General features: G+C 36.1%; 2 protein-coding genes and 2 non-coding genes across 29 annotated transcripts, besides 10 other annotated features; 1 reads left to right on the forward strand and 3 right to left on the reverse strand.

Annotated features, from left to right (window-relative positions):
- Nucleotides 1–54,777: 54,777 nt before the first annotated feature.
- On the reverse strand, nt 54,778–406,301 carry TMEM232 (transmembrane protein 232). Of its 23 annotated transcripts, none has more exons than XR_001742181.2 (18): nt 406,069–406,301; nt 402,250–402,362; nt 393,974–394,145; nt 387,873–388,223; nt 334,575–334,711; nt 309,607–309,718; nt 308,238–308,343; nt 305,545–305,702; nt 295,128–295,227; nt 292,614–292,780; nt 285,776–285,909; nt 273,511–273,634; nt 272,456–272,705; nt 235,794–235,972; nt 195,935–196,182; nt 92,170–92,263; nt 87,844–88,103; nt 57,929–57,987 (listed from the first exon to the last, which is right to left on the reverse strand). XR_001742181.2 is itself a non-coding variant. In XM_011543552.3 (17 exons), the coding sequence occupies exons 5-17, from the start codon at nt 334,697–334,699 to the stop codon at nt 87,927–87,929; spliced, it is 1,974 nt and encodes a 657-aa protein (XP_011541854.1). In that variant the 5' UTR covers nt 334,700–334,711; nt 387,873–388,223; nt 393,974–394,145; nt 402,250–402,362; nt 406,069–406,301; the 3' UTR covers nt 86,843–87,926. The 23 variants fall into 23 exon arrangements, 20 of the variants coding, with proteins under 20 accessions (XP_011541867.1, XP_011541854.1, XP_006714733.1 ...); XR_007058620.1 differs by lacking the exon at nt 57,929–57,987 and adding an exon at nt 81,098–81,555; XM_011543552.3 differs by lacking the exon at nt 57,929–57,987 and having other exon boundaries at nt 86,843–88,103.
- On the reverse strand, nt 181,176–181,262 carry MIR548F3 (microRNA 548f-3). Its single transcript, NR_031644.1, has one exon. It is a non-coding gene; the product is annotated as a microRNA 548f-3 (primary transcript).
- Nucleotides 203,780–204,628: an enhancer, noted in NCBI's record as "OCT4-NANOG-H3K27ac-H3K4me1 hESC enhancer chr5:109872134-109872982 (GRCh37/hg19 assembly coordinates)". NCBI's record gives its function as "activates a minimal SCP1, AML or CMV promoter by ChIP-STARR-seq in primed H9 embryonic stem cells {active_cell/tissue: H9 hESC(primed)}" and the evidence as "EXISTENCE:reporter gene assay evidence [ECO:0000049][PMID:30033119]".
- LOC124900207 (small nucleolar RNA SNORA51) lies at nt 352,141–352,274 on the reverse strand. Its single transcript, XR_007059156.1, has one exon. It is a non-coding gene; the product is annotated as a small nucleolar RNA SNORA51 (small nucleolar RNA).
- Nucleotides 359,436–359,936: an enhancer, noted in NCBI's record as "H3K4me1 hESC enhancer chr5:110027790-110028290 (GRCh37/hg19 assembly coordinates)". NCBI's record gives its function as "activates a minimal SCP1, AML or CMV promoter by ChIP-STARR-seq in primed H9 embryonic stem cells {active_cell/tissue: H9 hESC(primed)}" and the evidence as "EXISTENCE:reporter gene assay evidence [ECO:0000049][PMID:30033119]".
- On the forward strand, nt 405,492–432,504 carry SLC25A46 (solute carrier family 25 member 46). Of its 4 annotated transcripts, NR_138151.2 has the most exons (9): nt 406,354–406,749; nt 409,394–409,436; nt 411,077–411,134; nt 413,616–413,693; nt 415,510–415,610; nt 422,812–422,868; nt 423,343–423,468; nt 424,049–424,106; nt 428,551–432,504. NR_138151.2 is itself a non-coding variant. In NM_001303250.3 (8 exons), exons 1-8 carry the CDS (start codon nt 405,585–405,587, stop codon nt 429,127–429,129), a joined length of 984 nt encoding a protein of 327 aa, NP_001290179.1. In that variant the 5' UTR covers nt 405,492–405,584; the 3' UTR covers nt 429,130–432,504. The 4 variants fall into 4 exon arrangements, 3 of the variants coding, with proteins under 3 accessions (NP_001290179.1, NP_620128.1, NP_001290178.1); NM_001303250.3 differs by lacking the exons at nt 406,354–406,749; nt 423,343–423,468 and adding an exon at nt 405,492–405,594; NM_138773.4 differs by lacking the exon at nt 423,343–423,468.
- Nucleotides 405,937–405,986: an enhancer, noted in NCBI's record as "active region_22884". NCBI's record gives its function as "activates an Ori minimal core promoter by ATAC-STARR-seq in GM12878 lymphoblastoid cells {active_cell/tissue: GM12878}" and the evidence as "EXISTENCE:reporter gene assay evidence [ECO:0000049][PMID:35858748]".
- Nucleotides 406,237–406,366: an enhancer, noted in NCBI's record as "active region_22885". NCBI's record gives its function as "activates an Ori minimal core promoter by ATAC-STARR-seq in GM12878 lymphoblastoid cells {active_cell/tissue: GM12878}" and the evidence as "EXISTENCE:reporter gene assay evidence [ECO:0000049][PMID:35858748]".
- Nucleotides 406,377–406,446: an enhancer, noted in NCBI's record as "active region_22886". NCBI's record gives its function as "activates an Ori minimal core promoter by ATAC-STARR-seq in GM12878 lymphoblastoid cells {active_cell/tissue: GM12878}" and the evidence as "EXISTENCE:reporter gene assay evidence [ECO:0000049][PMID:35858748]".
- Nucleotides 407,691–408,192: an enhancer, noted in NCBI's record as "H3K4me1 hESC enhancer chr5:110076045-110076546 (GRCh37/hg19 assembly coordinates)". NCBI's record gives its function as "activates a minimal SCP1, AML or CMV promoter by ChIP-STARR-seq in naive H9 embryonic stem cells {active_cell/tissue: H9 hESC(naive)}" and the evidence as "EXISTENCE:reporter gene assay evidence [ECO:0000049][PMID:30033119]".
- Nucleotides 408,193–408,692: an enhancer, noted in NCBI's record as "H3K4me1 hESC enhancer chr5:110076547-110077046 (GRCh37/hg19 assembly coordinates)". NCBI's record gives its function as "activates a minimal SCP1, AML or CMV promoter by ChIP-STARR-seq in naive H9 embryonic stem cells {active_cell/tissue: H9 hESC(naive)}" and the evidence as "EXISTENCE:reporter gene assay evidence [ECO:0000049][PMID:30033119]".
- Nucleotides 419,902–420,161: an enhancer, noted in NCBI's record as "active region_22887". NCBI's record gives its function as "activates an Ori minimal core promoter by ATAC-STARR-seq in GM12878 lymphoblastoid cells {active_cell/tissue: GM12878}" and the evidence as "EXISTENCE:reporter gene assay evidence [ECO:0000049][PMID:35858748]".
- Nucleotides 499,227–499,760: an enhancer, noted in NCBI's record as "NANOG hESC enhancer chr5:110167579-110168112 (GRCh37/hg19 assembly coordinates)". NCBI's record gives its function as "activates a minimal SCP1, AML or CMV promoter by ChIP-STARR-seq in naive H9 embryonic stem cells {active_cell/tissue: H9 hESC(naive)}" and the evidence as "EXISTENCE:reporter gene assay evidence [ECO:0000049][PMID:30033119]".
- Nucleotides 560,995–561,496: an enhancer, noted in NCBI's record as "H3K27ac-H3K4me1 hESC enhancer chr5:110229347-110229848 (GRCh37/hg19 assembly coordinates)". NCBI's record gives its function as "activates a minimal SCP1, AML or CMV promoter by ChIP-STARR-seq in primed H9 embryonic stem cells {active_cell/tissue: H9 hESC(primed)}" and the evidence as "EXISTENCE:reporter gene assay evidence [ECO:0000049][PMID:30033119]".

The following is a 576,716-nucleotide window of genomic DNA, read 5'->3' on the forward strand; positions in this document are numbered from 1 at the left end:
ATCAACTAAAAATCATTGATGAAACTGCTCCCAGAGAGGAGATATAAACTTGCATGACGTTGACAGCTTTTTCTGAGGTCAATTTTTAATCTTTGAGCCCTTGGCTGGCAATACCCCTGGCAGCAGGGGAAGGAGCATCTCAGGGGATCTTGGTGGCACCTGATAGCAGTCTGTAAAGTCCATTTATTATGCTCCTAAGATCCATTGCTTCATATAAAACTTCTCTCCCATTAGAGAAAAAGCTTGTCCAGGGTTCTGGTTGGTTTTCCTTCCTGCAGAAATAAAAAGAAGTTTAGTGGCATGAACCACAGCCTCTTGCCACTAAAGTTCATCTCAGAGGTGCAATGCATTCTCTTTTCTTTCTCTTGTATTACTCAATTTAGATTCTCCCCACCCTCAGTTAGCCCCCCTTTTGGTCTAGGTGAATTATTTGATAAGGTGACTCAAACACTCATCACTGAAGGGTTGGAGTCCCTACTCACCTTACTTCTTTCAGGCTTTGTTTGCTGCAGTTGTCTATTTATTGTTGAAAATATGCAGAAGAGTAGCAAGATATGCCCCAATGAATCACCTGAATTCCCAGGTGTTCTTTCTTACCTTCACTTTGAAAGAACAAACCTACCTTTTCCTTATAATTGGGGTAAATTATGCCTGAAAGGATGTTAATTCTTCCTTGCTTATTTGTCTCTTGGCACCAAGAACCTGAGGCAATAGAGTGGCAGACATAGCTTAAAGTTTAACATGATTCCTTCTGCATCCACTGGTAAAAGTATTTCCTCTTAGGAACCAGTACTTCTATAGACATGAAGCCTAGAATTGTGAAAAAAAAAAAAAAAATTCTCCAAGTAGGTCACTGGGAATAAAAGTAAGCAGGACCACTGCTTTTATCTCTTTGTTTCACATTCGAGGACATAGCGCCTTCCAGTGGTCGTTCATTTAGAGCATATACTCTGTTCTGGTGGGTGAGTAGCGGAGCACCATAAGCAAGATTGAACCTCAGCTGTGCCTTCTAAAGGCCATTTGATTTCTCTGTCATGTTGCTGGTTTCCAAGGGCTGTTATATGTGATAGGATTAGTGGCTTCTATAGCCATATGCCCATTGCCACATATCTATTTCTATAAAGCAGTATCCTTAGGTAGATGCATGTTGTAAAACATCCTTCTTCAGTGAATTAAAACTCTGTAAATCCTCTGATAAGCTAAACAGATAAGACTCTCTGGGAATACATACCAAGAATATATGTCAATTTTGCTCAAGATAAAATGCTGACCCTTTCAACAATTCCACCAGAATGAAAAAGCTTCAATATAATAAACCTGCCAATATTAAGGGCTAGTTAGGCTCCTCATGGAATGGTACCCTATCAGTGACTCAGCACTGGTCTTTTTTTCTGGCAGGTTGGACATTTGGCAGTGGCAAAAACTAGAATGGCTTTTGTGAGTAGAGTCCTATGCATAGCCTCCACTCCTGCCACCAAAATGACTGCATGAATGTTAATTGCAGATTGAAATTGATTGATTAAGCAGGTTAAAATCAACTGGCTAAGCCACCATGTCAAATTGGTTGGTGGGTCTCTTTCATAGTAGATAAATTCTGGTGGCCATTAATATGCGATCTGAAGATCTTCACCATTTTGCATGTTTCTGTTGCTGTATTCACATGCTTCTTTTGAGATTTCCTTGTCACAATCTTTTAATCTTCTGTTTCTCCATCCAGCCCCCAGATTAACAAACTAAGCTACTCTTCACTTTCAGTGCATTTTTATATATTATTATACCAGGCTACTTCTCTACCTACAGAATGTAAATGACCAAGTTCACTACTTGAAGTTTTGTCTGTTGAAATTTCCTCTTACTATTGGCTTTCAACACCATATCTGAGTAGGACTATAGTGTAGCTGCAATTCACTTCTGACTTATATCAATGTATTCAACCAACTCATCCATGAACAAGTCTTACATAGCTTTTTCCCCTCCATTTGGTTCCTTTGGCAGAGGATTGAGTGAACTGTAGTCATTGGTATATGATATTGCATAGTCCTTACTGCAGACTGGTCCTCTTCTTTAGAAAATGAATTCTGGGCCCCAGAATGGGCTAACTTCAAGAATCTGAGCAAGGGATCATGACTTTTCATTGAGGTGACTGCCTTCAACTTTCTAATCTTCCACTTTTCTTTTCTTTTGAATATACAAATTAAATAATACTTGTTGAATACCATATATTTTGCTCCTAGCAACTCCATGTTCCATACCTTTCTATGGGTCAAGTTATGCTGGTTCCCGCTCTGAGTATGCCACTAATTTAGATAATTGTGTCTAACTTGCTTCTACTGGATAAATATCATCTGACCTCTATTACTTAGAGGATTTTTTTAAGTTCCCATTGCTCTCAAGGAGTAACAGCTTTTGTTACAGTCAGCCCTGACCTAAAGAAGAAAGGCATGACTGAGCTGCTAAATATTCCCATTCCTTATTGTTTTTAATAAACAGGATGAATATACTTTGAGATCTATTTTTAAGTATAGGCAAAATTACTTGCTGATTAATTAGATGTGGGAAATAGGATAAAGAGAGGCAAAATGGATGACTCCTAAATTTTAGGCTCAGGCACGTGGAAAGCTGCAAGAAGAGCAGGCTGGATAGAAGGAGCTAGTGGAGGAGCATAGAAACTTGTATATATAACATTTATTTTTTGACTTGAAGATAGAACTTTGCACATAACCTACTACATTTCATCATTTTATTTTTGTTCTGCCTGGTTGGGCTGGCATATTAGGAAAGTAGTCATCTGCCTTTAATTAAAACTTATATACCAAAGCCTGAGTCAGAATCAAACCAATGTCTGGTATGGTAAAACATGCGATAAAGGAGCAAGTTGTTTGCCTGGCACTCTTCCAGTTCTTCCCATTTCTTAACATTCCATAAGGCTCTGCTTCTTGGGCTGCTGGAAGCAACTGTTTCAGGGGGAGTCATTTTGAGAAGAAGGCAGAGGAAGAAGTGCCACCGTTGACATTGTAAATCATGGATTTTCAAGGAAATTAGATAAGACACAACCGTGAGGAGCACACTCAACTGGAAATGGCTCTAATATTATTCAGGGGCTACAAAATCTGACCTTCTTGGCTTAACTCATTAATGGGGCAGATGATTCTCCTTACTGCACTGCTAAGCTTTCCTGAAAGAATTAACCATCAAATTCACATACTAGCTTGTCAGCAAGCTTTCCTCATACTCTGACTGTGGGGGAGACTGAGCCAGATGCCTCATTAAGAGTCTGGCTTTAAGACAGAGCAGATTATGTTGGAGAACCAGAAATGGTTACACCATTTTACAAATGGAATAATGAGGGGGTGAGGGGAAGTTTTTGTTGTTCTTGTCGTTAAATTCATATTGAAAAATGTCAGCAAGCCTGGAAAAGAGGGAGGGGTGCTTGCCAATTTGGGGAACAATTAAAGGGAAATCTGCCCTGTGACAGAAAGATATCGCAAAAAGATTGACTCTGGCAGCACCTGTACCCATTGGCATGCTGATAAAATTATTGCAATCGGATTGAAAATAGATCCTACAGGTGGAGGTGGTTTTTAATGGTCCAGCTCTCCACCTCTAAAAATGTTCATTTGAGCCCACTTATAAAACATTACACAGGAAAGACCCTTTGCTGAAACCCTTTGCAGCCTCCATCAACCGTCCCTCAAACAAATGTTGACAACTCCCTCAAATTACCAGCTTCCATTCAAAATATACCAATTAAAAATATATTTTTTTATTTATATTCATTTATTATTTTTGCATGCAAAGCTCTCTTTTAGGGGGCTGGAGATTTGGATCTCAGACTCTCTGACAACTGAGTCTTTTCACACTTGGCAGTTTCTTACATTATATGATGATACTTTTAATTCAGAAAAATTTTAAATGGAAATTATCCAAAGCAGTCAAACTCACATGTTTAAGTAGCCTGACATGGTTAGTATAAAAGAGCCATTCTCAGAGGACAAAGATCTAAATTAATTCATACATTGGGAAGAAGAACTACAGATAGCAGCTAAATATTAGGAGTTGGGCAGTTAAAATTGGAAGAAAGCTTTTCTCATTTCATGCAGTGCTATTTACTTTACATGTATTTTACAAGTCCTGTATTAAATAATTATAGAGCAACTGAGAAGCAGTCAGGTCAAGAAATATATTATTAAAAAGGGTTTATACCTTTGAAGGTGTGGTAGGGAGATGAATCATTCCCCAAAGATGTCCACATCCCAGTCTCCCTAATCTGAATATGATACCTTACATGGCAAAAGGGACACTGCTGATGTGGGTAAGGCAATGGACCTGGAGATGGGGAGATTATCCTGGATTGTGTGGGTGGGCCCAATCTAATCACCCGAGTCCTTAAAAATCAGAAACCTTTCTGGTTAGGTCAAAGAGAGTTGTGACAGTAGAAGGGTCAGAGAGATGTGATGTTACTGGTTTAGAAGATGGAAGAGGTAGGACATGAGCTAATAAATGCAGGTGGCTTCTAGAACCTGGAAAAGGGAAGGAAATGAATTGTCTTTTAGAGCTTCCACAAAGAAACACAGCCTTGCAGTCAGCCAGTGTATATGTGTGTATGTATATATACACACACACAAATACACATACACGCAGAATAATTGGGATTTAATGTGTTTATGTAACAGCAACAACAAAACTTATTTAAAATTCCTACTCTGCTCCAAGAATGGTGGATTCCATTGATTGTAAAGCCTTTTTTTCCCTGGGCTCCTTAATAAACCCATCAAGGAATACATTTATACACAATCTTATATAGCTACCAAGCCAGAAACTTGGCAGTCATCCTAAACATCTCTCTCTCCCTCATTCTTACCTCTAATTCATCATCAACCTCTGCCAGTGTTGCCTTAAATATTGTGCTCGACCATTTCTTGCCATTTCTAGTACCACCCCCACATTTGCTTAACCACCATTATAGTCTACCAGGACTATAATTAGCTTCCTGTGCTGTCTGATTTTGCTCCCACAAAGTAGATCTCCACATGTATCACACATGCATTGAGAGTTATCTTTTCAAAATGCATATCAGATATAATCCTAAGTAAAATATTTCAATGATTTTTGTATTGCTTTTAGGATCAGGCTAAAATATCCTGAATTTCTCCAAAAATGATCTGCATCATGTGACGTTTTCCTATTTCTCTCTGCGTGTGTGTGTGTGTGTGTGTGTGTGTGTGTGTGTGTGTGTGTGAATGAATATTTCGACTAAAATTTGAAGTGTTGACATTTTGGTCTGGATCACTATATACAGCAAGGAGACAATGCAAGAAAACTTTCCCATGAATTAATTTAGTCAGAGATGCCCCTGATAAAAATGCTTCGTATTTCTCCTTTTTAACTAAATTTTATATGGTATGCATTTTTCTGTTTCATTAGAAGTTTTTCACATGCAGTAAAGGAGAGTAAGAGAGACATTGGAGGTTGGCATGATTCAAGTGAGCCCCCATATGAGATGGTAAATAACAATGGAATCTATAGATCTTATTGTCACTGCCCAATGGGTTTACCTTGCCCGCTGCCTAGACAGAGCCGATTTACCAAGACAGGGGAATTGCAATTGTGAAAGAGTAATTCATTGCAGAACAGGCAGTGCGGGAGACCGGAGTTTTTGAGGGTCTCAAATCAGTCTCCTGGGGCATTTGAGGGTCAGAGTTTTAATGATAATTTGTCTGGGGCTTGGGAAGTAGGGACTGCTGATTGATTGGGTTGGAGATGAAATCATAGGGGGTCGAAGTGAGTTCTTCTTGCTGACTTCCGTTCCTGGATGGGATCGCAGGACTGGTTGAGCCAGATCGTAGGTCTGGATGGTGTCATCTGCTGCATCGGAATGCAGGGTCTGCAAAATATCTCAAGCACTGATCTTAGGTTTTGCAACAGTGATGTTATTCCCAGGAGCAATTTGGGGAAGTTGAAACTCTTGCAGCCAGAGGCTTCATGGCCTCCAAACAGTAATTTCTAATCTTGTAGCTAATTTGCCAGTCCTACAAAGGCAGGTTGGTCCACATTCAAGAAGGGTTTTTTGTTTTGTTTTGTTTTTGGGAAAGGGCTATTTATCAATTTTGTTTCAGAGTTTAAACTATAAATTAAATTCCTTCCTAAGGCTAGTTTGGCCTACACCCATGAATGAACAAAGACAGCTTAGAGGTTAGAAACAAGATCGGGTTGGTTAGGTCTGATCTCTTTCACTGTCATCATTTCCTCAGTTCTGATTTTCGCAAAGGTGATTTCATTGTCAAAACAAACCCTAGGATTCTGCAGCTGCTGTAGTTGCTGGTGTCTATGAAAACCATTTCACTAATTAATCTCATGAAAGTTTTCCTCTTCCTGCCAAAACAAAATGAAGAAAAATAAGCTGCCATTTATTAAAAGCTTGAGTTGTGCCAAGCACTGTGACATTTGAAGACTATCTGAAGTACGTAAGAAAAGATAGTAACTCTAACCTCTGTCATTCTGCAAAAGATGAAGCTAGGTCTGCATTTGTCATTCCTCTTAAGAGGTATAAACCAAAAAAGTATCTGAGACAGGTCTCAATAAATTTAGAAGTTTATTGTGCCATGGTTAAGGACCATGACCCATGACACAGCCTCAGGAGGTTCTGAGAAAATGTGCCCAAGGTGGTTGGGCTACAGCTTGGTTTTATACATTTTCGGGAGATAGAAGGTACAGGCAAAGATGTAAATCAATACATGTAAGGTATACACTGAAAGAAAGGAGCAGTCTGGAAAGAAACAATGTCTCAAAGCTGGGTTGGCAGTTGGGGGCGGCCTTCCAGGTCATAGGTGGATTTAAAGATCTCCTGATTGGCAATTGGTTGAAGAGTTAAGTTCTGCCTGAAGAGTTGAAATTAGCTTGAGTTAAGGTAAGGTTGGAAGGAGGTGCTGTGAAAGCCAAGGTTCTTATCATGTAGATGAAGCCTCCAGGTAGCCAGCTTCAGAGAGAATACATGTTTAAGATTCTCTGGAGAGACCTAGTAAGGGAAGGTGATTCTCTACAGAATGCAAATTTCCCCTATAAGAGATAGTTTTCAGGGACATTTCAAAATACGTCAAATAATATATTTTGGGGGTAAAATACTTTGATTTCCTTTTAGGGCCTGTTATCTGTCCTGTGTTGCTGTACCCAAATCAGGTTGAAGTTGGTAACTTATTGCTACAAAGAGTCTGTTCTGTCTGTCTTGGGATTTCTATTTTACTGTTAATGCTGGTCAGTTGTGTTACCTGAACTCCAAAAAGAGGAGGGTATAATGAGGCATATGTGGCCCCTGCTCCCTTCCTGTGGTGATGACCTGAACTTGTTTTTTTTCGGTTTGTTTGGGTCCCCTTGGCCAAGCAGGGGGTTCATTCTGTCAGTTGGGGGGAGTTAGAATTTTGTTTTTGGTTTGTAGAGGCAAATTCACGGAAAAGCCAAGGGGCTAGGGAAGATTACTAGGGTAAAATTCCACACTCCAAGAGAACTAACTGGCTGCCCTTCTTAATCAGGGACTAGAAGCAAAGGGTAAAGAACTAGAAGCAAGTAGTTGAGAGTCTTGTGGCGATGGTCTTGCAGTCCCTTTGTCAATGACACATTGATTTGATGAGTGTGGTCCTTATATTTTCAAATATTAATTGATTTATTCCATCTTGTTTCAGAAAGGTTTTATGGTAGTCTGTAAGCTATGTACATTACAAGATAACATTTATTGAATGCAGGTAAAAAATTAAAAAGAACAAGTTGGGAGGTCATAAAATGAAATGAGGAATAAAGTAGAGAAAAATGATTCCCTAGGACATTTTTAGATTCTAAAGCACCAAACGCTGCCAAGAAATCAACTGTCCCTGGTGGTGATTTAGCCTCTGATAACGATAGGCTAGCAGGGTTTAGGCCAGCAGTTGGGACCTCTATTTTTGGAAGGCTCCCAGGTAGACACATTTCTGTCCTGCTTGCTCCTCAAGCATCTCGCACTATCTCTTTCAAAAAATTCAGCATACTTATGGTTGCCTACATACTGTCTGGTTTTTGTGTGTATTTAACTATGAGTTCCATAAAAATTGGTCAGGAAGTTTACTAGTATATTCTATCATTTACCACAGAGACAACAACAACAAAAAAAAAAAACCCAGAAATATAGGGGAGTGTTAAAGTGGATTTAATCAGAGCTGGGAATAATATTTCTTCTTCAAAAATGACACTTCATAGCTGTATAATATGCAATCATGTGGATGGTGCCAGGTTGTGTTTAAACAATCTCCTATTGTTGGACATCTTGTTTATTTCCAATATTGCCATGCTGAATATCCTCACAAATCTTTACTTCCATCACATTTAGACTGGATTTCTAAAGTGAAATCATTGTGTTGAAGGATATGAACTTTAGAAATGAATTACTGCCTTCTTTCCAATGAGTAACTGCCTTACAATTCTATCTGGCTGTTTACACTCTACTATTTTTTGTTATTCAGCTTCCTGCTTCATGGATATTTTTAATCTAGTGACTTTCCAGAAACTTCTGCATATTTAAGAGGCCTCTGACCCTATGCAGTGACCCTCCTGGCTTTGTATCCACCAACATGACACACTTGAGGGCGACAAAATAATGTTCCCACCCCACCACCTCCACCAAGATGTGCCTGTCCTAATCCCCAGAATCTGTGACTATGTTATGTTGCATGGGAAGGGGAAATTAAGGTTGTAGATAGAATTACGTTTGCTAATCATTTGACTCTAAAATAAGATTATCCAACATTATCCAGGACACAGTGTAATCACAAGAGTACTTATAAATAAAAAAGAAAAGCAGAAATGTTAGTGTCAGAGTCATGTGATATGAAAAAGATTTGAATGGTCATTGCTGGCTTTGAAAATAAAAGAGGGTCACGAACCAAGGAATATGGGGGCCCTCTAAAAACTGGGGGAAAAAAGCAAGGAGACAGATTCTCCCCTAGAGACTCTAAAAGGAACCAGGGGTGCCAAAACTTGATTTTATCCCAATGAGACACATGTTGGGCTTATGATCGCTAGAATGTAAGATAATAAAGTTGTGTTGTTTTAAGCCACCAAGTTAGAGGTAATTAGTAACAGCAGCCACAAGAAAGGAATATAACACTCCAGCATCCAAGTCCCCAGCTCTGTTTCACCTCACCTATACCCTCTTTATCTAGGAAAAAAACTTTTTCTATTTCAATAGCAAGTACTCAGCCAATTGTCCATGCTGCTGTACCATCTGTTTTATGGCTGTGTCCCTTAAGACATGAAATAAAAAAACAAATACAGAGGCATAGGATTGTCAGATTCAAGCTCAAAACTCTAATTTGGAATTTACATTTATTGATTTCTGACCAGAAGATCATGCTGATACTGACAGACACCAATCCTTGGCCACAGCCCCATTCCTTTGGCTCTTGTCCAGAGCTGCGCCTGCATTGATAGATGCTAATCAGTACTTATTCTCTAAAGGCGAGAACAATCTATTAGCACATTTAAAAAAAAAAAAAAAAAAAACCTGTGTTAGAAGCATGGTTCTTCTCCTTCACAGACTCCAAACTGAAAAATCCTTACACATTTTCAAATACAAGCAGCTGACTTAGGTATAACAGATGACTTCAAACAAGGTGATTGCTTAGCTAATGTTTATAGCATCCTCTCTGTCAACAAATCTCAAGGAGGGGATCAGGTCTTGTTTGAGTCTCCCTGGGAAATAGATTTTGTTTTACGGGACTCGTTGTTGCAAATCCCTGTGAACTCTAACATCACTTATGGGTAGCAATTAAAGTATAGGAATTTAACTTATGCACACAGTTCTTGCCTGTCAGCAATGCTCTTGGTTCCACTGCTCAATCAATAATGCTAATGTCTGATCCAAATTCAACTCATGTTTGATGACCACCATAGTGTAACACTGTTACAGGAACTTTCACATTATCTCATTAATTCTCACAATCACCCTCATTTTACAAAGAAGAAATTGTGATTCATACGGGTTAAACAGATTTCTCCAGTTCACATAAGCTAGCAAGGGACAGAGCCAATATTTGAACTTCTGGTCTTTTGATGTGTATTGAGTGCTCTTTTTACTGAACATGGTCCTTACCTCACAACACTTAGACTAGGGAGGCATGAAGCCAGCTCCCCTCTGCAGCCTAGCCCAGATAGCCCTGGCACTATCTAAGTCCTCTTTCTGTTAATTACCCTACTCATGGGGCTCCCATGGGGGTTAACACAGGGCAGAGACGATTGGTGTACACCACAGGGAAGAAAACACAAATCTTAGCAGCTGAGAAGCAGGAGGTATGCCAAGAGAAGGAAAGAACATGATGTTTTGCAAAGGGGAAACTGATTTTTCAAATTCAGCTGCAGAGGAGGAATTGTGCAAGTATTTTACCATCAGTAATAGAAACAGTATTTAAATAAGTGGGACTAGAATCACAGTATTACAGAACTGGAGAGGACCTTATACATCATCCAGTTCCATTCCTCACTTCAAAGATAAGAGAGCTAGGGATAGGAAATATTAAGACTTATGGTCATAATTTTACATGACAGAGGCTTGGAAATCAAACAAAGGTCTCCCACATTTTAGGACAATGTTTTTGTTTACATGATGTCATGTCTTCTAAAGAACTACTGTTGTAAATAATAAAAATACATAATTTATCTATATATCTTGCATGTATTTTAATGAAAAGATAGATATCATTTCTTCATAGTAATATATCCTATTAAAATGACTAAAGACGTAATAGAGCTCTTTGTGAATTTGCAGCCACTTATTATAAAACCCAGAGTACAATTGTAAAAAACAGACAGACTTGATTTGTCTACATGAATGGAATCCTCTGACTGTATTCTTTCTTCGAAGAAAACAATTTTGTGAAAATACAGTCTGGGTCTTATATTTAAAGACAGATATATCTTATCTTTCATTAAGGTAGAAATCACCACTGTTAATGAGGATGAAATGGCAACTGAAAGTATAAAGATTTTGTTTCCAAAGCAGCAAAATTGCCAATAACTTTCTCTCCAATCTTTATGCTTGCTATATGTAAATGTACAATGAGAAAAATAAGCCAGAATAAAGAACAGGCAATCCTAAAACAGTTTTTGAAAAAACTCAATGTGGCCATCTATCTTCTTAAGTTGACTACAAAAACTTCCACTGTGGATTCCATCATTGATCTGTATTAAGGACTCTAATGGCTTCTGAGTGGAGGCAGTAAAAATAAAACAAAAACTGTGAATAATGAAGACGAGAACTTTTCATGGTACACTATATTCTGTTAAATTTAATGTAAATGGCTACTGAATTTTTCTACAGTTCTGATTTAAATGCACATTAGAAATCTTCATCTTCTTCAGGTATACTATTTGGAGTTTGTAAAACAGAATGTTAATGGTAATTTTCGTAAAGCTGGTGGTAAAAGCTTGTCCGGGAATATAACTCTTATAACTTTATTTTAATGAGGAAATAAATTTTCAACTCCACATAATTCTAACTTGGAATATTTCACTTTAAGTATATAACTTGCTTTAAGCTTGATGAACATTTGTACCTGGGAACGTTCCAGGTCCCAGTTCACTAGTAAGTGGTTTATTCAGATGTCTATCTCATTGTTGAAGCCCAAGAATTTTTGTTCAGAATTTGCTTTAATCTAGATAATTTTTATAATCAGAACTTCTCCAGGATGGCAACATCCTTTTCCTTTATTCTCTGTGGATAACAGTTTTCAGTCTCTACCCACTGGGATAATTGTCTGCAATCGAGATGAGCAGGGCCCATTTATTAAGACACTGCTGGCCAGGCGCGGTGGCTCATGCCTGTAATCCCAGCAGTTTGGGAGGCCAAGGCGGGTGGATCATGAGGTCAGGAGATGGAGACTATCCTGGCCAATATGGTGAAACCCTGTCTTTACTAAAACTACAAAAATTAGCTAGGCGTGGCTGCTGGTGCCTGTAATCCCAGATACTCGGGAGACTGAGGTAGGAGAATTGCTTGAACTGGGAAGTGGAGGTTGCAGTGACCCAAGATGGTGCCACTGCACTCCAGCCTGGCCAAAAAAAAAAAGAGACTGCTTGCGGAATTCCTTGGTTTGGAAATAAGCTATCCTAAACTTGATGCAGGTGAGGATTAATCCCTTGTACATGGTGAGCCTAAAATCTATTTTCTTTCATCTGAGCCTATAGAAGATATCAGGCAGTTACTTTCCTTTCAGATCAAGTTAATTCTTTCTAGATGAAATAGGTAACAGTATTTAAATTAATTTAATTAACATAGTTACAAGCAGACTCTTACTACCCAGTAAAATGTAGATCAGTTGCAAGGAAAACTGGTCCTATTCAAAGCCCAATATAATTGAATGCAGAGCTCAATGGCATTTTACTTTTTATTCTTAATGAGTCAATGATAACACGCAATTGTATCACCCTCCAATTTGGAATTTACATGTACGATGTTTGCTATAGTTTGGTGATATGCATGGATACACGTATATGTGTGGGCCTGCATATCCTGGATATCCAGGATAGTCACAAGTGTGTGTGTGAGTGCATGTACTTCAAGAAATATATATCTGTGTGTACATTCTTCCATATCTGGTAAACATTAAGTTAAAATGTGAACTTGAAAGCATGCTATGGAGTCTCGCTCTGTCATCTTGGCTCACGGCAACCCCTGCCTCCTAGGTTCAAGTGGTCCTCAGGCCTCAGCCTCCTAAGTAGCTGGGATTACAAGTGTGCACCACCACGCCTGGCTAATTTTTATTTTATTTTTTTGTATTTTTGTACAGATGGGGTTTCACCATATTGGCCAGGCTGGTCTCAAACTCCTGACCTCAAGTAATCCACCTGTCTCAGCCTCCCAAAGTTCTGGGATTACAGGCAAGAGCCACCGTACCCGGCCCCCTTATTTATTATTTCCAGAATCCTTGTAATTTTTTTTCAGTTTCTTCAGTATCCTAGTGAGGCTGCTGTTGTTTACCATCTCATATAGGAAACAAAGTAAATATGGAGTGCCTAAGGGATGTAATTACATTAAATGAAAGGGAGATGGGATATGAGGAGTCAAGCTCTTTTTGCTGTAAATTCCTGGTAGTGCCAGGCTGAGTCCTAAGTCTTGGTGGAATGGAGACCTATTTGGCAAGGGTCTGTCCTTATGGTGCCAGAATAGGAGAGCAAAAGAGTGAAAGTAGATAGCAAACACTCTTCTCTGGGGAGTTCAGCTCACTTCTTTGATTCCTTTTTTGGCTGGACCTCTTTATTGGCTCAAAATTTTATTTTTATTTTGGCATGAATGATTTATGACTTAGAAATTTTGAAGGTATTATTCTAAATATAAGAAGGTAGTTTAAGATGTTTCTACTGTTTGGTGGCAAGAAAACACTAGAAATGTCCATAAATAAAACATAAACAGAAAATGTTCTTCAGTCATTAGAAAGAGAAAACAGATTGTGCTAGTATGTGTGTATTTATAGTCACTCTATTAATTTATTGCCACACTGAAACCTCAGAGGTATAGGTTACAGATGATAATCCACCCAAATTAGGAAAGTCTGTAACATTCTTATTGGGATAGCATTGAAGTAAGAAGACTAGAAAGAAAAAATATCAGAAAAACATTAATAAAAACTACTCAAAAAACCACATTATAGTAAAAATAAATAAAATCACAGCATTCTGAATTTGCAACACTGTGGGATAAATAACTGGAATATGTTTCCCACAGAAAACATCTAAAATAGCTGGGTATACTATAAAAATATGAATAAAGGATAGTTTGGGTAGTCATACTAATTTCAGACCAAATAGAATGCAATAAAAAAGTCATTAGTAGAGATAGAGTGACACTTCCTAATGATAAAAGGTTTAATTCACTGAGAACATATAACAATCTAAAATTTTTATGCACTTCTTAATGCAGCTTCATATTTTTTAAACCCCAAAGTGTCAGAACTACAAGAAGAATTAGACAAGTCCATAATTTAATTTAGAGGTTTTTAACATATCTCTCATCCTGACTGATAGATCAAGCAGAAAAAATAAATCTATTCTAAGAGCATAGAAATTTTAACAGGACAACTAGCAACCTCAAGATAACAGACATATAAGGACATCCCAACCAACAATGACAGAGGCCTCACTATTCTCAACAACAGGTGAAACTTTTATAAGAAATAACCATGTACTGGACTATAGAGTAAGGCTCAACAACTTTCAAATGCTTGGTTAGAAAAAGGATAGCAAAATAAACTCACACAGAGAAGTAAGAAAATAATATGCATAAAAATACAAGTTTGTAAAGTTAAAAGAGCCATGCAATTGGAAAGACCAATAAAGCCAAGGTCAGCTCTTTGGAAAACCACCAGCAAAAACAATAAATACCTCTCTTGTCTCTCATTCCTGTAAATTATGCAATTTGGACTCTTGGACCCTTGGCCAGCAATTCCTTTGTCACTGGACCTTCTCTTCCCTACTGGTCCTTCTTATCACTTATGGTCTCATTTACTCTTGGAAATTATTTGGGTAAAATGTCTGTCTTTCACACTGGTCACAAAACTCTTTTGAAAATAGTGATGAAGACATATTTGTTAGAAGACATAATTTTTAAACTTGGGTACAAACACCATTATTCATGGTGGCTTTCAAAGGAACAACTGCCAAAAACCTGTTTCACTTCTTAATTTCTCCTGAACATACTTCTTTGTTTTGTGGTGGGGGATGGTGGTATTGATATCTTAATGTTTACCTCCCATTAAGTGATGCCACACTACATCTGAGAGGCAATGTATAACAATGAAAATAGTTCAGGATTTTGAGCTACTTGGAGTTTGTCACTTAAGGGCTTTCTCCCCTTTGGGGTAATTATAAAGGTATGAGTCTCAACTTTCTCAACTTTAAAATGATAGTAGTAGCAGTTACCTTGCAAGGGTATTGTGAATATTATATTAAGCAATGTATGCCTAAGACCTGGAATGTAGAAACTGCTAAGGAAACGGTGTCCATGCATTTTATAAGAAAAAACATTTACCTTGCCCATGTTTCAAAAAAAGCCCTCAAAAAGCTGTTCAAATATATCGAAGATTTGGAACATAAGTTTATATTCAATTTATCCCTAAGTTTTGTGGTTTTATGTGATTTCAAATTTTTTCTGCTTCTGCCCTGTGCTTTACAGTCTAAATACTACAAATATTTAATACCAAGAGATTCTACTCCTGGTTCTTCAATCATTGTAAATTTCTCTATTTGCATTCTACTTTTTGAGCATGATAATGTCAGTTGCTGCTGGATGGTGAGTTCACTAAAGTTACTGGAGCAGCTTCAAAGTTCAGAAGAAGAGCCAAAGGTCACACAGATTCTTTCCCATATATATTTTAATTTAGGTTTTACAAAATCTCACAGTAGCCAAATGGTAGCCATGTAGTTTGTTCAAATGCTATCACTTTTCAAAAATATTTGTAACAATTGGTTGGTGTTCTGATTATTAAAATCTTCATTATTTATTTATTTATTTTGGGGGTTTGTGGAGTATACTAATATATGTAACTTAGCCAAGTACAAACTCTTCCAGAAAGGCCGACAGTTAATATTCCTCCAATATTCATTCACAGTTCCTAGCAAGCATTATATATAATCAGTGCTCAATAAATACATGTTGATTGACAAAGGACTAATCAGACACCTACTAGACTACAGCAAGGCAGGTTAAGAGGAAAGGGTGAGAGCTGGAAGGCAGTATACAGAGGAAAGGAGACTGAAAAAGATTTCAAACACTGAACGTTTTGGAAAATCCTGCAAATAACTGTGGAATTGTGTGCTGGTGAGTGATTGTTTGCAGGTTGCTGATGATGTGGAGTGTAGGTACAGTATAATCCAGAGCTGCCATCAGGCTGATTTAATTTTTTTTCATTAGCAGTGGTACCGACTATAAAATGTTTATATTCAAATTCTAACTATGTATGCCTGGAGTAAATAAATAATTTACTGTATAAGCAATACATTATTTACTATGTTATTCTAAATATATATACTATTTGCATTTTACTGAAAATAAAACAGGTAGACTGATGATCTCTTAGGGTTCCAAAATAAAAAATGAGAGAAAAAAAAAATCAAGACCTCAGCTGTAGTGGGATTTTCTATAAAGCAGGAAGTAATAGCAGAAGATAGCCCCCAATATATGGAACAAACAAGAAAATTAGCTTTCTTATAGAAAATACTAATTTTACCTGACACCCCAAATACTCAACCATTAATTATCTGGATTTTCTTGGAAAATTTTGAGTTGGGCTTCTGGATTAGAAAAGTCAGCACCATAGACAAAAACGTTTCGAAAATTATTTAATTCCTTAAGAATTGTTGGTGACTTCAAAGAAGTGAGCAAGATAATACCCTATTTGGGTTGGATGCTCAAATAAAGCATGACTATATGGGCTGGTTCATTTTTTGAAATCACTCTGCTGGTTGCAAATCCCCAGCAATGTCTTGGAGGAAAGCTTCTTCCCAAATAAACTTGCTTTCTCCTTAAGCATATTATCTGTTGGCTGACCAATCAGTTCAGACTCATTTCTTGACAAGCAGAGTTCTGAGTCAGAGCCATTTTTGGTCCCATCTATTCCCAGCATCAAGCATAGAATCATGTCTTCTTGTCTCCACATGCAGGCCTGGGTGTTCCCCCACCACGGCTTTGGGAGTTAAATCTGGTGATTGAGAAGTGGGTCCAGTCCTTGAGATACAACATGGATATTAACTTGGGAATTAGTGATCCTTCCTAATGTGCAGAAAGAGCTTATTTCAGCTGCATACTAACAAGGACACGGGTTCTAGGGGCAGACATTCCATGTTGCCTCCTCCTGTTTTACCTGTGTGATGGGGACAAATTAACCTCTATCTGCCTCAATTTCCTCATCTCTAAAATGGTGATAATAATATTACATGCCTCCTAGGTTTGTTATGGGGATTAAATGAGTAAAAGTACAAAAACAAAATCACTTAGAGGCTGGGCATGGTGGTTCACACCTGTAATCCCAGCACTTTAGGAGGCAGAGGCAGGCAGATCGCTGGATGTCAGGAGTTTGAGACCAGCTGGGCCAACATCTCTACTAAAAATACAAAAATTAGCTGGGCATGGTGGTGTGCCTGTAATCTCAGCTACTTGGGAAGCTGAGGTAGGAGAATTGTTTGAACCCAGGAGGCAAAGGTTGCAGTGAGCTGAGATTGCACCACTGCACCTCAGCCTGGGTGACAGAGAGACTCCATCTCAAAACAAAACAAAACAAATGAACAACAACAACAAAAAAAAAAAAAAAAAAAAAAACAAGTTCAGCCCCCTCTTGCTCTCTCTAATCCTCTTTGCAATTCTGCTATGTTATGATACAACAAGAAGGCCCGTACAAGATGCTAGGACCTAAGTATTGAGCTTTTCAGCCTGTAGAACTTTGAGACATGAATGTTTTTCCTTATAAATTACCCAGTTCGTGATATTCTGTTATAGCATCACGAAAACATCTTGATAATTTATGTGTCTTTTAGCCAGCTCCCTTTGTCAATATTGAATAGATAAGCAATTAATTTTCTTCCTCCCACTTTGTCTAGAAATTGAAAAAATATTGCTCTGATATCCCTATGCCATAGGCTGATGCATTTACCTAGTAATTTGTAAAAAACAGTGCCCTCTGAAAAGAGAATCTCCTGAACTTCTTGGTAATCTTTCTATGGTACATTCATTTTTGGGTTTCCCTTACAAGCTTCCTACCAGTGAAAGCTTACTACAGACAGTAATCCTTGGATGGTAGGATGATTGACAGCAGAGCTCTTTCCTAAGAACGACTGTACTCACCTCTTTTTAGGAACTCTAAAATCACTATGGCTTCTCAGTCATTCATGGGACAATAATAACACTGATAGCAGAAAACCCTCTAAGAACATAGAATCCGATGGGGGTTGAGCTGGTTAGCCCTTGTGGCAGCCAGTGGGGGATAACGGGAGCAGTGGCAATATTTCTCCCTGGGCTTTCCATGGGCAACCCAGGGCCCAGCCTGGGCTTGACCTGCTCCAGTTGCTAACCTATGAGTGGGCAGGGTGAGGGGCTGCCTGCACCACAGGCAGGCATAGGTGCAAAATCTGTGCTGCCAGGTGAGAATCATTAATGGAGGGGAGGGAAGAAGCCCACTTTAACCAAGGTCTGCAGTATCCGCAGCTTGAGTGTAAGAGGTGAGGGTAGATGTCAACAACAAATAACCTGTCCTATTGACAGCCCAGACAGAGACGTCCTTGCCCAGTCCAGGCCTCATATCTACAAGAAAAAGGGGATTGCAGAGGAAAAGCTTAATAAAACATTTTGATCTGTTCTAGAAATCACTTTTGGCTTTTAATTTCATTCTCTCCTTGACATTTACCCTATTCTGTGCCTCAACAAGTCAGTATAGGACTGGCCAAAAAGGAAAAAGTAATGGATGAAATAAGGAGCGAATGAGGCTCATGGATGGGATGGAGCAGGGAGCTCTGCTGGGTATAATATTTCATGGTACTAACTATGTTGACATTTTGATGTAAATGACTACCATGCCAAAAAGCCCTGTGTCAATTATTTTTACTTTTGGTGATGAAGTATCTGAAAAGAATTTATGTAATTTAATATGTATTCGTTAGTAGAGATGATGCTTATGTTATTCAATTATTTTCCACCTAATTTAGAAATCAAAGTACTCATATCTTTTTGCCATCTCTTCTTCTCTTTTTCCTTTTTAAATATTTGATCTGCAAGAGTTAAAATTCTTTAAGGTAGAAATGTTTTTTTTTTATTTTCTTTTCTGTGCTTTTATATACTTTCTAAATATTATACAAAGGACTTCCATCATTTCAGTAATCAGAAAAAACTATTAAAGTCATAATGAGAGTGCAAAAGAAAAGCTCACAATACTTCCCAGGAGGTCCTCATCTGGCTTTTTTCCATGAAAACATTTTTTCTCTGCATGTAAGTCACAAGAAATTGCTCAATGTTTTGTTATTCTTATTTCTATCAAGTCTGTCTCTTTTGCATAACTCTCACCTCATCCCCTTACCACTGTTTCTACTGTTGAAATAGGGTAGTTCATGGAGGGGAAAATGAAGATGCTATTTTTTGATGGTGCTATGAAAGACTTCTTCCAGTATTATGGCATTGATTCTTCTTCTGAACACTTACAGCACCTCTTTCCCTTACCCCATTGGCCCAATTCACATTTTGTGGCCAAGCAAGAACTTAAAAAGGAAAGGTATGCACTTTTTTCCCATCTCCCTCACCTTAAGTGGCATCTCTCATCTGGCACAGGATGGGCAGGGTGATGCTCTAAGTCATGCTTAGTATCTTCCTCCCACTTCCACAATACATAGAAAACACATCTCATTCTTGGTTGTACTCAGGACTAGTTGTTAGTCCATGGCAACCTATTTTCTATCTTTTTATTTCTTTCCTAACAGTTAAAGAGAGCAAAGATGCCTTTTTCTATACTTCTTCACCTTTCTTTTTCTGCTGCTGATTTAATGTCTGGGCTGAGAGTTGCTTAGGGGAAGGTTGCTGCCTTGTTAAGTTTCTTTTTTTATTATTATTATTATACTTTAAGTTTTAGGGTACATGTGCACAATGTGCAGGTTAGTTACATATGTATACATGTGCCATGCTGGTGTGCTGTACCCATTAACTCGTCATTTAGCATTAGGTATATCTCCTAATGCTATCCCTCCCCCCTCCCCCCACCCCACAACAGTACCCAGAGGGTGATGTTCCCCTTGCTGTGTCCATGTGTTCTTATTGTTCAATTCCCATCTATAAGTGAGAACATGCGGTGTTTGGTTTTTTGTCCTTGCGATAGTTTACTGAGAATGATGATTTCCAATTTCATCCATGTCCCTACAAAGGACATGAACTCATCATTTTTTATGGCTGCATAGTATTCCATGGTGTATATGTGCCACATTTTCTTAATCCAGTCTATCATTGTTGGACATTTGGGTTGGTTCCAAGTCTTTGCTATTGTGAATAGTGCCACAATAAACATACATGTGCATGTGTCTTTATAGCAGCATGATTTATAATCCTTTGGGTATATACCCAGCAATGGGATGGCTGAGTCAAATGGTATTTCTAGTTCTAGATCCCTGAGGAATCGCCACACTGACTTCCACAATGGTTGAACTAGTTTACAGTCCCACCAACAGTGTAAAAGTGATCCTATTTCTCCACATCCTCTCCAGCACCTGTTGTTTCCTGACTTTTTAATTTAAGTTTCTTCTCTGCTTTCTCCCTAGTCTTTCTTTTGAGAATCAGTCCTTGACTGGAACCTCACTCCATGGAGCACTCGGGAGGGGGTGGGAGGATCCCAGTTTCTTTGGTTCCTCTCATTCTTTTTTCCTCTACATCTTTTAGAAAGATATATAACGGGTGTGGTGGCAGGCGCCTGTAATCCCAGCTAATTGGGAGGCTGAGGCAAGAGAACTGCTTGAAACCTGAAGGCAAGGTGGCAATGAGCCGAGATTATGCCACTGCACTCCAGCCTGGGCAACAAGAGCGAAACTCTGTCTCAAAAAAAAAAGATATATAACGTGTGGTTTTTCTCCCATTGAAGAGTTTTCACAGACATTAGGAAGGTATTTCATAATTACGTTTCCTGGGAGGAAAGAGAGAAGAGCTGCATTTAGAAAGGCGTGGTGGCTTACGCCTGTAATCCCAGCACTTTGGGAGGCCGTGGTGGGCGGATCACAAGGTCAGGAGTTCGAGACCAGCCTGACCAACATGATGAAACCCCATCTCTACTAAAAAAAAAAATAAATTAGCTGGGCGTGGTGGCACACACCTGTAATCCCAGCTACTCAGGAGGCTGAGGCAGGAGAATCGCTTGAACTCAGGAGGAGGACGTTGCAGTGAGCCAAGATCACACCATAGAGCAAAACCCCATCTCAAAAAAAAAAAAAAAAAAAAGACTGGGAGAGCTACATATACTGGGGACCTAAACATTCCACACTGTAATGCCTGAAAACCCCTCTGAGGGAACAGGGTCCTGATCCTCTGTTTAAGCGACATTTTACCTCATAGCCATGGCACGATCAGAGTAGAGTGGTCTACCTTTCTGTTGGAACACTGTCCTCTCACTGACTCGCCTGGCTAATTTCCACTCATCTTACAAGAATCAGCTCAAAAACCTACTCTTCTTGGAATTAATCATGCCTTCCTGCCGTAACTCAGGTGAATGCCTTTCTCCATGGTCTACTCCTATTTAGCAAGGTGACCATCTTCCAAACACCCACAACACCCTCTTTACCATAGTCCTCGTCTTGCATTGTATGAAATTATTTACTTTTGCCACCAGACTTTGAACACTTTCAGATCTTTTCAGCACTTTATTTTCTTTTCATCCTGGAAACCTAGCATGGAGCTTAGAGCACAGTAGGATCTAAGTATTTGTTGAATGACGATTGAGGCTGTGGTCATTCTCTTGCAGCATAAAAAGACATAGAACCCATGGTAGGGGACAAACATCATACTGTGTCTTAAAAGTTCCTTCCTGTGACTCAAATGGCCAGTGAAATTTTTTTCTTGTTGAAAATGTAAGATGCCAATAGAGTGTAGTTTTCCTGAAAATGAAATCCCCATATAGTGGCTGGACCTCCACAGCAAAGTGCCCATCGTGGAAAAGGCTAAACTGTACCACTGAGCTCTTCATCTTCAGTTGTCAGCCCTCAGCCATCTCATGCAACTTTCATTTTTGTAGTCTTTGTGATTCTTAATCTCTCCTGTTGGCAAAAAGAGGGTGAGCAAGAAAAATGTCTCTGATGTTCCCCCGCAGCTTGGCAGTCAGTCACAGCTTTGGGAATCCAAAGACTGTCCCAGTGTTCTCTGTGCAGTGGCGTAGCTCCAAGTATTTTAGCTCTGAAAAATGAGTGCAGTTTCTGTCTGTGGGCTAACATATGCACTTTACACACACTCTTGCATTAACTATGTCAAGAGAGTGTTCCAGAATAAAAATGCCAGAACTGAACAGACTCCTTGAGTTCATACTCTCATTTTTCAACAGAAGAATGTGAGTCAGAGAGGTGGAGTGATTTTCTCAAGGTCACACAGCATTCAGCAATAAAAATGGGAGTAGGAATAGGAGCCACGTCCTGTACCCAGTCTGATGTTTGTTCTAAATACCACACTACTGTCCTTTCTAGTCTAGAGAACAGCTGATGACTTAGAATTTTGTGGGGAGAAGGGAACAAATTTCCCTTTACATAAAGAAGTGGGGTGCTTAATTCTGCAAGGAATGGTATGTGACCTCAAGCAGCTATGAAACCTCTCTGATCCTCAGTTTCCTTATCTTTAAAGTGGAACTGACAATAGCTACCCTACCAGCTGCTTTGGTGATTCGGTGAAATCATGTCAGCTCACTGCCTGGCTCAGAGCCTGGCCTTAGGGGATGCTCAGTGAACAAGAGCCGTTATTACAAACAAGCATGTTGTCCAGCCCTTCTCCCATTCCAGATCCAGAAAGCTTCCCAGTGGGCAATCAATGCAGTAAGCCGCTGGCTGCGGGGCAATCGAGCAGGACACGTTTGAGAAAGGATTGAGAGCAAATCTAGTATGTAAGAAAACAACCAAATTCCCATAAAGCCTAATTATTTGCGCTGTTTATTAATAGCCCTGTTCTTCCCCCTCTCCCCCAGCAACAAATTAGGATCTGACTTGAGGTACAGCTCTGATTAGGGAGAGCCTAGTGCATTTCTGCAGGGGGTATCTCCTGCATAATGTATCTTGGCATCCAAAGGGAGCCTGGATGGCTGCCTGCTCTCAGCTTCCCTTTGTATCTCCCATCATTGCCCATAAAAGCCTTCATTATGATCTGGGTCCCCTTTATTGCACATATAAATAAAATCTGACAGAATTGTACGTAAATCCTTTAGTGGCAAAAGCTGATAGAAGAGGGCAAAAATTAATTTTATGCATGAAGAATCTCATTAAGTAGCTTCATGGAAACAAAAGGAGGTGGCATCAGAGACTGGAGGGTGTGGGCTTCTCTAGGCTGCATCTCTCACAGCTTTACCCTGGAAAAGACAATCCGCTTCTGCTTCCACTGTTGACTCCAAGAGTCACAGGTGGTGGCAGAGCTGCACTTTCTGGGAAAGGCTTACGTTTCTGAGGCAGGCAAGGCCCAGCTCCCTTAGGAGCTTCTGCCTTCCACTCCTGCTCTTAGAAGGGGTTCCAGGCACCCTGAGTGAGGTCCTCATGCAAGGCAGCAGGCATTGTCCCTGGAGAGATTGCATTCCCTGGGCTAAGAAGCCACATGCCTTCAATATACCTGGCACCAGCTTTAGATCCTCCTGTGTAGGACCCTCTAGTACTAATGTTAACCACCTAGGCTGCTCTCTCCTGAGAATGGGATGAATGAGGTGAGGAGTGGAGAAGTGGAGGATGGCTCCAGCAGAGCCAGGATCCATCTGCTGGGGTAAGGAAATGTACAGTTAGCTCAGATGCTCTGGCAGTAAGGCCCAAGTTTCAATGGTTGATTCTATATTCATTCTTGATTGGTTGATACCATGTTAAATCACTGCATTTTTCTGCTTTTGATTCATATTGTGTGGAATCAATGATCCGTTCTACATGGCCTGTTTTCCCTCCTAGAAAAGAAGCTGCTGACATAAAGGCAAAAGTCATCTGTTCAGTCTATCTTCTCAAAACATCTTTCTGTTTTAAGCCATTGTATGCCCCGGCCTATGCCATCCATCAGTATACGATAGGCTTACATCTAGATGTAAAATAATTCATTAAAAGTTACTTGTGATTTCAGAATACAAAGATCATCTCATACAGAAATAGCTTATTGCAGATAAGTTTGATTGGTCAACTATGAAAGAACAATACATTATAAACACACTGAAATTATGCAGAGAAGATACAGTTTTAACAAAAGATTACATTCTTAACTGATTTTCCAGCATTGCTGAGTGTCTCATAAGGAAGAAGCAATCAGATACAATGGGAGCTGTATTAGTTATCAGAGAAAACAAGCAACCACAACAATAATAAAAACAAGGAAAATAAAATAACAGGAAAAACATCCCTTCAATAACAGTCCCTTATTGGTGTTAAACTGCTTCATGTAATTCCATCTGTTATATGGTTTGGTTGTGTCTCCACCCAAATCTCATCTTGAATTGTAGTTCCTGTAATCCCCATGTGTCCTGGGAGGAACTCCGTGGGAGGTAAATGAATCATGGGGGAGGTTACCCCATGCTGTTCTTGTGATAGGGAGTGAGTTCTCATGAGATCTGATGGTTTTATAAGGGGTTTCTCCCCCTTGCTTGGCACTTTTCCTTCCTACCACCCTGTGAAGAACGTGCATTTCTTCCCCTTCACCTTCTGCCATGATTGTAAGTTTCCTGAGGCTTTCCCAGCTGTGTGAAACTGTGGGTCAGTTAAATCTCTTTTCTTTATGAATTACCCAGTCTTGGGTATTTTTTCATAGCAGCATGAGAACAGATTAATACAGTAAACTGGTACCACAGAGAGAGGGGTGCTGTTATAAAAATACCCAAAAATGTGGAAGCAACTTTGAAATTGGGTAACAGGCTGAGGTTGAAACAGTTTGAAGGGCTCAGAAGATATGTGGGAAAGTTTGGAAGTTCCTAGAGACTTGTTGAATGATTTTGACAAAAATGCTGATAGTGATATGGATGGTGAAGCCCAGGCTGAGATGCTCTTAGATGGAGATGAGGAACTCATGGGAACTGGAGCAAAGGTCACTCTTGCTATGCTTTAGCAAAGAGACTGGTGGCATTTTGCCCCTGCCCTAGAGATCTGTGGAACTTTGAACTTGAGAGAGATGATTTAGGTTATCTGTCAGAAGAAATTTCTAAGCAGCAAAGAGTTCAAGAGGTGGCAAGGCATAGAAATTTGGAAAATTTGCAGCCTGACCATGTGATAAAAAAGGAAATCCTATTTTCTGGGGAGAAATTCAAGTTGGCTGCAGAAATTTGCATAAGTAATGAGGAGCCAAACGCTAATTGCCAAGACATGGGAGAAAATGTCTCCAGGACATGTCAGAGACCTTAGTGGCAAACCCTCCCATCACGGCCAGGAGGCCTAGGAGGGAAGAATGGTTTCGTGGGCTGGGCCCAGGGCCCCACTGCTCTGTGCAGCCTAGGGACTTGGGGCCCTGTGTCCTAGCCACTCCAATCATGGCTAAAATGGGCCAAGGTACAGCATGGACTGTGGCTTCAGAGAATGCAAGCTCCAAGCCTTGGAACATGGTGTTGAGCCTGAGGGTGCACAGAAGTCAAAAATTGAGGTTTGGGAACCTTCTCCGCTTAGACTTCAGAGATTATATGGAAATGCCTAGATCTTCAGGCAGAAGTTTGCTGCAGGTGCTGGATCCTCATGGAGAACCTCTACTAGGGGAGTGCAGAAGGGAAATGTGTGGTGGCAGCCCCCACACAGAATCCCCACTGAGGTAGTGCCTAGTGGATCTGAGTGAAGAGGGCCACCGTCCTCCAGACTCCAGAATGGTAGATCCATTGACAGGCTGCACTGTGTGCCTGGTAAAGTGGCAGATACACTATGCCAGACCATGAAAGCAGTCAGGAGGGGGCCGTACCCTGCAAAGCCACGGGTGGAACTGCCCAAAGCTGTGGGAGCCCACCTCTTGCATCAGCATGACCTGGATATAAGACATGGAGTCAAAGGAAATAATTTTGGAGCTTTAAGATTTGACTGCCCTGCTGAATTTCAGACTTAGTCTTGCATGGGGTCTGCAACCCCTTTGTTTTGGCCAATTTTTTCCATTTGGAACAGGTGTATTTACCCAATGCCTGTACCCTCACTGTACCTTGGAAGTAACGAACTTGCTTTGGATTTTACAGGCTCATAGGAGGAAGGGACTTGCCTTGTTTCAAATAAGACTTTGTACTTGGACTTTTGAGTTAATGGTAGAACAAAATAAGACTTTCGGGGATGGTTGGAAAGGCATGATTGTGTATTGAAATATGAGAACATGAGATTTGGGAGGGGCCAGGGGTGGAATGATATGGTTTGGCTATGTCCCCACCCAAGTCTCATCTTGTAATTTCTAGTTCCCATAATCCTCATGTGTCATGAGAGGGACCCAGTGGGAGGTAACTGAATCATGGGGGCGGTTACCCCATGCTGTTCTCACGACAATGAGTAAGTTCTCACGAGATCTGACAGTTTTATAAGGGTCTTCTCCCCCTTTGCTGAGGACTTCTCCTTCCTGTCGCCCTGGAAAGAAGGTGCCTTTCTTCCCCTTCACCTTCTACCATGATTGTAAGTTTCCTGAGGGCTTCCCAGCCATGCAGAACTGTGAGTCAATTAAACCTCTTTTCTTTATAAATCACTCATTCTTGGGTATTTCTTCATAGCAGCGTGAGAATGGAGTAATACAATATGTATACTATGGAAACACACTAGAAAATACTAAACATGCTAACATTTCCCTGTACTTGCACGTCAACAGGGCAGAAAGCATGTTAGAAGAATGATCAGAAGGGCATCAATTTCAGAAGCAGCAGGAAGTGACACAACTGAGTTTGAATCCTGATTTCATCTGTTATCAACTAGGATACCTTGTGTAAAATAGCTAATCTCTCTGGGCATTGGTCTCCTTATAGTTCCTTTGAGGATTGCAGAAAGCTATCCAGTGCAGTTTTAATACAGACTCTCCAAAAATGACAGCTCTTATGAGCCTTTAGGGAGCCGAGATTGGATGTATAAGGTGAGCCAGATTGTAATCTCTGGGACTTTTCCATCTGTGTGCATCTGACTACTCCTTCATCTCACTGAATATTTTTGGTTCCATATGTCATGCCTTCACTTTGATAACAGTACCAAAGGGACTAGAATAAAGAGCAAATACATTTTGAAATGTCAGACCAAGAGCATTGTTTGGATATGGTTTCCAAATTTCTTTCAAAGAATTAAATTTTCTTTCTTAACTATGCTTGCTGATCAATGCACCTTCTTCATTGGTTGGGAACGCCTTTGACCTTATAAAACTCCATCTTCATCAAAAGCCCAAACTTAATTGCCTTGTCCTCAATTGCTGGATTTGCCTTTTGTTTTTGTGGTTTCTGAAAAGATAATATTTTAGCTATTAAGACCTTACTTAAAGTGAATTTAAAGTGAAAAAAATCTAGCTGTTGCCCCTGCAACTTATCAGGGAATTATTCATTTGTCATTAAATAAAGACAGTTTTGCTTAACACTTTGAAAAATGTGAGGTTTTTTTTCCAAGTGCTTTTTCATGGCTCTTCACCTCATCAAATCATTGTTTGACAGAGCTAGAAGGAATGTCATGGTTTTTCGAACTTGCTGTACATCCCACCTCTTGTGGGACCTTAAAAAATATAGAATCTTGAAACTTACCCCTAAATATCTAGCACTAAGACTTAGGGAATTCTTTTACATTACCTATGTGCAGGTATCCTATAAACTTGTATAGTCCAAATCCCACATTTCACAGTTGAGAATATTAAGGAGCAGAGGAGTTAAGGCAACTGTCAAAGTCACAGAGCTGGATAATGGCAGAAAAGCCTTCTAACTATCAGGGCTGTTCTGAATGCACCACTTGAATACTGTTCCTAGGAACACCTTGTTTGATGCTATCTGTATAGGATTTTTAAAATTATTTATTTAACATATGACTGAAGATTTAGACTATGTAATGCATATCCTCATGGAAAAGATACTACAATATCAAAAGGGCAAAATACCTAGGTGATAGTGGAAGATGCCTCCAAAAGAATACAAGTCTGGAGAGGATGGCATGACAGGAAGTCTCAGTTTTTCTTTTCTAGCAGTTCCTTAAACGTACCTTCTTTAGCTGACTGACATATTGTGCCTTAGGCAATGTATAGCCAATCAAGATATCTTTGCTTATTTAGCAACCACATCTGACTCCTGCATTGATGATCCAAATACCATAGAACTAGTTCTGTAATTGACCACCAATGACGTGACTGATTTTGCTAGGAAGAGGAACCAGGGATGCTGTCTCTTGGCTCTTTGAGAAGTCAGATCATTCCAGGTGGTAGAATCTGGGCACTTTCCCCACTTCTTCTTCCATTTCTGCCTTCTCTTCTTCTCTTGAGACTGGATCTAGGAGAAGTAGCTGGGATAGATGTAAGTGCCAGAAATTGTTCGATAGCCATGGAATGCCTGGAGTTAGAGCTGATGGAAATCCTTGATCCCATCCTCAGACTCTTTATGCACTCTGAGTTGGCAACTGTAAACTCCTGTACTTTGTTCTTCTCCTCTTTTTCTCAGGTGTCCTTTACCATGATGATGGCAGAAACTAATTCCTTCATTATGTCTTCAAAGTTTGAATGGTTTGAGTTCCCCTGTAGAAACTCAAAGACAATTTTTATATTAAAAGCTTATTAAATTTGGAGCCTCCATTTCCTCATTGGCAAAATGTGAGAATTCAGCTATTAGTACAGTGCTTGGATACAAATACAAATAAAAGAAACTTCTAATAACCCTTCAATGTTATTAATTATATTAACAATTTTGATGCAGAATTTTTTCTTATGAAAGACTCTAAATCCTTTCACCATATGCAGAAACAGATATGCTCAGCCTGCAGAGTTAGCAGCTTTTTAATCTACATTCCCAAAGCATCTTGTGTTAAAAGAGCATATTTCCATCACTATACTTTTCACAATGCATTGTAGTTACTTGTTTTGAGGTCCTCCTGACTTTGAGCTCCTCAAGGGCAAATGCCATACCTTATTCACTTCTGTATCCTTGTCATCTAATGCAGTGCCTGGTACATAGTAGGTGTTCAGGAAATGCTGAACAACATTTCATTCAGGAAATGTTGAATGAATGAAGAGGACCTCTCAGGCTCAAGAAGACACTGAGTAGTCATGGCAACCAACAGAAGGCTCCCAGTTTAAGAACCATAAGCACTCTGGACTTGGAGTTTTGTTTTTCCAAATTACAAAGGATTGATGATCAGCTTTGTTCTCCTGCCTGCCTTGTGACTCATGCTGCTGTGGGTTAGATGCCTTGGCAAAGATAAGGCAAAAAGCTATTTTGTCAAACTTGGCAACTTGCTGTAAGTATGGATAATGAGTCCACTCAGGTTTTTTTTTTTTTTTTTTTTTTTTTATAAGGCAGACTGGGCTTTCTCTTGCTTTCATTGGAGTCAGATAGTTGTAAGTTTTTTTCAGGCTTCATTTTACTCCCTTCTGTTATAAGGGAATAAGGAAATCATTGTAGTGGGAACTTACATTAAGCTGGTCCTCTAAGGCTATGTGGCCACTTCCTACAAAAGGGATTGTTTGCAAGAAAGCTTTTCAGGATTTAGAGCTTTCTGCATAGACACACTGTATTGGCTCCTTGGTTTAATAGTGATACTAGGAAGGCACAACTGACGTATGCATTTGTTCAATAAATATTTATTATGGTTTCAGTAAATTAGGCCAAGATTTTCCCCTACAGTTACTTCTGAAGACAAAGCACCAGGTAAGTGGAAGAGCCTTAGCAGTTCTCTAGAGATTTAGCAGATATTCAATTCTCTTTTGCCAGTGTAGAATCAGCAAATGTTGCAAAGTAGATTCCTAGAATCCATCAGGGGTCACATCCTAGGGCTTTGGCAGGCAATAGTGGGCTGCACTAGATGATGTGAGGGGAAAAAAGCAAGCAGTGCCCTCTGCCCTGCTCGTGCTCCACCCCAAATGCATTTATGCACGTCTTGCTGACTCAGTATGAGCTCAAACAGAGCCTGCCCATTTTGATTAGCTCTTTTCTCTTAATGATTTCCAAAGGTAACAGGAGAATTGCAAATAAAGGAACAAATGAGGAAAAGAAGATACACTCTAAGTAGTTTTTAAACAATTCATCTGGAAAGCTTATGCACAGCTGCCTATGAGTCTGAAGGCCATTACCTGTTCCTGGAAGGATAAGATCTCCACTTCCTGTTCACTGCATTTATCTTCTCTACTTGGCAGGAGAAAACCATTCTGCTTTGCCTTGCAGGAGACCAGGGACCAATTTTCATCTCACCTGCTTTCATCTACCACCTAGTAGGGTGCTGGGCATGTAGTGTTCAGTAAATATTTGTATACTTTACTCAGTGGTGCTATTTTCCCCAGCACTAATCAAAACAAGACAAAGTCATTTGAAACTGAGATATCTGAGGTAGGCTCTATTTAGAAACGGTGGCTTTGAAGATGCTAGGCATCCTTAGTGTAAGGATGTACCCTACTAGCTATGTCATAGTTATCATTTCACATTACGTGAGTATATTAGGTTGTTCTTGCATTGCTATAAAGAAATATGTGAGACTGAGTAATTTATAAAGAAAAGAAGTTTAATTGGCTCATGGTTCTGCAGGTTTTATAGGAAGCATGGTGCTAACATCTGCCAGGCTTCTGAGGAGGCCCCAGGAAGCTTACAATCATGGTAGAAGGCGAAAGGGTGACAGGCACATCACATGGTAAAAGCAGGAGCAAGGGTGGGTGGTGGGGAGAGGTGCCACACACTTTTAAATAGGCAGATCTCAAGGGAACTCACTGTTACAAAGACTGTGGCAAGCGATGATGGATCTGCCTCCATAATCCAAACACCTCCCACCAGGCCCTACCTCCAGCATTGGGGATTACAATTCAACATGAGATTTGGGTGAGGACAAGTATCCAAACTCTATCAGTGAGATTGTTTATGACCACAAAATTAAAACACTTGAACAGTTGCTCTCTGCTGTTTACAATAGCCTGATTGCCATTTGTGATGATTGGTAAATAACAGAGCATCTGATTAGGCTCCTGTCCTGCTGCTACATGACAACAGAGAAATTACTTATCTTAGTTGGATATTTATCTTTTATATGTACACTGAGAAGAAGGTTGTAGTAGATGATCTCTAATACCAGAATGGCTAAGGTTTTCTGTGGGTCCCAACGCCACTCTGTTAGCAAGTCGTGCTTAAAGTGCAGTGCTGTTAAAAGTTGGGAGGCCTCATTCTGGCTCAGAAAATGAATGCCTAGATTGAATACTGATATATGTTGTCCATGGAAGGTTGAGTTTGCAGATTGAGGGCTATGCATATGTCAGCCAACCATGTTTCAGTCCTCACTATCTATGTGGCTGTGGACAAGTTACTTAATTGGTTTTCTCATTTGTAAATGAGCATAATGTTAGAACCTAACTTGTGGAGTTGTTATGAGAATTAAATATGGTGATACATATAAAGCACTGTGACTGAAACTTAAAATGTACTCAGTAAGTGTTAGCCATTTTTTTTGTGGTTGTAATTTTATATTTCGATTATATACCTAATATCTCTTTGAGCTCTGATATTTAATTATGATAAGCCAACACTTGCACTGGATGAAAAGTAGTAGATTGGCCTTATGCTGTGCATTGAAACACTTAATGTTGGATAATCTGTTAAGGAGTGTCATTAGTGGTTTGCCACTGGGGCTCAGGAGCAAAGGGATTCAAGGGAGTACAAAAATTAGATATAGAGAATTATTTTCTCCTTGGTGACAAAGGTTCTTTGCTTGGCCACACTTTTGTCAGGCTTTTGAACTTTCCCCCTAGCCCCATCTGTGTACTTGCTTGAAAAATCAAGTTTTAGCAAGAACCCTGCTTAGTTGGTTTAGTGGTTTAGCAAGAACCCCCCTCCTCCATCCTCAGTGTGTTATCTCTCCTGATATCTGATCAGGTCCTCATCCTCTACTATCCCTCCGGTGATGACCAGTTACCCTGGCCTGTCTTCAGCAAGAATCCTGTGAGGTCAGTTTAGCCAGAATCTCCCTTACCCTTGAAGTTTCCTCTTCATAGTTTTCCATCCACTGACCCCTACACTGCTCCTTGGCTATAAATTCCCACTTTCCCCATCCTGTATTTGGAGTTGAGCCCTATCTGTTTCCCCCACTGCAAGACCCCATTGCAGTTGTCCCTATTTCTACCGTGATGGTCCCGAATAAAGTCTTCCTCCCCGTCTCTACTAAAAATACAAACAATTAGCCAGGCGTGGTGGCGGGCGCCTGTAGTCCCAGCTACTCATGACCCTGAGGCAGGAGAACTGCGTGAACCCGGGAGGCGGAGCTTGCAGTGAGCCGAGATCGCGCCACTGCACTCCGAGTGAGACTCCCTCTCAAAAAAAAAAAAAAAAGAAAAAAAAATCTTCCTTACCGTGCTTTAAAAAGTATCATTGATAAGTTTTCCTGAACAATAGGAGGTTGCCAATAAGTAAATACTATTTCTATATCAAGTAAACTTTCAAGTAACTTCTACATCAGGTGAACTTTCAGGAGTTTCAGGACTTTCAGGTAATGGGTTCATTTTCTGCTTCTCATGTATTTAATACATAAAATACATAATTAGTGAATACCTCCTATATTTCAGACACCGTTGTAGTCACTGGAGATGCAGTAACAGTTAAAACAGACAGGATCCCTATCCTCAAAGAGCTTAATTCTAGTGGGAGCGATAGGCAACAAACAAGCAAACAGATGAAAAAAATCAGTCTCAGACAGTAATAAATGCTATGATGACAATAAAGCAGTCATGTGATAGAGGACACTTTACACTGGTGGTCAGGGAAGGCTTCTCTGGGGACAAATATTTACATTAAATACTGACTTATAAGTAGAAATCAGCTACTTAGGGATATGAGAAAGACGGTTCCAGTCAGAGGGAACAGCATATGCAAAGGTTTTCATCTGAAAGCTTAGTATAATCGAGGAACAGAAAGAAGCCCAGTGTGGCAGGAGCAGAGTTAGCACAGGGAAGACTGGTGAGGGCTGAGATGGGGGGTTAAGTAGGGGCTGAACAGGCTTGCACATTATAAACCCTGGTAAGGAAATTTGATTTTATTCCACAAGTATTGCAAAGACATTTGAATGTTATAAACAGGGAAGTGACACAATCTGATATACATTTCTAAAATATCACTTTCACTTCTTTGTGGGAAATAGATTTTAGTATGCAAGAGTGACATCAGATTAACTAGTTACCACTAATCCAGGCTTGGAAGGTAAAAGAATGGATGGATTTGGGGTATATTTTCACCAGTGGAGGTGAAAAGATTTGCCTCAGACAGTGTTTAACATCTTACCTAATGTGACATTTGACCCACGTCTGTAGACTTCTCTAAGGCCCTAAGCCCACTGTTTCCTCATGTACTTAAAGTATTTAACTTGGTGGTCTAAAAGCCTGCATGTGTAAATGCAACTTTTCTATTTGTTTGGAAACAAGAAGTTGCTCACCTGCGGCTAGCTCACACACTGAGGAATGGAATCAATAGGTGCTGCCAAAATAAATGTCATTGTTTGGTGTCTTGGAGATGTCACTGTGACTCTTATTGTTCTTCCATATGAAATAAATTATTTAATGTTTACAGCATATAATTAAATGCCTACTAAAATCTTCACTTGTTAGAGAGGGAACATAAAGGAACCTGAGTTCTTAAAGACCTCCGAACACTTATAGCCATCCCCCTGCTTGGCTGTTCCCACATGTGTGCACTCCTTGCTTCCTATATTCCTTCAGCCCAAGAGAGATTAAACTAGTCAACTTGAAACCCGACTTCCCCAAAGGAGACTTTAATCACAATATTCAGTGCTTTTGTCCCTGCTACACTGACTTTAAGTATGTTATCTGGAATTTCTGCCACCCTGGAGGAAGGATTCAGAGCTCCAGTTCTTTTTCTTCCCATTTGAATGTGGGATACAATTCTACTTTTTTTTTTCCTTTTGTATCTTGTTTTATGCTTTGTTAAAAAATTTAAAAAATATTTTTAATTTAATATTTTAATTGACACACAACAATTGTACCTATTTATGGTGTACATGGTGATATTTTGATATATATAATGATAGTGGTCACATCAGGGTAATTAGCATACTGTGCTTTTATCTGCCTGTTTTATCTGATTATGTTTACATCTATCTGTAGGCATGTTTCTCCATCATTGTGTGATTTTCATTGTGAGCAAAGCTTGGCTGTTCATTTATAAAGTACGGAATGCATAAAATATAGTTGAAGAATCAACTAATCAGTATATGTATTACTCAGACATTTAAATTTATGTTTTAATCTCTAACCTTTCTAATAGAAGAAGACAGACCATTTTGGAAGGATAATGGGTAGTTCTTGGAATAGAAGGAATGACTTGGAAAATGAAAAGCTGAGGTAAGACAGGCGATGAGGACTACTGCTGAGATCACACCTAGGAGGAATCTGGTTGGAATGCCACCACCTGCACTGTCCCTGTATCTTGGCCCCTGTACCCACATTGGCCCCACTGCTGCAGGACTAGCAGACAGTAAATACCACTGCTGTCCTGACGCCTCCTCATACAGAGCTGCCACTGCTTTCGTGATGCTACTGTTTCTGTCTCTGCTGCTTCTGGACTATTCTTTGTCTTTTGTGTGTGTGTGTGTGTGTGTGTGTGTGGTTTTTGTTGTTGTTGTTGTTTTTGAGACAAAGTCTTGCTCTGTCACCCAGGCTGGAGTACAGTGGTGCAATCTTGGCTCACTGCAACCTCCGCCTCCCGGGTTCAAGTGATTCTTTTGCCCCAGCCTCCCTCATAGCTGGGATTACAGGTGCGTGCCGCCATGCCCAGCTAATTTTTTTTTTTTTTTTAGTAGAGATGGTGTTTCACCATGTTGACTAGGCTGGTCTCAAACTCCTGACCTCAGGTGATCCACCCACCTTGGCCTCCCAAAGTGTTGGGATTATAGGCATGAGCCACCACGCTTGGCCTGTTCCTAGTTTTTTATGTCACTATATCCACATTGACAGTTCCAGGAGGCAGCACCCCATGCCTCAGATGGCAGGAATTATGAGAACTAAACTGGTATTTTTGGCTTCTGTAGTGTTAGGCAGCACTTTGCATCTCAGTCTTTTTTTCTGGGATGTTAATATGTCTTTTAGATGTTTGGTGAAAGTCTGTTGGGAGTAACTTTTTTAGTTTAACGTTGTCTCTATTTTATATTCTTTCTCTAACAGTTGCATAGGAATATAATTGACATAATAAGCTGCATATATAATTTAATACATTAATATATTAATATATATAAATATACATAATTTAATACATTAATATATTAGTATATATAAATATAATTTAATACATTAATATATTAATATATATAAATATAATTTAATACATTAATATATACAAAATATATAATTTAATACATTTTGAGGTTTGTGTGTGTATATATATATATGTACATATTGATTACCCTTAAAAGATTCCTTGTGCTCATTTGTATTTCTTCGTTGCTGTCCCTTGTGGCTCCCCAAAGCAACCATACAGATTAGCTTGCATTTTTTAGAACTGCATGAAAGTGTCATCACACACTATCTATTGTTTTATGTATGAATTCTCTCACTCAGCGTAATTATTTCAGATTCATCCATGTTGTGTGTATTAATAGTTCTTTCTTATTACTCAAAGGTATTGACTCAAATAAATATACCACAATTTGTTTGTCCATTTATAAGATTATGAACATTTGGGTTGTTTCCAGTTTTTGGCTATAAGAAATAAAATTCTTATGAAGGTTTGCTTTGTGAGCACATATGATTTTATTTTGTTGGCCCAGGAGTAGAATGTCTCAGTCATATGGTGGCAATATGCTTAACTTTTTAAGAAACTACCGAAGCAGGATATTTCCTTGACCCCTTTGCTGGTAGGAACTGGAATGCAGGGGCACTGGAACTAATCAGCTGCTTTGGGGCCAGCAGGAACGAATTCCACTCACTCAAACCCATTGTTCTTCACCCCTCGTGGGAGGGGGAGCACACAGGTGAGTGAGTATAGGAGCTGGGGTGAGCGCTTTTGGACACTGGCAGGAGAAAACTCCATGTGGACCCCATGACAGCATCTGGGTGAGGGGGATGCCCACTCCTCCTGAAGCCCCAGAAGGAGTGTTACAGTGCCCTTTTAGCTTTGCCATCTCTGGACAGCTTAAGTGTTAGTAGCTCAGTGGAGGCTCACTGTGACAGCCTTTTGCACCTGCGTCTAAGTTCTTGTCTGCCATCCAGAAGGAATGAGGTTGCACAAACGAACTGAAGATGGTAAATGCTGGGGATTTTTTTTTTGCCAATGAAAGTGGCTCTCAGTGGAAGGGGGAGCCAAACAGGGGATGGAGTGGGAAAGTAATCTGCTGAAGTGTCGCCGTCCCCAGCCAGACTCCTCTCTGAAGCTACGCCATCAAGCTGTCCGTCTGAAGTCAAGCTGCTTCTCTCCAATGTCCAACCATAGTTTCTAACATCCAGCTGCTTCTACTCTCTCTGCTGACTGAGCCTAGGGCTTTTATGGGTACATGATGAGGGTGGGGTGGGCCATGAGTGGTTTTAGAAAAGACAACATTTGAACAGGAAAACAGGGATATAAGTTCTCACTTTGGACCATGGTATCAGGCTTTTTGGCTTAGGGGTGGGGTCCTTGCTGGAGACCAACGCCCACTTCTGCCCAGAATTTCCCAGACTCCTTTCCCTATCACTACCAAATTATTTTCAAAAACATTTATACTATTTTACCACCAATAACAAATGAAAGTTCTAGTTGCTCCATATCCTCCTCAACACTTAGTAATATAAAAAATTGGTATAGTCAGGCTGTCACAGCTCCGGAAACACTTACTTACAGTTCATGAGCCAGTAGAAAAGATAGATTTCCTTTCTAATACCACATATAAAATATTACAATTCTACTATTGTGCCAGTCACTGTCCCATGATGTTTTTGGTAAAGACAGGAGAGAGACTTTACCTGAATGTTCCATTATGACCACAGAAAATGGGGAAGGAAAGTTCCCCATAAGAATGGAAAAGTTGTTACCAGAGGAATGGAGAGAAATTCCAGATAAACCAAACACTAGATGTTTTACTATTCTTTCAAGTTTAAGGAGTGTGAAAACTGAAGGAAACCCTAGTGAGAATATCCAGTAAAGTTTATAAATAATACATAAAGTAGACATAAAGTATTATTTATGTATAAATAATACATAAATTTGGCATTTTATGTTCACAAGGAACACAGCAAGAAGGGGAAGGGTAGTTCACAATAAAAAGCCTACAGTGTATAGTGCCACCTAATATGAATCCTGTGTGCTGACCAGGAAGTGTTCAGTGGGAGGTAAGAAATGAGTCTTAAAATAATTCTCTGAGCCAAGGAAAAAAACAATACAATGGCTTTTAGTATTCCCTGAAAACTAAAGAGTGCCTGCTGGGAGTCCAAACTTCATTACTTAATTGATCCCTATTAGTAATAATTAAAAGGTTCTGTCAGTGAATCATGTATGTAACATGGAAAACAAAAAGTTTAAGAATGATTTAATTACATCCAAATTAAAGCAGTCCCAGTCTTGGCCTTCAGAAATCTTCTGTGTCATATCTGTATAATTACAACATTTCTTTCATTTTTTTTTTTTTAAGAGTCTCACTCTGTTGCCAGGCTGGAGTGCTGTGGCATGATCTTGGCTCACTGTAAACTCTAACTCCCTAGTTCAAGCGATTCTCCTGCCTCAACCTCCCAAGTAGCTGGGATTACAGGCATGTGCCACTATGCCCAGATAATTTTTGTATTTTTAGTAGACACAGGGTTTCACCATGTTAGCCAGGATGGTCTTGATCTCCTGACTTCGTGATCCACCCGCTTCAGACTCCCAAAGTGCTGGGATTACAGGCGTGAGCCACTGCACCTGGCCACATCTTTTCATTTAAGTCTAGTGCTTCTTTAAGAATATGCTCAGCTAGTGGGGCTATATTGGTTATATAGTTTACTCAGTACAATAGATAACTCTGGTGATTAGGGTAGTATTCAAGTAGAAATATGGACTGTTATTTTGAGGTACTAATTTGTCTTCTGCTTCTGTAAGCCTGATTTTCTTTCTGTATATTTTTATCTTTAATATAGCAGTGACAGGTCTAATGTTGTTGTTGTTATTAGGTAATTACAGCTTGCTGATGCTTTGCAGAAATAAAGCCCATTGCATGATGGAGTAGAGATTGGTGTGGGATATTGGTGTCTCTCAAGTGTTTCAGAACTTAAGCCTATTAAATTGTTCCCATTTCTTATGAGGTTTAAGTTATTATCTCATGAAAGTTATATGCAATTGTTGCTGTTGTTAAGAAGTATTTCATTGACAGGTATTGTGAGTGTCTGAGTTCTGAAACAAAGGTAGAGAAAACGATTTGACTTACAATGTATCAAATGAACTGGGTTGACATAGAAATTCTTTAGCTCTGTCTTATCCACCTGATTTCTCTCTATCTCATTAAATTGCTGTGATAGACTTGCTTACTTTTAAAAGTCTTGTCTGAAAATACAAGCATTGCTCCCAGGTTCTCTCAGATAGAATCATTCTTTATAGTCAGGCTTAAGGGCCTTGGCTTTCATTGCTTCCTTCGTCCAAAATTCCAAGGCCAGTGTTTTGTCACATGACTGAAACAGCCTTCAGTTACAGGGGCTAGATGGCATGGCCATAACCAGACCACAGGGACTGAAAAGACAAAGGTATGTTATTTTATGTGCTCTAACTTGCTTGGTTGATTCTCTTATTCATTGCACACTGAGTGGCTTCTTTGCTTTGAACTTCAGGCTTCAGTGAATCAGAACAGAAAGTTAGATCTGACATAGAAAACATTGTGCAAATGACTTCCTAAAGGAAAATTACAACTGCAATTAACACAAGCCTTCCAAGGATTTCAACAATCCCTCTGGAAAGTTATGTCAAACAAAAAAGGTACTTCTAAATAAACCCATTCCAGGAACACTAGTGAGCAAAGTCTTTGAACTGGATGTCTCAGGAGTTGAATTTTCTCAGTAAAAGCCATCAGCAGTTCATAGAAAATTTTCATATAAAAGTTGAACATTACAATGATACTTTTCCCCATACATTTCATTGAATGATCAAAGATGCTTGTTACCTTTATCATATGATGACTCAGCTAAATATTTCTCAAGGTCTATGTGCTTAAAATGGATACAATTGAGGGAGTTGAAAAAAGTAGAAATAAAAACTATTCCCTTATAATCTAGTAGTAAAGCTGAAATAAGAACAATCAGAAAAACAAGGAACCAATTATAGTAGTGTAACAGTAAAAGCATGGAACTGGGATTCAAGACCTCTGGGTAGAGCTTCATGCTCTGCCAGTTTCTTGCTGAACAGCTTTGGTCAAACTACGTCATCTTTCTGAACCACAAGTTCCTCATACATAAAATTAGAGTGTTAGATTAACATTATGGGATTGGTTTCCTCATGCAACCATATTTCTTGAGGCACAGACAATAAAAAGTGAGGTCCAACATATTTTTGTTCCCACGTCATTTCTTACGTGGATTACCAATAGCATCCTATAACCTAGGAGCTTAGCTTCATCCAATTAGGTTATATTCTGACATTTCCCAAATGACACTATCAGGACAAGTAACAATCACTGTTGACAAGGCTGACACCATATCCTGAATCTTCTCCATTTCTGCCTTTATTATAGCCTGCTTCTTCCTCAGCTTCCTCCACAGCCAGAGGTGGTCACGTTACTTGTCTGATTACCAGACCTGCCACCAGAAGTTTAGTGGAGTTATCTGGGAAAGTTTTCTTTCCTTCTTGTACTTCCTTCTCCCCTTTCATTGCTGTTTTAAACACTCACATGATGCCTGAATCTGAGGCAACCATCTTGTTTTATATTGAGTCACTAAACCTACCAATGGTCACCTACATCCATACTTGCTGTTGTGTAAAAGAAACAACTCACCTGCTTTTATACCACTGTAAATTGGTTTTTATCTTACTTATATTTTAAACTATGTCTAACTGATATAGCATACTATGAAGTAATATCCATATAAAACTTTTCATTATCTGAGGGTAACTGGTACTTAAAAAAGGACACTTAAGGGGAAATCATATAAATCAGGGACATAATATCACAGTGAGTAGGGATAAAATGTTTAATTGGGATTTAACCTTGGCAAATGAAACTAAAAAAAATGGTGAAAATAATTAATAATTAACATTTAGGTTATAATTTAACTATAGGCAATGAGACCATTGTGATTTTAAAAACAGCATTATAGGAATATAATTAAACTATCACAAAATTTCTCCATTGTAAATGTACAATTAGATAATTTTTAGTAAGTTTATACTATTGTATAATTATATCCATAATTCTATTTTGGAACATTTCCATCATTCTAAAAAGAAAGTTCCTTCATGCATGTTTTCAGTGAGTCTCCACCCTTGCCTCAATTAGCTTTTTGTCTCTACGGATTGGCTTTTAAAATTTTTTTTAGAAATTGTATGTAAGTTGAATAATATGTAGTTTCTTATTTGTAGGTTCTTTCATTTAATGTAGAGTTTCTGAGATACATCTATGCTGTTGTTGCATGTATTAGAAATTTGATCTTTTACTGAAGAGTAATCCATTGTTTATATGTACTACATTTTGTTTATTCATTCATCACTACACAGGTATTTAGATTGTTTCTATTTTTGAGTTATAAAAAACACTGCTATAAACATTTGTGAACACGTCTTTGTGTAGACATGTTTCCATTTCTTTTGGGTAAATACCTAGGAGCAAATTTTCTGGGTTACATGGTTAGTGTATGTTTCAATTTCAGAAACTGCCAAACTGTTTTCTAAAGTGACTGTACCAGTTTGCATTTCTATTAGCAAAACATGTCTTCCAGTTTCTCCACATGCTCCCTAAGGCTTTTGACTGGCTGTCTTTTTGTTTTAGGCCATTTTTGTGAGTTTCTAGTTTTGTCTTGTGGTTTTAATTTTTATTTCTCTAATGTCTAATGATGAGAATTTTTTTATGTACTTATTGTCCATTTGTATGTAAATTTTGCCCATTTTAAAATTGCTTTTTTAAAATTTTTGAGTTTTAAGAGTTATTTATATGTTTATACAGGACAAAACATTTAATAGATACATAATTTGCAGATTTTTTTTTCCATTTTGTGGCTTGTCTCTTCATTTGCTTAATGGTATGTTTTTCAGAGGCTATGCTTTAAAACTTTTTTGATAATGTTCAATTACTCAATATTTTCTTTTATGAATTGTTCTTTTGGTGTCCTAACTAAAAAATATTTCTTTAAAGTAATTTCACAACAATTTCCTTCAATATTTTATTCTAAAATATTTATAGTTTTAGCTCTTTCACGTAGGTCTATTATCCATTTTGAATTAATTTTGAGTTTTGTATGAGATGAGGATTTAAGAGGAGTTTAAGTTCTTTTTTTTTTTGTTCAGATGTGGCTATCCAGTTGTCCCAGCAGTTTGTTGAAAAGAGAATTTTTCCCCATTGAATTTCCTTGGCACCTTTGTCAAAAATAAGTTGTCCATAAATATTAAGGATTTATTTCTGGACCCTCAATTCTGTTTTATTGATGTACATGTCTGTTCTTATGCCAGTGCTACCTGAAATAGACTGTGTGTCCTCCAGTTTTGTTATTTTTCATAATTGTTTTGGCTAACCTAGGTCTTTTGCATTTCCATATAAATTTGAGGACCAGCTTGTCAATTTCCACAAGAAAGCCTGATGAAGTTTTGATAGAGATTGAATTAAATTATAAAATCAATTTTGGGGAAAATTGTCATTGTGAAAATATTTGGTCTTCCAATATTCTAATACGGTATGTCTATCACTTTTTATGTCTTTAAAAATTACTCTCAGTAATGTTTTGTAGTTTTCAATGTACAGGTTTTACTCTTTATTTAACTTTTAAGTTCAGGGGTACATGTGCAGGTTTTTTACATAGATAAATGTGTGTCACGGGGGTTTGCTTTATAGATTATTTCATCACTCAGGTATTAAGCCTAGTATTCATTAGTTATTTTTTCTAATCCTTTCCCTCCTTCCACCCTCCACTGTCTAATAGGCCCCAGTGTGTGCTATTTTCCTCTATGTGTCCACATGGTCTCATCTTTAGCTTCCACTTACAAGTGAGAACATGCAGTATTTGGTTTTCTGTTCCTGAGTTAGTTGGCTAAGGATGATGGCCTCCAGCTGCTCCATCCATGTCCTTGCAAAGGAAATGTTCTCATTCTTTTTTATGCCTGCATCGTATTCCATGGCACATATGCACCACGTTTTCTTTATCCTGTCTATCATTGATGGGCATTTGGGTGGATTCCAAGTCTTTGCTATTGTGAATAGTGCTGCAATGAACATACATGTACATGTATCTTTATAACAGAATGATTTATATTCCTTTGGGTATATATCCAGTGATGAGATTGCTACGTTGAATGGTATTTCTGTCTTTAGGTATTTGAGGAATCGCCACACTGTCTTCCACAATGGTTGAACTAGTTTACACTCCAATTCTTTTTTGTTGGAAATTTTCCTAAGCACTTTATTCATTTGGATGTTATTTGAATATAATTTTCTTGATTGAACTTTTGGATGTTTCTTTTGGATTCCTAGGAATGTAATTACATATTACATTCCTAGGAATATAATATGTATTGATTTTGTATCTGGCTACTTCGATTTTGTTATGAACTCTACTAAGGGGTGTGTGTGTGTGTGTGTGTGTGTGTGTGTGTGTGAATTCTTTAGAATAGTCTACACGCAGGAGGATTATGTTATTTTACATACAGAAAATTTTAATTATTCCTTTTCAAAATATATGCCTACAATGCCTTTATGATCTGACCTGGGAAAACCTACCCCATTGTCTCCTCTGTCCATTATACTCATTAGTCATTACTTTCTGGTCACACTGACCTTTATTTCATAAGGTGTATCTACTCTCATTTCTCTCTTAGGGCATTTGTATATGCTATTCCTTTTTCCAGCAACACTCTTTACCCAAATATTTTGTAGCTGCCTCCTTTCATCACTTTCATCATTTATGTCTCAAAAATCATTACTTCAAAGTTAAGTTCCCCGGCCACTTTAAGAGAGTTTCACCACTAAAACCATTCTACATCATTCTGTAAACCATTTTATTTAGAGCATTTACAACCCCCAAATAATTTTATTTATCCTTTTACACATTTATTTTTGATCATATTTATTTTACGCAGAAAATAAATGTGTAAAAAGATAATAACCTTCAACCTGAATATAATTTCCTTTAAGACAGTGACCTCGTCTATCAATTCCACTGTTCAGTCCCAGGGCTTAGAGTAGTGCCTGAATCATATCGGATGTACTTCCCCACTCCCTTTTTACTATATGATTGACAGAAGAAGTAAAAAGAGAGAAAACATTAAAGCATACAGATGAAAACTTTTCAAGAGAGTGACGTGCATACTTTTGTTTAGTTGTTAACTGTGAAATTAACTGGAAATTATCACATGAATTAACAATTCTGAAGGGAGAAAATGGCGTCATATAAAGGCAACCTGACACATTTTGATTATGTGTTGGAGCTTAGAAATATGACAGGATATAATACCTTAGTGTGCTCATGCATGGTCATGGGGATTGTCTGTCACACCTTAGAGTTTTAAGGGAGGAATACACAGTTGCGTCTGTGCATCTGTGCAGATTCTTTTTGTGAATAAGTTTAGGAGTTAAGAGTGCAAGCTCTAGATCTGGAAGTTTCTGTAAAGCGCAGACCAGCTCATGACATGTGGGCCTGTGGCTTGACTTTTGTTCCTCTGACCTATACCCATCATTTTCTGGCTGCTCAGCCTGAAGCTTAAACAAAGTATCACTGTCCTGGGATGCAAGGCCGCAGGGCTAATGCTGCTGACACAGAGCCTCAGGGACTGCTCTAGCACACCATAGCATCCACTGTCGGGCCCACCAGATTATTTACTAGTTTCCTTGGTGTCATTGTCTTGACAAGTAACTCTGGGAATTCAGTGCATTTTTCCCCTTCAGCTAGATGCCGCCAGAATATTTGACTCTCTGGATGTGTCGGGCAGGCTCTGTAATTAAATGGCTCAGCATTTCTGTTTGTCAGGGTGATATAAAATAAGGGGAAAAAATGTTTGCTTTGTGAAGCTCTGCCATAAAACCTTCAGGAAGGATTATACATCATCAGGCCTTTGGCTCCCAGAGGAAAGTGCTCTGAAAGACAAAACATCTTTAGTGTCAATTTTCAACTAGGAGAAAATTGAATGAAATGAAGTTTGACATATGGAATGGTTTTCATAAGCTGTTTCAAATGTGAGTCACAAGAAAGGTCACTTTGAGGATGTGGCAGAAGATCAGCTGAGATGTTTCTAATAATTTGAATAGAGCCTAGAAGCTGACTTACTATTGTGTGCTCATGGGCCATGCCATGGACCACATTCAGTTAGGAGAGAACTGGACCCATTAATCATTTGTGACAGCAGAGTTTGAACTTGTGTCTTATGGTTGATTCTATAGAACAGGAGGCTGAAACTGGCTTGGAAAACATTCGGGTAGACTATATCTATCTTCATTTACCGAAGGGTATAACTTAAAAATAGCCCTTTCATTGAATACTTCCATCCTTGCATAATTAAAAAATTCTCCTACACCAGCAACTTTTCTATATATGGTTAATACCATAGAATAAAATACAATGACTGCAATTGCATTTTTAAGTCATATTAGAAATTCAGTCTGTTACAGTAATGATGATATGCTATGATGAAACATAGTTACTGCACAAAACCAGATTGTAAGAAAAGTGTATTTTTTTAGGAACTATTGCCATATATACATTTTGGGGGTATTAATAAATTCATATGATTAAGACACAATTTCATAAGGTGTCTATATTGGCTGTAGCCCCAGATTCATTTTGAAAAGGAATTAGGATTTCGCAAGCCTAGTGCCATGCATTTCTTTGCACAGTTGCAGATCAAACTAATATACCCTCTTCCTCTTTACCTCCTCCCCAATTCCTAACCACCGTTTTCCCCAAACACACACAATAATATGTGGATTAGTTTTCTGTTTTCTTGCAGTCCATGGAAAGTTCAATTAAAAGAGATGACAAAGTAGCATAATAGCTGTCATTCCCAACTCATGACCTCAGCAAAAGCAAGAAATGAGTGAGTTAATCTTCCCTTGGAGAGGTGTGGCTAGTAGCTGGAAAGGCAGACTTCCTTCCAGTAGGCTGGACATAAGAAAATAAAAGGAAGATTTTCATCTGATACTTATAAACATATTTTACTGTCCCCTCTCCTAAGGTCTGAGCCATTATAGTAAGCATAAAAGGAAGAACCTTCCTTTTTGGATTTTTAGAGGTCTTAAGGATAACTTGTTTTCCAGGTGAAAGAAGCCCACCACCACAGGCAGAAGTAAAAACATGCAAAGATACAGAAGTGGATTGGCTACTTATGAGAGCTCCCTGCATCGTATTTCTTGAGGCTGGGCTTTTCCTGTAGTATCTAGAGCAACTCTGTGAGAGCCTCTGTGGTTGTGTTTCAGGCTCTCCCATGGCCCAAATGCTAATCCTCAGTAGATTTAAAGCAGCAGGCCCTTTAGTATTAGTCATGCTGATCACTTTTAATTGAAAAAGAGAAAGCACTCATTTTGCACAGTGTGTCACAGGGTATATCCACTAATGGAGCTGCTAGCAGGGAAGCCAGAGCATTTTCTACATGTTTCTCCCCTAAGAGACCTGTCCTCCTTTGATGGAATCCACATTCTTAGAGGAATACACATAGAGTGGAGAGGAAGAAAATGAGTCACTGGCCTGCTAGCTAGAGCAATCAGATCATCCCTGATTGTCAATGTGCAGAAGGATGTCACAGCCCTATGGCACTCACTGCTGCCTCCCTTAAGGGAAATCAAGCTATTGGACAGTGGCTTTTATTGTGCTATACTAACAATATGTACCATTTTCTAAACAGGGAGACTAAAGTTTCTCCATATATGATCCCATTTCCTCCTCATGGTGGATCTTAGTCCTGGGCCTATATGGCTTGTGCCTACCTTCAATATTATCCAAAGAGTTTCCCTCACCATGCTCTGGCCAGGTTGATCTTTCTTGAAAAATGCCTCTAGCCCTCTTTTTCCATCTCTTTCCCTCTTTCCCCTCATGGTCTTGGTACTTCCAGTTCTCTTAGCATAGAAATTTTTCTGCATATTTATGCATAGCTGGTCCCTGCTTTTCTGTCCTTTGCTCACATAGCATCTTCTCAAAGGGCATTTCTGGACGACCTGATCTAAAATCGTCTCTTTCCTCACCATCACTCATGACCACCTATTCCTTTTATTTTCCTTTGTTTCACTTTTCATAGACTGAAATTGTCTAGTTTGTTTACTTATTGTCTGCCTTCCTTCTCAGAATGTAAGCTCTGTAAGGGGAGAGAGTTTATCTGTCTTCTACCTCACTAGTGTGGCCCTATTGTCACAACTTTGTCCTGCACATAGTGTTCATCTAACATTTGTGGCAAAACAAATCTGCAAACGGGTATAAGTATTATCAGTGAATAAAGTAGGAAATCGCATTTTATAGAAGCCAACTGACTTGCTTATTACCACTAAATGGCAGTGAAGGAATTTGAACTGAGGTTTAGCTAGACCAGATTCCAGGTGTACAGGCTGATTGCAGAGCTAAGATCCTCTTTTCTCTCAGAATTACCTTGCCATTTCTCCGAGAAATTTAATTCATTCATGTAGCCTATCTGCTGAAAAAAAATGGGATCAGCAGCCAATTATTTATCTAAACAATTTGTTTTAGAATTCTCAGAGCTCTATCTGAATGGTATTTTTCTCCAGTGACTTGGAATTTTAAAAAATAAATAAGAAATAAGCAAATAAATTTTAAAACATTCTTCTCTCCTGACTTTTGCTTTTGGGATTTGTAAAACCCATAATACTTCTGTTCTTTTTTTATTTTACTGTATTGATACATAATATTTTATATAACATGGGGTACATGTGATTCATAGAATGTACAATGATCAAGTCAGGGTATTTGGGGGTATCCATCACCTCAAGTATTTATTATTTATTTCTATGTGTTGGCAACATTTCAAGTCCTCTCTTCTAGCTGCTTTGAAATATACAATACACTGTTGCTAACAAGTCACCTGGTTGGCTATCAAACATGAGAACTCATTTCTCCTATCTAACTATAAGTTTATACCCATTTACCAACCTTGTTTTGTTTTGAATAACAGCTTTATTGAGATAGAATTCATATACCATAAAATTTATCATTTTAAAATCTTCAATTGAGTAGTTATTAGTATATTTACAGAGTTTTGCAACCATCACCAGTATTTAAAATTTTCATTACCCCTCAAAGAAACTCTGAACTCATTAGCAGTCTTTCCCCGTTTGCCTTTCTCTGCAGACCCTGGAATCCACCAATCTACCTTCTGACTCAATTCTGGACATGTAATATAAATGGAATCACGTTATATGGACCTTTTGTATCTAGCTTCTCTCCTGTAGTATATTTCCAAGCTTTATCCATATCAACATATTTCAGTATTTAATTCCTTTTATAAGATCAAATGATATTTTATATGCCACGTTTTGTTTAGCCATTCATCAATTAACACCCATTTTGATTGTTTCCACTTCTTGGCTGTCAGGATGTATGGTGCTGTTAACATTTGTATACAAGATTTTGCATGGACATATGTTTACAATTCTCTTGAGTGTATACCTAAAAGTGATTACCGGTCATATGGTAACTATATGTATTTACATAGCCAATCATTTAAGGAAATGCCAAGCAATTTTCTAAAGCAGCTACACCACTTTATATTTCCATTAACAATGTATGAGGGTTCCAATCTCTCCACATCCTCACCAGTGTTTGTTATTGCCCGTTGTTTTGTTTATAGCCATCCTAGTGGGTATGAAGAGTTATTTCATAGTTTTGATTTGCATATCCCTAAAGACTAGCAATGCTGAGCATCTTTTTATGTGTTTGGCCATTTGTATATCTTCTTTAGAGAAATAATTATTCAGCTACTTTGCAAGATTTAAAATTGGTTACTTGTCCTTTTTAAGTTTTAAAACTTCTTTATATACTCTGAATACAAGTTCCTTAGCTATACAATTTGTAAGTATTTTCTCCCACTGTGTAGGTTATCTTTTTATTTCTCAAAGAAAGATAATTTTTCAAACAGTTTTAGGTTCACAGTAAAACTGAGCAGAAGATATAGATAATTCCCACATATATACTGTCTTCTTCCACCCTTGCATAGCCTCTCCTGTTATCAACATCCTTCACCAAAGTAGTACATCTTTTACAATTGATGAACCTCCATTAATATATTATAATCACCCAAAGCCCATAGTTTGCACTGGAGTTCACCCTTGGTGTTGTATATTCTACAGGTTTGGCCAAATGTATAATGATGTGTATCCACCGTTATAGTATCTTGTAGACTAATTTTACTACCCTAAGAATCCTCTGCTCTCTGCCTATTTATCCTTCCTTTCACACTAACTCCAGGAAACATTTCTTTGTTTACTGGTCCCATACTTTTGCCTTTTCCAATGGGTTTCTTTCACTTAGCAAGTAATACGCTAAGTTTTCTTTATGTCTTTTCTGGCTGATAGCTCGTTTCTTTTTAGTGCTTAATAATATTTCATTGTCTGGATGTACCAGTTTATTTATCCATCTGCCTATTGAAAGATATCTTGTTGTTTTCCAAGTTTTGGCTGTTATGAATAAACATCCATGTGCAGGTTTTTGTGTGGAGATGTTTTCAAATCATCTGGGTAAACACAAAGTGGTACAATTCATGGATTGTATGGAAAGAGCATGTTTAGTTTTGTAACAAACTGTCAAACTGTCTTCCCAAGTGGCTAGACCATTTTTCATTCCCACAAGCAATGAATGAGTTCAAATTGCTCCACATCCTTCCCTTGGTGTCAGTGTTCTGGATTTTGGCCATTCTAATAGGTGTGTAGTGGTATATCATTGTTGTTTTAATTAACATTTCTCTGATGACATATGATATGGAACATTTTTTCATGTTTATTTTCCATCTGTATATGTTATTTGGTGGGATTTCTCTTAAGGTAATTGGCCCATTTTTGAATTCGGTTGTTGGTTTTTTTTACTATTGAGTTTAATGAGTTCTTTTTATATATTTAATAATAGCCCTTTTCCAAATATGTCTTTTGTAAATATTTTCTCCCAGTCTGTGGTTTGTCTCCATTCTCTTGATAGTGTCACAGAGCAGAAGTTTTAAATTTTAACGAACTTCAGTTTATCACTTCCTTCTGTCATGGACTGGGCCTTCAGTGTTGCATCTAAAAATGTCACCATCAAACCCAAGGCCATCTAGATTTTCTCCTGTATTATCTTCTAGGAGTTTTTTAGTTTTCCATTTTAGATTTCACTGGTCCATTTTCAGTTAGTTTTTGGAAGGTTTGTGTCCAGATTCATTTTTTTTTTTTTTTTTTGCATGTGGATAGTCATTTGTTGAAATTACTAATTTTTTTCATAGTATTGCCTTTGTTCCTTTGTCAAATATCATCTGACTATATTTACTTGGGTCTATTTTTGGGCCCTCTATTTTGTTCCATTGATTTATTTGTCTATTTTTTTCACCAATACCGTATTGTTTTGATTACTGTAGCTTTATAGTAAATCTTAAAATATGGTAGTGTAAGTCCTCCAACTTTGTTCCTTTTTTCCCTTCAATATTGTTTAGCTTCTTCACATAAACTTTAGAATAAGTTTGTTAATATCCACAAAATAACTTTCTGAGATTTGGGTTGGAATTATTTTAAATCTATAGATCAAGTTGGGAAGAACTGACATCTTGACAATATTGAGTCGTTCCATTCATGAACATGGCATATCTCTCCAATTATTCAGTTCTTCTTTGATTTCTTTTAACAGAGTTTTGTAGTTTTTCTCATGTAGATCTTATATATATTTTATCTGATTTATGCCAAAGATTTATACCAAAGTATCACATTGTCTGGGTTGTATTTTCACTTTTTTTATTGTGTCCTAGGAAGTACAAAAGTTGATTGTTTCTTTTTTCTTAGTGAAGTCCATGTGTCTACATTTTTTTTTTTTTTTTTTTTTTTGTCGTTTGCACTTCTGGTACTGTATCTAATAAATTATTGCCTAATCCATTGTTAAAAAGTATGTACATCTATGTTTTCCTATAAGAGTTTTACAATTTTAGCTCTTACATTTAGTTCTATGATTCATTTTCAATTAGTATTTTTAATTAATACAATGAAGAAGTCCAATTTTCTTTTTTTATTTCTTTTTTTGGGGGCATGTAGATATCTAGTTGACTAAGCATCATTTGTTGACTATTTTTCTCCATTGAATTGTCTTAACACCCTTGTCAAGAATCATTTGACTGTAAAAGTAAGGGCTTCTTTTTCTTACATAACTGTTTCTTATCCTTTTATCTTCTCAAACTTTGTTGACTTTAGAGTAACAAGTTTGAGATCTGATATGGTTAGGCTTTGTGTCCCCACCCAAATCTCATCTTGAATTGTAATGCCAGATGTTGGTGGGGAGACCTGGTGGGAGGTGATTGGATCATGTGGGTGGTTTCCCTTATGCTATTCTTGTGATAGTGAGGGAGTTCTCACGAGATCTGATGGTTTTATAAATGGAAGCTTCCCCTGGCCTTTTCACTCTCTCTCCTACCTGCCATCATGTAAGATGTGCCTTTTCCCCTTCTGCCATTATTGTAAATTTTCTGAGGCTGCCCAAGCAATGTGGAACTATGAGTCAGTTAAACCCCTTTTCTTTATAAATTACCCAGTCTTGGGTATGCCTTTATAACAGTGTGAAAATTGACTAATACAAGATCCCTCTCCTGGGAATTTCAAACCACATTCTCTGTACAAAAAATACTTTATTACTAGTTTCTCAAGTTCTACCTTCAGTTGGATTCTCCCCAAAACAGACTCTAAGAACAGGGCCTAAGTCCAAGTTGCTTACTTATGAGGTGTAGAAAAGAACCATTGGTTGAAAGCAGGGAAAGGACACATGGAAGGAAAAGCAAACAATAAAAGGGTATTAGTAAGTCATCTACCAGAGTGGGCAACTGGAGATCAGTATTATGGGGAAACACTGAGAAAAGCCAAAACATATTTTTCCAAGTTATACTACTTAAGAGATGAGGAGGCCAGGCGCGGTGGTTCACACCTGAAATCTCAGCACTTTTGGAGGCCAAGACAGGTGGATCACCTGAGGTCAGGAGTTCAAGACAAGCCTGGCCAACATGGTGAAACCTCATCTCTACTAAAAATACAAAAATTAGCCAGGAGTGGTGGTGCACACCTGTAGTCCCGGCTACTTGGGAGGCTGAGGCAAGAGAATCGCTTGAACCTGGGCAGCAGAGGTTGCAGTGAGCTGAGATCACGCCACTGCACTCCAGCCTGGGTGACAGTGAGACTCCATCACCCCCTGCCAAAAAAAAAAAAAAGATGAGGAAAATGGGGGTACTTTATACAATTTCTGATCACCACTGATAGAGGCTTACTCCTGAGGATATTAATTCCCTTACATTTCCAGCCCACTGTGAACATGAGCAAAGTGGTTCTCTGCACTTCTTGAGGAAACTTTTAGGCCCAGGGATGCAGATATTGTCAGTTAGAAGAAGGTTGGAGCACACCAAAACGGTAGGGTGAGAGGGATATGAGAAAGGCATTGACAGTGTCTGTCCATGAATAAAAGAGGTTTTCTTTCCCACTGAATGCTTAAAACCCAGGCCCTCCCTAAACAAGCACAAACATCAATTTCTGGAGGCAGCCAGAAAGAATGGGAAGAAAGAAAATAATGTCAAGATATTACACTGTAGCAATATACCATTCTGAACTAATTGCTAGAGAAAATAAAGCTTATTTCAAATGCAATGCAGCAAGAGGATGAGATGCCTTTATATTTAAGGTCATTGTTTAGTCAGGATTCTTGGGTTGCAACTGAAAAAAAAAACTATATTTGCTTAAAGGAAACATAATTGTATTGTCTTATCTAATAGAAGTATGAAAAGAGTAGGGGGAAGCTGGCCTATGAGACATTTGGAACTAAGGCGTCAGATATAATTATAATTTTGTCTGGGCATTGTGATTGTGGCTTTTTAAAATCTTCAGCTCCTCTAAGCAGAAGGAACATGAATTTCTGCTACTTTTGGCTCACATCTTTTTAGCTACCCAATTAGAGAGAAATTAGGACTTTCTTGGCAACTACAATTTACAACAGTCCCAGGGAATAACCCAACTTGCCTACTTTGAAAACATATCCTGTCCTAACTATTCTGTCCATGCTACTTTGATGTGGTTCATGGTCCTATCTCTGTGGCCAGAGAGTAAAGCCTGTTACTGGAAGAAGAGAAGAAATAAGACTGGGCAGTTGAATCAACTGATAGGAAAAAAAATTGTTGATACCTGGAGGCAAAAGATCAAGGGCTACACAAAAACAAAGAAATAAACAAAGACACCTTTCTGTCCCCTGAGTCTTTTGTGCACGACTATTACATCTCAGGAACCTTAGCTTACCATGGGACACTATTTCAAGTACTTATAGAGAGATCCTTCTTCTACAACTCCGATCTTTCTGTCAAATCACAGCTCTAGCAAGGTTACATCATGCCATGGGACAGCTCATTTCTTTGATAGGATTGTAAGGGGGGAATTAAAAATCTTAACAACATGAACCAGTCTCATCTATTTTTACCCTTTTTAAACTCCTCAGATACTGGCTCATTTGAAAAGAAGTTACAAATTTCAATGATGCCTAGTTACCAAGAGCAATTCAGCTGTTTTAGAAGTCAGGGAGTGACATCAAATATCAAATAATCAGTCCTTGAGCAAACATTAGGATGAGAAAGCTAATAATGCTTGGGAAACTCTGGAGGGTTCCTTCATTGTTTCAAGATAATTATCTCTACTCATAAACCTCAGGAATCCACCATACTGCAACAAAATCTACCACCTTTTTTGAGGAAGGGGGAAGTATTATGACCTGAATGTTTGTGTCCCCCGAAAATTCATATGTTAAGACCTAATCCCCAATGTGACAGTATTAAAGGGTGTGTAAACTAAAAATAAAATTCTAAGGCATCCCCCAACCATCTGAATGGACCCCTCCTCTCAGTCAAGGGCATTTCAAAGTTAACCTACAAAATCTGTTCAGGCCGTAATGGAAGGGGGTGGGGCAGACATGCCTCATTACACCCGCTTCCCTTTTGGAATTTAGGAAAAGCCAACCAGCATTAACATCAACACAGATCTTAAGTCTGATAAGGAACATTTATAATCTATTGTCTCTGAAGCCTGCTACTTGGAGGTTTCATCTGCATGATAAAACCTAGGTCTCTACAACCCATATCATAACTCATACATTCCTTTCTATTGATAATAAGTTTTTCAACCAATTGCCAATAAGAAGATTTTTACATCTACCTGGAAGCCCCCTGCTTTGAGTTGTCTTGCCCTTTCACATCAAACCAATGTAAATCTTACATGGATTTAATTGATGGGTCATATCTCCCTAAAATGTATAACACTAGGCTGTGCTCTGACCACTTTGGGCACATGTTCTCAGGATCCCCTGAGGGCTGTGTCACAGGCCATTTGGTCACTCATATTTGGCTCAGGGTAAAATCTCTTCAAATATTTTAGAGCATTTGATTGTTTTTGTCAACTGGTGGGACCTTTAGAATGTGATTAGGTCATGAGGGCAGAGCCCTCACGTATGGTATTAGTGCCATTATAAAATAGACCCAGGGGAGCTTGTTTGCTGCTTCCTATGATTTTGTGAACTAGGAAGTGGGCTCGTGCCAGACGCTCAATCTGCTGGCAACTCAATCTTAGAGTTCCTAGTTTCCAGAACTGAGAAATAAATTTCTCTTGTTTATAAGCCTCCCAGTTTATGGTATTTTGTTAGAGCAGCCCAAATGGACTAAGGCTTTGCTTGTGAGGGAGAAATCTCAAGTAAGAAAAAATAAGAACGTCAAAACTACTTTTACCAGTGATGTGACAAACATAGCAAGTAGTTACATGCTAATTCAGGCTTTCACTTTTAATTAGGACTTGAGGAGGCCGAGTTCTGCTGTCTTCAGTCTTCATAAATGAGCACTCATGATCAAAGAGCTACCTCCTTTAAATAATTTAAATAAATATCCATTTTAATTAAAGTAGATATTCAATATTGGATATGAAAATAGTTTTTTAAAAAATCTTTAGATTTCATGGCTGCTGCTTAAATGAATAGGTCCCTGTATAGAAGAAAATGACATTTGGCATAGTCCCTGTTCAGGGCTAAGGATCAAGTGTGCACTCAGCCAGAAGCCTTCTGTGATCCCAGAATCTCCCTGGGAGAGAGCAGGTGGGAGGGAGTCCCTTCCAGTGTTGCCTGGTGGGTCACTCCACAGATCTTAATAGCTGCCAGAGGACAAACCAATCTGGTTCTGCTCTTCTGAAAAAGGGCTAGTGTTCTCCCTGACCTCAAATGAGAGTGCTTTGGAATGCAGCAAAGCATTTGATGAATCATTAGACAGACCTTCAAAATTGTGTGAAAAGGTCCCTGCTGAAAAGATGACATATTGAAACTATGCAGAGGCCTGGATGTGGCCCACCTATACCATAAGAAGCAATAAGCCTGCCCTACCCTGACTTTTAGGGTGACCAAAGAAGCCTATAAGAAAAGTTTGGCAAAGAACCACTGGGTGCAAGATTTCAGCTATTCTCCAAGTTTTCAGTAGTTACCTCTCACTTTGTACTTCATTATAGCACTCTTTCTCTCAGTTGTCTGGTACTTTCTGTTTTGCTCCCAGATCTCCAGGCCTGTAGGACACAGAAGCTGTAAACAGCAAATCCAATCACAATCACATTCAAAGGGAAGTTCAGAGAGAGAGAATTGTAAAGGAAAGATTAGATATCATAGAGAAAATTTTATTTAGTTATGTTTTCTGATTCCCATATGCCCATAGACTTCACTGTAGGCTTCTGAAAAAAATAAACTACGACTTTTTTTTCTTCTTTTTGAAAAATGTTTACAGATCCACCTTAAACTCACCAGTCAATGGTGATTTTATTTATCTAACATTCCATTGAAGTGGAAAGAATAGATTAAATATTATTCATTTTATGGATGGCTTCCATTAACCAATGAAAAATATTTATAAAAATCCATAAAAATCAATCCATGAAAATACCCTTCTAGATGTTTTTAAAAAAAATTGTACAGCATACTGTGGTCCTTTGAAGATTCTCATTGAGCTCTCATTCACTGGATTGGATTTGCCTGTTGTCCTTTTCACGTTCTTTGTCCAACTTCTCCTTGGCTCTATAGGTCAAACTCCTTTTCGCTGATTAATGTTTGGCTATCCATCACCAGCTTTACTCTTGGAAAATTCTCTGAGAAGGGCTTTAACATCTGTTTCCTTGTGAAGTGGCATCACTGTCTGGGGTAAATACCCAGGGCTCATCATCTAGTGCCAAGAGGATTGAAGACACGAACACATGTGTGTGAGTTAAGGAGCGGAAAGTTTAATCTGTAAAAGAAAGGAGAGAGGAGAGCAGCTCTCTCACGGGTGCACAAGAGAGGCGTCTGAAAAGGGAAATGTGGCAGACCGCAGCAGATTTTATTGGCAGGCTTCGGGAGGCTGTGTCTGATTTACATAGGGCCCACAGGTTGGTCCGACCAGTTGTGACATTTATAGAATGTACTGGGAAGGCTGGTCACCCGATCCTAAACTTATTATACAAGTGGGCTTTCCACTTGGCCAGCACCATCTTGTCTGTGCCTTACTGTGCACGCGGCTGGCAAAAAAGAGAAGATTGAGCCACCATTTTGAACATACCTAGTCCCAGGTAGTATATTCCTATCGGCACAACTGCTGGCATTCGCCTGTACAAGCTTCCAGTTTGCTTGTCTATGTCTGAGGCTCGATTTTACAGGCTGCTTTTTGTCAGAAAAGAAAATGATTTGGGGGTTGCTTTTTATTAAAAGGAAAACCTTACCAAGGACTTTCGTACCCTCACTATCTGCCTAAGTAATTTCTTTTTTAACTCCTATATCACTTGCTTCATGCACTATGCATATGGGCAAGAGTTGCTACATCTTTCAATCACATCTTCCCAATCCAGGAAGCTTCTTTATTTCCCTGCCTGGCCCTAATCCCATAGAAGGGGGATCTCATACAAAAGGGTTGAAGGCCATATAAATAGCAGTATTGTTCAAGGAAAATAAAAATACATAGAACCCAAGACTCTTAAGCAGTGATAGGTAAAGCAGTACATGCAGAATCGGGGTGGGGGCAGGCAGAGGCAGAAAACTACTGATGCAGGAAAGATGAGCAAGGTATTTTAAGGATGACAGTCATTTAGGCTGGGTACTTTCATGTGAGTTAGAGGATGGTGCAAGATTACTTGTGTTGGAGGAGAGAAAAATAGTGGAGATGAAAGAAGTTGTCTTGGGGCCGGGTGCAGTGGCTCATGCCTGTAATCCCAGCACTTTGGGAAGCCGAGGCAGGTGGATCATCTGAAGTTAGGAGTTCAAGACCGGCCTGGCCAACATGGTGAAACCCCGTCTCTACTAAAAGTGCAAAAATTAGCTGGTCAAGTTGGCACATGCCTGTTATCACTGCTACTTGGGAGGCTGAGGCAGGAAAATCTCTTGAACCTAGGAGGCGGAGGCTGCAGTGAGCCGAGATCGCACTACTGCACTTCAGCCTGGATGACAGAGTAAGATTCCATCTCAAACAAACAAACAAAACAAAACAAAAACAAAAAGGAAAGAAGTCTCTAAGCAGAGGCGTATTTACCATTGGAAACATTAAACAAAATTTTTAAGAAACCTAGGAGGCTGAGATATGAACAGATAGATTGGGGTTGCATACTTTTCCTAACACTGGCAAAAACCAAATTAATGCGTGGCTGAGCAAAGAACTCACACATTCATGGCCAGAGGATAAAGAATTTGAGAAAATTCTCTTTTGAAACAGATTCAAGACACTTGATAAACCTCGGTGAAAAATTTGTGTTGAAATCAAAGTAAAGTTGTTTGTTCTAACAATTGCATTGGATTCTGACATAAATCTCAGCTGACATAAAAATTCACCATCAATTGCACACAAACTTATTGCACGACCTTGCATTAGAATAAGCCTTTCAAAGGACTGAATATACTGTAAATTGAGCAAGATCAAGCTCTTTTCTAGATGCCAATATCAGACAGGTATGAAGATTACCATGTTTCCACTGGAGCTTGGGAAAACACAGACACTAGAAATAAATGGCCCATTGGCTGTCACTGCTCAGAGCTCAGATTCATTCGTTTCTTTGCTACGGTGAAATTCTTAATAAAATGTCAACAAACATGAAGAGCAAGAAGTCAGGTCTGCCTATATCATGTGCAGAATAAGAGTCCTCTGTGACGGCACTACTCTCTTCCCCCAAAACATTGACAATTCTGGTACATATGTGTGTCTGTCAGAGAACGGATCATCCTGTGAGAGAGAAGGACTGAATTCTGCAGAATTTTACCTCCTGACTTTGGGGTATACCAGGAAATAAAATGTGGCTATATCTTCTCTCACTACACCCATAACCAATTGAGCTTTTTATGTCTAAACCACCCTCTTTCCCTCACTTTCCTAGCTACTGCCCTCTCCCACATTCCATGAGTGTTATTTCTCTATCAAACATCAGAAGAGAAGAATGGGAATTATAAGGTTTGACTGATACAATCTCACTGCAGGAGTCGTACCTCACAGAAGAGAATGGTCAGATACTTGGCCAAAACAATTTTCTCTACTCCCTGCCAGTGAAAAGATTTGGAGGACAAGTCACAATCTGCCGCTTCTTACACAATATAAAGTGACCCTTTATCACCATCTCTGGAGATAGACCAACCTTGGCATGGTGTCGCAGTCCAGCCGAAAATCAGATCTTTTACATGGGAAAATCTGAGCTGAGTCCAACACATCAGAGGCTATTGATCTCTCTTGCATTCTCTTTACAACTTCAGCATGTCTTTTTATGGGCACTAAGGAAAATGACGAAGTAGATAGGATCGTATGATGGGTGATGAGGAGTGGCCAAGAGAGTAATTGAAATATTCTCTTGTGAGTGCCTTACCTGTAAGTCATAGAAAAGCCAAAATAAGAATCCATTGAATATCAGAACCTGCTTTTGTATAACATGAACAAACTTACCTACTCTGTTGGCCTCACAACTCTGAATTCCTTTTAAAATACATGGTTCTGATCATTTGATATTTTGGTAAAAATGGTACTTTGGTGATTATAGCGTGATAGCACAAAAAGCCACGTCCCTGACTAAAGCAGAGAACGTGTGCTGACAGTGCTCACCTTTGGGAAGATTCATCTATCATTTGCATGTTAACAAGTTTCAAAGAACTGGCACCATTTCCTCCCAGTTCCATTATAATACACACACTCTAGGCATTCATTGCCTCTGACCGGAGTTAGAACCAGTGGGGTTTCTTCAAGACACTGCTGTCACAATGATGCCACAGTGGTTTAGACCTTTTGTTTGTTTATTAGTTCGTATATGTGTAGCACTAGCTGCTTGCTTTATTTTATTCCCTCTGTTTGGCAATAAACTATCATGGCAGGGATGGCCTTTTTGCTGCATAGCTTGTAAGTATGTCCTGAGGCTAATAAGCATGGCATATCTAATGAATAAGATGAGATAACTCTGTCAAACACTGCTGGAGAAATGCTGGTACATGTCTATTAGCAAAGAAGTCTGAGGCTCCCGTTTGAATGTGTGTGTGTGTGTGTGTGTGTGTGTGTGTGTGTGAGAGAGAGAGAGAGAGAGAGAAACCTCTGTGGGACATATCCATATCCTGCATTCATTAATTCATTTATTCCCTCATGCAATAAATATTTATTGAGCCGATGTGTCAAGAACTGAGGATAAAATGAGCAAAAATGAGTGATTTTCCATATCCTTATAGAATTTATCATGTAACAGAAAATATTACTCAAATAATATAAAGGGAATAGGTAATATTAATTGGACAGGAAATATAGCATGCTGAAGTAAGATTGGATCATAGGTTAAGTAATAAGAATGAAGTTAGTTAAAGGATTTGGGATGGAAAGTTGTAGTTATGGACTAAAGCATATTTAAGAATATTGTACATATCGTATTTTCTTAATAAAAATAGAATCTATTGATTCAGTATAATTAGATTGTTTCATTCAGAGGAAGAACGTGTCTTGACCATAAAGATATTTAGAGATCAAGTCAAGATAAAAGTGTACAAATAGTACTCCACTTGTAAAAACAGAAGAATGAAAATTACTGAGCTGGACTATACAGCAGTTTGGACAGGGGTAGAGTAATAAATCAAATAGCGAGGTGCTTAGTGAATAGATAAGAAACATGCAGAGTCTGCAGGCTTACTGATAAACTGAGCTTGGTACATGACATTGTATCTCCTACATATGCATCATATGGCATATGCATTGTTACCCTAACTAGAGAAATGGAGAGCTCATATTTCTTTGTATGTTCTACTAGTTATTTCCACTCTTCTAGACTATTCTAATGGTATTGCTATTGCAGAAGTTTTATTACTTCTGATACTGAAAGGTAGCAGGGACCATTCTTTCCAGGTGGCATGATCAACTTGGGGTTGCTAACAATTTTGTCAATTTGGTGCCTTAATTGCTCTCCCAGTCTCCTGCCTCCCAAAAGAGCACAAGGAGGTATGGGAGGAAGGAGAAGAGTGAATAAATAGACCTGAGTCAAAACCTTGGTAAAAGGAGCCAATGAGCAAAAGGAACAAGGCAAGCCTAAGAAATCAAGCATCTTGGTAAACGGATAAAAATGATTTGGTAGAAGGAAAAAAATTGAGCTGGTGACTCCCTCCAATTTGGTAATATGCACTGATTTGTTAGTCAGTTCAGGCTGTTATGACAAAATATCATAGGCTGGCTGGTTTAAACAATGGAAATTTATTTCTCACAGTAATGGAGACTGAGAAGTCCAAGATCAAGGTGCCTGACAATTACATTCCTGTGTAAGGCTCTCTTACTGGCTGCAGATAGCTGCATTTTCACTGTGTCGTCACATGATGGAGAGAGAATGACCTCTGGACTCTCTTAATCTTCTTATAAGGATATTAATGACATCATGAGGGCCCTACTTCATGACCTCATATAAACCTATCTCCCAAAGGTTCCACCTCCAAATACCACCATATTGTGGGTTAGGGATTCAAAATATGAATTTCAAGGGACATGAACAGTCAGTCAGTAACAACAATTTAAACCTTTCAATGACCTAACATGGAGTCCCTTGGTCAGCATAACACTCTATTTGTATGTCTATATCTAGGAGAGATATTGCTTGTTGTCCCACAATATCTCATTTTCTTTCTGACAATAATAATGCAATACCTAATATTTAAAAGTGAGTCACTTAATGTTCATGAATTTGGTGATTTTCTAGATAGTTCTCTCTCATTGACTACTAATTTAATTCTGTTACTGTGTCAGAACACTGAATAATTTCAATTATTTTAAATTTATTGATGTTTGTCTTATAGTACAGAGTATAATATGTTGGGGGAATAGACATGTACACTTGTGTATTCTGCTGTAATTGAGTAGAATGTTCTAGAAATGTCAATTAGGTGAAGTTAGTTGATAGTATTGTTCAAGTCTTCCACATCTTTACAGATTTTCTGTCTACTTGTTCTATCAAATGCTGAGAGAAAAGTGTTGATGTATCCAACAATAATTTTAGATTTTTCTTTTAATTTTAGTTTGATCAGATTTTATGTATTTTGTAATTTTGCTGTTAGGTGCATAAACATTAAATTGTCCTTGAAGAATTGACCTCTTCATCATCATGTAATATACCTCTCTATCCTGCATAATATTCCTTTCTCTGCTGATATTAATATAGCTACTTTAGCTTTCTTTTGCTTAGTATTTGCATAGTATATCCTTTTTCATCTCTTTTATTTTTAGCCTATGTTTTTATAATTAAAATTGACTAACTATAGATAGCATATAATTGAAACTTGCCTTTTAATCCAATACAACTTTTTAAATCCATAACCTCAACCATTTATCCTTTCTTTGTCTTACATACAATCCAATTATACTCTTAGGTTATTTTAAAATGTAAAATAGGCTGGGTGCAGTGGCTGATGACTGTAATCCTAGCATTTTGAGAGGCCGTGGTGGGTGGATCACCTGAGGTCAGGAGTTTCTGAGCAGCCTCACCAACATGGTGAAACCCCATCTCTACTAAAAATACAAAAATTAGCCAGGCATGGTAGGCGGGCACCTGTAATCCCAGCTACTTGGGACACTGAGGCAGAAGAATCACTTGAACCCGGGAGGCAGAGGTTGCAGCGGGCCACAATCACGCCACTGCACTCCAGCCTAGGTGACAAGAGTGAAACTTCATCTCAAAAAAAAAAAAAAAAAAGGAAAATAAATTATTGTTGACTGTAGTCACCATGTGGTGCTATGAAATACTAGATCTTATTAATTATATTTAAATGTATTTTTGCACTCATTAACCATCTTTATTGCCACTTCCCTCCCCACCCAAAACCTTCCCAGCCTTTGGTAATCATCATTCTACTCTCTTTCTCCATAAGTTCAATTGTTTTAACTTCTAGCTTCCACAAATAAATGAGAACATGTGAAGTTTTGTGTCTTTCTGTGTTTGGCTTATTTCACTTAACATAATAACCTCCAATTGCATCTATGCAGTTGCAAATATCAAGATCTCATTCTTTTTATGTCTACATGGTACTCCATTGTGTATATGCACCAAGTTTCCTTTATGAAATCATCTGTTGTTGACCACTTAGGTTTCCTCCAAATCTTGGCTATTGTGAATAGTGCTGCAGTAAACATGAGAGTGCAGATTTCTTATCAATATACTGATTTCCTTTCCTTTGGTTATATACCTACCAATAGAATTCTGTTTTTAGTTTTTTGAGGAACTTCCAAGCTGTTCTCCATAGTGGTTGTACTAATTTCCATTCCCATCAACAGCTTTTGTAGACACTTACAGCTATAAACTTTACTGTTAGTACTGCCTTGACTGTATCCCATAGGTTTGCGTCTGTTGGGTCACAACTGTTTGTTTCAAGAAAATTTTTTCATTTCCTATTTTATCTCTTCGTTGACCCACTGGTCATTCAGGAGCATATTGTTTAATTTCCATGTGTTTGTATAATTTCCAAATCATCTAGTGTTACCTTCTATTCATCATGTGTGCTGGTTTGCTAGAGGGCTTTTTCTGAAAGAGGAAGTGTCTGTTCCACCCTCAATTTTGGGCCTTCCCAAAAGGCCCTCTATGCCTCCAATAGGGTCTCTCTGCATGCTCTTGCTCCCCTTCAAGCAGTAGTCCACTGTCACTCAAAGCTTTCAGAATGGTGAGGGAAGAAGTGTGGGGGTAGTTTGGGGCATTCTCTGTTGTTTTGCTTAAGTCTCAGTGTTCACCTGGCATTGTTTTTCTGAGTCTTGTGGGTTAGGTAATTCTAAGTGATCTTGTCTCACTCCTAACTGTAGGTCTGAGACCAACAAGTTTTTCTATTCCTCCCTCAGGGGCATAGAGATTTATTGTTGCTGTTCCCCTCCCATTGCATTTTCATTAATGCACTAAGAGCATCAGATTTTGTTGCTCTCTTTCTAGAAGTTTAAGGCCTTTGTTTTATAGAAGAGACAGGGGAGAGTAATCTGTGCTTTCTCCTCAGTGGCCCCACTGCCCCAGGCCTGCATCAGCAGGGACACATTTTTCAGGATTTTTACTGATCTTCTGTGTGAACAGAAAAGTCTGTGATGAGTGAATTCTTCTGTCTTTGTGCCTTTCAGGGGTTCTATATTCTCCTTTCAGCCCACAGTTGACCTTTAGCAAGTAATTTAAAAATTAAGCTCGATTCTTCTTACCTGTGATAAATAGTGTCTATCCCAGTTAAGCAAGGTCTCATGTCTCGACTCTTATTTGATGTGCCTGACTTTCCTTAGATTTCATGTTAGTTGGTACTCATCAGTTCTCTGCTGGGTCCAAGAAAACTTACAAATTTTCAGATTGTTTGGTGTTTTTGCTGATGCTGCTGTTGTAGTTGTTACTGAAAGTATGGGAGTGATACTCTTTATAGCATTCTACATCCTGAGCGGAAACTGAAAATCCCAGAATATATAATATTTAGCTGGGCATGTGACAAGTTGAAATCAAGAATCCATTTTCTGGCCTCTCTTATGACTAGATCTGGCCAATTATACGTACATGGGAGTTGTCTGTGCAACTTCCGCAAATGTCTTTAAAGGGAGGGAGCACACTTTTCTCTTTCCCTTTCATTGTCCTGCTGACTCAAATTTAGGTGAGAGATCTCGAACTGATGCAACTATCTTACACTATGAAGTAAATTTGGGAAAAGAGGCCACATCTGATAATATAAGATAGAAGGAGCCTCATACAAGCACTGTGTATTAGTCCATTTTCATAGTGCTATAAAGAATACCTGAGACTGGGTAATTTATAAAGAAAAAAGGTTTAACTGACTCCCAGTTCTGCATGGCTGGGGAGGCCTCAGAAAACTTACAATTGTGGCAGAAGGCAAAGGGGAAGCAAGGGCACATCTTATATGGTGGCAGGAGAGAGAGAGAATGCAGGGGAAACTACTGCTTTTAAACCATCAGATCATGTGAGAACTCCCTCACTATTTTGAGAACAGCATGGGGCAAACCACCCTAATCACCCAATCACCTCCCATCAGGTTCCTACCTGGACATGTGGGGATTACAATTCAACATGAGATTTGGGTGGGGACACAAAACCAAACCATATCACACTGGTTTACCTATATAGATATTCACCTGGGAGGAAAAAAAAGTTATAATTTGTTTAATTTACTGTCATACTGAATATTCTCTTTAGTTGCTGCAGTAAATCCTAACTGTAAACTGTATACACATTTATACAGTGATGAAGACATGGCATAGAGATGTGAGGTATGTTTTGGGGCATCAAGCTTCTGGTTAGCATTGCTTGTGCAGTAGGCTTTCTCCCTCCTTTACCCACCTTCAGCACCCAGCACCTATCTGAGGAGCTCACAAATCAGTGATATGTGATAAATATTCAATAATAAAAAATGCAGCCATATCATCTGACTGATTTCTCCAGGCTACAAATTTGCAGTGCTGTTTTGTTACATTCTTTTATATAGTGATGATTTCTAAGTACCTCCTTACTTACATTATTTAATCCCACATTGAGTCTTTAGCCAGAGTTACATAGTTAACAGAATGAATTATTTTTCTTTCTTTTTTGGTTTTTGCCTTGCTAGGGATGTAAGGAGAACTAGAAAGACAAAATCATGTCCATAGGAGAGAGGAAGATGAGAAGCAAAGAGCTGAAAAACTCGTAACTCGAAAAAGTGGCCTCTGATAACTAGGAAGAGGCTATAGGTTATCTACTCAGACAACTCTTTATCTCTGATTCTGGCTGAAAGTCAGGTCATGAGAGTATTCTTGGAAGAAATATTTCCTTTCCTTTCTCAGAAAGACACTATCTTCCCGTTATTTATATCCCATGCTGAAGAGGAAAACATTAAGACGGTTCTACAATCTGTCACTGGACCTTGGAGCAAATGCTTAAACCTCCTATGAAGTAGCCAAATATGGCCTTAAAGCACCTGAGTCAACTTGATTAAACTCTTAGTTCCTCAAGACTAGATATATGCCATCTGTTTAAAATTTAAATGTTATACCATGAAAAACATGTATAACATACTTCTTATACCTATGGTAGCTATTACTGCAAAAATACCCCAAACTAATAACTAGAGGGATTTAATAGAGAATGAAGGAAACTGTATAAGAAATATCATCTCCCTATGTAGGGAGCAAAGAGAAAGCATGTTTCTTTTCTTTGTGTATTATTAGAACTTGTATGCCCTCCTCAGTATATTAGCGCTAATAGTGCTGAAGTCTATGAAAGATAATTGCCTTGAGTCATTCTCTAGCCATGGAGAAGGTAAGATTAATAAAGAACACTTGTTATAATTTTGCAACCAATTTATGTAATGGAACTCATAATAAATAACCACATTTAACACAATAATTCATCAAAGCCAATTTATACATCAATTTGTTCACTATGTGTTAAACCACCCATTTATAAGAATAAGTTGGTTTCTTTCTGTGTCCTCTGTTCTTTCTGTTAAAGTAAAAATTATTGTTAGATATGGTAATTTTTTGGCTCTTACAGAGGCAGCATTGATGTGATATATGTTGTCTTCTCAGCTGCTGTAACATGATGTATAATTTTGCACAGCATGTTGCTTCTGTCTGGAGTAAGAGGAAATTATTGTTTTAAAAATATAAAACCATTATTGATAGTCTGTTCTTCTCTCAATAACTTGTCACTCTAGGTGAATACAATTCACCATAGGAGAGGCTGTAGAATTCCATGGACTGTCAACTCTTAATTATTTCCAGAAAAGGGGACACAGAGAACTCAGTAAATTAAAATTCACAAACTATCTCCAAGCATCTTATTAACTCAGTTTTCAAATTACCCTATTACCAACCTTTAGTCAATATCATCATCTCTCCCTTTTTATCTACCCACTATTGCAAGGACATGACAGTTCTCACCTGTGTATATCCTAGAAAATTCTGCATTATACAATAATTTACAAATCTGTGGAGAACGAAAAATGGGTCCACAATCTTATACTGATGGGAAAAATTTGAAGTCAGAATTGTCACTAATGTGTATAACAAACCTCTACAAAAGAAAAACCAAGGTATTAAATGGTTGGTAGTTTTCATTTGGGTAGACTGAATAAAGGACAATGGCTCCTAATCTTGAGTCAAAGACTCCGTGAGGTCTATTTAAGTATCGCGTGCAGGTTCTGTAGATGCCCAAAAGTGCTCCAGGTTTGAGGATAGGAGCAGAGGCTATGGTTGGTGCCACAGAACCACAGTCTCTATCACTTCTTGCCATGGACAGATCTGCATAGGCCACCCCTTAACCCATCAGCCCTGATGCCACATGCTAGTTATCTTGGTTTACTTTGATTATGTGCTATATGCTCAATGAGATTGTAAAGGGTATAAGAAGATGCAATAGTCTCAGAACATGTCCAGATGCTGAAGAGGTAACATCTCTCTAGCCACATGGCTGCATTAAATCAAGAGATTAAAATTACTTTTTAATTTCTCCTCAGATTTCTTAATACAAAATTTTTTTTTCATTCCATAGAATTTCTCCAGTAAACATTAGCTGTAATTACTAGTGGTGTTGTTTGATAATATAGCAAGAATATAAGCTATCTACTTTGTTAAACAAAAACAAATAAATAAGATAGGGGGCAAGATGGTTCTGGTGTTGGCAGCTGTTATAGTAGTTTCCAGTGTGGCAGAAGTAGCAGCATCTTTGGGGCCCATTACCCATTGTGGACATCTGGGGGTATTTCTGGAGGCTCAGGCTAGAATCTGTTTTTTCAGCCCTCCAAATATTCTGTGAGCCACTTATGTACTTTTAATTAATCCCTTTCTGCGCAAAGTAGCAGGTTCTCTGGTCTGCCACGAAGAACCCTGAATGACACACCATCTAAACTAGAAAAAAAAAAGCTTACACAGCACAAAGAAAGAGAGGACAACTATAAGAAGTAAACTTTTTTTGACAGTTGGTTTTCTTCTGAGCATAGCCATTAATCCTGCTGTCAGGAGGAATAAAGATACTTCCTGAGTAAGGTGTAAGGAGTTGAGCTGGATTCTTGTAACACTGAGCAGTGGTGGCATGCAAATGTGCATGAGCCTTCAGAGCTCTCCTCCTATTTGTTAACTCTCCTCCGAAGTTTTTTGAAATCTGTGGTGAAATAGCTCTTTTTTTAAACAAAAACTTTTAACCCAGAGAAAATATGCTTAATCCCTTTGGGAGACAATGAGGGCATCAAATATCTGAGATATTTTTATTGATTGATTTCTTTTTTTAAAAGGCCTTCCTCTCACAATAACTGCTTTATCCTTCTTCTAAAATCAGTCTACACTCCTTACTACACCTCTGAAAACCATCTCCAAATCATCATGTGTCTGTCACCCCTTACCCTTGTCCTGGGATTCTCCCCAGCCAGTGCTCTTTTTTTCAGGTTATTGATGTGGGAAGATAGGTTCTGAAGCTTTTAAGCTCTTCTTGATTTCCATCAGCTTCGAAATGACTTCACATCAACACACAGTAAACAGAAGTTCCTTTATGCAAGTTTAGATCCAAGACAAATTCCCTGGTTGCCCTTCCTTACCAGATTGCCACCTCAGGATCTTCTTTTCTAGATATTCTAAAGCCACTACTGAATTATTATCGTAGTCTCCCCAAAGTCTTCATATTTCATGGTGCTGATGTTTGACAGGACACCTTCACCAGCCTGCTTCTGTTAAGAGACCACTATGAGGGGTCCATTGCGGGGTGGAGATGGAAGCACACACAGAAAGCACTCCTTGCTCTTAAGTTCCTGGCATGTACATGCTTTTACAGTGGAAATCTCATGACACGGCCTATGGCCTGCTTTCCTTAGCCTTGTGCTACCATAAATGTTTAAACAGTAACTACTATATTTAGAATAATTCCCCTCTTATAGGTCAGGTCTTACTCATTCTGCCTTAGGTTGGTATAGCTAAGTGAAAAATGCACAATTTAGAATCTAGCAGAACTAAAATTCTGACTGTTCCACCTGTAAAACGTGCGATATTGAGCCAATGATTTAAATTCTTCATATGACAGTTTTCTCAAATGTAAAAGAAGTGACGTGTCATGATTTCACTGATATTTTGATGTGAGAAATACAATTTAAATAACATAATGAAGAAAATGCCTGCCACATTACAATTATTTGCTCAAATAATGAATCTAATTTTTCTTTATTAATAAGAAATCAGACTTACTCTCATAGAGATGTCATATTTCACCCCAATAATAGAAGCTTGAGAAAATAAGATCAATCCAGATTAAAAAAATATAAGACATACATCAGATGTCATATGTGTATTACACTGCTTCAGTGTCTCAGTGGGCAGGGAAAGTCAAGTTTATAAATGCCTTTATTTCCAGAATCCAAATTAATTACGTTCATTGTAAATGCAGATATGTAGAATACCTGGGGTACAAGAAAGTGATCATGTAGAATTAATAAAATATAAAAACAGTGTAGTGGCATTTATGGGAACAATGATTTTCAAGAATAAACAGCTTCTACTTAGACACACTAAAAACTAAGTGGTATTATTTTGGGGCGGGGGAACATCCCTGGTTATCATACTGGTTGATTTCTTGCTGTATCCTTTTGTTCTTTCATTGATTTTAATCTAGCTCCTAGGTAAAATTGTTTTTTTCTTCTCTATAATCATTAGGATATAGATATGTATTTTGTCATTTCACCTTTGTATTTTGTCATTTCACCTTCCACTTCCAATCCTTTTCCTAAAAGCAATGTATATCAAAACAACTTTCTGCCTTAGTATCTTTGTACCTTGCATCACAGCAGAAAAATATCCAATGTCTTTTGTTGCTGTTGGGTGTAAATGAGGCTGATGTATTTTGGAAACTACCTGTCCAAAGCCACGGTAGTTTGACTAATGGATCTGAACAGTAATGTCAATCTTATTCTCTTCTAAGTTTGAAGATGCTTAGTGGCAAAGAGCGGTTCATTTTTTTTAAGGTAATGCATATAGTAAAACACAATAGCATAAAGGCAACTTGACACAGACACAACATTCTTTTTTTTTTTGGAGCACTTAAGATCTGAAATGAGTAAGTTGCACAAATTTCAAGTGTCAATAATGGATTTTCTTTAGTCCGTTTCTACATATAAGAGGTGACTGGAACAACATATCAAGCCAGGTACGACATGCCTCTCTGGCCAAGCAAAGTGTATCGACATACCCTCCTGAGCTACTGGCAACACAAGAGTTTTCCTTCTCTAACTTATCTTCCATCACTTGCTGGGTCCTGCAGGATCCCATTAGGCCACCCCTGGGAATTTATTTTATGCTGTGGTAGCTTGTTCTGGCTTAAGAGTTTGATTTTTTAAATAAATTTTCCTTTGCTGAAGTGGTGTGCTTAATAAGTGTTTGCCATGCCTCAAATCCATATCAAATATCACAGCCCAGCTTCTCATGTAGGTCAAGAGCAGAATGTATATTTTTTTTCCTGGGCTCACCCAATATACTTTTAATTGAATTAACTGCCAATATGTAATAAATAGATTATTATACATTTAATAAAAACATTAATATTTCTGACTACTTTAGAAAACATCAGAAGATATAGGCAATACTGAGCCAGCCGTCTGACAAGCGGTGATTGTCCAGAGCTGAGGAGTGTTGCCTCATTTAAAGGGCATATATTCTTCAGCTCTGAGTCCTCATGATTTCTATTGTTTCTTTGAGAACAATGGCGAGTTTCAGTTGTTACCTGTCATTGCACTGGCACTGGTGTTTTCCTTAGTGGAGCAATATGTCTTTGGCACATGTCTCTATCAGAGGTGGAAACCGAAAGGAGAAACCAAAGAGGCTGAAGAAGAAAAATCAGCTAGATTATAATTCTTAATGAAAGTGAGAAGTATCCCAGATGACTCATCCGTTTGCATCATTGCTCATTTCCTACAGATATTTCAGTTTGCAATCCCCGTTCTAAACCCATCTGGATTTAGGGACACTAGAATTGCACTGCCTTACTGATCCATCATTTTTTCTGCAAAGAAGATTGCTGTTGTTGCTTAAGATTGTTTCCTGAATAAATCTTTTACATCTTGCTGCAGTCTTACAAAGTATTGACTTATAGAAATGGCTCTTTCAGGACTTCAATCAAAATATTAAAATAAATGTGTATATTATTAGAAACACAGAAGCATATTATGGAATGGCTAACTACTCATAAAAATCATCTACCATCTGACTAACTTGGAACATTTCTATTAGTTGAATTTCTTTGATTGCAAACAATACAAACAGACCCTGGGTAATTTAACCAAAAGAGAATTTATCAGAAGACTAGGGGATGGCACCACAATCAGTGACAGGACTTGGGAGAACCAGTCTCAGCACGATGGGAACAAGTACAGCTTAGGGAAATTGGATTGCAAAGTAGAGTGACAGTTCTAACAACATGCTGCTGATGACAAGCAACATCTCCAAAAGGTTTTTGTTTTCTTATTCTTTCATCCATTGACTCAAGACTCAAAGTCCAGATGTCCAGATAGCCTACAATGAATGACACTTGTCCCTAGGGGAGGTCAGTGTACCTTGATTGACAGCTTCACAAAGACTACAAAAAGTGGTGGAGAGGTAATTCTTTAAAAGAAAATCCAGATCCCTATGACCAGAAGGAAAAGGAGAAGGTTGCCAAAGAGACAGCAAATGACCACTACAGAAGCTGTTCACTATAATCTAATGTCTTTAATTTCTACAGTGTTTTGCAGAAAACAAAAAGACAAAAATAAGACAACAAGAAATAAGAAACAAAAAGAAAAAGAAAAGAAGACAACTCACTTTGTACCTTTGACACATTCTCTACAGATTGCCTTTCATGGATATAGGGCCATTTGCAGTCAGCTACATTCCCTACAAAAAGGTTCAAGGCCCTAATATGAATAGGTAAGTCTCAGTCTTGGTATTTCAATTCCAGAGAAAATTTTTTAGTAACAAAACACTTAGACTGTGAGCAGAATTGGGAAGCCTACCTAAACTACTATAGGGCAAAGAAATAGATCAAAGTGTTAAAATATATTTGAGCAATACCCCCAATGTGAATGGCTCTATTTACCATCACTCTCAGCTAGATAAAACCTTCTAATCCATTGTGGTGCCTCAGGATAGAACATTCATTTCCCCTTTAGAGTTTGCTGGGATATCTAAGGACGTCCCATATTCTTATTTTGATCTGTGCAGCTTCGGCTATCCATAGATTGTCAGAACTAAAATGATTGTTTGTCAGAGAGTTGCCAGGGACCATTCATAGCTCAGAAGATTTTAAAATTATATCAGAAGATATCTAAAGCTTGTGATGCTGCAGACCTGCTGCAAAGATTTGTTAGAAGCAGGGGAATTCTTTATGCTGGAGGGAAGAATTACAATAGAAACACATAGGGATTTGGGCTGATTAAGTCAAAATCTAGTTGAGTTTCATATATATTATGATCTCCTATTTGTTAATATCATCCAAAAACCTTTGAAAATCAGTAAGCCAGAAATATTCAGTATGCAGCTTGGGCCCATCAGGGAGAGTTGAAGAGACCTGTAAATTGATTTTCAGTTGTGTGTGGGGTGGGGTGGGGAGCAATGTGAGGAGTGAAGGTGTGGAAATGAAGAAATGTGCTGAGCAGCATTGGTTATAACTTTAAGCAAATTCTTCATGCTAGGAGATAAGAGAGGCAAAGAAGAATTAGTTATAAGATCAAAATGGTGATGTGGGTGCGGGGTAGGACTTTTCAATGAATTTTCCTTCTTAACTTGCCCCTTTACCACAGTCTTACCTTTCTCTCTTCACTCCTCTTTAATACCAAACTTGCCACAGGATGCCTGCACCCTCTTCCCATCTCGCCATTTTTATTTCAAAATGAAATATGGCCAATTTGATGTATAAATTTAATTTTGACATTGAAATTTTCTAGAGGCTTAACTTATAATGTCAAATATAAATATACTTCAAAATTGTTTTTTCTTTCTCTAATGTCCATCCAAATTTCTTGCCTCCAACATAGTCTCATCCTTGCTTTCTGAGCCTACTGTGTTGTTAGGACATTTTATCCTCATCTCTATTTCTGTTTCCTGTGTAAAGAGAAAGGAGTAGAAGGTGGCAAGGAAAAAGTAAAAGATAACGGAGAAAAAAACTATTTTATTCAGATCCCATGTAATATTTATCTTATGTCTATCTTGCTGTCTCCTTGGTTTTAAAAACTCTACTCTGAAAAAAGTGTTTTAGTTTATTCAGGGCAGATCTAGATATGTGAGCCCTAAAGATTAGGCAAATTGGGGGAACTTTTATGGAAAAGAATATAAAACCATGAATAGAAATTTAATGATGAATATTTATCTGGCTTCCACTTCCAGTTTATATGAAGAAGAGCTAAAAAATCTTTTCAAATCATGGTAAAAACAACAAAATTGACAAAATGGATAAGTAAACCTTATTTTCTAAGGGGCGAAAAAGGAATTGTAGATATAATAAAGCCTTGATGAACTGAATTCCAAAGAAAAACAAGTGCTTCCTAGTTAGAGTACCATGGCAACTTCTCTACCTAGGGAACAGCTCCTGGTCTGGATACGAGTGGGTGGAGGTGTAGGCCTGATGTTGATGAAGAGACTCGGCAGGGTTAAAAAGAAAACAGATAAGCTTTAGATGACACAGTGATGGCAGGAGATATTTGAATCTGGAAGATTCCAAGCAAAAAACAAATTTTTCAGCCAATAAGTTTCTCTGTCTGAATATTATCAAGAATTCAGCCATGAAAGAGAAGCTGATAAACAGAAAGAAATAACATATTTTTGTGTTGCTTCTATTTTGAAGCCCTGACCAAATTGAATCCAAAGGTGAACTAAAAATATTTTAAATTGCATCTCAACTTTCTCTCATTTGGAATATAAAGCAAGATAAAAAAGAGACTAGTGATACTGAAAAAATGAAGCAGGCTGATCACAGGTAAAGTCAATGCTGTGATGTAGCACAGGCTCAATTTGATTATAAAGATTCTGAATGCCAGTACCTTCCCTTAACTTTCAAACAGGGGCAGTGGCTTGCATTCACTGTCAAAGAACCAAAACAAATTAAATTTTTATAGTATTATTTTATACACCATATTCATAATACAATAAAAGATTAGAAGATATGTGATGAAGCAGGAAAACATGTCCCATCACCAAGAAAAAAAGTCAATATAAATTGAGCTAGAAATTTCCGGGTATTAGATTAGGCAGGTCCAGAATTAAACATAACTGTGAAAAATATATTAAGTAATTTATAGGAAAAAATGGATAAAGAGATGAACTATTGTGGGAGAGAATTGGAAGTTGTAAAATAAAAAAAATTGATTAAAATTCTAAAAGTTAAAATTATAATATTTGAAAATAAAAATTTGTTGAATGGGTCTTCAAGTAAATTGTAAAAGAAAGATTCAATGAACTCAAAGATGGATCAATATAAAACATCAAACTGAAGGACACAGTTTAAAAAAAAAAAAAAGGAAAAAGTAAACAGGCCATCTGTAACTTCCTGGAATTATCAAGAAGTTTAGCACGCTTGTATTTGGAGTTCAATAAAGAAAAAAGAGAAAGAAAAAATAGAACATATTTTAAACATGACAACCAAAATTTATATTTTACAAATTTTATAAAAAATTATCAATACATTGATCCAAAAGCTTAACAAACTACAAGTAGAAAGAAGAAAAACACACATAGGCATGTTATAGTCAACTGCTGGAAACCAAAAAGAAAGAGAAAATCTTAAAAACAGACAGGGGAAAACAGAAACATTATATACAAAGAAACAGCTACAGGAATTATGACTGACTTCTCATCAGAACACTGCAAACCAGTAGACAGCTGAATGGCTGATTCATCTAAATATTGGTAAAGATATGGACTGAATAGAACTCTCATACATATCTGAGGTAGCTATAAAATGATATGCCAATTATGGAAAACATTTGAATTTTTCTTATATAATTCAACTTTCATCTACCTATGACACAGATATATATACACACACACACACACACACACACACACACACACACACACATATGTGTCTATATATAATATTTTCTGTATCTATTCATGTGTTAATGGACATTTAGGTTGATTCTGTATCTTTGCTATTGTGAATAGTGCTGCAATAAAGATTAGAGTCCAGATATACCTTTAATATATGGATTTCTCTTCCTTTGAATAAATATCCAATTACTGATTCATATGGTAGTGCTCAAATTAAAAAAAACTGCAACCTCAGAACATCATAGCCAGCAAAACTGTTATTCAAATATGATGGATAAAGTCCTTCACAGACAAACAGAAGCTGAGAGAATTCAGCACCACCAGACTCATCTTGCAAGAAATGCTAAAGGGAGTACGTTTCAAGGTATGAACCCACTGGTAAAATTAAGTACATGAGCAAACCCAAAATACCCTATTACTATATTTATGGTGTATAATCCACCCATAACTCTGGTATTAAGCACAAAAGACAAAATATATTAAAAATATCATAGTTACAGCAACCTGTTAAGAGGTAATTTTAAGAATGTAAATTGAGAAAACTGAAAATCAAAATGTAGTGGAAATGAGGTTAGATTGTAGATTTTTTGCCTTTGCTTATTTCTATTCTTTGGTGTTCTAAGATAAGTTGCCATCTCTTTAAAATAACTTGTTATGTCTTTAAAATGTTTTTTGTAAGCCCCATCGCAACCACAATGCAAAAATCTGAAATAGATTCACTAAAAATAACAGTAACAATTTAAAACATACTATCAGAGATAATAACTACAAAGGAAGACAATAAGAAAGGGAAGAAGAGGAAAGTCTCAAAACCATCAGAAAACCAGCAATAAAATGATAGTAGTTACTTATTACTTATCAATATAACACATATTGGTATAAGTAATAAGTATATACCTTATATAACTCCTTAATTATCAATAATAACACTGAATGTAAATGTGTCAATTCTCCATTGAAAAAGCAAAGAATAGCTGAATGGATAAAGAAACAAGACCTAACTACATGTTGCCTCAAGAAACCCACATATGTAGACTAAATGTGAAGGATCAGAAAAAGATATTCCCTGCAAATGGAAACCATAAAAGAGAGGAGTAACTAGATTCATATCATATATATAAACAGATTACAAATCTATGATTATAAAGAGACAAATTTACTATATATTGATAAAGGGGTCAATTTAGCAAGAGAATATCATAATTATATAAATATTTATGCACTCAACACCAAAGATCCCAAATATATAAAGCCAACATTAATAGACCTAAACGGGGAGATAGACTGCAATATAATAGTAGTATAGGGCTTTAACAGCCCACTCTTAGTTACAGGCAGATCATCCAGACAGATAACAAAGAAACAGCAGAGTTAAACTACACATTAGATCTAATAGGCCTAATTGACATTTACAGAACACTTCATGCAACTGCTGCAGAATACGCTTTCTTTTCATCACCACATGGAACATTTTCCAGAAGAGACCACATGTTAAGCCACAAAACAAGCCTGTACAAATTTTTTTAAAAATATATATCAAGTATTATCTCTGACCACAATGGAATAAAATTAGCCATCAAAAAACCAGAGGGACCTTGGAAAATACAGACAAGATTAGATGCGTTTGGGGTGATATGGCTATAGATGGAATCTTGGAAAATACACAACCTTGGAAATTAAACAGCATGCTCCTGAACAGCCAATGGGTCAATGAAATAATTACGAATGAAATTTAAATTTTTTTAAACAAATGAAAATGGAAATACAACACACCAAAATCTATGGGATACAACAAAATCTATGGGATACAACAAAAGATACAACAAAAAGTTGTATCTATGGGATACAACTAAAAAGGAAGTTTATAGCAATAGACACCTATATTAAAAAAGTAGAAAGATTTCAAAATTAACAACCTAATGGTGCACCTCAAGGAATTAGAGAAGCAAGAACAAACCAATTAGTAGAAGGAAAATAATAATAAAGATCAGAGCAGAAATAAATGAAACTGAGACTTTAAAAACAATACAAGGTCAGTGGTGGTGCCTCACACCTGTAATCCCAGCACTTTGGCAGGCCAAGGTGGGTGGATCACTTGAGGTCAGGAATTCGACACCAGCCTGGCCAATCTGGTGAAACCCAGTCTTTACTAAAAATATAAAAATTAGCTGGGTATGGTGGTGCATGCCTTTAATCCCAGCTACTAGGGAGGCTGAGACAGGAAAATTGCTTGAATCCAGGAGAAAGAGGTTGCAGTGAGCCGAGGCTGTGTCTGCACTCCAGCCCGGGTGACAGAGTGAGACTCTGTCTCAAAAAACAAAACAAAACAGAGACCCAAAAAAACCAAAAGGTGAAACAAAAAGTTTGTTTATTAAAAATATAAACAAAATTCACAAATTTTTGGTTAGACTTAGAAAAAATAGAAGACCCAAATAAGTAACATCAGGAGTAAAAAAGGAGACAACAACCGAGAACACTGAAATACAGTGAGTCATTAGAGATTATTATGAACAACAGTATTTCACTTGTTCTTTTTGCACTTTTTTTGCTATCAGCCATCACCAAAAGAACATGCCCACCTAGCCCACCACTCATCACAGGTGGAGGATGAGAGCCATGTATAGCAGAGACATGAGAAGCCAAGCCTTCTGGGTAACTCCTACCTAGACCAGTTGAACCCCAGCTTACCTGGAGACACATGCATGATAATTAGTTGTTTTAAATCATGGAGTTTTGAGATGGTGTTATGCAACACTATTGTAGCAATAGCTAACCAATAAACTCAGTAACAACATGTTACACAGCTTCATCTATTTATGGGTATCTTTAAGTTCCAGAATTTACTTTGTTGTTACTTTGCAAACAAATATGAAGTGGCAGGTATTCTTCCAATAATGAACATTTATTTCATTAATATCCCATTTATGTCCTGCTGTTGGTTTCTATGTCTGTCTGCACACAAACTCTTTTTTCAATGCCAAATCATAGTATAATCTTTTTGGAGACATTTTAAATAGCAATTCAACACAACTTATATGGAGCCAACAATGCACACAACTCATGTTAATTAAGGTTGGTTGTGAATAGCTGTGATCAAGTTCATGCACATACAGGCCCTGACAGTCATGTCACAACTGTCACTTGGCTGAGAGTAATTGTAAAACACTATCAATTATGGGAAACATCTCAATTTTAAGATGCTAAATTTATAATGAATGTGATTCTTAGAAGCATTGGAAAATGATATATCTCTGGTCAGTACATTCACAGTCTGAGTTGCTGTTGCCACAGCTAGTTTTCTCTTTCTGAAAGAGGTTTACTCTTTTCAAAATGCCTGATTTCAAGAAAGCCCTTAGAGATAACTTTCTATGTCATTCCTGTTCCCCCATCTGTTGAGTATCTTTAGCTCTTGCTACATATTCTTTTTTTTTTCAGGGTTGGGATGGTCTCTAACTTTGGATGATTTTGCCCTTTAGCTATAATTGAAAGATTTGGAATCATTTTTTTGTGCACATTGTCACTCATAGAGCAGGCAAGAGGAGCTCTTTCTCTGCGCCCCAAACGCTAGCAAATCCTGCTCTGGTCTTCTAGCCAAGGCCCTCCCTATAAGGCAAAGAGTTCACTATACTAAGGGAACACGCCTAACTAAAGCCCCATCCCCTTCCCCAACTGTACCATGCTTCAAGTCCCACATTGCTGATGTCTGTATCCGTTGGCCTGAGAAGTTGGCAGGGAGTGTCTATTTATAGGAATATAGATAGAGCTTCATCATGGGTAGGGTATGTTGACAAAATGCTTGCGCATTACACCTCATGAAGAACAGAGACTGGTGGGAGAAAGGAGGTAGGTCAGAGGCTAGAATACAGCCTGCTTTCCTTTCTCACCAAGTTCCAGCATGGAACTCTGTGTTAATTCTAAATTTGAGTGTGGCCTTCCAATTCATTGTGAAGGTATAGTTTTCAAAGTAAAAGGCTAAAACATATTTTATTTAACAGTTTATTATTAGCTTAATGTATGTTTTAAATACTCATGCATACGGTATTTTGGCCTCTAGTTGCATCCTTCTCTCACTTTCCACAAATGTTAGATTCAGGCACACAGCTTGAGGATACTGAAGGAATATCTCTTCTACAGTGGGATCAAAATTTACTTACACTACACTCAATGTACAAAAAACATTTACCTTTATCTTTTTTCACTCCTAAGAACTGATATAATATTTTTTCCTAAGCCACACTCAATTGGATGGCAGAACATACAAGCTATATAGGCTTGCTGTCTAAAGTTGGGCAACTTAGTTCTTTTAGACAATGTTGAGAAATCTATATTTAATAGTTCTCATATTCCTTTCCAATAACAATAAAAGCAAAGAATAATGACTGATGTTTATTGAGAACTACGTGCCAGGTATTGGGACAGGATTTTCAGGTGTATAAACTCATTTAATCCTTAAACAAAAAAGTGAGGTGGTAGTAGTATTACCACATTTCAAGAAGTGAAATTGAGGTACAGAGAGGTGGGTCAACTGGTTTGAGTTTGCATTGCTTGAATGTGGAGAAGACAGAAATCAAATCCCAGGCATTCTGACTTTGGAGCCTATGTTCTGTCTTTATGATGATGCTGTTCTGCTTCTCTAAGATGATGTGTGTAGGTACTATTTGTTTCTCAGGACATTATGTTAAGAATCCTTTCTGAAACCCTCTCAGCCTGTGAGACCTTCTTCATCCCTGGCCCTCTCATACTGGATAGGGGATGAGAAGTATCCTGGACTCATGCAATCAGCCACTTCCTTTGAAAATGCTGCAAAAATATCCCTGCACCATGACGAATAAAAAGGATGTAGAACTATCCTAGAGGCCCATGTTCCTCTAGTTTGCTGTAGGGGCAGCTTATCTCTGGTCTCCCTGATGCTCCCAGCTCTTCCCATACCCCTCCTGGATGTTTATGTCAGTATATGTTCCTGGAAAGGAAACAAAGATACAGGTATTGGAGCTCTCTCCCATACCAATATTTTATTTTCTGTTTTCCACTCTTTTCCAGGGGTTCAATGGTGTGATGTCTTGGGATGTGTACTTTCTTCATTTTTTCCATCAATAAGGATTATTTCCTTTCTTTCTCCTTTTTGATAGGATATTTGTTATCTCTTTTCCTTTTCAAAATATATCTTATTATTTTTAATTGTGGTAGAATACACATAACATAAATTTAGCATTTTAACCATTTAAGGATACAATTCAGTAGTGTCAAGTATATTTACATTGTTGAGCAATCTCTAGAAATTTTCATCATATAAAACTAAAACATTAAAAAACAATTCTCCATTTTTACCTCCCCATCTCCTGAAACCACCATTCTACTTTTTGTTTCTATAAATTTGACCACTACAGATATATAAGTGGAATCATACAGTATTTGTCTTTTCATAATAGTCTTATTTCACTGAGAATGGTGCCCTTAAGTTTATTCCATATTGTAGCATGTATCAGAATGTCTTTTTAAAGGCTGAGTAATATTCCATTGTATGTATATATCACATTTGTTTGTCTATTCATCCACTGAGGGACACTTGGGTTGCTTCTACCTTTTGGATATTGTGAATAATGCTGCTATGAATATGGGTGTACCCTCTTCTATTTGAGTACTGTAATATCTAAATTATGATGAAGAAACATGATTTATGAGGGAAAGAATAAAATGCACAATATATATTAGTTTCATATTTTCAAAATAACATTCATGTTACATCCTGTGTCCCATCTTCTTAGTGCTTTGATCTCAGAGCTCTTCAGAGATTTGATCTCAGAGACACAGAAATAAGTTGCCAAACAAATCCACTCAGTTTTCAAGGATATTAGTGTATAGTGAGAAAGGGGGGTATTTGTTCATCCTCCCCAAAAAGGAATATAATTTTAACATTAAAAACATAAGTCAATAGAGCTAATTACATTTGATGCCGAAGGCTTTGTTTTATCCAGCCTCTGACAGCAGGAGATAATTGGGAATTCAACCCTGAACAATCCTATCCCTTGAAAATATCATAAAGGAAAGTTATTGCCAAATCCAATCAAACCTAATTTTCTTGCCATTGATATGCCAACTGTAAAGTAAATGAAAATCATTGAAACACCTGAACATGGGCATTCTGAGAGCTCCATCATGCCTCTATTTCAATTTCCACCTTTCTCGCTTGGGTTGAAGCAATCATGACCATTGATATGTCGAATATGTGACTTAAAAAAAATCAACACCACTGTATTAACTCCATAGTTGCAAAGAAATAGCCAAACTCTTTTTTTTTTTTATCAGAATAACAATGACAAGAAGAGAAACTTCCTGTAGCATAAAACTATGTGTATTTTAATTTATAACCCATCTTTTCCCAAGAAAATTTTCAGACCCCTGACTTGGTTTTAAGGGGTTTTTGTTTTATAAATTTCTAATGTTTCAAATGGAAAGATACTAGGACCCATTGTTATTTGATACTGTAACTTATCCAAGTTGTTGAATTACATTTAAATATTTTCATCTCCTAAAATCAGTTTTATGTAGTAAGTTCTTAGAAAAGCATACTAAACTTTCAGTGTATTAAATATTAATTTTTTAAAAAAGTTTTAAAACATAAGTTTCAAAGCCTTACACATTAGGCTAAAGTTGCTTGTTTCATCATCCCCTTGCAATAATTTCTACTACTCTTAGTAAAAAATCTAACCTGAAATCCATGTGTGATATTTAATAATGAGTGTCAACTTGATTGGATTGAAGGATGCAACGTATTGTTCCTGGGTGTGGCTGTGAGGACGTTGCCAAAGGAGATTAACATTTGAGTCAGTGGACTGGGAAAGCAGACCCACCCTCAATGTGGGTGGGCATAATCTAATCAGCTGCCAGTGCAGCTAGAAAAAAAGCAGGCAGAGGAACATGGAAGGACTAGACTGGCTGAGTCTTCTTGCCTCCATGTTTCTCCCGTGCTGGATGCTTCCTGCCCTTGAACATTGGACTCCAAGTTCTTTAGCTTTTGGACTCCTGGACTTACACCAGTGGTTTTCCAGGGGCTCTCAGGCCTTCAGCCACAGACTGAAGGCTGCATTTGGCTTCCCTACTTTTGAGGTTTTGAGACTTGGACTATCTTCCTGGCTCCTTAGCTTGCAGATGGCCTATTGTGGGACTTCACCTTCTGATCGTGTGAGTCAATACTCCTTAATAAACTCCCTTTCATATATACATCTATCTTATTAGTCCTGTACCTCTAGAGAACCCTGACACAGGATGGCTTCCCTTGTTGCATAATCTGGACCAAACTTATCTTTCTAATTTCATCTCCTCTCCATCCCTATGGGGCCTCTTCTTCAGCTCTGCAGGATTCTTTGCCTTTCTTTGAGCATTCTAAACTCACTCCCATTCCATCAGGATATGTTGGGTTATGTGTAGTACTATGTAACTCCTCAAATCTCAAACACTTAAAACAGAAAAGATTTTCCTTCTCAGTTCCATCATTTTTATTAAGGGAGCCAAAGGTAAGAGGGGACTCACTATTTTGAACAGAAATTATTGTTCTAAAGGGAATTATTATTCTAAAGGGAAAAAAGACACTGTAAATTGTCAAGCCAACAAGTAAATACTTCAGCCCAGAAGTGACACACATAGCTTCTGTCCATAATCATTGGCCAGAAATAACCATATGACCCACCACAACACAATGGAGCCAGAAAATAGAAAGCACTCCCGTGAATCTCAAAGGAGGGAGAAGCAGAAATATTTAGCAAAAAGCATGAATCATTACTCTATCAATTTTTCACTTGCTACTGATAGTTTGGGGAATGCTCTTTCCTCTGAAAGTCAGATGACTCACTCTTTCGCTTCATTCTGGTCTTTGTCAAAATCCTTAGAAAGGTCATTCCTGCTGTTATTTTTGTTCTTCACTTGTCTCTACCTGAAATTATATCATATTTTTATTTTTTGCTTGTTTTACACACACACATACAAGTGCATTATTTTTAATATGTACAGTATTATATTTTCTGTCCTGTTCATTGATTCATTGATATATCCCCAGTGACTAAAAGTATTTGGAGCTCAGCAGACAATGAACAAATATTTTCTGAATGAGTGATTGCATATATTAGATTGATGCATACATGTTTAGAACATATATCTCTAATTCTATCTCTATCTATATGGTGAAATATCAGTTCATATATATGTTGCAAAGAGGCAAATTTAATTTTATACCACATTTTAACTATAAAGAGAAAATTTAGTTTCTAGAGGTTTAGAAAACCATTCAGTTCTTCCTCATGAGGCTCCCTCTGCTGGTTTTCTTGTAGCCAGGCCAAGACGAAGCTCAGTAAGTCAGTTTCAAAATGACTCCAATCTAGAAAATCAAGAGAGCTTTTAAATATTAATTTGCTTTCTTTAGGATAGCTGTTTTGGTTTTTATATTCCTTTTCCCTCCATTCTCTGTTCCAATACGGCATTTAGATTTATAGGGAGAGGTCTGGTGTGTGTAAGGAAGTAGATGGGAGCCCGTGTCCTTAAATCTTCCCAATGTTCACTTACTCCTCCCTGACCTCAACTGTAGAGTGGATAAACTGGTATGCTTTCTTCAATAATGTGCACTGAAGTAGATCTAATTTCTGTCTATTTGGTCTTAATGTGCTAATACCAGAGACCTGTCTCCTATCATTTGCTTCTTTGCTTCTCTTCTCACCCTGACAATTGCATGTGTCATTGAAAATGTTTGCATACAATATCCCTCCTAGTGACTTAACAGTTCCTCAGTCCTGCAGGAGCTAATGCTACTAACCTGTCAGACTCAGGCTCCTTATCTATTTACATGTTTCTAGCCCACACCCCTTCTCCTGAGGTACAGAGTAAGGACATCAAGCACCCTTAAATCTATCTTTCTCTCCAACTTTTTTTTTTTTTTTGAGATGGAGTCTCACCCTGTCGCCCAGGCCGGAGTGCAGTGGTGCGATCTCGGTTCACTGCAAGCTCTGCCTCCCAGGTTCACGCCATTCTCCCGCCTCAGCCTCCCGAGTAGCTGGGACTACAGGCGCCTGCCACCACACCTGGCTAATTTTTTTGTATTTTTAGTAGAGATGGGGTTTCACTGTGTTAGCCAAGATGGTCTCGATCTCCTGACCCGTGTTCCACCCACGTTGGCCTCCCCAAGTGCTGGGATTACAGGCCTGAGCCACCGTGCCCGACCCCAACTTTTTTTTTTTACCCTCCACAATGTCTCTGCTTGGAATAGATTGAGTCTTTCCTTCCTTAAGACATGCCTTCCTATGAGGCCATAAGTCTCATGACTTAGTTATCATGATGGAGAATGTATGCTATGGAAGAAATTCTACTGTATGTGTTCTCTAGTCATTGCTTTTTATTGGGAAGCTTTTGATTGGGAAGCCAAGCAAAAAGCTAGAGCTAGAGATTAACCGATTGGTTTGTTCAGATTTTCTATTTCTTCGTGTTTTGAAGCAATATTCAAAGCATTACTGGATTGCTAACAGTCTGGCTATGTATTAAAAAGCTGCACTGGTGATTCTGAGATGTTTGACCTTTACCTTATTCGTTAATTTATGAAAGATGATTCACCCCCTTTCCAAAATAGAGTCAGCTTCGGAAATGTTACTGGAAGGTTGGATATCACAGGGATCTTCCAACTAAAAAATGTTTTGAAAAGACATTTTATTTTTATTTTGGCTTTTCAGTGAAACAGGAAAAAAATAACAAGCCAAATTATCCTTGAAATCTGTGTCACCATGAAAAATGCATGTAGCAGAAAAGTAACTTAAGTCATCAACAGAATTTGTAAAACTATACAAATATATAAATGTATTATAGAAGATAATTTAAAATGCATTTTGCTCTAAGTTTCCAAATGCATTCTGCATGTCAAATTTAATAACTAGAATCAGTACAAGGAGCCTTACAGATACCTAGTCTCCAGTGGCCAACCTGAGGTTGAGAAGTACTGTGTGGACTGAATTTGTTCCTACACATGTCTTTTCTACAGAGGCATTGGCACAACAGTTTCATGACTCTACCTTCCTTTGTATTAAATATTTAGCCAACAGAGGAGGTGACAAGTGTCATTGATTAATCACAGATAAAACAAATAGGGGTGTTCTTATTTATTTTACTTCAGCAAATTGAGATGTGAAGAAGAATGAAGAAGCTGGAGGAGACTATGGTGACTTTAATTGAGAGTCACTGGCAGACACAAAGTGAAAACTTAGTATGTGAGCAGTTGGATAACGTTTGAAAGCAACCCCAAAGCAATTTCCAATCAGCTAACTTTGAAATTTGGAAGCAAAGTTCAGTGAAACTATAGAACTGCTCTTCTCAACTAGAAGCAATATGAAAAAGGACACTCAGAAAATAATTAACTAGTAGACAGTTACAGAGAAGGTTTTTACTGGTAGAAACAAAAGAATCAATTACTTAAATTATAATTGGTAAACATCACTATAGTTTCTAAAACTGTTGGTGTGAGTTATTTTTATCTGTTACCTCTTTATGCTCCCTATCTCCAAACACCCACTCATCAATGCATGAGTCAAGATATTTTAGATATTTTATTCCTTAAATGTCTATTTGGTATACCCCACAAACCACTATAAATCATTTGCTTTCCTTTTTTCAAAACAAAATTCTATCAGGAAAAAAGCTTATGTTCATGCTTCTGTTACTCAGAATTTACTACAGTATTCTAACACTAGTGAAACTTAAAACCTTAAAAGTTTTATGAGTATTCTCAATGAGGCAGCATGTGTGAAAGAGAAATTGCTTTCGTGGTTACTAAGAGAAACCTATGGAAACTTATGAAACCCATAATAAATAAATGTAGGGAGTCTTGAGTTTATTCTTTCAAAATAAACGTAAGCATAAATGATAAAACAGCATGGAAAGAAGTTTTAGATAGAACTTTAGACCTGAGATACGTTAACACTTTTTAACAGTAGAGGCATTTAAAGGTGACTAAGAGCCATGCAAGGTAAACAGACATGTAGAATCTTTCTCTTTCTCTATTTTTCTCCTATCAACTCAAAGTGGGAAGAATGGGAAAACAACTAAGGCTGAGAAATCATAAGCTGAACAATAAGACAGTAGTTGAAATAATTTATCTGGTACCCAACCCAGTCTATGACTCAGAATCCTTTGTGAGTTTTGAAGCAAAGTGAATACTAAACATAAATTACAAAGAATCCAACTGAATTTGTGTTAAATGAACTTTTTGGAAGAATTAAGAATTAGTTATTAAAGTATAGTAAAGTTTATTTTTAAGCCATTTATATAAACTTAAAAGGTGATGCTTTCTTTCAAACTTTTTTCTTTTTCTTTTTTTTTTTTTTTTTTTTGTCCGGGGTAAAATAAATAAGCAGAAAACAAGGCCAAAGATGCAAAAGAAAAGAAAGGAGAGTTAACTTTTATTGAATGGTCTGATAACCTTCTAAGCCATACAATGTTCATTTATTTAACTAGTGTCTTTCATCTCCAAGTCCACCCTTGTTTTCTCTGCTTTGTGATGCCGGAGAACAGGAAGCACATCAGGAAGAGTTTCAGGATGAGAGGGAAGAAAATACCTGATTCTTCCAGTTTTCTCACTCTTTCTGATAGTGTGGTTTCAGCAAGATACAAGTTGTTTCAGTTTTCACTTTTTTCTGCACTCCCAGAACCAGTTGTATTGTGCCCCCTCAAAAGTACCAGCAATAACTGGGCAATGTCTCCCTGTCAAGGATCCGAGTCCGGCTGTGTGAAGTGCCTTCTACATCCCTTCGATTTTAACAATGCAAACCTCTTCTCTCTGATTCCATGGCTCCAAATGTGGTAGCAGTTTCCAGCAGCTACTGTTTCAGTGTTATTTCTATGTTCCCTTTCCATTTATTCAGTTTCTAACACCTTTGAAAATAATTTTTTACATTAAATTCTCTCTGTTAAAATGACTGACAGGTTTGTTTACTTTCCTAATTAGCTTCTAAATGATATCACTCTTTACATAAATTGTGTCAATTTTATAAATGAGTAAATGGAAATAAAAACGGGTTCAGTAACTTGCCTAATGTTCCCTAGTTGGCAGAAGGCGTAACTAGAGTGTGATTCCAGATCTACACCCCACAGTCTTTGCTAATATTGCAAAAAGAATCAGTGAAATAGGAGAAAGACCATGAGAAATGCATGTTGCCAAATATTAAGAATTTTAAAATAATTTAAGAATAAAGGTGTCAGTATTCTGATTAATCATCTCTCTCTCTCCTTTTCTTCCTTTCTCTATATATCTATATATAAATATTTTTTTAGCTCCTTTCCAAGTCACCACTAAGACATAAAAAGGGTTACTTTAAAAAAAGGCATGAATCCACAAGAAGAAAAGATAATAGCATGTTGGAAGTATTAAGAAAATCGTGGAAGTAAGAAAGAAGGTGAACAGGTAGAAATACGCTAATCAGAGCAAACATAAACCTAAGTCTGCAGTGAGGAGGCCTTAAGGACCATGCCTCAGAATGCTAGAAAGTTTCAGAAATTGGAGATACCAGGTTTCTTTTACAAAGATGGTGCTGAAACAGCAGGATTTGTTGAAATTCTTTTAAGTAGCAGTTAGATCTCCAGAGTCCCCTTACTAAACCTTAGAGCTTAGTTGTTATATCTTGCTACAAACCAATAAAAAGATTACAAATTAGAAGGACGTTCAGAGTTTGGTAAGGCTCATGTCACTGATGGCTTTAATGAGAGAGAGGTTTGGATGGAAGGATGGGAGAAAATTGAAACCTTGATGGGTTTAGGAGTGAGTGATGAAGAGGGACTCAGAAGGAGATAGTGAATAGTTGATGGAACAAGATTTTGGAAGAGAGAAGATTTGGAGAAAAGGGACTAGCTGGTCTTCTATAGATTTTTTTTTTTCCTTTGCACAAGGGAAGAAAGCAAAGATGGAGGAAGGTATTTGGAAAGGTATATTGGGAGATATTTCTAGGAACTTGCATAGTCTCCATTTGAGAACACAAGCATAAGATAAAAGGTTTAGAAAGAGAAACATAAGTTTGAATTAGCTATACAGGAAATCAAAACAGCAACCTACAGGCAACATTTTTCTGCCATATGTTATTGTTATCTTAAACAAAGAATGATACTTAAATTCACATAATATAGGTCACAAACTTTGGCCCATGGATAAAACTTCTTAACTTGAAAATATGCTATTAAAAAATTAGTTGCCAACATTTGGTTACTTAGCTACTTTTATTTTGAAAAATAATCCCATTTAAAAGCTTCTTGAAAGGCTGGATGATTTTACAATACTGACATACATTTTGGAATGTAACCGAGTGATGGGAAATTTCTCTATATGGGATAGGTATTCCTTAGCCGGCTTCACTAATTTATGTTACCTTTCTGACCTGGTAGTCATTTGAGTTTGACACCCCTGATAAAAGTCTCTGTCTCTTGAGTATCACCAAGTCATCTGTGTGAAATCGAGGTATGAGTATTATCTATATTTTTCAGTTTTCAGGAAAGGAATATAAGACATCACAAAAACTCCACCCTATTACTCTTACTCATAGGTTCAGAACTTCAGATGAAGTGAAGTTCCATTTCTAAAATAACTCCTATTTCTATGAATGTCTTCAGCAGTTGCTCCTGGACCTTCCAGGTTCATAAGAATTCATTCTCATAAACTCACAGAACAGAGTAAAACCACCATCTCTCAGGAATCCCCTCTGGCATCTGTTAAAGATCAAGCCAATCAATCTAAGATGACCAGCCCTCCCAGATTCAAATCTCTGAAATAGGGTTTGTTTGGTTTGGTATAAATTGACTATAAAATGCCAATCAAATAAGATGCCATACTGTTTTTATTTGAATAATAGTAATTACAGGATTGTTAGTTTATGTTCATTCTGTTTTCAAGAAATAATTCTTATCTGGTGACCCATTAATTAATTTGTAATGAATTTCCATCAAACTGTTTGTTTGATGAATATCAATGTTCTGAGAATCAGTTATCAAGTATGCTGTACAATCATGAGATAAAGGTCAATTGAGAAAAATACTAGATGTAGTCTTGGAAATTTTTGACTAGTGAAATCACTTCATTCAAGTGTGATTAAAAGTTGGTCATTAATTTAGAACTAAGAAATAACTATTAAACAAACAGCTTGTATCAGGAAAACAAATTCTTTCTAAACAATACCTCCATTTAATGACAAGAAAGTTCTCTTACTATGTAGCTATCTTGGTATTTTTCATCCTATGTATTTCTGCCATGTAGTCCTCAATTTTGGGAGGTGACATTTTCTTTTCTAATTAAATTACTTCCTTCCTATAAGGAAGTTCATAGGGCTTGGTTTGCTTATGTAGTTTCTCTTCTCTTTTCTTCATAACTTCTTGAAAGTGATTTTTCTCTGCTAACTTTTTATCTTTAAGTTCTTGGGCCTTGCATATTGCATCTTCTTTTTCTCGGATCTTTAGCTCTTCCTGCCACTGTTACAGAGAGAAAACGTCATTCACATGATTTTCCATGAAAAAATGCATATCAGTTTAGCTGCTCAAAATGCAGATTCTTATATCCAATTATCCTTTCAGGTTTTTTCCATGACATTCCTCAAAAATTTTATATCTACCACACTGGCAAAACACATGTGTCACCTATTAGAATGCATGTAAGTCCCACAAAGCAGAATTTCCTCAATATATTTAAAGACAAAAAAAAAAACAATAAAAAAGAAGACATTATAGGTTTTGTATTTCCATATTCCAAATGGTTTTACGTTCTTCATCAATATTGGTATTTACATGACAGCATGGGTTATAAAATGAAGAACGAGATGAAAGCAAAACAGAAAGAAAAAATACAGAAAATACAAATTAAACAGAAAGGCAAAAACTCTAATACTATTCTCTATGAAGTTAAAAATGAAATTAATGGTCAGGTAAATGCATACTATGCAGAAGGCCAGAAAAAAAGCTCTAAAGAATTTATCTTAATTGGCCATGATAATTTTTTTCTTTTTCTTTTGCTTTCACTTAGTTTTTCACTTTATAACCCATGATGTCATGTAAATAGTAGTATATTGGAAGGCAAGAGCCATAAGAATGAGTAACACGTAAGTAATGATAATCAATCAAACATCATCATGAAAAATATATATATATATATAATTAGGAGGAACTTTTTTTCTCTTCTAATACATTTGATGAAGGAAATGATAAAAACAGATGGTGAACACTTTATGTTGGGTAAAACATTCAGGGCAGAATGACTCCTAGTATGCAATATTGGACATTCCTAAAGATACTGCCAATGCTGTCTTTTTGTCAGCCTCAGCTCATGCATATACACAAATGATCAGTCTAAGATTATCAACCTATCAATTAATTTGTAGATTACTATATATACCAGTACTGTGAATCACAAATAACATTTGTCATCTGGGATATTCAGATAATAAAAAGCAGAGCTAAACATCAGAGTCCATAGCATGTCACTCAGCTTTGACGAATGCATTAAAATTGTGTATAATGTTAATATACTCATGTTAAACATTAAAAATAAAAGCATAATAATATCAAATCCATTATTTATTCCCAGGTGAGTTTTAACTACATAAGAAATACAAAAGTTAACTGCACTTATCTTAAGGCTGTATTTCTAAACAGTTATTTCTCATATGTTCGGTTTCTCAGGAACCAGTTTTGCATAAAATGTATGGGAAATTAAGGCAAAACCTCCAGAATAGTCAGGCACAGGCTGAAATTCATGCCATGGTTTAGTCTACAAGTTCTATGATACTCAACTATGACACATTATTTTTCTCATATAATAAACTAATAATCTAGTTGTTTAAGAAAATTACCAATTTTATTAGCATAGAAGTTATAGTTGGTATAATAATGACAGTATCTATAAACAAAGAGCACTAATCTATCCTGTATGAAATATTTCGATAGATCTCATTATTTTGTTTTTTAGGCTCAAACGCCTGTAATCCCAGCACTTTGGGAGGCTGAGGCGGGCGGATCACGAGGTCAGGAGATGGAGACCATCCTGGCTAACACGGTGAAACGCCGTCTCTACTAAACAAAATACAAAAAAAATTAGCCGGGCGTGGTGGCGGGTGCCTGTAGGCCCAGCTACTCGGGAGGCTGAGGCAGGAGAATGGCATGAACCCGGGAGGCAGAGCTTGCAGTGAGCCAAGGTCACACCACTGCACTCCAGCCTGGGCCACAGAGCGAGACTCTGTCTCAAAAAAAAAAAAAAAAAAAAAAAAAAAAATTGTGAAAAATCAAAAGAGAATTAATTCTTAAGAACTGCCAGCAAATTAAAATTCTTGGTTTGCCAAACAGCATGTATAAAAGCATCAGTACATATAAAAGCAGCCAAGAAGGGGTATCATATCATCACTGTCCAGAAGACAGCTCTTCCCTCTTTCCCCCTTCTTAGAATTTGGAATGGCTGAAATTCACCATAACATCAAAATCCTTCTTTTCATTAGGCTTAGGAAAAAGCATACTTTCTTTTTGTCTCTGGTGACCATGACAACAGATCAATTTGGGTAAATAATTGTATTTTTTTACTTTATATACCATTATTATTGTCTATTGTGGTAGCTAGAAGGAAGCAAAAAAATAGATATGTTTGAAATCTATGGGAAATGGAAGCACCATTTACTGCTTTATTCAACTTATTCACTCAGTGATTCAATGATCATGCTATGGAATACTAGCAATGTATAAGGTACCTTAATATCTCCTAAGCAATGAGGTATATTTTCTATTCCCTGCATATGATAACCCTTCAACAAAAGTCTGTTGGCTTAGAAGGAGAATTATATCTGTAGCTGAGGGGATGTGTTTTTGTTATTTGTCGATATTGCAGATCCCATCCTCCCACTTCTAATTCTGGTTAGGAATCATAAGCCAAGAACTTCAGCAGCTATGAAAAAGTGGAAGGGAAAGTAGATTTGGAGTAGGGAAATCTGTTTTTGGGAATAGACTCATTTACTTAAAACATTGAGCAAGTAACTGAATTGTAAGCAAGTTTGTTCTTATTTGTAAATGATTTATAGGGTTGTGAGGATTAAATTAACCACTGCAAGAGCATTTTTGTAAAGCATAAAGTATAAATACAAAACACTATTGCTACACCCATCTGAAAATAAGTGATATATACATGAATACTGAAAAAAATAAATATAATATTTAGAGACAATTCAATAAACCTTCCAAAATCAGTACTATGAATTACTAGTTTATTAGGCTAGCCGCACATCAAACAATTTGGATCTATAAGTTTTCAAGCATATTTTTGAAAAAGATTTATTTATCCTTCTTTAGCTACAATATAAGCAGGTTCATGGCAGTGATTACTTGGATAGTGCTTACACCCTTGGAAAAAGGAAAAGATGATGGATGGTTGTTAGGAGCTATCTCTGTATCTCTGTCATTCATAATACTCTCCTCTGTTTCTTTAGCCCTAGACAGACCAAAGTAGTTATTTATGCGTGCGTGTGTGTGTGTGTGTGTGTGTGTGTGTGTATGTGTATGTGTGTATGTGATGTTGGCAAACTGCTATTTCATAATCTCTTCTAGATAATTTAGTTGAAGTAATGAGTAGGAAAATATAGATGTTGAAATTTATAAACCATTTGAAATTTTTGAAGATGACCTGTACATATATTGGTTTAACAAAAACTTTATTAGTGAATAATAGAATATTGCAGCTCTCGTTTTGTCATTTCAAGGTATCAGTCAGTCTCCAAAGCCCAATACTTATAGCTGTTGCTAGAGTGGCTTAATTACTAGAGATGTGGTGAAAACTATTTAATGTGATCAGTAAATAAAATAATCTCTTCACAAGATTACTACTTAAAAGTAGTGTGAAAAAATTAATTGTTAATTTAATTGCAATCTGAGAGATAATATTGAACTACTGGTGATAAAATTAAGTGCATTATATATGCTATATATTTTATTCAAAGAAAAAACCAGAAAAGCATTTTCTCTCATATTTTAATTCTACTCTTTAAAAGAACGAGGCATAAAATGATGTGTATTTGGTTAAGAAATTATCAACAAAATATAGCACAATGAATTAAAGTATCTTCTGTGAATAGTCTTGTATTGCCACTGCTTTTTAAACTCATACTAAGAACAAAGTGATTAACAGTCTTTCTGATCTGTCAAGGGTAAAGAACGGTCACTGAAAATTGAGCCAAAAGATTTTTGTTCTGTTATTAGAACTACACTGCAGAAGAAATCAGTGTTCAGTGTTCAATATAAGATTCTTGTCACAAGAAATCAGTACTAATTCAGAAAACAGGATTAGGTTAGTATTTTACAAATGACAGAAGGTCAAATTTTCTGCAACCCAATGAAGACACTGGTGTACAGATAACATAGTGAGATATAATTCAGTTTGGCAAACCAATCATGGCTCTACTTTTAAATTTCACATATTAAGGTTTCAGTCTCAGAACTACATTTTATCATTTAAAGTGCTTTTAAGGAACAAAGCTTTTGCTGCTAGTTAAAAAAAAATCAATCTTACGTGATGGTCAATGATTTTTGCCAACTCTTTATCTGCCTTGGTGAAGAAATCTGGATATGGAAACATGGGAATTTCTGATACAGAAGGATGTTCCCTTCAAAAGAGCACAAGAACAAATCCAACATTAGGTATAGGTACTCCTATTCCCCAGAAATAGAATTGTAACTAAGCCATAATTTATTATTAAGCATTTTGATTCTTCATTGTTAACATAAAGTATTTGTGTAGACTATGGTATGTTAGCTTTTAGGTTTTGTAAGCCATCTTGGGTCACTGAAACTGATAATTTTGAGGGTAGGACATGACATATAGGATGATTAAAGTGCATATCCCCATACACAGCTCCACAACCCTGAAAGTTCTGGTGGAAGCCTAAGCCTAAGAATTTGTTCTAAGATATGCTGAAAAAAATGATGTGATTTCAATACATTTCCAAAGTCTTTGTATTACTAAGGGTGGAATTGTGGTAGACAGATTAGCATAGTTCAGTGAAATTGTTGGCAGTACAAAGCTGGACCTCAAACTAAGGGAGACTTAGTGTTAAATTATCCACATAATTATTGTATTATTAAAGTCATTATGAAGAAATTGTGTGAATCCAGGAACACTTAAAGTAATACAGTGATAGAAGGTGGTTTTGAGGGTGGGAAAGTGGGGGTAAAGGAGAAAGTCTTAGGGAAGAGCCTAAAAAGAGGCAGCCAGTGAGAAATTTCCATATTCAAAAAAGTCTAGTCAATTTTTAAGACTGGAACTAATTTTTTTCTGGTTTCTGCCTTTCCCATTCCAGTGTACTCTACATTCTTGACACCCGACAGTCCCCTCATTTCATCAGGTTCTGTTTGTCTATTCTGCACTAAAGGCTTCTCAAATCTTCCCAATTACCTTCATCTCCACCATCACTTCCCGAGGCCAAGCCACCATAATCTCTCACCTGGATGAAGGCTTCATGTTCAGAATTCCTGCATCCATCATTCCTTACCCACTTTACTCTTGTCTCTATACAGTAGCCAGAATTGTTTTCAAAATACAAAGTAGATCATGTCAATCTCCTACATCAAACTGTTCATTATTTCTCCATTAGCTTTAAGATTAAGATTACATTTGTTAAGGAAGCCTGAAGTAAACTGTGCATTTGTTAAAGTGGTTTTGCCTGGTTTCTCCAGACTTCTTTCTTTCCTTTGCTTGCTTGGGTCTATGCATCCCTAATGCACAGGCTTTCTTGCAGTTGCTGGAATGTAGGTTGTTCCATCCCACTGTTGCTTGTTTTCACATGCTGTCATTTCTTTCTCTTATGCCTTTCTCTTTCTCCTTCTTCTAGCCCTGCTGCAGGGCTGGTTAATGCCTACTCACCCTTCAGCTCTCAGTTCAAGCCCATTACCATAGCTCTCAATCTACCATGGATATTTTCTTCCTTATACTTACTTCAAGTTGTAATTTTACATTTATCATGTCCCTGTGTGAGTTTTATGTTTTCCTGAGTAGAGTATGAGCTACATGATCATGGATACTTTTGCCTGTTTGCTTACCATTGTTTCCTCAGTGCCCAACACAGTGCCACTAGATATTTAATGAATGTTTGTATGTTTGCTGAATGATTAAATGAATAAATGAGAACTATGATATGCTTTAATACTCTTGATTTTCCAAGCCATCAGTAAGAGTCTACCACACAACACTCTTGTGTTAGTGGAGTAGTATCCAGTATTGCAAATGGAGGGCAATCTCAGGAGACATGTTGAGAGTAGAGTTGACAGTAGGAGTTCAAAAGAAAACAATGGAAGTTACAGGCAACCAGGAAAAATGGAACCCTCTCCCAACTTAATTAATATTCAGAAACATTGTGTGGGAGAAAAGCACTGAGCTTCTTAATGCATGCAGAATAGGGCCTTTAGCCATTCTATTAAAGTACTGTATTACAGAAAAATATGATCCTAGAAAGCTGGGGACATGTAGAGGCTGACAATTGGTTTAACTAAATTCATTCAGTGAAATTTGGGCAGTTTTGGTATTCAAAGAATTGTGCCAAATGCTATAAAAAGATAAATAAAACAGAATCTTAAAATCATTTTAAGGTTAAAAGTGTTCAAGCAAATTGCCTAAAATTTTTTCTTGAACAAGAATTGTTTAAGTTTTAAAAAATGTAGGCAACATAATATCAAAAGACCTTTAACATGGGAAAAACAAATGAATATGCTTATACATCTGTGATTTCTTAGTTACCTCAGTTGAATTTTGTGCTAGAAAATAAAAAATTATAGAGAACATAATGAAAGATAACACGAGAGAAGTAAACATTCAGGGATAGAAACAGAAAAAATATATAGTAAAATGTCTAAGCATATAGGCTCTCTACTTAGGCAAATCTCAAAGCAAATTCTGGTTTTACTACTTAGTGTTATTTAATCCCTCTGTTCTTCAGTTTCTTCATCCGTAATACTGAAAAATAATAGCACCTGCCTTATTGTTTTCACAAGGAATAAGAAGGAATTAGATATAAATCAAACATTAAACAAGTTTCAGCTGCAATATCTTTATCATATTCATTGTCAAAAGAATTCAGAGGAAAAAGCCATGGTGTTTAGCTGTATTATCAATTGTAAGAAAAAGGAATGGAGGACTAGACAATTTTGTCGGCATTAAATGAGATGTAGAATTTTGACATTTGAAGTTAAATGAACAGTAGAGAGAGACTTTTCAAGAAAGATGGTATACTAGTTTCCGAGGGCTACTTTAACAAATTACCACAAACTAGGAGGCTTAGATAAACAGAAATTCATTCTCTCATAGTTCTGGAGGAAAAAAAATTCTAAATCAAAGTGTTAGCAGTCTTGGATACTCCAGAAGCTTTGGGGAAAAATTTATTCCTTGCCGCTGTTAGCTTCTAGTGGCTGTTGGTTCTTTGGTATTCCTGGGCTTGTAGATACTTCACTCCTGTCTGTGTCTCTGTCTCCACGTGGCTTTTTCCTTCTGTGACTCTGGGTGTCTTCTACTGTTCTTTTTCATACAATGACATTTAATTTTTTGTTTTTTATTTTTTTGGGTACACAGTAGGTGTATATATTTAAGGGGTATATGAGATGTTTTGATACACACATGTAATGCATAATAATCACATCATAGAGAATGGGTTATACACACCCTGAAGCATTTATCCCTCATGTTAGAAACAATCCAATTATACTTTTTTAGTTATTTTAAAATGTACAATTAAGTTATTGTTAACTATAGTCACTCCATTGTGCTGTCAAATAGTAGGTCATATTCATTCTTTTGATTTTTTGTACCCATTAACCATTCCTACCTTTCCCCCAACCCCCTACTTTCCTTCCCAGCCCTGGTAACAATCCTACTCTCTATGTCCATGAGTTCAATTGTTTTGATAGCTTAAGGACATGTTTTATAAGGATACTGTCATTGAATTTAAGGTCCACAAAAGCAAGATAGCCTTAACATTCCCCTCAGTTTCCCTAAACTTTAGACAGGCCTCTGACCTCACTTTCCTTAGCACAATATTCACTTTAGAAAACTTTCAATTGTAAATTTTCTGTCTGCACTTTTGAGATATAAATATTCTCCCATCCTCTTGGTAGTTTTATAACACAGGAATTTCTTTCTCAATGACCTGGAGCCATCTCTTTGAAAGATATCCTCAAGGAAGATAGCCACCATCTGCCCAGTCTCTGTGGGAGGTCTAGGAGCCTAACTTAGGTAAGTGACAACAGCAAACACATCAAATTGACCTAATCACATGAATCAACATACTTTCTAATGTGCTCCAGTATGTTTCCACTAGCTAACCCCAGCACTTACATATCCTCCTGTCTTTTTTTTTTTTTCCCCAGAAGAGTTGAGTTTAATTTCTCTCCTCCACTGCAATAGTCTTGAATAAACTCCTCTTTGGCTGCTTAATTTGTCCAGTACAACTTTTCTTTGACACATTATAATTCAGGATAATCTCATCTCGAGATCCTTACTTTAATCACATCTACAAAAACTCACTCTCTCTCCAAAGAAGGTCATATTTATAGGTACAAGGGGTTAAGACTTAGTCATATCTTTTGGGGAAAACAAACCTGGTACAGATGACAAAACAGGAACAAAGGCTCAGGAAAAGAAAATAAATAACTCATTTCAGAAAATGTATGTAGACTGAGATGGCTGGGACTGAGATTACATTGAAGTGAAGAGGAGCTGACTAATTTATTCATGTATTCAAACATTTATTGCAAGGGGAAGTTGTTATTAGGAGTGGGAAAAAATAATAAGAAGAAAAAGCTTAGATTCTTCTCTCCAGAAACTTGAAGTTCACATGGGGGAAGACATATAAACAGCCATTCACGGTATACCGGGAAAATGGCTGCAAAATATGTTTCTTTCGAGTAGAAAGGTGGGGAGCTGGCATCATTTAACTTAGTCTGAGAGTGGGTAAGAGAGATCTACCTGGATGGATTATGCAAGATTGTCCCAATAGGATGATGATTAGATTCATGAAAAGATACATATAGGACATGTTCAGTTTCTTTAACAGTTCAAGGATGAGAAATGTGCAAAGATATTTACAAGAAAAGGGGGGATAATATATTTCTTTATGCAGAATTATGGTTTTTCAAGTCTCCAAAGCTCTCCTGAAGACATACTGGTAAAAAGTGAGTGTCCCGTTAGGCAGGAGATATTCCCCAGGAGCAGGAGACATGCATAGGTTTCAGGCTTCTTTATTCCTACATCTCACACCCTCACCTAAGATCTGGCTTGGAAGCATCAGTTGAGCAGATAAAATATTGTTTTTATCTCAGGAAAACTAAAATAAATAACCATTGGAATTATCCAATGAGGGGAAGATATTTTATCAATTAAACAAACCCTAGAACTCCATTCTTAACAATTGAATGTCTTCCCCCCTTATCCCACTTTTTGAGGAAAACTGGGTACCATAGACTCACTGGTTGGTATGGCTTTTCTCAGTATATTTAGTCTCCTTTTTGAGATTCATCATAGATTAATGACCTCTCACTGATTTCAAACACAACTTGTTCTAATTAATTGTGTACATTGTTTGGAACCTTACCTTTTAATTATTTGGCTACCATAACCTTTTCTTTAGCTAACTTTCTTGTCTTAGTTCTATTGCAATTTCTTCCGATGAAGGCCTTACTTTCTGAAGGCAAGAAGTCCATGATATAGACACTGTCCATGGAGCCTTGATTTCTTTTAGAAGAGAATGATAGTAGAAACCTCAATCTGGAATATGTGGTGGTATATTGGATGATTCCCCAAAACTTCTGGAGTTAAGAGGGATGATATCAGAAAAAAAAAACTAATTAAATCATTCTATAGCATAAGAAAAATCATCTTATATCAAAATATCATAAGTTCATGTTACTTTTGATTAAATTAACTTTCTTTTTAACTTTCTCTAAGAGCTTATTGCTCAAAGTTTTCTCTCGTTTAATTAGCTTTGTGGTATTATACTAAAGAGGGTCAATCATATTATGTATTGAAGTTGCACCTACCATCTCCAATACTTAGACGTTTCCTTTTTTTTTTTGTTCTCAGAGCCCAAATAGGTTAATATTCAGATTGTCACCTTAATACTATCCCTGAAGCAATAATTACTTGAAAGGAAAATAAATTCCTTCCTCTCTTCAAGGTAAAGTTAAAATATATGCAGTTTCAAAAGAGCTACTATTTCAGATAGAATAACATAAAATCAGCAAACAATAGCAATAGAACTTAACAATACAGACAAATAAATGCCTTTGAGGGTTTCTAAAAATATGTTTTTGTTTTCCTCTAAAATTTCACTTAGTTTTTTTCCCATGGTCACTAGTGTCATAATCATCGATCATGGGAATTTTTATGTTAAATTCTAATTTATTATAAACATTTGAATAAATACAATCTCAGTATTAAATAAAATTTTCAATAACCTTTAGGATTTCTGTTTGTCACTAAAGTGATAGCTTGCAGCAGATCAATGACCTGACAGATAACAAATGCTATGAGAGCCAAAGATTATTTTTAAAAATCTGTTTAAAAGCATTCATGATACATTAAGCAACAGGATTTGAAAGGCCAATGTATCAGAGAGGAAGGACCTGGAGAAGTAAGTAATGAGCTGCAAAATATACTTCTCCTTAGAGCATTTATCCTTTTATTTTATGGATTGAAAAGTGAAAAATCCCGGCAGAGAAATTTTGATCAGAACTTGAGAAGCCAGGAGAGTACTTGGCAATCTTACAGGGTTGACAAAGCAAAAAAGAGTTTAGAGCTGCCGAGGTAGCCAGGACTTGAAGGATCAAGCTCAAGAGAAGTGAGCACCACACACACCACTAAGTTTCCCCCCAAGAATGTTCTAAAGTATTAAACTGAGAAGGCTAAGAAGCCAAGCAAAGAAGTCACCAACAAGCAGAGTGGAATTTTTCAGAAACTTTACAGTTTCTGAAAATTTGGGGCTCAAATCTACAAAACGAGAGAGGCCTTGATGAACACCTCAGGCTCTCCATTGGGACTCCTGAAAATTTACACTCTGGCGTTATGTTTGAATCACATGTAGATTTAACTTAAAAGTTAGATAATCCTGGAGTCAGTTCAGCTACTGGTTAGATGAAAATGCTCTGCCATCAATCAAGATGCATAGCAGAAGAAGGTGAACTGTCTTTCTGCTGTACATAGTATGAACCAGGAGTCTTTGTCATTTTTAATACAAAAAATCCAGAATTCAATAAAAAATGATAAGGCATACTGGGCAAATCTCACACACAGAAGGTTTATATTGGAGTTACAAATATGGACTTTAAAATAACTATGATAAGTATATTTAAATAAATAGCCAGGTGAAGAATTTTGCTAGAAAACTGGAATCTATCTTAAAATTCACATATTACTTATAGAATTGACAAAAAAAGCAGTAAGTGAAATTAAGAAGTTGGTAGGTGTATATAACAGCAGATTAGACATAGCAGAAAAGAAGATTGGTGAATTGGAAGATAGGGAAACAGAAATATCTAGGCTGAAGCAAGGGAAAAAACAGGCAGAATATATAGAAAAGAACAGCAGAGACATATATGAGAATGTTCCTAGCAGCATTGTTTGTATAATATAAAAAGAGAAATGAATCAAATATTTACCAATAGTTCAAGGGATAAATTTTGGTAGCTTTATAAAATGGAAATACTTTAAGTATTTAAAAACTTTAAATACTTGAGCTACAGTAAGTGAAGTCCAGATGCAACCACATAGAATAGTTTGGACACAAAATATTTTTTTGTAGAAGTAGAGAGGTTGACATGCAGATACAAGCAATCCAGAGAACTCTTGTGAGATACTATATAAGGTCACCATCCCCATGGCAAATAGTCAACAGATTATCCAAAGTCAATAAGAAAGAAAAATTTTTAAAGGTAGCGAGCAAAAAGGGTCATATTGCCTGTAAAGAGAAACCCATCAGACTAACAGAACCCTTATTAGCAGAAGCCTTACAAACCAGAAGATATTGGGGGCCCACATTTAGCATTCTGAAAGAAAATAAATGCCAGTAAAGAATTTCAAATCCTGCCAAACCGAGCTTCATAAACGAAGGAGAATGAAGTTTTTCCCAAACATGCAGTTTCTAAGGGAATTCATCACATCTTAACTGGCCCTCCAAAAAATGCTTAATAGAGCTCTAAACATGGGAAGGAAAGAACACTTGCTCCCACAAAAGCACATGCAAGCACACAACCCACGGTCCCTACAAAGCAAGTACATAATCGAGACTACCACACAACTAGCTAACAACACTATGAAAGGAACAAAGCCTAATATTTCAATATTAATCTTGAAGACAAATAGCCTAAATGCTCCACTTACAAGACATAAAGTTGCAAATTGGATTAAAAACAAAACAGACACATTCTTCTGCTGTCTTTAAGAGACAAACCCACCTCACACATAATGATATGCATGGGTTCAAAGTAAAGGGATGAATAAAGACCCACCACACTACTGGAAAACAAAAAGGAGGAAGAGCTACTATTCTTAAATCAGATAAAATTAACTTTAAACCAACAACAGTCAAAAATGACAAAAAAGCATGACATAATGATAAAGGGTTCAATTCAACAAGAAGACTTAACTATCCTAACTATATATGCACTCAATATTGGAGCACCCGGCTTTATAAAACACTTACTTCTAGCCTTAAGAAAATACTCTGATAGCCACAAAATAATAGTGGTGTACTTAAACACCTCACTGATATAATTAGATAGTTCATCAAGGCAGAAAACTAAGAAATTATAAATTTAAATTTGACACTTGACCAATTGGACCTAATAGACAACTACAGATTACTCCACCCAACAACGACAGAATAGACATGCTTCTGATCTGCATATGGAACATACTCTAAGACTGACCACATGCTCAATCATAAAGCAAGTCTCAATAGATTTTAAGCAAAATTATATCAAGCATCCTTCTTGGACCACAGTGGAATAAAAATATAAGTCAATACCAAGAAGAACTCTCAAAGCCATAGAAATACATTGAAACTAAACAACTTGCTCCTGAAGAACATTTGGGTAAACAATGAAATCAAAGTAGAAATAAAAAGTTCTTTGAAACAAATGAGAATAGAGGTACAACATACCAAAAACTCAGGGATGCATCAAAAACAGGAAAGTTTATATTGCTAAATGCCTACATCAAGAAGATAGAAAAATCTCTAACCACCTAACCTCATACCTATAAGAACTAGAAACATAGGAACAAACTAAACCCAATTCTGTTTAGGATTTATGTTTTTCTGTTTAGGATTTATGTTTTAGGTTTTGAAGGATGTTCCTTTGATGCTTAGTTTGTTGAGAGATTTTTCATGAAGAGATGTTGGATTTTATCAAATGCATTTGCTGAATTTATTGTTCAATGGTTATGATCAAATCGTTTTTAAATTTTAATTCTCTTTATGGATGAATCATATTTATTGACTTCCATATGTTGAACCATCTTAAATCCCAGGAATAAAGCCCACTTGATCATGGTGAATTAACATTTTGATGTGCTGCGGGATTTGGTTTGCTAGTATTCTGCTGAGGATTTTTCTATCTATGTTCATCAGGGATATTAGCCTGTAGTTTTCTTTTTCTGTGATGTCTTTGCCAGATTTTGGTATCAGGATGATACTAGTATTATAGAATGAGTTAAGGAGGTATCTTTCCTCCTTGATTTTTTGGAAAAGTTTAAAAAGAAACTAAAGTCAGAGCAGAAGAAAATAAAATAAATGAAAGCACAAGAAAAGAAATAACTAAAATCAGAGCAGAACTAAATGAAATTGAGACCCCCCCAAAACATGCAAAGAATAAATGAAAAAAAAAAACTTGGTTCTTTGAAAGGATAAATAAGATTATTGATAGACTGCTAACTAGATTAAAAAAGAAAACAGAGAAGATTCAAATAAGCAAAATCAGAAATGACAAAAGGTGACATTGCAACTGATCCCACAGAAACACAAAAATGCTTAGAAACTACTGTGAACATCTCTATGCACAGAAACTAGATCTAGAGGAAATGAATAAATTCCTAGAAAAAACACAATCTCTCAAGATTAAGCCAGGAATAAACATAAATCCTAAACAGACCATTAAAACGTTGAATAAGTAATAATAATAATAAACCTACCAACCAAATAGCCCTGGACCAGATGGATTTACAGCCAAGTTCTACCAGATATACAAAGAAACTGGTACAAATGCCACTGAAACTATTCCAAAAAATCGAGGAGGAAGGACACCTCCCTAACTCATTCTATAATACTACTATCATCCTGATACCAAAATCTGGCAAAGAGAGAAAAAGAAAACTACAGACTAATATCTCTGATGAACATAGATAGAAAAATCCTCAGCAAAATACTAGCAAACCAAATGCGGCAGCACATCAAAATGTTAATTCGCCATGATCAAGTGGGCTTTATTCCTGGGATTCAAGACGGTTCAACATATGCAAGTCAATAAATGATTCATCACATAAAGAGAAATTTAAAAATGATTTGATCATAGCCATTCATCAATAAATTCAGCAAATGCATTTGATAAAATCCAACATCCCTTCATGAAAAATCTCTCAACAAACTAGGCATCAAAGGAACATCCCTCAAAACCCCCAGCCAACAACCTACTGAATGGGCAAAATTGAAAGCATTATCACTAAGAAGTGGAACAAGACAAGAATGTCCACTCTCAGCACTCCGATTCAACTGGAAGTCTTAGCCAGAGCAATCAGGCAAGAGAAAGAAATAAACATCATTTAAATAAGAAAAGAGAAAGTCAAATTATTTCTCTTCACTTATTGATATGACTCTTCATGTAGAAAACTTTTCTGATTCCACCAGAAGGCTCCTAGACCTATTAAACAACTTCAGGAAAGTCTCAGGATATAAAATCAATGCACAAAAATCAGTAGTGTTTACTTTAAGTTTTTTAATGTTTAAAAATTTAAACATTTAATGTTTAAATGTTACTTTTCTAATGTTTAAATTTTTATTTTTTGTGGGTATATACTAGGTATATATACCTATATGGTACATGAGATATTTTGGTACAGGCATGCAATATGTAATAATTACGTCATGGAAAATGGATTATACATCCCCTCAAGCATTCCTTGGATTGTGTTAACAATTCAAATATGTAGAATTAAATAATTATTGAGTATATATCTCCTATTGTGCTATCAAGTACTAGGTATTATTCATTCTTTCTAATTTTTGTACCCATTAATCATCCCCACTCCCCTCCCGACTTCCCCTCTACCCTTCACTACCTCTGGTAAACATCCTTCTATTCTTTATCTCCATGGGTTCAATTGTTTTGATTTTTAGATCCCACAAATGAGTGAGAACATGTGATGTTTGTCTTTCTGTGCCTGGCTTATTTCACCTAACATGATGAACTCCAGTTTCATCCATGCTGTTGCAAATGACAGGATCTCATTCTTTCTTATGGCTGAATAGTACTCTATTGTGTATAAGAATGATATTTTCTTTATCCACTCATCTGTTGATGGACACTTGGGTTGCTTCTAAACCTTGGCTATTGTGAACAATGCTGCAACAAATATTGGAGTGTAGATAACTCTTCTATATATGGATTTCCTATTTCTTGAGTATATATCCAAAGTGAGATTGCTGGATCATGTGATAGCTTTACTTTTAGTTTTCAGAGGAAGCTCCATAGTGCTCTCCATAGTGGTTGTATTAATTTACATTCCTACCAATACTTGCAAGGGATCCCTTCTCTCCACATCCTCTCTAGCATTTGTTATTGCCTAATTTTTGGATAAAAGCCATTTTAACTGGAGTGAAGGGATATCTCGTTGTAGTTTTGATTTGCATTTCTCGGATGATTAATGGTGTTGATCACCTTTTCATATGCCTCTTTGCTATTTGTATGTCCTCTTTTGAGAAATGTCTATTGAAATATTTTTTCCTATTTTAAATCAGATTATTGGAATTTTTCTATAGAGTTGTTTGAGGTCCTTCTTTATTGTGGTTATTAATGCCGTGCCACATGGTAGTTTGCAAATATTTTTTCTTATTCTTTGAGTTGTCTCTTCACTTTGTTGACTGCTTCATTTGCTGTGCAGAAGTTTTTAAACTTTATATGATCCCATTTGTCCACATTTCCTTTGGTTGCCTGTGCTTGTGAAGTATCACTCAATAAATTTTTCCCTAGACCAATGTACTGGAGAGTTTCCTCAATGTTTTCTGTTAGTAATTTCATAGTTTGAGGTACTAGACTTAAGTCTTTAATCCATTTTGATTTGATTTTTGCATAAGGCAAGAGATAGGGATCAAGTTTCATTCTTCTGTATATGGATATCCAGTTTTCCCAGCACCATTTATTGAAGAGAGTGTCTTTTCCCCCAACGTATTCCTGGCATCTTTATTGAAAATGAGTTCACTGTAGCTATGTGGATTTGTTTCTGGGCTCTCTACTCTGTTCCATTGGTCTGTTTGTTTTTATGACAGTACCATGCTTTTTTGGTTACTATAGCTCTGTAGTATAATTTGAAGTCAGGTAATGTTATTCCTCGAGTTTTGTTCCTTTTGCTCAGGATGGCTTTGGCTATTCTGGGACTTTGTGATTCTATATAAACTTTAGAATTTTTTTTCATATTTCTGTGAAGAATGTCATTGGTATACTCATAGGGATTGCACTGATCTGTAGACTGCTTTGGGTAGTATGGATGTTTTAACAATATTAATTCTTCCAATCCATGAACATGAAATATCTTTTCATTTTTTGTGTCTTTTTCAATTTCTTTCATCAGTGTTTTATAGTGTTCATTGCAGAAATCTTTTACTTCTTTGGTTAATTCCTATGTATTTAATTTTATTTGTAGCTATTATTAATGGGATTGCTTTATTGATATATTTTTCAGATTGTTCATTGCTGGCATATAGAAATGCAGTATACCCATGTAACAAGCCTCCACATGTAATCTAAATCTGGATCTAAAACAAAATTATAGAAAAAAACATACAGTGTAATTTTATTTATAAATATTCAAAACAATATAAAAAATACAATTTTAAAGATGCATATATTTATGAAAGGCTATAAAGAAAAGCAACAAAATGAATTAAACATTTCAAGATAGTTGTTCCTTCTGTAAGGAAGGGAGAGCCAAGTGATTAGGGAAGGATATGAAAAGAGTTTCCAGTTTCAGTAATACTTATTTCTTAATCTGAGTGGTGAGAACTTTGGTGCTAGTTTTATTATATTATTATCATTACTACTAGTACATGCATATTATATACTTCATATATATTACACAGTTAACAATTAAAAAGAAAAACATAGGTAAGAAGCATATTTTAGTATGAATTAAATGTTATGAAGCACCAGTTTTCCTTCTATAATAACTGCATAATTACCAAGAACAAGAGCTACAAAGGCACTTTTGTATAGGTAATTTGATGAATACGAAGAATAAGATCTTTAAGTGTAAAATACAGTTATGACAAAATCCAATCAGGCTGGCCATATATTGGGCTTGCTTCTTGTACCTAGATAGGGCCAATATTAATTGCCTAAGGAATATCTCAGGTGCTATTACTCAAACTATCCCAAAGAATTTAATAAACTATCTACTAAGAGGCTGGTAGTCCTGAAGGTTTTCAGTGGATAAGGTAGCATCTCTGTTTAGCCAGGCAGCAGTACTATCTGAAGCTACTGTGTGGCCCCATCCCCAGGCTTTCTAACATTTCTTGTATTAAGGTTTCCGGCCTCACAGGCTGGGGACACCAAGGAACTTGATCTCACCTCAGTGTGCCTCAAGGCAGAGGTCTGTTTTTTTCCCTTTTGGGCATTCAGTATTTTGAGTAAATTCAACTCCAAACCTGCTTTCTCATCTTCCCTTTTCTTAGGCTTTTTTTCTCCTATACCAACTGGGTTTGACACTACATCATATTCCTCTGCCTTCCTTCAGCTTGGTCAGGTTTGGGCTGTGTCTGCTCAGAAATATAGAGGGGCAAAACCTACCTGTGGCTTTAAGGCCTAACTTGGCTCTGCCTCTCCAGGTCCCAGCGAAGGGCCACTTAAATTACCTCTCCATTCTCATGATCTGAGTGCAGAGATTACTAACAAATTGTGATGCTTTTTTTCATTAAGAAAATAGATTTGCCCTCCACTTAACATTGTTCATCTAATGTCACGCTACTTTCTATAAGGTTCTTTTATTTTCTATATTATTTATCCATATTTTACTAGGGTGGTAAGGGAAAAGAAAAACAACCCCTTTCCTATCATGCATTTACTTTCCGCAAGCAGAATTTGCAGAAACCAAGACCAGAAGTCAGAATTCAAACGGACCAGAACTATTCCAAGGCTTTCAAAGTCCCTGAATATGTCGTCAGTTCCTCCCCTACAACTCAGTTCAAAAACGACAGTTTATCATTAACAAAATTAGATCTGAAGTAGAGCCATCTAATTCTTCGGTAGTATTTCTCCCAATTCCATTTCATTTCAGTATTCTTAGAAACCATGGATCATCCTGGAAACTAAAAGTTTTCAAATCCTTAGAGACTCATTTAACTATAACTTTCACACTCAGAACTCCACCTGGTCAGATGTATTCTCTTATGCATCTTAAAGCAGGAGGTTAAAAAATAGATAATTTTCTGGGCACATAAATAAGATATTTTTATCTCAATTGAATAATTCTGATTTTCTGTTTTGGAGGACTGATTGGTACAAGTAATAAGTCATACCTGACTATAGTTCAAACATTAGATTTACTGTCTTTAACCCTCATTAGCTTGCCCAAATCACAAAGCCTCAAGATTACAGCTGCCTATAAAGCACAAGATTTAAAGCACAAATATTTACAAGAAAGTTATACAAAGTTAAAAAAAATCTAACACTGAAACAGTTTCCTTGGCTACTTTTTAAAGGGAAGTTAGTAAAGAACTTGCTCTCAACTTGACTATTATTTTTGCCATTACCTACTCCCACATTAAAAATATATTGTAACTATTTAATTAATCTCGTTTTATAGTTCCTTGTATTTTAAAACATTCTAGAGATGCAGTCTGCTCACTGAGAGTTAAAATATTGTTCTGATGTCACCCCTCCAACATCTACAGCCTGGGCAATTATCCCATTTCTGCTTGGCATGAAGAACTGCCAGTCAAGGGCAGGCTCCAGGGTCCTTGGGCTTCTGCCATTCCTAGTGATCCCATCCCAAGGGGCTCTGTCTCAGACACTAGCTTCTACAGTTTCAGTCTCGCTTTTCCTTGCCAGCCTGTCTTTTGATCTGGTGGTTTCCATATACAGTTCCTGTTGGAAAGTTTCAGGTGTCGCTTTCAGATTGTATAGAGACTGGCAAAGCAACTAAGAAACTCAAAAAGTCAAGACTTTTTGCATTTTAATTCTTTTTCAATTCACGGAGTCAAAATACCCAGTGGCTATGTTCCACCGAAGCAATTCCTGCCCCATTCGCAGACACAGAATTTTATAGTCCTGGGCCAAGAATGATCTGCTGTCACCCTAGCATTACAGAATCATTGTCTACTGCAGTTTATCTAAAATTCTCTATATTAACCTATAAATTAGGATCAACGTCTTTTCATCAATGCCATAGCAGATATTAATCTGTGTGGTTATCACAACAGGACTGTGATGTGACTGATGTAAAAGACATGCCAAATGACACAGTAAAATTTTGTTATGCAAATGGTTTCACAAAGTAGGAGAAAACATAATGTGCCCCCAGGCAGAGGATTGGCTCCAGAATACCTCAGAAATAAATCTGGAAAGATGAGTAGGAGTTAGTATAAAGCTAGTGGGAATAATGATGCATATGACTTAAGTGAGTAGATGTATCAAAGTGTCCTTTAAGAGATAAGGTTGGTGGAGAACAAGTGTAACTTCTATTTTTAATATGTTGCTTAAGTGTCTTCTTACACCAATTGAAACTGGTTGCTCCCTAAGCCTGCTGTGTTGCCATTCTGCTGGAAATACTCCGTTCTCACCTCTGTTCTCTGTTAGGATCACTGCTTTCTGTACGCCACTATGTTCTTTTTCCTTGATTTATCCCCTTCATCTGGGGGCATATATTCTTAAGAAGCTTCTTAAGACATGGTGAATAGACAGTACACAATCTGAAACCTTTTGATATTTGAAATGATATTTCAAATATGGAAAGATATTTGAAAATGTCTTTATTCTACCCTCATATTTGATAGATTGGGGGCAGACATATATTCAAGTATCATTTGTTATCTCAACTCTTACTACTCAATTTGAAGAAGAGAATAGATTCTGAAAAAAATTTTTGTATGAAATGTTTTCTATTTTCCAAATGCTATGAACCAAATATATTTGAAGAACTAGGCATATTTATAATTCTATAGTGGATGTTACTTTTCCTCAGTGTATTGAGGCAACCTACGCACTATCTTCTTGCCTCTGGTGCTGCTTTTGAGTCCAATGCCATCCTGATTTTCAGGCGTGTATAGTTTCATCCACTTATTTATTGCTAATTTTCTCAACAGACAAATGCTGAAATCTCAACAAAGCATATGTTTGCTTCTTGCTCACATGTCCGATGCAGTTCAATAGAAGCTTGCCTCCATCTGATGACCTAGGAATCTAGGCTCTTTCCATGTTTTAATACTGCCATCTCAACATGTGGCTTTCAAGGTCATTTTGACTGAGGAAGGAAGATGTGGAGAAGACTCAGTGGCTCCTAACTGCTTTGACGCAGGTATGTCACTTCTGTTCATGGTTCTTGCCAAAAAATGCAAGTCTCTGGATCCAGGGTTTCTGGATCTTGACCATATTGATATTTGGGCTTAGATACTGCTTTGCTGTGGGGGTTGTCCTGTACCTTGTGAGACATTTAGCAATAGCTCTGGCCTCTGCCCACTAGATGTCAGTAACATCCCCTACTATGATAATCGAAGATTTCTATTGACAAGGTCCCTTGAGAGACAAAATTACCCATGGTTGAGAAGCACTACCCTAACATAATTGCAAGGAAATCTTCCAGGAAAAGTTAAGAAACACATGAAATGTTATATGATTGCTAATGTTCTCTGTCTCAGGAAGTTTCAAGTTTCCTTTTTCCTAGTTCTTCCATGTTCACAGTGAAGTGCGGGGAGACAGATTTCCATGATGGCACCAATAATCCCTGCCTCCTAGAACTCATGCCCTTGTGTAAGTCCTTTTCCCTGAGTATGGGCTGGCCTAAGGACTTGCTTCTAACCTAATTGTTAGAAGACTACAGACTATGACAAAGATGATGATATAGCGTTTCTATAATTGTGACTTCTGTCTTACTAGCTAACTCTTAATTCTTGGCTTTTATGCTGTGATAAATTGAGTTGCCTTACTGGAGAAGCCTACAAGCAATGGAATGAGGATGGACTTTGGCTAACAGCCAGAGAGGTGCTAAGGTTCTCAGTCTAACAGTTTACAAATAACTAAATTTATAACTAACTAAATAACCACCCCAGTTTTACTGGGATGGTCCTCATTTTTCCTCCATGTTTGAAGGATATTTTCACTAGATATACTATTCTAGAGTAAAAGGTTATTATTAGTTTTTTTTTTCCTTTAGCACTTTAAACATGTCATGCCACTCTCTCCTGGCCTGTAAGGTTTCCACTGAAAAGTCTGTTGCCAGAGGTATTGGAGCTCCATGTATGTGGCTTCTTCTCTCCTGCTGCTTTTAGGACACTTTCATTATCCTTGACCTTCAGGAGTTTGTTTATTAAATGCCTTGAGGAAGTCTTCTTTGGGTTAAATCTCTTGGTGCTCTATTACCTTCTTTTACTTGAATGTTGATATCTTCTCTAGGTTTGGGAAGTTCTATGATATATCTCTTTGAATATACTTTCTACCCCTATCTCTTTTTCTACTTTCTCTTTAAGGCCAATAACTCTTAGATTTCCCCTTTCGAGGTTATTTTCTACATCTTGTAGGTAGATACTCATTCCCTTTTATTCTTTTTTTCTTTCATATCCTCTCATCACTGATTTTCAAATAGTCTGTTTTCAAGCTCACTAATTCTTTCTTCTGCTTGATCAGTTCTGCTATTAAGAGACTCTGATGCATTCTTCAGTATGTGAATTGATCAACTCCAGAATCTCTGCTTGATTTAAAAAAATAATTTCAATCTTTTTGTTAAACTTATCTGATAGAATTCTGAATTCCTTCTCTGTGTTATCTTGAATTTCTTTGAGTTCCTCAGCACAGCTATTTTTAGTTCTCTGTCTGAAAGGTCACATACCTCTGTTTCTTCAGAATTTGTCCTTGGTAACTTATTTAGTTTGTTTGCTGAAGTCACAGTTTCCTGGATGGTCTTTATGCTTGTAGATGTTCACTGGTGTCTGGGCATTGAAAAGTTGGGTATTTATTGTATTCTTCACAGTCTGGGCTTTCTTGTGGTCATCCTTCTGGAGAAGGCTTTCCAGGTATTCAAAGGGATTTGAATCCCAAGCCCAATAGCACTGTGATTTTTCTAGACCTGTAAAAGCACCTCCTTGATTGTCTTAGATAAAATCCAGATGACCTCTGGATTACCAGCCTGATTCTTGTCTTTTCTCCTTACTTTCTTCCCAACAAATGGAGGCTCTCTCTCTGTGCTAAGGCACCTGGAACCAGGGGTGTGGTAATATAGGCACCCTTGTGTTCACCACCACTGGGACTATGCTGGGTCAACCTGATGTCAGCACAGCACTGGGTCCCACCCAAGGCATACTGTAACCGCTGCCTGGCTACCACCTATGTTCATTCAAGGCCGTGGGGCTCTATGATCAGCAAGTGGTAATGTCAGCCAGGTTTGTGTCCTTCCCTTCAGGACATTGTGCTCCCCCCGCTCCTGGGAAGGTCCAGAGATGCTCTCTGGAAGCCAGGGATTGCAGCAAAAAACCTTAGAAGTTTACCGATGTTCTATTCTACTGTGGCCAAGCTGGCACTCAAACTACAATGCAAAATCCTTCCTGTTCTTTCCCTCTCTTTCCACAGGCTTAGGAGCCTCTCCTTGTGGCCACTAATACCACTGGCCCATGGGGAATTCTGCCAGGCCACCACTGATGTTGATGTAAAGACCAAGGGCTTTTCAGTCAGCTTGTGGTGAATTATCCCACGCCTAGGACTCACCTCTCAGTGCAGTATTGGGCTCCCCTCTGGCCCAGGACAAGCCCATAAATGCTGTCCAATAGCCTAGGTCTGGACTTGGGGACACCAAGAGCCTGTTTGTTACTCTACACCACTGTTGCCAAGCTGGTACCTAAGGTGCAAAACAAAGTCCTCATCACCTTTCCCTCTGCTTTTCTCAAACAGAAGGAGTCTTTCAGCATAGCCACCACAGCTGGGAGTGTTCTGGGTCACATCTGAAGTCAACTTATCTCAGAGCCAACAGCCTACGGCGTACTACCTGGATATCACTACTGGTTATTCAGGCCCCAATGGCTCTTTAGTAAGCAGGTGATTAATCCTGCCAGGACTGGGTCCTTCCTTTCAAGGCAGTGGAGTGACTTTTGGCCAAGGATGTGTGTAGAAATGTCATCATGGGCTAGGGCCTCGAATGGGAGTCTCATGACTCTGCCCAGTACCCTGTGCTACTGTGGCTGAGCTGGTATGCAAGATGCTAGACAAATTCCTCTTTACTTATTGCTCTCTTCTTCTTAAATAGAAGGAAGGAATTGCTTTTGTTTGAGAGATGTGCTGCCTGGGGTTGGGGAAGGGGTGATGCAAGCACTCCCTTCGCTGCCCTGGCTGGTATCTCCTTAGGTCATGTGCCACCCTAGTTCACTGGCTCTGAGCCTAGCCCAGAACAAGGAGATACCTAGGAATTGTAGTCCTTGTGTCCTAGACTGCCTTTCAAGTTTACCTCGGACCCTAGAGCACTTCAGCCCCTGATGACAAGGTTTGTTCTTACCTCTGAGATGAGTGATTTCCCTTTGGCTAGGGCTGATCCAAATTCTCCTTCCCTGTGTGGGCGCTGGCTGAGTATGACTTTGCTCTCCACTGTGACAGGGCTGCACCGAGTTCAACCTAAAGTCCCCCAGTCACTGAGCTCTCCCTCCCCCAAGTGCACAGACTCTGTACCATGTAGCCACAGCTGGGGGGTTGGGAAGGGATGCTGTCAGCAATTCAAGACTGTCTCTCCTGCCTTCTTTAATGCCTCTTTCAGTGACAGGAATTTAAAATCAAGTACTATGGTTCTTGTGATGATGCTTTTCCGTGACAGTTGTTTAACTTTGGTGTTCCTGTGGGGGATGGTGAACAGTGTAGGCTTCTATTCTGCCATCTTGCTCTACCCCTTAAATGTTGTTTTTAGTTGCCACGTTTTGTGGTCATTTGTTACATAGCATTGGATAACTAATACAAAGTGCCTTATAGTTGGTCTTTTAAAATTTATTTTTGAGCACAATTTGGACCATTTAAATGTGTAAATTTGTATTTAGTTCTTCAAATTAGAAAATAAATTAATTGATAAGTAAGCCTCTTTGCTTCTTATTTTTTCTGAAATTCCCTTAATTCTAATGTAGATGTCTGGACTATACCTCTCATTTTGTTATCTTCTTTTTCCCATTTTCCTCCTCTTTGTCTTTATTTTACTTGCTGGGAAATTTCTTCAATTTTATCTTCTAAACCTTCTGCTGAATTTTCAACTTCCACTATTGTGTTTTTAATGTCTAGGAACTCTTTCTTTCTTATTCATATACTATTCTTTTCTATAGCCCTCATTTTCCATGGCTGAAAAATTTTTCATTTATTTCTTAGAAAATAATAATTTTAGAGTTTTTTTGGACATTTTTTTCTTCTTTTTCTGCACTGTTTCAAAATTTTCTGATTGCCTTCTACATTTTATTCATTTGGATCCCTGTCTATTATGTTGGAGTCTTTTGTTTTTCAAATATTTGATGAGTCTTATCTCTCTATTAATATTTTAACAGCTTTGTTGAGCTCTAATTAACACATAATAAATTACATATGTTTAAAATATATAACTTAATATTTATGACATATATATGCCTATGAAGCCATTATTACATTCAAGGAAATGAACATAACCATCACATTCCCCACAACCCCACCAAATTTTCCTCATGCTCTTTTTCTCAGTTATTTATGTTTAAGAACAAAATAATACAAAGTCAATTGGAGTCTATGGGTTTCTGGGGCATGTTGAATAATGGCCTTCGTCAGGAGTGGCTGGGTAGTGACTATATTAGTTATATATTGCTGCATAACAAATTACCCCATAATTAACAACTTAAAACAAAAAACATTTACCATTTCAGGTTTTTGGGCCATGGTCTCTGGCACAGGGTCTCTCCAAAGGTTGAAGTCAGGATGTTGTCAGAGGCTTCGGACACATCAAAGTTCAACTATGGGAAGAGTCACTTACAAGCTAATTCACATGATTATTGACATGCCTCATGTTTTTGCTGGCTGGCGATCAAAGACATGACTTTTTTTGCCATTTGAGCTTCTCATCAGAGCAGCTCAACATGACAATTGGTTTATTTCAGAGGAGTGAGTGAATGAGAAAGTTAAAGTCCCTAAGAGAGAAATTACAATCTTTTTGCAACCTAGCTTTGGAAGTGGTATCTCATCACTTCTGCCATATTCTATTCATTAGAAATGAATCACTAAGTCCAGGTCACATTCAAAGAAAGAGATTACACAGGAACAGAGATATCAGAGGCTAGGATCACCGGAGGCCATCTTAGAGGCTGCCTTCCATAGGGGTGAAGCCATTTCCTTGGCAGAACTCTCTAATGTCAGTATCTATAGGCCTTTTTTCTTGTCCAGGACAAAGACATCAGAGAATCTCCTGCCTGGGATGTGTCACTGGCCTCTGACCTTTAAGGAGAGTAGGGCAGGAGTGAATGTGGAAGTGACAGAGACACAGAGTAGGGGCTCTGAATCTGAGTGTTCCATATGAAGTCTTTACCTTCATTCAGTACAACATACTTGCTGTCTTTGAAGGTTTTTAAGTAGTAAAATGAAATGATCAGAATTCTGTTTCAAAATTATTCTGACAGCTGTGCAGATTAAACAAGAAATACTTAGAGATATTGGACCATTTCTGGACCTACTGGAATAGAATGGTGGCAGCGATTATGAAAGATTGGAAGAGTTGCCTTACCAGAGAAGCAATTGCTTGCCATAGCAACTATACAGATTTGGGGTTGGGGAAACAGGGGTATATAAGAGACCACATTCTTTTTCCTCTGTTTTCAGCCTCTGAGTGACTCCACTGTTGCTAGTTAGAAGATATAATGGTGTAAGACTTTAGGCTTCAGTCTAAACCACTAAGAATCCCTAAATGTTAATATCCCACCACTGTTTTATTCCATAAGTTCTTAACTGTGAAGTCTTGACAGGCTGGCTTACTTCCATAATTGTGAGGTACATTAGAAATTATTTATTGCTAATAATAGATAGGGACAAAGTCTGGAGAATATTCATTCTTTTGAAATCTGCTATGTTGGGTTTGCTGCATCCCTATAATAGCACTCTCATTCTCATTCATTTAAATATGGTTAAGGATCCTGAAAAAATTCTGGGTATAACCCAGAATCTATATGTTCTATGTGGTGATCTTTAGTAACCTGAGTCAGTAAAGCTAGAGTTTAAAATGGAATTGAGGACCCTCGTACTCTTTAAATAAAAATAGGTGAAAATGCTCATATGAAAGCAGGCAGACCTCCCTCTGTAACTGTGCTCCCAAAGTGAGACAGGCACCAGGAACATAGGTACTAATTTTGCCATATATACACATATATATGCATAAATAAATATATATATACACATACATATATATGTGTATATATATATATTTATAATTAGCTTTTGCAGGTCACACAAAATGATTTTAAAAGGAAATCAAAGAAAGTTGATTGGTAGACATTATATTGCCTCTTAGAACAAATGAATTTCTACTGAGGGGAAGAGGGAATAGAAACCCGTCTCCTTACATTCCTGCACAGCCACATTGCATAAAAGCCTACCAGAGACTAGGAATCAGGTTAGGCACTGTGGTTATCACTGTGCCACCTAGCTGCACATCTAAGTAGGGGCTTCGACTAGTACACAAATGTATAGAGAGGGACACGAGCACAATTTGTAAATCTTATCTGTTGACAAATGCCAGTCCTATATAGAGATCTTTTCAATACACGGCAAGTAGAAGAAAACCTACAAATAACTTCTAAATTATTGCAAGGCAAGAATGATACATCATTCCATATATCCAGAAGAAAATAAACTTTTAAAAATTATTTGCTGCAGGAACTGGAAAGAAGGTACAGAAAATTACTTGGTATACACAAAAGGATATATGTTATAATATTTATAAAATAGGGGCTGAAAGTCGCAAGAATAGAAAAGTCAGAGGAAAAAAAGATTTGAAATGAAGAAGCATGGCAGAAGTGAAAGTATCATAGTAAAAGCAGTTAAAGACAAACAGAAAACACATTATAAAACATAAATCAGTGATATGGATTGCCAATTCAAGATAATCTCCAAAGCTCAGAGGAAATTGTAAAGTGAAAACGAAGAGAGGGGAGATTAAAATTGAATAAAAAGATGTTATTAAATCCAGTAATTATGAATTTAAAACCCTCAAAAATTGTCATTGAAGAAGTATTCAAAGATACCACAGAAAACTTATAGAGCTGAAAAATGACTTGAATATGTATATTGAAATGACTTACTATACCAGTTCAAAAAACTGAATACTAAAGAAAAAATAAACTATAAGAACAAAAGCAATATTCTACAAATATTGGGACAGAAAAATGAGCAAATATTAGTTTATGTATATAAAGAGAAGTAAAATCTGCCTTAGATCTCTCCCTTGCAGTATAAAATCATGAAATAATTAATTTTTGCTCCCAAGAAATTTTAGATTTTCAAGAACTTAGAATAAATTACCCTCCTTATACTTTGCATAAGTACTTAAACTAAGAGATTAAGAATGGAGGTAACTCAAAGTTTAATACTACTTTTAACCAAAAAAGAGAATGAGAATAACAAAGAGTAATAGTAGTGGCAGAAAGCCATTAGACCTTAAACCCTTTAAGAGCAACAATCTGTTATGTCGTTCTAGAAACTAACACCTAGCCAATAGTTCTACAAAGACTAGCAGTGAACACTCAATTACATTAAACATAAATTTCAGTCTAAATGATTGTTTTAAATTTGGTTACAAAATTGAATAAAAACAGAATGTTGCTTAAAGAGAAAATAACAAATGCTTAACATAATTTAATAATATTAATATGGGTCTTAACATATATATTATAGTTTTAAAATACGAGAAGATGAAGTGAAAAAGAAGTAAAAATGTGGTACATTCCCCCTCTCACATGGAATGAGGAAAGTATCAAAAGGAGGAAGGGATGCAAAATACATATTTTATTATTGACTTTTGAAAACTTTTGACATAGAAGGGTTTTCTTTGAGAAATGTAAATATAATCATAAGAATTAAAAACAGAATATATGAGCTCCAAATCACTGGGGTACATCAAAATAAGAAAAACTCTTTTAAGTAGAGAAAATACACAGTAAAAACAAGACATAATACAAAACAAAAAGATGGAACACAAGACATATAAAGTGTGACTAAAACTGTCATGAAGTCCATAGAAGGCAAAGGAAAAACTAAAGTAAAATTAAAGCAAATCAAAGTAATATTATGTAGCTTACATGAGACTGTTGAAACAAAATGATATTAAAAAAGGAAATGAAAATGATTGTTAGGAAACTCCAAAAATTAAACTATCAAGAGTTGCAATTCTATTTTCAGACAAAGTGGAATTTAAGGCAAAATCATCAAACAGTTAAAAGAGGGTAATTTTATATTGAAAAATGGTATCTGTTAACAAATCATACATTCTTCATTGACTTTTTAAAATACACACCTAGAATGACATGAAGGAAATATGCCAAATTAACAATGATCTTAAGATGGATTATAGACAATGTGTACTTTCATGGTACATGCTGTTACATATTCATACCCATAACGATTCGGAAAGAAAAAAAGGTGAATGAATGAAAGAAAACCATCTATGAATAAAAGAAACATATACCATAATTCTGAAATAAAATGGTTGCTTTTTAGCTCTTAAAGTTTCTGTATCAGCTGTCCAATCATCCCTTTAAAAGAATTCCTTCTCTATTTGCTGAGACTTTTTTTTTTTCCAGTATATTCTTTCTTGTAATTATGTGGCTTTATTTACTACCTTTCTTTAACCTGATTCTACCTTCACAATTACTTTCTGGACATCTCTACACAAGTGTCTTAGTGACACTAAAAACTCAGTGTATCTAAAACTGAAGTAATTTGGTTTCATTAGTCATTAATTAAATTAATAACTATGGAGCACCTACTGTATACTCGGTTCTGTATCAGATTGTGGAGCTACAAAGCAGATGCATGCCTTCCAAAAGCTTAGAATCTAATGGCTTCTTCTAAAATTTGTTCTTTTTCCTTTTTCTCTATTTTGGTAAAAGCACTATGAACCTCTGAATTACCTAGGCTCAACATCTCTGACATTTATTTATTTATCATGATTATTGATACAGCTTGGCTCTGTGTCCCCACTCAGATCTCATGTTAAATTGTAACTCCCAATGTTGGGTGAGGGACGTGGAGGGAGGTGATTGGATCATGTCGCATATTTCCCCCTTGTTATTGTGATAGTGAGTTCTCATGAAATCTGATGGTTAAAAGTGTGTGGCACTTCCCTCTTTCCTCTCTGTCTCCTGCTGCCATGTGAAAACGTGCTTGCTGCCCCTTCACACTTCCACCATAATCATAAGTTTCCTGAGGCCTCACAGCCATACTTCCTGTATAGTCTGTGGAACTGTGAGTCAATTAATCCTCTGAATAAAATACTCAGTCTCAGGTAGTTCTTTATAACAGTGTGAGAATGGACTAATGCAATTATTTTTTAGCTCTTCTCCGTCTCTTGCTTTTCACATCCAAATAGCTGCCTGGAGCTGTTTTTTCAGATTTTGCCTGTTTGTTTGTTTTCTTTTCTTTTCATCTCTACTACCTACTGTCCAGGTTTCATCTCTCTCACCTGTACTTTTGAAATATAACCTCCTAAATTATCTCATTATCTTCAAATCTCCATTTTTTTTCAATCTTATTAACTATTGCGAGTTAATTCATGTCAAAATAGAGCCCCTGGATTCACTCTCCCTGTTGCAGGTTTAGCACGAATGCAGGTAAACTGTGGAAATTAATCAAAATATTTAACAACTGAAGGACATGAATCAAAACAGGTGTCAGGCAGATTCTAATGAATCAGAACAGAGGCTGGATGTAAACAGCCACATACAACTGTACCAGTGCTTTCCAGCACTCCTGGATGTACCCACCCCCACTCCACAGTTAGATGTGTTCTTGGGGCAGAGATTGCAATGAGTTAATCAGAATCTTTATTGTGTCTTTCCTGGACACAAAGCTGGGAAACTTTTCTAGTTCTACTAGTTCTCATCAAAAGAGTTAAGTGTGAAACTTCTGAGTTAAGTTAGTTAGGCATGTATACCTCACCCAGGGAAAAGACTTCGAAGGCCAAGAGGACAGTGGAACTACTCTAGGCCTTCCAAGAGGACAGTGGAGCTACTGTCCTCTAGGTCCTCCAAGGAAAGATCCTGGGTCACTAAGAAAAGAACCTGGGTGACTAAATGACCACATGGTAGGTCATCTCAGAAGGAATACCGCATTTGGCTGTGATGGAACACAAAATAAATGCTTATTGTATCAAGACACTGCTAGTTTAGGACTTACTTGTTTCTGGAGCTACTATTACCTTGATATATCATCTTCTCTGTTTCCTCAGCACCCTGTATCCAACTGTGTTACAGAAGCAATTGGCATGTAATTCATATTTTGTTTGTGCATCTATCTCTTTCTTTAAATCCCAAATTCCTTGAGAGCAAGAATATTTTCTTTTATCTCCAGAACCTAGAATATATGCCTGAAACTAAATACTCCCTGAAAATATGCCTTTTAGATGTTGCTGTTTTTAATGAATCCTGTTATTCTAGGAAATATTTCAACAGCTCTAAAACTTTGATGGCATCTCTTTGCTTAAAAAAGAAAAGCTCAAAGTCTTAGGTTGGTTTGCAAGAGTCATCATTGTCCTGTGAGTCTTCCTATTTCACTTCAACTTTTACATTTAATGCCTTAATCTTCTAGTCATTGTTTTTATAACATTTCCACAATCTTTTGCTTTAATGATTTTGTTTATACTATTCCTATTAATAGAATGATTTTTTAATGTTTTCATGTTCAAAACCTATTTTCCCCTTAAAGTTTAACTTAGGTGCCTTGCTATCAATTAAACATTTACTAATTTCTTCCAGCAAGAAGCTTTCTTTCTCTCTAAAAACTCTTATAGCCCTTTACTTTTCTTGTAGCATTTATTATTTATTAGTATCATAGGTAGTTATGAACATCACTTATTATACATTTGGTATTTCACAAGCTCAATAAATTTAATATATTTTAAGTATGATATCTTTTTTAAATACAAGAAGAAATATAACTATTTTCTTATAGTTCACCAATTTATTTAACAGAAAATCTGTTTAAAAACAAGTGCTAAGATATTGAGAGAAGTTTCAGCTACTATTTTTGTTGACTAGCTAAATAGCTCAACATATTCTAGCAAAGAAAACCACCATAGACCCTTATTCAGTTTAGAATGTTTTTCCCATCTTACTTCTAAAGTAAAGCTGGCTACAGAATCTTGACTTTAAAAGATGCAATCTTTACAACTGTAGTAGAGTAACAATTGTTCATCTTGCCCCAAAAATATTCCATGTCCATAAAATAAATACAAAATGTTATATAAATTGATTTTATAGTAAACAGATAATAAAATAATAATTATATATTGGGTGGGTAAAATGTATTTTGTATACAGACAACTGATACGATTTTTGTCTACCTGGTTGGTTAATCCGTTTCAGTGTTTTAGTTTTACCTCAATACTCCTCTCAATTTTGATCAGAAAAACACAGTACAATTTTATTTGAAGAATCCATCCAGATCATTTAAATTTCTTTGGGATTGATTTTGTAGCATGTGAAGAACAGGTCGTTTGTTCTGTGTGCACAAAGAAAAACCCTGAATTGATTTAAAATGAACCAGGTCAGTGTAGATCAATTTAGGCAATGATGACCCATGAGGAGATGCAAATTAGGATTCTCCTGCTGAGACCAAAAATAGATTTCATCAAATTATCTCTGAGCAGATTCTTAAAATGTGTCTAAAAAAAGACAGCCATAAAAATTTCAGTATTCCTATAGCAATATGAATGAGAAGAAATAGAAGAGTCAGGGATAAAGGATATTTCAACAAAATAATTTCTTAATGTATAGCCTAGTGTTTTTATTATCCACATTAGTGAGTTTAGAAGTAAAGACATTATTGGAAGAACAAATAAAAGGGCAGACTACTAATGACTTTATGCCAAACGTGTTTGTCATTCATGATTCCTCTTACATAAGTAATGAAAGGTAGGGTTTAGTTCCTATTACAATGTAAAAGTACTGTGCATTAATGTGTGCACGTACTCCTTACAATGTGTGAGGTGCTTAACAGAACGCTTCTGATTGAAGTACCTGGAAAACTAAGAAATCATAGCTAATTCATGAAGCAACTGCACCAAAAACTGGAGCTATTAGTAGCTTTATCTGAGAGTTACATTGTTATAACAGTGACAGTGATACCAGGAAGATAATTGCTATTCCTTGTTAACAGTTTCATCTTAGAAAGAGAATGTTTATCTTAGAAAGAAAATGACTTTATAACTTATTTTTGGCCCAATTTGCTGCAGCACAATTACTCGTTCCCTGTAATCTGTTACCAAAGAGAAGTGAATTCTCCATTCTGAGAACCTCAGATACAAGATATCTGACTTTAAATTTCTACCGCATACTTTTTTAAATTTTATTTTATTTTATTTTTTTGAGATGGAGTCTCACTCCATCGCCAGGCTGGAGTGCAGTGGTGCAATCTTGGCTCACTGCAACCTCTGACTCCCTGGTTCAAGTGATTTTCTCACCTCAGCCTCCTAAGTAGCTGGGATTACAGGCATGCTCCACCACGTCCAGCTAATTTTTGTATTTTTAGTAGAGATGGAGTTTCACCACATTGGCCAGGATGGTCTTGATCTCCTGGACCTCATGATCCGCCTGCCTCTGCCATGCAAAGTGCTGGGATTACAGGCGTGAGCCACGTATACCTTTAAAACTTGATAGTACGGTGCTTATTCAGAGCAAATTTATCAGCAGATGTATTTTAGTTTGGGTGGAACCAGAGATTACCCAGTGTACGAATTTTAGCCCTGACTATGCTGCAGACTACTTTGGTATAAACCTTGGTTACCTCATCTGAGTTGTCATCTTAGTCAGTCTGCTGAGTTCTTTTACTATTTCACTTATTAAAAACTAAGGTTCAGTTTTAATTCCAGGAGCAAAAAAAAAAAAAGACCAATGTTATAAGACATCAGCACCACAGGCAGTGTGATATAGACAAGGAATATTACCAGGGCTAAAAAAGAACATTACAATGTGATTAATAAAAAAAATCAATTCACTAAGAAAAGAAAAACATTCTAAGTGTGTGTGAACCTAAAAACTCTTTTTGATAATACATAAAGCAAAAAATAATGTAACTGAATAAAGAAATAGACAAATCTGTAATTATACTTGGGTAGTTCAACAATCCTCTCTTGGCAATTAATATAACAGACAGAAAATCAATAAGGATATAGAAGCCTGAATCAATACTATCCACCAACTTTATGTAATTAACATGTATAGAATATTCTAACAACAGCAGAATACAAACTATTTTCAAGTACACATAAAATATCCACCAAGTTAGACAATTTTCTGGCCATAAATCAAATCATAACAAATTTAAACAAATAAAAAAATCACACCAAGTGAATTATAAGACCATAAAAAAATATTAAACTAAAGAAAAGTAAGTCAGGGACAGTGGCATCTCCCAGGCTACTGATGAGGCTGAGGCAGGAGGAATTTTGGAGCCTAGGAGTTCTGGGCAATAGTGCACTATAATTGCACCTGTGAATAGCCACTGCACTCCAGCCTGGGCAACATAGCAAGACTCTGTCTCTAAGGAAAAAAAAAAGTAACAGAAAGATATATGGAAAATGACTAAATATTTGGAAGTAAACAAAACACTTCTAAATAACCTATGAGTCAAAGAGGAAATCACAGGAAATCACATGAAAAATTAGAAAATATTTTAAATTAAAAGAAAATGAAAGCACTGACAAAATTTGGGAGATGCAGTTAAAGCAATACTTAGAGGAAAATGTATAAAGGAAGGTGTGTAACATTAAATGTTTATATTAGAAAAAAAACCTCTTGAATCAGTGAACTAAGCCTCCACTTTAAGAAACTGGTAAAGAAAAGCAAATTAAACCCTTAGAAGGAAAGGGAGGTATAATAGATAAGAGGTGCATTAATCAATGAAAGTGAAAAAAACAATAGAGTAATTGAAAACCAAATCCTTGTTCTTCGTAAAGATTAAAAAAAAAAAAGATAAACCTCTAGCCAGACCTACCAACCAAAAACAGGGAGACAATACAAATTATCAATATTAAAATGAAAGACAGAACTTAGACATGAAAATCATCATAATAAAATATTACAAACAATTAGATGCAATGGGCAAATTCCTTGAAAGGTATAAACTATAAACTACCAAAGTTTACTCAAGAAGAAATGGATAGCATGATTACTTTGATATATGTTAAAGGAACTCAATTCATAGTTAAATCCTTCCAAGAAAAAAAATGCCAAGCACAATGAATATAACAATTAATTCTTCCACACTTTTAAGAAAGATATAATGCCAATTTTACAAAATCTCCATGAAAGTAACATTTCGCAATTCATCTCATGAGGCCAGTGCTGCCCTGATATTAAAACAAACAAAAAAGGATGTTACAGGAAAAACCTAGTGAACAATATTTCTCATGAAAGTAGATATAAACTTTTTTTTTTTTTTTGAGATGGAGTCTTGCTGTGTTGCCCAGGCTGGAGTGCAGTGGCGCAATCTCGGCTCACTGCAAGCTCCACCTCTTGCGTTCAAGCCATTCTCCTGCCTCAGCCTCCCGAGTAGCTGGGACTACAGGCGCCCGCCACCACGCCCGGCTAATTTTTTTGTATTTTTAATAAAGACAGGGTTTCACCGTGTTAGCCAGGATGGTCTCAATCTCCTGACCTCGTTATCCACCCGCCTCAGCCTCCCAAAATGCTGGGATTACAGGCATAAGCCACCGCACCCGGCCCATGTAGATATAAACTTTTAAACAAAATGAGAGCAAATCGAATCTACTAATATATTAACACAAAAAGGATAACAAATTATGAGCAAGTGGGGTTCATCCCAAGACTGCAAGGCTCTTTCAACATTGAAAAAATCAATCATAATTAACCACATCACTAAAAAAGAAAAACCGTTATAGGTCTCTTTCAACAGATGAAAAACAAGCTTTTAATAAAATTCAATATTCATTCATAATAAAAACTCTTTGAAAATGAAGAATAGAAGAAAACTTCCTCAACCTGATAAAAGGGATCTATGAAAATCTACAGCTTCCATTCTACATAATGATGAAAGCAGAATGCTTTGCCTCTAAGATCAGGAACAGTGCAAGGATGTTTGCTCTCAGCACTTCTATTTAACATTAATAAAAATTGTCTTTATTTGAAGTTCATAGGTTTATCTTTTAAAAATCATTTGAAATCCATAAAAGAAGAATCTACAGAAGAATAATCTACAAAATGAGGTTAGTTAGGTACATTAGAACTAGTGAGTTTAGCAAGGTTTAGTGATAAAAGGCCAGTATACAAAAACCAATTGTAATTCTATACACTAGCATTTAATAATTAGAAATTACAATAAAAAGATATACAACAACAAAAACATAAAATATGTTACATATAAATCTGAAAAATATGAAGAATCTATATGCAACAAAGTAAAAAAATTGATAAAAGAAATCAAAACAGATCTAAATAAAAGAGGTGTACAGTGTTCATGAATTGAAGGAGTAAATATTGTGAAGATGTCAATACTTTTTAAACTAATATAGAGATGCAATAATCACAATCAAAATCTTGAAGGATTTTATATAGTAATAGATAAACTGATTATAGAACTTGCTTGGAGAAGCAAAATAACTAGAATAACAAAAGCAATCTTAAAAAATAAAAATACTATCTGGTTTCAAGCCTAAAGAGCTACAAAAAGTCAGAGAGTGTGGTATTGACCTCAAGACAGACAATTAGATCAATGGAACAGAAAAAGATTTGAGAAACATACCTGCACATACACAGTCAACTGCATTTTGACAAGGTTCAAATGCAATTACAATGGATAAAGAATGATCTCTTAAAACAAATGGTGCTGGGACAATTGGACTCCCATATGTAAAGAAAAAAAGAGGAACTTTGACACATACCTTCCATGAGATTAAAAAAGTAACTAAAACTAGATCATAGACTTAAATAAAACCCCAAAATTATAAAACTTCTACAAGGAAATGGAATAAAATTCTTTTTGGGTTAGGCAAGATTTCTTAGTTACTATACGAAAAGCATGACTTATTACATTTTTAAAAATTAATAAATTGGACTTCATCAAGAATAAAAACTTTTCCTCTGTGAAATATAATGCTAAGAGACTATAAAGACATACCACAGATAAGAATATTTACAAAACAAATCTCTGACAAAGGATTTATATTCACTATGCAAGAAAAAACACCTATTAAATCACATTAACTTAATAAAAAGCTAGATAAAAGTGAACAAATGATTTCACAAAAGAAGATACCTGAATAAAGATGTATGGATGCTGAGTACAAGAGAATTTGTTCTACATAATTAGTCATTCAGTAAAGATTTAAAACCACAATGAGATACCACTGCAAACCTATAAGAATGGCTACAGTTAACAAACAACCAAAATACTGACAATACCAAGTGCTGAAAACTAGAACTCTCTTATGTTTATGATGGGAAAGCAAATGTTACAGCAACTTTAGAAAACAGTTTGGTTATTTTTTATACACATACTTACCATATAATCTAGAATTTCACGCCTCGGTATTTAGCCAGGTGAAATAAAAATCTGTTTGTTCAAAAACTTTTACATAAATGTTTATAGTGATATATATGGTCATCAAAAAAAACTGGAAATCAAATGTCCTTGAATTGATGTATGAATAAAAACCTAGTATATCTATATAATTAAATCTGCAATATAAAGGAATTTACACTAATTGCATTATTACCAATATGTACAAAAACATATTGGATGAATCTCAGATGCATTATGCTAAGAGAAGGAAGTCACCTAAGAAAGAATGTAGGTGCTATAAGATAAAATGGAATGCAAATAAGATTTTCTGATGGAAATGTTGGTATATATTAGAAGGAATTATTCCAACTTTTAATAAACATGCCTACAAATATCATAGATAATAATATATGATGTATATTCATGTATATGTAATGTAATATAGTATCTTTATCATAAACCCCTTAAGGATAGAAATTGTGTTTTTCCACCAATACTTATAATGTATTTAATTAAAAAGTTTTTTCATCAATTATATATTTAAGATCCTATGCACATTTAAGTGCTTTACTTTTGTTACTTTTATTTCATCTCAAATTAATCTTTCAACTGTTAATTTTGTTCATTAACTACATGAACAAAAATTGAATACCAAAACTGTGGTATTCAATTTTGGAAATTTTGGCTGCAGGCTAATTTTAAGTTGATATTTTTGTTTCTTCCCTCTCTTCTCTACCCCTCACTTGTTGTCCTCCTTCTTCCTTTGCGCAATTTTCTCTTTGTCTTTGTTTTGTCATCTTTTTTTTGTTTTTTTTTCAGGTTGTCTCCAGTGCTCTAGTACAAAACAAGATCATATGTTGGCTTTGAGGAGCTCCTGATCTTTATTTCTATGAGGATACTGCTAATTAACAATCTGGCAGGGGGCTTAACTCAGTTACTAGTTTAGGGATTTCTATCTGTGTTCTCTGAATTTTCCAGGAGTGCAGCCTGACACAAGGCATAGGCCCTGGCAGCATGAATAGTAGCTGTCTAGTAGCTAAGGCCCCTCTGCAGGAGAGATGGGTGCTGGCTGAAACTACGGCACTAAGCCTAGCTATAATCTAGGGTGCATTTATTCCCTGATACCTCTCCTAGCAACTAATCTCATGGAAGTCTCTACCTGCTTTTAACCACTCAGTTGAAATCCATTCATTAATTTCCATTTATTTTATGGTGTTTATATATGGATGTACTTTTATTAGTTTTTAAGACTATATATTTTTAAGCTTAAAAAATATTTTTATATTCCCTCTATGTGTTTGGAGCAGTTAAGGGAGTTGAAATGCTCAGGGGATGAAATAATGAGTTTATTGTTTTTGCTTGGTTGGATGCCGTTGCATATAAAATACTCCACATAAATATTTGCTAAACTAATTGGTGCTAAGTTGCACTTAATATCCAACATTATAGTGGTATTCTACTGAGTTATTTTTTTCTTCTTACTTTCAGCTTTATGTAGTATATCAAACAAAAATTAATGTCTTTATTAGGGTAACAAAAATTAATTTGGGGGGATAACCTTCAGGCATCTTTCAGGAGATAAGACCATTTGATGGCATCTTCAGAACTGAGCTATGCACATTTCTTTACCAGCCTTGTTATTTTGTTTACATATTTCCCTGTAGCAAATATAAATATTAGAGATTACATTTTATGCTATTACCTTGGAAATATCAACTTTCTACTATTTTCAACTGTATCAGTAGCAACTCTTGTCTCCTGATGGTAGGCAAGGTAAAACTATCTTTAGACTATGTGGACAAACTCTTATTTGAACTGAGTTTTATTCTTTGATCAATCAACAGATTGATGTCTCTCAATGTCAAAAGTCTCACAAAACTTCAAAGACATATAGCACCGAGTTTGATCTTAAAAATACAAAATAAAAGGTTTTTTAATCTTAGGAATAAGTCCTGTTTTTTATCTTATATACTAGTGAATTAAAAATATTATGAGAGCATGCCTATAGGCCATCCAAATTAAAAAATGAAATTGAAATTAATTAAAAAGTAAAAAGCTCTTTTAGGAGAATGCTAACTCATAAATGTTACAAGGTAGAAAAATAATTTTGTAACCATAATAGTAATGTAAGAAATACCAGACAAGAAACATCAATGGATATTACACTTAGTGGGTAAACGTTTAATGGGAAACAGGCTATTTAGAGTGTGTCAAAATATTTTCTTACAAATTAGTTAATTACTAAGGGAATATAGAGTAACTTTATGATGGGGAAATCTATTAGACACCCCCTTAACCAGGTGGCGAAAATTTAAATCACCAATAAAAGAACAAATGAATGTCATCCCTGATATGATACACTGAGAAGGACACATTGTTTCTGTGCTATTCTTGCTGACGTTACATAACCTGCAACTAATCATGAGGAAAAATTAAACTCAAGCTGAGTTTCATTCTACAAACTATTCCCTGTATTCTGTAAAAAATGTCAAGATTAAGAACCACGAAGAAAGGTTGAGAAACAAGTCCAAACAAATGAGACAAAGGTGACATGACAATCAATTGCAGTGTGTGATCCTGGACTGAATCCTGAACCTGGAGGAAAAATAACTATTAAATAATTTGAAGACAATTGAAAAAAACTTAGTATGACTGTGAATTATAAGATAGCATTATATCAATTTTAATTTCCTGATTTTAATCAGTGTTCTGTGTTTATATAAGATAATCTTATTGGTCTGAGGAATACACTGGGGTGTTAAGGGGAAAAAGGTATGATGTCTGAAATTTACAACAGTTTAGTAAAAATGTATAAGTAAGTGTGTGTGTGTGTGTGTGTATGTGTGTGTAGATGGAAAGGAAATGAATGATAAAGTAAATGAGGCAATATGTAAACATTTGTGAATCTGGGAAAAGGGTATATGGATGCTCTCTATAGTAATCTCACAACTTTTCCTATGCTTGAAATTGTATTAAAGCAATATGTTACCTCAAAAATATTTGCATTAAGATGCTAAACATTTATTCAAAAAATACTGCAAAGAAATTAATACTTTTGCTTAAATCAATTTTGGGACACTAAAAATATTGCCTTTAAGTATAATTTGCCACTTCAAACACACACACATATACTACTATAGGCATATTTCATTTTCTCGTGCTTTGCTTTATTGAATTGCACAGATATTGCATTTTTCTTTTTTTTTTTTTTACAAATTAAAGTTTTGTGGCAACTTTATATCGAGCAAATCTATTGGTATCATTTTCCAACAGCATGTGCGCACTCGGTGTCTCTGTGTCACATTTAGTAATTCCCACAATATTTAAAACATTTTCATTATCATATCTGATATGGTGAGCTGTGATTAGTGATCTTTGATGTAACTATTGTAATTGTTTTGGGGTGTCACATACTCTGTCTATAGAAGATGGCAAACTCAGATACACATTGTACGTGTTCTGACTGCTCAACTGACCAGTTTTTCCCCCATCTCTCCCCCTCTGCTGGGGCTTCCCTATTCCCTGAGGCATAACGATATTTAAATTAGGCCTATTAATAATCCCACAATGGCCTTTAAGTGTTTAAATGAAAGGAAGAGTCACATGTCTCTCCCTTTCAATCGAAATCTAGAAATGATTAGGCTTAGTAAGAAAGACATATGAAAACTGCAATAGGCCAAAAGCTAGGTCTCTAGTACCAAATAGTCAAGCTGTGAATGCAAAAAAAAGAATCGTTATTAAAGGAAATTAAAAGTGCTACTCTAGTGAGCACATGAATGATTAAAAAAAAAAGTAAAACAATTTAATTGCTGATATGGAGAAAGTTTTCATGGTCTGGATAGAGGATGAAGCCAAAGCCTAATCCAGAGCAAGGCCCTGACTCTCTTCAGTTCTATGAAGACTGAGAGAGGTAAAGAAGCTGCAGAAGAAAAGTTGCAATCCAGCAGCGGTTGGTCCATGAAGCTTAAGGAAATAAGTTGTTCCTATATCATAACAGTGCAAGGTGAAGCGGCAAGTGCTAATGTAGAAACTGCAGCAAGTTATCCAAAGGATATAGCTAAGATAATTGATGAAGGTGGCTACACTAAACAAACAACATATGTTCAATGTGGATGAAAAGGTTTTTTATTGGAAGAAGATTTCATCTTGGACTTTCATAGCTGGAAAGAAGTCAATGCTTGGCTTCAAAGTTTCAAAGGACAGGCTGACCATCTTAGGGGATAATGCAGCCAATGAATGTAACTAGAAGCCAATGCTCATTGACCATTCCAAAAGTTCTAGGGCCCTTGAGAATTATGCTAAATCTACTTTGCCTATGCTCTAAATATAGTTTAACAAAGCCTAAATGACAGCACATGTTTTTACAGCATGGTTTGCTGAATATTTTAAGCATATTTTAGGAACTACTGTTCCTAAAAAAAAATGTATTTCAAAATGTTATTGCCCATTGACAATGCACCTAGTTATCCAAAAGCTCTGGTGGAGATGTACAAGGAGATTAATGTTGGTTTCATGTCTTTTAACACAATATCCATTCCAGAGCCCATGAATCAAGGAGCAATTTTGACTTTCAAATCTTCTAATTTAAGAAATACATTTTGTAAGACTGTAGCTGCCAAAGATAGTGATTCTTATAATGGATATGAGCAAGGTAAATTGAAACCATTCTAAAAGGATTCACCATTCTTGATGTCATTAAGAACATTCATGATTTATGGGAGGAGGTCAAAACATCAACATCAATAGTTTGGAAGAAGTTGATTCCAGCCTTTACGGATAACTTTGAGGAGTTCAAGACTACTGTGATGGTTAATATTGAGTGTCAACTTTGATTGGATTGAAGGATGCAAAGTACTGTTCCTGAGTGTGTCTATGAAGGTGCTGCCAATGGAGATTAATATTCGAGTTAGTGGACTGGAAAAGGCAGACCCCCCTCAATCTGGGTGGGCACCATCTAATCAGCTGCCAGCGCAGCTAGGATAAAAGCAGGCAGAGGAACATGGAAAGACAAGACTGGCTTAGTCTTCCAGCCTCCTCCTTTCTCCCGTGCTGGATGCTTCCTGCCCTCGAACATCAGACTCCAAGTTCTTCAACTCTGGGACTCTTGGACCTTTGGCCACAGACTGAAGGCTGCACTGCTGGCTTCCCTACTTTTGAGGTTTGGGGACTTTGACTGGCTTCCTTGCTCCTCAGCTTGCAGACAGCCTATTGTGGGACTTCATCTTGTGATAATATGAGTCAATACTCCTGAATAAACTCCCCTTTATATATACATCTATCCTATTAGTTCTGTCCCTCTAGGGTACCCTAATACAATTACAGTGACGAAAACAACCATAGAGGTGGTGGAAATAGCAGAATTAAAATTAGAAGTGGAGTCTAAAGATGTGACAATTGCGGCAAACTCATGATCAAATTTGAACATATGTGGAGTTGCTTCTTATGGATGAGCAAAAGAAATGGTTTCTTGAGATGGATTCTACTCCTGGTAAAGATGCTGTGAACATTGTTGAAATGCAAAAACGGATTTAAATATCAAATAAACTTAGCTGATAAAGCTGTATCAGGGTTTGAGAGGATTGACTCCATTTTTGAAAAAAAGTTCTACCATGGGTCAAATGCTATCCAACAGTATTTCAGGTTACAGAGAAATCTTTCATTGTGGCGACTTTATTGTTGTCTTATTTTAAGAAATTGCCACAGCCACCCAAATCTTCAACAACCACAACCCTGATCAGTCAGCAGCCATCAACATCAAGGCAAGGCACTCCACCAGCAAAAAGAAAGACGGTGACTCACTGAAAGCTCAGATGATTGTTAGCATTTTTTAACAACTAAATATCTTCAAATTAAGGTATGTGCATTTTTGAGACATAATGTTATTGCATGCTTCATAGACTACAGTATAGTTTAAACATAACTTTTATATGCACTGGGGAATAACAGAATTGTGTAACTCACTTTATTGTGATATTCTCTTTATTGCAGTAGTCTAGAATCCAACTTGCAATATCTCTGAGTTATGCTTATATACATATCATATTTAGATGTTTATTAGATATTCTAAACTTTATATGCTTCAAACCCTAAATATATTATTCTTAATCATTTAATTCCGGCTTTTCTTCTTTTCTCATTCAAAACCATTCCACCTGATTTTAGTTAAATGGTACAATTCTCTCTATTGCTGAGTCTAAAAACATGAGTCTTACTCCTAAGGCCTCTTTTGCCCACCTTTTTGACATATCCAATTTATTGGCAAATATGGTTAGTTCTACCTTCAAAACAGTCTTCTCTAATTTCACTTCTCCTGCCCTACTCCACACCCTCCATTGCATCTCACCTGCCCTACATAAGACCACCCACCTGATTTCCCTGTATTTCATCTTTATTCTGTGTTCTCCAGTCACACTGGCCTTATTTCTACCCCTTACACAGGCCAGGCTGAATACTTTTCACCTGGAGGCCTTTGTGCCTCCTATTTGAAATACTCATCTTCCAGGTATTCACATGGCTGTCTCATTTTATCATATGGGTCTTAGCTCAAATGCTACCTCCTCTGAGAGGCCTTTCCTGACCATCCTATATAAAGAAGTCATAATCTAATTTTTCATACCATTACTTGAACTTCTTTCATAGCAGTTCTCACACACCGAAGTTACACATTTGTTGTCCCCATTCAAGAACTATAAGAGGAAGGAATATAGTTCCTTATATAGACACCTATAAGAGGTGTCTGTTCTTTATCAGCAGAACGCAGTGGCTGAAAAATTGTAGATATTTAATATTTATCAAATGAGTGAAAAATGAACAAAAGCTACAAAATAAAGTCTTGTATTGTTTCTACTAGACAATAGCATCTTACTATTCATTTCTTGAGTCAATGAATGAAGACACTGGGGAAGGCAGAACAAGGGAAAAAGCTTCAAATCTGGAATTGCCATCATAGGCCAGAGTAAGTCTAGAATCTAGACTTATGAATGCTTCCAGTTTGTTCAAAATGCCACTAATTGGTAGCTGGTTGCAATTGGAAGAATGCCATAAATGTAAATGGACACCTAGGTGTCCAGCCCTGCTAGCATATGGTGTGACTTTTAAGCTCAAATTTATTCAGGTGTATCACAAAGAATCAGTCAGAGAATTTTAAAATGTCATCTTTATATAACGAGGGAAATTTGACACCACTAAGTTTATGGGAAAAGCTGTTCCATGTAACAACTAAGTGGAGAGCATTACATTTTGAACAAAAGAGATAACTAGGATAATACGAATCACCATAGCATTTGGAAAGACCTGGGAGTTAAACTCATATATACCATAAATCTATGATCTAGCTATCAATCTATGTATCTATCTGTGTATCTATCTATCTATCTATCATGAACCTACTCTAAAATTTCATGCTATAGTTCACTAAACTGCATACATTTCTAAGAACCTTGAGACAGTAAATAAGAAGTGGAGAATACTAATGCCCATCATGGTAATGCTTACACAGGAAGCCAGCCAAAGCTAAGGACTGGCTTCCTTAAGGCAGTACATCCTTATAAACAGACACTTTTCTCAAAGAAAGCTGAGATGGTCTAACAAATCGACAAAGGATAGCACTACCAAATGATCTTCAATGTAGGTGTAGAGTGAAAAGCTGTCTTTACTTTCTGCATTAGCACACTGTCAATGAATATTCAGATAGACAAAGACAGGGAAAACCAGGTTGAGAAGATTAGACTGTTTAGAAAGCTGTCTTGGCAAAATATTATATCTGTGAGGTATCCTCCAGAGCTGAGGCTATGTCCAGCTTTCTGTTTGTCACTGGGAAGTTTACCTGACAAAACTGTCATGTTCAACTTCTTAAGCCATTCCATCAATGTCATCTCTGATTGGTGGTTAACATCTTATGAAAAGGCAGCCTCTATAAAAGGGTAGCCTAGAGCTCAGTCACCTTACCAGCCCTGAACTCAGGCTGCATAATATTTTAGTTGGGTCAGGTTTCATTATATGGGTGTGAAAGTACCACAGCATTATTTTCTTTTCTTCTTTGTGTATATGTTTATTTGATAAAAATTTTGATTTTCATTGCCTATTTAGACTCAATATTTTGGTATATAAATAGACATTTAAAGTTTGCTTTAGAAATTTGACAATTCCAAAAATCTAACACATATAGACAACTAATCTAGAAATTTGAACTAAATAAATGTGTCCAATGATATATCCTCAAATTCATTTATCATTGCTTTGTTGATAAAAGTAAAAAATTGGGTGTTACTAATGGCCAATAATAGAGAATTGGTAAAATGAGTTATTGCTCCTACATGGAATATGCTACTCACCACTCCCAATTGGTTAGAAAAATATGAGTTCATTTATTAAGTTAGTTCTCCAATATTTATTGGGTATCTACCATGCATGAGCTTCTTTCTGCTCTAGTAATGGAATATGGCAATAAACAAGACAGAAAATCTCCACTCTCATAATACATTCATTCTAGATACATTTAATGAGTTGAAAAAAATGATCTTTCATGAGCAACTGAAAATAGCAGATTAAAAATATATATACAAAATAATATTGATTATGTAAATTAGAAATCTATCTACTAATTGAATATAGCTGTTTGGATAGAAAGGCATTTATGGAGAGATTGGATTGTTTGAGAAAAGCTAATCACAACTTTGAAAAATTCCCAAAATATTACCTTAGTACTGCTAAGGCAAAAGAAAGTGATATCACCACAGAAAAGTAGATCACTTTCTAATGTAGATTCACATAAACCAAATTTTTGAAAATACATACACAAAAACAGAATACCAAGATAATGAATTACAAAGAGAACTAATTTAAAAGCATAATCTCTCTCTATAGGCAATTCCATGGAGGAAATTATTTTTTTAAAAGTTTGCATATTTGGCAAAAAATCAGAGAATTAGGTATACAGAAGTTGGTTTCTCCAGTATCCACTTTTCTATGCTTCCTCTACCTAGTCATCTCCTAATTGTGAACATTTTGTTTTCCATGAGTTTATTTACTCAACAGAGTTAAGTAACTTTATTGCACAGGGACTTTTTGGTATTTATAATCTGTCCCCATATCCATTAAAGTATATTTAGTTCTAGATTTTAAGGTTCATAGGACAAGCATAGTTTTTTTTTTTTTTGAGATGGAGTCTTGCTCTGTTGCCCAGGCTGGAGTGCAGTGGCGCAATCTCGGCTCACAGCAAGCTCTGCCTCCTGGGTTCATGCCATTCTCCTGCCTCAGCCTCCCGAGTAGCTGGGACTACAGGTGCCCACCACCACGCCCGGCTAATTTTTTTTTGTATTTTTAGTAGAGACGGGGTTTCGCTGTATTAGCCAGGATGGTCTCGATCTCCTGACCTCGTGACCTGGCCAAGCACAATACCTTAATGTTGCTTGAACTATAGTATTTGTGTGTGTGTGTGTGTGTGGTGTATGCTGGATAAGCCACCTCCAAAAAATAGATCTGGAAGGAGCACACTAAAATATTACAATGATTATCATTATCTAAGGTTGATAGAAAAAGGGATCATTGATGGCATTTCTTTTACTCAATATTTTATGAAATATATATATTATGGTTATAATCAGAAAAAAAATTTAAAGAAGATGGACGGCAGACCAATATGTCTACCAATAAAGTTGGAAAAATATGCTTACATAATTCATCTGGCTAAAGACATCATTGTGATGCTGAAATCATGAAGACTGGATAAAAAAGGTTTTCAAAGGAACAGAACCATAGAGAGGTAGGCTAACCCTCCCCTAGGATACTTTTCTCCATTTAATTTGTCAGTTCTGCCTGCAGAATATGTGACTAAAAATCTAGGCTTTTCCCAGGTAGGAGCCTCCTGGTAGAGAACAGAGAAATTAGGAGAGATGGTGGTGTTCTAAGGCTGATGAGATAAAACTGAATAACGGATGAGTTTCAAAATTCAGCCAGTTTTTCTTTGAAGAGTTCTTTCAAATTCTAAAGCTTATGCAGTTGGGCAGCTAATACACTAACAGAAAGCCACTAAGAATAAAAACTGCATTTGCAGAATAGCTTCAAAACTATGAAAGCCATCATATCCAGAACTCATGAAATATTTCAAAAAGCTTTGCAAACAAAAGATACAACAAATACATAAAAATTTACGCCTATATACATCATATTAAGACTACTGAAAGTGAAAGATAAAAATATTCAAATAATATTTCTATTAGTTTGCTAGGACTGCCATTAAAAAGTACCACAAATTGGGTAGATTCAAAAATAAATAAAAATATATTTTCACACAGTTCTGGAAGCTAGAATTCCATGATCAATGTGTCCACATGGCTCCTTCTGTGAGCTATAAGAGAGAAACACATCCCAAGGTTCTTCTATCCAAGATTCTAGTCTAGCAGGGTTCTTTTGTTGTTTGTTTTGGGAATCTTCTATACTCTTTGGCTTTGGGTGCATCACCCTGATATGTGGATTTACCTTTACATGACATTCTTCCTGTGTGCATATTTGTGGCCAATCCCCACTTTTTATAAGGACACCAGTCATATGGGAATAGGGGCCCATTCCAATTCAGCATAATTTCAGGGGAACACAATTCAACCCACAACAAGGGATATTCATTGGAAGAAAAAAAAAGATAGATACATTACTTTACTTTAAAATAAAAAAAAGATATATTACAGCTAACTTCTCAACAGGAATAATGGAACCCAGAATACAATGAAATAACATCTTTTAAATTTTGAAAGAAAATAATCACCAATCCAAAATTATCTTCCCAGTGAAAATAAATAAATATATTTCATATAAGAGCATAAAATAATGTTTTTTTAACATAAAAAGTTTAAAGAATTTATTACTAGCAGACCTTGATTAAACGCTTAAAAACATTACATGAAAATTTTGAAACTATTTTAAACTGAGAGTATAGACATACTACTATAAAATGATGAACTAAGGTTGTTAGAGGGAAATTTATAGCCCTAAATAAAAGCTTGCCTTAAATAAATTTATAACTTTAAATATCAATGTAAAAGGAAAGGCTAATAATTATATTTCTTATAAACAGGGATGTGATAATGTTAAATGAAACATTGGAAATTCTATTCGAATGATATATAAAAACCACAATATGTCATGATTATATAAGTATAACCCCAGGAAAGCAAGGTTAATTTGTGATGAAAAATTTACCAGTTTAATAAAATTATATAATCATCTTAATAGATGAATGAACATATTTGCTCAAATCCCAGATCCTTTCATAATAATAAAAAAATCTTAGGAATAATGTCAGTAAGATGGCTGTCTAGAAGCCCTTAGTTCTTGTAACTACCACAAAGTCAGCAGAAACAATTAACAACTATATTTGGATAAAAATAACTAAAGGAGAGTACTGGAATATGTCAAAGGAGTACCAGAAACCATGTAGAGCACAAAAACTCTAGAAACATAGAGAACAAAAGAAAATACCTGGCCTTCACTAATTCATCCCTAAACCAGAATAAGCTTGAAACCAGGAGGAACTTCTCTCTGTGGGGAAAAAGTAAGCAATAGGATCCCAGCAGCCCCAATCAACATTTTGGAACCTAAAGTTCTCACCACTGGGGTCTTCAGCAATCCTCATGAGAATGAAGTCCAGCTAAGGGAGCTGTCTGGAGTCCATACATTTGTGCTTCCCCCATAGAAACAAACAGCCAATACTGTGCCCCTCGCTCAGTGGCCTGCAGAGCTTTTACACCATACCATTTTGGAACTGGAACTATGGCTGGCATGTGTCTTGCTACAGATTGAGTAGCCATGGAAATCTCCCATCCCTGAGGCTTAGCAGCCACTAAATCATGCTTGTCTGGTAGTCCAGTATCTCTGAGCTGGGCTGTGAACTGCTGTTATACCCTACCAAATGCGGCCAAGCACCCCTGAAGCCATGCCACCTACTCATGCCAGTCATGGCTGTGCCCTGCCTCCTCAGAGACCAAGCTGAAGTTACACATTCCTCCTGGGGAAATGGTGCCTTGGTGAAGCCACCCTATCTACCCCTCTCCAAGCCACTGCTGCACTCTGAACCATGGAACCTGAGCTAAAGCTGTGCATTCCCTCCTAGGGAAATGGTGCCTTGGTGGAGCTGATTGATATATCCCTCCTAGTTGCTGCTGCACCCTGTTCCCGTGTCAGCACTGAGGTGATGCTCTGTATCCAGGGGAAACAGTGCCTTAGCCACCCAGAGCTGTCAATCCCCTCAGCCTGAGCTGAAATGACACATTGCCTTCCAGGGAATCAGTGCGTTGGCTAAGCGGAGCAGCTATGTACACCACGATTGCACTGATAGAGCATTCTATGTCCCAGGGGAAAAAATGTAGTGGCTGAGCTGAGACACCCTGCCTTACAGTCCATAAAACTCTAACACTCTGCTTCCCTGAAGTTGGAATAGTCCCCTAAAATTTGAGCTGCTGGACATTTTCTTTGCCAAAGAGTGGAGTCATTACTGTGATGCTCCCTGCCCCCCCGGAACCCCAGCAACAGCCATACTCTACCATGTTGGAGTTCGTACTCCTGCTGCATCTGGCTTCACAGAGTTTGGGATACTGCCAAGTCTAACTATCCCAGGGTCCAGAGTCACTGCTACACAGTGCCTCATCCCCTGAGACCTGAGTTTCTAATGAACCTTGTTGGTTCTGTTTCATGCAGTGCAGCTGTACCGTGCTCCCTGGACCCAAACATCTAGAAAACCTTCTCTTCCCCAGGGACGGGCCTGTGCTGTGCCCTGCCCGTAGGGTCAGAGTTATAGCTACAACCTTGTTCCCTGGGCACAAGCGCTAGAAGATGCCTCACAGTCACAGACCATGGTTCTGTGAGGAATCCACATTCTACCCGACCACAGAGAATGAACTTGTATGTAAAAGCCCAGGTGCCACAAAAAGTTCACAAGACACTGACCTGGAACCCCTGCTTCATAGCCACTGTAAACATCTGTGCCCTGGAACCCAGCATGCTGCAGCTGCTTAGGAACCAAGTCAGACACAGCACCAAGGGAAATTTCCTTGGCTTAGTCTCCCCATTGTGGGAAATAAAAAAATAAGAGGACGATATAAACTCTTGCCACTGAGGACCCTAATAACTTGTGCTGCCACCATCACTCCTACAAACTCCTACAGCATAGGCCACTGAGGTACCCAGTTATTGCTGATGTTGATTGCAACTTAGAACCAGAGTCAGCACACCCTTCCTAACCAGGACATTAAGACCCATTTTCAGGTGAAAGTATTTCTCTATGAAAGCCACTTTCTAAAGTTTAGAAGTGGTGATTGTTACACCAGATGCACAGACATCAACACAGAGACACAAAAAAGCAATGAAAAATCAAGAAAATCTGACACCACCAAAGGAGCACAATAGTAGTCCAGTAACAGGTCCCAAAGAATTGAAAATCTACAAATTGCCAGAAAAGAAATTCAAAATAATGACCTTAAGGAAACTCAGTGAGATACAAGATAATACAGATAGACAATTTGGTTAAACCAGGAAAACTATTCATGATCTAAATGATAACCTTACCAAAGAGATAGACATCATTAAAAACAACCACACAGAAATATTGGAGTTGAAGAATTCAATGAATAAAATAAAAAAGTACAATAGAGAGCTTCAAAAAATACAGTTGAGACTAAATAAAGCAAAAGAAAGAATCTCTGAACTTGAAGACTGGTCATTTGAAATTACCAAGTCAGAAGAAAGAAAAACATAAGAATGAAAAACAGTGAAGACAGTATACAAGACTTATGGGACAGCATTAAATGAACAAACATTTGTATTATGGGAATTCCAGAAGGAAAAGAGAGAAAGATGCAGACAGAAAACTTACTTAATAAAATAATTGGTGAAAACTTCCCAAGTGTTTGAAGAGATATGGAAATCCAGATAGATGAAGCTCAAAGGTCCCCAAGCAGATTAAAACCAAAGAGGACTTCACTTAGAGACATTAATTAAACCCTCAAAAGTCAAAGACAATGAGAGGATTTTAAAGACAGCAAGAAAAAAGCAGAGTCACATATAAAGGAATTCCATTATGATATCAGTGAACTTCACAGCAGACACTGTGTAGTCCAGGAGAGAATGGGATGACATATTCCAAGTGCTGAAAGAAAAAAAAAAAGAAGACAAAAAAAACCTGGCAGCCAAGAATTCTATACCTAGCAGACCAGTCCTTCATTAATGAGAAAGGAGAAATAAAATCTTTTCCAGACAAGCAAAAGTTGAGGAAATTTATCACTACTAGAGCTAACCTACAAAACATGACTATGACAGTCCTTTGAGTAGAAACAAAGTTGTTTTTCAGAAAAGATAAACAAACCAACAAACTTTAAGCCAGACTAAGAAGTCAAAAAAGAGAGAAGACTCAAAGAAATCAAATCAAAGGTGAAAAAGAAGACATTACAACATATAACACAGAAATGGAAAGGATCATAAAAGACTACTACTATGAACAACTATACACCTACAAATTGGGAAACCTAGAAGAAAGAGATAAGTTCCTAGACACTTCTATTCAACATATTACAGGAAGTTTTAGCCAGAACAGTTAGACTAAAGAAGGAAAGAAAATGCATCCACATAGGAAAGGAGGAAGTCGAACTGTCCTGATCTGCAGGAGATGTGATCTTATATAGAAAAGCCAAAGACTCCACAAAAAACTATTATAACTAATAAACAAATTCAGTAAAGTTTCAGGATACAAAATCAACATAAAAAATTGGTAGCATTTTTACATGCTAATGATGAACTATCTGAAAAAGAAATAAAAGCAAACAACTCCATTCACAATAACTACAAAAAATAAGATACCTTGGAATAAATTTAACTAAGGAGGTAAAAAATCTCCAAAACAAAAACTATAAAACACTGATTATAAAAATTGAAGTGGACATAAATAAATGGAAAAAATATCCTGTGTATATGCAGTGGAAGAATTAGTATTGTTAAAAAGTCCATACTCCCAAAATTATTCTGCAGAGTGAGTCAATGCAATACCTATCAAAATACCAATGAATTCTTTACAGAAATAGAAAAAATAGGGATCCTAAAATTTTTATTGAACCACAAAAGACTCTGTAAATCAAAGCACTCTTGAGCAAACAAAACCAAAACCAAATAAACACAACAACACAGCTGAAGGCATCTCACTACCTAACTTCAAAATATACTACAAAGCTATAATAACAAAAAAAGCATGGTGTTGACATAAAAATGAATACATAGACCAATGGGACAGTATAGAGAGCCCAGAAATAAACCCATAGCTCTTAAGCCAACTTATTTTTGCCAAACGGGCCAAAAACTCATACTGGGGTAAGGACAGTCTTTTCAATAAATGATGGTTGGAAAATTGAATGTCTACATTCAGAAGAATAAAATTTGTCCCCTATCTCTCATATGTAAGGAATTAACTCCAAATGCATTACAGAGTTAAATGTAAGACCTCGAAACTATGAAAAAACCAGAATAAAACATAGAGTAAATGCTATATAATATTGGTCTGGGCAAAGATTTTTTTGGATAAAACCTAAAAAGCACAGGCAACAAATGCAAAAAAAAAAAAGGACAAATAAGATTATATCAAACATATCAAACTAAGAAACTTCTACACAGCTAAGAAAACCACCAACAGTGTGAAGAGACAACCTGTCGAATGGGAGAAAATTTTTGCAAACTATACTTCTGACAAGAGGTTAATAACCAGAATATACAAGAAACTGAAACAACTCAATAACAAACAAAATGGATTAAAAATGGGCAAAATATGTGAATGGATATTTTTCAAAAGAAGACATACAAATGCCCAAAAGTTACATAAAAATACTCAACATCACTGATCATCAGGAAAATGCAACTCAAAACCACAGTGAGATATCACCGCCCTCCAGATAAAATGCAAAGTTATCTAAAAAACAAAAGATAAGTGTTGCCAAGGATGTGAAGAAAAGGGAACCCTTATGCACTGTTGGTAGGAATATAAATTCGTACAGTCATTATGTTAAATATTATGGAGGTTTCTAAAATATTGAAAATAATAAATGTATACACCTACTATGTACTCTCAAAAATTAAAAATTAAAAAATTAAAAAAAAAATTGAAGTACCACATGATCTAGCAATCTCACTACTGGGTATATATTCAAAGGAAATCATTATGTCAAATAGATATCTGCACTCCCATGTTTATTGCAGCACTATTCACCATAGCTGAGATATAGAATCAATGTAAGTGTCGATCAATGGAAAAAATGAATAAAGAAAATATAATATATATACCCAATGGAATACTAGTCAAATTCAAAAAAAAAGAGGAAATTCTATGATATGCAATAACATAGATAAACCTGGAGGACATTCTGTTAAGTGAAATAAGCCAGACACCAAAAAAAAAAAAAAAAAAAAAAAAAAAACCCGCAAAATAACTTACTCCTGTGTGAAATCAAAAGTGGTTACTATCATAGGCTGGGGGTGGGGGAGAGTAGGGGGTAGAGAGAAATGGGGAGAGGTTGATCAATAGGTACACAAAGTTACAGCTAGATAAAATAAGTAAATTGTGGTGTTCCATTGCACAATATAGTGACTATAGTTAACAAAAATACATTGTACATTTCAAAATAGCTATAAGAACGGATTCTGAATGTTCTCATCACAAATAAATGTTTGAGATAAATGATTTGCTAATTACCCTGATTTGATCATTATATAACATGTACTTACACTGAAATGTCACATGGTACCCCATAAATATGTACAATTATTATATGTCAATTAAAAATACAATGAAACTTTTAAAATATTAGCAAATTATGGCTAGAAGTTACTTCTTAACCTGGTAAAGATTTTTTAAAACCTACAGCTAATTGTTTAATGTATCCCTGTTCTGTTTTTAAACTCCAATTCTCATTTTACATATTCTTGGGAAAAAAAACCTACAGCTAATATCACCTTTAATGGTGATTTACTCAGACCTTTACCCATGATATTGGGAATGATTCAAGAAATGTACACTATGATCACTTCTATCTAACTATAAATTAGAAGTTCTAGCTAGCACAATGAGGAAAGGCAAGGACATAAAAGGCATACATATTGGAATTTTAAAGAACAGAAAAAATTGTTATCCTTAGTGACTTTTATACTTAGAAAATAAAGATACCCACTTATAAATAATTAGACTTAATATGCATATTTAATAAGTTGCTATAGAAACAGTTAATATATAAAATCATTGCTATTTCTTTGTATTAGCAAGAAATAGCAAATAAAAATTTAAAAGATGTCATTTGAAAAACATCAAGAAAAAACAAATAATGCTAATGAAAAATTATTACAATTTCTACACTGAATATTGTCAGAAATAAAAGAACACTTCAGTGAACTGAAGACTATACTATGATCATAGACCAAAAGATACATATTTTTCAATATAGTATTGAAACAATTTTTCAGTGCAGTATTTTTCCCAAATTAGTTCCTAGATTCAACATTTAAATATTAGATGCTAATATTTGTGTAAAAATTCAAAAGTCCTGAAGAGCCCTAAAACAATCTTGAAGTAGAAGCCCAAATATTTTATTAAGATTCATCACACAGTCACATAAATTAAAATTATGGTATTAGTGTAAGGAAGTAGACCAATGGAACAATAGAGAGTCCAGCAACAGACCCAAATATATACAGTTATGCCAATTCTTGATTTATGACAAAAGTGATCCTGCAGTGCTATGAGGAAAGCCTGTATTTTTTTTCTGAAAAGGAAAGGCTATATTTTTAGTGAAAGTAACTGAGGCTGGATGCACTGGATATCTATTAGGAAGAAAACTTTTGATGCCTATGGAACACCATATATAAAATTTCATCCCTGACAGATTGTACTTTTAAATATGAATGATAGCTTTTAGTCAAGAGGGAGTAACAGATTTCTATTTATACTTTGATTTTTTTTTTTTTTTTTTTTTTTTACAAAAACCAGTTCTCAATATATTGGACATCAAACAGTGAAGGATAAAAATCTCCAAAAATGGCAAACAAATGAGGTCCAATTGTCTCAGCTTACTAACCAGGGAAAACTGCCAATCTCCAAAGCTAGGAGAATCTAGATGGAGCTCAGCAAATTCCTGAAGTGAAGAGATAGAGCTATAAGTACAAGGAGGCCAAAGTGGCTAGTTTGTTTGCAAGGTAGTAGAGAGTTCAGGTGAAAGCCTCCCAGAGAAAGAACTCTGCAGATATCCAGAGTTCCCCACTCAGCTGAGTACTCATTAATTGCAGCACAAGCACCTGAGGACACTACCAGGGTCTGGGGAAAGAACCACTAAAAAAAAGTACAGCAAACAATCCTTGAGGTTCACACAGGGCCGGAAAAATCAATTTCTAACCAAAGTGGAAAATTTCATAGTTCACAGACATCAGGTAGAGTACTTAGATTTTTCCTCAGTAATGGGACAAAAGAATAAAATTGACAGAACACTTTCAACACAGAATCGTTTTTGTTGTCTTTGATAAAGACCATATATTAATATGGCTTTATTACTAACTCTGTAGGTATTGTTGGGCAACCCATTTCAACACTGAATTCTTTAGTTTTTTTAATATATAATGTCATAATTGAAAGGAAATATTACTAGTATATGTTATGGGCTGCTTTTTGTTCCCCTATAATTAATATTCTGCAGCCCTAATTCACAGTATCTTATGCTGTGACTCTACCTGGAGATGGGGCTTTTAAAAGGTAATTAATGTTAAATGAAGTCATATGGATGGGGTCTCATCCAACTTGACTGGTGTCCTTAAAAGGAAATTTTGATACAAAAATAACAACAGGTGTGTGAGCACAGAGAAAAGGACCTGTGAGGGGTACAGCCAGAAGGCAGCTATTTTACAAGTCAAAGAAAAGGACTCCAGAGGAAAACAAACCTGCCAACCCCTTTATCTTGAACTTCCAGCATCTGGAACCATGAGTAAATAAATTTCTCTTGTTTCAGTATCCCATACTGATTTTGTTATGGTATCCCTAGCCAACTAATGTATGTGATCCTGAAATATAGAGTTCATAATAAAATTCCAAAAAAATGGATTTGTGATTAATATAGAAAAATGTTATTGTAATGATTCTAGATCTTCTATTCATACAAAGAATTAAGTTGACAGTGGATTGCCTATGAATAATCATGGTAATGAACAACCTAATGACAAACAGTACCTCAAGTCTGCTAGCATTTCCCAGATGTAATTATTACAGCACGTTTGGACATTCTAATGTTTTTATGAATGGTGGGAGGAATGTGTGTGCTTGATTTGCATTTTTGTGAAAAATAACAGCTTTATTAGTTACCTTATTTCTTGTATTTTGAAAAAGGTTACGATTTTAATTTTCAGATTTCTTGGCCCTTATAACACCAACAGACAGAGGATGATAACGTAGATGGTGTTTAGAAACATGAAATTCCCTTAGTATTAAGACAGCCAGCAAATGGGACAAAAACGGTATGTGAAATCAGATCTCCTTTTGGGAATAAATTAACTGTATGACTGGGCTCTATTTTAATATTTAGACAAGGTTTTTCAAAACAAACCTGAGGCCTGTTTCAGATGTTAAAGAACTGGCATTGCTAAATGAAACACATTATTCTAAACATATTCAACTGAATACATACCACTATTTTGGCATTAATGTAACTTCTACAGAAAATAGAAATAAATGGTTTCCATTTCCCACTGGGAAAAATGCTTGGTTAACCGTAGATGGTTGCACTTCCATAAAAAGCACCAAACTATCTTTAACCATGGATCTTTTTCATATTATGGTAGTACCTAGAAATAAGAAATGATGCCCTAGATTACTGATATCAACTACTATTCATCAATTATTATTCAAAGTAACAAATCTAGTTTTGTAAATGCCTTAGTAAAGCATACTGAGAAGCAGTCCAGCTTTCTTTGTATTATTGTGGTTTTTTAGTCAAATAATTATATGTAATTATTATGTTTTATCTGTCAGCAAGTTGAAATATGAAAGTATAATATTAACAATAATATTACACAAACTGCTGTAAATACATCAATCACACCGTCCTTTCATGGTTGTGTTAACTATTACTCTCTTAAGCCTCCATCTATTCAAAAACCTCTATTCCCCACACCTCCAAGTTCAGTTTCCTAAAACATCTGTATCTTCTTTTATAAACTGCTTACAAAAAAAAATTCATAATGATGATAAACCATTGTCAACTTACTACATCAACATCCATCAAATGAATTGATTACATCTACATGCTCATTTTGTATAATAGAAATACAATCAATCACTGCAGTAAAATACTATCATGGGATTAATGTCTTCTACTCTGAAAATGTAAGTTTTGCCTTTGGCTTGGTATTTTATGAAGCAGCAAGAGACCATTATCCTGTGACAACATTTTATTTCATTGACATCTCAAATATATTCTTAATATCTTTTATATTTATGTTCAGTTTAGAATGAGAGGATTAGAATAGGTGTTATTATAGTGGAAAGGCATTCATTACTACATTCTGAATAGCATTACCATGTGACATGTCTCAGCCATAAGAATCTCTTGGCAAGAATTGCATCTTTTATTCTTATGTATTCACAGCAAAGCTGTCTGTATCCCACGCTATGAATTTTTCCTGCGTTAATCATCAACATCGACCCAGTTTTGCTGCTATATGGTTCTCACTTTAAGTTATATACTATGTAAATCAATCTGATCACTAAAATGTTAATGAAATATTAAAAAGATAAAGTTTTTAAACCTTAAGCCAGATAATAACCATAAATTTAAATTCTTACTCTACTTTAAAATAGATTTCTTCCTTTCCTTTTGAAATCACTGTCCTCAGCAGTTTTCCACACTCTAAATACTAAGGATTTGCCTATGCATGTAAAATGGAGAATTGCGATAATTGTCTCTATAACTCAAAGTAAGGGAAACACAACTTCATCTGAAATGTCTAAGCAACTGAGGCCATTTTTGGGCTTGGATTATCTAGAAAATGACTTCAGTTTTCCAACATATTTTGCATGAGTATATATAAAAACAGATACAGGGTAAATTATACAAAATAAGATTCAGAGTGTTAAACGTGAAGTGGAAGATAGAATAAGAAACTATGAAAATTCATTTATGGGCATTGATGTTGAAATTCTGTATGTACAGCAAAGGGAATTAACACAATTTTCAAGATGTTAATATCATAAGGCAATGTTTTGAGTTTACTGAGCTTTTAAGGTGCCAATGTTGCCTGTTTGTGTTAGACCACTGCTGTAATTACATTTCAGCTAGCTAATGAAATGCTAAGCAGTGTTTTGTCTATGCATTGTTGTGAGAGAAGTAGAAGTGTTTTGATTATGAGCAGATGGAGAAATTGATTTTTTTTTTTTTTTTTTTTTTTGCTCTTTCTTTGTGGGTTAAGAATAAGGTAGTGAAAAGCCATGGATTGGTATCCTTGATTGGGACTTAAAGTGTTACTGAGTCTGCGGTTAGGTCTACATTACTGTGGTAGAACTAGAAATTCCTGAAAAAGTTGTTGGCTGCTTCTAATATACCACATCTAGTCTATATATAGCTTCGTGACTTCCCTTTCCCCCTAAAATATTCAAGCACAACTCATGACTCATAGTAAGTGATGTTTTTAAGGGCTGAGGTATTAATTGATTTGTTTTCTTTTTGCCTACTTGCCCCTGCCAAAATACATGTAGATAGAACATATAAAAACATAGAAAAAATTTGTTTTAATCATTTGACTTAGATATTTTTCTCCATGTAGACCCAACTGAATTATAAGATAAATATTTAGGTCATAAAACATACATACACAACTTGATGAATTATCACAAAGTGAATGCATTCTATTAAACAACAACCAGATAAGGAAATAAAAAAAATTACCAAAATAACAGAAAGCCCTTCATGTCTCTCTAGTCACTAATACCTTCTCAAATACAACCTCTATGCTGCCTTATAACACTAGAGATTACCTGTGATGGTTTTTTAACTTTATACAAACTGTATTATAAAGTATATATCATTTTTATTTGATTCTTTGGATCAACAGTATTTTGCATGTAATTATAGTCTGATCATTCTCATTTTATTAATGAATTTACCACAACTTACTTATTTTACTATCAATTGATATTTTGGGTTTTTTTAGTTGACCACTAATTTTTACTTAATAGTCTCTGTTTTGTGGTGGTTATTCATTAAATGCATCATTTTCAAAATACAGCTGTTGTCAGTGTCTGATGAGACACTACTGAATACAAGTTCCATTCTACATGTAGTCAATTGATGTATCCCCAAATCCAGTACATTTCTGTAAAGAAGTCACTTAAATTCACACCCACATGTTTTTGGTGTGTATTATACTGTTATTGAAATACAATATAATTTTTTTAACATACGACTTTTTATTCAGCAGAGAAAAAAATACATAATTTCATTTTTTTTCCTCCTGTAAATATGTTCAGTTGATGGTATTAACACTAGTTCTTTATCATATATAACTTTCAGCATTTGTCTTTGAAATAACTACTCATTATTTCTGCATCCTTCTTTTAATTCTCAGTGATATTTAAAGCTTATTTTATATGCTATAGGAATAAAAAGGGAAAGCTAATGTTAAGTAAGCATAGCAGTCTACTTCAGTGTTACTTAAATAAATAGCAGTGGGAGAAAAAGAAGCTTCTATATTCTCCATGCAAAAAAAAATGATCTTCAGAGATTAAGAAAAAATAACCATTTTATTTTTTATATTCATCTTTTACTAAAATAGTTAAATGGTATATTTTCATTTATCCTTTATTTATATGCAAATGTCAGTCTTTTGAACAACTCACCTCACTGGTGTGAAGAAGTTACAGATGTTTCTTCTCTAAAGAAATTAATGACAGACAATGTAAACAATAAACAGAGAGTTCATATTAAGTTATTGACCATACCTGAGTAAAAGATTTAGATTTTGTTTGGTTTGGTTGGTTGTTTTTTAAGAGATTGCTTGAGAAAGGATTCTGCTAGATTTCTATTTTTTCCTAAAGTTCATGGTGCACTTCTTGCAATGGAAATGGTTTCCCACCCATTCCTTTTGATACTGTTGGGAACTGTGTGTTTGAACTGGTTCTCTATAGTATTGCTCAAGATGCAAAAATGGCAGGCAGATTTCAAAGATGATTCTATTTTATACTATAGGAATGAGATGTGAATAGTGAGGGCATAAAAGACCAACTATTCCTGATGTCATTCAAAAAAGTATCAGTCAAAATAAATACTCCATTTATACTTGTATTTATACAAGAAACATAAATATCAACCTATTCCATGATAGCATATACACTAAGGAGTGGTCAGTAGTAACAAATAATAAACAACCTACATTGAATTCAAATAACTGCTTCATTGACTTGTATTCATTTTATACTATAAATTATATGATTAATGTATACAATTTTGTTTTCTGTATCTAGTTAATAGGCTTGGTTAGTTGCTATTTGCTATTTTAATTACTCATACATAACTCATAATGATTTGATAAACAGATATTTTTAAATTTGCCATGTGAATCAACTGAAGTGATGCTAATAGTCAATCTTAGACCTGGTATTTCTAGGCAGAATATAATATATTCCTTAATGTTTATAGATTTAAAGTATATGTTACTTTCTCTAAACATTCATTATGATGTTAAAATTTTACTTGTAAGCTGTTCAATGTTAAATTGCACTGTTATAGGTGCTAAAATGACTTTTCAGATTATTATTTCATTAAAAAGACAAATACGACAAAAGGAAAAGCAACATAAGTCAGCAAATCAAATATCCATTCCTAGATCTGTTGTTGAAGAGCTAAATATCTTCCTTTGGAAAAAACTTTGTCTTTGGGCAACAGATTTTATATTTAAAATGAATAAATTGGCCACTGGGTTATGACAATAGAAAAAAATGCTCTCCCTCTTCCCCCTTTTATTAGCAAATCCCTGAAAATAAGTACCTCTCCCCTCCGCACACACACATAAACCACAAATATCTAATATCAAAGCTGGAAAAAAGAGGTAGTGCCATTAAATGCTCATCATGTGCAACATTTTGACTCTGAGAAATAGAAAGATATTGGCAGGTTAAAGCAGCAAATCACAGTTTCAAAATATAAAAGCATACTACTTCAGAACATGGGAAAGCACTTAGAGCTAGTGTTTGAGACAAGAGTAGACTTTGAAGCAAACATTTGGGTGACTCGTTGGTCTTTTACATCCAGGTTCTTCTATCATTCTATCCACCAAATACTGCTAAGCTGTGGAACCAGTAAGTATAAGAACACAGGCTAAAAAACTAAGGCTGTTCCCTGGGATTCTGGTGAAAGCTAATAAGAATAGGCTCTCAAAAAGAGACAACTGGCTCTTAGCGCACACTAGCTAGCAATATTTCTCATTCTTATCCCAAAATAATAAGAACCAAGATTTATTACAGAAACTAAATATTCTAAACAAACTAAAAATTTTTTTAATTAAAAGGTAAACATTAAACCAAGAATCATAATATATTTGAGTCAAAGAACCAAAGCTCCAAACAAAATCTAACACACTAGAAGTAAAATTAATAGAATAGACAAATAAGACAGGATATCACATCCAAACAACAAGAGCAGACATTTATAATAAAGCTCCAATTAGAGACATCAGTTCCCAGAAATATAAAGTAACCTTAATACCATCCAGAAAGAAAATTTACTGAAACATGAAAGAAAATTTTTTGAAACATTAAAAAAAATTTAATTTGGCCTGGCATCGTGGCTCACTGCTGTAATCCCAGCACTTTGGGAGGCCAAGACAGGCAGATAACCTGAGGTCAGGAGTTTGAGATGAGCCTGGCCAACATGGCAAAACCCCGTCTCTACTAAAAATACAAAAATTAGCCAGGCGTGGTGGTGGGTGCTTATAATCCCAGCTACTCGGGAGGCTGAGGCAGGAGAATCACTTGAACCCAGGAGGCGGATGTTGCAGTGAGCCGAGATTGCGGCACTGCACTCCAGCCTGGGCGACAAGAGTGAAACTCCATCTCAAAAAAAATTTATATATATATATATATTATTTTTAATTAATGATGAGCTTACATAACCAAAAGCAGAGAGAAGCAAATGAATTTAGCATAAAGTTTAGAAGTAGATTTCTGCAACTAAACCCGTAAACATGAATGAGTAAAAATAAATAAAAGAAGCATCTAGCTAAATCATTAGAAAAGGAACAACAAAACAAGTAGGTAGTGGGATTATATATTTAAAGTGCTAAAACAAAAAAGTTTATCAACCAAGAATTCTATATCCAGAAAAAACTTTCTTCAAATGCTAAAGAGAAGTAGACAAAAATGTAGAGAATTTTCCCATGGCACACTTTCCTACAAGAAATACTAACAAGAGTCCAGGATGAAAATGAGCAGACACTAATTTGAATCAACATGAAGAAATAAAGTACACTGCTAAAGGCTGTATAGTACTACATAAGTATAAAAGTATAAATGTATTTTTGTTGATAATACCTTTTTTTTCTATCTTAGTTTAAAAGCCCTGCATAAAGCAGTAATTATAAATCTATGTTGTTGGGCATACAATGTATAAAGATGAAATTTACATGATAATAACAGCACAGTAGAGTAGGGAGCAAATAGAGCTAGCAAAGAGCAAAGAATGTGTGCACTGTTGAAATTAAATTGGTATCAATAAGAACTAATTTTTTATAAGTTATAATATAAATTGTAACCCCCAGGGCAGCTGCTTAAAAAAACCTTGAAAATGGTAAAATGAGATAACATCTCACACAACTCTGAATACCTAATATTAAAAAGTCAAAAAATAATAGATGTTGACAAAGTTACAGGGTAAAGGGAATGTTTATATACACTGTTGGTGGGAATGTAAATATGTTCAACCATTTTGGAAATAAGTTTGAAGATTTCATCATTCTCAGCAAACTATCACAAGGACAAAAAACCAAACACCGCATGTTCTCACTCATAGGTGGGAATTGAACAATGAGAACACATGGACACAGGGAGGGGAACATCACACACCGCGGCCTGTTGTGGGGTGGGGGAAGGGGGGAGGGATAGCATTAGGAGATATACCTAATGTTAAATGATGAGTTAATGGGTGCAGCACACCAACATGGCACATGTATACATATGTAACTAACCTGCACGTTGTGCACATGTACCCTAAAACTTAAAGTATAATAAAAAAAAAAGAATGTAAAACAGAACTCCCATTTGACCCAGCAATTTCATTACTGGGTATATACCCCAAAGGAAAATTGATATTGTTCTACCAAAAAGACACATGCACTTGCATGTTCATTATAGCACTATTCACAATAGCAAAGGCATGGAATTAACCTAAATGTTCATTAACGATGGATTCAGTAAAGAAAGTGTGGTATATATACAGTATGGAATACTATGCAACTATAATAAGGAACAAAATCATGTCCTCTGCAGCAACATGGATGCAGCTGGAGGCCATCATTCTAAGTGAATTAACATAGGAACAGAAAACCAAGTACCACATGTTCTCATACATATAAGTGGGAGCTAAACATTAAGTACACATGGATATAAAGATGAAAACAATAGATACTGGAGATTACTGGGGGGAAGGGGACTGAGTGTTGAAAAACTAATGATTAGGACTATGCTCACTACCCAAATGACAGAATCGTTTGTATGCCAAACCCCATCAACACACAATTTACCCATTAAACAAACCTGCACACGTAGCCCCTGAACCTAAGAGTAAGAAAATAAAGTTTAAAAAGTGAAAAATCGAAAAAATATAATGTTTAAAGAGTTTAATGCACTAAAAAAATACCTATTTAACAAAAAAGGAGGCAGCAATACAAAGAGGAACAAAAAGACATACAACATATAGAAAAAAATGAAAAATGGCAGATATAAATTCTGCCTTATCAGTCATATTAAATATAAATGGATTCAACATTCCAATTAAAGGCAGAGACTGGAAGAAATAATTTTTAAAAATATTCCCAATACATGCTATTAACGAGACACACTGTAGATTGAAAGACACATATAGGCCGAAAGTAAAAAGATAAAATACACAAACAGTAATCAAAATAGAGCGGGAGTGTCTAAACTAATATAAAACAGACTATAAGACAAAAATTGCTACTAGAGGAAAAAAAGATATTTAATAATAATAAAGTGGTGAACTCGTCAATATAACAGCAAGTGTTATATATTCTCATAAAAATATATAAGTTATAAATATGTGTACATCTAATAATAGCCTCAAAATATATGAAGCAAAAGTTGACAGAATTAAAAGAGTAACTGACAATTCAACAACGGTCAAGACCTCAACACCCTACTTTCAGCATTATATAAAAGAACCACAATGTGATACCATCTTACTCCTGCAAGAATAGCCTTAATAAAAAAAAAATTGAAAAACAGTAGATATTAGCATGGATGCAGTGATCAGGAAACACTTCTACATTGTTGGTGGGAATGTAAACAAGTATAGCCACTATGGAAACAGTGTGGAGATTCCTTAAAGAACTAAAACTAGAACTACCATTTGATCCAGGAATCCTACTACCCAGAAGAAAAGAAGTCATTTTCCAAAAAAGATACTTGCACAAATATGCAGATAACAAGATAAAACAACCATGCAGCTAACTAACAAGGAACAGAAGACTTGAAAAATACCTACTAGGCGTAAGTAACAATGTATACAGAATATTCCACCATCAACAGCAGAATATACATTCTTCTCAAGTGCTTTATTTTTTCCATAAGTTATTGGTGTACAGGTGGTATTTGGTTACATGAGTAAGTTGGTGATTTGTGAGATTTTGGTGCACCCATCACCTGAGAAGTATACACTGCACCGTATTTGTAGTCTTTTAATCCCTCACCCACCACCCCCCTAACTCTTGCAGGCCAAGTCCCCAAAGTCCATTGTATCATTCTTATGCTTTTGCATCCTCATAGCTTAGCTCCCACATATCAGTGAGAACATACAATGTTTGCTTTTTACATTCCTGAGTTGCTTCACTTAGAATAATAGTCTCCAATCTTATCCAGGTCACTGCAAATGCTGTTAATTCATTCTTTTTTATAGTTGAGTAGTATTCCATCGTATATTATATACACTACAGTTTCTTTATCCACTTGTTGATTGATGGGCACTTGGGTTGGTTCCAAAATTCCAATTTTGCAATTTGAATTGTGCTGCTATAAATATGCGTGTGCAAGTATCTTTTTTAGAAAATGACTTATTTTCCTCTGGGTAGATACCCAGTGGTGAGATTGTTGGATCAAATGGTAGTTCTAATTTTAGTTCTTTAAGGAATCTCCACACTGTTTCCATAGTAGCTGTATTAGTTTACATTCCCACCTAGCCGTGTAGAAGTGTTTCCTGATCACTGCATCCATGCCAATATCTACTGTTTTTCAATTTTTTTTTTATTATGGCCATTCTTGCAGGAGTAAGGTGGTATCACTTTGTGGTTTTGATTTGCATTTCCCTGATCATTAGAGATGTTGAGCATTTTTTTCATACATTTGTTGGCCATTTGTATATCTTCTTTTGAGAACTGTCTATTCATGTCCTTAGCCCACTTTTTAACGGGAGGTTTTTTTTTTTCCATACTGATTTGAGTTCATTGTAGATTCTGGATATTAGTCCTTTGTCAGATGTATAGATTGTGAAGATTTCCTCCCACTCTGTGGGTTGTCTGTTTACTCTGCTGACTGTTCCTTTTGCCATGCAAAAGCTCTTTAGTTTAATTAGGTCCCAGCTATTTATCTTTGTTTTTATTGCATTTGCCTTTGGGTTCTTGGTCATGAAATCCTTGTTTAAGCCAATGTCTAGAAGGGTTTTTCCAGTGTTTTCTCCTAGAATTTTTATTTTCAAGTTTTAGGGTTAAGTCCTCAATTCATCTTGAGTTGATTTTTGTATAAGGTGAGAGATGAGGATCCAGTTTCATTCTCCTACATGTGGCTAAGCAATTATCCCAGCACCATTTGTTGAAAAGGGTATCCTTTCCCCACTTTGTTTTTGTTTGCTTTGTCAAAGATCAGTTGGCTCTAAGTAGTTGGGTTTATTTCTGCATTCTCTATTCTGTTCCATTGGTCTATGTGCCTATTTTTACACCAGTGCCATGCTGTTAATGTGACTATGGCCTTATAGTATAGTTTGAAATCAGGTAGTGTGATGCCTCCAGATTTGTTCTTTTTGTTTAGTCTTGCTTTGGCTATGCAGGCTCTTTTTTGGTTCCATATGAATTTTAGAATTTTTTTTTTCTAATTCTGTTTAGAATGATGGTGGTATTTTGATGGGGAATGCATTGAATTTGTAGATTGCTTTTGGCAGTCTGGTCGTTTTCATAATGATTCTACCCATTAATGAGCACGGGATGTGTTTCCATTTGTTTGTGTCATCTATGACTTCTTTCAGCAGTGTTTTGTAGTTTTCCTTCTAGAGGTCTTTCACCTCCTTGGTTAGGTATATTCCTAAGAATTTTTTTTTTGTAGCTATTGTAAAGAAGACTGAGTTCTTGATTTGATTCTCCACTTGGTCTTTGTAGGTGTACAGAAGAGCTACTGATTTGTGTACATTAATCTTGTATCCAGAAACTTTGCTGAATTCTTTTCTCAGTTCTAGGAGCTTTCTGGAGGAGTCTTTAGGGTTTTCAAGGTAAATGATCATATCTTCAGCAAACAGTGACAGTTTGACTTCCTGTTTAGGATTTGGATGCCCTTTATTTCTTTCTCTTGTCTGATTGCTCTGGCTAGGACTTCCAGTAATATGTTGAAGAAGAGTGGTGAGAGTGGGCATCCTTGTCTTGTTCCAGTTCTCAGAGGGAATGCTTTCAACTTTTCCCCATTCGGTATTATGTTGGATGTGGGTTTGTCATAGATGGCTTTTATTACATTGAGGTAGGTCCCTTGTATGCCAATTTTGCTGAGAGTTTTCATTGGAAAGCGATACTGGATTTTGTCGAATGCTTTTTCTGCATCTATTGAGATGATTATGTGATTTTTGTGTTTAATTCTGTTTATGTGGTGTATCACATTTACTAACTTGCATGTTAAACCATCCCTGCATCCCTGGTATAAAACCCACTTGATGATGGTGGATTATCTTTTTGATATGTTGTTGGATTCAGTTGGCTAGTATTTTAAGAATCTTAGCATCTATATTCAAAGATACTGATCTGTAGTTTTCTTTTTTGGTTATTTCCTTTCCTGGTTTTGGTATTAGGGTGATTCTGACTTCATAGAATGAATTAGGGAGGGTTCCTTCTTTCTCTATCTTGTGGAATAGCGTCAAAAGGATTGGTTCCTTCTTTCTCTATCTTGTGGAATAGTGTCAAAAGGATTGCAACCCCCATCAAAATACCACCATTCTTCTTTGAATGTCTGGTAGAATTCTGCTGTGAATCCATCTGGTCCTTTTTGTTGGTAATTTTTTAATTACCATTTCAGTCTTGCTGCTTGTTATTGGTCTGTTCAGGGTATCTAATTCTTCCTGATTTAAGCTAGGAGGGTTGTATTTTTCCAAGAATTTATCCATATCTTCTAGTTTTTCTAGTTTATGTGCATAAAGGTGTTCATTGCAGCCTTGAATGATCTTTTGTATTGCAGTGGTGTCCGTTTTAATATCTCCTGTTTTGTTTCTCAGTGAGGTTATATGGATTTTCTCTCTTCTTTTCTTGGTTAATCTTGCTAGTGGGCTATCAATTTTATTTATCTTTTCAAAGAACCAGCATTCTCCAGGATAAACCATATGGCAGGCAACAAAACAGGCTACAATACATTTAAAAGGATTAAAGCACAGAGCATCTTTTTAACATACAACAGAATAAAATTAGAAATAAATAAAAAAAGGAAATTTAGAATTCATACGTATGGAGAATTAAGCAATACTTTACTAAATAAGCAATTGGTTCAAGAAGAAATAACAATGAAAATTGGAAAATACTTTGAAATAAATTGAAATTAAAACACAACAGACCAGAATTTTAGTGTTTTTATTTGCTAACCCTTGGAAGAAAACATAACAAAATTATTAAACAGTAAAGTTCAAGTCAACGACTTAACCTTCCACCATTTATGAAACTAAGAAAAGTAGAGCAAGATAAACCTAAAGCCAGAAGTAATGAAATAAGCTTAGAGTGGAGATAAATAAAATAGAAAATAGTAAACAATAGAGAAAATCAATAGAACGAAAAGTTGGTTCTTTGAAAGATCAGCAAAAATGACAATCCTTTAGCTACATTAACCTAGCATAAAAAATAGAAGTTTCAAAATTTTTAAATGAGAATGAAAGAGGAAACATTACTACTAACTTGCATAAATCAAAAAGTTTATAAGGGAACAGTATGAACAATCATATGGCAACAAAACACATAACCTGATTGAAATAGATGAATACCTAGAAACCAAAAACTAGAGAAAATGACACGAAAAGAAATAGAAAACCTGAATAGACTTATAACAAGTAAAGACACCAAATGAGTAACAAAAAAGAAAGTCTCAAAAGCAAAAGTGCAGCATAGAATGGCTTTATGAGTAAATTCTACCAGATATTTAAAGAATTAACATCATTCTTTCATAAATGTCTCACTTAATTCTATGAGGCTAGTATTTTCCGGATACCAAAGCCAGGTAAATAACTAATTTTTCAAAAGATCTATATATATTATAAATATAGAAATAAAAATCTTAAGTAAAATACAAGCAAACCAAATCTGGCAACATATTAAAAGAATTATACAGCATGACCAAATTGAGTTTATCCCAGGAATGAAAGGTGGTCTAACATCTGGAAATTAATGTAATAAAACATACCAACAGAACAATGAACTAAATGACATGATCTCAACAGACACAGAAAAAGCATTTGACAAAATCAACACACTTTATAATAAGAGAACACTTATCAAAATAGGAATGTAAGGCACGTCTTCAACCTGATAAACAGTATATGTGAAAAAGCCAAAAGATAACATCACACGTAATGGTGAAAGACTGAAAGCTTTCCCATTAAAATCAGGAATAAGGAAAATATATCTATTCTTGCTACTTCTATTCAATATTGTACTGGAGGTTCTAGCCTGGCAATCAGGCAATAAATAAATGGTATTTAGATTAGAAATGAGGAAGTTAAACTATTTTTGTTTGCAGATGGTATGATCTCATATATAAAAAATCCTAATATGCACAGATAGAAAAATGTTAGCACTAATAAATGAATTCATCAAGGTCACAGGAAACAAGGTCAATATATACAACTTAATTGTATTGGCTGGGTTCTGTGGCTCATGCCTGTAATCCTAGCACTTTGGAAGGCCGAGGCGGGCGGATCACAAGGTCAAGAGATTGAGACCATCCTGGCCAACATGGTGAAATCCTGTCTCTACTAAAAATAGAAAAATTAGCTGGGTGTGGTGGCGCGTGCCTATAGTCTCAGCTACTCTGGAGGCTGAGGCAGGAGAATTTCTTGAACCCAGGAGGCAGAGGTTGCAGTGAGCTGAGATCACACCATTGCACTCCAGCCTGACTGAGTGAAACTCCGTTTCAAAAAGAAAGAAAGAAAGAAAGAAAGAAAGAAAGAAAGAAAGAAAGAAAGAAAGAAAGAAAGAAAGAAAGAAAAAGTTAATTGTATTGCTATACACTATCAATCACTATCAATGAACAGTATGACAAAGAAAATTCAGAATGTTCAATTTGCCATAGTATCAAAAATAATACTTGGAAGTAAGGTTAACAAGAGAAGTACAAGACTTATACACTAAAAATTACAGAATATCATTGAAAGGGATTAAAGACCAAAATGTATGAAAAGACATTCTGTATTTATGAATTAGAACACTTGATGTTAAGATAATAATACTCTGTGAATTAATCAACCTATTCCACACAAACCTTTTCAAAACACAAGCCTTCCATTTTGGAGAAACTGGCAAGTTGATTCTAATATCATATGGAAATGCAGTGGAACAAGAATAGCCAAAACAGTCTTTAAAAAGAATAATAAAACTTTGAAGACTCTACACTTCTTTAATTTCAAACTGTGGGACTGACATAAGCATAGAGGCAGATCAATTGAATAGAATTGAGAGTCTAGAAATAAACCATCCATTTATGAGCAATTGATTTTCAACAAAGGTGCCAAGACAATTGAAAGGAATATAAAATTCAATAAATAGTGCAAGGACAACTTGATATCCACTTACAAAAAAATGAATGTGGACTCTTATCTCACATCATATCAGAAGTTAACTAAACTGCATCAAAGACCTCACTGTAAAACTAAAACTATAGCTAAAACTATACATCTCTCAGAAGAAAAATAGGCGTAAACCTTTGTTACCTTGGATTAGGCAATAGTTACCTAGATACATCACCAAAAGCAAAAACACACAAAATAAATAAATTTCACTTCATCAAAACTAAAAACTTTTGTACTTAAGATAAACCCTATCAAGAAAGTGAAAATCCACACAATGGAAAATAGTATTTGCAAATCATATATCTGATAGGGGACTTGTGACCAGAATATACAAAGAGTTTTATGACTCAGTGATAACAGACAACTAACCCAATTAAAAAGTGGACAAAGGATTTAAATAGATTTTTTTAAAGAAGGTAAACACATGGTCCATATGAACATAAAAAGACATTCAACATCATTCATCATTAGGGAAATGAACATTAAAAACACAGCAATATACCTTTCACATTCTTTTTGGTAGCTTTAATTAAAAAGACCGATAATAACAACTTTTAACATGCATGTGGATAATTGGAATTATACATTGCTGATGGGTATATAAAATGGTGCAGTTGGTTTGAGAAAATTTAACAGTTTCTCAAAAAGTTAAACTCTATGTAAAATGTCCAGAATAGGCAAATCCACAGAAAAGAAAGTAGATGAGTGGCTGCCAGGGACTGGGGGAAGAGAAGAATTGGAGAATATTTCCTAATGGTAAAAGATTTCATTTTAGATTAATCAAAATAATCTGAAATTAGGTTGAGGTAGTAGTTATACAATTGTTTTAATATACTAAAAAAGTACTGAATTGAGATATATTTTGTGGTACATGAATTATATTTCATCTTTTTAGAAACCTTCCATTAATTCAAATTAGATGGAAGGAGGTTGTAAAAGTGAGAGCAGAAATTAAATAAACTAAAAAACAAGGTTAAAGACGAGGAATAAAATCAAAATTTGGCCCTCTGCAAAGATTTAAAATATTATTTTGGTGAGATTTTTAAAGTAAACAAATTTGAAATATGGGAAAAGTAAGTAATACTATGAAGGAAAAAAGTAATAGAGATTAAAATAAATTATAAATAGAGATTACTATAACCATTATATATCAATAAATTTCAGTCTAAACAAAATAGACAAATTACTTAAAAAATTAAGAAGCAATTTATAATATTCCTATTAACTAAAAATACTTCAGTGCAATCATACAGACAATTGCCAGCAAACATGCAAAAAAAACAGATCATTCCAATTGTACAAAAACCTTGAGAGAATAATACCTAATGCTAAATGACGAGTTAATGGGTGCAGCACACCAACATGGCACATGTATACACATGTAACAAACCCGCACATTGTGCACATGTACCCTAAAACTTAAAGTATAATAATAATAAAATTAAAAAAAGAATATCTTAGATAATAAAAGCACATAATATTATTAACAGAAAGGAAAATTACAGGGTAATCTTATACATGCACATAAATGCAAAATGTAACAAAACATAAGTAAACTGAATATGGTAACAATTAGGAAAATAAAACATCTTTACCAATTTGGAGTTTTACCAGGAGTGTTAGTGTCATCAAATGTTACATAACGAATCAAAAATTTTAAAAATATATCTTATTAATGGATAATATGATTTGATAAAATTAAATCACTATTCATGATAAGACATCATGGTTAACTAAAAACTAAAGATTACTTCATATTCTGACAAATCACATCTACCAAAATACTACAACTATTCTTATGTCAAAAGGTTCAAACCATTCTGTTTACATTAGGAAAAAAGACACTATTATTGCTTCCATTCAAAATTTAATATAGTACCCAAATATGTGGTGAGTCAAGAAAAACATGCTCTAAATATTTGAAAGGAAGAATAACACATTCTCATTAGTCACAAATTTCACTAAGAACCAATACTCTACAGAGAGATATTAGAGATTCTAGAAAATTGATTATATATAAGGTAATTAGACCAAAATATATTATCTTTTATGCATTTGCAACTCTTAGAAGACACTTAAAAATTTTTGAAGCCACATTTACTGATTATAAGTTAAATGATATAATGTCAGGGATTTACCTCAAAATGATGTAGGGGTTGGTGAGAGAGAATGAGAGGCAGTACACATAAAACAAGATGTGCTATGATTGATAACTATTAAAGCCAGGAGTCATAGAAAAGGGGATAAATTATAATACATTCTCTACTTTTCTACCTGTCCTAAATTTTTTATAATGACAATTTGTAAACAACAACAACAAAACACCCATACAAGAAAAAAAATTAGAATTAAATCCCCCCAGCATAAGCTAATCCTTATGAAGGAAATCTTAAAACTTTTTAAAAAATTTATTTTGAAATTTATAATTTGATGAAAAAACACCATGTTCCTAGAGATGAAAACTTAGTATCATAAAGGAGAAAATTTTCCAAAATTAATTAATAAATTTAATGCAATTTAAATCAGAATCCTTAAAAGCTATTTCAAGAAACACCAGTCTAATTCCAAAATGTGTACAGAAGATTACACGGGTCAATAGCCAAGACATTGAAAAAAAAAAAAAGTAAAATTGTCTTACAAATTATAAAGACTTACTATAAAATTGAAGTAAATAACTAAAATGACATGATATTAACATAGAAATTAATACATTCACAAATGGGACAAAGCAGAGAGCCCATATGAAGGCCATTATTCTACATGGAAATTTGATATGCAATATATATGGCATTGGCTGATCAATGTGAATGAACAATTGTCAATAAATGGTGTGTAAATATTGGCTACTCTTATGGAAAAAATAACCTTAGATTTCTATGGAATGCCATGACTTCAAGTCTTTTAATGGCTTAAATATGAGCAGCAAACTTTTTAAGCTCTTGGGAAAAAGTACAGACACATATTTTTTATGATATAGGTATGAGGAAGGATTGCTTAATTGTGCCAAATATCTTTTTTTTTTTAATACTTTTAAGTTCTGGGGTGCATGTGCAGAACATGCAGGTTTGTTACATAGGTATACACGTGCCATGGTGGTTTGCTGCACCCATCAACCTGTCATCTACATTAGGTATTTCTCCTAATGCTATCCCTTCCCTAGCCCCCCACCCACAACAGGCCCCAGTGTGTGATGTTCCCCTGCCTGTGTCCATATGTTCTCATTGTCCAACTCAGAACATGCGGTGTTGGTTTTCTGTTCTTGTGTTAGTTTGCTGAGAATGATGGTTTCCAGTTTCACCCATGTCCCTGCTAAGGACATGAACTCACCCTTTTTATGGCTGCATAGTATTCCATGGTATATACGTGCTACATTTTCTTTATCCAGTCTGTCATTGATGGGCATTGTGCCAATAAGTATTAAGTTCAACCTCATTAAAACCATAAAACTTCATAAATGATCATAAAACAGCATAACAAATATAAAAAGCCAAATTATAATTCAATCAATAAAATAAATAAGCCAAAAATATGTGCAAATGAAAAGAATAGATATTCCAGAAGTTACACAATAGGGAAATAAGTATATGAAAATAATGAAACCCATTAAAAAATCATTACACTGAACTATTTTTGTTTACCCACTAGATTGCCAAAAATAACCAGTTCTATAGTACTACATGTTGATGAGTATGTGGAACAATGGGAAGTCTTATAAATGCTGATGAGAGTATAAATCAATACAACCATTCAGAGTGCAGGGAGGGAAATAGCATTACCTTTAAATTTATACATGCATATATCCTGTGACCCAGACATTCTACTCCTAGGTATAGTCTAGAAAAACAGTGCCATATGTCACCAGGAGTCTGTATAAAAGCATTCATCACAACTTTGTTTCAATAACAAAAACTAAAAAGAAATCCTGAATGTCCATTGACAGAGACACTGAAAAATACCTTATAGGATATTCACACAATAAAATATACCTCTATGAAAATAATTTAATACTATAACTATGTATAACGTGGGAGAATACCTGAACCATAATATTGATTAATCAAAAATAATTAGAACTTCTGAATACTACATATAGTATTATTTATATAAAGCAATTATCAAGCTAGACTAGATAATAAGCTACTCATGGAAACATATACTTATTATAAGTATTCTTACAAAAATAAGTGAAAGATAAACAAATTTGGGATAATGGAATTAGAACTATGAAAGCAGTAGGAGAATGGAATTGTGGATAATTTTTAGTTTTGAAGTTATATGGTAGGCTTCTAAGTATTTGTTATTTTAATTAAACTTCATAACTTCATTTTATGTTGCACATATTTTTATATATTAAATATTATATAAAATAAATAGAAGCCTCAAAAATTGAGTAATTTTAGAAGATTGCAGCAAATAAAAGGAGAGATCTGTGGTTTAAAGTAGCTCCGCCTTATCTATATATGTTAACATTCTCCTTTCCTCTATTCCAGTGGTTCTCAATCTTGGCTGTATACTGCAATCACCTAAGGGAGTTTTAAAATAATGATGCCAAGATTACACTTCCAGGGTGTCTGATTTAATTGGACTGGGGAAGGATCTCAACATCAGGATTTTTTAAAGTTATCCCAGGTAGTTCTAATGTGCAATAAAGTATAATAACAGTTGATCTATTTTAAAATAATGTTTCAGAGACGATCTGTCTTGGTTGAAAGAACAAAATGAAAACATACATCTTGATTAAATGAAATATTATATTTACCCCAAATGTCCTATTTTGTACTATGGGAATGTTGAAATGAAAACATAAGGCTTTACAGATATAAAAATTATGATTCTCTAGTCCAAAAAAACTAGACGAGGTCAGAACACATATTAGTATAACAATAAATACAAACCAAAATTGAATAAAATATTTTCTTTGACTCCAGGAAATAAACACAGACATTGCTGAGATACTATGAAAATAAACAAAATGAATGTCATTAACTTAATGTCACATTTGTAAACTTTATAGTTACTAGAACTAAAATGAAAGTGATCTTCTGGTTTTTTTTTAATAATGATAATTCTATTATTAAATATCAATTGAATAATACAAATATTCATTAAATAAAAAAGAAATGTTCACTTGCTTTGCTAGTAAAGAAGAACCATTCATACTGACAAAGAAATAATAAAACAAAATAAGCATTTCATGCACAGAGGCATTATTATTATTACTTTTTGCATTATTTTTCAAGTTAGATATAGTTATTTATAATTCAATCCTGTAATTTCTTGGGAAAATTGCATTCAAATCACAAAATTATAATAAAAATTTTCACTCACAAATTATTGAAAATGTAGAGGTTTTGTTAATGAATTTTACAATTATTGTGATAGTTTTATTTTGTAGGTTATTTCAAGAAGATTTTCGTTGTACATGTGCTGAAAGTTAGGTATACTGAATTTACTTGTACAATATCTAAGCTCTTTAATAACTTAAAATGATCGTTAATGCAGTTTTATTTCATAAAAACAAGTGTTACTTTTTCATATCAAGCTCCTTGCATAGAAGCTGCAAAATTTTAATGTAATGAAGCTCATGAACACTATTACTCATCTAGATTTTGAAATTAGAATAACGTAATTTTCATATCTGTAATGTCTTACATTTTTATTTCAATGTTGCATTTATAGAAATTGTTTTAGGATGCCATCGTGTGGTATAATGACTACATTCAAAAGGTAAATGCAGACAAATGTGGAATATATGCCAATTATAGCAATGCTATAATTTTCTTAATAAAATTTCATTCTGTTTAAGAATTTATGAGAGAAGAGAGAACAGATGTCTCAGATGAGAGGACACATGCGGTTCTTTCATAACCAGGATACCTCTTTGTCCGCAAGGCTCATAAGGAGAAACAGATACCATAAAATCAAAATCTTGGAAACAACAGAGTTAGGCTGATTTATAAATCTTTCCCTTTACCAAATTTAGGTAGTTGGATGAGGCCATCTGATACTGCCAATTTTTGAGAAAAAAATATTTTACTTTATCTGTTTGATCCTAAAGAATATAATTCTATGTCACTCAGCTACACTAAGAAGAGAGAACACAGAGGAAGAAACAAAATAAATCCATATTTTGGTATTGAATGAAAAAGTACTTTTTCTTAAATCTACAGAGTGCTGTATTTGGTGGAAACAAACAGAAAAAGGAATTAAATTCCTAGGATCTGGTGATTTACTTTCTGACTGATCAATAGTAAATCAATTGACTTAGTGGGTCTTAGTTTCCTTATCTGTCAGATAAGGAATTTGGATCAGATATATCTATGGTCTCCTCCAAATCAATAAACGTTCCATACTTTCACGTTCCCTGACACTTTAAAAAAACCTTATGAGCAATACCAACCATACATTAATAAATGAGTATTGAAAACCTATGGCAGAAATAAAGAAAAGATGTTGGGAACTGAAGCACACCTCAGTATAAAAGGGCAATAAAATTACATGATAAAATGTTTTCTAATCTATAATTATTATAGATTTCACAGAAGGCAAAGATGAACAATGAGGACTAGAAGACTCACCAGCTTTGTGGAGACATGGAACTTGAATTGAATACAGATAACAGGATTTGGGTAGACTTGCATAAAAGAGCATTCAAAGTGAATAAGAGAGAATATACAAATGGAAGACTAACCAGTGATGGAAACAAACAAACAAATAAAGACAGGGGCTTTGTATACCAATCAAACATGTTCTATTTGACCTGAAGGATATTTTAATAAGGAAATTTCACACAAAAATCCATATTTTCAGCTTCTCTTGGAAGAGCAGATCTGACAACAATGGCTCATAGCACCTAAATGGCAAAAGCTAGTGAGGTTGACCCTTGATATACTCCATGCTTTCTCCAGTGTACCTCAATACGTAGAACTTTCTGATGTTTCCCCCACCTGGCCTGCTTTACACACTTATGGTATTTTTCTATGCCTCCAGGTATTAATTTGAATATGTAACCCTTGGATATGGGTCATATAAGATAAAGTGAAGGGAATGAGAACAAATTTAAGTGATTGGATGAGGCCATCTGATACTCCCAATTTTAGAGAAAAAATATTTTACTTCATCTTTTGGACTCTAAAGAATCTAATTCTATGTCACTCAAGTATTAATTTGAATATGCAGCCCTTGGATATGGGTCGTACAAGACAAAGTGGAGGGAATTATAACAGAAGATAGAAAATAAATGAAGACAGTTAATACTTTTAATGCCTCATAACAGTTTAAATGCATTTATTTTATCAAACCTAAGTTAAAGACTCTTCAAATAAGCATGGGAAATCATGTAATGTATATGTAAAATAAAGTATCCCAAATCTGGAAGCATTTATACTCCCTAATATTATAAAATGAACTTTGTATTAAAGTTCAAGAAGTTCAAGAAGAAAATTACAATGTCTACTTTAGTCAATAAACTATTCCCTGTAGCTGCCTCATTTAATTCAAAATAAGAATAAAGAAACTGAGGATGGAATTGATCAAAATAAAAACAAAAACAAACTAATCATCTCACTGAACAGAGGCTGTGCATATTTAGACTACATGACTTGCTAAGCCCTATCTGGATCAGAATCTTCCTCAGCTATTTTCACATGGGAGCCTTAACATTAAAAATAATCATTTTCCCAATTCTAGTACCAAGAATGAAAGTAGCTTAATTTGAATTACCCTTCCAGAGGTGATAAACTCTGGATAAAATATAAAAGTTAACTATTTAATGCACTGGAGAGCAACCAAAAGTAGGCAGAAATTGAAGGGGATTGAATTCTTGAAAGAAAGGGAATGCAACTGGGTGATAACATAAACATTTATGTGACTTCACTTAAGGGAACACTAAAGTCTTCCCATATGCAGAATGGCTAATACTCAAGGGGAAACTTACAAGTGTATTGCTTTAGGTGTCAGAGAAGTTTGTGTTTTCTAGAGCAGATGGAAATTAACAGAGCAAGTCCCAGAAAGCAGGACTTTCTATAACTAAGGGATTTTTCCTAAGACTAAAAGCTAAACTAAAAAGACCCTCCTAATGAAGTGAAAATAAAAGCTCTGTAAGTTCAAGATCAGCCAAAAATTAAATTGCTAGCTATAACTAAAGTCATAACTCTTCACGGAGTTACTGGAATCCAAAGTCTCTACAATGTTCTTACATATGATATGATACAATAATAAGGAGGCTTTGATATCTTGAGGATGCTTACAGTAATACCTTAAACAACTGCTAAATATAAAATAAAATAGAGGTATGACCAAAAAGGGGGGCAATAAAGAAAATAAAATGGAATAGCAAAACATTTCATTAATGCAAAATAAGATAGAAAAGGAGAAAGAGCAGGGGATGAAGAGATGCAACACATAGGAAAAAAGCAGAAAAATTTATATAAGCTCAATCATAGTAAATTTTACATTAAGGATTCCAATTAAAACAGAATGCCAAACTAGACTTTTAATAAAGCCTGTTGTCTACAAGATGTACTTTTTGTTTTCTTTGAGATAGAGTCTCATTCTGACACCCCGGCTGAGTGCAGAGGCCTGATCCTCACACCTGAACCTCACGAGTAGCAGGGACTACAGGCACATGCAACCATGCCTGGCTAATCTTTTAAAAATTTTATTTGTAGAGACAGGTTCTTGCTATGTTGCCAGGCTGGTCTAGAACTCCTAGGCTCAAGTGATCCTCTTGCCTCAGCCTTCCAAAGTGCCAGGATTACAGGCATGAGCCATCACGCCTGGCCAAGAGATACATTTTAAATTAAAAGACATAGATAAGGTGAAAGGAAAAGAGAGGGGAAAAATATATGTATACACCCCCCCCCACACACACACATATATATATATATAAAGATAAGCATTAAAAATTAGTATGGAAATATTAATATCAGACCAAGTAGAGTTTCAGACAAGGGATATTACCAGAATTAAAAAGATGTATTTCAAGTGTTTGACAGAACAAAAAGGTGATAGTCAAATCTACAACTATAGTTCAACATTTGTATAATCCTCTTTAATCGATAAAATTTTAAAATATAGTCAATATAGAGAATATTTAATTATACTATCAACTACTTTGTCCTAATTTGACATATAGAACAACACACAAAACTGCAGAATGCATAGCCTTTGCAAAGTGTACCTAGAGCATTTACTAATATAGGCCAAATGCTAGAACATTTTAAAGGTTTAATTATTGGCCAGGCGCGGTGGCTCACGCCTGTAATCCCAGCACTTTGGGAGGCTGAGGCGGGTGGGACACCTAAGGTCAGGAGTTCAAGACCAGCCTGGCCGACTTAGTGAAACCCTGTCTCTAGTAAAAATACAAAAATTAGCCAGGTGTGGTGGCGGGTGCCTGTAATCTCAGCTACTTGGGAGGCTGAGGCAGAAGAATCATTTGAACACAGGTGGAGGTTGCAGTGAGCCGAGACTGCGCCACTGCACTCTAGCCTGGGTGACAGAGCAAGACTCTGTCTCAAAAAAAAAAAAAAAAAAAGAAAGAAAGAAAAACTGAAAAAGTTTAATTTTTAATTGAAATTTTACAAAGTATAACCTCTAATAAGAATGGAATTAAATTTGATGTGAATAAAATGACAGCTTAAAATGTCCAAATATTTGGAAAGTTAAAACATACTTTTCAATGACCATGAGTCAAATAAGAAACTACAAAGAAAATTAAATATTTTACTGAGTTATGATAAAAATACAACATCTCAAAGCAGAGTTTAGAGGGAAATTTATAGCAGTGAAGATGTATATGAGGAAATGAATAAGTTTTTAATTCAATGATCTAAGTTTCCACCTTAAAAAGCTAGAAAAGGAAACAAAGTATATCCAAACTAAATGGAAGGAAAAATAAATAAAAGACAATAATATAAGGGAAAAAAGCAATAACTATGGAATAATGACAGCAAATTTTCACAATAAATATTTTCAAGGTCTAAGGGTTAGGCTAGGTTAAAATCTACGTTTACAATTCAGTATAGCAGACTTGTTACATCATCATGGGTCTGGAACAGCCACTTACAGAGCTGAAATGACAAGAAAATTTGTGTTGTGAAAATGTAAAGCTTTAGGTTTTCATCTAGATATATAAATAGTTCTTCCACTATGCAAAAAGCTTTGACCACCTTTCTATACCTTTATGAACTGGTCAAAATGCAAGATACAAAATGATGTGGTTTGTTTGCAAAATCTTCTTCACTTTTTTTAAGGAATGTGCATTTTATTTCTAGAATAAATTTATTCATGACACTCCACTAAAATGTTTTCCCCAAAGAAAGTGACATTCTTCCCATTGTTTCCATGGCTCCAGCAAGCAAAAATGGGTGTAACAAGTGGTCCAAACACTTTTTACTTTCTTATAGAACAACAGAAAAGAAAAATAACTGCCTTCCCTGGTACTAAGCTGCACCAAATACAAATGCTGAAGAAGCACTTGGGCTAAAAACAAATTCTAATCTGATGCATTAACCTCTTTGAAGAGATAATATTGGCATCTAAGCTATTAATTAACTTCTGTTTATAAAGGAATTGTAAGAGAAAAGTAGAATGTAAATACTAATTAGTCTTATTATAATAATTATATTTTATCCTTATAATGTTATATAACCCTTAAGAAGAAATTAAGTTGTCATTTTAAGTATAATAAAGAATAAAAACTTTTGAGTGCCTACATTACAAAGTTACAGGATAACTTTTCAGGAGACAAATTTATTGCACTCAAGTGTAGCCTTAAGATGAATGCAGCATAGGTGACCATTTTAAAGGTTCTCATAGGTTGGTAGAATTTAAGAAAAGGAGAAATAACTCGCAGGTCCCAAATAACCCCACATTAACTGGCTATATTCCTGGAATTTTCCCATTCACATTTATTCTGTTGGGTTAATAGCTTTTGGGCCTTCAAGAGATCTCCACAAAATGTTCACTATGGAAATAACCCCTAAGACATTTTAAACAAATACCTCAAAAATCACTGGTTGAAGCTATCAAAGTGTAAAAGAGGTGGTTTGTGGAAAACAAGCACCATCAGAAGTGGGAAAGAGCTCTCCCATGATTACCTAATTCACTTAGGTCTAATCTTGTAGGGAAGTGAAATGTTGCTTAGTTTTGCCGAGTTTTTAATATAATTATATTGAATTGTTTGTTACTAGAAATTTTGTGATAATAAGGAAAAGAGATGATTATCACAGAAATATTGTTATTTTGGGGATAGCAAATATCTTTTTTCTAAGTGTTTCTGTCTGTTTTTGGTTTTGTTTTGTTTGTTATAAACTCCTCCATAGAGTATGTGTGTGATTATTAAAGGGAAACTTCAAGAGTCTGATCTTTTAGGAATGTTGTAATTTAAAAATATGGATGTCATTTCATAAATGTTCCTCAAGTCTTATGATTCCAATCCCATCAAATGCATTGGTCAAGTGTTGTCCTCATGAGGCTAGTAATGGTTTGCCAGGGAATTTCTGCAGTTCCAGGGACTGAAACCAGGGCTGACAAATCACAGGGCTAAAGATGCAAACTGAAATTTCAGTCACCGAGTGGGAAGGACAAATTTTTCAGTCACTGAGTAGAAGGACAAGTTTTAGCAAAGGAATTTTCAATAATTAGTATAAACCTAGGTCATTTTCAAGACCAGTTTTAAATCTTGAAGGGGAAATAAAAGGAATAAAAGAAACATCAGTTTAGCTCAGCCTTCACCTTTAGACCATGATCCTTTCTCTTTAATAGGCAAATTGGCTCTTGTCACTCCTCCTGGTTAAAACCCTCCAGTGACTTCCCTTTGCACTTAGAATATAACTGGAACTCCTCATTTGGATGTATGAGCCCTACATGGTCTGGCTTCAATATGCGAACCTCACCTCCTTCCACTTTCCCCTCACTCACTACCCGGTAGCCACATTGCCCACGTTTTTAGAACTGCACATGGCAAGTGAGCCCCTTCCTTCATTTGGGCATTGTACTCACTGTTCCCTCTGCCTGTACCGTATGTCTACACTCTTTTTCACAAAGCAAGTTCATTCTCTTCCAGCAGGCCTCCACTTAAAAATCCTTTCCTCAAAGAGATCTTTCCTGGCTATCTGAAGTAGAATTCTTCAATTACTTTCATTATTATCATCTGGTTAATTTCAATCATGGGACTTAAAACAATCTGTAATTACTTCGGTTGCTTATTGATTTATCTGTTACCTTTTTTAGGTTATAAGCTATGTAAAGTTGGGGAGCATATTTTTCTTGTTTGTCACCATATCTCTAGTTAGCATGGTGCCTAGCCTACAGAAGAGATTTCAGTTATGTTTAGCTTATTATTTTTACTATGATCCCAAAGCTTAACAGAAGCCACTCTGACAGCTAGACTGTCTTGTCTCCAATGTCAATTTGTTTTCTTCTTTTTCAAATCATGTGAAAACAGTGGAAGTAGTGAAAAGTGACCTGATTTTAGAAATATTTGGAAAGTAACAACTACATGATTGTCTGACAGATTGAATGTGTAATATAGGTGATATAGAGTCAAAGATGATTTTAATATCTGAGTTAATCCAAGAATGAATTTTCAATTTACTGAGAAAATAATGAGGTGGGCAGGTTTGGGTGAGAGGAAGGGAGATGAGTTCAATTTCAGATATGTTAAATTTGAAATATTTATAAATCCACTTAAATTAAAACAAATGTAGATAGTTGCATACCTGAGTATAGTACCGAAGGGAAGATCAGGGTGCTGAGGGACCACCAGAGACCAACGTAAAATGTTTATCATTATGAACCTCACTAACTGGATTAAGGAATGATTGATTCCACTTTTCATCCAGATGCTGCAGCGATGTGCATCCAGAGCCTCCTCTACTCAGGTTTGCCTAGGTTGAAATTCCATGGGATTAATTTAAACAAGATCTTTGTTTTCCATAAGCCCATTACTATCCCTGTTATACACAGCAAGTCTTAAACATTTGCTGAATTTGTAGTAAATGTTTCTCCTTCACCTTACCTTCTGCTTTAAAAACACTAATTTGAGTGGTTATGAAATGACTGTGCATAAAATGGAGCTGTGTGACTTTTTTAGAGGACAATGATGCCTTGACTTTTCTGTCCCCAAGGATCTGACCCTTAAAATTCTATAAGGACATGGAATAATTGGTTATTTGCATATGTCTCTTTTTTCTTTCTTCCCTTTGTGTGTTGTTCAAAATCAGACAATGTATTCCTTGGACTATCTTGGCAGTTTATGAGCCTGAATCAATCAGCTAATTTGTAAGCATGGCACAGGATTTATGTGTACAGCTATAAATGAACATAGTTATTTCTCTATTTTAAATATAATAATCACTTTAGACAGTATACTTTTAATTAATTACTGCAGATTTTTTACTAGTTTTCATCTTAAATATGAGCATTTCACAATCCTCTATTAAAACTCTGCTTTGAGATGTAGAGCTGTGGAACACCAATCAGGAAAAACATAAATATAGAGGACATATTTTAATATAGCTACTTGAGCAGAGGAAAGTGGTTTTCTTGTAAATTTTAAATATCGTGCTTTCAAAGAGAGATGCTGATACGGGAATAGAAGACAGCAAAGCTGCAGAATTGAAAATAATACAAAAATTGCCTTTATTATTCAGAATTCCCCAAAGAAACAAAACCAACAGGATATGAGTAGGTGTAAACAAACATGTATATACATAGAGAGAGGAATTGACTCATGTGATTGTAGAGGCTGCTGATAATTCCCAAGATCTGCAGTTGGCAAGCTAGAGACCCAGGATTGCCAATGTATAGTTCCAGTCTGAAAGCTCACAGGCTGAAGACCCAAGAGTCTGTTTCAATTCGAGTCTGAAGACAAGAAAAGACTGATGTCCCAGCTTACCCAGTCAGGCAGAGGAGTTCTGCTTTACTCACAGAAGGGTTAGCCTTTTTGTTCTATTCAGACCTTCAACTGATTGGACAAGGGCCACCCAAATTAGGAAGGGCAACTTGCTTTACTCAGTCTACTAATTCAAATGTTGATCTCATCTAACAGCACTCTCACAGACACACCCATAGTAATGTTTGACCAAATACTTGTATGCCCTAATGCCCAGGCAAGTTGACACATAAAATTAGCCATCACATTGTCACATAAATATGACAGGGCACTTATTTTCATACAAGAAACTATTTTTCCTCAAAAAAATTAACAATGAAGTTAATTCTTATTCATGTATACCTTCTTTCCTCCCAGGAGTGTCGCTTTTAACCATTAGAGTGTTGCTACATCTCTTTGAAAATTATGGGAGTTTTCCATAACCAAACTGGAAGAGAAGACATCTTGAGTTCTTATACTAACTCTGATTCCCAGCTCCCTAACTCCTGAGTGAACTTAGGACAAGTCAGTTAAACTTGTGAAATCTTAATTCCTCAAATACAAATACAAGAAGGACACTGGACCAAAGGGCTCCTATGGCTCTTCCGTGGGAATGACTCTTTAACTGGTGATAGCTCCCTTCTCTACTACTGTATGTGTTTGGACCCATCATAGGTGGAAGTGAACTCCCCAGCTTTTAGCCTAAGAACAAGTCCTTGTGGTGATCATGATGGTTAGGGGAGCAGAGGAGAAAAAGCAACACCATCTGCTACCTGAATTGTTTGCACTGACCATAGTAGGAAGAAAAATCGTTCTAAAGTACCCAACATGTCCGAAATACACATTGTTTTTCTTTTCTTTTCCTTTTTTCTTTTTGAAACAGAGTCTTGATATGTCACCCAGGCTGAAATGCAGTGGCATGATCTCAGCTCACTGCAACCTCCACCACCTGGGTTCAAGCAATTCTCATGCCTCAGCCTCCCGAGCAGCTGGAACTACAGAAGTGCACAACCACGCCCTAATTTTTTTTGTGTATTTTTTGGTAGAGATGGGGCTTCACCATGTTGGCCAGGCTGGTCTGGAACTCCTGTCCTCAAGTGATCTGCCCTTCTCAGCCTCCCAAAGTGTTGGGATTACAGGCGTGAGCCACTGTGCCCTGTCCTAAATAGGCATTCCTATACTCACATAATTATACAAAACGAAACCATGCTTCTTTATTTCCTTTCTTTTTTGTTATTTTATTCAAATGTCTACTCAGAATTTTGTCAAGGGGAGGAGAAGGAAGTATGAAAAGTGAAGGAACCTGGTCAGTTCAACAGTGCTGTCCACAGGTGTGGCCCAAATCAGACTCGCATATCTAATTCTTTGAATTTTCTTTTCACTAAAATATAGAGGGTGTCTATTGCTCTGAGCTAGTTTCACCATCCATAACTCTCTAAGTTTTCTTCCAAGACTGTGATAACCACAGTAATGTTCTGTGGTACCAGTTACACAAAAGACTAGAAGTTAACTGTCTAGCATACCTTACGGATAAAAGTGGATGTTAAACTGACCTATTTTTTTCCACCAACCTTAAATTTTTGTTATTTTTGTTGGCTTTGTGTGTTTTGTTTTAGGGGGTTGTTTTTGTTTGTTTTGTTTGTTTTGGAGGCAAGTCTGTTTTCCTCAGATGGTTAAATCTAGTATTTTTAAAATCTACTTGAGTTCAAACAGATTAATATATTTTATGGTTAATTTCACCCTTCACCATTTTACTCCCCAATAGAATCTAAATGCAAATGGACTGAGAAAACAGTATTAGAAGTAGTTGTCCACACACTGGAGTAAAAATATGGTAATTATCCCACTGTTGTGACTCCCCAAGACAGCCAAATAGGATCATTCAAATCCTAAAGGAAGTTTCAGGGGTCTCAATTACCCACTTTGGCTGTCTACATCAATCAAAATAACTACCCTCTTTTCCAATTCTCATTCATGCTGTAACATATAGCTACAATTACAGGTGAAATATAAGGAATCACTTTGTGACAGTGAGGCTTGTTCAGCAACAGAGCATATAAACACTGAATCATTTCCATTTCTGATAATTGGAAACCCATTGAGTCAGGGTTGGATTAGATGCATCTCTGACTGTGGGAAGGAGATAAAGTTCCTTATTGAAAACTCTTTTAGTACTTTCATTTATTTAAGTATATTATTTCCTAAATATGTAGTGTTCTGTCTATATATTCTCCAAAAAAAAGCAATTATATTTTTCTTTTTTTCTGTCTTCCAGCCAAATTACCACTCTCTTGGGCCTATAACTTTATCATACTCCTGAACATATTTGACCAAGTGGTACTAAAACTTTGAAATACAAGGCTAAAGTTACTGCTTACTGAGCCAGGGGTGTAAGAATTTACAGTACTACTACTCACTGGGTCTATCTTGGCTCATGTTTAATAGTGATGGATTTCTAGCACGCAGAATTTAGAGATTTTTCACTATTTTCACAACATTGGGATTATTAATAGAGTAGTATCTGAAACTGAACAATATAGGGGAAGGGGAAAGAGAGGTTGTGAATTATTTTGTGTGACTTTTTAATTCTTTTGATATGCATGCACTTGTCACAACCTCTCCTTGCTTCATAACAGTATGCATAACGTGTGGTTGATTCTTTGGCCATCTCTATGCAGAATTCTGTGTGACAGCAAGTGCTACATGATGACTGGGAATGTGATGATGATTGCTGCTGCCACTTCCACAACTACTCTACCTCCACCATCTTCACCACCACTACTGCAATATACCGTTAGGCTGATAATAAATCTGGAAAGTTTACCCTGGGTTAATCCAACTCATACTTGGCTAAAATGCCTCAGAAGCAAATATGCAGAATATGAACACAGAATTGGTGACTCAGGTTCTCAGGTTCTCAGAGTGGAGTTAATTGCCCCTCCTAAGCCCATGGGCCATATCACCTTGCTGACTGTTAACAGGCTTGACTCTCCCAGCCAGAAATAGTTCCATCATGGAAGTTGTCCGAGTGCCAAGTAGATTTGCCATGTATTGTTCTTCTTTCTGTATTTAATTTATAGACAGATAGTGAGCATTATTGGAATAAGACCCTCAGGCATTTGAGAACTTGTGAGGATGAGTATGTCAGATTTCTATTTTTTTTAAATGCACAGCCTTTAGAGAGAGACCTGGAAAATCATTGCTGCCTGCATGGCATGCAATGCCATTTCTAATCCAGCAAGAAAAGAGGCAAAGAAAAATTACTATATGTGACTTTTTTTCTATGATTTACTTATCACAAGCTCTCTTTGCTTGATATCTGTATGCTAATAGGTGGTTGACTTGTCAGCCAACTGTGTTCAGAATTCTCTGTGACAATGTTGGCTTGCTTACATAAATGGTTTAGTAAAATTTCCACGCTTAAGATAGGCATTTTTCTTTAAGCAAATAGTTTCATGAAGGAAAAAAAACCCCAAGGGGATCACTTGACATTAGTTCTGGCTCAACAAGACTCAGGTTAGTGAACTATTGTGAACAGCCAAGAATTTAGTGACATATCACTTCAGATATGATGGATGCTTAGCAATTACTGATCATATATTGCACTGACAGAGTTGGCATTGAAAGTGGAAGCTGTTCAGAATGATAAATGGATATGACAATTTATTAAAGATAGAAAGCATGATTAGTGTTGGATGTAGATGTACCCTTTAAAAAACGAGGTAGGAAATGAAATAAAAACAAAATTTTATATATATATAAAATACATATTATATATATACATACACACACATATATATCTTGAGGGGTAATAAAGATATTCTTGAACATAAATGTCACACAATTTTTAGACAGTCATGGTGTCTCCACTTCTCCTGACTAGTACCTTCCTCATGCCCTCCTTCTGGTCATTAGTATTCCTCATGGAGTCCATATTGCAGAGTGCCTCAAGCCTGCTTAGAGGATCTTTTGAGTCTGTTCTAACACTTCTGATTTCATTGTAGCCCTTGACATGAACATTTTCATGTAAAGTTTCTGGTCAAGCTGTTTGTGCTGTTTCCCTTTCACGAATGAAAAGGAAGTACTAGGACTAAACGTGCTATGGAAAGAGAGTAATCCCCTAAATATGCATATATGCTTTGTTTATTGGATAAACTGATTGAGGAAATACACAATGCCACTGCTAATTATATATATATATAATTATATATATATATACACACACACATATATATGTGTATATATGTATATATATAAAATTATATATATGTATATATATAATTATATATATACACACACACATATATGTGTATATATGTATATATATAAAATTATATATGTGTATATATGTATATATATATGTATATATATACAATTATATATACACACACATATATGTGTATATATGTATATATAATTATATATATTTTGCATATATATGTATACACACACATATATATGCAAAAATAATTCATAAATCTTATTTAAAAAAATTTTTTTGGCTGGTCATGGTAGTTCATGCCTGTAATCCAAGACTTTGGGAGGCTGAGGTGGGAGGACCAGTTGAGGCCAGGAGTTTGAGATCAGCCAGGGCAACACAGCAACACTTTGTCTGTACAAAAATAAAAATAAAAAAATTAGCTAGGTGTGGTGGTGTGTGCCTGTACTCCTAGCTACTCAGGAGGCTGAGAGGCAGGAGGATCTCATGGGCCCAGGAGTTTGAGTCTGCTGAGTTATGTTTGTGCCACTGCACTCCAGCCTGGGCAATAGAGCAAGACCATATCTCCAAAACAAAGTCTGATAGACTAGTAAAATTTTACAAACAGCTGTAAACCTGTCAATTAATCAGAAAAGCCATTAAATTTTGCTTCTAAGTAATAATCTGCCTTCACGATTTCTTGGTATTTTGATATGTGTAAATGTTTTATTAGAGAATATAAATTCATTTCTGTTGTATATACATAAATATACATTATATATGGTATACAATATTACCGCCCTTCCCATGTAATGCATTTAATAAAACAATTTACAAAAATGTTTTATTAGGTTTCTACTATAAGTTCTTTAGAAATATCGTACACACATATGGGAATGACTCCTGTTGTCACCTACATTCAGTGAACACAATGTATGCTCAGGGATAATGAAAAATGAAGATTCTATCACTATCTGAATGGGTAGATTTTAGGAAAGCCTTTATCTGTCCTTGAAATCAACATCTCCATACACTTAAAATATTTAAAGCATTACTATATCATATTTTAAGGTTATCACAATCTTTTATAAATTTTTCTTAAGTTTTTATAAATCCTCTTTTATTTTCTTCTAACTCTCTGGCTGTTCCTAAGGCTTGGTTTGTTTTTTGCTTTTATGTCCTTCTCCTTTTTCCATATATTGAATGGTGACATTCCTCAAAATTCTACCAGAGGCCTGTTTCTCATGTTACTGTGCTCCTTCCCAAGGAAATGTTGCTTGTGCCCATGACTTTAATCGTCACATTTATTCAAATGACTCACAGCCCAGGCTTCTTTCCTGAACTACAAAATTTTGAAACTCACTGCCTACTTAATATCTCCACTGAAAGAACTCAAAAGCAGTACCACAAATTCAACATGTCCAAAGCCAAACCCACAATCTTTTCCTACCCCCAACTCTGCCTTGTCCTCTTCCATCATTCTTTGTCTTAGTGAATGACACAACTATTCAACCAGTTGCTCAGCCTGGAAAAAAAAGAAGCACCTTTGGTATTTTCATCTCCTTCCTGTCACCCTTTCATATGTAATGATCACCAAATGCTATTGCTCTTTATTCTAAGTATTATGCAGTTTATTCATCTCCTTTCCATTTCTATTGCCACTAATCTAGTGCAGGCTATATTGAATGGCATATTTCATGTTCTCCCTAACTAACAAAGCCAACAATGGCAATAACAAAACAAATTTACAAGAAAACACCAAACAACCCTATCAAAAGGTGGGAAAAGGATATGAACAGACACTTCTCAAAAGAAGACATTTATGTGGCCAGCAAACATATGAAAAAAAACTCATCATCACTGGTCACAGAGAAATGCAAATCAAAATCACAATAATATACCATCTCATGCCAGTTAGAATGGCGATCATTAAAAAGTCAGGAAACAACAGGTGCTGGAGAGGAGGTGGAAAAATAGGAACACTTTTACACTGTTGGTGAGAGTGTAAATTAGTTCAACCATTGTAGAAGACAGTGTGGAGATTCCTCAAGGATCTAGAATCAGAAATACCATTTGACCCAGCAATCTCATTACTGGGTATATACGCAAAGGATTATAAATCATTCTACTATAAAGACACATGCACGTGTATGTTTATTGCAGCACTATTCACAATAGCAAAGACTTGGAGACAACCCAAATGCCCATCAATGACAGACTAGGTAAAGAAAATTTGGCACATATACACCATGGACTACTATGCCGCCACAAAAGGGAATGAGTTCATGTCCTTTGCAGAGACATGGATGAAGCTGGAAACCATCATTCTCAGCAAACTAACAAAGGAACAGAAAACCAAATACTGCATGTTCTCACTCGTAAGTGGGAGTTGAACAATGAGAGTACATGGGCACAGGGAGGGGAACACCACACACCAGGGCCTGGTGGGGGTGGGGAGTAAGGAGAGGGATAGCATTAGGAGAAATACCTAATGTAGATGATGGGTTGATGGGTACAGCAAACCACCATGGCACATGTATACCTATGTAACAAACCTGCACGCTCTGTGCATGTACCCCAGAACTTAAAGTATAATTTAAAAAAAAAAGAAAAAGAAAAATGATATTAAGTAATAATTATTATACCAACTTATAATACTACATTAATATATTGGAATATTTATAGATTATTTTATACTATATTCATTTATGTAATAATAATAAACTTTTTGTGCTTACAGTGCCAGGTACTGTAATAAACACATTTACTTGACTACCTAATTTCTCATAAGCAACCTAAAACGAAGGTGTTATCATTACATCACTTTCCATATGAAGACATTTAGGTTTAGAGAAGTTAACTTACCAAAGTCACTTAGCTATAGTACTTCACGTCTCTGATTATGTCACAACCTCAAACACAAACACATACTCATTACCTTCCACTCCTCACTCTACCACATAAAACACATTTAATGCTTATTGCGGTTCCTAAGATAAAATGGAAAATCCTAGTCACCTCTCCCTCTGTAGTCTTCATGAGCCAGCCATACCACTGGTTTTTAGTTCCTTAAATGCTCCATGGTCCCTTGCACCATAGGAACCTGCACATTCTGTCCCTTCTGTTTGGCATATAGCCTCCCTTCCCTGAACCCTCCCTACCAGTACATGCCTTCATACATCATGTACCTCTCCCTCAGGACACATCACTATTCATAACACAATGTAGTTCTCCTCCATCATACTCATCATTACAGAGATTTAATACATTTTTTGTGTAATTTTACATGAATATGTGTGGTTTTAATTAACATCTATCTCCAATATTTTATTGAAAGCTCCATTGTGGAAGAAGTATAATTTTTATTAAGTACTATATCTGAGACATTTGCTTTCATAGTATCTGGCCTATATTAGGCATTCAATAAATAATTATTGAATAAATAAACTTATGGAAAAGTAAACTATGTGGGTGCAAAGTTCCAAATAACTTTTGGTGGACAACCAACATGCTAGAGTCACGAGCAGTAGTTCTAGACAAGAATCCAATCAATCATGCAGTTGGGCATGGTTTATTTTTCTTTATATTCCCAGAGCCTACCACAATGACTTCACACAGAAGTATTCAATTAATGCTTACTGAAGGAACACATCACCTCTATTAGGTCTGTTTCTTGCTTACATTTAAATCCATAGCAAGAGACCACTATAAGAAGGCTGAGTTACTTGGAAACATCAATTTCCCTGACAGGCGGACAGAAATCTGAAAACATCTGCCCTGGATACGAACGCTTCAGGAAGTTTACATTCTAATTAAGCAGTTAATGCATGTTTATTAACTACTGTAAAAATATTTCATCATAAGCTCAACAATCCCCCTTTCTTTGAAAGAGCAAAGAGCACACAAAAAACAAAACACAAAACAAAAACATGTAGATCTTGTTTTTGTTTTCTGTTGTATTATTTTTATCTTCCCAAAGTGCTGTCATTTTAATTCTAACTGATCTGTATTTGAAATATAGAATACTTTTAAATCTCACCAAGATCATTTTAATACCTGTGTTATTTTTAAGATTCTTTATCACATCATGTTACTATGAATGGAGAAGTCCTAGGGTTGATGATTGTATTAAAGAAAGACACTCGTCATATAAGCATAAAGCTATGGCAGTGAAAGTGGAAGCTAAAGCTATTGCCCCATTGATGACACCCATAATTCCTGCTCAGACCAAGGTTCTGTTTCACCAATGGAAAGACAGGAAAGGAGGGAAGATGTAACAGATAGATAGATAGAAATTGATTTATCTCCAAGGCAAGTTTGCAGATAAACTGAGTTATATATTACAAACCGATGTACGAAGCATAGTTCTGGCATTAAGAGTTGGATTCAACCTCTAAGCTTCCAATAGCACTTCAATGTCAACAAAAGCAAAAATGAACAAGTGGAATTAAACTAAAAACAAAACTTCTGCAAAGTCAAGGAAACAATCAACAGAGTGAAGAGATAAGCTATGGAATGGCAGAAAATAACTGGAAACCATATATTCAGTAAGTGGTTAATATTTAAAATATGTAAGAAACTCATACAACTTAATATCAAATAAAACCAAACAAGAACAAAACACAAGAACACCAAAAAAGGGGAAAAAACCCAAGTAACCCAAGTAAAAAGTCAACAAAGGAACTGAATAGACATTTTTCCAAGGAAATCACACAAATGGCCAACAGACAAGTATACGAAAATGTTCACAACATCACTAATCATCAGGGAAATGCAAATCAAAACTACAGGTATTAACTCATACTTGTCAAGATGCATATTAAAAAAGACAAAATACAAAAGATAAGTGTTGATGGGGATATGGAGAAAAGGGAATGCTTATACATTATTGGTGAAAATGTAACTTGGTATGTCTACTATGAAAAATAGTATGGAAGTTCCTCAATAAATTAGAAATAGAACTACCATATGATACGGCAATTGTATTAGGTTGGTGCAAAAGTAATTACAGTTTTTGCAATTACTTAAAAAAACTGCAAAAATTGCAATTAGGTTTGCACCAACCTAATATTTTGAGTACATATTCAGAAGAAATAAAATCAGTATGCCAAAAATATCTGCACTCCCAATCTCTGGGCATTTTAACACTTTAAGTAACTGATCTAAGCCAATGATCCAACCCATTTATTTAAACTCAATTATTTCACAAAGGCTCAATAAATAGAAGCCCATCTCTGAAGAACCATTCAATGTTCTTTATTTCTGTGCAGCTAACAACTGTGACCAGCAATGCTGACAATCAACATTTTCTTTCATACTATGTCTTATCACCATACCCCCGAAATACATGTCTGGCATAGTCAAAACCAGAAATGAATTGCTTTTTAATTAAATAACTAGAAGCAGGAAGGGAAACATAAAATAACCAAAAAGGAAATCATCATGAACCCGTATGTTCTCTTGAAAAGTTGCCAGCAGCAATTCATAGCTTAAAAAAAAGCACAAAAATGTAAACCTTCCACTTATTATTTATCACAATCTTACTAAGAATTAAATATTATATTCTAAAGAAAATAAATATTTTAGAACATCTAGTAAATTATGGAACAAAAGGATAAGGAACTGACATGTCCAGGCTCTTTATCTACCTTCTTTTTCTATATCCTCAGGACAAAGCTTAGAGCAATGTATAGCTTTTTAATTTTTAAAGATCAGAAGCCTAAGGCTCAGAGAAGTTAAGTAACTTACTTTAAATCAATCAGAAAAAAAACCTATAAAATAAGCATATTTCACATAGTCTGAAGGAGGCACAGACTTTTTACATTTTTTTTCCTTCATGAAACAGAACAAGACAGATTGGTTTAAGACATTTTACTTAGGCATCCTAGGGGCACGGTCAAGCCCAGACAATATTAAGTTAAGAGGCCAAGTCTATTTTGGGGGCCCTCTTCTATTTAAACTCTCTCTATATGTACTTACTAGACTTACTAGAAAGTGACTCTTCTTTGATATAAATTTCCTAAAATTAAGTAGAGAGGTTCAAGGCCTAGAAAAAATAAGTTCACTAATGAAAATCAAGTTCTAAAAATCATACGGCAGAAATTGAAAAAGAATTGTTTGAACATATTTTTAAACAATTGCTCAAGGCTTAGGTATCAGATAAAGTTCATATGAGGGAGAAGAAAACAGCACAGTGAACACAAGAGTCAGAATGCCTTTGTTTAAATTCAAATTTCTGAACTTATGGTTGCAAATCCTTGGACTAATTAACCTCATCAAAACTCAATATCCATGTCTATAAATGAAGGAAATAATCATAACTCCATCTAAGGGTAGTACTTCACATAGTGCCTTGCTTATAAAATGCACTCATGTGGTGTGGCAAACAAAATTGATCATCTTGGATTGTCTGGCAAAATGCTACCTAGAACTGAGGGTCTTAAGAATCTCCCACTTTGTGGAGTTTCTTCTCCTAAACCCAACTTCCCAATGATTCAATGCTTTCTTTACAACCATTAAGAGCACCTCTTAAGGCCTCCAGGTTCTGGGCAGCTGGCATTTCCATCATCCCGTCCCTTAGATGATACCTAACTGATTCATGATGGTTTGATAACTGAGCCAAAAACATTTCTCCACTGAAAAGGAGTTTACACTCTTATAAGAAGGTAGAGTAGCAGTCAGGCACTATCCCTTTGAAATACAAACCCAATGAATGTCCAAATGCTTCCCCAAACTCCAGCACCCCTAATCAATGGGATAATTCAAAATGTAAACCATGTACTTCTTTCTGCTAACGGTTGACTTCTAAGCCTCTCCAGTAAAGCCTATTCTTAACCTATTTCATGGGGCATTATAGCACTTACCTTTCCCATCTTTGCACCATTCAGTAAATGTTAGCTACTCCTGCTTCTACTACTACGGCACCAGCTCCTTTTATAAAGGAAGCTGCAGAGGAGGAGCACTAGCCTTGGGTATGCCCTTCCTGTAAAGTCAGCTGTGTAAAATCTTCTGCCTAAATGACAACAAATGTTCTCAGTTCATTCTTACTAGCACTACCTGGGCTTTCTTCCAGGTGCTAGTTTGATGAATATTCTTTAACATAAAAATTTGAGGCCGGGCACGGTGGCTCACGCCTGTAATCCCAGCACTTTGGGAGGCCAGGGCGGGCGGATCACGAGGTCAGGAGGTCGAGACCATCCTGGCTAACACGGTGAAACCCAGTCCCTACTAAAAACACAAAAAATTACCCGGGCGTGGTGGCAGGCACCTGTAGTCCCAGCTACTCAGGAGGCTGACGCAGGAGAACGGCGTGAACCTGGGAGGCGGAGCTTGCAGTGAGCCGAGATCGCGCCACTGCACTTCAGCCTGGGCAACAGAGGAAGACTCTGTCCCCCGCAGCCCAAAAAAAAAATTTTTTTTGAACAAACTAAGCATGAATAAAGTTTTGTTAATGTTCTCCTAGTCTTTATACATATGCAAATAATTAGTTGTTTATAAGATTTTAGAGATTCGAGGCATAAGCTTAGAAAATACACTTATGAGAAACCTCAGAAGTAACAAAGTATAGATGTGGGAATTGGGTTTTTAAAATTTGATCTTCATAGTTCTAAATTCTCAGCCTTAAGGTAAACTTGAGATCGTTTTACTGACAAATAGAGAAAAGAGAAATACTATGCTTTGAAGTAGAACTATTACATACCTATTTTTTTGGTCTACAACTTTTATGATAAAGAACCATAATGATTTTTTCATATTTTTAAAAAAATGCTGAGGGGCAAAAAGAGCATGCATCCAACAACATGTTCCACCAGCTTAAAGAAAAGTAAAAAACATTCAACATACAAAAGCAAAATGATCAATTTTCTTCTGAAAAATTACATAAAGAAAAAAAGTCAAACCTGCAAGCCATTCAGAGCAAAACATGTGTTCATAGACAAATTAAAGACAAAATTATTTTTAAAAATAATCTATAGGCTAAAAACACAAGGAAATTTTTTTTGGAAAAAATTATGGGTCATAAGATGTAGCAGATACTTCATTAACAAGGAAGTTCTCATCTCCTCCTTTCTAGAAAATTTTCAGATTTTCACACTGAAACAAGCATGCTCTAGTCCTCCCAGACAATAAAGAAACATTGTCTTAATTTTCCTGTTCTCTGCCCTTTTAAATGTGCCCCACCTTCTATAGGAGTCCTTATATGTTGGCTTCTTGCCGTCTTTCACATTTCCACTTGTTGAAAACACAAAATGGAGATATATAGGCACGCTAAATGAGGAATCGGTGATGTGGTACTATGAATAAAGACCTTTCAGGGATGAAAAAGAACTGTATGATTTAAATTATGTCTTTGTATTTAGACCTGTGGGGTTTCAGCATGCTCAGGTGTTGATTCACTCTATTAATTCGATTTGGGAGCCTAGAAGCTGGAGGAGAAGAACTAACAAAAGGAGCTAGCTATGGAACTTTTCTTTAGACGGAGAATCAAGCAAAAGGATGAAACACAATTTCCTGAAGTTAATGTTTAGTCAACCAGAGAAATTTCTTCAATGCATAGCTTAGATTTAAATTTGCTTTTACACAACTTATAAAAAAGCAGGTATAATCCATACTCCTAATAAGACAGAAAATACTGTTTAGCCAGGCCTGATCTAGGCTTGCCTTGTTGTCACCAAGCTGTAGCTCCATTCCACTCACCTCTGTTTTACCCAGAGATTAGCCCCTAACTGGAGCTGACAGTATGCACAACTGCAGGGAGTCACATTCACATAGACTATGTGAATGGTGCAGTGGGAATGCTGCTCCATGAAACAACACTGAGGTAACTCTTGCTAGAGGAAGTCTCAGCTTGCTGTGCTGCTGAAACATTCTCATTTGGGGAGGAGACATTCTAAATTTAATTGCTGGAGTCTGCAATGAACTGTGAAAAACTGGATAAGCAGATAGCATTTTTTCTAAGACCAGTGATGTATGATTGCCATTTATTTAATGAACTGCAGGCTCTGAAAGAGAAGTTTAATTTACTAATCCCTCAAAGCCTACAGGACTTTTTGGGTCTTAACCCCACCTGCTCCTTTTTTGTCTCACTCTTCTCTAACTTTGCATATTGTCTTTCCCTTCTCCCTAACCCTGTGCACATCCTTTTATTTGTACCTTTCATCCTCAGTATGTCTCTTCCCTCATATCTTTTCTCTTTCCTTTTGTTATCTTTCAACTTTATTTCTGCTTATTGCTCTTATTTCTCCATTTGCTATTTTTTCACATATTTCCTCTATGTCTACTCTCTCTCTCTCTCTCTCTCTTTCTCTGTCTCTCTTTCATCTCTTGTGTCCCAGCAGGCACTATTGATCTCCATCTGGCTTTTTATCATCATCTGTATACACTTTCCCTTGCTTTTTCTTAATCTGCTTTTGTTAACATTGATTTTTTTTCTATTTTTCCAGTTTATTTTTTGCTATTCCTTTCTTCAACTGTCCATGACACAAAACCAAAGTACACTTCAATATCCTCTCTGTGGCTCCAGACAAATTATTCTTCCATGTCTGTCCTTCGGAATACACAGAATGCATCTGGAGACTCTACATTCCAATACCCAGGCCACTTAGAACTGACATTTTCATTGTATCTTGATTGTGTTACAATTTAACAAAAATGTATGAAATACACTAAAGTATTTTTGCAATATTTATTTCTGCACACAAGACTACTAAAGCCAGCCTGTGTGATCCTTAACCCCAAATCTATATGTCTTCCTCACTGATTTTAGAATTCTTGAAAAAAAAATGCTTAAAACGATTTCAAAACTCAAGCATTTTTCTGTTGACCATTTGTGTACACAAAGGAAAGCCTGCCCACCAGGCTTGCTGCACTCAATTATTACAGCTGCAATAAAGTTTGCCTTTTGGCAGCAACACTCATATGATTTTGGAACTTAAATAATGATTTAGACAAATGCCAAGGAAGAAACTTTCCCACATGATTTAGCACCTTCTTCAAGAAATTAGAAAATGAACCACAAAATAGACCAAAGAAGTAACAAACTCATATAAATAAGCACAAAAATATATGAGTTAGAATCTAGAAGCTGGTGCATTGAAAAAAAAAACACATAAAATAGATTTAGCATCTAGCTAAACTAGCTAAGGTGAATAAAAAGAAAAAAATTCAAATACACAAAATAAGAATTGGTTAAGGGCAGAATAATACAGAAACAGAAATAATTACAGGACCACAATGGACTACGTTGTTCAATTATGGCCAAATAAATTCTGAAAAATGGGATGAAATAAATAATATTCAAAGAAAATATAATTTTTAAAAATTGACTTAAGAAAGAGAAAGATCTAAATAGACTGATATTCAGGATTGATATTCTAGATGATTTTAAGGCAGGACTTCCAACAATCAAAACAGAATGTAGCCGTACATGTGCATTTGGGCTGAATATCAATCTTGTCAACAGCCATGGGAAAAATAAAAATTTGACAAAGAATTACCTTAGAAGAAGCATAAGGTACTGATGATTAATGTTCGACATCACTATTCATCAGAGAAATTCAAATTAAAATGACAATGAGATATCATCTCATCCCACGTAAAATGGCTTCTATTCAAAAGACAGGTAATGATGAATGTTGGTGAGGATGTGGAGAAAGGGGAACACTTGTGGATTGTTGGAAGAAATATAAATTAGTACAGCCACTACGGAGAACAGTATGGAGGTTCCTCAAAAAAACAAAAACAAAACCACTGTATGTTTCATCAATCCCACTGTTGGGCATATACCCAAAAGAAAGAAAATCAGTATATCAAAGGAATATTGCACTCCCATGTTTATCACAGCACTGTTACAATAGCCAAAATTTGGAATCAACCCAAATGTCCATCAATAGATGAACAAATAAAGGAAATGTGGTATATATACACAATGTAATATTATTCACCTATAAAAATGAATGAAATCCTGTCATTTGCAACAACATGGAGGGAACCGGAGGATATTATGTTAAATTAAATAAGCCAGGCCAGAAAGACAAATACTACATGTTCTCATTCATATTCAGAAGCTGAATAAATATTGAACTCATGGAGATGGAGAATAGAATGATGGCTACTAGAAGTCAGGAGGAGTAGTGAAGAGTGAAGAGGGAGGGAGGGATAAAGAGAAGAGGGTTAATGGTTTTATATATTTATGTATATATATATATAGAGAGAGAGAGAGAGAGGATTAGGTAGGAGGAGTAAGATCTGATGTTCAGTAGCACAATAGGGTAACTACAGTTAATAATTTATTGTATATTTCAAAATAAAAGGGTGGAGTTGGAATGTTCCTAACAGAAAGAAATGACACATTATTAGAGTGACAGATACTCTAATTACTCTGATTTGATCATTACATATTGTATGCTTGTTTTAAAATATCACACATACTCCATTAATTATGTACAGCTAGTATGTATTCATAATAATTAAAAATTTAAAAAGAGGGAATTCTACCATAGCTTCAAAGAGTAGATCATTCTGAACTTCTGAAATTATTTTAGAACACAGAAAAAAAAGAAAACTTCCAAAGAATAACAATGATAGCAAAACGTGACAAAGATTAAAAAAGACATACACAATTATAAACAAATATTACTTAAGACTACTGATGAAAAATTTCTAGATCAATCATTAACAAGAGGATCTAACAGGACACTATTAGACTATTATATAATAATTAAGAAGAGTTTTGTTCCATCCTGTATTGCTGCTTGAGAAACATCCCAAAATTTAGTGACTTAAAATAATAATGGGCTGGGCATGGTGGCTCATGCCTGTAATCCCAGCACTTTGGGAGGCCGAGGCGGGTGGATCACCTGAGATCGGTGGTCGAGACCAACTTGACCAACATGGAGAAACCCCATCTCTACTAAAAATACAAAATTAGCCAGGCATGGTGTCGTATGCTTATAATCCCAGCTGCTCAGGAGGCTGAGGCAGGAGAATCTCTTGAACCCAAGAGGCAGAGGTTGTGGTAAGCCAAGATCGCACCATTGCACTACAGCCTGGGTAATAAGTGCAAAACTCCATTTCAAAAAATAATAATAGAATAATGATCTGCTGTTCCAATTCTGTGGGTGAGGAATTTGGGTAGGGCTCACTGGGGATTGCTAATCTACACACTAAACAGTATTGGCTGAGCTCATTCATGCGGGTGCATTAAGCTGAGAGCTGGGCTGGGCTGTATGGTCCAAGATGGCGTCCTAGTATGTCTAAGGCCTTGTTGTGGGCTGCCAGCTGGGGCACTGATTCTTTTCTATGTGGCCTTTCTCTTCAGGTGACCTCTCATCCCCCAAGACCTTTCTCTCTCATGGAATACCCTGATGATTACTGACATTGAACATTGTCATATACACTTACTGCCAATTGTATGTCTTCTTTAGAAAACTATCTATTCAAGTTTTTAACCTATTTTTAGTAGACCTGAGAGTTTTTTTGGCTATGGAATTGAAGGAATTCCTTATATATTTGGAAATTAAACCTTTGTCATATATATGGTTTGCAAATATTTTCTCCTAATCTGTAGGATGACTTTTAACTTTGTTGATTGTTTATTTTGCTTTGCATTAGACTTTCAGTTTGATGTAGTCTAATTGTTTTTGTCACCCGGAGTTTTGGTGTCATATTCAAGAAAACATTGTAAAGATCAACGTCAAGAAGTTTTCCTCCTTTGCTGCTTTCTAGGATTTTTAGAGTTTCATGTCTTACTTAATTTAAGTCTTTAATCCATTTGGATCTGCTTTTTGTGCTTGGTGTAAGAGTTCAATTTCATTCTTACACATGTGGATATCCAGCTTTCCTAGCACCATTTATTGAAGAGAATCTTCTTTCTCTGTTATATATTCTTGGAAACCTTGTCAATGGTCAATTGACCATTTATTTCTGGTCATGAATTTATTTCTGGTCCCTCTATTCTGTTTCATTTAGCCTATACATCTGTCTTTATGCTAATACCATACTCTTTTAATTATGGTAGCTTTGTAATGTATTTTGAAATCAGAAAGTGTGATGCCTACAGGTATATTCTTCCTTCTCAAGATTGATTTGGCTATTCACAATCTTTTGTGTTCCCATATGAATTTCAGAATTGTTATTTCTATTTATTTAGAAAATGCCATTGTGATTTTGATTGCATTGAATCTGTGAACATTTTAGCAAGATTCTTTCAACACATGAATACAAAATGCCATTCATTTATGTATTCTTTATTTCACCAAGGTTTTGTAGTTTTCAATCTAGAAGTCTTTTACATCCTTATTTAAGTTTATTTCCAAGTATTTTATTCTTTTTCATACTATTGTAAATGTAACTGTTTTCCTAATTTATCTATCGTATAGCTCACTGTTAGTGTACAGATATGTAACAGATTTTATTTGTTGACTCTGTATCCTGCAACTTTACTGAATTCATTTATTACTTCTAACAGTTTTTTGGTGGAGTCTCTAGGGTTACATATATATAAGGTCATATCACCTGAAAACAGGGACAGTTTTACTTCTTACGTTCTGATATGGATGCCTTTTATTTTTTCTTGTCTAATTATTCAAGCTAGGACTTCTTGTTTTGAACAGAAATAGCAAGAATGGAATCCTTGTATTATTTCTGATCTTAGGGGGAAAACATTCAGTTTTTCACTATCGAGTATGATGTTAGCTGTGGACTTTACATATATGGCCTTTATTATGTCGAGGTATATTCCTTTTATTTCTAAATTTGGTGACAGTTTTTATCATAAAATGGTGTTGAATATTGTCAAATGCCTTTTCAGCACCTGTTGAGATTATTACGTAATTTTTATTTTTCATTCTGTAAATGTAGTATATAACATTAATTGATTTTTGTATGTTGAACCGTCCTCCTTGCATCGCAGGGATAAAACCCCTTTAGTCATGATGTATGATTATTTTAAGATGCTTCTGGATTCTGTTTGTTACTATTTTGTTGAGGATTTTTGCATCTATATTCATAAAAGTTATTGGTGTATAATTCTCCTGTGGTGTCTTTGTCTGGCTTTGGTATCAGGATAAAGCTGGTCACTTAAACTAGTTGGAAGCTTTCCCTCCTCTTCAATTTTTGGAGGAGCTTGAGAAATGTTGGCTTTAATTGTTCAGATGTTTAGTAGGATTCACCAATGAAGCTACTGGGCAAGGGCTTTTCATCACTGGGAAGTTTTTTATTTACTGATTCAATCTCCATAGTAGTTATAAGTATGTTCAGACTTTGTATTACTATATAATTTAGACTTGGTAGGTTTTATGTTTCTAGGAATGTATCCATTTCTTCTGGGTTTTCCAGTTTATTGGCATGTAATTGTTCATAGGTGTCTCTTATGATCCTTATATTTCTGTGGCATCAACTGTAGCGTCTCTTCTTTCATTTCTGATTCATTTTCATCTTCTCTCCCTTTTCTTAGAATACCAAGAGGTTGACAATTTCACCTTTTAAAAAAACTAACTTTTGACTCTTTCTTTGTTTTGAAAATCATCTATTTCCTTTATTTCTGCTCTAATCTTGTTATTTCTTTCCTTCTGCTAACTTTGAGCTTAATTTTTTCTTCTTTTTCTAGGTCCTTGAGGTGTAAATTTAGGTTGTTTATTTGAGATTTTTCTTTTTTAATGCATTTAACAAAAATAAATATCCCTCTTAGTACTGCTTTTGCTCCATCCATAAGTTTTAGTATGTTTTGTTTTCATTTTCATTTTACTCAAGGTATTGCCTAATTTTAAAAAAATTATTCTTTGAAACAAGGGCTTCTCAAAAGTGTGTTGTTTACTTTCTACATAAAGACCTGGAATGGCGAATCATGCTTATAATCCCAGCAGTTTGGGAGGTAAAAGGAGGAGAACTGCTTGAGCCCAGGAGTTTGAGACTACCCTGGGCAATATAAGTAGGCCCTGTCTCTACAAAAATAAATTTTTTAAAAAACCTAGCTGAGTGTAGTGTCATGCACCTGTGGTCCCAGCTACTCAGGAGGTTGAGGTGGGAATATTGCTTGAGCCCAAGAGGTCAAGGCTGCAGTGAGTCATGTCTGCCACAGAACTCTAGCCTGGGTGACAAAGACTTGGTTTAAAAAAAAAAAAAGGGGGGGGGGCGGGGGGGCTGGGCCTGGTGGCTCACGCCTGTAATCCCAACAGTTTGGGAGGCTGAGGCGGGTGGATCACGAGTTCAGGAGTTCGCGACCAGCCTGACCAATATGGTGAAACGCCGTCTCTACTGAAAATACAAAAATTAGCCAGGCATGGTGGTGCGTGCCTGTAGTCCCAGCTATTCGGGAGGCTGAGGCATAAGAATTGCTTGAACCAGGAGGTGGAGGTTGCAGTAAGCTGAGATCCACCACTGCACTCCAGCTTGGGCGTCAGAACGAGACTCAGTCTCAAAAAAAAAAAAAAAGGAAAAGAGAGAGAGGGAGAAAGAAATAAAAAGAAAGAAGGAAGGAAGGAAGGGAGAGAGAAAAAGAAAGAGAAAGAAAGAAAGAAAAAAAGAAAGAAAGAAAGAAAGAAAGAAAGAAAGAAAGAAAGAAAGAAAGAAAGAAAAGAAAAGAAAAGAAAAGAAAAGAAAGGAAAGAAAGAAAGAAAAAGAAAGAAAGAAATTCTACATATTTGTGAATGTTTTTGATTGGAAGATAAACTTGATATAATTCTATCTTTTTGAATTTGTTAAGACTTGCTTGTGACCTAACATGTGATCTATGCTGGAGAAAGTTCTGTGGCACGTGAGATGAGTGTGTATGCTGCTGCTGTTGGGTCGAAGGAATATCCTTTATGTCCATTAGGTCCATTTGGTCTATACTGTTGTTCAAGCTCAATGTTTGCTTATTGTTCTTCTATCTGCTTGTTTTATCCATTATTGAATGTGGGGTATTGATATCTTCTATTATTTTGTATTGCCGTCTATTTCTCCAATTCTGTCAATATTGATTTATATATTTAGATGCTCTTATGTTGGGTACATATATATTTATAATTGTTATATCTTTCTAGTTAATTCATCCTTTTATCATTATATAATGATCTCTGTTTTTTGCAATACTTTCTCACCTAATGTCTATTTTATCTAATGTAAGTATAGCCACACCTGCTCTCCTTTGGTTAGCATTTGCAAGAAATGTCATTTTCCATATCTTCAATTTTAGCCTACATGTCCTTAAATCTAAAATGAGTTTCTTATAAACAGCCCAATTTTTTAATATAAAACTGCTTAATAATAAAATACATCTTTCTCATTCCTAAAGCCAGCATCATGATTAACTGGAAAACACTAGAAGATTTCTTCGTAACAATAAGAAAAAAAAAAAAGCCCATCCTCACTATTTTTAATCAATATTTTACTAGGCATACTCAGCTGATAAAATACATAAAAGGAAAAGGGCTAAAGTATAAAAATCAGGAAAGAGAAAATAAATTATTTATATCTGACAGAATTGTGAATCTAGAAAACTTAAATTCAATGACTGAATTTACCAAGTTAGTAGAGTGCAAAATTAATCCACAGAAAGCAATAGCTTTGAAAATATATAAGGGCAACCTAGGAGAAGCTACATTTGGAGCAAAAATTAATTTATATTAGCAACAAAAGAGATAAAGTACCTATAAATAAACATAAGAAAAATGCAAGGCATATATGAAAACATTTTAACACTACTGAAGAACTCAAAAGCAATACTGAATAAATGGAAATACATGCCATATTGTTAGAGATACTATATCTCAACATTATGGAGTGTTAATTTTTCTAAAGTTAATTTTTTTAAGTGATGCAAGTAAATTTACAACTAGATTGTTAGAAGTAGACAAGCTAATTCTAAATTTGATATAAAAATGAATAAACAAAATAGCTAGGAAAACATTGAAAAGCACTGGCAATATAGAACTAGCCCAATTACATAAATATATAAGAAAATAATTAAAACTATATATTAAAATGTATTATACAGTCCAAATATAGGCTTATGGTTAGAATAGCTTAGAATAAAGGACTAGAATAAAAAATTCAGAATTAGACAAAAAAAGAAATGGGAATTTAGTATTTGAAAAAGTTGGCAATTAAAATCAGGAAAATTGTTAAGGGAAGATGGATGACGCAATAAATATTTTTGAGACAAGTGAATAGGCAGATGGATCTACACCTCACACCATACACCAAAAAAAAAAAAAAAAAAAAAAAAATTCAAACAGACCAATACTTACAATGTACATAACAAATCCTTAAAAATAGTAAAAGATAATATTGGTCACATTTTGTCAAATTCTGTCATTTTTAATCTTAGGGTGAAAAAGACTTTTCATAAATAGAACAAAAAAATCCATAAACCACAGAGGAAAATTAATAAATACATTCTATTACAAAGAAAAATGACTATACGGCAAAAAAATGCTATAAGCAAAATTAAAAAAAAAAGATGAGAAACAATAAGTATTTGTAGCTCTTACCATAGACAGAGAGTCGCATAGATTAATAGATATATAGTCCCAGGTTTTTGTATAGACAAAAATCCAGTAAAAAATGGGCAAAAAAAATAATTTCCAAATAAAGAAAAAACAAAAGGCTCTGTAAACATATGAAAGGTGTTCAAACTACTTACCTTAAGAAAATTAAAATGCTAAAAATTACACTGTATTTAGAAACCATATTTTACCTCTCAGATTGTTAAAACCCAAATGTTGTCAACACCCTCCGTTGGGAAGACTAAAGAAAAACAGGCACTCATATATTACTGGTGAGGATATAAACTTGCACAACTCCTCTGAAAGGCACTGGAAATATGTAACAACATTACAAAGGCATATATACTTTGACCCAGAAATTACACTTCTGAGAATTTATCCTGCAAGTATTCTTCCACATGTTAAAAGACATATGTAAATGGTTATTCTTTGTGGCATTGTGTCTAGTACACAAGAAATCTAAAACAACCCAAAGGCCAACCAATAGAAAATTGGTTAAATAAATTATGATATATCCATAATAAGGAAAACTTGTTTAAAAAATGATAATAACTAGAAAATTCTCCATGTACTGGAATGGAAAAATTTATCTGAAATGAGGCTAAATGACAAATGCAAGATGCCAAATATTATGTTTACTATGCTAATTTTCATTTTAAAATGAAGGGGGAAAAATTAAAAACACTAATAATGTATTATATTTGCATTTTATAGACCCTGAAAGGATACACAAGAAATTACTGATGTTATTACCGAGGATAGGGAGGGATGGGGGGTAAATCAGGGAAAGAAGGGTCTATAATCTAAAGAAAGTTAACTTTCTAACTTTAATGTATAGAAATTTGGAGCATTTTTTGTGAAAGATAATATGTACAAGTTTTCTTAAAGTGGAGAGATCATACAAAGGAAAGAGAATCACATATTATACTAGACTTTGCAAACACAGTAATATACTGTGGCAATAGTTATAAAGGATAAGTGAGTTTACATATTAATCCAAATTACTTCTCATTTGTGGAGGCAAATACAACATATTTTCAAATATGGAGCAGGTATTTAAAACGCTTGATAATACCTTAGTCAAGTGAAAAATAAATAATAAATACATAAGAAAGTATATATTCAGGAATTGAATAAAATTTACAGTTAAGTTTAAATTTACAGATGCATTTTCAGCAACTATTTAGTCCAGGTAAGTTTATCCACTGGGTTAAATTCCTCTAAGCCAGGAACAAAAGGCTCTTACATTAGGTTGTAAAAAGACACAAAGGCAAAGCCAATCAGATGTAATGTATAAAACAATATATAGCAGGTACAATGAACAACAACAACAAAAATCCAGAATGGCAAAATCAAAATCAGTGTGCAATCTATTAATCAATCAATCACAGCCTATCAGGAATGAATTGCTCAATAGAGCACTGAACATATCAAAAAATGAATTATTAAAAATACAAGGAAAGCTGACTTTATAGTAAATGTATTAAAATTACTAGAAAAAATATAACAATATATTCTTCAAATGACTTGGGTTAAAAAGTAAATAAAAGTTTCTGTCTTGATTAAAGCTTTACTAAGAGATCTACAATGTAAAATAGGGCCTGTGTTATATATCAGGAGTGATTTTTCATCTATTTTTAAAATCTGTCTAAAAGTGACTTTTAACATCTTAACATTCTGTGTATGTTAAAATGGTAACAGGGAGCCTAAGAATCTGAAAGAAATCTACCATTGAAGAAATGGTAAATAAATCTGAAAATTATTCACTTTAATAAATTGTTCCTAAGTCCAATGTTTCCCGGAGTCCTTTGAAATAAATTTATAGGAGTTGAAACATAAAATCTAATTAGCCTCATAACTACCAGTTTTTGAAGTCTTACTATGTTCAAGACTCTAACTTAGATATGTAAAATACATATCAAATATGTATATATATGTATGTATATAAACATAAAATAGGGTCTTAAAATTTTGAATATTGAATGATTTGGTTTCTGTTTTAAGTTAGTATTTACCTCACAAGAATTACATTAATATTGATTTATATTATGTAATAATACCTATTATAAATATGAAAAAAGAGTTTCTGAGAAGGGAGGAACTAGCTCAATGATAGATCATCTAAGAGGTGATCAAGCCAAAATTTGAATTGAAGAAGAGAAACTGAGTTAAATGATGTGGCACATAATTATCTATAATTTCTGTGATTTTGAATTGTAATGTATTAGAACAATAAAACCGATAGTACTTCTCTTTACCTTACAGTGAAATGTAGAACTTGCTTTTTCACAGACTCCAGCTTTTTATTTGGATATTTTGTTTGATCCTTTTTTATTGATGGTTTCTTCAAAGGAAGAAAATGGGCCTCAATGGGGGGAAAGAATAGTTTGGAAAGAGTGTTGGCAATTCTCCACCCAATATATTTGGAGAAAACTTCTTCTCCTACATTTGATGAAATATTTGTACTATATCTAGTGAAAGGATCAGTTGGGTCATTTAACTCAGCCTGTTGAAAGAAAAGAGAAAGGAATCAGTTGAAACAGGATTAAATGGGAGAAAAAAAATCGTGTATTATTAAATTTTTTAAAGTATCTTTATTTTCTTTGACTAATATTGCATTTTTCCTGTTAAGTAAAAATAATCTTTATAAAAAAATTGCAGTTTTCCAAAAGACTTCAAAAAGCAAAACAGCAAATTTCAGTGAAATAAACATTAATGCATCCAGTCTTGAAATTTTGAAAATTTAGTTAGGTAATTTTTATTTTAAATTTGATATACGTGCCGTGTAAGAATTTCATAAGCATTCTGAAATTTTATTTAATAAGAAATTAAGCAATCAGTTGAAGTAATGTACATTTTATTAAATCAGACTTTTTTTTAATGCACAATCTAAACTGTTCTTGATATCAACAGAGCATTTTTTTTTTCTTTTTTGAGAAAGAGTCTTGCTGTGTCTCCCAGACTGGAGTGCAGTGGCACAATCTTGGCTCACTGCAACCTCCATCTCCTGGGTTCAACCGATTCTCCTGCCTCAGCCTCCCAAGTAGCTAGGACTACAGGCATGGACCATCACTCCTGGCTAATTTTTGTTATTTTTAGTAGAGATGGGGTTTCATCATGTTGGACAGGCTGGTCTTGAACTCCTGACCTCAGGTGATCCACCTGCCTCAGCTTCCCAAAGTGCTGGGATTACAGGCGTGAGCCACCATGCCCGGCCAAACAGAACATTTTTATAGAGCAAAAATTTTAAGTGAAAAGCAAATAAGAGCTTTGTATTTAGCTTAAATTGACGATGTTTAAGATTTTGATTTTGATTAAATTGAATATGTTCTAAAATCAAAATGTAAAAAAAATACCAAAATTTCCCATTATTTAAGCAATATTTATTCAGGAAAAGGCTATTTTCTGAAATTTCCTTTTCCTGTTTGATAATGTCCAGGATTGCTTCTTCTTTACTTCTTTTAAAGTGGCCAGAGGCATATTTTCTCTGGCAGGAATCAGCAATAATAAATGAAAATGTAAGTAAAAGGGCATATGTTACAACTTTTTTATGTTCATGATATGTACATACTATTAATTCCTTTTCTTGTAAATAAGTCGGATACTGCCTTTTATCATTTGTTTTTACATTTTCATTGAGTATTATCTGTCTTCAGGCAGCTCATTACTAGTGACTCAGGATTCATTTTAGATTCATATCAATCTTGCGATAGGAAAGACAGAAATAGAAAATGTTTTTCTGTACATGAACATCTAACTTAACCTCTTTCAGGTTCCAAAATTAGGCCTGGCTAAATTACTGACGAAAGACTGATTATTGAATTATTTAGACAAAAGTATAGTAGAGAAAATGAGTACAGTCTCAGGATATAGACTGAACGAAAAACAGTTAAAGTAATGAGAAAAATAGCAAAAGGCAGGTATGCAAATATGTGTCACTGTGAAAGTCATAGAGGATGGGAAAGAATAACATGGAAAAAAACATTTACAAAGGATAAGGTGAAAATCATGCAAGTAAGCAAGCATGTGATTCAGTAATCCCACTACTGGGTATATCCAAAAGAAAATCAGTACGTCAAAGAGAGAGCTGCCCTGCCATGTTTATTGCAACATTACTCTCAATAGCCAAGCTATGAAATCAAGCTAAGTGTCCATCAACAGATGAATGGATAAATAAAATGTGGTATATATACACAATGGGATAGTATTGAGCCATAAAAATAGAAGAAAATTCTACCATTTGTAACAACATGGATGAACCTGGGGGACATCATGTTAAGTGAAATAAACCAGGCACAGAAAGACAAATACCACATGATCTCACTTACATGTAAAATCTAAAATGTTGATCTCATATAAGTAGAGTAGGATGGTGTTTACCAGGGGCTGACGGGTGAAGGGCTGGGGAGATGTTGGTCAAAAGATTTCAGTTAGAAGAAATAAATTCAAGAGCTCTAATGTACAACATGGTGACTGTAGTTAATACAAATACATCATATCTTGAAAAATGCTGAGAGTAGATGTTAAATGTTCTCAAAAAAGAAATAATAACTATATGAGGTTATTTGTTAATTAGCTCAATTTGACCATTTCACAATGTATGTATTGTCAGGCCTCTGAGCCTAAGCTAAGCCATCATATCCCCTGTGACCTGCCCGTACACATCCAGATGGCCGGTTCCAGCCTTAACTGATGACATTCCACCACAAAAGTGAAAATGACCTGTTCCTGCCTTAACTGATGACATTATCTTGTGAAATTCCTTCTCCTGGCTCATCCTGGCTCAAAAGCTCCCCTACTGAGCACCCTGTGACCCCCACTTCTGCCCGCCAGAGAACAACCCCCCTTTTTCCTTTACCTACCCAAATCCTATAAAATGGCCCCACCCCATCTCCCTTCACTGACTCTCTTTTTAGACTCAGCCCGCCTGCACCCAGGTGATTAAAAGCTTTATTGCTCACACAAAGCCTGTTTAGTAGTCTCTTCACACGGACACACATGAAATTTGGTGCTGTGACTCGGATTGGGGGACCTCCCTTGGGAGATCAATCCCCTGTCCTCCTGCTCTTTGCTCTGTGAGAAAGATCCACCTATCAGGTCCTCATACCGACCAGCCCAAGAAACATCTCACTAATTTCAAATCCGGTAAGTGGCCTCTTTTTACTCTCTTCTCCAACCTCTCTCACTATCCCTCAATCTCTTTCGCCTTTCAATCTTGGCGCCACACTTCAATCTCTCCCTTCTCTTAATTTCAATTACTTTCATTTTCTGGCAGAGACAAAGGAGACATGTTTTATTCGTCTCCTTTTAGCCCTCCCCCACCTGCCCAGCAATTTACTCTTAAAAAGGTGGCTGGAGCCAAAGGCATAGTCAAGGTTAATGCTCCTTTTTCTTTATCCCAAATCAGATAGCGTTTAGGCTCTTTATCATCAAATATAAAAACCCAGCCCAGTTCATGGCTCGTTTGGCAGCAACCCTGAGATGCTTTACAGCCCTAGACCCTAAGAAGTCAAAAGGCCGTCTTATTCTCAATATACATTTTATTACCCAATCTGCTCCCAACATTAAATAAAACTCCAAAAATTAAATTCTGACCCTCAAACTCCACAACAGGACTTAATTAACCTTGCCTTCAAAGTGTACAATCACAGAAAAAAGTTGCAATTCCTTGCCTCCACTGTGAGACAAACCCCAGCCATATCTCCAGCACACAAGAACTTCCAAACGCCTGAACTGCAGCGGCCAGGCATTCCTCCAGAACCTCCTCCCCCAGGAGCTTGCTACAAGTGCCAAAAATCTGGCCACCAAGCCAAAGAATAGCCGCAGCCCAGGATTCCTCCTAAGCCGTATCCCATTTGTGCAGGATCCCACTAGAAATCGGACTGTTCAACTCACCTGGCAGCCACTCCCAGAGCCCCTGGAACTCTGGCCCAAGGCTCTCTGACTGACTCCTTCCCAGATCTTCTCGGCTTAGCGGCTGAAGACTGACGCTGCCCGATCGCCTCAGAAGCCCCCTAGACCATCACGGATGCCGAGCTTCAGGTAACTCTCACAGTGGAAGGTAAGTCCGTCCCCTTCTTAATCAATACGGAGGCTACCCACTCCACATTACCTTCTTTTCAAAGGCCTGTTTCCCTTGCCTCCATAACTGTTGTGGGTACTGATGGCCAGGCTTCCAAACCTCTTAAAACTCCCCAACTCTGGTGCCAACTTACACAATACTCTTTTAAGCACTCCTTTTTAGTATCCCCACCTGCCCAGTTCCCTTATTAGGCTGAGACACTTTTAACTAAATTATCTGCTTCCCTGACTATTCCTGGACTACAGCTATATCTCATTGCTACCCTTCCCAATCCAAAGCCTCCTTTGCATCCTCCTCTTGTATCCCCCCACCTTAACACACAAGTATAAGATAACTCTACCCCGTCCTTGGCGACCGATCATGCACTCCTTACCATCTCATTAAAACCTAATCACCCTTACCCCGCTCAATGCCAATATCCCATCCCACAGCATGCTTTGAAAGGATTAAAGCCTGTTATCACTCGCTTGCTACAGCATGGCCTTTTAAAGCCTATAAACTCTCCTTACAATTCCCCCATTTTACCTGTCCTAAAACCAGACAAGGTTTACAAGTTAGTTCAGGATCTGCGCCTTATCAACCAAACTGTTTTGCCTATCCACCCTGTGGTGCCCAACCCGTACACTCTATTGTCCTCAATACCTTCCTCCACAACCCACTATTCCGTTCTTAATCTTAAAGATGCTTTTTTCACTATTCCCCTGCACCCCTCGTCCCAGCCTCTCTTTGCTTTCACCTGGACTGACCCTGACATCCATCAGTCCCAGCAGATTACCTAGGCTGTACTGCCGCAAGGCTTCACAGACAGCCCCCATTACTTCAGTCAAGCCCAAATTTCATCCTCATCTGTTACCTATCTCGGCATAATTCTCATAAAAGCACACATGCTCTCCCTGCTGATCGTGTCCGATTAATCTCCCAAACCTCAATCCCTTACAAAACAACAACTCCTTTCCTTCCTAGACATAGTTACTGCAGTCAGAATTCCTACACAAGAGCCAGGACCGCACCCTGTAGCCTGTCCAAACAACTTGGACTTACTGTTTTAGCCTAGCCCTCATGTCTGTGTGCAGCAGCTGCCGCTGCTTTAATACTTTTAGAGGCCCTAAAAATCACAAACTATGCTCAACTCACTCTACATTTCTCATAACTTCCAAAATCTGTTTTCTTCCTCACACCTGATGCATATACTTTCTGCTCCCCGGCTCCTTCAGCTGTACTCACTCTTTGTTAAGTCTCCCACAATTACCATTGTTCCTGGCCCGGACTTCAATCTGGCCTCCCACATTATTCCTGATACCACACCTGAACCTCATGACTGCATCTCTCTGATCTCCTGACGTTCACCCCATTTCCCCACATTTCCTTCTTCCCTGTTCCTCACCCTGATCACACTTAGTTTATTAATGGCAGTTCCACCAGGCCTAATCGCCACACACCAGCAAAGGCAGGCTATGCTATAGTACAAGCCACTAGCCCGCCTCTTAGAACCTCTCAGTTCCTTTCCATCGTAGAAATCTATCCTCAAAGATATAACTTCTCAGTGTTCCATCTGCTATTCTACTACTTCTCAAGGATTATTGAGGCCCTCTCCCTTCCCTACACATCAAGCTCCAGGATTTGCCCCCGCCCAGGACTGGCAAATTAGCTTTACTCAACATGCCCCAAGTCAGGAAACTAAAATACCTCTTAGTCTAAGTAGACACTTTCACTAGATAAGTAGAGGCCTTTCCCACAAAGGCTAAGAAGGCCACCACAGTCATTTCTTCCCTTCTGTCAGACATAATTCCTCAGTTTGGCCTTCTCACCTCTATACAGTCTGATAGCAGACCAGCCTTTATTAGTCAAATCAGCCAAGCATTTTTTCAGGCTTAGTATTCAGTGAAACCTTTATATCCCTTACAGTCCTCAGTCTTCAAGAAAAGTAGAACAGACTAATAGTCTTTCAAAAACACACCTCACCAAGCTCAGCTACCAACTTAAAAAAGACTAGACAATACTTTTATCACTTTCCCTTCTCAGAATTCAGGCCTGTCCTCAGAATGCTACAAAGTACAGCCCATTTAAGCTCCTGTATAGACTCTCCTTTTTATTAGGCCCCAGTCTCATTCCAGACACCAGACCAACTTAGACTGTGCCCCAAAAAAACTTGTCATCCCTACTATCTTCTGTCTAGTCATACTCCTATTCACCGTTCTCAACTACTCATACATGCCCTGCTCTTGTTTACACTGCTGGTTTACACTGTTTCTCCAAGCCATCACAGCTGATATCTCCTGGTGCTATCCCCAAACTATCACTCTTAACTCTTAAAGTAAATAAATAATCTTTGCTGGCAAGACTATGCTGAATCTCCTTAGGCACTCTCTAATCAGATGTCCTAGGTCATCCCAATTCTTAGACCTTTTATACCTGTTTTTCTCCTTATTCCGTTTTTCAATTCATACAAAACCATATCCAGGCCATCACCAATAATTCTAAATGACAAATATTTCTTCTAACAACCCCACAATATCACCCCTTACCACAAAATCTTCCTTCAGCTTAATCTCTCCCACTATAAGTTCCCACACCGCCCCTAATCCCGCTCAAAGCAGCCCTGAGAAACATCACCCATTATCTCTCCATACCACCCCCCAAAAATTTTTACTGTCCCAACACTTTACCACTATTTCGTTTTTTCTTATTAATATAAGAAGATAGGAATGTCAGGCCTCTGAGCCCAAGCTAAGCCATCATATCCCCTGTGACCTGCCTGTACACATCCAGATGACCGGTTCCTGCCTTAACTGATGACATTCCACCACAAAAGAAGTGAAAATGGCCTGTTCCTGCCTTAACTGATGACATTATCTTGTGAAATTCCTTCTCCTGGCTCATACTGACTCGAAAGCTCCCCTACTGAGCACCTTGTGACCCTCACTCCTGCCTGCCAGAGAACAACCCCCCTTTTTCCTTTACCTACCCAAATCCTATAAAACGGCCCCACACCTATCTCTCTTCGCTGACTCTTTAGACTCAGCCCGCCTGCACCCAGGTGATTAAAAGCTTTATTGCTCACACAAAGCCTGTTTAGTAGTCTCTTCACATGGACGCGCATGAAGTGTATATTTTAAAACATCATGTTTTACACAGTAAATGTATACAATTTTATTCTTCATTGTAGAAAAATAAAATGTTAAAAATTAATGACACCACCAAAAAAGAGCTCCTCCTTTTTTTACTCAAAATATAGTACAGTATTGCACAAATGAAGATATTATGGTGAACTCTGGAATTACTAAGGGAGTTATGAACGAATAAATGAATGAGTAAACAAATGGACCAAAAAAATGATGTCTTCTCATGATATAATTTTTGGTAAAACACACTGTAATCAAAGATAGCATTAATCTGTGAGGCAGGAGAATAGGGTCTGGAGAAAGGGAACCTAAAGCCGATTCTCACTGGCTTCCTAGAACTAAATCAAAATCAAAACGCCAACTTTCCACACCCAAATTATAAAAGGACCAGAAGCTACTCTCCTTGCAACCCCCACTTTCCTGTGTGGCAGATGAAAAACTGAAAGTACCTGTGGTTGATCCTTTCCTGCAACCGATCAGACTGATCGTGGGTTAAGTCTTTACTTGCATAGGATTTGGGATTTATTATTCTCCTTTCCCCTTTTGCTATCTGCTCCATACAGGGGAGTCTTTTGTTCTCTCTTTTTCTGTCTTTTCCTTTCCAACGTGGGACCCTTGGTAGGCAGTGCCTAAACACAGAGGCAACTGCAGGTTTCCGGCTGGGGCCAATCTCTGGAGAAATGGAAAGGTTTCCATGTGGAAGCCCTTGACTGCCACCACCCAGTTCTAGTAAGGGAACTGAGCCCTTTGCCTTTTTTTTCTTTTTCAGTATTTCAGCAGCTGTTTCCTAGCAGCTCCTTGGTATTTGAGGGCAACTGGCCAGGGCCACTCTCTGGTGTTGCCTGAAGGCCAAGGAGTGAATGAGGATAGCTGCCTTGCCTGGAAGGAGGATGGACTCTTTTCTATCTTTTCTGATTATAGTCCCTGATCTCTACGTGTGACACAATTGGCAGTGGTACAGGGTGAACTCACGTTTCAGGCCACTTAAACCTTCTTTTCTTATAGTCACTGATTCCTACATGTGACACAATTGGCAGCAACAGCTCCTCCAGAGTGAACTCACACACATTTCAGGTGACTTGAGCCTTCTTTTTTCATGCTAAATTCTTCTCTTCCCCTACTTGATGGGTCAAAGACAAAAGGAACCCACCTAGCTATGCAAAGAATGTTATAAAGAAAATAGATGACTGGTTGTTTAAAAAGAGGGATGGGATGTTTAGGACAAGTCAGAGGGTCTGGGAATGTTGTAGATGGTCTGTGTGGGGCATGGGGGGCATTCATGAAAAGGAATTTATGCAGGAACTGATGTACAATCTAATGTGGATTTCTTGCCTAAATTTAGAGAGTAAAAGGGTTGCTTTAAGTGGGATAGGAAGCCCTTAAGAAACACTCATAATGGGTCATCAGTGGTGGAGGGAACCATTCCAAAGCAGTGCCAGCACCCATCTAACTAACGTCAGAGATGTCTGACAGACTAAGACAGGGCTCAAAAGGTGAATGCCCCTGGGGACTCCAGTCAGGACCTAGAATTTTTCCAGGATGCCTCAAGCATCACTCGGGTCACTTGATAAACCTTCCACTATTCAAAGTCCTCCTCTCTTTTCCAGACCACTATGGGCAACTCTTCATCTATTCCACCTGATTCCACTATGGACAACCCTCCATCTATTCCACCTGATTCCCTGCTTGGCTGCATCCTCCACCACTGGAATCAATTTGACCCTGATAATCTAAAGAGAAAACTTATATATATATATATTTTTTTTTTTCTGCAATGCTGTTTGGCCCAATTATGAGCTGCCCAGCCTGGAACAATGAGCAGTCAATGGTAGCCTTAATTATGACACCATCCTGCAATCAGATCTATTTTGCAAGATGCACGGCAAATGGTCCAAAATCCCATATGTACAGACCTTCATGGCCCTATACCAAAACCTAACAATCTGCAAAACTCCCAGAACCAGCCCCCCAAGGGAAAGTCCTAAGGCAGAACTAGATATTACAGATGACCTCCTTTTACAAGGGCTACCTGTCTCTCAGGGTGAACAGCATCTGCCTCCATACAGCCCCTTGCCAAGTGCTCTTGAGGCTAAACCCCAAACAGTGGGAACCCTACTAAGTCCCCCTCACACTCAAAGGAGAACATCGTATTAACTCTCCCTGCAGCCCTGTTACTCCTTGGGAAGTAGCAAGAGCTGAGGGGCCAGTCCTAGTGCAGGTCCCTTCTCTATAACTGATATACAACAATGTAAGGAAAAGCTAGAAAGCTATTTCAAGAATCCCAGGAAATTTGCGGAAGCTTTCCAAACTTTGGCCTTAGCCGTTGCTCTCTCATGGAGAGATGTTCAATTCATTCTAGCAACCTGTTGCACCCCCTTGGAAAAAAAGATGAAATCTTTGAGGCCGCCCATGGGGAAGCAGATGATTTATTCATCTGAATCCTTTAGGGCAATCACTTGGGCCCAAACACAGTCTCCACTATTGATCCTAATTGGGACTATAATACCCCCATGGGAATGAACAACCGGGCTAAATTTCTTGAGGCTTTCCTTGGAGGAATGAGAAAGGGAATAACTAAGGCAGTAAATAATGTAAATTAAGGGGGGTTACACAAGCCAAGGAGGACAATCCAGCCATGGACTTATGGCAGGCTGGAGGAAGTCTTTACAAAATATACTACTCTGGACTCTTCTTTTTCCAAAGGCAAAATATTAATGGCACAGCATTTCATTAGCCAATCCACCACGGACATTAGACTTAAGCTCCAAAAGCTACTGATGGGGCCACGCAGTAATCAAAATCAGGTTTTTGATACTGCTGTTATGGTGTATAACAATTGTGACCTGGAGGAAGGAAAACAGGAACAGAGTGAAGAAAAATGGCAGGCAAAAATTATGGCAGCCATCATTGGCAATACCCTGAATGCCCAAAGAGCAGCTAAGGGAAACCTGAAGGGCCATAATGATAATGCCATCAAAGGCTCTTGCTTCAAATGCAAGAACAATGAGCATTGGGCAAAGGACTGTACTAAGCCCTCACCAGGCCCCTGTCAAAAATGTGAGGGCACCAGTTACAAACCCTGTCACTGGAGGATTGACTGCCCCTGCTCCCACCAAGGGGTTCAGTCAGGCAAAACTCTAGCAGTGCAAAAGCAGGAATTAGATGAAGACTGAAGACCGAAGGGGCCTGGGGTCTTCCTCACTGCCCCTGTCCAGGAACATTGTAATTACTACTGAGGAGCCCCAGGTAATTCTGGATGTCATGGGTACCCAAATTCAGTTGTTTTTTTTTTTGATACAGAAGCAAATTACTCTGTTTTCACTGCTTTTGCAGAAAGCTTTCCTCCCAGTTCATGACCATTACAGGAATGGAAGGAAAGCCGCAAACAAGATTCTTTACTCCTCCTTTGATTTGTCAATTTGAGAAACAAATCTTACAACAGGAATTTCTAGTAGTACCAAACTCTCCAATCCCCCTGTTGGGAAGAGATATTATGGTTAAAATAGGGGCACTGCTACAATGTAAGCATCACCTGGCAGAATTGCTAACAGGCAAAATACAGCCAAAGTCCCAGATTACATTAGTAAACAGGCTAACCCACTGGCATGGTATACTGGAAATCTAGGGAAGCCTAAAATAGCAGTGCCAGTCAAAATACGCTTAAAGACCCCAGCTATTTTCCCAATCAAAAACAATACCTAATTAAGCTGGAAGCAAGAAAAGGCCTAGCACCCAGAGGTGAGGTATTACTTACCCATCGACTCTTAAAACCCTGCAATTCTCCTTGCAAGGACCCCATCTTACCCATTCTAAAGCCTTTGGAAGAATATTGAAGGCTTATTACATGTTAGTACAGGACCTCAGAATAATTAATGAGGCTATTATCCCTGTACACACATTGGTGGCAAATCCATATACCCTCCTGGCTCAGGTGCCAAAAGGTTCTCAGTTCTAGACCTAAAAGATGCTTTCTTCTCCATTCCCTCTGGCACCAGAGTCCTAATACCTTTTCACCTTTGAATGGAAAAATCCTAATACCGGAGGAAAACAACAATACACTTGGACAGTGCTCCCTCAAGGTTTTTGGGACAGGCCCCCTTTCTATGCTTGGGCCTTAGAGAGGGATCTAAGGGATCTGCAATTGGAGAATGGGAGTATATTCCAGTACATGGATGACCTTCTTGTGCGTAGCCCAACCAAGGAAGCTTCTGAACAAAATACTACAAAAACTTTTAATTTCCTGGCAGACAGGGGATACAAAGTGTCCAAAAGGAAGGCTTAGAATAACCTTCAACAGGTCCAATATTTAAGGTATGTCTTAACACCCAGAGCCTGGCAAATATCCCCAGAACGAGTGCAAGCCATATGTGGTTTGGGACCTCCCCATACCAAGCAACAGCTTTGTTCTTTTGGGGGAATAGCCAGGTTTTGCAGAATATGGGCACCAAATTTTGGGATCATAGTAAAGCCCCTGTATGAAGCAACAAGGGGGCCTGAAAATGAGCTAATGGAATGGACCTCGGAAATGAGAGAAACCTTTGCCAAGTTAAAAATAGGCTCTCACCCAGCTTCCGCTCTTGGCATCCAAGGCCTAACTAAGCCCTTCTCCTTGTATGTAGCAGAGAGGAAAGGCATAGCTGTAGTAGTACTAGCCCAGAAATTAGGATCAGAACACAGATCAACTGCCTACTTTTCAAAAAAGCTGGATGGAGTGGCCTCGGGATGGCCAAGTTTCCCGTGGGCAATCCCAGCCACTGGTATTTTAGTGGAAGGAGCCACTGAAGTCACCCTAGGTCAACTACCAGAAGTTCTAACCCCTCATCAGGTGAAGTCAGTCTTAGAAATAAAAGGATACCTCTAGATGATGGAGGGAAGTTTAACCTAATACCATGCCACACTCTTAGAAAACCCAGATGTAACCCTTGAAACCTGTAGCACCTTGAATCCAGCTCTGTTTCTGCCCACAGGCCCAGTAACTGATCATTCCTGCGAGCAGGTCATTGCACATACATTCATATGTTAGCCAGCCTAATTTAAAAGACCAACTTCTCCCAGATTCTGAGGATAACTGGTTTACAGACGGCAGTAGTTTCATGTCAAATAGGGAGCACTGGAGCTGGATACACAACAGTAAATCGTAGTACAATTGAAGCCCAGACACTGCCCCCTGGCACATTAGCACAAAAGGCTGAATTCATTACTCTTACCTGAGCATTAATGTTGGGACAAGGTAAAAAGCTTAACATCTATACAGATTCTAAATATACATTCCCTGTGGTTCATGCTCATGCTACAATCTGGAAGAAAAGGGGACTACTAACTAGCAAACACTCTCCTATAAAGCATGGGCCTGAAATTCTTCAGCTATTAAAAGCAGTACACCTGCCAAAGGCCATAGCTATAATTCATTGTAGGGGACTTAACGCCTATAGCACAAGGGAACAGCAAGTCTGACAGAGAAGCCAAAGGCACAACCTTCAGGGTGCAATCCCAACAGGAACAGCTAATACAGGAGCAAGGGGAACAAAAACAAGGATCCTGGTGGTACATGGGATCACAAGTATATCTCCCTCAAACAGCCCAATGGAGAATTATAAAAACCCTGCCTGACTCTTTCCATATAGGGAGAGATGCTACCTTGGCCATGGTTAACAGGCTCTTCACTGGGCCTAACTTAGCTTCGGTGGTTAAGCAGGTCTGTCAAGCCTGCTCATTGTGTGCACTTAACAACTTAGGAAACAAAATGCCTCCTCTAATAGAACCAGTCCAGAGGAGAGGAGCTTATCCAGGGGAATATTGGAAATTAGACTTCACCCATATGCCAGCTTTCAGAGGATATGTTTTTGTTAGTGCTAATAGATAACTTTACTGGTTGGGTCAAAGTTTACTCTAACAGAACAGAGAAGGTAATGAGGTTATAAAGGTCCTCTTAAGAGAAATAACCCCCAGTTTGGATTAACTCAGAGACTCCAAAGTGATAAAGGCATGTCCTTTATCTCCCAAATGACTCATGGGGTTGCTAAGGCTCTCAGAATCAAATACTATTTACATTCAGCATGGAGGCTTCAATCCTCTGGAAAAGTAGAAAGGACTATCCAAACTCTAAAGTGAGTGTTAGCTAAGCATTGTCAGGAAACATAAAAAACGTGGTTCAGCTTACTGTCTGTAGCCCTCTTAAGGATCCATAATACCCCTAGAGCAAAAATTAATATAAGCCTATAAGAAATGTTATCTGAAGCCCTTTCTAAATTAATGATTCAATTACTGATCCAGAAACAGCCAGTTTAGTAAAATACCTAGTTAACCTAGGAAAATTTCAGCAGGTTTTACAAAAGTTTGAAACTCAAAGGCTCTCCACACCAGGAACTAACCAGCAACCCTAAATCAGGCCAAGAGATGAAAACATGGAAAAAGAGATCACCTGCTCAACAATTACAACCCAAATGGAAGGCACCATTTTCAGTAATATTGGCCATGCCTTCTGCAAAGTACTAAGGTTAGATGGTTGGATACACCTTTCAAGGATCATGTCTGCGATACCTGAAGCCCCGGACCTGGAACCTGAAGCTCCCATCAGCCACTACACCTGTGAACTTGTGAAAGACCCGAAGTTCCTGTTTAGAAGACAGCCAAAAGATAAGTAAATGCCCACCAACTTTCCTTGGTGTCTTTGTTGCATAGTTACTGTAGGCTGGATAATAGTAGCCATTTTTTTTGTATTTTTTATAGTTCATTGCCTTTTCCAGATGGATGGAACCACTTCCTTTGTACTAACTAAGCAGAATGTTTTAATTCAGTTATATAACAAACATTCCTTACAGCATAAGTATCCAGCCCATGAAGTTCCCATTAAATCTTTTAACCAAATTTATTTCCTCTCACCTAGAGACCATCAAGCTTCAGATTATCATGTGACAGGGCTTCCAGCCAGTTTCAGGTGCACAGACACCATCTTAGCCATCAAGAAGCTACCCTGTCTTCATTAGACAGAGCAGAATGAGAATTCCATGATCCCCAATAGGTATGGACTAAGCCCCAAGTCAGCATGAAGCAGTTACAGAAGAAAGACCATCGGTCCTTCTGCTCCCCATAAAGATTTATGGGGATTGTGTCTCTCAGGGGGGAAATGAGGCAAGAGAATAAGGTCTGGAGGCAGGGAACCTAAGGCCAATTCACAACGACTTCCTGGAACTAAATCAAAAGGAAAACCCCAACTTCTCATGCCCAAGGAACATGAGGACCAGTGGCTACTTACTCCCTTTGCAACCCCCCTCGCTTTCTGCATGGCAGATGAAAAATTGAAAGTACCTCTGATTTGTCCCCTCCCACAACCAATCAGACTGATCGTGGGCCACTACTTCATTTACATAGGGTGTACACCAAGTAACCCATGGAAAACCTTTAGAGGGTATTTAAACCCTAGAAAATTCTGTAACCAGGGCTCTTGAGCCACTTGCTCAAGCCTGCTCCCACCCTGGGAAGTGTACTTTCATTTTCAATAAATTTCTGCTTTTGTCATTTCATTCCTTCCTTGTTTTGTTTGTGCATTTTGTCCAATTCTTTGTTCAAAACACCAAGAACCTGGACAACTTGTAGTCAAGACCCTCCACCGATAACATCTGTATTACAGAATCCTGATGCTCATTTCATCATGTCTCATTTGACTACTCCTCACTTACTTCCCTCTAAGACAGGAGAGGCTATAGATACAGATGCCACCTCTTTCTCGGCAAAATGAAGATATTCCCACATCTTTCTCTATGATTCTCTTGTGGGGAGCCCAGGTAAATTTCTATCCTTCATTGATGTCCGTGCCCTTTGTCTAATAGAAATGTAGTCTCAAATTTCAGTCAAATGTATACTTTCCTTATTTACGAAAGGCTTTGTCTGTGTTTTCTTGCAAGAAGTTGCCAGGAAGGAATATGGGCTGTGCACTATGAAAGATCTGAAATCAAGTGTGTCTCTACCACTTGCCAGTCATCAATGTAAACTTGAAAAATTTTAGTTAACTTCTCCAGGACTGTTTTGTGTTTAGTTTTGTTCTGTCTTGTTTTTCATCTATGTTATTGGGATAATAAATACCTTTTAGTTTTATGGAGGTTAACGCAGATCATAAAGGATGATCTGCCTTCTAGACAGTGAGAAGGTCAACAGATATTAGTGCCTTTCAGGTCTTCCCTAGGACAGAGCACTAGAGCTCTGGCCTTCGCAGCAACTCCCACCATCAACCCAGGAAGACTCTACCTAACCTCTGCCATGCCAAAACAGTTTGGTTATAACATAACTTTTACATTAGCAAATGTATCAAATAAGATCATGATTATACTTCTAGAGTCGTCTTCTATAGTTATCTTCCTTCTTCTCTTAAAGCCATTATTCTAATATATTTCAATATTAAGAGACTTGAATGCCATCTATGCATAAATTTGTCTATACTTCTTGAGAGCAGACTTAAACAAAATACTAATGAACATCTTTTACAACAGATTCCAAATTTATAAATTTACTACTATTTAGCCTGGCAATGAACATTATCTCAAACACCAACTTTAACCATTTATTTACATTTTAATTATGTGTTCTTAATTTTTAGTGATGCCTATGAAGATTATAAAAATTCAGGGTTTCCTTTTATTAGTACATTATTAGAACATGACTTCTTTATTAAGAAACAAATGGGAATTTTAAAAATATCTATGTTAACTTTATTGATTTACTATTAAAATTGGAAAAGTAGTATTCTTGAAGACTATTTCCTTCACATACATATTTTAACCAAAGGCAGGAACAGAAGCTTACCCTTTGCCTTTGTGTTGGGCATAAAGATGGCAAAGGCTGCATTAATGCAGGAAGAAAATGCATAAATCAGCCCAAAGGAATTAGGATGTAGTAGCAATACACACATATCAAAAAAAAAAAAAAAAAAGCCTTTACAAAGTTCTGAATTTACCACCAATAATTAGAGAAATGTAGCAAACACAACAAAATTTGAGCTAACTCACATTATTTTTGACATAAGAGAAAAAAGGAAAAAATAATTTCAAACCATTGCAGCAGTTTGCTACAAATTCTCTTCCCTTCTCTCACAGTCTCTCTCCTTTTTAACATGTCTTTACCTTTCCTTAAGTAATCTTGCTGAGATATTTAACTTGTTTTTGAAAATATTTTTTTTCTTAAATGTTTTTCAAAATTTAAGTGACTCAAAGTAGTGTCATAAGATTATTTTCTATAGGAGTTGTGAAAGCTCACAAAGGAGAACAGCATGAGTAATTCCTTGCTACTAAAATTATAGTCACTGGACCATTTTATTGCCAGTACCTGGGAGCATGTTATCAATGTAGTATCTCAGGCCCTATCTTTGTCTGCACTTTATGGTTTTAAGAAGGACTGATATAGTAGCAAAAGAAGGGACTAAATGGAAATATCAATTTTCCTTCTTACTAGTTACGTGATCTTCCACAAGGTACTTAACCTCTCTGAGCATGATTCCTTATCCCTGAAGTGGAATGATGAAAATATTTTGCTTCACAAGGTTATGGTAAAGATTAAACAAAAAGCATATATTTTATAGTACAGTCTCTAGCACATGGAAGTGTTTCAATAAATGTTAGTTCCTTGTTTATATTTAATTTTAGAGAAAGCATGAAATAGTAGAAATATTAGAGCCTTTGAGTTAAGCTCACTCACAGTGAGCTTAACCACCACCAGCATGTCATTTTATTCTGTTTAAAACTCAAATGCTTGATCTGCATGGATGATGATGGTGGTAGGAGAGCTGTGGGGCTCAAATGGGTTAATATACATTATATATATGTATATAACAGATACTTTGTACAGTGCCTGGTGCATGATAAAGGCACTACAAAAACTATTTGTGTTTATTATTTTGTTATATAAAATATTACAATATTATAGTTTCTTTTCTTAAAACAATGTATTTGCTACATTGGCATTCTATTGATAAGTATTTAAGGATCTATACTTATCCAAAAATACAGCTCACTTTCCAAACTATTGCTATTTATGTCAAAAGTAAAGCCACATGTGGAGAAGGAGAGAAATAGGCACTGGGAAAATAGGGACTAATACTGTTGTTTCTTCTGTTTTGCTGCTCTATAGAGCACATTAGGGATATGGAAATATCATTAAGAATAAAAACAAATTTTGTTTTAAAGATTGCACCATAAAATGTTAACCACAAAGTGCTTTACCTGATGAGTCAAAGGTACTCTGAATAAATTCACATATTCATTTTAGCTGTACATATTTCTTTTTGATATTTTAGGTCATATACCAGATGGCAGAAAACACTTATACACGATGACTTTTCCTAGATGTGCCAGCATATGCTGCTGAATTGCCTATACAGAAAAACCTTGCTCATTGCAAGTCTCCCTGGAAGTATTTCAAACAAAGCACATCAATTAACATTTGTTTATTATGCCACTGTGAGTATATGACAGTTTTTTTATTTCTTTCCCAAATACTCAGGCAACAGTTGGGTTTATATTGAATTTGTCACATGAAGGGCTCATATTTCAGGATCTATTCACAATTGTTTTTCATTTCAAATATGCTTATTAAATATTTCACCTCTCCTCCAACCTCCAAGAGGCATCAAATTTTATGAACAAATATAATAAGAGTTACAGATGATAAAATGTTATCATGGATAAAAAAACATATGAGATGAGAGTAGATAATGTAAAGAAAGTCGATAATGTAGAGAGTAGATAATTTAGTTAGGAATGGATAATTTAGTTAGGAATGGATTTACCACTGTTGTAGATAAATCGAAGTATTAAATTTAAAATTGTATTTATGAAATTCAGTTGTTTATCATATAAATTGCATATTTATTTTAAAGCATAAAAAGAGAAAATTTCTACTTAATTCCATAAACACTGCATTATATTCAATCCTTATGAAATAATTCCTTCCCCTTAGAATGTACAGTAGTTTATAAACAAAGTTATGTTTCACTCTATGTAGGTAATAATATTATTGTATAACAAAAGGTTTTTGAAGCAAAGAATTAGGAAAGGAGAGGAAGAACAAAGGTTGTGCCATAAACATAGTCATTTGCAATAACTTAAATAAGAGTAGAATACGTATTTTCTTTTAGATCTAAGTGTCTGAGGCACAAGCCCTCACTGTATAGGTGTTTGATAGATGTTCCCTAATTCACATGGAGTAGTGAGAGAGTGTCTGAAGACTAATTTTTTAAATCCTTGTGACATGAAAGGTTTTATATAGTTTATACCACAGAACTTGTTCAAAGAGGTACTACAGGAAAATATTATAAGTTGGTTTAAGGGATTTCGGGAATTAGCAAGTTATTAAGGAAATATAAGAACATTTAGAAATAAATAACCCACCTTTGGAGTTTTATTACTGAAAATAAGTGTTGCCACGATACTACCAAAAAAAAAGAAAAAGAGAAAGAGAAAAAAAAACACCTCAAATGTATTATGCTCAAGTTTTACTTGTAAAATTAAGCACAACTGTAAGATGTGCTTAATTCAACTTAAATAGAACATATTCTGACTGTTTTAGGTAAGAAAATATAATTTTAATAAATTCAAAATAATTTTTCTAAAACTTTTTACCTATAGAGCAAAGGTGATCATTTTGTCTTGTTTTGTCTTATTTGTATATGTGGCATTAGTCTGTTTAACTTAGTCTAAGTTTCCATTATTAACTTCCTTAAGAAAGCAGCTTTAAAAAATGTAAATAGATGTTTGTTCTTTTACTCAGCAAAATTACGCATGAGAGGGAAGAAATTTTAGCTGTGAAACTCAGTAAAGTTAGAAAATCACATAGGCCTAACAACTGAGTCACAAGTACAAGGAAGACAGAAAGAAAAACTGAGACCCACACAGGTACTAATCACTTTAGCCTTTTGAATAATTAGGTATGGAATATTTGAGGAAGTTAGTTTAGACATTAGTACTCCTAAGATCTAGTGCAGACATGCTAATACTGCATTTGATACCATCTAATAATAAAATGAAACAAATCTTTTATAACCTAAGTCATAAAAATGATGCAACCCAAAATACTGGCGAGGAGTAAAATAAACACAGCAATTGGACACCTGAATTTATGTTTCATCTATGACAAGATATTATTCTTAGTCAATGAAATCATCCTTCAAAATCAAATTAAATAAAAAGCTTCTCAGCCAGGCACGATGGCTCACACCTGTAATCCTAGAACTTTGGGAGGCTGAGATGGGCAGATCACTTGAGGTCAGGAGCTTGAGACCAGCCTGTCCGGCATGGTGAAATCCAGTCTCTACTAAAAATACAAAAATTAGCCAGGCATGGTGGTGCATGCCTGTAGTCCCGGCTACTCAGGAGTCTGAGGCAGGAGAATAGCTTGAACCCGGGAGGCGAAGGTTGCAGTGAGCTGAGATCACGCCGCTGCACTCCAGCCTGGGTGACACAGCTAGACTCCATCTCCAAAAAAAAAAAAAAAAAAAAGCAAAAAGCAAATAAATGAATACTCACAGAATTCAACATCAGCAGAGGCTCACTGAAAGGCTACAAAAGTGTTTTCCTCGAGCAGAAGAAAAATAATACCACACAGAAGGCCACAGATTCAAGGATTCAAGGAAGAAGAATAAGGAAAGAAACTTTTAAATATGTGGGTAAGCTTGAAGAATACTGATTACATAAAGCAATAATAATATACTGGTGCCTATAAACACACACACACATACACGAACACATCCAGATATACATACACATAATTAAAATGCTAAACAGAATTGCATAAGAAAGTGGGTATAAATATTAAATATTATTAATCATTAATTATTAATATTTAATAATATTTAATAATTAATCTTAAATATTAAAATATTATAAGACATTTTCATGGTCCAGGAAAATATAAAATTTATTTACATTAAATTTTAATAATTCAAGAATTTATTTTGTAAAATCAGAGGTAACCAGTAACAGTAAAATAATGTGTAACCACCAAACGAGTAAAGGGGGCGGGGTGGAATGGTATAATTAAAAAAACAAAATCTTTTCCCAAAAGGCAAATATGAGACTATTTTAAAAGAACAAGAAACAGGTGTCATCTATAGAATAGTAAATAACAAAACATAGAAATATATACAAATATATTGCAGTGACAGTAAATGTAAATAAACTGTTTCAATTTGAAGACAGTAATTTTCAGGTTAAAAAAATACCACTTCTCCTTAGAGACATACATATAAGAATTCAGGGAGCATAAAATTAAAAGATGGAAATAGATATACCATATTAACATGAACCCTAATCAAAAGAGATCTGTTGTAGTTATATTTATTCACAACAGAAAAGGTTGACTTTTAATTTAAAAATCATAATGATTATAAAGTGTAGTGATTGATCATAATAAAATTGAACTAAAATCAAACAATATAAATGTAACAATAAAAGTCTCAATATATGTAACACTAAGCCATAGGTTATCTTCTAAACAATGTATGGTTTAAATAGAGATAACAGAAATTAGAAAAGTTTTTGAACTAAATGATAATTAAAATATTGCTTATCACACTTTTTAGGATATTACTAAAATTACATGTGAAAGTAAATTAATAGTGTACAAAACACATATTAGAAAAGGAAAATACACAAATCTATGACAAGGAATAAAGTTCAATAATTTTAGGAAAATAATAATCCATTAAATGCAAGGAAATTAGCAGAAGAAAATAATAAACCTAATATCACATATGAAAAAAAGAGAGAAAACACAGTATCAAGAGAATCAAAAGTTGATTTTTAAGACTGAGAGGCCAAGCAGAGTGGCTCAGGCCTGTAATCCCAGTGTTTTGAGGGGCTGAGGTGGGATGGTGGCTTGAGCTCAGAAATGTGAGACCAGCCTGGGCAATACAGTGAGATCCAATCTCTACAAAAAGTTAACAAATAAGCTGGGCATGATGGCCTGCATGTGCAGTCTCAGCTACTCGGGAGGCTGAGACAGTAGAGTCGCTTGAGCACAGGGTATAGTGAGTCATGATCACACCACTGCACTCTAGCATAGGCAACAGCGCAAGTCCCTGTCTCAAAAAAAAAAAAAAAAAAAAAAAAAGACTGAGAAGTTCATAAGGCCTTGGAATGACAGATTAAAATAAGAACAAAGATGAAAATAAGAAGGGTTAGGAATTAGCCAGTGGATATCACACCAGATTTTAAAGACATTAAAAAGATCATAGAAAAATAGAAGCAATTTTAGAAAACATCTTTCCGAATTTAATTCCTAGAAAGAAAACATACCAATACAAAATTAGTCCACAATTTAAAATCTTCCCCAAAATATCCATAAGCAAATAGCTTCACTTGTGAATTCTACAAAACTTATAAGAAGAAATAATGACAAAAATAGAAACCTCTTCCAGAGTATTAAAAAAATATAATTTCCCAATTCACTTCATTAGCCAAGAATAACTTTCATACAAAACCTTAACAATATAGGAAAGAAATATTATGGAACAATCACATGCATGAATACAAATGCAAAATCTTAAAGTATTATTAAAGCAAATAGAGCAATATTTACATCTTCACCAAGTTATTTTTATTCCAGGAATGCAATGATTGGTCAACAAAAGAAAATCAAACAATATAGTTTACAACAGTAACAGAATTATGGAAAAATCTGTCAATCATACCAAATGATGCATGAAATGTATTTGGTAAAATTCTATATCAATTCATAATAAAAGTTCTTGTTAAACTTGGAAAAATTGAGTTTTAATTTATGGGAGGTATTTCTAAAAATATGCAATGTGAAAATGTTGAAAGCTGTCCCTTATGAGACTCACGTAAAACATACATGTCCAGCATCATCATTCAGTCCTGTACTAAAAGTGGCTAAACAGTAAAATAAGATAAGAAAATGTAAAAAAGTTTATGATGCTCACAAAAAAACATGAATTTTTATGTAAAAAATAAACTTTTGAACTATAAAAACAATGTAATAAGATTGGTGGGTAAAAAATTAACACACAAAACTAAATTATGTTTATATAAACCAGAACAAATTCTATATATGCATATATTTGTAAGCATATGATATATATTTTATAATAAAATAGATATATCAAACAGCTAGAAATATACAAAACATTATTGATAGAAATTGGGAAATACCTTAAAAAGTGGCAGGATGTAAATATCCATGAATTACCTATTATATATTATAATGATATGTATCAATTACCGCCAAATAGCTCTCTAGATTCAATGAAACCCCAATAAAAATCCAAGTGGACTTGCTTTTTAAAAAATGGAACTTGACAAGTTGATTTTAAAAAATATATATGGAAATGTTACAGTAAAAAAAAAAAAAAAGTTCAGATAATCTAGAACAGGGTTTGGCAAACTACCACCCACAGGCCAAATCCAGCCATTTTTTTTTTTTCACAGCCTAAGAGCTAAGAATGATTTTTACATTTATAAATGGTTACAGTTTAAATGGTTTTAAAAGTACCAACATAATAACTTGGATTTTGCCTCTGAGCCCACAATGCCTAAAACATTTACTATTTTGCCTCTTAAGAAAAAGCTTGCCAGCCCCTAATCTAGAATATGAATAAGCCTTGAACACTTACTCAGTGAAATGTGTTTTTCAAGCATAAAAGGCAGAGTGTAAAGTCTAACTTTTTGTTTGTTTGTTTGTTTGTTTTTGTTTGTTTGTTTTGAGACAGTGTCTCACTCTGTTGGCCAGGCTGGAGTGCAGTGGCCCAATCTTGGCTCACTGCAACCTCTGCCCTCCGAGTTCAAGCAATTCTCTTGCCTCAGCCTCCCAGTAGATGGGATTACAGGCACTTGCCACCGCGCCTGGCTAATTTTTTCTTTTTTTTAGTAGAGATGGGGTTTCACCATCTTGGCCAGGATGGTCTTGAACTCCTGACCTCGTGATCCACCCGCCTCAGCCTCCCAAAGTGCTGGGATTATAGGCATGAGCCACCGCGCCAGGACACGTCTAACATTTTTGTAATAGAAATCTCAGAGAAAATAAGAGACAATGGAGTAGAAGTAGTATTTGAAAACTTCATTGCAAAGAATTTTCCAGAACTGATGAAAAAATATCAACCCACAGTATTCACATACCCTGCAAATGTTGAGCAATAAAAATACAAGGGGAACTACATCGGATTTATCTTATTAACATTTCTAAAAGCCGAATAGAGAAATCCTAAAACCAGAGACATGAAAAAATACAGTAATTTAAAATGAAGAACTATTGGGCTGACAATTGATTTCTCAACAGAAATGATAGAAGCCAAATAAATGACTTTACATTTATAAATACTAAAAATATGTCAACCTAGAATTCTATATGCATAAGTATGCATATAGAAATAAACACAATTTTTTCAGCAAACCAAAAATAAAAATTTAATGGCCAGGCTACCTGCACAGATTAAAAAACAAAAGTACTGAATTAGGTTCATCACATAGAAGGAAATTGAGCATACATAGTGGCATAAAAATACAGAAAGAAATGAAGAATAAGATAATAACAAAATATATTTTGGCTTGTCTAAAACAATAATAATGTTTAGAGTAGTAAAAATACAAGTAGAATTAAAATGCATAAAACAATAAATGTTCTAAAGTTCCAGAATTTTCAAGTAAGTGGTAAAAGTAATAATTTAGGTTAGCCTCTAATAAATTAAGGAGGCATATTGCAATTCTGAAAATAGCCACAATATATATTTAGAGTAACGTATTACTAACTAATAGAGGAAAAAATACAATGATAAAAATATTTGATTAATACAAGAAAATAAGGCTTTCTGAAAAATGCCCTAGATAAAATAAAATAGGTTGGTTAAATAATAAGACGTAATATGCATCAAAAATTACATTACATGTAAATATACAAGTAAAAGGTGAAGATTGTCTTTCAACTATTGTGGTTAAAAATATCATGCTTAAAAGAAGCATACCTTATATAAAGACACAAAAAGTTTAAGATCAAACAATGCAAAAATACATTTCATGGAAATGTTAATCCACAGGCAGCTAATGTACATATACTAATATGAAAAAGATCAGGCTTTAATATAAGAAGCATTGGTAGAAATAATAAGGAAAATTTCATAATAATAAGGACTCAAGCTTATTCAAGCTTATATATTCATATTCAAGAGAAATATGAAACCTATTTTAAATCTTCATACACTTAATGTATATCTGCAAATATATAATTTATCATTAAACATAATTAAGAGAATGAAAACCTATTCATGCATAAATCTTTGCCAGAGCCTATGTCCAGAATGGTATTCCCTAGGCTTTCTGCTAGGGTTTTTATAGCTTTTGGTCTCACATTTAAGTCTCTAATTAATCTTGAGTTAATTTTTGTGTATGGTATAAGGAAGGGGTCCAGTTTCAGTCTTCTGCATATAGCTAGCCAGTGATCCCAGCACCACTTATTGAATAGGGAACCCCTTCCTCATTGTTATTGTCAACTTTATCAAAGATCAGATGGTTGTAGGTATGCAGTTTTATTTCTAGGTTCTCTATCTTGTTCCATTGGTCTATGTGTCTGTTTTTGTACCAGTACCATGCTGTTTTGGTTACTGTAGCCTTGTAGTATAGTTTGTAGTTGGGTAGTGTAATCCCTCTGGCTTTGTTTTCTTTAGGATTGCTTTGGCTATTCTGGCTCTTTTATGGTTCCATATGAATTTGAGAACTTTTTTTTCTAATTCTGTGAAAAAATATTGGTAGTTCAATAGGAATAACATTCAATATGCATATTGCTTTGGGCAGTATGGCCATTTAAACATTATTGATTCATTGTATCCATGAGTGTGAAATGCTTTGCCATTCATCTCATTTCTGATTTCTTTCAGCAGTCTTTTGTAATTCTTGTTGTAGATATCTTTTTTTCCCTGTTGAGCTGCATTCCTTTTCATTTTATTCTTTTTGTGACTATTGTGAATGGTATTGCATCCTCATTTGTCTTTTAGCTTAGATATTATTGGTGTTTAGGAATGCTAGTGATTTTTGTACACTGATTTTGTATCCTGAAACTTTGCTGAAGTACTTTATGAGATCTAAAAGTCCTTGGAAATAGACTATGGGGTTTTCTAGATATAGAGTCATATCATCTTATAAGTAATTTAACTTTTTCTTTTCCTATTTGGATGGCTTTATTTCATGTCTTGCCTGATTGCTCTGGTTAGGACTTCCAGTATGATGTTGCATAGCAGTAGTGACAGTGGGCATCCTTGTCTTGTTTTGTTTCTCAAGGGGAATGCTTTCAGGTAAATTGTTCAATATAATGTTAGCTGTGGGTTTGTCATAGATGACTCTTATTTTGAGGTATGTGCTTCAATTCCTTGTTTGTTGAGGGTTCCTAACATGAAGAGATGTTGAATTTTATTGAATGTCTTTTCTGCATCTATTAAGATGATAATGTGGTTTTTGTTTTTAGTTCTGTTTATGTGATGAATCACATTTATTGTTTTGCGTATGTTGAATCGATCTTCCATCCCAGGAATAAAGCTGCAATGGTTAATACTGAGTGTCAACTTGATTGGATTGAAGGATACAAAGTATTGATCCTGGGTGTGTCTGTGAGGGTGTTGCCAAAGGAGATTAACATTTGAGTCAGTGGGCTGAGAAAGGCAGACCCACCCTTAATCTGGGTGAGCACAATCTAATCAGCTGCCAACACGGCTAGAATATAAGCAGGCAGAAAAATGTGAAAAGAGAGACTGACCTAGCCTCCCAGACTACATCTTTCTCCTGTGCTGGATGCTTTCTGCCCCCGACCCCCTGCTACTCCAAGTTCTTCAGTTTTGGAACTCAGACTGACTCTCCTTGTTCCTCAGCCTACAGGTGGCCTGTTGTGGGACCTTGTGATCATGTGAGTTAATACTTAATAAACTGCCTTTTAGATACATATATATGTATTCCATTAGGTCTTTCCCTCTAGAGAACCCTCACTAATACAAAAACCTACTTGATCATAGTGTGTTGTCTTTTTGATGTGCTAGGATTGTATTTTGTTGAAGACTTTGGGTCAATGTTTATCCGGGATATTGGCCTGAGGTTTTCTTTTCCTGTTTGTTTTTGCCAGGTTTTGGTATCACAATGATGCTGGCCTCATTCTATGGAATGAGGTAAAGAGGAGTACTTCCTCCTCAATTTTTTGGAATAGTTTCAATATGATTGATACCTGCTCTTCTTTATACATCTGGTATAATTAGGCTGTGAATCCATCTGGTCTAAGGCTTTTTGTAGTTGTCAGGTTATTTATTACTGATTCAATTTCATAACTTATTATTGGTCTCTGTAGGGTTTTGATTTCTTCCTGGTTCAACCTTGGGAGGTTATGTGTTTCCAGGAATTTATCTATTCCTTCTAGGTTTTCTAGTTTGTGCGCATAGAGGTTTTGTTGATCATTTGTATGGATTTTTGAGGTTTTATTTGGGGAAGGCTTGCATCTTCATTTCATTCAGTTCAGCTCTTATTTTGGTTATTTTCTTCTACTAGCTTTAAGGTTGGTTTGCTCTTGTTTTTCTAGTTCCTCTTGGTGTAATGTTAGCTTGTTAATTTGAGATCTTTTAAACATTTTCATGTGGGTGTTTAGTGCTATAAACTTTCCTGTTAACACTGCTTTAGCTATGTTCTAGAGATTCTGGTATGTTGTATCTTTGTTTTCATAAGTCTTGAAAAATTTATTGATATCTGCTTTAATTTCATTGTTCACCCAAAAATCATTTAGGAGCAGGTTGCTTAATTTACATGTAATTGTATGGTTTTGAGAGATTTTCTTGGTATTGATATCCATTTTTATTGTCCAAGAGTATAATTGGTATGATTTTGTACTTTTAATTTGTTGAGAATTGCTTTATGGCCAAGCATCTTGTCTATTTTAGAATATGTGCAATATGCAGATAAGAAGAATGTATATTCTGGTGTTGTTTGAGGGAGTGCTCTGTAGATTTCTGTTAGGTCCTTTTGGTAAAGTGTCAAGTTTAGGTCCTGAATATTTTTGTTAGTTTTCTGCCTTGATGATCTCTCTGTCAGTGGAGTGTTGAAGTCTCTCACTATTATTATGTGGTTATGTAAGTCTTTTTGTAGGTCTTTAAGAACTTGTTTTATGAATCTGGGTGCAAGAGTGTTGGGTAAATAGGTATTTAGGATGGTTAAGTCTTCTTGTTGAATTGATCCCTTTATAATTACATAATGCCCTTCTTTTCCTTTTTATCAGTGTTGGTTTAAAATCCGTTTTGCCTGAAATTAGAATAGCAACCCCTGCTCTTTTTATTTTCGTATTGCTTCATAGGCCTTCCTCCATCCTTTCACTTTGAACCTATAGGTATCCTTGCACGTGAGATCGGTCTGTTGAAGACAGGTCTTTCTTCTTTATCCAACCTGCCACTTTGTACTTTTTAAGTGGGGTAGTTAGTCCATTTAAATTCAAGATTAATATTGATATATGTGGATTTGATCCTGTCATTGTGTGTTAGCCAGTTGTTCTGTAGTCTTGATAGTGTTGTTGCTTTATGGCGTAAATGATCTAAGTACTTAAGTGCATTTTTGTAGTGCCCAGTAACAGTCTTTCATTTCCATGTTTAGCACTCCCTTGAGGACTTCTTGTAAGGCAGGTCTGGTGGCAACAAATTCCCTTAGTATTCGCTTGTTTGAAAATGATTTTATTTCTCCTTCACTTATGAAGATTAGTTTGGTTAGATATGAAACTCTTGGTTGGAATTTCCTTCCTTCCCTTCCTTCTCCTCCTTCCTTCCTTTCTTCTTTCCTTCCTCCCTTTCCTTCCTCCCTTCCCTTCCCTTCCCCTTCCTTCCTTCCTTCCTTTCTTTCTTTCCTTCTTTCTTTCTTTCAGGAGGGCATCCCAATCTGTCACTCAGGCTGGAGTGCAGTAGTACAATCTTGGCTCACTGCAACCTCTGCCTCCCAGAATCAAGCAATCCTCCCACCATAGCCTCCTGAGTAGTTCAGACCACAGGCATGCACCACCACGCCCAGCTAATATTTTGTATTTGGAGTAGAGACAGAGTTTTGCATTGTTGCCCAGGCTGGTCTTGAACTCGAGCTCCGGTGATCCACCCAACTCAGCCTCCCACAGTGCTGGGATTACAAGCCCGACAGAATCTTGTTTCTTTTAGGATGCAGAATATAGGTCCCCAATTTCTTCTGGCTTGTAGGGTTTCTGCTGAAAGGTCTGCTGTTAGTCTGATGAGGTTCCCTTTGTAAGTGACCTGACTCTTCTTTCCTGCTGCCTTTAACATTTTTTCTTTCACATTGATCTTGGAGTATCTGATAACTATGAGTCTTGATGATGGTCATCTTGTATAGCATCTCACATAGTTGCTCTGAATTTGAATATCATCCTCTCCAGTGAGGTTAAGGACATTTTCATTGGCAATATCTTCAAATATGTTTTCCAAGTTGTTTGTTTGTCTCCCTCTCTTTCAGGGATGCCAATAAGTCATAGATTTGTTCTCTTTACATAATTCCATATTTCTTGGAGGTTTTGTTCATTCTTTGTATTCTCTTTTATATATTTTTATCTGACTGAGTTGACTTGAAGAACTCGTCTTTGAGCTCCAAGATTCTTTTCTCAGCTTGATCTGTTTTGCTGTTAATATTTCTGATTATGTTATGAAATTTTTCTAGTGAGTATCTCAGCTCTATCAGATCAGTTTTGTTCTTTCTTAAAACGGCTATTTCCTCTTTCAGCTCATATATGATTTTACTGAATTCCTTAGATTTCTTAGATAGGATTTCAACTTTCTCCTGAATCTTATTGATCTCCTTGGCCATTCAGATTCTGAATTCTATCTTTGACATTCCAGCCATTTCAGTCTGGTTAAGAACCATTGCTGGAGAGCTAGTGTGGTAATTTGGAGGTAAGAAGACTAATGTTGATCCATTCTCATACTGCTATAACGAAATACCTGAGCTGGATAATTTATAAGGAAAAGAGGTTCAATGGGCTCATGGTTAAGCAGCCTATACAGGAAGCATAGCAGCTTCTGCTTAGACTCTTGGGAGGCTTCAGGCAATTCACAATCATGGTGGAAGGGAAAGGGGAAGCAGGTATATCTTACATGGCTGGAGAAGGAGGAAGAGAGAAAGAGGGGAGGTTCTACACACTTTTAAACAACCAGATCTTGTAAGAACTCTGTCACAAGAACAATACTAGGGGGATGGTGTTAAACTATTAGAAATCTCTTCCATTATCCAATCACCTCCCCCCAGGCCCCATATCTAGCACTGAGGATTACAATTGAACATGAGACTTGGGTGAGGACATAGATCCAAACTATATCAAAGACACTCTGGCTTTTTGAGTTGCCAGAGTTCTTGTACAGGTTCTTTCTTATTTGTGTGGTGTGATGTTTCTTTAATCTTTGAAGTTGCTGTGCTTTGGATGGGCTTTTGCTTTTATATTTTGATTTCCTTGAAGGTTTAACTGTGGTATATGTTTGGTCTCATTAACTGGTTTTGTTTCTGAATTATTTCAGGTAGCCAAAGTACAGATCAGCAATTGTGGGCTGCATGCTCTAACCCTAGGTGGTTGGGACCATGCTCATGCCTTTGTTCTCTAGCTACTTGAAGTTGGGTACCTGCTGTGTTGGAGTGGCCAAAGTGTTTCTGGTTTGGTCTGCTGGCAACATCATTCTGATGGGGTATGCCAGCAGAAGTGCTTCATTGGGGTGGTAGCAGTGGGGCCCACTCTTATGTACCAGTAGCATCAGGGCAGTGATATGGCAAGGTCTGTACATGTACATGTGCACCAATGGTTGTGTGACAGTGCGCATGCCAGAAAATCAGTAGGGAAAAGCTGTAGGTGACAGCATAACCAGCAGAGCAGTAGGGGAAGGCTATAAGTGGGTGTTACTGGAAGCCCATCTGCAGAACTCTCCAATTATTAGGCAGGGTCTTCAGGCAAAGGAGCTATGGTGGTGCCTCAGGGAAGCACCTCAGTTGAGCATCTGAGGCTGCACTGCAAGTGAGTGTGGTAAGGCAGGGACCTGGGGAGAGGCCAGCAGACAAGGGGGTGCTCAGATAAGACTAGCCTCATCCCACAGGTAAGATAGCCCTGTTCTGTACAAGTCCAACAGTCAATAAAGGCCAAAGACACCTAGAGAAGCATGGTAAACTTTGGAGGATGGGCATCCCTGGCCATTTTCCACTACAGCCATTCCCACACCAAATCCACTGCCGAATCCCTTCCAACTCTCCAAGCAACTATCTCTGCCAGCTCAAATGTCCGTGGGGATTATGGGGTCTCCTGCAGCTAGGAATCTACAGGTCCATGGCAAGAGTGGGCTATCCCATGCCTGTTTAACTCACCCCACCTCTAGGGGCCGTCTGGGGCCAGGAATGAGTCCTGTTTCTTGGCAACCCCATGCAGGGTTCCCAGCTTCCTCCCAGCTGCTCAAGGTCTGCATTCTTCCTCTGTCCACTCTTAGATTTTCCAGGGATCTGCTCAGAGTATGCCAACCTTCTCAATGGTCTAGTAACTTGGTGAAAGAAGGTCTTCCTAGCTACATCTAGTCAGCCATTGTGGTTCTTCCCCTTTTCGGACTTTTCTGGGTCAATTGGATAATCACAAAGAAAAAAATATATACAGTTTTACTTTATATTACACAAAAAAAATCAATTTCAGATGAATTGTAAACCTAATCCTAATCTTAACCATTTTTCCCAGCAGATAATATAGAAAGATATCTTTCTGACCATGGGGTAGGAAAATAGTTCTTAAATAGTATACAAGTAAACCCTAATAATAAGGGATAAATTTGATAAAATGAATGGCGTTACAATTTTAAAGCTCTATTCATGAAATTAAATTATTAACAGCATGAAAAGCAACTAAAAAGTAGAAGAAAATATTTTAAAACCAACAAAGAGCTGGTTTATTTTATATATATATTCCCACAAATTAAAAAGTAAAAAATTCCAATTAAAAATGGGACAAAATTTCTAGCAGGCAATTTATACCAAGAGAATATCAAAATGGCCGATAAGCAAACAAAAGGATGCTCAGCTTCATTAGTCACAAGTGAATGCAAATTAAAACTACAATGAAAGCTATTATACATCCATCAGAATGTCTACGTTAAAAAGGCTGAAAATTTTTCAGTATTGGTAAGGATTATGTATTAGTTCCTGGTGTTATGAGAACAAAGTACCACAAAATTTGTGACTTAAAGAACAGAAGTTTATCATGTCACAGTTCTGAGGTTAGGAGTCTGAAATGAAGGTGTCAGTAAGGCTGGTTCTTTCAGAGGGCTTTGAGGAAGAATCATGCCTCTCTTCTAGCTTCTAGTGATGGCTGGCAATACTTGAAATTTCTTGGCTTGTAAATGAATCACTCCAGTCTTTACCTCTGTCTCCACATGGCTCTATCCCTGTGTCTTTGTTTTCACGATTGCCTTCTTATAAAGACACCAATCTTATTGGATTAGGGGCCCATCTACTCCAGTATGACCTTGTCTTAACTAATTACAACTACAATGGCCTTATTTCCAAATATGATTCATATTCTGAAATAGTAGGATTAGGACTATAACATCTCTTTTTGGGAGCTACACAAGTCAACACATAACAGTTGTGAAGCAACTAGAACTTTCAAACACTTTAAAAAGCTATTTGGCATGATCTATTAAGGTTGAATATAGACCTTCCATATGATCCAGTCATTCTCCTCTTCCATACCCAATACTAGATTGGACCATATAAATTACAGTTTTGGACAACAAAAGCCATTTGAATATCAGCCATTTCATATGGGCCAACCAGAAATACATAAACATTTGCATCAGAAGATATTACAAAAATGCTTATAGAATAATTATTCATAATAGCTTGAAATTGAATATATCCTACATGTCTATCAACACAATGATTAGGATAATGTGAAAGGTTCACAGGGAACAAACTGAAAATTTTTCCAACGGCCAGAGCTGGAACAATTTGAGCAATAGCAACAAAAGTAGTGTTGACTAATCATTAAAGAAAGAAGTTATATCCAGAATTTACAAAGATCTCCAAACAATTGATAAAATAGAAAACCCAAGAGAAAAAAAATAATTTTTGAGCTGACAATTCACTAAAGGAGAAAATTTAAATGGTGAATAAAAAGTGAAAATATACTCAACTATATTTGTATTACTGAGAAAATGCAAATTTAAACCACAGTGACTTTTTCACATTATACCAATGAGACTGGCTGTCCAGCAATCCATGCTGAGCCCAGATCTACAGTCAGGTGAGCGCTATGCTACCCAGCTCCAGCCAATAAATCTGAAAAACTAATTTAGCCCTTCAAATCTTCTCATATTTTCATAGCTGGTTATAATCCCAACTTTAATCATCCATTATTTTATTTGTGCATGTGTATTTACCATTTTATTAAAATTATAAAACAACTTATAGAGTGCCATAGGTACTATAGCAGAATAAAACGTAAATGAAGAATCAGAACAAAGAAAAAGTGGTAAGGAAGTATAATGAAGCCAGAAGCAAAATTATTACATAAAATTTATGTAGTAAGAAATGTTAACAATCCTTTTTATATTCTTGTTACCCTTATTAATATTCATTTTTTGCTTTTGTAGATTTTCTTAAAATAACTCAAGAATTTCATACAGGGAATAACTCACTGGGAAGAATGTTTAAGAGCACTGGCTATCAAATTGGCACAAAAGAGTTTGAATTCAAGCACTGCAGATAGCTAGCTATGTATCCATAGTCAAGTTACTTCACCTTGCAATAAAAAAACAAAACTGTTCTCATTTAAAGTTTCAATTTCCTCATCTGTAAAATCAAGACCATAATGTGTGTGTGTGTGTATATGTGTGGGTATATATATATATGTATATATAAAATACGGTTTTATGAGAATTAAATAATTAATGCACATAAAGTGTTTATCAGATGACATACAGTAAATATCAAATCTTAGCAATCATAAGTGTCTTTTTAAACATGATACATAAAAGAAAGAAACAATATTCATATTGAAGAATATAGCAGACTGAAATCCCATTTATGCAGCTTTCTATCAAAAACCCTTTTGTATGTAAAAATATCACCAAAAACTAAGAGGCTTAACACAACCACTTATTTAGCATATAGTTCCCCAGGTCAGCAATTTGAGCTGGGAACAGAGAATGGTTCTACTGGTCTGAGCTGAGTTTATTTTTGTGTCTGTGGTCAGAGTTTAGGTCAGCTGGGGACTGGCTTGGGAGTAAATCAGTTAAAATGGCATGTCTGTTCCACGTTGTCTGTCATCTTCCAGCTGGATAATGCACTTATTGACATGGCAGTTACTGGGTTCCAAGAGAATAAGAGAGGGAAGACCCCAATGTGTAAATATTTTTAAAATATCTCCTTGTATAAGATTTGCCATTGCCTATTATCTAAATCAAGTAATATAGTCAAGCCAAGAATTTGAGTGTAGAGACAATGAGCAAGGTGTGGTCGTACAGAGCACTGAATAAATTGGAAATAATTACTCTAACAACATACCATGAGTTCCAAAGCAATAATTCATTATTTAAAAAAGTTATAGGAAGTCGTACACTTAAGTTTTACCCAACATGAATTACCAAACAAATAAATTCAATTAGAACCAACAATTTTCCCCTACAACTAATTCCTCCACTTAGCATCTCTGTTTCCATGAAACCACCTAAGTCTCCATCACCTTAGCCTGGTAATGCAAACAAACCTTCCAGATTTAATGCCCATGAATGCTCAATCCAAGCTATTTTCCCAACTTGGCAAGTCAACCTACAATGTTCTTTTCACAGTGTTCTTATCTCTGCATGGCTCATGACATTTTCTTATCTGCAAGATGCTCTTTGACCCTGCCACTTTGCACCATGTAATCCAACTTATAATTTAAATTTCCACCTCAAGTACTATTTAATACTTGAAGAGAACAATAATACATTCCTGCTAATACTAAAAAAAAGTTAGGGATCAAACATTTATCTGGGCTCCTACTGAGTGCCATGAACTTTATGAACTTTGATGTAGCTAGCCACATATATTATGTCCTTTTGTATTAGTCTTTGTCTATTTCTGGAGAACGTGCTTTCTGGATGAGACAATAAAGCTTATGTGTAAAGGTTATGTTTTACACTTCTTTGCATCTTGCACAGAATTCAGCTAGGCTGAACAGACACAGTAAATAATAAATATTTATTTCATATTTTTTCTGATTTTGGTGAAAAATTTTATATAATTTTGTACTTTATATATCTGTAGTGTCTTAATATTAAATAAGGGAATTCAAACTAAATTAAGTGATTTTTTCAAAGTCACTAGGTTAAATACTTCATCATTTATGTCCGTAAATCATATAGTCTATTAATAATCCAAATGTCTCTATCTCTAGCTAACTTTTAAATAAAATAGATATAGAGTTAACTGTGTGTTTTAGTTAAGATATTCAATGCAAATTAAACACATTTCTTAAACATATACTATGCCTAAATCAATATAACTGCTTTTAGAAATTTCTGATTTAGATTTGTCTTGAGAAAAGCTAACTTTCCGCCTTCATTTAATATTTAAAATAAATGAAAACACCCTTTAAATGTCTTCTAAGCATTGAAAACAAATTAGCACTGGTAGTGGTTATGTGTTTGTTTATTCGTTAATTCTCAGCGCTGACTACTCAAGTAATGAGGTCTTTGCTTGTATCTAATATCTAAAATATATTTGCTATGTCTGATTGACTTATGAATTTCAAATGTAATTATCTATAGATATTTACTAAAATTTTGAAGAAAAAAGAATATCTTATATCAAATGATTGGCTCTGAAAATGGCATATAAATAGAATTATAATTATAGAAATGATAAATTTGAGTTGACTTAGTTATAGTATAATCCATTTGTGATTTGACAGTAGCATATAAAAATAGTTATAAGACTAGAGAGTAATACAAATAATTGAAAGAATCATGGAAACAGAACAAAAAGAAAAGAATAAGGTTGGGTGAGGTGACTATACGCCATTTTCTATTTCTGTTAGAACTGTTCAAAAATTAGGCTGTAATTTTTTTAAGGTCCAACAAACAGTTTATACAAAATTAGTAATAAGGTTCATAGAGTGCATAAGACTAAAGAGGATTTATTTCCTAAATCCCAATAATGGGGATATTGGGTGATACAGTGACCATCACTGAAACAAATATATTAATTTTCTTTGTTTTTCTTTTACTTTGGGGCTCCTAATCCAAAACCAAGGATAAAGCTGAAGCACAGTTGCATAAAAGCACGTCCATGAAATTCAAGACAATATAATTCAAGTGGGCAGCTCTGTGATTGTCTTTTTCCAAGAAAAAAATAAAATAACTGGAGAAAATGATGAACTTCTTGTGTTTAGATAGTACTCTTTAAGGATTGTTATTCCAAATTGTACTTATGGTTAAAAAGCAAAGAGTTTAAGGTTTTATTTTCTATGAAGTATCTAGAGTATAGATACTTGGGGTTGCCAGTAATGGCCCACCCATATGCTTTGATAATAAACTGGGCAGATTAAATTTATTAATTGCCCTTCCTACCTATTAACATTAATTTGTATCCATAATTATTATCTAAAAACGGGACATTAGGAATATTAGGATAATTGCTCCTGTGAAAGCTAGAAATAACCAGAAATTTTCAATGACAGAAAAAAATATGTATTTCCTGATTATAAACAGATTAACTTGCCTCAAAATAAGACGTAAGAAAAAAAAGTGTTTGTTGGCACTTTGGAATATCATAGGATGCCATATGGATAAAGCATCAATGGAAAAATCATGTGTATTTTATGAAGAATGAATGGCCTATTTCAAAATGGCTTTCTTTGAATATGGAGAAAAATATATACGTTTACTCAATCAGAGCTAGAAAAACCAAGAAGCTGTAAATATTTAAACTTTAACAAAAAGTTTAGTATTGGCAAGTGCAGATTTGCAACATACTGTGTAATGGAAAACTTAAAAGTAAGATAGACCAATAATTTGCCATCCAAATTGAGGAACTTTTGAAAGTGAATTAATTTACGACCAGTAAGAAAGTTGGGACAATAGGCGTGAACCCATGCTAACCTAGGCAAATTGGAATGCTTGGTCAGCATACTCATAAATGTCTCCAAAAGGCATAAACCCAAAACAGAACAATTACTCTTCCCAAAAATCAACTCTTCTCTTCAGGTTGCTTAGTCAGGGGAATGCCAAGTGCTGGACCTGTAGAGATCAGGGTGGCCACCTATTCTCATTGCCTGAAGAGAAAATACCAACCCAATTTTCCCCCACCTATTTTGGAAACAGATAAATAAAGCCATTAGTGAAATCCCTAAACCAGGTCTACTCCATCAATGTTGTAAACTTTTTTCAAGCCTGCTATCTCATAGTTTCATGAAGATTTGCGGCTTGCCTCAGTTAGCACACCTGTAAGAAACCAACACAATAAAATAATTTCATCGGTTTACTTCATAGCTTACTTATCCTCTACTTCCTCCAAATATTTTGCTAAGTTATTTTCACTTTCTTCATCTGAAATTCATCAACATTTGCTGTTGAATTTTTTCTATTAAAAGCAAATGTTCTCCTCTTATAGTTCTAACAGCACAATAATAAATCATAATCTCTAGGGATATTGAGAAGTAATATAACTTAGAGTATAACAAATAACTTTTATCTCAGTATATTTTATTTATTTACCAAAAACTTTAAATGTTTTATAACATGAATTAATTTAGTCATCATAACAAGCCTATGCATTAGATACTATTCTTAGCCCCATTTTCAGAGAAGGAAACTGAAGTAAAAATATGCCCAAGGTCACTTAGATACTCTGTGGTAGAACAGCCATTTGAACCCAGGCAACCTTTGCTGTAGGTTCTGTGCTCTCAAAATCACTCAGCTTTCCTGTCTCTTATGAGATTTTCACTTACTATCGCTGTCTGTGAGCATTAGAAATATCCCTTGGCATACAGTTTTCAAAAATAAGAAAACTAAGGCTGAGGAATAACTTGTTCCAAGTCCCATCTGAATAAAGAGATTGTGTGGAGTTGGAATTTAAACGGAATTATTTTTTCTCTGTTCCCAAGTGTTTAGCTACTCTCACCTACTGCTTTGGTATGACAAACTTGGTTTAAACATTCTCCAGTTATGACCCAACATATATTCAGTTACCTGCTAAATGTGAGTGCACAGGTTAGTGTGTCAATAACAATGTTAAATATTAGCAATATTAATGAATATGTTAGTCTTATCCTTGATATTCATATGAACAAATCTAGTAGGTCACTTGCAAATTTCTCTAAATCTTGTTTGTTAAGATTTTTATATCCTTTCTACAGTCAATTTTCATCATTTATATTTTCTTAGAAAATCATTTATTGCACTATATTTTCATATATATTAGCATACAGTTGTAAATTGATCCTTTTATAATCATTTTCCAATTACTTTCTTATAATCACATTCCCTTTACCCTTCCAGATTTTGTGATTAATAAAAGTTTCCCTCATTTTTCCATTATATTAGCTAGTCTAAAATAGTTTATGTATTATTTTTATTTTACCCAAGGAAACCATTTTAGGATTTATCAGTTCTATGCTTTTTATAGTCTGCTTTTATTTTTCTAAATGTACTTTCAATTTAAACTTTTTCTTATTTTTTACAAACATTTAAAAAATTATTCCCAGAGCTCCTAGGCCTCCAAGACTGTGATGGGAGGGGCTGCTGGGAATGTCTCTGACATGTCCTGGACACATTTTCCCTTTTGTCTTGGTCATTGGCATTTGGCTCCTTGTTACTTATGCAAATTTCTGCTGCAGGCTTGAATTCCTTCCCAAAAAATGGGATGCAGGCTGCAAATTTTTCAAACTTTTATGCTCTGCTTCCTCTTGAAGATTCTGTCACTTAGAATTTTTTTCTGCCAGATGCCCTAAATTATCTCTCTCAAGTTCAAAGTTCCACAGATCTCTAGAGCAGGGGCAAAATGCTGCCAGTCTCTTTGCATAGCAAGAGTGACCTTTACTCCAGTTCCCAACAAGTTCCTCATCTTCATCGGAGACCACCTCAGTCTGGACTTCATTGTCCACATCACTATCAGCATTTTGGTGAAAGCCATTCAACACATCTCTAGAAGTTCCAAACTTTCCCACATTTTTCTATCTTCTTCAGAGCTCTTCTTACTGTTCCAACTTCTGCCTGTTACTCAGTTCCAAAGTTGTATCCACATTTTCAGGTATCTTTACAGCAGCACCCCACTCTACCAATCCCAATTTACTGTATCAGTCCATTTTCGTATTGCTACAAAGAAATACCCAAGACTGGGTAATTTATAAAGAAAAAGAGGTTTAATGGACTCACATTTCCACATGGCTAGAGAGGCCACAAAATCATGGTGGAAGGTGAAGGAGGAACAAAGGCATGTTTTACATGGCAGCAGGCAAGAGAGCATGTGCAGGGAAACTGTCTTTATAAAACCATCAGATCTCATGAGACTTATTTACTATTATGAGAACAACATGGGAAAAAACCCACTCCCATGATTCAATTAACTCCCACCAGGTACCTTCCATAACACGTGGGGTTGATGGGAACTATAATTCAAGATGAGATTGGGTGGGGTCACAGCCAAACCATATCATTTATCAAGGCATGTTTAATTTCCAAAGAATTGTAGATGTTACTCTTTAATTTTGTTATTTTTAATAATAAAATTATTTTTATTTTTATCTTAAAAATAATTTTACCATTAATTTAATCAATATTAAATTTAATTATTAAACATGGTTATAGCATGTATGTTAATATTTAAAGGGAACCCATTTGGACTGTTAATTCAACCTATATTTATTGAGCACTTATTGTGTGTATTGGGATACAGCATTGAAAAAAACAGATGTTTCTGTGTGTTTTTCCTTTAATATGGTAGTTGTTTAATGTGTTATTACCAAAATTATAAAAATAAAATGTTCTTGTGTCCTCTCACTAACTATAGGATGCCCTTTAAGCTTCTAAATTATAATTTAGGCTAGGAGATATAGGTTGATTTACAAATATAGTAGTCAAGCAGGCTGAGAGGAGAGGGAAGAGTCTTGGAGCTAGTGGGTAACCCAACAAAGGAACTTTTACCTTTACCTATTTATTTTCTATGTGTGTTGAAATCACTGAAGTTAAGACCACCTTTACACTTTCTCTAGTCCAGTGTCATGATATGGCTGTGTTCAGCCTTCTTCCTGGTATTTCTGGTCACTGAACTAGACAAGGGAGGAAATGCTCAAGTGAGAGAATAGGTGTCTGGATTCCTAACATCATAAAAAGCTACATCATAAAAATGCCCCTTGCCCCTCCTATTTGAATCTTACCAACAGCCTGCCTCTTTTGGCAGCCCTTGCTATGAGGTAGTGAAAGTGCCCCTATGCAGCTCCTTCACAGCTCATCCTAACATAGCCCTCAAATTAGAGGATTGTGTTATGCTCCTTAAAACTTCCATTACTTTCTAAATGTCTTCATCAAGAAAAGAGAAAAAGAATCATGGCTTAACATGCTACTTCAATCTAGTGTACCTAACATGTCTATCAGAATTTCCCACCAAGTCAGAGTTCTATGGTGGAATCACCCCTTACTGAGGTGTACTTTTCCCTAGATGTGTTAAATGAATTTAATTCTGTTTCTATTACAGATTTTGGTGGCCTTTACACTACCGTCTAGAGCTCAACTCTCCTATCTTTAATCAAAAATAGATCAGTGTTAAGTTTTAAAAATATTATTCTCACCTGTAAGTCATTAATACTCACTGAATGTAGACATTCCTTTTACCATGGAGAGAAATGACAACCGTGCTTCCTAATGATAGATGTACATATTTATTGCCCAGTGTTTTACCTTACCTGAGCTATATTGATTGCATTTTGGATTCGTACATCTTCCTCATAATCCTTTGTTTTCTGCAATGTTTGCCATATCATGTTTCTAAGTCCATCCTGTTCTTCGTCTCCTTGAAGTTCCCATGAAATTTTCACCAGGTTATACACTAAGCCATAGTAACCAGTCCAGACTACTTGATCACCTGTTTAAAAAGAAAAAGTCTTTGGGAATTATCATTTTATTCACCTTGCTAAAGTATGATTGTGTGAAACAGAATAAACCAATTTTACTATAATTCATAATAATATTCTAAAGTCTGAAATTCTAAGCTGTGGAAATTTCTGACCCTTCACTGCTTTCTCTCCTTTACATTTAAAACAGATCACAGATCATTTTAAAATTTCTAACCACATGAAAAGAAAAACTGCACCTAACTGGTATACTTCATAAATTTAAAAGTTAAATGGGTAAACTGTAAACTACATACACAAAATAAATTCTTAGAATTCAAGTAAAGAGGAATCTGTTCAAAGGAATATGAACACAGGCCACCATGGTGAATTTTTATAATAAAGTAGAGAAACCAGAAAAATACTTCCTGTTATTAAAAAAGTCAAACATTATGAAACATGGTATTTGAACCAAGAAGAAAATGTGCAAATCATGTGAAAAGCATACAAAAACTACTGTTATAATTATAAGGTGAAAAATTCATTTCAATAATAGTGAAATAAATCAGTTGGAATATAGGAAAAAGTAATGAAAACAGAGATTTAAAAACTCTAAGACACTCCTCTTCTAGAACTTATATAGCAATTAGCAATTTATATACATTACCAAGTTCCACTTTCAAAATATGTATTTTCCTTAGAGAAAGGAGAAAGACATTCCTATTTACTCTTTATAGTAATTATTTCTTACCTAGATATTGTATATTGCTATGCAGTAATAGGAAGAAAGAATTCCAATTTAGGTAGATTTGGGAGAAATAAATTTGGGGAATAAAATAATACAGTTATCATAGAAGAGATGAACTTAGCCAAAAACCAACATGAAAATACTGAGTATGTGAAGCAGATAAGAAGAATAAGAAGAGGAAATGGTTCAGAAAGGGAGCTGGAAGAGTTTTAAAGCCCTTTAAATTCCATATTGCACTTTTCTCCAAAACCCTGGTGACAGTCCATTGATGATTATTGCCCTTCTTGAATAAAGATAGAAGAACAACATGAAAAGTCACAATCCTCAACTTTTCCAAATGAATCTAGTTTTCATAATGCAGGTTAATAACAATCATTATTATTATTATAGCTAGTACCGGAGGGGGTACTAACTATGTGGTCCAATTTTAGTTCTCACTACAATCCTGCTATGTAGATGTTATTATATATACTTAGAATAATAAAAGGGAACATATAAACTTGAACTTGCTTAGAAAGCTCCCTGGCATCAGACAGCTGTTGAATGAATGATAGAGCAGGTAAAGGCTGGTCTAATCCTGTCCCATGCAGCACAGTCTCTCCAATTTACACAAGTACTTTTCTTTCTAGTCATGACCTTCCATTCCATTCATAGGAAAGAAAGATTTTGAAAGGAAGAGGAGGCAGAAGAGAAAGTACGTACATGTTTTACAAGTAATAGGAGGAAGGCATATATCCAGTTTCCAATTTTAAGGTATCATCTACCTTTTCTATTATTGGAACTTTAGGAGAGAAAGTATAAGCTGGAAGTAGGAAGCTACAGTTAAGCAGCCAATTATTTTTGAAACGTCATTTTCTCCTTATAGGAACTTTACTAATTTAAATTGAGACATCACAATATTTGAAATAACATATAAAACAAGTTTTTTGAATGAATGGCATTAATATTTTTGCACTGAACATTTGGACTATAATAAAAAAGCCCAAATTTAAGGTTTTGGGGTTTTCTTAAACCATTTTCTTTGTGAATAGTCTTGACTAAAGTGAGAAAAAGATAATCTGTATCTTCAAGTAATTGGCAAGTCTGGGACATGAGAATAATTTGTAAGAGAAATTAGAGGGTAACTGTTAAATGAAAAGATGATGGTCATTGATATAACAATCACAAAAGCAAGAGATCAATGAGGGCTAGAAGAGTAAGGAAAGGGCTGGAGAAAGTATGAGTTTAGAAGACTTGTCCAATAGGTAAATTTGGGAAAAGTGCAGACGAAGATATTGGGTGAGTATTTCAAATGGAAGGATATCTGAAAAAAGGTTAGCTCTGAGAATAAATACTGTAATAGCTTCCTAGTTCTTTCATCTTCCTGTCTTATTATTTACTGCTTCACCATTACTAATCCACGTTGTGGAAACTGACCTTTCTAAATCTCATTATGTTACTTCTCTACTCACAACTCAGCAAAGGATTGCCATTTGTCCCTATGTAAATTCCAAATCGCATGGCCAGGCAATTACTGTCTGTCTTTCTAATATGACATCATTTTGGAACACATCTATCACCACTCCTTTAATCCCACCCCCTCTTGCTAATACACTACAAACAGACAAAACTACTGGAAGTTCTAGAATACACATCTCATTTAATCTTCTAGCTCTTGTATAAACTTTTCACTTAACCAGAAATTATCCTGTCCAAAATTAACTCCACACTACACCTGGCTTCTATCGAGACTCCTGCATTCTTTCTATTAGGAATCCTTCTCTGAATCTCCATGGCTAGCTAGGTGCCCTTGTGCCTGATGTATTGTATCATATTGTACTTGCATATCTCACCTATGGATTATAAACTACTGGAGAAGAGAGAATATCTTTTATTCGCTCAGATATTCCTAGCATATAGCAAAGTGCCTACAACAAAGTACCTACAACATAGTAGATCTAATTTATAAAAATCTGTTAATTGAATTAGGGAAGTAGGTAGAGAGAACAACTAAGTCCCTTTGCCTGGGGCTGAAGTGTTTCTTGGAACACAAGCTTTCAAGGACAAAACTGGGAAAGTCCACAGCAAATCAAGACATTTAGGTCAGGAATATGGCCCCCAGTAGTGAGGTAGTTATACAGACAGAGAAGGGAAGAGATGATAGTAAGGATCTCAAATGAAGCTAAGGTGGACAGTTTATACTAAAAATAAATAAGAGGCCAGTCATGGTGGCTCACATTTGTAATCCCAGCACTTGGAGAGGCTGAGGCAGGAGGATTGCTTGAGGCAGGCCAGGAGATCAAGACTAGCTTGGGCAAAATACCGAGACCCTATCTCTATAGTTGTTTTTTTTGTTTGTTTGTTTTGTTTTTTTGTTTTTTTTTTAAATTAGCTGGGCATAGTGGTGCACATCTGTAGTCCCAGGTACTCAGGAGGCTGTGTTGGGAAGATCACTTCACCCACAAAGTTTGAGGCTACAGTGAGCTATGGTTAAAAAAAAATAGATAAGGTACCAAAGCTAGCTAAAGATAAAGGGGATCAGATTAAATCGTAGATGTTTGAGGAAGGGAGTAACGTTATGTCTGCTCAATGCAATGTCATGTTTATTCAAGCAATAAACTGGGAAACCAATACAGGAGTTTTATGAGGTAATCTAGGTCTTTACTGCAATGGGCAGCAGGAGATTGGCAAGGAAGGGGCAGAAACTTAAGACACTGTGGAGAAGATCTAATTGGACTTCTTAGCTATGGGGAAAGAGTCAGAAATACAGGGGAAAGGAGAAGTACATTTTTAAGCTCAGGAGACTGAAACAATAATAAAACCACTTGAAGAAATGAGAAGAGTGTATAGAAGAGTCACTTTTAAGAAAAAGAAGATAAATATTATTTGGAAAATGTGGCATGGGAAGGGAGACTCTAATGTTCAATGTCCTGTAGTTTGTTGTAAAAATATGGCTAGAATGCAAGTAAAATAGCAAGACTGAGATTGCTGATTTGTGGGTCATTAGCTTGAAGTCAATATAAGTAAGGAAACACATTATTTTTTAAGTTAATAATTCTGGATTGTGAGCCTCTGAGAAAAAATAAGTTTTTGAACAATATTACAAATAAAACATACAGTGAATTTTAACTAATTTCTACATTTACTTACAGACTCTCAACATTAACACAAATGACTGACAAAAACACATACAAACCACTTTCCTCTATGTATTTTAAATTATTACTTATTGAAGGTCAATATTTTATAAAACTACAATAGTTGAATTATCAAAATGAATACACTTTGGTTTTAGAATCCACAAGATCAATGATAAACCATAAAATATATTCTGATAGTTATGTTTTAGTAAGTCACAATTCCTTTTAAATTCCATTCATATTTTTAAAAGTGAGCTGTTCACCTGTTGATTTAAACTCAATTGAAGTGCTGCTGATGAATAATATTCACAGGGAGAATCATTACACCCAACTGACTGACAGTTAATGAAGAAAAAAAACCTTATAAAGACAGATGGTATGTGTTACAACTGTCATAAAAAGTAGACCACATTCTAATTTGCACATCTAGACATTTGCTGAGAAGCATGCCTGCTATGAAATGTTTCAACAAGGGACCAAGCTGTAGCATAAGGCACTCTTCTGTTCTGCTTTGCGTGACCCTGTGGCAGCTATCAAAGATATCACTTTAAATATACTGAGAGAAAATATGTCTGTGTCTGCAGCTAAGCAGACAGTATCCTAGGATATAAAAAAGCCAAACCAAAACAAGTTCTTAATAAATTCAAAAATTTTATTAAGAAACCACCACTGTACTTGAAAATCAATATTATGCCTTTTCTTTTTATTAGTAATGCCTTATTCCAGTGTTTGAACCCTTTGATAGACTTTAATTGCCACTGAAGAGACTTACATTTCATATATTTAGTGAAAGCGAAATATGAATATTTCTACTTATATGAATGAGTGTACATAAGTATAGCCTTTGCAATTCTGTCAAATATAATATGACACTACAAAATCAAATGTGCCACTTAAAGGTAATTCAAATGTAGAATGTGGTTCAAAACACTGATGTTATGCAATGCCATGTAGAGTTGAAGGAACTAGATCAACGCCAAGAAACTAATGGTTGGACAAGAACCAGTCAGCCAGCCATGCATTTAACTAATATTTACTGAGTGAATGCTAGATGCCAGCCACTGTTCTCTGTACTAAAGAAAAAGACAAACTGCTTCTCTTGGTATACTTAATTCCAATGGACAGAGACAGATATAAAGAAAGTAAGTATAACAGTATCAGTTTATTATGAATGTTATGAGAATAATAGAAGATGGTAATATGACCAACAATGACTAGAAGAAGAAAACTACTGTAGACAGAATGAGAGCAAAACTTCCATGAGGAGGTGATATTCAAGCTAAGATCTAGCTGATGAAGAAGAGTTAATCATTGAAGGAACAAGGGAAAAGCATTTCCAAGAGTGGAGGATGAAAAATGCAAAGGCTTTGAACCTAGAATAGCTTGCTAGTTTAGAGAAAGAGGAGAAAATACAGAACGAATGTATTACAAGACACCTGAGGGTCATGGGACAAGACTATGTCAGGTAGGTATGACCTTTACTTAGATACACTCTGAATGGTCACAGCCAATTTGTGGGCCATGGAAAAGAGTTCAGATTTTATTCTTAGTATAACAAATAACTATCATGGCTTTTTTTTTCACTAATTCAAAATCATAAGATGCTTGTTAAATATTAGTCAACAACTCATTCCTCTCTCAATAGAATACTAGTAAAAGGTACATTTTCCCTGGATACAATTTTATTACCTATAAGCTTCATGTTCTACATTAGCTCTCTAGACTTGTTCATCCTATATGTCTGCTACTTTGTATTATAGCTTTTTAAATGAGAAAAGGAACTGTCACATTTTACCTTTTCGCTTCTTGGTAGAAAATGGACTCTATGGAATATAAGAGGGAAGCAGGAAGACATTTAACTCTTTGAAGTAATCTAGAAGCAAAGTGATGATAGTTTGGACTTGGCAAAGGTACACTAAAGAATTAACCATGCTCAAAGAGAGGGTTGGCCTTTGTCCTTGGCTCTGGGCAGTAATCTCATAGGCCTTGGAATGTCCTGACTAATAAAAATGACATTATTTACCTGGGGTCTTTGGGTATGTTAAATAGTTTATGCTATAAGATTTGATTCATGGTGGGGTGGCTTGGGCCACACTCTATCAGTTTGAACATTGGTGGGGCCAGATACTAGAGACAGCCATGCTGCAGGCAGTTAACCAAGTGTATGTGACCAAGCCCCCCCAAAAATTGTAAATTGCAAAGCTTGGTGAACTTCCATAGTTGACCATACTCTATGTATATTGTCACACATCATTGCTAGAAGTAAATGTTCTTCACACAACTTCTCTGGGAGAGGATAATGGGAAGCTCTGTACTTGAGTCTTTCCTGGACTCTGCTCTATGTACCTCTTCCTTTGGCTGATTTTAATTTATATCCTTTCACATATAAACCATAACCCTGAGTAAAATGACCTTGCTGAATTCTGTGAGTCCTTCTAGCAAATTATCAAACATGAGTGATGTCTTAGGGATCTCCAGACTTGTAGTTGGTGTTAGAAGGGAGGGTGGTTCTGGAGACTCCCAAACTTGCAGCTGGTGTCAAAAGAGAGGGTAGTCATGAGGACTCTTGAACTTCAGAGGAGACAACAATAGAGATAGGGGTAGAAAAATTAGGAATATACTTTTGGATAGCAGGATACAAAGAATTCTAGGACACTATTTTCAGAATATTGTTATACTATAATAATACAAATAATGATAATGATGATATATGTATCACTATATATGTACATAATATATATTAGTGAAATTGTTATTTTGCATATATCATCATTATTGATCATTACATATATTAAACAAATATTCAACAGAATAAACTGAAGAGAACTGAGGTATTATATGCCCATATTTTGTTGTAGGTAATATGGAAAACCAAACTTTAAAAGTTAGCTGATTCTTTTATTAGAATGTGGTAGTTGATTGAAGCACAATTGCAAATAGGATGCCAAAAGGTAGATGAATAATGAAGACACTGAGTAGAATTTGCTTAACTTGAAATTTCATGATCTTTTCTAATTGTCAATTATGAAAATGTATTAACTAAAAATAATTATTGTGGCCAAGATGGCTGACTAGAAGCAGCTAAGGTGTGTGGCTCTTGTGGAGAGAAATGGAAGGGGCGAGTAAATACAGCACCTTCAAATGAACCATTCAGGTACTACAGTTGAGACTAATCAAAAAACAACTCAACCCATGGAGAATGGAGAAAAGCAAGGCAGAATGGTGGCCAACCAGGGAGCAACATGGAGCCAAGCAAACCTCCCCCACTCAGAGAAGCAGTGAGTGAATGTGTGACCCTGGGAAACCATGCTTCTCCCACAGATCTTTGCAACCCTCAGGTCAGGAGATACATCATGAATCCCCTCCACCAGGGCCTACAGTCTGACACAGGGTTATGTAGAGTTTCAGCAGAGCAGCTGCTCAGGCATACAAGGGGACCCGGGAGCTTAGATGTTCTTGCTTTCTGGGCTTCCTGGCAAAAGTAGCCACAACTCCAGCAAAAAAGGAGGTTAGGTCCCTGTACATACTCCTAGGAAAGAGGCTGAATCCAGGGGGCCGCGCAGTGATGGTCCGCAGACTTCAATTCCACAGCACCTTGCAGGCCATCTAAATAGGAAGAGAGGAAGTCAAACTATCTCTGTTTGCAGATGGCATGATCCTACTTTTTGAAAACCCCATTGTCTTAGCCCAAAAGCTTCTTAAGCTGATTAACAACTTCAGCAAAGTCTCAGCATGCAAAATCGATGCGCAAAAATTGTTAGCATTCCTATACACCAAAAGCGGTCCAGCCTAAGGCCAAATTTGGAATGAACTCCCATTCACAAGTGTCACAAAAAGAATGAAATACCAAGGAATACAGCTAACTATGGCAGTGAAAGATCTCTACAAGGAGAACTACAAACCACTGCTCAAAGGAATCAAAGACAATACAAACAAATGGAAAAACATTCCATGCTTATAGATAAGAAGAATCAATATTGTTAAAATGGCCATACTGCCTAAAGCAATTTATAGATTCAGTGCTATTCCTATTAAACTATCACTGACATTCTTGACAGAACTAGAAAATACTGAAAATCTATATGGAATAACAACAAAAAAAGCCTGAATAGCCACGGCAATTCTAAGCAAAAAGAACAAAGCTGGAGGCATTAAGCTACCCGACTTCAAACTATACTGCGGGGCTACATTAGCCAAAACAGCATGATACTGATACAAAAACAGATACATAGACCAATGGAACAGAATAGAGAACCCAGAAATAAGACCACACACCTACAATTATCTTATCTTCAGTAAACCTAACAAAAACAAGCACTGGGGAAAGGATTTCCTATTCAATAAATGGTGCTGAGATAACTGGCTAGCCACATGCAGGAGATTGAAACTGGACCACTTCCTAACACTATGTACAAAAATTCACTCGATATCAATTAAAAACTTAACTGTAAGACCCAAAACTATGAAAATCCTGGGAGACAACCTAGGCAATACTATCCAGGACACACACACAAGCAAATAAGTCATGACGAAGATACCAAAAGCATTGCAACAAAGCAAAACTTGAGAAATGGAATATAACTAAACTAAACGGCTACTGCACAGCAAAAGAAACTATGAACAGAGTAGACAATCTTGGGAATGGGAGAAAATTTTTGCACATTATGTATCTGACAAATATCTAACATGCAGCAACTATAAGAAAATTAAACAAATTTACAAGAAAAAAAATCCCATAAAAAGTAGGCAAAAGATAGGAACAGACACATCTCAAAAGAAGACACACATGTGGCTAACAATCATATTTTAAAAAAGCTCAACATTACTGATCAGTATGGAAATGCAAATCAAAACCACAATGAGATACCATCTTACACCAGTCAGAATGGCAATTGTTAAAAGTAAAAAAATAACAGGTGCTGGTGAAGTTGTGGAGGAAAAGAAATGCTTATACACTGTTGGTGGGAGTAAATTAGTTCAGCTATTGTGGAAGACAGTGTGGCAATTCCTCAAAGACCTAAGGACAGAAATACCATTCTACCCAGCAATCTCATTACTGAGTATATACCCAAAGGACTATAAATCATTTTATTATGAAGACACATGCATGTGTATATTCACTGCAGCACTATTCACAGCAGCAAAGACATAGAATCAACCTAAATGCTTATGAATAGTAGACTGGATAAAGAAAATGTGGTACACACATGCCATGGAATACTATGTAGCCATAAAAAATAATGAGATCATGTCTTTTGCAGGGACATGGGTGGAGCTTAAGGCCATTATCCTTAGAAACTAATACAAGAACAGAAAACCAAATACTGCCTGTTCTTACTTATAAGTGGGAGCTAAATGATGACAACACATGGAGACACAGAGAGGAACAACATACACTGGGGCCTTTTTGGAGGGTGGAGGGTGGGAGGAGGGAGAAGATCAGGATACATAACTAATGGGTACTAGGCTTAGTGATAGTGACCTGGGTGATAAAATAATCTGTACAACCAATCCCCATGACACAAGTTTACCTATGTAACAAAACTGTACTTGTATCTCTGAATTTAAAATAGAAGTTAAAAAATTAAAATTAAAAATTAAAAAAATGATATTACAAAAACATATAAAAATAATTAACTTCTGGAATTCTAACTGGAAACCAAGGATAAAAGTAGTTGATTCTCTTTTCAATAATAATTGTGATTCTAATAAATAAACTACAGGAATATCAGACTTCTGACTTTTGGATTTATTTTAAATTTCACTAAGCTAAATTTATTCTACCAAGAGATGGAATAATAATTATAAGTAGATAATTCTCACAGATTTCTGTATTCCAGGGGCAACAAGGAAATAAAGAAGAAAATAACAAAAATGTTCTTGGAAATTGTAAAAAAGAATATGAATATTTTACCTTTATAACTACATTATGTTACATGCAAAACCTTTTTAAAACCCATAATCTTGAAGAAACTAAGATTCCGAGAGATATAACAAGTTGCCTTAAGTAATCTAAAACTGAGCTGTGACTCATCCAAAATTGCTGACATCCAAAATTGGTGACACCAAATCTAGTCCAGTGAAAATTTGTTCACCTATAACTGCCTTTCTTGAAATCGTATTGGTGTTATTTCTCCTCCTCTTCTTACCTAAATATTTCCTACTTCATCCCATTTGAGGACTTTTATTAATTCTTCTACTCAGTAACCACTGATTAGAAGGGATCTCTTTAAAAAGTGAAAAAATTCTCGTGACATCGGCAAGATGGCATAATAGAAAACACTGGACTCTCTTTTCTATCGTGGAAACATCAATTCGATAGGAACAAATGGATCAATTCTCATTATGAAAAATCCAGAAACTAGTAGAAGGGCTTAGATTTAGCATGTAAATCTAGCCACACTAAAACCAGTAGTAAAAGCAGAAACACCCTTGTGCCATAACCCCTACCATTTGCACAGTGCTATACAATTTAGAAAACACAATTGGCTGGACACTTCGCAAATCTAGGAAGAAAAATGTACATCCAGATCCAGGAGGCCCAAAAGATCTCAAATAAAATTAACCCAAAGAAATTCACACTGAGACACATTATATTCTAGATATCAAAAGTATAGGAGATAATTTTGAAAGCAGTGAGAGAAAAACAACTTGTCATGTCAAGGGGATGATTGTAAGACTACCCAAAGATTTTTTTAAGCAGGAATTTTGCCTGCCAGAAGGGAGTGAGATGATATGTTCAAAGGGATGGAAGAAAAAAAATCTGCCAGGAAGATACTATACCTGGAAAACTGCAGTTTAAAAAAAAAAAACCGAAATACTTTCTCAGACAAACAAAAGTTGAGGGAACACATTATAACTAGAATTGCCTTACAACAAATCCTAAAGGGAGTTCTTCAACTTGAAAAAAAGGGATGCTAAACTACAATATGATAGCATAAGAAAATATAAAACTCATTGGTAAAGATCTTGATACTTAATACTACACTTAATACTATATTAGTATAACAATGGTAAGTAAATCAATTTAAAAATATGTTAATGTATACATAATATAAATAGATGTTAATTGTGACATCATAAGCATAAAATGTTTATTAGAGCTTTGAGAAGTGTAGAGTTTTGTATAAGATTGATGTTGTTTTCAACACAAAATAGATTGTTGTATTTTAGGTAAGACCCATATTAATCTCAAAGGAAATACCTACAGAAGTTACACGAAAGAAAAAGAGAAAGGAATCAAGGCATGCAAATAACAAACACAAACACATACACACACACACAAAAGAAGACAGAGCAGGAAAAGAGAGACAAAAATAAAACATGTAACAAAATGGCAATAATAAATCCTTATATATCAATAATTACTTTAAACGTAGATTAAACTTCCCAATCAAAAGACATAAAGTGGCTAAGTGTATAAAAAAATAGGACCCAAACATAAAGTATCTATAAGGGGGTCACTTTATATTTAAGGATACACATAGGCTGAAAGTAAGGCATGGAAAAGACATTCTACGCAAATGATAATGAAAAGAAGCCAGAGTGGCTATACTTATACAGAAAAAAGAAACAGGCTTTAAGTCAAAAAACGGTCACAATAGACTAAGAAAAATATTATGTAATATAAAAGGATCAATCCACTAAAAAGATATAACAATTATAAATATATATGCAACCAAGATAAGAGCACCTAAATACAGACATTTGCCACATAACAGTGTTTCAGTCAACAACAGACTGCATATATGACAGTTGTCCCATAAGATTATAGTGGATAGAGTTGAAAAAAATTATATTAGCTGGTGACATTTAGCTGTTGTAATGTTGTAGTGCAATGCATTACCTTTTCTATGTTTAGAGACACAAACAGTTAGCATTGTGTTGCAATTGCCTATAGTATTCAGTACATTAACATACTGTATATGTTTGTAGCCTAGGAGCAATAGGCTATACCAGGTACCCTAGGTATTTAGTAGGCTATACCATCTAGGTGTGTGTAAGTATACTCTATTATGCTTGCATAGTGGTAAAATTGCCTAATGATGCATTTTTAAGAACATATCCTTATTCTTAAGCAATGCATAACTATATATGAGGCAAACATTGACAGAACTAAAGGGAGAAATACAGCAATACAATAATAGTAGGAAATTTCAATAATAAGGATGACAACCAGACAGAAAATTAATGAAGAAACAGCCAACTTGCACAATACTAAAGACTAAATAGACCTAAAAGGCATATACAGATCACATAACCCCAAACAGGATAATTTTTTTTTCAAGTACACATAAAAATTTCTCCAGAACAGATCACTTAATAGGTCACAATGAACGTCTTCACAAATTCAAGAAGATTGAAACTATGCTAAATGTTTTTCAACCACAGTGGAATGAAACTACCAACTAATAGTGGATGAGAGCCAAATCAAGAATGCAATCCCATTTACAATAGCCACAAAGAAATACAATACCTAGGAATAGATCTAACCAAGGAGGTGGTTAGATCTCTATAAGGAGAACTATAAAACACTGCTGAAAGAAGTCAGAGGTGATACAAACAAATGGAAAAACATTCTATGCTCATGGACAGAATAATTAATATCATAAAATGGCTATACTGCCCAAAGCAATATACAGAGTCAACACAATTCTTACCAAACTACCAGTATTATTTTTTACAGAAATAGAAAAAAAACACAATTCTAAAATTCATATGAAATTGAAAAATAGCCCAAATTGCCAAAGCAATCCTAAGCAAAGAGAACAAAGCCAGAGGCATTACATTAACCAACTTCAAGCTATACAACAAGGCTACAGTAGCCAAAACAGCATGGTACTAGTACAAAAACAGACACACAGATCAGTGGAACAGTATAGAGAACCGAGAAATGAAGCCACATACTTACAACCATCTGATCTTTGACAAAGTCAACAATAACAAGAAGTGAGAAAGTACTCTCTATTCAATAAGTGGTGCTGGGATAACTTGCTAGCTATAGGCAGAAGATTGAAACTGGGACCCCTTCCTTAAACTATATACAAAAATTAATTCAGACTTAATTAAAGACTTAAATGTGAGACTACAAACTATAAAAATCCTAGAAGAAAACCTAAGAAATGCCATTCTTGACACAGGCTCTGAGAAAGAATTCATGATGAAGACACCAATAGCAATTAAAACAAAACCAAAAATTGACAAGTGGGAACTAATTAAAGAGCTTCTGCACAGTCAAAGGAACCATCAACAGAGTAAACAGACAACCTACAAAATGAGAGAAAATATTTGCAAAGTATGCATCCAACAAAGGTCTGATGAATCTATAAGGAACTTAAACAAATTAAAAAGGAAAAACCAAACAACTCCATTAAAAAAAATGGGCAAGGACATGAACAGACACTTCTCAAAAGAAGACATACATGCATCCAAAAAGCATATAAAAAAGTCCAACATCTCTAGTCATTAGAGAAATGCAAATTAAAACTACAATGAGATACCATCTCACACCAAACAGAGTGACTGTTATTTAAAAATCAAAAAATAACAGATTCCGGCAAAAGTTGCAGAGAAAAGGGAATGCTTATACACTGTTGGTGGGAATGTAAATTAGTTCAGCCACAGTGGAAAGCAGTTTGGAGATTTCTCAAAGTTCTTAAAACAGAACTATGATTCGACTCAGCAATCTCATTACTGCGTATATACCCAGAAGAAAATAAATTATTCTACCAAAAAGACAACATGCACTTGTACATTCATTGTAGCACTATCCATAATAGCAAAGACATGGAATCAACCTAGATGTCCATCAACAGTGAACTGGATAAAAAACATATGGTACATATACACCATGGCATACTACACAGCCATAAAAAGAATGAAATAATATCGTTTATGGCAACATGTATGCAACTGAAAACCATTATCCCAAGCAAATTAATATAGGAACAGAAAACCAAATACCACATGTTCTCACTTATAAGGGGGAGCTAAACATTGAGTACACACGGACATAAAGATGGCAATAATAGACACTGGGACTACTAGAGGTGGAAACGAGGGGAAGAGGCAGTGGCTGAAATACTAATTATTGGGTACTATGTTCACTAACCTGGAGCTCACTACCTGTACCAGGAACAAGCCAAGGTTGTCTACTCTGGTGATGTCTATTTAACAGAGTCCTGAAAGTGCTAGCCAGAGCAATTAGGCAAGATAAACAAATAAAAGGCATCCAAATAAGACAGGAAGAAGTGAAAGTATCTCTGTTTGCAGACGACATAATCTTATATGAAGAAAATCCTAAAGACCCCACAAAATCAAGTGCGTTAAAACCAATAAAGTAAACTAATTTAGTAAACTTGAATGGTACAAAATCAACACACAAAAATTGTTTCTATACACTAATAACAAACTATACAAAAAGGAAATTAGTAAAACATTACATTTATGATAGCAACAAAAAGAATAAAATACTTAGGAATAAATTTAAGCAAATTAGTTAGACTTCTGCATTAAAAGCCACAAAACATTGTTTAAAAACTTAAATGAGACACAAATGAAAAGACATCCTTTGTTCCTAGATTGAAATACTTAATATTTTAAAAATGTTTACACTACCTAACGTAATCTACAAATTCAATACTGTCTCCATCAAAATCTCAATGGCATTTTAGACAGAAATAGAAAAAGAAACTCAAACATTTCAATGGCCTAAAAAGATCCCAACTAGCCAAAACAATCTTGAAAAAGAACAAAGTCAAAGGCATCACATTTACTGATTTCAAAGTATACTTCAAGGCTACATAAATTAAAACAGTACCAGCCTAAAGACTGATATATAGACTAATGGAACAGAATAGAGATCCCAGAAATAAATCCACACATATACGGCCAACTGATATTCTACATGAGTACCATGAATATATAATGGGAAAAGGATAGTCTCTTCAACAAATGGTGTTGGGGAAACTGGATATCCATATATAAATAATAAAATTAGACCCTTATGCTATACACAAAAATCAACTCAAAATTGATTAGAGACAAACAGAAGACCTGAAACTAAAACTCATAGAAGAAAATATGGGGAAAATACTCTTAAAATTGGTTTTAGCAATGATTTTTCGGAAATAACACCAAAAGCACAGGCAACAAAAACAAAAATAAGTTCAAGTGGAACTACATCAAATAAAAAAGCTTCTGTACAACAAAAGAAAAAATCAACAGAGTAAAATGACATCTTACAGAATGGGGGGATTATATTTGCAGACATCTATATGTTGAAACATTAATCTTGAAAATAAGAAACTCTTAAAACTCAATAGTAAAATAAAACTAATAACTTGATTACAAAATGGGCAAAGGACTTAAATAGACATTTCTCCAAAGAAACATAGAAGTAGCCAAATGGTATGTGAAAATATGCTCAATATCACTAATTATCAAGGAAATACGAATCAAAAGCACAATTAAATATCACTTCACAACTGTTAGAATATCTATTATCAAAAAAAAAAAAAAAAAAGAAGAAAAAGACAAGTGTCGGCAGGGTTGTGAGGAAATTGGAATCCCTGCAGTACACTACTGGTAGGAATGCAAAGTGGTATTACTGCTACAGAAAACAGCATACAATTTCCTCTAAAAATTAAAAATGGAAGGGCTATATGATCTGGCAATTCCACTTCTGGATATTGATCCAAAGGAATTAAAATCAGGATCTCAAAGAGATATTAGCATTACCATATTCATTGCAGCACTGTTTATAATAGTCAAGATACGGAAACAACCTAAATGTCTGTTGACAGATGAATGGATAAGGAAAATGTCATATATATATAAAATGAAATATATTCACACCAAGAAGAAAAAGAAAATCCTGCAATATGCAACAACATGGATGAAGCCTGAAAACATTACGCTAAGTGAATTAAGCCAATCACAGAAGGGTAACTACTACATGATTCCACTAAATGAGGTATCTAAAATAGTTAAGCTGCCCGAGGCAAAGAATAGAATGGCAGTTACCAGAGGTTGGTGGAGGCAATAAGAGAATTGCGAATCAATGGGTATAACATTTCAGTAATACAAGATGAATAAGTTCTAGAGATCTGCTGTAAAACATTGTGTCTCTAGATGCAGGATTCATGTGTTTGATTAAATTAGTGATGTCTCTGTCTGTGAACATATTATGTTACTCTTGATGGATGGGAGGAGTGAAGTGTAAAGTGACACTATAATTTTAGCATTCATTTCTGGACCATATTAAATGACAGAAAAAACATTCTGAAGCATGCTGAAGGATCTTAATATAATTCTTACTACTGTAACAAAGAAATTTACAAGCACTTAGCGAGTTATTTTCATTAATGAATATATATCACCATAATTAATTAAGATAGGAAGCCTAAATCTATCTTATTTTTTCTTCTCTGCTATGATATATTATTATAAAAATTAATTTTTAAAGTGACAAGTTGGAATGTACTTTAGCACCATAAATACTTTGGAAACATTGCATTATTTCTGGTTCATGGGTCTTTTCCCTCTGTGTTCAGCTACAGGTGGATTTTAGACCACTGGATCTGAATGGAATACTTTGTATTGTTTATTCTTCAAATATGTAAGGACGATTCCCATAAGATTCCCAGCTCCTTCTTCTTAAGTAGGTGAAGACCTTTACATGGTAAAAAGCTTTGGATTGAAAGTTCCAGCGTGTGTTTTTAGCCCATCCCAACAAAAGGAACAGTTACCAACCATACAAGGGAATAAACAGAATGGGAGATAATAGGAAACTTTTAGTTTGAACATGTACAGGGCTAGATTAAAATTATTTAGTAGGAATGATAGCAAATCTTCTAGAGAAGAGTAGCAATGTTTTCCCTTCATCCTGGTTATGTGGGGCTTTGTGAAGATGATGAAGTAAATTTAGAGGGTGAAGTCTCACCTCTATGGTTAATAACTATTTTCCACAGGCTCCATAGATTAAGCTTTAATTGTTGAAGCAGTGTTGACAGGGTAGAAAATTGTCAGGTTTTCACAATGTTTGTTGGGAAAAAGCATTCTTAGACCGCAAAATATGCCTTCTATTCAAGATTTGGAAAATGGAGTAAAAGTGGGCAGTCTTAGAATATTTGGCCACAGGGATTCTTCTTCCCTCACCTCATATTTAAAATTTCTAGCTTTTCTTCTCACATATTCTAAACTGAAACTCTTCTCCTCTGCCCTCCCTGCAGTTCCAAGAGCTCTGGGTGACAGCTCAACCCAAGGCTGCAGTGAGCATGAGGGAGGAAAGAGTGCCTGCAGCAGTTTCTCATCCAGCTCCCTGCGGTCTCTGAAGTCCCTGATTTAGGGCTATTTTCCTGACATGTCCAGTTCCAGGCCCTTCTCACCCTTACCTTGAAGTACTAATGCAAACAAAAAAGGCAAAAGCATACTGCTGCAACCTAGGGATTTAACAAACTCATCCCAAACTAGTCACTACATACATTTTCTCACAGAAGTTTGCAGGTTTGGAAAGAATATGTTAGATTTTTCGAACTTCTGACTTATAGGTCAACTTGTGGCATACAGCTTAATCACAGGGAAGGGGGACAGTGGAGAGAAAGAGATACAGGTCAAGTTAAGATTTAAAATTGGTCCATTTATGGCCATCTAGCAAGTTTAGAAACCGCAGTAAAGGCATGTCAATAGTAACAAGTGGTATTTCTTTTATTATTATTTCTATTTTATAATAGATACATATATTTCCAAAATTTCACTTTTAACTTATTGTAATTTTCTCTCATTTTTTTCCTGCCCAGATATTTTACATTTCTGTATAAATTTTCCAATCATATCTTTTACAATTTGTGATTTTTCTGTTTTGTTTATGAAACCCTTCCTTGTTTGATGGTCATAAAGGTACTGTGCTCTATTTTCTCCTAGTTATTTTAAAAGTTTTAATTTATGAGAAATTTTTAGAACTTATGTGTGGTTATGGTACTTAATAATCACTTTTAAAAAGTCAAATAGATAATTAATTATCAAAACTATTGGTAATTCTTTCCCCCATGAAAGTGCTACATTTATGAAATATCAGCATAGAAGGCATATTTCCATACACACCCTTTCACACACACACACACACACACACACAATTACACATACAAATGTATCTCAAGATTTTTTTTTACATCAAAAACATTCTTAATATGAATGGGACATAGACATCCAAAGCCCAGAGCTGCTTAGCAATGCTTCCCTGAAAGATGGAGCACAGTAACACAAAACAGCACAGCAAGGGAAGACTTTCACATCCTATTGGTAGACTTACAAAAATAATAAGCCATAGGTAATCAGAGGGTGAGTTTATGTTACTCCTCATAAATTTTTAGATTTAAGTTTATTACTACTATAGTTAAATGCCCAGATGCTCTAGAATCAAGTGTAATCTTATAACATTCTCAAAAGAACACAGTAATTGAGCTGCTGAGTGTTATTTTATTTCAAAAACCAACCAATAAAATAAAAACTTGGATGACATAAAAGAGCAACACAATTTCAGTGGGAAAATCGCAAGTTATAAAAAGAGAAATTAATAATAAAGCAGTATTAGACAAATGTAACTAAAATCATTCAGTATCCAAAAAGTGACAATTCATCCATTTTAAATAAGGACAGAAGTTATCAATTATTTTAGCAGATCAACATAATGAGGCATTATATATGTATGTGTGTGTGTATCTATGCAGACACATATATACATATACACCCAGAGACACACACACACAATAAATTCAGGTTAACACAAAAACAGCACAAAATACACCAGGTGAATATTAAAATAAAACATTTTACAGGTGTCTCACTAAGCTTATAAAATAAACTGTTAGACTTCATGAATCTCCAGCATATGATATTTGCTATGTTATCAAACAAGATGGTAAACTCCAAATGTGTAAATACTGTGGCTGTTCAAATTGCTAGTACCGTGACTATTAAAACTTGCAGACATTAAAACATATAACTAAGTTATGTTAGTTTGTTGTGCACAAACCTGACATTTTCTCTGTTAAAGGAAAGTCATTACTACATTTAGTTGCCAACACACCAGCCATACCTTACTCTTTCCTTGAAAATAGAAGCCACTTTTGTACCCAGATCCTAGGAAATAATTCTTATGGGTCATCTTTTATTATGATGATGGTTTCATGGGTACATGTATGTATATATATATATATATATATATATATATGTGTGTGTGTGTGTGTGTGTGTGTGTGTGTGTGTGTGTGTGTGTGTCAAACTTGTCAGGCTGTACAGTTTAAATATGCACATTGTATTATCTGTCAATTATACCTCAATAAAATTATTTTAGGAATCTAAAAAATAGATACATTTGGTTAACTTCTGTATATGTATATAATATGATCAGTGATACTATACTTTTAGATGTGTCAGCACACAGAACAGTGAATGATTAAGATTGTCTCAATTCTATTGCTAACACATATATATATATTTTTTTAAAGAGTAAAATATTTTCCATGTATAAAAACCACAACCTTATTACTGAATACTTTCTTGAATAACCTTCACCAAGGTAAGAGATATATGAAAGATCTAATAGAATATCATTAAAAGATTCAATTGGTTCTAAGATTCCAATTAACTCTCATTTACTTTCTAAAAAGAAATTATTGCTCTGTGCTAATGATTTTTCTAAGTTAAAATGAATCAAAATGAAACATACAAAGCTATTTCACAACTGTGACATATATTTCATTCACTACTGTCATTGGAGAACCGGCTTAGAAAATCATTCTCAACAAACAAATGAAAGGAAGAATGCCATATTTTACTTTTTCCATTTTGAGACAACACTGAATGGAAAAGCACTTGGGTCCTATGCACATGTCTTCACATCATATTATATTATTGGAATAAATTATTGTAAATCCAGGCAAAGATGACAACACAACAAACTCCCAGCAAACTGAAGAAGTTAATTATAAGCCATATGGAAAACATGTTTTTCATGTACTACAAAAAATTACCACAAGAACTTGGCAGTAAGCAAAGAGATGAGAGATGACAGCAGGGTGGAGAGGTGGTGAGGGAAACCAATGCAATTATCTTCACATACTGGAAGGACTAGAACGCGAGAAAATGAATCGATTTATTTTGGTTGCCTCCAGGGCACAAAATTTAAGCCCAGGTTTGGAAAATATGGAAAGAAAAATTTCATTGTAGTGTAAGGACAGATCTTTCAGAGTCCAAAAGTGGAAAGACCTGCTTTGGGAGACTGGGAGTCCTACCTCTCTGTTGACTTTTAAGCAGACTTTGTTCACTGTTTGCAAACATCTGGAAGAGATTTGTGCATTAGATGAGTGCTGTATGATTGAGAAGACTTAGTACTCTGAGATATTTTGGGGTCTATCATTCATTATCTATTTCTAAATATTTCACCCTCTTATACAAGACACACTAACTCAGTGTCTGTTAGTTTCCCACAGAAGACATCATTTCCAAGTTTTATTATTACAACACAGACTCCAGATAATGCAGGCTTTTAAAAAAATCTATCATTTTTTCACTGTGAAGCCAAAGTAGGAACATAGGAAGACGGCATTTCAAATTTGAAAGATAGAACACAAAGCTGTGCTTCCCTGTTAGTAAAGATATATATTATAAGTCATCAAAAATAAATACTAACAGTCTGGATGCATACGGGTCTGTAACAGGAATTAAGAAAAATATTTTCTTCTGTAATGAGAACATTTTACTATCATGTTTAACAGCTAAATGTATAGGCTAGGTTTTCTCAATCTATAACATGGGAAGTGTTTTAATGACACAGACCCCTGGACCCCACCTTTTAAAAAGTCTGATGCAAAGTTCTAGAAAACGCCCAGGAACTTACGTTAAAAATATGGGCCACACATGATATAGGGTCTGTGGCAAATAATGCTATAGGATAATGACTGTCTGAGAGAATTTCTCAACGTCACCTTTTGCACATTCTTCAACATGCAGATGGACGTTTGTTAAAATTTCATTGAATGGACCATCTAGTCTAGTTAGTTCAGTATAGGGAGGCAGTTATTAGTATGGACTCCAAAATGAGAATGCCTTCATTCAGTCTCAAATGCACCATTTATTAATTATACTTCTTTGGACAAATAAACTTTTATTGCCTCAGTTTTCTCGCTCGAAAATGGGGATAATATGAGTATCTGTGTCATAATCTTGTTGTAATGATTAATGAGTTAAATGATGCATGTCAAGTGCCTAGAAAAATGCCTGGAACATTCAAAGAGCTCAATAAATACATAAAATAAAGTTAATTATTAATATCCTTTATGACCCATAAGGGCAAAATGTTTTTCAAAATCAGAATCTCAACAGGTATCAAGCAAAAATTCTGTATGTTTAAATAAATTAATTTTCTTCACATTCCCTCATAGTTTTTCAGCTCAAAATAATCTCTTCTTTGAGACTATGCTGAAAAAATTTGTATTTCAAATAAGGGCTTATTTAGGCACTTGAACATATTCAAACTTTCCTGTAGCTTAACTCCATTAAGACATGTGTAGGATGGTTCTCCATAAAAGGAATAATAAAAGTCAGACTCTGAATTTCAACCAAATGTTAAATGCATAAGAAATATTTGTAAGCATATAAAAAATTTTCTATTCAATAAAAAACCACCACTCAGCACTTCAGTTATTGCCAGAGACCCCAACTTGAATTAATAGCCATTTGACTCTGTGAAAAGCTTGTCTCACACAAACCTCAGAGTGGAAAATGGACATGTTAAGTAGCCTTCTTGTCCTCTAGATTCTTCAAGTTCTACTCCTGTATCAGATAAACAGGGGTCCCCAAACCTACCAGTCCGTGTCCTGTTAGGAATTGGGCCATACAATAGGAGATGAATGGCCAGTGAGTGAACATTATCACCTGAACTCCACCTCCTGTCAGATCAGTGGTATTACATTCTCATAGGAACATGAACCCTATTGTGAACAGTGCATGAGTGGGATCTAAGTTGCTGCTCCTTATGAAAATTTAACTAATGCCTGATGATCTGAGATGAAGCAGTTGCATCAAAACCATCCCCCACCCCACTCCACTCCACCGTCAGGGGAAAAACTGCCTTCCAGGAAACTGGTCTCTGGTGCCAAAAAAGTTGGGGACCACTGAGATAAGATCAAAGGAAAACATCTTCATATTATCTTCATGGGGGTTGTATTCATCTGTTTTCACACTGCTATAAAGAACTTCCCTGAGACTGAGTAATTTATAAATAAAAGAGGTTTTAATTGACTTACAGTTCCACATGGCTAGGGAAGCCTCAGGAAACTTATAATCGTGGTGGAAGGGGAAGCAAGCACCTTCTTCACAAGGCAGCAGGAGAGAGAAGAGCAAAGAAGAAACTTCCAAACACATATAAAACCATCAGATCTCGTGAGAACTCACTCACTATCACGAGAACAGCATGAGGGAAACCGTCCTCATGATCTAGTCACCTCCCTCCCTAGACACATGGAGATTATAGGTCTCTCCCTCAACGTGTGGGGATTACAATCGGAGGAGATTTGGGTGGGAACACAGAGCTAAACCATATCAGGAGTCATTATTTTAATTTCTTAGAATAATGCCTTCACAAAACCATGATTTAAATTGTTTCTTTGTAATAAAGGCTTTATGTAAAAATGGTCCATAAGAACATTATTTGAGGCCAAGCGTGGTGTCTCACGCCTACAATCTCAGTACTCTGAGAGGCCCAAGTGAGTGGATCACTTACCGCCAGGAGTTTGAGACCAGCCTGGGCAACATGGCAAAACCTGGTCTCTACTAAAAATACAAAAATTAGTCAAGCATGGTGGCACACACCTGTAATCCCAGCTACTTGGGAGGCTGTGGAATGAGAATCGCTTGATACTATTTTAAATGATTTTCAGTGTCATATGTACCTTATACATAAATAAAGTAAGATTCCTCCAGATATATAATGTATATAGGAATAAGCATTACAAAAAGAAATACTTCCTCACCTATAGTTTCTCACTATAATAATATTAAACTACATTAACCACCATAACATCTATTAACCTTTACTGGGCCTTTACCATGCACTAGGTAATATGCCAAGCGTCTGTATGTTTCCATAGTTTTTTCTCACCCAAAGTCCTATCCCATGGACAGTATTCTTATCATAATTATTAGGTAATGAAAATAAGTTTTAGAAAAATTAAATGCTTTGATCTAGGATTCTGATATTCAAGTGACAAAATTAAAATACGGTATGAGTTCGTTTGACTCCAGATCTGGGTTTTTTTCACTCTCAACAAAAGACTTACTAATGTTAAAGGTATTATTATGAGAAAAAATAATTTTCAGTTAAATAAAGCAGAAGCTCCAGATTATTTATATCACTTTTCAGAAAGACAGATCCTTATCTCCCAATAAGTATTTTGAAAAAGCCCACACAGATGATACTACCTTTGGAACCCTCCATTTTCTGTGGTCCTGTGGAACTGGGCTTTATTACTAATGATCATGCATGCAGGACACCCAGAAAAAATCATTTTCTCTATGTGGAAAAATTACTCAGTAATGCTACAAAGGATCATGTTACAATGGACCACATCAGTACAGTTTTCAATTCCTATCATTTGACTGGTGAGATACTTGACAATGTATTTGTCAAGTAATGGCTTTTCTTGGTAGTGACTTATATAAAAGCCAAAGATCCAGTAGAAACATGAAGCGGAAATCAAAAGTTGACGTCTAGAGGTGTTATATTCTCTGGTTATGACAGAGATGAAGAAAATTGCCGAATATATCCTTGGGACATCTTTACCTAAATTTTCAACATGTTATCAACTTATTTCAATCATTTCTCACGAGAAACCACAAAGCTTTGGTAAGAATTGAGCATTTCAAAATAGAATCATCAGTGAGACAAATGCCACTAGTACTATTTATGGCTTCTACAAGAAGTTAGATGTCATAGAAAAATGTACTGACTTTGACTATGAAGAGGCACTTTTCATATATCTATCCTCTTTAATGCAGATCAAACCTTTAAAAGCATTCAACATTACAACATCTATTTGTCCACCGTGTTGAGAAAACATTGATAAAATATGGGTTATTCATTTCATTTCTTAGTTCAAGTGCGAACATAAGAAAGACATCAGTGAAAGCAAAGAAAATGAAAACAAAAACAAAAACAAAAAACAAACAAAAAAAGCTATCCATTTCCTCTAAACCACTTGTGAATGTACAAAGGGCAATTTCTTCAATAATCTAGTCTGTTAGGGATTACCTTCCGCCTCTCTATCACTGTGCCATTTTAAAGATTGAAATGCTGATAGCATGTGACCTGTAGAGATAGCTCTTTGATTCGTAACATTGTCTGGCTGTTGACACAATGGTATTCAGAATCTCCTAGTTTATTCAATGACAAATAATTATACAAAAGTAGTACCAACTTTGATGAAACTGTTGCTCACCATACAAGTATCTAGGTGGCTAGCTCATCTAGGAACACAGGTGACAAAAATCAGAATTGATTGTTCTTGGATGTCATACCAAACAGAAACAAGTGTGTTTATTCAAATTTATAAAGATGAGAAAACAATGACCAAGAATGACTATATTCTTAGCAAGTGTGAGCTCACATAGTTGTCCATAATGTATGGCACTGCTCAGAAGGAAGAAAGCTCACATAATACCAAAAAGATTCTCAGTAGGTCTGCTTTGATGCCATTATAGGTAAAAAGAACAATATTTGAGCTAGGAAGATTTTGGATGTGTTTTCCAGAAAACTGGGAATTATTAAGCTGTAGATGATTAGCAGAAAGACAAAATGTCTTCCAAGAATTCGCCCAAATTCTAGGCCATCAAAATAAAGTCTTCAGGAAAAGATTTGAAAACTTCAAAATAAAAGATTAACAATGAGTACATGAATTCAATAAAATTATGAACTTCCTGGGGGAAAATATCAGATTTTCTTTATCCATTCATCTGTTGAGAGACACTTGTAAAAAATTATGAGACTCTGTCTTCTGCAACCACATATATGGAACTAGAGGTCATTATGTTAAATGAAATAAGCCAGGCACAGTAGGACAACCTGCATATTCTTGCTTATTTGTGGGAGCTAAAAATTAAAACAATTGAACTCATGGAGATACAGAGTAGAATGATGGTTACTAGAGGCTTGAAAGGGCAATAGGGTGATGAGGAGGAAATAGGGGTTGTCAATGGGTACAAAAAATGGAAAGAATGAATAAGTTCTGGTATTTGATGGCATGACAGAGTGCCTATAGTCAATAATAATTTCTTGTACTTTTACAAATAACTAAAGGGTATAATTGGATTGTTTGTAACACAAAAGTTAAATGCTTGAGGTATTCAATACCTCATTTACCCTGATGTAATTATTACACATTGAATGCCTGTATCAAAATATCCCACATACCTGATAAATATATACACCTACTATGTATACTCAAAAGTTGACATTTTAAAATTTTTTAAAAATCACACTGTTGTGGGGAGTCTGGCAAGATGGCCGAATAGGAACAGCTCTGGTCTGCAGCTCCCAGTGAAACCAACGCAGAAGGTGGGTGATTTCTACATTTCTAACTGAAGTACCCAGTTCATCTCATTGGGACTGGTTAGACAGTGGGTGCAGCCCACGGAGGGCAAGCAGAAGCATGGTGGGGCATTGCCTCACCCGGGAAGAGCAATGGGCTGGGGAACTACCTTCCCTAGCCAGGAGAAGCCCCGAGGGACTGTACCATGAGAAACTGTGCTATCCAGCCCAGATACTACATTTTTCCCATGGTTTTTGCAACCCACAGACCAGGAGATTCCCTCCTGTGCCTATACCACCAGGGCCCCAGGTTTCAGGCACAAAACTAGGTGGCTCTTTGGGCAGACACTGAGCTAGCTGCAGGAGTTTTTTTTCATACCCCAGTGGTGCCTGGAACCCCAGCAAGACAGAACTGTTCTCTAACCTGGAAAGGGGGCTGAAACCAGGGAGCCAAGTGGTCTTGTTCAGCAGGTCCCACCTTTATGGAGCCCAGCAAGCCAAGAACTACTGTCTTGAAATTCTTGCTGCCAGCACAGCAGTCTGAAGGCAGCCTGGGAGGATCGAGCTTCATGCGGGAAGGGGCTTCCGTCATTACTGCAACTCCAGTAGGCAGTTTTCCCCTCACAGTCTTAAGGAAGCCAAACTCACTGCAGCACGGCAAAGCAGCTGTGGCCAGACTGCCTCTCTAGATTCCTCCTCACTGGGCAGGTAATCTCTGAAAGAAAGGCAGCAGCCCCAGTCAGGGGCTTATAGATAAAACTCCCATCTCCCTGGGACAGAAAGGGTAGCTATTGGCGCAGCTTCAGCAGACTTAAACTTTCCTGCTGCCAGCTCTGAATAGAGCAGCGGATCTCTCAGCACAGTGCTTAAGCTCTGCTAAAGGGCAGACTGCCCCCTCAAATGGGTCGGTGACCCCTGTGCCTCCTGACTGGGAGATGCCTCCCAGCAGGGGTCAACAGACACCTCACACAGGAGAGCTCCGGCTGGCATCAGGCAGGTACCCCTCTGGGATGAAGCTACCAGAGGAAGGAACAGGCAGCAATCTTTGCCATACTGCAGCTTCTGCTGGTGATACCCAGGCATACAGGGTCTGGAGTGGACCTCCAGCAAACTCCAGCAGACGTGCAGAAGAGGGGCCTGACTGTTAGAAGGAAAACTAGAAACAAAAAGCAATAACATCAATATCAACTAAAAGGACACCCACTCAAAAACACTATCCAAAAGGCATCAGCATCAAAGATCAAAGGTAGATAAATTCACAAAGATGAGGGAAAACCAGTGCAAAAATGCTGAAAATTCTAAAAACCAGAATGCCTTTTCTCCTCCAAATGATCGCAACTCCTTTCCAACAAGGGCACAAAACCGTATGAAGAAAGAGTTTGATGAGTTGACAGAAGTAGGCTTCAAAAGGTGGGTAGTAACAAACTCCTCTGAGCTAAAGGAGCATGTTCTAACCCAATACAAGGAAACTAAGAATTTTGATAAAAGGTTACAGGAACTGCTAACTAGAATATCCAGTTTAGAAAAGAATATAAATGACCTGATGGAGCTGAAAAACACAGCATGAGAACTTTGTGAAGCATACACAAGTATCAATAGCTGAATCGATCAAGTGGAAGAAAAGATATCAGAGATTGAAGATCAACTTAATGAAACAAAGCATAAAGACAAAATCAGAGAAAAAAGAATGAAAAGGAATGAACAAAACCCCCAAGAGATGTGGGACCATGTGGAAAGACCAAACCTACAACTGATTAGTGTACCTGAAAGTGATGGGGAGAATGGAACCAAGTTGGAAAACACACTTCAGGATATTATCCGGAAGAACTTCCCCAACCTAGTAAGAGAGGCCAACATGCAAATTCAGGAAATACAGAGAACACCACTAAGATACTCCTCGAGAAGAGCAACCCCAAGACACATAATTGTCTGATTCTCCAAGGATGAAATGAAGGAAAAATTGTTAAGGGCAGCCAGAGAGAAAGATCAGGTTACCTACGAAGGGAAGCCCATCAGACTAACGGCAGATCTCTCAGCAGAAACCCTACAAGCCAGAAGAGAGTTGGGGCCAATATTCAACATTCTTAAAGAAAAGATAAGCATCAAATAGACACAATAAAAAATGATAAAGGGGATATCACCACCGATCCCACAGAAATACAAACTAACATCAGAGAATACTACAAACACCTCTATGCAAATAAACTAGAAAATCTAGAAGAAATGGATAAATTCCTCGACACATACACTCTCCCAAGACTAAACCAGGAAGAAGTTGAATCTCTGAATAGACCAATAACAGGCTCTGAAAGTGTGGCAATAATCAATAGCTTACCAACCAAAAAGAGTCCAGGACCAGATGGATTCACAGCCGAATTCTACCAGAGGTACAAAGAGGAACTGGTACCATTCCTTCTGAAACTATTCCAATCAACAGAAAAAGAGGGAATCCTCCCTAACTCATTTTATGAGGCCAGCATCATCCTGATACCAAAGCTGGGCAGAGACACCACAAATAAAGAGAATTTTAGACCAATATCCTTGATGAACATTCATGCAAAAATCCTCAGTAAAATACTGGCAAACCGAATCCAGCAGCACATCAAAAAGCTTATCCACCATGATCAAGTGGGCTTCATCCCTGGGATGAAAGGCTGGTTCAATATACGCTAATCAATAAATGTAATCCAGCATATAAACAGAGCCAAAGACAAAAACCACACGATTATCTCAATAGATGCAGAAAAGGCCTTTGACAAAATGCAACAACTCTTTATGCTAAAAACTCTCAATAAATTAGGTATTGATGGGACGTATCTCAAAATAATAAGAGCTATCTATGACAAACCCACAGCCAATATCATACTGAATGGGCAAAAACTGGAAGCATTCCCTTTGAAAACTGGCACAAGATAGGGATGACCTCTCTCACCCCTCCTATTCAACATAGTGTTGGAAGTTCTGGCCAGGGCAATTAGGCAGGAGAAGGAAATAAAGGGTATTCAAATAGGAAAAGAGGAAGTCAAATTGTCCCTGTTTGCAGACGACATGATTGTATATCTAGAAAACCCCATTGTCTCAGCCCAAAATCTCCTTAAGCTGATAAGCAACTTCAGCAAAGTCTCAGGATACAATATCAATGTACAAAAATCACAAGCATTCTTATACACCAATAACAGATGAACAGAGCCAAATCATGAGTGAACTCCCATTCACGATTGCTTCAAAGCGAATAAAATACTTAGGAATCCAACTTACAAGGGACGTGAAGGACCTCTTCAAGGAGAACTACAAACCACTGCTCAATGAAATAAAAGAGGATACAAACAAATGGAAGAATATTCCATGCTCATGGGTAGGAAGAATCAATATTGTGAAAATGGCCATACTGCCCAAGGTAATTTATAGATTCAATGCCATCCCCATCAAGCTACCAGTGACTTTCTTCACAGAATTGGAAAAAACTACTTTAAAGTTCATATGGAACCAAAAAAGAGCCCGCATCGCCAAGTCAATCCTAAGCCAAAAGAACAAAGCTGGAGGCATCACGCTACCTGACTTCAAACTATACTACAAGGCTACAGTAACCAAAACAGCATGGTACTGGTACCAAAACAGAGATATAGATCAATGGAACAGAACAGAGCCCTCAGAAATAACACCGCATATCTACAACTATCTGATCTTTGACAAACCTGAGAAAAACAAGCAATGGGGAAAGGATTCCCTATTTAATAAATGGTGCTGGGAAAACTGGCTAGCCATAAGTAGAAAGCTGAAACTGGATCCCTTCCCTACACCTTATACAAAAATTAATTCAAGATGGATTAAAGAGTTAAATGTTAGACCTAAAACCATAAAAACCCTAGAAGAAACCTAGGCATTACCATTCAGGACATAGGCATGGGCAAGGACTTCATGTCTAAAACACCAAAAGCAATGGCAACAGAAGCCAAAATTGACAAATGGGATCTAATTAAACTAAAGAGCTTCTGCACAGCAAAAGAAACTACCATCAGAGCATACAGGCAACCTACAAAATGGGAGAAAATTTTCGCAACCTACTCATCTGACAAAGGGCTAATATCCACAATCTACAATGAACTCAAATTTACAAGAAAAAAACAAACAACCCCATCAAAAAGTGGGCAAAGAATATGAATAGACATTTCTCAAAAGAAGACATCTATGCAGCCAAAAGACACATGAAAAAAATGCTCATCATCACTGGCCATCAGAGAAATGCAAATCAAAACCACAATGAGATACCATCTCACACCAGTTAGAATGGCAATCATTCAAAAGTCAGGAAACAACAGGTGCTGGAGAGGCTGTGAAGAAATAGGAACGCTTTTACACTGTTGGTGGGACTGTAAACTAGTTCAACCATTGTGGAAGTCAGTGTGGCGATTCCTCAGGGATCTAGAACTAGAAATACCATTTGACTCAGCCATCCCATTACTGGATATATACCCAAAGGACTATAAATCATGCTGCTATAAAGACATATGCACACGTATGTTTATTGCGGCACTATTCACAATGGCAAAGACTTAGAACCAACCCAAATGTCCAACAATGATAGACTGGATTAAGAAAATGTGGCACATATACACCATGGAATACTATGCAGCCATAAAAAATGAGGAGTTCATGTCCTCTGTAGGGACATGGATGAAATTGGAAATTATCATTCTCAGTAAACTATCGCAAGGACAAAAAACCAAACACCGCATGTTCTCACTCATAGATGGGAATTGAACAATAAGAACACATGGACACAGGAAGAGGAACATCACATTCTGGGGACTGTTGTGGGGTGGGGGGAGGGGGGAGGGATAGCATTAGGAGATATACCTAATGCTAAATGACGAGTTAATGGGTGCAGCACACCAGCATGGCACATGTATACATATGTAACTAACCTGCACATTGTGCACATGTACCCTAAAACTTAAAGTATAATAATAATAAAAAAAAGAAAAGAATTTTCAACCCAGAATTTCATATCAAGCCAAACTAATTTGCTTCATAAGTGAAGGAGAAATAAAATCCTTTAGAGACAAGGAAATGCTAAAGGATTTTGTCACCATCAGGCCTGCCTTACAAGAGCTCCTGAAAGAGGCACTAAATATGGAAAGGAAAGACCAGTACCAGCCCCTGCAAAAACATGCCAAAATATAAAGACCAATGACACTATGAAGAAACTGCATCAACTACTGTGCAAAATAACCAGCTAGCATCATGAAGACAGGATCAAATTCACACATAACAATATTAACCTTAAATGTTAATAGGCTAAATGTCCCAATTAAAAGACACCGACTAGAAAACTGGATAAAGAGTCAAGATCCATCAGTGTGCTGTATTCACGAGACCCATCTCACATGCAAAGACACACATAGGCTCAAAATAAAGGAATGGAGGAACATTTACCAAGCAAATGGAAAGCAAAAATGCAGGGATTGCAATCCTAGTCTCTGATGAAACAGACTTTAAGCCAACAAAGATAAAAAAAGACAAAGAATGGCATTACATAATGGTAAAGGGATCCATGCAACAAGAAGAGCTATCTTAAACATATATGCACCCAATATACAGGAGCCCTCAGATTCATAAAGCAAGTTCTTAGACACCTACAAAGAGATATAGACTCCCACACAATAATAGTGGGAGACTTTAATACCCCACTGTCAATATTAGACAGATCAACGAGACAGGAAATTAACAAGGATATTCAGGAATTGAACTCAGCTCTGGACCAAGTGGACCTAATAGACATCTACAAAACTCTCCACCACAAATCAACAGAATATACACTCTTCTCAGCACCACATCACACCTATTCTAAAATCGACCACATAATTGGAAGTAAAATGCTCTTCAGCAAATGAAAAGAACGGAAATCATAACAGTCTCTCAGACCACAGTGCAATCAAACTAGAACTCAGGATTAAGAAACTCACTGAAAACCACAAAACTACATGAAAACTCAACAACCTGCTCCTGGATGACTACTGTGTAAATGATGAAATTAAGGCAGAAACAAATAAGTTCTTTGAAACCAGTGACAACAAAGGAACAATGTACCAGAATCTCTGGGACACAGCTAAAGCAGTTTTAAAAGGGAAATTTATAGTACTAAATGCCCACATCAGAAAGCGGGGAAGATCTAAAATCAACACCCTAACATCACAGTTAAAAGAAGTAGAGAAGCAAGAATAAATAAATTCAAAAGCGAGCAGAGGCAAGAAATAACTAAGATCAGAGCAGAACTGAAGGAGACAGAGACACAAAAAGTCCTTCAAAAAAATCAATGAATCCAGGAGCTGGTTTTTGGAAAAGAATAACAAAATAGATAGAACGCTAGCCAGACTATTACAGAAGAAAAGAGAGAAGAATCAAATACATGCAATAAAAAATGATAAAGGGGACATCACCACTGATCCCACAGAAATACAAACTACCATCAGAGAATACTATAAACACCTTTATGCAAATAAACTAGAAAACCTAGAAGAAATGGATAAATTCCTGGACCCATACACCCTCCCAAGACTAAATCAGGAAGAAGTTGGATCTCTGAAGGGACAAATAACAAGTTCTGAAATTGAGGCAGTAATAGCCTACCAACCAAAAAAAAAGACCAGAACCAGATGGAATCACAGCCGAATTCTACCAGAGGTACAAAGAGGAGCTGGTACCATTCCTTCTGAAACTATTCCAAACAATAGAAAAATGGGGACTCCTCCCTAACATATTTTATGAGGCCAGCATCATCCTGATAGCAAAACTTGGCAGAGACACAACAAAAAAAGGTTTCAGGACAATATCCCTGATGAACACCGATGTGAAAATCCTCAGTAAAACACTAGCAAACCAAAGCTGGCAGCACATAAAAAGCTGATCCACCACGATCAAGTCAGCTTCATCCCTGAGATGCAAGGCTGGTTCAACATATGCAAATCAATAAACATAATCCATCATATGAACAGAACCAATGACAAAAGCCACATGATTATCTCAATAGATGCAGAAAAGGCCTTTGATAAAATTCAACACCCTTAATGCTAAAAGCACTCAATAAACTGGGTATTGATGAACATATCTCAAAACAATAAGAGCCATCAGTAACAAACTCATAGCCAATATCATACTGAATAGGCAAAAGCTAGAAGTATTCCCTTCGACAACTGGCACCAAAGATGCCCTCTTTTACCACTCCTATTCAACATAGTATTGGAAGTTCTGGCCAGGGAAATCAGGCAAGAGAAAGAAATGAAGGGCATTCAAATAGGAATAGAGGAAGTCAACTTCTCTCTGTTTGCAGATGACATGATTGCATATTTAGAAAACCCCACTGGCTCAGCCCAAAAACTCCTCAAGCTGATAAACAACTTCAGCAAAATCTCAGAATATAAAATTAATTTGCAAAAATCACAAGCATTCCTATACACCAATGATAGACAGCACAAATCATGAATGTACTCCCATTCACAACTGCTACAAAGAAAATAAAATACCTAGGAATCAAACTTAAAAAGGATGTGAAGGACCTCTTCAAGGAGAACTACAAACCACTGCTCAAGGAAATAAGAGAGGACACAAACAAATGGAAAAACATTCCATGCTCAGGGATAGGCAGAATCAATATCATAAAAATGGCAATACTGCCCAAATTAATTTATAGATTCAATACTATTCCCATCAAGCTACCACTGACTTTCCTCACAGAACTATAAAAAACTACATTAAATTTCATATGGAACCAAAAAAGAGTTTGTATAGCCAAGAAAATCCTAAGCAAAGAGAACAAAGCTGGAGGCATCACGCTACCTGACTTCAAACTATACTACAAGGCTATAGTAACCACAACAGCATGGTACTGGTACCAAAACAGATATATAAACCAGTGGAACAGAACAGAGGCTTCAGAAATAACACAACACACTTACAATCATCTGATCTTCGACAAACCTGACAAAAACAAGCAATGGGGAAAGGATTTCCTATTTAATAAATGGTGCTGGGAAAACTGGCTAGCCGTATGCAGAAAAGTGAAACTGGACCCCTTACTTAAACCTTATACAAAAATTAACTCAAGATGAGTTAAAGACTTAAATGGAAGATCTAAAACCACAAAAACCCTAGAAGAAAACCTAAGCAATACCATTCAGGACACAGGCATGGGCAAAGACTTCATGACTAAAACACCGAAAGCAATGGCAACAAAAGCCAAAATTGACAAATGGGATCTAATTAAACTAAAGAGCTTCTGCACGGCAAAAGAAACTATCATCAGAGTGAACAGGCAACCTACAGAATGGAAGAAAATTTTTTCAATCTATCTTTCTGACAAAGGTCTAATATCCAGAATCTACAAGGAACTGGAACAAATTTACAAGAAAAAAAAACCCATCAACAAGTGGGCAAAGGATATGAACAGACACTATTTAAAAGAAAACATTTATGTGGCCAAAACAAGCATATGAAAAAAAGCTCATCATCACTGGTCAAAAGAGAAGTATAAGTCAAAACCACAATGAGATACTATCTCATACCACTTAGAATGGCGATCATTAAAAAGTCAGGAAACAACAGATGCTGGAGAGGATCTGGAGAAATAGGAATGCTTTTACACTGTTGGTGGGAGTGTAAATTAGTTTAACCATTGTGGAAGACAGTGTGGAGATTCCTCAAGGATCTAGAACCAGAAATACCATTTGACCCAGCAATTACATTACTGGGTATATACCCAAAGGATTATAAATCATTCTACTATAAACACATGCACACGTATGTTTATTGCAGCACTATTCACAATAGCGAAGAGTTGGAACCAACCCAAATGCCCATCAATAATTGACTGGATAAAGAAAATGTGGCACATATACACCATGGAATACTATAAAGCCATAATAAGGAATGAGTTCATGTCCTTTGTGGGGACATGGATGAAGCTGGAAACCATCATTCTTAGCAAACTCACATAGGAACAGAAAACCAAACATTGCATGTTCTCACTCATAAGTGGGAGTTGAACAATGGGAACCCATGGACACAGGGAGGGGAATATCACACACCCGGGCCTGTCAGGGGTTGGGGGCAAGGGAAGGGAGAGCATTAGGACAAATACCTAATGCATGAGGGGCTTAAATTGAAGAAGATGGGTTTTAAAACCACCACGGCACATGTATACCTATGTAACAAGCCTGCAAGTTCTACACATGTATCCCAGAACTTAAAGTATAATAATACATAAATTTAAAAATATCAGACTGTTGAGGAGGAAAAAAATGTGAGTTTTGTGAGTATCCACAGAAACGTGCAATCCCATCATCATAAGATTATGCCAGAGTACAGGGGGTCATGACCAAAGGGAGGCCAAGAGGTTTCTGGGAGTAAAGATTCTTCCCATGGAGGGCCTTTTCTGGACCTACCACTAGAAGTGAGGAAAAACTAACCTACATAGCCAGACAAGAATTGAAGGCCAAAATTGTAGATGAGTCTGTTTAGTGGTGGTTTAAAAATCATGTATTGAGCTGCTATGTAGGAAAATTTCTGACATTCTGAATAACTAAGATTGTGAACAGCAAAAGAAATGAGTACCTTCATTTATCTTCACTTTATTAATAATATAAACATGGAAGAAATATAATTTTTGTACTTAAGAATAAAGATCTGTTTAAAATTGGCACCAATAAAAAAATAAAAGCTTGAAAAGTGGGAAAAGGTCACACTAATTACACTCAGAAGCTGGGTTTCAATCTATTGATTAAGCCAAAAATATATTGAAGGCAATTTAAAAATAGTGAGCAAGTTTTTGAGAATGAAATGTGTATCTATTTCTAAAGTCTTACTATTTAAAATTATACTCAATCATAATTTCCCCCAAATCAGTGAATTATGGTTTTGGCTAAAGACAATATCTTACTTCTTTAAATCCTTCCAAAATCTTGCAATTATATCTGAAATTTAATGATTTATTTAATTACATTATAAATCCACTATCATAATTGCTTACCTATTATGTATTATTATGCTAGATGCTGGGTTACTAGAAATATAATTCAGACATGATTCTTCAGTATCAATTATCTCAGCATTTAATGGAAGTGAGAATCACATACACAATAGACTATAATAATATATAAATTGCAATTATTTTTCACAATAAATCTGTAAAGTTTTTTTCAACCACAAAAGACTACTTTGAGTTAACATTGTCCCCATAGTACTCTTGGAAAAATCAAAATGTTTTATTCTATTATCTCCCATAAATACAGTAGCAAAATGACCTTTAGTCCTGAGACATAAGACAGCTACTATTTGATGGACTATAAGATGTCAGGTGTGAATATTATACTAGAATATTTGAGTGAAGTAATTGTAGAGAAATCCTCTGGGCAGGAAAGGAGCAAGAGGGAAACAGTAAATGCCTAGAGAAAATGGAGGAAAGAAGATAAATCCTATGGGGAACAAAATAAAAATAAAGAGGAAATAAACTTCATATACACCACCCAGGTTTGCCTAAATCCATCTTTTGTTTTCAAGGAATATAATTTGAATCATCAGTCAACTGAATCTAACTTTTATTTCAGTTGTTTTAAAATTATTGATAAAAATTTTCTGGCTGGGCGCAGTGGTTCACGAATGCAATCCCAGCACTTTGGAAGGCAAACGTGGTGGATCACTTGAGGTCAGGAGTTTGAGACCAGCCTGGCCAACATGGCAAAACCCCAGCTCTACTAAAAATACAAAACTTAGCCAGGCATGGTGGCGAGTGCCTGTAGTCCCAGCTACTCAGGAGGCTGAGGCAGGAGAAAGGCTTGAAGCAGAAGAGGAGGTTACAGTGAGCAGGGATCACGCCACTGCACCGCAGCCTGGGTGACAGAGTGACACCTGGCCTCAAAAAATAAATCATGCTATATTCTTCCAAAATTTGTAAAATTTAAAATTAGTTGCTATTTCTAAATATTAACTTTGAGTAGAATGCTTATTACTATATGTAGACAGTGACACTTAAAAATATTACTCATCAAAGTAAAAAACAATCTACTTACAGTTCTCTGACATTTTTGAAGAGAAATATTCCAAAAGACTTAAAATACTTGTTTCCTTTAATTCTGGAGGTACTGATTTGTCCAAGTATAAAATATTTTTTTGTGAACTTTTACAGTGACAGAAACCAATTAAAGCAGTTTTTCGCAAATCAGAAGTGGCTGCATACAAGCAGATTTCTGCAAGAATTACTGTATATATGTAGACTACATTCCAGGCCCAGGAAAAATCATCTACCTTGCAACTTTCTTCCTGAAATGAGAAAATAGATATTTGATCATCAAAGTATATCTTTGCATATCAATAACTACACAGTGTACTTATAATAATTGTTAAAAGACCATAATAAACTAATATATCTAAATGTGTTCATTAAAAAATGGGTTTACCATGAGTAGACTGCATAAAATACAGTTCAAAGAATAAAAAATATAGATAGCTAATAATTATATATAGAACAACTTTGCAATTTACTTAGCAGTCAATGGAATGTAAATTAATTCAATGAGATACTATTTTCCATATCATATTCAAAAGGAACCTTTTGATATACAACTCCATTCTAGTGTGTGACACTTTCATTTATTGTTCATAGGAATCCAAGAAAGTTATTAATATATCTTATGGAGAATAATTTGGACATCTGTCCCAAAAACTCTGAAAGAAACTTCACAGTCTTTCACTTGGTAATTTAATTTTATTAGCCTACTCTAAAGAAACAGAAGTGTTGATAGAGATTTTATGTATGAGAATAACAATTCAACATTACTTATAATTAACTGTGAACAATTAGAAACAAATTTAATAACCAACAATACAGAAATGTTTCAATAAATGAACTTACCCCAACCAAAATATAAATTTTAATATTATGTAATGAAAATGAAAAATGTTTATGATAAATGGTAACTGTGAATTTGCTTTTATATTTAATTAAATTTATTATTATAAAGTTATGCATACTATATGCGCTAATACGATATACAATTTAAATAGTGGCAAAAATAAAATCTGTTTCTCTTCGGTTCTCTTTTCACATATAAATTAGCAATGTTACCTGATTTTGAACAGACATAATGCTTGAAACAAAATCTCTCACTACGTCCATTAAAGCTTTCAAGCAGGCCATGTTTAATTTGGCAGCCTCCCCAAGGACCAGTAAAGCCAGTACTGAATCCAACCTGAAAATTTTATGGACGAAAGGATAAAGATTTTAATGGAAAATAATAATAATAATCAACTTTTAATGTGAAAAAATGAAATAGGTCAGAGGAAATGCATGTCTGCATTACCAGATACATTTATTTTCAATAAAGATTAGTATTGCTTCTCATTATGGTAAAAATATGCAAAGAAGAGACACATTTTGGTAATATGTTTGAGTTCAGAGTAGTGCTCTGACGAATCTGAGTAATAAATATCACATATAATCACATTTCTTCATAGATCCTGAACAACAAGCAATCAGGGGCTCTGGTTCTAGAGTACCCCCAAAAACTCACAATAGGTTTTAATGTTTAACCTCTTGCAACTGATTCCACAAGGTGAATTTCAAGAGAGTGTTTTCTTCTCAAAACACAGCAATTTTTTAAAAACGGCCTTCTTCTAAGATACTCCAAAGATTCAACACTCTTTGATTTTGGAAAAAGTAAAATTTCTCAAAATAAAATTTATATTTCACATGAATGAAAGACTAGTTTTTTTTAATATTATAAAAACTGGGAAATCATACAAGAATTTGTTAGTTATAAATGTACATATATTTTGAAGGTTTTGAAAATTACATATTTGTGATACTTTTACTAAATGAAAAATAGTTTGAAAGAGAACTAATAAGAGAACAAATTAAAAATTACTTTGGTCATAGCTGTTTATTGCCTTGATTTGTAGACCATTAATAAATTTAAAAGTTAGTATATTTTACAAGATTATTTGAATTTCACAACTGTGATATTTCAGGCCCATAAGTTCAAGGTCATCATCATTTTCTAAATCAGACCATTCTTATTATGAAAATTAAAGACAATTCTTCATATTAAATAGGGCTTTACAGAGGTCAATGTGCTTTCACATAAATTATTTCATTTGATTTGAAAAACAATTTTTGACACATTTAAGATTTTTCAAGACCTTTTTTCATACTAGAAAACTGAGACATAAATAGGTCAGAGGGACTTGTCCAAGTTCCCTTTTTAAGCTAGATTAGTTGTAACTCAAGTTTTCTCCCACCAAGAAGTATTTTCTGTCTTGCAATTCTGCTTTTCTAAACCATTACATAAATGTCAATATTTAACCTTAGTGTGGCAGGTGCTGCCTATTGCCTACCTAATACTATTTGTCTCCTTTTCTAATGGAACATGAATTTTGTTCAAAATGGCAATATGCTCAATTAAGTTAGCCCCCTCAAGATGGAATTCTCTGTATCTTGATTGGAGTAGTGATTACATGAGTGTATACATTTGCCCAAGGTCATAGACCTGTGTACATTAATGTATGAAGTTCATTGTATCTAATTTATATTTCAGTAAGTTTGATTTAAAATTGACTGCCTAGACTCCCTTGAAGCTTGGAATAGCCATACAGTGCAGATTGGTTAATGAGCTAGAAAAGGAAGCATATTATGAAGACTTCCAGGTAAGCTATTATTTTTCTGGTTAAGAAAAAATTTTAAAATTAAATAACAGGTGTTATTTTTCTCCTTTGCGCATCCTCTTCCTCCTGCTTGTAATGCATATATTCCATGATACCATAAGGCACAGCAGCCTTCTTTCAACAAGGAGGATAAAAATCACCTGCTATACATGACAGAAAAGGAAGCTAGAAGAAGCTTGGACCTTGAAGATTTCCTTAAGTACTCACATCAGCACTGCACTACTTGTCATGTGCAATAAAGAAAGCTATTTGGTTATGCAATTGTAGTCAGGTTTCTGCCAAATAAGACAAAATCCTAATTGATGCACTTAACATGATGCTTATGAACATGAACTTTAGAGTTGGAAACATCAAGATGAAATCTTAGCTCTGCCACTAATTAGGCATATGTTATAGGGCAATTTATGTACCCTACCTCAGTCTTAATTTACTTGTCTATAAAGAAAATACAGCAAAACTCACTTTTTAGAGATTATTGTGAGATTTGAATGAAATACTCTATGTAAAATGACAAGGTTCAGAATGCTAAATTGAATTCCAAACATACTATTTCTTTGACATAAAAAAGATATGAGTTTGATAATGTCTTCATTAAAGTCATAGAGTGACTGGAAGGAGAAGTCTATCCAGATGACCACCAAGATGGAGAATAAGTCATTCCCCAGACTACTTATCATTTATACTTCATATTACGGTCAATTAAAAGAGAGGATACTCATAGAGTTCGTAAAACTTCTTTTCCCCTGAATATATTTCATAATCAGAAGGTTTTGATTCTTCTTTTCTCTTTCAAGTCTGGAAAATTGTAGCTAACCTAGGATAGTCTCATTGAACTATGGATTGAAAAAGATCCATCAGTGTTAGCCACCTACGGTAGAGAAATGCTTCACCAGCAACACACTATTTTCAATTAATGCTGCTGATCACAAAATTATCTGTGAATGAAAATGCTTTCGTCAAAAACAGAAACATCAATACTTATAAACTGGAGTTTGTCGAAAACAAAAGTAAAATTGAAAATCAATGCACATAGAAAGGAATTCAAATTGGATTAGGCTAGAAATTTTCATACAGCACTAGCTTCTTTGTGAACTCATTATAATTCAGAAAGTCTCAAGTATCAGCATATTGACTTGGTTTTACATTGCCATGAAATTAAAGTTGTACAAAATAATATGTAACTATTATAGATTTGCTCTAATTTTGTAAATAAAGAAACTGAGCCAGAGTTTTACTGGCTTGTCTAAAATAACAATATATACATACACACATGCACACATTTATAGAAGTTAGGAACATCAGCATTTAAAAGTTTTCCTAGGTTCTTCTTACTCCTCTATATCCATTTCCTCAATTAGTGGATTTTAATTTTTAAATGGAATTAAAATGTCTCTAAGTAGCAACCCTTGCCAACTTATTTCAACATTGCGACAAATATTCCAGAAAGCATTGACAATGTCAAAAATCCACATGATCCCGAAAACAGAAAGAGACATCACTAATAATAGCAACTTAAAGGGAATTTCCATAAACCATAAAGTTGATAAAGCTGAAAGCAATAAGGAGCACCCACATGCCACTTCTTGAAACACAGCAGCCTTGTTTTCCCCAAAAAAAGTAAAAGAAAAAACTTTTTTTAAAAATAATAATCTCTACTGTTTACCCTATTTTGCATAGAATCAGAGAAAGTGCAGCCAATCCTTTATCTTAAGGTACTGATTTTTTTTTTAAGTAGTGAGAGTATTATTTGAGTTCATTCTCATCTCTCCATATTTTTTCAGAGATGATAACATCCTGGTAATGAAAAGGGTAGTATACAGTGTCTATAGGCATGTGGGATGGGAGAAGGTGGGAAGAGGGATGATAAAATTGGAATACAGAAGTGCATTTTTTCCTCACAGGTAAACTATCCAAGAGTAAGGAGAACACAGGAAGCTGCCTGATAATTTTACACATTGAGTGTTGTAATTTTTACCAACTTTGTTATGAATGCTGTGAACACAAACCTCTTATTTAAAAATACAGTTTTTATATATTTCTCCTGGTTCTAGAATAAGTAACTGGAAAATGAAGAAGAGGGAACTATATAAGACTAAGGAAAATAGATTACAGCAAAGGCTAAAGAGAGTATCAGTCTCAGTACTCAGAGAGGGTCATAATTCTGAAAATGATTTCTTACAGGAACCAGAAGTTATTTTTACAAGACATTTATGCATCTTTAATAAAGCCCAGGAATAATAAACCACAAAGAAAAGCCTTGATGCCGAGATGAAAGGTAGTAGAGTAAGGTAGGAGATTGCAAAGAAATTAAAATGTAAAAATATAATTAAAATCCATAGTTGAGGAAGTTAACTACAGAAATAACAGAGAAAAGTCTTTCATAATTTAGAGGAAAATGCAGAAAGCATACCTATTCCTATCTAATTACAGAAGGAAGGAACAAGGAAGGAAGGAAGGAAGGGAGGGAGGGAAAAAGAAAGGAAGGAAGGGAGGAAGGGAGGAAGGGAGGAAGGTGGGTGGGTGAAGGGAGGGAGAAAAATTTATAGTTATGAAGTAAATGGGGCCCAACTAAAGAAAAATATTTCTAATAACAAAAAGTCCAAAATTTAATGCAAGTATTCATGAGAAATACATGGGTTTTCCCACCATAATGTAAAAAATAAAATAAAAATAAATAAAAACCCCTAAGCACAGAGAGGCAGAAGTTGGGAACACATATGAACTATGAGTAGTCAATACAAGACCTTGAAAAAATGTAGACCAGCAGCCATAGTATTTGTGCAGAGCTTCTCAAAGTGAAGTTTCTCTCTAGGTAAAGCACAGGATTTGCCTCAATAGGCTCCTAACATGGACAAGAAAGGGTGCCAGTTAACTCCTGCCTACTAAATCACAAAGATGTTCCTAAAAAATTCTGGACTGAAAATTAAACATATAAAAACAAGAGGACTGACGACTTCGAACATCTCATCATAACTGTGTTAGGAAACAACATAGCAACATTTAGAAATTTGAAGGGGGAATTAAACAAAAAATAAACACTGTTATCATAGAAGTCTATTACCAGATAAAATGTACATCATACTTTTTAGAGAAAAAAGAAATGGTGATAAATGTTATAGCCAGCCAAGGTTCGTATATAATCTTGGCCTTACCTAAGTAATCATAAAACATACTTAGAAATTTATTCAAGCTAAGAAAGAAATTAATAGTATTGAACAGTTTAAGAAAGGAAAATCCTAGTGTTAAATGGCTGCAGGTGAGTAGAAGAAAAATAGGTAAGTTTTAATAAACAAAAATAATTTTATAAATATGACCAAATAATTAAATGCAGATATATAAATAATTATTTAAGGAGAAGACAGAACATCTGAAATAATTACTTAACTATAATGTTATCAGAACTCAAGATTATATTAACAGACTAGGAAGGGGAGAATTAGTGTAAATAAATTTGTCTCAGTTGTTACTGCACATGGAGAAGAGGGCAGTTAGTATTTCATTCTTGATTTTTACTGCTTAGGGAAACTATTTTAAAGAATAAATTTACCTTGCCATTGCCTGATTTTTGTTACTCAGAAAAGATGGATGACAAAAATGTAGGCTTTAGCCTGTCTGTTAAAAGGCTTTTTCTCCTGCTTACAGGACTTCATTCTTTGAGTTCCAGGGAAGCTGGTGTGGGAGAGTGAAGGGATGGAGCCTCAGACAAGCAATGACTGCCCTCTCATCAGGGAAGGCAGAGATGGGGCACTAACTGTTTCCCTCCACCCAGACCTATCAGGCGTTTCTGGCTGTTGATTGGCTGGTGGTAATTAATCCTACCAGCAGAATCTTTCAGTCATCATTTTTGTTTTTATTTTTTTCAATATAATGGCAATTTATGAGACACTGATTGGGGCTGCAGCTTCCGTATCACATAAAACAGTTCTTACTGAATAATTTTAAGCTGAAGAGTGTTATAGTCACAGTTATGCTATAGCCCTGGCAGCATAGTGTATGACAGATTGTTGAGGGGACGAACGCAAAGCAAGGAGACAAGTTAAAAAGCTACAATCGTCAAGAGACAATAAGAGCCCAAACCAAGGTTATGACATTGGGAACAGAGAGCAGGGGAACAGTTTCGAAGTGTAATTAATGTACATACAACACCGTCAGATCCTGAATTGGATGGAGAAAGTGAGATGGAGAAGATAAGATGTCTGATTTGGTTAGCTGGAGGAAAGGACACGACGACGTGTACTGAGGTAGAAATTCAAGAGGCAGGAGCCTGACTGGGGGAAAAATTAGTTCAAATATGAACTGGCAGGACATGTAGTATCCAGGGAAGATCTACAGTCTAACAGATGTTTTTCATATTACTTATCTCATTTAAATTTTTCAAAAGCTCTTTGAGGTTGCTGTTATCTCGATATAACTGCTAAACAGACCCTGGGGTTCATAGGGGTTAAGCAACATTCAAAATTACACAGGTAGCAAAAGACAAGACTAAAATTCATGTCTTCTGGTTTCAGGTTGCATTGCTTTTTCGCTGTATGATAATGTAGCAGCATATATAGTGGGTATTTACCCTTGATACAGACTAAGTTATAATTGGCTCCAGGGATCAAAGGATCAATAAGAAATCCAAGAAATGAATCAAGAAGCATCAAGGAAATAAACAAACAACGAAAACCTACATTGACATTTCAGTTCATAAGAAATGAAGGAGTACTGATGCAAACTTTTGTTGGAATGCTCTAGGTTAGACCATCACATGGACATCATAATTAGTAGGATCAAGGATATAAATAATGTGGATATCAGTGATCTAGCTGAAAAGGAAGTGCCTTGCCGCCCATACAGTTAATTCCTTGTTTCATTCATTTCGATGCAAACACAAACAGTATGTCTGGAAAACACTTGCCATGTTCAAGACAGTTTTAAATTGTCAAGCTTTTTTTTGGAATACACTTATGGAGCATATTAAATCAGTTATTTTGTGTTGGAAGATATAATTTTACGTCATACTGCTCGAATGAAATGCCATACTGCCTTTCTCAGCAGTCTTCATTGGCTAATAATTCAATTATAAACACAATTCATTATTTTCATGTTAGATTAGAAAGTCTTTTGCGTTGACTTGAGCTATCTCCCCAGAGCAAATAGTGCCGTTTATAAAAGGCCAAACCACAGGGTGGAGCATTGAGAGTATGAAGCATCATATAAAATTTAACTGCGTTAAGTGGAAATCTGCCTTCCAGCAAGCTGCTTATCTCCAGCTATGGGCAGATAAAGGCCAATGCATGGCAGCTGGGAGGGGACTCCTGCAGTCCCTTTTTCTTTACTTCATTGGCTTTTATAATTTATTGTCTTCAGTGTATTCTTTCCCCAGTTTTTCCCTGTCCCCCAGCGAGGCTGCTCTAATTCTGTGATTGCCTTCCTTGAGCCCTTTTGTGGATCCTGAACCTGCTGTTTTCCAAGCTCAGCTGAAACCATTTGCTTCTATTTGTTTCTTTTTGTACTGTAGGATCTTTATAAAAGGGGTTACTAGAAGTCATGCAGGGAGATACATGATGAATTATCTACTGACCAATAGCATCAGAAATGGGCATATGAGTACATTTCAATTTCATGGGCACAAGCACAAGCCATTTTTGCCACTATAAATAAAATTTCTTCTGATATTTCAGTTGAATGGTCTCTCTTTGCTTTTAAATCTCGGAACATTTGTTCAACATTATGTTACTTTCCTGAAATGTACGGCAAATGAAATTGCTAAAGTTACTCCTGCTAATGGTCACTGGCATTGAACTTTAGGTGTTAAACCAAAGGTGTCTTCCACCAAGTGTCACAATTTTAAGACTATTTAGTCCAGCAAATCCTGATGAAGTCTTAATGCATCATCAGGGCCTGGTGCCTCAATATTTCTTTTTCATTCTGAATACATGCAGTTCATTTTCTTAATTTTTTGCATGTACCCAGTAGTATCTTAGGAGTACATAAGACCAATATTAAAGATTCTCTAGAAATATAAAATCATTTCTGGTTTTATTTTGGTAATTATATTACAGTGTATATTGTTTATCTGGAGTTATGGCCTCTTGAAACCTATACAGGCCTTTATATAAATAAATATTTTGTAAGGAGAAAAGTTGATTTTAAAATATTTGGTATAATGTTATTATTAACAGAATAGTTAATCAAATTGCTAACCTAAAAACACAAATTATTCTTTTAATGTCAATAGTTTTTGTTTGCTAGAGCCAACTAATCTTTTTTAAAAAAAAGATTAAATCTTTTCCTTAAAATAAAAAAAGTAACTATATAAAACAGAATCAAAACTATTTGGCAGTACTGTTTAAAGCAATTATTGTTTTCCTTTCTATTATGAGCAGTCATTGTATTTTTCACTTTACTCTTCTGTTCATTGAGCATTGTCTAAACACTGCTATCCCCTTCTTCACTTGATAATTTCCAAAATATCCTCCCAGAAAAAGTCAGGATTCAGTGACAGGCTGTCTCAAAGCAGTTATCTGCTTAACAATGCAACTAGAATGACAGTTGAATGATGCATTGGAGAGAGTGCTATATCGAAACTCTTAAAATCTGGTTCCACTCATCAATAAGCCTAATAAACTTGGCCTCAGTTTCTTTATTTTTAAAATAAGAAGAGTTTTGTATTGTCTCTAATGCCCTACATTTATAAAATACTAAGTATTTAAAAAAACTGGTTCATTAATGTTTGCAACCTTAAACACAAATCATTAGTAAGTTAAATTAAATAGACGTGGATGCAATACAGCAAAATCTAAAAATCGGTTAAAGAAAGAATTGAATTCCACCATTCGATATTCTTAATCAGCTACATTTACTGTTTCTGCAATCATTTATACTTTTTATCTGGTAATTATTAGAGTACTTTTTAAATAAATTTGACCAAGTCACACAATATTTATTTTTAGATGTTAAAATACAATTTCAGTTATGTTCTAAATCCAGTTAGAGTTTTCCAAGGGCTTACGTAGTTCTAGTTGTTTGTCATTTTGAAAAAGAAATTAAATATTTGAATCTCCTACAACTTACTTTCTATCTGAAAGAATCACCACAACTTCCAGAATAACCTAATTTGCACCAATGAGAACCTCTAAATTTTGTTTTTAGGAGCTCTGTATTAAAATATACTAAGTAAAATTATATTAAGTGCTATTTATAGTAAATATCTATTTGCATTTTAGTTTCATATTTATAAATACTATTCTTTATTTTTAAAATGTAAAAAATATTGCAATCTTTGTCAAACTGCAATACTCAGTAGGTGTCTCCCATCACACTGTGAGACAGAACAAATTATTGATGAACTCTAATCTAAAGTGTTTTTAGGGAAATTAGGTAAACTTTAAGCCATCCTCCAAAATTCTTTACTTAATCTGGAATCCCACAAACTTCCAAATACAAGTTAGAAAATAACTTTTGTTCATAAAGAATGTTGCAGACTTTTAGAAGGGTCTACAGTTGATTCTGAGGGACTTAGAATTTACATATACAAAGGCCTTTGGTGTAGAATGGGCTGCCAGAGACTGAAAACCAGCAACTAATTAAATAAATATATGTGGCAATTGCATTTTCAACTTGTTATGGCATTACAAGTTATTATTATTTTTATATTCATTGAAAAATAATTCAAAACTGTGATCCTCTTTAAATATTGGAAAAGAGTGCTCTCTGATCAGTTTCCTCAGAAATACTCCTCAACACAAAAAAGGTCATACATGGCAAGCCTACAACTGACATTATCCTCAATGGTGAAAAGTTGAAAGCATCTCTCTAAAATCAGGAACAAGACAAGAATGTTCACTCTCACCACTTTTATGTAACATAATACTAAAAGGCCTAGCCAGAGCAATTAGGCAAGAAAAAGAAAAAAAAGTCATCTAAACAGGAACGGAAACAATAAAACTATCTTTGTTTGCTGACCAAATGATCTTATATATAGAAAACCCTAAAATGTTTATAAAAGCTAACCAAAAGACTGTTAGACTTTAAATGAATTCAGTAAAATTGAAATTTTCAGGTGATAAAATCAACATATTAAAATCAATAGCACTGCTATATACTAATGACAGAATATCTGAAGAAGATATTATGAAAACAATCTCATTTACAATAGCAAAAAATAAAAAAAATAAAGCCTAAGCAATTAAGTGGGAAGATATTCCATGTTCATGGATAGGAAAAATTAATATTGATAAAATGTCCATACTACCCAAAGTAATTTACAGATTCAATGCAATTCCTATCAAAATTTTAATGTTATTCTTCACAAAAACAGACAAAAAATTTAAAATTTGTATGAAACCACAAAATTCCCTGAATATCCAAAGCAATCCTGAGCAAAAAGAAAAAAAGCTGGAAACATTGCAAAACTGGATTTTAAAGTGTATTACAAAGCTATAGTAATCAAAACAGCACGGCAATTGCATACAGACACATTTGCCAAATGGACAGAATAGAAAGACCAGAAGTAAATCCATGCATTTATGGTCAATTCATTTTTGACAGTTACCAAGAATACACAATAGAGAAAGAATAATCTCTTCAATACATGGTATTGGGAGAACTGAACATCCACAAGCAGAATTAAATTAGCCCCTTCTCTCACACTGTATAGAAAAGTTAACTCAAAATGGATTAAAGTCTACTTTAATTATAAAATGAAACATTAACAAAGTAAAGAGACAACCCACATATTTAAAGAAAATATGTGCAAACCATACATTTTTAACCCATATATTTAAAGAAAATATGTGAAAACCATACATTTGGTAAAGAGTTAATATATAAAATATAGAAGGAACTGAAACAACTTAATAACAAGAAAACAAATAGCCCAATGAAAAAATGGGTAAAGGACCTAAACAGACATTTCTCAAAAGAAGACATACTAATGGCCAACAGACATATGAAAATGTGCTCAACATCACTAATCATAAGGGAAAGGCAAAGTAAAACCACAATGACATTATCACCTCACACCTGTTAGAATGGCTATTATCAAAAAGATGAAAGATAACAGATGTTGATGAGGATGTTCAGAAAAGGGAATCCTTTTACATTATTGATGTAATAACAGTATGGAGATTCCTTGAAAATTGAAAATAGAACTACCATATGATCTAACAATCCCACTTCTATGTACATATCCCAAAAAAGTGAAATCAGTATGTTGAAGAGATAACTGAACTACGTTCATTGCAGCATTATTCACAATAGCCAAGATGTGTAATCAACCTACGTGTCACACTGACTGATGAATAAATAAAGTGTGGTATGTATACACAATGGAATACTATCCTGTCTTTAAGAAGAAGGAAGTTCTGTCATTCATAAAAACATGAATGGACATCGAGGCATTATGCTAAATGAAATAAGCATAGTACAGAAAAATAAATACTGCATAACCTCACTTCTATGTGGAATCTATAAAAGCCGAACTTGCAGAACTAGGTAGTAGAATGGTATAAGGCTTGGGATGGGGAGTAAGGAAGATGGGCAAAAGAGGAGATGCCAGTCAAAGAGTGCAAAGTTTCAGTTAGACAGGAGGAATGAGTTCTAGTGATCTATTGTGCAGCATTGTGACTATGGTAAAAAAAATATATTTTGAAATTGCTAATAGAGTAAATTTTAATTGTTCTTACCACCAAAAAATGATAAGGATGTGAGGTGATGGATATGTTAATAAGCTTGACTTACTCATTCCACAAGATATACATATATCCTAACATATCATTATACCCCATAAATATATACAATTATTATCTGTCAATTTAAAAAATCTTTCCTCCACTGAACTCATGCTGAAACTATGACTCTTCTTTTTCTCATCTTAAATTAACATATGTACAGGAGGAAACTAATATTTGTCAGTCAAGATTTATTTTTGGCTGGGAGCAGTGGCTCACTCCTGTAATCCCAGAACTTTGGGAGGCCGAGGTAGGCAGATCACTTGAACTCAGAAGTTGGAGACCGGAGACCAGGCTAGGCAACATGGCAAGACCCTGTCTCTACTAAAAAATCAACAAACAAACAAACAAACAAACAAACAAACAAAACACCTACAAAAATAGCCAGTGTGGTGGTGTATGCCTGTGGTGCCAGCTACTTGGGAGGCTGAGCTGGGAGGATCACTTGAGCCCCAGGGATGGAGGTTGCAGTAAGCGGAGATCACGGCACTGCAACACTGCATTCCAGCCTGGGTGACAGAGTGAGACCAAAAAAAATTTTTTTTTAAGATTCATTTTTGTTATACATTACAAGTAAGGCATAAAGAAATACAGTATCAGTATATTTTCTCTAACAATATATTGTGTTTCACTGCTTTTGTTTAACAACTTGGAATATAAAGGCTGTTTGCAATGCAGGCATAAACTTTTTGTTAATAAAAAACTGCATTTAATAAAAAAAAAACTATGCAGTGTATGCGTGCACATCTAGCAAAGCAGAAAAAGAGAGAAACGATGTATTGATGAAATGAATTAATACTAAACATGTAAATTGCCATTGCCTTTGGAACTGAGATTATAAATTTGTTTCATAGTCAACTGAGGTGTGATTAACATTTAGGTACAAGGGTTATTTAACATTTAAGCACAAAGATTTCTCCATGAGTTACTTTGGATTTATAGGATCACTCTTACCAGCATTTCTTTTGAAGCTGTGTCTTATGGAAGACGAGATGTTCAAGCACGTTATTCAACTGAGGACTGTTATTCTGAACACAAGACCAAGCAGCAACACAGTGCCAGAGCAGGTGGTTAATTTCATATCCTCCCTGATTAAATTGCAAATGTTTCAGGAATTAAAATATAAAAATATATGAGAAAGAGTACTCTGACTTGAACAAACATGAAAATAAATTTTAAATATACAAATGAAAATGCATATTCTCTTACACTTTATATTTCACCAAGTGGAGCAATTTACATAAGCATATTTTTGAAGTACATACAGTTAACCCGAACCTAATGTATGTATTTTTCACATGGGTCTCTTGTGTTCAATGATATCAGCTCTACAATACAGCAAAAATTCTGGATCACATAAGGGATAGCTATTAGACACAATTGTGGTTCGTAGATTCTATGTGACTTAGTTCTCCCTGACACTTGAGAAAGAAGGAATGGGGAAAGTTTGAACAAAATGCTAACAGCAAATTATGTTTTAAAATGTGGATTTCTACTTTAAGGACCAAAATGTATGCCTAGCAAGACATCGTCAATGTCTGTTAAGTAACTGTTCTTAAAGCCTAAAAATTCAGATAACAAATAAGCTGTTGTTTAGTTTTTCCTTAGAGTGCTTCCCAACAGTTTTATATATTTAATTGGTCTACTAAAGTAATTGGTAGAAAATGATGACATAGCACTCTCTGAATTTTTGCCAACAGTGAAGATTCAAATACACATCCTGTGATAGGTACTCAAATTGTTAACTTAGTTGATATTTTGTGATTTTTATGTTAAAATGAAACACTTAGAATCTAAAGGGCTTCATAATTCTTATTTATTATATAAAACAACATCAGGACTACAATTTCAAGATAATTTTTATGTTGAGTACTTTTCAGATAGAAAGCAAGAAGTTCATACATAAATTTTAAGCTAAGATATTTTAAGTTTCTAATAAAGTGTTTAGTTAAGTCCCATAGTTGTGTATTTATCTACTTTATGTCAGGAATTCCGTTAAGATTCTGGAGATAAAGACATGAGGAAGACAACATCTGTACAAAGCTACTGATTCTGGGGAACAATAATTCAGAAAAGCAAATGAAAACAATTCAGTGTTGACAGTGTTAGAACACACCACAGAAAAGCACTATTCTAAAATAATGTAAAGCATTAGTCTGAGACATACTGACTTCAGTAAGTCCACATATAACTCAATTTTCTGCTTTATGGTAGGGTCTACCCCAAAACTGGAACCCATATAAATGAAATTCTTTTCTCAAATTGCTCTAGTTGTCTCAGCCTGGATGCCTGACAATCCTCAGATTGCAAACTTATTTTGAATAAATAGGTAAATAAATATGTTTGACAAGTTAATGGGTGCAGCACACCAAGATGGCACATGTATACATATGTAACAAACCTGCATGTTGTGCACATGTACCCTAGAACTTAAAGCATAATATTAAAAAAATAAAAATAAAACAAGAATAAAAAAAAACTTCGGAGTGACTCGAATGGTTAATTTATAATAAATATTATTTTAATCATAGATATTGCAGGACTACATAAACTATTCAATTAGGTCAACCATTCTTGCATTAATGTATTTATGTACCATCATCAGAGAAAATTCAGAAAGCATTTGGTAAAGAAAAAAATCAGGATTTAGACAACGAACAAGATTTGAGTTTTATCTTCAATTTTATATTATGCCAATTTTACACATCGTGGAGAAATAAAAAGCATCCTCTCATGTCTGGGATTGATTTGACATACTATTACAAGCTGGTCTGACACAGCCAGGTTATTTTGATCTCCTATTGGACATAAACTCACAAGATAGCAATTTTGGACAATATTACTCTGAGACCATAAGAAATAAACAAAGCCACTTGACAATTTGTTTCTAAGCACAGATATAAACAAAGTCACTCTGCCACCCACAAAATACATAATCACAGAATTGCCCCAACTTTTTGACAGCATCAAACCTCTAGAGAGAACCCTTACTTCCTTAGACTCTTCCCAAGATCATCCAAATAAAGTCCAAATCCTCTAGTAGATTCCTTCTAACACTCTCTTATTAAGACATCCCATAGTTCCTTGTGGTATGTCTCTCATATCTCTCTCTCTCTCTCTCTCTCTCTCTCTCTCTCTCTCTCTCTCTCTCTCTCTCTCTCTCTCCTCTCTCCTCTCTCTCTCTCCTCCTCTCTCTCTCTCTCTCTCTCCCTCTCTCGGCAACAAGTAATAAACCCAATATGTCTAATTGCAGATGTGCTCCTAGTGGCCTTTGGCAGTAGAACATTGACATCATCAAGAGGAAAGGAACCTGCCACACCTGCGAATTTTCCAGATAGGTAGGGCTTATTAGTTAGTCTCAGGAATTTTATGTATTTCAAGCGCTTTTTTTTTTTTTTTTTTTTTTGAGACAGAGTCTTGTTCTGTTACCCAGGCTGGAGTGTGATGGCGTGATCTTGGCTCACTGCAACCTCCGCCTCCTGGGTTCAGGCAATTCTCCTGTCTCAGCCTGCCAAGTAGCTGGGATTACAGGTGCCTGCCACCACACCTCGGTAATTTTTATATTTTTAGTACAGACAGGGTTTCACCATTTTGGTCAGTCTGGTCTCGAACTCCTGACCTCAAGTGATGCACCCGCCTCTGCCTCCCAAAGTGCTGGGATTACAGGCATGAGCCACCATGCCCGGCCCATCAAGCAATCTTCAGCAAGAAACATTTTTTCAAAAAATAAAAAATAAATTTATCAAACTTCAATGAATTAATGTAATGATGATGACTATGTGATTTAATACAATCATCACATATATCATCAGTGCAGAAGACCAAGAGTGAGCAATGTTGCTTACTCTTGAGTTCTGTGCCTTTACCCTAAATCAGTCCTGCTCAAGGTGTGGTTGGCAGATAACTGCCATTTGCAAACTGTTAATTAGAGCACAAAAAATGAAAAATACGTATTTAGACACTTTCATAACAATTTGAAAAATAATTATATATATTCAGTCTATTAAAAATTAAAGCTTGTGTTTTTTGGTCTTTTCTATTTTAGTTTTCAGTAATTTGTCGTCATTATTATTATATTTTACAAAATTATCCATCTGTAATGGTTTGGAAATTTAAAAATAAATTAGGAGAGATCTTTTACCACAGATAGTTTGAAAAGCACTGAGCACTGCCTTAAATGACACCCAGAGAACTTTTTTCCCCTCCCTTTCTTCCTTCTTTCTCTCCTTCCCTCCCTCTCTTTGTTCTCTCCCTCCTTACTTCCCTTCCTTCCTTTCTTTTTTGGCTTTTATAACCACTTCCCACAGTTCTTTCGTCTCCCTCCCTTGCTGTCCAGCTTTGGGCTATCATTTGTAGCTGGAACAATGCCTACTTTGAGAAGCCCACCTACAAAAGTGTTGTTAATCTACAGTTGGCTGAAAATTCAGATAACAACACCAGTTTAGATTTTATGCAAATTTAAGTACATAAATTATGAGTGTCTGACTAGGCTCTCTTTTATAATAGAAATGAGCTTTGAAGCATGGGCTCTATTTTGGCTGCTCAGGGACAGCTTTCTGGGTTTCATGTAGTTTTCAGTCATTTTGGGGGATGATTGACATTGCCATGAAAGGATCTCCCAATACAAAGTGTTACCTGGATAATTTGACGTGAATCATAGGATAATGCTCCTAATTTTAAGGAGTTTATGTCTCATTCTAATAATTCCTAGTAACCATTTACAATTACAGGACAGCACAAAATGTCCCAAACTTAGGTAATGCCTTTGGCTTATCAAAAAGTATTACAGAATGAGATTGCTAATCATACTAGAATGTAAACTCTGTCTTTGCTAGTTTTCAGAGAACTATTTGTACTTCAGAACAGATGAAACTATTTAATAAAAGGTCCACTGCATTGTAGCAGGGTTTAAATCTACCTTCTCCAAAGAACTATTATTACTACCAAGTGACAACTGTGCTTAGAAAATTTAGCTTTTGTTCTTGCGATAGTTTACTGAGAATGATGATTTCCAATTTCATCCATGTCCCTACAAAGGACATGAACTCATCATTTTTTATGGCTGCATAGTATTCCATGGTGTATATGTGCCACATTTTCTTAATCCAGTCTATCATTGTTGGACATTTGGGTTGGTTCCAAGTCTTTGCTATCGTGAATAATGCCGCAATAAACATACGTGTGCATGTGTCTTTATAGCAGCATGATTTACAGTCCTTTGGGTATATACCCAGTAATGGGATGGCTGGGTCAAATGGTATTTCTAGTTCTAGATCCCTGAGGAATTGCCACACTGACTTCCACAATGGTTGAACAATGAGAACACATGGACACAGGAAGGGGAACATCACACTCTGGGGAATGTTGTGGGGTGTGGGGAGGGGGGAGGGATAGCATTGGGAGATATACCTAATGCTAGATGACGAGTTAGTGGGTGCAGCACACCAGCATGGCACATGTATACATATGTAACTAACCTGCACATTGTGCACATGTACCCTAAAACTTAAAGTATAATAATAAATAAATAAATAAATAAATAAATAAAAAGAAAATTTAGCTTTGCTAGTGAGCAAAGGACAGAGTGGAAAACTCAATCCAGCGTTCTGGCTCTGCTATCCAAAGAGCTAATTAAGTGTACCATTTGTCAAAGTCAATGGAAACCCTGTGTCTGGATCACTTAAAAAGACATTAAAAAGAGAAATGGGGTCCAACAGCAGACGAAAGGAAATTTCCTATTCTTAAGTGGAACCCATGCTCATATGGCATGTATCCTAATGTATCGTAATATCCTATAAAACTTTCAATGCAATTTTGGTAGCACTTTGACAACAAATTAAGTAATTATGCCTTTATTTCAATGCATATAGGAACACTAAAAATCAAATACTTTCAAGTGGCCAAAGTATAGTGCTATGGACCTTTTAGCTTTATCAAATGATAAGGGCTACAGGAATAAATTCACAAATCCTCTGCTATAATATACTAAAACAATCATAAGGAAAGGAGATGAGATTGATGCAAATGTATCTATTTCCATTTCTATCACTTTTATGTCTTTTTTCCTCTTTCCTTTCCCAGGTGAGAGAGATGGGTATTGAATGAGTAAATAGTCAACTGACCTGGAAAAGCTAGCTGTACTGGAGAAACTGGGCTGAAACTGGGGAACTTTAAGATATGCAGTCCAGCACTGACTGAGTGCTGATTAGCCAAATCAGTAATTTTAGCAGCACTGTGGCTATGCTATCCTATATTTATAGTCTTTATATTACGAGATAAGAGGAGGAGAAAAAGAAGGTCAATAAACCTGATAGGTCAAACTCTGTTATAATCCCCTTACAGGATCACATAGATAAAGCTGAAATAGAATTTAGAAGAGATTGAATCTAAGCTTTGTTCTACAAAGTGGAAAAAGGCACAGAGAGATTTAGTGACTTGTCCCACTGTAAGCTGATATGTCCCTTTCATGTATTGACATTTTTGCCCCTTCTAATTCAGGCTGAGCTGTACAGCAGTAAGCTTCCATTTGCTTGCTGTGTGTGTGTGCACCAAGAGTGACAAAATGGATTCATTCTTAAAGAGAATCAGAATCAACATTGACAGTTGCCTACCTCACAACCAGACTATTCACATTGCCAAGATTTCATGGAATCCTATTTGTTTAAAGGAAGAACATTCCAATCACAACAGTAAGCCAACATACTTATATCCTTAGATGAAAATATTATAGGTCACTGTTTAGGGTAAAGTGAGGTCCTAAATATATATTTTCAGTAATTATTATTCATGTTTGCATGGCATTTAATAATTTTATAAAGCACATGCTGGTTTTTTTTTCTGCAATCTTTATAACAACCCTGTAAAAGAGTTAGGGCAGACTGATGATGGTGATGATGATGATGATGACTATGACAATAATGACGACTTTTTAAAGATATGCAAATGGAAGTTTGGCGAGATTGGTGGGCCTCTCGTAGATCACAGAACCAGTTCATAAGCATGTCTGTTCTCTTCATGATCAGTGCTCTTTCTGTTGCTCGATATCTTTCATTATCTATTTACTGCTAAAACATTTTTTATACTTAAAAACAGATCCCTTTCTCACATGAGGTAATTTGTGCTCATTAGTAATTATAACCAGAAGGCTCAATTTACTCAGTAAATGTCACTTGTTATATAAATGGTGAACTAGTAATTTGCCAAAGAGAAAACACTTAGGCCCAGAAAGGTTACAAATAGATGTGTTGGAATTTTTTTCTTATATATTTAATTTATAGCCAATTTTAGAAAGGGCTTATAGGAAGCATGGGAAAATTATAAGGTAACACATAACATTATCTAAAAACAGACTCTTCCTCAAATTTCCTTAGGTGTTTCAACTCGCATAATGTTAAACGTATTTTTCCTTTTTTAGAAGTTGTTAAGAAAAACAAATTTTCTATTTATAAACTGTAAAATAATAAATAAGTTTAACAAAAAAATAAAAGAAGTTTTTGAAATGCTTACTGGTCTTTTTTGGAAAATATGTGAGGAAAGAAGAAGGTATTATGGCATTACCCCATTTAAAGTAGTAGAGTTATATATTGATACCTCCTACTCATCCTATTAACTACTCTCCAGGAACTGTGCATATGGTTGCATGAAATTCGTATCTTTGCTGTTCACCCCTCCTCCACAGCTAAACTCATCATTCCTCAATGTCTACTGTATTGATAAGCACCATTACTTAATCATAGTAATGATATCTGATGCATCAGGCAACAGGATATACCCACCATACCAGATTACTCACCATATCAGAATCTGTGTTCTCATATCTTTTCTTATCTTCCACAGGTCTAAAAATGGATTCAGAACGGAGTTCTCTTTTACCTATAATTTCCGAGGCTTTCAGGATGAATTGCACATTTGAAAAGATGTTTGGATACTTGTGATATGATGCTCCAGAGAAAGAAAGTGCTATTGTAAGAAAAATCATCTGTGAGAAATAATTTATTAATATTTTGCACTGTGTTTCATTTGTCTTTTAGCTATTAAACTATAATTAAATTCAGTACTTAGATGCAGAAACTGCTAGTTTCCTATTTAAGATTTATAATGTTATGTATGCCCCCTGGTGGTATAATAGAATACTAGACGGTAAATAATTTATACGTAAGAGTTTATATAATTCAGGACAGCAATTTCATAATCATTGAATGCCCAATTAAATATAGTTACTGTTCAACAATGCTTGGAAACTTCCAGATGAAAATAAATCAAGCTATAATAGATGCTGTATTCATAATGGATACTTTGACATTGTAATTCTACAAAGAAATCAATGTCATTGATTCTAGACAAACATTCTCCAGTTTTATTCCTTCTCAAGATGTTATTATTTACAACAATATGTTGTAAATAATAAAAACAAGATGTTATTATTTACAACAATAAGATAATTTAACATAACACCACATTATATTTAACAGAATCATCTCAGTGCTGCTCTTTGTATAAACTTTTAGACAAACTTTGGGTTTTAGTCCATCCACATAATGGAAAAATTAATAATGACCATTCTACTGGACAGCTATGTGGAGAGGTAGCAGCCGCTGATAGCTTCAGGTAGAAAACAGCCTATTGTTAAAGGTAGAGCTGCAACCTAAGGCTCTATTATATTTGGTAAGAGGGCACAATTTGGGGATTTTATTCTTGTATGTGAAAGAAAGATTTTTTTTTTGAGGAGGGTATATCCTCAATAACAATCTAATATGAGAACTTGAGCTTTTTACTCAAATAATTTTTCAAAGTTGATCTGCCATAATCATCTGAATATTTGGTAAGTCACTATGCTGAACACTGTGAGGAGTTAAGAAGTAGTTCTATAATTTAATGAAGATATAAAAACAAGTGAAATGTTAGACAAGAATTCCTATTCTATCAGTCTACGGCCACATCTGATTAGGACTTATGCTAATGGTACTAATTGATTAGTCTCCATAACACTTCTGCTATTACCTTCTGTTCCCACCTCCATGACTTTTTTCATCAAATATAATTCCCTTTCTTTATCTTGAGCCTCTCCTTCCCTTATCCTACAACATATTAATATTTTGACTTTATTTTATCCATCTAAATAAACTATTGACATATTTACATATCAGCATAAATATTTATAGCTAAGCTTTTTTTGAAATAGTTCACAATTTTTGCCTTATGCTTAAATTTTCCCTCGCTGTTTGTTTACCTCCAATCTGAATTCCGCTTCCACCTCTCCACTGGGTATGCTCCCAAGATCAGCAGTGATTTTCTGATTGTAGAAACTCATCATTTTTCAGACCTTCTACTATTTAATACTTCTATGACAATGTTGATCTTGAATTTCTCTCCTTAAACATAATCACTTCCTCTTACCTCCCTTATTTCCCTTTTCCTGGGCCCTGTTACACCAATAATCCATTAAATGTATGTTCCCCAAGATTTCATTCCTGGAATTAGTTTCTCCCTGCCCCTCGCCCTCGGCCACATTAACATGGATGACTGTCAATTCTATATCCCAGGCAGGCTTCACTTATTTCCCTAGTTCCAAACCTGTTTTCAACTGCTTGCTGGGTATATATACCTGAGTGACCTTCAAATTCAATATGCCCAATATTTCTCCAAATTTTTCCTAGTTCAGAACATCATTATCTTAATTCTATTACTCAACATGCAAAACTTCAGCTCCCGCTTGAATTTCTCACTCTTCTTTACATATAGCTTAGATTCAGTGGATCACCAAGTCCAGAACCTTACTAAAATATGAATTTAACTTTCCTGAAATTCAGGGAGGTAGATACTATTACAAATAAGAAAACTGAGTCACAAAAAAGCTCATAAACTTAAGTGGCAAAGTGAAAAAGCAGAATACAGAATGAGGATTACCAGCATCTGGAACAGGGAGTAGGTCGTGAGAACGGATGGGGAAGGGGGAGATATCAGAGTGCAAAAATTCAGTTAGACAGAAGGAATAAGGTCTAGTGATCTATTTCACAACATGATAACTATAGTTAATAATAATGTATTGCATTTTTCAAAATTGCCGGAAAAAAAAGTAGAGTCAGATTTTAAATGTTCTCACCACAAAGAAATAACAAAAGTATGGGGGTTGGAGGGGCAGTGAGCTGAACAAATGCAATCTGGCCCTGAAGCTGTGCTCTTCAACACTGCACCTATTATCTTTTATGAAAAATAAAATGCAGCTTACGTTCTTTATAGTGACAGTCTGAGCTTATCAAAATATAACATAAAACATTTATAAGTGTAAAAATAAAAGATATTCTACCGTATAAATATGGTTGAAGCCTAAGTAAATGTTGTTTAAAACTTTCTAGATGACCATGCAGGAAAAATATAAAAAGTCGTAAGAAGACCAAATAGCCAATCTGTCAAAAGAGAAAAGAAAAATACATTTTTGTGTTGCATCAATAAATGTTTAAAAACCATAAGAAAAATCAACCATTATATTATTACATTTTCTTTTGAGAAAACAATTTTAAACTCACTCAATATTATGTGGTTTTTAAATAACATTAAAACATTTATATCAAGATTGAAATGCTAGTTCAGCCAAAAAACTTTTATAAATCATCTCTACACTACATATAATGACCAACACTAAATGTTATTTTGTTCTATGCCCTTTAGAACAGTGTTTTTCAAATTTCAAGTCATGCCCCTTAAGTGAGTCATGAAATCAATTGAGAGGAGATTTTTAAATAAAATAAAAGAGAAGAAAAAATATATTTTACTGTACAATTCCTTGTTTCAGTATATAAATGAGTGTATATTATGTTATCCGAATTGCAATGCAAAAGGTATTTATTTCTAAGCATCTCTGTCAAAACAGTTTGAGAACCATTGCATTAGATAGTGTTGAGAACTATCCTACTTCTGCATAGCATGCTGTGCTAAGCTCCCTATTCCCTCATGAAAAAAGACCTCTCACAGGGTCATTATTAAATAAGCAATGCAAAATCTTACTTCTGTAAGATTAGTAAAAATATAGTTTGTTTTACACAGACTACATAAAATGGAATGTCTGAAAAAATATATAATCTGCAACATTTTACAGAAAATTATAAAAAACACATTAACTATAGAAATGGAATACAAGTTTCTAAATTGTGGAGAAGACCCAAATAACAGCAATAGCTGTCAGTATCCAGTGTGTGTGTGTGTGTGTGTGTGTGTGTGTGTGTGTGTATCTCAAAATCCTCTTAACAGCAATGCAGGGTATCATGTAATGATATACATGTAAAAATAAAATAAAATTAAAAAGATAAATCTAATGAAATCTCAGTGCATCATCCAAGACTATAAAGTAAATAAGTAACATTACTGGAATTTGAACCCAGGAATGTATGTATTGCTCCAAAAGCCATGAGCTTTCTACTATGGCAGTGATTTCCAAATATTTTTTATTACAAACCTCTATCATTACTAATAAATTTTGAGAATGCATCATTAATATTTATAAATGTATTCATAAAGTATAAACATACACCATTTGTAGACTTATGAAGTATGTAAAAATAACATGTTTATAAGGCAACAACTTTGTTGTAGTACTGTGTTTCTCTAAGAGACCGAAGTTAAATGTGAAAAAAATATTTAAAAGAATACTGAAATACTCTAGATGACAGAATTAAAGGAAACTACTCTCATAGATATAGACAATGAGTGAATAACTAATCAGAAGGAGGATAATTTAATATTTTTCAAGGACTAGAGATAAATACTGAAAAAAAATATAATATTCAAAAATGTAATAGGGGACAAAACAGAAAATACATGACAAGCATGTCAGCATGAATAACATTTGTATTTATATCTCAATTTGGTCATGGATTTCACCTGACCCAGAGACTATCTTTAGTTATAGCTATACTTGAAAAATGATTTTAAAAGCTTGCATCTTAATATTCTTGAAGGCCAAATTTTTATTGACAAATCTACCTTTCCATATTGTATACTGGACTTTCTATGTATTGTTCTTCATGTATTATTTGTGTACATATTCTCTTTGTTGTTTGACAACTCAAGCTTTGCCTCCTACATTTAATTTCTGCTTGTCAGTTTCTCTTTCTCAGCTCTCCCACATTTCCTTCATTCGACCTTTACCTCCTTCTTCTCTCTTTCTATTTCCATCTCTTCTTCTCTTTTTTTCTGATACTTTTATCTGGCTGTAAAATTGAAGGCTGGATAATATTTATCATGTGTTGTATTTTAATAGTTATATGTTTTTGGTTCTTGCATAGAATCTTGACGATCACTGCATATGTTTCTATCTAATACATATAAAACTGTTGCTGCTTATATGTTATTCTCTATACTTCAGTAAGCAGAAGTCAATCATTAAGAATATTGTACACTTAGAGCTAGATTGAAAGGAAAGAATGTAAACAAAATATAAAAGAAAATATATTCGGGGATCATATGTTTCTGGATCTATTCAACCCTGAGTTACTTCTCCAAAGGGGAAACAAAACTGCATATAGAGCGGGTGATGCATCTTTGATAATACCCTTTAATAAAGCATTCTGTCAAAAAGAAAAGAACAAAAGGGAGGTTTCCAATAGTCTTTCAGATATGTAATGAAAACCCTACAAAGGCAAGGAGGACAATTAAAATGGTTTCTTGCCTGGATTCAAAGTACTTATAGAGCATGCTTATTTCCAACAGATAGTTATATTAGCTAGAATAATAAAGAGCAAGCTTTAAAAATAGTACATCTTGGGATTCCAGTTGAAGACAGCTGACTAGAGACACTGCATACTCATTCTCTCCAGAAAGAAGAATCAAAATTATGAAGCAATAATCATGCCTCAGATGGAACAACTAGGAGAGAACACTGGAGTCCAACAGAGAAGTTATGGGAAATACCTGAGACACAGAAGGTGATATGGTTTGGCTCTGTGTTCCCACCCAAACCTCATCTCGAACTATAATCTCACATGTCGGGGGAGGGGCCCAGTGAGAGGTGACTGGATCACGGAGGTGGACTTCTCCCTTGCACTTCTTGTGATAGTGAATTCTGGTTGTATGTTGTGTGCGGCACTTCCCCTTTCACTCTCTCTCTCCTTCTCTAACATGTGAAGATATGCTTGCTTCTCCTTCACTTTCCACCATGATTATAAGCTCCCTGAGGCCTCCCAGTCATGCTTCCTGTTAAGCCTGTGGAACTGTGAGAATATTAAACCCCTTTTCTTCATAAATTACCCAGTCTCAGGTACTTCTTTATAACAGTGTGAGAATGAACTAATACAGAAGGGAAGCAAAATCGGCTGGGAACACATAGGGGCTTGCTATTGGGGGAAAGTGTGTAAGAACTTCAGTGGTCTATGTCCCTACCATGGACTGCGGCAATCTGAACCATGGCAGAGCTCGTCTACCCACATATTTCCTGACACTAACGTGGACAGTGAGCTAGAGACCCCTGAAGGACATTGCACCAGACACAGAACTTATGCTGGTTCACTCACACCCCTGAGACCTAAGCAACTACAGCAGTGTACCATGTGAGAGTACAGCCATCATGGGGCTGCATCCTCCCTTTAGAAAGATAGCCTGCATATCTCCATATCCCAGGAGCCCCAACTGACATTCCCCAGTGTCTACCCAGCAGCCTACAGTGGCACAGCATTGCTGGACACAAAGGTGCTACGGCGGCCCAGTACTGTGGCCCCCAAGTAGTATTACTTTCCAGAAAAGAGATGGTGCAGCGCATTAACATGGCAGTCCCTGGGACAAAGGAAACCAAGGCACACACTTTCCAGAGCCTGAGAGCTTCCTGTCTGAGGCTATGAGAAGAAACACTGCCTCAGCAGTAGCACAAATTCTGTGATCAGGCTTGCAAGCAGAGAGAGAGATCCCATTCACACCCCCGACCCAACACTGCAGCAGCAATTGCTGCCACTGGGAACCCAAATGAGAGCCAGCTATCTGGGGCTGAGGGCAGTGACCCCACTTCCACTGGTGGAGTGGCCTCTGTGTTCAGGCTCATGCATAGGGATTCTCTCTCCCCCTCTCCATACCTCTGCAGGCCCAGCCACTGCTGCTGCCACTGGAGGCTAGGGCAGGTGAACCAGATGGCACCTTGTCTGGGCCTGGATAGTGACCACACTCCCACTGGCAGAATGACTACCATGATCAAGCTCATGTGCAAAGGGCAGGGCTCCTTACCTTTATGTGTACCACTACAGTGCTGCTACAACTGAGAACAGGCAAGCTTGAGCTGCATGACTGGGGCTGTAGGTGAAGACTGCATTGTAGCCATCTCCAACATCAGCATGCACTGCTCAGGACCCAGAAGGTTGTCCCACAACTGCTACTGCCACTACCTACACCATGCCACCTACCCAGGGAACCAAGAACTCCCTCACCTGCCTGGTCCACCACTGTCACTATCAGGATCTAAGCAAACTACCTAGAGGCGCAAGAATTGGCCCGCCTGGTCCTGCTAATACCAGAGCAAGTATCTTGTATGCTGGGGTACAAGAACAGGCATACTCATCCCACTGTTGCCACCACTGGGGACCAAAGACTAACCCATCTGGAATCCCTGTCCTCAAGCAAAACTTCACCGTAGCCTCCACTCTTAACCACACTCTAAACCACTGGGAAATCATAGATACCACTGATGCTGTTTACAGCCAAAGAAATCATACAGGGACTGCACTATTGCATGTACTCAGAACCAAATACAAAGGGCTCTACTAACCAACACTATGATACATTTTCAGGAAAAAATCCTCCACTGTGAAAGCAAATTCAAAAAATTGGAATAAGTGAATATTACATGAGATACACAGTTTACACAGTTATCAACGTAAGGAAACATGAAAAAAAAACAGGGAAAGATGATACTTCCAAAGGAATACAATAATTCCCCAGCAATATATTCCAATCAAAAAGAAATGTGTGACATCACAGGGAAAAAAATCAAATTATGACACTAAAGAAACACAGTTAGATACAAGAGAATTTCAAAAAATAATACAAAAAGTCAGAAAAAAACAATTTAAGATATGAATGAGAAATTTATCAGAGATACGTATCATACAAAAGAACCAAACAAAATCTGGATTTGAAGAACTTCTTTAATTAAATAAAAAGTACAATCAAGTGTTTAAACAATAAACTAAAACAACAACACAAAAGAATCTCAGAACCTGAAGACATGTCTTTTGATATAACTTGGAGAAAAACAAAGAAAAAGTAATGAAAAAGAAAAAAAACAAAGTCTCTGTGATATGTGTGACATGATAAAGTGACCAAATACATGAATTATTGGTATCCCTAAAGGAGAAAAGTGAATGAAAGGGTTCAAAAACTTATTTAACAAAATTTAACTTGAAATCTTCACAAGTCTACCAAGAGATTTAGACATCCAGATCGAGAAGACCCCACAAACCCAAAATACTTTTCCATGGTACATTACAGTCAAACTGTCTAAAGTCAAAGATAAAGAAAAAATTCTAAAAGAAACAGAAAAATCATCTAGTCAGCCTTGAGCAGACTAAAAGTGGATTTCTCAGCAGAAACCTACAGGCCAAGAGAGAATGGAATGATATATTCAAATTGCTGCAAGAAAAAAAACTTGACACTTGAAAAACCCAAAGATACTATATCCAGCAAAATTATCCTTCATACATGAAGAAGAAATAAGGTCTTTTACAGACAAGCAAATGGTAAGAACATTCATTATCAATAGACTAGGCTTACAAAAAATGTTCAAGGGAGTTCTAAACCTGGAAGAGGAAAGATGATAGTTATTATCATGAAAACATACGAAAGTATAAAACTCATGGGTAAAGCAAAGACACAAAAGAGGAAAAGAAAAGACTCAAATGGTACCACAACAGAAAATTAGCAAACCACAGGGACAAACAACAAGAGGAAAAGAAGACAAGAATACACAAAACAACCATGATATGGTTTGGCTCTGTGTTCCTACCCAAATCTCATCTCAAATTGTAATCTCTATGTGTCAAGGAAGGGCCACGTGTTGAGGGAGGGAGGTGACTGAATCATGGGGGTGGTTTCCCCATGCTCTTCTGGTGATAATGAGTGAGTTCTCATGACATCTGATGGTATTATAAGTCTTTGGAAGTTCACCCTTTGCTCTCTCTTTCCTGCTGCCTTGTAAAGAAGGCCCTTGCTTCTTCTTCACCTTTTGCCATGATTGTTAAGTTTCCTGAGGCCTCCCAGCCACGCAGAACTGTGAGTCAATTAAACCTCTTTTCTTTATAAATTTCCCAGTCTCAGGTGTTTCTTTATAGCAGTGTGAAAATGGACTAATACAAACCAGAAAACAATTAACAATATGACAGGAACAAAACTTCACATATCAATAATAATGTAAATGTAAACAGAATAAATTCTTCACTTAAAAGATATAGACTGGTTTAATACATTTTTTACAAACATAATCTAATTGTATGCTGCCTATAAGAAATGCACCTTACCTGTAAAGACACAGACTGAGAGTAAAGAGATGGAAAAACATACTCCACACAAATTGAAATCAAAAGCAAGTAGGAGTAACTATCCTTCTATTGGATAAAACAGACTTTAAGTCAAAAAAGGTTTTAAAAAAAGGCAAGAACATTAAATAATGACAAAGGAATCAATCCAGGAAGAGGATATTATAATTCTAAATATATATGCACCCAACAGGGAGCACCCAGATTCACAAAACAAATACTACTAGATCTAAATAGAAATATAGACTCCAATACATTAATAGTGGAGAACTTCAACACTCGTCCCTTAGCATAAGACATATTATTTAGATAGAATATCAACAAAGAGACATTGTATTTAACTTGGACTTTAGACCAAATGGACATTAAAGATATTCACAGAATATTTTTCCCAACACAACAATAGGATGCACATTCTTCTCATTAGCACATGGAATATTCTCCAGGTTAGATCATATGCTAGGCAAAAAATAAGTCTCAACAAATTTTTAAAATCAAAATCACACCAAGTATCTTCTCAGACTATAATGAAACACAACTGGAAATCAATACCAAGAGGAACTTTGAAAACTATAAAAATACATGGAAATTAAACAACATGTTTCTGAACAACCACTGGGTCAATGAAGAGGTTAAAATGGAAATTAAAAAAAAAAGTTTTGAAACAAATGAAAATGAAAGCACAATATACTGAAACCTGAGAGACAGAGCAAAAGCAGTGTTAAGAAGGGTGTTTATAGCAATAAATTCCTGCATCAAAAAAACAGAAAGATTTCAAATAATCTAATGATGCACTTCAAGGAACTAGTAAAGCAAGGACAAACCAAACTCAAAATTAGTAGAAGATGACAAATAATAAAGATCAAAGAAGAAATAAATGAAATTGAGACTAAAAAAGCAACACAAAAGATGAACAAAATGAAAAAGTTTTTTTAAAGATAAAATTGATCAACTGCTAGCTAAACTAACCAAGGAAAGAAGAGATAAGGCCACTCAAACATAATCAAAAGTGAAAAAGTAGATATTACAATTAATACCACAGAAGTACAAAAGATCATCAGAGACTATTGTAAACAACTATACACTAACAAACTGGAAACTGGAGGAAACGGATAAATTCCTGAAAACATACAACCTACCAAGATTGACTCAGGAAGAAATACAGAACCTGACAATACCAATGAGTAGCAAGATTGAATCATTAACAAAAAGATTCCCCCAAAAAAGAAAAGTCCAGTACTAGATGGGTTCACTGCTGAATTCTACCAAATAGATAATGAAAAACTAATACCAACCCTCCTCAAACTATTCCCAAAAGTAAAAGGCGAGGGAACTCTCCCTAACACATTTCCCAAGGCCAGCGTTACCCTAATACCAAAACCAGAAAAGGTGCAACAAAGAAAGAAAACTACAGGCTAATATCCCTAATGCACATAGACTCCAAAAACCTCAACAAAATACTAGCAAACTGAATCCAACAGCACATCAAAAAGATAATACAACACGATCAAATTGGATTTATACCAGGGAATCAAGAATGATTCAACATATGCAAATCAATAAACATGATAAATCACAACAGAATGAAGAACAAAAACCGTATGATCATCTCAGATGCAGAAAAAGCATTTGAAAAAATTCAGCATCCCTTCATGATAAAAAGTCTCCAGACTAGGCATAGAAGGAACATGCCTCAAAATAATAAAGACCATATACCACAATTAAATATTATTTCACTCCAGTTAGAATGGCTATTATTAAAAAGACAAAAAAAAATACACATGATGGCGAGGATACAGAGAAAAGAGAATGCATATGCTATTGGTGGAAGTGTAAATTAGTACAGCCACTATGGAAAACAGTGTTTAGGTTTCTAAGAAACTAAAAATAGAACTACCATATTATCCAGCAATTCCACTAGTGGGAATTTATCTTTTAGGAAGATAAAGAAAATCAGTGTATTATAGGAATACCTGCACTCTCGTGTTTACTGAAGCACTCTTCACAATAGTAAAGATATGGAATTAACGTAAGTATCCATTAATGGGTGATTAGATAAAGAAAATGTGGTGTATATACACAATGCAATACAATTTGGCAATAAAATAATGAAATGTCATTTGCAGTAATATGGATGGAACTGGGAGTCACTATGTTAAATGAAATAAGCTAGGCACAGAAATACAAAAACCACATGTTCTCACTCACGTGTGGAAGCTAAAAGACTTGCTCTCATGGACAAAGAGAACAGAATAATATTATAGATATCAGAGACTAAAAAGGGTGGGTAAATGGGAGGGGAAAATAAAGAGAAGTTGGTTAATGGGTACAAATATAGCATTAGATAGAATGTTTGATACTAGAGTAGGGTGACTATACTTACCAACAATGCTTTGTATATTTCAAAGTAACTAGAAGAGAGGATTTGAAATGATGCAAACACATAGAAATAATAAATACTCAAAGCGATGGATACCCTAAATATCCTGACTTGTTCATTACACATGCTAGTCATGTAACAAACACTAACATGTACTTCATAAATATTTAAAATGTTATTTATATATCAATAGAAGAAAAAATAAGGTAAAAATTAGTAAATCTGAGAACCAAGGTAGATGTGTAGCATCATAGCTGAGAGTTCACTGGACTCTGTAGCCACATTGAATATCAAAACTCTCTCTGCTTAGACTTTGGGCAAGTCACTTAAAACTCTCTATGCCACAGTGAGATGTAGAATATGTGAAATCATGAATAATCCTCTTAGGATAGTTGTGAGAATAAAATAAGTTAATGTGTCTAATATATTTAAAGCACTTATCATTGTGTAAGGCACATAGTTAAGTAAGGTTTAAGTGTTTGCAGCTGCTATCAGAACTGGTACAAATTATCTGGCTTTGCAGATAACAGGGCATGTGCAAAGTATAAGCAATATGCTCCATGCATAAAACTATATTTTGTAGCTATTTTTTTCTTGCTAGCAGAAATACAAAAGGCAAGAAATGGAGAAAGGTCACTGAAGGAGATGAGAAAGAAAGGAGATAAAAGCCAGACTTGCTCCATGTTTTTCTATTCCATTTTAAAAATTTTATCACATTTATTTTTTCATTATAAATATGTATATTTACATTTTATTTTTATATATTTTATTTTTACTTATATATATTGTTTTCATTATAAATATAAATACATATTTTAGTGGACAGTTTTGGAAATACAGAAAAAGAAAAAAAATCATCATAAGCTCACCATCCCAAAACAGTTATTGGTAATATCTTGACTATTTTCTTCAATCCTCCATCTACGCAAAGCTCAGTTTTTTGCACGGTTAATTTCTATTATGTATTCTCTGTATCTACTTTTGCTTGGTCTCCACAAGTCTTTTACTACCAAATGTGTCAGAGAGCATCTAAGCTTGATTTACAATGACTGAAATGTGGTTGTCTCCCCAAAATGTTCAACTGATGGACTGATTCATCAATGTTCTCTCATGCTCGATTTCTAACAGTTTATAATCAAAATTTAATTTAAAAAACCATTTCTGCATAATCAATTTAATTTGTTTCATTCATATATATATGAACATATATGTGTATATATATATATAAAAAACCATCTTAAAAAATACTTTTAGCCTTTCTTTTCTTTCTTTGCAGTAAAACCATTAGTTAAACTACATTTGTTTGACTAATAATATATTTTACAGCAGTCAACCATGATCATCACTGAGAGTGAAACAATATGATCTCAAGGACATTATAAAATATGAGTTACCTGAAAAGAGTTTTTCATTTTTATAGATCTAAAGTGACATAGAATATTAGAAGAACAACTAAGTTTCCCAAATTGGGCAGCTATTTAAGGTTATTTGTCAGCATTTTTAAATGGCAAAGGAGGTGGCATTTAAAAGTCCTTAAAATAGAAAAGAAAAACTCTATATATACTTAGAGAAACAGTTAAGTAGAAGTATATTGTTTTTTTAATGAAATGTTATTTTCTTATATAGTTTGTGACATTATATTTTCTCAAACTATCTCCATTTAGATATTAAGCAATAATAACGTACTACTCACAATTAGAGAAGATTAAACTACCAAACAAAAGAATATTCTATAATAAAACTAAATGTTCTGTTTTGATCCTAAAACAGATGTCATGTTGTTACATGTAGTATGTGAAATATTTAAAAACATTAAGAAGTTTTTCAAAACATACCTTTGCTAGCTTTATTTCAACTGAATATAAATATGTTTTGAGGGATGCATCACAACACAGTCTGTATAAAACCGATTCCGCAACAAAAAATAAGGCAGGCAGATGATCATAATCAAAGGAAGCATGGTCCAGAGATGCATAAAGCATATTTAAAGATTCTGAAATATTAAAAATATAGAAACTGCATCATTTGAAAATCATCCTGTTTTTCCACATGCTATAATTACTTTTTGTAATTATTTCCTGTCATTAAGACCAAATTGCAGTTTTAAAATATATTTACAAATTCTCTTTGACACCTTTCTCATCAAGAGGTGATGTCTATATGCTCTTCTCCTTAAACTTGAGCAGGCCCTGTGACAGTTTCAACCAATAGAATGTGGCAGAAATGACACTATGTGACTTCTAAGACTGAATCAGAAAAGGCACCAATGCTTCCACCTGGATCTCTCTCTCTCTCAAGATACTAGCTTTGGAACCCTAAGCTGCCATGTAGGAAGTTCAACTCCATGGCATGAAGCAACTGAAACAGAAGTCACCAAGGTCGAGAGGCTAGAGGAAGGAAGAAATGTCCAAGGGGGCTCAGCTATTATAGATCCAACACTATACAGGCTAAATAAATCACCAGGCCACACACATCGTGGTGGAGAAATAGGACAGAACCAGATGATAAAAGGCAGTGCGAAAGATAAAAAGGGAATAGCAGAAGACTAGAGAATCAAGGTAGAGGAAACAGGGCCAACCGGTGAAGCTGAAGGAAGAAGAATATAGAGCTAAGAGCCTAGAGAAAACAGCTTCTCAAATCATTACAAAAGTTTTGAGGAGCTTCCATGTAAATATATGAGGACGAACAGCAAATACAGGGACTTGAGGAAAGAAGAACCCTGACATGCTCAAGGGACAGGAAGGAGGTCAGTAGGGCTGAACATAATGAGTAAGTAGGGAGGTAGCCAGGAGCCAGCACATGCAGAGCCTTGTAGGCCATGATATGGAGTTACACTCATTTGAGTGTAATCAGAAGCTGTTGAGTGGAGGGTGGATTACAGAATGAGGAGCAGACAAAAGTACAGGTAAAACACTCATTCAGTTATTTTAGTTGTGAAGAGAGTAAGAAGTCATATTGAGAGTATTACTTAGAATTAAATATGTGAATGCATTAAAATCCTTCTGCTGTATGTAACAGAAAATGCAACAAAAATGTCTTGAAAATAAGGAGGTTTATTTCACAAGATTAGAATTGGAAAGGTTCCAGGGACAGCTAAGATAGCTGCCCTCTATATGCACATTTCTTTCATCTTCTAGTTCCCTCTCATGTGCATGAGGACTGTGATGACTACACAAGCTCAGGCATCATGTTCTTACCAAGCAAACTAGACAGGAACAAGGAAGAGTATAGGCAGGAAAGGCATGTCTTTTTCAAAAGCAAGTCAACAAAAAGTACAGGAAATGTAGCTGTCTTTACATCACTGTGCTCAGGACCAGGTCATGTGACTACCCCTAATCAAATCACTAGCAAGTGAAAAGGAATTACCATAATTGATTTAGACCAGCAGTCCCCAACCTTTTTGGCACCAGGGACTGGTTTTGTCTCACAAGGAGCACCGCAGCCTAGATGCCTCACATGTGCAGTTCACCATAGGCTTCACACACCTATGAGGACCCAATGTCACTGCTGATCCGACAGGAGGTGGAGCTCAGGCAGTAATGCTCGCTCCCTGGCTGCTCACAGCCTGTTGTGCGGCCCAATTCCTAACAGACCACAGACTGGTACCAGTTCATGGTCCGGGGTTTTGAGACCCCTGATTTAGACCATCCATGATTCACCCCCCTCGGGTTGGGCAAGGGCCAGTCCTCTTCTAAATCACATGACTGATTAAAACTGAAATGTAATTGTCAATGAAGAGCAAACAGCCTCTTCTTGCTGGTAAACCAAGAGTGTTTACCTCAATATCATTTAAATTCTTAATAGAGGTCAGGCTGTGGATGGCACTGTGATGAAGGACCATAAAGGCAAGTTAAATACAAAATAATTCTTACTCTTCCTGTTGCTTGAAAATTCCCAGATAGCACTACAAAACCTAATTTACATGGGGGAAATTCTCTCTGAGCTCATGTGGTTAACATTCTAAAACTACTTTAAAAGGCATATATATACAATTAAATGATAGTGATGGAAAGAATTTTACCCCCTTAGAAATAACGTTGTTTAATTTTTTTTTTAGATTAGTTAGAGGATGTTTTAAAGGAGGCATAAATGAGGAGTGATAAATGAAAAGGTAATGAGTAAAGCTTGCTATTTAAAATAAGTGGAAAACAAATGGTCATTTGATTAATGTTTTATAAGTAATAATTATAAAATGAAGAAGCAAATTTCTCTAAAGTCTAGTGCCTATTGTAACTGGAAATCACTAAATGACATTTTATATTAGTTTTTAATTAGTTGCTAATTTTGGCAAAAAAGTAATAAAGACTATGCTGAGTAAAGTTTTTAAAATAGTTTTATCACTAAAAAGCTTAGTTAAAATCATAAATTCAAAATTACAAAATGAATTTTCATAATAAAATGTATTTTGATAGAGTAGAAAAATTTCTTGTCTTCTGCACAATTTTTAAAAATTAAAGTTCTCAAATTATGCCTTCACTGATGATATAGAAAATACTTAGGATGCCTAATAAGAATTTAAAGTACGTACCATCTTGGATTTCCCCTTTGCATTGAGCCAGATATATTACTTCAGTCCATGCAGCAGGAAGATGCACATGCCTTCCAGAGCCCAGGGTTTTGAGACCCAATTTTCTCTGTTATGAGGAAGCATGAAAAAGACAAATCAAAATGTACATATTTTTATATATATATTTATTTTTAACTCTTAATTGTGCTCCAAAAGTCATTCTATGAAGCTAATGCTTGGTGGCCAGAGTTGTATACAATTTTATATTTTTGCTTTTATTACTCAAATTTTTGGAGATTTTATGCAAACTGTATTAGTGTTAAGATGTAAAAAAGTTGATATTACAAGTAATATCATTAGCTATTTGCTGAAAATAATTCTCATTTTTTACTTTCTAGTGAGTACTTCCAATTTTCCCCCAAGGGAATGCATTTTTTTTATTGTATAAGGAAAAACATTGAAGAAATGTGATAAAACAGAAGTGAGTTTGATGCCAGTTTGCTGGAAAACCCTGGCTACTTCATTGTTGATATACGGAAGTTAATGAACTTGAGGGAGATGATCAGGATTGTTCCACTTCCCTTATTGTGCCCACTCCTGGGACTGTTGCAGGGAACACTTGCACAATTGGAGAAAAGTTCACTGATGAATGCACCTCCTGGCACCTGTCTGCATACACACTTATCAAAAGTATACTCTTTTTCTAATCAAATTTTTTTCAAAATTTTCAAATATATGGGCAGCCATGAACTGGAAAATAACACCACTACAACACCACAAAAAAGGTGGCTTAATTTATGCACCAGTTTTGTGCAGCTTTTATTTAATGAATTATTCATATCAAAGCAAAATATGTATGTTATTTCTCTGTAAAACTTAAACTGAATCCAATGTAAAAAAGGCAAAGCAAGGACTTACTTTACTTCCTGTTCTGTTTTGATATCTATTTGTAAATTTGGGGATTAATGTCATATTCTTAACGAATGTATTTTTCACAAGTTAGGTGAAGAATAGTTTGTTACAGAGAAAGAACAGAGTACTTTGTGCATGTATATAAAGGTTTAGAAAGGCCTTTTTCTCCTTTGAGACACAGCATATCTCAATTAACTTTTTTTAAAAAAATATAATTTTCATAATCAAAAATTTATTTGCCAGACTTAACGTTTTGCTATGGGCTGCTGGACTGGTATATTTCCACAAAAATTTACAGGGAGCTTTTATTATTTGGTTATAAGCTTTAATTTTAATTTGCATTAATATTTTAACTATCCCTACTTATAATTAAAGAAAGATATATTCTTATTTTTTCTTAAAATATTTTAGAATGTGTAATCATGTACCAACTAGAAAGGAAGTTAACATGCTCAACAATCAAATGATATGCCATTACCTTACATCTGAGAATGATTTTTCTAGCTAGTTCCAACAATTCTTCCTTCTCTTTGGAATTTTGTGTTTGATTGAATCTCAAGATGAATTCTTTTGTGATTGAAAATGTTGGCCTAAATAAAACATTGAAAAATTAACATTTAAAAAGTATAGCTATCACTTCCAAATTTCAATTAATCAACTTCCAGTGGCTATGTATAACTATATTCTAGCAAAAATACTTTCTTAATAAAACTGTTTCACACAAAAAAAATCAGTAAAAGATACATGCAAGCCTCCTGGACTGATCCTGTCATACTCTTAGATTGAGAAACATAATTCCCATTGTCAAAGACCTTTGCGGCCCCTGAGAAAAAGTTTCTGAGATGACTGCTAGAAGTCTTGTTGGTATAAGCCTTCTTTAGATAAAATCCAGCACGGCTTCAATTATGTTGAAGGCTGATTTATCTCCTCACATAAATCAGCATTGATTCATTTAAGCTAAACTTTTACTCCTTCTGTGCAAGTGGAATCAGCCCAAACATGGTTGGATTTGAGGGAGCAAGGGAAGAAAGAAGTATAAGTATGAAGTAAGGTCAAAGAGGTAGCAAGTAGCCATATTAACTACATGAGATGGGAGGCTACTGCAGGGTTTGAGAAGAGGCGTGGCATGATTTAACTTGAGCTTTAAGCAAATTTCTCCAATGCTATACTGAGAATTAGCGTGTAGGGAGGTGGGATGTAGCAAAAGGGGGAGCTTACATGTAGTTAGGTGGGACGTAATAGTGGCTTGGATCAGGATTACAGAATATAAATAAGGAGAAGAGTTTGGATAATGGATATGTCTTGACTTCGGCTCCAACCAGATTTGCCAATGAATTAGAAATTAGGCATGAGAGAAAGAAAGAAGTCGTGACTCAACTGAGGAACTAGAAGGACTGAATCGCTATTCACTAAGATGGGGAAAATTGTTAGAGAAGCGGATGTGGGGTGAAGATAGAGAATAATTTTAGTATTGGACATGTTATGTTTGAGATGATCATGGCCATCCAAGTGGAGATGGAGTGTAAGCAGTTGGATATATGAGTATGAATTTCAGGGAAAAATTCAGACAAGATATACCAATATTCGAGTCATCAGCATAGATATGGAATTTAAAGTCTTATGAATTAAATGGATCCCATAGGGAAAATGTAGAGAGAGTATACGAGAATTTCAAAGAAAAGTAGGACAAATAAGTTGAAAGTGTATGCAAGAGAACAAGTGAAGTGACAATAAGGATGTACCACAAAATTGAAGATGGGCATGGGACCAAAGTGATATCAAAGGAATAGTGAACAGTAGAATCAATGAACTGTGTTTTTGTGAAGTAAAATTATTGTTGGAGTCATGCTATTGGAAAGAATAATCTGAAAAAATAAAACATTTTAAATTACTGTATTTACTGAAATAGAATTTACTGAATTTGTTGCTCTGTGAGATAAATAAAAAAATGAATAGAAATCAGATTTTGTCCCTGAGTAATTCACAGTCCTACTGGGGAGACAGATCTACTAAAAATAACAGTGCCACATGATGACAGGCTGAACAAAGGTAATGATAAGGTGTTCTGTAAACTGGAATCAAATATAAGATATCCCAGAACAGAGCAATTAATGAAATAATCAACCCTTTAACTGCTATTTTTTAAATGGGCAGTTAAATAGCAATCTTAAAATAAGCATTTATTAATTCATTTACTAAGAATTTACTGACTGTCTTCTATATATCAGGCACTAAGTTTTGCATTGCGGATACAGTAGCAAAAAAGACAAATAATCCAGCCTTAGTGGAGCTTGCAGTACAATAAAGGAAGAGTTGAGGTGTTACAACATACAAAGTCTGTGATAATTGGGCATTTTGAAATAAGCAACCTCATCTTTGATTTCCTGATTTTCATTCCATTCTTGCTTTTGAAGATATTTGGTGAACACTGGCTGAAAATTGTTTCTCAATAGTCATCTGGGATAACATATTTTTGATCTATGTGAACCTACGCTACATAAAGTGTCCAAAATAACTTTAATCTTCTCATTTGTATGAAGAGTTTGGAAGTTAAAAAAGCCCCTTCATCCATTTAATTTTTATAATATCATTAGGAATTATGTTTTTAAAAATATGAAAATAACAGTGCTGTTTTTAATAACCCAAACATTCAGAGATGCATGATGAAAAAGTTAATAGATTGCTTCCCAACATTACTGCTTCCAATTCGAACTGTCAAGATTAACAGCCAAGATTAATGACTTATTGTGTATCTTTACATACCTTTCTCAGTGCTCACAAACCAACCAACCTATATACACACTTTACCAAAACTTCTGGGATGCAGCAAAAGCAGTAATAACAGAAAAGCTTATAATAATAAATACTCACATTACATGAAGAAATATCTGGAAAAAAACAGCTTAACTTTATACCTCAAGGAACTATAAAAAGAATAATCCTAAAGTTTGCAGAAAGAAGGAAATAATAAATATAAGAAGTAGAAATAAATTAAAGAATAAAAAACTAAAAATCATCAAAACTAAGAGCTGTTTTCTTGAAAAAATAAACAAAATTGAAAAACCATTAGCTAGAATAATCAAGAAAAAAGAAGTCAAATAAATAAAATCAGAAATGAAAGTGAAAACATTATAACAGATGCCTCAGAAACATAAGAAACTATTATGACCAATTATATACCAACAAATTGGATAATCTAGAAGAAATGAATAAATTCCTAGAAATTTACAAGCTACCAAAACTGAATCAAGATGAAATAGAAAGCCTAAACACACCAATAAAAAAAAAGATTAGATTAGTAATGAAAAACCTCCCAACAAAGAAAAGCCCAGGACCAGGTGGTTTCATGGTTGAATTCAAGCAAACATTCAAAGATGAATTACTACCAACTCTGTTAAACTCTTGCAAAAAATACAAGAAGGAACACTTCCAAACTCATTTTATGAGGCCAGCATCAACTTGATACTCAAACTGTACAAAGACACTAGGAGTAAAGAAAACTATAGGCCAAAGTCCCTAGTGAACGTCAATGCAAAAATCATAAATAAAATACTAGCAAAGCAAATATAATAACACATTAAAACAATTATACACCATGACCAAGTGAGATTTATCCATGGAGTACAAGGATGGTTCAACATACAAAAATAAATCAGTGTAATATACCATATTACCAAAAAAAAAAAAAAGGTCAACTCAACAGAGAAAAAAACATTTGCCAAAGTTTAACTTCCATTCATGATTAAAATTCTCAAGAAAATAGGTGTAAAAAGAATTTACGTCAATTTACTTTACAGAATAAAGACCATCATATCAAAAACCACAGCCAATATCATAATTAATGAAAGAAAACAGAAAACTTTGCCTCTAAGACACTATACAAGACAAGGATGCCCATTTCTACCACTTCTTTCATCACAGTACTGCAAGTCTTAGCCAGAGCAAGTAAGTAAGAATAAATAAATAAAAGGCATCCAAATTGGAAAAGAAGAAAATTATCACTTCTTGCAAATGACATATATGTAGACATTCCTAGATAATCCACAAAAATCTCTTAGAACTAATAAATGAATTCAATAAAGTTACAGGATAAAAAGGGAACATACAATAATCAGTAACATTTCTATATATAAACAATGAACTATCCAAAATAGGAAATGGAGAAAACAATCCTATTTATAATAGCAACAAAAATAATAAAATACTAAGGAGTAAATTTATCAAAGAGGTGAAAGACCTGTACACTGAAAATTATAAAACATTTATAAAGGAATTTACAGAAAACACAGAAAAAAAGACCTGTAAAAAACAAAGAAGACATAGAAAGACATCCTGTGTTCATGGATTGGAAAACTCAGCATTGTTAAAATGTCCATATTACCCAAAGAGATCTAAGACTCAATTCAATTGCTATCAAATCCCAATAGCATTCTTTACAGAAATAATAATAACATTCATATGGAACTACAAAGACCTTGAATAGCCAAAACAATCTTGTGCAAGATGAACAAAAATGGAGGAATCACATTTCCTGACTTCAAAATATTACAAAGCCACAGTAATTAAACCAGCATGGTACCGGCATAAAAAAAGACCTAAAAGCCAATGGAGGAGAATCAAAAATCCAGAAATAAATCCATATATCTACAGTCAACTGATCTTTGACATGGGTTGAAAGAATACACAATGCAGAAAGGACAGTCTCTGAATATCTACATGCAGAAGAACGTAATTAGACCCTTATCCCACACCATGTTCAAAAATCAGTTCAAAATGATTTAAAGACTTAAATGTAAGGCCTGAAACTGTAAAACTACTAAAAGAATGCATAGGGAATATACTTCTTGATATTGGTCTTCGCAATAATTTCTCCACTATGAACCCAAAAGCAAAACTAGACAAGTGGGATTGCATCAAACTAAAAATCTTGTGCACAGTATAAAAACAATCAACAGAGTGAACAGGCAATCTACGAATTGATAGAAAATACTTGCAAACCATGTATCTGAGAAGGTGCTAATATCCAAAATATTTAAGAAACTAAAATAAATCAATAGCCAAAAAGAAATGACCTGATTAAAAAATGTACAGAGGACCTGAATCGATATTTCTCAAAAGACCACATACAGATGGCCAACAGGCATGTGAAAAGGTTTTGTTTTTTTTTCTTCTTCTTCTTCTTTTTTCAACTATTTTAAATTATCAGAATTTAAAAAAATATATTACTATGGTATACTGGAAGTATAAGTTGTATAGAGACTTCCAGAGAGTTATAATTCATTTTATGCATTTTTTGCAAATTTGCCTACACGAAAGTGCACTATCACCACACTGACTTTGTGTGCAAGCATTGTATGTGTACAAAAAAACTTGAAACTTTCTCAGTAAATGAAGAGATGTCCTTTTGTACAGCTGCATTTGTGAAAAATAAAATTTATTGAGATCTTGGTTCTTTTAGGTGACTGCGCATGTGGTATTGACCCATCATAGTTTGTGCCAATCTTGTCAAGACTTACAGTGTTCATCAAAGAATGTCAGATGACCACAGTTATAAATTTGGGTGGACACAATTACCAACCATAGTAATATGCACTTACACATTTCCTTTTGTCCAATTTTTATGAATATGGTTTATCACTCACAACTGTTATACCTACGCAATGTCCATTAATATACCTCTTTATGTTTGCAAAAATACGTATGTTATTATTGCTTATTTTATTGTGTAAAAATATGAAGTTTTTTGTCGTGTTTTTATGTGTTTCACAAATAAATCTCCTTTTAAAAATGTAAATAAATATCACTTAAAGAATTTTTAAAATATTTCCCAGAATTATATTTTTGGGATTTTCATCCTTCCAGATTATAGCAGTCAGCTCCTAAAGTTCAATTGATCTTAATATGCAGAATATAGATGTACTTCAACAAATCCAATAATTCCTTTATTGATTGACATTTCACATTACTTCCTATAAAATGTTGGTTGTGCTAACCAATGCAGTAATAGTAATCATCATCATAAAAACAGCCTTATACACTGATCTAACATTCAACAGGTGCATACTATTCTGGTTTATCAGCCCCCACACTATATCTATAGTTAAATATTTTGGTTACCACCTCTGCTTATAAATACATTTATACATATCATTATTTTATTACTATAAGACTGTGTCTTCCAAAAAATGAATTAGAAAGTATAAGAGAATGAAAAGGCAAAATTTTAAGTGGTAGAACATATTTTCAACATGTAGTTGATAAAGGACTCATATACAGAAGATACAAAGAACTCCCAATAAATAGAAACATGGAGAAAAGCCTTAAAAAGGGAAGTCACAAAGGAAGAAATCCAAGTGGCCAATAAATATGGAAATAATCATCAAGATAATAGGGAAATTCAAATTAAAACCAAAATTAGATGCTACTTCACATTCACCAGAAGGGTTAACACTTAAAAGAATGCCAATACCAGAAATTGAAGAGAATATGGAGTAATAGAAATTCTCACAAACTGCGTGTGGTTGTGTAAATTGGTAAAACCACCAACTGGAAAACAGTTGGATGTTTTCTATCAAGATTCAAGACAGACATACACACTGACTTAGCAATATCACAACTTTATATATATCCAATAGAAATATGTCCTATGTACCAGGGAACATGTATAAGAATGGTCACAGCAACGTTTTTCATAAGGGATAAAATATGGAATCAAACAACATTCTATCTTGTGAACCAAAAAGTATGGTATGTTTGTGAATAAAGGGTGAAGCAAAATGTTCTTTCTTTTTATAATGCATAAATTTGAGCTTGGGTTATTTTCTAATTCCATTCCCCTAAAAAAATAGCAAAAGTGGATGTCAGCTGTGTTACTGGGACCACCGCTTATGGTAAAACAAACAAACAAACAAACAAACAAAACTCCTGATTGACACATTATACCTAGACTGTGAATAAACTATAAATACCTTATTAGGAGAATCTTTGGGCTCTCCTAAACGCATGTTCTTTGCAGGACTTTTTAAGTCATTGATTCCACTTTGGGACACAGGATTTTAAGGTTATCTATCTATTACACTCAGCTCTCTAAGTCTCACATTCTTACATGCACAGTCATTTGGAGTAGCTACAGAAGACTAGCTCCCATTTCTGTTCTGTTGAGAACTCTTTCAGAAGGTAAACAGTTGCTGGTGTGCTGGCATGCTGTTCCCTGTGCTGTATCCTGCTAAGTGAGGTCAGCGGTTAGTGTGGCCTATAATAATCATATTAGTCTGTCTAGTTGAGCTTGAAGACCCAAAGGTAAGTATTCAATGTCAAGGGAATGAAAAATTAAACAAACTGCAACTATACAAACAATATAGACGATCTTACAAACATATAGAATATACACTACAATATTACATTTATATAAAGCATAAAACTGTAAAGAAAAAGAAAATTTGGGAGAGTAAAAACAGTTAAGGAAAGAAGGATTTTTTTAATTGGTTTATATGTTGATGAAGACAGCACTAGGATTTCTTTATTTAAAAGGGTTACACAAAAGTTTTCTGAAAATGATTTTATGTCTTCACCTGGTGAATACACAAGTATTTGATTTATAATAATTCATTAATCATTATATTTATGTTCATATAGTCTTCTGTATGTGTTAGCATTTCACAACAAAAAATATACAAGTGTTTATACTTTTAATTACAAGAGTATGTATACTTTTAATTATAGCAGATTAAAAAAATATCTTCCAAAAATATTCTAGTCGTTCATATTCTAGTAAAGCATATACTAGTAAAGCACAACAACTCTCATTTTCCCACATCCTCACCAGAATGATATCAGTTGTTTTGATAATTGCATTTGATTGATGCAGGTATTTCCTTATGGTTTAAAGTTTGTGTTTCCCTAACTACTAGCATTCCTGAGAATCTTTTCGAGTATGAAGGGCCTTACATTCATTTTTATAATGCCTATTCTGTGGCATGCATTTTTATATATTTGTTCACTTTTTACTTATTAAGCTTTTTTGTCTTTTTATTAAAAAATCAATGTATGGCAATATAGTTATAGTGGTTATGTGCACCATCCCAGGAGCCAGACTTCCTGTGGTTTGAATCTGACTTTGTCCTTTAACATATTTTTAAACTTCAGTAGTTTATTATGCCTTAATTTCTTTGCCTGTAAAATGGAAAAATAAATAGAAATATTTCATGAGTTGCTTTGAAAGTTAAATGAAATAATGCATGTACTGTACTTAGAGGAGTGCCTGGTACATGCTAAATATTTAATTAATGGTAACTGGTACTACTATCATGAAAATTTTGCAAATGTATGTTGTAGGTATTTCTATCTCAGTATAATATTTATCTTTGTTCATTGTTATGATAACTTTAGTCATAAATTAAAATTTTATATTTATATATGATTTTATTTTCCTTTATAATGTCTGGGATTTCTCACTTAGATGATTTCCCTCTCTCCAATAGTATACAAACAGAAATCTAAATTTTCTTCTAATAAATTTTTATACTTCTATTTTTAACATATTCAGAATTTCAAAATGTTGAGAAGTAGAAATTGATACAAATGAACTGCTTACAGTGACCTCCTTCCAAAGAGTACAGTAAGCCAAAGGGAGGAGGAAAAATAGTCACTCTCAGTAAAAAAACAAGGAACACTGCTCCAGCCAGGTGATCAAAATCAACATCAGCAGTGATAAATTGTTTTGATTGTATGTACCCCTGATGTGATGTGATGAGAATGGTGCTTAACCTCAGGTCTCTCTCACAGAAACTGGTAAACCCAGTATAATCATGAGAAAAACATCAGAAAAATTCCAACAGGAGAACATTCTACAAAATGCCTGACTAGTACTCTTCAAAATTGTCATGGTCATTAAAAACAAAGTCTGAGAAACTGTCCCAGCCTAGAAGAGCCAAAGGAGACATTATAACTAAATGTAATGTAGTGTCCTGTATGGGATCCTGGAACAGAAAAAAGGAAATTAGGTAAAAATTAGAAAAATATGAATAAAATATGGCCCTTAATAGTCATGTATTAACATGGTTCAATATTGCGACAAATGTATCATACTAATGTAGGATGTTAGCAATAGGAGAAACTGAGTGCAGGGTATAGGGAAACTCTCTGTACTATCTTCTTACATTTCTAAAACTGTTCTAAACAATAAATGTATTTTACAAAAATAAATGTTGACAAATAAAAAATGGGAGGTGATAAAAAATCACTTCAAGATACAGCTTACCAGTCATTTTCTAATTTATTGATTCATTCTATATTAATTAAATATCTGCTATGAGTCAAGCACTCTGCTAGGCAAGAGGACACAAAACGGAAGTGAATCAAAACCTGATAGGCAGTCACTTGTCTCATGGGTCTTATACTCTTTTGGGAGAGAATATACATCCAATAAACAAGAACACCATATATCAACATGGTGTTTTCTGAAAGTGATCCATGCTGTGAAAATTTAACTAGAGTGATGTGGAAGAGACTATCGGGAAAGGTGAGACTTTGCACAAGGCAGTCAGGGAACATCATGAGGGAGAGACATTTGAGTTGAAATGAGAAAGAGACAGAAAGCAAGAGACAAAGAAAACAAAAGACTTAGAAAAAGAAGAGTGGGGGAAGGAAGGAAGGGAAGGGGAGGAAAAGGGAAAGGGAAAGGGAAAGAGGGAAGGAGGGAGGGAGGGAAAGAACATAAAGGAAAGAGGTTAAGAGATCAAGGAGCGGGCTGGGGACTAGTTCTCTCAGGGTATTTAAACCATGGGGTAGAGTCTGTATTTTACTCTGGATGTAATGGAAAGATATTACAGGGTTAAAATTAGAGCATGACACAATTTTGTTAACATTCTTAAAACATTACTGAGACTGCTGTTCAGAGAACAAGGGGGTGAGAGCAGAAACAGGGGCACCAGCAGGAATGTGTGGCAAAATGACAGGAATTAGAGCATGTTGACTTGGTTATGGGGTGGGGCAAGGGATGGAGGCAGTGGACATGAAGAAACTGTGCTTCAGGTCGCATAATTACAAAGGGCCAGAAACTCACCTCAAGTCTACCTCTAAAGCCTATAAAAATCTGCCCTATAATGTAATATTAATGTACCCGCCTTATATTCCCTGATGTAACTTTAGGTGCTTAAGTTTATTTTTACTGTTGTACATAGAATTTGCTTAACAAACATCTGGTGTTTGCTTTATATATACTGCTTGAAATGTATAAAATGTACTTTGTTTTACAAGAAGAAATAGGAGGCTGACAGAGGTTAAGTATCACACTCAAGGTTATATCTTGAAAGTAAACTGAGCCAAATGTGAAATGAACTGTCTGACTCAAAGTCTTTGCATTTAGCTGTTTTTCTAAGATCCCTAAGAATGATTTATAGTATAATAATGTGCAATTCATTCTTCTTTTAAAATAATAGTAAATTCAATTCAATTTGATTTCCCCATTACCAACCACAGACAACCCCCAAGCACACAAAAGTGCACGCGCGCGCACACACACACACACACACACACACACTATCCAGGGTTTCAAATACAAATTAAAATTACATTTTCTGAAATTAGTTTGTCTCAGCTTTTTCATAGGCTCTAGGGAAAACATAGTTATGTCATTTTATTTCTAAAGCAAGATAACAGGCTTAGGATGAAAATAATATCTAATTCAATTTCTATGTTCAAACTACATTGTATAATAATTTTAGTTTTGTCCAACATTTTTCAATATGGATTATGGCTTGTAATACATCATTGAAAACATGGAAAGCTAATTATTTTTAACTTTCTATGTAAATCCTGAGTCCTTTAATTGGTCTCCTACAGATCATGTTAATAAATATTTAGTGAGAGATAAACATAGCTATTTTAACCAATTCCTGCCCATCACAATAGACATTATTGTAAAAATTAAAACTTATTTAGTGACATATATAACACATGGTAAGAAGCAAAAGGAAACTTCTAAAAAGTAAATACAGGCATTTCAAAAAACAGACTTAGGCTTCACGCATTCCAATTTCTCTGAAATATCAAAGGATTTCACAAAGATAATCTAGTCTAAATATGTAAGAGCAGTCCTGTGGAACACACAGTAAATAAAGATCATTCTAATTTTATTTATAAAATATTTATACTGAAGTCTCCTGGTTAAATAGGCATGCCATCCAAACTGACTGTATTTACATTATCTGTGAATTCTGTGATAATGTGAATATCTGTGAACTTTTTAAGCTGACAATTCATTTGTTCAATAACTATTTAATGAAAGCCTCCTACATACAAAATATTTTGCTAGATACCATGAGCGCTAGAAGATAAATCAGGCCTGGCCTCAGGAAGTTCCCATTCTGGGAGGGAAGTGAGACACTTCACAGTGATGAAACATAAGGAGATGTTCCTTAAAAAAGAAATAAAATTCTGTGGGAGTTTAGAAGCAGAGATCATGATTCCAACACTTCCATGTCCTATAATCTTTGCTGAATCACTTAATCTGTGGGAGCTATAATTTTCCATCTGTAGAAACAGTGAAAAAATCTTGCAGAATTTTGGAAAGCATCAAATCAAGCCACACAGCCTAGTTCCTGGCATATATTCAGTGCTGTAAAACTGTTAGTTATAAGCATTACTCTTTTTGGTGAGATTCAGAAAAAGCTTCTTTGTGGAAATAGCATGTGATCCTTGAAGCCTTGGCAGGAACTCGAAAGGACAGAATAGCAGTTGTCCTTTCAAAGTTCTTTCTCTGCTTTTTCCTGGGCACATGATCACCCAGAATTTAGAGATTAGGTGGAGGTCAAGCTAAATCAAGTTAAAATTGATCTATCTAAATCAATAGGGCATGATGAATAATGGGATATGAGAAAAGAAATCATGATGTCAAGCATACAGATAAACTCAATGTTTTTGGCCCACATGACTGGAAGTAGAAAGATGACATCAAGATAATTGGACGGGAGGAATCTGAGCAGATGATCTGTGCCATTCTGGGCATAGAGAGGATGATTTACCTATGAGACATCCAAGTGGAAAGGTTTATAATCCAAAAGGACTTGTAAGTCAAGCATGAGGAAATGGATAAGATCCAGAAATAAAGATTTCAGATTCACCGACATATCAGTGATGATCAAAGCCTTAAAATTTCAAGAGGAAGAATACTAAGAAAAAAATAATTAATCAAAGGAAAGTTTTTGTTTGATGAAGCCCAGAGTTAGGAAACAAGAGGGAAAGAAGAAACAGTAAATATGAGAGGAGATTCAGGAAAGTACTACAATGGAATTGAGACGTATATATAATATGGGGTGCAAATTCCTTCTCTGAAAAGTGTTCGTTATTAACAGTCCCTGCTGCACTGGGGCCTAAGTTCTGTATTAGTCCATATGACTTCATGCCCCCTGGCCATTGCTGATTTTGTCACAGTACACATCTGATGCCAGCTGGGCCAATTCAGGTCTCTTTCTAAGGATTTTAAATAAAATGATACTTTAGGTCTAATGTTTAAGTCTTTAATCCATCTTGAATTAATTTTTATATAAGGTGTAAGGAAGGGATCCAGTTTCAGCTTTCTACATATGGCTAGCCAGTTTTCCCAGCACCATTTATTAAATAGGGAATCCTTTCCCCATTGCTTGTTTTTCTCAGGTTTGTCAAAGATCAGATAGTTGTAGATATGTGGTGCTATTTCTGAGGGCTCTGTTCTATTCCATTGATCTATATCTGTTTTGGTATCAGTACCATGCTGTTTTGGTTACTGTAGCCTTGTAGTATAGTTTGAAGTCAGGTAGCGTGATGCCTCCAGCTTTGTTCTTTTGGCTTAGGATTGACTTGGTGATGTGGGCTCTTTTTTGGTTCCATATGAACTTTAAAGTAGTTTTTTCCAATTCTGTGAAGAAAGTCATTGGTAGCTAGATGGGGATGGCATTGAATCTATAAATTACCTTGGGCAGTATGGCCATTTTCACGATATTGATTCTTCCTACCCATGAGCATGGAATGTTCTTCCATTTGTTTGTGTCCTCTTTCATTTCATTGAGCAGCGGTTTGTAGTTCTCCTTGAAGAGGCCCTTCACGTCCCTTGTAAGTTGGATTCCTAAGTATTTTATTCTCTTTGAAGAAATTGTGAATGGGAGTTCACTCACCTAAAAACCATAAAATCCCTAGAAGAAAACCTAGGCATTATGATTCAGGACATAGGCATGGGCAAGGACTTCATGTCTAAAACACCAAAAGCAATGGTAACAAAAGCCAAAATTGACAAATGGGATCTAATTAAACTAAAGAGCTTCTGCACAGCAAAAGAAACTACCATCAGAGTGAACAGGCAACCTACAAAATGGGAGAAAATTTTTGCAACCTACTCATCTGACAAAGGGCTATTATCCAGAATCTACAATGAACTGAAACAAATTTACAAGAAAAAAAACAAACAACCCCATCAAAAAGTGGGCAAAGGATATGAACAGACACTTCTCAAAAGAAGACATTTATGCAGCCAAAAGACACATGAAAAAATGCTCATCATCACTGGCCATCAGAGAAATGCAAATCAAAACCACAATGAGATACCATCTCACACCAGTTAGAATGGCTATCATTAAAAAGTCAGGAAACAACAGGTGCTGGAGAGGATGTGGAGAAATAGGAACACTTTTACACTGTTGGTGGGACTGTAAACTAGTTCAACCATTGTGGAAGTCAGTGTGGCGATTCCTCAGGGATCTAGAACTAGAAATACCATTTGACCCAGCCATCCCATTACTGGGTATATACCCAAAGGACCATAAATCATGCTGTTATAAAGACACATGCACACGTATGTTTATTGCGGCACTATTCACAATAGCAAAGACTTGGAACCAACCCAAATGTCCAACAATGATAGATTGGATTAAGAAAATGTGGCACATATACACCATGGAATACTATGCAGCCATAAAAAGTGATGAGTTCATGTCCTCTGTAGGGACATGGATGAAATTGGAAATGATCATTCTCAGTAAACTATCGCAAGGACAAAAAACCAAACACTGCATGTTCTCACTCATAGATGGGAATGGAACAATGAGAACACATGGACACAGGAAGGGGAACATCACACTCTGGGGACTGTTGTGGGGTGGGGGGAGGGGGGAGGGATAGCATTAGGAGATATACCTAATGCTAAATGACGAGTTAGTGGGTGCAGCACACCAGCATGGCACATGTATACATATGAACTAACCTGCACATTGTGCACATGTACCCTAAAACTTAAAGTATAATAAAAAAAAAACAATACTTTAATTGGCTGAGGTTAGAACTGAAAGGTTATGTACAGCCAAAACCTATGGCTGTTGCTGACAACTTTTTCAAGACAACAAATAACAAAGCACCTTCAATTTCAGAAAGCTGCATGTTCACCATTGTAGCCCCCAATCAACGTTTGCCAAATGATTTACTGATGTAAATCTACAGTTTTTATCCTTTTCAAGTTGATCATAGTGTACATGCAGACTATATCTGCCAAGCTGGCCATTTTATCTCCACGTGTGTTGAGTACTGAAAGACGGAAAAAGGCCTAGCTATAGCTTCTGCTCTCAAGTTCCACAACACAGCCTTATATCCTTATGTTAATTTTTTTTTGTTTGAGTTAGTTTGAACGTGTGCCTGTTTCATACAAACAAGCATCCTAGACTGAGATATCAAAGAATACATTAAAGATAAAGACAATGATAGAAAATGTACATCCACAGAAATATCAAGACTAAATACAAAAAGAAAGTCAGGCCAGGCACAGTGGCTCACGCCTATAATCCCAGCACTTTGGGAGGCTGAGGCGGGAGGATCACGAGGTCAGGAGATCGAGACCATCCTGGCTAACAAGTGAAACCCCGTCTCTACTAAAAATACAAAAATTAGCTGGGCGTGGTGGCAGGGCACCGGTAGTCCCAGCTACTCAGGAGGCTGAGGCAGGAGAATGGCATGAACCCAGGAGGCGGAGCTTGCAGTGAGCCGACACTGCACCACTGCACTCCAGCCTGGGCAACAGAGCAAGACTCCATCTCTAAAAAAAAAAAAGAAAAAAAAGAAAGAAAATCATTAGAGTTAATATTTTAAAAGTCAGTGGAGATATTTTTAATTCAATTTTTTATTTATAACCAAAACATAATAATTGTACGTATTTATGGGATAAAATGTGATGTTTCAATGCATGTGTTCATAACTTAATGATAAAATTGGGGTAAGTGCCATATCCATCACTTTCAATATTTATCATTTCTTTGTGGTCACAACATTGAAAGCCACCTCATCCCAGCTAGAATGGCTATTATCAAAAGTAACAAATAGAAGAAAAGAAAACTCATACATTGTTGGTAGGAATGTACGTTAGTACAGCCATAATGAATAACACTATGGAGGTTCCTCAAAAAACTAAAAATAGAACTGCCATATAATCCAGCAATCCCATTACTGGATATATATCCAAAGAAAATATAATCAGTATGTGAAAGAGACATCTGCACATCCATGTTTATTGTAGCACTATTCACAGTAGCCAAGATACAGAATCAACCTATATGTGCATCTAATGATGAATGGATATCTATCTGAGTGTGTGTGTGTGTGTGTGTGTGTAGTAGAATACTATAAAGCCATAAAACAGAATGAAATCCTGTCATTTGCAGTAACATGAATGAACCTGGATAACACTATGTTAAAGCACAGAAGGATAAACACCACATGATCTCACTCATATGTGGAATCTTAAAAAGCTTATTTCATAGAATTAGAGGGTAGAATTGTTGTTACCAGAGGCTGGGGAGGGTTGAGGTTGGAGGGAACTGGGAGAGGTTGGTCAATGGGTACAAAGTTACAGTTAAGAAGAATTTGTTTTCGTGTTCTATTACACAGTAGGGTGACTATAGTAAATAACAATGTATTGAATATTTCAAGATAGCCAGAAGAAGAGATTTTGAATGTTGTCACCACGAAGAAATAATACATGTTTAAAGTGGTGGAGATCTTTAAAACAGCAGTTTCATTAGAGAAAAACAGAACCCAGATTTTAGGGTGCTAATCAATATATAGAGAAACAAAAATATTAAATATTGACTACTCTTTTGATAAGTTTGGTACTATGAAAAGGAAAAAAATGAAATTGAGATAGAAATTTCAAATAACAATTAATATGGCTTCTCCTAAGTATCAGAAGTACCAGCAGAATGAAAGAAAGGTCTGCTCCTTTTGGTGTGTATATTACGTTTGAATGTTTGAGGAATTCAGGGACAGATTTAACAATCTGAAGGGAATAAATAAAGAGCAGGTGATATGAACACCTGCAGAAATTCATTCTATGAATACCTCCCTTGAATTTGTCATTTCTGACTCACTGATTTGGGGTCTGGGCTTTTGAAGTCAGACACTGGAAATATCCTCTGTCATCCTGATACCCGTGTGATTGATTACAGCATCATCACATTATAGATATCCAAAGGCTTTATGATATGAAACCAGAAATACAGTCCTCATTTCATTTCTAAAAATATCTACGGTTTTATATGTTCTTTTATTGCCTTTGTGTTTCTTTAGATTTTACGTTTCTGTTTCAGTCTTAGCAAATGGAATACCGTCTTAAGCTTTGAAAATGCAAGCCCTCCTTCTTGGTAGTTATGAATAAAGAAAACCCTAAACAGATTAGGGGAGAGGGGACTGTTGACACCCACTGAATTTTGAGCAGAGAGCCATTTAGAAGAAAATTGAAGGCTGAAAATATTTTCAAGAATAAAAACCTACTTCCTTTTCTAAATGATTGCTGTTATACTTAGAAACATTCTATACTACATTTGGTAACAGTCATGATCTTTTCAAGGTTGTCTGTAAGAAGCCCACTTAGAAACAACTAAGCTTCTAAACTGTAATGTCATCTCTTGTGAAATGTAATTATTAATCCCAAAGAGGGTTAATTGGTAGGCATAGGCAACAATACCCAAATTGATGTATTTAACTACCAAAGATGGACAAATTGCCTGCATTCTTTGGCTTAAAAAAAGACCTTCAAAGTTTATCTTCATCATTAGCCAATGAAAAGAAAAGTAAATTAGTCTGACAGATTCATCTTAAAACCATGCATATAAATTTCTTTTTGACAATGGGTTAATCTTCCACTGAAGCCACAAAGAAAGGTTTGATGAAAGCAAGGACAACCCTTCTTGGGGAAGAGCTCACCTGAAATGTAAGGGCAACAATACCTCAAAAAAGGAAATGGAATAGAACCCTCAACATGCTTATTTTCTTCCCATAATATGCGTCTTTTGCCAGAGAACTCTGTAAATCAGCTAGTTCAAGTAGAGATACAGGTGTTAGGAAAGGAGTCAAGTCTGAGTGACCAAAGTAGGTGTCAGTGGATAAATTAATAATCATAATAATTGTAGTGTAGTTTCCTTTAGGATTATCGGTATAAAGTATGTAATGTCTTGCAAGATCCCCTCTTCCTAACCTCAGGAAGCCACATAGAAGGCTACCTTGGTGTCCAGCAGAAAAAGAATGAGAATGGAAAAGAAAAAAGAACTATTACTGAGAAGATTGGTCCCAACCCAGATTTATACCCTAGACAAACATAGATTGTTGGCCAAGAAAACTCAGGCAGTGAATTTAGTTTCAGTTGTCCCAGGCTGGTACACTTACAGGTGCCTGGGAGAGAAGCTAATGCAAAGATTCACTGGAGGAGGATGCATTTCTCCTACTTCTCAAAAAACATGCAGAAATATTTTCCATCCAAAGGAAAATGAGTAATGACAAGATACAAGGGAAAATATGGCAGAAATGAGAACAAGCAGAAACAACAAACCTACTAAGACTCCAGTCACTGAAATAATCAGACACATATTATAAAATTATCATGCTCATCCCACCACATGCTTAAAAAGATCTGCAGGGAACCAGAAACGTTAAGTCTACATAACAGATTTGAAGAAAACTAAATAAATTAATAGAATGTAAGATATAATTTGTTAATTCAATGGATACATTTGAGAATGGGAAAATTAGTCACATCAAAGACAAATCACAGATCAGAATAAAATGTTCAAAATACAGTAGAAAGTGACAAAAATTTGGAAAATGGAGAATAAAGAGTAAAAGATGTAACAGATTTAATGAGATGATCTCATACACATTTATTCAATAGTCTCAGAAGGAGAGAAAAGAAAAAAAGGGGTTGTCAATGCAATATATGTATAAATAATACCCAATAATTTTTCAGGAATGATAAAAGAAAGATACATCCATAGATTCAAAAAGTTCCATCAAATCTAAGTAAGATAATTTTTAAAATTATATTCTGACACATCATAGCAAAACTGAAGAAAACAGAAGACAATAAGAAACTTAAAATTACCAGGTTTGGGAGAAGGAAGCCAAAATAATCTTAAATAAATGACATTACAATTTCAGCTAACTTCTCAACAGCAATAATGAAAACTGTAAGAGAGTGAAATGATACCAACAATATTCTAGAGGAAAAAAGAATAAAAGTAATAATTGCTCAAAGATAATTTATGTTCAGTTTTAAACATTTTTCTAGAATAAGAATAAAAAATATATTCAGACAAACAAAACCTGGTATTTTTGTCAACAACAAAAATCTCAGTAAGGAAAATTCAAAAAATCTTACAGCAGGCAAATGATAAACAAGTCCAGAAAGGAGGCCTAAGAAGAAAGAAGAGTTAAAAAGCAATGAAAATGGCAAACAGGAAATAAAATAAAAAGAAACACTGATTACTTAAAATGGTAATAAAGTTTAGTGGGGATAAATTATAAAACACGTAAGGTAGAATACCAGATAGTTTGACAAAAAATATTATACTTTTTAAAAAACAAGCATGCTTAGATTTACCTTTTGCTTTATTATTTTTTATTTTTCATGATTGTGGATACATAGATAGTTGTACATATTTATGGGATACATGTGATATTTTGATACAAACATATAATGTTTAATGATCAAATCAGGGTAATTATAATATCCATCAATCACCTCAAGCATTTATCATTTATTTGTGTTAGGAACATTGCAATACCACTCTTTCAGTAATTTTGAAATATACAATAAATTGTTGTTAAGTTTAGTCACCCTATTATGCTCTTAAACACTAGAACTTATTCCTTCTGTTTAACTGTATGTTGTCCCCATTAACCAACCTCTCTTCTTCCCCACTTCTTCACCCTTCCCAGCTTCTGGTAACCATCATTCTACTCTCTACCTTTATGAGATCAATTTATTTTAGCACACACATGTGAGTGACAATAGCGGTATTTGTCTTTCTGTGCCTGAATTATTTTACTTAACATAATGTCTTCCAGTTCCACCAATGTTGTTACAAGTGACAGAATTTGATTCTTTTATGGTTTAATAATATTCCATTGTGTATATATATCACATTTTCTTTATTCATTTATCATGCATGGACACTTAGATTGATTCCATATCTTGGCTATTGTGAATAATGCTACAAGTAACATGAGAGGACAGATATCTCTTTTATTGTTTCTTCTCTTGAGGTAGGGTCTTGCTCTGTGGCCCAGGCTGAAGTGCAGTGGTGCAATCTTTGCTCACGGCAATCTCTACCTCTAGGTCTCAAGTAACCCCCCCCACCTCATCTTCCTGGGTAGCTGGGACTACAGGTGTACACCACCATGCCTGGGTGATTTTTGTAATTTTTGTAGAGGCGGGTTTTGCCATGTTACCCAGGCTGGTCTCAAACTCCTGGGCTCAAGCAATCCACTCAACTGGGCCTCCCAAAATGCTGGGATAACAGGTGCCCAGCACTCCACCATGCCTAGCCCAGATAGCTCTTTAATCTGCCAATTTCCCTTCTTTTGGGCACATATCCAGCAGTGGGATTATGGGATGATATGACAATTCTATTTTTGGCTTTCTGAGGAAACTCCAAACTGTTTTCCATAATGGCTATGCTAATTTACATTCCCACCAACAGTGTAGGAGCATTCCTCTTTCTCCACATCCTCACCAGCATCCATTACTGTCTTTCTAATAAACGCCAGTTTAGTTGGGGTGAGATAATGTCTCATTGTGGGTTTAATTTACATTTATCTGATGATTAGTGATGTTGAGAATTTTTTCATATATCTGTTGGCCATTTGTATGTCTTTTTTTGAGAAATGTCTATTTAGATCTTTTGCCCATATTTCAATTAGATAATTTGGGATTTTGTTATTAGGGTGTTTGAGTTCTTCATATATTCTGGTTAATAGTCCCTTGTCAGTCAAATGTTTAGAATATTCCTTTTAAGTCAATATTGAGACAAAGATATTCAGAATTAATAAGAAAATTTAGCAATATTTGTGTATGTAAAATCAATATATAAAAATTAACTTCTCTTTTCTGGTAAAAGTTAGAAAATACAAATTTTAGAAATCTATATATGCATATAATTTATAAATGGCATGAAAAATACTAAATACATAGAAATAAATCTAACAATGCCTCTGTGAACAATACTGCTATGAGAATGCTGGACAATACCTATATGAAAAAAGCAGTAAAACTGTATTGAGAAAATTTCATAAATAACTAAATAAATGAAGAGATATACCATGTTTATAAATTAGAATATGGTTATGATAAAGATGTTGTTTCTCCAAATTGATCTATAGATTCTTCAAAATCCAATTAAAAACTCCCTTTAATTTTTCAAAAACATAAATTATGACAAGCTGGTTTCAAAATTAATATGCAAGATACCACTGAGAAAAACAAGTTTGGAAAAATCTATCATCTTGACTATTACATGCTATTACCAAACCATAGTAATTAAGGCAGTGTGGCGTTGGTGTGGAATTAGACAAATGGGCCAGTGAAGCAGACTATAGAGCAGATAAGCATATCAATTACATGTGAATGCATGAGTTATACAATAACTGTACTACAGAAATAGTAGAGAAAGGATTTTTTCCATATGTCGTATTGATGAATTGAGTATGCACATTTTAAAAAGAAAATCAGACTTGTGCTTAATATTATTTACAAAAATTTCCACATAGATTATAGACATGAAAGATAAAACAATAAGGTTTTTAGAAAATAATATACAAGACTATCTACACGATCTTGTGGTTGGGAAAGATTTTTTTAACCAAAATACAAAAAAAAGGCTAATCATAAAAGATTGATATATCTGACTTTATAAAAATTAATAAGTTCTAGTCACTAAATTTTATATACATATCCTCTGACCCAGCAATTCCACTCATAAGTTTGTACATTAAGATGTATGCCATGATGCCCATACAGCAATGTATGAAACGTTCATAATAACCATAAATTGAAAATAATTGAAATGTCCAAAATTAACAGAATTAATGGATAATTTGCAGTAAGTTAATAAAATGCAACAGTGAAATGAAAAACAAGCAATAAAAATGATATAGCTACACTCAACATTAATGAATCTTAAAAACATAGTAACTATAACAATTTTTAAGACTTCCATATAATTAAAGGCACAACAAAAACAAAGTTAAAGGATAAGGCATACCTTGGGAGAATTTATAATAAATATTTAATAATACCAACATATTAATAAGAATAAGAAAACACATGGAAGTAATTCTAACAGCAACAAACATAAAAAGATATTTAGTAGCATAGTTATTAGGGAATCTTAAAAAATTCATTATAAGTGTCACTTTTGATCTATTATACTGGCAAAAATTAATAAATCTAAGACAATACCCATATGAAAAAAAACACTAAAACTGTATTAAGAAAATTTTATAAATAACTAAATAAATGGAGCGATATACCATGTTTCTAAACTATCATATGATTATGATGATTATGATAAAGATGTTAAGTCTCCCCAAATTGATCTGTTAGGTGTTGGTGAAGATAAGAGGAAGTGATACTCTCATACTCTTATAGACTGGGGAAGGAAATGTGTGTGTGTGTGTATGTGTGTGTGTGTGTGTGTGTGTGTGTGTATATACAATATTCAGATACTTTTGGAGACCCATAGAAAGCATCAAGCAAATTTTTAAAAATAATAAATCATAAATTATACTTAGCTGGGCACAATGGCTCACATCTATAACCCCAGAATTTTTGGAGGGTCAGGTGAGAAGACCATTTGAGGTCGAGAATTTGAAACCAGCCTCAGCAACAAAGCAAATTCCATCACTACAAAAAAAATTTTTTATTTATCCGTGTATGGTGACATGTGCCTGTGATTCTAGCTACTCCAGAGGCTGAAGCAGGAGGCTCTCTTGAGCCCAGGAATTCGAGGCTGCAGTGAGCTACGATTGTGCCACTGCACTCCAGCCTGGGAGATAGAGAAAGACCCTGTCTGTAAAAATAAAAATATAAAAAAAGGACACACCTGCACAGATACACAAGGAGAAATATGCAATGATTTTCACTATGGCATTGATTTTATTGTCAAAAATTTGGAAAATAATAAATAAGGAAAATTCATTATATTAGAATTTTTCAGCCATTAAAATGAAGAATATACATAATTACCAATATGGATTAAAGTTAAAATGTAGCATTGATTTTTTAAAAAGCAAGCCACAGATAAATGTATTAGGTAGAATTACATTAACAAATGTGAAAAATACAATTTCATATTCACGTATATTAAAGTAGAAAAATGAACTGGAATGATATCTGCCACAATTACTATAGTTGAAAGCACATATGGTTAAACAGCTGAAACTGTATCTCTTGAAGTATTCTTTATTCAAGAAAAGTATTGGAAACAAACGTAACAATATGTGTCACAGGCTACTGAGGCTTCTATAACAAAACAGTGTAAACTGGGTGACTTAAACATTTTATTTCTCCTAGTTCCAGAAGCTGGGAAATCCAAGATAGGGTGCCAGCATGGGCTGGTTTTGGTGAGGGCTGTGCTCTTGGCTTGCAGACAGCTGCCTTCTTGCTGCATCCTCACACAGAGGAGAGACTAAGTGCTGGTAGCTCTTCCACTTCTTGTAAGGACACTAATCTCATAATGAGAGCTCCACCAACGTGACCTCATCTATGCCCAATTACCTCCCAAAGGCCACACTTCCTAATACCATCACATTGGGTTACAATTTCACTTTGTTAACTCCAGGGCTTTTCAAATTTGTTTAAACGAAGAACCTAACCCCCTCCTTTTTAGCATAATATATGTTACTATCTGGTTTGCTATGAGATTATACTCTACTCTTTGTGAATTGTAGTGGCCATAATACACATTGAGGTTGGGACTTCAACATATGAATTTTGCAGGGACACTCACATTCAGCCCATAACAATAAGCCAACATCTTAAATTCTATTGTATGTATACCATTATATTTTTCTAAGTTTTCAGCAATTTCTTAAAATTTAAAAATCACACACAATTTTTAAATTATCAAGAAATTTTGATCTAGTAACAACACATTTTGATCTAGCAAGTTATTTTTCCTAATAAAAATTATGGACATTGAACAGAAATTAATATTTTAAAACGTGTTCCATGAGTTCATTCTGATGAAGCGGGCTGTATAGGTAGTGGTGGCAAGGCCAACTCTGTCTCTGTATTAGTCCGTTCTCACACTGCTATAAAGATACGACTTGAGACTGGGTAATTTACATACAAAAGAAGTTTAATTGACTCACAGTTCCGCATGGCTGGGGAGGCCACAGGAAATTTACAATCATGGCAGAAGGGGAAGGGGAAGCAAGGCACCTCTTAACATGGTGGCAGGAGAGAGTGAGAAGGGGGAAGCACCAGACACCTATCAAACAACCAGACTGCATAAGGACTCACTCACTATCATGAGAACAGCAAGGGGAAATCCATCCCGGTTATCCAATCACCTCCCACCAGGTCCCTCATTTGACACATGGGGATTATAATTCAAGATGATATTTGAATGGGGACATATAGCCAACCTGTATCAGTCCCCACTAATGCAGACTTATACTATACATGAGCATATTTTAAAACTGAGCCAGGCACAGTGGCTCATGCCTGTAATTCCAACTTTTTGGGACGAAAAGGAGTGCCGATCACTTGAGGCCAGGAGTTCAAGACCAGCCTGGGCAACAAAGCATGACCCCATCTCCACAAAAAAAAAAAAAAAAAAAAACTAAAAATTAGCCAGGCATACTGGCATGTGCCCGTGGTGCCAGCTGCTCAGGAGGCTGAGACAGGAGGATCATTTGAGCCCAGGATTATAGTAAGCTATAGGTTATAGCAAGGTTATAATAAGCTATAATCACGCCACTGCACTCCAGCCTGGATGACCCTGTCTCTAAAAATAAATTAATTAACAAATAAAAAAGCTGAGAACTTTTGGAGCAAAGAAAACAATTGCACTTTGTTAAATCCAGGGCTTTTGAAATTTGTTTAAATGCAGAATCTGACCTGCTCCTTTTTAGCACAGTATCTATTACTATCTGGTAGGCTGAAAAAGATTATACTCCATTCTTGATGAATTGTCATATCCACAATACACATTTGATATCATCAATTTAATCACTGTATACATAATTTGTTTCAATTTTTTTCTTTTAAACATTTCTATTGTATTCTACTATTCAGATACATTTAATTGACTTGGTCATTCTATTATAAAGCATTTGCTATTTTCAATTTTTAAATGCAATTAAAACTACTCTGAACATTTTTATACAAATTATTTTTCCTCTGTTTACCTACATCCTATTAGTAACAGGATTATCTAGTCATGGTTTGTATATTTAGGTCCTGTTGCTTTTTATTTGTAGCATCCTTGACCATTTAGATGCACTGACTAGGTTTACTTATTTCTTCAGCATATTATGTTTATATGAATAATAGCAAAACCATTCAGTTTTTTAATGATATATTTTGAATTTTATTTTCTTCTCTGTAGGATTCTAGGTGGATAACAACTTCTCCTGCTACTTTTTTTTACAATATGGATCACTATGGTATTGGGACAAGGATAGCACAGAAAACAACTAGAAAAAGTATATTATTTGTGACTGTAAAGTCTTTGTGAAAGTTCTTTTCAATTGCTCTTGCACTCATTGTAGAAACTTTATCCCAAGGAAATAATCTGAAATATTTCAAAATAGAAAAACATTCTATTTTGGCTAAATTTGAAATAGCAAAGGTCTTAGAACTAAATAAAATGCTTCATGATACAGGAGTTATCAAATATTTTCTCATGCAATCTATGCATTATTATGACAAATTAAGAAAACATATGAGTATAGATAATTATTTCAAACAAAACGTGTAGAATTCAAAATTTTAGAAAGCACATAATTACAATAAACAAGGCTATTAAACAAATAGTAAACTTTAAAATTTTAATCTTTGGTTAGAGAACTATGGGTGAATTTTTTTTTTCAGTTTTCTATATTTTCTAAATTCTCTACAATACATATGGGTCCTATAATTATTTTCTAGCTTACCTTGATTTATGACCCCTTTCTCCACTTAAATGTTGAAAATTTAATTTCCAGAGCTCTTCATGATAAGGGGAAGATATGCCTCCACATGTATTAATCATAGGTGATTTGTTAACAGGCATATTCATAAATCATAAATTCTAAAAGGAATATTAAATGTATGTTAGCATACAAATGCACTCATAGTATCAAACAACATGTTATGCAAATTCATTATTTTTGGAAAAGAATAGCAAGAACTAAAGTTAGGCTTAAGAATAATTCTATATTAAGGAAGAATTTAAATAAATAAGTAAACCATAAGGATATGGAAATAAGTACAAAAAGTTACTATTATAAGTATATATATCCAGTCTTTATTATGCTTTAGCAGTTTTATCAGCAAAACCATTGAAACAGCAGCATGGCATGGTAGCTAAGAGGATAGGCCATACAACCAGACTAAGTGCTCTGTGCCTCAGCTTCCTCACCTGTAAAATGAGAATGGTATTTCCTCATAGAGTTCCTGTGAGAAATAAATAGTTCAATATATGTAAATTGCTTAGAATGAGCCTAGTATATAGGAAACTTTATGTAATCACTTGTGATCATATCACTGTTGTCTGTTCTTTAAAGTTTCTTGTAAATTCCTTTTCATGTCTCCTGTCTTTTCGTCATTTAGATAGTGCTTTCTCTGCTTGTTTTTACGCCCAGAATGTTTTTCCTTTTGATTCATATCTGAGTATATTCTATGAGTGTATGACCAAAACTAAGACATCCTATTTGTGTTTAGTGGAGATTTAGTCAGCAAAATGAAGTAATGAAATGGGTAGTCATATCTACACTGCATTATTTGTCTTTCATTTTTTTAAATAGCTAAATTTAAAAATTGATCATTAGATTAGTCAAAGTTTTGGCAGGAAATGCAGGGCACACTCAAATATGGTACCTGAATGAAAGAATTCTTCCCAAATACATGGGCAGAACTACAAAACAAGATGGTTGTATTCTCAGAGACTAGAAAGAACAAAATAAACTGTTATCACTCTTAGGGCTAAAGAGGAAGATAGACCAAGACAGAACAGCTATTAAAGAGTTGTGCTTAATAAAAAGCTTTGGCCTTTAAGTGAGAAATGCAGCTAATCTGAGGTTGCCCTCTAAGAGGGAGCCTGGAGGATAGAAACTCCAATCTCACTCTCCTTGCGTGCTCCATTCCAGTCATCCGCCTGTGCTACTCATTTGCCAAACCAAACTAGAAGCCAGAAAGTACAGGGGCAAAGTGAAGAAGAATGGAAAGCAGATCTGAGTGGCAATGGGAAAATATCCAGCAAAATATGGATCACAGACACAAAATGTCATTGTCTATTGCTATTGATGTATAGCAAGCTCTCCAGGAATTGAACTCAGCTCTGCACCAAGCAGACCTAATAGACATCTACAGAACTCTCCACCCCAAATCAACAGAATATACATTCTTCTCAGCACCACATCGCACTTATTCCAAAATTGACCACATAGTTGGAAGTAAAGCACTTCTCAGCAAGTGTAAAAGAACAGAAATTATAACAAACTGTCTCGCAGACCACAGTGTAATCAAACTAGAACTCAGGATTAAGAAACTCACTCAGAACCGCTCAACTGCCTGGAAACTGAACAACCTGCTCCTTAATGATTACTGGGTACATAACGAAATGAAGGCAGAAATAAAGATGTTCTTTAAAACCAATGAGAACAAAGACACAACATACCAGAATCTCTGGGACACATTTAAAGCAGTGTGCAGAGGGAAATTTATAGCACTAAATGCCCACAAGAGAAAGCAGGAAAGATCTACAATTGAAACCCTAACATCACAATTAAAAGAACTAGAGAAGCAAGAGCAAACACATTCAAAAGCTAGCAGAAGGCAAGAAATAACTAAGAGCAGAGCAGAACTGAAGGAGATAGAGACACAAAAAACACTTCAAAAAAATCAATGAATCCAGGAGCTGGTTTTTAGAAAAGATCAACAAAATTGATATGCCACTAGCAAGACTAATAAAGAAGAAAAGAGAGAAGAATCAAATAGATGCAATAAAAAATGATAAAGGGGATATCACCACCAATCCCACAGAAATACAAACTACCATCAGAGAATACTATAAACACCTCTATGCAAATAAACTAGAAAATCTAGAAGAAATAGATAAATTCCTGGACACATACACCCTCCCAAGACTAAACCAGGAAGAAGCTGAATCCCTGAATAGACCAATAACAGGCTCTGAAATTGAGGCAATAATTAATAGCTCACCAACCAAAAAAAAGTCAAGGACCAGATGGATTCACAGCCAAATTCTACCAGAGGTACAAGGCGGAACTAGTACCATTCCTTCTGAAACTATTCAAATCAATAGAAAAAGAGGGAATCCTCCCTAACTCATTTTATGAGGCCAGCATCATCCTGATACCAAAGCCTGGCAGAGACACAACCAAAAAAGACAATTTGAGACCAAGATCCCTGATGAACATCAATGCAGAAATCCTCAATAAAGTACTGGCAAACTGAATCCAGCAGCACATCAAAAAGCTTATCCACCATGATCAAGTGGGCTTCATCACTGGGATGCAAGGCTGGTTCAATATACGCAAATCAATAAACATAATCCAGCATATAAACAGAACCAAAGACAAAAACCACATGATTATCTCAATAGATGCAGAAAAGGCCTTTGACAAAATTCAACAACCCTTCATGCTAAAAACTCTCAATAAATTAGGTATTGATGGGACATATCTCAAAATAATAAGAGCTATCTATGACAAACCCACAGCCAAAATCATACTGAATGGGCAAAAACTGGAAGCATTCCCTTTGAAAACTGGCACAAGACAGGGATGCCCTCTCTCACCACTCTTATTCAATATAGTGTTGGAAGTTCTGGCCAGGGCAATTAGACAGGAGAAAGAAATAAAGGGTATTCAATTAGGAAAAGAGGAAGTCAAATTGTCCCTGTTTGCAGATGACATGATTGTATATTTAGAAAACCCCATTGTCTCAGCCCAAAATCTCCTTAAGCTGATAAGTAACTTCAGCAAAGTCTCAGGATACAAAATCAATGTGCAAAAATCACAAGCATTCTTATACACCAATAACAGACAAACAGAGAGCCAAATCATGAGTGAACTCCCATTCACAATTGCTTGAAGGAGAATAAAATACCTAGAAATCCAACTTACAAGGGATGTGAAGGACCTCTTCAATGAGAACTACAAACCACTGCTCAACAAAATAAAAGAGGACACAAACAAATGGAAGAACATTCCATGCTCATGGATAGGAAGAATCAATATCGTGAAAATGGCCATATTGTCCAACGTAATTTATAGATTCAATGCTTCTAATAATCCACATGCATCAGAATGTAAAGCAAATGGGATTTTTTTTTCAGTCAGCAGCTGTGCTGAGCTATATAGAGGAGTGCCATCCAGACTGGGTCTAACTTTAATGTAAAACAAATGCTATTCCCAAGCAGAATTAATATTTTCAGGCATTTATTTTTCTTTAACAGCTAACAACATCACTGGGCATTTCTACCTTAAAATGCACTCAGGAAAATAACAAACTCATATTACCAATAAAAATGCATCATAAGGTACAGCTAAGCACATGTAGCCTAAAAGAACAATACTCAATAAGTAGGAATGTGCAAAGGAGATAATTTGGTAAATCTAGTAATAAATGTTGCAAATTTGACAAGTGCTTATTGTGAATTATAAAAAAAATATGAAGGTAAGATGTTTAGCTAAACTAGGAAAAGAAAACATCTTCAAAAGAAGACCAAAAGAAACTCATGAGGCTATAAAAGCAAACCGATGAAAGACTTCATGACTAAAACACCAAAAGCTATGAACAGACACTTCTCAAAAGAAGACATATATGAGGCCAACAAACATATGATAAAAAGCTCATCATCACTGGTCATTAGAGAAATGCAAACCAAAGCCACAATGAGATACAATCTCACACCAGTTAGAATGGTGATCATTAAAAAGTCTGGAAACAACAGATGCTGGAGAGGATGTGTAGAAATAGAAATGCTTTTACCCGTTGGTGGGAGTGTAAATTAGGTCAACCATTGTGGAAGACAGTGTGGCGATTCCTCAAGGATCTAGAATCAGAAATACCATTTGACCCAGCAATCCCATTACTGGGTATATAACCAAAGGATTATAAATCATTCTACTATAAAGACACATGCACACGTATGTTTACTGCAGCACTATTCACAATAGCACAGACTTGGAACCAACCCAAATGCCCATCAATGATAGATTGGATAAAGAAAATGTGACACATATACACCATGGAATACTATGCAGACATAAAAAGGATGAGTTCATGTCCTTTGCAGGGACATGGATGAAGCTGGAAACCATCATTCTCAGCAAACTAACACAGGAACAGAACCAAACATTGCGTATTCTCACTCATAAGTGGGAGTTGAACACTGAGAACACATGGATACAGGGAGGGGAACATCACACACCAGGGTCAGTCAGTGGGTGGGGGGCCAGAGGAGCGATAGCATTAAGAGAAATACTTAATGTAGATGATGGGTTGATGGGTGCAGCAAACCACCATGGCATGTACATACCTATGTAACAAACTTGCATGATCTGCACATGTATCCCAAAACTTAAAATATAATTTTAAAAAGCCCACTATTCACAAAATATTGCATATATCAGAAATATCTAGAAATATAAAATTGAGTTAGAAATACTCTTAGATAAATTAGCTTAAAGCATTTAATGCCAAATGGATGGAAAAGAAAAAAATACAGGCCATCCAGAAAGAAAAAAAGTAATTGAAGGGAAATTGAAGGCTAAAACTGGTTTTCATGTACATTATGTTAGGCAAATTGACCTGAAGCTTTTGGCTATTTCTTGAGATATTTCACAGAGTTGGCTATAATTAGTAATATTTTTTGAGTTTCAAGAAGTTAGAGACTATTTTAAACATTATCTTTTAATCACTGAACTTATTGTCCAAAGATTCCTCACATCTGCTGCTAATAGTGGTAGATATTTGCACTTTCTTCTCAACATGCAAGTTCCACAATGCCCTGTTAAAGAAACTTCTCCAGTGGGATGGAATAAAACATCAAAAATACAAGTTTCTAAATGCTTACTCTAAATTTCTGGCTTATTTTAGCAGTACTGGTAAAAGTGTTTAACCAACACAAGTTTGTAAACCATTATTTGAGTAGAGTTGTGATATACAAGAGAGACAATTTGTGCCCTCTAATATATTTTATTACTTAGGACTGCTTTTGACTAAGAGTAATGGGAAAAAATAGCCAAACAACTTCAAATTTCCAAAAAGAAAAAGAAAATTAATGCCTCCATAAATATTTAGCATAGAGATGTTGGAATTAAATCCCCAATAAAGTAAATAAACAAATAAACAAAAAGGTTCAAAATAATCCTCCCTCCCCCAAAAATAAACATAGAGAATCTGAAAATGTCATCAACTTTCAGAAAAAAATATTAGTTCTTTTCTAAAGATATTATTCATCAAATTCCCAGTAGATCCCAAAGCTTGGAGCTATCAGCAAAAGAATTTAGTACTATTATTTTTATTGTTATTATTATTATTATTATTGCATGTACAATAAGACCACATTGCATTGTGCATTATTTTAAGATTCGTTTTCCAGGTATCTAGAACTAGAAATACCATTTGACCCAGCCATCCCATTACTGGGTATATACCCAAAGGATTGTAAATCATGCTGCTATAAAGAGACATGCACACGCATGTTTATTGCGGCACTATTCACAATAGCAAAGACTTGGAACCAACCCAAATGTCCAACAATGATAGACTGGATTAAGAAAATGTGGCACATATACACCATGGAATACTATGCAGCCATAAAAAATGATGAGTTCATGTCCTTTGTAGGGACATGGGTGAAGCTGGAAACCATCATTCTCAGCAAACTATTGCAAGGACAAAAAACCAAACACCGCATGTTCTCACTCACAGGTGGGAACTGAACAATGAGAACACATGGACACAGGAAGGGGAACATCACACACCACGGCCTGTTGTGGGGTGGCGGGAGGGGGGAGGGATAGTATTAGGAGATAAACCTAATGTTAAATGACGAGTTAATGGGTGCAGCACACCAACATGGCACATGTATACATATGTAACAAACCTGCATGTTGTGCACATGTACCCTAAAACTTAAAGTATAACTAAAAAAAAAAGGTAGAGTTAAATAGAATAAATGCTTTAGAGGGTCACGTAAGGTCGATTGGAAAATTCTTTGTAATTTTTTAAACATCTACTAGGAAAAACTGATGTAAAAACATTTTTCCACTGGCATGGAGCAATTCAATTCACCTAGTAGAACCCAGCAGCTCCCAGCCTGTGTGGGGATTATGAGGTAGAAGTTGGGCTGCTTTTTGATTTGGCTCACTGTTGATTGCACTGGGCTGACCTGGATCATTGGATTCTGAAGTTTTCGTGGATGGAAGCAGTGAAGATGTCCTAATAAATGAAGAAAAGCATACGCCTATCAGTTAACAACCTTCTTTCTTCCCAAAGTGAAACGGTATGGCCATACGAATGGGGTTTTATTATTAACCCTTTAATTCAGATTGTATACTTTTTGCCAGTTTATACATTTTACTTTTGCTTTTTGTGATTTAGTGATAAAGGAATGATTTCTATAAAGGCCTGATTATCTCCTTACACTGAAACTTGTTAAGATCAAAATAAAGAGGTAACATGAAAAAAAAAAAAAAAGCAGTCTGAGGAAAAAAAAAATTCGTTTTCCAACTCCAACACAAACTACAAAATATCTGAGAAAATGTAAGCATTTAATTTTTACATGTTATTTTGCAATTATTCTAATTTACATCAAGTCTGGTTTTTAACCCATTTTTAACATAATTAGCTAAACTAGCAAAGTAAAAATTCATCATTTTATTCTAATTTACTGATGACAAAATAAACTTTACTAGACCTTTCTTGGTCAAGAAAAAACAATAATCAAGAATCAGGAATGTGCAAAGGAGTTAATTTGATAAATGTAGTAATAAATGTAAATTTGACAAGTATTTACTGTGAATCATATAAAATTATGAAGGTAAAAATGTTTAATTTGCATGAATGTGAAAAAAGTAATGAAGCAAATAATGACGAAGTTATTCCAAAGAAATAAGAAACCAAGAATTTCTATTAGTCTTTTACGTATTGAGTTTGATTTTGTGAGGTGCTAAAACCAAAGTATATTATTTCTGAATATGTATGTCTAATGAAGCAATAAACATCACCTTTTAAATGCCATTTATGTAAACCATAAAGAAGTTCAAACTAAAAAATGTTTGAAAGTATTACAAGAACCTGAAAAGTACTAATATTTCATCTGTTGGCTGTAGCCAATAGCACTTTATATTGCTAAGACTAAAAAGACATAGTTAATTGACAAAAAAGAGTCACAGACTACACATCAGAGATTTCCAATGAATCTTTGCCATGTATTCAGCACTGGTCGACCACATCGTGCAATGTACTCAGCACTGGTTGACAATATGGAGACAAACTTAGAGAACAAATAAATCTAGTAAACTATTTTTCATTGCAACTTTAGAAACGCACAGACACTGCAAACTTCAGCAATTGCTTTACCACAAGTGCAATTTGGACATATTAGTGACAGAAAGGTAGAACTGTTGGATTAGCACCATTATTTACAAGTATAATTAGCTCTGAATGGAATAAAACTAGAAAAGCTTGCATTTGTTATTATTCTATTTATTTATTTATTTATTTATTTATTTATTTATTTATTTATTTTGAGACAGAGTCTTCCTCTGTCACCCAGGCTGGATGGAGTGTATTGGCGCAATCTCGGCTCACTGCAACCTCCACCTCACAGGGTCAAGCGATTCTCTGCCTCAGCCTCCTGGGTAGCTGGGATTACAGGCGCACGTCACCATGCCCAGCTAGTTTTTTTATTTTTAGTAGAGACGGGGTTTCACTATGTTGGTCAGGCTGGTCTCGACCTCTTGACCTCAAGTGATCTGCCTGCCTCAGCCTCCCAAAGTGCTGGGATTACAGGCATGAGCCACCGTGCCTGGCCTTAAAAATTCTTACAAGTAAGCTTTGTGTAGGACTGCTGCAATGGTAGGTAATCGCTTGGAGTAGTTATTCAAATGGAGGAGTTTACACCAGAAACCTAGAAGCTGGGAAATACTGACTCCAGCCAAATAACGACAAAGACGAAATTAAAACAAAAGAAAAACGGAGACTTCATTTCTACAACTGCATGGAGCTGTATTCTGCCAACCATCTGGATGATCTTAGAAGTACATTCTTTACCAGAGCCTCCAGGTAACAGACTAGCTCAGCTGGCACCTTTTCTCCACCCCCAGCATTACTGAGCAAATGTAAGTGACAAATAAGAATTGTATATATTTATGTTGTATAATGTGATGTTTTCATATATGCATACATTGTGAAATGATTACTACAATCAGGCTAATTAATATCTCCATTACTTCAGTTATCTTTTTTTGTGTGTAGTGAGAAAATTTAAGGTCAACCCGCTGAGCCACTTTCAAGTATGTATTAACTATAGTCACCATGCTGTACAACAGATCTCCAGAATTTATTGATTTTAACTGAAACTTGTTACCCTTTGACCAACATCCCCCATTTCTACCTCCCACTCCTAGCTGTTGGCAACCATCATCCTACTCTCTGCTTCTATGAGTTTGATAGTTTTAGATTCTACGTATAAGTGAAAACATGGCATATTTTTCTTTCCATGTTGGGCTTATTTCACTTAGCACAGTGTCCTCCAAGTTCATCCATGTCATCTCAAATGACAGAATTTCCTTATTTTTAAAAGCTAAATTACATATCATTAGGTATATATACTACATTTTTGTTATGCATTCCTCCATCAATGGACACTTAGATTAATTTTATATCTTGGCTATTGTGAATAATGCTGCAATGAACATGGGAGTGCAGATGTCTCTTTGACATGCTGATTTCATTACCATTGAATACATACCCAGTAGTGGGATGGTTGGTTCCTAAGGTAGTTCTATTTTCAATTTTTTTTTTAAGGAACTTCTACAATGGCTATACTAATTTACATTGACACCAGTAGTGTACAGGGTTCCCTTTTCTTTTTTTTTTTTTAGACAGGGTCTCACTCTGTCACCCAGGCTGGAGTGCACTGGCCGCGATCTTGGGGCTCACTGCAATCTGCAACTTCCGCCTCCTGGGCTTAAGCGATCCTCCCGCTTTGGCCGCTCAAATAACTGGGACTACAGGTGTGAGCCACCACACCCATCTAATGTTTGTATGTATGTATGTATGTATTTATTTAGTAGAGATGAGTTTTCACCATGTTGCCCAGGCTGATCTCAAACTCCTGAGCTCAAGAGATCCACTCCCTGCAGCCTCTGAAAGTGCTAGGATTATGGGAGTAAGCCACCATGCCGGACCCTTCATCTTTTATTTATTTATTTATTTATTTATTTATTTATTTATTTATTTAATATACGGAGTTTCACTCTGTTGCCCAGGCTGGAGTGCAGTGGAGCAATTTCGGCTCATCGCAACCTCCACCTCCCCGGTTCGAGCGATTCTCCTGCCTCAGCTTCCCTAGTAGCTGGGATTACAGGCACCTGCCACCATGCCGGGCCAATATTTTGTATTTTTTAGTAGAGACGAGGATTCACCATGTTGGTCAGGCTGGTCTTGAACTCCTGAACTCAGGTGATCTGCCTGCCATAGCCTCCCAAAATGCTGGGATTACAGGCGTGAGCCACCGCGCCCTGCCTCATTGCTTGTGTAATAGCCATTCTAACAGTTATAAGGTGATATCTCATTGTGGTCTCAATTTGCATTTCTCTGACGATTAGTGATGCAGAGCATCTTTTCATATATCTATTGGCCATTTGTGTATCTTCTTTTGAGAAATGTCTATACAGGTTCTATGTTCATTTTTTTTAATTGTCTAATTTTTTTTTTCTATTGAGTTGTTTGAGTCCCTTAAATATAATGGATATTAACCTTTTTTTGGATGTGTGGTGTGCAAATATTTTTTTTCCATCTGCTATCTTAGTTTCAATTTGTGAGACACCAAGCAGAGAACCCAGCTGAATCTGCCTGGATTTGTGACCAAAAGAACTGTGAGATAGTAAATGAAAGTTATTTTAAACCTCTAAGTTGTTGTAATTTGTTTCGGTAGCAATAGAAAACTAAAACAAGATATCTCATAATTTAGCAATTATCATTGAAGTGGGTGATAATCTTTATATTGCAGTCTGTAAAAAGTTATCACTAAGCATCGTATTATTTGATGGAATGTTTAGATTTTATTTTCTAAAGAAGATTCACACATAAGGAGTTCATGAATCCAGAATCCATTTCTTTCTTTAAAATATAATTTGTTTGGGTGTAGAGTAATAGGAGAACTTATAGGAACTGGCTGCTGGTAAAACGTTTGACATTAAATTTTGAAAATACAGCAAAATTTTATGTTAGGCAAAAAATTTAACATTCTTAAATTGATGATATTTGAAAAAAATTTCTTCTTTGATTCCCATCATCATACTTAGGTGAGACTCATTTTTCTACTATGAATATTATTCAAACAAAATACAGAAACAGTGGAGAGATACGTTAGTTCATGCAAAGAATACTATTGAAATTCAATCCAAATTGGATAAAATTAAGAAGCATCAGAAAGATTACTGGTCACATTAAAAATTTTGATATTGATATACGTAATGTGTGTTCCCTATGTGCACATGGGTTGTTTTCTTGTTTGTTTAAAGACTTTACTTATTTATTTGTTTAGAGACAGAGTCTCACTCTGTCGCCCAGGCTAGAGTGCAATGGTGCAGTCTCTGCCCACTGTAACCTCCACCTCCCAGGTTCAAGCAATTCTCCTGCCTGAGCTACCTGAGTAGCTGGGATTACAGGCACCCACCACCAAGCCTGGCTAATTTTTGTATTTTTAGTAGAGACGGGGTTTCACCATGTTGCCTAGGATGGTCTCGAACTCCTGACCTCAGGTGATTCCCCTGCCTCAGCCTCCCAAAACATTGGGATTACAGGTGTGAGCCACCATGCCTAGCCTGACTTTACTTTTTTAGAGCAGTTTTAGAGCAAAATTGGAGAGGAAAGCACAGAAATTTCCCATATACCTCCAACTCCCATACTTGCTCAGCCTGTCCTATTATCAACATCTGGACCAGAATGGTACATGTGTTATAATTGGTAAATCTACATCAACACATCATAATTACCCAAAGTCCATAGTTTACATTAGGGTTCACTCGGTGTTGCACATTCTATGGGTTTGGACAAATGTATAATGTCATGTATGCATTATAGTATCATACAGAGTGTTTTTGATACCTTAAAAATCCTCTATGCTCTGTCTATTCATCAGCCCCAGCACCCCGACCCCCCACCATGCCTGGCAACTAGTTTTTTTACTGTCTGTAGTTTTGCCTTTTCCAGAATGTCTTATAGTTTGAATTAAACACTATGTAGCCTTTTCAGATTGGCTTATTTCATTTAGTGATATGCATTTAAGGTTCCTCCATGTCTTTTTATGACTTAATAGCATATTCATTTTTAGTGTTAAATAATATTCTACCATACTGATGTACCACTGTTTTCCATTTATCTACTGAAGGACATCTTAGTTGCTTTCAAGTTTTAAGAATTATAAAGCTGCTAAAACATTCATGTGCAGGTTTTTCTATGGACTTAAGTTTTCAACTCCTCTTGGTAAGTAACAAGCAGCATGATTGCTGTACCTTATGGTAAGAGTATTTCTTACAAAGTAAGCTTTGTAAGAAACCACCAAATTGTCTTCCAAAGTGGCCATACCATGTTTTATTCCCACCAGCATCAAATGAGAGCACCTGTTGTTCCATGTCCTTGCCCGGACGTGGTGTTGTCAGTGTTCTGACTTTTGGCCATTCTAATAGTGTGTGTAGTATCTCATTATTGCTTTAATTTGCATTTCTCTGATGACTTATGATATAGAGTATCTTTTCACATGTTTATTTGCCATCTATATTTCATCTTTGTTGAGGTGCTGTTAAGGTTTTTGGTCCATTTTTAATCATGTTGCTTGTTTTTTTCTTTTCGAGTTTCTAAGAGCTCCGTGTATATTCTGAATAACATCTTTTATCGAATGAGTCTTTTGCAAATGATTCCTCACAGTCTGTGCCTGCCTTCTCATTTTATTGGGATTGTCTTTAACAGGACAGAAGTTGAAATTTAATGAAGTCGACCTTATCAATTTTTTTTCATAGAACATGTATTTGGTGTCATATCTAAAAAGTCATCACCATATTCCAGGTCATCTAGATTTTTATCTGCATATAGATTTTTAACATATGAAATTACTCTTTCACTAATATCTTTGTTTTGTTATGATTGAGGAATGACAAAAAGTTATGAGCATAATATTTATCTCCATATTAATTAGTTACATGTATTTTCACTCATTAATATATATAATTTTGCAATTGTTTTCCTTTCCACTGTGTTATATTTGTGTAGATTATATTTACTCAAAAGCAATTTTATGTCTGTTGGTTCTAAGTATTTACATTTGATTTTTGGCTGTCTTTTTATTTTTCATTTCATGGTAATTATCTTTCATTTTAATTTTTCCATGACAATTTAGAAGTTTTAAAATTGGTACTCTACAGAGAGTTGGAAAAGCATCTTTAAAAAGTAATCATATGTCTGCTGATTCCTTACATCCTAACTCCAGACCTATTACATTTAGTCTCTGGAGTTGTCCAGGAATGTGTGTTTGTCCTGTTTTGTTTCAAGCTCCCCAGGTGAGTTTAATATGCAACCCAAGGCCTGGTGCAGTGGCTCACGTCTGTAATCCCAGCACTTTGGGAGGCTGAGGCAGGAGGATCATCTGAGGTAGGGAGTTCAAGACCAGCCTGACCAACATGGTGAAACCCCTTCTCTACTAAAAATAAAAAATTAGCTGGGTGTGGTGGCACATGCCTGTAATCCAGCTACTCGGGAGGCTGAGGCATGAGAATCACTTGAACCCGGGAGGTGGAGGCTGCGGTGAGCCAATGCTGTGCCACTGCACTCCAGCCTAGGCAACAGAGTGAGACTCTATCTCAAAAAAAAAAAAAAAAAAAAAAAAAGCAACCTAAGTAGCTTAAAGTCATTGTGTAACAAAATCAGAGCTTTGACATAAACATGAAAAGTATAAGGTTTGCAGAGATGTAGGAAGTAGAATAATCTTTTTCTTGGTCTTCTTTTATTTTGTTCTTTAGCTTTGGTCAAGTACAATCCCTTACTCTAACATAAACATTTTTCTATTATTGAGTAAAACCATATTCTAAAGCAGAAAACCTTCTCTAAAAAGAAGCTACATTAAAATTTAAACATTTATTATAGGATGAGCATGCTAGATATGTCTTTTTTTGGAAAAAAAATAGAAAATAATTAGAATCAGAAAATCTGTGTTAAAATAACTGCACTGACATTAACATATTTTTCATATTTGAGGAAGGGGGTTCAGAAGGTCACAGGAGTTAGGGAAGGAGGGAAAAAGAAAGTAAAATCACCTAAGGAGTTTTTAAATTAACCCATCTAATCTGATTTGCCTTAAAGGAGAGAGGAAAATGGGGTATGGGTAGGGGTAGAGAAGAATCTGCAAAGAGAAAGGAGGAAGAAAAGGGGTAAAGAGAGAGGGAAAAGAGAAGGGTGAGGGCAGAGTGAAATGGGGATTGTTTCAAACTATACACGACGACACTCCAACACCAGGATTCTGCCAATACCACTCTAGACGCTCTAAGAGCTCCAGCAAAGAGGTTGAGGAGGAAGGAAATGTGCAGTTCATAAAAGCCAGGGGAGGTAGTTCTTCATGGGCTCACTGGTTGAAAACCACTTGTATACGACAATTTCTCAGGCAGTGTTGATAGCCATAAAAAGACTAGAAATTTGGCCGAGGGGTGAGACTCCCAGTGATGCCTGCAAGGATTAACTGAGGACCAGGGAGGAATGTAAACAGCCACATCTGTATCTTCTATGGCAATTGCTTCCGGGAGGAGCAGGGCAGCAGGAAGGTGGGCAGGAATGCTAGGTACTTGGCTTCTGGATCCCTCTTCCCTAATTATTCAATAAGCACTCCCTACCTGTTCAAGTTTCAGTTTCTCACCTGTAAAACAGAAATGATAATATCTAAGCAGAGTTGCCTGAGGATTAAGTAAGATAAAATATTCTCCATATTGTAGGGTGTCAGTGAATGATAGCCATTTAATAGTTGAATGCGTGAGAGAGATTAAATATCTATCTTCATCCGAAAAAAGGGGGTTTGTGTTATTCATTGTTGGACCTAAATTCTCAAAGACACTTTGAAGTAGAGTGGAATATTTAAATGGTTGAGAACCATTTGCCAGAAGAGATTAGCAAAAACAAGTTACAGTTACAAGTTTAAGTGGAGTTGAATAATAGAACTTGGTCACAAATACTAATCAGTAATGGAGTTCAAACATTCAGCTTCTAAAATGCTATTTGCTAAAAAGAGAGTCTTGAACCATCTATTAAAACCTACTGCAGAAATAATTCATAACATTTCATTCCTTCTCGGGAGAGTTATATGCATAGAGCATGTTGACTTGTGAATTGTACAAAAAGGAGACAACAGTAGCATATTTCATGATATTTCATAGTCTTTAGTAACCCCAGACCATTTTACAACAGAAATAAAAAAATAAAATGAGGCTAAAAATTTTAACTTCTTCTGCTATTAAGACACATTTTTTTTACTTTGCAGTAAAATCACAATTAAATGTAAAGAAACTAAAATAAACTTGTTAAATTGGATTATTTCACTTTTACATCACTGTCAAGAAGTAGCTATAATTTTTCCTGAATCAGCAAAAGATGATGTAAAAGGAAATAATAGCTTTAAGTAAATTAAAATTATCCTTAAGATTAAAATATCCTTTTTATTTTCTACAGTCCCAAAACACAGGGTACTCATTAAATTTGTGGATAGAAATGGAAATAAAACATTAAGTGAATAAAAATGATCTGAATGATTGAATTGCTCTCCCTTTAAAATAAGCAAAACCTTCCCTAAATAATGAAATGAAAGGTTAAAAAAAAAACAACAATTATTTTAGACACCAACTATTTCTAGGACCCAGCTCTCTGCTTGCTCTAATGTTCTTGGCTTATAAAGCATCCCACTGTGGAAGATGGTCTAAAGTAGCTGCCACATTTTCTTTACCACTTCCCAGGGGTAAATTCTGATAATTTAAATAGATTTCAAAAATTTACCTTGCATATTTATCTGAAATGGCCAAAAAAATGGCTTGATTTCAGGCTTTAATTATATCAGATATGGTTTTTATATTAAATGATATTTACTCTTAAATTTATTCTAGTACAAAAAATGTAGTATCTAGAATATAGTTTCTGCTATGACCTCAGCTTTGAGATGATCTCTCCAAGGCTGACAAGAATATCCCAGTAGACAAATCCACTATGAGCTTTTCAGTACTGATCTTACCTGATCCCTCCATGGTATCTGACCCTGCCAACCACCCCTTCTGGAATTAAGTGTCTTCTTTCTCATTCATCATTACACTCCTAGGACATTTGGCTTTTCTCCCTCTCAGACTTCTGTGTGGTATGGTGGGTAAGTGTGCAATGCAGGAATCAGCAGCTTACTTTAATCCTTGCTCCAGAACAGACTATGTCTGTTTCATTGTGCAGATTACTTTAACTGCAGGTGCCTCAGTTATCTCATCTACAAATAGGGATTATATTGGTCTTGCTTGTTAATGGGACCTTACTATCCAAGTGGAAAGGAACACTTATTACTTATTATGTGTTTTTTTGTGTAATACCCTTTTAATTAATTATATAAATGGACTAAGCAATAAATACTTTAAACATGAAAATATTCCAAAATTAGTACATCAAAATGTGTGGGTTTAATTGATAACTATAAAATACAGGTTAAAAATAAATGGGGATTTATTAACCTTTGTGCATAGCTGGCCTTTTATAATAAAATACTGAAAGTACTGATTCACAATTACATAGATGTAACAATTTTTAAGCATTAAATTATAAATTACAAAGAGATACACACACACACATATATATGTTGTGGCCTTGTAATATATATATAGAGAGAGAGTACATGTGATTCTCTTAGATGTTTAAACAACCAAAAAAATACAATATCTAATATTATAATAATCAAAAGAATAACCAGCACGCTTAAACAAAAACTGCTTTTAAAATTGTTAATAAAATCATTTTAATTATTTTTATCATTATCTATTTTTATTATGCTCATTCTTTCTTTCCAGAATATCTTCCTAAGGCTTTTAGTAGTTTTATTATTATTATGCCTTTTTAGAGTTTCAACAATCTTATTATATTCTATACAAAAATATATAAAATTTTGAGCCACTCAAGGTTATAGAATCTGTGGCAGTATGGGAAAGGGTACTTATTGGGAAATATTACCTATTAACCTAGCTGCAAACATTTCTAAACAAAACATAAGAAAACCATACCTAGGGATATCAATAAAAAAGAATTCATTATAACGGAGATGGGTTTAGTCTCAGAAGAGCAAGGATGATTTAATACTGTAAAATCTATTTTTACAGACCATAACATTGGTGTATTGATGTACTTAAAGCAAAATAGTAGGAAATATTTTGATATATGCCAAAGAATAATTCCATTAAATTCAGTTTCCATTCATGATTCTAAAAACAAATAAAAAAACTTTCCAAGCTAAGAACAGTTCTCCTTATTTTAATTAAATGTATCTAGGAAAAACTAAAACAAACATGATAATTAATGATAAATCATTGGAAGCTTTATCTTAAAAGCCAGAAACCATAAAAGGGTGTCTATATCATTACTACTACTCAAAATGTAATAGGCAGTTGCAGTCAAGAATAACCTTAAAAAGAAAAAGAATAAAGAATATAAATACATGAAAAGAAGAGGGACCATATTTATTTTTTAAATATTTACATTAAAATCTCTGAAGAATCTGTACAAACAAAAAATAGATTATATCCAATTAAGAAGAGATTTCTGGATAAACAATTAATACAGAAAAGTTAGTGACATGAGTTTTAGTGCCAGTAAAGATGGCTTTTGGCTCCTGTCTCTAAAAGCAACTTTGAAGGACTAAAGAAGGAAACGTGAAATCCAAGATATTATAGATTAAAAGAAAAAATAAAACACTTGAGCTAAGCCCCTGGAGAAATGAAAAGCTATTTTAAACATGTTAGAGAAAGAGGTTTGTAAGTGCAGCTCTGTGAGAATAAATTAGTAAACAGGAGTTCGAGTTATTCTTTTTAACTACTGATAAGTATGCAACAACAAACAACAAAAATTTAGCAAAGCTATAGAAGCAATATAATTACTATGCTTGACCAAATGGACATATAGAGAATTCTATATTTATTTATTAGAGAATATACATTTTTCCCAAACACACAAGAACAATTTATCTCTCTCTTGTTTTTTCTATGTCCCCCCTATTCACAATATAGACAAGGCACAGGACCTGGGCTGAGTTGTATACGGGGTGTGTTTACTCTATCTCTTTTTTTCTGTACAGTCAATGCAAGCACACAGCTGCTTGTAAGCACCAGGAGGCCAACAATTTCTAAAACTTGATCACATGCTAGCTTAGAAAGTATGTCTTAACGAATTGCAAAATGTAGGTAATCTACATGAGTAGATTATATTCCCTGACATCAAAACACAATTGAGTTAGAAAATTATAACAAAAGGATAAATTAACTCTACATATATTGGGAAATAAAAAACACTAATTCTAGGTCACCTACGGCTCAAAAAAAGAAATAACAATGAAATTTGAAAAATATTTAGAATTAAATGATAGTAAAATACTACATATAAAAACTTATGATGTGCAAGAAAATGGCACTTCAGAGGAAATGTTACATAAACATTCATCTAACAGCAAAGGAAAGCTAAAAATTAATTAGCCAACATTACAAATGGGAAAAATAACAGCAAAGTAGACCCCAAAAAAGTGGAAGTGAAGAGAAGTTTTAAGAGCAGATATTGGTGATATACAGAACAAAATCTGAGAAAGATCAACAAAGCCAGTATGATCAAAATCATTAGTCTTTGGAAAAATTCAAATTAAAAGCATAATGAACTTCTATTTCACACTAACTAGAATTGCTAACATTAAAAAAACTGACAATACCAAATTCTGAGGAATATAGAACAATGAAACTCTAATATGTTGCTGATGGCAGTGAAAATAAGCTATAACAATGTAGGAAATCTATTTGTCTGTGCCTTTGTAAGTTAACTGTACACCTACACCCTGACCTAGAAATTCCATTCCCAAAGCAATGAAAACACTGTCATAAAAAGACTTGTACAAGAATGCCTATAGTACTGTTATTCGCAATAGTCCCAAACCAGAAACAACTCAACCATCTGTCAGTGGGAAAATGGATAAACAATTTGTGGTATGTTTATATAATAGGATTATTCTCAGTAACAACAAAGAACAAATTAATGCTACAAGCAACGACATGCATAAATCTCAAAAATACTACATTGAGTGAAAAAAGCCAAACACAAAAGTGTACATACTATGTGATTTCATATATGAGAAATTCAAGCACAGACAAAACTACTGCATGGTGATGGTCTATGGGAGGTGTAAGGATTGAATGGAAGGTGGCATGATGGAAATATTATATATTAGGGATGGTAACATGGGTATATGTATGTATCAAAACTCAATGAAACAGATTAAATTTTTAAAGATGACCACAGCAGTATCTCCCATACTGTATGTTGTGCAATGTGACCTTGCCACTCCCCCAAACAAGAGATAGAGTCTAATCCCAATACTTGTGAATCTGGGCTTAATTCAGTGACTTAGTTGACTAACAGAATGTGGCAGAAGTGACACTCTAGGACTTCAGAGGCCAAACTACTAAAACAGCCTTACAGTTTGCTCCTGGGTCTCTTGGGACATGCAGAATCCAGCCACCATGCTATGAGAAGGCAATGTCACATGGAGAGCCATGTATAGAGGATCAGGTTTATAGTTCTAACCAAGTGCGCAAGTAACAGCAAGCAGAAACTGCCAGGCATGTGAGAGAGCCATTTTGGTTGTCCAACCCAATCAAGTCTTCAGATGACTAGAGACTCAGTTGACATCAAACCACATCCTGTGGTTTAAGGAGATACCCCAAATGATAATTATCCAGAGAAGACAGTCAACTCCAAAACTGTGCGAGTTGATAAAAAAAAAAATTGTTTTAAGCCACTAAGTTATAGATAACCAGAACCCTTATTGAGTTGTATGAACACTTGTACATTTCACTATATGCAAATTTTACTTCAGTACAAATAAGATTATAAGAGAAAATACTGTATTTGAATTAGGTTTAGCGACATATAACAGAAATAAAAATAAGGGCTCAAACAGTATAGAAGCATATTTCTCTCTGATGTACGAAAATAAAAAATAAAAGAACATAAAAGTTCAAAAACAATGTAGGGTGTATTGGGCAGCTTCACAGTCATGAGACCAAGGCTCTGTCTAAATCTTCCTTTCACGGTCATTGTTAGGCCTCCCCTGACTTCAGGTTGTTCACAGGCTCATGTAGCATCACATCACTGGGGAGCTACTATTGGTCATTATGTATTATTGATCCTCATCTTCAAAGGAGCACTGTTAATCAAGTCTGCTTTTCATCCCTTTTTCATTCTCCCAGATCAGGATGCCATTATCTCTGTCCTAGATTAATACAATAACTGCTTATCTACCATTCTCCTTCTGACCTTTCTTCCCCCTGAGAAAAGAAAAATAACTCAGGGGAGTTTGAATAGTGCTGCCTCACCCATTATCTTCATGTTCTTGGAATTTGTGGCACAAGAACCAGGTATAGCTAATCAACACTTTATGTTATTTTAATGTAAGTGATTGGTAAACAGCTTAGGAACTGCCTCTTCTTTCCTTTAAAAACCCACGTGTAACTGCTGCTAATTGGAGCATATATTCAGGGCAACTTGAATCTGTCTCTTGGGTTGCAGTCCTCAAATCTGACCCAAATAAACTCTCTATATTAATTTTCTCTCCATTTTTTCCTTTAGGTTGATATTCTAGTCTCATCTTTTACATGACTCCCAAACATAAATCTCCTAATCATTTCACTCTTCTACCAGCCTTTCAGACCCTTTAATTTCAGACCCTGTAATACAACCTTATTGCCAATAAAATAAAATCCAAACTCATAGGGACTATCCAGATTCCTGGAGCATAAGGTTTGAGTATATGCTTTATATTTATATCTATTGTTTTGGGAAAAAAAGGTAGTTTTGGTTTCTATTACAAAGTCAAATTTTCTCTTTCTCTTTCTCTTTGTCTCTCTCTCTGTCTCTCCCTCTCTCTCTATACATGTGTGTGTATATACACACACACACATATTCACATATACATACGTACATATTATAAATCCTAATTGCAAACCTTTGGTGCAAAATATGTTGGAAAATGGATTATCTTATTCATTTTGGGGTACCACACTTACATTAGAAAACACCATTTGGAAATTTGCAGAGTAGTGTGAAGGGAAAGGTGAGGCAATGTAACACAATGTCCCTTTTGGAAATAGTTAAAAAAATAAAAATGTTTGGTTTGTAAAAGAGAAGTAGAGACATATAGGTGATGGGATATCATTGATGTCTCTTAAGTATGAAGGCTTTGCATATTTTGTTTAGTAACTCCTCTCTCTTCATGGTTTGTACTTCTCTACTCTGAGGGGATGTGTGTGTGTGTGTGTGTGTGTGTGTAATTTTTAATAGTCTTGCTTTGACAATTAAGTTATTAATTTATCCACAAATGAGTTCTGGCAGAAGATAAATGTAGAATTTCATTTCTATATGGATAACCATATAGATACATAGAGACATAGGTAGTTGGATAGATGAAGATTTTCTTCCATTCATGCCTGAACTTCAAGGCAGAAAGCTGAAGCTGCCTTATATTATGATTTCAGAAGACAAAAGTAAAAAGCTAAGCTTGTTGAAGAGATGACAGTAAGTGTCATATGGGGAGAAACAAAATTCTTGGGATTGTGGAGAGAGAGAGATGTCTCCTGAGACTGGAATGTAACAGAAGTCATTCAGATACATTTCCTCTGTTGGAGTAGCACTCCCAGAAGGTGACAGCACCTCAAAAGAAATGGCTGGGCCTTGTGCCTTAGGAGACAGGACCCCACAGCTTAGTAGAGGCATAAAAATCTTCCCTGGGCCTAACTGTGGCCCATAAGAGGTATGACAAACCAAAGGAGGCCATATAGATGGGACAATTGACCCAATACCCTGAGGTACCTCTCCAGTGCTTTGTTGATGCATGAGCACTGTGAAAGGAAATTAAATTTTGGGACCCCAAACTCATTTAGCCAAAAGGAAAAGTCAACCTGGGAACTGGGTCACACAAACCTGCCTCCACCTTTTGGCTGCTAAATAAGATGGCTATACAATGAAAAGGTACTTGCCTCCCCCATGTTTTGCCCACAGGGAAATTCCTGGTGAGCTGCTAAAACTTCACCATGGCAATGCAAATTGATAGCTTTATAAAAATGCAGTCAACCCAGCTCTCCAGACACAAATGCATATCTGGTTGTTCCCCTACCCCATTTGTCGGTGTTATGTAAAATGAAGATTCCCCCCATTTTTCCTTTGACCCTTTTGTTTTTGTGAAAACTGTATGCTTCTCAATATACCACCCTTTCCCTTTTAAATTTGGACCCCTCAAAATCATCTTCAGAGAAAGGCATAGACCTGTATCCCAGGCGCATCCTTAACTTTGGCAAATAAATCTCCAAAAATGATTGAGACTTGTCTTCCATTGACAGTACCCAGGACCTTTGTAAACCCTGGGGCAAGGGCAGGGCTAATAACAATTGAGAGGAAATATTCAACCAATCAAGCAAAACAGAGTCTTGGAGTAGCCAATTTAAAGAAAGTACAGAAATACTATTTATTGCATACATATATATGTTCATCAACTGATTCATAACTACTATGTAAATTTTAACTTTATAGTACTAAATTTAAAAATTGGCAATTTTTTTCAGAAATAGTAAGTATAAATATAATCTGTAATCAACACAAAACACTAATATTCAAAATACTGAAAACTGAAGCATTTAAAGTGTTTACAGGTGCTTTAGAAACCCTTGGACAAGATAGGAAGAATCAATATCGTGAAAATGGCCATACTGCTCAAAGTAATTAATAGATTCAATGCTATCCCCATCAAGCTACCATTGACTTTCTTCACAGAATTAGGAGAAAACTTCTTTAAATTTCATATGGAACCAAAAAAAGGGCCCATATAGCCAAGACAATCCTAAGCAAAAAGAACAAACCTGGAGGCATCACACTACCTGACTTCAAACGATACTACAAGGCTACAGTAACCAAAACAGCATGGTACTGGTACCAAAACAGATATATAGACCAATGAAACAGAATAGAGGCCACAGAAATAATGCCACACATCTACAACCATCTGATCTTTGACAAACCTGACAAAAACAAACAATGGGGAAAGGATTCCCCATTTAATAAATGGTATTGGGAAAACTGGCTAGCCATATGGAGAAAACTGAAACTGGACCCCTTCCTTACACCTTATACAAAAATTAACTCAAGATGGTTTAAAAACTTAAATGTAAAACCTAAAACCATAAAAACCTTAGAAGAAAACCTAGGCAATACCATTCAGGACATAGGCATGGGCAAAGGCTTCATGACTAAAACACCAAAAGCAATGGCAACAAAAGCCAAAATTGACAAATGGGATCTAATTAAACTAAAGAGCTTCTAGACAGCGAAAGAAAGTATCATCAGAGTGAACAGGCAACCTACAGAATGGAATAAAATTTTTTCAGTCTATCCATCTGACAAAGGGCTAATATCCAGAATCTAAAATGAATTTAAACAAATTTACAAGAAATAAACAACCCCTTCAAAAAGTGGGTAAACAGACACTTCTCAAAAGAAGACATATATGTGGTCAAAAAACATACGAAAAAAGGCTCATCATCACTGGTCATTAGAGAAATGCAAATCAAAACCACAATGAGATACCATATCATACCACTTAGAATGGCGATCATTAAAAAGTCAGGAAACAATGGATGCTATAGAGGATGTGGAGAAATAGGAACGCTTTTACACTGTTAGTGGGAGTGTAAATTAGTTCAACGATTGTGGAAGACAGTGTAGTGATTCCTCAATGATCTAGAACCAGAAATACTATTTGACCCAGCAATCCCATTACTGGGTATATACCCAAAGGATTATAAATCATCCTACTATAAACACACATGCACACATATGCTTATTGCAGCACTATTCACAGTAGCAAAGACTTGGAACCAACCCAAATACTCATCAATGATAGACTGGATAAAGAAAATGTAGCACATATACACCATGGAATACTATGCAGCCATTAAAAAGGATGAATTCATGTCCTTTGAAGGGACATGGATGAAGCTGGAAACCATCATTCTCAGCAAACTAACACAGGAACAGAAAACCAAACACCACATGTTCTCACTCATAAGTGGGAGTTGAACAATGAGAACATGTGGACATAGGGAGGGGAACGTCAAACACTAGGGACTGTTGGGGGTGTGGGGGTAGGGGAGGGATAGCAATAGGAGAAATACCTAAGTTAGATGACAGGCTGATGGGTGCAGCAAACCACCATGGCATGTGTAGCAAACCACCATGACACGTGCATACCTATGTAACAAACCCACATGTTCTGCACATGTATCCCAGAACTTAAAGTATAAGGAAAAAAAAAAAAAAGAAAGAAAGGAAGCTTTGGACAATGAGGAAAATGAGTTTAAAAGCATCATTAAAGTTTAAACAGGAAATATTTCCATTCCTATCAATCACTTATTTACTAATTTATTCAGGAAAATCACAATGAGCTGATACTGAAATTATAAATCCCTGTTCTGGCATACTTAGTTAAATATTTCAAATCTCCTTTATTCACCATAGGAAGCCCTTTGTCTTTGATGCAAACTGCTAATGTGATGAATGGTTTAGGAAGGAGCTACAAAAGGGATGTAATTGTCCATGAATTCTTGTATTGGATTTATGTTGTATGCCAGTACTTTTTATTTATTTGCAACTAACAGAAAAAGAAAAATGGAAATAAAATTCTAAAAGTGGGCCAAGATGGCTTCAGGTTAGCCATATGCATAATAAAAACTAGGCCTACATACTAAAACTGAACTCTCCTCTGCAGGGCTGGATTCTGTCAAATATTTCATCAATGTTTACTGATTACAACTTTGTCTATCAGATAAAACACAAAGGCAAGATATAATAAGTCATCACTTTCCAGATCATAAGAAACCTACATGCTCATTAACATTTTACCCTACATACCGTAACCACATATTTGCTTTATCTTACATGTAATGTAAATGAGCATCACTCAAAATTATAAGAATGTCACTTTCACTTCACTGCTCCCCTTCTTCTATTTCCTATGTAACAGAATGTATAAATACAGTGTTTTGTGTAGCCCATTTGGGAACACATTCTCAATTCTTTTGTTTGTTTTTTGTTTTTTTGGGACGGAGTCTCACTCTGTCGCCCAGGCTGGAGTGCAGTGGCGTGATCTCGGCTCACTGCAAGCCCCACCTCCTGGGTTCAAGCCATTCTCTTGCCTCAGCCTCCTGAGTAGCTGGGACTACAGGCGCCCGCCACCACGCTCGGCTAATTTTTTTGTATTTTTAGTAGAGACGGGGTTTCACCCTGTTAGCCAGGATGCTCTTGTACTCCGGACTCATGATCTGCCCGCCTCGGCCTCCAAAAGTGCTGGCATTACAGTTGTCAGCCACGACGCCCGGCCACATTCTCAGTTTGCACTGACTGAGTCTGTGTTTCCCGAGCTATTAGTCCTCAAACTTGGATCAGAATAAAATTAACTTAAAATTTCTTTAAGGTGAGGGTGGAGCCAAGATGGCCGAATAGCAGCAGCTCCAGTCTACAGCTCCCAAAGTGAGCAACGCAGAAGATGGGTGATTTCTGCATATCCAACTGAGGTACCGGGTTCATCTCACTGGGGAGTGCCGGACAGTGGGTGCAGGAGAGTGGGTGCAGCACACCGTGTGTGAGCTGAAGCAGGGCGAGACATCGCCTCACACAGGAAGCGCAAGGAGGCAGGGAATTCCCTTTCCTAGGCAAAGAAAGGGGTGACAGATGGCACATGGAATATCGGGTCACTCCCACCCTAATACTGCGCTTTTCCAACGGGCTTAACAAACGGCACACCAGGAGATTATATCTCACACCTGGCGCAGAGGGTCTTACACCCATGGAGCATCGCTCATTGCTAGCACAGCAGTCTGAGATCAAACTGCAAGGCAGCAGCAAGGCTGGGGGAGGGGTGCCTGCCATTGCCAAGGCTTGAGTAGGTAAACAAAGTGGCCAAGAAGCTTGAACTGGGTAGAGCCCATCACAGCTCAAGGAGGCTGGCCTGCCTGCCTCTGTAGGCTCCACCTCTAGGGGCAGGGCACAGACAAAGAAAAGGCAGCAGTAACCTCTGCAGACTTAAATGTCCCTGTCTGACAGCTTTGAAGAGAGTAGCAGTTCTCCCAGCACGCAGTTCGAGATCTGAGAACAGGCAGACTGCCTCCTCAAGTGGGTCCCTGACCCCCGAGTAGCCTAACTGGGAAGCACCCCCCAGTAGGGGCGGTCTGACACCTCACATGGCCGGGTACTCCTCTGAGACAAAACAACCAGAGGAACAATCAGGCAGCAGCATTTGCGGTTCACCAATATCCACTGTTCCGCAGCCACTGCTGCTGACACCCAGGCAAACAGGGTCTGGAATGGACCTCCAGCAAACTCCAACAGACCTGCAGCTGAGGGTACTGACTGTTAGAAGGAAAACTAACAAACAGAAAGGACATCCACACCAAAAACCCATCTGTACGTCACTATCATCAAAGACCAAAGGTAGATAAAACCACAAAGATGGGGAAAAAACAGAGCAGAAAAACTGGAAACTCTAAAAATCAGAGTGCCTCTCCTCCTCCAAAGGAATGCAGCTCCTCACCAGCAACAGAAGAAAGCTGGATAGAGAATGACTTTGACAAGTTGAGAGAAGAAGGCTTCAGAAGATCAAACTACTCTGAGCTAAAGGAGGAAGTTCCAACCAATGGCAAAGAAGTTAAAAACCCTGAAAAACGATTAGATGAATGGCTAACTAGAATAACCAATGCAGAGAAGTCCTTAAAGGACCTGATGGAGCTGAAAACCACGGCACAACAACTACGTGACGAATCCACAAGCCTCAGTAGCCGATGTGATCAACTGGAAGAAAGGGTATCAATGATGGAAGATGAAATGAATGAAATGAAGCAAGAAGGGAAGTTTAGAGAAAAAAGAATAAAAAGAAACAAACAAAGCCTCCAAGAAATATGGGACTATGTGAAAAGACCAAATCTACGTCTGATTGGTGTACCTGAAAGTGACGGGGAGAATGGAACCAAGTTGGAAAACACTCTGTAGGATATTATCCAGGAGAACTTTCCCAGTCTAGCAAGGCAGGCCAACATTCAAATTCAGGAAATACAGAGAATGCCACAAAGATACTCCTCGAGAAGAGCAACTCCAAGACACATTATTGTCAGATTCACCAAAGTTGAAATGAAGGAAAAAATGTTAAGCGCAACCACAGAGAAAGGTCGGGATACCCACAAAGGGAAGCCCATCAGACTAACAGCGGATCTCTCGGCAGAAACTCTACAAGCCAGAAGAGAGTGAGGGCCAATATTCAACATTCTTAAAGAAAAGAATTTTCAACCCAGAATTTCCTATCCAGCCAAACTAAGTTTCATAAGTGAAGGAGAAATAAAATACTTTACAGACAAGCAAATGCTGAGAGATTCTGTCACCACCAGGCCTGCCCTAAAAGAGCTCCTGAAGGAAGCACTCAACATGGAAAGGAACAACCAGTACCAGCCACTGCAAAAACATGCCAAATTGCAAAGACCATCAAGGCTGGGAAGAAACTGCATCAACTAACGAGCAAAATGACCAGCTAACATCATAATGACGGGATCAAATTCATACATAACAATATTAACCTTAAATGGAAATGGGCTAAATGCTACAATTAAAAGACACAGACAGGCAAACTGGATAAAGAGTCAAGACCCATCAGTGTGCTGTATTCAGGAAACCCATCTCACGTGCAGAGATACACATAGGCTCAAAATAAAGGGATGGAGGAAGATCTACCAAGCAAATGGAAAACAAAAAAAGGCAGGGGTTGCAATCCTAGTCGCTGATAAAACAGACTTTAAACCAACAAAGATCAACAGAGACAAAGAAGGCCATTACATAATGGTAAAGGGGTCAATTCAGCAAGAACTAACTATCCTAAATATATATGCACCCAATACAGGAGCACCAAGATTCATAAAGCAAGTCCTTAGTGACCTACAAAGAGACTTAGACTCCGACACAATAATAATGGGAGACTTTAACACCCCACTGTCAACATTAGACAGATCAAAGAGACAGAAAGTTCACAAGGATATCCTGGAATTGAACACAGCTCTGCACCAAGAGGACTTAATAGACATCTACAGAACTCTCCACCCCAAATCAACAGAATATACATTCTTTTCAGCACCACACCACACCTATTCCAAAATTGAACACATAGTTGGAAGTAAAGCACTCCTCAGCAAATGTAAAAGAACAGAAATTATAACAAACTGTCTCTCAGACCACAGTGCAATCAAACTAGAACTCAGCATTAAGAAACTCACTCAAAACCACTCAACTACATGGAAACTGAACAACCTGCTCCTGAATGACTACTGGGTACATAAAGAAATGAAGGCAGAAATAAAGATGTTCTTCGAAACCAATGAGAACAAAGACACAACATACCAGAATCTCTGGGACGCATTCAAAGCAGTGTGTAGAGGGAAATTTATAGCACTAAATGCCCACAAGAGAAAGCAGGAAAGATCTAAAATTGACACGGTAACATCACAATTAAAAGAACTAGAGGAGCAAGAGCAAACACATTCAAAAGCTAGCAGAAGGCAAGCAATAACTAAAATCAGAGCAGAACTGAAGGGAATAGAGACACAAAAAACCCCTCAAAAAATCAATGAATCCAGGAGCTGGTTTTTTGAAAAGATCAACAAAATTGATAGACTGCTAGCAAGACTAATAAAGAAGAAAAGAGAGAAGAATCAAATAGACACAATAAAAAATGATAAAGGGGTAACACCACCGATCCCACAGAAATACAAACTACCATCAGAGAATACTATAAACACCTCTATGCAAATAAACAAGAAAATCTAGAAGAAATGGATAAATTCCTCGACACATACACCCTCCAAAAACTAAACCAGCAAGAAGCTGAATCTCTGAATAGACCAATAACAGGCTCTGAAATTGAGGCAATAATTAATAGCTTACCAACCAAAAAAAGTCCAGGACCAGATGGATTCACAGCCAAATTCTACCAGAGGTACAAGGAGAAGCTGGTACCATTCCTTCTGAAACTATTCCAATCGATAGAAAAAAGAGGGAATCCTCCCTAACTCATTTTATGAGGCCAGCATCATCCTGATACCAAAGCCTAGCAGAGACAAAACAAAAAAAGAGAATTTTAGACCAATATTCCTGATGAACATTGATGCAAAAATCCTCAATAAAATACTGGCAAACTGAATCCAGCAGCACATCAAAAAGCTTATCCACCATGATCAAGTGGGCTTCATCCCTGGGATGCAAGGCTGGTTCACCATACGAAAATCAATAAACGTAATCCAGCATATAAAGAGAACCAAAGACAAAAATCACATGATTATCTCAATAGATGCAGAAAAGGCCTTTGACAAAATTCAACAAGCTTCATGCTAAAAACTATCAATAAATTAGGTATTGATGGGACGTATCTCAAAATAATAAGAGCTATCTATGACAAACCCACAGCCAATATCATACTGAATGGACAAAAACTGGAAGCATTCCCTTTGAAAACGGGCACAAGACAGGGATGCCCTCTCTCACCACTCCTATTCAACATAGTGTTGGAAGTTCAGGCCAGGGCAATTAGGCAGGAGAAGGAAATAAAGGGCATTCAATTAGGAAAAAAGGAAGTCAAATTGTCCCTGTTTGCAGATGACATGATTGTATATCTAGAAAACCCCATAGTCTCAGCCCAAAATCTCCTTAAGCTGATAAGCAACTTCAGCAAAGTCTCAGGATACAAAATCAATGTACAAAAATCACAAGCATTCTTATACATCAATAACAAACGGAGAGCCAAATCATGAGTGAACTCCCATTCACAATTGCTTCAAAGAGAATAAAATACCTAGGAATCCAACTTATAAGGGATGGGAAGGACCTCTTCAAGGAGAACTACAAACCACTGCTCAATGAAATAAGAGGATACAAAGAAATGGAAGAACATTCCATGCTCATGGGTAGGAAGAATCAATATCATGAAGATGGCCATACTGCCCCAGGTAATTTATAGATTCAATGCCATCCCCATCAAGCTACCAATGAGTTTCTTCACGGAATTGGAAAAAACTACTTTAAAGTTCATATGGAACCAGAAAAGAGCCCGCATTGCCAAGTCAATTCTGAGCCAAAAGAACAAAGCTGGAGGCATCACGCTACCTGACTTCAAACTATACTACAAGCCTACAGTAACCAAAACAGCATGGTACTGGTACCAAAACAGAGATACAGACCAACGGAACACAACAGAGCCCTCAGAAATAATGCCGCATATCTGCAACCATCTGATCTTTGACAAACCTGACAAAAACAAGAAATGGGGAAAGGATTCCCTATTTAAGAAATGGTGCTGGGAAAACTGGCTAGCCACACATAGAAAGATGAAACCAGATCCCTTCCTTACACCTTATACAAAAATTAATTCAAGATGGATTAAAGACTTACATGTCAGACCTAAAACCATGAAAACTCTAGAAGAAAACCTAGGCAATATCATTCAGGACATAGGCATGGGCAAGGACTTCATGTCTAAAACACCAAAAGCAATGGCAACAAAAGCCAAAATTGACAAATGGGATCTAATTAAACTGAAGAGCTTCTGCACAGCAGAAGAAACTACCATCAGAGTGAACAGGCAACCTACAGAATGGGAGAAAATTTTTACAATCTACTCATCTGACAAAGGGCTAATATCCAGAATCTACAATGAACTCAAACAAATTTACAAGAAAAAAACAAACAACCCCATCAACAAGTAGGCAAAGGATATGAACAGACACTTCTCAAAAGAAGACATTTATGCAGCAACAGACACATAAAAAAATGCTCATCATCACTGGCCATCAGAGAAATGCAAATTCAAACCGCAATGAGATACCATCTCACACCAGTTAAAATGGCGATCATTAAAAAGTCAGGAAACAACAGGTCCTAGAGAAATAGGGACACTTTTACACTGTTGGTGGGACTGTAAACTAGTTCAACCATTCTGGAAGTCAGTGTGGCGATTCCTCAAGGACCTAGAACTAGAAATACCATTTGACCCAGCCATCCCATTACTGGGTATATACCCAAAGGATTATAAATCATGCTGCTATAAAGACACATGCACACGTATGTTTATTGTGGCACTATTCACAATAGCAAAGACTTGGAACCAACCCAAATGTCCAACAATGATAGACTGGATTAAGAAAATGTGGCACATATATACCATGGAATACTATCCAGCCATAAAAAAGGATGAGTTCATGTCCTTTGTAAGGACATGGATGAAACTAGAAACCATCATTCTCAGCAAACTATCACAAGGAAAAAAACCAAACACCGCATGTTCTCACTCATAGGTGGGAATGGAACAATGAGAACACATGGACACAGGAAGGGGAACATCACACACCAGGGACTGTTGTGGGGTGGGTGGAGGGGGAGGGATAGCATTAGGAGATACACCTAATGCTAAATGACAAGGTAATGGGTGCAACACACCAACATGGCACATGTATATATATGTAACGAACCTGCACATTGTGCACACGTACCCTAAAACTTAAAGTATAATAATAAAATTAAAAAAAAATGTCTTTAAGGTATAATGCCTTTTACTTAACCTTTAGGTTGACAGATGGCATAGTCGGCAGAATTCCAGCCAGATTCAGGGACACACAGGACTCATCTTAAGGAACTCAGTTCTTGGTACCAGCACAAAAGCATTGTGTTTGATCCAACTCTAGGGGAACCACTGGGTTTACATGGTGGGTTACCTGGAATCCAGTCGTCCCTCTCTTTTGCTAGAGGTCTAAATTAGCTTTACTTAGGACCTCTAAGAGGAGTAGTACATCATGTGTTTGCTAAGTTCTCCCTAGGGTTATCCCTTTGTTCTAAATTGCTACGAAGAAAGGAAAGAAAAGTAAGGTCAACCAAGCATTGCTGCAGTTAAAATGGTGGTTTCTTTGATCAGCTGAATGTTTCTCTTTTCAAACCTCTTTTGTCTGTACCAACCCTTTTATATTCCTTCTGAGAGCAATTGCGATAAAATTGCTCCAAAGTTATGAGACATTTGCTCCCTCCAGCCCAAATCTCAGATATTCTTAGGTAACTAAGGATCTCTTAGAGGTGTTGGAAGGGGATCTCTCCTGATGGGCAGTCCCATAGGGTTCCCCCAGAAGGACAAAAACAAACAAAACAAAACAAAACAAAACAAAAACAAACAAACAAACAAAAAAAGCAGGTAAAATACTTAAGGTCCTCTGGGAAATGCTCACAAATGGGTGGTCACCTAGCATTTGGAGTACTGCACTGCCTCGCATGAAGGTGAGCTTTCTTGAGACACATGAGGGTAACCTACTTGGGGTTGAGAGCCTGAGGAGTGTACCTCTTAGCAATACACCTTTGACCTTAAATACATCCTTGACTTGGTGTAGACAAAGGAGAGAAGAGGGGAAAACATAAGAAATAATACATCTAACTGAAAGTATAAGGAAAACACCTCCTAAGACACCAGCTGGATTTATGACTAAAAATTATAATGCTTCTTGTAAATTTTTGACTCATTAGACCAACATCATTAAAAATGAAATTAGTTTAATTTGGCCAAAATGGGACTCTTTTGAGATCCCGAAACTGGTTTACTTATGGGCACAATTGCAAAGAGCTGGCTCAAGAATTAAGCAGAAAGAATGGGATAGAATTTCAAATGGCATTTAGAAACTTTACAAAGGGGAATGATAAAATTGCTTCTATACATGAAGTGAACCACAATATCTTGGAAACCATTTCTCGACTGAAAAAATTATTCAAAGTTTCCACTGTTTTGCCTTCTCTTGCTACCACTCCTTCCCCTCTGCTTCTTGAACCTTCCTCTCACTTGGTTTCAGAACTGCCTTGTCCAGATTTTCTTCACTCCCTCCTCCACCACCCTCTGAGGTTTTAGCAGCACTCTTTAGAGAAAAAACTAAACCAAGTGGGGAACCTTCAATAACCTATATCTCCAGGACTAAGGCATAATTCAGAGATAGTGCTAAGGAGTTTCCTGATCCTACCCAAGATCCTGTAGGTGTCACTAAGAAATTCAATCTAACCACCAGGACTTATGAACCTGACTATTGAGATTTATAACAATTAATTTATATGCTGGCATCTGAAAGAAAAAGCTGAATAATGGCTATCAAAAGGTTGACTAGAAAAATCCACTAAGCAATTTTCTTAAGCAGACAGCTGAAGACAGGGAGAAGGCCCAAGAACCAGTAAATTGTTTCGCACAAATAATTCCCCAGGTATTTTCTAAGATTGCTTGCTGGTCAGTCTAAAGTCCAGCACTGTAAACAGGACCAAATGAAACTATGCTAGACTATTATATTGAAAGATTTGAAAAGGTTTTCAAACAATATTTGGGAATGAATGAAGACAGTCTAAGGAATTGTCAAAATGATTCTTTATTAAATTCAACCTTTCTTAACAGATTGGATGAGCAATTGGCCAATGTGGTCAAATTGCACCAAATAAATTGGGATTGCGTACACACTTCGGAATTAGGGAAACTGATAAACTGACCAAAGTTATACAGCCAAAGAAGGATAACAAGATCACTAAAATCACGAACTTACAACTCCAGCAACTCACTGGTCAGATATGCAGATCAAAATAGAGGACTCCCTTTCCAAAGGGAACCTCAGAAACATCTAAATGTGTCTGTTATTATTGCAAGGAACCAGGACATCTGAAGAAAGATTGCAAAAAGTTGAAATGGGCACAGAAATTAACAAGAATAAATATAAAAGAAAGAAGAGGTATGGGAGGCTCTGAGGAAATAAAGAGGGCCTTTCCCTTGCTTTTAAGTCATAATCTGGGGGAAGTGAAGATAGATAAATAGGTAGATAGGTAGGTAGGTAGGTAGGTAGATAGATAGATAGGTAGATAGATAGATAGATAGATAGATAGATAGATAGATAGATATAATAGAGAACAAATTAAAGCATTAATTGACACAAGAGCTACCTTTTCTATCCTCAACCCCACCTTTCCTAAAGAGCCTTCTTCCTCAGAGTAATCAAACTATTCAAATATTAGGGGTATCTAATCAACCAATGACACTATATAAATCAAAACTTTTGCCTTTACAATTAGGAAATTTAGATGAATACCATTCTTTCCTTTTGGTGCCTTCCACACCAAAACATTTGATAGGAAGAGATTTTCTGGAACTTTATAATGATCATATTTTCTTCTCAAAAAGAAGGAAAATGATTTTGGAAATGACTGAAAAAGAACTGACTAAAAATGACAGATCTGAAATTTTGAATCAGATTAAAATTAAAATTCAAACACCAAGTATTATAACAGAAAAAGAACTTGATGATTTGCTAACACATATTCCTAACTATGGTTCCAATCATCTACTGAAATAGAAGGAATTTTAGTGGCCAATACAAGTACAGGTGGATCCAAATAAGCCACTTTTGAATATTAAACAATATCCATCAAAACAGGAAGCTGTAATAGGAATAAAACCAACAATCAAAGATTTCATTGATAAAGGATTATCTCTTATTTCAGTCTTTGTAATAGCCCCATGCTCCCAGTAAGAAAATCTTATAGGAAAGGATAGAGATTTGTACAAGGTTTGAGCATTATTAACAATATTATGATTCCCCATCATCCAGCAGTCCCAAGCTCTCATACTCTTTTGTCCAATATACTTGTAAGCAATTAATATTTTACTGTAATTAATTTACATATGTTTCTTTAGCATACCAATAGACCCTGTCAGTAAATATTTGTTTGCCTTTACCTGAGATGGCTTTCAATATACCTAGAATGTTATGCCTCAAGTTATACCAAAAGTCCAACTTATCTTTTGTAAATATTAAGGGCTGACCATGCTGAGCTAAATTTTGAAGGAAATTCCATTCTACTTAAGTATATGGATGATCCCTTGTTATGCTCCACAAATCTGCTATATTGTAAAACCTATTCCCTGTACTTGCTGGAACAGTTAGCAAAGAGAAGTCATGAGGTATCCAAAGAAAAACTCAAATTTTGCTTAACAGAAGGAAAATATTTGGAACATTTAATTTCTAAGGGGGGACTACACATAAATCCAAATTGAGTAACTAGAATTCTTGTATACCCCACTCCAAAAACTAGACAGCTAAGGGGGGTTTTAGGTTTAGCTGGCTACCCTAGCTGGATCTCCAATTTTACTCTCATGGTACAGCAGTTATATACATTGTTGAAAGAAGATCAACTTAAGCCCACGTACTGAACATCAGAAGAACAAAGAGCTATTCAAGAAAAAAAAGAAAATCTTACAATAGCCCCTGTTTTGGGCCATATTTGGGCTGCTGCTTTTCCTTTTTTTCTCATGAGAGCCACGGCAGCATGCTGAGGGTTCTAACCCAAAACCATGGAGGACAGTATAGTCCTATTTTCTTATAATAATCTATTGGCTATGATAGTCAGCAATTATGCCCTGTAGCATACCCCCTTGTCTGAGGGCCACTTTAGCCATTGCCATGCTCCTTAAGGCCACTCAGGAAATTGTAATGGATGCTCTGTTGACTTTATATGTATCTCACTCTGTAGAAGCTCTCTGGAATTCACATATCATACTCAGCATTTTTCTGTTAGCAGACTGGATTCTTAAGTACTCTTACTCTCTCATCCACATGTTACTATCTCTCCCTGTAATACTCTTCATTGCCTCTGTTTTTGCTGCCTGAAACAGTTGATGAGATAACTCATTACTGTATTTTTCTCACAGAACAGCTTTTGATGTCCAGACAGGATTTACAGGAGACACTCCCGGAAAATGCTGATGTTATCTGATTCATTGATGGATCATACCTAAGGGATGGATTTGGGAAATAACGGGCAGGCTATGCCATTGTGTCCCTTGTGGACATCATAGAAAGCAATCCCTTACCTAAAGAAAAATCAACATAGTTAGCTTAGTTAACAGCACTCATCAGAGCTTGTCATTTGGCCAAAAAACAAATGGCTAATATTTACACTGACAGACGTTACATGTAGCTCATGACCTTGGAATGTTATGAAAGCAAAAAGAACATTTAAACTACTCTGGACAATCTAGCAAACATAGCTGTCAGGTTTCTGACCTCCTCCTAGAAGCCATCCAATTACAAAAAAATAAGTGGCTATTACAATTCCTGGACATCCCAAACTTGACTCTCCGGAGGGTAAAGGAAATCATTTTGCTGATGAAGCAGCCAAAAAGGCTACTATAACACAAATAGCAGATGAAACTACAAAGGTAGCTATGTTTAAAAGAAATTCCATCAAAAAGGAGCTCCGTGAAACTCAAGAAAAGGCTTTAGAGAGAAAAAGGCAGATATAGCTAATCAAGGGGGAGTGCTACCTCCCAACAAAAGCCCCCCACCCTTGCTTGTAATTTATGGTATGGACCCAACGACAGACCTATTTTGCTGATGGGATTTCAGTTTGCTATGCTACAACATGTTTATAAGCTTACTCACTGGGGACCTAAGAAAATGACTGCCTGGGGAAACCAATATTATGGGAAACCCTTACTAGCATAGCTTATAAGGTTTATGCAAAATATCCAATTTGTTCAAAGCATAATCCAGGGAAGCCTTTTCACGGATCTCAAGGTTGTTTCTCTTTGCCCATCAGAGCTTTTGAAATTTGGCAAATGGATTTTATCCAATTACCTCCAGACCAAGGTTATAAATACGTATTAGTTAAGATGTGCATGTTTTCTCATTATGTTGAAACATTTTCTTGTAGAACAGCCACTGCACAAGGAGTAGGAAAATATTTATTTTGGAACAGGTAACTCCCTCTTGGGGAATTCCTTCCAAATTACACAGTGATAGGAAACTCATTTTTGTGGGACAGATAGTTCTCTCAGTTTGTAAAATCAGGCCCATTTTCCAATATTTTTATTGTGTAAACCATCCACAGTCCTCTGCATTGGTGGAATGAACAAACAGAATAATAAAAACCCAACTGTCAAAATTAACTAAAGCTTTTCAAATTACTCGGCCCAAGTCTCTTCCATTGGTTTTAGTTAACCTAAGAGCAACTCCTTTTGAAAAACATCAATTATCCCCCTGCAAGATAATTACAGGTTAATCTGGATGAGACTGGATAGAGGATTTCTCCATCCTCATTCAATAACAAACCAACTTATTGAAAGGGGATACGCTCCATTTCTGTCAAGGCTTAACCAAACTTCTCTCCCAAAAAGCTAAATTGATAAAACTCTTTTTACAGTGCACTGCTGAGCAATAAAGGTCTTAAGTATCATGATCACTAGACATAGGACTATGTTTATTGGAAGAGACATCAACTAAAGGGTTCACCTGAACTTTGTTGGAGAGAACCTTATCAAGTATTATTGACATACCATACCTGTGCAGCTATAATCACTGTGCAACTAAACTTGATATGGTTGACTCCTGGTGTTACATTTCTCATTTAAAGAAAACTCCAACACCTGAATGGACTTCTGAGTCTACCAGAGATCTCCAGTTAAAGACCTCTAAGATTCCTGAGCCCTTCAAGGATGGAAAGTAGATGACATCTGAGTAAACAGCATTTTCCAAAATACTGGACCAGGTCTGTACTCATGTCAATTTTTTTAACATATACCTTTTGTTTTTGTATTTTTGTTATGATGACTGAATGTCTGGTAATTCCCCCTGCTTTGCTTGATTCCCATTCCTCTTACTAGGAAACCACTAATCTAATTAATATGGAAGTAGGGCAAACCTTTATTTTTCATTATCAAGTGGACATTGAAACCCTGATGTCAAGTTTTTGTAACTAGCCCAGTGCTCCTACAGCATCTTCTTTTTAGGATTAAGATACTACCAGGGCCCCCGTTTAAGGAAACACATCCAGGAAGTTCTTCCCAATTCCATGCCTGATTGGGCAGTTTTTAATACTTTGCAAGTAGATCACTGTATTACTATGAATATAGTTAATCAGTTAGTATCCAAAAGCCCTGATAAAATGGAAGACAGCTTCAGCTAGTGTGCCTTGTCATAGTATTTCTTGTTCTGGGGGTCAGGGACCTTATTTTTGTGACTGGAGGTCTATGAAACATTCTAATGAAACTGGGATTCATACAATGGGGATTACTTGGTGAACAAGGATATCACTGAAGGACAATTTGAGGATCCAACCAGAGAGAATGTGAAAAGCCTTTTGGCATATCCAAACTAAACTATATCTACAGGTAACTTCTACCCATCTCACCTGAACTTGGAACACCCAACATTTTGGGTTGTCAACCTGTACCCAAACTGCACTCCTGCTATAAATGCCCAATGGCAATAACATATTTGCTGTCTTATCAAACATGTCTTATCAACAACCCAAACATGTTTGATAACACAGCACTGGCCAGCTAAGGTCAAAACAGCATTAGGTGCCATAGGGGCAGGACTTAGGATATTAGGACAAGTTGGGAATGTATTTAATAAAGAAATATATTGACAAGAAGAGTCAATACTTACCAATCTAAATAGAAGGAATACTCTTTCAGAAGGAATATAAGGGTTGGAAGCTGCATGGAAAGATAATGATGCTACTGCTAAGTGGGTAAATCAAACTGCTCAAGTAATGAGGAACTATGCCAAAACTCAGCAATGGGAAAAGGCATGTGTCCAAACTCAACAAGGTTTGCTGACCATGCTAATTCAAATGGAAGCAGAGTACCTCTAAAACATGACCAACCATTTTGGATGCAGAAGCAGAAGGTATACATTTGTGGAAAAAATATAGACCCTCTTTTTTCTGAAAAATTACTACCAGGGTTAAGCACCCTGCATATACAGTATATGTGTGTGTATATATATATATATACACACACACACATATGTGTGTGTGTGTGTATGTGTGTGCGTGTGTGTGTGTGTGTGTATGTGTGTGTATAAAATACTTCAATTTCAGTTCTACATAGTAAAGACATTCAGGAAGAATGGTACTGTCCCCAAAATGTGTGGAATCCTGAAATCACGGACCCTAATTTCAACCCCCCTCCAAAATAATATATGCTATATAGGAAAAGGATGCTTCTGTTGGGAAGGGAAAAGGAATGAGACTATAACTGCTTCAGATCTTGCTTGCAATCAGATAATATTTGATTTAAATTAAACGGCTATTTGGTGTAATACTGGCTTCATAGGGAAGTTACTTCTAGGAAAAAAATAACACTTATAATAATGAAGACATTGATAACCAAGTATTTTGGGAATTTGAACTCGATCCTTCTCAAGCTGTACTCCCAGCAGCAAAAGATTGTCCAAACCAGCGATGAGATATTATAAATGATCAGTTAATTACAGTTCTAAATGAAATCAAAGATATTTTGAGGTACAAATACAAAGAAAAAGGAAAAATTTATCTGATTATTCACAGACTACCAAAATGTATGCTCAGGTGATGTATGTTCCAACTATCAAAATGTATGTTCTTTTCTATAATATGTTGTTTCTTTTCTATTGTCTTTACCACAGTGGACCTCTCAGTTACTCACTGTATTATTGATTATTTTTCTAATGTTTCTATGTTACAAATGTTATAAATGCTGCAAAGGTTACTTACAAATGTCACAAAAGGAATACAACTCTAACCAAAATTGTAGTTCATCAATTTGAACCCGAGGACACAGAATGCGTATAAAGGTGGTCTTCTAATGCCCATTTTGCCTCTTTCCTCTATTTCTGACTGACTGAGGGCTTTTCATTTTTATTTTTAATCTCAAATTCTCAAGAATTATTAAAAGTACATCACATTGAATATTCTTCCACCCAGCTCCTCAAGGCATCTCAGCAATACTGCAGACAATGCAACACATCATCACATCTCAAGAGCGCCTAAAGAAATAATCCCAATGCAGTGATTATCTCATTTCTCTGTGAAATGAAAAGACACCAGCATAGGATAAGAGCCTTTTCACATAATGAAAAGAAATACAGTAGCTTTTGCATTCTCATTGACATAGCAGAGGATGGTGTTTCACATAGGAATTAAAAAGAGAACAAGGGCATTTCAGAATTCCAATTTGATCCCCTAAATGCTATAATTCTAAAAAATGAGACCTGTCCTCTTCAAATCTCTAAATTATTTTATATAGTCTTCAAAGTCCTCCCTTGGATGATATCAACCAAAAGGGAGAAATTTTCAGAAAAAGGAATATCCAAATAAAATTGTAAAAGTGGAAGCAAGATGGCAGAATAGAAGCCTACACCACTTGGCACCTCCTCCCTTGCAGGAACACCAAATTTTAACATGTGCACACAGAAAAGCACTATCACAAGAACCAAAAATCAGATGAACAATTACAGTACCTGATTTTAACTTCATATTACTGAAAGAGGCATTGAAGAGGGTCAGAGAGACAGTCATGAATCACCGAAACCACACCTACCCCATTCCCCAGCCGATGGCACCATGGCACAGAAAAAGAATGTGTGTAATTGGAGGAGGGAGAGTGCAGTAACTGCAGGACTTAACGTTGAAATCAATGCTGCCCTGTCACAGTGGATAACAAAGCTCTGCTGGGCACAGCCAGAACCTGTGCATGAAAGTAGCAGTTGGACCAGACTTAGCTAGGAGGGAATCACCCATCCCAGCAGTTGGAATTTGAGTTTCTTGGCAAGCCTTGGCACCACAGGCCAAAGTGCTCTGCAGTTCTAGACAAACTTGAAAGGTAGTCATGGACACAAAGACTGCAATTCCCAGGCAACAACTAGTGTTGGGTTGGACTCAGAGCCAGTGGACTAGAGTGGCACCAGCCTAGAGAGGCAACAACCAGGGCAGCTAAAAGGAATGCTTGCTTCAACCCTCTTCCAACCCCAGGCAGTGCAGCTTGCAGCAATGAAAGAGACTCCTTCCTTCTGCTTAAGAACAGGAGAGTGAAGAGTAAAGGGGACTTTGTCTTACATCTTGGATACCAGCTCAGCCACAATAGGTTAGGCACCGTGCAGAGTCATGAGGCTCCTGTTCCAGACCCCAGCTTATGAAGACATTTTTAGACACACCCCGGGCCAAAAGGAAACCTGCTGCCTTGAAGGGAAGAACTCAGTCCTGGGAAGATTCATCACCTGCTAACTAAAGAGCCCTTGGGTTCTAAATAACCAACAGAAATATCCAGGTATTACGCCATGAGCCTTGGGTGAGACTCTAAGACATGCTGACTCCAGGTGAGATCCAGTACACTTGCAGTTATGGTGGCTACAGTAAAAGACTCCTTCTCTCTGCAAAAAAGCAGAGGGGCAGGTAAAGGTGACATTGTCTTGCACTTTAGGTCCCAGCTTGGTCATAGCAGGGATAGAGCAACAAGCAGGCTCTTGGAATCCTGAATAGTATATATCTGGTGAAAATATCCTTCAAGTATGAAGAAGAAAAAAGACTTTCCAAGGCAAACACAAGTTGAGGGATTTCATCAACACCAGTCCTTTCCTACAAGAAATGCTAAAGGGACTTCTTCACAGAAAGAAAAGGACATTAATGAGAAATAAGAAATCATGTGAAGGCACAAAATTCACTGGAAATAGTAGGCATGCAGAAAAATTCAGAATATTATAGCATTGTAATCATGGTATGTAAACTACTCTTAAGTAGAAAAACTAAAAGATGAACCAATCAAAAACAATAACTACAAAACTTTTTGAGACATAGACAGTATAGTAAGACATAAAGTTAAAAAACAGGTGGATGAAGTTAAAAAGAGTTTTTATTAGTTTTCTTTTTGTATGTTTATTTCATTATGCAATCAGCACTGTTGTCATCAGTTTAAAATAATGGGTTATAAGACAGTATTTGCAAGCCTAATGGTAAGTGCAAATTGAAAAATATGCAACAGATTCACAAAAAATAAAAAGCAAGAAATTAAGTCATACCACCAGAGAAAAACAATTTCACTTAAATAAATAAAAACAAAGACAGGAAGAAAGGAAAGAGGGAACAGAAGACCGCAAAACAAATAACAAAATGGCAGGAGTAAGTCCCTACTTTTCCACAATAACATTGAATGTAAATGGGGTGAACTCTTCAATAAAAAAAAATATAGTGGCCGAATGGATGAAAAAACAAGACCTAATGATCTCTCCTTTACAACAAACATACTTCACCCGTAAAGATACAAATAGACTCAAAATAAAGAGATGGAAAAAAGATATTCCACGTGAATGAAAACCAAAACACAGAAGGAGTTGCTATACTTATTTAAACAAAATAGAGTTCAAGACAAAAACCATAAGAAGAGAGAAACAAGGTCATTATTAAATGATAAAGTGGTCAATCCAGCAAGATGATATAAAAATTGGAAATATATATGCACCTAAAACTGGAGCACACAGATACATAAGGCAAATGTTATTAGAGCTAAAGAGAGAAATAGATCTCAGCGAATGAATAGCTGGAGACTTCAATACCCCACTTTCAGCATTAGACACATCTTCCAAACAGAAAATCGACAAAGAAACATCAAATTTAATTAGCACTATAGGACAAATGGACCTAATAAATATTTACAGAACATTTCATCCAACAGCTGCAGAATACACATTCTTCTCTTCAGCACATGGATCATTCTCTAGAATAGACCATATGTTAGGTCACAGAATTGGGTCCAAAAAATTCAAAAAAAATGAAATTGTAATCAGGCATCTTCTCTGAACACAATGCAATCCAACTAGAAACCAATAGAAGAGGAATTTTGGAAACTATACAAACACGTGAAAATTAAACGATGCGCACCTGAATAACAAGTGGGTCAATGAAGAAATTAAGGTGGAAATTTAAAAATTTATTGAAACAAATGTTAATGGAAACACAACATACCAAAATCTATGGGATATAATGAGAGCAGTACTAAGAGGAGAATTTATTGCTATAAATGGCTACATCAAAAAAGAAGAAACACTTCAAATAAGTAACCTAATGATGCATCTTAAAGAACTAGAAAAGCAAGAGCCAATCAAACCCAAAATTAGTAGAAGAAAAGAAATGAGACATGCTGACTCCAGGTGAGACCCAGTCTAATCTAAAGATTACAGCAAAAATAAGTGACTTTGAAATGAAGAAAAAAATCAAAAAAATCAATTACCATGAAAGCCAGTTTTTTGAAAAGATAAACTTGGAAAACCTTTAGTTAGACAAATTAAGAAAAAAAAAGGCAGATGACTCAAATAAAATCAGAGACGAAAAAAGAGACATTGCAATAGATACCGCAGAAATTCAAAGGATCATTAATGGCTACTAGGAGCAACTCTACGCCAAAAAATCAGAAAATCTAGAGGAAGTAAATTGCTAAACACATACAACCTACCAAGATTGAACCATGAAGAAATTCTTAATCTGAACAGACCAATAACAAGCAATAATATCAAATCCATAATAAAATGTCTTCCAGTGCAGGACTCAATGGTTTCACTGCTGAATTCTATCAAACATTTAAAGAAGAATACCACTGTACTCAAACTATTCCAAAAAATATAGGAGGAAGGAATATCTCTAAACTCATTCTATGAGGCCAGTATTACTCTCACAGCAAAATCAGACAAAGACATATTAAAAACAAAAAACTACAGGCCAATATTTCTGATGTATATTGATGCAAAAATCCTCAACAATATCTAGCAAACCAATGTCAATGATACATTAGAAAGATTATTCATCATGACGAAGAGAAATTTATCCCAGGGATGCAAAGATGCTTCCATGTATGCAAATCAATCAATGTGACACACTATATCAACACAATAAAGGACAAAAACGATACAATTATTTCAATTGGTGAGATGATTGATAAAAATCAACATCCTTTTATGATAAAATTCAACATCCCTTCATGATAAAAACCCTTGAAAAAACTGGGTATAGAAGGAACATACCTCAACATAATAAAAGCCATATATTTCAGACTTGCAGCTAGTATCACACTGAATGGGGAAAAATGGAAACAGCCTTTCCTCTAAAATCTGGGACATGACAAGGATGCCCACTTTCACCACTGTTATTCAACATAGTACTGGAAGTCTTAGCTAGAGCAATCAGACAAGAGAAAGAAACAAAGGGCATCCAAATTGGAAAGAAAGAAATCAAATTATCCTTGTTTGCAAATGATATGACCTTGTATTTGGAAGAATCTAAAGACTTCACCAAAAAACGATTAGAACTGACGAACAAATTCAGTAAAGTTGCAGAATACAAATAAATACACAAAAATCAGTAGCATTTCAATATGCCAACAGTGAAGAATGTGAAAGAGAAATCATGAAGCAATTCCATTTACAAGAGGTACAAATAAAATTAAATACCTAGGTATTAACCAAAGAAATGAAAGATCTCTCTAATGAAAATTACAAAACACTGGTGAAAGAAATTGAAGAAGAGACACAAAAAAACTGAAATACATTTCATGTTCATGGATTGGAAGAATCAATATTGTTAAAATGTCCACAGTACCCAAGACAATCTACAGATTCAATGCAATCCCTATCAAAATACCAATGAAATTCTTCAGAGTAATAGAAAAAAACTATCCTAAAATTTATATGAAACCACAAAAGACCCAGAACGGCCAAAGCTATTCCTAGAAAAAAGAACAAAATTGGAGGAATCACATTAACTGACTTCAAATTATACTACAGAGCTTCAAATATACTTCAAATTATACTATAGGAACCAAAACAGCATGGTATTGGCATAAAAACAGACACATAGACCAATGGAGCAGAAGAGAGAATCCAGAAACAAGTCCACACACCTACAATGAACTCATTTTTGACACAGGTGCCAAGAATATACACTGGGTAAAAGACAGTCTCTTCAATAAGTAGTGCTGGGAAAACTGGATATCCATAAGCAAAAGAATGAAACAAGACCCTTGTCTCTTGAAATATACAAAAGTCAAACCAAAATGGATTAAAGAGTTACATTTAAGAATCAAACTCTGGGCCAGGTGTGGTGGCTCACGCCTGTAATCCCAGCACTTTGGGAGGCCGAGGTGGGCAGATCACGAAGTCAGGAGAACAAGACCATACCGGCTAACACAGTAAAAACCTGTCTCTACTAAAAATACAAAAAATTAGCCAGGCGTGGTGGCACCTGTAGTCCCAGCTACTCGGGAGGCTGAGGGAGGAGAATGGCGTGAACCCGGGAGGCAGAGCTTGCAGTGAGCAGAGATCGTGACACTGCACTCCAGCCTGGGGGACAGACAGAGCGAGACTCAATCTCAAAAAAAAAAAAAAAAAAAAAAAATCAAACTCTGAAACTACTACAAGAAAACCTTGAAGAAACTCTCCAGGACATTGGTCTGGGCAAAAATTTATTGAGTAATACCCCATGAACACAGGCAACCAAAGCAAAAGTAGACATAGTGATCACATCAAGTTAAAAAGCTTCTGCACAGCAAAGAAAACAATCAACAAAGAGACCACCCAAAGACTAAGAGAAAATAGTTGCCAACTATCCATCTGACAAGGGTTTAATAACCAGAATATATATGGAGCTCAAACAACTCTATAGGAAAAAAAATCTAATAATCTAATCAAAAAGTAGGCAAAATATCTGAATAGATATTTTTCAAAAGAAGTCACACAAAAGGCAAAAAGTCATATAAAAAGGTGTTCAACATCATTGATCATCAGAGAAATGCAAATCAAAACCTTTTACCCTATATACAGTGGTAACCACATATTTGCTTTACCTTGTGTAAAAAGTCCCTGACCACCGATCAAAATGGAAAGAACGTCCCCTTTGTTTCACTGCTCCCCTTCTCCAATTTTCTATGTATCAGAATATATAAATATTGTGTTTTGTATAGCCCACTCGAGGAGATACAATGTCACCCATTTAAAATGGCTTTTGTCCAAAAGACATGCAATAACAAATGCTGGAGAGAATGTGGAGAAAAGGGAGCCCACCATACCTTGTTGGTGGGAATACAAATTAGTACAACTACTATGGAGAACATTTTGGAGGTTCCTCAAAAAACTAAAAATAGAGCTACCATAACATCTAGCAATATAACTGCTGTGTATATACCCCAAAGAAGGGAAATTAGTATATCAAAAAGATATCTGCACTCTCATGTTTGTTATAACACTGTCCACAAAGCCAAGATTTGGAAGCAACCTAAGCGTCCATCAACAGATGAGTGGATAGAGAAAATGTTTTTACACACAATGGAGTACTATTCAGCCATAAAAAGGAATAAGATTCTCTAATTTGCAACAATATGGATAGTCATTATGTTAAGAGAAAAAAAAAACAGGCACAGAAAGACAAACATCACAGGTTTTCACTTATTTGTGGGATCTAAGATTCAAAACAGTTGAACTCATGGAGATAGTACAAGGATTGTTAGTACAGGCTGGGAAAGGTGGTAAGTGGTGGGACAGAAGTGAGGATGGTTAATAAGTGCAAAATATTTATATATAAAGAATGAGTAAGACCTAGTATTTGATAGTACAATGGGCTTACTATAGTCAATAATAATTTAATTATAAATTTAAAAATAACTAAAGGAGTATAATTGGATTGTTTATAACTCAAAGTATAAATGCTGAGGAGATAGATTCCCCATTTAGCATATTGTGATTATTATGCATTGCAAGCCTGTATCAAAATATAATATGTGTCCCATAAATATATACACCTACTATGCACCCATAAGAAAAAAAAATAAGACTTAAGTTTATGAGCTAAAGCAATAAAGCTATTCATTTCAAAATTTGAAAAACAAAATTTAAGTGACCCAAGATGTCTGCTGATTTGACATACAGATAACAAAAACTTGGCCTATAAACTAAAGCTTGTTAACAAAAGACCACGAGATCTATGGAGAAAAAAGACAGCTTTATCTTCTTAAAAAAAATCAATCTTCAGATTAGGGAGATGCAGCCTTCTGTAAAACAGAAGTGCACTCCCAAGCTGGGTGGCAGAGAGTTAGAAATTATAAAGGCAAACTGCAGTGCAAAGAACTGTAGTCAGGGCAGTGAGGAACAGTCTTGATGGGAAAACTTAAACCCCAAATCACCAGCCTCTCTTAGTTGGCTGGTTCCAGGTGGTTGGTGGGTTGGCATCAGGTGGTCTTTAATGGTCAGTTGAAGAATTCCCAGCTGCAATTGTTTTTCAGGAACTATTCCTTGACTTGGTTGCAGAAAAACAAATTTTGCAATACTTTCTAAGGACAGAGAGTGTGACTACACCCCTCACCCTGCCATGGACTCTTGGGTCTCCTTTTACTTTTGAGCCACAGGAAGTTTATCTTGTCTGTTAACTGAGAGTATAATTTGGCAAGTTGGAACTCCCTGCTGCAGGGCTGGAGGCTGTCAAACATTTCATTGACACGTACTGATTACAACCTTGTCCATCAGATAAAACAGGATATAATCAATCATCTCCCTCCAGAGACTAGGACACCTATATGCTCATTAACCCTATATACAGTGGTAACTACATATTTGCTTTATCTTTTGTATAAAGTCTCTGAACACCAATCAAAATAGAAAGAATGTCACCTTTGTTTCACTGCTCCCCTTCTCCTATTTTCTGTGTAATAGAACTGTGCCTTGTATAGCCCACTCGAGGACATATTCTCAGTTTGGGGTAAGTTTGTGTTTCCCAGGCTATTAATCCTTGAAATTGGCTTAGAATAAAATTAACTTAAAATTTCTTTAAGGTGTAATGTCTGTTATTTAACCTTTTAGTTGACACAATGTCCAATACACAATGTGAAATACACACACACACACAAACTAGAAATAAAGAATTATTTTTGACCAGTTTATATTTAGCACTACCAAATAGAATTCAAATTATTCATTTTAAGTGACTGTCATTTAGAAAACTCAATTTGATTCAGTTTTCACAAAACATAAAAGTGATAATAATGTTTGAGATTTCTGTATTTGAGAGATACAAATACAATTAAAATATGGTGCCTTTCCTTAGGAAATTAAATCTAGAGAAAAAGGACTGACCTATAAACTAACATTATCACATCTGAAGATCCTAAATTCCATGATAATGCTGGGGTGATTTTAGGAGAATTACTCAAGAAAAAAGTTTGATTAATATCACATTCTGTAAAAGTATGACAAGAGCTAGAGAATAGACAAATATAAATTTAAATATGAATAAGACATATTTTACACATATCTGTCTCTTAACAGGGTTCCTTGTCTATTTTTGCCCCTTCATTCAAAGAATATAAATAACTTTATCCAATAAACAATATACCTAAAATTTGAAAGTAGCTAAAAATACAATTCTTTCTCTTCAAAACCATAAAAGAACATGAAGGCTTTTAATTGTTTTGTAATCTAACCAGCCTAAATCAATGTCATTTAGGTCATTCATGAAGGAGCGAAGGAATCAATAGAGATGAAACAGTAATTAAAGAAATTATGAAAAAAAACCATAGGCTGAAGAAATATAAATTTTGTAATTAAAAGGACTAAGAAAAGCAAGCAAAAGTATAGAGACTAAATGTAAATGACCAGTGAACATAAGAAATAATACTAAACTGAATAGAGGAAATGATTGATTTGTGGCTCACTAAACAAGACAGAATTGGTCATGAAGAACTGAACACTGAATGTCACTGTAAATATTCAAAAGACTGGCTGTAGAAAGTTAGGAAGCTTCTTGATATAAAATATCCGAATATCTTTATGAAAATACATTCTGCTGACAATTACATTAATACATTTTCTAAGGTGATACCTGATGAAAGCTGCAAACCAAAAATAAAATTCTAAGCCCGCTTCGACCCTAACCATCTGAATGGACTCCTTCCTCTCAGCCAGGGCACTCCAGAGTTAACCTAAAAGACTGGTTCAGGCCATGATGGAAAGCAGGGGGTGGTCAGACATGCCTCATTATACCTCCTCCCTTTTGGAATGCAGGGAAAGCTGGCCAGCATTTAACATCAACACAGACCTTAAGTCTGATAAGAAATATTTACAATCTATTCTCTCTGAAGCCTGCTACCTGGAGAATTCATCTACATGATAAAACTTTGGTCGCTATAACCTCTTATTATAAACCAGACATTCCTTTCTACTGATAATAACTCTTTCAACCAATTGCCAATCAGAAAATTTTTAAATCTACCTATGTCCTGGAACCCACCACTCCCAGCTTTGAGTTGTCCCACCTTTCTAGACCAAGCCAATGTATATCTTAATTGTATTTGATTGGTGCCTCATGTCTCCCTAAAATGTATAAAACCAAGCTGTACCCTGACCACCTTGGGCACATATTCTTAGGGTCTCCTGAGGACTGTGTCATGGGCCATGGGTACTCGTATTTGGCTCAGAATACATTTCTTCAAATATTTTACAGCAGGGGGCCCCGATCTTTTTGGCACCAGAGACCAGTTTGGTGGAAGAAAATTTTTCCACAGATGGGGTGGGAGAATTATTTTCAGATGATTCAAGTGCATTCCATTTACGATGCACTTTATTTCTATTATTGTTACATTGTAAGTAATAATGAAATAATTATACAACTCCCCATAATGTAGAATCAGTGGGAGACCTAAGCTTGTTTTCCTGCAACCAGACAGTTCCATCTGGTGGCGATGGGAGACAGTGACAGATCATCAGTCATTAGATTCTCATAAGGAGCTCACAACCAAGATCTCTTGCATGCACAGTTCACAATAGAGTTTGCACTCCTATGAGAATCTAATGCTGCTGCTGATCTGACAGGAGGTAGAGCTCAAGTGGTAATGTAAGCAAAGGGGAGTGGCTATAAATACAAATGAAACTTCATTTGCTCACTCACCACTCACCTCTTGCTGTGGTTACTAACAGGCCACGGCATTAGTCTGTGGCCAGGGTTATGGGGATCCCTGTTTTACAGATTGTCACTCTTTTTGCCAACTAAACCTTAGTCCTAAACTTGAAGAAACAGTTCTGTACTGGTGCTGTGTTTTAGAAGAACATTAACCATGACTGAGGAAGAAAAGCTACAGGTTTTAAGGACACTAAGCACTGGTTGGCTTTTTTGTGTGTGTAGCAATGGTACAGGATAAACTGGACAGTAATTACAAAAAGCCAATGCACACAGTGTATGAAGTATACAGCAATTTGTCTATCCATCACTAAGCAGACAATAAAGTAGGGATAATCAGAGTATTTCTAGACTAGTTGAAAGACCACTTTGTACCAGGGACATGAGGTCATTATAGGCAATCTGGACTAGAACAAAAACTGTAAAATTTATTCTTCTCAGACAACTGCCCTTTATATCCTCTCCTGGTCCTCTTGTAAAAAGTAACATTTTCAGTATTTGTTACCCCACCCCCCGCCACATACACACACACAATGTAACATCCGTGACAAAGACATATGGCCATGAAATTTTATATTCTATTAATAAAAGTATAAAGTTTTCTTTAACTGTGGGCTAGCTGTAGTTAACAGAGGTCCAAGAATCCAAGATCTGAATGAGTTCAGTTTTAATGACGCCATTTACTCTGTTGCTAATACTTGGACCCATGCTGATTTGACATGATCCTTGAAAAAGTCATTTAAAAGGCCAACTATCAAAGTATTAACTCATTACTCAGTAATTCTGCTTCCATCCCATCATAAGTTGCTCAAATCCCATCTGACAACAAAGATAGCAAAACTGATGTGTCCTCTTGCCCAATGTCCTTAAGCAACCTAAGGTACGATTTAAGTCATTGTGTTTATATACAGGTCTGATATGATTTGGCTCTGTCCCCACCCAAATCTCATCTCGAATTGTAACCTCCATAATCCTCACATGTTGAGAGAGGAACTTGGTGGGAGGTGACTGGATCATGGGGTGGTTTCTTCCATGCTGTTCTCATGATAATGAGGGAGTTATCAGGAGATGTGATGGTTTTATAAGGGGCTCTCCCCCTTTCACTCCTCACTCTTCTCTCTCCTGACACCATGTGAAGGTCCTTGCTTCCCCTTTGCTTTCTGCCACAACTGCATGTTTCCTGAGGCCTCCCCAGCTATGTGGAACTGTGAGTCAATTAAACCTCTTTCCTTTATAAATTACCCAGTCTCAGGTAGTATGTGTATAGCAGTGAGAATGGACTAATACAAGGTCTTTAACTTAGTTCAAATCTGTATGTGTTTAAAAGTATATTGAATATTTTTCTTAGAACTAAGAAGGATCTGAATATTTTTGGTCTTTAATTATCCAATTATTTCACTTGTCAGTTTATTTCTATATAAACTGTAATATTAAAATTATACATATTTGTCAAATTTAGTATAAATCTACATATATTTGTTTGCAAATATGTTTATGTATTTGATTATAGAATGCCGTGCTAGATAGACTTCATTGGGGATATTCTGTGTTATCATTTTAAAAATCAGAAAAAATCTGAATTCCAAAAGTCTACCTCCAAGGCTTTCAGATAGGTGATTAAGAACTGTATCCATACCAGGATTATTATGAAGTTTTCAAAACAGAATACATCTTAAGGCGAAAATATTAAATTGCAAAATTATATTGATGAGAAGCATTTCTGGATAGCTGTTAATCTTATTTATGTTCTTTGTATGTGATGAGTGAGAAGCATTTCTGGATAGCTGTTAATCTTATTTATGTTCTTTGTATGTGATGAGTCATTATCTCTTGCTGCTTTCCAGATTTTCTCTTTGCAGTTAGCTTCCAGCATTTTTCCTATGAAACGTCTGAGAGTGGATTTCTTCTGTATTTATCCTAATTGGAGTTCACTGAGCTTCTTAGGTGTGAAGATTAATTTTTTTTTAGTGTTTGTGAAGTTTTTTGCCATTATCTCCTTGAATATTTTTTATACTCCTTTCTCTTTCTCTTCTCTTCTAACACTCCCATTACATGAAAGTTGGTGTGCTTAAGGGTTACCATATTTCTCTAAGGGTTCTATTCATTTTTTTCATTTTGTTTCTTCTCTTTTCTTTGGATGCACTCAACTCTATTATTGTATCTTCAAGTACACTGATTATTTAGCCTGCCAGCTCAAATCTATGATTGAGACCCTCTAATAAATTTCAACTCCAGAATTTCCATTTATTTCATGGAATATAGTTCATTTATATAGTTATATGTCACTTAATGATGGAGATATGTTCTGAGAAATGAGTTGTAAGGCGATTTTGCCATTGTGCAAACATCAAAGAGTCTACTTACACAAACCTGGATAGTAGCACCTACTACACACCTAGGCTTTATGGTTTGCCATGATAGTCTTATGGGACCACTGTCATATATGCAATCATCTTTGACTGAAATACTATGAAGTACATGACTGCGTGTGTGTATATACATATGTATATACATGTATATATGTATATATATGTGTATATATGTATATATGTGTATATATACACACACAGTCATGTGCTGCATATATATGTGCTGTATATATATATACACACACACACATATATAATTATGCATGTGTGTAAAATTTCAATCTTTTCTCTTTACTGACATTCTCCATTTGAGACATTCTGTTCATATCTTCCTTTACCTCTTTAAACATGGTTTCATTTAGTTCTCTGGACGTATTTGTAATGGCTATTTCAAAGTCTTTAATAAATCTGACATCTGCTCCTCTTTCCAGGCAGTTTTTGCAGCTTTTTTCCCCCTCCTGTATATGAGTCACACTTTCTCGCTTCTTTAGATGTCTTAAAATTTTTTGTTGGAAATTGGTTATTTTAGGGAATATATTGTAGCAATTCTGGGTACAGATTTGCTTCCTCCCTCTTCTGAGCTTGTTTTTGATATTGTTTGCTTATTTTGTGACTTGGCTAGGATATTTTAGTAAATTATATTTGTTCCACTCTGTGAAGCTTTTGATGCCACTCTTCAGAGGGTACAGCCTTGGGCATTCACACCGTCACCCTGGGATGACAGTGAATTTGGCAAGGCTCTCTTTGTCTTTTTCTCTACTCTCTCTGTTAAACTGTGTGCCTCATTCTGTGTTACATGCCAGCCCATTAGCCTCCAGTAATTATCAACTAATTACTCTATTGTTTTAAAAAATGCTCTAGAGTATAAATTGCTCAGCAGTCTGATCCAATTAAATTCAGGCAGAGACAGTTTTAAGGGCTCTTCTTACTTGTCCCTTGTTCTGGTTCTCGCTGGTGAACTAGATGTCCTGAAGTTCAGCTTGTTGCTCTTAATTTAGAGAAGAAATTATTTTCAAGAGCAGCATTAGGCTTGAACCTTATGTTTCAAATAAAGTTAGTTTCTTTGGGGAGGATTTCAGAGTTTTTTCTTACAGACTGCCTTTTCCCCTGGGCAGTCTCCAAGCCACTATTCTAGGAGCTGAGCAGAGCAGTAGCTTCCAGTCTTCTTGGCTTGCCTCTTCTCTTGTGAAACCTCTCCCCTATAATAAGTTGCAACGAGGGAAATTAGGGTATCAATATTCTTGTCTTGCTGAACCTAATATAAAGCCTCTTTCTTATGCATGAAGAAGACTGGGTGAAGTAAGGGAGCCCCCAGCCTCTCAGCCACAATCACCAGGAAATTAGTCTTTTAAATTTGAGTTGAAGGGGATTAGAAATGCTGGCAGACTGCCCCTACTAATAAGATACAGTAACCCTTGATTGGAAGCTTAGGGGAGAGGGAGTCCCATCATCTTGGCCACATCTGCACAAAGTTCAGCTTACCTTATGTTGCACTTGAGGGGAAGATGGCATGAGTCATGACTCAAGTGGAAATCTCTGTAATAGTTCATTGTTTAAGAGTTATTTTGATGCCAGCCTTCAGGATTTTTTTCCCATTTTACTACATTCACTTTTGTCCAAATCAACATTTGGCCTAACTTCTCATATAGAATACCTTGCCTTCAAGTAAATTTATTCCAAATTACTTCAGATAAAATCATACGCTTTCTGGACTAGAAGCTTGACTGAGTGCTTTGTGCTATATTATGCTTCTTTCTATTAATATACCACTCCACGTTAACACATGCTCAACTGTTGATGCACTGTCATTTATAAAAGTCTTTCAGATGAGTTCTAAAAATAAATATAAGAGAAAATTAAATTTTAAACTGGAAAAAATAGGTAAGAACAAAATAGGGTAAGAAAGTGAGATATAGTGAGATGAACATACAAAATCTATGCCACAAATTCATATATACTCACTTGCTAAAGGTATAGTATACATTCATCTTAAAATAATGCTGAAAGCCACAATTTACTGCTTAAAAACAAACTAGTTGCAGGGGAAAAAGTTATTCCCGGTAAAGTTATAAGACAATTTTTCTAAAGCCATCATAAAGAAGATAGGATATAATGTAATGAATAACCTCCTGAATGTAAAAATAATAAACAGTTTCATGGGGCAGTCTTTTACACTCAATATAAATATATGACATTACAACAAACATTGATAGATTTTGTGTGACACCAATAAAATGTAGCCCTGGCATTCAGCTTTCTAATAGTCTGGCTGCTACAGAAACAAGCTTTTTGTGCGTCTTTTAAGAAGTGGTTCTATCATGGGCAATACTACCTTCTAGGTAACATCTAGAAATGCATGGATGTGCTTCTGTTTGTCATAATGTCTAGGGTTCTGATAACGGACATTCAGTGCCCAGGGTCCAGGGTTGCTAAATATATTCCTCAATTCCGAGAGAGTACCTCATAAGTAAGAACTGTTGTTCTCAAGATAACAGTATCACAACCTCTCCTGCCTTGAGAAATACTGATCTAGAATTTTGAATTTCAAGCTATGCTCCACAGAAATGACTCATAAGCTATCATATGTGTGAGATGTGTGAGTCTGCATATCATGTGTGTGTGTGTGTGTGTATATATATATCTGTGTGTGTTAGTGTTTGGGAAGTAAGAGGGGGTGCGTCTGCCTCCCTAGACTGACCAGAGCAGCTCCATTTTTACCTGTTTTGTATATTAGACATCCGAATAAGAAAGACATAGTTTAAACAAGAAGGAAAAATATAAATTTATTCATCAGAATCCCAGGGTGGCTTAGAAAAAGGAATCTTAGAAGAAGCAGCTATGGGAGAGAAGCAGAAGCACATCCATGCATTTATGTTGCCTAGCAGGTGGCACTGCCCCTGATAGTTAGAATCACTTCTTAAAACACATAAAAATATTATTTCTGCAGCAGCCAAACCATTAGAGTGCTGAATTCCAGGGCAGTATTTTATTGATATCACATAAAACATTGTCAGGGGTTGGAGGTTAAGTGGGAGGCTGCAGAAGATAGAGATGTGGTAGGGTGGAAATGGAAGACAGAATGAGAGAAGAAAGGACATGGCAGAAATAAAGTTCTTACAATGAAATCACCTTTTCCCCTATATCTTTAGAAAAATAAACTCACAAAAGGCTTGGCTGTTGTATTAATTATCTAATTTGTATAACAAATCACTCCAAAACTCACTGCCATTTATTATCTCTCACAGTTCCTCTGGGTTAGGAATTTGTTAGTGGCATGGCTGGGTATAACTGGCTCATGGTTTCTCATGAAGTTGCAGTCAAATGGCAGCTGCAGGTTCAGTCAGTCAGTCAGCTAGTCATCTAAGTTCAGTCAGTCCTGTCCTCTAAAGAGTTGACTAGGATTGTAGGATCCACTTCCAGGGTGGTTTGTTCACTACACGGCTGTCAAGTAAACACTGGCTGTTGTAGCAGGCCTCAGTTCCTCTTCATGTGGACGTCTCCTCAGAGCTTCCTGTGTGCTCTCATGGAGGCTGGCTTCCCCCAGAGAGAACAATCCAAGAAACCAAGATGAAAGCTTAAATGCCTTTATACCTAGCCTTGCAAAGCCTGTATCATTACTTTACTGCCACCACATTTTATTGGTCATACAGAAGGGCCATGATTCAATGTGAGTAGGAGCTACAAAAGGGTGTGAATGTCAAGAGGCAAAGATTATTGGGAGCATCTTAGAGGCTGGCTACCACAGCCATAGTACTTTTTATATGCTTGTTTGTGTATCTGTCTGTATGTTAGTGGAAGTGAACAAATCCAGGAGCAGAAGTAGACACAGAGTTAATTCTTTGTATTTACTGTTGAATTCAATTTTCTAATATTTTGTTGAGGCTATTTGGATATATTTTCATGAGAGAGACTGGTCTGTAGTTTTCTTTTCTTATAATGTCCTTGTCTTATTTTGGCATTAGGGTAATGCTGGCCTGAAAGAATGAGTTAGGAAGTATTTCCTCTGCTTCTATCTTCTGAAAGAAACTTGCAGATAATTGATATAATTTCTTCCTTAAATGTTTGGTAAAATTCACCAGTGAACCTATCTGGGCCTGGTACTTTCTGTTTTGGAAGGCTATTAATTATTGATTCCATTTCTTTAATAGTTATAGGTCTATTCAGATTATCTATTTTCTCCTTTGTGAGTTTTGGCAGTGGTTATTGTTTTTAATTGAAATTCCTTTAAGGCATTAGACCAGTTGACACATAACCTGAAGTCTATGTGTTCAATCAGAAACATACCTCAAATGTAAGAGACAGGTGGGGCTGTGTGCTTTCCTGTTTGGCAAAATATCTATTATATTTTTGTATCAATGTAATAGAGTTCAAATATAATAAATCATGGCTACTTCTTGGCTAGTACATTGATCACAAGTTGTTTATATTTGGGGGCCTACTGAGATTATTATCCATGGGTACCATTATGTTTAAATTAGACTCTAAATGAGTATCCTGAAAATCTCAAAATCTGTATAGACTGTTAGCTATTAGCAAAGCATTACTTCTGTTTACACAACTCTCCCTATATACATTATCATCTATACTCCTAGGGACTGCTATATCTCTTGGTACCACTAGCTTCCTATCCAATATTCACTCTTCCATTGTTTTATTAAAGCAACCCTAATTTTGTTTGGAGCAGCAAAGTCTCTGGCTAAAAAACATTTCTCCTGAAGCTTTCTTTGCAACTATGAGTTCTAGCTAAAGCTTAGTAGGGGATGTTGGTAAAGTTTACTTTCATGATAGAGGCACAGTACCTTCTTCCTTGTCCCTTCCCAATTTCTTTTACCTCCCTGGATGATAGACATAAGAATGGTGATAGAGCAGTCACCTTGCTATCAAGAGATGACCAGGAAGATGAAAACCACATACAAAGATGATGGGACACAAAGACAGAAGCCTGGAACATTTATGGCATTAGAGATGAACCACAGTCAAGTTGTTGGAGACGAGTTTCTGTTATATTCCATCAAATACAATCCTAGGATATCTCACACCTTCCTGAAAACCCTAGTTCAAACCTATTTCTTCAGTAAGCCTTCTGGGATGTAATAATAATAACTCTTGCATGGGACTTTATTGTTTGCAAAGTACTTTCACATACTTTATATCTTTCGATATTCACATCAGTCCTGTGGCCAGAATACCCTTCTCTTCATATTCTCACCTCTCTGGAGTTGATGCCATCCATCCCTATACTGTAAACCACACTGTAGAACAATGACTCCCAAGCAGCTGCCTCCAATCTTGACCTCTCTTGAGCTCTAGATTTGTTTTCCAACTGAATTCTGGGCACCCAGCTCAAAGACGAGTACTTGAAACATCTAAACTGTGTATAACTTAACCTGTTATTTTCTCATTTCAGGTCCCTAAACACTGCTCTTAATCCAGTATTATTTTAATAAATCTCAGTTAATATAATCACTCAAACTGACAAGCTAGAAATTTCAGAGTTATCCTCAATTCCATGCTCTCTATAACTTCCCAAAACAATCAGGAATCAAATCCTAGATCACGGCCACTGCCATGAGATTAGGTTCTCATCATTTTTCTGGTGGACTACTGTTAAGATCATTTAACTGGCCTTCTGCAGAAAGGCATCCTAAAAGATAAATCAACTATTTTTATTTATTCATTCACCAAATAGTTAAATGACTAGTCTTCTGCAGAAAGGAACTCTAAAAAAGAAATCAATTATCTTTTATTTATTCATTCACCAGATAGGTATAGAGCACCTGCTACATAATAAATATTATAATGTTAAAAATATGGTTTCAACAAAAAAACTTGCCATGTTATAGTAAGAAGCTAGTAATCCTAAAGTCGATATAGATTTAGCAAGTGATTTATTATATTACTGTTGAAAACGCAATGAAAGTAATAGGAATAAAATAATTTACTAAGGTGGTATATTTTTTAAAGAGATTTGTTTTCTTTGGTATTGTAATGAATCAGCAGGAAACATTTTAAAGAAATGAATTCATTTGGTTTTATGGAAATATAAGCAAAAATAAAAAGTGTGATATATAGTTTAGAACATTAATTTCTAAAATACATTCTGTAAAATACTGCTTCTTGGGATGAAACTACCTCGAAAAGCTTTCTGTTGTGAAATGTTTGAGAAACCACTGGATTAGACAAAAATAAGTAGGTTTGCATATACTAAGATTTCTCAGTGTTAATATTCTCATATATACTCTACATCTCTCTGAGTAGCAGTGTGACATGTAGTACTTTAAAATTTATTGACTAAAGAAATCTTTAGAACATCATCTCCTAGAACTACATACAGGACACATTTTGGAAAATGTTAAGCATTTGTGAGCAGACACTTTACCAGGAGCTCTGGATGGACAATGAACTTCAAGACAGGAACATTTATCAAATTTATCATAACAATGAATGATTCTGATAATGAATCAGACGTTCAGCAAGAATATAGCACTACTCATTAAGATCATAAGGGTCCATGCAGAATAGGTCTTAGTGAAATAAAAATCTGCTACCTTCAATCAAGTATGTATGTGGATTACCCAAACCAAGAATGTTTATACTTTAAAGAGAAATGTTTCAGCTCATGAAATGGCTCCAGCAGTCTGCCTGGGTGCTTGGCAGTTCATCTGCAACCTGGCACAGACCCAGATTTCTTTTTTTAGTTTTACTATTAATTCTTCATGTATTTTTTTAAAGTTCCAATAAAAATGAGGTTGAAACTGTATACTTTAAAAGACAATTTCTGAAAAACAGATAATATTAAAATTATATCAAGACTTTGGAAAGGTAACATGCATTAGAGAATATAAGATTTAGACTCTAACCTGAGGAAGCAAATTATTTGACCAACCAAATGATAGAATTTGTTCAGACATACTGTTAAGATGGTAAGGTAAATAAGAGACTCTTACTACAGTCTTATCCCCTCCTAGAAATTTTTCTAATAGACAACTTGGATATTTTTCTCAAGATTAACGGCTTTTAAAAATTGTTTTATTACACATCTCCAATATACCCCCCTCTCTCTTTCACACACACACACACACACACACACACACACAGAGCGCCAAATTTTTGAACCTTCTCTTTTGAAGTCCAAGAGTCTTCATACTAAATAAATAATAAATAAATAAAAATCAAAAAGGTGCAATTTCACCAACCACAGAGGATGTGTGAAGACTGGTCTTCTGAATTCAAGGTTGCCCCAGGATAAGCGAGTCCAGGGGAGATTAAATGAATTTCCCTATTCATAGCAATAAGAAAGTTCCCACCTCCTTTATTCTCCCCAACAAAAAAGCTTCCCCTATCAAACGACCTGGTGGCTTTTCCAGGATGGACTGCTTAGACTCTTAGGAGGGGCCCAGATAGCAGGCCCAGCCTGGGGTTGCGAGTAGTGTTTCTTCTAACAAAGCTATGGCACCCTGAGAAAGGAGGCTCAGTATTCCCCTGTGAGGATCTTTGTGGGTCTTTCAGTTGCCCTAGGATGGTGAATATGACAATAACCTGAGCTCCCAAATCATCTGAAGCAGGACCTCTTAATCACTCACCGCTGCGCTCTGAGCCGCTGGGAACCAAGGCTGGTTGCTAAGGACGCTGTGGGAGTCGCTCTGAGACAGACGTTGCTCTTTTACGGTCTCGTGACCAGGGCTTAGCCAATCAGGACTTATAAGTGAATTTCCACCTGCCCTGTCCCGTCTCCACCACATTTGTGTTCAATTTCTAAAGAATAAATGCAATGTTGTGTGAAAGACCTTTATTCGTTTTTAAAGAACATAGTAATGATTTGTTTCGAATATTGTACATACTTGCATATCCTGCAAGAAGCCACGGCAAGAAGCGGCTTCACAGTGCTTTAATGTCTCCTCAGTGTCTTAATGCTGCTTCCCCAAAACAAACCAGCACGCCTATCATACCAAAAGTAGCTATGTCTTTAAATTAAATTGCCGTTCGTAAGTTCCTTTTACATAGAAAATTTGGAGCAGTCAGTGTCCTCAGCACCCGTCAGTGAGTAAACAAAGCACCTAGAATGTTCTGCTATGTACTAAACACCAGAGGGCGAATTTAAACACAAAAGAACGCCTCTTTTTAAAGGTAGTATGCAATAGAATTATCTAATATAAGTCCTTTAAAAATCCTTGTAGAATTCCTATGTCTACTAACGAGCAACTGTATATATTTTACAAAGGTTCACCAGTGTAAAATACTATATGGAAGAATGGGGAAGGGCATTTATGATTAAATTCATACGTAGGCCGGGCGCAGTGGCTCATGCCTGTTATCCCAGCACTTTGGGAGGCCAAGGTGGGCGGATCACGAGGTCAGGAGTTCGAGACCATCCTGGCTAACATGGTGAAACCCGTCTCTACTAAAAATACAAAAGTTAGCCAGGCGTGGTGGCACCCACCTATAATCCCAGCTACTCAGGAGGCTGAGGCAGGAGAATTGCTTGAACCCAGGAGATGGAGGTTGCAGTGAGCCGAGATCATGCCACTGCACCCCAGCCTGGGAAACAGAGCGAGATTCCATCTAAAGAAAAAAAAAATACTAAAACGTAATATACAGGGATTGTCCTGTGAAATGACCTGCCTTTAAAAATTAGAACTTTGAAAGAAAATTTAACTTGAACTACTTCGATTCGGAATTAAGTTTTTTTGTTTTTTGAGTGCATTTTTATGTTTAAAACAGAAATTACAATATGTGATCTCAGGCTTCTCTGACGTATCACTCCTAGAAGATCAGTAAGTTAAAGGTAATAATGAAAAGTGAAATTGACAAAGACTATAAACTACATATGTGAGAGAACAAATCCTAGAATATCAACAGTGCTTACCATAATCCAGATAAAATAAAAATGAAAAGACTGTGGTATTTAATAATAGCCTGGGGGCTTGCTTGTTTTAATTTCAAGAGATCTAGAAAAGTGTTAAAAGCATAAAAAAATACAAACTGTTAACCAGGTTATTCATAATCAAATGAAGATTGAATTAAAAAGGAATAAAAGGAAGGCCGAATAAAAAATTCTTCTCCATAATATAAGAATCAGTTGAAACTATAGCATGTTTAGAGAAAAAAAGTCACCCCATCGATTCTACAGTGAAGACAACAGAACAAGTTTATATAAGGAAGAATTCACAAATACATATATATATATATTACACATATCTACTTATTCTAAATATATCTACTGATTTTATATATGTATCTACTGATTTTATTTATATATATATCAGTAGAATGAAAGATTACAGAAAAAGCATAAAATTTATATATGATAAATTTGCCATTTTAACTCAGTGGGGAAAAACTGTACAGAGGCTGAGCACAATTTGAAAGAAAATAAATCTGAACTACTATCTCATACCATAGCAACAATAAATCTCAGAGGAATGAAGCTTAAAACAGGAAATAATTTTAAATAATTTTAAGATAATATTGGTATAACCTTAGAGTCACAATAATATTAAGCTAATAGGAGACCCACAATGATTTTAAAAAATGACAAGAATATTTAGAAAATTTATGTAAGAAAAATAAATCTAATAAAGTCATACCTCCCCTTTCTCCCTTTAATTAGTCATCTACATTGAAGTTTTGACAAGACAAATCTAATTTTTTCAAATTATTATATATATACCTATATATATATAATCCTAAAATGGCCATTAATTAGCAATTAGGAAAATAAGCATGTCAAAACCATCCTAACCCCTTAGTATGGCACAATTATGCTTTCAGAAACTATATCATTGCCTACTTGCCCAGTTTTTTTCTGCTTTTTTTTTTTTTACCAGTCTTTTTTATTTTATTTTATTATTATTTTTTGAGATGAAGTCTCGCTTTTGTCCCCCAGGCTGGAGTGCAATGGAGCGATCTCAGCTCATTGCAACCTCCACCTCCTGGGTTCAAGCGATTCTCCTGCCTCAGCCTCCCGAGTACCTGGGATTACAGGCGCCTGCCACCACGCCTGGGTAATTTTTGTATTTTTGGTAGAGACAGGGTTTCACCATGTTGGCCAGGCTGATCTCGAACTCCTGACCTCAGGTAATCCACCCACCTTGGCATCCCAAAGTGCTGGGATTAAAGGCGTGAGCCACCGTGCCTGGCCCAGTCTTCTTTATTTTTAAAACTTTTTCCACTGCTATGTAATCAATTAAAAAATATTTTAAGTTTCCTAAACATATCATGAGCTCTCGTTTCTTAATAACCTCATGCATGCTCTTCCTCTGTCTGAAAATATACTTGCCCACTCACTCCTCAACTGCTGCCACAAACTCACACAAACGCATACCACCCCCTGCTCCCTAATAACCACACACCAGGTAAATGCTTACTCTTGATCAAGACTCGGATGTTAGACATTTGTCAACATTTTGGATCTGGAGAATCCAATCACCCTTCCATGCTACCTGGGGAATTCTTCATGTAATATGAATGGGAAGTGGTGTTTCATCATCCACTACAAAAGCCAAAAACGGCAGATTATATTTTCTCAGAACTCTGTGTTGGAATATGACAGAAGTTTGGCCAAGTATGTGTTCTAGTTTAAGAATTTGAATTTTTAGCAGATAATATCAAGATGAAAGTAGCAATAACTGTGCCTTGGGCCATGATAGCAGCACCCTTACAGATTTTCCTGCCAAAAGACAGTTGTGGTACCTCCTGCTTCTTGGTCCTCTAGAACAGCATTTTTTTTTCCTGTCCATTTCAATCCTTGACTTACAGCCTTCCATCAATTCTATAAACCCTGATTATCCTGTCAAATCTTCTGTTTAAAGTAACAAATTGAGTTTCTGTTATCTTCAACCAAAGTGACACATTCACCTGGGAAGACACCTCATTTTAGAAGCCTTCCAACGCAATGACTGTTCTCTCAGGATAACTTAGAAGACATCCTTCAATGTTTCCTTAGCATTCTGAGTGCTCTTATATAGCACTTATCAAAATTTTACCTAGAGAAATCTACCTAGTGAGTACTCATTAAAAAGTCAGGAAAGAGATGAAACTATTAGTAAGTTACACAATTTAAAATATGCATTATATTTTCTTCAATCATATTTCTCAAACCTTAAGCTTCAGTCCTCCAGTTGCTTGGAATCAAGGCTATTAGCATCTTCACTGACACGATTCAAATTAGTCCATAATACTGCAATTACCTTCCTAGATTAGAATTGATTTTCCAGGGAAAACAATCTGACACCAAAAGTGAATCATAGGAAAAAACTATAGCCATGAAAAAATATTTATCAGTTTGAACTGTTGCATTAGAATTAATATTGATTTTGTAATTTAACAACTTTCTAGATGACAATTTCTTAACTATTTTTGATATTATGTGATATCAGTTTAGTTTTGCCATGGAGTGTATAACTTAATTGTAAATAATTTCTATTTGATACTGTATTAGTTTGTTTTCATGCTGCTGATAAGTACATACCCAAAACTGGGAACAAAATGAGGTTTAATTGGACTTACAGTTCCACATGGCTAGGGAGGCCTCAGAATCATGGCGGGAGGTGAAAGGCACTTCTTACATGGTGAAAGCAAGATAAAAATGAGGAGGAAGTAAAAGCAGAAACCCCTGATAAACCCATTAGATCTTGTGAGACTTATTCACCATCACGAGAATAGCACAGGAAAGACTGGCCCCCATGATTCAATTACCTCCCCCAGGTCCCTCCTACAATACACGGGAATTCTGGGAGATATAATTCAAGTTAAGATTTGGGTGGAGACACAGCCAAACCAGATCATTCTGCCCCTGGCCCCTCCAAATCTCATGTCCTCACATTTAAAAACCAATCACGCCTTCCCAACAGTACCCTAAAGTCTTAACTCATTTCAGCATTAACCGAAATGTCCACAGTCCAAAGTCTCATCTGCAACAAGCCAAGTCCCTTATGCCTATGAGCCTGTAAAATCAAAAGCAAGCTAGTTACTTCCTAGATACAAAGGGGGTTCAGGTATTGGGTAAATACAGCCATTCCAAATGGAAGAAATTGGCCAAAACAAAGGGGTTACAGGGCCCATGCAAGTCTGAAATCCACTGGGGCAGTCAAATTTTAAAGCTCCAAAATGATCTCCTTTGATGCCAGGTCTCACCTCCAGGTCATGGTCTTCGGCAGCTCCACCCCTGTGGCTGTGCAGGTTATAGCCTCCCTCCTGGCTGCTTTCATGGGCTAGCATTGAATGTCTGCAGCTTCTCCAGGTGCACAGTGCAAGCTGTTGGTGGACCTAACATTCTGGGGTCTGGAGGATGGTGGCCCTCTTCTCATAGCTCCAATAGTCAGTACCCCAGTAGGGACTCTGTGTGGGGGCTCTTGCCCCACCTTTCCCTTCCACACTGCCCTAGCAGGGGTTCTCCATGAGGGCCCCACCCCTGCAGCAGACTTTTGCCTGGGCACCCAGGTGTTTCCATACATCTTCGGAAATCTAGGCAGAGGTTGCCAAACCTCAATTCTTGACTTCTGTGCACCTGCAGGCTCAACACCACATGGAAGCTGCTAAGGCTTAGGGTTTCCACCCTCTGAAGCCACAGCCCAAGCTCTACACTGGCCCCTTTCAGCCATGGCCGGAGCAGCTGGGACACAGGACACCAAGTCCCTAGGCTGCACACAGCATGGGGACTCTGGGGCCAGCCCACAAAACCACTTTTTCCTCCTGGGCCTCTAGGCCTGTGATGGAAGGATGCCATGAAAGTCTCCAACATGGCCTGGAGACATTTTCCCCATGGTCTTGGGGATTAACATTAGGCTCCTTGCTTCCTATGCAAATTTCTGTGGCCAGCTTGAATTTCTCCTCAAAAAATAGGTTTTTCTTTTCTACTGCATCATCAGGCTGCAAATTTTCTGAACTTTTATGCTCTGTTTCCCTTTTAAAATTGAATGCTTTTAACAGCACCCAAGTCACCTTTTGAATGCCTCGCTGCTTAGAAATTTCTTCCACTAGATACTGTAAATCATCTCTCTCAAGTTCAAAGTTCCACAAATCTCTAGGGCAAAGGCAAAATGCCACTAGTCTCTTTGCTGAAATATAACAAGAGTCACCTTTGTCCCAATTCCGAAGAAGTTCCTCATATTCATCTGAGACCACCTCAGCCTGGACCTTATTATTCATATCATTATCAGCATTTTGTCAAAGCCACTGACAAGTCTCTAAGAGGTTCCAAACTTTCCCATATTTTCCTGTCTTCTTCTGAGCCCTCCAAACTATTCCAACTTCTGCCTATTACCCAGTTCCAAAGTCGCTTCCACATTTTTGGTTATCTTTTCAGCAACGTCCTACTCTATTGGTACCAACTCACTGTATTAGCGCATTTTCATGCTGCTGATAAAGACATACCCAAAACTGGGAACAAAAAGAGGTTTAATTGGACTTACAGTTCCACATGGCTGCAGAGGCCTCAGAATCATGGCAGGAGGTGAAAGGCACTTCTTACATGACAGTGGCAAGAGAAAAATGAGGAATAAGAAAAAGCGGAAACCCCTGATAAGCCCATCAGATTTTGTGAGACTTATTCACTATCAAGAGAATAGCATGGGAACGACCAGCTCCCATGATTCAATTACCTCCCCCTGGGTCCCTCCCACAACATGTGTGAATTCTGGGAGATACAATTCAAGTTGAGATTTGGGTGGGGACACAACGAACCATATCAGATACCTCTCTTCATGTTGCCAAATATTTAGAGTTCTCATTAGGATTTTTAAATGCTACTGGGAATAAATGGAACAGTATCTGAAATTTTTATTTGTCAAAAAGAGAAAGGAAAGCTAATCAAATGTAAAATAATAGCAGAGAAAACAGACAACATACAGAATGAGAGAAAATATTTGCAAACTGTGTACCTGACAAAAGTCTAATATCCAGTATCTACAAGGAACTTAAACAAATATATATGAAAACAACAAACAATTTCACTAAATAATAGGCAAAGGACATGAACAGAAACTTTTCAAAAGAAGACATACATGTGGCCAACATGTATATGAAAAAAAGCTCAACATCACTGATCATCAGCGAAATGCAAATCAAAAGCACAATGAGTTCCCATCTCATGCCAGTCAGAATGGCTATTATTAAAAAGTAAAAAATAATAATAATAATAACAACAGATGCTGGTGAGGTTTGCAGTGAAAAGGGAACAAACTCTTACATACCGTTGGGTGGGAGTGTAAATTAGTTCAACCACTGTGGACAGCAGTGCGTTGGTTCCTCAAAGAGCCAAAATCAGAACTACCACTTGACCCAGAAATCCCATTACTAGGTATATAACCAAAGGAATATAAATCATTCTACAATAAAGACACATGCACAGGTATGTTCATTGCACCACTATTCACAATAGCAAAGACACGGAATCAACCTAAATGCCCATCACTGCCCATAAATATGGTACATGTACACCATGGAATACTATGCAGCCATAAAAAAGAACAAGATCATGTCCTTTGCAGGAACATGGATGGAGCTGGAGGCCATTATCCTTAGCAAACTAACGCAGGAACAGAAAACAAAATACCGCATGTTCTCACTTATAAGTGGAAGCTAAATGATGAGAACACAGAGACACAAAGAGGGGACCAACAGACACTGGGGCCTACTTGAGGGTGAAGGGTGGGAGGAGAGAGAGGATCAGAAAAAAAACCTATTGGGTGCTAGGCTTAGTACCTGGGTGATGAAATAACCTGTACAACAAACCCCTGTGACATAAATTTAGCTACATAATAAACCTGCACATGTACCCTTGAACCTAAAATAAACTTTTTTAAAAAGTCAAATGATATTAAAATGGTCATTCAACTTATAAAAATCCAGTAGAGGTTAAAGAAGATAAAGCAAGATTTTAAGAAATTTATATTGCATTTACTCAGATTATTTCTTGTACCAATGGGTTAATTTTCACAGCATTTTTAAACTTACTAAAAGATAAAATTTCTCTTACACAGTTAGTTGACATGTTTGTGATGATAGTATTTAATCCTACAGTGGACACTTTAAAAATAAAATTCAATTAAAATTCTGCATAAGCATCATGTTAGTCACCTATCACCAAAATAATCTTAGTGGTTTAAAATACAAGTATTTATTTTTCTCATTCACTCCTCTGCGTGCAGGTTGGCTAGATTTTGGTGATGTTGGCTGGGTTCACCTGGGATTGTCCCCAGAATTCCAGCTGGGTTCAGGTCTGCTCCAAATATCTCCTTCTGGAGCCCAGAGTGAAGGGGTAGTGGTTATTCAGGAGGTGCTTCTCATGGTTATGGCAGAAGCCCAAGCGGGCAAGCCAACTGAGCAAAGCCTCTGTTTGGGTCACACCTGCTAACTAACACCTTTCTGCCCAAGGATATCACTCTACCAACTACCCAAAGGGCAGGAAAGTCCACTCTGCCCATCATGAGGCTATGACAAGGGTATGGACATACAGTATAATACTATGGTAGAGGGATGAAAAATTAAGTCCAATAATTCGGGAATCACCATCTTCTGAACATAAATGCTATAGCCTATCAAGTAGAAAAAGAATAAACTCGGCAATTAAGAAAATTTATACCCAATTCACAATTTAAAATATTCTTGGTTGCTTCCATTTACTGTGTGTGTCCCATTAAGTGTGTAGATGTTAAATATGCTTTGCCTAACTTCCCTAACAATGTAATCAGGATCAAATGCACCATAGTGGATTGTTATATCACATCATTTTACAAAAACAAAAGAAAACAAAAACACCTCTATTGTTTGAAAGATATTTTTAAAATTGCTTATTTCAAGTTATTTTACATGTAAAATATTTAAAATATTACTAAATTTCACCTTTTAAAATACTTACCAGGCAGGGCGCAGTGGCTCACTCCTGTAATCCCAGCACTTTGGGAGACCGAGGTGGGCAGATTGCTTGAGCCAGTTCAAGACCAGCCTTGGCAACACAGTGATGCCCTGTCTCTAAAAAAGATATAAATAAAATAGTGTATAGTTGCATCACAGTACCCAATACAGTGGTTTACACATAGTAGGTGCTTAATATATGTTGCTGAGTGAATTCTTGAATAAAAAATATAGGTGATTTTTATTTTATCCTGTGAGCTGAATTTATTTAGCATCAGAATTTTTGAGCAAAATGTTAACATAAATGAATGACTTGCTTGCTCTGCACAGGCACTTTTGTTTGGTAGGACCATAGCATTCTGTGCCAACTCTTGAAAACTGTTGAAACAATCTGCAACTTTTCATTTGTATTTCAACTCAACAATAATAATGACTGGACTTTCGAAAATATGTATTAAGCCCGTTGGGGGGTGGTTATACTATTTCTATCATATTATTTTCAAGGAAAATTAATCCTTTATTTACTAAGGAACAAAGTAAAAAACTATATTATTCTGTTAATATTTGGGCTAAAAATTTCCTTATTATTAGTTTTGGTGCCTAATAATATCCTCCACCCATTAATTGTTATATAGTGATTTAATATTTTAGTCATTTTAATGATATAAATGCTATTGTTTGATAATCCTCCCTTTAAAAGATAGAGTCAAATCCTCTTCCCCTTTAAGTGCAGGGTTGGACTTAGTGACTCTCTTCCAAAAAAATAGAACATGGCAGAAGTGATGAGGTGTAATTAGGTCATAAACGACATTGTGTTTCCCCCTTGCTGTCTGTCTCCCAGCTGTTAAGTCATAAGGACATTCAAGATGTTCTATGAACTTCATGTGGCAAGGAATTGAAACCTCATTAACAGCAATCAGCAAGAAATAAAGACATTCTTTCTATAGCTGTCTGAGTAAGAGATCTTAGAAGGGGATCCTCCAGCCCTAATCAAACTCAGTCATGTCTAAAATGACTGCATTCCAAGTAGAAGTCTTAACTAGAACCTCATGGGAAACCTAAGGCAGAACTATCCAGCGAAGCCACTCTGAAATTTTTAAATTACAGAAACTATGAGATATTAAATGTTGTTTTAAGCTGCCCAATTTGTTATGGGGGTAATTCATTGTGCCACAATAGAAACTAATACAAACATTCTGTTGTTTTCATAAAATGCATTGGCCACTTTATAAATTCATGTTTTAATTCCTGTGTTATGAGTTTCTCAAACTAGTTTGAAGCAATAAACTCTGGACGATTTCAGCATAATTATTTTAGAAATATTTTGGAGAAATACAGGATGATAGAGCTTTCATAGTGCTCTAGAGACTACTGATTAAATGATATGAACAGATTTAGTAATCTAGAAAGATCTTTATTGCTGTGTCTGCCCATAACCAAATTTGCTCTAATTTTTTTCTAAAATAATTTTTCTTCTTACAAAAAAAAGCTAAGTTTTTAGAGCAATTAAATAAAAAGTGAAACTATGCAAGCCCGTGCTCAGACATAATACTATCATTTTAGCACATTCTTCTATTGTGTATCTTTAGTAGAATTTTTAAAAGGTAAGTTCATACTGTACATGTTTTAAATTGAACATGAATATTTTCATGTCATTTAATACTCATCTCTAATGTAATCTATAAACATCTTCACTCTAAACCCTTCTCATCTCCATTACACTATCACTCGAGATGAAATTATTACTATTTTTTGCCTCAGCTGCTTGCCTTTAGTAGGTGGAAGCCTTTACTCTTCCCCATACAGAGCCAGGTGGATTCCTATAAAACATCAATACAGTCACATTACTCCTCTACTCTCAAAAAACCTAAATTTTGTTCACCACCGACAAGGCTTTGCAAGATCTGGCACCTAGCCTCCTTTCAGCTCTCATTTCCTATCACTTTCACCCTTTCTCACTGGCTACCTAGTTTGCTATCGGGGCGTTTCTCTTGCTCAGCTCTGCCTGGAAAACTTCTCCCACATATTCACAAATGGCTCACTCCCTCACTTCATTCAGTTCTCTGCTCAAAGGTCACTTCTTCAGAGAGGACTTCCTTATTCTAAAAAAAAAAAAAAAAAGCTTCCTTTATTGCTCACTTAGGCTTTTTTAATACAATCATGTCATTATTTGACATTGCACTATATTTGACAGGATATATTTATCTGTTCTTTGTCTCCCTAAACTAGAATGTCAGTTCTAACAATGCAAGCACCTTGTCTGGCTTATTTATCATTCTATCCTTATTGCTTAAAATAGTATCTGACACGAGATAGGTGCTTAATAAATATATTTTTGTTAAACAACTGTATGGATATACACTTTAAATAATAAATTATTAATCAATAATAATTATTTGATATTTGCATTCCTGCTTATTTTTTTCCTATTATGAGCAAGCATGCCATAAACATATGTATGTTATCCATGCCAGAAACATGTAAAAAACCCCTATATTTGTTTTCTAAGATTTTGGAGTCAAAAAATATGGTTATTTTTACAGTTTTTGATACATAGTGCCAAACTGCTCTCCATCAGAAAGTTATGTTTTATATCACTTCAGAAATTAATGAAAGCTACTTTCTTCTCACCTGGAAAGACAATGTGCATTTTCCCTTTTAAACACCTTAATACGTGAAAGATAATTAAGATTTACCTTTTTTCAATTAGTAAAGGACTTTTTATATGATATTATCTATTTACACTTCCTTTTTTTGTATGAATTGCCTCTACATGTCCTTTGCTCATATTTCTGATTTGCCTTTATTCATTGGTATGAACTCTTTGTACATTAAAGCTACTGTTCCATTGTTTAAACCATGTTAAAATGTCATTTTTCTGTTTGTGATTTGCCTTTCAATTGTGATTACTATATATTTTAAAATTTACTATATGGACATTTAAATTTTATACAGTCAAGAGACTCAACACCTTTGCCCAAGCTGCATCGCAATCAAATTTAAGAATGTCAATTCGTTATTTAAAAATGTTAATTATACATTTTAATGTACGCTATCAAAATATCTCATGTAACCCATAAATATATACACCTACTATACACCCATAAAAAATAAAAAGTGATAAAACCACAGAAAAAAATGTCAGTTCAATCAAAACAAAGTTGATTATCACTCTCAATCAAGGTTCGCATCTGGAAGATCGAGAACTGCACGTCAGAGTTCTCTTGGAAAAGCTCTAGGAATCCTGGGCTTCCAACGAGTTGAAGGAACATAGGATGAAACCATGGAAGTCTTCCTCAGATCTGGGGAGGGAGCCTGGCCCAAGAGCCCGTGGAGCTAATGAAAACAGGTAGTAGGGGACGCTCTACAGTAGTCCTCTCAGTTATTCAATTAGAGGTCCCAATTTTGAACGATATAACTGGGATTTCAATACCCTGAGTGATTTAGACACATCAGAAAAAAATACGACAGAAAACTATAGTTTCTTTACAGCCTTAGAAAAGGAAAACGCGTAATTTCTAACTCCAGGAGGACAGTATTCGAGTACGTGGGTTTCTTTCACCCCCGACGTGCACTTCAACTTTTAAAATGCTTGCTCTGGTGGTCCACAGTACTTTCGCGTTCACTGGGCGGTACCATATCTCTCAATAGATTTGATCCAAAACCCCAAGTGCGGGAGACAAAGCTAGGTGGAACGTTATTAACCCTCCACAACTCCAACCTCTACTAGCTTCCTCGGAGCAGGCGAGGCACCAGGCCCGTGAGAAAACACTGAGATCTGGGGCGTAGCTGTGACATGGGGTATTTCTGGCCGGGATCTCACCGGGTAGGCTCCACCCGCGGGTTATCGGCTCCCTCCAAGAAGCATCTTTGAACTCCTCCCATGCAGGCCCTATTCCTACACCAGTTCTCTTTCTGGAATCTCTTTGGTACTGTGTTTCATTAATCCCACAACCATATTCCCACCTATTCCCTAACGACAACAAACTTTTAAGGTCCAGGTTACCGCCGCGTCTCCCTAGCAACCGTGCCCTTTAATGGTTGCCGGAAGAGGCTATAATCACGTGCTCCGAAGACTTCCGGGTTTCCAACGTGACTTCCGGTTGTCAGAATTTACCCCTGACGCGGCGGCGGCCGACGGGAAGCTGTGTGTGCTTAGGTCGTGGTGGCCCCGGTGGTGGTGGGCTCCGGGCGGGCTCGCGTCATCCTGCCCCCGCTGCGATGCATCCGCGGCGCCCGGACGGATTTGATGGCTTGGGCTACCGGGGTGGTGCCCGGGACGAGCAGGGCTTTGGCGGCGCCTTCCCTGCAAGGTCCTTCAGCACCGGGTCGGACCTGGGCCACTGGGTGACGACTCCCCCAGATATCCCCGGCAGCCGCAACCTGCACTGGGGCGAGAAGAGCCCGCCCTACGGCGTGCCCACCACCTCCACCCCGTACGAAGGCCCCACGGAGGAACCCTTTTCCAGTGGCGGCGGCGGCAGTGTGCAGGGGCAGAGCAGTGGTGAGAAGCATGGGGACCGACACAGGGATGAGGGGTTACTGGGGCCGCGGCTTGCGGCCTGCAGACCCCGGAAGCGGCGCAGAGGATCCCGCCTCCTATTCCTTCTCATCCTATCGCGCGCCACACCCTTTGCCCTCCTTTGGTCCTCTGCCCCTGAGGCTGGCCTCCTCTTCCTCACAAACGAATTCTCCTGGATCAACTCCAAAAAAGACATCTGCCTTAGCTATGGGGTGCATAGCAGGAATTTTTAGAGGTTTTGGTGTCTCAACTGATGGTCTGAGTTAAAAAGGAGATTGGATTATTAACTGTTCCCTGATTCACTTTGGCAGCTCTATTTTCTTGATTTAATTAATTAATTAATGTGTTTACTTGTAGTTTTGTGTTCTGAAAAGAGAAGCCTTTCAGCATAAGCATACTTGGGTTCAAACTTGGTTGTGCCACTCGTAATCTGAACAACTTAACCTCTGTGAGCCCTCAGTTTTCTCATCTTTAAGATGTGTAGAAGAATCCTGTATGGGACACATAGGCTAAAAAAAAAAAGTTTCCTTCCTTTTCCTTTTTGAACACAGGAGTTTTGTCTGCTTTTCAGATCCCCAGTCTAGAAAGTTTCCTTCCTATAATTTTCCTTTCTGCTTTCCTTCTGCTGACCTAAAAACTACATATAAAAGTTAGAAACACTGATACAATTTCAAGATAGGACTTCGGAATCATGACATAATTATTCTCCATGGGATGTCAGAAAAGCTGCAACACTGCATGATGTAGATATTTTCAACATCCTTTTTTATTCATAAAATGTGAATAATGGCTACCTCTTTCTATTCTTCTGGAATTGTTAGAATAATAGATTAATGGTATTAATATTAAATTTATTGTAGAAATCAGCTTTATTCTTATTTCCTCGACTTTGACTTGGAAGTACAATAATATTTAACTAAGAAGAACAGACTAACGAATGTCTAGTGAGTAAATGAGGATGTGAAGAAAGATAGATGACTTACCTAGCTAATTGTCATACAATTAGCTTTTTGACTCTTCCCGGTTTAAAGTTATGCTTTGGTGGTTACAATGAGGAGGAGTTCCTTGACACAAGCAGGGGTTTATTTTGCAGCCTTAACAGGTGGGTGAATGTTAATTTTGCAACAAAGATAGACACCTAAGAGACTTACACAGTAAACAAGATTAAACCTTCCTAACACCTTCCAGAAAATGCTAGTAGCATTTTCTGTTGCTATTTGGGGATGATCTATACATACAAAATGGGTAAGGCCGGGCGTGGTGGCTCACGCCTGTAATCCTAGCACTTTGGGAGGCCAAGGCGGGCGGATCACGAGGTCAGGAGATCGAGACCATCCTGGCTAACACGATGAAACCCCGTCTCCACTAAAAAATAGAAAAAATTAGCCGGGCGTGGTGGCGGATGCCTGTAGTCCCAGCTACTCGGGAGGCTGAGGCAGGAGAATGGCGTGAACCCGGGAGGCGGAGCTTGCAGTGAGCCGAGATCGCGTCACTGCACTCCAGCCTGGGCGACAGAGCGAGACTCCGTCTCAAAACAAACAAAAAAAGGTAAAATCTAAGGTAAAAGTACCGTAGGTGGGTAAAAGAAGCTTTCTATTTAGCTTATACATTTTTCTAGGGTAAACTGCGTAATTTCCCAGGAACATGCTTAGGTGGCCTTGTTCTGATTGAAAGGGAATAGTGAGGGCAGTTGCTTCACTTGAAAGAGAAGAGGAGAGAAAGAATTGTAACTTGTGAATATTGTATTATAGTTAGAATTTGATGTCTGGTCCCCTGGGGTTGTAATAGTTCACCACTATGACTTTGAGTTTAGTCAAGAAGAAAGGCTTTTCTCTTTTGACATATGCATAGGAATGTTCCCAGCTGTGAACTTTTCCAGTAACATAACAGACATACCATCTGTAGTAGCATTTAGGTATCCAGTAACCTACTCCAATTAATTAAACAGCTAGCCTCAAACTATTTAAAACTTGAAGAGATGGGGGAGAGCTGTATTTACCCATTTTGGTTATCCCTAAGTACCCTTTCAAGTTAATAATTTAGAGGTGCTTTACTTGTAGTTATTGGTTTAATAAAGTGCTCTCCGTCAGTAACAGTGAATAACTAGTTTTACAGCATAAGAGGTAAAGTCGCAGGTGGAATATCAGCTGCGGCCAACCATGGAAAATTTTTTATTTGATTGGAATCAGAAGCTGAAAACTGGTAGCCCTTAGGTTCTGTCCGGATATTTGTTTCATTAGGCCAAGACAATGTGTTAACAGTTTTTGAAATAGTTGTCCAGGACTTTAAAATTGGAAGCTTTTATATAAAATGAGAATATCTTTTTTTGAAAAAATTACAACTTCAAAACCCTGGGCCCACACTCTAATGTGGCAACAATGAATTGGAGTGAAAGCGTAATTGTGCTTTAAACACTCTACACCTTGCAATTTGCCACAGACCCCAGCAGAGTCCTTCATTCATTTAAATTATTTACCTGGCCCCTATCAGAATTTGACTTTGAGGTTTAAATGAACAGCAGGTTAATAAAATAAATTTTTTAAAATTGTTTTGAGACTAAACCTAAATTGTCAGTAATTGGTTATCAGTAATCTTATTTTTTTATTTCTATTTTTTTTTACTTTAGAACAGCTGAATAGATTTGCTGGATTTGGTATTGGACTTGCAAGGTAATGTTTTATCTAAAGACGTTTACAGCTTTTATTTATTGAATTTAGAGTTTTTCTTTAATTTACAATATTAAATGATTATTATTGCTTCCTTTAGGTTGTTTCTTTGAAGCAGCAGCTTAAATTTTGAATAATATTTTGCAGAAAAAAAATGACCATTATTTAAAATATATAATTTGATAGTTTTTCCAGTAAGGATAGACTAGTCATCCAATTTTATAAACACAAAGTAATTTTGTAATGAGTATTGTAACTGTTTTCATGGGTCTATCCAAAAAATAAAATGAAGTGTAATCTTATCTCTCTCCCATCAAAATAATAATTTAGAATGGGGTTCATGAAGATCAAATGGCTCTGCTGATAAGAACTTTTTTCATAGGACATTTTCTGAAAGAAAAATTACATGGCATTTAATGATGCCATGTAACTGACGTGTCATTTCCCACATCAAACATACAGTGATCTAGTTTCATTTTATACCGTAGATATTAATATTGTGTATTATATATTGTTTCCCTTACTTACCTGTTTGCAGATCTGGTTTTCATTCTTTTCATGGGTCTATCCAAAGAATAAAATGAAATGTAATCTGTCTGTCTCCCATCAAAAAAGTAATTGTGCATGGAGGCTTCTTTCTAAACACTCTAATGCTTACAAGATATTTAGCAACATAGCATCTAGATTTTGTTCATAATCAGCGTTTGGTGATAGCATTACTTTTTTTTATATCTAACGATCATTTTAAGAAAATCCTTTAGTCTTGATTATTGTGATCCTTAGTGAATACCATTTTCAAAAATATTGGAATTGCACAAAGCTTACATTTCATGCCATAATGATCATTATTTTAAACATTTTAACGAAGAAAAACACCTTATTTGCATAATTAAACCCGAGGGTGTTAATGTCAATATAAATAAAATCTGTGTTTTCCATTCTGCTGGAGTTGTTTTTTGCTTCAATATTTATACTTAAAGCTTTGATTCATTTGATAGACTATTATTACATATAAATATGTGTGCACATGTATGTATATGTCACTCTGAGACCTGAAACCCACAGCTGTAATTGTTTTGTGGGGCACATTCTCAAAATAAATATTTGATACATAAATATTAGTCAATTAACATGGTCATTAAGAATCTTATAATTTAAGATTTATACTTAAATTTATACTTAAACCTTATAATTTAAGTGCACCAAAACCAAACATTTTTAGAATGGGGTTCATGAAGATCAAATGACTCTGCTGATAGGAATTCTGTTATTAGGACATTTTCTGAAAGAAATAATTTGCAGCATTAAATGCCATTTAATTGATGTGCCATTTCCCACATTAAACATTCAGAGATCTAGTTTCATCTTATACTATAGACATTAATATTATGTATTATGTATTGTTTCCCTTATTTACTAGTATGCAGATCTGGTTTTCATTCTTTTCATATTGAATTTCGTTATGGGTAGAATCATTTGCAAACATTTCTAGACATTTTTAAAGATCTATTTAATTTGTTTAAGAATGGAAAACATAAAATAATGCATGATTCTTCAGGCAAGAATAATTTCAGAAAGATACCTGTTGTAAATTTAATTTATCTCTATGTAGACATACATATACATAAATTATTTTTATATAGTCTCTTTACAGAAAATGTATTGGCACATCCTTGCATTGTTCTACGCCGCCAATGTCAGGTAAATGTAATTTCTGTGATCTTTTGAAGCAATACTTCTGACCCTAATATGAAGGGCAGAACTCACATAAATGACATGAAACCAGGTAATTGTTACTTCATGTGAAATGTTCCAAACTTTTTGGTCTCAAAACCTCTTTAAAGTCTTAAAAAAATATTGAGGATCCTAAATAACTTTGGTTTATGTTGGTCATATCTATTGATAGTTACCATTTCAGAAATTAAAATTGGGAAAATTTCAATGCATCTATATAATTCATTAAAATAATAACACCTGTTAGTAAGATAATATGTTTTTATGAAAGTAACTATTTTGCATTTTTGCAAATATCTTTAATATCTGACATAATAGGAGAGAGCCAGTTTCTCTCGTATGCTTCTGCAGTCAATCTGTTGCATCACGTGGTTTTTGAAAGAAGCAAGGAAGTTTAGTCTTGTACACATGTATAGTTGAAAGCAGGAGAGGAGTATATTATATTCTTTTGAGATAATTGTGGGTATTCTTTGCAATTGCACCAAAACTCACTGTGTCGCAGTTTCTTAAAGGTTATTTGCAATGTGAAATCAGAAATCATTTTAGTGAACTTTTTATACTTTGTTACATTAAAAAATCCATTTAACTATACTGCATCTTGAATAGATATTTTTACTTATGCCTGATTCCATGTAATTGTGCATAAGTTATTTGAAAAATATTGACCAATTGAGTTACATAGATCTTCCTGTTGTTAAAACATTTGATTATAAAATATCAAAAAATCATCTTCATTAAAAATACTACTGATCTCACTAGAAAAGTCTATAAGTATTGTCAGCTCTTGACGATGCATATAGATTTTCCAAAATTCTGAGTTTTAGTTGAAAATTCAAACTTATCATTGACAGTAAATACTGTTATTTATTTTTGTTTTAATCAACAATCTCACTTTGTTTATTTTTTAAAATATGTCTGTCCTGAAAGTGAATAGGTATAGTCCGTCAATGAGTTTTTCTAAGTAAAAATGATGTTCCGTGAAAAAAGTGGCTAGTTTAGCTTGCAGTTCTATCATACAAGTGCTTTCCTCATGACAGCAATCTTACTTCCTTATGTAACACACAGGATATTAATTAGAAAGAGGATGTGTACTCAAAGGTCAAGGATTCATAAAATTAACATTTTGTTACTTCATTGTCAAGGATATTACTATATGAAGGTTGCTTTTTTCTCTCTATGGGTAAATGAGGTGAAAAATTACTGTAAGTACGAAAATACAGTTTGATGGTGCTGCCTCAATTTGTGCTAATGAGCTGGGAGTTTTACCTACCATTGCTTTTGTACCATTAGTGAAAATGTCAAGACAGTGAAAAAAGGAAATTATATCTTAGTAATCACTAGGAAAATAATTTTGAACTTGTCAAGCCCCTGAAAGGGTAATGGGGCCCTCAGGAGTCAGTGGACCCCACTTGCAAACTCTGTTATAACCCACTTTTTTTTTTTGTTTGTTTGAGACGGAGTCTCGCTCTGTTGCCCAAACTGGAGTGCAGTGGCATGATCTCGGCTCACTGCAAACTCCGCCTCCTGGGTTCACGCCATTCTCCTGCCTCAGCCTCCCGAGTAGCTGGGACTACAGGAGCCCGCCACCGTGCCCAGCTAATTTTTTGTATTTTTAGTAGAGACGGGGTTTCATCGTGTTAGCCAGGATGGTCTCGATCTCCTGACCTCATGATCCGCCCGCCTCAGCCTCCCAAAGTGGTGGGATTACAGGTGTGAGCCACTGCGCCCGTCCTGTTATAACCCACTTTCTCTGTAAAGTAATGCTTCCTGTATTTGTTAGCTGTTAGAGTTCAAAACAGTATAAATCATTATAAATTAATCTGTTCATGCTTAGCACTGAAAAGTATGTATACAGAAATACCATTAAAGTAGCATTGACTGTATGTGCCACAGAACAGTGTATTTCAGATATATATTTTACATTGTAGTAATATTAACATGGAGATCCAATGGATACATTACATATAAGTAACAAATATATTATTTTTAAATGTTTTATGAAATAATACCATTAGAATGTAATACATTCTAATATTTTATTGTTTCACATAATAAATATTGTTTTGACACTCCCCCAGTTGATTTCATATACCAGTCAGTTGCCAAGTACAGTTTGAAAAATGCTTGCCTAAAATGAACATGAGTTGGGAGATGTAATTCAGTTGTTTAAGGCAAACCAAATATCAAATAAGACCCTCTTTATTATATAGTCTACAGTACTGTGTGTATTATGCATTGGTCTTCAGATTGTATTTATATAACCATACATACTGTACTTTTAATAGGTTATTTAAAGCACTTTTAAGAGTAATTTTGCTTATGTGTAATTTATGTTGACTTTGGAATTAACTTTTGTTTATACTGCAATTCCACCATATTTCTTTCATGGCTCTGTTATTTCTTGACAAAACATTAACAGAAAAAAATAATGAAATATCTTTTTTACAGGTTAATTACCATGCTCAGCATTACCATCTCACTCCATTTACAGTCATCAATATTATGTACAGTTTCAACAAAACTCAGGTGAGAATTTTGTCTGGATTCTATTAAAGGTTTATATAAGTGTCATTTGGGTTTAGTAATCATTAAAGCAAGAATAATTACTTTCAGTTTGGTCAATAAAACATCTTAACTGTTGTAGTAAAACTAAAGTAGCACAACGATATGTTTTTGAATCTTTCAAAATGTAATTTAGCAAAAGTACAATTTAATTTAGCAAAACCACAAAGAGCTGTGCTAAGATGATGTCTCTGCTATCAAGAGGCTCATATTTATTCATGGAGACAAAATCTTTGAAGATTGTGCTGCAGTAAGATAAAGGCAATATTAGAAGTACAGAATGCTGTCAGAATACAAAAGAGAAGTACCTTATCAAAACTGGGCTTGGGCACAGTGTATGGCTGGGAAAAACTTTGGGAAAAGAAAGGCCCGAATTGTGTGCTTCTTGTTGAGAAGTCTGACTCTTCATGATGAGGATAGAGAAAAGGTTTTTAAAGTAGACGTGTGAAGGCAGAAGACAAAGAGAGATCATAATGTTTGGGAATGGATTTAATGGAGTACAATGGGAGCTTGAAGTGGGGGTTGAAGAGTAAGAGAAAGATGAAAAAGTAGCCAGAGAAGTAAGCAGGATCCAGATTCTAAAGCACCTTCTAAGAACTGCACACTACTAGATCTTAAAAGCTACAAGAGTACTGTTGAAGGTGTTTTAGCCATGACCAAAATATCTTGAAGACCTTTGGATTGTTTGGCAATATCTATTAAAATTTAAAATGTACATGTTCTTTCACTTCCAGGAACTTATCCCACATAGATGTGCACATATATATGCAAAAATATATATACAAGGATGTCCTATGACATTGCATATAATAGACTGGAAATGATTAAATGTCCATCACTAGGGTACCAGTGAAATAATTATGGTATATTATGGTGAAACACCTTGTAACCTTTAAAAATAAGAGGGTAGCTCTGTGTATACTAATGTGGAATGATCTCCAGGATATTTTTTATGTTTCAAGATAATACTACCTGTTAAAAATAAGCAAAACAAAAATATTTCTATAACATACACACACAGATATACTTGTATATGCATGGATTATCCCGATAAATTTTAAAACTGCTGCTGAGGACTGGGATGAAAAGGAGACAGACTTTTCAGCTGATACCCTATTGCTTCTTTTTAATTCTATCATGTATATCTATTAATAATATAGATAATATAGATAAATAATAGGAGTATTACTGATGGTATCATGCAAAGGGGCAAAACCAGAGACAGTGAAACTTGTAGTCAAATTGATATAAAGTAATAGTGTTAAGTATGGAGAAGAGCATGGATTTGTAAGATACTAAGGGAGTAGAATTTGTAGAACCTGGGGACTGATTAGATAGGAAGAGTGAGATAAAAATGTTTTCTAGATATATTGTTTGGACACTAGGATGATGAAGCTGCTATCTAGGGAAATAGGAAATACAGCAGAGAAGGAAAGAATTGGTGTGGTATGAGTGAGTATGATTGGGTTAAGTTGTGGATATGTAAGTTTCAAGTTACCTTGTGTCATCCACAGGACAGGACTAGTAGGGAGTTGAATATATAGATATTAGGGATATTTAATAAATTAGTTAATCATTAGGGGTTTTAATTAATAGGAATGTTCTTCTTGGCCTAAGTATAACTTTAAAATGATATAAAATTAATTGTAGTTCTCTACTAATATTTCTATTAGAATAATGTTTTATTGGAAAATGTCTACACAATATCAAGTTTTATTAAGATCTTTTGTGTTTCAGATGTAGGTATTAACAGAAATAACATGAATTTTGTTCAATTTAGGGACCTAGAGCCCTGTGGAAAGGAATGGGAAGTACATTTATTGTCCAGGGAGTCACACTTGGAGCAGAAGGCATAATTAGTGAATTTACACCTTTGCCAAGGTACCATTTTTAGCATTTCTTCAGTATTAGTTTCATGTGGTGATGTGTTTTTAGATGCAGGCGGTACATGTGCAGGCTTGTTACATGGGTATATTGTGTGATGCTAAAGTTTGGACTTCTAATGATCCTCTCATCCAACAATTCTCAATTGTGTAAACATCATACCCAATAGGTAGCTTTCAACCCTTGTCCCCATCCCTCCCCTATTATATTGTTTTAATAATAAATAAAAAATACCTTGAATCTGAAAACTTGTCTGAAGTAACTAAAAGAAAAAACAAAGAATAAAATTAATTATATATTATTAAATTAGTATGTGATAAAGAAAATGTGTCTTGGCTTAGTATCTATTGAGATGTATCTTTCAGCTTCTACTGCTATGTGCCAGCAACTGCCAGCTGAGGAACAAATGTGGGTATGTGAGCAATTCCCGCTCTTTAAGTATTCATTTAATGAAGGAGACACATGTAAGCAAGAAGAGGTAACATGTCCAATGTCACGGGGTTGGACAGTCTAGGTAATAAAAGAAGTGTCTTATGTTTGGAATATTGGGTATGTATGAAATTGAATATCAGGAAAAGAAGCTGAGGTGCTACATTAAAATACGATTGTGCCTTTTTAAGTTTATTCTCTATGGGTTTGGAATGTGTTTCTTTTTTTAATATATAGATGTTCTGATCAAGATATATTCAAATGGCAGTATAAAATAAATGGAGTTGTATAGACAGATTTATGGAGATCTATTGTAATAATCTAGGCGAGGCTGAGAAGGTTCTGAACTGTGGAACAGAACAGAAAGGGATGAGCTGGCTAGACATTTCTGAAGTATAGTCGATGGTCATTATGTTAGCTTGGTAATTGGAGATAGGAGAGAATGAGTTGTCAGTAGTGACTGAGATTTCTAGATTGGAAAATGTTAACCAAGATGGAGAATTCAAGAAGAAGAAAAAGTTGGAGTAGGGAAGAAGATAAAGAATTTATCTTTCAATAAATGAAGTTTGAGATTCTTGCAAGACATTGAGGGAGAGGGACATGTCTCATATTTGGTTGGAACCATGGATCAGAGTAAAAAAAAAAAAATAGAAAATTGAAGCACAGGGAGAGCTTTGGGTATTGTGGCATAAAAGTAGCAGCTGAAGCTTAGGATAGATGAAATCACCTAAGGAGAAAGCATAGATTAAATGAATAAAATGGACCAAGGACAGAATCCTAGGCATACATGTGTGCCGTGTGTGTGTGGGAGCGGTGGGAAGGGGGGTAGTTGGGGGAGATAATGAGAGAAATTAGAGAGGGCCTCAGACAAATTGGAAATAGCATAAGATGTAGGACAATCATGTTCTAGAAACCAAAAATGGGAGAATTAGAAGTGTAGATACATTTGAGAGAGAGGGTAGAGAAATTAGGGAAATTTGCTTTTGGGTCTCTCTTTTCTCTGTGAAGCAGGATACAGGGTTATTTGGTGAAAAAATGATAAGCATTGGGGTTGTAGTAGAAAAGCATGAGAGGAATGATACACATTTGGGACAGTCACAATGATGGGTAACAAAGGAATCTTACAAAGAGTATATGAAAGGAATGTTAATAGGTAATATTGGAAATTAGAAATTTTTAAGGTGCTATTTGGCATTACTCTGATTTTCTATATCAGCACTATATTTTTGTATATCATCCTATCGATAATGTTAAAGGCTTTGGAATGGTTTGTTAATCCAAATTTATTCTCTGGCAAGGTGAATTTTTTGCATTGTTAAAGAAGTGAGATAGTTGAAGGCATAGCTACTAGTGTAACGCATATGCCCAATGTTGGGATTTAGTCCTTACAGGGAAGGAAATGAAAGCAAGAGAAACTGATAGTAAGCTTTTTTCCAATGTGATTGCTTTTGAAGGACCTCGTAGTCTTGAAGTGCCTTAAATAAACTTTGCTAAAACGTTTGAAACAAAACAAAGATTAGAAAGGTCAGCAACATTTGGGCAGCTCAGAGTTTCTTGTTTTATTCTTTAAAAATCTGTATTTCGTTGTTTGGCTAACTATTCACTTTATTGCTTTTATATCACTAGATAAGATCCCAAGTTAGTACTTATAGTCAAATATTCTTGAAATTCTTTAACAAACAATTCTGTAAAAAAATAACAAAATGCAGGAAATTCCATTTGGTAGAGTGAAAAAAATTCAATGCAGTTGTTCCTCATATCTGTAGGGGATTGATTCCAGGACCCCCAGTGGATACCAAAATCCAGAGATGCTTAAGTCCCTTTTATAAAATGGTGTTGTATTTGCATACAACCTGTACATAACCTCCTGTATACTTTAAATCATTTCTTGATTCCTTGTAATACCAAATACAATGTAAATGCTATGTAAATAGTTGTTATTCTATATTGTTTAGGGAATAATGACAAGAAAGAAAAAAACTCTGTACACATTCAGTACAGATGCAACTATCCCTTTTTTAAATAAATATTGTAAATCCGTAGTTGCCTGAATCCATGTATGTGGAACCCATGGATATGGAGGGTTGACTATATTTGCAACCAGAACACTATTGGTTCAGGTCCTGGCTATTCCACTTTTTATTTCTGGGACCTTATGCAAGTAATGTTGCCTCTCTAAAGCAGAGATGAAGGAATAACATTAATTTCAGGCTACAGGGAAGAAAAAAGAAAAATAGGAATGGGAAGGCATAGGACTTTATAAAATTTTATCATCTAACTTTCTTACTCAGTAGACAGACATGTCAACTGAGTGGGAATATATTTTCATCATTTTGAATCTTTCCAAAGAAGACAAAATAGTAACCTCTATTGCATTGTTCTACTTGGATAATTTTGGTGATAAGGCCCACTCATTAATTCATTCATTTACTTGGCTAACATTTCCTGAGTACTTACTATGTGCCAGGTTCTGTGCTAAAAACCGGGTTTACAGTGAGGAAAATAAACAAAAGGTAACTGTTGCCAGGAAGCTCAGAATCTAATAAAAGTACATTCACTAAGAACAATAATTCCATTAATGAATAATTGCAAATTGAAATTTGTTTTCTGAAGCAAAAGAATATAGTTCCATGAAAGTATTAAAGGGCTAGAAACAGTGTCCCTAGTAACATGACACTTAAGGTAGATCAGAGTGGTAATTAGGAGGTACATACCAGTTTGTACAAAAATGCTGTTGCAGTGGGGAGCCTAGAGAATTCAGGTGTAACTGAGAGAAGCCTCACATGGCTGGAGCTCTGGCCAAGGGTAAGGGTACAGAGCAGGTGGGAGCCAGAACATGTGTGGCCCTGTAGGCCATTTTAAGAATATTGAAGAGGTTCAGTAAGGTCAGTGACATCAGATTTGTTTTCAAAGGGTCATTGTAACTGTAGATGAAAAGGTTGTATGAGGACCAAAGTGAATAAAAGGAGACATCTTAGTATTCTATTACAATAATAAAGGTAAGAAAAGATAGTGGCTAAGATCAGGGTGGTATCTTTTGAGATAGAGGTAAGTGGACAGTTTTGAAATATACTTAGGTCAAACTGAGGGAATTTGGTGATGCTTTAGGAATGGTAGATCAAAGAGAAGGCAGTATGAAGAATGACTTCTTGTATTTGGGCTTGTGTAACTAGTTGTCAAATGAAGCTGTTTTTTTGAAGTATAGTGTGAATATCTTTTAAAAAATTATTTATTCTTCTTTGGGCAGATTTGACCTTTCCTATTAATGGGAAGAAGGCAGAGTTTGTTTCTGTATCCTATTAATGGGAAGAAGGAGCAAACAAGGTCACAAAACATTAACAGCAGTTCACAGAAGCTACTACATGAGGAGGATGAGCTCTGAGGTCTCCTAGCCTGGGGTTTTTTAATTGCGTAACATTTACTAGGTAGAACAGGGGAGATAGTACAGATTTGCCAATATTTAGGGGTTTTTAAATACAGTTTATGATCAAATCAAAGAGAAAAACAGCAGATCTCTAGTGTTCATTAAGTCAGCAAATTTATAATTTCTCAGTAGTATTACTTTTTAACAAATTATATATTAGCCAGGATCGTCATGTGTGATCTCTTTAGCAGTAGATACTGCTAAACCCTTCCCTGTTCTCTCTCCCAGTTGCAGTGAGTTAAACCATGTGTCGTTCTACCCCCACAGTACCCTTTACTTAATTTACATGTGGCTTTTTTCAGACTGTTAACGCGAGGTAGGAGTTCCTGTAACCAAGGCTACCTGTGTGGTTCAGTCTCTCACAAAACCCATTTGGTTCAACTCCAACTTAGTTTTGACTCATCACACATCTGTGGTTATACCACTGTAAACATCTTGTAGTTTTCCTCCAACGGTTCCCTCCGAATTTGCTTATTTTAAACACACGTTATTTTAAACACAATGAAATCTTCCTCAAATTCAATAGATTTCCTTTCTGATTAATAGTTCCTGAGTAGGGAACACTGAAAGAGTTTAAGTAGAAAAGAAAGATTTTAAGTTGGACTTTAGTACAAGTGCATTTTCAGATCTTTTATCATATCCAGATGGAGTTGTCTGTAGGCACATGATATGGGGCTGGCATATAAAGAATTCTTAACTGAAGGTAAATTAATTTGGGAGATTTTGAAGCTCTAACCCTAGATATGAGCGTCGCTAGGGAAGAAGGATACACTATGGTAGAAGAATAGAGTCTGAACCTTAGGAACTCCAACCAAGGGGTGGCTGGGTTAAGAAAGGTGGTCTTGAAAAGGAGTCAGGAGAGACCAGAAGGCAGGATAAAAACCAACAGAATGGGCTAGTGGAGCACAGGGGCAAAGAGTGCTTCAAGGAGAGAAGAGGCTCTGATGGCTGCTGAAATGTCAAATAAGGTAGAGACTTAAAAATGTCCATCAGATTTAATGACATGCAGATTATTGGAGACTTTGGTAAGAGCTGTTTTTGTTCAAAACCAATTTGAAGTGGGTTCAGAGGTGAGTGGGAAAGTACAGACGTGGAAACAGAAAGTTTAGATGGTTGGCTCTGACTAGGATTGATGAAGAGAGGTAACTGGAAGATGAGGGGTTTAGAGTAGGTTGGGGTAAGTTTTTTTTTTTTTTTTTTAATTAGGATAGCTATTTGACCATTTGAAAATTAAAGACTGCTGAGACAGAGTTATTTTAGAATTTTATTGCCTTTTTTGTGTTGATTATGCATAGGAGTATGTGTTTTGATTTGTTAAATGAAAAACTAGACTGTTTTGAGAAAAGCAAGGTACTCGAATAAATTTTATTAATTTTTTCGTTCATTAGGGAGGGCATTTTTTGCTTGGAAATAGATAATTTAGATATATTTACATGTTTGGTATTTGATAATGAATTATAAAAAGGTTTAGTGACTGAAGCTTTTAAGTATGCTTATTTAAATTTCTAGAGCTGTAACAGTAAATTTTACCCATTTTATAAAGTAGTAGAGAACAGATACAAAGAAGAGTCCCAAAAGCATTTTTTTAAATACTTGGTTTTAAGTCTCCTTTTATCTTAATGATCTTAAGAATTGGCAGTAGTCATCAAAGGGGAGGTAACTCAGAATTGACATTGTATTTAAAGGGGAGGCTACCCAGTCCTAAGTGTTTACCACAGTTTCATACTTAAAATTGGTGTCGTCATAAACTGTGGTAATACTTTGTGAGGCCATGAGTATTAGCTGTGCCAAGATGATTTACAAAGCATGTAACGTATTTTGTTTTATAATCATAAAGTAACTTTCAGTAAGATGGGAGGCCTAATCTATTTTTTATATTTTTCGACTTAATCATTGAATAATATGATTTCAGCTACATTGTGTTGTTCAGGCCAAATAAATATCCTAATAGTAATTTAATCAGAGTTCGGCCCAGAAGGTGCTCTAAGGTCTTAGAAATCGGGGGTAGTTGCTCTATTGTCTGAAAGTCTCTGATGTATGTATATGCTGTTGTTTTTCAAATTCAGTCATGTGAAATAGAAAATGTTTATCTAGATTCCTGCTGTAGCCATAGCCATGATGGAATGAGTACCCATTCCATCAGAGAAACTGTTGGTAGCAAGTCTTATCTTTATTTTGCACTTCCCTTTCTGTTTTTTTTTTCTCTTTTTCTTTTCATTTTTCTTCTATCTCCCCTGCCTTTTCATTTTTTTCTTCTTATTTACTTTCTTTTTTTTTCTTTTCTTTTTTTTTTACCCTCTATAATCTTGACTCTTTTTGGACTTTTCTCTTGATAGAACTTACTCCCTTTTTTCACCTTTGGTTCTATTTCATTTCAGCTTGCCTCCCTCCCTCCCTTCCTTCTTTCTTTCTTTTTTTTTTCTTCCTTCCTTTTTTTTCTTTCTTTTCTTGTTTTCCAAAGGTAACCAAACTAGCAGACAGAATGCACAAAATCCTACACCTTGGTTCCAGACCTGGCATTTTTGCCTGTTTCCTTTGAACATTTTCCTGTGATCTTTTTGACCCTGATTTTTCTCATCAGTAAGACAAGTGTGACAATATCTGCTCTGCTTATCTCACAAGGTTCTTCTTTGTATCAAATAAGATGAGAGGCAGTACAGGCAGAGAGTACCGGGGTTTAGAACAGAGTTCCACACTAACTGGTTACTTGGCTTTGGATGAGTTATTAATCCCCTCTGATCCTATCTCCTCATCTATGAAATGGAGAAAATAGGGTTATTATGAAGATTAGAAATAGTTCATGCAAAGCACTTTGCATAGTCATGGCATTTAGTAGGTGCTCACAAAGATAATAGAATATAATGGTCACAAAATTATGTAATTGTACTAAGTAAAGATAATTCAGAAATTAGGTACTACATAAATGTAATGTGTCAGCCTGCATTAGAGTTACTTAACTTTTTTAAAAAATTGTCATTCTTATATACTTTGTAAAGCCTTTTTTAATCCTGTTCTTTGTTTCCATATCTATTCTCTTTCTTTTAACCAATCATCTTAATTTTCTTCCTTTAATTTCTCATGTTTACTTTCATAATCAGTTGTGCCTCTTGCTTCTCTGCCAGCCCCTTCTATCAGCACGTATGAAAACACCTTGTATTTTTTTCTCTCAAACCATCACAGTTGTTTACACTGTGTTCTAGAAAAGAAAATGTTCACCATTAGAATATATTTCTCCTACAGATTGAAAAAAATTAGAAGTTGATTACTGTTTTGAAAATTGGGCTAATTCCAGATGTTTTAAATAACATGGCTTTTGTTTTATTTAAGTTTATTTTTATGTTTTAGGGAGGTTTTACATAAATGGAGTCCTAAACAAATAGGAGAACACCTTCTACTGAAATCGTAAGTATCAAAAAATGGCATTTTTATTGGGCATTTTCACTAATTTTTATAGTATTAGAACTGGAAACAAATCTTATTAAATAACTGTAGAGAAGGAAATTAGAGCAGTGAAATGTTGGTGGGACTATAACTTCAAAGGACAAAGTAACACAGAGTTTAGGAATAAATCCTGAAATATATATTATCTTTAAAATAAATTCCTAATTTGAAAGGCTAGAATCACAGACTAATTTTGTGTATGTTTTCTTAGGAAGTTAGCATAGGTCTTCAATTTATTTAACCCAGATTTTCAAAGAAAGTATAACTATTTTATTGTTAATCAGAGATGCAAATGTATTTGTATGGTGATAAGCAAACCCAAAAAACCTTAGTGACATTGAAATGTAGTCCTGAAGGCACTTAGTGATTTTACAACGGTAACCATTTTTGTAGATTAGAATTTTATTCTTCACTTTTTAATTTTTTTTTTTGAAGATTGTGAATTGGAAATCCCCCAGCTTGCTGGCTCCCTCAGTGGGACATTCCAGCACATTATTACTTAGTGATGTTCCATTCACCTTGAAAACCACTACTTGCCAGGACCTGGCCCATAAGGGTTAGGTAAGTCCCACCTTGATATTATTTTGAATAACTATATTTTGCAGGCTTGCAAAGTTGTAATATTACTATGTCTAAATATTGGTGATAGGAAACAACTTTGCAAAGCTGTATAATGTTTTTTTTTTTTTTTAATAATAAAAGGGACTTCACTCACCATTGAAGACTGGCCTAACTCTGCTGGATGGGAAATCTGGGAATTGATATAAGAGGATAGTAACAGAAAAGTTACTTGCTCAAATATCACTAAAAAGGCAAACTATGGAATGGATCCCTCATCCTCAATTTTAAGTTTTAGATTTATAGGCTGCATTAGCTATGTGTAGGTAGATGTCCAATCTATTTTCTTTGCAGGCTGTCCTTGTTTTATCATTTGATTTTTTCATCTCTGTTGAATAAAGCATCCTACGTTACAGATTTCTGAAGTTAATATTTTTAGGCTGTAGGTATTAATAGTTGAAAACCTTAAAAAGATTATTCTAGCTTGACTATAAATTATGTTGACATATTAAAGCAGATATTAAAAAATTTAGTATAAGCATCTTGTTTCAGTATACTGATAAATTTGTTTTAATTTCTATAGCCTAACTTACGTGGTGGCAATGCCTTTTTATTCAGCAAGTCTGATTGAAACAGTGCAGGTGAGCTTTTTTTTACTGTCATTTTTTTTTTATTTAAGAATAGTTTTTTGACTATTCAGTATATTGTAGATATCTAACATTTCAGCAGAAAATTTTAAGACTATGTCTTAAAATATTTATTTTATAAATATCACAGTTATATCGCACGTTGCTTGTCTGTATATTTCCATTGGTATCTTAAGTCACACTTCTAGTTTTAATTATTTTTGTCCTTTCCATAGGCAACTATACTCTTCATTTAGACATCTCAGAACACAGCCTATAACTTGCTCTGAAAACAAAGAATCTATAAACTTTTTAAGGCCCTTACATACAACTCAGATGGTTATGGCTTATCATTGGACAGTAAATTAATAATTACCTGAGAATAAACATGATGGATAATCATCCGAACAGGAAGCAGGTTGTCCCCACAGGTAGTTTACTGACAGGATTCTTTTAAAACATGCCTTTAAGTGACATTTGATACTATTGGGTGTGGTAAATACTACAAAGCTGAAGCAATTTTCTGCTAGCACTTGAAATTCTGTTTGCTTGTGTTACTATTCCTAACCACATGGTGGCGCTTCAAGTACATTTAATTAAATGTCTTACCCTCCTTCCTACACTTAAAACTGTAAGATGAAGGTAGTTTTTACTTCACCTGTATACAAAATCCAACTATTTGTACACCTGTCTTCTATTTCCACATCAGATCCTCTAGCATATTCTTTTCTCTAGTATATGTGAGTGCCCTCTCTGTAAAAACTCGCACTGGATCAGCCTTTGCTCTTCTAATTACTCTTTTCTACCTTGTTTCTTTTCTGGCTGTATCATTCATCTTTGATTTATGATTATTATTATTATTATTTCTGTTAGAACTAACTTCAGTTAACTGAAGTTAGTGTCTTGCGACCCAAATCATACTTTCCCTTCCCCTTGCATTTGGCATTGTGTTAAATAAATGATGAATTTTTGTATGGTGCTATAGAATTTACAGAGTTGTCACTTGTATGAGATAGCCTCATTTTAAAGGTAAGGGAAAAATGTCAGGAAGGTAATTATTTAAGGAAAAACAACTAAGCAGAATGATTTATTGGGGAAAACAATTTTTAGCTTGAGACAGACCCATTATCACATTTCTCTGCTTAAATTAGACCTGGGACTTTAGACAGATTTCTTAACCTTTATAATTTTCTTATCCATAAATTGTGAATAGTATTTTAATAACTGACGTGTAACATTGAATGAGTTATTTATATAAGTGCCCGGCTCACTATGTGATAGGGTTTTTTCTGTGTATGTGTTTTTTTTAACCCAGTATTTACTCCTTGTTTCCTGCTTCAAGTTCCACTTGCTAACTCCTTTTGATCTCTTTTGTCTGCTTTTCTAGAACTCTTTTTTCTTTAGATTTCTCTCTCTTGAACATCTTTTTTCAATAATGCCTTTGCCATCTCTTGTCTTATACCTTAAGGCCCAATCCTTGACCCTCTGTTTTTTATCCTATACTCATTATTCTGAAAGAGCTAATTTATTCACAGGAATCATTAGCTCTAATCTCATGTGAGTTAAATCTTCAGACTCAACTTTTAAAAACAATCTCATCTGTCCCTCTAAAAATTAGCTTCCTTTAGAACCTCTTCTCCTTGGCAATATATTAGTGATACTATTGTTATCTTCACACTAAAGATTCAAAACTTTAGTTTTTGTTTTAGGAAAGTTTTTTATTTTTACATTTCTTTCATCCTTCATAATTACCCAGTCATCATGAACTTTGTAGTTATCTATTTCTTCATTAAGAATCCTTGAGGCCTAGGTGGGCGGATCATGAGGTCAGGAGTTCGAGACCAGCCTGGCCAACAGTGAAATCCCATCTCTACTAAAAATACAAAAATTAGCCGGGTGTGGTAGTGGGCGCCTGTTGTCCCAGCTATTCAGGAGGCTGAGATGGAAGAATCGCTTGAACCCGGGAGGCAGAGGTTGCAGTGAGCTGAGATCACGCCACTGTACTCCAGCCTCGGTGACAGAGTAAGACTCTGTCTTAAAAAAAATAAAAAAGAAAGAAAGAAAGAAATCCTTGTACTAGTCTCCACATTTTAAAAGTCAATACTCATACAAGATTGTTTTCAAGTTGCAATACTTATATATATCCTTTTACTGATTAAGGATTCATATTGACTCATATTCCCTAAAATCAACTTCAGACTTCTTATTATAGTTTTAAACCAAGGTTTTAATTACATCACTTTACCTTTCAGATTTGCAGATTATCTTAACTGCTAAACTTTTAAAAAAAATGTATCAATTGTTTATTGAGTACTTGCCTATATCAGGTACTGTTATAGACCCTGGGGATACAACAGCAAACAAAACCAAAATGCTCTGTTCTCATAGCACTTATATTCTTATGGGGAAAGTAGACATAAACAACTAAATAAAAGGTATATTTCATGGCGATTAACTGCTAAAGAAAGCAAAAATAAAGCAAGGAAGGCAAATAGGATGTGTAATGGGTAGGGAGGGGCGGTTAATATTTTTTTAAGAAGATAAGTAAAGGTCTCACTGAGAAGGTGACATTTGTGTAAAGATCAACATGCATATTTGGGAGAATATTCTAAGTAGAGGGAAGGCAAGTGCAAATGCCCTTACATGGGACTGTGTCATGTGTGTTGTATCATACATGCTTGAGAAGTAGGAAGGATGCCGATGTGGCTGGTGCTAACTAAGCACAAAATAAGCAAATGTTGAATTGTATTTAGAGGGAAAGCAGGTGCAAAAACTCTCAAGTGGGACTGTGTCATGTGTGTTGTATCACACATGCTTAAGAAGTAGAAAGGAAGCTGTTATGGTTGGTGCTAAGTAAGCAAGGGGGGAATACAGGAGATGAGGCCTGAGTGGTAAGAGGGGACCAGATTACATAGGACATTGTAAATCATTGTAATAATTGGGCTTTTGTTTGAGAAGGATGGAAAGTCTTTGATAGGTTTGAGCAGAGCGGTGGTGTGATCTGACTTACATCTTTATTAGGATCTCTTTGACTGTTGCATTAAAAATAAACTGGAGTGGGAAGGATGTCAGGGTCAGAAGTAGGAAGATGGATTAGAAGGCTAGGCAAGCTCACTGTCATCTCATAGTTTTAAATATCATCTATTTACTAAAGACTCCCACATTTATAATACAGTGCTCCTCCACTCACGATGGGATTACATCCCAATAAACCTGTCATAAATTCGAAAAATCTTAGGTTGAGACATCGTAAGTTGGAAACCATCTGTAGGTCCATTGTGTACCTTTTTCTGTAATTTCTATTGTGAACTCCATTTGGAGTTAATTTACTTAACATTTCTGAACTCTTGATCTTCACCAAATTGCTACTCTGGCAATTTTTCATCTCAATAAAAGGCAGTGCTATTCCCCCAGTTCCTCTGGACAGCAACCTTGGGGTTATCCTTGACCCTTCTCTTGCATACCCCAAATGCAATTCACCAGTAATTCCCATAGACTTTGATTTTAGGATAAAAGCACAATTGAACCACTTTACTTCTGTTGCCACCTTCTAGTCCAAGCCACCATCATCTCTTTGTTACTGGAATCATTCCAGTAACTTTTGAACTGGTTTCTCAACTGATCTTGTTCTCCTTTGCACAACAGCCAGTATTCTTTCAAAATACAAATTATGTCATGTCCGTCTTCTGCTTAAAATCAACCAGTTATTTCCCATCTGACTAGAAGCCAAAGTCTACAGATTAGTCTCTAAGGCATGATATAGCCCCTGGCTACCTTATAAATTTCATCTGCTACTTTCCTGCAGTCATTGCTGCAGCCAAAGTGCCTTTTGGCAAGTTCTTTTCTATCTATCTATACCTCGGTAATCCACATCAAACTTTCTTATTCATATCCCCAAAATTCTACAAAAGCAGACATTGCAGGTGGTAATAAGACTAACATTTATTGAGTGACTCCTGAGTGCCAAGCCTTTTTTCATTTAATATTCACAACAACCCTGTGCATAAAAAGTAGACAGTGCTCATTTCCATTTTTGTAGAATGCGAAACTGTGCTTAGGAGAAGTTAAGTAACTTGACAATGGTTACATAGCCAGTAAGTAATGGAGCCAGGATTTAAACATGTTTAAGAACTATAAGCACTATATTGTCTCCTTAAGCGTTACATAGTTATTGCCTTTCCATGTGAGTTCTAAGAAGTTTCTTGAGATGTATCCACCTACACATCTCCCCAGTCTCCCTACCCCAATAAGATTAGCTCCCAACTTCACTGCTAGCAATTTTATGAGATTTCATTTGAAAAAAAATCTGATGCCTAGATAACAGTTAAAGTCTGCAAATCATGGATGTTTCCCTCTTCAGTCACTATGTTAGGATTTAAAAGGAACCTAAAAAGAGTCCTTTTTCTGTGGCAAAATAAGCAAATGTTAAGTTTTACTTATTTCATCATTTTTATTTCAGAGTGAGATAATTCGAGATAATACTGGCATTTTGGAGTGTGTTAAAGAAGGAATTGGAAGAGTGATAGGCATGGGAGTGCCTCATAGCAAACGACTTCTTCCGCTTCTTTCCTTGATCTTCCCTACGGTGCTTCATGGAGTTCTTCATTACATCATCAGCTCAGTTATTCAGAAGTTTGTCCTACTAATTCTAAAGAGAAAGACTTACAATAGCCACCTAGCTGAGAGCACTAGCCCTGTGCAGAGTATGTTGGATGCTTATTTTCCAGAACTTATTGCTAACTTTGCTGCCAGTCTTTGTTCTGACGTTATACTTTACCCATTGGAAACAGTTTTGCACCGCCTTCACATTCAAGGAACACGCACAATAATTGACAATACAGACCTTGGCTATGAAGTGCTTCCAATTAATACACAATATGAGGGAATGAGAGACTGTATCAATACCATAAGGCAGGAGGAAGGAGTGTTTGGTTTTTATAAAGGGTTTGGTGCTGTTATAATACAGTACACACTGCATGCAGCTGTTTTACAGATTACCAAAATTATTTACTCTACACTTCTTCAAAATAACATTTGAGATTTAGGTTCCTTCACTGAGTAGTCTGGAAGATATAATCTGGATAATTTGCTATGAAGTTATGAGGGATACAAGTGAAATACTGGGGAAGAAAATGGATTGGAAAGTAAAATTGGTACTAAAGCCCATACTGATTATCTTGACTTTGTTTTTTAAGGCATAGGTATATATTTTGGATCAAAATCCTTCCAAATTTGAAAACTCAATAAAAATAACACTTATTAAATTCTAGTTAGTGTAGCACTCATGCTGAAGTAAACATGATCGTAGGCAGAAGCAAAATTTTATTATAAAATCTAAAACAAAACTTTATAGAGTTGAATCTATTCCATCTGACTTCAATATTTGCCAAACGTTTATTTTACCTCCTAGATTGATGTTGGTATAGTATCCTTAATACAGTGTAGTATATTAATGTCCTTAATACAATCAGGAGGTTTTTACCTTTAAGCAAATAAATTATGTCATTATTGAAAAAGACTTAAGGGATGATTAGACTTGGCAATCTGTAAGCAGGAGTATAAATGTTTTAAATTGCATTGTCCCTATGTAACTATCTTAATGGCTATATATATGTATTTTATAAAGCCATTTATGTATACACATGTAACTTGGAATTTCCTTCATCCCTACACATTTTCTACACTTACATCACCTTATTGCATAAAACAAAGTCACGCGCTTTCTGCTTGAACATCAAAATATCAAAAACCAAGGTACCCAAAAGATACAAGTCAGAGACAACATCCTTGTCCATATCCAAACCCAGTGTTTCAGTGCTAGCAACTTAATTTCTCATACATTTATAGAGTTTGGTTTGCTTTGCTAGTTGTGTGAATCATTGGGCTGTTTTTAGAGCCACTGTTAAGAGAGAATATAAAATAATCATGACAATTACTACTGTTTCCACATTTACAAATTGTGTACTTAAATGAACCTCATTTCCCTTTTATTTCTGAATGGCTTGTCTGAGAGGAAACAAAATTAAAATTCATCTGGGAATTTGTGCCTCTTGTCTAGTATATAGTCACCACTAAATAATGGCTTCCGTTTTTATTTTCTTTCAGGTTTTGCTTTAAATTTTGTTTTCCAAAATAGATGTACGTGGAGGGAAAAGCAATTATTCTTATCACCTTTTATTTAAACTTCTTTAGATGAATACTGAAGAAAAATCCAAACCTTAAAGGAAATGTGCCCTTGTATTTTATGGGTGAGGGGAAAAAGTACATTTGTACATTTCAACATATAATAAGCAAAAAAATTACTAATCAGTTTAATAAAAACATTTTGTCTATTCCTAAATGTAATTTGGTGGGTTAAGCACTTTGTGTAGTAAAATGATATGTGTCTGCTCTATCATTAGACATTTTAAAGTTTCATGTCTTCACGTGAATAATCACAGTTGTATCATGAACCATTTAGCGCTCTGAAGCACAGTGACTTTGCACTGATATTGTCCAACCAAGAATGCATACGAATAGAAATTCATTTTACTTGCTAAATGTCACAGAAATGGTTACTTTTTGCAAATAGTAGTGTTGGAACAAAAAAGTGATATCCAAAAAGTGTAAAAACAGTAATAAGTAGCAAATCTCTCGTGTGTGTGTGTGTGTAGTTACTGAAACACCTACATTTTCCATTTTTAAATTCCACCAAAAGGGGGAAAATAAAATTAAACACCACTGATCACATTTTATATTTTATGGTGACTATTTTAGATTAAGGTTTACTTTGTCCAACCAATAGCATTTAAATTGTTTTCAATTAGGATAGTTTCAGATAAGAGTAAACCAGAAAATTTCAAGTTTGAAAAATTTCTAGAAAAGAATCTGAATAGAATCAAGTATTTACTAGTGAAAATCTGTAGGATCCTTTGTTTAGCTAAAAATTAAATATTTCAGGATATTTTTTGGAAGTTAGCATGAAAATAGTTAGTTACATAAATTCATTTTATTGTAGAATAATTATAAGACTGATAGGCTGAACCATACACAAATAAGGTTGATCTTGTTTTCCTTTTTGGAGAAAGAGAATACAAATTAACATTAAAATTGAAATGTAGAAAGTAAAATATGAATAATTTTTTACAACCACTCCAAATTAGTTGAAACAAAATCTTGAACGGTCACGCACTTAAATTTAAGCTAGCCAAATATGTTGCACTGAATTTTGAAAAGAATGAGTGAGATAACTGTAAGATACGCTCGTTCCCTTTTAAAAATTGTTATTTTTCTTTAACATGGGTGCCAAATCAAATATCCATGGGCTATACTTCTTAAGATAATAACAGCTCAAAATAATATTTTTTAATTCAGTAGAACTAATAGCATTATGGAAAAGATTCTATTAAATGTTCCACAGGCCCACTGGTCCTCTTATATAAGCCAAATTTTGGCCATGGAGCTTGTGATACACTTGCCTTACATTGTAGGGTTTCTTAATTTGAGTCAAGTACACTGAAAGCAATTAAAAACTGGTAAATATTAATTTACTATGTAAAGTGAACTTACGAATTAACTTACTAAATACATATATGTAGACCTTCCCGAAATGCCATTCTCAATTTTATTTTATGGGCTCCAAAAAAAATTATCTGGGTTAATAAGGTTATCTATTAAAGCCCCCAGAATCTCAGCACTAGATGTCATAAATATGAAATAGTAAAAACAAGGTCACTTGAAAATGGGTATTTAATACCTTAGCTGGTGTTTTCAGAAGCATACAGAACTGGAAAGGTAAGAACTTGCTTACTATTGCAGATATACCTGACCACTCACAACTGTCTTTTTAGCAGCAGCTTTGTTAAAACTGCACAAAGCATTCACTTTATTGATTGAGTACAAATGCTTTAGTGTTTCTACCTAAGTATTAGTACATCTGTTCAGGAAATGGAAAAAAAAAATGCTGCTTAAATTTGTTTTATCAGCTGAGGTTGTGGAGGATTTTTGTCCACTGATCTTTTGCAACAGAAAAGCATACTTTGTCAGCTTCTAATAAGATAGCCAGGTTTGAATTATTTGCAAAATTTATATAAGCAAATAAGATCTCTTGGTAACAATTGACATTGCACTAGAATTTGAATGATACTGTTGTTGGCATTTCTGTTTCTCTTTCAAGTAGTTGTAAATAATCTCTTTTTCTCATATAAACGGAATGCATAATGTCTTACTCTTGAGTCATTTAGTATCATTGATATGGTACCAAGTTGTATAGCAGAGTAACAAAATCATGATTTGACAATGAAATTTACATATTGCCTCACCTAGAGATGTTTTGTCTGTATGACTTTTTTTTTTTTAAGTTTGTCTTACTGTTACTTTAAATGTTTTGGGTAAATTGTGTAATATGAAAAGTTCAATAAAATGTCGAAATAAAGCCACTGTTTTTCTCCTACTGATGTGAGAGAACTATTCAGGCTGGTGGTTAAAGATGAAGTATATTTTTTTAGGTAGAAAGGAAGATCAACAAAATATGTGAAGTTAAACTTTTTTGCACACTATTTTTTAAAATCTCTATAGCCTCCTCACCACATCCCTATGACATTTTTGGAGTTGTGCTGTTTGATTAAGAATAAAATAGATACAGAGAGGAGGTGATTTGTCCTGCATTTCACAACTAGGAGAGTAACAACAGAAAAATGACAAATAGGCAGCTCCAGACTCCCATCCCTCCATGGAAAGAGAAGAAAACAACCAGAAACTGTCAGAACCAACTTTGTCAGACTCTGGAAAACAGTCAAAAGTTTACAGCAACTATGTGAATGTTAAATCAAGAAAAAGGCAACTTATTGTTAGGAAAGCTTTGTGGCTTTGACTTACCTTGGCTCCTGTCTTCTCTGTGGTTCAGTGGCATGGCAGTCTTAAAAATGGCAGCTTGGGTGCCCAGTGTGGGACCTGACCCTTGGTTCTAGAAGGAATAGAACAGACATAACTTGCTGGAAGGGAGTAAAACGATGTATTTATAATGCTGGAAATAAGTAATTTCTTTAAAAGGTTAAATAATGTTATATCTAGCAAAACTACCCTTCAAGAATGAAGGCGAAATTAAGACATTCCCGGATAAACAAAACCTAATGAAGTTTGTTATTAGTAGAACTTTCTTACGAGAAATAAAGGGAGTACATCAGGCTGCAAAGAAAAGACAATAGATAGTAACTTGAAGTCATATAAAGAAATAACACAGGTAAATGTAATTTTATAGGTAAGTATAAAAGCCAGTATTACTGTACTTTTAGTTTGTAACTCCACTCTTTCCTGTATAATTAAAAAGGCAAGTGCATAAAAGTGAATCTATTTTAATGGTCACACAATATATAAAAATATATCTATGACAAGAACAATATAAAGTGAGAGAGATGGAGATGTATAGGAGCAGAGTGTTTGTATACTACTGAAATTAAGTTGATATTCAACTTGTTGTTACATGTTTAAGATGTTGTAGCCCTTGAGATAAACACCAAGAAAATGACTTTAAAAACATACAGAAAAGGGAAGAAGGAAAACAAAATGGTATACTATTAGGAAGGCTGAGGCATGAGAATCACTTGAACCCAGGAGGCAGAGGTTGCAGTCAGCCAAGATTGCACTCCATTGCACTCCAGCCTGGACAACAAGAGCAAAACTATCTCAAAAAAACAAAACAAAACAAAACAAAAGCTCTACTACCAAACAAATCAGTTAATACCAAAAAAGACAGTGATATAGGAATTGAGAAGTAAAAAGCATAAAGATAGAAAACAAATAGCTAAATGGCAGAAGTCTATCATCTGCAGTTACTTTAAATGTAAATAAAAGGCGAGTGGCAAAATTGATTTTTTTAAATGACATATCTGTACTATGTCTACAAGAGACTTATTTTAGATATAAAGACACAGAGTTTGAAAGAAAAAGAAAAGCATTTTCCGTGTAAATTACGAAAAGAAGGGTGGCTGTATTATCAAAGACAATAGATTTTAAGTCAAAGTGGTTAACGAGACAAGGACATCCAACAGAAGGGCTAGGGGCACCATGTTCTCACTAACTGATGAATTGCTTCTTAGCTTAATTTCTACTGGAGCCAACAATGGAAGGCTTCTGAGAGCTTTTGGTAGGTCTTTCCACAGTCCTCTGCATTCCTTTCCCTTCTCCAAGTTGGTAACAACCTGTCTCAATTCTTTGTAATATAGGGACCTTGTAGTTTGTGAGCATCACTCAAGCTCTCTAAATTTTACACTAGAGATCATGTTTTCTCTCCCACTTCCACTATACAATACATAGACATAGAAAAATAAATTACATGGACATAATAAATGTGGAATACATGAATGAACCATAAAATTGTGCACTCATTCTTGTCTACGTATTTTCAAACTTGTTCCCTTTTAGCTAAGGATTTCAACACTTTCAAGTGTCAAGTGACCTTTAGAAGTCATCTCCCATTAAACCTCTCATTTCATAAATGTGTAAACTGAATCCTAAATATGTTTGGTGATTTTACTAAGGTCACAGAATAACAGAGCTGCTACTGCAACCCAGTTCTTCCCACTCCCAGACTAGTCTTTTTCCCCATTACATCACCCTGCCTTTTCTCTTTTATTTACCACTGAGTCTCTCCTTTCTATCTATACATATCTATACATAGAAACACCTGAAACTCTGAACTCTGTGATACTTAATAAACTCTATTTCAAAAAACAAACAAAAAACTATTTATACTTTCCTTATCTCACTTGTTTTCTGTTTTCATTCCATCTTTTGTCTTCCTCACTGGCTTCAGTTTTTAATTGTCCTTAGCATTTTCCAAACTCTGTTATAAGTCTTTATTATTTTGTATCTAGAACATGTCTTCCCACTATGTACTACTTCAATTGGCTCCCCAATATTTATCTTCAGTCTTGATCTCACCTCTAAGCTCCAGACCCATATCCCTATTTCATTTGCATTGGTACTGTGTTCCCCACTGCTGCCTCAAATTCAATGTATTAAAAGCTAAATTTATTATTTTTCTCATAAACTGGTTCTTCCTTTCCCACAGTGTTATAATTTTCCAGTCATATACAATCAAAATTTGAAATCATCTTCAGTTTCTCCCCAGATCTTTCATAGTCAATTATCTAAGTCCTATTATAAAAGAAGACCATGCCTTCGGAGCCTGGAAAACCTGGCTTCGAATTCTAGTTACATGCCACACTAATGAGAGCTCTGATACTCAGTTTTCTCATCTATAAAATGAGGATAAAGCCTTCTTCACTGAAGGTTACATGAGAGTGTCTTTTAAAAACCTGCAATACTGAAAATGTTCACCTTTCCAATCTCCTTTCTACCATAAGTTGTTATTATCTCACGTGTAATAGGTCTTCCCTACAGCCTTACCTTTTAATGATTCTACACTACAATAATATTATTCTTTTTAATTATCTTTTCGTTAACATTGCTTCCCTGCTCAGTTACTTTCAGTGACCACCCAATGCCCATAAAATAGTTGTTAAGTTCGTAATATCCCTCCAGGTTCTTATGCCTTCCTCAAGTCTTGCTGTCTCTTCCCAGCCTTTCTCTGACTACTCTCACTGCTGCCCTACATAAGCAGTGGCTGGTGCTGCTAACACCACTCCTTTCCTACCTTTACATCTTTGTCAAAATTCTGCTCCTACCCAGAATGTATCTGCTCATCTTACCTGTACAAGTCCTACCCATCTTTGGGGTTCGCAACTCAAATCTTAAGTCGCTCAAACAGCAAATGTTTGTTGAGCACTTTTTATATTCTAAACACTCTGATGAAATAGCAGGAGGGAGCTATGAATAAGACACCATCACATGCACAAAGGGCTTTTAGCCAAGCTTTCCCAAGCTACTTCTATTCACATCAATATTTTCTTCTTCAAAGTCTTATTGATCACATCTGTTGGCAAGTATCATGGATTTCTTATTTAACAACTATGTTTATTATTGTTTCAACAAGACTGTAATCTCCAACATAATGATGGCTAAATTTTATGGAATGTCAGATGTGTGCCAAACACTATACTAAATGCTTTACAAATATTATAAGTATTATGTCATTTAATCCTCACTGGGACCCCATGAGGTAGACATTATTATTCTTATTTTATATATTATTACATGGAAATATAACTTAATGATATATATAACTTAAAAATATAACAATATTATAACAACAATTTACCACTCCATCTCACTCCAGCATTTAGGACATTTCTTGGTACATATAAATATTCAAAAGTACAAATTGAGTTTACTTACTATAAGCAAGTAGCTTAAGAGTAGATTATAATTTTACAATGTAGAAGAGGTCCTTTTGATAATCACATTCTCATATTTATAAAACGAGTTCAGAACTCCTAGAATTGTCAGCCTGAAATTTAACCTGAAGCTGGGAACCATCCAGGGATCTGTCTCGAGGGATGGCTGACAGCCTCAAAATAAACCTACATTTGTAAGACTATTCAGAGAATCTCTCTGCCCCCAAATCAGATTTTACTGGAATCTGATTGAAACTATTTTAAAACAAATGTATAAAGTGTGTCAAGCAAACTGTTTTTGGCTGTTGTAAAATCTAATTCATCTGATCTAACCTGTTGATAAAGGGAAACTTTCCATGTCTCCCTCTAACACACAGTGCCCAGGGAAAATATGTGTTTGAAATAATGCCTTCTTTAATTACTGGTTTAGTCACAAGATTTCCGCATCCAACAATGGAAACATAGGGCCCAGCTGCATTTCATTTTTTTTAAAGGGCTTATGATGTGATGCAACTGGTGAGCACATGACTTCTTTGGGCTAGCTGAATTAGTTCTGAGCCAGACAGAAAAGAAAGATGTATGGCCTGGATCTTGGGGAAAGGATAAACTTGGTATGCTCGCGCATTGAATAATGAAAGAGGTTCATTCTCATTTACAAAGTTTGCCATAATTGCTACAGAAAAATCCACAACACTGACATCATTCTCAATCTTTAATAAACCAAAGAGAAGGTAAATAGAAAACTATATCTATTGCTTATTTTTGATGGTAGCATTTTCTTTAATTAGATCCTGAAGGTTAGGTTCTTTCCCAGTACAACAAAAAGGCTCTATTTATGATGAATCTGTAAAAATATCTGACCCCACTTAAAATAAAACTGGAATATTTATAGTGACATACATCTATGTACACAGTATAGCCAAATAAGGCAACATTTGGTAATTCTTCCGATCTCTGATCTCTATTAAAAATACTCACTTTCAAAATGTAAGGTAATAGATGAGCCACAGACTGGGAGAAAATATTTGCCAAACATAAATCTGATTAAGGTCATGTATCTAAAATATACAGAAAAACTTCTAAGACTCAATAACAAGAAAGTAAACAGTGCAATCAAAAAGTGAGCAAAAGATATGAGCATACAGACACCCAGACATCTCAACAAAGAAGACACACAGATGACAAATAAGCACAGGAAAAGATGTTCAACATTATACATGACTAAAAATTGCAAATTAAAATAACAGTGAAATGACACTACATACCTAGCAGAATGGCTAAAATCCCAAACACTGACAACACCAAATGCTATTAAGGTTGTGGAGCAATAGAAACTCTCACTCATTACTAGTGGGAATGTAAATGGTACAGCCATTTTAGAAGACAGTTTAACAGTTTCTTTCAAAACTCAACATGTCTTATCACACAATTAAGCAATCATGCTTCTAGATATTTACCTGAGTACAAAACATGTCCACACAAAAGCCTGCACATGAGCATGTGTAGCAGCTTTATTCATAACTGCTAAAACTTGAATGGATAAACAAACTATGGTACATATGTGCAATAGGATACTATTCAGTGATGAAAAATAAATTGTCATCACAAAAAGACATGGAAAAACCTTAAATATACATACTAAAAGAAAAAAGTCAGTCTGAAAGGTAATATGCCATATGATTGCAACTATATGATATCCTAGAAAAGGCAAAAGTGTAGAGACAGTAAAATGGTCCATAGTTGCCATGGGTTCAAAAGTAAGGAAGAGAGAGAGGGATGGATAGGTAAAACATAGTGGATTTTTAGGGCAGTGAAAATATTCTGTATAATACTATAATGGTGGATATATGACATTATACATTTATTGAAACCCACAGAATGCATAAGGCAAACAGTTAAAGTTAATGTACAGTATAGACTTCAGTTAATAATAATACATTAATACCAGTTCACTAATTGTAGCAAATGTATCATATAAATGCAAAATAGAGGAAACTGTGGCATGGAGCAGGGCAGTATATGGGAACACTCTGTACTACCTGCTCAATTTTTCTGTAAATTTAAAACTGCTCTAAAAAACGAAGTCTCTTAATTTAAAAAACTTTTTAATCTCTAAACTCATTTTCTTTAATGTTAAATAGCATATATAATCATAGTAAAATAAACAAGAACAGAAAATTAACATTGGAATTATTAACCAGAAACTTTGTTTAAATTTCACCTTTTCTCACCTTTTTTGGTGTCCTTTTTCTGTTTCAGGACTCTATCTAGGATCTCACATTACATTTAACAGTCAAAGTTCCACAGTCTATCTTTGTCTTTCATAATCTTGAGAATTTGAAGAGTACTAATCAGTTATTTCACAGTTTACCCTTCAATGTGGATTTGTCTAATGTTTTCCTATGCTTGAAATGAGATTGTGTGTTTTTTGCAAAACTGCCACAGAAATAGTATTGTGTTTTTTTTCTCATCAAGGGATTCATATGTTGCTACGTCTTATGACCTTGTTCATATGTTGCTATGTCTTATGACCTTATTCATATGTTGCTACGTCTTATAACCTTGAATACTCGGGTAAGCTGGTGTCTGTTGAGTTTCTTCTCTGTAAAGTTACTGTCTTTTCCTTTGTAGTTAATATAAATACCTTAAAAGAAATAATTTGAAGCTGCAAATTTTATTTATCTTCAAATTTTACCCACTAACTTTAGTATCCCTTCGTGGATCTTGCCTGAAAAAATTATTACTGTGGTGTTAGCCCAATGTTAAATCTCTATGCCTATCTTTTAAATTTACTAGTTGGAAAAGTGTAAGAAACAACTTTCCCTTTTCTGCAGTTTATTCAAGAGTTTACATATACCAGTATAAACTCATAGATAGAAGAGTTCATTTAAATGTTGAATCAAAATTTATGAAAAGGATATGATACCTGTGAATATCCATGCACCAAATAACACAGCAACCACTTATGAAGCAAAACTACTCAGGGTGTAATGAAGCAGATGGAAGCCAATGATAGAATATTTTAATATGCTATTCTCAGGAGGACAGATAAAATAGATAAAAATAAGTGTTGATATTAAAGAACTAAACAACATGAACAATCATTTAGACTTTATGAATATAGATCAAACGTTATATCTTAATAGCATAACATTGAAATACATTGTATTAATAGAATGCTCACAAATGTTGATCATATGTTAGGTTACAAAGTCAGTATCAGTAAGTTCCATTAAGTAGAAATATAAGAATTATTCTCTAACTACCATTAATTAAAAAAAACCTAGAAATTATTAACAAAAATTTTTTAAAATGTCCTTTTCCCTAAAAATTGATAAATATCTTTACTAAATAGCTCTTGGGTACAGAAGATATAAAAACTGGAAATATTGATAATAAGGCTACATATTAGAATCTATGGAATACATTTAAAGCATGATCAAAGAAAAACTCATAGTACTAGAAAATTTTATCAATAAAAAAATATTTAAAATAAATTAATTCAATTCTAAGCTTTAAAAAAGAAAAATTATAACAAAATAAACAGAAAGCAAAATTAAATATATACCTCAGACTATATTCAAGAAGAAACTCTAAATGAATCAAGAAACTACATGTGAAAAAAAAACAAGAAAGGAAAAGGAAAAAACAAACAGCATAAGTACTAAAAGAAAATGCAGGTGAATTTCTTTAACCCTCATGTGAGAAATGTATTCTAACTGTGATTGGAAATCTAGAGACCATAAAATATAAAATTAATAAATGTGGCTATATAAAATTTTAAAAATCTAAATGTCAAAAAGCCCATAAACATATTCAAAATACAACTGACACTAGAAGAAGCTATTTGCAACATAGTAAAGAGCTATTATTCCTAATATGTAAAAATCTTAAAAATGGATGGAAGAAAGTTAAAAAAAGAATTTCATAGGAAAATGTACAAAAGATAGAGCACAGAAAATTTATTTACTATATATAAAAATGGCCTATAAGTATAGAATAAACTTGTCAACCTCACTCATAATTAGATATGTAAATTAAAACTACACTGATACCATTTCTCAAATATGAGATTAAATAAAATGTAAAAGTGTGACAACATCTTTTGGCTAGGTAATGGAGAAATAGACAGTCTCATGCGTTACTGGTAGAAATACAACTAACAAAACTCTTTTGGGGGAGAATTTAGCAACGTCTAACAAAAAAATAAATACACAATTACTATTGACCAAGCAATCTCTTATGTTGTAATTTATCTTAAAGATACACCTTGAACAAGATTAAAATATGTATTTCCATGATTATTTATTTGAGTTTTGTTTGTGATTGTAAAATATTGAAAACCACAAAAGTGCTTTTACAAAGAAGTATGATTGAATATACCATAGTATGTCCATATGAGTTCTATACAGCTATAAAAAAATGAGAATGTTCTCCATATGGTGTGATTTCTGTTATATAAAAGTACAAATGTCTCAGTTATGAAAGGAAAAGAAAGTAAATAAACAGACATTTAGGGAAAGAGAAAATATTTGTTATTGAAATGATTTGAGATATAATATGTTAGCTATTACGCAAAGGCTCAATCCATATTTGTTCCATCCCTCCAGAGCTATTAGGCCTGCTTTGGGTACCTTCAGGTAATAAGCTGATGCCCCCCCATGCCTCCTTTAGAGATATGCAGATGGGAACACCTTAATATTTCCACTGCATCTCAATAACCTGTCTGGAAATTAAGAAATTGAAAGGTAACCAGACTAGATCTCATCAGTGATCAAGAGGAAGGAGATCATCAATTCATCTGTCCACTTTATCTGAACCCAGCTTCTGAAGATAATGATGTGTCTTAAGAAAAATCTCTAAAGGGTTATATAACGAAGTCCAACAGAATTAACCAATTCAATGAGAAATATTTATCGAGCACCAACCCTGTGTCAATAACTGTTCCAGATGACTAACAGATATCACTAAACGAAACAGACAAAACCCCTGTCTTCATGGAGCTTATCTTCTCACTACATATGTGTTTGTATCAATCTCTCTATCGATCTTTATGTCTCTATAGCTACCTTTATCTATATGAATAATAATATGCATTAGGGTGTTGTTGGGCTACCATAATAATGCATTATAGACTGACTGTCTTAAACAGTAGAAATGTATTTCCTCTCAGTTCTGGAGGCTAGAAGTCTGAGATCAAGGTGTCAGCAGGGTTGGTTTCTTTTGAAACCTCTCTCTTTTGGCTTGCAGAAGGGATAGCTGCCTTCTTGCTGCCTCCTTATATGGCCTTCTGTCTGTGCATGCACTTCGCTGGTGTCTCTGTCTGTCCCAATCTCCTCTGACAAGGATATCACTCAGATTGCACTAGGGCCCATCCCAATGGCCTTCTTTTAACTTAATTTCCTCTTTAGAGGTCCTATCACCAAGGACAGACACATTCTAAGGCACTGGGGCTAGAGCTTCAATATATGAATTTTAGGGGGAACACAATCCAGTCCATTAACACAATACAAGTCAGGCTATAATTCAAAAGAGTGCATTCCACATGATCCACTGAAATTTCTACATACATATAATATTAAGGCAAACTAGAATGTAAACACCATCGAGATTAGGAAGAAACTGCATCAACTAACGAGCAAAATAACCAGCTAACATCATAATGACAGGATCAAATTCACACATAACAATATTAACTTTAAATGTAAATGGACTAAATGCTCCAATTAAAAGACACAGACTGGCAAATTGGATAAAGAGTCAAGACCCTTCAGTGTACTGTATTCAGGAAACCCATCTCACGTGCAGAGACACATAGAGGCTCAAAATAAAAGGATGGAGGAAGATCTACCAAGCAAATGGAAAACAAAAAAAGGCAGGGGTTGCAATCCTAGTCTCTGATAAAACAGACTTTAAACCAACAAAGATCAAAAGAGACAAAGAAGGCCATTACATAATGGTAAAGGGATCAATTCAACAAGAAGAGCTAACTATCGTAAATATATATGCACCCAATACAGGAGCACCAAGATTCATAAAGCAAGTCCTGAGTGACCTACAAAGAGACTTAGACTCTCACACATTAATAATGGGAGACTTTAACACCCCACTGTCAACATTAGACAGATCAATGAGACAGAGAGTCAACAAGGATACCCAGGAATTGAACTCAGCTCTGCACCAAGTGGACCTAATAGACATCTACAGAACTCTCCACCCCAAATCAACAGAATATACATTTTTTTCAGCACCACACCACACCTATTCCAAAATTGACCACATACTTGGAAGTAAAGCTCTCCTCAGCAAATGTAAAAGAACAGAAATTGTAACAAACTATCTCTCAGACCACAGTGCAATCAAACTAGAACTCAGGATTAAGAATCTCACCCAAAACCGCTCAACTACATGGAGACTGAACAACCTGCTCCTGAATGACTACTGGGTACATAACGAAATGAAGGCAGAAATAAAGATGCTCTTTGAAACCAATGAGAACAAAGACACAACATACCAGAATCTCTGGGACACATTCAAAGCAGTGTGTAGAGGGAAATTTATAACACTAAATGCCCACAAGAGAAAGCAGGAAAGATCCAAAATTGACACCCTAACATCACAATTAAAAGAACTGGAAAAGCAAGAGCAAACATATCCAAAAGCTAGCAGAAGGCAAGAAACAACTAAAATCAGAGCAGAACTGAAGGAAATAGAGACACAAAAAACCCTTCAAAAAATTAATGAATCCAGGAGCTGGTTTTTTGAAAGGATCAACAAAATTGATAGACCACAAGCAAGACTAATAAAGAAAAAAAGAGAGAAGAATCAAATAGACACAATAAAAAATGATAAAGGGGATATCACCACCGAATCCCACAGAAATACAAACTACCATCAGAGAATACTACAAACACCTCTACGCAAATAAACTGGAAAATCTAGAAGAAATGGATAAATTCCTCGACACATACACTCTCCCAAGACTAAACCAGGAAGAAGTTGAATCTCTGAATAGACCAATAACAGGATTTGAAATTGTGGCAATAATCAATAGCTTACCAACCAAAAAGAGTCCAGGACCAGATGGATTCACAGCCGAATTCTACCAGAGGTAAAAGGAGGAACTGGTACCATTCCTTCTGAAACTATTCCAATCAACAGAAAAAGAGGGAATCCTCCCTAACTCATTTTATGAGGCCAGCATCATTCTGATACCAAAGCCAGGCAGAGACACAACAAAAAAAGAGGATTTTAGACCAATATCCTTGATGAACATTGATGCAAAAATCCTCAATAAAATACTGGCAAAACGAATCCAGCAGCACATCAAAAAGCTTATCCACCATGATCAAGTGGGCTTCATCCCTGGGATGCAAGGCTGGTTCAATATATGCAAATCAATAAATGTAATCCAGCATATAAACAGAGCCAAAGACAAAAACCACATGATTATCTCAATAGATGCAGAAAAAGCCTTTGACAAAATTCAACAAACCTTCATGCTAAAAACTCTCAATAAATTAGGTATTGATGGGACATATCTCAAAATAATAAGAGCTATCTATGACAAACCCACAGCCAATATCATACTGAATGGGCAAAAACTGGAAGCATTCCCTTTGAAAACTGGCACAAGACAGGGATGCCCTCTCTCACCACTCCTATTCAACATAGTGTTGGAAGTTCTGGCCAGGGCAATTAGGCAGGAGAAGGAAATAAAGGGTATTCAATTAGGAAAAGAGGAAATCAAATTGTCCCTGTTTGCAGACAACATGATTGTATATCTAGAAAACCCCATTGTCTCAGCCCAAAATCTCCTTAAGTTGATAAGCAACTTCAGCAAAGTCTCAGGATACAAAATCAATGTACAAAAATCACAAGCATTCTTATACACCAACAACAGACAAACAGAGAGCCAAATCATGAGTGAACTTCCATTCACAATTGCTTCAAACAGAATAAAATACCCAGGAATCCAACTTACAAGGGATGTGAAGGACCTCTTCAAGGAGAACAACAAACCACTGCTCAAGGAAATAAAAGAGGATACAAACAAATGGAAGAACATTCCATGCTCATGGGTAGGAAGAATCAATATCGTGAAAATGGCCATACTGCCCAAGGTAATTTATAGACTCAATGCCATCCCCATCAAGCTACCAATGCCTTTCTTCACAGAATTGGAAAAAACTACTTTAAAGTTCATATGGAACCAAAAAAGAGCCCACATCACCAAGTCAATCCTAAGCCAAAAGAACAAAGCTGGAGGCATCACACTACCTGACTTCAAACTATACTACAAGGTTACAGTAACCAAAACAGCATGGTACTGGTACCAAAACAGAGATATAGATCAATGGAACAGAACAGAGCCCTCAGAAATAATGCCGCATATCTACAACTATCTGATCTTTGACAAACCTGAGAAAAACAAGCAATGGGGAAAGGATTCCCTATTTAATAAATGGTGCTGGGAAAACTGGCTAGCCATATGTAGAAAGCTGAAACTGGATCCATTCCTTACACCTTATACAAAAATTAATTCAAGATGGAATAAAGACTTAAACATTAGACCTAAAACCATAAAAACCCTAGAAGAAAACCTAGGCATTACCATTCAGGACTTAGGCATGGGCAAGGACTTCATGTCTAAAACACCAAAAGCAATGGCAACAAAAGACAAAACTGACAAATGGGATCTAATTAAACTAAAGAGCTTCTGCACAGCAAAAGAAACTACCATCAGAGTGAACAGGCAACCTACAAAATGGGAGAAAATTTTCACAACCTACTCATCTGACAAAGGGCTAATATCCAGAATCTACAATGAACTCCAACAAATTTACAAGAAAAAAACAAACAACCCCATCAAAAAGTGGGCGATGGACATGAACAGACACTTCTCAAAAGAAGACATTTATGCAGCCAAAAAACACATGAAAAAATGCTCATCATCACTGGCCATCAGAGAAATGCAAATCAAAACCACAATGAGATATCATCTCACACCAGTTAGAATGGTGATCATTGAAAAGTCAGGAAACAACAGGTGCTGGAGAGGATGTGGAGAAATAGGAAGACTTTTACAGTGTTGGTGGGACTGTAAACTAGTTCAACCATTGTGGAAGTCAGTGTGGCGATTCCTCAGGGATCTAGAACTAGAAATACCATTTGACCTAGCCATCCCATTACTGGGTATATACCCAAAGGACTATAAATCATGCTGCTATAAAGACACATGCACACGTATGTTTATTGTGGCATTATTCACAATAGCAAAGACTTGGAACCAACCAAAATGTCCAACAATGATAGACTGGATTAAGAAAATGTGGCACATATACACCATGGAATACTATGCAGCCATAAAAAATGATGAGTTCATGTCCTTTGTAGGGACATGGATGAAACTGGAAATCATCATTCTCAGTAAACTATCACAAGAACAAAAAGCCAAACACTGCATATTCTCACTCATAGGTGGGAATTGAACAATGAGATCACATGGACACAGGAAGGGGAATATCACACTCTGGGGACTGTTGTGGGATGGGGGGAGGGGGGAAGGATAGCATTGGGAGATATACCTAATGCTAGATGACGAGTTAGTGGATGCAGCGCACCAGCATGGCACATGTATACATATGTAACTAACCTGCACAATGTGCACATGTACCCTAAAACTTAAAGTATAATAAAAAAAAAGAAATTTGTTGGTTTAATTAAAAAAAAATATTGTCCCTGAAAAGGACATGAACTCATCCTTTTTTATGGCTGCCTACTATTCCATGGTGTATATGTGCCACATTTTCTTTATCCAGTCTGTTACTGATGGACATTTGGGTTGGTTCCAACTCTTTGCTATTGTGAATAGTGCTGCAATAAACACACGTGTGCATGTGTCTTTATAGCAGAATTATTTATAATCTCATAGGTACATGCCTAGTAATGGGATTGCTGGGTCAGATGGTATTTCTACTTCTAGTTCCTTGAGTAATCACCAAACTGTCTTCCACAATGGTTTAACTAATTTACACTCCCAGGAACAGTGTAAAAGCGTTCCTATTTCTCTACGTCCTCTCCAGCATCTGTTGTTTCCTGACTTTTTAATGATCACCATTCTAACTGGCATGAGATTGTATCTCAGTGTGGTTTTGATTTGCATTACTCTAATGACCAGTGATGATGAGCATTTTTTCATATGTCTGTTGGCTGCATAAATGTCTTCTTTTGAGATGTGTCCTTTCATATCCTTTGCTCACTTTTTGATGGGGTTGTTTTTTTCTTGTTAATTTGTTTAGGTTCTTTGTAGATTCTGGATATTAGCCCTTTGTCATGTGGATAGATTGCAAAAATTTTCTCCCCTTCTATAGGTTGCCTGTTCACTCTGATGATAATTTCTTTTGCTGTGCAGAAGCTCTTTAGTTTAATACGATCCCATTTGTCAATTTTGGCTTTTGATGTAATTGCTTTTGGTGTTTCAGTCATGAAGCCTTTGCCCACACCTATGTCCTGAATAGTATTGCCCAGGTTTTCTTCTAGGATTTTTATGGTCCTAGGTCTTATGTTTAAGTATTTGATCCAACTTGAGTTGGCTTTTGTAGAAGGTGTAAGGAAGGGATCCAGTTTCAGTTTTCTGCTTATGGCTAGCCAGTTTTCCCAACACCAGTTATTAAATAGGGAATCCTTTCCCCATTGCTATGATTTCTGTTCTTTTGCATTTGCTGAGGAATGTTTTACTTCCAAATATATGGTCAATTTAGAGTAAGTGTGATGAGGTGCTGAGAAGAATGTATATTCTCTTGATTTGGGGTGGAGAGTTCTGTAGACGTCTATTAAGTCCACCTGGTCCAGAGCTGAGTTCAAGTCCTGAATATTCTAGTTAATTTTCTGTCTCGTTGATCAGTCTAACATTAAAAGTGAGGTGTTAAAATCTCCCACTATTATTGTGTGGGAGTCTAAGTCTCTTTGTAGGTCTCTAAGAACTTGCTTTATGAATCTGGGTTCTCCTGTAGTGGGTGCATATATATTTAGAAGAGTTAGCTCTTCTTGCTGCATTGATCCCTTTACCATTATGTAATCCCCTTCTTTATCTTTTTTGATCTTTGTTGGTTTAAAGTCTGTTTTATCAGAGATTAGGATTGCAACTCCTGCTCTTTTTGCTTTCCATTTGCTTGATAAATATTCTTCCATCCCTTTATTTTGAGCCTATGTGTGTCTTTGCATGTGAGATGTGTTTCCTGAATACAGCACACTGATGGATCTTGACTCTTTATCTAATTTGCCAGTCTGTGTCTTTTAGTTGGGGCATTTAGTTCATTTACACTTAAGGTTAATATTGTTATGTGTGAATTTGATCCTGTCATTATGATGCTAGCTGGTTGTTTTGCCCATTAGTTGATGCAGTTTCTATATAGTGTATATGTTCTTTACAATTTGGTATGTTTTTGCAGTGGCTGATACTGGTTATTCCTTTCCATGTTTAGTGCTTCCTTAAGGAGCCCTTGTAAGGCAAGCCTGGTGGTGCCAATATCTCTCAGCATTTGCTTGTCTGTAATGGATTTTATTTCTCCTTCGCTTATGAAGCGTAGTTTGGCTGGATATGAAATTCTGGGTTGAAAATTCTTTTCTTTAAGAATGTTGAATATTGGCCCCCATTCCCTTCTGGCTTGTAAGGTTTCTGCAGGAGAGGCTAACATTCAAATTCAGGAAATACAGAGAACACCACAAAGATACTCCTCAAGAAGAGCAACACCAAGACACATAATCATCAGATTCACCAAGGTTGAAATGAAGGAAAAAATGTTAAGGGCAGCCAGAGAAAAGTCAGGTTACCCATAAAGGGAAGCCCATCAGACCAATATGTTTTTATTTCTGAGATTAGTAATGATGGGGCAAAATCATTTTTATGAACTATGGTGTCTGTTTCCATTGGTCGCATATTAGGATCATTGCCAAAATCATGGTATGACGTGGCTTGTGTGTTATTTCTCCTGCAGGCCCACAAACATTGGCTCCTTGGCTCACTAAGATATTCTGCAAAGTACATAATTAATGTAATGTATTATTTTTCTTCTTAAACTATTTAGAGAGATTTTGTTTGCAACTAGAAACACTAACACAGAAATTGATGCTAGGAGAATTAATCCTAAACAAAATAATTTCCTGAACTAAATTTGCTCTCCATCACATTCTCTATCACAGATCTTCGTTTCTTTTTTTCTTAGCAGAAATCCCAACTGATAAAATATTATGTATTTCTTTGTTCACTATGCCCTCTTACAAAATGTGAGTCCATAGGGACAGGGCAGGGATCCTGTCTCTCTTCTTATTTTCTCTCTAAATTTCAGCATATTTCCTGTCATGGACTCAAATATTTAATGAGAGAAGAAATTAGGAAGAAACTCTTTCCTTTGATACTGTAGAAAAGAATAAGAAAGGGCACAAACCTAAATATGTCTGAGGTGCGATGGAAGGAAATTGAAGAAATTATATAAGACATTCTAAAATGTATTTTACATTCCTTAGATATTAGAGAATATAAATCAAAACAGCTTTTTTATAGTTTGGGATTATCATTATAACCATCAATTCCTGTTTGTGTCTCAATAAGACTAGGAAAGGACTGAAATGCCATATACCTGAACATGGGTTGTGATGGTTAGTACTACATATCAACTTGATTGGGCTGAGAGATGCCTAGATGGCTGGTAAAGTATTCTTTCTCGATATAACTGTGAGTGTATAACCAGAGGGGATTGACATCTGAGTCAGTGAACTAGGAGAGGAAAACCCACTCTCAATGTAGGTGGGTACCATCTAATTGCCTGCCAGCACAGCTAGAACAGTGCAGATGGAAGAAGCGGGGATAAACTTGCTTGCTGAATCTTCCACTTCTCTTTCTTCCCTTGTTGGACACTTGCTTCCTCTCTTTCTGCCCTTGGACATCAGGCTCCAGGTTCTTTGGCCTTTGGACTCTAGAACTTGTACCAGTGGCCTCCTTCTCAGATCTTCAGCTGCAGACTGAAGTTTTACTGTCATCTTCCCTGGTTTTGAAGCTTTTTGACTTGGTCTGAGCCCCTACTACCTCTGTCTTTCCCCAGCTTGCAGTTGGCCTGTCTTGGGACTTTGCTGTGTAATTGGGTGAGCCAATTCTCTCTATGAAACTTCCTTTGTATGTTCATATATCCTATTGGTTCTGCTCCCTTAGAGAACTTGGACTACTACACTGGAGTTCCCATGCTGCCTTAGTCTGTTTGTGTTGCTGTAAAGGAATACCTGAGGCCGGGTAATTTATAAAGAAAGAAGCTTATTTGGCTCATGATGCTGAAGGCTGTACAAGAAGCATGGTGAGGGCCTCAGGTTGCTTCCACACATGGAGAAAGGTGAAGGGAATCACGTGTGCAGTGATTGCATGGTGAGAGAGGAAGCAAGAGGGGGTGGGGGAGGTGCCCAGCTCTTTTTAACTAATAGAATGATAACTCACTCACCTCCCCCACCACAAAAAGGCAGGGCATTAATCTATTCATGAACGATCTGCCCTATGACCCAAACACCTCCCCATTAGGCCTCACCTCCAACAATGGGGATCAAAATTCAAGAAGAGATTTTGAATGCACCAACCATCCAAATTATAACACTTTCCCATTCTCATTTTTCTTAGTTCCTTCTCAGCTATCCTCATGATCACTTCTTGTATTATTTGTAAATTGCCTGGTGCCTGACTTCGAGAAGTTTGTAATAAGAAGAAAATGAATTTTGGAATTAAATAAATCTGGTTGTGAATGCCACCTGTACTCTTCATGACTGGTTTGTTCTTGGGACAGTCATTTAAATACTGATCTTCAGTTTTCTTTTTTTTTATTTTTCTATTTTATTTTATTATTATTATACTTTAAGTTTTAGGGTACATGTGCACAATGTGCAGGTTTGTTACATATGTATACATGTGCCATGTTGGTGTGCTGCACCCACTAACTCGTCATTTAGCATTAGGTATATCTCCTAATGCTATCCCTCCCCCCTCCCCCCAATCCACAACAGTCCCAAGATTGTGATGTTCCCCTTCCTGTGTCCATGTGTTCTCATTGTTCAGTTCCCACCTATGAGCTAGAACATGTGGTGTTTGGTTTTTTGTCCTTGCGATAGTTTGCTGAGAATGATAGTTTCCAGTTTCATCCATGTCCCTACAAAGGACATGAACTCATCATTTTTTATGGCTGCATAGTATTCCATGGTGTATATGTGCCACATTTTCTTAATCCAGTCTATCATTGTTGGACATTTGGGTTGGTTCCAAGTCTTTGCTATTGTGAATAGTGCCACAATAAACATACATATGCATGTGTCTTTATAGCAGCATGATTTATAATCCTTTGAGTATATACCCAGTAATGGGATGGCTGGGTCAAATGGTATTTCTAGTTCTAGATCCCTGAGGAATTGCCACACTGACTTCCACAATGGTTGAACTAGTTTACAGTCCCACCAACAGTGTAAAAGTGTTCCTATTTCTCCACATCCACTCCAGCACCTGTTGTTTCCTGACTTTTGAATGATTGCCATTCTAACTGGTGTGAGATGGTATCTCATTGTGGTTTTGATTTGCATTTCTCTGATGGCCAGTGATGATGAGCATTTTTTCATGTGTCTTTTGGCTGCATAAATGTCTTCTTTTGAGAAGTGTCTGTTCATATCCTTTGCCCACTTTTTGATGGGGTTGTTTGTTTTTTTCTTGTAAATTTGTTTGAGTTCATTGTAGATTCTGGATATTAGCCCTTTGTCAGATGAGTAGGTTGCGAAAATTTTCTCCCATTTTGTAGGTTGCCTGTTCACTCTGATGGTAGTTTCTTTTGCTGTGCAGAAGCTCTTTAGTTTCATTAGATCCCATTTGTCAATTTTGTCTTTTGTTGCCATTGCTTTTGGTGTTTAGACATGAAGTCCTTGTCCATGCCTATGTCCTGAATATTGCCTAGGTTTTCTTCTACGGTTTCTATGGTTTTAGGTCTAACATTTAAGTATTTAATCCATCTTGAATTAATTTTTGTATAAGGTGTAAGGAAGGGATCTAGTTTCAGCTTTCTACACATGGCTAGCCAGTTTTCCCAGCACCATTTATTAAATAGGGAATCCTTTCCCCATTGCTTGCTTTTGTCAGGTTTGTCAAAGATCAGATAGTTGTAGATATGCGACATTATTTCTGAGGGCTCTGTTCTGTTCCATTGGTCTGTATCTCTGTTTTGGTACCAGTACCATGCTGTTTTGGTTACTGTAGCCTTGCAGTTTTCTTTTTAATAAAATAAAAATAGTAATATACCTAACCTAACAAAAATAGTAATATACCAACCTAACAAAAATGTTGAAAAATGTAATAAAATGTGTGTAAGGTTGTGATATATAGTAGGTTCTCAATAAAAGGCAACTGTTATAAGAAAATTGATCTTATTAATTTTAGAACTCAGCATTTTGTCCATTTCTTTGCTTTAAGAGGTGCCTGATAAATGTTTGACAAATTGAATTCTCTTTGTTCATTAATCTATTTTCTTATTATTTTATTACAACTTCTTTCCTGTTAATGCTATCACTTCTAAATATTATAAACTCTCTCTTCTCTCTTTTGTTTCTTTTTGGATTTTCTCTTTCCAATTACAGCCATTTCTTCATGGCATAGTTACAGTAAAATTTGATTTGTGTATATATCTCATGAGACAGTACTTGTCCTAGATGAAAAATCATGCAGCTATTTTCTCTCTTCTCCCATCTCTGAATGTCATTTTAGTTTTGTTTCCCTGGTCTCTCTCCTCAAGCAAATACAGTTTTAATTCTTTTTGCTTCTGTGGTTAAAGGGATCAGCTGAGGGTATTTATTTTCAATATGCCTTGCTGATTAAGGAGGATATCTATAAAACAGCCTCTTTTAATATTTCTATTGAAGTACCTCCCAGATAAATTTTTTTTTCAAAAAGGAAAACTCAAGCACTAAAAACCAAGAATGTCAGTCAACATACTGCCAGAACCTTGGAGGTTTTCACACTTAGTAAATACTCTGAAACTTCACTGTAACTTGCTACCTAAGGGTGACTCACAGGGAATAAAGCATTTCTGAATTTTCAAATGTGGGTAGAGATGCTATCTATCTTTTTACTCCCATTGGCTTCCAATCATTATTTTTGTAGGTTAGTCAAGGAAGAAAACTTCATAATTATTTGTTGACAGAGTACTAATGCTAACAAATGGCTTGAATTGCCAGGAAAAACTCCCATATAAGACTCTCATAGGGTTCAATAACTAAGTCCTTAGGCTTTATAGATACAAGGAGCTCCTCAAGTAGCTTGAAAAGCCCAGAGTTTTGTAATTGTCTTCTCTGTGACCCAACCCTATGATTTTAGACTTAGACTGACAAACTTTAGAGTTTGGCAACATAACCTCCTTAGAGATAAGTCATCTTTTTGGCTGTCTTAGGGTAGATGTGGGTTTATTTTGTTTTTACAAGTGTTTGCTCTTCCTCCCACTCACTCTACCACATGCAAGCCTATTAGCACAAGTACGAAAGGTTGGATGTGGTGTCAAAGACTATATCTGACTAATGGTAATGATGTGTATCAATTGCTTAACCTTGCCTTGTACTAATAGCTGTTGCACCAGTGGCTGGCAAAGATGGGCATTCATTTGATTTGGCTTTTGTAGTTTGTAGTGGTCCACCTAGTCACTTGTGGTGGCTTTGAATTTGGTTAATTGTAACTTTTCTGTGGATTACTTGGATCAAGATAAACAGTATTTGATGACTTTGATAAATTTATTTCTAGTGATATAATTTGGGGAGAGAAACTTAAAAAGATAAAAATCTACTTTTCAGGGAAGCCAGCATATAGAAACAGAAAACTATAGAGTTTTATAGAATTGATAAAGAGACATGAGTCACAGATATAATATTTTAGAGAAAGTAAGCAAAAAGTATGCACAGCAAACTTCGGTGGGAAAATATGACCTCTGCACAACATGTTCTGAATTGGAAATTAAGGATCTCTATTCAAAGGAGAAATCAAAGTCTAGTCTGTTCTCCCATTCCTTGTATAGGTGCATTTACTTGTCAACTTTTACATAAGACATATTAGAGATGGTTCTTTTATGGTGGTGTTATTTCCCTACCCATCACGGTTTTAACAAGAGGCTTTTTGCTAGGGTTTCACAGTCTGCATGTAGATAGGGTATGGCCTGTTGCTAGACTTGAGTTCTAGAATAACCTAGTTCTAGATTATTCTCATATTTTCTCTTTACTCTTGTACCTTGTCTTGAAATCCAATACCCTGTCATATCTTTGCTTTTACACATCCCATAATGTAGACCGATAAAATACCTAACCTGACTTGGATTTCTAAAGCAACAAAGCTGACAATGAATAAATGTCCTGAAACTTAAAACAGCAAAGAGATGCATTCTTTTACTCATATTGGTAAAAAAATTTAAAAATTCATAATAAAAAGTATTGGCAGTTTGCAGGAGGAAAGGGATTCTTACACACTGCTGGAGATGGGACCAAGTGGTACAATACACAAAGAAAATATTGGCAATACCCATTGAAATTTTTAAATGCACTGATCTGAAAGCCTAGGAATTCTTTTTCTAGGTATCTACAGACTGGAAAAAGCACTTGCGCATATTTACAAAGAGACATATATAAGAATAATTTTGCAATACTAAAATAATATTTAATACTGAATAATTGGAAGTTTCCAAAATTATAACTAATTTACTTCCAGATTATCAAATACAATGCAGCAGGGAGAAGAAAAGCAATTTAAAAAGTGGGATACACCAATTACTAGCATTTATAAAGAAAACAGGAATAAACCCACTCTAAAACACACACATGCAAACATAAATGTAACTATATTATATATATACATATATGTTTATATGTATATATTGCCCAAGAAACTATACTTTTGCATACAAATGCATAGAAAATGTTTGGAGGAATATACAACAGAGGCAACCACTATACTTTTCAAATATAACTTTATATTTCATGAAGAAAATATTTTCATATATTGCTTGTATGATTGAATGTTTATAATAAAACTTACTAAACATGCTTCCTCCTTTCCCCCCAACACACACCACATGTCCTGAAAGAAGTTGGGATTTTTAAGCAAGTTGCAGGGTAAGTTAAAACTAATTCAATCAAAACCTGGCAGAAAACCCAGTTAGATTAAGTTATTTTAATAAGATATTAAAAAGGGATACTTGTCTCTGTTTTGGCCAAGTTGATAAATGTCTTGGGATCACAGATAAGAAGTATCTGTACTTCTTTCCACTGAAGTTAGAACAAACAAATATGCATATACAGTCATGCATTACTTAACTACAGGGATGTGTTCTGAGAAACACATCCTTAGGTGATTTCAACCATGTGCAAACATCATGGAGTGTTCTTACACAAACCTAGATGATATACCCTGCTACACTCCTAGGCTATATGGTATAGCCTATTGTTCCTAGGCTACAAACCTGCACAGTGTGTTACCGTACTGAACACTGTAGGCATTATAATGCAATGGTAAGTGTTTAGGTATCTAAACATATCTAAACGTAGAAAAGACACAGGAAAAATATGGTATGAAAGATTAAAAATAGTATACCTGTATATAGTACTTACCATAGATGGAGCTTGCAGGACTGGAAGTTGGTCTGGATAAATCAGTATGTGAGTAGTGAGTGAATACGAAGGCCTAGGACATTACTGGGTGCTACTGTGGATTTCATAACAGTGTACACTTGGTTCACTTAGGCTATATTCAATTTATTTTAAAAGTAATTCTTTACCAATACTTTTCTCTTAGCTTTCTGTAATATTTTTGCTTTATAAACTTTTTAAAATTATATTTAAAGTTCTGAGATACATGTGCAGAACACGCAGGTTTGTTACACAGGCATACACATGCCATGGTGGTTTGCTGCACCCATTAACCCATCATTTACATTAGGTATTTCTCCTAATGCTATCCCCTAGCCCCACACCCTGCGACAGGGCCCAGTTTTTGATGTTCCCCTCCCCGTGTCTACGTGTTCTCATTGTTCAACTCCTACTTATGAGTGAGAACATGAGATGTTCAGTTTTCTGTTCCTGTGTTAGTTTGCTGAGAATGATGGTTTCCAGCTTCATCCATGTCCCTGCAAAGCACATGAACTCATTCTTTTTCATGGCTGCATAGTATTCCATGGTGTATATGTGCCACATTTTCTTTATACAGTCTATCATTGATGGGCATTTGGGTTGGTTCCAACTCTTTGCTATTGTGAATAGTGCTGCAATAAACATACCTGTGCATGTGTTTATAGTAGAATGATTCATAATCCTTTGGGTATATACCCAGTAATGCAATTATTGGGTCAAATGGTATTTCTGGTTCTAGATCCTTGAGGAATTGCCACACTGTTTTCCACAATGGTTGAACTAATTTACACTCCCACCAACAGTGTAAAAACTTTCGTATTTCTCCACATCCTCTCCAGCATCTGTTGTTTCCTGACTTTTTAATGATCACCATTCTAACTGGCAAGAGATGGTATCTCACTGTGGTTTTGATTTGCATTTCTCTAATGACCAGTGATGATGAGCTTTTTTTTTTTTGAGATGGAGTCTCACTCTGTCGCCCAGGCTGGAGTGCAGTGGCATGATCTTGGCTCACTGCAAGCTCCGCCTCCCAAGTTCACACCATTTTCCTGCCTCAGCCTCCCCAGCAGCTGGGACTACAGGCGCACGCTGCCACACCTGGCTAATTTTTGTATTTTTTAGTAGAGATGGGGTTTCACTGTGTTAGCCAGGATGGTCTCAATCTCCTGACCTTGTGATCCGCCCACCTCGGCCTCCCAAAGTGCTGGGGTTACAGGCGTGAGCCACCACGCCCAGTGATGAGCTTTTTTTCATACGTTTGTTGGCCACATACATTTCTTCTTTTGAGAACTGTCTGTTTATATCCTTTGCCACTCTTTGATGGTTTTTTTTCTTGTAAATTTGCTTAAGTTCCTTGTAGATTCTGGATATTAGCCCTTTGTCAGATGGGTAGATTGCAAAAATTTTATTCCATTCTGTAGGTTGCCTGTTCACTCTGATGATAGTTTCTTTTGCTGTGCAGAAGCTCTTTAGTGTAATTCGATCTCATTTGTCAATTTTGGCTTTTGTTACTATTGCTTTTGGTATTTTAGTCACGAAGTCTTTGCCCATGCCTACGTCCTGAACGGTATTGCCTAGATTTTCTTCTGGGGATTTTATAGTTTTACACTTTCCATTTAAGTCTTTAATCTATCTTGAGTTAATTTTTGTATGAGGTGTAAGGAAGGGTTCCAGTTTCAGTTTTCTGCATATGGCTAGCCAGTTTTCCCAACACCATTTATTAAATAGGAAATCTTTTCCCTATTGCTTCTTTTTGTTAAGTTTGTCAAAGATCAGATGGTTGTAGATGTGTGGCATTATTTCTGAGGACTCTGTTTTGTTCCATTGGTCTACATATCTGTTTTGGTACCAGTACCATGCTGTTTTGATTACTGTAGGCTTGTAGTATAGTTTGAAGTCAGGTAGCGTGATGCATCCAACTTTGTTCTTTTTGCTTAGAATTATCTTGGCTATATGGGCTCTTTTTTGGTTCCATATGAAATTTAAAGTAGCTTTTTCTAATTCTGTGACGAAAGTCAATGGTAGCTTGATGGATAGCATTGAATCTATAAATCACTTTGGGAAGTATGGCCATTTTCACAATATTGATTCTTCCTATCTGTGAGTATGGAACGTTAATCCAGCAGCACATCAAAAAGCTTATCCAACATGATCAAGTCAGCTCCATCCCTGGGATGTAAGGCTGGTTCAACATACGCAAATCAATAAACCTAATCCATCACATAAACAAAACCAATGACAAAAACCACGTGATTATCTCAATAGATGCAGAAAAGGCCTTCGATAAAATTCAACACCACTGCATGCTAAAAACTCTCAATAAATTTGGTATTGACAGAACGTATCTCAAAATAATAAGAACTATTTATGACAAACCCACAGCCAATATCATACTGAATGGGCAAAAGCTGGAAGCATTCCCTTTGAAAACTGGCACAAGACAAGGATGCCCTCTCTCACCACTCCTATTCAACATAGTATTGGAAATTCTGGCCAGGGCAATCAGGCAACAGAAATAAATAAAGGGTATTCATATAGGAAGAGAGGAAGTCAAATTGTCTCTGTTTGCAGATGACATGATTGTATATTCAGAAAATCCCATCATCTCAGCCCCAAATCTCCTTAAACTGATAAACAGCTTCAGCAAATTCTCAGGATACAAAATCAATGTGCAAAAATCACAATCATTCCTATACACCAATAACAGACAGAGATCAAAATCATGAGTCAACTCCCATTCGCAGTTGCTACAAAGAGAATAACATACTTAAGAATAAAACTTACAAGGGATGTGAAGGACCTCTTCGAGGAGAACTACAAACCACTGCTCACGGAAATAAGAGAGGATACTTTGGAAACTTTTTAAAAATTTTTGATTCTTTTGTAATAACAGAGCTTAAAACACAAACACACTTTATAGCTGTACAAAAATATTTTCTTTTTTTATATCTCCATTCTATAAGCTTTTTTCCTATTTTTAATTTTTTTTTTACTTTTTGAACTTTCTTCTTAAAAACTAAGACACAGACACAAACATTAGTCTAGAATTATGTCTATTATTCTCTGTTCCATTTCAATATCTAAAATATACAAATATTCTTTGCAGTATTTTCAGCTCTCTGCCTAAAGAGGGAGTTTTTGGCCACATGAATGGCTTTGCTTCTTAATAACTAGGAACTCTAGCAATGAGAGGGAACGCTGCCTGGGGTAGAAATCTTGAACTGATGATGTAAGCAAATTCCAATTTCCTTTTGCCTTATCAACACATAGTAACAAAGTATTGGCTAACATCTCTTTTAGCCATGTATATGAAAAAGAGAAAATAATATTCCTAATTTTAAAGGATTTTAATTGAAGAGTAATTGGCTATTACTCATTTCCTTGTGATATAAACTTTAAAAAGTATAAGACTATTTAGTCCACCTTGCTTCAAGCATAATTTACTAATTGTCTCTCTTCCTATAAGAAGAAATTTTTATTGATTTATATGGCTGTGCCAAGAGATGTATTACAGAGAATTTTTTTTCTTTTTCAATTTATTTTAGATTAGAGGGTATGTGTGCAACTTTGTTACCTTGATACATTGTATGAGGCTGAGGTTTGCGATATGAATAATCCCATCATCGTGGTACTGAGCATAGTACTCAACAATTAGTTTCGCAACCCTTGCTCCCCTCCCACCCTCCCTACTCTAGTAGTTCCCAGTGTCAACTGTTGCCATATTTATGTACATAAGTACCCAATGTTTAGCTCCCACTCATAAATGAGAACATGCAGTATTTGTTTCTGTTCATGCATTAATTCACTTAGGATAATGGCCTCCAGCCGCATTCACATTCCTGCAAAGGACGTGATTTTGTTCTTTTTATGGCTACATAGTATTCCATGGTGTATGTATACCACATTTTCTTTATCCAATCCACCATTGATGGGCACCTAGATTGATTCCATGTCTTTGCTATTCTGAATAGTGCTGCTATGAACATGCAAATGCATGTATCTTTTTGGTAGATTTGTTTTCTTTTGGATATACACCTAGAAATGGAATTACTGATTCAAATGGTAGTTCTGTTTTAAGTTTTTTGGGAAATCTCCAAACTACTTTCCACAGTGGCTGAACTAATTTACATTCCCACCAGCAGTGTATAAGCATCCTCTTTTCTCTACAGCCTCACCAGTGTCTATTACGTTTTGACTCTTTAGTGATAGCCATTCTAACTGTTGTAAGATGGTATCTCATTGTGGTTTTGATTTGCATTCTCTGATAATTAGTGATGTTGAGCTTTTTTTTTTTTTTATGGTGACTTGTGGAGTTGTGCCACCTGGCCTCCTATGCCTGCTAGCAGTATTCCTTTAAGGGTATGGTGACCTTGGGAAAATCCTTCACAGCACCACTTCCGCCTCAAGATTACCCTGGAAGATATATTTTATTTCCATAGGTTATTGGGGTATTTTTTTCCATAGGTTATTGGTTACATGAGTAAGTTCTTTAGTGGCGATTTGTGAGATTTTGGTGCACCCATCACCCGAACAGTATACACTGCACCCTATTTGTAGCCTTTATCTCTCAACCCCTCCCACCCTTCCCCCGAAGCCCCTAAAATCCATTGTATCTTTCTTTTGCCTTTGCGTCCTCATAGCTTAGCTCGCACATATCAGTGATAACATACAATGTTTAGTTTTCCCTTGCTGTGTTACTTCACTTAGAATAATAGTCTCTAATCTCATCCAGTTTGCTACGAATGCCATTAATTCATTCCTTTTTATGGCTGAGCAATATTTCATTGTATTTATATACCACAGTTTCTTTGTCCACTGGCTGATTGATGGGCATTTGGGTTGGTTCCACAATTTTGCAATTGCAAATTGTGCTACTATAAACATATGTGTGCAAGTATATTTTTCATATAATGACACTTTTCCCCTGAGTAGATACCCAGTAGTGAGATTGCTGGACCAAATGGTAGTGCTACTTTTAGTTCTTTAGGGAATCTCCACAATGTTTTCCATAGTGGCTGTACTAGTTTACATTCCCACCAGCAGTGTAGAAGTGTTCTCTGATCACCACTTCCATGCCAGCATCTACTGTTTTTTGATTTTTTTATTGTGGCCATTCTTGCAGGAATAAGGTATTATCACATTGTGGTTTTCATTTGCCTTTCCCTGATAATTAGTGCTGTTGAGCATTCTTTTCATTTGTTTGTTGGCCATTTGTATATCTTCTTTTGAGAATTATCTATTCATATATTTAGCTCACCTTTTGATGAGACTGTTTGTTTTGTTCTTACTGATTTGTTTGAGTTCATTGTAGACTCTGAATGTTGTCATTCAGACTCTGAATGTTGTCATTCAGACTCTGAATGTTGTCTTACATCTGTTGTCAGATGTAAGATTGTGAAGATTTTCTCCCACTCTATGGGTTGTTTGTTTACTCTGCTGACTTTTCCTTTTTCCATGCAAAACCTCTTTAGTTTAATTAGGTCCCAGCTATTTATCTTTGTTTTTATTGCATTCACTTTTTGGTTATTGATCATGAAATCTTTCCCTAAGCCAATGTCTAGAATGGTTTTTCCAATGTTATCTTCTAGAATTTTTATAGTTTCAGGTCTTAGATTTAAGTCCTTAATCCATCTTGAGTTGATTTTTGTATAAGGTGAGAGACAAGAATCCAGTTTCATTATTCTACATGTGGCTTGCCAATTATCACAGCACCATTTGTTGAAAGGGGTGCCCTTTCCCAACTTTATGTTTTTGTTTGCTTTGTCGAAGATCATTTGGTTGTAGGTATTTGGGTTTATTTCTGGGATCTCTATTGTATTCCATTGGTCTATGTGCCTATTTTTATACCAGTACCATGATGTTTTGGTGACTATGGCCTTATAGTATAGTTTGAAATCAGGTAGTGTGATGCCTCCAGATTTGTTCTTTTGGCTGAGTCTTGCTTTGGCTATACAGCCTCTTTTTTGGTTTCATATGAATTTTAGAATTGTTTTCTCTAATTCTGTGAAGAATGATAGTAGTATTTTCATGGGGATTGTGTTGAATTTGTAGATTGCTTTTGGCAGTTTGGTAAGAGTTTTAATCATAAAGTGATGCTTGGTTTTGTCAAATGCTTTATCTGCATCTATCGAGATGATCATGTGACTTTTGTCTTTAATTATGTTTATGTGGTATATCACATTTATTGACTTGTGTTACATTAAACCATCCTTTCATCCCTAGTATGAAACCCACCTGATCATGATGGATTATCTTTTGATATGTTGTTGGATTCAGTTTGCTGGTATTTTGTTAAGAATTTTAGCATCTATGTTCATCAGGGATATTGGTCTGCAGTTTTCTTTTTTGGTTATGTCCTTTCCTGGTTTTGGTATTAGGGTAATGCTGGCTCCATAGGATGAATTAGAGAGGGTTCCCTCTTTTTCTATTTTGTGGAATAGTGTCAATAGGATTGGTATCAATTCTTCTTTAAGTGTCTGGTAGAATTCTGTTGTGAATCCGTGTGGTCCTGGATTTATTTTTGTTGGTAAAGTTTTAATCACCATTTTAAACTTGCTACTTGTTACTGGTCTGTTCAGGGTATCTATTCTTCCTAACTTAAGCTAGAAGGGTTGTATTTTTCCAGGAATTTATTCATCTCCTCTAGGTTTTCTAGTTCATGTGCGTAAAGGTGTTCATAGCAGCCTTGAATGATCTTTTGTATTTCTGTAGTGTCAATTGTAATATCTCTCATTTTATTTTTATTTTTTTATTACACTTTAAGTTTTAGGATACATGTGCGTGACAAACACCGCATGTTCTCTCATTTTATTTTTATTGAGGTTATTTGGATTTTCTCTCTTCTTTTCTTTGCTAATCTTGCTAATGGTCAATCAAATTTATTTGTCTTTTCAAAGAACCAGTTTTTCATTTCATTTTTGTATTTCTTTTGTTTCAATTTGATTTAATTCTGCTCTGATCTTGGTCATTTCCTTTCTTCTGCAGGGTTTGGGTTTGGTTTGTTCTTATTTCTTTAGTTTTTTGAGAAGTGACTTTAGAATGTCAGTTTGTGCTCTTTGAGTCTTTCTGATGTAGACATTTAGGGCTATGAACTTTCCGCTTAACACCACCTTTGCTGTATCCCAGAGGTTTTGATAGATTGTTACTATTGTCACTCAGTTTGAATAATTTTTTAATTTTCATCTTGATTTCATTTTTGACCCAATGATCATTCAAGAGCATGTTATTTAATTTCCATGTATTTGCATGGTTTTGAAGGTTCCTTTTGAAGTTGATTTCCAATTTTATTCCACTGTGGTGTGACAGAGTGCTTGATATAATTTCAATCTTCTTAAATTTATTGAGGTTTGTTTTGTGGCCTATCTTGGAGGAAGTTCCATGCACTATTCAATAGAATGTGTATTCTGTGATTGTTGGATGAAATGTTCTTTATATAACTGTTAAGTCCATTTGTTTCAAGGTATAGTTTAAATCCATTGTTTCTTTGTTGACTTTCTGTCTTTATGAACTGTCTTGTGCTGTCAGTGGACTACTGAAGTCCCCCACTATTATTGTGTTGCTGTCTATCTCTTTTCTTAGGTCTATTAGTGATTGTTTTAGATATTTGAGAGCTCCCATATTAGGTGCACATATGTTTAGCATTGTGATATTTTCCTATTAGACAAGGCCTTTTACGATTATATAATGCCTCTCTGTCTCTTTTAACTGCTGTTGCTTTACAGTTTGTTTTGTCTCATATAAGAATAGCTACATATGCTTGCTTTTGGAGTCTATTTGCATGAAATGACCTTTTCCACCCCTTTACTTTAAGTTTCTTTGAGTCCTTAAGTGTTAGGTTAGTCTCTTGAAGGCGGCAGATGGTTGGTGGAGTTCTTATCCATTCTGCAGGTCTGTATCTGTTAAGTGGAGCATTTAGGCCATTTAAATTCAATGTTAGTATTGCAATGTGAGATACCATTCCGCTCATTGTGCTATTTGTTGCCCATGTACCTTGGTTGTTTTTTGTTTTTGCTTTTTAACTTGTAATTTTGTTGTATAGGTCCTGTGAAATTTATGCTTTAAAGAGTTTCTGTTTTGATGTGTTTCCAGGATTTGTTTCAAGATTTAGTACTCCTTTTAGCAGTTCTTGTAGTGGTGGCTTGCTGGTGGTGAATTCTCTCAGCATTTGTTTGTCTGAAAAAGACTGTATCTTTCTTTCATATATGCTGCTTAGTTTCACTGGATACGAAATTATTGGCTGATAATTGTTTTATTTGAGGAGGTTGAGGATAGGGCCCCAATTCCTTCTAGCTTGTAGGGTTTCTGCTGAGAAATCTGCTGTTAATCTGATACGTTTTTCTTATAGGTTACCGGGTGCTTTTGTCTCACAGCTCTCAAGATTCTTTCCTTCATCGTAACATTAAATAGCCTGATGACAATGTGCCTAGGCGATGATCTTTTTGCAATGAATTTCCCAGGTGTTCTTTGTGCTTCTTGGATTTGGATGTCTAGGTCTCTGGCAAGGTTGGGGAAGTTTTCCCTGATTAATCCCGCAAATATGTTTTCCAGACTTTGAGATTTCTCTTCTTTCTCAGGAACACAGATTATTCTTAGGTTTAGTCGTTTAACATAATCCCAGACTTCTTGGAGGCTTTGTTCATATTTTCTTATTTTTTTCTGTTTGTCTTTATTGCATTGGGTTAATTTGAAGAACTTGTTTTCAAGCTATGAATTTCTTTCTTCTACTTGTTCAATTCTATTGCTGAGACTTTCCAGAGCATTTTGTATTTCTATTAGTGTGTCCAATGTTTCCTGAAGTTTTGATTGATTGATTCTTTATGCTATCTATCTCCTTCAATATTTCTCCCTTCACTTCTTGTATCATTTTTTTTGGATTTCCTTGTATTGGGCTTTGCCTTTCTCTCATGCCTCCCTGATTAGCCTAATAACTAACCTTCTAAATTCTTTTACCGGTAAATCAGGGATTTCTTCCTGGTTCTGATCCATTGCTGATGAGCTAGTGTGATTTTGGGGGGGTTTATAAGAGCCTTGTTTTGTCATATTACGAGAGTTGGTTTTCTGGTTTCTTCTCATTTGGGTAGCCTCTGTCAAAGGGAAAGTCTAGGGCTGAAGGATGTTGTTCAGGTTCTTTTGTCCTTTGGGGGGATTCCCTTGATGGAGCACTCTCTCCCTTTTCCTATGGATGTGGCTTCCCAAGAACTGCATTGCGGTGATTGTTGTCTCTCTTCTAAGTCTAGCCACCCAGCAAATCTACCAGGCTCTGGGCTGGTACTGGAGGTTGTCTTCACCAACTCCTTTGATGTGAATAGTCTATGGGTCTCTCAGCCATGGATACCAGCACTTGTTCTGGTGGAGGAGGCAGGGGAGTGAAATGGACTCTATGAAGGTTCTTAGCTTTGGTGGTTTTAATGCTCTTTTTTTTTTTTTTTTGCTTGTTGGCCTCCTGCCAGGAGGTGGCACTTTACAGAAAGCATCAGCAGTGGTAGTATGCAGAGGAACTGGTGATAGGTGGTGCCCTAGAACTCCCAAGAGTATATACCCTTTGTCTTCAGCTACCAGGGTGGGTAGGGAAGGACCATCAGATGGGGACAGGGCTAGGTGTGTCTGAGCTCAGACTCTCCTTAAGTGGGTCTTGCTGCAGCTGCTTTAAAGGGTGGGGGTGAGGTTCCCAGGTCAATGGAGTTATGTACCTAGCAGGATTATGGCTGCCTCTGCTAAGTCATGCAGGTTGTCAGGGAAATGAAGGAAGGCCAGCAGTCACAGGCCTCATCAGCTCCCATGAAATCTGAAGGGCCAGTCTCACTCCCATTGTGCCCCCACTAACAGCACCAAGTCTGTTTCCAGGTAGTGGGCAAGCAGGGCTGAGAATATACCCCAGGCTACCCACCTCCCAGCTGTGAAAGTAAAGGGCTGTAGTTCCTCCCCACCTATGTAGTCTGCACACCAGATTCACACCCTCCCGTGAGTTCTGACTAGCAGGCTTCTCACCTGGTTCAAATTGTTACAAAGTTCAGCTGGAGACATCCTTCTCCATGTGGCATTTTCCCTGCACTTCCGGCCACCCTCTGGAAGGATCCCTGTGGTGCCAGGCAGGAATGGCCTGCTGGGGGACCCAGTGAGCTCCCAGGGCCTTTCCCACTGCTTCCGCTACCCCTGTATTTCGCTTGGCTCTCCTAAATTGACTCAGCTCCAGGTAAGGTCAGAAACTTCTCCTGCAAACTAGACCTTCAGTTTCCAAGCATTTTTTCATACTTTGTTGACCACATGTAAGTCTTCTTTTGAGAAGTGTCTTTTGCCCATTTTTTAAATGGGGTTCTTTGTTTTTTACCTCTTCAATTGTTCAAGTTCCTTACAGATTCTGGATATTAGACCTTTGTTAGATGCATATTTTGTAAATATTTTCTCCAATTCTGTAGGTTGTGTTTAATCTGTTGATAGTTTCTTTTGCTGTGAAGAAGCTCTTTAGTTTAATTAGGTCTCACTTTTTAATTTTTGTTTTTGTTGCAATTGTATTTTAGGACTTACTTATAAATTTTTTCCCTAGGCACATGTCCAGTATGGTGTTTCTGAGTTTTTCTTCTAGGATTCTTAAAGTTTGAGGTTTTACATTTAAATTTTTAATCCACTTTGCATCAATTTTTGTATATGGCGAAAGGTAGAGGTGCAGTTTTATTCTTCTGCACATGTTATAGCTAGCCAGCTATCCCGATATTGTTTATTGAATAGGGAGTTCTTTCCCCTTTGCTTATTTTTGCCAACTCTGTCAAAGATGAGATGGCTGTTGCTGTGAAGCCTTATTTATGGGGTCTCTATTCTGTTCCATTAGTCTATGTGTCTGTTTTTGCACCAGTATCACACTGTTTGGTTACTGTAGCCTTATATTAATAGTATAGTTGGAAGTCAGGTAATGGGATGCCTCCATCTTTGTTTTTGCTTAGAAATGCTTTGGCTATTTGGGATTTTTTATGATTCCTTATGAATTTTAGAATAGTTTTTTTCTAATTCTGCAAAATGTGATAGTAGTTTGATAGAAATACCATTGATTCCGTAGATTGTTTTAGACAGTATGGCCATTTTACCGATACTGAGTTTTCCAATCCATGAGGATGGAATTTCCTTCCATTTGTTTGTGTCATCTCTGATTTCTTTTAGCAGTGTTTTGTAGTTCTTCTTGTAGAGATCCTTCACTTCATTGGTTGAATGTATTGCTAGGTATTTTGTATTTGTTTGTGGCTATTGTAAATTGGATTGCATTCTTCATTTGGCTCTCAGTTATTGATATATAAAAATGCTACTGATTTTTGTACATTGATTTTATATCCTAAAACTTTGTTGAAGTCATTTATCAGTTCCAGGACCCATTTGACAGACTCTTTGGGGTTTTCTAGGAATAAAATCAAATTGTCCATGAAGAGAGATAGTTTAAATTCTTCTTTTCCTATCTGGATGACTTTTATTTCTTTCTCTTGCTTGATTGCCCTGGCTAGCACTTCCAGTACTATGTTGACAGAGAGGTGACAATAAGCATCCTTGTCTTGTTCCAGTTCTCCGAAGGAAAGCTTCTAGTTTTTGCCCATTCATTATGATATTGGCAGTGGATTTCTCATGGGTGGCTCTTATTATTTTGAGGTATGTTCTTTTGATGCCTAGTTCCTTGAAGCTTTTTATCATAAAGGGATGTTAAATTTTATCAAAAAGTTTTTCCATGTCTATAGAGATAATCATATGGTTTTTGCTTTTAATTCTATTTATGTTGTAAATCACATTTATTGATTTGCATAGGTTAAATGAACTTTGCATCCCAGGAATAAAGCCTACTTGATCATTGTGAGTTAACTTTTTGATGTGTTGTTGTATTTTGCTGAGGATTTTTTCATCTATACTCATAAGGGATATTGGTCTGTAGTTTTCTTTTTTCATTGTGTCTTCGCCAGATTTGGTATCAGCGTGATGCTGGCTTCATGGAATGAGTTGAGGAGGAGTGCCTCCTCCTTGACTTTTTGAAATAGTTTCAGTGAAATTGTTACCAGCTCCCCTTGTACATCTGGTAGAATTTGGCTGTCAATCCATTTGGTCTGGTACATTTTTTGATTGCTAGATTTTTTATTACTGATTTAATTTTGGAACTTGATATTGGTCTGTTCATTGTTTCCATTTCTTACTGATTTAACATTGGGAGAGGGTGTGTTTCCAGGAATGTATCCATTTCCTCTAGATTTTCTAATTTGTGTGTACAGAGTTGTTAATAATAGTCTCTGAGGACCTTTTGTATTTCTGTGGGACTGGTTGTATTGTAACCATTGTAATTTCTGATTGTGCTTATTAGAATCTTCTCTATTTGTTAATCTAGCTAGCAGCCTATTGATCTTGTTTATCCTTTCAAAAAACAACTTTTTGTTTCATTGATTCTTCGTATGAATTTTTGAGTCTCAATTTCCTTCAGTTCCTCTCTGTATTAGTCCATTTTCATGCTGCTGATAAAGACATACTCAAGACTGGCCAATTTACAAAAGAAAGATACTTAATTGCACTCACAGTTCCACGTGGCTGGGGAGGCCTCACAATCATCATGAAAGGCAAGGAGGAGCAAGTCACATCTCACATGGATGGTGGCAGACAAGGAGAGAGCTTGTGCAGAGAAACTCCTGTTTTTAAAACCATCAGATCTCATGAGACTCATTCACTATCTCAAGAATAGTGCAGGAAAGACCTGCCCCATGATTCAATTATCTCCAACTGGGTTCCTCCCACAACACGTGGGAATTGTGGGAGTTACAATTCAAGATGAGATTTGGGTGGGGACACAGCCAAACCATATCACACTCTGATTTTAGTTATTGCTTTTCTTCTGCAAGCTTTAGAATTTGTTTTTTCTTGGTCTTTTGTTTTTTGTTTGTTTTTTTTTTAGTTCTCATAGGTGTGATGTTAGATCATTAATTTGAGATCTTTCTAACTTTTTTAGGTAGACAGTTAGTGCTATAAACTTCCCTTTTAAAAATGCTTTAGCTGCATCCTAGAGTTTTGGTATTGATATAGTTTGGACCTGTGTCCCCACACAAATCTCATGTTAAATTCTCATCCCCAATGTTGGAGGTCAGGCTGGGGCAGGAGAATAGAGTCTGGGGGCAGGGAACACAAGGCCTATTCACACTGACTTCCTAGAACTAAATCAAATGGAAACATGTTTCCTCTCCATTTACGTAGGGCATACATCAAGTAAATGGCTTTGTAACTTTACTTCATCCTCTTCATTTACATAGGTCATGTACCAAGTAACCAGTGGAGACCTCTAGAGAGTATTTAACCTCCAGAAAATTCTGTAACCAGGCCCTTGAGCCCCTATGCTTAAACCTGCTCCTACTCTGTGAAGTGTACTTTCATTTTCAATAAATCTCTGCTTTTGTTGCTTCATTCTTTTCTTGCTTTGTTTGTGAATTTTTCCCATTCTCTGTTCAAGACACCAAGAAGCTAGACACCCTCCACTAGTAACAGGGCCTGGTGGTAGGTAACTGAATCACTGGGGTGGTTTTTCTTGAGTGGTTTAGCACCATCCCCCTAGTGTTGTTCTTGTGATAGAGTTCTTATGAGATCTGGTTAAGTGTAGCACCTCTCTTCCCTCCTTGGTCCAGCTCCTGCCATATAAGATATCTTCTCCCACTTTGCCTTCTGTCAGGAGTAAAAGCTCCCTGAGGCTTCCCCAGAAGCAGATGCTACTATGCTTCCCGTTTAGCCTGTGGAACCATGAGCCAATTAAACTTATTTTCTTTATATATTACCCAGTCTCATGTATTTTTTTATAGCATTATGAGAACAGACTAACATAGGGATGTTTTGTGTCTGTTTTCAGTTATTTCAAAAAAATTTTTGATTTCTGACATGATTTTGTTGTTTGCCCAAAAGTCATTCAGGAGCAAGCTGTCTAATTTCCATGTAATTGTGTAGTTTTAAGAGATCTTCTTGTTATTGATTTCTATTTTTATTCCACTACAGTCTGAGAGTATGTTTGGTATGATTTTGATTTTTTTGAATTTATTGAGACTTTTTTTATGGCTAAATATGTAGTCAATCTTGGAGTATATTCAATCTGCAGATGAGAAGAATATATACTCTGTGGTTGATGGGTGGAGGATTCTGTAGATGCCTATTAAGTCTAGTTAGTTAAGGGTCAAGTTTAAGTCCAGAATTTCTGTAGTTTTCTGCCTTAATGATCTTTCTAATGCTTTCCATGAAGTGTTAAAGTTTCCCACTATTATTGTGTGGCTGTCTAAGTCTTTTCATAGGTCTAGATGTACTTGTTTTATGACTCTGGGTACCAGTGCACCAATGTTGGGTGCATATATGTTTAGGGTAGTTAAGTCTTCTTGTTGAATTGAACACTGTCATTAGGTAACGCCCTTCTTAATTTTTTTTTTTTTTTTTTTTACTCTTGTTGATTTAAAGTCTGGTTTATCTGATGTAAGAATAGTGACCCCTGCTCTTTTTTGGTTTCTGTTTGCTGAATAGATCTTTTTCCAACCCTTTACTTTGAGCCTATGGGTATCACTATATGTGAGATGGGTCTCTTAAAGACAACAGACAGATGGGTCTTATTTTTATGTCCAACTTGCCACTCTGTGCCTTTTAAGTGGGGTGCATAGGTCATTTACATTCAAAGTTAATATTCATATGTGAGGTTTTGATCCTACCATAAAATTGGAAGCTGGTTGCTTTGTAGTTTATATTGTATTTTATCTTTATACAGTCTGCAAGTGATGTACTTGTGTGTTTTTTGTGGTAGCATTGTAGTGTCTATTGTACTTTTTCTTTATAGGGTCTGCAGGCTATGTACATAAGTGTGATTTTGTGGTAGGAGGTATCACTCTCTTTTTTTCCTGTTTAGAACTCGCATAAGAATCTCTTGTAAGGCTTAGCTAATGGTAATAAAATTCCTTACCACTTACTTGTCTAGAAAAGATTTTATTTCCCCCTTGCTTATAAAGCTTAGTTTGGGGGGATATGAAATTATTGGTTGAATTTTTTTTTTCCTTATGATGCTGAACATAGGCCCCCAATCTCTCCTGACATGTAAAGTTTCTGCTGAGAACTCCCTTGTTAACCTGATGGGGTTCCTTTTGTATGTGATATGCCCTTTTTCTCCAGCTGCCTTTGAGGTTTTTTCTTTAGCATTGACTTTGGACAGTGTGGTGATGATACACCTTGATAAGTATTGTTTTGTGTAGTATCTTTCAGGTGTTCTTTGGATTTCTTGTATCCGGATGTCTGTCTCTAACAAGATTAGGGATGTTTTCTTGAATTATTTCCTCAAATATATGTTTTAGATTCTTTGCTTTTTCTCCTTCTATTTTAGAAATGCCACTAACTTGTAGGTTTGGTCACTTTACAAAATCTCATATTTCTTGAAGACGTTGCTCATTTTTTAAAAAATTATTTTTTCTTTATTTCTGAAATTCTTTCTTCTGCTTGGGCCAATCTGTTGATAAAGCTTTCAACTGTATTTTGAAATTCCTTCAGTTAGGTTTTCAATTCCAGAAGCTGTGACTGATTTCTTTTTAAGATGTTATCTCTTCCTTCATTTCTTGGATTGCTTTAGAAGTTATTTTCTGTTGACTTTCAACCCTGTCTTGGATCTCAGTGAGCCACCTTGCAATCCATGCTTTGAATTCTTTATGTATCATTTCTGAATTTCCATTTCAGTTAGGAACCATTGTTGGAGAGCTAGGGCAATCCTTTGGTGGTGTCACTACATTCGTATTTTTCGTGGTGCAAGAATTATTGCACTGGCTCCCTCTTATCTGGAGACACTAACACTTCTAATTTTTGTAATTATTTTTGTGTGGGTAGAATATTTTCTTTTTCTTTCTTTCCCTATTATGTTAGTATACCATCATTTTTCTTTCCCTTTCCTTCCTAAGGGGTGTGACTGTAGAGAATGCTGAGTAAGGTCTTTAGGCTCTGCTTCTTTAACCCTGTGTACTTCTTTCAGCAGATTTTACATTGGGTTGTGCAATTTGGCCCACAAGCCCATAGATTACACTTATAGGTAAGAGCCAGCTGCAGCCAATGTGGTTGGGTATATACTTGATTTTTTTTTTTTACTTGCAACAGCACTCTGTTGCCTCAGGCAATGGGTTAATTTGTAGAATGCACAGTGGTCTAAGCTCCCTGCTTAGCCCTGGGGAGCTGGAATCACAAAGGGTGGGGCCAGACAAAGCAGGTCCACCTATGTCCAGGAAGGGTGGGGAGGCTCAGGCTGCTGAACCAAGTGAATGGGGACTCCAAATGCCTGGAGATCTTTCTGGGAGTGGAACAGAGAGAACCCTGCTGTACCACAATCTCTGTACAGGAATGGTGGGGTAGCTCAGTCTGCTGAACCAGGTGAACAGCTTTTCTGAGTGCCTAGTGATCTGACTGGGCATGGAGCAGAATAAGTCTTGCTGCACCAAGATCTGTGTCCAGGAAAGGTAAGGTGACTCACGATGCTGGTTCAGGCAAGTAGGTGCTCCAAATGCCTGCATTTCTGCCTGAAGGTGGATCATAGAGGGCCTTGCTACACCACAATCTCATGGGAGCATGGTATGCCACTTCTGAAATTAGGTTAGCAAGGACTCTGGCTTCCACCATGAGTGCATGTTTTCCATCTGTCTGCCTTTCAGTCTCTCTCTCTCTCTCTTTCTGTCTCTCTGTATCATTCTTTCCTGGGGAAGTAAGTGGCCATGTTACAAGGCATAGTATAGAAGGGCTTATATGGTGAGAAACTGAGTGTCTGGCCAACAGCTATTGAAGATACAAGGCCTGCTAACTACTATATGAGTGAGTTTGAAAGCAGACCCTTCACCTCAAGCTGAACATTAAAATGACACAGCCCTGCCTATTTTCACTGCAGCTTAAGTGCAACTTCATAAGAGATCTCGAGCCAGAACCTCCCAACTAAGCCACACTCAGAATCCTGACCCTCAGAAATTATGTGACCTAATACACCTTTGTTGTTCCTTTAAGCTGCTAAACATTGAGGTAATTTGTTACACAATATTCGGTAACTAATACTGTTAGTTACTAATTTTACAATACCTTTTTGCAGAGTCTGCACTGATTGAAAGAGAAGGGTAAATTGTAGTTATTTGTGGCCAGTTGGACATGAAAAAAAATGAACACCTTTTAACTGTAATGTTTTCTCACTTTTATCATCATACTCTTAAGAGATATGGATAGAGAAATCATTTTCCGCTGGGTGCGGTGGCTCACGCCTGTATTCCCTGCACTTTGGGAGGCCAAGGCGGGCAGATCATGAGGTCAGGAGATCGAGACCATCCTGGCTAACATGGTGAAACCCCATCTCTACTAAAAATACAAAAAATTAGCCGGGTGTGGTGGTGGGTGCCTGTAGTCCCAGCTACTCGGGAGGCTGAGGCAGGAGAACGCCGTGAACCTGGGAGGCGGAGCTTGCAGTGAGCCAAGATTGCACCACTGCACTGCAGCCTGAGCGACAGAGTGAGACTCCATCTCAAAAAAAAAAAAAAAAGAAATCATTTTCCTTTTACAAATTTGGAGTCTGATAGGTCTAGAGAGGCTCACTGTCTATCCAATATAATACAGCAGGCAAGTCAGTAAAGCCTGAACTGCACCTCCACTTTTCATATTTCTACCCCCATGGTCCTTGTCATGAGACTACCTTGCCTCTGCTTCCCACTTCTATCCAACAGTTGGTTGGTAGTCAACTAAAAAAGGAGGTTGAAAAACATTCAAGAGTTTAGCTTTAGGCTGTAATACCTAATATAAGAATGGGAATTGTAATGAAAGTTACCAGCTACATCACTTATGCCATTATTATTTTATAAAATAGTTTATTAAACCAGATAAACTGACACATTATGTATATTATCGTATTATGTATAGCCAAATTGGCATGTTAGACCAAATTGGCAGGTATTCCATCAACTCTTCATGTATCAGCTGCTTGTTAAAAACTGTGTCCAATTTTATTGTATGTTGAAAGAAGCACTTAAGAGTGAGATGAGATTCCATCTTTACAGTTTCTTCAGTGTTTTTGAAGGACCCAGATGCAGCTTACAAAACTTTTGAGTTTGGAGATCATCTTGAAGAGATGGGCTTTGAAAAGATTTATAAATGACCAACAAAGATGGTGTGGCTTCCACATTCAAAAATGTACCTCTTCTGTTGGAGGATGACTTTGAATTTGGTTACCTTGGATCTATTTTGATTTTTGAGTCCCTAAAAGTATTTCTGCATTATCTTAGTTTCAGGTGCTTAGATGTTTGGGGATTTAAAAAAAAAGCATGAGGCTTAACGATGATGTTGAGGCAATTGGCTTCATTTTATGAATTGGAAAAAATATTTGGGAGAACAAAATTATTCCTCTTGAGCTAAGAAAGTATTAAAATGGTATTACAATCTTAAAACAAGCATTCTTAGAGTGATTTATACTGTGATTTTTAATTCCTTTACTTCAGTGTTGAAATCACTTGAAATTAGAGAGCATGGCTAGAGTCCCAGCATCACCATGCACTAGCTATGTGAAACTGATTAAAGATGCTAAGCCTCAGTCACTTTACTGTAAAATGAGATTACTAATGCTACATTCCTTATAGTGTTTTAAGGAGAATTAAATAACTTAATTCCTGTACATTATATCATATAGTGCCTATTATATAACAAACTTTCAGCAGATGCTGTCCATTATTATTTAATAATAGTTTATTGAATGATAACAACCAGGTAATTAGGCCATGTTTCTCCTGGTTGCTATAATCTTCTGGAGAAGCAATCAATCTATAAAAATGATGGAAACTGAGAAGGAAAAGGGGCTAGAAAAGTAAAAGATAAAAATCAGCTAAATTTACTAATTTTAACTCACATTACTGGGGAACAGATCACATCAAACTTTGAGGTAAAACTATGTATTAGGAAGTAAATACCAAACACATTCTAATATTCTTTTAGTCCACTATATTTATTTTCACAAATATTTACTTGGTACCTAACCTATACAGTTTTGAGAGCTTGTTACCTAATTATTTAAGTTGTAATGTACTCAAGTATCTTTCCCTATAAAGGCTGATTACCATTTTATAGCAGGTTTATACTGCTGTTAGAATTTCTGAGTCTTCCTTTCAGTAACGACCGGATAAAATGTGACATCTTCAGCAAAGTCTTAATCAAGACATTCAAGCAAAGGCAGCTTTTTCTTCTATTCTGCTCCCCTAGATACTATTTCACAATTATTCCCACCAGAATGTATTCTAAACATTTATTTATATACTTCTTTCCTCCACTAGATAGCAATCACATCAGAAGTATGAAGTTAAAAATTTTCTTTTCATTTTATGTTTTGCAGAACGGAGGTACATAAACATTACCTGAATGAATGAGGAAGGAATTTGATTCTTTACTGTGGAGCAGAGTACATAGAATACTAAGATATATATGTATTTAGTGATATTGATATAGATTTAGATATACATATGGACGATATATAGATATATGGTATTTAGTAAGAACAACAATCTTACTCTTACATCCGACCTCTGAGGTCACTTACGATAGTGTAGTGAAGAGGGCTGAGACTACTGACAGTTCTTTCTTTTCCCAAAGTGGATTCCCAGCAGCTTTTTTTTGTCAATTTCTCTTGGCAGTGGCTTCTGGCACAGGCTCCCAACAGCTGCTCCCATCTGTAATGGCTCTTCTCTCAAATAGCTCCCGTTGTCAGTGAGTCTCATTGCTACAATTCTAGGACAACAGTAGTGCTTCCTATTTTGAAGCCCTCTTGCCTCCTTTATTCTTCCTTTGGTAATTGGTTCCTGCTTTCTTTGCACCATTTCTGGGTGGGTAGTTTACAACAGAGTCTACACAGAGCCCTCCAGGTAGTTACAGAATAAACCCACTCTTTTTCATTGGTCCTTTAATGTAATCCTCATAATAACCCTCGTGAATGGGTTTCAGAGATATTGATCCTCTCAGTCTCAGAGTTGAATAAACCCACTCTTTTTAAGGGATCAGTTCAAAGATATTAAGACAAAAAATCCTAAGTTATAAATAGTGTTATAGTCTCAGTAACTTTCTATGGTCTACCTAATGTGTTCTGAGGTTTGGGATCCCCCAGTGGAGTTATAACTGCTTCAGGACATTATACCCTCAGCGATTAACTGAACACATGTCTAGTGGAGATTTTACTTTATTTTATTTTACAATGCATAACTACCCTTTCTTCTGGTATAAGCAGTCAAATGTTATTTTGGGAATGCTTCCCTCACCTAGTTCCAGTGCATATGGCTGAGGTGGAGATACAGAGAACCCACAAACCCATTTGTTTAAGAGATTATGCCGTGTTCTGTGTTGCACAGGTTCTATGTTAATCCAAACAACAGAATATCAGGAATTTTATTTGTCTATCTATGTATTAAAAGAGCTAAATTATTTTTCCAATGTCTTTGATAAAGATAAAGAATTACGTGAGCTTCAGCTGCTGGTGGCAGCTACAGGAAGATGGCTTGTCTGAGAGTGTGTATGCATGCATGCGTGTGTGTGTGTGCCTGTGGGTGCGTAAGAGAAAGAGAGAATTCTGAAAGTAATATTTGAGTGCTTGGACTTAGACTTCTTGTCCACCTCTACCCACGAACTTCTCTATGTGATTAAATAACATTATTATTATTATTATTATTATTATTATTATTATTATTAATGCAATCTAGGCTGAATTAGGTTTCTGCAACTTGTAACAAATATGGCTTAACTACTGAATGAAGAAATGAAGAGACTTGATGGAAGCTCCAGATCCCACTTGCCCATTTTTACCTAGGTAGTAACCATATAATCAGGGAACCAGGATTCTCAGAACAGTTTTTATTTCAAATATTTCCTCCTATTTTCCCTATCAATATATGTTCAATTGTTACATTTTATTATTTTTCCCCAGAAATAAATGGTAATTATACTCATAGAGCATAGGGACACCAATGAAAACCAAGTTTTTCCATAGCTACTTTGGGACTTTCCGTGTTCTTTTGTAAATGTCAAATTACAAAAGAGTTAATTGTAACTACTCTTCCAGCTCTTCCACACAGAACTGTGAATATTTGTAAATATATATATGTGTGTGTGTATATATATATATACACACATACACACACACACACATACATATATATATGTAATGGTATATTAGTTCACAGAGTATATAAAATAGAAAGAGTATATAAATGTATGGTTTAAAAGCTATTAATACTGTGAATAACTTTGCAGTAATAATGAAGTACCCAGGAATGGCCATCTTCCCTAGTGCAGCATAAATCTTGGAAATAATACCAAGGTCCTGATAACATCTAGCACAGTTTTTATTGTGTGTATAATGCCCTTTTTGACTACTTAATATGAAAATATTTCTCAGGAATTTTCTAGTTGAAAGCACTTGTATACATCTATTTTCTCATCACCTAGTATTTAAAGGTTTCGAAAAGGCACAGTGGAGTCATTTCCTTACTCATATATGAGTTGTAGTGCCAGGAAGCAAGTTTCAGTCTTTCCTGGGAAGTCTTCCTAGATCCAGTCATCATTCTTAGAAGAAAAATAGGCTAAGAGAAGGACACTGAGAATGTAGAGACAACCCATTTCACCTTCTTATCTTTCACATGAATAAATCAAACTTCAGAGAGCTGTACTGTTGCACTGATATTAACTTGCTGCTGTAGTCCATTGCCCTATTTTCCATTATTTAGTCTGTTTCCATTATTAATGCTGTTGCACTGGGGATATTATAACCTGAATACATCAGATAATTCCTACATGGAAGAAAGAAATAAAAGGTGGTCATCTAGATAATTCAAGCCCCCCAAAAAGTAAAAGAAAACTTTCAGAGAAATGAGTATAATGCAGCAGTGACCATTTTAGACAAAAAATATCTCTGCTCTAATGGGCCTTACATTCTAGTAGGGTGAAAGAGTCAATAAATACGATAAATTACTGAAATACATGTTAAATGATGATAAGTACCAAATACACAATAGATTGTGTATATACCATGTAACAACACATTATATTTTTAATGTTTTAGAAATAAAATAATGGAAATATGTGACCTGGGTAAAACTCACTTCTCTACTTTCAAGTCTGAGCTAAAAGGCTACTATGGGCTGTAGGTATTTTTGTCCAAAAGAGGACTATACTAACAAAAAAGTGTCAATATATACGTTTGGAATCTGGAGTTGAAAGGGATATAAAGAAAATTCTAATATAGTCCAAATTATCTAGAATAAAATTAGTTAAAAACTACCGCAGCAAAACATAGAAACTGGGGATAAGGGTGGGTGGACAGAAAAATAAAACATCCAATGGACTTGGGCAGGGGTAGGGAAGAAGAAGGAGAGCAGGGAAAATTAGAAGTATTCCACAGGTCTCTCATCTTTTTTAGATTGAAAAGAAATAGAGGGGATAGTTTCTATTTGTATTTTATATTCAAACAATATTATAGAAATTTGCATGATTATGAAAATAGAGAAAGGAAAAGTAGACATTAACAGAAGAGCAAAGTAAAACTTCCATAAGGAATAAGGAATTCATGAGGAATTCATGAAATAATAACAACCTGATCAAACTAGCAGAAAAATAGAACTGGAAAATATAAAAGAGTAATATGAAATGTGTAATACTAAAAAAGCATCAATTCATATGGAATTAATAAGCATAATTCATTATACTGAGAGAAAACTGACTGATTTATCCAATCAGGTGAAAAGAGATAGTCAAATTGGCTGTTAAAATAAAAGCTGCATGCTTTATTAAAAAAACACACTTAAAGTCCACTGATAAAGATGGGTTAGAAAGTAAGCAGATAGACAAAAAAAGGTACCAGGTAATGCAAAGCAAAAAACAAAAATCCACAGTAAAAATATTAGTAACAAACTATTTGTAATTTAAGATTAAAAGAATTTAAAAAGATAAAGATGAGTATTATATAATAAAAGACATCTTTTATGAAGAAGACATATTAATAGTAGATACAACCCTACAGCTCCAAAGCATAGCATATAAATACATAAAATCTTTTAGAAGGAGACAGGTTAAAAATCAAATTTTAGAGGAAGTCTTCAACACACTAATCAGAATTGGAAAATTCTATAGAAGCCTTTACACCTTGACAAAGACTGACAGAATCTATTTTATCAGAACTCTGGAATTGAATCCAAAATTTTCAATAACCCAGAGGATTACTTAATGAAAAAAAAAGGCAGCTGACATTTGGTAAGAGAATGTTGTGCTGCTTTTACACATATGACTCCCATTTACCATTTTCCAGCATGGTGGGCAGGGGGAGGTAGCTGTGGGGAGGGCAGCTCATATTCTTGGTGTGGCTTGCTATTGCCAGAATGATAATATACACCTTGTTATTCAAATACTGTAGTTGTACATTTGGACCTGACTGGTGGTTCCCTTAGGGACCAGTTCAGAGCCTGAATTTTGTTCTGCCACCCTCCCATCCTAGACTGGAGCAGCTTTCTGGGTTGTGGTGATATCTATTGAAATATTTAATGACATACCCTACCTATGCCCACCTGAGGCAGGAGGTGATAGACAGGACAAGTAGCAGGCAGAAAAAAAGTTCAGAAAGAAGAAGCCTAGTGATAAAGTTTTTTGAAGAAACAAAGTCTTGGAAGGGCCACTTCATTTATTGGGGAAGATGAAGTGCAAAACACATGCTTAGAACCAAACATTGAGAGTACCCTAGCACTGCACCTCTGACAGATCTGTGAGCTCTGGGCTTTATGAAAGCAGGAGCTGAAAGTTAAGGCATAATTTTAAGCAATCTGGTTTATGATTTATTTTATTCTTGGCTCTTGGCTAACCACTAAGATAATGGGCAGAGACTTTAGAGTGCCCACATGACAAGGAATGCAATTTTTGCAAAAAATAGTTTTGGAAACATTACCAAACAATTGGATGACTGAAGCTTTCAATGATTAGCATTAGAAAACTTTGGAGAAAAGGAATTATTTGATTTCTGAAGTTAACACATGATAATATTCAAAATGCCTAATTTTCAACCCCAGATCAGAAGGCATTAAAAAAAAAAAAGAAAATACTTGCAAACTATGCATCTGACAAAGGTCTCATATCCAGAATCTATAAAGAATTTAAACAAATCCACAAGCAAAAAAATAAATAAATAAACCTTATTTAAAAATGGGCAAAAGATATGAACAGACACTTCTTAAAAGACATACACATGGCCAACATGCATAAGAAAAAATGCTCAATATCACTAATCGTCAGAGAAATGCAAATTACAACCACAATGAGATGCTAGTCAGAATGGCTATTAATAAAAAGGAATAAAAGAACAGATGCTGGTGAGGCTACAGAGAAAAGGGAATGCTTACACACTGTTGGTGGAAATGCAAATTAGTTTGGCCACTGTGGAAAGTAGTTTGGAAATTTCTCAATGAACTTAAAATGGAATTACCATTTGACATGGCAATCCCATTACTGGATACCCAAAGAAATATAAATCATTCTACCATAAAGACATATGTACTTGTATGCTCATTGCAGCACTATTCACAATAGCAAAGACGTGTAATCAACGTAGATGCCCATCAATGGTGCATTGGATAAAGAAAATGTGGTACATATAGTCCATGGGATACTATGCCGCCATAAAAAATGAAATCATGTCTTTTACAGCAACATGGATGCAGCTGGAGGACAGTATCCTAAGTAAATTAACGTAGAAACAGAAAACAAATTTCGCACGTTCTCACTTATAAGTAGGAGCTAAACATTGAGTACACATGGACACAAACAGGGGAAAAATAGACATCAGGACCTACTTAGGGCGAAGGATGGAGGAGAATGAGGGTTGAAAAACTACTTATCAGGTACTATGCTCACTACCTCAGTGACAAAATCATTTGTGTACCAAACCCCAGAAACTCACAATTTACTCGTGTAACAAACCTGCACATGTACCCTCTGAAACTAAAATAAAAGTTGGAAATGGAAAAAAATAAACAAAAAGGAAAAAAATGAGAAAAAATCATATATTATGGGAGTCTTAGAAGAAAAAGAGAATGAAAAAAGGGCAGAAAGAATAGTTGAAGAAATAATGGCTGAAAACTTCCCATATTTGATGAAAGATATAATCTACACATACAAAAAACTCAACAAATGCAAAGTAGAAAAAATGCAAAGAAATCAACACCCAGACATTTAATCAAATAAAAGACAAAGAGAGAATCTTGAAGAAGCAAGAGAGAAGCGAGCTCGTCATGTACAAGAGATTCTCAATAAAATTAAAGCCTATGTCTTTCTCATCAGAAACTGTGGAGGCTAAAAGGCAATGGAATGACATATTTAAATTTCTGAAAGAAAAAGAACAACCCATAAAGCAAGAATTCTGTCTCTGGCAAAATTATTCTTCAAAAATGAAGAAGAAATATAAACATCCCTAGGTAAATAAAAGCTGAGGGAGTTCTTTTCTTGTAGACCGGCCCTACAAGAAATGCTAAAGAAAGTCTTTCAGGTTGAAATAAAAAGACACAGGGCAATATCTCAAAGCCATATGAAGAAATAAAGAATATTGGTAAGGGTAACCACGTAGATAAATATAAAAGCCAGTGCTAATATTTTTTATTTGTAATACCACTTTTTATATTCTACATGATTTAAAAGACAAGTGTATAAAATGATAATTATAATCTCTGTTAATAAGCAAACAGTGTATAAATATGTAATCGTGACTACAACAACTTAAAAGGGGAATTAAGTGATGAAGCTGTTTTATTCCCTGGTTCTCTCCGAAAAAACTGATCAATCTATAGTTTAGCATGTATCTTTAATTGCTTCCCTATTGCCTTTCACTACAACTTTCACTATTCTCCCTTTAGGCTCGAATGTCTCCAGGCTCTGTTGCAAGTCAAGTCAATTTCTTTAGTGCAAGATTATGAACTGTTTTATGACCTGATTCTCCACCCAGGGAAATTTCTGAGACAGATATCTAAGACTAGGGATGGAGACAATGGCACCCTCTCTCTGAGGGACACTTTCATTCTAGGAGCTGAATGGTAGGTGTTTGAAGGGAAGTAGCCTGATATTCTCTTGGTTTGCCTCTCCTGATGTGGAAACACTGCTTTCTGAGCTGAAGCAAAGTAATCGGAGCCCAAATATTTTCAGAATGTTGTGCTCATGTTATGCTTCCATCCCTCAAATGGGGGCTGCGTGGAAGAAGAGGGGCTTTACCTCTCAACTGCACTCACCTGGAGCTTAGTCTAAGTAAAAGGTAACTGTTTTTCAAAGATGAATTATTAATTAAATAGAATATGGCATTACACTCTGGATTTATATGTGAGAAGGTAAAATAAATAAAAAGAGCATGAAAAATAGGGGACTTTAATGTAATTTTAATATAACATGTAATTTTAATTACATAACATTATTATGTAATGTAATGTAAGTTTCTTTGGTCTTGTAATATTGATTCTAAGCAGGGTGTGGTAAAATAATAGATATTGCAATCCATAAGCAATTAAAAACATATACAAAAAAAGTTTAGCTAAAATGTCACTAGAGAAACTGAAATGGGATGTAAATAGGAAAAAGGCAACACAATGCAAATGAAAGCTACATAAAATAAATAGCAAGATGGTAAACTCAAACATATTAATACATATATTAAATATAAATGGATTAAACACACCTATTAAAATGAGAAGATTGACAGACTGGATAAAAAATATCAACAGCCAACTATATGCTTTCTACACTACATATACTTCAGCATAAAAACATAGATATGAAAAGCAAAAATATGAAAAAGGCATACCATGTAAACAGTAAGCATTAAGTCAGCTGGTATGGCTGTATCAATATCAGATAAACGCTACTTTGAAATGAGGACAATTACCAAGGATAGAATAAAGCACTCCATAATGTCAAATGGGTGAATTTCTCAGGAAGCAATAAAAATTCTAAACTTGTATAGACCTAATAACAAAACTTCAAAACTAAAAATAGGAAAAAAATTTTGAATTTTTTTTTTTTTGAAACAGGGTCTCACTCTGTCACCCAGGCTGGAGTGCTGGGGCATGACCTCAGCTCACTGCAGCGACCACCTCCCAGGCTCAAGCAATCCTCCCAACTCACCCTCCTGAGTAGCTGGGAAAACAGGCACATACCACTGTGCCTGGCCAACTTTTGATATTTTGATGAAGATTCAGACACAATTCAATGGAGGAAGTATATTCTTTACAAAAAATGGTTCAGGAACAATTGGACATCCACAGGCAATAAGAAACTATTTATATATAATATAAAAATTAATTCCAAATGGTTTATGAACTTAAGTGTAAAATATAAAACTTTTAGATGAAAACATGGGAGACCATCTTTGGGATCAAGAATTAGGCAAAAAGTACTTAGATATGAAAATAACTGAATGATCCATAAAAGGAAATCATCAAGTTGGAATTCATCAAAATGAAAAAATTGTACTATGAAAGACTATTAAAAGGATGAAAATACAAACTATAACTCTAAGAAGAAATATCTGCAAGTCACATATACAAAATATTTTTATATGCCTAGACCATATAAAGAACTCTCAAAACATAACAGTGAAAAAACAACAATCCAATTTAATAGGCAAATTACATGAACAGCTATTTTCTCAAAGGGTAAATAGAGATGGCAAGTAACCACATAAAATGATGCTCAACATCCTTAGGCAAATCTGTAGACATGGAGAACGCATTAGTTCTTGCTAGGGGACAGGGACTTAGTGGATGGGAGGTGGCTACAATTGCAAGGAAATAGCACAAAGGAGTTCTTTTGTAGTGGTGGCGGATGAGGTTTTTTAAAAATCTTTGTTGCGTTGGTTACATTAATCTATATGTGGGATAAAATTGCATGTACACAAATGCAGAAAATGATTATAGGCTTAAAAAATAGTGAAAACTGAAGAAGGTCTAAAGCCTAGTTAACAGTGATGTACCAATATCAAATTCCTTGTTTTTATATGGTGCTACACCTATACGGTAAGCCTATAATTATTTCAAAATAAAAATTCAAAAAATTTACATCTCCCCCATAAAGAACACAGACCCATTTCCTGTAGTAAAAGAAAACAAACTACAATAAATGCGGGAATGTGATGAGCCCACGGAATGCTTAAAACATAAGGAAATAAACAAGTGGGTGAATCTAATGTGGGAAGTAGTATTTGAATTTAATTCCTGATTCTGTTAAAACTGGAAATAACTGAAGAGTAACTTCAAGGAATTATTAACAGGATGCTTCCTTCTTATCTTTTAGCTCTATAAGAATATTCTAAGTGTTTCAGATAGGCCTCTTCCAACAGTTATCAAGCCCTTATGAAATATTTTGAGCTACTGACAGGCATTATGCACAGTGGCAGAACAATGACATAGTGTCTGGTGAATGCAGGAAATTACTAGTCACAGAAACAATTCTGACCTAACAAGTGAGATTTTAAAATTATATATATATATACACACACACACACACACATAGGAAAACTTAGCTAAGTAATACAGCTTTGAATAGTTGTGAAAAGTATACCTGCATATTCCTGACTACACAATCGGCCAAAAAAAAAAAAAAAGTGGGGGTTCCCAGGAAAAGATCACACAATTCAGTTTTCAAGTGATCCTTAAGTGACATCACTTCATTGCTTAAGCCAGCACTAGAAACAGAATTGTTAATACTCACTTCCTGATTCTCCTGAACTCATTTCTGGTCTGCATGCTGTCACTAACTCATGTCCTTTAATTCTTCCTGATACAGAATTGTCCCTTTGCTTTCTCATGCTATGTATATTTTATTTACCTTTTCTTATCATCCCTTCAAGGTGTTTTAATCATTTTTAGCACTTCCTTGGGGCTCAAGTATAAGTTATTTATTAAGTATTTTGTTAAGATTTTATTAACTGATGTCTTGCTGTTATACAACAAGGGAAATGAGACAAAGATATAAAACAAAGCAAAAGGGTCACAGAGAGAAGGCAAAGTATAATTAAGCTCATGAAATTTTTAGCTATTTTATGGATACCCTGCTAGTGGCCCCATAGGATTAAAACAAGTTCAAAAATATTAACATGTTCAATAGATAAGGAAATATAGATGACAGAATCATAAACTTGCTAACTTATAGAGAACAAAAAGGAAAACAGAAAATTTGCATTAGATAGCCACTTTTTAAGCTGTAATCCCAAAAGACACTTCTCCTAATTCAATTAGAATTATCCTAACACACATACGTCTCATACAGTAATGTAAATAAAGGTACATTGTGAGGTCAACGTAGATATAAATGTATGAATAAAAATAGATCAAGATGGCAAAATTTATACAGATTTGCAAACATGCCTGTAGTATCACTTGTTTCTACATCCTATTTATGTAATAGATTTCATAGAAAGCAAACATTTTAATTAATCCCTAATAAAATGAGCAGAATGACATTCATTTTTGCTTCTAAATATTTTTTTCTATTTCTCTTGCTTCTCTATTGCCTTGTTTATCATTATCTAAATTATTAAAATTCTAATAGTCCCCTCGATGCCTAGCATGGTTTGGTGCTAAAAACAGCACTTGTCAATGTATTCATGTTAACAGAACTATATTAAAACATCACTTACACATATCAGAAATGTCTTATTCAAAAAGCTCATAAATAAAAAGTTGGGCAAGCCAAGATAGGTCCAATAATGAGGTGTCCCTGGTGAAGGTGGAAGTTGTGAAAGTGTTCGCGAAGAGTGAGAACATGAAAAAGTTTAGCAAATTAAGGTGGGGCCAAGTCATAAATTCCCTAAAACTCAGGTTAAGGAGGTGTATGTTTCTTCCTGAATTATTCAGAGGTGATGAAAGATGAAGTGAAAACACTTATCAAGTGAAAACACATTTCTTTTTAATCGGGAGTCTTACATCTCATTGTACAGATGTGCATGACTCACTTGGCCTACCTCGCAATTGATTCGAAGTCAAGAAAAATTGTTTCACTTTCCACTTTCACTTTTCCTGATGAGGAGAAGCCAATGTGGTGAAATGCAGGAATGAAATTATGATATCAGAATACTTTCCCTGGAAAGACAAGTGCAGGCGCACATCTGAGGTGCACATAGGAAATTTTACGCTGTATTTCTGGCTCTTAGCTTATGTGAATGCTGAAAATTTTGGTAGGTGCATGATTGGAGCCTGAGTTGGAGTCTCATTCAGGAATTGCAGAAAATACCAAGGAGACATAACTTTTCAAGCTATGTCTCCACATGGTGTAGGAATGTCAGTTGCTTCTTTTGTTGAATAGTGATGATTTTATTATCCAAAATGCAGAGAGCCTCAGAAATAATACAAGTAATCTCTCACAGGTTTGTGCTTTCCAAAGCCCACAGCACTCTGCAAATCTCAAACTCTTTCCTACCCTTCATCTCCTAGGTTTACTTTCTCACAAGCTTGAAGCTCACCATCATCTTGATTAATTTCAGTGCACATGATCAAAATGTGCTTTAGCTGGGCTCAACATTCTCTGATGTATTTGAGTTTAAGAGACCTTGCCTCTATTCCACAGTTCACTCTAAATACTATTCCCTGGATTTTGCTATCATCTAGAACTGCCCCACATTTGAAATCTTGTTTTGGAAATTTTTTTTTCTAAAGGAAAGTAATTACTGCTCATTATAGAGATTTTGGAAAAATTACCCATAAACTCGTAATCTAAAATTATATCAGAGTCATTCAGTGCTGTCTCTATCTCTTTTTATTTTAAATTTTTTAAAAATTTAATTGGCAAGTAATAATTATATGTGTTTATGAGGTACAATGGGATGTTTCAATATATGTTTACCTTGCAGAGTGATTAAATCAAGATAATTAACACATCCATTACCTTACATACTTATGATTGTGTTTGTGTGTGTGTATGTGCATGTGTGTATGTTAAAATCCATCTCCTTAAATCAGGGAATCCAGTGGTGGGGATGGGTTTAACTTCTTGTTGGCTTCTCCTATCCTCTTCTAGGGACTTATGTTTGACTTTGTCTGGCTTTACTACGTCAATTCCAACTTCCTAACCATTTTTCGTCTTCCCAAATTTTTGACATTACTTTTTCTGCTGTTTCTTGTTCTCTCTGTGCTTATAGGGTTATACCTTTTATTACTTTTAGTGGTTTTCAGAGGGAGCAGAGATAAACAATTGTGTTCAGTCTGCCATGTTTAGCATGTTTAACTTCCCAGCTATAGCCAGTCCTTTTGCACAGCAACCAGCCTCTCCTATTTGCTCCATCTCGGCAGCATTGTTCTTTCCACTTTAAGCCCCTAGTGCCCTTCTGCCTTCTGTATCTTATCTTGTTACTAAAAGCTAGAAATGAACTAACCATAATTTACATATGTTTTTCTTAATATCTCCAGCTTTTCATGACATGACACTTCTACTACCATTTTTCAGTTGCCATAATCCTCTTTCTTAAAAGAAGATTTTAAGAAAATCTTCATCTCGTGGTCAAACAGAAAATGATGATAGTAATATAAGCTGGTTACACATAATGGGGTTTGACTAATTATATATACATGTGAACACATTTGAGTCAATATGTTTTTTCAAGCAGGGCTTACATTTTGCTTTTTTCTCTGAGAATAAACTAGAAACTTGTATGACTATTTAAGGAATTCTGGATTTTTGCCTACAAGTGAAGAAATGTGTGCTTTGTCTAGTTCTGGGATGTTCTGACATTATATTGAAGCATGTACCTTTATCCAGTCAGAAGAATGCTTTGATAAGTTGGAATTTTGTAAATATCCTGCTCATCTGGTTTTATCCCATATAGGCACCCAAATCCTGACCAGAGTGGTCAGATACCATGTTCACTACAGGTACTTAAGAGAAATTATCTTAGATATTATGAAAAGGGAAAATATATATTTGTCAATATAATTGGTCCACTTTTTTGAATGCCCTGATAAAAGCATAAAAATGCAAGAGGTTCAAACCAGCTCTTCCTGGCTGAGTCGCCTGTTGAATTCTGCAAATAGCCTTTGGGTTATCTATCATACTTTACCCATGGCTTCAATTTTTTGCTTTCTTGTGACATTTTTTTCAAACTAGTTACAGATTTTTCTTAGTTTCTGCTGATTGTCAAATATTACTTTAAATACAATCTTTATCAATTAATATACAGGCAATCCTTCTTTAACTCAACTTCCTTCTGAAAATTCTGGTTGTTTACTTAATTTTGCAATGGCACTTGTAGTAGCTCCACTCTGTAGTCTAAGTAGCCTCTGGTTCCCCATAAGCTCCTCAGGACCATTTGTGTTCCATGCTGGGACAATAAAAGAAGAATTTAAGCCTCCTTTTAGCAGCAAGAGCCTATTTCTTGATTAGGAACTGGGTGGAAAGAAAATGAGTCCTCCACTAAATAGGAATGAGGACATCATGGCATTTCCAATGTTATCCATTAAACATTGCCCTATAATGTCCCACTTCTCTGGAAAACCAGTCTTTAAATATATAAAATCCAGGGTTGTATAAGGTTTTATAATTCATCTACTCAAAAGTTTGAACTTAAAGATGAAATATCATGTCATTTACAGGCAATTGGTGTAAGGTGGGAGCTGTGGCCTGCAGGGATAGTATATTCTTCCCATGTGGCACCTCTTTTGACCAGAACAGGCTGGAAATAAGCAGCTTATTGCTACTGGAAAACTACTTTCAGGACTACTGTGGACGAGAAGTAAATGTCCCAGTATCATGGCTTCTTCTTGGAACTATAGTTTTCTCTAAGCCATATTCATATGGCTGATGGGTTTCCTGAGCATTACTGCTTGCCCTTCCCTTCCGCTTTGTTCAGATAATGGGTCAGTAAATATTCTCCCCTGTCTCTATGACTTAGATGTTGCCTTTGTCCCAAGACACAAAGCTCCGTATTTTACAAATCATTCTATAGTTGGCATTATATCAGCAATATTTAGTGGTAGGTTTTGTTTCACAGTTTTTTTTCTGATAACAGCTCTCTGTTTTAGAAAGTTCTGGGACCAGGTAATAGTACTAATGGGAGCCAAGCAATATTCTCTGTTTTTTCTTCTGCTTGCATATCTTACTTATTATTCTTTCCATACACAGGATAGTTTTGTTTACTCTCCTATTTGCATAGTAGAAAATGGTGGCTCCTGTTACCTGACTTTATGATGTAGTCAGCCAAACAAAAGGTTAAGTTTAAAACCCTTTGGTCCAAATTTGTTATTCCCTAAAAGAGACTGTTACTAGCTTATCTTGATTCTTTTTTTTTTTCTACTAGCTCATCTTGAGATGAGGGATCCTCATAGCTGAAGAACAAGATTCATGTTATACAGATAAGACTGAAAAAAATGTGGATCACTTCGAATTTGGGGCCTGCTATCAGAGAAGGGGAGTCATCAGAGTATCACAGATTATCCAAAAAATGTTCACTACTAAAGCAATGGAAGTAGACAAGTACATTTAGAGAGTATACACATACTCTGAAGAACTGACATTTAAGGGTAGTGAAAGAGATCTACCAGGGAGTTTGAAAGAAAACCAGGTGTCTGATATTATACATGTGAAAGAATGCTTCGAGACAAAAATGATGATGGAAAGTATCAAAGGCTGTTAAAAGATTAAAAGAAAATGTCAGCCATGGATTTAGTGTCACCAGTTTCATGGCTTCCCCCAAATCCTGCCGTAGTTGAAGACAGAGCCAGGAGAATAAATGAGATTATTTGGGGATATTGTTTATAATTATGGAAAATGTGCTTTTTGGTTGAACAGATGGGTAGCGTGGGAAAGAATTTAAGTAACTGCTCCAAATCTCAACCTTAATCAAAATAATGTTAAAGACACAATGTAATTATAGTCATAGAAGAGTTAAAGCTGTTAGAAAGGAAAACAAATATAGAATTATCAAAAACATGTTAGTTAAAAAAAGATCTGTGAAATATATATAAATATATTAGATATATTGAGTTATATAGTCTTCCAAATAATCACATAAGTTAAATACAGTTCATAACAACTTCCACCATGAAATGTATGTCACCAGCAGCTCAAAAATACTAGGACTGGTTGTTCAATTCAAATATTGAAAATACCTTAATATGATGTCTATAAAATTTCATGCCTTATCCTTTAAAATGCTCCAGAGAATTAGAAAATAAAAAAAAATATTGTTTTCCTGTCAATATAATTTATTTGGACATAGGTTCCTAGCCAGATATAATGAAACAAAACATTGTTTGAAATATTATTTTTTCTTATGCAATATTGTTTTATTAATTGAATCACAATTTTTATATTGCTCACTAAAATCTCTCTAGTACTTAAAAAATAGTGCAAACAGCAAAACCCCACAAATAATTTTTAATAATTTATATATTATTATGTTTATTTATATGAAGTTTTGCTTTTTTCTCCTTAAAGTTGAATACTTTCAAAACACTATTAAACCAAAGGCTAAAAGAAAATTCTGTCAGGATAATTTTAACTAGAGAGTCAGTTTAGTTGTAAATTTTAATCTGGAAAACTTTTCAAAATTAGGAGATTTTAGTAAATTACATAGCTACAGTCACCAATGGTCTGCAGAAAATAAGGCAATGCCCATAAATGCAATGGGAAAGCATGGAAATTTTAAATATCGAAGTTGTAAGACATTTAACACCACATAGTCTCTACTCTTTGAAGTGGAAGCTAGGTCTATCCCAGTACAATTTGATGGTGAGGTATACATTGGTGTCTTTTTCATACAGAAATTATTTTTAATTCCAAAGTTAACATGTGAAAACATTAATAGTCTGGGTGAGATCCAATTGTCTGGACCAAAATGAAACTTGGTGTTAATTCCAAAATCTGATATGCTTATATTTGTTTAGTAGTTAGCTCACAATTACCCAAACTGTCCCATGTTTAACTGGAATAAATATGCTAAAGACATCAAGAGATCTTTAAGATAGATAGTATTATCATATTCAATATTTTTATCAGACTTTAATTTTTAGATTGGGTTTCAATGTTTTCCATAAGTGTCACTATGGCCATTGGACCATTGTACTGTCTAATGACAGAACTTGGTAAAATTTTCAGCTCATTGACTTCACATTTTAAAGTACCTTGTTCAGACTTCGTGTATTTACACAAAATAAATAGCAGACACTTAAATATTTGTTCAAGATTCAGATTCAAGTCTGTTAAAATCAGCAGTTATTATACTGAAATGATTAAATTTATTTGTCTGATTTTTCTTCCCCTGCATTCGTTGGTTTTTTAGAAATCTGTGATAGATTCTGTTTTTTATTTTGTAAACATAGCTTTCATTTGGCTTTGCATTATAAAATATCATGAATGTTTTGTAATTATTTAAGCATACTATCATCAATAGAGAGCAATTTTCATATGATTGTCAGGATATTCTGGTAATGTTGCCACACAAATTTAACTGGAAACATTTCTCAAAAGTCAAGAATAATGCTCTTGATAAAGGCAGGAGGCAGACAAATGCCTAGTCAGATATGGGTGGGTCCCTGGTGAAATCCCACCTCCAAGCCAAAGACAGTTTAAAGCCTGAATGCCAAGCTACAAGTCAAATCCATGGACCAGATTGAGAATCTGTCTTCTCGTTTGGTGTGTTTTCCTCTGGATTCCCGTCTTTCACTTATTTTACATATACCTACCTTTCTGTAATTGGTTTTTTACACTATTGTACGCATCTTTGGTGCTTTGTTTTAACCTTTTTTGCATACTCACAAATCAATCACCATGCACTCCCCATTCTGAGCCTATAAAAGCCCTGGACCCAGCCACAGTGAGAGAGAAATCACCTGATGCATGGGGGGCCACCCTCACATCCCCTTTCTGCTGAAAGCTGTTTTGCCGCTTAATAAAATTATTCTCTGCCCTCCTCACTCTCATTGTCAGCCTATCCTCATTCTTCTTGGATGCAGGACAAGAGTTCAGGACCTACTGAACATGGGTACAGAGAACGCTATAACATCATGGCCATCTTCCCTCCACTGGCAGACAGCAGCTGCTCCATGTGACAGAAGTGGCTGTAAAGCCAAGCCAGCCGCGAAGCTGCAGGCCAAGGCAGGGCAAGGGCATTGCCAGCTGGGTGTCTCCAGCTGGCAAGTAATCGAGAAAAATCCTGTGTCATTTTCTGTGGGCTCATCTGGGATCTGAGGTAGGGTGAGTAAATGTAAACTCCAAACTTCTTTTACTTTTGTTTCTGAGCCTTCTCCTCAGACATTTTCTGAGAACAGATGGCACACTGAGTCTCTGTTAGCCAATTAAGAATGAATGGCATGGCTGCAGAGGAGGCTGCCACCCACCCCCTAGTCACTCTCAGGGGTTGGGAATGTCAGTCTTGTTCCAATCCAGTCCGTCCGTCCTTCCTTCCTTCCTTCCTTCCTTCCTTCCTTCCTTCCTTCCTTCCTTTCTTCCTTCCTTCCTTCCTTCCTTCCTTCCTTTCTTTCTCTCTCTCTCTCTTTCTCTCTCCCTCTCTCTCTCTCCCCACCCCCCCCTTTCTTTCTTTCCTTCTTTCTTTCTGTTGTTGACAAGATCTCATTCTGTTGCCCAGGCTGGAGTGCAGTGGCACAATCTCGGCTCACTGTAGTCTTCACCTCCCAAGTTCAAGTAATTCTCCTGCCTCAGCCTCCCAAGTAGCCTGGATTACAGGTGTGAGGTACCCCACCTGGCCTCCAATCCAGTCTTTTCTTTTGCATTTTCCTTCTCTCTTTCATGGCACCTATCTCTTCTTCGTATATAATATTAAGGGTGTTGTTGCTAACTACAGAGATATTACTGGGTAGAATGAGCATCTGACCCAGCAATCAGCTATGCAATTTAGAACAATGTGGTTTCTGTCTATTCTTAGAGGCAAAGAGGATGCAGTGATTAAGAGTTTTTTTTTTTCTGTTGAAGAAACCCATTTGCATAGAGCAAGACACCAGACACCTTCCCCTCCCTGCACTTAAGCTGTTCTATTTTCCCTCTTTTCTACCATGTCAGGAGTTCACATAGTCCTGCAAATACAGGGAGATTTTCTATGAGAGGTCCCCAATTCTCAGGACTCCCTTTCTTTCCCTTGTTTTAAGAGGACCTGGTTCCACAGCTTCACCTTAGCATTCTGATTATGATAGGGAGAAAGTGTCAGCTGGACCTCAGCAGGGGGCACCACTGGTAACTTACTGGAGTTTGATGAGGGCCACCTGGAACTTAATGAGTTTATGAACCCTCCTGAGGCAGCTTTTTGTCCCAAACTCAATTCCAGGCTTTGGGTTGAAACCCTAGAAAGGAAAACTAGGTCTCAGGGATCCAAAGGCAGGCAACAACAGAAGTCAGGGGCACAGTGCAGATGATAGTCACTAATTCTTGCTGATTAGCCACCTTCCTGCTACCCCCATTTCATAGACAGAGTTCATGCTAGTATCCAAGGCATAGATGAGGTCTAGCGAACTCATAGGACACTGACAGTAGGGAGGATAGGTCAGTGCATAGGTAAGTGTGGGTATTCCTACCCTCTAACCCTCCCTACTACATAGGTGAAGGCCACAGTGGCACCCATGGGTAGCACTTACCAAGGTCACGGGGGCTTGGAATAAAAAGATGGAAGAAAGGGTTCACCTTTTCTTTTTCTCTCTCACACGCCCCAGGTATTTGCTGGGAAGAGAAAGGAACTAAGGGATGCCTTTTTTCCTCTTTCCACATGGGTAACCAATCATCTTTATATATTTTCTATACCACAGGACACTCCCCTCAGATGCATTCCCCAAACAGGGAAAAGTTTAATTTCCCCAAACCTTAAACTGCTTGGCTTATTAAGAAAATGAACTGGGAAGAAATTACAATTCACACTGAGAATCTCTTGAGGAAGGAAAACTTTTACAGTATGCAAATAGCCTTTTGTCTGCTCCCCCTTCAAAGGACTTCAGGGCAGATAGGGCTCCACAGCCTGGGGAAGGGAACCCAGAAGCCTGACTTGCTGGAAAAAGGGTAAAGTTTTACCAGTCATACTTCTGGCCTCTCTCTCTCTCTGTCTGTGAAAACCAGTTGAATGAATGACAAAAAAAATCACCATTTATATCCTCTTCAAAGTTTTGATTAATGGAAAAATGTATTTATGAGGCTAGTCTTAAGCTGTATCCAATCTGTTGTGCTTTGTGTGTCTTTCTGTATGGTTCTGTCATAAGGAGGGAATACCTTAGAATAGAACATGGGCTTAGAACCCCCATAAACCTGCTGTTCAAGCCAGCCCAGAAAACTGGTTAGTTACAAATTTTGCTACAGGTCTCTAAAAAAAACAAACAAACAAAACAAAAAAATGGGATGAGGTCTCCATCTTGTTTATGTCCTTGGGAGCCTGACCTTGTCTAACCACATGGCAGTACTTGTTTTTTGGTCTCAGCCATTTTACAATGGTGGCCCAGGTTCCATTTTGGCTTAGGGAATGAGTACTTTCTGGTTAATATCTGCGTCACTTTTGCCATTTGCTGATTCTCTTCCCCTCCATGAGCAACTTCTAGCTTCTCTTCTTAAATCTTCCTTTCTCTAGGCTACCTTTAAAGATTCTAGATTTTGTAAAAACTGCTTACCACCTCTTGGAAAATACCTTGTGTAGTCGTGGCTAAGTTATAACCTTAGTTGAGGTTTGTTGCTTTCACCTGAGATGTTAATTTTGGTAAAGTTTAAAAGTGAGAACTATTGACCATTTGCCATGGCTAAAGTCAGGTAATAAGAAATTTAGGAAGATTTTTTAAAAGAGCACTATGGTTAAAAGTCAGCTAAATTAAAAGTTGATATTCAAGCTATAGATGTATTTTAAAGTCCTTCGTTCTTCTCCTCTTGGATCTTTTTTTTCTGGAAAGAGGATTTTTTTCTTCTCAATTGAATTATTTTTTTCCATTTTGTCTTGCCACTCGTACTGCACACCAGAGGCCCTAAGATAATTAATGATAGCCTGGGACTGCTTGCAAAAAAAAGAGAAGACACCACGGACCCTGTTTTGGGAAAAACAAAAATCTGTTTTCCTTATGGAACCCCAATAATTAAAAGTGGATAGATCCCTCTCAAAATTAAGGCTCTGTTAAAGTGCATAATTTCCTAGCCCTGTTTTTTGAAGGGCTCTGCCCCGAGGCCAATGATCCAATTAGGATACTGTCAAATGAAAAATCTTACAACTACTGGATATTTTCTGTCTGTCTGTATAGTTATATATGTGTTGTGTGTGTGATGTTTATATAAAAAAAGAGCTCTAATTAATTGGCTTAAAGAAAAATAAGAGCTTAGATCAAATATTTTTAAAATAAAAGTAGAAGCTGTAATGACTTTTAGTTCATGTGACTTTTTTGGTAAATTAAAAATGTCATCAAAGTATAAACATGAGGTCTAAATTATACAGGTCAGATATTGGGTTTTCTATATGGTTTAAGGTCATAAACTGCTTCTTTGGCTTTTGAAAATAGTTCGACTTGTCTGCTTTACAGTTTGGTAAGGCCTGGGGACATATGGAGTTAACCATACTCCTAACTGTGCTTAAAAGAGTCAGACCTTATCTGCGCCTAGTACATAATCAAAATAACTTAGAAGATTTTACATCAAAATAAAAAATTGCTAAGAGTTACCATTATAACATGTAATTGAGACTACTGAAAAAAGATTTACATGCAAGGTGTGTAAGGAAAATAAAATATGTTTTTAGTAAAAGATTATAGGAAGGCATGGGAATGTAAATTTTTGCCTAGTTTAGAGAATTAAGGATTATTTTAAGTTAGATAAGATAAAGCTAAAGGTTTAAATAGTTTTGGAAGGATTATAAAAATTAATCTTGGCCAGGCACTGTGGCTGATGCCTGTAATTCCAGCACTTTGGGAGGCCAAGGCGGGTAGATCACCTGAAGTGAGGATTTTGAGACCAGTCTGGCCAACATGCAGAAACCCTGTCTCTACTAAAAAAAATACAAAAATTAGCGAGGAGTGGTGTTGCATGCCTGTAGTCACAGCTACTTGGGAGGCTGAGGCAGGGGAATCACTTGAACCTGGGAGGTGGATGTTGCAGTGAGCCAATATCATGCCATTGCACTCCAGCCTAGGTGACAGAGTGAGACTCCATCTCAAAAACAATAATAATCTTGTAAAAGAAATTCTGTGTGTGAACATAAATTCAAAAGGATATTATTTTTTTTTCCATAAATCGAGCATTGAAATAAAAGCACAAAGTTTTCTTAAGTCACTGATCTGCTCTTTAACAAAAAATTGTAAAGGATTATGAAAGGTTTATAAGAATCTCGCATCATGGTCAAACTGACTAAAACTGGGTATATTTGTGTATAAGGTTTCGTTTAAAAAATGGGGGTTAATGTTAACAGTAAACTAATGTAAGGGTGAAATCTGGCTTTGTCTCTCTTGAACAAAATTTGTACGTAACATTAAAGGATAATGAAAGATTCTTGTTTGCCTTGCAAATAAACTACCCCTCCCACAAAAAAAAGAGAGAGAAGGAAAATACAAGAGATAAATTGGAAAGCTACATCTTCCTTCTTAATGAGTAAAGGTTTTTGCCTTTTTAAAAAATTTTAAGTCATTATTTTGGCCAAATAAGTAAATTATGGTAATCTGGAATTCCATTTAATAATATCAAAGTGTTTTAAATCTTTAACATATTTGATAGATTTCCTAAAATCAAATTTCAGCTTCAAAAATGTCATTTCTGTCCCCTAACTTCTAGGTGCTACAGAGGGCCCCTAAATCATCCAAAACAGAGCTAAACAGAATTATTTGACATGTTTAGTTACATGGGATTGCCAAAATAAAAATAATCTTCAACCTTCTTATGGTTATAATTTTCATAAATAATATATGATCCAAAATTGTATGGGAGTCACAAAATTCTAATGTCTGAGTATATGCTATTAATCATAATTTGGGTTATTATGTTAAATTATTGCAAACCATAGAAATAACCAAATTTCTTTGTCAATTGTGTTTTTGACTGTAACTACCCTGAACATGTTGTCATTCACAGACAATTGTTGTCTTGTTTTAATCTTTTTCAAATGATGGTTAATAATAAGCTATAGAACTTTGCCAGGTGCTCTTAAATGCAGGTTTCTGATAACTTTGGAATAAAACTTGGAATAAAAAAAACTTTCAGGACTCATAAAGAGCCGAAATGTTCATGAATATCAAGCAGGACAAGAGTTAACTGAATGGACTGCATGAATAGAAAAATGAAGTAATCTTTTTTAACTTTGTGCTTAAAATGTTGCCAATCCTTTGTTTTTCAAAGTCAGGAAACTTTTATTTTGAGCTATTTACAGCTTTTAACAATTGAGTAAGGTGTACACCTGCTAACAAAATTTGGAGCATATTTGTTTCTCTCTGCCTGGTTTCTCCAAAATTTGGAAGCTATTTGTAAGTATTCTTAACTTATGGCAATATAGTTTCTTGTTTTTGTTTTTGTTTTTTGTTTTTTTGCATAAACGCAATAAGAATCCATTTTCTTCTGCAACAAGATGCAATTGGAGAAACTGGTTGTTTTACCAACACTTTGACTGGAAGGGTATGCTTCTCTTTAAGGAATCCAGCTTGACTTGCATAGCCAATAAAAGCCCCTTGGGAAAACTGGCCTTATACCTTGTCTACATACTCCCTGTACAGGGTTCCTAACCTGTGGTGCATAACGAATGTCACTTTCTAATAGGCCCATGAGCTCCAACTTATCTTGGGACCTCAAGAGAGGAATTTACTCAACTCATACATATTTGAGGGTACAAACCCATGTCTGGGCTTGGCTTTAAAAGGCCTTATCTCAGATTCATTGTGGAACAGAGTTCCATCAGAGCCAATTTAAAAAACCTTTGTGAAAATAATTATTCTTGCTGCACTTTATGCAAATAATCAGGCAAAGTATAAGACTAAAGTTTATTTTGCAAAGAATCAGTCCTATCATGATTTGTTTTTAACAAAAATGAGGACTGGAGAGAGAAAAAATATGTTTCAAAATGTATCATACACTTGTCATTAAATTCTAGTCTCATTAGTTGTTTTTAAGTATTTGTCTACATTTCAGACTAACCCTGCTTATTTCTGTGAACCAATCAGTGATCTCTGGCTGCAGCTCAGTAGAAACAAAAGGAATGGGTAATGTAAAAATCTGGATCAATATTGTAATTTTGGGCAATTATCCTGCAAATCCTGCCAGGTGATTAGGTAAATGGGATGCCCATAACCTGGAGGTTTCTGTTTAAGAAAATAAGACCAAGGAAGCTAACAAAAGGCAAGCACCAAACACCCAAATCTTAGCAGGCATAACTATAGCCACTAGTTACCTTGGCATGTTGGCAGTCTAAGGATTTTTGAGCTGTCTTTAGCCCCATGTTCTGTTTTAATTCATGTCTTCTAATAACACAGTTTGTTTTTCTCACCTTCAGGCCATCAAACTCCAAATGATAATGCAACTTGATTTTCAGTTGATGGCTCCCTTTTCCTGGAGACCCTTAGATAGGCCTGTAAGAAAAATCTGCCATCTTCCCAAAACAGCACTGCCTGTAAGCAGGAAAGAGTTAAGATGGGTCATCATCGTTATCCTAATGGTAGTTAGATGTACCTCTTCAGAGCAGGGAATGATAGAGGCAGGAGGCAGACAAGTGCCTAGGCAGATAGGGGTGGGTCCCCAGTAAAACCCCACCTCCACGCAAAGGACAGTTTAAAGCCCAAAAGCCAAGCTGCAAGTCAAATCTATGGACCAGATTGATAATCTGTCTTCCCATTTGGCATGTTTTTCTCTGATTGATTCCCACCTTTCACCTATTTTATATATATCTACCCTTCCCTAATTGGTTTTTTACACTGCCATGCCCACCTTTGAGTGGTGTCTTTGTTTTAACCTTTTTTGAATACTCACAAACCAATCAGTGTGCCCTCCCCATTCTGAGCCTATAAATGCCCTGGACCCAGCCACACTGAGATAGAAACCACCCAATGTCGGTGCAGCCCCTCTCTGCTGAGAGCTGTTTCGTCACTCAACAAAATTATTTTCTGGCCCCCTCAGTCTTTGGTTAGAAGCGTATCCTCATTCTTAGACATGAGAGAAGAGCTTGGAACCCACTGAATGTGGGTACAGAGGAGGCTGTAACATAGTGGCCCTCTTCTCTCTGCTGATGGAGGGCAGCCGCCCCACATGACAGAAATAGTGGGGGAGTTGAGCCAGCCCCAAAGCTGCAGATCGAGGAGAGGCAAGGGTCTTGCCAGCTGGGTATCTCCAGCTGACAAAAGTGATCAAGAAAAATCCTGCATCACTCTGATGCTAGACTCATTTCAACTTAACAGAACTCAGGTGCTCCTTCTTTTCTTTGCCCACCTCTCAAACACATACATACTTCAGTTTGAATACCCTCAGTTTATTTCTCAATCATCTCAAATTCTCATATCTATTCTGTTAATCTCTTCTTATTCTCAGCTCTATCAATTTCCTCACTTTCAGGTTTATAATAGCATATTTCACCTTGCTCCCTTAAACTTCTATTTTAAGCAAATGTCCACATTGTTAATTAATCCTTTCTCTTCCTTACTTTAATATTTATATTCCATCAATGATATCACTTTTGCAGTCCTTTCAAAAGAAGGTCACTTTTTCCATTTTTTAGTCTCATTGCCCCTTTCTATTTCCACATTACACTTGTACTAAACTCCCTTGACTTTGAGGTGTCTTTACTCCAAGATTATTCCATTATTTCAACTCTCAGTTATTACCCTACCAAAAGAAATCATCACCTTCTTTAATGACTTTATTATTTGGGTCATTCACTACTCCTTTCTCTGTCTTGTAACTTCAGGATCCACATCAATGATCTTTATAAAATCCTCTTTTCACAGATTTACTTGATGTCTTCAAACCATGAAGTTTGTCTTCATTTTTCAGCTATTAGCAAACATGGCTACAATTTGGATTGTCATCCCATGAAGCACATCTACAAAAATAGGCTGAATTTTCATTCTTAAATACATTTAGTCATTCCAGATTTTTTATCTACTCATTCCTGATAAGCTTGATGTTGGCCTTTATGCTAACCCCTATTCCACTGACTGCTCTCTAATTTCCAATTCCATATCTCTCTCCTAGCCTTGTAGCCTCTTTTCCAAGCTCACACCCATGATCAACAATTTCAACTTTCCCTCCAATAGTGCCCTACAATTCCTTATTAATCCATTACAAATCTGTAGTGACCACATTGCCATTGCCAACCCCAATTAAAGCTGAAACTACCTTTGCAAAACTTATATCAGTGAGAAAAATTATAATACTAGGCTGACTTTTCTTGCTTTTCCCTTAATTATTCCCCAAATTAACTTTGGAAGACATTTAGGCTGTAGTTTAAATGATAATAGCCTTGCCCGAAGACTTGACCACTTTTGTAAAGTTAATGAGAGGCCATCAAGCTGGGCGGAGGAGAGAAGTCTGAGTCCTGCTAAGGTGTAGGCATAAAGGATTATCAGCCATTATTCTGGAGGTCATAAGAGATGCATCTACCCCAATTAATCTTGCAAATAACACTACTATTGTAGATTTGCCTTTTGAGAAATCTTTCCAGGTTTTTGGCATGTCTGATACCCATGGCTCCACCTGGACTCTGCTCCTGTGGCCCCACTCAGAGGCGATTCAGCCCACAGGAGGACAGCTTTCACCCTCTATGATTTTATCTCCACCCAACCAATTAGCAGCAAGCATCTGTTATCTGGCCACCCGACCCCGTCCTCCAAACTGCCTTTGAAAAACCCCTAACCTACGAGCTTCTGAGGAGATGATTTGAGTACAAACTTCGTCTCCCACACGACTTGTCCATCCTAGTGTCTACTAAACTCTTTCTCTACTACAATGCTGTAGTTTTTCATTATGCATGGGCAGGAAGAACTCCTCAGGCAGTTACAAATTCAGTACTGTATTTTCTTTTCTCTCCCCTGGAGTACCAATGATTCCTGGAGACACACTTCAGTTTTATTCAATTACTTCCTCTTCAAAACTAAATGTACTCAATATGAGCTAGGACCTCAATATTCTTCAATAGGTTTTTTCATTATTCATGCAAAACTGATTCTATGTGGATTTCTGCGTCATGGCTATTACAAACTTACTCCTTGTTTCACTCTCACAACGCTCTAAATTTCACTTCCTTATCCCTAGTGACCTTCATTACATTTCAACCATTTAGTTTCATGGCTGCGCCCTAAATCTAATAGTCACTGAGAACTGCTCTACTTCTGAAATCATGAATTCAGACATCCTCCTTTCTAACTGCAAACCCCTAACCCTTCAGCTCATTCCCTTTATTATTTCACTACATGGTGCAGATCAGGTGATTACGTAGCATAGTAGTTAATGGCATAGGCTCTGTAGCCAGATTTCCTGAGTTCTAAATCACATCCCTACCACTTACTATATATTTTGGGTCCTCAATTGGCTCATCTATACACAAGGAGGAAATAACATCTGACTCACAGAGATTTGGAAATCTCTGACAGGTGGAAAATAACATTCATTGAATATATATTATATGTCAGGCACTATTTTACAAGCTTTAAAAATATGAATTAATTTAATTTCAAATAATCCTGTGAGTTAGATGGTATGTACTAACTTTCTGACTATCTATAAGCTCCATTATCCATGTTTCTGTCATTTTCTTTTCAGTATTGTTTTCATGGCATTTAAATGTCTTGGTAATCATCTCAACTATCTTTTTATTGCACCAATCTGGCAATATCACAGTTCTGGATCAATCCAAGAATTTACGTTGTCCATTACAACATGTAAGTGACTAGATTTTGTAGAAGAGTTACATTAGCATACATATTGCTAAAACTATAAATTCATATGATATACTCAGACTTCACCAAAGTCCTGTGCCAATGACTTCTCCTATTTAATTTATAAAATAGAAACATAAGAATTCCTGATCTATAACCTGAAAAAATATTTTCATCCTCAGTTAAAAAGTTAAAAAAAGAGGAGAATAATCTTGCTTAGACTTAATTCCTTTACATGCTATTTGGATGTCATCTCTTCCATCTACTCAGGATCTCCTCTCACACCTAAAATTTACCATTTCCCTCCACAGGCACTTTTGAACTAGTATTTAAATATACTCTGTGTCTCCCATCATAAAAGTATAAAACAGAAAACTTCTCCAGATTCCATGTCTTCCTTCAGCTCCCAGTCTATGTCTCTCCATGTGTCTTCCCCTTCAGAAACACACTTCCTGCAGTTCTTGTGTCAAGATATTCTTCTCCCTATAATTCATTTAAAAACCCATCACAATCTGGCTTCGACCCCAACTCCACCAAAATCATCTCCATAATTTTTTCATGATTAGAAAGAACAACTTTATATTAAATTCAAGTGACACTTTTCAATATTGACCTTGGCTACAGTTGATCCTATTAACTTCACATTCTTTCTTCCAAGGCTTTCTTCTCTTGCCTCTAAACATACTCCTCTCTTCAGGTTTCCAATTACTACTCTGACTTCTCTCATTCAATATTTTTTGTGAAGTTTTCTTTTGACTTTCTCTAAAATGTTGGTATTCCTAAGGATTCTGTCCTAGACCCTCTTCTCTTCTTTCTCTACACAGTTGTACTCAGTAATCTCATCTACTCCTATGACTTCAATTCCATCCTATACAGCAAGTCCTTGAATAGCATTGTTGCATTCAATGTTGTTTGGTTATATGTTGATGAGAAAAAAAAAAAATCAGTTTCTGGCTAGATCCACCATCTGTATGGAGTTTGCACATTCTCCCCATGTCTGCGTGGGTTTTCTTCAGGTACACTGGTACCTTCCAAAAATGTGTATGTCATGTGAACTGGCATGTCTAAATTGTCCCAATCTGAGCGAGTGTGTGTGTGTGTGTACCTTGCAATAGGATGGTGTCCTGTCCAGGATTGGTGGCCACCTTGCACCCTGAGCTATCAGGATAGGCTATAGCCACCCTCAATTCTGGGTAAATAATTATCTTTCCTGTTTTTATTAATCATTCTTAAGCATGTATAGCTCACATTTATTTCAATGTTTACTATTAGTGTTTTGGTCTTCATTGAGAAGTTTGGTAAAGTTTTTGTGACTAGAATTATACCATAGGAACTTTTGTTTATATAAATTTGCTTGTGGTAAAATGGGTTTTGTTACACATTGTTTTGCTTAAAGTTGCAGTTTTCAGTAACCTGTCAACAATATTGTGAGAACTTGCTGTTGTCTGATTAATCTAAACTTATCTCCCTCTCATTTATCTTTCCTGAGCTTTATTCATTAGTAAATAGGCTTACTCAATGGCTCACTCAATACCTCTGAATTTCCTACATGCACATGAAACTGAACATAGAAAAAAAAAAAAAACAGATCCTTATCGTCTTGTGCAAACCTGCTCCTCCCCAGTACTCTATAACGTAAGTTGTCACTTGTTTAAATTAGAAACCAAGAGAAATGCAAATCAAAACCACAATGAGATACCATCTCACATCAGTTAGAATGGCAATCATTAAAAAGTCAGGAAACAACCGGTGCTGGAGAGGATGTGGAGAAATAGGAACACGTTTACACTGTTGGTGGGACTATAAACTAGTTCAACCATTGTGGAAGTCAGTGTGGTGATTCCTCAGGGATCTAGAACTAGAAATACCATTTGACTCAGCCATCCCATTACTGGGTATATACCCAAAGGACTATAAGTCATGCTGCTATAAAGACACATGCACACGTATGTTTATTGCGGCACTATTCACAATGGCAAAGACTTAGAACCAACCCAAATGTCCAACAATGATAGACTGGATTAAGAAAATGTGGCACATATACACCATGGAATACTATGCAGCCATAAAAAATGATGAGTTCATGTCCTTTGTAGGGACATGGGTGAAGCTGGAAACCATCATTCTCAGCAAACTATCTCAAGGACTTCAATTATTTCCTCTACCCCTTTCCCATCTTTTCTTTTCTCTTCTTTTCTTCCCTTTCTTCCTTTCCTACCTTGTTCACTCTCTCCCTCCCTCCACCTGTCTCTTTCTTTCTTGTATTTTCTTTATGCCTATGTTACATATTTTATAACTGTCTATTCCATTTTGAGGAGTTTATATTTTTTATATCTTTAAGTTCATTAATTCTTTCCTCAGCAATGTCTGGTGTCACATTCAGCCCACCAACAGCATTCTTCATTTCTATTACGGTGCTTTTTCTTTTGTTTTTTTCTTAGAGTTTTCATCTCCCTTATTACATTACCCATCTGTTCTTACATGTTGTCCACTTTTTACATTAGAGACTTTAGCACACTAATCAGTTACTTTAAATTCTTGGTCTGATAATTCCAAAGTCCTTAATGTCTGACTCTAGTTCTTATGTTTGCTTTGTCTGTTCAGACTATGATATTTTGTTTGTTTTTGCCTCTCACAGCCTTGAAAATGTTTTCTGAAAGATGTACAGAATGTATTGGGTAAAAAAAAAAATGATGTGAATAGTCCTTTAGTGTGAGATTTTATATTTATTTGGCTGAGTTTGACATTGTTTACTGTTTGCTATAGCTGTGGTGTCAGGGGTTAAAATTTCCTCTAGTGTCCTTATTTTTGTCTCCTCTGTAGTCTTTGGTTTTTCTAATGATTCTTTCTGGCTGGGCTCAGTGGCTGATGGCTGTAATGCCAGCACTTCAGGAGGCTGAGCGGGGAGGATTGCTTCAGCCTAGGATATTGAGACCAGCCTGGGCAACATGGTGAAACTCTATTTTTACAAAAAAATGCAAAAGTTAGCCAGGTGTGGTGGTATGCACCTGTGGCCCTTTTCCTGGACAGAATGAGGTATGTCTGCGTAGTCTCATGGTCCAATAACAAGATGCAGATGGACTGGGAAAGAAGAGAATTTATTTCTGTAACCCACCACAGGGAAAAGGTGGAAGAAATTCACCAGACTAACTCAAAGTTACAAGATTTTCTTCAGTGCTTATATACATTTTAAGCTCTATGCATATGGATGGGAGTGCACCCACAGGCAGTATTGTTTTACTTAATCTATATCTAATCTTTAACTAGGGTCTAGGGTCTGGAATGTTTTCTCTAAAACCTTGGAAAGTGTAATCTTAAGTGGACCCTAGTACAAGGTGTATGTGTAAAAATGCTTTTATCATTAAATCAGGCTATAGGGTCTGATAAAACCCAGGCAGGATCTTAATGGATTTGTTTTTATATTCCAGCCCTCATATTCAGGCACAGCTTCAACAGTTCTCTAATGTTTAACTTATGCATTCATCAGAATTACAGCCAAGGGTTAGTGGACGCTGGATGCTCTGACTGCTAATGGAAATCTGGCTTGCCACAGTCCCAGCTGTAGCAGGAGAATCCCTTGAGCCCAGGAGGCCAAGGTTGTAGTGAACTGTGATCATGCCACTGCACTACAGCCTGGATGTGACTGTGCCACTGCACTCCAGCCTGAATTTATTATTAAGTAATAATAAAATAAATAAATATTCCTTCTTAAATAGAGCCAGAGTCTTACAGCTCTTTCAGCTATACCTCCTATTATTCCACAAAAGTCCTATTGATATGGTGGTAGAATATGAGGAAATGAGAAGCATTTTATAATCCTATGATTATATCTCAGTCTTTTAGAAAACCTGTGTCCCTGGGCTGTGACCTTCACAAGGGCTTCTCAGCTTTTTAAAAAAATTCATTACTTAGGTGAGATAGCAAGGCCAGAGAGGACTTTATTTGGGTGTTTCCCTTCCCCAAAGAAGGGAAAAATTACCAAATCCAAGTCCTCTAGGACCCACTCGGGTCAGTTAGGCTCTGGCAAAACTCAAGTTTGTTAGGTTCTGATAAAATATTTTTCTAAGGGTAGACCTTTGTTAAGGAGAACAGAGAGCTCTGGATATATTTTTAAATGGTTATAGTTTCCCTTCCCCTGCCAGAAGCATGAATAGATTTTTCTTCAGTCTTCACAATAAGAACCAGGCGGGGATCCTATAGGCAAAGCTCATAAAAGTTTGGGGACTTCCAAAAATACCTTCCAGAATTTTTAATTCTCAAGCTAGTCTACACTGAGCCTCTAGAATTTATCAAATAAAGTTCAAGTATTCCTACTGATGCTGGCTCCATCTGAAAGCTTTTTCTCCTGGGCTGCTGCTTCCAGTAAGGTAAGTTAGGGTTCTTTGTAACCCCCTTCCCTCCAGTTTTCAGGGCAGCAGTTTGTCCTGTGACCTCAATTCTTTGTGGGCCTAAAAAGGGATCTTGATTTTCAGTTTGTTCAATTTTCTTTTTGTGGTGAGGACAGGAATGATGACTTTCAAGCTCTTTTCATGTCAGACTAGAACCTGGAAAAGAAAGACTCATATGCTTCCTTTTAATCAACGTATTTACTTCACTTTGGTTCATTCATTCTTATTGCCTGTATTAGTCAGGGTTATCTAGAGGGACAGAACTAGTAGGATATATGTATATATGAAAGGGAATTTATTAAGGAGAGTTGACTTACATGATCACAGGGTAAAGTCCCACAATAGGCCATCTGAAAGTTGAGGAGCAAGGAAGCCAGTGGTGAATCAGTCCAAGCCCCAAAACTTCAAAAGTAGGGAAACTGACAGTCTGTAGCCAAAGACCCAAGAGCCCCTGGCAAACCACAGGTGTAATTTCCAAGAGTCCAAAAGCTGAAGAACTTGGAGTCCGATATTCGAAGGCAGGAAGCATCCAGCACAGGAGAAAGATGAAGACCAGAAGACTCAGCAAGTCAAGTTCTTCCACGTTGTTCTGTCTGCTTTATTCTAGCCATACTGGCAGCTGATTGGCTGATGTCCACCCAGATTGAGGGTGGGTCTGACTCTCCCAGTCCACTGACTCAAATGTTAATCTCCTTTGGCAACACCCTCACAGACACACCCAGGAATAATACTTTGCATCCTTCAATACAATCAAGTTGACACTCAATATTAACTATTGCATCACTCAACATTTCATTTTTTTCCATATTCAAACATATCTTCATTCATAAGCTATGCCTTCAAATGCAATGATTCTCTGTAATTATGGAGTCATGAGGTAAGTAGAGATCAATAGAAAAATTCATAAAAAGGAAACATTCACTGAAGAATCACTTCTTGCTTTTGTGAAAAGAGCATTTAGGGAAGACTCTTCTTCAGTTCTTTTTTAAAAAACTATCATTTTGTATATTTTGTTGTTAGAATTATGTAGCCTTATTTTTAGTGGCATGATAAATTTAAATGCTCAGCATTAACTATAAACACTATGGGGAAAACTTACAAGCAGAGAAGTTGCAGAGTGCACAGGTCCCTGAACTCTCATTACACTGACAGACAGAGAGCGTCACCCTACTCTTCTTCTGCAGCTTGGACATAATTTTATTTTTGGCAATATGTGGTCATATACATTTTGAATTTTTTTAATCTGCTATAAAATTTGGAAATTCCTAAGAAAATGAACTGTATTTTAACCATGCACCTGGCACGCAGCCAGCAGGCAGTTGCATTCAGTTATTGTTTCTTGAATAGACGGATGAAAATAGCAAATGCATTTCCTATGTTACAATATGTCACTTCCATATTTTTCCATTAACATAACATTTTATCCTTTACATAAAAGTATTACAAATATCATTACCTGATCATTCTTCTTATTGAGTGATTTTAATATTTTTCGTTTTATTTTTCTTTTTGCATGATTTATTTTAGGATATTACATTTGCATTTGAAAATCTGATGTTGTGCTTCTTCTTCCTCAGAAATGCTCATAAAACTACACACATGGTGTTTTATTTATAGTTGCAAGGTCAAAACTCCTTCCAGCCCTAAAATATTTTTCAACTCTGGACAAAGGACTTTGGTTCTAAAAGTACTGTTAGCATATTCCACGATCATTTTTCCTCCTCTCCTGTTCCTTCCCTTCCTCTTCCTTCTTTCCCTTCTATTCCAAGTATATAATAAAGTGTACAAATCTTGTTTACAGCATAATGGTATTTTTCATATTGGTGCATTCATGTAACTATCACTCACATAAAATATAGCTTTGCCAGTACCCTCGAAAAACCTCTTGTCCCCCTAACTGTCAATACCCTCATTTGGAATTAAAAACTACTCTCTAAGATCACTGATGGATTTTACCTATTTTTGAATTTCATATAGATTGAATTATGCAGTATATATTCTTATATCTGGCTTTGCTTCCTTACCTTTATGTCATTTAATAAACTAGTAAGAGTAAATAAACTAGTGATACACAGGTCACCTATGTTACTTGTGTATCACTAGTTTATTCATTTTTACTTCTCTGTACTATTTCATTACGATATGAGTATACAACCAGTTATTTATCAGTTTATTTTTTGATGTGAGTTTGGATTGTATTCATCTGTTGACTATTATTTGCTGTTATGAACACGCGTGTCTTGGTTGAAATGCACACTCTTTCTCCTAAGTTTGCACCTACAAGTGGAATTGCTAAGACAGGCCAAGCTTTATGATCATGCCACCAGTCTAGCAGAGTCCTGAGCTTAGAAGAGCTCCTTGCTTGGGGCTTAATGCTTTGCAATTGCCATGTTGAATTCCTTAATAATTTTATCTTTGAATTTGTGGAAGTAAAGTCTGTTAGAACAATAAAGAGTGTGCTGAGGCCTGGAACCTTGGCTCCTGCCCTGTCCTGCCTCACATAATCTTTTTGTTTGTCCCCCTGAAATGGATTCTCAGCTGTTGCCCAAACATTTCATCTTAGCGTTCCAGGTTTGAACTCGCCCTCACTGCCTCACCCAGAAACTGCTGCTTTTCCTCTCCTGTGTTGTGACGGAGCCAGGAGCGGTGGGCCAGAGCCAGCAGTGCTTGCAACATGGCCTCTCTAAACATGGAATGGTGGCAGCACTCCTAGTCCAGGACTGGAGGTGACTCTGCGGGAATGAGCCCCTTGCCTAAAGTCAATTCAGGAACCTAGCATGCCTCTGCACAGGGGTTAAAATAGCCTTGGAGGTTGCCCTTCTTCTATTGTGGTAGGGGTGGGGTGGTGGCCTGTGGTTAGGGTAGATGTCTGGCTCAATTTCCTTGCTCTGGGTGGGACACAGCATGTTGGTTTCCTGGTTAAGCACGGGACTTGGCAGGGGTGGACTTTAGTGGGCTGGGCGCATGTGCTGAGTAGTGGTGTGGGACCCTCAGGCACCTACTAGGGTTTGCACTTACCCTACTATTATCCCCATGCCCAGGAGAGTGCAATATTAAATAGCAAGTAAAAACACAAAACACATGACAAGTCAAGAAAGAAAGATCACAGAAGAAAGAAAACAGTTTTATATTTTTAATAACTGCAATAGTGCTTTTCCCCTGTTACTTCTTATTTAATTTTACAGGGAGCTGCCCAAACATGTATCCAATGCTATGTTGCATCATAGAGTACATGTATGTTTATCTTTTGTAAATAATACCAAACAGTTTTCCAAAGCAATTTTGCCATTTTCTATTTCCATCAGGAATATCTGAGTTACAGATGTTCCAAATCCTTGCTGATGCTTGATGTTTTCAGGGTTTTAAATTGTAGCATAATGACTACATACAATGAGTTGGTTTTCAGAGTTATCTTAGTCTATTTACAATTAGCATTTCCTTGATGACTAATGATGTTGAATACTTTTCCATATGCTTTGTTGCCATTTAGACTTCATCTGATAAGTACCTTCCCAACGCCTGTGATTGATCACTAATTTTTATGAATTTTTTTCTATATGCCACCCAGTTGATCCGGTATCATTTTTGAAGAGACTCTCTTTTCTCCACTGAATTGAAGTGACATGTGGATCTGCTTTTAAGTCCTTTCTTTTCTTTGATCCATATATCTATTCCTTCATCCATATGCCTTAATTGCTGACAATTTATAGTAAAACATGGCATCTGTTAGTGCAGCTCCTCAATTTTGTTCTTACTCTTTCAGATATTTTTGTATTCTCGATTCCTTATATTTTCATATAAAATTTAAAATCATCCTATCAATTACACCAAGGAAAAAAGCTCCTGGGATTTTTTATTGGGATCATATTTTATTTTTAGGTTATTTAAGGGTAAAAGACATCTTCACAAAATAAGTATCCTAATCTGTGATCATGACAGAATTCTCCATTTATTTTGGCCCTCTGGAATTTCTGTCAGCAATGTTTGGTAATTTTAGTATATAGGTCATTGACACTTTCATTCCAAATACTCCTTAAGTTAAACTTTGAAATATACATTTTATATTTCTCTTTCCTAAATAAAATTTACATGTGACTCATTGCACTTGGTAAATATGTTACAGTACTAATGGTGATATACAAATTCAGTTTCTAAAAGCATTACAAGTTGTATTTGTTGCTATAAATTGAGATTTGAGGCTGTATCTGCATGTAAGACCAATTAATCATGTCAAATTATTATTAAAAATCAGTGAACATATGACTTGAAACAAAGACCCAGAAGGGGCAATGACTTTCTTTCAAAGATCTTTTGTATAGTCTCAGGTAGGAAACTATTAGTAACAGACAGATGTTGAGCTAGTCCTATTTAGATATGAAATGAGCGCACACACACACTCACACACAAACACACACACACAGCAATTCTCAAAAATCATCTCCAGCAAAGTTGAAATAGAATTAATTTTTGCCAAACCAACCCTAAGAGTAAATATCTCTCAACAAGTTGCAATGCATGCGTATACGACACCTGAAACAAGGCTGAGGTAAGAGCTACTAGACTTGAGGTGAACAAAAATAAGGAGACCTTGCCAGAGAAACAGGGAAAAATTCTTTTTGCACACCAAAGGAAAGCAACCTAATCATATAATTTTTGTCACATTGTATTTGGATTATGGAAAAGTGGATAACTAGATTCAATTCAAATAAAAGACCAAGAATGAAATTCTTTGAGTTGCCTAATAGTAATAATAAGAATACAGTTGGCCCTCTGTATCCACAGGTCCCACATCTGTGGATTCACCCAACTGCAAATCAAAAGTATTTGAAAAATCCTTGAACTTAGGGGCAAAGGAAAAAAAAGTATTGAAAAAAATAAAGAAACAAAAACACAACAATAAAAAATAATATTTTAAAAACCAATACAGTATAACAACTATTTATATAGCATTTATATTTTTAGGTACTGTTAGTAATCTAGAAATAATTAAAATATATGGAGGGATTTGTACAGGTATATGCAAATACTATGCCATTTTTTTCAAGGGACTTGAGCATTGATAGATTTTGGTATCCTTAGGGGTCCATCCACACCAAGGGACAACGGTAATTTTATTATTTTTCCAGGCAGTATTCTAAATATTTGACATACATTAGCTCATTTAATCTTCACAGTATCTGCATGAGGCATGTGTTATTATCATCACAGTGCTCGAGATATGATTGAAACCAGAAAGTTGACTTCAGAGACCATGCTCTGAAAAGGGGAGAGTACCTCAAATGTAAGGTGAGAAGCCGCAAAGTTTAAAGATTAACTGAATTATGCAAAATTAAACAAAGAGAAACAATGCATACATAGCCCATTCTTTCCTTTTCTTTCTTTTTCTTTTCCTTTTTTTTGAGACAGGGTCTCCCTCTGTCACCCAGGCTGGAGTGCAAAGATGCGAACATGGCTCACTGTAGCCTCAACCTCCTGGGCTCAAGTGATCCTCCTGCCTCAGCCTCCTGAGAAACTAGGACCACAGGCACATGCCACCACACCTGGTTAACTTTTAAATTTTTTTGTAGAGATGAGGTCTCACCATCTTGTCCAGGATGGTCTTGAACTTCTGGACCTCTGCCTTAGCCTCTCAAAGTGCTGGGATTACAGGCATGAGCCACCACACTCAACCTACATCCCATTCTTTCTTACAACCAGACTTTTTTGGTATTGTCCTCTTACCCCTCAATTGTCCAAATCTTTGCACATATCTTATAATGTATATTTAAGTCAAACATTCTCTACAAAACCTTACCTCACATTGATATTCACTGTTAACCTCCTCCCTCCAAAATGTTTGTGTGGCATTTAAGGCCATAGCCCTTAAATGAACCAGAAACTTGCTTTCAGAATAATCTACTTAGTAACAAAGAAAAATCCCATTTGCATTTTTATTAAGAATGAACATTATCTTCAGGGATACTGTGGCAAAGTTTTATGGCTAATGAAAGAAAGCAGCTTCAGACAAGAAGGAATTCCATTTAGATAGGAATGTTTTGCATTGCTCCTTTGATGGTTTCAAGAAGAGGAGACAAAACTAAACAAAGTATAAATACCTTAAACTTCCTTTCTTCCTCGATAGTAAGCAGACATACTGTATGAAGTCTATCTAAAAATCTGACTTTAGAATTGCCTTGATAAACAAAATTACTCAAGTCATATCTGTGCCTTTCCATTCATTAAGAGAAGGATAAGGTGGGCAAAATATTAAAAGATGGAACAAGTAAGAGATTTGACTATTGGGTAAATGTTATTAAAGGAAAAATGAAGTCTGAATTTTTGTCCAGTGAACACCAAACATCAAGCATCTCTTGAAAAGCTACCCAAAGCACCATAATATCAAAGATAAGAGTGAATTGTATCATGAAAAGTAAAAATATGGCCCCACCTTTGTCATCACCTCTCCTTCTTGTTCCTCATCATCCCCACTACAATAAAAGGAACAATTTAAATATAAGTCTGAGACTGGACTTGGCTAGCTTTTCCTGTGTTTACACTAAGACTATAAACATGGTCCACAGTGAATCAGCCCTCACCAAGACTCTAGTAAAACCAGCATTGTATCAGCTCTGGTCAGGGTATGAAGTATTGGTTATTATGGGATGAATTGTGTTTCCCTAAATTAATATTTTGCTTTTGTAACTATCAGCCTCAAAATTTGACTTTATTTGGAGATAGATTCTTTAAAGAGGTAATTAAATTAATATGGAGTCATTAGGGTGGTCCCTAATCCAATATGACCTATATTCTTACAAGAAGAGGACATCTGGTTGCAGACCCACAGAGATGGAAGAGCCCGGGAAGACAAGGTAGAAGATAGCCATCTACAAGCCAAGGAGGGAGACTTCAGAAGAAATCAACTCTGCCATCACCTTGATCTCAGACGTTTATCCTCTAGAACTGTGGTGTACTATGCTATGGCATCCCTAGCAAACTAATACATAGGTGTTGGTATAAAGAGAGCCAGGAGAAGAAGGTTTTAAATAAAGAGGAGAAGTAGATTTTAAATAAAAAGTGGGTTCCAAAATTCAGAAGAAAAACATTGAACAAAATAATTCTAAGATTAGCAACATTCCAGTGGACCAAGGTTGTCAGGAAAAGCTGTCTGAAGGGCTTGAGTACAGGTTTATGACCTAGGCAGATGACCATGTGCTAAAGCACAGATAGTAATTTTTTTCCTAATGAAGATGAGGAAGCAGAAAAATAAATCAATATCTATCTCTCTTACTCTTAGCTCACTGAATTAGCCCTTGTTGCCCAAGATTCCCAAAGTAGAGAGGAACGTAGAGTCCTGTTGTCTTATCTCTTCTCAGGAACTTTACTGGCAGTATTTGTGGCTTTTCCTTCTCTTCCGTATCCAGCCTATTGATTGTTTAATTTGACAAGTATTGACTGAGTGCCTGAGAAAGACTGGCTAGTGTTATTGATAGAGCAGGAGCAGACATGCACTCATGCTCATGGGCACACACTCACTCCTCGTGATTGTCAAGTTTTCAGGGAAAGTCAAGAACACTCACAAGAACATAAGGCATCTACTGAGGATTCCTGGAATCAAAGTCACCTCCTAGTTATGACCTTTAGTCACATTTCAGGAGTTATATTCCTGCTTGTCATTCATGGTTGAGCTTCCCATAACAAAGAAACGTATCCTTTTTTGAACAAGCTGCCATATTGTTCAATAATTTAACATTTCGTTTAAGACTGAATTGAGCTGAAATAAATACCTGCTGGATTTAATGTGATTGGAATTCACTTAAATCACCTATCAACAAAATCTAAATTTAGCTTTTGTTTCAGTGTAATAGCTTTTACTAAGATTTCTCCACTAAAGCTGTGTTGGTTATTTTGTTTCACTTTTTTGTGTGTAAATAACAGTCATTTTGATTTGATGTTTTCTCTCAGTAACTGTTTATGTTACTGAGAGAAAGGGCATGCTTTTCCCCAAAGAATTTTCATATTACAGGGTTAAAATTAAATAGACTGGACTATCAGCTAATCAACCACTACTTAAGCTGTATAATAAGAAAATATATAATTATTTATTATTTCACCCAGCAAACACTTAATGAGAACCTACCATACACCAAGTATTGTGCTAGGCTCTAGGGATTCAACAGTTTACTAACAGACATATATTAGCATTCATGGAGTTTAAATATTGTTGAGAATCCAGAAAGAAGTAAAATATTCCAAAAAATGTGGAATATATGTTATAAAACAAAAGTATAAATTCATAAAGCCAAATATGATGTTTATTGTAAAACTAGTTGCACTATCAAAACAAATATGATGACAAATTAAATGACCATCAATTATGAAAGAGTTAAACAAATTTTGGAATATCCAAACTGTGGTATATTCTGCAGCCAATAAAAACATGATCTAAATGTCATGACTTGAAAAGATGTTCTGAGTATATTCATACATTAAATAATAAAGCAAGTTGAAATCACAATGATCATGTAAGAGTTGCCTTGCCTCAGTCAGTCAAGCTATATATCATGAAAAATCCCGTGGAAATAGGAGGAAAATATATGAATACGAATCCTTGGGAATCACTCATTATGTGACTAAGGTGAGGAAAAGCATTGAAATGAGCAGTCAGGTGACTGGAAAAACATCAGCTGTTTTACTTTAAAACAGCTGCCGTTCCAGTGATGCTTCGTAAAAGAGAGCTGGTTTCCTCTGGAACTGATCATGTTAGAGTAACACTAAGAGGTTTTCCTATGTATTCATACTCTCAAAACTTTGAAGTGAGCATAAGCCCCCATGATTTTATTTGAATTGAAGTAATATGTACATACAACAGGATGAATCTTAAATAAATATGTACACTCATGTAACCAACACCCCAGTCAAGCTCAGAACATTTTCTTCACCTCAGACAATTCTTTCACAATCCCTTCTAGTCAAAATGAACTTCTAGAGGCAACCATTGTTCTACTCTATCACCATATGTTGGTTTTATTTGTTCATAAGCTTCACATAAATTGAATCCCCTGGTTTGTACTTTTTTTCTGTCTGCTTGTTTCCCTCAACATAGAATTTTTGGCATTCTTCTATGTTGTGTGTATACATAGCTCACTTTCTTTATTGCTGAAGAACATTCTATTACATAATTATAGCAGAATTAATTTACTCATTCTTTTTTAAATTTTTAATTATTGTGGGTACATAATAGATGTATATACTTATGGGGAACATGAAATACTTTGATACAGACATGCAATGTGTAATTATCACATCATGGTAAATGGGGTACCCATCCCATCAAGTACTGATTCTTTGTGTTGCAAACAATCAAATTATACTCTTCTAGTTATTTTAAAATGTACAATTAAACTACTACTGACTATAGTCACACTGTTGTGCTGCCAAATACCAGGTCTTATTTATTCTTTCTAACTTCTTTTTGTACCCACTAACCATCCCCACTTCCCGCCCACTACTTACTACCCTTGCCAGCCTCTGGTAACCAACCTTCTACTCTCTATCTCCATGAGTTCATTTATTTTAATTTTTAGCTCCCACAAGTAAGTGAAAACAGGATCCATTCATCTTTTTGTGCTTGGCTTATTTCACTTAACAAAATGATCTCCAGTTCCATCCATGTTCTTGTAAAAGACAGAGTTTCATTCTTTCTATGGCTGAATAGCACTTCATTGTGTATAATACCACATTTTCTTAATCAATTCATCTGTTGATGCATGCTAAGGTTGCTTCCAAATCTTGGCTATTATTAATAGTGCTGCAACAAACATGGGAATGCAGATATCACTTCAATATACTGATTTCCTTTCTTTTGGGTATATACCTAGCAGTGGGATTGTTGGATCATATGGTAACTTTATTTTTAGTTATTTGAGAAACCTCCAAACTGTTCTTCATAATGGTTGTACTAATTTGCATTCCCACCAACAGCATACAAGAGTTCCCTTTTCTCCACATCTTTACCAACATTTGCTATTTCTTGTTTTTGGATCAAAGCCATTTTAACTGGGGTTAAATGATATCTCATTGTAGTTTTGATTTGCATTTCCCTGATGACCAATGATGTCGAGCAACTTTTCACCTACATGTTGTATGTCTTCTTTTGAGGAATGTCTATTCAGACCTTTTGCCCATTTTAAATTGGATTATTAGATTTTCTCCTAAATTGTTGTTAACTCCTTATATATTCTGGTTATTAATCCTTTGTCAGATGAATATTTGGCAAATATTTTCTCCCATTCTGTGGGTTGTCTCTTCACTTTGTGATTGTTTACTTTGCTGTACAGGAGTTTTTTAATTTGATGTGATCCCATTTGTCCACTTTTTGCTTTCATTGCCTCTGCTTGTGGGGTATTGCTTAAGAAATTATTGCCCAAATAAATACACTGGAGAATTTCCCCAGAATTTTCTTGTAATAGTTTCATAGTTTGAGGTCTTAGGTTTAAATCTTTAATACATTTTGTTTTGATTTTTTGTGCATGCTGAGAGATAGGGGTCGAGTTTCATTCTTCTGCATATGAATATCCAGTTTCCTCAGCACCATTTATTGAAGAGACTGTCTTTTACTCAATGTATGTTCTTGGCATCTTTGTCTAAAATGAGTTTATTGTAGGTGTATAGGCATATAGATTTGTTTCTGGGTTGTCTATTCTTTTCCATTGATCTATGTGTCTTTTTTTTAATGCAAGTGCCATGCTGTTTTGGTTATAATAGCTCTGTAGTATCATTTGAAGTCAGGTAATGTGATTCCTCCAGTTTTGTTCTTCTTGTTCAGGATGGCTTTGGCAATTCTGGGTCCTCTGTGGTTCCATATAAACTTTTGGATTTTATTTTCTACTTCTGGTATCTTGATAGGGATTGCATTGGATCTTTACATTGCTTTGAGTAGTATGAACATTTTAACAATATTGATTCTTCCAATCCATGAAAAGGGAACGTCTTTCCATTTTTTGTGTGTCCTTATCAATTTATAGTTTTTATTGTAGAGCTCTTTCACTTCTTTGGTTAAGTTAATTCCTAAGTATTTAATTTTATTTGTGGCTATTGAAGATGGGATTACTTTTTTAACTTTTTTTCAGATTGTTCATTGTTGGCATATAGAAATGCTAATAATTTTTGTATGTTGATTATGTATCCTTCAATTTTACTGAACTTGTTTGTCAGTTCTAATAGTTTTTTTTGGTGAATTCTTTAGGTTTTTCCAAATATAAAATCATATGATTTGCAAACAAAGATAATTTGACTTCTTTCTTTCCAATCAGGATGCTCTCTATTGCTCTTTATTTCTTTCTCTTGTCTGATTGCTCTAGCTAGGACTTCAAGTACTATGTTGAATAACAATGGTGAAAGTGGGCATTCTTGTCATGTCCCAGATCTTAGAAAACAGGTTGTCTTTCAGTTTTTCTACATTCAGTATGATACTAACTGTGTTTCTATTATATATGGCTTTTATTATGTTGAGGTATGTTCCTTCTGTACTCAGACTTTTGAGAGCTTTTACCATGAAAGGATGTTGAACTTTATCAATGCTTTTCAGCATCAGTTGAAATGATCATATGGTTTTTGTTCTTCATTTTGTTGATATGATGTATCACGTTGATTGATTTGTGTATGTTGAACCATTCTTGCATCCCTGGGATAAATCCCACTTGGTCATGATGAATGATTTTTGTAATGTATTGTTGAATTTGGTTTGCTAGTATTTTGTTGGTTATTTTTGCATCAATATTCATCGGAGATATTGGCCTGTAGGGGTTTTTTTATGTGTCATTGTCTGGTTTTTTTATGAGGCTAATACTGGGTAGAATGAGTATGGAAGTATTCCATCCTCCTCCATTTCTCAGAATAGTTTAAGTAGGATTGATACTAGTTCTTCTTTAAATGTTTCATAGGATTCAGCAGTGAAGCCATCAGGTCCCAGGCTGTTCTTTGCCAGGAGTCTTTTTATTAGAGCTTCAATCTCATTACTTGTTCTTGGTCTGTTAAGGTTTTGGATTTTTTCCCAGTTCAATTTTGGTAGGTTGTATGTGTCTAGTAATTTATCCATTTCCTTTAGATTTTCCAATTTATTGGCATATTATTTCTCATAGTACCGCTTATGACCCTTTGAATTTCTGTGGTACCAGTTGTAGTATCTCTTTATTTATCTCTGATTTATTTATTTTATTTTATTTATTTATTTATTTTTTGAGTCGGAATCTCACTCTGTCACCCAGGCTGGAGTGCAGTGGCACGATCTCGGCTCACTGCAAGCTCCACCTCCCAGGTTCATGCCATTCTCCTGCCTCAGCCTCCAGAGTAGCTGGGACTACAGGTGCCCACCACCGCGCCCAGCTAATTTTTTGTATTTTTAGTACAGACGGGGTTTCACCATGTTAGCCAAGATGGTCTCAATCTCCTGACCTCCATCTCTGATTTATTTGAGTCTTATTTCTTTCTCACTTAGTCAATCTGGCTAAAGCTTTGTCAATTTTATTTATCTTTTCAAGAAACCAACTAATCATTTTGTTAATCTTTTGTACTGTTTACTTTGTCTCAATTTCCTTTATTTCCTCTCTGATCTTTTATTATTTCTTTTCTTCTACTAATTTTGGGTTTGGTTTGCTCTTGCTTTTCTCATTATTTCAGATGCATTGTTAGGTTGTTTATTTGAAGTTTTTCTTCTTGTTTGATATAGGCATTTATGGTTATACATTTCATTTTTAGTAGTGCTTTTACTATATCCTATAGGTTTCAGTATATTGTGTTTCACTTAACATTTTCTTCAAGAAATTTTTTAATTTTCTTAATTTCTTCATTTACCCACTAGTCACTTGGGAACTTATTGTTTAATTGTGATGTGTTTTTGGTTTCCAAAATTCCTCTTGTTGTTGACTTCTAGTTTTATTCCACTGTAGTCAGAGAAGATGCTTAACATTATTTCAATTTTTGTGAATGTTTTAAGGCTTGTTTGTAACATAATATATAATCTATCATTGAGAATGATCCATGTGCTCAGGAGAAGAATGTGTATGCTGCAGTTGCTGGATGAAATGTTCTGTCAATATCTATTAGGTCAATTTGTTCTATAGTGCATGATAAAATAGTTTATCTTGAAATACTATTAAAAGTGTTCTGGCATATTTCAAAACGGTTAGTTTCCACTTTTTCTGCTGCAAACACAAGGGAATTTTTCTCCAATATTCATTTTAAGAACCTAGTTGAGTTTCTGGAGGTAAAATTCACAAAAGTGAGGGTCACTTTTCAGTAAATGGCCCCTGAAATTTTTAATTCACAGATTTGTCCACACTGAGCTTCCAGCAACTCATCAACTACTATTTAGGCTTTTTTACTCAGGCATTTTTTTTCATGGAGTTTTCTTCTTATAGATTTCTGTTCCAGTAAGTTGTGATTCTCTGTATTTGCCTGTCTACCCCTCCAATTTTGGGGGAAGTATTTTGTCTTGTGACCTCACCTCTGTGAAAGATCAAAGAAGAGTTGTTCATTCTTCAGTTTGTATAGCTTTTTATTTTGTTATGGCAGAGTGACGACTTCCAAGCTCCTTACATGCTGGACCTGAAACAAGAAACTTCCTCTCACTGTATTTTGGAAGCATATAACTTCTCTAGTTTCATGAGCTCACAGCTGGAGATGAATGTTTTCTCAGGATGAATCATACCTTGATACCTTAAATGACATATAGTACAGACTTTGAAGTTGGAGTTGATGCTGGAATAGGTTAAGGCTTTGGCAGGTGTTGGCATGGGGTACATTATTTTGCATGTGGGAAAGAAATGAATTTGGGGGCACCAGAGGGCAGAATGGTATGGGCTGAATTGTGTTCTTCCAAAATACATATGTTGAAACTCTAACCCCCAATATGACTGTATTTGGTGATAGGGTTTTAAGGAGGTAATTAAGGTTAAATAAGATTATAAGAGTGAGGCCGTAATACAATAGGGCTGGTATCCTTACAAGAATAGTAAGAGACACCAAGAGTGTCCATGCACAGAGGGAAGGCCATGTGAGGACACAGGGAAAAGGCAGCCATCTGCAAACCAGAAGGAGAAACCTCACCAGAAATCAACACTGTCAGCAGCTCGGTCTTGGACTTAATAGTTTCCAGAACTATCAGAAAATAAATTTCTGTTGTTTATGCCATCCAGTCTGTAGCATCCCTATAGTTTTGTATGGCATCCTTAGCAATCAAAGACAAGTCTCAACTGAATGTTTAATGTATTCAGTGAGGTCTATTTTCCCAAGCATTGTATGACCACTGGCATTTCTTTTCAGTTCTCTGCCTATTATTAGCCACTTCCTGCTAGACCTTATGTAGTCTTATGTGCATGCAAAACTCAGCTCTCATCAGACCTCTAGAACTCCCCTCTTCAGAGTTTCCTGTTTTGAGGTACCTTGCTATTTCAGCTTGACTGAACTCCAACCTCTGCCATTTCAACTCAATGGGACAACCACTCTGCAATTGGCTTCTACCTTCCTGAACTCTGGTTTGAAAACTGTGTTTAGGCAGAAAGCTAGAGAAAATATGGAGCTCACCTTGTATGTTGCTCTTGTCTCAAGGATCATAGCTCTGTACTGTCTGAAAACAGTTGTCACCCATATTTTGCCCAGTTTTAGGATTGCTTATGGTGGGAGGGTTATGCTCAATACCAGTTATTCTAGCATGTCTAGAAACAAAGATTTTTCATAAGAACTTTCCCACTTAAAGGTCATATCAAATAAGATATGAGATAGTTTGTGTTCTTGCTATTCCTAACACCTCATCATCATACCCGGAATTTGAGCAATAGGTCAGGATTACTTGGCAGCCCTCACACACCTGTACACAAAAAATCTCCCAAATATTACACACATAAATCAGCATGGTACTACATGTAGAAACAGTAAAATTGTGAGTAATATAGTATCCTCCATATGTTTTCAATTTTAAGTAAATGTCACAGTCCTTTAAGGTAAAAACATAGTAATGAAGAAGCAATCAGAAATGAATTTAGTTCTCCAATCATAATTCAGCCATAATCCAGCATTATTAAAATCTTATTTTAAAACTTATGCAGACAGTAGTAAGTATTTAATTTATGAAGGAAAGGCATAGTTAAGGTGTTGTATAACTTGTTGTCAGAAGACATGAGTTCAAATCCTCTTTCTTCTCTAACTTTGTGACCTTGGGAAAGTTACTTGACCTCACTGCATCATACTTGCTTTATTTCTGAAATGGGCTAATGAACCTAAAAGGGCTGCTTTGATGCTAAGTAACATAGGTAAAGAAGTTGGTGCAAGACAGGCACTCAATAAATAAACCTTAAATCTTATAATGATAAGATAAAACTGTACTTTTTGAATATTTTCAAGATTTTAAATTGAAAAAAAAAAAGCTAACCAGCATCTGTTTACAGTGAATTCCAATGAAGCAATTAAGTTAACTAAGAAAAGTGAAACTGATGACTCATGTCAAAGATAGGTGATTCCTATTTTCCTCTCAAAAAGGAAGTTTAATAATGGTGAGGTAAGGAATACATTGAAATGCTTACAGAAGTCTCAACAAGTCTCTATCAGCAGTTGAGATATGTGTTTAATTTTCTCATGTGGTAGCTGTGGAGAAAGGCACGAGAACCCTAGTACTCCTACTGTTTGGCTTGAGACACGGCACTGTGTCATAACCAGTTTGTTCCTTAGGAGTTATCAGATCCAGTCCTTCACAGTGCCTCTAGGTTTGTGGCTTCAATACTACGTTCTGAAAGATCCTTGAGCTCTGGGTCATATTAGGGTTCTACACATGACTGCAACTAAAAAAAGAGAGAAGGAAGGAAGAAGAGAGGAATGGAGAAGAAGAAGGAGACAGGGAAGAAGGGAGAGCAGAAGAAAAAGAAAGATAGGGAGAATTACTGTTCTTCCTGAATTCTGTGATGTTACCTGACATTAATAACAATTATCAAAATCATTCATCATCATCATTGCTATAGTTAAGAACTTGCATACATTCTCAAAAAAAAACTTTATGAAGAAAGAATTATCCTTATTTTACACATAAGGATATTAAGATTCAGGTAGCCCAAGTTGCAGAATTGTTGCAGCGCTAGTACTAAGACACGCATATACCTGAGTTCATTATCTATTCCTTTCCGACATGATACATTGCCTCTTTTCATAGCTTCGCTTCCATGGGAATCTGATTACATGACATAGATTAGCAAGAAAGACATTTATTAAGGAATGTTCTTGGCGTCATTACCTGTGTGGGGTGAAGAATGAAGCAGGATTGGGCAGCAGGGAGAAGTTAAGTATGGCACATTCACAACAATGCTTCAGCCAACCTCACAGGGAACTATGAAGCCAAAATGGCCCAAGAGAGTTGTTTGAATTATGATAAGGAAACCAAACCTCCATATTCATGTCATTGAATGTGGGCTAGTTTCAGAAGGGAATTTGAAATTGGACAAGGCAGCTCTCTTTAGCAGAAGCAATTCTCCAACAGGGCTGAAGGCTGAGTGTTGTCATTCAGCAACATTTCTAGAAGCTTGGAAGAAGTCCTTTAGTCCTGATAAGGGAACTTGACAGAGCAAAGCAGTACTGCACGATATCTCTTCAAGATACAACACTAATCACTGACAAATACTGAGTCATCAGAAAGAAAACTGGCCCAGAAAAAAAAAATTTATTAAGAGAAATAAATATGTGAAATCTAAGAGAAATAAATTTAATTTCATTTCATCATCTCTATATGAGGAAATAAAACATCAGACAACATAAGCATAGGGAAGGCATCAGCTCATGTATAATCAGTCAAGAAAAGAAACATCCCTAGTAGAGGAAGCTCATTAAAAAAAAATTATACCTAGACATTTTTTCAAGTACTACAATAAAAAAGAAGTACAACTAACACTTATGTACTCATCACCCAACCTTGGTAACTCTAAATATTTCATTATGTTTCAGATTTAAACCAAACACTCAAACAATATAAACAGTTGAATCAACTTGTATGTCCTTCCAAAATTTCATCTTACTCTTTGCTTTAGCCCAGTTTATCTATAAAACAAAGGCCACAGTGAAGCCTCTGTGCTGAGGCTTTTGAGGGGGGCTGTATTTCCAGGCAGCAAGAATAAGGAAAAAAGGGTTTTGGTGCTGGAATAGAGGAAAAGCAAATGTAAAATATTTTCATATTATTCTCTATTTTAAAATCTGTAGTTATGTTCCTTATTTATTTATTTTTTTATGTTTTACTTTATTTTATTTATTTATTTATTTATTTTATTTTATTTTGTTTTTAAGATAGAGTTTCACTCTCATTGCCTAGGCTGGAGTGCAGTGGAATGATCTTGGCTCACTGCAACTTCCACCTCCTCAATTCAAGCAATTCTCCTGCCTCAGCCTCCCCAGTAGCTGGGATTACAGGCACCTGTCATCATACCCGGCTAATTTTTTGTATTTTTAGTAGAAACGGGGTTTCATCATGTTGGCCATGCTGGTCTCGAACTCCTGACCTCAGGTGATCCACCCACTTCAGCTTCCCAAAGTGCTGAGATTACAGGCATGAGCCACCGCACCCAGCCCCATTTTTATTTCTATAATTGTTTGTTTGTGCCTTCTTTCTTTTTAAAACTTTCTTAGTCCACAGAATGGAAAATCTGTTCATTTTCTTATATCTCATTATCTCTTTGTCTCTCTTTTTTGTCTTTAAATTCTCACACTTTGTCTTTAAATTATCTCTGTGGTGGTATATGTGTGTCTAGTTTATTTTTTCTCCCATGAAATCCTTCTAGTACATATTACTTAATTATTTCCCCCAAAATGGAGACAGCTAGGTTTCTTTTAATTCCTCCCCCTGCCATTGCGTATAGATGCCCCAGAACAGTAAGACTAATGTGATGATTAAAATAAATAATATACATAAAATGCTTTGAGAGTTACCTTACACCTCACGGAAAGCTAAGTAAGTGGTAATTATTAATATTATTTTTTAATGCAAAAGACATTTTTCCTATAATTTCCAAGCTCATATGACCAAATGTGCCTTCCAAATCCACTTGGAACAAAGGCATCAGAGCCACATGTCACTCCCTGCAAGTGGAGAACACAACAGCCTCTCTGCCATCTTCCTCCATCTTTTTCCACTCTGCTAATGCTCTTATCACACAAGTTTGACTCCAGAAGAGAAAGAATTAGAGTCTCTTCAAACAGGGTGCTACCAATCATCTCCTGGCACTCATATTGTTGGCATCCAGGCAGCTGCTAAACTGGCCACATATCTAACCAAAAGAAGCCAGGGAACCCGTGAAAAACAATCTGAGGGAAATGAACAGGTTTTACTTAGAGGAAAGTCAATTTAATATAACCAATGAAAGAACAACTCCTGATAGGTTACTACTTGCTTCAAAAAATCCTTTAGAAACCCAGCTTCCTACAAATATTTGCCACAAAATATGGGCTAGTGAAGAAGTAGTGGACAAAAAATGGGGTATGCTGAGTTCTCTCTAGGGACTGGAACCCTCTGGCGCTATGATCCCACTTTCCCTCTCTTGGCTTATGGTACAGTTTCTTCATCTGGAGCATGAGATCTTTGCTGAGATTTTCCTTACATCTTCTTTATAGTCTTGGCTTTTTTTTAAAAAAAAGAATAAATGTTTACTGATCTATACCTTTGCAAAAATTTTCTCCCATTAAACTAAAGAGCTTCTGCACAGCAAAAGAAACTATCACCAGAGTGAACAGGCAATCTACAGAATGGGAGAAAATTTTTGCAATCTATCCATCTGAAAAAGGGCTAATACCCAGAATCTATGAAGAACTTAAACAAATTTACAAGAAAAAAAACAAACAATCCCATCAAAAAGTGGGTGAAGGATATGAACAGACACTTCCCAAAAGAAGAAATTTATGTGGCCAAGAAACATGAAAAAAGGCTCATCATCACTGGTCATTAGAGAAATGCAAATCAAAACCACAATGAGATACCATCTCACACCAGTTAGAATGGTGATCATTAAAAAGTCAGGGAACAACAGATGCTGGAGAGGATGTGGAGAAATACGAACCCTTTTACATTGTTGGTGGGAATGTAAATTAGTTCAACCATTGTGGAAGACAGTGTGGTGATTCCTCAAGGATCTAGAACCGGAAATACCATTCGACCCAGCAATATCATTGCTGGGTATATACCCAAAGGATTATAAATCATTATACTATAAAGACCACAGGCACACATATGTTTATTGCGGTACTGTTCACAATAGCGAAGACTTGGAACCAATCCAAATGCCCATCAATGATAGACTAGATAAAGAAAATGTGGCACATATACACCATGGAATACTATGCAGCCATAAAAAGGATGAGTTCATGCCCTTTGCAGGGACATGGATGAAGCTGGAAACCATCATTCTCAGTAAACTAACACAAGAATGGAAAACTGAACACCACATGTTCTCACTCATAAGTAGGAGTTGAACAATGAGAACACATGGACACAGGGAGGGGAACATCACACACCGGGGCCTGTAGGGGATAGGGGAGGGTTAGCATTAGGAGAAATACCTAATGTAGATGACAAGTTGGTGGGTGCAGCAAACCACCATGACACATGTATACCTATGTAACAAACCTGCACATTATGCACATGTACCCCAGAACTTAAAGTATAATTAAAAAAATAATATCCCTGTTTCTATTGTTAGCTAATTTTTTAAATTAAATTGAGAATAGAAGGATGGTAGCATATATGGGTGTAGAAAAATTGCTGTCAGCTAACATATAGTAAAGAACCAGTTGATTGAAAAACATTTATACTGAAGAATTTAAATCTTAGAAGGTGGTGCTGGTAAAAATAATTTAGATCATCTAGTTCAACCACTTCATCTTACAGGTGAAGAAAATACGTGTCACGAAGCAGTGAAGAGATTTGCCCAATGATGACTAGCTAGTTAAATAAGGAATCAGGACAAAAGCCCAGGATATCTGAATGCATAGTTATTGTGGTTCCTTTATTATCTCTGGGAAAGACAATATCATCATAAAGATGAATCAGGCATCTACTCTGTAGAATAATCTACAGAGCAAAATAATTGGACCAAAAAAGTAAGGGAGAATAAAGCAGATTGTAAAAAATGGCACAATTATGGTATACAGTTGCTGTGGAAGCACAATAGTGAGAGAGATTTATTGTCTTTGTCAAAGGCCTAGAATATCATGTCCCTGAATAAACCCAGAGGAATTATACAGAGGATTCAACTGCTATTTATACTATTTTAATCACATAGTTTCTCAAGTCAGTGCTAACAGACTGATTCACATTTCTTCCAGAGTTCTCTCAAGCCTTGGTGGTAATTCCTGCTGGGACAAGCAGGGAAAACTACTCTTTATGGAGGAATTAAAATGTCGGCTGTACTACAGGAAGGGGAGGTAGTATATAAAGAGAATACTGATAATGATGGGAACTGGGAAATAGTACTTCATTTGATGTGGTATTCTAGGTATTCTATGGAGCAGTGCTTGAAATGATGTTCATTTTGCTAACAGAAAAATTTAATATCTTGTGGTCCTATGTGTTGGCTTTTTCTCTTTTGGCAGATCTCTGGAACTATCCTACTTGTCTGTAATTTCCCTGGGCAAATCCAGTGAATCATGGCTAGAGTTCTATATTGCTCTAAGACAGGCTTATGAAACAAGGAAGACTCCTTAACTTCAGGGCCACAAGATTGTTTCAGGGTCACTTGGCATTTGATTAGATAGATTTAGGTAGGTTGTATCCTGATTTATCCAGGACATTATACTTCGTGGTATGGCCAGGACTGGTTTGGAGCTCATATACCTGAAGATAGCTGTATATAGGGACATATAGTTTGTCTTTTGGCACTTGCATTTAGTCAGGCTCGAACCTGCAGTAGTTTGACCTTTCTAAGGTGTTTTACCATTGCTAAGGCCTAGCTTAGCACAGGGTGGGATGATCTAGTTACTTCCCAATAGGTAGCTTACAGTCTATCCTTTGCAGTCTTCATATTTGATCCAAATGGGAATCTTCACCCACAGCATAACATATAATATATATTTTAAAATGTATTAAACAAGTAAGAACTCAAACAGTTATAATATTTCTGCTACCCCCTCCCCACTGCCCAAATATCTCATTTCCTTCCCTCTACTCATTTGGATTTTGTTCAGGGAATCTCTACTATTTAAACTTGGAGGAGGAGAGAAATATATTGTATTAGTCACATGATGACCTGTTCTGGCTCTTCTCTCTGGCATGAAAGGCCAGTAGTTTCCCTTATACTGGCTTACCAAAAGAACCAAAGACCAAGCCAGAGCTAGGTCTCAAGACAGTGCATGAGCACTGTCTCTTTGTTTTTCAGTCTTAGTGGAGCCTTTGATACTTCTTTTTTCCCCACTCCTGATAAGGCACACTCTCTGATTAATATTTTCTTAAGAAGCATATCAGGTATGCTACATTCACCCTCTACATTTCCCCTCTCTAACATGAATATGTTCACCACATGGGTACATTCTTACTTCCAAACCAGAACATTTCAGGATATACTGTATTTCTCTATATAATTACCTTCAAGATCAAATGCAATAAACATTAAATATATGCCTTAGGGGTAGGGCAGATTGGCAACATTAATTCTGTAAGGTCATGATTAAAATAAGTGAATTGTATACCTATGGTCAGGAGGATAATGATTATGATGATCTTATTTATTCTATTGGGTAAGCCATTTATTCTCCACTAAATTACTTCTAACAACCTCTTTTTCTCTTACTGATGATAGCCTAGAAATGTCTTGTCAATATTTTTAAATCTATATGCAGGCAAAACTTTTGCACTCAACTTGACCATACAGCTTGCCTGTCTAATAAATTATAAGTGATGGAGCAAATTATTACTGGGGTACATTTTTTTCATGCTTGAAATGTTTTATTGATTATTATTTTTATAATTGAAATGTATTTTTAAATTATACTTTAAGTTCTAGGGTATGTGTGCACAACATGCAGGTTTGATACATAGGTATACATGGGCCATGTTGGTTTGCTGCATCCATCAACTCATCATTTACATTAGGTATTTCTCCTAATGCTATCCCTCCCCCAGCTCCCCACCCCCCAACAGGCCCTGGTGTGTGATGTTCCATTACTGGGGTACATTTTAACCTACAATATCAGATATAGGTGAAAGCACAAAACATATCCAAATTTAAGTAGGTCTTGGAAATGCCTCTGGTTGAAACATCTTGGAAACCAATCCTTTCTCCATTTCTATCCATGATAGTTTTTATCTTCCACATCCAGCACCTCATTATGTATTGAAGAATGACAGTCTTTGATCTGAAAATAACATCAGATTTCTATTCTACTCCTACCCATTTTTCTAGTCTAACATTCTCCCCATTCCCTTTTCTGCTTTCACCCATCTTAGGAGACACAGGAAGATATTTTAACATTAGTCTTTTCCCACATACCCCTGGACAGTGTGCAAATTGTATAAACTTTCTAAAGGGCAATCATACCACATCTATTTAAATAAGGTATTTACCCTACTAGTTACTTACCTCAGAGAAACACCAATGTATGTGGACGGAGCCTTGTTCAAGAGTGTTTCATTATAGCTTTGTTTGTAACAGCAAAAATTGGAAGGAACCTTGCCTTATCCGTGGGTAATATCAGTGAAGGTAGTAAGAAGTGAATGAATTAGAAATATGTTTTGATGGGCATAGTTAACAGGATGTGCTGATTGATTGGATAAGGGTGGGAGATAAAGTGCAGAGGCCTGGATGTCCCAAGCATCTTTGGTGTAAGAAACATGGGAGGATAGAGTTTCTATTAAATGAGATGGAGAAATATATAGTAAGAATTTATATGAGAGTAGTGGTGGTGGAAGAGAGGAGTCAAAAGCTAATTTCTGGACAAGTTTGGGGTGCCTGTCAGACATATATGTAGAGGTGTCAAGTACATAATTGGATATATGAGTTTGAACTCAAAAGAGAAGTCTAGGCTAAAGGTATAAATTGGGAGTAAACAGCACATAGATGATATTTTTATAGCCATGAAATTGGAAGAGTTCCCCTAGGTAGTAAATGCAGAAAAAGTATCCAGATGTAGAGGACAGGAAGATAAGCAGAATCAAACTAAGAAAAGAAAAACAGCCAAGTAGAAGGAATCTATAAGTGGTTATCTTGGAAGCCAAGTGAACAATGAGGTGCAAGGAAGGAGTGAGTAACCGTGTTAAGTGTTGAAAATACTGGCTGGCCGCGGTGGCTCATGCCTGTAATCCCAGCACTTTGGGGGCTGAGGTGTGCAGATAGCGAGATCAGGAGTTCGAGACCATCCTGACCAACATGGTGAAACCCCGTCTCTACTAAAAATACAAAAGTTAGCCAGGCATGGTGGCAGGCACCAGTAATCTCAGCTACTCTGGAGGCTGAGGCAGGAGTATCATTGGAACCCAGGAGGCAGAGGTTGCAGTGAGCCAAGATTGTGCCACTGCACTCCAGCCTGGGCAACAGAGCAAGACTCCATCTAAAAAAAAATTAAAAATACTAACATGGTGTTAAATGTTGTGTTAAATTTTGAACACAACTTTTTTGTTTGTTTTAGGTCAAATTTTAAATTTTAAAAAGTGTTGGCATATGTAAATCTGAAAAATCTAAAGCATTAAGGAGTGGAACCAATTAATGTGGCCCATAGCTTTAGCAACTTTCCTACTTCCAAAGCACAGTGCTTTGCCAGAATTTTCACAGCACATTTACAAAATTAATCATTCATTATGAAGAAAGACAAGTTTTCTTTTCATAGGTGCCATGTGATTGTAGAATCAGTCTGGTAGCTATAGATTTTAGTTTCTAATTCAGTTGCTCAGAATGGTTATATAAATGGAATTCCAATAGCTTAGGGCATGCCTGACATGACTAAACCTATTTCTTAGGTAGTAACCCCAAAGTTTAGTGTTAGGAGCTATGGAGATATTTTTGAAAGCCTTCCAATTATCTTGAATTTCATATGTGTTTGCACATGTCAATAGGCAGTCCATTTTCTGTGTGTGCTTTTATTTATTTTAAAGATTCTGATCCTGTACCAACTACATATTTGCTTATTGCTGCCGGAGAAAATCACAAAACTATGCAGCTTAAGACTCTTTAAATTCATGGTCTCCAGCTTTAGCTGGATTGTTGATGCTGCCTGGGACTTCTTCTAGGTTTCCCAAGTAAGTTATTGTTTTCATGTTCTGTGGTCTCCATTTGATTCAAATTGTTAGTCCCTTTATATCTTCTCTGTTATTTCTCAAAATTAATAAAAGTCATCTGATGCAAACTCTTCTCCCCACCAAACTTACACGTTCACTTGAATCCATACTATCCTTTCTTCCTTCCCTCTTGTTGGTAGAAGTGAGACACTCCTCTATTTATAAAGATGTACTCCTAACTATATTCTCAATGCCCTCACCCGGATACCCCAGTCGCTGATTGTAACCTTTCTTTACTGTCTCCAACTTCTTCCTGTTTGCTAGTTTCTTCTTATCAACACTTAAACATGTTTGTTTTTACTATTTTATAATAAAACACAAAAACAAATCTTTCCATGACCCTACATTCTCCTCTAGCTACTTCCCGCATCATTTCCCTTTCTTCAAAGACAAAATTCTTATCAACAATAACTCTTCAAACCATGTCCTCTTCAAACCACTCTTCAATTCACTGAAGTCCACCACTGCTTCTGCCAGCTCACTGAAGTTTCTTTTGCCAAAATCACCAATGATCTACTTGTTCCTAAATCAAATGGACATTTTTCTTTTAACATAATTGAACCCTTTGGATCACTTAATTGTTTTAATAAAATGGTCCCGTCCTTTGGCTTCTGTGACATTTCACTCACTCCCCTGGTATGTTTTCTACTTCATCAGCCACTTCTTCATAATTTTCAGCTTGTTCTGCCTCTCCTTATATGTTTGCCTTCCTGAAGATCATGTTTTGGGTCTTCTTTTTGTCTCATTTTATACATTCACCCTGTGCAGTCTCATTCACTATCATGGCTTCAGTTATAAAGCCATAACAACATTTATCTTTTACGCAATAACCACATTAAAACCATAACTAGTACTACTAATAAAGCACAAACTTTATTAGAAATTATAATTAGGAGTCTGAATATCATGGTTCCAATTTTGTGTTTACTATTATTAATAAAAACGTGACCTTAGACAAGTAATAAGCCTTCCCTTTAAGATTCAATTTCTTTTTTATAAAAAAGCAATTAAATACCCTCTGAAGCAATACACAAACTGGTTTTGGAAATATAGTAAGATGACAAAAGGATATAGAGGTATGTGCATTTAAATAATTTTTATGATTATATATAATATGTATATGATTTTTATATATTTATATAAAGCTATAAAACATGATTCATTATATGGAACATTACTGTGCTGCTTAGACTTTTGAAATACGTATTTTTTTCTAACATGGTTGGTTTTATTTTATTCCCCATGTGCTTAGAACATAATACATTTTGGAGCACAATGAAGTAGATATTAGAATACCTATTGACTTTCCATTAGAAATTATGAAATGTTTTAGCTTCCATTTTTTTAAAGAGATAGGGCCTCACTCTGTTTCCCAAGCTGGAATGCAGTGCTGTAATCATAGCTCACTGAAGCCTCAACCTCCTGGGCTCAAGAAATCTTCCCACCTCAGCCTCTCAGGTAGCTGAGAAAGTTGTTTTATTCACTGGCATAGTAAATTAAAAGTTATTTATTGCTTTTGCGGCTCTGTCTTCCTGGAGATCTTTACTATCCTCTGCATCTAGCTAGTAGAAGGAAATATAGAGTGTAAAAAAAAGCCACATCCACCTCTTAAAACCCTTGGCATGGAAGTATAATAACACACACATCACTCTCCACATTCCACTGGCAGGTGCTAGTGGCACAGCCATACTTAGAAGCAGAAAATGGGAGCATATTTATCTTCAGCTTTAGAGTAGCTCTTAAATTTACAGTGTGTAAGAGAATGACAATCATGTAATCTTCTCCCACCTTTTCCTCTTTGCCTTGCACCTTATAACTGTTGCCAAACCTAGAATTACTTTTATATTTTCAAGATGTATAAAATTTACCTTATGTCTTGTAGCTATATTTACATTTACTATGCTTGTCTAGGCGGATTCTAAAACCTATAAACCAATAACTTAAGAAGAAAATATGTGATTGTATTTAACAAAACAACAACAACAACAAAAAATCATAGTATTAACCCCGTGCACCTCAAGGAAAAAGCTGCAAGCCTGTGGTCTGCTGATTCCACCTTCACTCTGGTGATCAACTACTCAAAACCAGACCACATTTAAATTTGCTTCATATTGGGAGCATGGCTTTCTTATATTAGCTTTTAGTATACTTTGTATTTATTTGATTTCTATTTTCTTGTTAAGAAAAATCTGACTTCATTTGAATGCTGAGATCCTTCAGCTTCCTATTCACAAAATGTGTGTAACGGGATCCATTTTCTTAGACAATCTTCTTGGAACTCTGTGGCCTTCTTATAACTCTAGGATAGCTCCCTTAGACTTCTCTAAAGCTTTCTAAACTTTCTTTTGCTTTTATTTACAATTTAGGTTTATCTTTCCTTGGATTTCTTCTTTCTTTTAAATGCCTCTTTTTCATTTTACCTCAATAATCCTTAAGTGTTTTTTAAGAAAGGTGCGTTGTAGAAAACTTTCTCACTTTCTTACACATCTGGAAAAGCTTTATTTTACCTTGACAATCTGTTGACTTTTTGATTAAGTAGAAAATTCAAAGTTGATTTTTTTCTTTCCATCTTTGAAGGCAGTTATCTATTTTCTTGTAGCATTCATGTTGAGGAAAAGTCCAATTCCTATTATTTTTCAGATGATTTTTTTAGGCTCTGACTGAGTTTGAGATTATCTTATTTTGTCTTTGGTGTTCTGAAAGTCTATAAAGTTTTAAAATTTAAATAAGTGTATTCTGAGTGTTGATGACTTTTAAAATATTACACTTACATGTACTTTCCATCTTCAAAAATGCTTTATTTTCTTCTAAGTTTCTTCTTTTTCAAGTGGCTTTTTTATATGGCTGTAATATCTTTGCACATATTTTATATGGTACAAAACATATATAACTATTTTAAGCATTCTCTTCTATTTCAATATGTCTCCACTTTCCCAAGTGTTACTTAATCCATCTGTTTATCTTGAATTTTATATTTTGTGCTGCATTTTTTCCCAGATGACTCATGGTTCTTGTTTTCTTTTTGTTTTATTGATGAATGAATGATTAGGCTTCTTAGTGTTGTTTCCTCCACAATTATATATGCCTGCTTTGCCAGCGAGCTTCCACCCTGATTGGGAGCATTGGCTTTGAAATTAGTTTCGCAGGTAGAGTTTATTTCAATACTAGTCAGGGTCAAATCAGGAGACGATAACAGCCTCATTTATTTTAACAAAGAGTATTTAACATCAAGAATTATTAACTAGGTATTAGAGAACTGAGAAGGTAAAAAGGTAATAATGTCACTAGCAGTTATGACAAGTAGGGTGGCAGGGATAAAGGGGGAAAAGTTGGAATAGTTACAACTTAGAAGTTTGGAGGGTGGGTCCTGTGGCACTAAGGCATACACTTCTGAGGAACAAGCACTGCTCAGCTGGCACAGATGCCTTAGGAGGATGGAAGGACCTGTGGAGCTGGGACTCAGACCTTTGAGGAGGAACATTCCTCGGCTTGTTCTGGTGCTTTAGAACTCAGAGGAAAGGCCACGCAAAGCCAAGACCCAAAATCTTCGAGGATGAGATTCAGCACAGCTGGTGTTAAAGGCCGAGGGGACACAATAAAGCTAATTCTGTGTTGGAAAAACTACAAACTAGAATCAACAGCTACTACTGGAATAAAATGCTGCTGCTGTCCAGGTAAGGAAGTGCTGCTCTGATGATACTGCCAAGAACAGCCATGGAATCTCCCTTTTGTGCCCCCTACTGGCTGAGCCTATAGGGAATATGACAACAAAGGAGAAATGTGGATTGCAGAGTCCTAGTTCTATGACAGCACAACAGGGTATAGATTGGTAAATTTGAAGCCAAGAGATAATAGCATAATAACATGGACAGTTTAAAGCAGCTATTTCTTAGCAATCTTCATCTATTTTCATGCTAAAATTAAAGGAGTTCGTTTGGGATCGCTATTGCTCACATTTGGGAGTCTAGCCCTCCTTATAGATGTATCTCCACTTCTATGTTATTGCCACATCTGTCTTCTCTGTATACACACAAGGATGGGAGTGGTGGACTGGATTCAGGATGTCATAGTTCAGCATATGGTCTTTTAAATAATTACTTTCACTGTCACAAAGCACAATCCTACTCATCACATTTGTCAATTGTTTGTGATCCCTCCACGACACAGATTGGTTTTCATCTCTGCTCATACAAGGAACATCTGCCCAATTTGCTTTATGCCTTCAACTTCTTCAGACTATTGATGCTCTATGTTTTGTTTTTGATTATTTTATGGATTTATTCCCTTCAGAGCATTTTCATGCTCATTGCAGTGGGATTCAAGAGGGAGGATTAATAAATGTGCTTCATTTGGCCGGGCGCAGTGGCTCACGCCTGTAATCCCAGCAGTTTGGGAGGCCGAGGCGGGCAGATCACGAGGTCAGGAGATCGAGACCATCCTGGCTAAAACGGTGAAACCCCGTCTCTCCCAAAAATAGTAAAAATTAGCCGGGCGCGGTGGCGGGCGCCTGTAGTCCCAGCTATTCGGGAGGCTGAGGCAGGAGAATGGCGTGAACCCGGAAGGCGGACCTTGCAGTGAGCCGAGATCGCGCCACTGCACTCCATCCTGGGCGACAGAGCAAGACTCCGTCTCAAAAAAGAAAAAAAGAAAAAAAAATGTGCTTCATTTGTCATGGAGCATGAAAATCTGAATCAATGTCTTTTCAAGAACATAGATTCTTAATTTTTTCATAAAAATATTTGCTAGTGGTGGCTTATTTCATTATTTGTCATTTAAACTAGGTTAAGTACATATTTAAGTGCTATTTAAATCCTGAAAACTGGTATCACATAACACTATATCTTATGGTAATAAGGCAAGCAGGACCATAAAAGACAGCAAAATAATATTTAGCTTCTGCCTTTATCATCACAAATATAAAGAGTAGCAAGAGCACATAGCTCTATAATTATCAACTTTCATTTTGTATATTTTATTTGGAGGTTATATCAAAATGTTATCAAGTCTTTTACTAGATTCTAATGTAATTTAGACAAATGAGTTCAAACTAGAAAAATGAGCCTGCTAAGTGTCTCATATTAAATAGCTCACATTCCACTCAATTCCCTATAGGAACGTAGAATGGAGCAAAAAGTAAAGGTATGATTGCTTAACAGAATACAATACAAGATGCATTTTTAATCTGCTTATGGCAGAGACATCATTTGGAACTTTTTTCTGAATACTAGAGAAATAAGTCTGACTAGAATTTGATACTATTAATTGACCTTTCTGTTACTCAGGCCCTTTCAAAGAACTATCAAGGACTCATAATTAACCCATAAGAGGAATATGGGAATGAAGTATTTCAATAGATAATTTTCACTGTGGTCTATAAAATGGAGCCTACATCTCTGTAGTCTCAGACATTCTAACTTATTTGCCCATAATAACATGAAAGTTCTATAAACAGTTATTTCTTTCCTTCTGCCTTAATCGACCTAATTTTAAACATTAAATACAGCTTCATCCTTCAAAAAAAATATAACATCTTTAAGCAATCCAATTTGCCATAAAAGAATATAAGTGACTGCCTCCAACTTTTCCCTAGTAAGACAAAGGCAAAATGAATGTTACAAAGTAAAGACTATAATGAGCAGCAATGTAATATAATTAGAGACCAATGATTTTTTACTGAACAAATAGAATATTTATTTTGAATTATTCTAGAGTCATCGAAGTTACTGAATCAATTCATTAAACTGCTCGATTTTCAATCCCAACTTTTCCATTACTAGCTGTGTGACCTTAGGCAAAAATTTAAGGCCTCACTGCCTCCAGCATTCTCATCTTTAAAATGAGGATAATAATAAAAACACTTAAATTGTAGGACTATTGTGATAACTGCATGAGTTAATAAAAATAAGCACTTAAAAGAATGTCTGGAAAATGGTGAGTGCACAATTAATATTAGCTGAATATTTTCACTACTATGTTATTAAATATTTAACCCACTAAGAGACAAAGACAGTTCTAAACGTTAAATATACTCATGAAGTCTTAGAGATTTGAGTATCTTTGTTGAGCTTAATGTTCAAGTGTTTAGAAAAAAAGTTGATGATTGTAATACAAGTGATCATAAATTCTGTGGTAGACCATGGGTACTATGTAGTCAACCACTGATCATTCATTCATTACAAGGATTACAATTTGGTCTGGAAAATACTACCTTTTTTTTAATTCCTCCAAAATGCCTCACCCTATTTGGTTATATGGCTGCCATTGTAGTTTGGAAAAAATGATAAAAAAGAATCGTACACAGATTGCAAATAAGAAAAGTGAGATTTAAGATAAGTTTGTTGGATTATTTGAGATGCTAAAAAGAAATTTCAATGTTATGTAAATAAGTTGAGGCTGTGAATTATACTGATCCTACTCTGAGTATTAATATTCATTCAGATTATCCTTATCTGGAAATTATTTTTAAAATTGGTGCTTTACTTAAAGATTTATAGACTATGAACTACTTGTGTTTAGGGACTGGGTAGTACTCATTTAATATGTATTAAGTAACCAATTTAAATGGTTGTCTAGACATAGAGAGATAATCTAACTGATATAGATTCAGAGAAGAACAAAATAGACATGGACTGGTGAGATTAGACAAAAATGAATAATGAGGCTACAGTTGTGCTCTAGAAGATGAGAAAGATTCAGATAGTTGCAGAGAGGTGGAGATAGAATTTGAGATCTGGAAACCAGAATGAGCAAAAGACCTATAGCTGAGTGAATAGAAGGAACAGAAAGGAGCCTCGGGAGAGTTTGGGATGAGATAGAGATGAGGTGATGAGCAGACACTGAGATTCTGGATCTAATGCCATAGGCAAGTCAGAGGTGCTGAAACAATGGAATAATATGAAATAAACCATTAACGATAATTCGTCTGGTAGATTGGGTAAGATGGAATTGAAGACAAGAAGTCCAAGAATGAGAGTCTCAACATAGACGTGATGTTTTAAAACTTATGGATAGGGTAGAAAGAGAAGGATAGAGAGTTTGGAGGAGAAAAGAGACAAATATGTTAACTAAATAAAGACTAGGAAGGAGAAGGAAGAAATAAAGCAATCACTGAGATTTGAGCCCTTTTGCTATTGACAGAACTGAGACAATTTGGAAATACGGCAAATTTGTTTGTTTAGGCAGCAAGGTTCCTCTAGAATTTGGTAAATTTTAGGTGATACATGCCTGTTGAAACATGAATGTGCTGGAGATAAATGATATATTTTTCTTATGCTTCTCAGCACCTAGTTTAATACTACAAGAATAAAGAGTATTTTGACAAAGTTTATTAAACTAATTTGAAGATTTTAATTTAAACTGTAGCATTCTGTTATGTGTATAATTTCTATCACAAAACAAGAATTTTATTTTGTATAATAATAAAGTAGCTTGTAAGATAATATATCACTAAAGAGTCATACATTTAATTCTATATTTTAAAGAATTAAAATATTTTAACGAAAGCCCATTGAACGTTTTCTACATTCTTAAAAGGAAATAATTTCCAGAGACATTACAATGTAACCCTATATTCAATGTTCAAAGATTCTACTCCAATCATTTTATTTTTGACCATGAAGGAGTAGCTGGTGCTGAGACTTAACCACCTTACATAAACAACTGTAAGAATCTACTAAATAATTTATGACACGTCTTAATTGTCTAGACAGAGAATTGTGGGAGACTTTTCCTCACATTTGGTGATAGTGTTTGGATGCTATCTTATTTTTATCTAAAACTTATCAGGACATGATCTTTAATCCTGTCTCATAACAAACTTCTGATGGGATAGAAATTGAACTGTGAAGAGGTTCCAATGATGTCACTGTCAGACAGTATATGGCATTAGAACGCTACTTAAAATTTCTTCTGTAAGAAAATTCCTTGGAGATGCATTCTATCATCTTGCCAATATGGTGATGTCATATATTACTAGTAGTCTAACCTTCTTATAAGACATGACTCCTTTGATTTTCTTAAAGGCACTTAGCATTGGTAGTGCCAAAGAATATTACTGCCATGCAAAAAACGCAATCTAGAATCCAAAACCTGTTACTACATGTGATGAAAACTCTCCAACAATTCCACGTTTAGACCATTAAGACATGTCGTAAATTGTTCAGTTAAACTGGCATAAAGCTCACAGTGGCACATGGGATAGCACGCTATATGAAGAAAAAACTGGCAAATATATTAAATGAATGGCATTAAGGAATTGATGAGTTACACTAATACATCTGGAATTAAAGGTTTAAATACAAGCTAATTAAACTATTGCTTAAAAAATATCTCATTAGCACATTTAATCTGATCTTACATAAATGTCCTAGAGTATGATTCAAATCCACGGATGTTCAGACCAATGATCTATGGCCAATACTAAGCCCAAGGACATGAATGTACTTCTTGGTGACAATTTTGAATGTGATTTATTCTGATTCTTTTAAGAAGGTAGTTTTCCCATTTGCAAATTTAGTAAGATTTCATTGATGCATATTTCCTGCCTACAGTAATTCTCAGTTAACTCTCAAATGCTGTTTTTTTGAGTCATTAAAAAAATTCTGTTCACCTTATCCATCCTATTAATTGGGGTGTGTCTAAGTCCCTGCTATAACATCCTTCTTGGGCTGTGACTACTGCACTTGCCTGTTTACCATCAAAATCGAGCATGGGGGTATAAAGAGGAACCCAAGTAGATTATGTGGTCACACAAAACATATTCTTTCTCATTCCCATTATGTAAAAGCAGCCTACTTCAGGGTCAGTTACCCCATCAGCATGGGGACTTCTTTAATTGTCAGCATTCTTGGTCAGTAGCCTGAAGTCTGTGGGACATCAGGTCTGTATCTTATTCTCAAATAATTCAGGAAAAAAAGTTATTTTTTCTTCTTTTCTCTTTTATAAATATACTATATACACTATAAAATTAATGTGCAAGTTTTGCAACCTACTCTATTTTCTGAGAGTTTAAGTAACACTGTTATTATTTGTTTCTCAATATTTGTGTTAGGTTGTTATTGTGTGACAGAATTCACCAGTAAAACTGTCTGATCCTGGAGGTTACTTCCGGGCATGGTTTTGAGTTCAATTTATTTAGCAGATATAGGGACGTTCAGATTGTTTATTTCTTATTGTAGCAGTTTCAGTAGTTGCACTTCTCAAGGAATTTGTCCATTTAATTTACGTTTTCAAGTATATTGGTAGAATGTTGTTTACAACATTTTCTTACTATCTTTTTAATGTTTGTAAACTCTTCAGTGATGTCCCTTCATTCATTCCTGATGTTTCTAATTTGTAGCTTTTCTCTGTGTTAGAGTTTAATCACAAAGCAATATCACAATAAATGTTATAGAATCAATGAGTTATTCCCTAATACAATTGTAAGAAAAGCTGGAGAAATAAGAGTACAGAAGTGTCTGTTGCTGGGCCAGTGAAAACTTATTAAACAGCTGTCCAGCCTCCTAAAGCTCTGTCATTCACTTATACATTGTAAAGTTGGAAAACCGAATTATTGTTACTGTTGTATATTTTAATAGGAGTAAACAGCATAGTGGTGTTGGTTGTTTCTAAATGCACTTGAGAACTTGGAGAAAGAAAATTATGTTATCAGGACTTCATGTCTCCAGATGCTACCCTGCTGCTTGACTCCTCTCATACTTTTCCTTTCTCTTTTTATTTTCTTTTCTTATTCCTTTCTTTCTTTTTTAAATACACCTTCCTGCCCTGAGCCAGGGAGCCTGGTGGTGACCCTATCTGGCCCCTTCACAGCTTCCTCTCAAGACAAGGAAGGGCTGTCTTCCTGCTCTTCTGTCTGTCTCTCCAGTGCTGACCAACAGTATTTGTGATCTCAGTGCTTAAATATTCCCAAAGGCAGGTACCTTTGCCCCCACCTTGCAGCACAGCTGCCACCCTTTGGGTCTCAGTTTCCCCCTTGTCACACCCACAAGGACAGCCTGCCTTCTGACCTCGTGAAACCCCAACAGGCTCCCGACTCTCTGTGACCTGCGAGGCGGGAAGATCTTGCTGGGGCCAGATCGCTGAGCCTCCACCCTTCTGTGGCCCAGTGGCCTGGGCAGGAGTCTTCCACTTGGACCACATCTGCCAAGAGAAAACAACTGAGTCTGTGCTGGGGACTGCATGGCCGGGATGAGGTGACGCCCTGAGGACGCCGTGATGCCGCTGGTGTGGGATCTGGCCCAGGGCAAGTGCAAGGCGCTCCTACTTGGGCCTGGCCCTGCGAGGCAGCCGGCCACACGTCTTCAGTTACCACCACGCTGAGGCCTGGTCCCAGCCTGCCCTTGCCGGGCCTCAGTTTCCTCACATATGACCGGGGAAGCCCCTGCTTCCTGGGACTATGTGCCCCACAGAGGGCAGAGCTGCAGGACCCAGGGTGGCCCATTTTGCTGCAAGGTGATGTCCTCCAGCCACCTCCAGCCACTGCCTCCTTGGAGATGCAGCAAAGCAGGCTAAGGGAGAGCCCTGAGTGGTCAGTGACAGTGTGACCCAGGAAGGTCAGAACCACAGCCAAAAGGGAGCCCATGCTGCCAAGTGGCACCTGCTGGGAGGAGGGAGCCCTGTAGATCTCCCACGTGCTCCAGGAGAAGGAGAAGGTGGGATCTGGACACAGCCCACCTCCCTCTTCGCCAGAGTGTGCCCAGGTGTCCCGGGCATGTGGGCCACTGTCACATTGGCTGACCAGGGGCCTTCAAGGCAAGATGAAACCCACCCTCCCTTCCCCATCCCTGGAGGCAACCACTGGCCTCTGGAAGGACATATGAGTGTCTGCCCAAGAGGGGCCCATAGATGGCAGGACGGCTGCCCTGCGCCAGGAAGCACCACCCCTGCACCTCGAGCACCCACCTCTTAACAGCCCGTAAGGGCAGCTGCTCTAGGAGGGCCATTTGGATGAAGGCGATGGCCTTGGAGCTGGCATAGGACAAGCAGGGAGTGCCAGATGGAGAGGGCAGGCCCTGGTGCATGGTGAGTGCCAGGTAGGGAGACAGGCCTTGGCACATGGGGGACCTGTGCCAGCCACTGCTGCGCATAGGCCCAGGGACATTGTTGTTGGCCCTGTCAGCCTGTTGAGAGGAGGAAGATGACTTCGATGTTATCAGAGCAGGTTTGCAGGAGCTGCCAAAGCTGGCTGGACCACTAAGTAACCTCTAGAGCCTTAGTGTAAAAGGGGAGCTCTCAATGATAGGACAAAGAAAAATATTGGAAAAGGCTTATAGATGTTGATGGATTCTATTCTGGCATCTGCTGAAATTTGCCATTGTGGTATATAGTCTCTTTCATGGGTGGCCCTGAAAGACGGTGATAAAGGGAAGTCCTCTCCTCCCACTGGTTAATCTGTTTTATCTGAAAAGAGAGATGATCAGAGTTGTCTTTTCATTTATACTGATTGGCTCATGAGCAGTGGCTAATGGTAAGAAGGTCACTGATTAAATGATGAAAGGAGATTTGAAGAAATACCATGTGAAAGAAATGTTTCAAATGAGCACAGAATATGAAGATATTTGTCTCATGTAAATGCTCACCAAGTTGTAACCTGAACAAAGATTTAGCTTAATAATCAGGTGGACAAGATGTCTATCATGTGGACATCAGTCAGCCACCTGGATCTTGATAAATGGGCTTACAAACAAACTGGCCATGTAGGCAAGGTTAGAAACCATGTACGGACTAGTCAAATGATTTTCTACTTACAAAGGGTGATTTGGCTGAGCTGCTGCTGAGTGCCTAATCTGCCAACAGCCAAGACCAACAATGAGCTCTTGATATGGTGCCATTCACCTGGGGTACCAGTCAGCCACCAATGGCAGACTGATTACACTGGACAATTTCCATCATAAAAGGAGCAGCCTTTGCTCTCATTGGAATAAATATTTACTCCAGAAATGACTTGCCTTCCTTGACCACATTATTTCTGCCAAAACCATTATCTATAGTCTTATAGAATATCTTATTTCTTCTAACCATCAAACTCATATTTCAGCAATTGCAATTTGGCAATCGGCCCATGCTCATGGGATTAATTTGTCTTATCATGTTCCTTGTCACTCTATAGCAGATAACCTGAGATAATATCGAAATACTATATCATTTTAAAAGCTCAATTATGGTGCTAAGGCTTGGAGAAAACTCTTTAAGGAGCTGGGGCTATATCCTCCATAATAAAGTGTATTTTCTGAATTAGTGACTATTTTTATCCTACTTCTCCCATGACAAGGATTTAAGGATCTTGGAGTTAAGGACTAGACATTGCAGTGGTTTTTTGTCCTGGAACAACTTTAGACTCTGCTGGTTTGGAGCTCTGAGTTTCCAAGAAAGTAATGTTTCCATCAAGAAATATAATGTTGATTCCACTAAAATAGAAAGTGACTATTCCACTAAAATAAGAAGCACCACTTGACCAATTTGGACTACTCATGATAGTGAAGCAATATGCAAAGAAGCAGTTATTCACTGACTGGGGTAATTAACCCTAACTGCAAAAAGTATACTAGATTGCTGTTACACAACAAGGGCAGGAAGAAATATGTCTGGATTGCATAAATTATCTGGACCACCGCTTATTACTTCCATGTTTTGTGAGAAAAATTAAGAAAAAACTGAAACACCTATGAATTAAAAATGCTAATGTAGCAATCCTTTAGGGATGAAAGTTTGTGTTACTCCACCAGGCAATGAACTGTAACCAACTAAGATGACAATAATGAGGACTTGAGAAGTTTTGAGTATTTCTGAAAATGTCTTTATTTCAATTTTTGAAGAATAATTTCACTGCATATAATTTCAGTGTTCACTTTTTTTTTCATGTAGCATTTTAAAGATGCTCCATTTTCTGGTCTCTACTATTTCTGGCTAGAACTTAACTCTCCTTCATATCAACTTTCTCCTGTATGTAATGTGTTCAAATGTTAATCTCCTTCCTTCCTTCCTTCCTTCCTTCTTTCCTTCCCTTCCTTCCTTCCCTCCCTCCCTCCTTTCCTTCCTTCCTCCTTCCCTCCCTCCCTCTTTCTTTTTGTGTTTTCCTTCCTTTCCTTCCTTCCTTCTTTCCTTGCTTCCTTCCTTCCTTCTTTCCTTGCTTCCTTCCTTCCTTCTTTCCTTCCTTCCTCCCTCCTTTCCTTCCTTCTTTCCTCCCTTTCTTCCTTTTTCCTTCCTTCCTTCCTCCTTCCCTCCCTCCTTTCCCTTCCCTTCCCTTCCCTTTGCTTCCTTCCTTCCTTCCTTCCCTCCTTCCCTCCTTCCTTCCTTCCCTCCTTCCCTCCTTCCTTCCTGCCTCCCTCCCTCCCTCCCTTCCTTCCTTGACAGTCTCACTCTGTCACCCAGGCTGGAGTACAGTGGTGTAATCTCAGCCTCCTGGGTTCAAGCGATTCTTGTGCCTCAGCCTCCCAAGTAAGGGGGTGTATTAGGGTTCTCTAGAGGGACAGAACTAATAAGATAGATGTATATATAAAGGGGAGTTTATTAAGGAATATTGACTCACACAATCACGAGGTGAGTTCCCACAACAGGCCGTCTGCAATCTGAGGAGCAAGGAACCAGTTCGAGTCCCAAAACCTCAAAGGCAGGGAAGCTGACAAGGCAGCTTTTGGTCTGTGGTCAAAGGTCCGAGAGTCCCAAAGCCGAAGAACTTGGAATCCGATGCTTGAGGGCAGGAAGCATCTCACACGGGAGAAAGATGTAGGCTGGAAGACTAAGCCAGTCTAGTCTTCACACGTTCTTCTGCCTGCTTTTATTCTTGCCATGTTGGCAGCTGATTAGATGATATCCTCTCAGATTGAGGGTGGGTCTGCCTTTCCCAGTTCACTGATTCAAATGTTACTCTCCTTTGGCAACATCCTCATAGACACACCCAGAAACAATGCTTTGCATCCTTCAATCCAATCAAGTTGACATTTAACATCAACCATCACAGGGGTATTAGAGGTGTAAGTCACCATGCCTGGTTATTTTTTTTTTTTTAATTTTTTGTAGAGACAGAGTTTCATCATGCTGGTCTCAATCTCCTGGCCTCAACTGATCTGCCCGCCTACGCCTCTCAAAGTGCTGGGATTATAGCTGTGAGCCACCACACCCAGCCCTTTTTCTTTTTTTCTGTAGACCTCCTCAGTGGACATCTTTTCAACAATTTGACTGTGAAGATCATGAGCACATCATCTTCTTTGTATTTATCCTGCCTGAAAAGAGCTTGGTATTATTACATATGTAAGTTTATGTTTTTTTATGAAATTTTGGGATATTCCAGCCATTATTTGTCCAGTATTTTTCTTATTATTTGCCTATAATATTATTTGCCTTGTGCTTTAAGTCCAAAAGTTGTATATTTTAGAATCTCACTCAGAATAGTTACCTCCTTTCAAGGGTCAAAGCTTCTCAATTTTGGCTTGATTTGGGTCACACTTTAGTGTTATCAATTTTTGTCTTAAATTTTGTGTACAGTTCATAAATGTTATCTGTGTCAGGATTAGCCTAATGCAAGCTGCGCCCCCATTACCAAAATCTTTGGTTCTATTTTAAAATTCTTTTTATAATTTTTTCAGATGGAGGCATTTCTCAGTTTCTTCTAACACATATATTTAAAGTTATGGATATCATTCTAAGTGCTGCCTTAGCTCATGCCCATAAGCATTAATATATAATATTTGTATTAAATTAAAAGTACATTTTTATTTCTGTCAGTATTTTCAAATTGTTTTTCATTTTTAATTTTTTTGTGAGTACGTAGTAGGTGTATGTATTTATGGGGTACGTGAGATGTTTTAAAACAGGAATGCAATGTGAAATAATCACATCATGGAGAATGGGGTATCTATCCCTGTAAGCACTTATCCTTCATGTTACAAACAGTCCAAGTACACTCTTTTAGTCATTTTAAAATGTACAATTAAGTTATTATTGACTATAGTCACCCTGTTGTGTGATCAAATAATAAGGCTTATTCATTCTTTCTATTATTTTTTGTACCCACTAACTATCCTCACCTTACTGTCTTTCCAGGCCCCAATACCCTTTCCAGCCTTTGTTAACCATCCTCTAGTCTCTAGGTTCATGAGCTCAATTGTTTTTATTTTTAGTTCCCACAAATAAGTAAAAACAGGAAAATTTTGTCTCTCTGTGCCTGGCTTATTTCACTTAACATAATGATCTCCAGTTCTATTAATGTTGTTGCAAATGACAGGACATCATTTTTATGGCTGAATAGTACTCCATTGTGCGTATGTACCACATTTTCTTTATCCATTCATCTGGACTGATGGATGCTTAGGTTGCTTCCAAATCTTAGCCATTGTAAACAGTGCTGCAACAAACATGGGGGTGCAGATATCTCTTTGATATACTGATTTCCTTTTTTAGGGTATGTACCCAGCAGTGGGATTGCTGTATTGCATGGTAGCTGTATTTTTAGTTTCCTGAGGAACCTCCAAACTGTTCCCCATAGTAATTGTACTAATTTACATTCCATCAACACTGTAAAAGGCTTCCCTTTTATCTACAGCCTCACCAGCATTTGTTATCGTCTGTCTTTCAGAGATAAACCATTTTAACTAGGATAAGATGATATCTCATTGTAGTTTTGATTTGCATTTCTCTGTTGATCAGTGCTGTTGAGCACGTTTTCACATACCTGTTTCCCATTTGTATGTCTTTTTTTGGGAAATGTCTATTCAAATCTTTTGCCCATTTTGATTAGATTATTAAATTTTTTCCTGCATTAGGAGTTTGAGCTCCTTATATACTCAGGTTATTATTCATTTGTCAGATAGGTACTTGGCAAATGTTTTCTCCCATTCAGTGGGTTGTCTCTTCACTTCATTGATTGCTTCCTACACAGTACAGGTTTTTAACTTGATGTGATTCCATTTGTCCATTTTTGCTTTGATTGCCAGTGCTTATGGGGTATTGCTCAAGAAATTTTTGCCCAGACCAACTTTCTGGAAATTTTCTCCAATGTTTTCCTGTAGTAATTTCATAGTTTGAGGTCTTAGATTAAGCCTTTAATCCATTTTGATTTGAGTTTTGTATATGGTGATTCATTATTTGAGTTTTGCATATGGTGATGCATTATTTGCATATGGATATTTTCCCAGCACCATTTATTGAACAGACTTGTCTTCTCCTCAGGGTATGTTCTTGGCCCTTCTGTCTAAAATGAGTTCACTCTAAGTTTATGGATTTGTTTCTGGTCTCTCTATTCTGTTCCATTGATCTATGTGTCTGTTTTTATGCCAGTAATATGTTGTTTTGGTTGCTGTTGCCCTGTAGTATAATTTGAAGTCAGGTAATGTGATCCCTCTAGTTTTGTCCTTTATGTTTAAGATAGCTTTGGACATTCTGGGTCTTTGGTGGTTCCATATAAATTTTAGGATTATTATTTTCTATTTCTTTGAAAAATGACATTGGTATTTTGATAGAGATTGCATTGGATCTGTAGATTGGTTTGGGTAGTATGGACACTTTAACAATATTGATTCTTCCAACCCTTGAACTTGGAACATTTTTGCATTTTTTATTGTCCTCTTCAATCTTTTTCATCAGTTTATAATTTTCATTATAGAGAATTTTGCTTCTTTGGTTAAATAAATTCCTAGCATTTTAATTTTATTTGTGGATATTATAAATGGGATTACTTTTTAAAATTTCTATTTCACATTGCTCACTGTTGCTATACAGAAATACTACTAATTATTGTATGTGGATTCTGCATCCTGCATCTGCCAGTATTTTAAAACTGAATCCATGAAATAGAAGAGATTTAAAAATTTTTAAACATACGGCAATATTTTAGTTATGATTTTGTTATTCATTTCTTTTTTTTTTTGAGATGAGTTTCACTGTGTTGCCCAGGCTGGAGGGCAGCGGTGCGATCTCAGTTTACTGTAATCTCTGCCTCCTGGGTTCAAGCAATTCTCATGTCTCAGCCTTTCGCGTAGCTGTGACGATAGGTGGGCGCAACCATGCCCAGCTAATTTTTGTACTTTTAGTAGAGACAGGGTTGGCCACGTTGGCCAGGCTAGTCTCAAACTCCTGACCTCAAGTGATCTGCCTACCTCAGCCTCCCAAAGTTCTGGGATTACAGAAATAAGCCACTGCACCCAGACTGTTATTCATTTCCATTTTAACTTTAGAGAACATACTCTATATGATTTCAGCTTTTTGACTGTACAGGGTCAATTTATTGTGAAATTTTTGTGTTTGTAAATAATACGTAATATGTAATTGTTCATGCAGTGTTCTAACATGTATCTACTTAGAAAAGTTTGTCAACAATGTTGCTTAAGTATTCCTTATGTACACTGATTCGTTTGTTTGCTTTTCTCCTAGATACTGAGAGCACTTTGTCAAAAGAGCCCATGATGATTGTGGATTTCAGTATTCCTCCCTGAAGGACTCTCAAATTTTGTTTTACATATTTTTAGGCTATATTATTAAGTACTGTTAAATCAAGTTTAGCCTAAAGCTGCCTCCTTACATATTTAAGTTTGGCCTAAAGGTTTCTCTGTACATTGTGAACTATAACAAGCGGAGGTGTAAACAGACCATAGCCTACACTTCTGCCACTAACTGATGTTTGGCCAATCAATGTAGACAAGTGTTTGGATCGTGTTCAAATAAGGCAAACACTGAGCTGTAATCAATCTGGCTGTTTCTGTACCTCATTTCCATTTTCTGTACCTCACTTCCCTTTTTCTGTCCATAAATCTTCTACCACGTGGCTGCACTGGAATCTCAGGGCATACTCTGGCTTAGGAGGCTGCACAATTCGCAAATCATTCATTGCTCAGTTAAACTCCTTTAAATTAAATTTTGCTGAAGTTCTTCTTTCATCAGACAGCATCAGAAGTAGGATCCCAAGTAGAGCTTCTAATGACCCCCGAGAGCACTGAGCAACCAAGCAAGCTACCCGCCAGGCCCACTGTGTCCCTTTCTCTCCCAGAGCAGCTGGGGAGCCTGGTATTCTCCTGGTATTTGGATTCTCTGATTCCAAAGCTCCACAGATTTGTGTTTTAATTTTTGCTGCGGTTATTGTTTGTTTTTTGAAATGGGATGTCACTCTGTTGCTCAGGCTGGAGGGCAGTGGTGTGATCTTTGCTCTCTGCAACTTCTGCCTCCTGGGTTCAAGCAATTCTCCTGCCTTAGCCTCTTGAATAGCTGGGATTACAGGCACCCACCAACATGCCCGGCTTTTTTTTTTTTTTTTTTTTGTATTTTTAGTAGAGATAGGGTTTTGCCATTTTGGCCAGGCTAGTCTTGAACTCCTGACCTCAAGTGATTTGCCCGCCTCAGTCTTCCAAAGTGCTGGGATTACAGGCATGAGTCACCATGGGCCAGATTTGTGTTTTGATCCAAGTTTCCTTGAACAAATTTCTGATCCAAACTGGGTTTGGAAGTCATGACAGAAACTGGACTGGGTCCAGGATCTGATTGGCTCCAGTAATTAACTGGCTTGGATCCAGTTAGAGGCCTCTTACATCTGAGTGAGTCAGAAAGAAACTGGTTGTAAATGGCAATGGAAATTCGCAGAGATTTTTGTGTTCTAACCTCTTGTTTTCATTTTTACTGTGTGCTCAGGCAGGAAAAATATCACTGTGTGAGGTGATCAAGGTAACCTGAGAGTAAAGCCAATATTTGAGGTAAAAATGGGATCCTTAATTTCTGAAGAAATGAGTTCCTTCTGGCTTAAACATGCATAAGTATTCGGCCCAGGAAGCAATGAAGTCTTACAGAAATGGCAAAATCTTACTAAAGATAACTTACAGTGGAACATTCCAAATGAACAGCACTGCACTGAAGTGTATTTGAAAATAAGGGCTCCCCAAGATTGTGCCACTGTACTCCAGCCTGGGCAAGAGAGCGAGACTCTAAGAAAAAAAAAAAAAACCCGCAAACAAAAAACAGAAAAGGAAAAGACGGGCTCCCAAATTAATCTCATCTAGGGATGCCTATTGATTTGCAGAAGCTTCTTAAAAAATTTTCAGTATTTTTATTTAAAAACTTTATGAAAGGCAAATAAAAACCTTAAGCGACTAATTGGTTAAAAAAATGTCTACTAACCTTTGGCTTAGTTACTACCCCAATCCAAAGGAAACAAGACTTCACACCAATTGGCTGACTTTGGGTAAGTAGTGGGGTACATTTTACTTGGGTAAATGGTGGAATTGGATTGCAGGCCCTCCCCTCAGTAAAGTCCCTCTTGGTTAAAAAGGGATTTGGCACTATGGGATGTTAACTGCTATTCTCTTTGGATTAATCTGCCTTGCACTTTTTGCTGATGGCTATGGGTGACAGGATTAGACATGTATAGGAATGAGACATGGGGAACATTTTTCTCCCCAAAGGGGAAAAGTTGAGAGCTGATGGGACTGCTGGAAAAGATCCCTTTTATGACTGACAAGTGGCCATCTGATCTTTAAATCAGTGTTGCTGCAGTGGGTAGGTCTTTCTCTGGCCTCCCTGAGATCTCTGCTATACCTACCCCAACACAGGCAATGTTTTCTCTCTCTTTTTCTCCTTTCCCTTTTCTATCTTTTCTGTTACTCAGGGTGACCATCTTGCCCAGAGAACACATGCTGAAACTCATTTAATCCACTTTGAGTGGACTAAAGATGACGGAGCCCAACCAGGAACAAGTTTAAGCCTAACCAGTTGATATTGGGCACTAAGCAGAGTGGTTAATGTTTTGTCACACGTATTTTGCCCTGGCTAGAATGGAAAATGTTAATTTGGGTCTCCTATGTAGTCGGTTGGGTGGCAACTTACAAAATTGAGAGATTGCCTATGGTTCCATGAAACCAAAAAAGATGATTTTCCTTTGTGTTGTGGCTTGGGACCCATGGCTCTGGAGCATCTAGCAGGGTTGCTACGGCCACTCAGGGAAGGTCACCCAGAAACCTGGCATGCCAGCAAAAGGGTAAGGATTCCTTACCAGTCAGAATTCTGGCCTCTCTCTCTGTGCAAACTGGTTGTAGCAATGGTAAAAATCACTGTCTCCTCCGCAAAGTTTTGATTAATTGGAAGAAAGGATTTGTGAGGCTAGTCTTAAGCTGTAGCAAATCTGGCATTCTTTGTGCTAAAAGCTTGTCTTTCTGCATTGTTCCATCATAAAAAGGGGTACCATAGGATGGAATGCGGGCCTAGGACCCCCATAAGCTTGCTGTTCAAGCCAGCTTGGCAAACTGGTTAGTTACAAACTTTGCTGCAGGTCCCTGAAACAAAAAACTGGGTGAGGATTTCCTCTCGTATGTCCTTGGGAAAAACAAAGGCGGTGCCACATTTTAGAGAAAATCTCTATATTCCTCATGGAACCCCAGGAATTGAAAGTAGATAGATTTCCCTCAACATCTAAGACTCCGTTTTATTTTTCATTGTGGTATTTGATGTTTTTTACTTGGGCAGGGGGTGGGGGTTGTGGGGACATCAGAAATTACTTCACATTATCAGAGAACTTTGGTGTGTAATAAGTAGGTAGGAAATAAACCTTTAGGGATGGCAAGTGACAGTTATGGGGGAACACTCTGCTCTTTCCACGTTTGGATCAGAGAAGCATGCTCTTGGCCACCAAGAAAGTATAGAAATATCCTGACCCACACTGAGATAAGATTCCCATGGAGGATGGGCTGATTGCAGAATGGGCTGATCAACAGCACATGGTAAAATCATTGCACTGCCTTGTTCAGCATTTCATTTTTGGGGATCCAGGATTCAGTATGAAAATGACTCCCAGAATTTTTTGGGATCTGTTTTGCCTTCCAGCTGTGACTGCTTATTAGGCCCTAGAAACTACATGTTTTCCTAGCTCTGTTCTTCTAAGGACACCACCCTGAATCCAGTAACCTAATAAAGAAACTTAAAAACTGCAAATGAAAAATCTTACAATTACTAGATCTTCTGTCTCTCTGTGTTGTTATATGTGTTATGTGTGTAATGTTTATATATGAAAGAGTTCTGATTAATTGGCTTAAAAACAATAAGTGCTTAAATCAAATATTTTGTCAGAAAAATACAACTGTGATGCCTTTTAGTTCACCTTTGGGAAATAAAGAGTTTTCAAGATCATTGGTAAAATAAAGAGATTTGGTCTAAATTAAGCAGGTCAGATATTAGGTTTGCTAAATGCTTTAAGGAGATAAACTGCTTCTTTGGCGTTTGAAAATTGTTTAAATCACCTGCTTTGGAGCCATTAGATTCTAGGTAAGGCCTGGGGACATGTGAAGTTAGCCAAGCCCCATGGCTATGCTGGAAAGTCAGACTTTACCTGCACTTCTATCTGGTGTCCTAAGCTCCACACCTAGTACATAATTAAAATCATTCACTTACCTGGTTTTTCACCAAAAATTAAAATTGCCAAGAGTTAACGTTGTAACATATAATTGAGACTACTGAATAAACAGTTTTAGTTGCAAGGTATGTGAGGAAAATGAAATGTACGTTTGATAAAATATTATTAGAAGGCATGGGAATGTGTTTTTTGTTTGTTTGTCCAGATTCAAGGGTTAAAGGATTGTTTTAAGTTAGATAGGATAAAGCTGAAGGTTTAAACAAAGTGTAGAAAGTTCATGAGAAATTAGTCGTGTAAAAGAAATTCTGTGTGTGAATATATTGGCTAAAGTTAAAGGGGTATTTTTCATTTTTTTCTGTAAATTGAACATTAAAAGCACAAACAAGGTTTTCTTAGGACACTGATCTGCTCTTTAAAAATTTTGTAAAATGTTATAAAAGGTTTATGAGAATCTCACATGGTCAAACTGATTAAGATTGGATAGATTTGTTTATAAGGGTTTATTAAAAATAGGAGTTGACATTAATAGCACACTAATGCAAGGGTGAAATTTGGCTTTCTCTCTTGAACCAGATTTTCATGTACTATTAAAGGATAATGAAAGATTTTTGTTTGCCTTTTGAATAAACTATAGGACAAATAAGAGAAAGACGAGAGACAGATTGTTTGGAAAGCTAAGTGTTCCGTCTATCAATGAGTAAAGGTTTTGCCTTTTAAAAATGTTTGAGTCATCATTTTGGCTAAATGAATGACTTATGGTGACCTGGAATTCTATTTCATAATTTCAAGTGTTTAAACCTTTAACATATTTGGTAGGCTTCCCAAAATCAAATTTTAGCTTCAAAGTTGCATTTTCTGACCTCTAACTTTGGGATGCTGCAGAGGGCCCCTGAAGCATCCAAAAAAGAGGCAACCAGAATTATTTGACACGTTAAGTTACATGGGAAGCATTGTCAAAATAAAAAATAATGTTTAACCTTCTTCAGGTTATATTATAGTGCATGATATTAAAATATGTTCCAAAATTACACAGGATTTCTAAAATTCTAATATGTCTGAGTATATGCTATCAACCATAATTATGGTTATTATATTAAGTTATTGTAGACCACAGAAATAACCAAATTTCCTTTTCAATTATATCTTTAACTATGACTATTTAAAGTCATTTCTACAGTTAATTGCTTAATTCTGATGCAGTTTCTGAAAACTGCATGAGCACGCAAAACCCTAGAATATGATGTCTTTTAGGAGGCTCATGAAAGGATGGAAAGGACCCTGGAAACCACTTTGGAATACAGGTTTCTGATGACTAGAATCATGTCATTTGGACTGGGTAAGATTTCCTGGAACTTTAATGAAAAGATTGACTGGTTTATAGAACCGCTAATCCAAGTAGAACAAAAATTAATTGAATACCAAGAAAATACTTTGACAGATTTTCATGCTGAATCAGCCAATACTGAAATTGTTTAGTTATACAGTTTGAATGAACTCCATGGTCTAAGTCAAATTACCTATGATAACTCATTAATTATCAGTCTTTTGCACTGAAATTGGAGAAACAACTGGTATTCAAGAGGACATAAGTCCAATGTTAAGCATGGACTCATGGAGAACCAGGACAGCCACCTTGTTCTTCCTGAGTCCTTAATGTTTTTCTTATTAAAAGTTCTGCATTCCATGACTTATCATGGAAAAGATAAAATAATCCAAATTAAATAGATATTGGTATGGTGACTTCTAAATTGCTAAAATAGTTTATGACCAATATTTGGTTTCTCAAACCCATATTCTTGGGAAGACAATCAAAGCTTCAGGTACATTTGGCTACCTGAAGGGCCATTTAAACATTTATAGAGGGATTTCATTCAATTGTCATTTTCTTTTTTTTTTTTTTTTTTTTTTTTGAGACGGAGTCTCGCTCTGTCGCCCAGGCTGGAGTGCAGTGGCGCGATCTCGGCTCACTGCAAGCTCCGCCTCCCGGGTTCACGCCATTCTCCTGCCTCAGCCTCCCAAGTAGCTGGGACTACAGGCGCCTGCCACCACGCCCGGCTAATTTTTTGTATTTTTAGTAGAGACGGGGTTTCACCGTTTTAGCCGGGATGGTCTCGATCTTCTGACCTCGTGATCCGCCCGCCTCGGCCTCCCAAAGTGCTGGGATTACAGGCGTGAGCCACCGCACCCGGCCTCAATTGTCATTTTCAATGCAGATTTTCTGGTTATATAAAAGCTTTCCCACGTGAGAGGGCTGATGTTGTAACTGTAGATTATTATGTCACCATGCATTTTTACCAGGTAAAGAAAGCTTTTATGGGTCACTGACTGAGGACAATCAACCCCTTAACAACCTAGAACCTGAAGACTGGATCTTCTGAGAACATCAGAGAAAGACTGCTCTTGCCACCTGTACTGCAGCATAACTTCAGGACCTGAACCTTGGGTTCATAATCTCATAACCAAGAAGGGTCCCTCCATACTCTTGGAACTGTACACCCATTGGAAACCTTAAGGTGAAGCTAACCTGGGAAGTCTCTCCCCAGAAGATGGCATCCTTAATGTGAACAGCTTCTCCTAAGATCACAGATCAGGACTTCTCTACTATCATGAGACTCTTATCTTTGAATATTTGTTCTCTTGCTGATGCCTCTATGAAAAACAGAAGTGAAAGCGGGTCTTTTGTGTGAACTCATGGGGTATACTTTTATTTGTGAAGGACTTTACAGCCAGCCTTAAACATGGATAACCTTATACTTTGATAAATGAAAGATGAAGACCCAATGCAGGTTGTAAATTTTAATGGTACGTACTTTGCCTCATAATCAGTTAGAAACAGAACATTTGTTTGCTCCTCTTAACCTACGTCATGGGTTAATGAGAACATTGCCAGGAAGCGTTCACTCTTCTAGAAGGACATCATTGTTAGGTCCTTTTCCATGGTTTGGAGTAAAAGATGCAATGATTAGAAATATATTCCTCATGATAGTCTCTATAGCAGATTCTACTGTAAAGGTTATGGTTACACAACAGACTTTAAATTATCTTGTGAATATTATGCTAAATAATAGAATTACTCTAGATTACTTACTGGCTAAGCGGGAAACCATCTCTGCAGCTGCTGGCACTTGTGGCCTATGGAGAAATACATCACGTTAGGTATTATAGAGATTCAGTTGTAGGGGATTAATGCAGAGACTGCTTAGTTAAGCAAGTGGATTCTTTAGCTCATTCTTTGATCTATTTAATTGTAAGTGGTTTTGTTTACGGGGACCCTGGGTAAGGACCATACTCCAAATATTATCCTCCTGACAGCCATAATGGTAGTTCCCCAGTGTGCTGTATTCTCTCAAAAGTTTTAAATGTTTGCATTCAGCCATACCTAGAATGTCAAATGGTCTCTCTTTAACTGGAATGAAAAGAGATGAAAGAACTGTGTGACCAGGAGGGCACTGTAACCTATGAATGACATGCTGAGACTGGACACCCAAAATGATGGTAACTAAGAGTAGCACTAAGGCCCTAAGTTTTGGTCACACTCTCACCTAAGTGAGAAGCTGACCAAAAAGGGGGAATATCAATATATTTACTTTAAGTTCTGGAATACATGTGCAGAACGTGCAGGTTTGTTACATAGGTACACGTGCCATGGTGGTTTGCTGCACTGATCAACCCGTAATCTACATTAGGTATTTCTCCTAATACCATTTCTCACCTAGCCCCCCAACCCCTGACAGGCCCCAGTGTGTAATGTTACCCTCCCTGTGTCCACGTGTTCTCATTGTTCGACTCCCACTTATGAGTGAGAATATGCGGTGTTTGGTTTTCTGTTCTTGTGTTAGTTTCCTGAGAATGATGATTTCCAGCTTCATCCATGTCCCTGCAAAGGTCATGAACTCATCCTTTTTTATGGCTGCATAGTATTCCATGGTGTATATGTGCCACATTTTCTTTATTCAGTCTATCATTAATGGGCATTTGGATTGGTTCCAAGTCTTTGCTATTGTGAACAATGTTGCAATAAACATACATATGCATGTGGTCTTTATAGTAGAATGATTTATAATACTTTGGGTATATATCCAGTAATGAGATTGCTGGGTCAAATGGTATTTCTGGTTCTAGATCCCTGAGGAATTGCCACACTGTCTTCCACGATGGCTGAACTAATTTACACTCCCACCAACAGTGTAAAAGCATTCCTATTTCTCCACATCCTCTCCAGCATCTGTTGTTTCCTGACTTTTTAATGATCACCATTCTAACTGGCATGAGATGGTATCTCATTGTTGTTTTGATTTGCATCTCTAATGACCAATGATGATGAGCTTTTTTTCTTATGTTTGTTGGCTGCATAAATGTCTTCTTTTGAGAAGTGTCTGTTCATATCCTTTGCCCACTTTTTGATGGGGTTGGTTTTTTTTCTTGTAAATTTGTTTAAGTTCCTTGTAGATTCTGGATTTTAGCCCATTGTCAGATGGGTAGATTGCAAAAATTTTCTCCCATTCTGTAGGCTGCCTGTTCACTCTGATGATAGTTTCTTTTGCTGTGCAGAAGCCCTTTAGTTTAATAAGATCCCATTCATCAATTTTGGCTTTTGTTGCCATTGCTTTTGGTGTTTTAGTCATGAAGCCTTTGCCCATGCCTATGTTCTGAATGGTATTGCCTAGGTTTTCTTCTAGGGTTTTTATGGTTTTAGGTTTTAGGTTTAAGTCTTTAGTCGTCTTGAGTTAATGTTTGTATAAGGTATAAGGAAGAGGTCCAGTTTCAGTTTTCTGCATATGGCTAGCCAGTTTTCCCAACACCATCTATTAAATAGGGACTCATTTCCCCATTGCTTATTTGTGTCAGGTTTCTCAAAAATCAGATGATTGTATACATGTGGCATTATTTCTGAGGCTTCTGTTGTGTTCCACTGGTCTATACTGTTTGGTACCAGTACCATGCTGTTTTGATTACTGTGGCCTTGTAGTATAGTTTGAAGTCAGGTAGTGTAATACCTCCAGCTGTGTTCTTTTTGCTTAGTATTGTCTTTGTTATACGGGCTCTTTTTTGGTTCCATATGAAATTTAAAGTAGTTTTTTTCTAATTCTGTGAAGAAAGTCAATGGTAGCTAGATGGGGATAGCATTGAATCTGTAAATTACTTTGGGCAGTATGGCCATTTTCAAAATATTCATTCTCCCTAATCATAAGCATGGAATGTTTTTCCATTTGTTCATGTTCTCTCTTATTTCCTTGAGCAGTGGTTTGTAGTTCTCCTTGAAGAGGTCCTTGACATCCCTTATAAGTTGTATTCCTAGGTATTTTATTCTCTTTGTAGCAATTGTGAATGGAAGTTCACTCACGATTTGGCTATTATTGGTGTATAGGAATTCTTGTGATTTTTGCACATTGATTTTATATCCTGAGACTTTCCTTAAATTGCTGATCAGCTTAAGGAGATTTGGGGCTGAGATGATGGGGTTTTCTAAATATACAATCATGTCATCTCCAGACAGAGACAATTTGACTTCCTCTCTTCCTATTTGAATACCCTTTATTTCTTTCTCTTGCCTCATTGCCCTGGCCTCAACTTCCAATACTATGTTGAATAGGAGTGGTGAGAGAGGGCATCCTTGGCTTGTGCTGGTTTTCAAAGGAATGCTTCCAGCTTTCGCCCATTCAGTATGATATTGGCTGTGGGTTTGTCATAAGTAGCTCTTATTATTTTGAGATATGTTCCATTAATATCTAGTTTATTGAGAGTTTTTAGCATGAAAGTGTGTTGAATTTTCAAAGGCCTTTTCTGCATCTATTGAGATAATCAGGTGGTTTTAGTCATTGGTTTTTGCCACTCTGTTTATGTGATGGATTATGTTTATTGATTTGTGTATGTTGAACCAGCCTTGCGTCCCAGGGATGAAGCTGACCTGATCATGATGGATAAGCTTTTTGATGTGCTGGTGGATTCGGTTTGCCAGTATTTTATTGAGGATGTTTGCATCGATGTTCATCAGGGATATTAGCCTGAAATTTTCTTTTTTTGTTGTGTCTTTGCCAGGTTTTGGTATCAGGATGATGCTGGCCTCATAAAATGAGTTAGTGAGGAGTCCCTCCTCCTCAATTTTTTGGAATAGTTTTAATAGCAATTGTACCATCTCTTCTTTGTATCTCTAGTAGAATTCAGCTGTGAATGCATCTGGTCCTGGGATTTTTTTTGTTGTTGTTGGTAGGCTGTTTATTATAGCCTCAATTTTGGAACTCATTATTGGTCTATTCAGGGATTCAGTTTCTCCCTGATCCAGTCTTGGGAGGGTGTATGTGTCCAGGAATTTATCCATTCTTTCTAGATTTTCTAGTTTATTTGCATAGAGGTATTTATAGTATTCTCTGATGGTAGTTTTTATATCTGCAGGATCAGTGGTGATATCTGCTTTATCATTTTTTGTTGCATCTATTTGATTCTTCTCTCTTGTCTTCTTTATTAGTCTCACTAGCAGTCTATTTTGTTGATCTTTTTAAAATACAAACTCCTGGATTCATTGATTTTTTTGAAGGGTTTTTCATATCTCTATCTCCTTCAGTTCTGTTCTAATCTTAGTTATTTCTTGTCTTTTGCTAGCTTTTGAATTTGTTTGCTTTTGCTTCTCTAATTCTTTTAATTGTGATGTTAGGGTGTCAATTTTAGATCTTTCCAGCTTTCTTCTGTGGGCATTTAGTGCTATAAATTTCCCTCTAAACACTGCTTTAGCTGTGTTCCAGAGATTCTGGTACTTTGTGTCTTTGTTCTTATTGGTTTCAAATAACTTATTTATTTCTGCCTTAATTTTGTTATTTACCCAGTAGTCATTCAGGAGCAGGTTATTCAGTTTCCATATAGTTGTGCGGTTTTGACTAGTTCCTTAATCCTGAGTTCTAATTTGATTGTACTGTGGTCTGAGAGACTGTTGTGATTTCCGTTCTTTTGCATTTGCTGAGGAGTGTTTTACTTCCAACTATGTGGTCCATTTTAGAATAAGTGCAATGTGGTGCTGAGAAGAATGTATATTCTGTTGATTTTGAGTGGAGAGTTCTGTAGATGTCTATTAGGTCCACTTGGTTCAGAGCTGAGTTCAAGTCTGAATATCCTTGTTAATTTTCTGTCTTGTTGATCTGTCTAATATTGACAATGGGGTATTAAAGTCTCCCACTATTATTCTGTGGGAGTCTAAGTCTCTTTGTAGGTCTCTAAGAACTTGCTTTATGAATCTGGGTGCTCCTATATTGGGTGCCTACATATTTAGGATAGTTAGCTCTTCTTGTTGCATTGATTCCTTTACTGTTATGTAAAGCCCTTCTTTGTCTTTTTTTATCTTTGTTGGTTTAAGTCTGTTTTATCAGAGACTAGGATTGCAACCCCTGCTTTTTTTTTTTTTTTTTTTTTTTTTTTTTTGCTTTCCATTTGTTTGGTAAATATTCCTCCATCCCTTTATTTTCAGCCCATGTGTGTCTTTGCACATGAGATGGGTCTCCTGAATACAGCACATCAATGGATCTTAACTCTTTATCCAATTTTCCAGTCTATGTCTTTTAACTGGGGCATTTAGCCCATTTACATTTAAGGTTAATGTTGTTATGTGTGAATTTTATCCTGTCATTATGATGCTAGCTGCTTATTTTGCTCATTAGTTGATGCAGTTTCTTCATAGCATCAATGGTCTTTACAATTTGGTATGTTTTTGCAGTGGCTGGTACTAGTTGTTCCTTTCCATGTTTAGTGCTTCCTTTAGAAGCTCTTGTAAGACAGGCCTGGTGACGACAAAATCTCTCAGCACGTGCTTGTCTGTAAAGGATTTTATTTCTCCTTCACTTATGAAGCTTAGTTTGGCTGGATATGAAATTGTTGGTTGAAAATTCTTTTCTTTAAGAATGTTGAATATTGGCCCCCACTCTCTTCTGGCTTGTAGGGTTTCTACAGAGAGATCTGCTGTTAGTTGGATGGGCTTCCCTTTGTGGGTAACCCGACCTTTTTCTCTGGCTACCCTTAACATTTTTTCCTTCATTTCAACCTTGGTGAATCTGACGATTATGTGTCTTTTGGTTGCTCTTCTAAAGTTTGTGGTGTTCTCTGTATTTCCTGAATTTGCATGTTGGCCTGTCTTGCTAGGTTTGGGAAGTTCTCCTAGATAATATCCTGAAGAGTGTTTTCTCACTTGGTTTCATTCTCCCCATCACTTTCAGGTACACCAATCAAACGTAGGTTTGATCTTTTCACATAGTCCCATATTTCTTGGAGGCTTTGTTCATTTCTTTTCATTCTTTTTTCTCTAATCTTGTCTTCGTGCTTTATTTCATTAAGTTGATTTTCGATCTCTGATATATTTTCTTCTGCTGGATCGATTCAGCTATTGATACTTGTGTATGCTTCATGAAGTTCTCATGCTGTGTTTTTCATCTCTATCAGGTCATTTATGTTTTTCTTTAAACTGGTTATACTAGTTAGCAATTCCTCTAAACTTTTTTCAACGTTCTTAGTTTCCTTGCATTGGGTTAGAACATGCTCCTTTAGCTCAGAGGAGTTTGTTATTACCCACTTTCTGAAGCCTACTTCTGTCAATTCATCAAACTCATTCTCTGTCCAGTTTTGTTCCCTTGCTGGTGAGGAGTTGTGATCCTTTGGAGGAGAAGAGGCATTCTGGTTTTTGGAATTTTCAGCTTTTCTGCACTGGTTTTTCCTTATCTTCATGGATTTATCTACCTTTGGTCTTTGCTGTTGTTGACCTTTGGATGGGGTTTCTGTGTGGACATCCTTTTTGTTGATATTGATGCTATTCCTTTCTGTTTGTTTTCCTTCTAACAGTCAGGACCCTCTGCTGCAGGTCTGCTGGAGTTTGCTGGAGGTCCACTCCAGATACTGTGTGCCTGGGTACCACCAGCAGAGGCTACAGAACAGCAAAGATTGCTGCCTGTTCCTTCCCCTGGAAGCTTCGTCCCAGAGGGGCACCCACCAGATGCCAGCCGGAGCTCTCCTGTATGAGGTGTCCATCGACCTCTGCTGGGAGATGTCTCCCAGTCAGGAGGCATGGGAGTCAGGCACCCACTTGAGGAGGCAGTCTGTCCCTTAGCAGAGCTCGAGCACTGTGCTGGGAGATCCACTGCTCTCTTCAGATCTGGCAGGCAGGAATGTTTAAGTCCGCTGAAGCTGACTCCATAGCCACCTGTTTCCCCAGGTGTTATTACAGATAGTTTTATCTATAAGCCCCTGACTGGGGCTGCTGCCTTTCTTTCAGAGATGCCTTGCCCAGAGTGGAGGAATCTAGAGAGGCAGTCTGGCTACAGCAGCTTTGCCTAGTTGCAGTGGGCTCCACCCAGTTTGAACTTCCTGGTGGCTTTGTTTACACTGTGAGGGGAAAACCGCCTACTCAAGCCTCAGTAATGGCAGATGCAATGGGAAATTTTTAAACAAAATTATGGGAGGCCATTGTTTTGGACTGAATTCATGCACTAGGCCCCAACAGCCCAGACCAAACCAAAATGGAGCCACTTGTGCTAAACTTGACATAATCAAACTAAGACTTTAAGGAAACACATAGATCCTAGTGTGTCCAGAATTAGTGGGTTCTTGGTCTCACTGACTTCAAGAATGAAGCCGCGGACACTCGCGGTGAGTGTTACAGTTCTTAAAGGCGGCGTGTCCGGAGTTTGTTCCTTCTGATGTTCGGATGTGTTCAGAGTTTCTTCCTTCTGGTGGGTCGGTGGTCTCGCTGGCTCAGGAGTGAAGCCGCAGACCTTCACAGTGAGTGTTACAGCTCTTAAGGCAGGACGTCTGGAGTTGTTTGTTCCTCCTGGTGAGCTCGTGGTCTCGCTGGCTTCAGGAGTGAAGCTGCAGACCTTCGTGGTGAGTGTTACAGCTCATAAAGGCAGTGTGGAACCAAAGAGTGAGCAGCAGCAAGATTTATTGCAAAGAGCAAAAGAACAAAGCTTCCACAGTGTAGAAGGGGACCCAAGCGGGTTGCCACTGCTGGCTCCCGCAGCCTGCTTTTATTCTCTTATCTGGCCCCACCCACATCCTGCTGATTGGTAGAGCTGAGTGGTCTGTTTTGACAGGGCGCTGATTGGTGTGTTTACAATCCCTGAGCTAGACACAAACGTTCTCCACGTCCCCACCAGATTAGCTAGATACAGAGTGTGGACACAAAGGCTCTCCAAGGCCCCACCAGAGTAGCTAGATACAGAGTGTCAATTGGTGCATTCACAAACCCTGAGCTAGACACAGGGTGCTGATTGGTGTGTTTACAAACCTTGAGCTAGATACAGAGTGCCCATTGGTGTATTTACAATCCCTGAGCTAGACATAAAGGTTCTCCAAGTCCCCACCAGAGTAGCTACATACAGAGTGTCAATTGGTGCATTCACAAACCCTGAGCTAGACACAGGGTGCTGATTGGTGCATTTACAATCCCTTAGCTAGACATAAAGGTTCTGCAAGTCCCCACCAGACTCAGGAGCCCTGCTGGCTTCACCCAGTGGATCCCGCACGGGGGCTGCAGGTGGAGCTGCCTGCCAGTCCCGCGCCCTGCGCCTGCACTCCGCAGCCCTTGGGTGGTCGATGGGACTGGGCGCCTTGGAGCAGGGGGCGGTGCTCGTAGGCGAGGCTCCAGCCGCACAGGAGCCCACGGGGTTGGGGGAGGCTCAGGCATGGCGAGCTGCAGGTCCCGAGCCCTGCCCTGCGGGAAGGCAGCTAAGGCCCGGCGAGAAAATGAGCACAGCAGCTGCTGGCCCAGGTGCTAAGCTGCTCACTGCCCAGGCCGCTGGGGCCAGCCGGCGGCTCCGAGTGCGGGGTCCGCGGAGCCCACGCCCACCGGGAACTCGCGCTGCTGGCCTGCAAGCATCGCAGCGCAGCCCCTATTCCCGCCCGCGCCTCTCCCTCCACACCTCCTCCCAAGCTGAGGGAGCCAGCTCCGGCCTTGGCCAGCAGAGAAAGGGGCTCCCACAGTGCAGCGGAAGGCTGAAGGGCTCCTCAAGTGCCACCAAATGGGAGCCCAGGCGGAGGAGGCGCTGAGAGCAGAGCAAGCGAGGGCTGTGAGGACTGCCAGCACGCTGTCAACTCTCACTAGAACAGACAAGATTTTGTTTTTTTCTGCTGTAAATAAGATGTTCCAGCATAGGGAGTTACCCTCTACTCTAACACGTAAGAAAAATAACCTGAAGTCCTTGTCCCCACCTTGCAAAACCCACTATTATACTGTTTCTCAGTGGGTTTCAAGGCCAAATAAGTACATTTATGATAGTGATAGTGACGTTGATGACTAAAGTTTTGGTCAATCTTTCAAAATAGAGAAGGTGACCAAAAGGGGGGAATTGTTAAATCAAGTTTAGCCTAAACCTGCCTCCTTACATATTTTAATTTCAGCATAAAGATTTCTCTGTGCATTGTGAACTATAAAAAGTGGAGGTGTAAACCGACTGTAGCCCACACTTGTGCCAGTCACCGAGTGTTGGCAATCAAATGTAGCCAACTGTTCGGACCATGTTCAAATAAGGCAAAGGCCAACCTGTAACCAATCCAGCTGTTTCCGTACCTCGCTACCATTTACTGTATGTCACTTTCCTTTTTCTGTCCATAAATCTTCTACCACGTGGCTACAGTGGAGTCTCAGAGCCTACTCTGTCTCTGGAGGCTGCACAATTCACGAATCGTTCATTGCTCAATTAAACTCCTTTAAATTTAATTCAGCTGAAGTTTTTAAAGTACATATAAACTTTGTCTGGTAAGTTAAATTTATTTAAATATTATCAAGGGTTTTTCTTTAACTCTAATAATTCTTTTTTTTTTACCTTGAAGTCTATTTTGTAAACTATTAAAATAGCTACCTGTTTATTATTATAATTACTCTATTTCCATTCTCTTACTCTCAACATTTCTGTAGTGTATATCAAGCAAATGACATAAATGTATTTTGTTTTGGTTTGTGTTTAATCCCATCTGATATGTTTGTCTTATAACTCAAACATTTCATTCAGTAGCAATTATCATAATAACTAATATGTTTGGGTTTTAATTTGCCACTTATTTTTTGCTTTCTATATATATTCAATCTGTTATCTTTTTTTGCTCTATTTTCTTCCCTTTTGGATTATTTTTATTATGATGATTTTTTGCTTGCTGGTTTATAAGTTATATATTCTATTTTCTTTCAGGGTTACTTTACAAGTAAAAATGTTCACATTTAACTTATTAAAGTCTATTTAATTGACTTATTAATGTCAATTCTTTTACTTTCCTCCTGGAAAATACAATGGTCATAGACTCCTTTAACTCCATTGCCCCTCTAACTTCTTTATATGCTAATAGCAATTTCTCTCTACATTTTAAACATCATGATATATATACAGGTATAATTTTATACCGTCTATATTACTTACATTTTCTTACATGTTTACCATAGTGGCTTCTCTTTCTAATTTCAGAACAGCTATCTGGAATTATTTTCCTTTTGCTTGAAGTATATTTTTTAGATATTTTATAATTTTATATAGTATGGATTATCTTATAGCGAACTCAGTTTGTCCAAAATGGATTTTTGGTTATTGTTAACCTTTGGAACTTTTTTGTTTGCTTTAATGGTTTTGTTTGTTTGTTTTTGCTGTGTATAACATTCTACTTTAGAAGTCACTTTTCTTAATTATATTGTAGATGACATTACACTATCTCCTGACTTCCACTGCAGCTGTAAAAATCAGCTTTCAATGTTACATTTTTTATGTTGAAGGTAACCTATTTTATTTCTCTGATTCTAAGATATTTTGTTGTATTGTTGGTTTTCAGCAGTTTTTCTGTTATATTTCTAGGTGTGGATTTGTTTTTATTTATCTTGCTTTGGATTTTTTGGCCTCTTTGAATTTGCATATTGATATCCTCCATCAATTTTGGAGGATCATCAGCCATTATCTTTTAAAATATTGCCTGTCATACCCTCTCTTCTACACTTCTTTGATTTCAATAAAATATATATATTCAACCTTTGCATTCTATCTTCTATATCTTTTGCACTCCCTTTCTTATTTTTCATCTTTTTTCTCTCATTATTGCATTTTCGTTTGTTTCTTCTGACCCGTTTGTTGTTGTTCATTGTTGTTCTGCAGATATTTCTGAAGGTTACCTTAAATCTATTTTGGAACAAAGTGGGATAAAATACCTAGCTCTCCATATTTCCATGTTTCTCAATGACTTCCAGATTATTATATTTTTCTCTGAATTTCTATGATTGCTACTAGAAAAATAAAACAGAAAGGACAAAAAAGCAATAACATAAAATGCCAGTGTTAGCTTACTCATAGGAATAAGGATGTGAAGAAAAGCAACACAGGTCAGAAATGACAAACAGGAAAGAACAACTTGAAACATGGCAATATTATCTTACTTCATAATATAAGTAGGGCAAGAAAGTTTAAAAAAAATCAGAAAGTACCAAGAAGGAGGAAACAACTGGAAACAGAGCAATTTTATCTAATTGTGCAATGATACAGATTTTACTAAATGTTTTATAGTAATAGAGTTAGCACACTATATTAAAATGGGTGTCTTGCTTTCAAAATTGTACTCACAATTACATCTGTGATGGTTTATGTTATGCATTCCCTCATCTCTTGCCAAACACATATTGTTTGAATCATTGACCATCTGCTGCTGCCTTGTAACCACAGAAGTAAATGGGCTATAGCTTACTAAATACAGTACATAATGATATGAAACTACATTAAAACATGTAATAATGTTTTAGGAAAATGTGTTAAATTATTAGACTGGATACTGCACCCTAGTGATCAATGACATGCTTGAAGTATGTTTTCCTGAGCACTGAGGAGGAGGATATTTTTCCTCACCTTGACTTAAGCATTTTCCCCTCATATTGAAGCAAAATAGTATGGTAATAAAATATTATAATTTGGGGGCTAACTGAAATAGGCAGATTCTTAAAATCTACTGTTGACTATCCATATTATTTCACCTTTTTAAGCCCTAGCTTCTTCACTGGTAAAATGAAAATAATTTATGTACGTTATTGATTTTATTGTGTTGTCCAATTGAAAGAATACACGTAAAGCACTTAACAAGAATACTTGCCATGTAAGTGCCTCAATAATTGTAAGCTATTATTATGATGCCCTGCTGGGGCTGGCTTTTATGTAAGATATACCTGTGTAAGAGGAAAGAGAAAATGTTACTCAAGACAAAGGAGACTAGGGAGCACAAGGACTCACAAGGTGACAAATGTAAAAAAGTCCATGCATGTACAGAAATGCCACGTGCCTAGTGTTAGAACAGGACCTAGAAACACCTCACACCACCACCTGAATCTTTTCCCCAACCCAGCAGTTTCCTTCGGGTATGCATAATACTTGAGTTTCTATACAAAACAGGAATAGAAAAGAGCAGGGTATAGTAGAGTTCTTAAAAAGGGCAAGTCGGGGCTGGGCGTGGTGGCTCACGCCTGCAATCCCAGCACTTTGGGAGGCCCAGGCGGGCGGATCACGATGTCAGGAGCTTGAGACCATCCTGGCTAACACGGTGAAACCCCGTCTCTACTAAAAATACAAAAAATTAGCCAGGCGTGGTGGCGGGTGCCTATAGTCCCAGCTACTCCGGAGGCTGAGGCAGGAGAATGGCGTGAACCCAGGAGGCGGAGCTTGCAGTGATCCAAGATCACGCCACTGCACTCTAGCCTGGGGGACAGAGCGAGACTCCGTCTCAAAAAAAAAAAAAAAAAAGGCAAGTGGGTAAGATCACTTATGTTTAATATAAAACTATAAATGAGTTATTTCACTTTTTTTCTAAATCTGAAATCTACTATGAATTTTTTATTTAAAGCAGAAAGCATATCCCTAGACACACTTCAGGTGTTCACTAGTTAATGTGGCTAGTGGCTATGAGATTGAAGAGGGACAGTCTAAACAATGTATAAGAATACAACAGTCTGAGAGAATACCTCAAGAAATAAGGCAGGGTGCAGTGGCTCATGCCTATAATCTCAGCACTTTGGGAGGCCAAGGTGGGGGGCCCCTTCGAGCCCAGGAGTTAGAGACCAGCTTGAGGAACATAGTGAGACCCAGAGACTTCATCGCTACAAAAAAAGTAGCCAGGTATAATGGTGCATGCCTATAGTCCTAGCTACTCTGGAGGCTGAGGCAGGAGGATGACTTGAGGCCAAGAGTTCAAGGCTGCAGTGTGCTATGATCACGCCACTGCACTCCAGCCTGGGTGCAGAGCAAGACCCTGTCTCTAAAAATAAATAAATAATAAATAAATAAGAAAGAATTAAGCATGTTATGAGAATTATAAAAGCATCCACTAGATGGTCTTTAAAAATGGAAACTAGGTATGTCATATTTTTACTTGATCTTTTTTTTGCCTTAAATTAATGTTCCTACTAAATAGTTATCCAGTATGAAGTCTTTGTGAGAAACTTTCTTTTCATTAACCTCAGATTATGCTTTTCTTCTGAATGGGCTATTTTTTGGAAAATTATCTATTTTTATTTTTGAACAAACATTCAAGAACTAATGGAATATAGTATCCATTACATCAAAAACTACATTCATCACACTCTAAACTTAAAATGGGTGCATCTCATTACATGTAAATAATACCTTATATTTAAAAGTGCTTTGTTTAAATATAAATAAAAAATAGGAAGAATTGACACCTTTAAAATACTAATATACGGCTTTAAGAGCCTTTGTGTTTGCTGTTCCCTCTGCCTAGAACATGCTCCCTTACATCCCTGTGGTCTTCACTGAAATGTGGCCTTTATATAAAGCCTTCCTTGGCTATGTAATCTAAAATGGCAAGTCTCCCACGTTGTACCATCTTTATTTTTTATTACTTATTATTTACATTTAACATATTATACATTTTACTATTTATCTTGCATATTGTCTGTTGTTCTTTGAGAATATAATCTCTGTAAGGGCAGAATTTTTTTGTGGGTGGGGTGGGGTGGGCTGGTTGGACCACTAGTTACAACTATAGAGCCTAGAACTGTGGCTGATACTCAATATATGCCTCTTAAATTTGTGAGTGAATTCGTATATTTATTCTATCATTCTATTGTAATAATGCACTCATTTAAGAAACCTTAATTTGTGTCTTTTTAAAGATTTGTATTAGGCTCTGAAGAGTGGGGGCTTGAACGCAAATGCCTCTGGTTTAGCAGTATACAACTCACTGGCCGAATCCAGCCATCACCTGATCTTGCAAATTGTTTTACTGGAACAAAGCCACATTTGCACATTTACATATTGCTTTCACATTACAATAGTAGAGTTGAGTCATTGTGACAGAGAACATATATCCCGCAAAGCTGAGAATATTCACTATTTGGTCCTTTGTAGGAAAAAGAAAAGGGTTGCCAACGCCTGATTACCCTTGTCCTGAGGAAGACAGTTCACCTAAACCTTTAAAACCTTTCTGTTTGCAGATCAAATTTTAAAAATCCTTTATTATTGTGATAACATTCTTGGATTTACTACAGAACCAAGCTTTCAGTACATCCCCACAGAAGCCACATACTTTATGTACTATACTCTGAATGAGTACATAGTGAAACACTTCTTGTCTAAAACTACCCAGAATCAAACTAAAAGTGAATGTTAAAAACAAGTTTTAATGATTCACAGGGTAACTATCCATCTAATTTATTTAATGGGCCATGATTCATTGCTGTAACAGTACATGTAGGTATAACATTCTGAGAGATTATTCTGATTAAAAAAATGGGCAAATGACCAGAATAGACATTTTTCCAAAGAAGACATATAAATGACCAACAGACACATGAAAAGATGTTCAACATCACTAATAATGGAAATGCAAACCAAAACCACAATGAGATATCACTTCACACCTGCTAGGATGGTTGTTATCTAAAAGATTAAAGAAAGATAAATGTTGGCTAGGATGTGGAGAAACGGGTACCCTTGTACATTATCAGTGGGAATGTAAATTAGTACAACCATTATGAAAAATAATGTGGCTGTTTCTCCAAAAAATAAAGATAGAACTACCATACGATTGAGCAACCCCATTTCTGATTGTATATTCAAAGGAAATGAAGTCAATATCTTGAAGAGATATTCACACTCACAAGTTCATTGCAGCATTATTTACAATTAGCCATGATAAGAAAATGATGTTTGCTAATTTTAATGTAAAAGGAAATACCCTGGCTTTCATATTCAAACCTTCAAACTGTCAGCTGTTAAGAATATTTCTACAAGAGAATTTGAAGAGTAAATTGCTTTTGCAGGGTGATAAAGACATCACCTCATCAAATACTTACCTTCATGATTTAGCAGCTCCTATTTTGGTATTATCTCTCTCTCTTTTTCCTGTGTGTGTGTGTTTTTTTCTTATGAAAAACGTAAAAATGAATCAGTTGTTAGGCAACATGCTTAGATGAATGGTCATGGTTTACATTTAGTCAGCTGTCCATACCACTAAATGAGATAAATTATTATTCTGGAAATGGTGATGGTAGTGAATCATTTTGTTAACTGGAGCTCTGATTAAACATTGATTCAAAACTTGAACATTTATGCACGCATATACAAAACCTTTTCACCTTTCCACTTGAGAAGATACTGTGTAAAAGGAACATTTGTGGTCATTTTCAAAGGAAAGCCATATTTCTAACAAGTGATAGGAGAAACATGCAAATTCACAGATGGTATGAATCATTCAGTCTCTCTTTTTATAAACTAGTGTAAAGAATAAGCAAAGTCAGTCAAAAAAGTTACATAACTTTTTGTCTTTTTCTACTCATGAGCAACACTTACTTGAAATACTTTCAAGGATTCAGTTTTTGGAAGAGGTTTCAGATAGAAAGGGTACAGAATAAGAGAAATTTGATAGTTGTTTTGTGCCAAAATTGTTTAGCATTTTTTATTCCAGTAAAAAAAAGGACATAATATTACCAATAAAATTTTTTATGAAGTGCAACAAAAGGCAGATTAAGTAAGTTAGCATTCTAATTCTCATAAATTCTGTTCGATGTTTGTCCTTTTAATAACTGGAAAGTAAACATATTTTGCTAAATGCTATCTTATATCTATAAGACTTTAGAATTTTAATCATTAGGTTGTAATTACCAATGAAAGAATAGTTTGTCAACTCAAGGAAAAAAACTGAACATCTCTTCATCTAAAATGTACCTTCCACAAAGGAAACCCTGCCTGAAATTTGACCGTCTGAAATTCATTCTATGCCATCTGATTTATTTTATAAAGTTAATAATGTTGTCCCTCAGTTTCTCCTTATCCAGAATCATCTATTTCAGTTAGTGAAATCACTTAGCCATCCAAGCTAGAAACCTCTGTGCATGTTAAAAAATAATTTCTCCTCTACGATATACTGTATTTCCAAACTCCATTGAACATCCTTTTCTCCATCACAATTGCCATGACCACTCTAGGCCCCTTACAAATGCTCAGGTGTATTGCCATATCCCGTAACTGTTCTTGCTCTTTCCAGACTATCCCTCTCCAATACTCCATACTGCTGTCAAATCATTCATTTACAGTAGACCTGAGCAGGATATCTTAACCTAAATGAAAATTGAAAAATAAAAAACAAAAACAAAAAATAAAACACATGGCTGCTGATGTGTTTACAGAATACTAGTAAAAACTCCTCACTGGTTGAAGATGGTATGAAAAGAATATTGGTTTTATATTGTTGTTCTAGTACTTAGTAGCTGTTTACTCTTAGAGAAAAAGAAATTATTTAAACTCTTTGAGACTTAATTTCTTCAAACGGGATAGTAATACATACCCAAGAAAGTTGCTGTGTTACTAAAATGAGACAATTCATTTGAGACCGTTTAGTGGAATAGCAAATCCAAAAATCAATTTTCTTTTCTCAATATAATTCCAAATTACTTTTTATATTATATCTTGCAATACTCATCCTCTTGCAATCCAGGCTGTAACATTCCAGTTTTCCACAAACATACATACATCTTTGCTTTATTTCTTCTGCCTAGAACACCTCTCTTAGCCTTCTACATTCAGCCCACTTCTACTCATCCTTTGAGGCCCAGTTATCACTCCTGCAACAATTTCCCTAAGTTACTTGTACTCTCCAATCAGAAAAGATTCCTCTGGGCTGTCAACAGCATATTCTAGTGTTTTTACATGCTGTTTGTCAAGACTGTGAAGGGCAGGGCATGAACTTTTTACTTACAAGCTAACAGGTTAACCTGTTACAGTTTAATAATGCTGGAAAACAAGAGATTCCTGAAATAGAGGCAATAGACTTTACTCTCAGCAGACAGCATGAACTCTATGTTCATGTTGCTTCTCCTTGTTCCCAAAGTCCCATGGTGTTGCAGCAGAGGGGGTCCATCTAGATGCTGGACATGCAGTGGAATCTTTAGCTTAGGGAACCTAAATCTGTTGTAGTGGGTTGCAAGCAAACCTGCCAACCTTTGTCCTGAAGGGAAATATTATCTTGATTGTGCTGGACAATAAACAATCTATATTTTGCTCTGCAAAGTAGGCTACATCTGTCTTCAATGTCATTCACTCTGCAATTTACTGTGAAACAATAAACTAGAACAAAAGGGCTATTAGTTCTGTATGCAAGTTGTGCAGAAACATGAGAGATCCATAAAGACTTGTATCCCAACACTTTCATGAGACCTTTCCCTTTGTGTTCCACATTGGGCAGGTGGAGGAATTTGTACATGAGCAGTGTCCTATACATATGCAGGATCCCAGTGACCACAAAACTGACATCCTCTGTACATTTCAAAACAGAAAATCTCCAAAGAGGAGCAAACTAAGGTAAAAATCCAAAGTAAGGTAAGGAAAGCCTAAGTGCTGGGATAGTTTCAAATTTACATCATTTTCTCTTTAACAATGGTGATTAAATCATTCATAATTTAACTATACATTTTTGGACTTTTATAAGGCTTATAATGCAGATAAAATCACAAACCTGTAAAAAATTTATTTTTGGTTGGAAAAAGTACAGGTATCATAGATACCAAAAATTCAGGTATATTACTACTAGGAGTTGCCGCATCTTCATGGGTATCTATGGTGAGCCTAGTCCTTTATCTACATTATCTTTATTCTTCATACCAACCATAGAGGAAATTTTCATATTTCAAATTTTTGGAATGAGTGCTTAGGTGGCTTACCTCAAGTGAAAAATCTAATGAGGGAAGGACATTATGTCTTTTTTTTTTTTTTTTAACTCAGTCTATTTGGATGGTTCAAAATTCTATAAGTAAAACTTCCTCAAGAGAATTGTCTTTGGAGATTGCTTTTCCTCCATGATTACCAGCTAGGACTGTGAAACTAAGGGAAGTGGCGATAATTCTGAAAGTTGTCCCAGACTCAGGTCAGTGAGTGACTACATGAACAGTGCTAGGCAGGAGCTGCCAAATGTAGTGATAGAAGAGTTCCTAAGTCTCTCTTCACCTACCTTTCCATTTTGACCAGAGTTCATTCTAATGATGGATGTACTGGAGCAGTATTCTCCTTTCACTTCTAAGGAAGGTCAGAGCAATCATTCTTTGGCAGAAAAGACAGGGCTGCTCAGAAATGCAGACCGATTTTATAAGGATTCCTATTAGCATTTCTATTTCTCAGATTAGCATTGTCCATAAAGCCTCAGAAGGTTTTATTTAGTCATCCATTCATTTATCTTTCTATCTAGCCAACAAATACTTGTTAGCCATTGAACTGCTAAATGACTCTAGAGAATGAAGAGGTAAATCCATGTAATGAAAGGAATGTCAACTTTGAAATCAGACAGACTTTAGTTGGATTCTTGTCTCTGCTACTTACGAGATTATCTAACATCTCTGAGCTTCGGTTTCATAGGCAAAGTAAACATAGTAATACCTATCCCTAAAAATGTATAAAACTAAAGAAAAGTAAAACTATCAGCCTCAACATATGTATGTGGCGGCAGCAAGTATGTAAGTTGCCTAACAGAGGTCTGAAACCAAAATAGTGTTCCCTTCCTTTCTCACTCAGGCATTACAAGGCGTTAATGTACAATATGCTACTTGTGGAGGACCAACGTAGTTAAAAAAAGATTGGTTCCAGTTTTTGCCCATTCAGTATGATATTGGCTGCGGGTTTGTCATAAATAGCTCTTATTATTTTGAGATACATCCCATCAGTACCTAGTTTATTGAGAGTTTTTAGCATGAAGGACTGTTGAATTTTGGCAAAGGCCTTTTCTGCATCTATTGAGATAATCATATGGTTTTTATCTTTGGTTCTGTTTATATGATGGATTATGTTTATTGATTTGCGTATGTTGAACCAGCCTAGCATCCCAGGGATGAAGCCTACCTGATCGTGCTGGATAAGCTTTTTGATGTGCTGCTGGATTCGGTTTGCCGGTATTTTATTGAGGATTTTTGCATCAATATTCATCAGGGATATTGGTCTAAAATTCTCTTTTTTTTGGTGTGTCTCTGCCAGGCTTTGGTATCAGGATGATGCTGGCCTCATAAAATGAGTTAAGGAGGATTCCCTCTTTTTCTATTTATTGGAATAGTTTCAGAAGGAATGGTACCAGCTCCTCTTTGTACCTCTGGTAGAATATGGCTGTGAATCTGTCTGGTCCTGGACTTTTTTTAGTTGGTGAGCTATTAATTGTTGCCTCAATTTTAGAACCTGTTATTGGTCTATTCAGGGATTCAACTTCTAGTTGGTTTAGACTTGGGAGGGTGTATATGTCCAGGAATTTATCCATTTCTTCTAGATTTTCTAGTTTATTTGCGTAGAGGTGTTTATAGTATTCTCTGATGGTAGTTTGTATTTCTGTGGGATCAGTGGTGATATCCCCTTTATCATTTTTTATTGCATCTATTTGATTCTTCTCTCTTTTCTTCTTTATTAGTCTTGCTAGCGGCCTATTTTGTTGATCTTTTCAAGAAACCAGCTCCTGGATTCATTGATTTTTTGAAGGGTTTTTTGTGTCTCTATTTCCTTCAGTTCTGCTCTGATCTTAGTTATTTCTTGCCTTCTGCTAGCTTTTGAAATGTGTTTGCTCTTGCTTCTCTAGTTCTTTTAATTGTGATGTCAGGGTGTCAATTTTAGCTCTTTCCTGCTTTCTCTTGTGGGCATTTAGTGCTGTAATTTCCCTCTACACACTGCTTTAAATGTGTCCCAGAGATTCTGGTATGTTGTGTCTTTGTTCTCCTTGGTTTAAAGAACATCTTTATTTCTGCCTTCATTTCGTTATGTACCCAGTAGTCATTCAGGAGCAGGTTGTTCAGTTTCCATGTATTGTGAGGTTTTGAGTGAGTTTCTTAATCCTGAGTTCTAGTTTGATTGCATTGTGGTCTGAGAGACAGTTTGTTATAATTTCTGTTCTTTTACATTTGCTGAGGAGTACTTTACCTCCAACTATGTGGTCAATTTTGGAATAGGTGTGATGTGGTGCTGAGAAGAATGTACATTCTGTTGATTTGGGGTGGAGAGTTCCGCAGATGTCTGTTAGGTCTGCTTGGTGCACGGCTGAGTTCAATTCCTGAATATCCTTGCTAACTTTCTGTCTTGTTGATCTGCCTAACATTGACAGGGGGGTGTTAAAGTCTCCCATTATTATTGTGTGGGAGTCTAAGTCTCTTTGTAGGTCTCTAAGGACTTGCTTTATGAATCTGGGTGCTCCTGAATTGGGTGCATATACATTTTGAAAACTGGCACAAGACAGGGATGCCCTCTCTCACCACTCCTATTCAACATAGTGTTGGAAGTTCTGGCCAGGGCAATCAGGCAAGAGAAAGAAATAAAGGGTATTCACTTAGGAAAAGAAGAAGTCAAATTCTCCCTGTTTGCAGATGACATGATTGTATACTTAGAAAACCCCATCATCTCAGCCCAAAATCTCCTTAAGCTGATAAGCAACTTCAGCAAAGTCTCAGGATACAAAGTGAATGTGCAAAAATCACAAGTATTCCTATACACCAATAACAGACAAACAGAGAGCCAAATCATGAATGAATTCACATTCACAATTGCTTCAAAGAGAATAAAATACCTAGGGATCATACTTACAAGGGATGGGAAGCACCTCTTCAAGGAGAACTACAAACCACTGTTCAACGAAATAAAAGAGGACACAAACAAATGGAAGAACATTCCATACTCGTGCATAGGAAGAATCAATATTGTGAAAATGGCCACACTGCCCAAGGTAATTTATAGATTCAATGTCATCCCTATCAATCTACCAATGACTTTCTTCACAGAATTGGAAAAAACTACTTTAAAGTTCATATGGAACCAAAAAACAGCCTGCATTGCCAAGGAAATTCCAAGCCAAAAGAACAAACTGGGAGGCATCACGCTACCTGACTTCAAACTATACTACAAGGCTACAGTAACCAAAACAGCATGGTACTGGTACCAAAACAGAGATATCGACCAATGGAATAGAACACAGCCCTCAGAAATAATACCACACATCTACAACCATCTGATCTTTGACAAAGCTGACAAAAACAAGAAATGGGGAAAGGATCCCCTATTTAATAAATGGTGCTGGCAAAACTGGCTAGCCATATGTAGAAAGCTGAAACTGGATCCCTTCCTTACACCTTAGACAAAAATTAATTCAAGGTGGATTAAAGACTTAAATATTAGACCTAAAAGCATAAAAACCCTAAGAAAACCTAGACAATACCATTCAGGCCATAGGCATGGGCAAGGACTTCATGTCTAAAACACCAAAAGCAATGGCAACAAAAGCCAAAATTGACAAATGGTATCTAATTCAACTAAAGAGCTTCTGCACAGCAGAAGACACTACCATCAGAGTGAACAGGCAACCTACAGAATGGGAGAAAATTTTTACAATCTACCCATCTGACAAAGGGCTAATATCCAGAATCTGCAAAGAGCTTAAACAAATTTACAAGAAAAAAATCAAACAACCCCATCAAAAAGTGGGCAAAGGATATGAACAGCCACTTCTCGAAAGAAGACATCTATGCAGCCAAAAGACACATGAAAAAATGCTCATTATCACTGGCCATAAGAGAAATGCAAATCAAAACCACAATGAGATACCATCTCACACCAGTTAGAATGGCGATCATTAAAAAGTCAGGAAACAACAGATGCTGGAGAGGATGTGGAGAAATAGGAACACTTTTACACTGTTGGTGAGACCGTAAACTAGTTCAACCATTGTGGAAGACAGTGTGGCCATTCCTCAAGGACCTAGAACTAGAAATACCATTTGGCCCAGCCATCCCATTACTGGGCATATACCCAAAGGATTATAAATCATGCTGCTATAAAGACACATGCACACATATGTTTATTGCAGCACTATTCACAATAGCAAAGACTTGGAACCAACCCAAATGTCCATCAATGATAGACTGGATTAAGAAAATGTGGCACATATATACCATGGAATATTATGCAGCCATAAAAAATGATGAGTTCATGTCCTTTGTAGGGACATGGATGAAGCTAGAAACCATCAATCTGAGCAAACTATCGCAAGGACAGAAAACCAAACACCACATGTTCTTACTCATAGGTGAGAATTGAACAATGAGAACACTTGGACACAGGGTGGGGAACATCACACACCAGGGCCTGTCATGGGGTAGGGGAGGGGGGAGGGATAGCATTTGGAGATATACCTAATGTAAATGATGAGTTAACAGGTGCAGCACACCAGCATGGCACATGTATACGTATGTAACAAACCTGCACATTGTGCACATGTACCCTAGAACTTAAAGTATAATAATAATAAAAAAAAATTAGGACAAGTAACTTAGCTTCAGAAAAAAAAAAAGAAAAGATTGGTCTCAGACAACTAAAATATTTAGTTTTAGATGTAGCTGATTACATACTGGATACGGGTTTTGGGTCAGAAATGAAGCTAATTTCCCGCCTAGTAATGCCATCAATGGAAAAGTATAACATCCTTATGTCCAGTTCTACTTTTCTAAAGGAAATTCAAAGTTTGTCTGAGAAATTAATAAAGTTGGACTATTTGTTTGCTGCTGTTAGATGAGGTTGGGTGCTCAACAGCATGCTCCTTCATGGTTGAAAGAAACTGCTGATAGTACATATGTTCCTGGCTTCAGTAGTGGTACAGGAGGGACGTCAACTGATGTGTTTGCATCGGTCGATACTGGGAAAAATTTCCAGACAAGAACATTTTGAACATAGTAGGGCTTTCTTTTTCACACACTCCCAGTTCAGTTGATGATGAGTCTTGGGTAAAATGAAAACACTGAAATTTGTAGTACAGTTTTGATGCAAAAAAAGAAAATTACCTTATTTTTAATTTTTCTTATGTAGAGACAGAGTCTCACTGTGTCCCCCAGGCTGGAGTCCATTGGTGCAGTCCTAGCTCACTGTAACCTAACCCCTGTGCTCAAGCCATCCTCCTGCCTCAATCTCCCAAGTAGCTGGATCTATAGGTACATGCCACCAGACCCAGTCCAGAAAAGAAAATGCTTCTGATTTTTGAATTTTTAATATGTGTGAAATCTGACATCCTGGTATCTCCTGTTCTATTCCTACTCTCACCCTTAAAACAAATATTTACTGACTAGTAATGTGAAATGCTGTAAGCTGCAACATTGCAGTTACTGATACCAATGGAATTCACTGAAGAGATTAATGCATTCTAAATGTCTTGATTTTTACTTAAAAAAAACACCATTAAGGAGCTTACCATCTACTTGAGAGGAAAATAGATAATAATGAAAATAGATGAAAAATATTCTTCAGGCCATAAAATGGAGAGAGAGTTGTTCCACTGGGAGTATAAAGAGCTAACTTTCAGTCCACAAGATTGAGAATTTCATTATTATGAACTAGTCTTTCCTAAATCAATAGTAATAGCCCACATGGATCTCCTTCCCTCT

This window comes from Homo sapiens, chromosome 5 (assembly GCF_000001405.40).
Source record: "Homo sapiens chromosome 5, GRCh38.p14 Primary Assembly".
In the NCBI taxonomy this organism is placed as follows: Eukaryota; Metazoa; Chordata; class Mammalia; order Primates; family Hominidae; genus Homo; species Homo sapiens.

Excerpts from the sequence above, each read along its gene's own strand:
- TMEM232 (XM_006714670.4), bottom strand. The coding sequence starts at position 334,699 with ATGAATATGCCTGTTAACAAATCACCTATGATTAATACATGTGGAGGC. Across the intron at positions 309,719-334,574 it reads GAAAGGGGTCATAAATCAAG|GCCAACATTTTCAATCACAA; the intron begins GTAAGCTAGAAA and ends TGTTTTATTTAG. Across the intron at positions 273,635-285,775 it reads CAGCTTCAAAAGAAATGCTG|GTTGGATTCAGTACTGGCTT; the intron begins GTAAGAGTGATC and ends TAAAATTTTCAG.
- SLC25A46 (NM_138773.4), top strand. The coding sequence starts at position 406,467 with ATGCATCCGCGGCGCCCGGACGGATTTGATGGCTTGGGCTACCGGGGT. Across the intron at positions 413,694-415,509 it reads ACAGTTTCAACAAAACTCAG|GGACCTAGAGCCCTGTGGAA; the intron begins GTGAGAATTTTG and ends TGTTCAATTTAG. Across the intron at positions 424,107-428,550 it reads GTCTGATTGAAACAGTGCAG|AGTGAGATAATTCGAGATAA; the intron begins GTGAGCTTTTTT and ends TTTTTATTTCAG.